The sequence below is a fragment of the Astyanax mexicanus genome, chromosome 5 (assembly GCF_023375975.1).
Source record: "Astyanax mexicanus isolate ESR-SI-001 chromosome 5, AstMex3_surface, whole genome shotgun sequence".
Classification (NCBI taxonomy): Eukaryota; Metazoa; Chordata; class Actinopteri; order Characiformes; family Acestrorhamphidae; genus Astyanax; species Astyanax mexicanus.
The window spans coordinates 39,535,127-40,111,842 of record NC_064412.1 but is presented as its reverse complement, the minus strand read 5'-3'; the positions used below and the strand labels follow the sequence as shown (position 1 = coordinate 40,111,842).

At 37.9% G+C, this 576,716-nt stretch overlaps 11 protein-coding genes, 2 long non-coding RNA genes and 1 other non-coding gene across 33 annotated transcripts in view; 6 read left to right on the top strand and 8 right to left on the bottom strand.

Annotated features, from left to right (window-relative positions):
- The window catches only part of marchf7 (membrane-associated ring finger (C3HC4) 7), a 16,239-nt gene extending 688 nt beyond the window's left edge, over window positions 1-15,551 (top strand). The window contains exons 2-11 of the mRNA XM_007248811.4: window positions 3,578-3,766; window positions 6,760-6,918; window positions 7,110-7,275; window positions 8,223-8,396; window positions 10,130-11,228; window positions 12,137-12,306; window positions 12,458-12,561; window positions 13,704-13,805; window positions 13,981-14,029; window positions 14,727-15,551. Of these exons, the coding sequence (XP_007248873.2) occupies window positions 3,590-3,766; window positions 6,760-6,918; window positions 7,110-7,275; window positions 8,223-8,396; window positions 10,130-11,228; window positions 12,137-12,306; window positions 12,458-12,561; window positions 13,704-13,805; window positions 13,981-14,029; window positions 14,727-14,824 (2,298 nt within the window). The 5' untranslated portion in view covers window positions 3,578-3,589 and the 3' untranslated portion in view covers window positions 14,825-15,551. The remainder of the gene's footprint in view (window positions 1-3,577; window positions 3,767-6,759; window positions 6,919-7,109; window positions 7,276-8,222; window positions 8,397-10,129; window positions 11,229-12,136; window positions 12,307-12,457; window positions 12,562-13,703; window positions 13,806-13,980; window positions 14,030-14,726) is intronic.
- A 5,148-nt stretch (window positions 15,552-20,699) lies between these two features.
- On the top strand, window positions 20,700-41,980 carry LOC103033300 (protein FAM171B). Its single transcript, XM_007248809.4, has 8 exons — window positions 20,700-20,940; window positions 25,963-26,199; window positions 27,920-28,012; window positions 28,182-28,337; window positions 30,748-30,924; window positions 31,164-31,280; window positions 32,378-32,501; window positions 38,050-41,980. The coding sequence occupies exons 1-8, from the start codon at window positions 20,766-20,768 to the stop codon at window positions 39,290-39,292; spliced, it is 2,322 nt and encodes a 773-aa protein (XP_007248871.3). The 5' UTR covers window positions 20,700-20,765; the 3' UTR covers window positions 39,293-41,980.
- A 45,602-nt stretch (window positions 41,981-87,582) lies between these two features.
- On the bottom strand, window positions 87,583-109,560 carry calcrlb (calcitonin receptor-like b). Its single transcript, XM_049479365.1, has 12 exons — window positions 109,444-109,560; window positions 109,219-109,357; window positions 106,038-106,151; window positions 104,841-104,953; window positions 103,603-103,694; window positions 103,375-103,501; window positions 101,890-102,043; window positions 101,717-101,777; window positions 101,502-101,568; window positions 96,865-97,083; window positions 92,148-92,189; window positions 87,583-91,988 (listed from the first exon to the last, which is right to left on the bottom strand). The coding sequence occupies exons 1-12, from the start codon at window positions 109,492-109,494 to the stop codon at window positions 91,770-91,772; spliced, it is 1,398 nt and encodes a 465-aa protein (XP_049335322.1). The 5' UTR covers window positions 109,495-109,560; the 3' UTR covers window positions 87,583-91,769.
- LOC125802186 (uncharacterized) lies at window positions 107,959-108,946 on the bottom strand. 2 transcript variants are annotated; one of them, XR_007439175.1, is made up of 5 exons: window positions 108,663-108,946; window positions 108,493-108,572; window positions 108,323-108,402; window positions 108,153-108,212; window positions 107,959-108,122 (listed from the first exon to the last, which is right to left on the bottom strand). It is a non-coding gene; the product is annotated as an uncharacterized LOC125802186 (long non-coding RNA). The 2 variants fall into 2 exon arrangements; XR_007439174.1 differs by having other exon boundaries at window positions 107,959-108,212.
- Window positions 109,561-110,508: 948 nt separating the features above from the next.
- Window positions 110,509-114,933, bottom strand: LOC125802185 (uncharacterized). 13 transcript variants are annotated; one of them, XR_007439168.1, is made up of 8 exons: window positions 112,779-114,560; window positions 112,639-112,748; window positions 112,519-112,598; window positions 112,429-112,478; window positions 112,199-112,388; window positions 111,519-111,568; window positions 111,099-111,478; window positions 110,509-110,578 (listed from the first exon to the last, which is right to left on the bottom strand). It is a non-coding gene; the product is annotated as an uncharacterized LOC125802185 (long non-coding RNA). The 13 variants fall into 13 exon arrangements; XR_007439169.1 differs by lacking the exon at window positions 110,509-110,578 and adding an exon at window positions 110,679-110,738; XR_007439173.1 differs by lacking the exon at window positions 110,509-110,578 and adding an exon at window positions 111,689-112,088 and having other exon boundaries at window positions 110,680-111,478; window positions 112,319-112,388; window positions 112,779-114,933.
- A 62,824-nt stretch (window positions 114,934-177,757) lies between these two features.
- Window positions 177,758-188,338, bottom strand: LOC111191944 (uncharacterized). Its single transcript, XM_049479680.1, has 9 exons — window positions 188,060-188,338; window positions 184,484-184,744; window positions 184,219-184,266; window positions 183,839-184,020; window positions 183,591-183,687; window positions 182,590-182,937; window positions 182,328-182,478; window positions 181,851-181,978; window positions 177,758-180,774 (listed from the first exon to the last, which is right to left on the bottom strand). The coding sequence occupies exons 1-9, from the start codon at window positions 188,186-188,188 to the stop codon at window positions 180,367-180,369; spliced, it is 1,752 nt and encodes a 583-aa protein (XP_049335637.1). The 5' UTR covers window positions 188,189-188,338; the 3' UTR covers window positions 177,758-180,366.
- Window positions 188,339-209,593: 21,255 nt separating this feature from the next.
- gulp1b (GULP PTB domain containing engulfment adaptor 1b) lies at window positions 209,594-335,219 on the top strand. 3 transcript variants are annotated; one of them, XM_007248802.3, is made up of 12 exons: window positions 209,594-209,715; window positions 271,830-271,898; window positions 294,545-294,606; window positions 296,818-296,889; window positions 303,881-303,979; window positions 306,501-306,638; window positions 306,990-307,106; window positions 319,061-319,147; window positions 322,278-322,469; window positions 323,195-323,324; window positions 325,338-325,432; window positions 332,856-335,219. In XM_007248802.3, the coding sequence occupies exons 2-12, from the start codon at window positions 271,868-271,870 to the stop codon at window positions 332,925-332,927; spliced, it is 1,095 nt and encodes a 364-aa protein (XP_007248864.3). In that variant the 5' UTR covers window positions 209,594-209,715; window positions 271,830-271,867; the 3' UTR covers window positions 332,928-335,219. The 3 variants fall into 3 exon arrangements, with proteins under 3 accessions (XP_007248864.3, XP_049335290.1, XP_007248867.1); XM_049479333.1 differs by lacking the exon at window positions 271,830-271,898; XM_007248805.3 differs by lacking the exon at window positions 322,278-322,469 and having other exon boundaries at window positions 209,605-209,715.
- A 1,693-nt stretch (window positions 335,220-336,912) lies between these two features.
- On the bottom strand, window positions 336,913-403,616 carry col5a2b (collagen, type V, alpha 2b). Its single transcript, XM_015605706.3, has 54 exons — window positions 403,358-403,616; window positions 382,970-383,182; window positions 380,690-380,706; window positions 380,561-380,593; window positions 379,798-379,830; window positions 379,305-379,358; window positions 378,568-378,660; window positions 376,741-376,818; window positions 374,288-374,332; window positions 374,119-374,172; window positions 373,486-373,539; window positions 369,846-369,899; window positions 369,689-369,742; window positions 368,206-368,259; window positions 368,048-368,092; window positions 367,898-367,951; window positions 367,638-367,682; window positions 367,452-367,505; window positions 366,529-366,627; window positions 365,714-365,758; window positions 365,474-365,572; window positions 364,772-364,825; window positions 363,060-363,167; window positions 361,074-361,127; window positions 360,853-360,951; window positions 360,315-360,368; window positions 359,123-359,221; window positions 358,659-358,712; window positions 358,464-358,517; window positions 358,281-358,334; window positions 355,427-355,480; window positions 355,294-355,338; window positions 355,104-355,202; window positions 352,571-352,678; window positions 352,381-352,434; window positions 352,175-352,228; window positions 352,008-352,061; window positions 351,364-351,417; window positions 351,149-351,256; window positions 350,292-350,345; window positions 350,149-350,202; window positions 349,824-349,985; window positions 348,453-348,560; window positions 346,267-346,374; window positions 346,115-346,168; window positions 345,871-345,978; window positions 345,096-345,149; window positions 344,889-344,996; window positions 344,727-344,780; window positions 343,837-343,944; window positions 342,544-342,862; window positions 341,079-341,266; window positions 339,806-340,048; window positions 336,913-337,734 (listed from the first exon to the last, which is right to left on the bottom strand). Exons 1-54 carry the CDS (start codon window positions 403,443-403,445, stop codon window positions 337,588-337,590), a joined length of 4,494 nt encoding a protein of 1,497 aa, XP_015461192.3. The 5' UTR covers window positions 403,446-403,616; the 3' UTR covers window positions 336,913-337,587.
- A 17,383-nt stretch (window positions 403,617-420,999) lies between these two features.
- pjvk (pejvakin) lies at window positions 421,000-431,451 on the top strand. Its single transcript, XM_022675099.2, has 6 exons — window positions 421,000-421,393; window positions 423,423-423,618; window positions 425,346-425,487; window positions 425,581-425,698; window positions 427,606-427,749; window positions 430,351-431,451. Exons 1-6 carry the CDS (start codon window positions 421,183-421,185, stop codon window positions 430,647-430,649), a joined length of 1,110 nt encoding a protein of 369 aa, XP_022530820.2. The 5' UTR covers window positions 421,000-421,182; the 3' UTR covers window positions 430,650-431,451.
- A 7,068-nt stretch (window positions 431,452-438,519) lies between these two features.
- Window positions 438,520-451,832, bottom strand: senp2 (SUMO specific peptidase 2). The gene is made up of 17 exons (XM_007248799.4): window positions 451,471-451,832; window positions 450,155-450,210; window positions 449,531-449,643; window positions 449,347-449,431; window positions 449,175-449,262; window positions 448,381-448,531; window positions 447,865-447,971; window positions 447,614-447,687; window positions 446,985-447,042; window positions 446,816-446,897; window positions 446,202-446,327; window positions 445,982-446,113; window positions 445,254-445,460; window positions 443,471-443,550; window positions 443,250-443,334; window positions 443,061-443,156; window positions 438,520-441,998 (listed from the first exon to the last, which is right to left on the bottom strand). The coding sequence occupies exons 1-17, from the start codon at window positions 451,653-451,655 to the stop codon at window positions 441,933-441,935; spliced, it is 1,791 nt and encodes a 596-aa protein (XP_007248861.3). The 5' UTR covers window positions 451,656-451,832; the 3' UTR covers window positions 438,520-441,932.
- Window positions 451,833-453,711: 1,879 nt separating this feature from the next.
- Window positions 453,712-461,623, bottom strand: zgc:112416 (uncharacterized protein LOC550509 homolog). Of its 2 annotated transcripts, XM_007248798.4 has the most exons (9): window positions 461,465-461,623; window positions 461,293-461,364; window positions 461,037-461,094; window positions 459,678-459,751; window positions 457,267-457,458; window positions 455,370-455,481; window positions 454,770-454,897; window positions 454,477-454,655; window positions 453,712-453,879 (listed from the first exon to the last, which is right to left on the bottom strand). In XM_007248798.4, the coding sequence occupies exons 2-9, from the start codon at window positions 461,347-461,349 to the stop codon at window positions 453,855-453,857; spliced, it is 825 nt and encodes a 274-aa protein (XP_007248860.1). In that variant the 5' UTR covers window positions 461,350-461,364; window positions 461,465-461,623; the 3' UTR covers window positions 453,712-453,854. The 2 variants fall into 2 exon arrangements, with proteins under 2 accessions (XP_007248860.1, XP_049335858.1); XM_049479901.1 differs by having other exon boundaries at window positions 461,293-461,622.
- A 2,380-nt stretch (window positions 461,624-464,003) lies between these two features.
- pcnt (pericentrin) lies at window positions 464,004-534,029 on the top strand. Of its 4 annotated transcripts, XM_049479155.1 has the most exons (56): window positions 464,005-464,177; window positions 467,930-468,103; window positions 469,685-469,873; window positions 471,212-471,361; window positions 471,638-471,733; window positions 472,246-474,327; window positions 474,552-474,740; window positions 474,973-475,068; window positions 475,501-475,644; window positions 476,622-476,877; window positions 477,951-478,030; window positions 478,118-478,352; window positions 479,673-479,773; window positions 480,016-480,127; window positions 481,096-481,342; window positions 482,912-482,990; window positions 483,225-483,441; window positions 485,221-485,462; window positions 485,654-486,099; window positions 488,296-488,911; window positions 490,474-490,683; window positions 493,339-493,491; window positions 494,254-494,400; window positions 496,365-496,525; window positions 497,553-497,734; window positions 498,269-498,468; window positions 499,223-499,385; window positions 500,740-500,931; window positions 501,308-501,334; window positions 504,601-504,833; window positions 505,721-505,840; window positions 505,976-505,996; window positions 507,430-507,666; window positions 509,277-509,444; window positions 509,585-509,737; window positions 509,850-510,014; window positions 510,814-511,752; window positions 513,457-513,627; window positions 514,953-515,447; window positions 516,557-516,659; window positions 516,793-516,965; window positions 517,671-517,865; window positions 518,230-518,400; window positions 519,039-519,234; window positions 519,979-520,201; window positions 520,284-520,434; window positions 521,810-522,298; window positions 523,427-523,624; window positions 523,744-523,914; window positions 524,507-524,668; window positions 528,134-528,298; window positions 529,165-529,391; window positions 530,134-530,210; window positions 530,306-530,447; window positions 531,691-531,821; window positions 533,562-534,029. In XM_049479155.1, the coding sequence occupies exons 1-56, from the start codon at window positions 464,130-464,132 to the stop codon at window positions 533,603-533,605; spliced, it is 12,954 nt and encodes a 4,317-aa protein (XP_049335112.1). In that variant the 5' UTR covers window positions 464,005-464,129; the 3' UTR covers window positions 533,606-534,029. The 4 variants fall into 4 exon arrangements, with proteins under 4 accessions (XP_049335113.1, XP_049335112.1, XP_049335114.1 ...); XM_049479156.1 differs by lacking the exon at window positions 505,976-505,996 and having other exon boundaries at window positions 464,004-464,177; XM_049479157.1 differs by lacking the exon at window positions 501,308-501,334.
- Window positions 534,030-546,439: 12,410 nt separating this feature from the next.
- On the top strand, window positions 546,440-546,512 carry trnak-uuu (transfer RNA lysine (anticodon UUU)). Its single transcript has one exon. It is a non-coding gene; the product is annotated as a tRNA-Lys (tRNA).
- A 3,309-nt stretch (window positions 546,513-549,821) lies between these two features.
- On the bottom strand, window positions 549,822-566,197 carry atg9a (ATG9 autophagy related 9 homolog A (S. cerevisiae)). Its single transcript, XM_022675247.2, has 16 exons — window positions 566,020-566,197; window positions 565,582-565,713; window positions 562,562-562,682; window positions 560,945-560,988; window positions 560,515-560,579; window positions 560,186-560,335; window positions 559,392-559,533; window positions 558,224-558,972; window positions 556,963-557,116; window positions 556,088-556,267; window positions 555,699-555,938; window positions 554,026-554,264; window positions 553,035-553,152; window positions 552,702-552,906; window positions 552,326-552,468; window positions 549,822-551,353 (listed from the first exon to the last, which is right to left on the bottom strand). The coding sequence occupies exons 3-16, from the start codon at window positions 562,662-562,664 to the stop codon at window positions 551,345-551,347; spliced, it is 2,541 nt and encodes an 846-aa protein (XP_022530968.1). The 5' UTR covers window positions 562,665-562,682; window positions 565,582-565,713; window positions 566,020-566,197; the 3' UTR covers window positions 549,822-551,344.
- Between the last annotated feature and the right edge of the window lie 10,519 nt (window positions 566,198-576,716).

The window sequence follows — 576,716 nt, the reverse complement described above, 5'->3', positions numbered from 1 at the left end:
TGTCATCTGTATTCGACTTGAATTGAGTGTACTGCGCTTTTATTACTGACTTCTCGCTAGCTTAGTTAACTAGCGTTAGTTGTTGTGTTGCAAGTTTGACGAAGCCCACCACGAGTCGTGGTGCTTGAACGTTGTTCTCCTGAGGCCACAGACAGACAGACAGACATTTTGAAAGGTCAGTGGTGTCCCACATAGCAACAGTATGTCAAATCAACGTTCATTTTCTAGCTCTGATGCACCGAAACAACTAGGTTGTTTAGCTAGTTTATTTTACGTTGGTTTAGTTTTATTTCAACGTTATGGTTATAACGAGGTAAGCTAGCGTTATATGTGTTGTTTGTGCTGAACTTTACGTACTTCAAATATGTGTATCTTGCTTGTATTGTATATGTATAGCTTGTACTTGTGTTGCTGCAGTGTATAAGGTGTCAGTTCTATAACTTTTCAGTTCTATAACTGTTACTATTATTAGCACCCATCATAAAACCAGTAAGTGTAAAAAGAGAAACATCCGTTTGAATACTTTGCTTAACGTTAAATTCATGTCTGAATTTCAACACTTAATGCTGTTGATTAATCAACAACAATAATGTTGTTTGTTATCAGGTATGTGTTTTAATGGCTTAGATAGGTTAGCTAGCTAACTAATGTATTTTATTGCAGCGCAATCTCTACCTGAATATCATCTGATCAGCTGGTAACGTTATAATAATTATTTTGCTGTATCTAAGTTATAGCTAGATGGAATAGATTTGACTATAGCTAGGAAAAAAGGGGCTGCTTAGCTATTTTACCTGTCAAAAACATTTCCCTGAAGAATATTATCTATCAGCAACATATTGAGTTTGCAAACTGTTTAAAAGCTCAAGGTGTTTTATCTCTAGTTACACTAGAAGAACTGGATATACTTTTTTTTTTTTTCAAATATAGGCATGGCTCTGTTCACATGAAGGGTGTGTGTGTTTGTGTTTTTTCCTATGTAGGGTACACCCTGCTGCGTGAATAACAACCTAGCTCAAGCTAAAATTCATTTCAGCTTTACTTTCTGTGTAAATTGGGAGAGAAATGTGAATAACACCAAAATGTACAGATGTCATAAAAAAGAAGCAATCCAAGAGGGGCTTAATGGGGTAAAAAAGCTTTCTATAGGGTTAAATGTTAAATGTAATTGATAAATATGGGAGTATCTCTGAGTAGCTGTTTTCATCTGTGTGTTGTTCTGAGTGAAGTTATTGGTCTCTGGTTTTGTAGTTGTTGAGTTTCTCCTTTGTCAATTCAAACTATGTTGAGGATCTGTTTTTATGATGAAAATAAGATGAGAACTACCTAAAAATGAATACTGGAAAACAAGAACTATGACTAAATTTGATTGATGAAAATTGAGTTTAAAAAACGGAAGCATGGGGTAATTATTCGTATTATATTTAATTTTGACCACTGATTGGAACATTTTAAAATGGCAGGACCACACACATTCTTAGAGCCGGTAAGAACAGTGCTATGTAAGATGGGGGTACACAAATCTGCTATAGATAACAAAATAGCAAAACCAGCAAACCTTATGCAAAATATCTCACCACTAAGGCATAGGTATCCTAAGCTAATGGTATATTCAGATGTATGGCTGATTGTGGATGTAACTTAAGTCTGTTAGCTAGCTAAGGTACTGGTAAGCTAGTTTTAATAAATTTCTCATTGGCTTAGGTTATGTTGACCGCAAGCATCTCTTGAACTTATTCATACAGCCTTCACTGTGTTTTACAATACTATTAATTTAACAAAAGTGCGTATTAACAGTGTAACGGATTAGCTAGAAAAGTGAAAACAAAAATTTCAGTCTTTCCTAAAGACAGAATTCTCCTGTGTGCCTGTTATTTCAGTGATTATTTTGGTTTTACAGTTTTTAAACAGCTAGAGTGTTTGTTGTGTTGATTAGTACCAAAGATTGTATAAACTGTTTACTACATGCACAAAGAAGACTGGTTTTTGCAAAGTACACCTGCAGCTAACCGTATTTACACACCATCTAAACACTGATGTTACTTGACTAGATGTGTATAAAATCTATAGTGGTAAAGTAATGAATGCCTAGGATACTTAAAGCAAGCAATGTTAGTAGAAATATGTATTGTGTTTATTTGTCTTGCAATGTTAAAGCTCTACTTTTTAAAACATTTTAATGTTAGCATAATTTAAATGTAACAAAACTTAGTAATATATGTCAAAATAACACATCCAAAAGAGTAAAACCTCATGACGACCTAAATATTTTAGAAATGTAAAAGACTAGACTGTTTAGTTTTCGTTGAATTAAAACAAATAAAAACTAAATTAAATCTAAAACACCAAAACTAAATAAATCACCTGTCAAAATTAACACTGTGGTATGTAAAGCATAAACTAGCTAGCTAAAATTCATTGCAACTGTACTTTTTTTTTTTTTTTTTTTTTTTTTTTTTTAACATGCGCAGCATTCACAAAATTAGTTGTGAGGACCAGAAATATCTAGAAGGATTTGTTTTCTTTCCTAACTCCTCTGGAGGTGTGTAAACGCTAAGACATGTTAGTAGCTATTTCCTTCTCTGGAGAACTTTCGGGAATAGCAGGGAAAGTTCTGGATGAAGTTGTAGGTGTCTGTTTCGTTGTTGGGTTTCTCTTTTCATGGAGAACCTCTTTGCATTTCTGCTTTTCTTCCATTTTCTCTTTAATGTGGGGCTTATTGTGTATAGGTTTAGTAGTGGTGGTGACATGGAGCACAAAGCTCAACAAAATGTAGCAGAAGGAGAGTGCACTCTGGTATGTGAACATTGAACCTGTACTTTCAACAAGCTCATCATTTTCCAAAAACTTGAGACGGGGGTGTTTCTGCTTTACTACTGGTTCGTCTTCAAGGAGGCACTTTGTTTTAGTTTAGCAGTGATGTTCTTTACCAAGTGTGATCTGTAAAATGGTAAGAGACAAAGCTCAAGACTGTAGCAGAAGGGTGCTATTTTGATACTGTACAGTGGAGGGGTATTTATAGAGCTGTTGATGGTGGATTGGAGTGACGAGCCTGTCTGTGAATGAATTAGTAAAGTGAGAATAAACCATGCATGTGTGTGTTTCCACCAGTCTACCCACATTAAAATGGAAATCATGCTGAATGTGTTCATAGGCCCTGCACTGATAGGTCAGTCTTAAGCACCTTTTGGATATTATAATTTAGAACCTCACCCTTTTGCACAGCTTGTATTCTTGGAAATGTCAAAAATATATGGCTGCACCATGGGTCGGTGATAATATCTTCTGGAAGCCAGCATGGTGCTCTTATTGTGCCGCACAGTATGCTGTTCTTGATGACTGTGAAAACTGTCATACTGAGTCATATTTTTGCTGAAGGCTCACGACTGTGAACTGAATCTTTTTCCTTGTAATTCATTTGCATGCTTGCATCATTTTAAGAACTCTATTTCTCCTTGATCTATCAGCCTCTGCCATGATCTGACAATACTGCTTTCTTTAGAAGTAATTGTTTCCACAAGTTGTTGTAACTTTTTGCCCTACTAATTTAATAGTTTCTTTTGGTTGTCTCTCTTAGTGACGTTCAGCGATGGATTCAAAGCCTCGTCGACTGCCGTTCATCTCCAGCTCTTCATCCCTATCCTCACCTTCACCCATCTCCTCTTCCTCTGCTCTCAGTGCCAGTCGGCTCTATGGCAGAGGGAGTGTACTGGGTTCTGATCGATTCAGCAGGGGAACAATGGGAAAACTAGACACAGACTACCAGGTACTGAACTTTTAATGAATCTCCACATTTTAATAAAGTCCTTTTGTAGGGGTGGGCAATATAATATCATATAAAATATATCGTGACACAGAAATATCATGATATTAAAAATCCATATCATGATAATAGGGCTGTTCTGTCTTTAAAGTAGTCTATTATTCACTGTGAAGCTTTAGGTGTATTTATTGTATAATTGTTTTAGTCTGCAGTTTATATGCATGCACTAAATATTCTGCAATATTATTTGCTGCATTATAATATTTTATGCTATATTATTTATTTTGCCACATTATGATTATGCTATATTCCTATTATATTATATATTATTATATATTCCTCATATTTTAGTTTTCCTATATCGCCAAGTATATCGTTATCGCAAAAATACCCTGAAATATCATGATATTATTTTAGAGCCATATCGCCCACCCCTAGTCCTTTGTGCAACTTTCTCAGTACAACAATGCAGATGGTTTTAGGTGTACAAATCAGTATTAGAATACTAGACCAGGTAATTGTGATTAAATGTACGTGTTTTCTATGGATTCTTTAAAAGTCTTAAAATGTCTTAAATTCTGTTTAAAATCTGGAATTTTGAAGACCTTGTAAAAATTTATTTAAATTTTATTTTTGTGCATTGCCTATAAACATTGTTTTAGTAAGTTAGCCTAAACTGCAAACATAGTCTGACTACACAACTTTGTGCATATCGAATACAGGCAAGTCAACTGAGTAACCACGACAGAGTAATCATCTTTTTACGCAGAATGCATATTAAGACAGTGGGGATTACATCAGCAGTCGTTGCAGACAAGGTGTTAAACTTGTGGGTTAAACTCTTTCTTTCGACTGGCTCTAAAACAGTGAGTGTCTTCTCGAGCAGCCCCTGCTGATTCAATGCTAATATGGTCAGCTGCATAAGAACACAGCTCAAGCCGTGTTAGAACAATCTCTGTAAGTTAGCTATGAATAGATAAGTTGTGCCTTGGCTAAAATGTTTAATTAGTCAGCGAAAACTCATTGAAGACTGGTAAAAGCTGGTCATCCACCAGAATGGAATTCAACCAGTTTCTCAGGTTTTGCTGTCAATTTAACTTCATCAGGAGGGTTTTTGGCATGTTTGTGTCTTCTGCTGACATGTGTTAACCTGGATAAAGTGGTTGGTGTGGTTTCACTTTAAATTCTTGTATTTAAGTTTCTGCTAGTCATTACTCCCTTTAAAATACTGACATTACAATTTCTGCAACAGGCATTTTTGCTGCTGCATGTTTCAAGAGAAAAATAAGTTCTGTGTGCATGCTTGTCAGTAATGGCATCTTAAAGGATACTGCTTGTAAGTGCCAGTATCTGTGCTGGTATTGGTATTGTTAATGGTGCAAGACTAGTTAATACCCAGACAGGGATTAATCCTAGTGGTAGACCATATGTTACATATATTACTTTCAGCAAAAACCTCTCTGTTAAAAATGCTTTGTAGTCTAAGACTGGGCATAATCCATGTCGGAGTAAGTGCTTCATAATGTGCAAAATCAGACTCAGTAATATAAATTCTCCCCCTGGGAGAAGGCAGTAAATGTATAAATATGTTTAAAACACATACAAGATATGAAAATGTAATTATCATTAATGTGGCATCTGCCTTACACAAGTTATTAATTGAAGAAATGTGCATCAATTTTGTGTGGAAATGGTTTGATTTTGATCTTTTAGGGCAGTTTACCGAGTCAGTAGAATACCAAGACAAATGCAACTGTTATGTTTTATTATTACAATGTATATTGTTAATACACAACAAGTTGATCTATGGTCAGAGTATTACAATTTTTCTTTTTGCTGGCTTTGCCTACCATATCGCATGATATCAAATCGTTGCCTTTGTGTTGTCATGCATTTCACATTGACTCATTCTTGCCAATACACAGCTCTAGCTTTTTTGTTGAAGAAAAAAATAAGCTTTTGTGAAAACAGCTTCTAATCAGAACAGAAGTCTGGAGGGGAAGTTTTAAGAAACTCTCCTGTGTTAGGATGGAAGTAGAGCAGTCTGCTATGCTGGTCCTGTTAGCATCTTGCGCTGTGGCGTGCGTGTGGGAGAAGCTGTTCATATTACACAAGCTTTGGTTATTTATTTATTTTTTAGAGGGCAGGCTGGATTGGTGGCCTCTAATGGGTTTCAGCCAGCTTGGCATGCAGTGTCGTGCTAGATAAGGTTACCAGAGCGTCCCGAGTTGTTTTTGACCCTGTAAGCTTTTGGAAGATCACATGCAAAAACAAGTGATAACTAAACACCATGGCATGACATTATCCAGGGTGAGCACACAGTGCTCTTAAACACAGCTCATCACTTTTGCAACCAATACACTGCTTTAACAAAAAGGAAGAGGTGAGTTTGGTGTGGTTACTGTGTTTAAAAATATTGTAGTTTTTTAAGATAAGGTAATTTGGAGTTAAACAATATTGGTAAAAATTATATTATTTTATATATTATTATATTATTTCTAGAAAATATGACTTACAAATCTGGATACACAAAGTGCATTACAATATATAAATGTATTAAATAATAGTATAAAATGAATTTGAATCCTGATTTGTTCAAATCAATATTGGAACAGTGGGGCCAATCCCTTTTAATTCTGCTGTAGACAGGAATATAATAATAAAAATGAGCCAAAAAGAGACAAACTGTGAAATTTGGTAAAAATGTCACCCTATAGTTACCCTCTGTATAAGTGTATAGTTCAATTATTTAAAAATGAGGTGTGCAGTGTCCTCTGCAAATATATAAAAGCAGTTTATTAGCGTTTAAATGAAAAATACAACCAGGGTTTTTTAGTCCTGTTCCTGAAGCTCCCTTTCCTTGCTATTTTATTGATTTCTCTTCTCCCCACACACCTGTTTTAACAAGTCAGCTTAATAATAAGCTTATTAAAATTGATTTGTAACCATATTTTTCCTTATTAATAACAATCATTATTTTGTATCTTGTGTTGCAGAGCCCTTGCCTTTCTGGAGCCACCAGAGATTACAGCTCCTCAGAGAGCCGCCACTCAAGGTGGAAACTGTCCACACCGCTCTCTTCCTCCTCTTCCTCTTCATCCACATTATGTGAACGCCAGTGGACGGAGTCATCCTATGGGGGAAGAAGCAAACCTGTAAATATTAAGCCTAGTTTTGTTTATAAACTAGTTGTTGTTTCTTTCAGAGTCATGATTAACAGCTTTTTGTGTTATTGGTGATGTCATGGCAGCGTGACTGCTGCATCTTGCTGGTGTGCTCATGGATGAGGTCATTTTGTTGAGTCATAATGTGTAAGTAGTTTTCCCCTTCACTCTGTGTTGTACAGGTTGATTCACAGAGAGGACTGGGGTCCTACTCCAGTCTTCTTGGCACAGCTCAGGACAGTGAGTCTAAACGAGCTAAGCTGTCCTATACAAACAGAGCGGCTTACAGCAGAAGCTCCCTCACCTCCACACCCAGCAGCACATACACCAGCCTGGGAAGCACAGCAGGTACAGTCACAATAAGCAATGTAGTAAATTATAGATTAATGTGCATTTGTATACACTGCCTGGCCAGAAAAGGTCACCACCTGGAATTTACTAAGCAAATGGGTAAGAGCCTCCCATTGGATAAGTACTGCATGGGTGACTTTTTCAACAGTTATTTAACCCTAATTGATGCAGTGAGTAGCTGATTCTGATTTATTAAACAGCCATGTGGAAATACGCATCCAGAGGTCGTGGAAAAGATGTTAATCTGTTACCAAGGTGTCAAATATTGGCATGCATCAAGCAGAGATTGCTGTAACTACTCAAATGATGTTAAGATCTGTCCAACCCATTACTAAAAAGTGGAAGGGCTATATGGAATCATCATCATCTTCGAGGAAGAAATGGGTTCGGTAAAATCTTAAATGATCTTGATTAGTGATCATTTAAATGTTTGGTAAAATCAAATCGTAGAATAACACTAGAATTCACAGCTATGCTTAATAGTGAAAGTAAGAGCATTTCAATGCACATTAAGAAATTCCATTATCAGTGAGGCTAATGGCAAAAATTGCATTAGTTTGATAGAGAGCACAAAGATGGACTCAATGAAGCAATGAAAGATTATGTGTAGTCAGCTGCAGACTTATAAAATTAGTAAGTGCCATTTCAGTACTAATGATCTATAGTAGACATCATGGCAACCTCAATAATATCTTAACATTGTCTAATCTTTCATTAACCTTAAGTTTATATCACACCCAGTGTGTGCAAACTTTAAGGCAAATAATAAAAATTCTATTCCTGTACACAGTATAAAAAAGTATCCTACATCATCCTGTATAATAAATACTTGAGAATATATGCTTTTAAGTTGCTGACATGGTAGTGTTTCTAACACTCTGTATGTCTAATCTGTATTTCTTTAATATCATGGTAAATAACAATCTGTCTGACTTTGTTTTTAGATTCATCTTGGAAGTCCACAATCAGCCCTTTGTCCAGGTCCTCCTCATCTTCCTCCTCATCTTCATCAGAGGGTCTCTGGGCTCGCAGGGAAGCAGAGAAAAGAAATGATTCTGGACTGTCTGGTCTGGGGGAGTCCAGCAGCTACAGGCCTTCATCCCTGAGCTCATCACTGTGTATGTATAGTCCTCCCAGGAAATTTTGAACTAGGCAGACATCTTTGCAATGCTGCTGCTTAGTTTATTTCCAGTCACACAAGATCAGGCACCTATCTCTGTAAAGAGGCACCATGCCAACTGCTACAAGAACTTCCATTCATATTTCAACCAGTGACTGAGCTCATCATTTCACAATTTAGCCCTCATTTTTTTTGGATGCTGATTTTAATCAGTGTTTCTAAGGGTTATGTAAAAATCCCTATGGCGAGGGAAATGTCTGATTTAGGTATTCAGTTGTAATAGAATCATGATTTTGTGGTTAGTCAAAATTATATGCATCGCTGTGTATCGTACACCGTATTTCACGTACCTCCCTGTAAATGTAACGATGCATTGCGCAATGCAGACAGCGGCAGCTGTGATTGGTCTGTCTGGCCTTGCGTTCCCACCTACACATTCCCGTCTTTGCAGTTTAAACTGCAAAGCATGCACATGCAAAAGCACTCTCGTTGGATACGTGTTGGCCTAACCAGGAATGGCTCAGATACAAACGGTGACCGAGCTTTTGGAATGCTCTTAATTTCACTATGGAGGAGCTTCTCCAAACCATGATCTCCCAAAACCATGTTTTCTCCATGTAGACCAGAGCAAGACAAGCATTTATCCACCATGCTGTCAGTTCCTCACTCCACAAAGCTGAGCTTTTGCTTTAGTCTTACACGGTGTATGGTAATTAGGCATTCGGTATTCTTGTACTGCTTAAAGGAAAGTATTCTGACAAGTAGAAGAGTCACGTTACAAAATGAACCAATCACAGAAGTCCACACACGCCCTTGGGAACTGATATATTCCACACTTGCAGCAATCTACACCAATCTACACCAGAGTCTGCTTAAAGCAAACCCCAGACTACTGATTTCAGGTGAAATATGACCGCTTTGCAGACTGCTCCTGGGCTCGAACGCCCTTTAATGTTCGACCAAACGTTCTAAACCTGTGGTAAAAGTGCACCTGGGTCCGGAAAAAAGGGTAATGTGAAAAGCACCCTTAAAAATCTACCTTCTGCTTCCTTTAAGTACTCTTAATTTTATCTTGTGTAGCTTACAAAGAGTATAGATGGTATAAAAGGTACAAAGAGTATACGTAGTATAAAAGATACAGAGTATAGATAGTATAGATCAAAACTACTTAAAGTGTAAGTGCTAAGGCTGCTCTACAGGGGCTTGTAGTGCACTACCCTCTACCCAAAAGACATTTTTCTAAAAGCCATAATGCAACAAGCTGAAATGAAATGGGAGTAACGAGGCTATTTTTTTGTAAATGTAAGGAATAGAAAGATAATTGTGTGAAAATGTAAGGAATAAAAGTAAAAAGTCTAAAAAATAGTTAGTTACATATATTTATAACCAATTTTTTTTTTACTTTAGTAAGGTAACAGTATTTGCACTGATTGCAACGATTAATGAAACAGCACAAAATATGTGGAAGTAAGAGGAAAAACATACTCCAGGAGATTTTAGTACTTAAGTACAGTAGTAAAGTAGTTCTTCTTTGTTACTATACATTTCTGGTTGTGACTCTGCTTCTGTATAGCTCACATATGACTAACCATTGAAACTACCAGAACTGTGGCCTTTAAGTTCAGTACCTAACGTCTTATGCACCATAATAGGCCCCTTGGCTGCAGTAGGTTTATATTGTGTGTGATTGGAATTCACAGCAATCTGTTTGTTTTATAATATGCATTTCAGATCGGCCAGAGCGTGTCACTTCCACTTATGCCCAGGGAGCCCGACCCAAAGAGAGCCTGTACTCATCCCGCAGAGAAAGCAGCTCAGCCAGTCGCCGTCTTGCCTCAGAGTACCTCTCCTCACCCCTGGAGCGCAGCTCTCACAGACTGACCTCTGAATACCAACCCAGTTCCCATCTCTACCGAGATGCTCCAAGCTCCACCTCCACCCGCACCTCCTCCACCTCTTCCTCGGACCCATTGTGCCTCTCCTCTTGGAGCTCTTCCCCTTACACACCCCTCAGTGAGCGCACTTCAAGCCCGCCCCAATGTAGCACTGCCCCTGTGCCAACTCCTGCCCCAGAGGCTGGAGAATCTGAGGGCAGAAGCACCACCAGACGCCTGTTGTCCCGCCTCTTCTCCAGGCGCTCAAGTCAAGAGTCTAGCTCTGCCTCTAGCACCAATTCTGCCTCAAGGTCATTTGACTCTACCACCACTGAGGAGGCAGCTCCGAGTGAAGCCCCGCCCACAGTGAGTAGGGAGAGTGTGGAGACTGATCCGGCGCAGGCGTTTGCGTTCCTTCGCAGGCGTGAGCAGGCTCTGTCTCCGGTGCATGAGAATACAGATGTGGAGCCAGAGGCAGAGTCACTTCGGCCTCCAGCAGGTCTGTCCTGGCTGAACTGGAACCGCTGCACCCCTCTGTTTTCCCGTCGCCGGAGAGAGGGCCGCGACGAGAGCGCTCGCATGGAAGCCCGTCGCTCCCCACCGTTCCCCCTCAGCAGCCCAGAGGCGCGCAAAACCTCTGAAAGAGATGCGCACCATGATGAAGACGATGATGATGATGAAGATGAGGAAGAGGATGATCTGTCAGAAGGAGCGACAGCTAGTCCTCTTGCAGGAGCTTCAGGACTTTCCTCAGCCCTCCTACAGGATGCTGCTTTTCTGCCAGGGAGGAGCCCTGCTGTTTCTAGGGTGTTGTCTAGCCCTCTGTTCCGTATGCCTGAAAATGTGATCATTGGATTGGATGTTGGAATGGAGGGGCGGAGTCAGGCTGAGGCACAAGCGAAGGAGAAGCCTGCTCCCTCCAGAGACCCGGAGAGACTGCGGATGATTCAGGAAAGGTATACACTGTTAATAATATTAGGGCTGTTATTATTTCCAGGGATGTACTGATGTGGGAATTGGGGGCCGATGCCATTTTCCGATATTACATGTACATGCTGTATATCTGCTAATGCTAATGAGCACATTTGCAATTTAAGAGGTTTTAAAAGATAATTTAAAAATATAATAGTTGAGCTTAAATCAATTAATTTCAAAGTAGTTTGATCAGTGTCTGCCAGTTTTAGTAGTGCAGCCAGCGTCGATTGGTCCTTTTTTTTGACATTTTCAAAACGATAACTTTATTGTACATCTTCAAATGATTCTAAAAAAATATATATATATCGGCCAATACTAATATTTCAATATCATCGTGCATACACAGGCCCTGCAGTACTTCAGCTGTTTATGTCTTTCCTGCCTGACTCACTCTTTATATAGGGATGGTGCAAGTTGGTGGGGACAGGGTGAAGGGTATGTGTTAAGTGTATTTATGCATGTATCTATGTTTCAGAGGCTATGTACTGACAGTGAAAACAAATTTCCAGTTGTGGACAATAAAGACTATCTATCTAATATCTCAAGGGCCAGAATTGAAAGCCACTGTTGTGTGTGCTGGAAAGAAATGTTTGAAATGTCATCTTGATAAATAATGTATGTAGTTGCCTGTACTTTTCACAGGCGTTGTGTTTATATAATACGAAGAGCACGTTAATAGGAATGAGCCAGTATGTTTATTCAGCATAATATATGCTTATTTCAGCATAAGGTCAGCAGTAGTTTTATTTAGTTTAATATACTTATTTAAATATAGTTCCGACCGCAGTAACTTCTATAGTGCGTGTTCCCAGGATGCCATCTGAGGAAACACCTTTGGCACAACAGTACATGTAGGTGCTGTAAATGTATAATTGCTATTTCTCCACAGTTTGCTGTTGGAGGACTCTGATGAAGAAGAAGGGGACTTGTGCCGAATCTGTCAGATGGGAGAGACTTCCAGTTCGAACCCTCTTATTGAGCCATGCCGCTGTACAGGCAGCCTGCAGTACGTGCACCAGGACTGCATCAAGAAGTGGCTCCGCTCCAAAATTAGCTCCGGTATAATTTCCTTTTTTAATAATAATTTGATTTATGATGCTGTCTCTGTCAAGACAACGTTGTATGAATTTAGTTTCTTTGTGGTCTGGAGTAGTAGTGTGACTCCATATTAATTGCCAGAGTTGCTTCTCTGTTTCTTGTGAACTCGCAGGTTCTAGCTTGGAGGCCATCACTACCTGTGAATTGTGCAAGGAGAAGCTGCACCTCAACATTGAGAACTTTGATATTAATGAGCTCTACAGATCTCATGAGCGGGTAAGAACACAGTTTTTCTTGTTGGGCTAGGGAATATATTTTAAATATCAATATATTCAAAAATAGTTTGTTCAATGTTAATGCCTAATTAATGTAATTAATTAATAATTAATTAATAACTCCAGCTTCAGGCATAACTTAATAAATACCAATTATGTCAATTCTATTCTAGTTGGCTCTCGTTTGCACACTTTGGTGCAGTTTGAGTGAAAGTTGTGTCGTGTATGATGAGCCAAGGCTCACTTACAGAAAATTAATCATCTTAATTTTTTTTTTTTCCTTCTTCTTCGACCAAATTTTGCACCAAAACTGGTAGTCTAAAGTTTGCCAACTCAAGCCTTACCTGTTTCTGTCAGTAGCTAATGAAAACACACCCTAAAAACCTAATTGGTTTCTGTGGTCCGAATCTTTTGACCAGTTGAGCATTTTCTCCCTCTGTTTGGTTTGGTTTGCGTACCAATAAACCACGCAAGCACATTGTCGTCTCCTGATTGGTCAGAGCTGTCAGGCGCAGGAGCAAGCAAGTAAAGATAGCGAGAAGATTCTCTGTTCCAGCACATATATCTGTGCAGTGTGAAGCTTCCTTAACACTGTTTGAAAGTGCAGCATTTAAGCATTCAGTGTTTTTAATATGATGTGTAGCGCAGATGTACATATAGTAAATTGTGAGTTATCTGGCTAATATATTAGATTAAATTGAGCCTTATCAGAGGTTTAGCTCATAGAAACTAGGACTGTATTTAATAGCTGGGTCAGATCGAGACCGGATTATGTTCTCACCACAAGCGAACCAATCAGAGTTCATTTGGGACTGGACCGAGATCAGCTCCACTAGCACAACAAGTGTGATTACTGTTTTCACATTTATTCAGTCAAACCGTACTAAGGGTACAAACGAACCAGAGTCTGTTTTAACCTAATTAAATAGTGCTGCTGTGAAAACGCCCTTGCATCTCGATTCTAATTTAAAAAGCAACATAATTACTGATATTTTAATTATCAAAAAAGCTTATTCGTTGATTAATGCCCATATTGATTGGCCTCAATATACAGGATAGAAATATTAAGATGCCACAAATCAATCTGATCAAATGTAACTTATCTCTTGTCAACGTTTTTGTATTGTCTTCCTCTCTGTTTAGTCTGAGTACGAGTTCATCAGCTGTGGTCTGTACCTGGTGGTCCTTCTCCACCTCTGTGAGCAGAGGTTCTCTGATGTTCTGGGAGCAGTTAATGAGGCAGGGGTAAGCACCTCCCACCTCTGTTTTACAGCACTAATCCATCTCCAACTGTCAGATCTGTGTCTCAGCCAGTAAACCCTCTCTGACTGCACAATAGTACGTTTTTTGCTTTGAAATGTAATCTTTCGACAATGTGACCTTTACTTGAAGAAAACATTTCTCCCCCTCTCTCGCTCAGTTTTTCAACTTGGCGAGAACTCTTCACGAACACATGGACAATCTTGAAAGTACGTTCTTGAAATATTTTTCTTTCTTGTACATTGGTTTCCCCTCAGCAATCTTTGGTATTGTCAGTGAGCTTGGTGTTGCAAAACTTCATGAGCAAACATTTGTTAGGTTGGAAGGTAAGTACTAGTAGTTAGTTATTTAAAAGTGTAATTAAGAGATTTAACATTTTTTTTTTTTTTTTTTGTGTATGAGTAAAACATAGAAATGAACATAAGCCTCCCTTTTTTACCTGACTGCTGTCTTTCAGCAGCACTCTAAGCACTGCTAGAGACCGTGTTCTGTTGCTGCCACTTAAAATATCCTCCTTTAGAGGAAACACTGAAATATGACTTTAGATAAACAAGTCATTGATTATTTTTTTTTTTTTTTGCCATATATATGGTGCATCCTTAATATTATTTATATATTAGTTTCATGACAAAAAAGCTTGTGTTGAGTGGCTTATCTGCAAATGTTTGTGTACCAACTAACATGGATAGCTTTTTTTTTTTTTTTACTTGCTTGTGCCCATTTTACAAATTTGCCGAGTCCATTTAAATTGATCATAATAATAACTTGCTCAACTTTTAGTAATTGCCCCTTTTTGTGACCTCATGTTTTCTTTTTTTCTGTGTTGCACCTTCCTTCTGTTTTCTTTTCTATTTCCCTCTTGCCATGTCTCTCACTTCTGCTTTTTTTTTTATTGCGTTCTCACAGGTTCCTATGCTGAATCTGATGAGGAGGAGGTGCAAGACAACAGACCATCTATTGACTTCTGTGACTTAGAAGATGAGGAAGAGGAGGAGGAGTTTTAATTGTAATGAAGAAAAAAAAAAATAAGGAGCAGAAAAAATGGTAGACAATCCACCTCCTCCCTGTTCTTCACCTCTGGCGTCCCAGTGATGGTACCTTAAACACTGTCTACAGCCCTAAGAAGGGCGTTCATGATATGCAGATTACCTTGTCTCGGGGAGGTGTGTATGGCACCCGCCACCCTTAGGATTGGGAATTTATATGTTGGTTTGTGGTTTTGTTTCCTTTCTTTTATTTTCTCTTTTTTTTTTGCCGAATGCATCATGTGAAGCTTTACTATGTAAGAGAAGAATGAACTGTTAAACCATCTGTGCTGTACACGTTTACTGTGCTAGCACATGCATGGATTGGCACGCAAGGGTGGCAAAGCTGGCAGAGCTTGTGGTATGTTTGATAAAGGTGCTAACGGATTAAGAGATTCAAGGAGAACCTGAGCTGCGCATAATTATTTAGGGCATGTTATGATGTTGAACTGTATTGAAGATGGCAAAATAATTCCCTTTAATTTCTTTTCATTAAATGTGACAAATGGGTTTTGCTTTGAAGTGAGTTTTCAGAGAACGAGTGTGAGAATGAGGCTACTTTTGATGAAAGAGTGAGTTCATAGTCGACTCTTCCATTGTCTGTTTCAATGTCGCTTTATAATGTAATTTCTGCTCTGCTTTCTGATTTCTCAATTTAATTACAATAATTAATAAAAGTTTTGCCGTATGGCGATACACCGCACAATTTTGACTACTTTTTTTTTTTTTTTTTTTTGGATTTGTTTTACACGTTCTGAAGAAAGATTGTTTTAATTAATTCTAGAACAGGTAATTGTTCGTAAAATTAACACCTTTCCACAATCACTTTATTAAGTCTTATTACCTTAATGCAATGTTTACAATGTTTTAGTTCTCAAGCCAATATGACATTTACTCTAAATCTATTATATAAAAAATGCTTTCACTATTAATGCCCTTATTATTAAGCCTGTATACAAATATATACAGGTTTAAAAGTTTCCGTTATTGCTACCTGATTTTAATTTTTCAGCAGCATGGTAGCTAAATGCTGTCTATCCATGTTTTGGTCTTTTGCTTGGGAAGTACTGACTTGTTTTCTAATGGCTTAGAATTCTCATTTCTAGCTTTGCAATAGCATCTTTTAAAGGTCTCATTCCATTTGTTTTTTTTTTTTTTCTTTCATTTTAAAATGTCTAGTTGTGGTCTCTAGTGTAAATGATTATGTTAAATGTTATGTAAGCTGCTTTTTGTGGAAAAAAAGTGATTCGGTATAACCCGTGTATAGTTCTAAGGAGCAGTGGGGGCGAGAAACGATAAGATTTCGGCTCTTGCTAATGAATATTCCTACATGCAAACATATCGCCTCTGATTGGCTGACAGCACTGCGACACCAGCAAGACAGGCAACAGTTAGAAACATTTTAAAATAGACATTTTTACACTAATATCAGTCTTTGGAATTTCATATGTTACTTAACATGTGTAATGCCCTGCTAAATGTTTAGTTCAGTAGTTCAGCCACTGACCAAGTGTTGAGTCTCTGTGAAACGCCAAATCCTCCGGAGATCCTATGTAAACCTATAGTTACACACAGAGTCCAGAATGTAAAAATCTCACTGCTTTTTACATTTTATTAGAACTGTTTACAGATTGTATGCAGTTTTATATCAGAGGTAACAGAGTTGACCAGATCATTGGTCTGGCATAAAATATCTTATTAATTACTAAACTTATATATTCTGCAAAAAAATAGATATCCTATTCAAATAATTAATATACTGAATCATATACAGTTCCCTCCAAAGGTAATGAAGCAGTGAGGCCAATCCCTTTTTATTTCTGCTGTTGACTGGAAACATTTGGGGTTGATGCTAAAAGATAAATATGAGACAAAAGGTCAACATTTCCACTTTTATTTCCAGTTATTTATATCTGGATCTGATACACAGTTCAGAAGAAAAAACATTTTTACTCATAGCCAGTGCACTAGTTTCCGTATTAGTTACTACTCTAACTATAAATGCACAGTGAGCACAGGCAAAACCCAAATCTGAAACTATATGAAGACATTCAGCACTGCTTACTTTTCGAATAATCAATGTAGGACACACAATACTTTTCCTCACAAGGCAAATGGGTGGCTTCCAGACGTCCCAAATCTATCAGTAACAGCTTCCTGATGCCCGCAAGGCACATAAAATACAACAGAATGTAAAACAAGTGGCCCAAGAGTGAACACAAACGCACACTCAGGAGACGCAGATCCCCCACCCCAATCTCGTGTGAACTAGAGGGAGAGGAAAGAGAAAGTCGCTCCCCTCGTGTGCATATTCATAAAGCGCATGCACTGGGCTGGACTGCATGGACTGGATGCATTCAGTGAGTAAGAGAAGGAGCATCATGGCTCCAATCAAAACTCATTTCACCTCTGATTACTCTGATGTCTACTAAAAGTTAAAAACAATTTAAGTCTTCCCCACTGCACAATTAATAATAGTGCTTTTTGCATTGCCCATGAGGTACTAAATGATTGCAAAAGCAAAGGTGGAAAGGAATGAATTACATTTACTCAAGTTACTGTAATTGATTAATTTGATGGAGTAATTTGTCATTTTCAAAGTAGTTTTTAAAATAGGTAATTTTACTTTTACTCAAGTACATTTTGACACAAGTAATTTACTTCGCTACATTGGAAAACTCCCAATTACTGAGTAAAAAAAATGCTGGGGGGGGGGAATTGTCTGAATAAAAAAAAAAAAAAAAATGGCACGGGTGCTCGCACGTGGAATAACGAGGCAATAACCTCCTTATGCAATGCAAAATGTGCCCCGCCGGACAGAACTGTCAGCTTTAAAAACTTCCACATCAAACCTGCGAAAGCACTTGGTACTTTTATCATTAAACAATCTGCTTAAATGTTAAAAAGACATGTAAATAGCAGTTAAAGCAGAGCAATGGCAAGTTAAAAAATAATAATGAACTGTAAAACTATAAAATTACAGTTTATAGTCACCTATATTACCATAACTTTTTAATAGATTTTTTTTATAGATAGATAGATATGACGATAAATAAACGTAAAAAAACTCGAAAAAACACAAAGGAGACGGAGCTACTGGAACAGGCAGACACTCGCTTCGGTGTTGGAAGCAAACAGTATAGTAAAGAATAGTAAAGAAAGAAAATGGATCATAGAAACCTATGCCACTTGTTTTATGGGGTGGTCTAAACAAATACTGCCTGAAAGGTCCAAATTATTATGTGGAATAATAGTTCATTAAAAATTAATAATTTAATTTATGATTTGTTTTTACTTTTTTACATCAAATAATTAAAAGTAACTATGTAACTTTTACTCAAAGTACATTTTAAATTGAGAACTTTTTTACTTTTACTCGAGTAGATTTTTAGATGGGTACTTTTACTTTTACTTGAGTAGAATTTTAGCAAAGTAAAGGTACTTTTTCCACCTCTGTGCAAAAGGCATGTAGAGGTGATTTAATGTGACATTTCTACAGCTTGGGATGTCTAGGGTTCAGACAGCATTGCTATCCTCTGAACTGTGTATCAGTTTTAGCTTCATTCTCATTAATCTTTTAACGTCAAGCCCAAATGTTTTCAGTCTACAGCAGAATTAAACGGATTTGCCTCAGTGTTCCAATACTTTTGGAGTTTGAGTGAGGTAAAGCAAGTTGTCCACCCTGTAGTGAAATACCACAGTAACCATATTCATTTTAGAAAATCGTAAAATGTAACTCTGAAACAGAACAAGATCACCATGAGCTATTTAGAATGTATATAACTGTAGGTCAACCATGTTTCCATCAAATGCAGTTTAAGTAAAAACTGTCTACCCTGTCAAGCAGCTTGCCCGCAGGCTGGATGCCTGCATGGCAGGGAAAAAAGGTGATTAAGTTGGGAAAATATCCCCATTTCTTAATTATCTTCTTCTGCACTTCAATAATTTGTGACCACACATTATTTATTTATTTATTTATTTATTTATTTATTTTGTTTACATTATATCACTTTAGGGCAGGGGTGTCCAAACTTTTTTTTGTTGGGGGCCAGAAGGAGAAATATATTTGAAGTCACAGGCCACAGACTCTGTAATAAAACAAATAATGAATTATACCACTTTAAATAATAAATTTTACTGATTATTTTCATTTACACAGCATTTTACTTGACGTATTATCTTTATCTATCTTTGACAGTGTTGTGTAAACTAAGATTTTTCAAATTGATGTTTCATTTAATGATGTCTCTTAATATTAAACTCCTTAATTACGGCAACTTTTACACTCTTTGGCCCGTTTTTCTGCGCTAGAAATGCGCACCCCCTCCGCTTTTAGGCTCTTTTACCCCGTTTTCTGCGCTATAACTGCGCACCCTCTCCGCTTTTAGACTCTTTTACCCCGTTTTTCTGTGCTAGAAATGCGCACCCCCTCCGCTTTTGGACTCTTTTGCCCCGTTTTTCTGCGTTAGAAATGCGCACTCTCTCCGCTTTTAGGCTCTTTTACCCCGTTTTCTGCGCTATAACTGCGCACCCTCTCCGCTTTTAGACTCTTTTACCCCGTTTTTCTGTGCTAGAAATGCGCACCCCCTCCGCTTTTGGACTCTTTTGCCCCGTTTTTCTGCGCTAGAAATGCGCACTCACTCCGCTTTTAGGCTCTTTTACCCCGTTTTCTGCGCTATAACTGCGCACCCTCTCCGCTTTTAGACTCTTTACCCCGTTTTTCTGCACTAGAAGTGCGCACCCTCTCCGCTTTTAGACTCTTTTACCCCGTTTTTCTGCGTTAAAACTGCGCACCCTCTCCGCTTTTAGACTCTTTTACCCCGTTTGTCTGCGTTAAAACTGCGCACCCTCTCCGCTTTTGACTCTTTGGCCCGTTTTTGACACCTAGCGTTCAAACTTTGAATCTCACATTATAAAAACCTGCTTAACAGCGGGCCAACTTTCATTCTATTTCTAAAATACTTTCAGTCATTATTTTTAAACTTTTGAGGGCCAAAAGGGAGTCAGAGTTTTCTGATAATGACACTTCAAAAAATATCTTACATAATCAGTAACGAGTCCACGTAACCCTGTCCATACACTCTAAAAAACAGAGGTACGAAATGAGTACTTTTTTGTACTCAAAGGTACATTCTTTATAATTGTACCCTCAATGGTACAATACTGGTCTTTACAGGGTCAGATTTGTTCCCTTTGAAGTACAAAGTGTTTTCTAACAGCAATAAGTACAAATTTGTACCATTTAACCAGCCAAAGGGTACATTCAGTATTCTGTATCACTGCACTAATAAACAATATTTATTTTAATTGCACATTTTTTATTTGAAAGCCAGACAATTTTGGATCATCAAGTTCTTGACACATATTCAGTTGATGATGATGTTTATAATCTTTATAATCTTTACTGGCACAAAAATATGGGTACAAAAAAGGACTTTCCCTGAAAGGTACTTTTTTGTACCTCAATATAAGGTACAGCCCCAGCGACAAGCTTTGTACTCTTTTAGGTACAAATCTGTACTTACTTTTCTTAGTGTGTATGTTCATATGTGTCACCATCATAATCCTCCCACTGGTATAAACACTGGGCTCCAGCTGTGGTACACTGATCCACCAGCAGATGGCGCTGCGCCGCTGTGATCATGATAATGACGATGATGCAACTGTACCACAAAGCCCCCCCCACAAATCCACCCCCCGCCCATCCACCCCCAACCCAACCCATAGACAGACACCAGCATCCGCTTCATGCCCGAGTCTCCGCGCCGCGACGCGACCGTGATGCTCAACCCGACCTGAAGAGATTCACCTAAAAAACAACAAACAAACAGACAGAGACACGCGGCGACCCCTCCGACCCCCCCCCCCCGCGCGCCTCCCTGCGTGCAGTTATGTCTCTGAGGCGCTGCCCTCTCCCGCCATGGCTGAAGGCGCAGCGTACCTGCTCCTGCTCGTCGTGCTGATTCTCGGTGAGGATGGGGAGCTGAGGGGAGCGCAGGCCGGCCCGCCCCCCCTCGGCCCTGTCTCACCAACCCGGGACAATGGGAGCGGCAGCGGCAGCAGCCCGGCCACGGCCTCCCCCACCCAGCCCGCAGGTACCAACCACCATCACCACCACCACCATCACCAGCAGCAGCAGCCCGCACTGTGTTTAATGAAGATGTTTATAACATGGGATGATTTTACAACCTATATCATACAGCCCTGGATAACCTAGGGGGATGTTTTGTGTGAAATTGATTGGATGTGTTGTTTATTATTAATAGTTTATTGTATTTTTAATAGCTAATAAAGAGAAGATGTTCTTCTGAACACATTTTGAGGCTGGATGGATATGGGTGAAATATATAACGTTACTGGCAATTTGTTTGTTTAGCAGTAATTGTTCCTACACTGTTTTATTAGCATTGTCTCACAAAGAGTTACATGTTAAGCTAACTGTTATCATAGCTAGTTAGCGTTAGCTAGTTTTGACCAAATGGTTTGGACGCATTAGCTAACGCTATTATTATTATTATTATTATTATTATTATTATTATTTATTTGTTAACTAGCTAAAGTTAATAAAGCAGCGGAGGGAAATCATGTTAAACACATTTTAATGGCTCTTTTTGACTGAAATTGATTAGCATTATTATTTATTTAGCGTTAACTTTTGTCAAAACCGCAGCGAGCTGATGTTTATCACATTTAGAGGGAGTAAAATAAAGGTGGCTCTATGTTGTTTCTATTAGCATTGTTATAATTAACGTTAGCTCTTCAAGTTATATTAACGTTAGCTTTCAGTAAAACAGAGCTAACTAGCTAATTTTATATTCGTTTTATATTCAGCAGTGCATGTTACTACACTGTTTATGTTAGCATTGTCTCACAGCTATAGCTAAATGTTAGCTAACTAACCTACCTAGCTATAGATAAATAAATGATAGGTTAGTGATAACCCAGCTAATCCCCAGTTTTAGATTTATATGTTATGTAAGTTTAGGATATCTTGCTATGTATACTGTTTTTGCCTCATAATACACTCATTGTTACCCTACAGAAATGTCCTGCACAGAGCTGCAGTGATTCTTTACAGAGCTGCAGTCCATAAACCCTTTTGTTAAACTAGGTGCTGGAAAAAAACTAGGCCCCCATATGTTCCAGTAACAGGCCTGTATAATGGAGTTAATGGGACAGGCATTAAAGAGGAATTACATTGATTGTTCAGATCCTCTGCAGTGTTTAGTTGTCACGTGTTGTAAACAAAGCTTTTTCTGAGTGGTTTTATATGAAAGTGTCTTATTCCACAGAAATTTACAGAGGAACATAAAGTGGTTTTGATATGAATCAGACTTCCAAAGTGTTCACTGTCTGTTACATGAAATGGTCATGCACTTTATAATCCAATTACTGCAGAACATTAGAGTTTGTCAGTAATCACATAATCAGATAATGTGAGTTTACATGAGTCAGGCAGTAATCAGACATTTGCTTTGCAGCTCACAGAATATGACATGACAAACAAAACTTTATGTAAAACACACTGAGTTGCAATACGATAACACATGAGCTAGAAGGTGAAGATTATGTAAATCTTTCAGTTTCAGTGTTACTACAAAAGTGTTTGGAGACCATCTTGTGGGTGCTGAGTTAAACACTGGTCACTTATTTAGGTACCACCTTCTGACTGTTTTATACTTAGAAATCTGAGAACACTTGGGTTAAGAGTAAACATGCACTAAGAAATATCCTTACTGAGCTAAAAATCCAGCCCTCTTGATCACATTTCCTCATTAAATACATAGTTCTTTTTCTGATCTAAGAAATCAGACTATGCTGTTTATAATACAATTGTGAACAGATTGTAAACAAACTTAATTATCAATTTTGTTTATAGAGCACATTTAAAAACAATTGTGGACCAAATACTGTCCAGTAAATTATGAATATGATAAATTATGAATAATCCTATGAATAAAAATGAGATTTAAGATTGGATTTAAAAAACAGTGTGGTGGGCCATCCTGACATTCAGCGGCAACTCATTCCATAGTTACGGGGTCAATAACTGCAAAAGCACCGTCTCCCCTGTGCTTCGGCCTAAATTTAGGGAGCACCAGAAGGAGCTGCTCAGCAGATCCAAGTGTGAGTGACTGATGTAGAATATCAGTGCAAAAAAAACTAGCAACACAAAAAAAACTTAAACAGAAATGTTATTAAAAATCTAAATTTCCTGATGCCTGTGACATTGCTTCATAGGCCTGTCACCATTTTTTTCATGATATATTTTCCAAGACATAATTGGAATTAACAAAATTATTGTAATTGTAAAACTATTATTTATGCCATTATATTATTATCAATTATGCCAGTGACTAAGACAGTAGCATAAAATGCATTTTCACAATATTTTTTAATATCATTAGGATTCTCCTGAAGTTGAAATTCTACTGGTCAAAGTTGGCTGAAATGGCAGAAAATTTTAAAGAAGCCCCATGTGAGAAAATTACTCCATGACCACATTTTATTTTCTCCAAATTGAGTTTAAGGTTGTAATCATACAATCATTATACAACGGTTAACACTTACCTGTCACTTTGTACATTATTGTGTGCATATTTTACTGCTAGGTGCAGGAAATGATTTAGGTATGTATGATACGAACAAATAGTGAATTGTTCAATAAACGCTGTTGAATGTACAACACAATCATTTAAGATCACAGATTGGCTTGGCTGCACTCATTTTTTGCCAGGATATAAAGACGTTTGGTGTAAGCATTCACTGTGGACCTCTACCTCACTCTACCTCACACTACTTCACTCTTGCCACACTCTTATCTCCCTATACCTCTATCTACCCCACTCTGCCACACACTACTTCTCTCTACTACACTCTACTTCACTGTACCTTACTCTTACTCACTCTACCTTTTTCTACCTTTCTCTACCTCACTCTACTTCTGTTTCCCACACTCTACCTTACTCTGCCTCCAGCCTAGTTAGGTCACACGAGTAGGAGTCTGCGGCGTATAGAGCTCCCTCTCTTTGCTGTTATGCATGATGTTATTACAGCTGTTTATCAAAGAAAAAACATATCATGATTGCAATAACAATAGGATTTATCTTACAGCTCTAGTCCGCATCCTCAAATAATTAAAAAAGATTGAGGAAAAAAGAGATATGGGGAGGACCTTTCATTCTGACTCACAGAATCAAAGGGAATTGCAGAAATGTAGAGCAGTTTTGGTGGCGCGCTGCATGTGGGTGCAGCTCTCTGCGTTTTTGCAGTGCTCATGTGCAGTGCAGACTGTTTCCACTTTGATCTATTTTTAAGTCTCTCTGACAGAGCTGGGGGTCTCTGTCTCATTATTATTTCATAGTGAAGATAAGGTTAAAGTAGGAGTCCTACAGCTGTCAGTAAATCACAACAGACAAAGAAAATCAGCCACAGTGACACTGATGGATTAAATGTGCCATTAAATATGCAGTATACCATTACCAAATATGAATTTAATAAATCTTTCTTTACCCGTGTAGGAGATAAAATGAAGTTCAGTACAGTAAAAGGTGGTATACAATAACTTTTGCTTTTATCAGACTGTGCAAAATGCTGTAGTACCGCACATTTTGTAAATCAATGGTAACATCATCCCTTGACAGAGTGTGAGTGTGCACTACTTAAGGTTTCATTTTTAGCAATCGTTGAAATTCTCCTGTAATTTCTCATATCTGATCAAACTGATTAAAGCTGATGTACAGTCTCTGTAATGTTAGTAGAAGTAGGTCTGCAGTAAATGAGCAGAGATGTTATTTTTATCTGGTGAAGCTGTACTGTTCTCCTTCTCTCTAACACACACACATACTACAGTTTGGCTGCTGTTGTAGTCTTTTACATGTCTTTATTAAGCAATACATGGACATCGGTAACTTGTGTTTGAACGAGAGAGAAAGCTTTCGCTTTCCTGCAAAAATAGCGGAAATAGCGACAGTCCTTTACTTGCTTAATGTCTGACGCTGCACAGTGTTGGGCAGTGTGTTCCGACTGCACATATGTGATCAGTCACTCAGCTATTTACACAGCTCTATCAGGCTATTTATATGATACAAATAACCAGGAGTTTCTGTGGAGATCCCAATAATGTGAATGAGTTGGTATGTTGACTTTAATATTTAAACATTTTTTTAATTACAATTACAACTTCAGAATTTTCCTGTCAAACGGTTACTGTTTACTGTGGGGTGTAATTGCATTTTATAGGTAAGAGAGAATAAGCCTTTATTAACTTACTCTACCTCACTGTCTTGCAATAACTCAATCTACCTCACTCTGCCTTGCTCTACCTAATAAAGTAATGTGAGGACAGTCTGCAGCATGAAATGCTTACTCTGTTGTTTCATGTGGGTAATACAATACAGTACAGCTTAGATTCCCAAATTTCTCCATCACTAGGCTGGAGCATTAGCATTATTGGCTAACCGCTAACTGAGGAACCCTAATTTTTTAGGTAACCCAGGGCGATATTAGCGAGCGGTTTGTCCCACGTAGGTTGTTGTACAGTCCGATATAATCATTTTTATAACAAAAGAGCTAGCACAATTAGCGGCTAATGCTAATACTGCTCCAGCAGTGCTAGCCAGAGTTAGCAGCAGGTTACAGGCCGATATTACTCACCTCTGAATGGCTAAAGAGCTAGCGTGGTTAGCAGGTAATGCTAATGCTGCTCCAAAAGTGCTAGCCATGGTTAGCAGCAGGCTACAGGCCGATAATACTCACCTCTAAACAGGGAAATGGCGGTTAGCAGGTAATGCTAATGCTTCTCCAGCAGTGCTAGCCGGTGTTAGGAGCAGGCTACAGGCCGATAATACTCACCTCTAAACGGGGAAATAGCGGTTAGTGGCTAATGCTAATGCTACTCCAGCCCTGGTGCTGAAAAACTAAACTGAAAGTTCTTATGATGCTGCACTTGGCACTGCACTTTACTGCTCTTTACCACATGACTGAAAAAAATATACATAACATAATTTTTGGGAAAATTAAAGGATTTTAAGTGTGCTGAATCAAATGATCCAAAAGTTCAGTGCTCAGTGCTTAAGTTAAGACACATTTTAACACTCCTTATCATTTCCTTTCAGAGCTTTCGTCTCTGACTCTGAAGGTGTGGGTGAAGGATACATCCAGCCAGCGGTACCTCAATGGCGCCATGGTTCAAGTGTTCCTGAATGGATCTCAGCTTCACTCCAGCCAGACCCAGGAGAATGGAGAGGTCCTGCTGACCGTACCCTACCGGCTGGGGGTCACACTTACCCTGGTGGCCAGCATGGAGGCTTATGTGCCCACTCAGCTCCCCTGGAAAACTACCAAGATGCCCAGTACGTGTGTTACATACTGTATTATTAAAAAATGGAGCAGTTTTGAACCCTGTATTGTGATACATTTTGTATCACCAGGTAATTACATGTAGAAGGACAATAAAAGCCATTTGGCCTGGTCAGAACTAGGGCTGTACAATGTACACCGATCAAGCCATTTTTTCCAGCTCCACTTAGCATAAGGACACTTTGTAGTTTTGTAATTACAGACTGTAGTCCTTCTGGTTTTTCTGTAAACTTTTTGTAATCCTCCTCTCACCCTGGTCAGGATACCACAGTACCTCAGGTCATTCTCAGCACTGCAGTGACACTGGTATGGTGATGGTGTGTTAGTAGTGTGTGTTGTGCTGATATGAGTGGTACAGCGGTGCTGCTGGAGTTTTTAAACACTGTGTTCACTTACTGTTCACACACACACTAATACACAACCAGCCTGTCATGGAGTCACTGAAGTGCTAAGACTGATCCATCACCCAAATAATAGTTGCTATGTGGTGATCTATCCTGTGGGATCCTGAACTTTGAAGAACAGGGTGAAAGAACGATAATAAAGTATGCGGAGAAACAGATACAGAACTACAGTCTGTAATTATAGAACTACAGTCTCCTATATGATCTGTGTAGCTGAAAGATGGACAGAAATTGTCAAACCAATGTAATATTTATAATGATATGCTTGCACAGTTGCTGTATCGCAGTCCATGCAATATTATGTAAGACTAATGAAATCATGAATGGGATGCTTCATCTTGCCAGATACAAATGGATTATTCAGAATGTTCTTTTTTCCAATGATTTTTACTAGACACAGATTCTATTTGCACAGTATATTTTGTTTTAATCTAGTTTTGGACACACATAATGGTTTTCCACCAGTGTGAAACAGACAACATCCCAGTTTGCTCGCCTAATTTTGAATCGTTAGGCTCATTTCCTCAAAAAAAAAAAAAAAAATAAAATCTGCAACCTGGAAAGTTAATTTCCAGCTGGAACAAACTGCGTTTTCAGCACAAACCATTACATAATGTGTGCATGTCTAGCTGTACAGGAGCAGTGTGTGCAGCCCCCTTTGTTTCAGCCTATTGTGTGACGTATCCTCGGTTCCACTAAAATTAATGCAGATGTGGGCTGGTTCACTGAAAAGCACCAAGGTTCTTGTAAGTCTAAACAGAACCAGTTCAAAAACTAGAGTTATATTGGTTGCTTCTTTAAGCGCTAACAGAGTGCACAAACAGGTGGCACAAAGGGACCTACACAGTTTTAGGCTAATTGGTGTAGCTTTTGTAGGACTGTGGCTTTTATAATGTCTGTATATTATACTGCAATGTTAGGTAAATACATTGATGGTGTTTAGAATTACATTAGATACATTTATTCCAGCAGCATTCAGTGTTTCACATTCAGATAATTTTCGTCTGTTGTGTTTAAGTTTTATCCATCTGTATAAGCTTGTTTCTACCATCAGATTAGTCGCTGTGTTCCAGATCAATGTCACTAGCATTAAACAATGGTCTTCACACAGCGCTGTGAGAGAATGCTTTCACTGAGCTGCTGTGACCTCATGCTAGCCTGTTTTCTAACACTCTGACAGTATTTTGACTCAGGCACAAATGACCTTTAGCTGCTTAACACTGAAACTGAAACGCTAAAGTAATTCAGGCTGAGCTGGTGGTGTAAGAACAAATCTAACATATTTTTTTCTGTTTTCATTCTCTTCTAGTATTTTCTGCTATCACCATGTCCCTGGTTCCGCAAACACAAGGAAACATCTGGCTCTTTGAAGACACTGTGCTGATAACACGGAAAACATCTGGTGTGTATCTCTTTTCAACCATTTAGAAAGATATTTGTATTTATTTAATTGTATGATGCTACCTTTATGCCATGAAACAATATTAAAAATCATTTCAAAGATTTTTTGGGGGGGATTCTGTCCTTGCTTGCCTCATGACTTACATTATACTTGACTTTCTCTCCTAAAGAACTGTCATCTCAGCCCAGTGTCCAGTTCTCCAAGAGCCTCCTCTCACTCCCAGAGAACGCAACCATCTCCATGATGACTGCTTATCTGACCATACCAGCCCCGCCCCCTCCGAAAGACAGTCATTTCTGTACAATGGGACTCAATAACAAAGGAGGTACACAGACATGAAAAGCTTGTGAGAAGGTTTTATTGAGCGTGCAGCGTAACCAGGTTTTCTTTTTAAGTAGGGCCTCATTATATGCTATAGATACAATAATATATAGCTATACTTGGGATGCTAATCTGTGATTAGCATACTTCACTGTAGCTACTAGATATTAGATATTATTTCCCCTCTTTACTATCTAAATATTTTAGGGTGTTTTTACGAACTAGAGTTCATGTGTTTATTACATTCAATAGGGTACATTAGGGCTATTAGATATGACCAGAAAATCATAGACAGATTTAGGCCACTTCATTTCCCTTTAACGATATATAGCAGGATATTCAGTGCCCTCCAAAAGTTTTGGAACAGTGAGTTTAATACCTTTATTTCCGCCGTAGACTGAAAACATGTCAAGTCAACATTTCAGCATTTATTTCCAGTTATTTACATCTGGATCTGATACACAGTTCAGCACTTCTCTCTGAACCCACCCATTTGTTTTGTAAGCAAAAGTATTGGATCATGTGACTCTCAGGTGTGTTTTGTTGCCCAGGTGTGTCCTGATACATTAATTATTCAAACAATAAAAAACAGCACTGAATATATACATTCAGTTTCAGATTTGAGTTTTATCCGTGCAGAATGTGCATTTTTAGTTAGTGGGGTAACCAACATGAAAATCAGAGAGCTGTCTGTGAGTGAAAAACAAACAACTGTGAAGTAGCCAGAACAACAGTTTGGAATGTCCTGTAGAAGAAAGTCGTCACTGGTGTACTAAATAACAGATGTCAAACAGGTAGACCAAGGAAAAATGCAGCATTTGATGACAAGAACATTGTGAGTGCTGTAAAAAAAAAAAGACCATAAAACAACTTTTAGTGACATCAGCACTAAAATTCATGAACATAATTACGGAAGCTTCACTAGAAGATGAAAACAACGAATCAGCAGGATGAATAGGAAGACCAGGCTGGATTTTACCATGTAGTACAGAGACAAGTCTTTGCACTGATTATAGACTGATATGACAGATTAATGTTTACCAGTGTGATGAAAAGACTAAAGTTTGGAGAAAGAAAGGATCTGCTCAAGATTTCAAACATAACGGCTCATCTGTAAAACACAGTGGAGGTAGTGTCTTTGGCTAATAAATCTTTATTGATGTCTAATAAACTCCGACGTCTACAGAAACATTTTGTCTGTGAATTTAAAGAGAGATAAAACCGAACTGATTTGGAGAAGTTGCAGAAGAAGTTTACTGATGTCAGTGGGTCACAGACATGATGCAGATACTGCAAGTGAAACATTTGAAACTAAATATTATGTCTTATTCACTTTAATGATATACATGTATTGATACATGTATTCATAAATATTATATTTCTCTTTTAACTGAGTGGCACTGGTTTCACAGTCAGGATTGAGAAACACTGTTTTGTAAGGGGACAGAAGTTAATGCATAAACTCTTTTACAAGCTTTCATAAACAGGAAGTAGTGATAGACCAACGCGAAGCTTACATTGGAAATGCTGGTATTTAGATGATATAGACAGTAGAATGTAATACTAAATGATAAACATTTTTCTATGGCCACATGAAATATATTGTTTTATTGCACAGCCCTATGCTTTATTTCGTTCAGTTCTTTTTTGTCCGAAAGTCTGAACTGTAGAGAAGTGTTTTCACACTGCAAACAAACTGGGCATGGTTTATCAGATATCAAACATTGGTCTTTTGGGCTGGACTGTGGTCTGTGCCACCTTTCACACCTGCCAGTTCAGTTCAGACTAGTCATGTCACAATTACGTTATTAAATTGTTGTGCAATACACGCACAGCCCTCAAAACATTTGTCCTATTTTTGTTAAATGTGTTTTTTTGTTTATGTTTTATTTATTTGGGGTATTTACATTTCCATTTTACATTCTAAAGCTTTTCTCTTTTATATTTAAGGTTATACTTGCATTATTATGCTATTATCTTAAAAACAGTGGCATAAAAAAAATTGTAAAATTACAGTGATATTGTTTATCACACATTTGTTTGGGACAGTGTATCAGGCTTAGTTTGGAAAGTGAAAATTCAAACAAACAAGTACAGTGTAAAAGCACTCATATTTATATTTTTTATTAAATAATAATGTTAAGTTGTTAACATTGGTAAGTAAATAGTATGACAGTCCTGCTAATCCCTGTAAAGCTCAGTGTAAGTGTGTAAACAAATTATTATTATTAACTGTAAATGCCTGTATGCTGGCTCACACTTCAGTTTCCCACTGTTGGAGTAATAATGGAGTAAATTGTAGAACACTGTAACTAATACCGTAGCATGACGCTGTACAGACAGTATATCATATAATGTAAAGCTGAATATCTGCAGTTCTAGCTCTTTATAGATAATAGGGTGTTTTTCTGTAGTTTCAGGATACACCAGTATGAAACTGAACCCTGTGGCAATGCTGAGCGCTCAGTTACTCTCTGCTGGGAAAGAGATCGACATCAAAGGCCCCATTCAACTCACAATACCTCTACCGTACCATACACACCTCCACGCTTCAGATTTACTGCCTGCCTGGACCTTTGACATGACCACAGGTGGGTGGAGCTCACTGTTGAAAAGCATATGAATGATCTGCAGCATAGAATGTAAATACTGGCATATTGTTCCATTGTCTCTGCTCCCCTGAGACCTGCCATTCCCAGACAGTTAAGATAGCTCACACGGTTTTGCATTTCTTCCTTAACTCACCGAGGTCTTGACTGTGCTGTAGATCAGATGGTCTGAGGCTTGACTGCTGATGTTTTGTTAAGTCCTGTTGTTGTTTTTTGATCAGGTGTCTGGGTTAATAAGGGTGTCGGCTCTGTCAGGATGGAGCGGAACGGGTTGGTCTGGACTTATATAGCTCCTCATCTCGGAAACTGGATCGCAGCACCATCTCCCTCCTCCAATGGTAATAAATTAAAACAGCTATGTCTTATTTTTTTCTTAAAACACAGACAGTATTATTTTTGTTACATATTTCATTGTTTTTAAATTAATGATTGTTTTATAAAGAATAATTCCTATTTTGGCTCCAGAAAGCACAGAAAATGATCAATTAAGCAATCAGTACAGAAATATTACAAATCACACAGCTATTTAAGGGGAGGCAAGGAGGCAACCACCCCACCCACCTAGTGCCCCTATGGTTAAAAAAGCTTCACTAAAGTGCACTCTAGAGTGCCAAAAAATGATAAAGTGCCTTTTTTGTTGCCCTTCTAATGTAGATAAAATACCCTCTAGTTCAATAAAAAATTGGTAATGTATCTTAAGTGCTCATCTATTGATGCATTTCTGCTCTCTTGCCCTTCTGTGTATCAAAGTTTGCCCTTTACATTAAAGAAAATGGGATTTGGTGATGTGTAGGGTTTCCTACAGGTTCCAGTAAGCCAGGGCGGTATTAGCTAGCGCTTCGTCCCATGTAGCTTGTTTTAACATGGTAAACATGCAGACTACAGTCCAATATACTCACCTCTTAATTGCTTAGTGTGGTTAGTGGCTAATGCTGTTCCAGCAGTGCTGGCTGAGGTTAGCACCAGGCTACAGGCCGATGATACTCACCTCTGAACAGCAAAAGAGCTAGCTTTTAGAACGATTAGCGGCTAATGCTAATACTGTACCAGAACAGCTTTACTGCTCCTTACAACCTGACTAGTAAAATTCATACATAAAGCCCACCGGATTATTAGGCGCACTGATGATTTTTGGGAAAATGAAAGGACTTTAGGTATATAGTGCAAAAAATACGGTATATATTGTGACAGGCCTTGTTATTATTAATGTTAATCAAGAATGAGGATTCAATCATACACAGCGCAGCATAGTTTTGCAAATTGGCTGGGCTCTGTGTTCTGCAATAGGTGCCTTTTTATTTCTTTTTCTCTTTGTCTTACAAACTATAAATGTAACTTTAATTTAAATTTAACACAGGGCATATTCTGTGCTTATCCTGTCTATGTTTGTACAATATCCAACCGAGTAACCTGCTTTGTCTTTCCTAAAATCTAGGCTACATGGGACATGCAACTTCAATGGACTTCATCTCATACAATACATACCTTCTTATGGGCATCTTGGGCGGTACGCTAGTGATTGTCATTGGATTTTTATCTGTGATTTTATGTCACTGCAGGTAAGACATCACTTTTACCACCCAGTTAACCCTGTAAAAGAATAGTTTTCTTTCATATACACATTTACTTACTCTCAGTTAAATCTGATTTATCCTGCCATAAGCCCAACTCAAAGACCAACTATAACCATATTCTTCGTCCTTTTAGTAACACTGAGGAGAAGATTACATGTTTTGCTGTTAGTCTGCCATGCACAAGTGTCTATCAAGATTTTCTAAACAGACTTTATTTCAGTTCATACATATTTGTTAGAACTCCCCTTATCATTTGATGCTATCAGTGCTTTGCCATCATGGCTTTGCCATCAGCTGCCGGCACTCAGAGGGAGCACAATTGGCCTTGCTCCCTCCGGGTGGATAGATGGCGCTCTCTCCCCATCACACTTACACTGTGTTCCAAATTATTATGCAAAAAGTGTTTAGGTGTGTAAGGTAAGATTTTTTTTGTTTGTCAGCTAAACTCATTGATGGTGATGTGTGACAGGGCTCTTTGTATCACTGAAAGCAATTGCAGACACCTGTGCTAATTAATTTGGTAGGTGTGTCCAATTAAAGGCAAGACTACTTAAGAAGGCTGTCCCACATTATTAAGCAGCCTACATTTTCAGCCAAAATGGGAAAGAAAAAGGATGTGTCGGCTGCTGAGAAGCAACAAATTGTGGAGTGTTTAGGTCAAGGCATGACTACAATCAACATTGCCAAGACACTTCATCGTGATCATCGCACAATCAAGAAGTATGTAGCTGATTCAGAGCACACACGTGTGCGTGCTGACAAGGGAAAATTGAGGACTCTTTCCAACAGGCAATTACGTCAGGTAAAAAGAGCAGCTGTAAAAATGCCTTGTCATAGCAGCAGACAAGTTTTTGAAGCTGCTGGTGCCTCCAACGTCCCCCGAACAACAAGGTGCAGGGTCCTTCAGAGGTTTGCAGCTGTGCGTAAGCCATCCTGTCGACCTCCTCTATCCACTGCACACAAGCAGAAACGGCTCCAGTGGGCCAAACAATATATGAAGACTGACTTTAAAACTGTTTTGTTCACCGATGAGTGCCGTGCAACGCTCGATGGTCCAGATGGATGGAGTGGTGGATGGCTGGTTGATGGACACCCCATGCAAACAAGGCTACGGCGCCAACAAGGAGGAGGTGGAGTAATGTTTTGGGCTGGAATCATGGGGAGAGAGATTGTCGGGCCCTTTAGGATCCCTGAAGGGGTAAAAATGACCTCCATAATGTATGTGGAGTTTCTCAAACAGAACTTCCTGCCATGGTTCAAGAAGAAGAACCGTGCATTCCGCAGCAAGATCATTTTCATGCATGATAATGCACCGTCTCATGCTGCAAAGAACACATCTGCATCTCTGGCTGCTATGGGCATTAAAGGGGACAAACTTATGGTGTGGCCCCCATGCTCCCCTGACCTCAACCCCATTGAGAACCTCTGGAGCATCATCAAAAGGAGTGTCTATGAGGGTGGGAGGCAGTTCACATCGAAGCAACAGCTCTGGGAGGGTATTCTGTCCTCATGCAAAAGAATTGAAGCAGATACCATCCAAAACTTGACAAATTCAATGGACGAGAGAGTTCAGAAGATCCTTTCGAACAAGGGGTCCTATGTGCAAATGTAACATCACCTAGAATAAAGTTTTGACTGGAAAACTGTTTGATTTCAGTTTGTAATAACCTGCTAATGCTTATAATTTCACAAAATACAGTTTTTTTGTTCTTTATAAAAATAAAAAGGTTGAAAACTCTGCTGTGCGTAATAATTTGGAACATGCATTTTGAGTGCATTTTGAGCATTTTATTATTTTTTTAAATATACTGTTATCATTGGCAGTTTGTTCAAAAACCTTTCAATTGTACTCTAATTGATGATGACTAGAAAATTACAATGACTGCAATTCATATAGGTAATTTTAGAAAATCTGAGAAAATATTATTTGCATAATAATTTGGAACACAGTGTAAAGGTGGCGCAGGGCGGCACGAGACGTCTGTGAGTGGATGTATTGGAACCTAGCCGCTGTGCTTTCCTCCAAGCGTGCTAGCTGCTCAGGCAATGATTCATCAGCAGCAGCTCAAAAAAAGGGGTGACTGACTTCACACGAGTCAGGGGAGGCGTGTGCTCGTCCGCATCCTCCTATGGTCGCAGGTGCCACTGGTGATGGGGACGCACAAAGGGATGGGACGATTGAATAACCAAATTGGGAGAAAAATGGGGAAAAAATCAGAAATAAATTATTAAAGAAAAAAAAAAGATGTTGTGAAGAAAACTAGACTGTTTCTATGTCTACGTCAAATAATAATAATAATAGTACCAGTTATTATAGATTACAGTATAACTAGTAGGGATGCACAACCTCATATATTCTCAGACAAAAAGACTGAAGCATTTATACAGAACAGTGACTCATTTATTTAAGATCACTAATCTGTTTGATCTATCGTTCTCATTTCTGAACTTTAAAAGTTAATTGTGGCACTTTTGTATGATGATTATTATTTAATGCATAAAATTTAATTCTGATTAAATATATTATTCTGATGTAATTTTGGTAACTTTTCATGTACTTTTTATAAGTAGATTTTAAGTAAAATTGTGATTAGCCTAGCACTGTGAAGGTTAAAGGTCTCATTCCATTATTTTTTCATTCATTTTAAAATGTCTAATTGTGGTCTCTAGTATGAATAAATGCCATGTGAGCTGTTTTTTTTGTGAAGAAAAAAGTGCTCAGGTGTTTCTATTTAGCCCTGCTTTGTTTCAATGAATTACTGGAAGACAGGATTTGGCTCACTAACCAATCAGCTCACAGTAGCAGTAATGCTTGTGCTTAACAGTGTAAAACCTGTTTTGTCTACATCAGTGTTTCTCAACCTTTTTTCTATCACGTCACCCTTTAAATATATGCGAGATGTCAAGGCACCCCAGTTTACGGGGGGGGGGGGTGCTGGCGCAGTACTTCAGGTGAGAAGGGGGGGGGGGGGGTGCTGTTGCAGTACTTCAGGTGAGAACGGGGGGGGGGGGGGTCTGGCGCAGTACTTCAGGTGAGAACGGGGGGTGTTGCTGGCGGAATATGAAATAAAATAGCGCGTCACAATTAGCGCGATTAGTGCTGCCTGTGATTTGGGACACACCCCGACACGAGCTGACTCTGGAAAGGAAATATGCACGTGAGGCGCAATATTTTGACGGCACCCCCGATGAAGCCAGACGGCACCCCAGGGTGCCGCGGCACCCTGGTTGAGAAACACTGGTCTACATAAACTAAGGGTGTACTCACACTAGGCAATTTGGGTAGTGTGATCGCTCCGAACCGTGCCCGGGCACGGTACGCTGAACCGTGCCCGGGCCCGCTTGGAGAGGTGGGCCCGAGCACGGTTCACTTGGACCCGGGCACGGATCAAGATGACGTCAGTGACACATTTTACTTGAGTTTTATGTTTCGCTCCTTTGGTCACTATTTATGTATATAGCAAGTACGTCTACCTTACTGATGAACGTGAATTGTAGTCCGCGAGTAAAGCTGCAAATTTCTCCCTGGACGTCTGCTGCTTGTGTAAAAACCTTCTTACACGTGCAGCACGATTAGCAGTAAATCGCTGTGTTGCACAATCAATGACTCTCTGGTTCAGTTGCGTATTTGCACGCCCAAAACGACTCCAGAGAAACAAAAACAACAGTACAATCCTGAACTCCATTGTTTTGCGCGCGCATACTGTTCTTCAAAACAAAAGTCACCTGTTGACGAAAGCGTGCTCGAGCACGGATCGTTTAGCGCAGTGTGAGTGCAGGCCTGCGGGGGAGTGGGGAGGGGGCCGAACCGTGCTCCGGCACGATTCAACCCAACCGGGCCTAGTGTGAGTACACCCTAAAATATACAGACATGCTTTTTTTTTGCTTTTTTAGTAAAAAAAAAAACATTGTTCTACTTTCTAAAATTAAAGAAATACTCAGAACATTAATATTTTTAGCTTTTAACTCCATTCACCCCCATTCTTAGAGGACTCCCTCTAGAGTTTAACAGTAATTTACTGATATAACAGAAGGACAGAAAGTGGTCAGACTATTCATAAACAGCTCTGGTGTGTTTTGGACACGTGGTTCTCTCTTTCTGTGATTTCATTGGCTGTAGGTAGCCTCTGCTCCTGACTACGAGTCGCCAACTGAGTCAGATATTAAACATGTTGAATATTCGCCAGGCGCCTGCGACTGGTCGGCGATCATTTGGCAACTGCTCGGCGAGCATCTTTTAGTAGTTCACTCTGAGTGACTGAGCGAGCGCCGAGAGATCCCCGATTTCCCTCCGAGTTTTTATTGCAGTTTTTATCGGCGATCAATGAATAACTGTCGAAGACTGAAAAACTGGCCCAAAATCGTGTAGTGTGAATCTGGCATAAGAGGTGGCCTTGCTCTCTCTGGGTGGGTAGATGGCGCTCTTTACATCATCACTCCAAAAGGTGATGTTACTCAGCACAAGGCATCTGTGAGCTGATGTATCAGAACCGGGTCGCTGCGCCTCTTCCGAGCAAATTGGCATCACTTGTGATGGGGGATATACAGATAACTAGCAGCTGTATTGGTAGGACAGTTGGCCTAGCTAAATTGGGGAGAAAGATTTAAGAAAATTATAAATAAATCTTTAAAAAAATGTGTTTAATACATATTTTTTGTAGTTTTGTAATTGAGGCTATTTAATTTATTCAATGTTAAAAAAATGTGAAAATGTATTAAAACATGAAAAACATGTTTGCTATTTGGCCAAACGGTTCATTTTGATCAATTTCGTTCAAAAGATTTAATTTTAGTGCATAGTAATACTAGTATAACTGGTGTAAATATCAGGTAAGCATGTAAGTAATCCTGGCAGTCACCAAAGCTGTCTTTAAAAAGAGGTAAAGCTACTTTTTTCATTATTTTTTAAAATATAGTTAACCCAGCACAGAGTGTCTGTAAACTGTTATTAGCCTCTGTTTTAATGTAACCCTAACACTTTTTTGATGTTTGTAAGCTATGAGAACAAATCTCAACAAAGGCATCTTTTCCACTGCAGGAAATGATGATTGCTGCTTTGCTAAATCAGGGCCAAGACGTGCATAGTGTTCTAATCTTAAGAGTTATTAACACAGGACCTCTAGTGTTGTTTACTTCTGCCAGATTTGGCATTTTACCACATTCTGTGTCTCCTGTGTTGGTTTACTAGCATCAGTCGACATTGTTAATGCTACATTAGCGTGCCATTAAACGGGGGTTCATCTAACATTGTTATATTGGCAGCCTGGCCCGTCTAGACAATAGGCAGATCCCTTAGTCTTTGCTCCCTCCCACTGAAAGATGCTGTGGCCCCAAGTACAGTTAGATAACTATGCTTAGAAAACAGATCCCAATTTTGGTTCATAGACATTCCAATGCCAAACCATGTTCATGCAAAAAGCCACGGGACTGGCTACTCTCTTTGCTCATAACCATTAAACCCTGCAGTGGAAAAGCGGCCTAGATTTGATCAGGGACCTCCCAAGTAAGATTTCTTTATGTGTTTGCATTGCAGAGATTTAAACCATGAAGCTGAGCGAAGACGCAGGAACTCTACTAGACTGTTGGTTCTAAAGAAAGACCAGACCACATCCACCAGCACAGATGAAGTCTATGAGCCCTTGTACACCAGTGGAGACATCTCCTACCCAACGGCAGCAAGAGGTGTAGGCCATCCCGATTTATCCTCCTCCCCTCGACAGCAGGCCAAATACAACATCTATGTCGAAAACGTTTGTCGACCTGCTGGGAACCTGTATGAGAACATTGGAACTGCTGGTCTAGAGAACCTCAGGGCTCCGGTACCCAACCTGTATGTAAATAGTGACGAAGTAGCAAGACTTCGAGAAATGTCTGAAAAGAATACGTCATGGCAAGCTCCGGGGGAGAGCGTGGTGTATCGAGACAAGCTGTTCCACATCTACAACCAGCCTGTAGCCATCGTACAAGCACCAGAGCTCTTCACTGCCCAGGGACAGGCTGATTCCACAGGAAATAGATGCGCCACTTTCCCCAGGAACGGCATGGAGCACGGAGCGCAGGCTGAACGTAACTTTAAAGACAGTTTCACCCAGACATTACCCAAAGTCCCACAGCAAGATAGCGACGAGCAGCCTGCTCTGGAGGGGCCGCAAACCTCTACTGCCATCCCCGGAATATGGGGCCGCTTCAGTCACCTCCTCGAGTCCGTCTCTGTCCCGGGTACCCTGAACGAGGCAGCTGGAATGGGACAGTTCCGTGGTGAGCTTCAGGGAATCTCTGAGCAAACCCTGCTGGAGCTCTCCAAGGTCAAGCCTTCACCCCACCCTCCTCGAGCATGGTTCGTCTCCCTGGATGGTAAACCAGCAGCCCAAGTGCGCCATTCTGTAATCGAGCTCCAGGGGAGGCACCGGCCGGGCAGCAGCAACGACACCAGCCTGGACTCCGGGGTGGACATGAACGAGCTGCAGCAGTCAGTGAGGACCCGGGAGGGTCCTTCCATCACCCACATGCCCAAAGCAATAGGGGGCCGAGGCCACGAGGAACAGGACTTGAGTAGCAGTGAAATTGGAAGTCCCGAAGACGCATCCCTGAGGAACACCCTAGAGGGTAGCAGCTCAGCCATTCCAAACATCCCCGAGGACATGGATGCTGGTGACACCTCCAGCGAGTCCAGATCCACCCCACCACCTCGTAGGCTGCGGAAGGTACGGGACAAAAAGGCGGATAAGAAAACAACTCGGCATATGAGGGAGGAGAGGCCGCAAACAAAACGCTAGCCCGACATTTGTTCAGCCTTTGTGGAGCTTTTCAGTGTCTGCCAAATATATCTGGTTTTGATCAACTTGCCTTATTCTATTGTCATCAGGAAGGGTTAAGAAACCTGTGCCCGTTAGAGCATAGCTTTCTAAAAGTGTTTCTGTGGTATCTCTAATTTTGCGGCGTCCAAATATTGATCAGTAAGGCTGTGTTCAGACTGCAGGCAAATAAGTTGTGTTTCTCAAATCAGATCTAGATATCACTACTGATTTTCTGAACTGATTTGATTCCGATGTTTTAATTGTACATGGTTTACTCAACCTACATTATTAAAATATTAGTACTTAAGCTCCAGCCATAATGAACTGATATGCAGATCAGATTTCATTGCTAGGAAAAACAATGGCTGGTCAGAGGGGTTGAATATCTAGATTTGATAAGGTAATTTTTGTTGCATTACGAGTGATGCAAACAGCTTGTTAAAATCCAATTGGAATTTTTAGACTGTCCAGATTGTATTTACTTTTCAATTACTATTTTTATCAAATTATTTTTGCAAATCAGATTTCATGTGGTTTCTGTATGGCCAGGATTTGGGCTGGCAGTCTGAACATGGCCTAAATCCCTCCTACAAAATAGGTTCACTCTTCACTTTAGTGCATCTTTGTCTGTGTCACGTTTGTGTGATTCCCGAGTGCATTGGAATAGTGTACATATTTACATTAAGATTCAACGTTTTTTCACTGTGAGCACAATCTATTAAAAACCTACTAAGCTTTTTTTAAAAACTGATAAAGAGTCTGCATATAAAAAGAATGCCTGTACTGATGTGAGTAAATGATAAAAAGTGCCACAGAGTGCCACGACAGGAGAAACAGGAACTTTGTTGCATCAGTTTGTGGCATCAGGGCCGACTTTGGCAGCTGGAAAAAAAGTGTTCTGGTTGGCGTAGGCTGATGTTCTAATAGAGAAGAGCATCAGTTTGTTTTTGGTTTTAAAGCACGGTAGTCATCAAACTGTAACTGTTAAAGTAAGGCTTTCAGTTCTACATAAAGTATAATATCTTATCAAAACTTGTATTTACCAGTGGACTTTAAGAGTCCATTTAAGAGCACTGATATAAGAGCAACTGCAGTGTATTTTTAATGTTTTATTCTCATCCATACATGGTCAGTTTAAAACAGTTTACATACATGCCACTGATACTTCTATTGGATAATAATATTATTCACCCAATGCTCTTAATTTGCTCTTTCTTTGTTCTGTTTGCATTAAATGTAAATATATTGATTTCTGTTGGAAACAGAAAAAGAGGTAAAGAAAAAAGAGACACACACGGCCTGGGAAAATGGGGAAGTTGTACACGTCGTAGATGTCCCCTCCCCCATAAAATAATTTATTTCAAATTTTATCCCATTTTTTCACAAATTTCCAACTGCTGCTGATGTAATATCACAAGGTATTCAGCACGCTTTCAGGAAAGTGCCGGATCCCCAGCTCTGATTTATCAGCAAACAGGTGCCTGTGGCAGTGATAAGGGGAGAAGCCAATCGTGCTCTCCTGGACTCCAGCTGCTAGGTTCACTCTTGCAAATAGCATGATGTGTGCTTCAAACCTATTGGAACACCCAGAGCTCCTCAGTTCACAAATTCCAAAAATAGAAAAGCTAAAAAGCAGGTACAGTTGAGTCAAGTAGTATAGGTATCATTCAGTGCAAAAACTCATTTCCAGTTGCCAGAGCCTTCCTGCCAATCGCAGATGCTTACAATACCTAACAAATATGTCCAGTAACATATGTGAATTAGAAAGTTGTGAAACAACAAGATCAGTTATCTTTACCTCGTGTATCTAACAAAAACATGAAGGATTCAATTCTGGCATTCAGGAAAAAGAACTGCAGCAGGTATTTTCACTGACTAAAGAGAGGCCTTTAAGGTCATAGATTGTTTCACACACTTACTTAGTATTGTTTATACTGTTAAAATGTGCATGCGGTTTATTGTGTGTATACGTTTTTTTTTCTCTGTTGGATGATGGATTTTATGTGTTTCCTGTGAGAATGTAGCAGCAGACATCAGAGATTTGGCTCAGGTTTACGTCGTCTTTTACCAAGGCTTTTATTCTCTGGTACTTCAGAGCCGTATTTGAAGTGTAAGCTTAAATGGCCATACCTTCAGCACATCACAATGTTTCTGTGTGTAGATGTTTTGATGGGTGATATGACTTCACATAAGTGACCAGTAGACTATAATATATTCACTTACTGAATGTGTTTTATTTTGAATTTATTATTTTTTAATGTAGTATTGATATTTTGTTGATGGTGTGAAAGAAACACTGGTAGGCTGTTACAGAGTAGCAGAAGTGTGTGTGTGTGTGTTTGTGTGTGTGTGTGTGTGTGTGTGTGTGTGTGTGTGGAAGAGACTTTTGACTTTGATTTTTGACAATGTAATTATTATAAGCGATGCATGGCTGAGGAGAAGCTGAGAAGATTATGTTCTTTGTAAGTAGTGTCAACCAAATGTGTTTCAAAGCCACTTTTCACATTGTACTGTGTATGATTTATGTTGATTGTAAAATACTGTTGTCATTTTTAAACAGACCACTTTAAAAAGCGCTTAAGGGAACGTCCTCCCATTTTTCAAATGCTTTGCTGAGCAGCTTGTGATTTGCCTTTTTTGTGCACATCAATAAAGAAATTAACCAGTGTTCATGAGCTCTGCTTATCTAAACCTTCTACCTAAATCTATGCACATTTTAAAAATATTGTGTCATATTAGAGCTAATTAGAGAAATCGCAAAAAATCAACATACAACAATCAAGCATAAAATAATGAACACCTCAATTGAGCATATAGGAAACTTTGTAGTTTTATAATAACATAGTGTAGTTATTTTGTTCCTCTGCATACTTTGTTATGCTCCTTTCACTCTGTTCTTCAATGCGTAGGACCCCACAGGACCATAAAGCACCATAAAGCACCTATTGCACTGACACTGCCTTGGTGGTAGATGGCAGAGTGTGTTGTGCTGTGCCTTTTAAACACCTTAGTGTCACTGCTGGACTGATAATAGGTCACAAACAGCATCCTGTGGGAAAAGTGACCAACAAACTGTGCAGCAACAGATAATTGCTAAACAAGCGTTGTGTAATTAGACACATATTCCTCCATCAATAGCTATGATTATTAGGTGTTTACTTATCAATGCAGATACAGGCATTAAATGGAAGAGTTCACCTACTAAGGGGCAGAGTTTGCAGTTGTTGCATAGGATTCCAAGGTGTTTGTCCAGACGCTCAGTGCACGGTTCTGGAATTGGACAGAATCAACATTTGTACATCATACTGTATACTGTTCATGTTTCCGAAATGTACAAAATGTTGCATCCTCAGACAGGATTCTAAGACAGTGAATCAAAGTTTAGCCTTTTGCTTTATTGGGTAAAAAAAATTAGAATGGCAAATACAGCTTAACACTCATATCTAGCAGTGAGCTGTTTATACCTTGGCAACACCAAAAAATGAAAATAGGCTTTACTCGATTGTGAAGGCACTTACAATAAAATAACTCACAATAGTAAGGAAAATAATTAATTATAGTAAAAATTATGAGCTTTCATCCTGCACTGAATGTGGATGTGGTTTCAGCCAGTCACTTATCTTTTCACACGGACAATTCTAGCCAGACACCACCAGCCGATTAGCAGTATCAGTTAAATATATCATATAACAGATGAAAACAGTGATATTTCAGAAGTGAAATGAAGTTTATAGGATTTACAGAAAGTGCACAATCATTCTTTAAACAAAGTTAGGCAGGTGTATAAATTTGGCAACCATGCCCCCCCAGTGGATTTATTTACACTGAGGAAGGAGTTTCATAAACCTATAATATTCACAACTCTACCAATTTTTACCCGATGTACACACGGTTTGATTTGTTACAAACAGCAGAGATGTAGTAATGATTCAGGACGCTGTGACACATTACAAGTACGTGCTTTCATGCTGAAAAAACTTTATATTATGCTCTTTAACAAAGACAGACATATGGTATGGCATATTAATAAGTGCATAAATTAATTAATTTAATATATGTATTAAACCTTTCGACACGCCCACCTTTCGACAAGCCTACACCTTTCGACACGCCCTCTACGCCGGTCTGCAGAGACCTATACTTGACCTCGGGGGTGCAGTTATTGTAGGGCAATGAGCAGCAGGTGGAGTCGGAGGCCAAAAACAAACACAGATACCCTGATGGACTGCACACTTCAAATAGAAACGTACTGGCTGAAGCCCTGCTTTAACTCAGCATGTTTGCTTAAAGCAGCACTACGTAGGATTTTCTTGATTTTTGATCTTTTTAAAGAAGTGAAATTACAGCTTGAAACTCACTGCAGCGCTGCATTGAGGTGTAATAGGAGGAATAGCGGTGCTCTCCTGTCTGTGCCGGAGGTCCTCTGAGCTCAAACCAGACTCTGTAAGTTTTCCGAGGCGGCCGCGACCAACGCTCGCGAGAACTGCGACCTGCTTTCCGACCTTTAGTTCTAACAGTTCTACAAGGACTACTGGTTCATCCTTTACAAACTAACATACAGACACTCTGGCAGAAGCTGGAAAGAGACAGAATATGTCTGTGAAAGCCAGAAAGGGAGAAAGAGAAACTAATCCGTCTGAAACATTTATCACACTCTACAACTGTAGGGGGAGCCCACGAGCACAAAATCTTAATCCTACCTAGTGGGGCTTTAATATCTGATGATACATCCTGATCAATTTATCATTTACTACTGAAAATAAAAGACATATTGGTCCTTTTACTTACTACATAATATGCCAGAACAGGGACCAAGTTAAACATTTGTTAGTTATTTAGCTAGTTAAGTAGTTAGTTAGCACACTGTGGTGATTAGATGCTGTTTCAGCTGATAGTGTGTGTATAAGTAAACAGTCTATGGGAGAGGTAGCAGTGCTGCAGGCGGCCGCTAGATGGCAGTGCTGCTCTTTATGCTGCTTCAACACTGGCAGCGACCCATTGTTTCTTCAGAGCTTCATTTTATAGCTTTATTATTTTTATTTAGTTGTCAGATTGATAAATTACATAAACAGAACGGGTTAAATATACATTAATACATTAAATATATTATTCAATAGCACTCAGTCTTTTTAAGAGAAAGAATGGTGTTGTTGATTATAATAAATACTAATAAAGTGAATTAAGCAGGCTGGCAGCAGTTTTACATCAATATTAAACAATACTAAAACTTTAGGTTTAGTAGAGGTTATTTTGGGTATGTGTAAAAACTCCTAACAGGGCTATACGTTGTTTAGTATCTTAAAGAACATGTAAATACTTTTACAATACTTCTCAAAATAAATAAAAAAGACTTAAGATTTTGAATTAGTTTGACTATTTATCATCTATAAGACTTCTGACTGCACAGAAATAATATTTTTCACTTTTTAGTTTTCACTTGCATTCATTTGTCCACAATGTCAAACAGCTTACTGTGACAGAAAACTGAAAACCTATATTAAAATTTACTCTTAAAGGTCAAATTTCACTATAAAAAACAGCATGTGTAAAAAAGATAAACACATTAAATATATTCTCTATAACACAAATCTTTTCAAGAATAAGAAATGTATTGTTGGCTTTTGTTATTAAGGAAATTAAGCAGGAAATCTATTATAAATCAATGATAAACTGTCTAAAGTAGAGGATTAATTAGTAAAATAAAAACAAATGTCTTCAAAATGGTACATATGCTTAGTTATGCTGTTCTATTATCATTATGCGTCTTAAAATTACAAGAATATTGTTTATCACAATAGTTCTGTGACAATATGTCATCCACAAAAAAATTCTTATCGTGACAGGCCTAGGTGTTTCTGATATGTCTTTGTGGCTTTCTGATATAATAGTGTTGTTTGTATTATGTTTGTCTTTGAATGTTTTAATTATATACATTACTAATAGAGATGCAGTTCCATCAGAAATATGTTGCATTAACGTATGAAAATAGCAAGATTTTCACTGTGATGGTACATTCCCCGCTGTCACACAACCGACCTTTACGTTGAAATGTGGTTGAAATATGACTAAAGTAATGTATGTTGTTGTTTCAGCGTTGAAACTACGTTGAATCAACATTTAATGTTTAATGGTTGTGCTAGCATTGAAATTTTAATGTATTTTTAATTTTAATTGAATCAACAAAAATGTTCATTCAACGTTGAAATGCCAGCTGGGTTGGTACAATTGGTACAATTCTACAAAGTATTTTGAGATGGGTTTTTTCTACCTTATTGCGTACAAAGCATCTGTTTAAGCTTGCCAGGCCAGAGATCCTACACACATATTAAAGCCATGGTTTTATAAGCCCTGCTGTTCAGCAGCACAGTACAGTTTATTAAAAGCAACTGTCAGCAGCAGTAAACTGAGCTGCAAGGCTGATACAAAAAGTTTTAATCTCATCAATACAAAATGTAATCTTTCTATAATGTGATTAAATAAAATATAGCTACCAAAATAAATGTAAGCAATAGTGTCAGGTCCACAAAACTTTTTTAAACCAAGAAACAGCCAAAAACTGTGCATCAGTATATAAGCTAACGTTTCTTAGGTATCTTTTTTCACGTTTTTTACATCACTAAATATGTTGTGCTGGTACCAGTGGATAAGATGACACCTCAGTGTCACTACTGGACTGAGTTCTGTTCACCAACCAGAAAAATCCAACCAACAGTGTCCTGTGGGCAGCATCCTGTGATCAGTGATGAAGTAGAGAATAATTAATTAATACAGTAATGTGGAGAAGCTTGGTAGGAGTGTCTGATAGAGTGGACAGCAAGTAAACGAAGTGTTTAAAAACTCCAGCAGCACTGCTGTATCTGATCCACTCATAACAACACACACAAACACAACACCACCACCACCATACCATTGTCACTGGAGTGCTGATAATAACGACCCACCACTCAAATAATAGCTGCTCTTTGGTGGTTCTGAACATTGAAGAACACAGAAAAAGGAGGATAATAAAGTATGTAGTCTGTAATTATATAACTAGACTGTTCAGTAGAGCTGAAAAAATGGACAGTTATCATAATATTCTGACTGGGCTGTATACATGAAACTTGTAAGTATTAAGAGTTAAGTATTAACAGCTGTAGCCAGTGGGCTACTTAAGATCAACAACATCACCCCCCTCTTTTCACCCTTTCCTTTATTTATCTACACTGAAACGTGTTGGGTTTGAAAATCTAGGTCATGTACCACCCTGTTCCTCCCTGCCACCTTTACCCGAGGCAGGCACTTCCGACTCTGTCTAGGAAGAGGAAGAGGGTGAAGTGGCCGCAGATCTGCGGACAGCCGTATCTCCTCTTCTGGCAGCGTCCAGCTTCTTCTCACTGTTTTCCATTAGGCCGTAGCAGTGGGAGGTCACGGTGAGGGCCGCATCTGGGGAAATCACCATAAAACAAGACGTGGGAGACGCAGACAGACATTTGCGTCAGTCTCCATGAGGAGAAGATGCTGCTCTGTGGTGTAAGATCACCCCGCACAGCTCTGTTACCCAATATAGGCCTACCATGGCCCGGTATCAGACCTGCGTTACATTACAGCAGTGTTTCCCAATCTGGGACCTGGGGTCCCTCTGCACTGTGCGTTCTAGTGCTTTCCCTAATGTGACAAACCTGACTCAGCTCGTCGGCTCGCTGCCCAGCTCTTCTTGAGGTTAAAGTGATAGTTTTGAGAAAAATCAAATTTGCACAATTGTCCCCCTTACCCCAAATGCAGACGATCAGCCAAGATGTTCCCGGAAGTTTGTTTTAGTTTTGCACTGAAGCTTACATGATTAATGAAGCTAACAAGAAAAAGAGCCCTTTTATCCACAATTCTTTCTTTTGGGACAAATCAGTTGTTGTCTGTACTATTGGAAATTATTGTATAATAAGTGCATCCCTAAATGCAGAAACGTAAGTCTAAATAAAGCACATTAACATTGTTAGTATTTTAAAAGGGACAAATTGTCAGTATATGGTTATTTGTTGAAAGGGTTCACATACCTATAAAATTTGCATCCTGTATGTGATATTACACAGAGAAAAATGCCATGGAAAGTAGTTTATAAGGGGACACTGAAGTTTGCTTGTGGTTTTAGCAGGAAGGCCAGTATAATAAAGTGTTACAGTCACCAATTCAGGAGAATATCAGTGGAGGACACTGTGGTGGCTGTTAGGATTGCAGGGGCAAAAGAATAAAAAGACATCTTTTGTACAACATGAAGCCAAACCAGATATAATGCAAAATGCTATGATGCGCCATGTAGGATAAAATAGTTTTCATCCTTGATTAAAATTACTAATAACATTTTTTATTAGCCTAAACTTCTAAAAATATATTTACACAGACACCGCAGCAGGGTTCCAGGTTTACAGCTCAGACTGCATAAATTACCCACCCCATCTGAACATTCTAGAAGGGGAGTGGCTAAACCTGAAAACTTACATGAATAGAACAGATGCACATTTAACAACTGGAATTAACATTTAACTAAAACCCTGCTTTACCATCACTGACAGATTACTTTGTCTTTTACTGTAAAATATAGTATATAGGGCACCACATTCCATTCAATCAGCTGCCAGGGACGCCATTAGTAAAATCCCCTCAATCTCCAACATGTGGCTACACCTTTTTTACAGCAATGCATCATATTTAATCCACTGGTTCAGTTTCTTCTCCTTTAGAAGGGCACCTTGCCAGGCACTCTACTGAAAAGAACACCTTTGAGACACTGTCTTACAGAGTGTGGCACAAAATGCACTTCATAATGGCACCACATTAAATTTTAAGAGCAGAAAGAAACTAATAGATGGTGACTAATTGAGACATACTATTAATGTATTCATGATCTAGAGCAAACATCATAATTTATTGCAAGATGAGGCACCCAAGTGGGCACTTTTTTCCATAAGAAGGGCTAAAAGGAAGGCACATTGTTTCTTTTTTGTCATTACAGAGGTCAATTTTGGGTGGTTGCCTCCTGCCCCCTTGACTCCAACAGTGTATGAGGGAATGAATCAGAGATGAGTAATATTGCCCAGATGAAAAAAAATGCCTGCAACAGCAGTAGACCAGACCAGGTTCACTTCTGTCAGCTAAGTCCAGAAAGCTGAGGCTGCAGTGAACACATACTCATTAAAACTTCACAACAGAAGACTGACGAAAAATAGAGTGTTTTCTGAACAGTTTGAAGTGCCCTATAAACCACACCTTCTAGACTGCGTCCCAAAGGTGCGATGCAGTATAGAGTTTCACACCAGTGGATTAAATGTGATGTGGTTCCCTATCAGTGTTGGGCACGTTACTTTGAAAAATAATTAGTTAAAGTTACTAGTTACTTCTCCAAAAAAGTAACTGTTACTAATTGAGTTACTCCACTATAAAAGTAACCAGTTACCAGTAACCCCCACCCCCCGGCCCCCACCTTCTCAGAGCATGTTTCATAATCCAGATGAATAGAGTGCACAACAGCAAAGACAAGTACCTGCATAGAGGTTTGTCCATGACAAATTTTTCGTTCGGGGACATAATGTGCACTTGACGTGCACATTTTTACCTTTGACCTCAGTGAGTTTGAAATAGTGTTGGTTAGGGTTGCAACGGTATGAGATTTTCACGGTATGATAACCGTCTCGGAAAATACCGCGGTATCACGGTTATCACGGTATCACAGTTTGTTACATATATTATTAGACTGACCCTTAAAGAAATTACAACAAAGTTTTTTTGTTCAATTAACTATTTATTGTAGAAACTACACCATCAGGTGAAGGAAACCATGTTTTTCCACTACTCTTAAGGGCATTAAGAGTGTATATATATAAAAAAAGTTGGTATATAACCAGATACTGCAGAAAGAGGGGATTTATTTCTGACATGATCCTCACAATAGAGATTTCTATTTTAAGGCTTTCACACCTTAAAACCTTCAACATATGAAAAACAGGCACGTCAGAATTTGAAAATTAACGCATGTAAATGAATGGCGTCTTTCACATCCAGTCCGGCCAGGACCTTTACACGGACACGTGAATCCATCGTAGCACGCACTTCACGCCTGTACCTGCGTGCCCAAATTTCGGATAACTCAGCGCTTTTGCGGGCGCTTACCGCATGGGTTGTGCACGACTACAAAGAAGTTTTATTTAGGTTATTTAGGTAAAATTATAAACTGAACACATACTTTGCGCTGCACAGCGGGGTGGTGTTCTCGGAGATGGGAGAACAGGTTTGATGTATTTCCTCCTTTAGCTGTGACTACGGCCACATTGATTACAAGCTTGTTGATTACAAGATTACAAGTCTGTTTTCAGGCTGTTTGAATGAGCGAAATATGATCAGAATTATGTTAATTAACACTAACATAGAAGCATAGAACTATTATTTAATAAAAATGATTTTTAAGAACAGCTAAACACAGTGCGGAGAAGTTCACGTGCGAGAGAGAGAGAGAGAGAGAGAGAGAGAGATTTGCGTGTTCTGATGTGAGCTACTCACAGGTAAAGGTTCTCTTTTATCTCCTCGTGCTCATTTTAGTCCAATTCATAATTCTGCAGTTTCTCAGTGTTTTCTGTCGTATTTTGCGGCTAGCGCGAGCGCTTACAACTAACACCGCGGACCGCGAGGTGCAGCCGCGCTGCCGCTGTTATGCCGAATCCGACTCCCTGCTCAATCCGACTCCCGCTTCGCGGACAGAATCGGCACAACACCTCCCGCTGTAGAACTGCGGGAGTGAAAACAGCGCTTATAAATAAGTTAGTTAAGTTTCACTTTCAGTTTTCGTTATTTGGTTCGTTTTCATTAACAATAATAATAGGTTACTTAGCATTAACATTGTGATTATCACACCAGAGCTTTATTTAAAAATAAAATATATAATTAAAAAACAGATGCCTACATCTCAGACTATTTTCTGGAGCCCAACCCGACCCGGCCCGAGGAATGTGGTGGGAAATCTCGGCCCGAACGGACCCGATTTCGGGTCGGTCCTCGGGTCAGGTCTGGTTCGGGCAGAGAATCTAAGCTCTAGTCTGATGCACTTTCTGCCGTTCTCACCGCTGTGTGCTGAGTAGCTGAAGCGGAGCAGAGTTGCGCATGCGCGGGTGACTTTCTCCGCTGGCTTGCGTTTTACCGGTAATAAGCAAACACACACGGTATGATAACCGTGCATTTTAATACCACGGTATACCGTGAAACCGGTTACCGCTGCAACCCTAGTGTTGGTATTTCCATCTGGAAAAGGATATTTTGACACTGGAGTCCTCCTCACTCGCCATCTCTCACTATGTGCTTTAAACATCAGCCACTATTCATGCGCTCTAAACACCCACCCACCTATTTTCTCTGATTGGCTAAAGATGTAATAATACTGTATCTTAGCCAATCATTGCTTAGGCGGTTAACTCATCCTCCCCTACCTTGTGACTCACACACACAATGCACACACACACTTGCGCCTTTGTCTGTATGTGCGATGTTAAAAGAAAAAAGTTAATTGAGCGTCTAAAGTAACGTGCAGTAATGGGTTGTCGGAAATGGTAAGGGCGTTATAGTTACAGTCAGAGTAATTAGTTAGATTACTCGTTACTGAAAAAAGTAACAGCGTTAGTAATGCCATTTATTTCAACGCCGTTACTCCCATCACTGTTCCCTATAGGTGCCCTCACATTAAAATAATCTGTATTTCATGATACAGGACCGAGTAATATGTTGTTAATGATATCTTATTCCATCCTTTGACGTTTTTCATTTTAGCCACACCCCTCTAGAATGTGCAGCCCCATGGTTGTGCAGTAGGTGCCCTATTTATTTACATTACATTTTACATTACATTACATTTGGCAGACGCTTTTGTCCAAAGCGACTTACAATAGTGATGTACATAGAGAAATAGAATTTAAAGGTATTTTTTTAGATAGGGCCTAAAGGAGGTCAAGGGGAAATAATGGGATAGAGGATGAAAAGAGGTTAGAGTAGTTAGTTTGTGAGAGGTGTTAGGAGAGTGAGTGCTCTATTTATGTAGAACTGGTGCATTACCTGTACAGTAATTACTGTATTGTTATTGGTGAAACTCTGGGCAGTTGCAGATGTTGATTCAGACTTGGTGAGAAGCTGTGTGTAGATGTGAGGCTAATAGAGGCCTCTCTGGGCCCAGAAGTGCAATAGTTCTGAAATTGTTTGTCTATTTCATATGAACAGATTTCTGCCTTTTGAAATAAATTACAATCCTGAAGCAAAATCCACAAAACTTGTGTCGTGATATTGAGTCATGAGAGTGGTGGTGGATGATACACAACCTTCCCGCCCGTTAGTGAAAGCACTTTGTAATGGATTACATCATCAAAACATCTGTTGACCCAACACACGCACTGTCTAATTCACATATCAGTTCAGGCTTTCTGCTTCTGACAACGCCCATTTTTATTGCCCACGAATATGGATGTCCCATCTGTTTCAATTAATGTTGCCGTTCCTGCAGCCATCCTCTGTCAAATCCTGCTCATTTGCTCATCTGCTCTGAGCTTTGTGCATCTGCTCCATACTACTAACACCAGCAATCCCACATCTCAAAAGTCTGTCCAGATATTTCCGAATATCAGTCTGAATTGCATCAGTAGAGCTCTGGCTTAAAACTAGGCCTGATTCTGGCCTGAATCCTGGGCTCACGTCCAGGCAGAATACTTGACAGAATGTGCCATCACCACTGTTAATGAGTAAAATATAGAAATCGCCCAAAATCTCTTGTGCCAACACTGTGGTTGCTGAGTATAATATAGGAATTGGTGCGAGATGCTTTTGGCAACACTGTTGTTGTTGAGTAGATAGATAGATAGATAGATAGATAGATAGATAGATAGATAGATAGATAGATAGATAGATAGATAGATAGATAGATAGATAGATAGATAGATAGATGATCTGAAATTAGTTTTGCATAAAAACAGTAGCTCCGTTACGACATAATACATTAACAACACAACATATAAGGGCACGACAACCATTATAAAGGGGAGAGAAAGAAGGGGAGGATACATATAAATACATAGTTCACTCGCATCATCTCGCTTCATAAACACCTTGGATAATTATGTATAATATGGGAATTGCCCTAATTCGCTTATGCTAACTCTACAGTTGCTGAGTATAATATGGAAATCGTCCTGAGACACATTTGCCAATCCCCAAGCATAATATAGTCATTGGTCCGAGATTCTTTTGTCAAGTGTCTCTGGTTGCCAAGTATAATATGGAATTCATCCCATGTTGCTTGTGCCAACTCTAAAGTTGCCAAATATAATATGAGAATTGTCTCGAGCCACATGTGCCAACATCCTGGTTGCCAAGCAAAATATGGGAATCGAGACGAAATGCATGTGCCAACACCACTGTTACTGAGTACAATACGATAGACAGACAAATTTTTTTGTTCCAACACCTTGGTTGACGAGAGTAATACAACAAATGCCCTGAGTCACTTGTGCTAACACCCGAGTACAATATGGGAATCTGCCCAAATCGCATCTGCCTAAGCCACTTTTGCCAATTCTCGAGTAACATGGTATAACATGGAAATCGCCCAGAATGGATTGTGCCAACACCCCGGTTGCCGAGTATAAACTACACTTGGCCCATTGCCATCCACTAGTAGAAGTTGGGCTGATTCTTCAACTGAAAATTTGTTTTTTTTCCTACACTGAAATAAAAATAACATCAATACACTCTCGTCTTTCAGTTTACTTTCCTTTGGCAGTAAATGAGTTGATGTGCTGTGTTATTAGTGTGAAAATCACATACAGTACCAGTCAAAGTTTGAACTCACTTTAATTCAGTTTAAAGTTTAGTTTTTTATTATTTTAAAATTGTGTGCATTATAGATTAATACTAAAGTCATTCACACTATGAAGAAAAACATCTAGAACATATATTTAGTAAACAAGAAAGTGTTAAACAAACCAGAATATGTTTTATATTTTAAATTCTTGCTTAGATGACAGCTTTGCATATCTTGGCATGGTCCCAGTCAGCTTTATGTCTTGAATGTTAACAGCTGTGCTGAACATGTCAGGAGTTCATTGCTTTAGAATTTCTTGCCCTCTAAATGTGTTTGAGAGCATCACTAATAAAGTTGTGAAGAGGTAGAGTTGGTATACAGTGAACAGCCATATTTGAGTAATGTTCTAATCCATATTATGGCAAGAAATACTCAAGTAAGTAAAGAAAAAAAATACTTTAAGAATTTCTTAAGAAATTAAACTTAAAGTATTTTTTAAAATTAAAAAAATCAAGAACTTTGGAATTATCATTAAGTGCAGTCACAAAGACCATTAAAACTGGCTCTCATCAGGAAAGCTCTCATCCCTAGGAAAGGAAGACCTAGAGTTACCTCTGTTGCACAGGATAAGTTCATCAAAGTTACCATAGTCAGAAATCACAAGTTAACAGCACCCCAAATTATAGCACCTAAATGCTTCACAGAGTATTTTGGTTTGTTTAACACTTTTAAATTAATACATGATTCCTTATATGTTCCATCATAGTCTGGATGACTTCAGTATTCATTTACAATGTACACACACACTACCCACATGACATGTGTCCTCCAAAACATGAAGGGCATTCACCAGGTAAATTAAACACGATACAATATTTATAATTTAATAACAGTAGAGCCAGAAGTTGATGGTCGGACCTTTTTGTTTTGTATTTCCCATACTACACCAAATCTCACTGCAAACAAGCATCTTTCATGTGATCAGTGCAACCAAACTCTGCTATTATGAGTTTCACTTCTTTTCCCACCATGCTTTGGTGCTGGGCGAGGGGATGAGGAGGGGTCTCCCCCTGGGAAGCTGAAGCAGATACAGTGCTGTCAGAGAGCGTTAGTATTTATGTTAGAGCTGCTCCAGCAGGGCCGGGGTAGCGCAGTGCAGCCGGCCAGAAATCTCTCCCATGTGGGTGTTAACCGTGACGGCCCACGTCCTCCGAGCCTCGCAAGCAGCTCCTCCTGATTAGAGTTTACAGGAGAAACACTCGCTGTGTCCCATTCGCACTACTACAGACCTCTAGGATACATGTAGATTACTAAAAACCTGAAAGTCAGAGCAGCCTGTGCCTTTGAGTATATTGATTAGGTCCAATATATCTAATTTTCCAACTAATAGCAAGATTTACTAATGATTTACTATACTAGATATTTATTTTCAGCTGCTTATAATCACAATAAATATTATAATAAAGATATAAAAAAATGATGAGAAAATACTATTATTTAGAACACAAAGTGAAAACTATATATAAAAAAAAGTAACGTTTTAGTCTAAATAATTAAAAATGTTCAGTGCAAAATAAGTACTTAGTAAAAATGTGCAAGTAAAATAAAAACTAAAACTATAAAATAGTGCGCGCCCCATACCTAGCTTTAGTTTGAGTGCAGGTAGTTTCACACTTTTTTTTGTGGACACGTTTGGCTAATTTACTGATATTATTTTCTTTGAAACATCATATAAATATGTTTAAAGCACTAGAAGTGAATAATATTGGTTGGGGAAACGTTGATAAAACTGCACATATTTTTTTGTTGTGGTGAAAGTCCATTTTTACTACACTTTGATGAATCAGTGGTGATGATGAGATGTGATTTACTCAGAGACCCGAGAGTGACTGTAAATACAGCTGATTATGTGTTTTGAGCAAATAAATAGAACTTTAATGGAAGAATAAAACAAGGAACTCTGAAGGAGATTTTATTTTTTAGGTGTTTTTCCCGATGAGCTTTACTGCAGTAGGATGTAGCTGCTATTTTCAGAAATAGTAAGTTCCACCCTTTCTAATCTTATATGGTTTATGCTGATAAACCATGCGTGAGGGCATTTCTGAGTAATTAAGCTGAGAACACAATGTGCGATTTTGGACGTAAAATCCGTCCGTAGGTTTCTAAGGGTTAAATCTGGTCAAATAGCTATTTCATTTAAAAAAATCAAGCTATTTAAACATGCCCAATAATTTTCTGTCCTCCTTATCATCTTGGGATAAACCCACCCCTTTAAGAAAGTTATTTTTCTTATCAGTGACATCACAACCTTCACACTGTTTTATTCTCAAAGGAACTGAAGAAGATTACTTACTATAATGTTAAAAAAATAAATTATTTTAATTTCACTTATTATTTTTCATATTGTCTCCATATTTAGCTGAGGTACAGCTTAAGCTGTCCACCCTGTCGTGCTAAAATATCATATTAAATAAAGTTATGTTATAAAATCAAAATGTATCATTGAAACCTCTCAAGATCACCATGACCAAATCAACATGATCAACCATGTTTCCATTAAAAGCCAATTTTCACTAAAAATGTTCACCCTTGTTGTGCAGCTTGCCATAAACAGGGTGGATGCATCCATGACAGTGAATAAAAAAATGAAAATAAAAAGTGATTAAACTAATAAAATATGTTTTTATAAAAAATATAAATAGTCAAAACTATTTTTGTGTACAATCACATGGTTCTCTAAATGCAAGAGAGAATGCTCCTATCAAGGCACATCTTGATGCTTGATGTCCCCCCCCCCCCCATATATCTATGCAGATGGGTGTGGTGGTCTGAAAAGAAGGTCTGTTCAGGTACATTTCTGTCGTATGGCAACGGAAAACTCCTAGATAACAGTCAACAGTCAGATGTTCATTGCTATCTTGGAAGTGAATTGTCAACAGGCATATCCTGTTGGCAGCTATGCAAATCCTGAAATAGCAATCCACTAAAGTCAGCCTGCACCTGGCTCTCAAAGGGAATGGCAAGTGACTGATTGGTTTATTTTTATTATACACAAAGAACTCCCATGATTAATTAAGAAAATTTGTACATGCCTTTTGCACATTTCATTACATTACATTTCAAGCTGCTCAAATACTTTTCTCGTCTTTATAGTAGCAGACACACAGACGCCCTAAATAAAGCTTCCTGGTGCGTGGTTGACGGCTCGCCTATAGATCACTAAAATAGGACCCTGTGAGTGTATATGACAGACCAGAGAGACAAAGAGACACAAAAAAGGCTAGCACTGTGAAACAGAGAGAGAGAGAGAGAGGGGTAGAAAGAGATGGGGAGAGGGGGAGTGATATAAAGATAACTGAGAGCAGAGGAAACAGGGCAGGGGAAAGCTGTGATCTCTATTTCCTGTTTGGATGGCAGGAGCTGCAGTGGAGACGCAGGCCTTCCTGCTGTGTGTAAATCATACAGCCAATAATAAGCTTATTCTCTTATTATAGCTCTAATGCCAGCTTACACAGGCGTACGCATACATTTACAATACACCAGTCTCAGACACAGAGACCTAAAGAATGTGAGTTTTGTTTTTTCATTATTTGCACAAGAATAAAATAAATAGAAGTAATTTAAGAAAAAGGAAAAAGCTCAAAAAGGATTTGTACAAAGTACTTTTAGGTCAAGTCAGGTGACTTTTTTGGTCATTCTATCTGAGTACATTGGAGCGAAATTATGTTCCTAAAACACCATGGTGCCACATGGAACACACAGTGCAAGATAATGAGCCAAGATAAAGTGCAAACGTGCAAGAATAAGAGAGAAAAAATAATATTATTGAATTAATCAAAACATATAATCAAAATATCAAACACAGGTACATATATAACATGATGTAAACTGATGGCCATATTTTAACAAGCCTTCTGTGGAACAATGACAGCTTTGGTATGTTTTTTTTTTTGTAGAATTTGAAATAATAAATGGAGTAGGCTGGAATAAGAAATGCATATATATATTTATTTTATGATTTTTTTTGTTGTTAGAAGACTTCATAAACATTCTAAACATTGCAACATCTGGTGCTGAGAGCATTCAGTGTATCAATGTTTTTTTTTCACCATTTTCTTATTAAAATAACACTGTATATAGTTATTTTATTTATTTATTGATTATTATATTATTATAGTTATTTTTGTGATCTAGGTTTAACATTTAAACCATTTTATTATCAATTTCAAGTCATAGGAGTTTTCGTTTAGCTCTCCAGCTGCATTAGCATTACTCAGTAACCATGCTAAGTGCTAGCTCTTTTGCCCTTTCAGAGGTGAGCATTATGGGCCTGTAGCCTGTGTCTTAGCCTGGCTAGCACAGCTGGAGCAGCATTAGCATTACCCAGTAACCGCACTAAGCCCTAGCTCTTTTGCTGTTCAGAGGTGAGTATATCGGACTGTAGCCTGGGTGTTTACTTATTAAAACAAGCTACGTGGGACAAACTGCTATCTAATATCTCCCTGGCTACTAGCATTAGTGCACCTAGCCTTTAAATCAGGAAAGCTAAAGCTACTCCCCCAAATAAACAATTTGAGAGAAATCTGTGTAGATTAACATCCAGCACTTGTTTGACTTTAAAATATATTTTTTTATAATTCGGTGCACCTTATAGTGCTAAAAAGATGCAATTTCATCAGTGTGATATCAGTGTTTATTCATTTATCAATATTTTTATTTTGATGTATCTTCATTCCACCCTCTGCTCTTTCTGTTCACTGTGGGTGGTAATGCTTTCGTATTCATTTTATACATGTGACTGTGGTTTGAGGAATTTACGAGAAGGCCTCACTCCAACTCCCATAATTAATGCTGTCCCATGACGTTTGATAAAGCAGTGTAACTCCAGATAAACCTGAATGTAATTCTGTTGATCTGCTGTGATCTACTGATGTGTTGGATTATCTGCCTCAGATATGATCTTCTGGTGTCTGAATGAAGGAATTACTTCAGAGGCGGCTCAGTAACGTGTACACGTGTGCACGTTTAGAACGTGGGCCATGCCGGTGGTTCCACCCAGAGAAATGACCTGGAGGGGCATGTGCTCATTCGGCTTTATTCTTTCCTTACTTACATGATGTGATCCCTGTTTTTTCTCTTTTTTAGAGGAAGGAACCTCAGGAAAGCAGTGGGCTGAAAGTTCACCCAGCACATGTTGTAAGGTCAGCACCTCATTCAGCACCACTCTCCCTCCCTCCCTCACTCACACCTTCACTTTTATACTCCCTCACACTCACACACAAACACGTGCATAGAAGCATACACCCACACACCCACTCACACAGAAACACACACGCACACACCACACAGACATATCACACACACACACACACTCACATGCACACACACAAACATGCACCAGCACACACGCACACCACACAGACACACACTCACATCACCAGAGGCGGATTTGGAACTTCTGGGCCCCCAAGCAATATTTTTTTCTGGGGGCCCTGATTAAATGGATTCTTTTGTATAGCAAAATGCCATATTGACTCTGACAACCTAGCTGTCTCAAGTACCTCATCCTCATCAGACGTTTCATTTCTTGCTGCTGCAAAAAACTTGGTGAGCTTTGTCAAGCTTTCTGTGCTGGACTTCCTTTTCTTAATTTTCTTTCTTTTTTGGGCACCGCTGGGATAAGACCGTTTCGTTGTTGTGCCGAAAAAAGAAATAATGTTTTTTTTTTTTTTTTTTTTTTTTGGCCAACCTTTTGGCCAGCAGGGGGCCCCCTGATTCCTGGGGCCCCAAGCAATTGCGTAGTTTGTGTGGTGGTAAAATCTGCCCCTGCACATCACTAACAGGCACACACACACACACACACACACACACACACTCCAAACAGCCACAAACACACGTGCATGCACACACACACACCTACACACCAAGCACACATGCACACACCACACAGACACACAGACACACACAAACACTACACAGAGGCACACACACATGCACGCACAAGGCAAAAGCAGAATCAAAAGCAGATCATCTTCAGTAAAGAGCCTCCTGTTTTTGTCTGTTTTTGGTGAAGATAACCAACATGTCCTTGGCAGTTTTGTCAGCACCAAGATGAACGTCATTACTTTTGGACTTATTGCTGATAACAGTCTGGATTATCCTTTTTGTTTATGTTTTGGAGCAAACACGGCCTTTTTTCCATAAAGATTTAAAATACAGACTTGTCTGACCATTGTGTTATAACTCTTGCCAGTTCATATTTGCCTATTTATTTTAGATATAACACAACATAACATAAAAAAGAAGTTATTTAAACAAATGATCAGTAATATATGAGAGTGAGTGAGTAAATGGCTACAGGAGTCCAATTTTCAAACACTGTAGAGAGCTGTCTGTCATGCTGCCTGCTCCCCCTAAATACGAAGCTTATGCGGGTTGCTACATTGGCACATGGTAGCAAGCAACGATGAGTCTTACTCTGTAGCTAATCAGTGAAAATATATGTTTTAATGTCCACAATGTCTGTCTCTACTATGCTGGTGGTAGCAAACCTTTCTGAAGCTCAGTGATTACCTGTTCAGCAGAAAAATAGCCAACTCGCCCGTTTCCATGGCTGCAGCATACTGTTTTCTATACTTGCCAACCCTGAGTGTGGAAATGGGACTGGAGGAATGACAATGGGCAGATTTGGAAGCTACAACCCACACAGATTTACGCCACATACCACACAGTTAAAAATAAAAATACTGACTGAAGCTTAAGTCAGTATTTACTTAAACTCAGTAAATACTGAGTTTAAGTATTTACTTAAACTCAGTATGTTTAAGTAAATACTTAAACTCAGCATGTCTCCTAAATATATGATGATACATTTTGATTTTTTAAAGAGATATTACGGAAATTTTAATCCTTATTGGTCCTTTGGGTTCTTTAGAAAACGTAATGTTCTTTATAAAATCAGGACAGCTCAAAAAAAGTTAATAAATAAAAATAATTAATTATCTTGTTAAATGATTCTTGGTTGAGGTTATTGCTGCCAAAGGAGGATCAACCAGTTATTAAATCCAAAGATTTGTATACTTTTTCCACCCTTCACTGTGAATGTTGTGTTCAATAAAACCATGCGAAGATATACTTGTTTGTGTGGTATTAGTTTAAGCAGACTGTGTTTGTCTATTGTTGTGACTTAGATGAAGATTAGAACACATGTAATCACCAATTTATTCAGAAATCCATGTCATCCCAAAGGGTTTCCATACTTTTTCAAAACTTATTTGTTTAGCCGAATGCCAGACCTGTCCTTCACTCTTTTATTTGCTTCTCCACTGCTAAACTGAAGAAGTTTAATTTGCACACCATTCTGCTGATAAGCTATGTCTGTTTCAGTTACAGTCCCTGAAAGCTTTTTCTGTGAGCTGGAGGCAGCTGTTTCACTTAAAAATAGGAAAGAAAACACCAGAATTACAACCGACTGAGTGATGTGTGTAAGAAAGGGGGAGAGCTGTAGGTATTAATGCTTGACAGATGCTGCTGGACCACGAGAGCTTTAGGGTTTCCTCCACAGCGCAGGGGAGGCCCACACGGGCCTGTGAACCAGCGGCCAGCCGTGAGGCACCGCTTGACCCTTCAGCAAGTGCTGGAATACAATATTACAGAGTTAAAGGAAGCAGCCCCCAGTTTTACTGCATGTTTTTCTTTAGGAGCTCCTGCTTTGGGTTCAGTGGATACACTCGCGGTCAACAGCATGAAAAACACAGCTGCACCGAAAGATCTAAAACACAGAATCTTTACTCCATAGTCTGCTTCCTCTGACTGAGACATGTGTCAAGAGGGTGGTCAGAATGGCATTTATGCAGCTTTTCATTTGCATAGAACCTACACCCATTGAACAATCTTGCCTCTTTGAACAGTCCTTTTAGGGTTTAGTAAAGACAAAATAACACAACTGTGAATGTAGGTATTTAAAGTGGTATTATATATATATATATATATATATATATATATATATATATATATATATATATATATATATATATGGTATTTAAAATTAGTATTATATAAATATTGTTTTCATTTTCACAACCATTTGATGAATAATCTTGTGCCAGCTGTGTTCACTCCTTAGCTCTTCTCATTTTTTGGAAGCTGATTTGGTGGAGAAAGATCTCCTACCTCATATTTTAAACATCTGGATGTCCTGAAAATCCAGGACCATGCTTTCCTCAAATTTTCCTTTTTACCATTTACAGCTTATCTATCCACTGCCGGGCCAAAAAATATTCGCCTTAAAAAAAGAGGGCCCACATCACACTCTAATATTTCATAAGACTGTCTTTGGCTTTGATTGCTGTACGCATTCGGTGTGGCACTGTTATATAGGCTTCTGCAATGTCACAAGTTTTCATCAAGATCTTGCAGCATTGATCGCTGCTCAAAGTCTTCTCCAGCACATCCCAAAGATTCTCAATGAGGTTAAGGTCTAGGCTCTGTGGTGAACAATCCATGTGTGAAAATGATGATCTCATGCTCCCTGAATCACTCTTTCACAATTCCAGCCCCATGAATCCTGACATTTTTATATAGGAATATGCCCGTATCATCAGGGAAAAAAAACAAAAACAATGATGGAATAACCTGGTCTATATTCAGTGTATTCAGGTAGTCAGCTGACCTCATTCTTTCAGCACATACTGTTGCTGAACCTAAACCTGCAGACCAACTGCAGCCAGCATTATCTCCAGATCATTTACTTACTTCAATCCAGGTGTAGACTTTCTTTGGCCAGGCTGTGTATAAAACATGATTTTAAACTGGTATACTGTACCTGACACTGTGCATACACCTTGTTTTAATGGAATGTTAAATATCATCAGTTTAATTTTGAGTGACAGAAAAAATGACTTTCCCTCCTCTGATAACTACACCCCAGACTGACTGACTGACAACCATGTTTGCAGCTAACCCTTTTTTAAAAGGTGTCCTAGCCTCTCTCCACCCCTAACATTTTAAGTAAAAAGTTGTGTTTTAGAGTTGTGAAAATTTGCCTCTGATAAGCTAAAATATATTAAAATCTTAAAAAGTATATAATTACACAGAATTTTAAGAACTTTCAGACTTTGTCTGCTTGTCGCGTCCTGGTCTTGTCTCATGTCTCTGTGTGTTATTCCCACGTGACCTGTGCTCCTCTGTGTCTCTTGTCAGTAGTTTTCCACCACGTGTTTCTCATTTGTAGCTCCGCCCCTTCCCCAGGTGTTTCCTATTCTAGTGTGTTTCTTGTTTGTTTAAATAGATCCCCTGTGCCACTTGTCCCTTGTCGGTCTTTGCACTAACCTCTGTTGTTTTGTCTCTCTGTGTTTCTCCGCGTTTCTATAGCCCTAGTTCCGTGTTTATTCCTAGTTTGTTTCCCTTGCTCCTTATTCTGTGTTTTTCTCTGTTTATCTCTAGTTCCCTGTTTATATCCCTGCCTTGTTCAGTTTTGTATTTATTCAGGCCCTTGTTTGTTTCTTTGTTTATTTACTCCCGGTTTGTTTGTTAGTTATTATCTATCCAGTTTAGTTCCTTGTTGTTTTCCTAGTTTGTTTTTGTTAGCCTCCCTGTTTGTTTTCTCATGAGTACTTCTTGTTTGTTTAGGTTTATGTTGTCTAGTTCCACTGGTTTGTTTTGGTTTTTGGTTATTCGTTTATCTTTGTTACGTGTTTACTTGATCCTTGTTTCTTTGTTTACTTGTTATATATTTATTAAATTATTTATTTCGCCCTACCTGCACTTGTGTCCGTCTCCTCGTCTCCCTGCCTGGGTCACACCGTGACACTGCTGTGTAAATTTAACTTAGTGAATTAATAAATACTGTGACTAACATTTAGTCAATTTCAGATTGGAACACTGAGGGTTTATTTAGCACAAATCTTTGTTTTTATTTTCCTTTATTACTTTATGAAGCAGCTTTTGTATTTCTACATTAGGTTTACACCCACAGATCACATAGAAAATAAATGCGGGTCATTTTTGACCCATATGTGCATTATAGGGGTAGTGATACAAAAAGGGCTTTTATTCAAAAAGTAGGTAAGGAAAAAATTTAATAAGAATGTATGATGATCAAAAGCAATTTAATTGAGGAATACCTTGATACTGAATGACTGAATAATGTATTGCTAAGATATATCATAGAAACCCTCAGCCATACATGAAGTTACATAGAAAATGTACATTTTTGACCCATGATGCTCATTAGAGGGGTAGTGATACAAAAAGGGCTTTTTATTCAAAAAGTAAGAAAGGAAAAAACAAGTTAATTGAGGAATACCTTAAATACTGAATGATTGATTGCATTTATTGCAAAGATATAGAAAAATAAATCACAGTCGGGTCACTTTTGACTCATGTTGCACATCAAAGGGTTACTATTAGTTATTGTATATTGCAGTGAAATGTTTAGCAGATTAATTAGCTGCAGCTGTTTACTAATTCACTAGTTTCTGATTGGTTCTGCCAGGCTATAAGGACTTTGCTTTGACTCCCGGTAGAAAGATTTAATAAATAAGAAATAAATAATCTGATTGGGTGTAATTTGGGTTCTTTCTGTCTCTATCTGAAAAAAAAAAAACCTGCTGATATATGTGATCTGCTAGATCTTTGCAAGACTGTGGCAGATTACATTGGTGTTTAGGCATTTTTTTTCTCATCTACAGCTATATGTAAGATGTAAGACATGTCTGGGAAAAGAGGACATCTGATCACCAAGGTAACTGACTCAGCAAAGATTGAGTAAAGTAGTTTGCTACAGTCTGTATGTGTCTATTAGCTCTCTTAGCCTCACACCTCGCCTCACATATCAAGTACGTTTGGGGATAAGGAGAAAATATTGTGTTAAAACAGTGTCATTTCCTATCAAACTATTGCTATATCTGTGAGCTGGCTACATACAGAATAAAATCTCATCTATTGTCTTCTGCTCAGTTTTGACGGTTTGTTCAAATATTTATTGGACTCTGTGCTGTTTCAGCTGTTGACCTCCTTCATTTTGACAAAAACATATTTTATTGAATGCTTACTCAGTGATATTGAACAAGAAACGTCCTGTCTGAAGACAATGAACCTCACTCAGCTGTTCATAACACGGCTGTATTTGGAAATTCATTATGTAATTAGGTCAACATAACTTATTGGGTCAACATAAATTGCCAAGCTTCAAAAGTTACATTATTAACCATGTAAAAGTACAGTACCATTCAAAGTTTGGACACAGTTTTGCATTTATTGTTTTTATTTTTTCTACATTGTTAATCAATGTAGTAAAATACGGAATTCAGACTAGGAAGGAACAGATAAGGAATCATGTACTAACTTAAAAATGTTAAACCTCCAAAACCAAAGATGAACTTATCATGTGCAACAGAGGTAAATCTTGGTCTTCCTTTCCTGAGGCAGCCCTGATGAGAGCCAGTTTCATCATAAAGTGCTTAAAAGTTTTGAATCGACTTATCTTTATTTCTTAAAGTAACTTTTTATTTACTTAGTTGAGAAGATCTTGCCATGATATAGACGAGAACATTATCAAATAGGACTACACACTGTATACCAACTCTACCTCTTCATTACTTTACAACTGATGCTCTCAAACACATTAAGAGGTCAGCTTGACATGTTCAGCACAGCTGTTAACTGAAAACCAATCCAGGTGACTCTACCTCATAAAGCTGACTGACAAAATGCCAAGATTTGCAAAGCTGTCATCTAAACAAAATACAAAAAATATAAAACATAATCTGATCTGTAATTCATAAAATATATATATTTTAAAGTCAAACGAGTGCTGGATGTTAATCTACTCAGATTTCTCTTCTATAAATGTTTATTTGGGTGGTAAAGCACTTCCATTTATTTACAGTAAGCTTGGATTTCATTTCCACTAAGGCTGGACTTACTATGTAGCTTGTTTTACTATGGTAAATGCGCGGACTACAGTCTGATGTACTCACCTCTGAACAGCAATAGCTTGGCTACAGACTAATGTTAATGCTGCTCCAGCAGTGTTTGCTGGGGTTGGCAGCAGGCTACAGACCGATAATACTCACCTCTGAACAGCGAAAGAGTAAGCAAGCGCTCTTAGTGCAGTAAGCGGCTAATGCTATTGCTGCTCCAGCAGCTGCTCCAGCTAGCCGGGATTAGTAGCAGGATACAGGCAAATAATACTCAAAAGAGCTAGCGCTTAGTGCAATTAGCTGCTAATGCTAATACTGATGGAGAACTAAACTGAAACTCCTGTATAATGCTGCACAAATGCTTTCATTGCTGGTGCTGCTATACACATGGAAATATTAAACCTGTGTGAATGCATAATGAATTAAAAGTAATTTAAAAGCTGTTTGACGGGTGGTTGGATGTGTTTGGATTCTGGATTTTTATGTTTAATGTTTTGCCTGATTCTCTGTCCTGTGATCACATTTCTGTAGAGCTGCTTTATGACAACATCAGTTAAATATAATTTGTTTTGATTTGATTTGATATGATACTTCAGCGGAGTGACTTTATTTCTCCTTACAATCTTTAAGTGTGTCTTATAGTGCAAAAAATATGGTACAATGCAGAACATTTTAAAATATTGAAGAAAAAAATAAATAAATTCAAGATGTATCCAGACTCTGGCTGGTACTGTAATTTAACATTGGTTCAACCTTGATATGACTTTGAGTTAACCATGAATAAAAATTTAAATGCCAAATGAGAATGCCAAAGAGTATAAATACACTTCGGCCCCATGCCCACCTAGAACCCACCTAGCCAACATTTCATCAATGGGAGTGCCACATTAGCATCTTAGCCGTGAACGGACACAATAAACTACCATGCCCCAGCAGTTTGGATCGTATCCGTCCCAGCGACACGCTGACAGGTGCCTGTATGTAATCAGGTCTAAAGAGTGTATTTTCTGAAGTCTGTAAACAGATGTAAGATCTGCCCTTTCAATAAAACCTTCAGAACACTGACTTCAGATGGAACGTTCTTATCTGAGATACTGAATGTAGGCCACAGACACCCAGAAACATCTGGTTCTGCTCTGACACTCGTCCAAATCCTGTGGACCCTCTCCAGCCCCTCCAGGCCCAAAGCAGAGTACAGGGGCTCCTCGGGTCACGTAAACCCAGCAGCCACACGCCCACACACTCACACACACACCCACCCACCGCGCCACCCAGATACAGAGCTGCAGAGCTAGCGTAGCTAGCCGTGTAGGCGGCCGGTCAGCCGGCCGGTCAGCTGCAGAGCCAGTGGAGCGGACAGTCGGCCAGCTAGCTGCACGGCTGACCGGTAACTTCCCTCTGCAGTGTGTGTGGTTCTGTGCATATACAGTGTTTGTGTTTTGTAGTGTTTATTGTTTGATAGGGCAGAAATGTATGTTTCTCGTTATGTTTTTATATGCTCATTATTAAATAAATGGTTGCCAAAATATCTGCAACCAGAAGGAAGTGTTGGATTGTTGTGCTATTCAGAAGCAAGATAAATGTTTAATATTTATTGAGCAACACAGACAGAAGTAGTAAGTAATACATATGTAATGCATGTGTAATGATGTATATCGCAACATGCCAGACATCTCAGTATGGAGAGGTAGAGGTTCCTAATGGTGTCAAAGTAGAAAGTCTTAGGACCAATTGCATTTCTCTTTTCATCCATTGTTTTCGAGTGTAACCATTCCCATTGTAACAGAATTATAAGGGGAAGGGCTTGAAATCCTCCCCCTAAGAAGGTTTTGACATTTGCCAATGAGCAATAAATAAAAAAAAACGTTTTTTTTTTACCAGGCTACTAGCAGTGGTCCACAGATTTGATTATAGCAATGGAGCGCTGAAGTTAACTTAATAACTTTAGAGCATCGTATGTCTTCAAAAAGGGGTCAGGTAGTGCAGCAATTTATTATTATTGTCCGGACCAGGGGTTGGCAATTAGTTTTGGCAAAAAAAAAACTTAATTTAACTTAACTTAACTTAGTTTTTGGAAAATGAAGCAGGTAAACCCAGAAAGAAACCTATATTATGTATAAATAAACAAACACACTGCTCCTCACACGGGGATCGAACCCGAGTTGTTAGGTTTGCAGTCCAATACACTACCGCTGCCCCGGCTAGCGAACTGAGTAACAGCTGGCGGAAAAACGAGAGTGCAACAGAGAGACAGGTGAGGCGTGTAAAATAAGGTTTGCCACAGAAGAGTTAAATTAAAAAAAAATTAGCTTTTATCAGTTTTTATTTAATTTAATTGTATTTTTCTGTTCAAACTTAAATTCTATAGCCTCTACTATCTGTTGCACCGTATAAGGTGGAACAGAAAAGTTAGCCAGCTAGTTAGCTACTGAGACAAACTACTAGTGACTTTTTATGCTTATTATAAAGGGAATGGCCAAATAGGCACAAAACAGAGGGGTGGGGTTATTGGGTGAAGGGGCCAAGGGATGAAATGGGATTGGGCGTTAGTCACTACTAATCACAGTCTGGGTTCAATTCTGTTGGTCTATTCCTTCTGGGTGCAACTATTTTTTGAAGATTTTTAAAGTTCACTATGGTCCTAGTGGCTTCCTTGCCCTGCTTTGGAAAGATGCAATACAAATATTCTTGCTTAGTAATAGCAGTGTCTATGTGTGAATGTACATTCCAATATTTCATTTTTCATTTTTAAACTTCTTCAATATTGTAAAGGAACTGTAGAGTCATATGATTTGAGAAAGACTGGCTTTCCCATGTAACAACCAATCACTGTTTTGGCTCATAATATTTCGTCCTTGTGTAATACAATTATGTAACTCAGAACAGTACAACCAATCATTCACACATAAATAAAGTCAGGTCAGGGTTTCTCAAACAGGTCTTAACAAATAAACTTCGTGAAACACTGTGTAAGTTTCTGTGTAAGCAGAGAAGAGCAGAGCGTGGCGGAGCCTGGCTGTGGACGGGCAGGGCTGGGAGAGGGATGCTGGGGGAAGCTGTGAGGAGTTCGGGCAGTTCATGGCCTGTGAAAGGTCTATACAGGGCACAGTATAGACACTTATGGAAGCTTTTCCTGACACGCCCAGCAGAACCTCAAACCCGCGGACCCCGGTTCCCCCTCAGCTCATCGAGGAGTTAACTATTTCACGTTTCCTGGGGAAGTGAATTCGGGCCCGCGGCTAAATCTGTTTAATCTCCAGCTGGTCCCGAGGGTAGACGTTACACAAGGCCGAGTTGTGGCAGCTCAAAAGGCCTCTTCGTGCCCGTGACCTTCCTTGGGACGGCCTATGGTGACGGCAGCATGCTGGCAGGGGGCTCCTTCATCATGCTACTGTGTGTGTGAGAGTCTATGTGTGTGTATGTGTGTGTGCATCTGTTTATGTGTGCTCTGGGCCTTCCCAACCTTTTCCCAGACTCCCTCCTTATCCGTCCTGTCTCGAAAAAATGCCCCCAAAGAACCCTGGGAAGGATCTTTTCCCACCATCTGAAGAAGTCAAACACCTCAGTACCCATCGGGACCCTGCCGACTGGGCGTTTCTCTGTTTTTGTGCCTCGGCCCATCCTCCACTCGGCCGAGGAAGACACTGTGTACAGTTACAACATGCATTAATATGTGTTGTAATGGACAGAGGAGACGCGCCAAATCGCAACATCTGTCTTCCCTTAGAGAGTAAAAGCAACAGACGACTCGGACTTGCTGTACGTTACATAATTGAACCTGCTCGTTTTAGCGGCTGAGAGCGAGACTACAGCGCAGATGGTGAATGGGGAGCTACAGTATCTGTGCAGCCAAATTCTCAGACTATGAGCAATCTGCATTAGTTATTAATTGCAATGAAGAACCAATAACAGTTTGTGAAGTGTGAGTGCATGCACTGGGCTGTCCCCTGTATCCAGTATCTGTAATACAGTTGTTAATTTACCTAGTATTTAGCTAACTTTCTAAATCAGAAAAGGTTTAGGTCTAAATTCCACAGTCTGTCAGGATGTTGGGTGTATCAATGCATTTATTTCTGTGATGCAGCATTAATGGAGAAAAGTACTGAACATTGAGATCTTACAGCAAAATATGCCGCCTTCAAGACCATATACATGTTTTCCAGGGACGTCCAAGCACTTTTCAACAAGACACTTTTTTGCAAAACCACATGCTGCACACAGTACAAAGGAATGGTAGTGGGGTAAGAGAGTACAGGTATTGGATTTGCCTGCCTGCAGTCCTGATCTGTCCCCAACAAAGAGTGCTTGATGAATTTTGATACTGAAAATTTGACAATTATCCACTATTAATCGCTTGAGAACCAGCAATGTGACACTATCATAATAAAAAAAAAATAGCTCCCCATTTACCATCTGTTCTATAGTCCCGCTCTCAGCCGAATGTTACATAACAATAAATGAGGTTTCACATTAATAAGTGCGTTTATATGCACTCAATAACCTAATCATTTCGGTCAGTAACTTGATAATCAGACGTTTGGAAGTCAATTTCTACTTTGCAGCCAGCTAGCACTTTTACCTAAGCATGTGATGTACCTGCCAATACATATATAAATAGAACCCACTTTACAAGCAAATACAGAGAGAATAAGGGTATACATGCACTGAGATGCTAAAATGTAGCTTTCTTTTTCAGATTTCATTCTATAGAAATGCCGGTATGCTGTTTACATGACTTTTTGCATAAGCAGATAAATGCACAATGACTATGACCAGATTTATTGACTATGATCAGATTGATTCATTTTATTATACAGGCCACATTACATTAATAGGTATTTAAAACTTAATTAATTAAAATTAAAATTAAAATGAATGAAAATGAAAATGTTTTTCATGAACCAGTCAAACAAACTGAAGTAATTATGCTTTGGGGAGTGTGTGTGTGTGTTTGTGTGTGTGTGTGTGTGTGTGCATGTGAACCAGTGAAGGAAATGTGTTGCAGACGTTTTTTCCCATCGCTCCAGCTGTTGTTTAAGCTGCCGCACACAATGCTACTATTTCTTAACCGGCCAGATGGCGTTAGTGTGTCAGCTCTGATATACAGCCTGACTCAACCTGACAAAAGTGATGGGAATCCACTACTTAGACCTGAAGACCTGCAGACAAACAGTCGAAGAGCCAAACAGTCGAAGAGCCAAACAGTCGAACAGCAGCAGGTCTTATTCCTGTTGAGTGGTACTGGGAAGCCCTCTCTATGCACACTGGAAACACTGGGATTATTACCTGCAGCTCAGAACTGAGTGCAGATCTCACACTTCTCTCTCTTTCTCTGGAATTCTGCACTTTATTTTAAAGGTCAGAGGTCGTGGGCCGCCCCGCCCATGTCTGTGGTGTTTGGCGGCGGTTCCCGCTGACGGACAGGAAAGTGTGTGATTTAACATCCCGCCTTTTTCCCTTTCTCCCAGATAGCAGCAGCGGTGCCCAGCCGAGCTGCAGCAGCACCACTGCAGAACAATCGCAGGAAACTGCAAATGATGAAAATGTACACACTCCATCAGACACACCTCGGAGAGAGAGAGAGAGAGAGAGAGAGAGAGAGAGAGAGAGAGAGTCATTTGCTGTTGTTTTAAACAATTTAATTTACTAAATTATCTTATTTACTCATAGGAAGTTGATTAGTCGGGACTTTCTGACTCGTAGCTCTAGACATAACTAACAAGTACTGGAATTATTTTGTCAAAATTTTACATTTGTTCTTATGAAATCTGAACAGAGAACCTTTCAAAACAATCAGTTTATTTTTATTACATGAACCTACACCTCAACCCAAACTTTTACTTACCCCTCATTCTATATAGAAACTTAGCCCACACCTCAGTCTAAACTAATGCTTCAACCTAAACCTAAACTTAACCTAGACATCAACCTCAACCTAAACCTCAACTCAACTTTATTTATAAACCTAAATGTAACTTACTCCTTAGCCTAAACTTATCCTGAACCTAAACCTAAAACCAAGACCCAGACTTTGGCCTAAACCCAAACTTAACTTAGAACTTAACCTAAACCTAATCTTAACCTAGACCTAGGTTAAGATTCTAAATGTTACCTACTCCTACACCTAAACTTATCTTACACCTCAACGTAAATCTTAATGTAACCTACTCCTAAACTTAACCTACACCTCAACCTAATCTTATCCTACACTTCAACCTAAACCTAAATTTAACCTGTACCTTGACCTAAACCTAAACTTATCCTACACCTTAACATAAACTTAACCCAGACTTCGACCTATACCTAAACGTGACCTACACCTCAACCTAAACCTAACCTACTCCTAAACCTAAACTTATCTTACACCTCAATCTAAACCTAAGCTTAACCTACACCTCAACCTAAATTTAAACTTATCCTACACCTTAACCAAAATTAACCTAGACCTTGACCTAAACCTAAATGTGACCTACACCTCAACCTAAACCTAAATGTAACCTACTCCTAAACCTAAACTTATCTTACACCTCAACCTAAACCTAAACTTAACCTACACCACAACCTAAACCTAAATGTAACCTACTCCTAAACCTAAACTTATCTTACACCTCAACCTAAACCTAAACTTAACCTACACCACAACCTAAACCTAAATGTAACCTACTCCTAAACCTAAACTTATCTTACACCTCAACCTCAACCTAAACTTAACCTACACCTCAACCTAAACCTAAATGTAACCTACTCCTAAACCTAAACTTATCTTACACCTCAACCTAAATCCAAACTTAACCTACACCTCAATCTAAACCTAAACTTAACCTACACCTTAATTTAATTCTAAATGTAACCTACTCCTAAACCTAAACATATCCTACACCTCAACCTCACCTACAGCTCAATCAAATCTAAATATAACCTTAACCTCAACCTCATCTTAAACTTAACCAACCACTCCAATTATCCCTAAACTTAACTTAACTTAACTTAACTTAACTTAACTTAACTTAACTTAACTCAACATAACCTACTTTCCCCTAAATTAATATATTTTTTTAGCCAGAGGGCAAGATAAGAAATATGAAAAAAGAGAAAAGAAGAGACATAGAGAGTTAAAATGATAAGTGGGAGAGAAACTGAAAGAAATTAAAAAAGAGAAGACAAAGAGAGAGAGAAAGAATAAAATAGAGACAGTGGTAATAGAGAAAGAAGTAATAAAGGGAAACAAGGGAAAGGATAGAATGAAAGAGAGGAGAGGGGCATATGGGGAGAGAAAGAAACGAGAGGACGAGAGATAGAGATATAGAGAATGAAGAATAGTGGATGGAGAAGAAAAGAGAAATTAGATGAACGTGATGTGAAAGGGAGGAGTGTCTCGGAACACTCCAACTGGGCCGCACTGCCACTTCCTGGGATGAGAACTTCCTGTTCTCAAGGTTCATTTCCATTTCCTTTAGACTGCAGTAACACAGGAAGACTTTCCCTAAACAGAGCCGTCACCACTGACTCTGCACTCGACACAGACTCGTTACTATCACTCACATCACTATCACTAACATTAACATCACTATCACTAACATTCACGTCACTATCACTAACATTCACGTCACTATCACTAACATTCACATCACTATCACTAACAATCCCTCCATCTAAAACTCACTGACTCTACGCTCTATACACAGACTCAGCACTATCACTAACATCACTATCACCAACATATACATCACTATCACTAACATTCACATCACTTTCACTATCACTCACATCACTATCACCAACATACACATCACTATCACTAACAATCCCTCCATCTAAAACTCACTGACTCTACACTCTACACATACTCATCACTATCACTAACATTTACATCACTATCACTAACAATCCCTCCATCTGAACCTCACTGACTATACACATACTCATCACTATCACTCACATTACTATCAATAACATTTGCATCACTATTACTAACATCCCCTTTGTCTAACCCTCATTGACTCTACACTCTACACATACTCATCACTATCGCTAACATTCACATCACTATCACTAACATCCCCTCCATCTGAACCTCACTGACTATACACATTTACATCACTATCACTAACAATCCCTCCATCTAAACCTCACTAACTCTACACTCTACACAGACTCATCACTATCACTCACATCACTATCACCAACATATACATCACTATCACTAACAATCCCTCCATCTAAAACTCACTGACTCTACACTCTACACAGACTCATCACTATCACTCACATTACTACCACCAACATATACATCACTATCATTAACATTCACATCACTATCACTAACATTCACATCACTATCACTAACATTCACATCACTATCACTAACATTCACATCACTATCACTAACAATCCCTCCCTCTAAACCTCACTGACTCTACACTCTACACAGACTCAGCACTATCACTAACATCACTATCACCAACATATACATCACTATCACTAACATTCAAATCACTATCGCTAACAATCCCTCCATCTGAACCTCACTGACTCTACACTCTACACATACTCATCACTATCACTAACATTTACATCACTATCACTAACATCCCCTCCATCTGAACCTCACTGACTATACACATACTCATCACTATCACTCACATTACTATCAATAACACCATTAATATCAATATCACCAACATATACATCACTATCACTAACAGTCCCTCCATCTAAACCTCACATACTCTACACTATACACAGACTCATCACTATCACTAACATTCACATCACTATTACTAACATCCCCTCCATCTAAACCTCACTGACTATACACATACTCATCACTATCATTCACATTACTATCAATAACATTTGCATCACTATCACTAACATCCCCTTTATCTAACCCTAATTGACTCTACACTCTACACAGACTCATCAATATCACTCACATCACTATCACTAATATCCACATCACTATCACTAACATTTACATCACTATTACTAATTTTTGATAGTCTGGGCAGCAAGAAACCACATGAAAGCTGCAAGTTGTTGCAAATCCGATTCAAATAACCACAGATGCAGATGGTTTAAAATGTGATTACCATCAGATTCGTATAGATTTGTCTCAGGCTGGATGCTCTGGGAACTCAAATTGGATTGTAGTTTGTCCTTTGAATCAGACTGACTGAAATGCAGGGGTCAAAAAAAATGTGCTAAAGGTTAGTTACAGATGCTAAACACCATACCACAGCAGCCCTTGTAGATACGTTTGTGATGTCCGGACATCTGATATGATCATTTGGAAATAACGTGACAGATCTGATCTGAGAAACAAATCCATTTTGCCTTGTAGTGATTTACTGAGTGTCCATTGGACACGCAGATCCACCAATAACAGATAAGTGGCAGATGATGGACACAACACATATATCGATCAATTGCAGATAAGAAGCAGATGATGGAAACAAATCCAAAGATGCAATAATATGTACTCATAAATGTAACTGTGCCTCTAAAAAAATATATACAATAAAAACATCACACACCTCTCTAAATTATTAAATTAAAAAATGTTGATTTATTTTGTGAATCTCCCCTACCTCGAATTCCTGTGCTCACACTGTGTATATGTTTAAAACACCCCCTCTCCCGCACAGTAAAGACTCTCAAAGACGCCCCCCCCCCCCCCAACATCTCATCCAATCACATAAACCTTAAAACTTAAACAGAAAAAAATGGCTTACGTCATTTACATTAAAGAGCCGGTTCTTAAAGCAGAATGGTTTGCAGCCAACCCATCACTAGTAGCATCACTGGGGACAGAGTCAAAATAGCAAATCATAGTCCAGTTTATATATATATATATATATATATATATATATATATATATAGCTTAAATCCCTGGCGCAGACACTTATCCTCCCTTTACCCCAAAACCAAGAGGATGAATATCCATTAACAGAATCACCACAACTACATCACATTTATCTAATTAAACAAATAAACACCCATACATTCCAAAAACATGACATTAAACCTCCTCAATCAACCCCAACAAAGAAGAAAGAGGGGCTGACGGGTATGCTGAGAGCTTCCCTAATTGCTCGTAAGACCACAGTCCTCAAACAAGGCCCACCAAAAGTTCAGGTATAGCCCAGGAGTGCCCAAAAGTTTGCTCAACAGGCTCAAAAATGACCTGGCCTCATTAATCCACCCCAATGGTGTATTTTATGTATAAAAAAACTGTAGTCAACTGGAAAGCATTGGGATGATAGAGCTATCATGCTTGGGCTTTGATTTTGGAGCATTGCTGTGAGGGTTTAATTGCATTTAGCAACTTTTAGCAACATTTAGCAATTGCTCCACAGCTCAATGTTGGGAGGATGAATACCCCTCTAACCCACCACACCTGTCATTAGGCGTGCCATTAGATTTAAGTTTTTTTTTTATCTTCTCCAGGGAGCCCTATTATATTAACATTACTTCTCTACATCATTTTGTGTGTGTATGTGAAACAGCAATGGGTAATGGGTCTCAAACTCTTTTTAGCTGAGGGCTGAATTCATTTGAATAAATTTGAGCTCTGCTGAACTTTTAAAGGTGGTTGTCGCTGCAGAACCACAAGTCCAGGGTGTGATCCAGATCCAGCCCAACCCCCTGGACTTGTGCTTCTGGAGCGAGTTGTATTTGGAACTTTTTTGCCAAACGGCGAGGCTGCATTCATTGTAATGCAACCCAGCATGCATTGTGGCATGCAGCAGTGCTCTCCATTGAAACAAATAGGAGACATACCGTGGTGCATCTTTCGCCCGGGCAGCACTAACACTAAAATTTAATTTCAAATAGCGGCCCATGCAAATGGCCAATGGGCCAAGAGTTTGAGACCCCTGGGTTAGGGCAATACTTTTGATGTTGCTTTTCTGGACAAGGATTAAGCCTCGTCCTAGACTACATTTTTCTTTCAGTAGGGCTTCATCATTAAAAATGCTGTGTAGCCAAAGACTAGGCTTAATCCCTATCTGGAACACAGTCTGTTCTTTTTGGCATTAGAATAAATGTTTCCAATCATTTATTTAATTCATTTGACCTTTTTCTGACCACCATTTCCACGTCATGCTGCCTGTGACACTCACTGAAAAACCATCTGTGGAAATTACTAAAGAAAGGGTCCACCATGGAACTGGGCTAAAACCAGCCCATCACTTCCTGAAAAGCGAGAAACCCCATTAGACATTGAGTAGGAATCTTTGTCAGAAACCGACCTACCCAGCGCTTCCTGACGGTCGGCCATCTTGAGTCAGCGCGGTCACTTGGGTGTCTGCGCTCGTCCATCCAGTAACCCGGAGACGCCCTCTTTCCTCTGCTTGTGGAGTCCGTTCATTGTTCTCTGGAGTGGAGGGATCCTGCTCTTGGCCATGGCTACGGCGCTGGTCTCGATTTGTGTGTTTCCAGATGTGTATGTATGTGTGTGTACGTTTTGCTCCAGTTACACAGCTGTTTTCAGGTCTGATTTAAGGTCCACTAACACCATGAATTTGTGGTTTATAAATCCAGTGTTTGTTTTTCTGTGACTGATAATGAGGGTTTGAGATGTTGGTCTGTTTTGAGTTTAGTCAGGGTGTCAACAGTGATAAGCAGAACACAAATTTACACTGCACTGCATCCACATTTCCAGATTACACACTAAAACTATAACTAAAGGTTATATACTGTACACTCATCATAATAAAAAAATAGATTGTAATTTTATTCATATAGAGGAAGAAATTACCAGGAACAATAAAAAAAGATTAAAACATAAAATTAGCTACACAGACACAGTTTGTATAGTGCCAAAACTCCTTTATTTTTTTATTACAGGCACCAAAATTAGGGTAATATGCTTCTGCAAACAGTGACCCTACCTATTGTAAAACTACACTCCTGTGTACTAATCCAAAAGGACAGTGCTCGTCCACATACTGCTGCTGTCATCTCAAGAGCTTGCCTTAAATACACAATGCTATGTCATGGCCAGCCACATAGACAGACCTGTGTTGTTTGGGTAGTCTGAGGAGTTTGATGACTAATAATGATTTAAAAATCTGGGGAAAAATACATTTATAAGTGATAACCAGGGATGAACTGGTCATAGGGAGTACTGGGACAATTCCCGGTGGGGCATTCTGAGTGTAGGCTGCTGAAAGAGCTAAAAATTGTCCTATTAAAATATATTGATTTTCAATTGTGCAGTGGTGCACATTAGACCAGAACCAGATGGTTCCGATATAGCTTCTTCCACCAGGCGATCAGGCTGTTGAACAGCCTGTGTTCTGCCCAACTCACCCCACTGACATCTCATATGAACTCTGTACGTCCTACACAACTCGTTCTGTACCTGCATTTTACTCATAAATAGTCCAATAACTATTGGACTATTTCCTTACTTCCACACACACACTCTAGATATCTGCAGATCTATATAACATTGTATATTTATATATTCAATCATACTTAACGTATTTCCGTGCAATACCATATGTCAATATGTCTATAGTGTAAGTTATTGTGTATTGATATTGTGTATATTGTAATCTGTATATTCCATATTATTTTATTAGTCTACCTGTTGTAAATATTGTTCTCTGCACACTAGTGGGAACCTGCACCCAAGTTTTTTACTCACCAGTACACCTGTACTCTGTGATGTGACATTACAAATCTTAAATCACAGTAAGCCAAAGTAAAGACAAATATGAAAAATTAGGCTTTACTTCTAGAAGTTTACTGAGACAGGATGGGAAAACCCCAACTATTTAAGAAATAATAATTAATATTGTAGATGTACGTATTTATTTAGTTACTTATGTTCTACATATTCAGGAATAGACTTGTTAACATGTGAATATGCAAATAAAGGGCTCAAGGGGGTGTTTGAAGTTGCTGTGATTGTTTTGGGCTGGTCTAGAAAAAAGTCCAGGGCTCAGTTTAGTCCCCAGTCCAGCCCTGGTGAAAGCTGCACGCAATATGAAGTGTTGGGTTGGTCAGTTTATTGTGTGTTTTTGTCAGTGGTCCAGAAGACTGGCTAACTAAGCGTTTCATTAAAGCCAAGAGGAAGACGCCATTCCTCTTCACTCACCAAACAATGAGCACTTAGTAATCAGCGCACTTTAAAACCGAGCCGACTGCCAGTAAGAATTTACAATCAGAGGAAGATTTCTTTTGAAACGACTTTCGCTGCAGATTTCCTCCGCTGATAAAGACGCCGCTTCAGGCAGAACCTTTGCCCTTTCACACAGTGTATCTCCTGAAACTTCAAATAAACTTCAAACACGGTACACGTTAAACCCAAGCCAAATGGGTTTAGGGTTCTGAGCTCATCGTGGGAATGAGAAACACAGATCTAGGCCTTGCTGAAAGAATCAGAATAAAAAAACTAAGTTTAGTGAGTGATTAAGGTAAGTGAGTGATTTTTACTGCTCTACTACTGAGGGTGAAAATAAATTCTAAAGTAGAAAATTGCATTGCAAGAGACTTTTAAAGGTTCAAAACACAGGTAACAAACAGTTTATACACAATCCAGTCAGAATATTATGACCACCTCCTTGTTTTCACTACCTGTCCACCATATGGGCTCCACTGATTATATGGGACAGTATAGTTCTGTGTTCATTAATGTGTAGGGCCAGCACTAACAATATGGATGCCCTAAGCACAAATGCTTTGTTGGTCCCCCATGCAATAACGACTATAACTAGGTTTGACCTCCCATTACTCCAAAATGCTACAGTAATATAACTTGATACTTATGTCATTAATAGTATAAATAGTCTTATTTAAGAAATGCATGGTGTCATTTGATAACATTTTGATTTGCTGGTTTTATAGGCCTCCAAAATACAGTGTATGCAAATCCGAATGGATATTTTTCATAGGTTTAATTTCCTATTACTCCAAATTCCTACAGTAATATAACTTGAAACATATACCTTTAATATATGAGAAATTTACAAAGTTAGTGGTGTGATATTATAACTCATTGAGTTTTATGGTTTTTTTTTAGTACTCCAAACTCTGGTCTATATACAATCAAATAGGCAATGTTCCTAAATTTTTCCATTCCATTAATTCAAACTCTTACAGCATTATTACTTAAAACATACATACATACATACATTACAACTGTTCTTCAAGACTTCAGTGTTGTCAATTAATAATACTTAGATTGTCCTATTTTTAGGAGTCTAAATTCCGATTCTTCTTTAATAAGACTTCAAATTGTGGTCTATACATAACAAATTTGTTTAAAAATATAGTGGATTTAATCTGAAAACAGAACGTTTTTTCTTTTACTTAGAGAAAAATGTATACTTAAAAATAAATGTAATACTATTCTGCAGATAGGTAGTTGTCTTTCTGGTGTATGTTTAATAATTTTTTGATCAGTTAAACACACTTACCAAGGCTTCAATCAACTTTGTCAAGATTAAAATGTTTAACTTCAGCTAAAAAGCAACTATACCAGAGTCTGTGGATCATTTATAATTAGATTCAGCATTTATTCAGATGGTTATCAGTGATAAAACATTACGCAAATATGTCTTTTCTTAATAATGAAAAAAAAAAGGTTTATTACAGACAGTGATTATTTTTTTTCTCTGCATACTTTATTATCCTCCTTTCACCCAGTTCTTAAATAGCCAGGACCCATAGGAGAGACTACCATAGATCATTCTCAACTGGCATGGGGGTGGAGATACTAGTATGGTGGTGGTGTGTTATGCTGGTATGAGTGAATCAGACACAGCAGTGCTGCTGGAGTTTTTAAACACTGTGTTCACTCACTGTCCTCCACTCTATTAAACACTAGTACCTAGCTGCTCCACCTTGTAGATGTAGAGTCAGAGACAGCTCTGAATCTGTTGCTGCACAGTTTGTGTCGGTGATCCTCTAGTCCTTCATCAGTGGTCACATGATGCTGCCCATAGGACACTGTTCGGTTGGTGGACTATTCTCAGTCCAGCAGTGACACGGAGGTGTTTAAAAACTCCAGCAGCACTGCTGTATCTGATCCACTCATACCAACACAACACACACCACCACCATAATAGTGTCCCTGCAGTGCTGATAATGACCCAACACCCAAATAATAGTTGTTCTGACCGTTGAGGAACAGGGTGAAAGGAGAAGAATAAAGTATGCAGAGAAACAGAAGAACTACAATCTCTAATTATAGAAGTATCCTATATGTAGGAGGACTGGGTATGAAATAACTGTAAACGTGGCTGTTTCATGTTTATTTAGAAAAAATTGTCATCATAAAAGACTAAAAGTGACATGTTTGTAGGAGAGCCAACATTTTTTAAACAGTGATCCGTGAGCGCGGCCACCCAGGTCACTTGTGTCAATGACCATATGTTAGTTCCAATGACATCACAACTATGTAAAATGCATCCACTCCCAAACCCAGGCCGATAAGCATGCGTCATGCTGCCGTTGGGTAACCTGCTGAAGAGCGACGCAACAGCGTGTTCTCCAGCTTTCATAGAAACCCTCTGTGGTTGAGCTGTGGAAATGTTGGGTATATGGGTTCTGGCAGTCTCACAAAACCAAAGGGGAAGCCTGGTAATTAGGACCAGAACTAATAAGACTAAACTGGGTTAATGTAATACTGCTGCGCTCGTCACGGATCCACAGTCACGTAATGGGCGAATGCGGTGGAATAATGAGCCACAAGAATGTTCTCACGAAAACACAGTTAATTACTTAAGAAAGAAAACATTTTGTAGTGTTTTGCTCTGTTTGCTTGTAAGTTTGTTTGAGGGCTTTTTAATAATTACATACACTTGTGGTCAGACATTTACAGACACTGAACATGGGCACGAACGTGACGGCATTATTGGCCTTCAGTGATTTCTGTGAACTGTTCTTTTTCTAGGGCAGAATAAATTTTCAGCAAATAATCATTAAATAAAAAAAGTAAATAGTAAGTAAGTAAAAGGGAGGAACGGTTACTCCATTGCTTTTCCATGTAAGGGCTCAAAAATAACATTAAAATAACAAAATTTGGTGCAAATTTAGCTTAATTTTTATTGCATGGTCAAATCTAACCAGACACCATCGGTCATGATTATTACCCCCCACTGAGCTATACAGCACCTATCACGCGTTCCTGGTACACACTTTACTTCAAATGTGGAGTTAAACATAGATTGTTAAACTCTCAGTACCAGTGAATTAATTAAATATGTTTCGTTAATTAGTGTCTCACTGTCCAAATACATATGGGCCTGGCTGTAGCCCCAAGAAAGTTTTCCATGCGCAAATTGACTACAGGTGTTATTAGATAAAATACAGTACCAGTCAAAGGTTTGGACACACCTTAAATTCAATGTGTTTATTTTTCTTTTTTTTCCTACGTTGTAAATTATACTGAAGTCATCCAGACTATGAAGAAATACATAAGGAATCGTGTAATGAACTTAAAAGTGTTAAACAGAGCAAAATATCTGGGAGCTGTTAACTTGTGGTTTTGGAGGCTGGTAACTCTGATGAACTTATCCTTTGCAACAGAGGGAACTCCTGGTCATCCTTTCTGGGGGCAGTCCTGATGAGAGCCAGTTTCATCATAATGTTTTTGATGGTCTTCACTTGAGGAACTGACTTCATTTCTTAAAGTCATTTTTTCTTTACTTAGTTTTTGCCATAATATGGATTAAAACATTACTCAAATAGAGCTTTTCACTGTATACCAACTCTACCTCTTCACAACTTTAAATTGATGCTTTAAACAGAAAAAACACTGAATATAAGGTAAGCTGTATTTACTTTCATTTCATCATGCATATGGTCAGATATGTATTCACTTTACATTATTTATTCACATTTATTTAGCTACTCTGAATCTTTCTGATATAGTGCTTAGTGCTGGTCAATGGGTCTGTGCTTGACACTGCCAGAAATCAGCAGTCCCACTAGTGTCCTGGAAATTATTAAACTGTTAAACTAAAACAAACCTATTGTCCTTCCTAAAATCATCACTTCCAACTACATTATGAGCCCTAGCTGTGGAATGTGCCCGTTTCGTCCTGTCCGGCATTCGGGATCCTGATATTACTGCTGCAGGGCATCCGCAGGATGGAGAACATGGTGAGGATGGGGGTTTGGGCAAAGGTATTATCATCTGCCTTGGAAACAATGCTGGATGTAAAAGGCAAAAAATAAAATAAAATAAAAAAGGAACCTACTGTACAATCTAGGCCTATACATTCTTGAGGGGATCCCATAGTAATGACACCTATAGGGACCACATCATTTGTATTCCCCTTTTTTATAGGGACCTGTAGAGACCACATCATTTTTATTCCCCATTTTCATATAGGGACCTATAGGGACCCATCATATTTTTTCCAATTTTCATATAGGGACCCCATCATATTTAATCCCAATTTTCATATAGGGACCTATAGAGACCCCATCAGTTTTATTCCCCATTTTTATATAGGGACCTATAGGGACCCCGTCATATTTTTTTTTCCAATTTTCATATAGGTACCCCATCATATTTAATCCCTATTTTCATATAGGGACCCATATGGACCCCATCATATTTAATCCCCATTTTCATATAGGGACCTTTAGGGACCCCATCATATTTAATCCCCATTTTCATATAGGGACCTATAGGGACCCCATCATATTTAATCCCCATTTTCATATAGGGACCTAAAGGGACCCCATCATATTTAACACCTATTTTCATATAGGTACCCAATATTTAATCCCTATTTTCATATAGGGACCCATATGGACCCCATCATATTTAATCCCCATTTTCATATAGGGACCTATAGGGACCATCATATTTAATCCCCATTTTCATATAGGGACCTATAGGGACCCCATCATATTTAATCCCCATTTTCATATAGGGACCTAAAGGGACCCATCATATTTAACACCTATTTTCATATAGGTACCCAATATTTAATCCCTATTTTCATATAGGGACCCATATGGACCCCATCATATTTAATCCCCATTTTCATATAGGGACCTATAGGGACCCCATCATATTTAATCCCCATTTTCATATAGGGACCTATAGGGACCCCCTCATATTTAATCCCCATAAACAGGAAGTTTAGAAGGCCACCCAAAAATGGGCATTTATTAAGTTATATTATCAATAGAGAGACACATCATAATTTATTGCAAAAAGAAGCACCCTCAATAATTTTCTTTCTATAAGAAAAGGACACTTTGTCTCTTTTTGTTTGCCAGTCTAGAGGGCAGTTGCCACCCTTTGAGCTCATCAGTAATTAAAAAAGTTTGTTTACAATAATGAAATTCTTGCACTTGTTGGGCTTTGTTTGAAAGAGCTGAAAACTCTGCTAACAGCACCAGACAGGGCAACAGTTCAAGCTCTATAATTATAGAAGTGGGAAATGACTCTGTCTCGAGCCAACAGATCTGATTAAAGAAGGGAACAAAACTGTGTTGTGTTGATGCTAAACAGACTACAAAAAAAAACACATTTGGTGTATAGCAAGAGCCAAGACTGAACTGAAGAGACTGTGTTTTTTTAGCTTTTTTTTAAAGAATGGTTCAATGAACAATTTAATTTACACAATTTTCCCCATTCCTCCCATTGCCCTAGATGCGGCCAATCAGCACAGGCATGTTTGGTGCTTGTTTATTTTAGCACTGGAGCTAAGAAGCAAATGTGGCAAATAACACTAAGGCCCAATCCCATTTCTTATTTGTACCCATTGTTTTTGAGTGTCACACATTCTCTTGGAATTAGAACATCCTACCCCTCTATTACAACAATAATCAGAACAATCTACTTCTTTATCCCAGTAAGAATTAGAAAACCTTACCCCTCTACCCCAACAATAATCAGGACACCCTACCCCTCTACCCCAACAAGAATCAGGACAATCTACCCCTCTATCCCCACAAGAGTCAGAACAATCTACCCCTCTATTCCAACAAGAACCAGGACAATCTACCCCTCTATCCCAACAAGAATCGGGACACCCTTATCCTTTATCCTCATCAAAGATTAGAACACTCTACCCCTCTACCCCAACAAGAATCAGGACACTCTACCCCTCTACCCCAACAAGAATCAGGACACCCTACCCCTCTACCGCAACAAGAATGAGGACACTCTTCCCCTCTATCCCAACAAGAGTCAGAACAACCTACCCCTCTATACCAACAAGATTCAGGACACCCTACCCCTTTATCCCAACAAGAATCTGGACAACCTACCCCTCTATCCCAACCAGTATCAGGACACTCTACTCCTCTATCCCAACAAAAATCAGGACACTCTACCCCTCTATCCCAACAAGAATCAGAACACTCTAACTTTAGGCATAAATATGCAAAAAGATGGGTAAGGGCAAAGGGGTGAAATGGGACTGGGCCTAATTGGCAGTAGTCAACCAAAGTTCATGTGAGTTCATGTGAACATTCCTCTCCTAAAAGCAGTGAGTAGTACAGTGGCCCATGAATACACATCTTAATGTTTAATTGTCAGTTTTAAATGTTTCATATGCAGGACGATGGCGCATAAAAAAAGCACATAAAAACACATTTTGCACAATGTAAAAAAGCTCTCTGAAGCCCTTGGCGCCATGTTTTGTCATTCTCAGGCCCTCTCGAACACTATTCGTCTCAGAAAGGCCGATGAAGCTGGTGAACAGGGAGGGAGCAGTCTTCCCTTTGTCTTTTTCTGTGACGGCATATGGAACCAATGTAGAGGGATCACAACAACCAAATGCTGTTCTTGTAGAAAGCTCCAAAGTTGATTGTAATTTCACACAAAAATATTTGCACTCGGGCACACACACACACACTCGTACTGACACACACACACAGGAGTGAGTTCTGGTCAGCAGGAGTGTGTGGCAGCACCAAATCTGAGGCTTCTTCCTGTGCTGTTCCCACAGGCAGAAGCACATGTCAGCTGTGTGCTGTTTACTTCTGCATCTCCATTTTCCACAGTCTGTGTGTTCTTGTGTATGTGTGCATTTTGTGTGTGTGTGTGTGTGTATGTGTGTGTGAGGAAGTGACACATCCTGTTGGACTAAAGCTACCACCGGCAGTCACATATCACTTAACAGTGTGACCTTCATAGTATCTTTAGCAACCAGGCAACATGAACGAAGCGCCTCAGCAACATCGCTTTTCCAACAGGGACAATAAGAAACACACACATTCCAAAGAGATTAGCAATTAGCATCTGATTCACTTACACCAATATTAATTAGTAAGTCCATGTTTTCACAATTTCTTTAAAATTAAAACAGTTTTTTGGAGAGTTTTGGAATTCTCAGATTTTTATGAATCTTACCGTGTCAGAATTGAACACAGTCATGGTAGGACAGCTTCCTCTTGCGTCCACAGTTAATCCTGTTGGATGTGGTTGGTCCTTCTTGGTGGTATGCTGACATCACCCTGGATACCGTCACTCTTGATGCATTACAAAGACTTGCTGTCTTGGTCAAAGATGCTCCAGCAAGACGTGCACCAACAATTTGTCCTCTTTTGAACTCTGGTATGTCACCCATAATGTTGTGTGCATTGCAATATTTTAAACAAAACTGTGCTCTTACCCTGCTAATTGAACCTTCACACTCTGCTCTTACTGGTGCAATGTGCAAATAATGAAGATTGGCCACCAGGCTGGTCTAATTTAGCCATGAAACCTCCCACACTAAAATAACAGGTGTTTTAGTTTCATTGTCCAACCCCTGTATATACTGTCATTCCATAACTTTCCATAACTTCTGACAATACAGTACACTTCAGCCAGAATTCCGGTTAGATATTTGAACATTATTTTTGGCAATTTAAATAAGTGAGCTGTTTTTCTGGTTTCCTTTGGGATCCATTTGATCAGAACTTTAAGAAGGCCAGAGCTGTGCAACGGAGGATAAACATCTTTTTAACATTAATTCAGCTAAACTGATACTGATATAATGGTGCTATTTTAACACTAAACCCTAAGTTTACATCTCAACATCTACATGTCTACAGCTTACAGTCTGAATGCACAGTGAGAATGTTACAGTGAGAGTAAAGTCAGTGCTGTGCTACGCAGCAGAACAGGCCAGCTGTTTGGGATTTTAAAGGCACAGGTAAGTCCTGATTTATACTCCAAATCTAATCACTGTCAGAGATCAAAGCCTCGCCTGTCTCTGGTTATTTGTGGTTTATGAACAGACTAGGATGCACCAACCCAAACTGCATGAAATGACTAGATAAAAAGCACGTCACATGCACCATTCTCCAGCTCAGTATTGATTTAAACTCTGCAGTTTCATAGTCAGTGTGCTGGTCTGAGTATAAGCTTCTCTTTGCTGCTGCTGTCAGGCTGATTTGTTTGGTCCACAGCCACGATGACAAAGCTCTGTTGCTCAGTGGAGCTCAGCTTTGACTGGTCAACCTGATTTTAAGTCAGCCGGCACAGCAGAAAATCAGGATCCAAAATCATTAATATAGACATTTTTTTATTTACTTTTTTACTTCCATTAAAATTGCTCCACATTAAGATGTGGTGTGAAAAGGCCTTTTGGGTCAACTCAAACATTTAATTTCATTTTAGGCCCTTTTCTTTAACACTCGTTTGGGTTCTGATCACATGACCAATTTACAAGATTTTTCTCTGAAAAACATATTTTTTTTCTGATTATCATGAGCTTTCATGACTTTGACACCATAGTTTTTCCCACTTTTCCACCAACCCAAGTGCATCTCCAGTGACTTCAAAGAGATACAATGGTATGAAAATGTTTGGGGACCCCTAATAATTTTCATGGTTTTCCTTTATTAATCATTGGTTGTTTAGATCAGCAATTTCAGTTGAATATATCATATAGCAAACACAGTGATATTTGAGAAGTGAAATTAAGTTTATAGGATTTATAGAAAGTGTGCAATAATTCAATATAAGATTTATAAAGGAAAATCATGGAAATAAATCCTATAAACTTAATTTCACTTCTCAAATATCACTGTGTTCGCCTGCTATATGATACATTCAACTGAAATTGCTGATCTAAACAACCAATGATTAATAAAGGAAAACCATGAAAATTATTAGGGGTCCCCAAACATTTTCATACCATTTTATGAGCTGTTTTTCTTACTGTCCCTTACTTCACCAGCAGACAAGAGTCCGACAAGAGAGTACAGTTGGAGTACACATGCTCTCTCTGTGTGGGTAGATAGCACTCTCTCCAATCATCACTGCCACTGTGATGCTGGTAAGCACAGCTGTCTGTTAGCTGATGTATCAGAGCTGGAGATCTGGCACTTTCCTCTAGCTGTGATGCTTAATCAGTGGCAGTTTGAAAAGAAGTGGGGTCTGACTTCACTTCTATCGAAGAAGGCTGTGCTGTTTTTTTTTTTTTACCCTCCCAGTGATAAAGAAAGTTCATATGAATGGGGTTGGGTTGATTGGATTGGCTTTCTAAATTTTATAGAAAATGTGGTAAAAATAGAAAATAAACCTAAAAAAACACATTAAAAAGACTCATTAAGAACACATTAAGAAGTAGTTTGTTCAAGGCCTATGATATATTTGTTGTTAAGTACAATAACTTAAAAAAAGTACACCAAAATGCAATTTGGCACAAACATATGGAAACATTGACACAATGTTTTGCGAATTTTCATGCGAATGAAAATGAGAGAGAAAACGATTTAAATTTGCTATTTGGTATCGATCCCCCTGCTGCCACCACCTGGGCAGAGGCAACTTTCTGACATCAGTGAAGATTAAACCAGCTGATTGACATGTATCAATATTCAATGTGTAAAATAATGCCTAAACATAAAAAAAAATATGTCAACAAATATTAATCGTGAGCATACTATGCCTTTATAAATATACACAAATTGCACTAGACACAGACTTCTGTTACACACCTAGAGCCAGAAATATATTTACATTTTCCAAGTGTGAGCAGGTTCCTTTCCAGCATAATGAACATTAGACTGAAATGCCCTTAGAGAAAGTGAGGAACCATAAAAAGCGCCTGTATGTTCCAGACATAAAGACACACTGAATAAGGCCTCGGTTTAGAAGGTCTTATTAGACCTTATAAACAACCAACTCATGTACTGTACGGTATGCTGACTGTGAAATCAGCAAAATGAAAAAAAAAAAGAAGGAATGAACCCTACTGGGTACAGCCACACTTAACTAGTTTATACTCTATTGCTATGTTAACACTGCAGGTAAAAGTGGCCCAAAATTGATATTTTTGTCATTTGTGATACAGATTTATCATTGGTAAACACAAAAATCACACTGAATCTGATATTTACAATTTTAGTTAGGACCACTTCAGTATGTGGCATTGAATTCTGATACATATTCAATTTACAACAATATGACCTACTCTCATTAGCCTGTTCAGAGTTTATGCAAATTTTACATTAAGAAGAAAAGGTTGTGAGAAGATGGGAAAATGGACTCAATGTTCTCAATAGCATAAGGTGGCAGCGGTGGTGCTCTAATTTGGACGTATCTATTAATGTTCAAAACATATAGTGTATGAACTGTTACTACAATACTGTGCAAAATTCAGTTACAAGTTAGTGTAGACAGAAATTTCTGAAATGTCTTAAAAACGTCCTGAAATGTGAACTTCTAAGAACTGCTGAACTGGTACCAACAATATCAGGAATTGCTCCAACTTCTCATGAAAAAAATCATGTTGCCTTGCCATAAGTACGCTGGCCAGCATTCAATCAGCCTTACTCACTAGATAATAACTCACAACCCACGTTTTCCCCTAAGGTATTACTTCAGGATGTATTTGCGAACTGCTATCCTATTATCCTGTATTCTATGTTTTCTGCATTTTGACAGAATATCTTTTACTTAATGGCTGTTTTCATTGGAATAAAGGAAATTAAATAATGTAGTTAACTGACATTTACACAGTACTGTACTGTTCAGTATATTATAAGAAATGTTTGAGCCTTTTCAACAATTAACCATATATAGCATTTCTCCATTTTGGGGGAACATTTTATTATGTTTTCTTTTTCTAATACAATTGGACAACGTTTTTTTTTGCTTAATTTAGACTTAGAATTCTTCATTTATGAATCTACTTAAAATGAAATAAGAAAAGTGGTTGATATTGGGGTGTTAGAAAATACTAATATATCGAAAATATTTTGTTTTGCAATACTGTATTGTTTTTTTGAACACAGTATTGATTTTTTAATTATTCAATTATGTACAAATTTAGGACAATATTAAGTTCACCCTGTAACTATGATAACCTAAAATGCAAACACAGATTTTAGCACATCTTCTCAGCTTCTCTATGTATTGATATTTTATATATTATTTATCTAATTTTATTTTATTTGTTTTCTTTTCATCCTTTTATTTGTTTTGTTACTGGTTTTGTTACTGCTTTTACTTTTGGTCTTTTATCTTTTTATTTAATTCATTTCTTCCTTTAATTTTATTTTTTTATTTTTTACTTATTAGTATTATTTATTTTAGTTCATTTACTTTTTTAGAATTGTGGTTATTTTAGTCCTTTATTTGTTTAATTGTGTTTATATATATTTTTTATTCTACGTATTCATCTCTGTGTTTTATTGCTCTACATTTTGCCTTGTTTGCATATCCTTGTATTTTGATTAATTTCTTTTTTTTCTTTATAATATCTTACATTATTTGCAGGTTTTTATAATTTGAACTTAATTTTCAATCCCTTTAATGTTGTGTGCTCGGTTGCATTGAAAAGGAGGGTTACCCTCAGTGTATTTACTGAGTGGAAATAAAGGTTAATTGATTGATGTAAAATATCCCATAGTTAATTTGCCATTTTACACACACCACTTTCAAGAGATTTCTTCCACATTTGTTAGAGTATCCGGTCAGTTCATATTAAATGGTTTCTGGTCGTTTTGTGTTTAAAGTAAATGCATTCTGAAGTAGCTACTGCTGTGAACACTGACCATAAAGTAGCTAAGCTAGCTAAGTTAGCTATGCTAACCCATCTCTCTAACATGGTATTTAACCTTATTTACAAATGTTTACACTAGCATAGCTAACCAGCTTTCAAACACAACACAAAAAAGATAGTAGTGCTGTGCAGAGCTTACCCTGAAGCTCCAGTGAAGCAGCCGGGTCGGTGCTGTGAGTCTGTCGTTAGCTTTAGAGCTAATCTGAGTGCTGGGTAAACCTCACAGCACAAACGCTTTACTGGAGCTTTAGAACTGAGCTGTTTCTCTGGGTTTGGATGTTCTGGTGTTGGTTCTATAAAATGGTAAAATGGTAAGTGCAGACATATGGTCTCCATGAGACTCTGTAAAATGTGGAATCCAGCAATAATACTGTGTACCAATTTTCAAAGTTATTTGTACAATATAGCAAACTTGCTAGCCAGTGGAAAAAAAAAAACATTTAATTTTTTTGAGTATATAAAAACACTGAGAAGAATGAGAAGCCCTATTTTTTATTAGCTAGCTAAATAATTTATGTGTTTAAAACACTGTTGTTGCAGTACAAAATTATCCTCTTCTTTTAATTAATGTAACACCTTAGAACTAAGTATATTGTATTATTCAGTATGTTTATTATCACTGTGGGTGTAACCTATATTAATGGTCTGCTGCTGCTTAAATGTAAAACATAATTGGAGAATAAAAATCATTCTGATTTATTTAATGTAATTTAAAAAAAAACACACACTAGATAGCAGAGTTGTGTTCTATCAATTAAATACAAAGGAAACTTTTCTCTTTTATTCAGATTTTATAAATATGATGGTCTTATGATGGTCTTTTTTTCTCTGAAATTTGATTAGAGAAACAGTATATTGCTTTTAGTGTCACAATATTTTTGCCAGTAAACAGCCTTAACTGATATATGGTTATTTGTTGAAAGGACATTTTCATATTTAGGACTATTCATAAGATGTCTATAAGTAGTGCTATAAAGACAATTCCAAGTGGAGCAGAAAATGCAGTAATTTGAACACACATGGAATAGTTTTGAATTAGAGTTCTGAATAAGAGATGATTCTTTGCATTACCATTCAGATGCTGTGGATGTGGTGGACTCTCCATGTGTTTAGTCTATAGGGTTTAACGTGGAACAGCCTGGAACGCATCAGTGCATTCCGTGAATGTGATTTCCCTTGCTGTGGTTTTTCTTTGTCTCATTTAAAAATATAAAGTCTGCTTCAGAAACGTTGCATTTCAAACTGTCACGTGCGGAAACAACAAAGAACAGATGGAGTTTCACAATCAACACGCCCTCAGTATAGAAACCAGAACTTTTTCAGTTTTTTTTTCTGAATCTCAGAGAACTTCCTTTCACTGCCAGAGGGAACATAATCCACATCTTAGCTCTTGTAAAGACTCTGGTTTCCATGTGTTGCCCTGTTTAAGGCTGGAGAACATAGCTGATGGAAGAGTATAAGATGCTTTCATCAGAGTTATGTAGGTGTAGGCGCCAGCTTCACTCGATGTTCCTCATGAATAAAAATCCCGTCTTCCTTAAGAAAAATCGAGGAGGTTATCGTTAGTTGGCTCGAGAGTAAATAGTCCTTTCACGTGCCTCTCTGAGCCAAAAGGACTTGAGTTTGACTAAAACTGACATAAAATCAAATCAGATTGGACCCAACAGGGACATCTGAATGTGGTGTTCTTGTGGTCTGGTCCTCTGAGCGCTTTAATGAGTCTAAGGCTCGTGCCAGTGGTCTTCTCACATGTACAGGTTGTCTGAGCGAAGAATGGTGGCCTCCATGTTGTGGAAGCTCTTGCCGTTAAGAGTCTCCATGTGCCCGTCGATGCTGTAGCAGCGGTGCACCTCTGTCATGGATGAGGCTGTGTAGTAAGCAGAGCGCAAGGCTTCCTGGTTGGAGATAGTGCCACCAAACTGGATGCGATACTGGTTCCAGTGCCGCCGTAACACACCCTGGACCTGGAGGCCAAAGAGAGAGAGATGCAGTACAAGGTTTGGTTTGGAGGGCTGATTTGTAACAATTAACTGAATATGACCATATGATATTTAATAACTGAGTTTTAAGTTCTGCAGCTATATGATGATACATGTTTGCCTGACTTGGGACTTGAGACTCACCTCTCCATTGAAAAAGCAAAAGATTGTGGCGACCAGGAGACCCTAGAGTGTGGAATAAAACAGTAAATAAGACAACGGCCTTGAGTTCTAGGCACAGATGATACAATACTTAACTGATATTGAAATATATCCTTGGTTTCAAAAATCCGCACCTATAGTGACTGTATAGTGGTGGTGGTATGTTAGCAGTGCTGGTATAAGTGGATCACACACAGCAGTGCTGCTGGAGTTTTTAAACACTGTGTTCACTCATTGTCCACTCTCTTTTAAATACTCCTACCTAGCTCCTGCACATTGTAGACAGAAACTCAGAAACAGACGATCATCTGTTACTGCACAGTTTGTGTTGGTCATCTTCTAGTCTTTAATCAGTGGGCACAGGATGCTACCCTTTGGATGCTGTTGATGAACTAATCTCAGCCCAGCAGCGACACTGGGACACTGTTTAAAAACTCAAGCAGCACTGCTGTGTCTCATACCAGAACATTATCACACTAACACTCCACACTAACACTCCACCACCATATCACCCAAATAATAGCTGCTCTGTGGTGGTCCTATGAGGTACTGACCACTGAATAACAGGGTGAAAGGAGGATAATAAAGTATGCGGAGAAACAGATACAGGACTACAATCTGTAATTATAGTACTACTGCATGTCTTTTATGATCAGTGGAGCTGATCATATGGACAGTGAGTGGTCATAACGAGGTGGTCATGATATTGTAACTTGACTGTGTATATCAATTTGTATATCATTTTTTAGTTCTCAGGACCCCCAAGAGCGGGCACACTACGAGAGCAAACAGGAACTGAAGCTACACCAGACTGCGCTTTTTACTCCATTTTAACTGCAGCTACGCTGTAAGAGCAACAGCAAACGCGCTTTTCAGCGCGCTTTTTCGGACAAGGCTGAGCGATTCTCACTTGAGCGGGGCATGGCAAACCCCCTCATTCACACATTCTCTGTCTACACACCTCAGGGGCGTTACTCACACTTTAAAAGACAGTCTGGTGGAGCTGATTTCCTATATCGCCCGCACCTGCGCGCAAATTCAGACTCCTATGTTGTCACTCACACTCGACGAGGCGTCAGCTGTTGTGTGAAGACCCTCTCGTGTGAAGACCTAACTCGGGTAAAGACCTGCGAGTCTACCTGCGCGAGTCCACCGAGCAAGGCCACTGACAAGGCAGCCCGTCCTACTGCCTCACAAAATGTGCTCCCATCACATTCCTGTCATCTCCGGTACGCACAGAAGGCGTAAAAACACACATAGGCGCCAGGACCACACTAACCTGCGTCCTCTTAAGCAAGCCACGCCCACTACTACCTCATTCTCTGTTGGGCTGTGGAACTGCCAGTCGGCGGTTAATAAAGCAGATTTCATCGCCTCTTATGCAAATCATCTCTCACTACAACTACTGGCTCTGACTGAAACCTGGATTAAACCTGAAAACACTGCTACTCCGGCGGCACTTTCAAATAATTATTCCTTTACCCATATTTCTTGTCTCTCAGGACGAGGAGGTGGAACTGGCCTATTGCTCGCGAATGGTTTAAAATACACTCCACTATTACCTGCAAACTCATACAACTCGTTCGAGTATCATGCCACACTGGTTAATACTCCATCAAAACTTACTGTCGTTGTCATCTACCGTCCTCCTGGACAAATGGGCGAGTTCACACATGAACTTGACATGCTACTGTCTTCTATCCCCGAGCAAGATTGCCCCATGCTCATTCTAGGGGATATGAACATCCATCATGACAGTACCAGCTTCACAGACTTCTCATCCCTCATGCAGTCTTTCGATCTGGAGCAGGTCCCCAGCCCCCCAACACATAAAGCTGGCAAACATCTAGACCTGATCTTCACTCGTAACTGTGACACCGACTCTTTAACTGTCACTCCTCTACACCTCTCAGACCACTTCTTCATGCAACTCAACGTTCACATTTCGAAAAAACCCACAGCTACTCCTACTATGGTCTCGTTCCGCCGAAATCTTCGAGATCTCCCAGCAGACCAGTACTCCTCGCTGGTGACTGACAATATGCCTCCATTAGGCTCATTTTCATCACTCAATGTTAATGATGCCACTGATACTCTTTGCTCCACATTAAGCTCCTATTTGGACGACCTCTGTCCTCAAACATCTCGAGCCATTAAACCAAGCAAACCGCAGCCATGGCTCAAAAATGACACGCTCAGGGAACTACGCTCCAAACTCAGAGCTGCTGAAAGAAAATGGCAAAAAAAGCAAAACCAGACAGACCTAAAAAACTACCAACTAACTGCTCCTGGCTTCTTTTTCAGCCAGCCTCACTGCTGCTAAAGCTGAATTCTATCACAAAAAAATCAGCTCCCTCACAGACTCCCGGAAACTATTTGCTACATTCAAAACACTACTCAACCCTCCACCTCCTCCTCAGGCTACCTGCCTTACGGCTGAAGCTCTTGCCTCATTCTTTACTGGGAAAGTGGCAGCTATCAGCAGACAGTTTACTGATGCGACATGTAGCAGTCCTACATCATGCTCTGCTGCCCGGTATCCCTCTACCGAAGGCGTCGCTTTCTCCTCGTTCGCTCCTCTCACTGAGAACGAGACACTGGCTCTCCTAACGCATAGCCGTCCTACTACGTGTCCACTTGACCCGATTCCTTCAGACCTTCTGCAAACCATTGCACCTGCAATCATTCCGGCTATTACTCACACGATCAATGCCTCTTTAACATCTGGTGTGTTCCCGACTGCTTTTAAACAAGCACAGGTCACACCACTGCTTAAAAAGCCTTCTCTCAACCCCGCCCAGGTTGATAACTACAGACCGGTCTCACTACTGCCTTTTCTTTCTAAAACATTAGAAAGAGCAGCTCTCAATCAAGTCTCTGGCTTCCTCACCCAAAATGACCTCCTGGACCAGAACCAATCTGGTTTCAAGAAAGGGCACTCTACTGAGACGGCTCTGTTGTCTGTGACAGAAGCGTTAAAAACTGCTAGAGCTGCAGGACAGTCCTCAGTGCTCATTCTGCTGGACCTCTCGGCTGCTTTCGACACAGTCAACCATGACTTCCTCCTAACTATACTCTCAAACATGGGGATCTCAGACAATGCGCTGTCATGGTTCAGAATCGTACCTCACTGGGCGCTCGTTCAGGGTGTCATGGCAAGGACGGCTGTCCCCAGCCCACTCGTTACCCACTGGGGTTCCCCAGGGTTCGGTACTGGGACCTCTTCTCTTCTCAATATACACCTCCTCTCTAGGTCGGGTTATCCGCTCACATGGTTTTTCCTACCACTGCTTTGCTGACGACACTCAGCTATACCTGTCGTTCTCACCAGATGATCACTCAATCTCTGCACGAATATCACAGTGTCTCTCAGACATATCCGCATGGATGAAGGAACATCACCTCCAACTAAACCTCTCAAAGACTGAACTTCTCGTCATACCAGCAAAACCTTCTATTCAACACAACTTTGCCATAACCATCGACTCTCTCTCTCTCTCACCGACAAAGGTTGCTAGGAACCTGGGTGTCATGGTTGATGACCAGCTTCTCTTCACGCACCATGTGGCCTCAGTTGCTCGATCCTGCCGCTTTGCTCTTTACAACATCGGAAAAATTCGACCGTTTCTGACGCAACAGGCCACCCAACTCCTGGTACAAGCTGTGGTAATCTCACGCCTCGACTACTGCAATGCCGTACTAACTGGCCTCCCGGCCTGTGTAGTAAAACCACTACAGATGATTCAGAATGCAGCAGTACGTTTGGTCTTCAACCAACCAAAACGGGCACATGTCACTCCGCTGCTCATTGAGCTCCACTGGCTACCGGTTGCTGCTCGCATCAAATTCAAAGCTCTTACAATCGCCTACAAGGTGATGACAGTACAGGCTCCTTCCTACCTGCACTCGCTCCTGAAGGCTTACGCTACCTCCCGGCCGCTGCGCTCCTCCAATGAACGTCGCCTCGCTTTGCCAAACACTCACACAAAGCAATCCAGACTGTTCTCATACAGAGTTCCCCAATGGTGGAACAAACTACCTTCCACTACCAGATCAGGAGAATCTCTCGCTATCTTTAAGAAACTCCTGAAGACAGAGCTCTTCAAAGAGCACTTACTCTCCTAACACCTCTAACAAACTAACTAATTCTAACCTCATCTCCTTCTTCCTCTTCTCTACTCCTCTATCCCATTATTTCCCTCTGACCTCCTTAAGGCCCTATCTATAGATGCTTTATTTTTAACTTCTATTATTTTTGTACTTAACCTCTTCTATTATTTGCACTTCAATATTGTAAGTCGCTTTGGACAAAAACTTCTGCCAAATGTAATGTAATGTAATGTAATGTAATGTAATGTAATGTAAAAAAGACGGCCCGTTAAATATTTAGAGCTGGGACATAGTACACATAGTACACCATCTGGGGAGTATTGAAGACAGGTTTAAAAGCCACTGTACAACACAGTTGTATTTGAATTTGAAGAGATGTAGATGAATTTAAAGAGATGCCTCTCAGTCTGGATGCTCTGGAGGCTCAAATTGGATCTCAAAGTGTTAAAGGTAGCAAAGGTTAACCTCGAAACCACAGCAACACAGGCAAATAACTGTGAGGACAATCATCTCAAACGATACCTAGAGTTTGAATGTATAAATTAGAACCAAGATGTTTCTTTTGCATCAAGACCTAAACAGTTCTTACCTGGTAATTCATCAGGATGTTCATCATGTACTCATAGATTTCGAAGGAGAGACTCCCCTCTGGTTTGTAGGGCAGCAGGACAAACTGGATGCCCAGCAGTGGCACCAGGATCAGTGTAGCTCTCACAGCCTTCATGTAGAGGCTGGACTCGGCCTGGTGGGTCACCTTCAACTTGGTGATCAGTACTCGGACAATGTTCAGGAGGAAGAACAGATTGACCTGAGAAGATCAGAGAGAATAAAAGAGACAGAATTTAACTCTCATTTAACTCTCCTCTAAATGCATTTACTAACACAATTTATCCTTCCTTTCAATTTAACCCCAGCAATTTAAAGCCTCAAAAAAGTATAATTAAGCATGTGATCAGAGATTATAGTGCAGGTATCTGATGTTTGTGTGTTCAGTGGTTAAGCATGTGATCAGTGGTTCTGGCATTTATACAGGTATAGAGTTGTTTGCTTACAGTCTAAAGCAGAGGGACTTTTTATGAAAATGATAAAATTGTATGTTACAGTGACTTAAATATAATTCAACATAGAGCAACTTCCTAAATGTATGTAAAATATTAGTGATGGGCCAGTCCACATTTTTAAAATTCGGATTTGATTTCAATACACAACTGCAGATACTGAAATATTTATATATTTCTTTTTATTTATATTTACTTGTGTAACATTATTATTTAGTATGTGCTTAAGGTCACATCATGATGCTGAAATAGACTACAGCATGTCTTATTAGAAGAGCAAAAAATATACACAGAAACACTGGGTTTCATTTATATGAATGCATGAACATGCTGTGAAATCCATTTTCCACAATAGACAGTGATTGTTCATAGAGTATAATATAAAGTGAGCTACTGTGCTGTAATCCCTTAATCCTTTGGGATTTCTGCTGAAGTTAAGCATTTTCTAGAAAGCATGAACAAGTGGTACTCCCATGTAAAGTCTCTGTAGGTGCTTGATAAGGCAAATTATACAGCAGTTGCATTTCTAGCCCTCAGTGCACTGGCTTTACTCACACTACAACGGTGTTGCTTTTCTAACTTTTCAGACTAAAATATCTCCAAACATGAGACATTTTACTCAAAACAGCAGCTAATTTTCCTGACTAGTTTTAGCTTACAAGCTGGAGTGGCTCCGGCTTCGCAATGGATCGGCATTGTTCTCCCAACATTTGATACATTTATTACATCAATATCAGACCTAATATTGATATGTTGACGTTTTATACAGCAACTACTTCCTGGGGTCAAGTTAAATGTACAAATATGTACAAGATATTAAAATATATTATCATGTTCATTTTATGTTGGTGCTTAGATACTTGGTTGTATCCTGATTAAATATTAAATGTCATTAAATATCAAGCAAAGAATGGTCATTTTTTTAAAATCTTAGTTAAACTGACCCTAAATTTAAGGGATAACTAATTTTTCAACTTTGTACACACATTTGTAGTGCATATATTTTGTCTTACACTTGAAGTTATTAAACTATGTCTTTATGTCAGTCCTGACGCTGCCAGTCTGTCTGCTCCAGACTCTGAACTTGCTACATAAATCTCCAATTCCCCAGCATGCACCCACACCAGATTTTACACCCTGACTTCACTGATCACGTGGCGCTATGGCGTTCCCGCTCTCCGAGCTTCTGCTTGTTCCCACCTGACCTCAGTGTATATATACCCCTCTGTTTGCTCTTCACATTGCGATGTATTGAATCTAGTTTTCTTGCACTTCTAGAAGGCGTTTATTTTGTATTTCAGCCTTTTTGTTACCAACCCTTTTGTATTATCAATTATCATATTTTTGCCTTGCCCAGTTTATTGTTTGTTTAGTTGCCTACCTTTTTTTTCTGTATTTTTTTATTTTCTTTTGCCTTCCCTTTTTGCTGTGTTGGATTCCTTATGTATGATCTTGGCTTGCTTCACTACTTTATTCTCACTCTCCAATTGTTGTTGACCTTGCCTGTCCCTCATTATTCTTGTAAACTTAACCCCTTTGGAAGTAAACTTTTCTCTAAAATGGTCCACCCTGTCGTTGCCCACCGTGACGTGCAGCTTGGCATAACAGGGTACATTCACACATGACAGAAAATAAAAAGTGAAAATAAAAAGTGATTAAGATGGGAAATATGGTTTCTGATTAGTCTGAAGTCTAAAAAAAACTTTTTAAAAGCTATGTATGTAATAAGATGCCAAAGGGGAACAGTATTCTGATAATGACATTGATAAAAGCAGAGTCTGTATTTATATTGTTATTATTAGAGAGTCATAGAATGTTACAGAATGCCACATTCTAAAAATGTGATTATTTTTTGTAATGATGGTGGTATGGGTCTCTTTCCCTACACACAGCAAACGCATTCAGACTTCGTCTCTGTAAACTGTGACTTTGTTTTATTTATTCAGACGGTAAACACAGTCAAATCTGCTCTACAATCAAGTAACCAAATTAGCCTGCAGGAAATGAGTGTCTATGATTCTCATAAAAGTGGTTGTTTCACTCAAACCGCTGATTATTTTTGTCTTGTGTTGTTTTTGTTTTGCAGATTTGTTGTTTTTCATATTACTAAATACTGTATCTTATATTTCAGGAAACGTGTTTTTTACTGTTATGTACAGTGGTGTTTGTGAACCATTAGTTTCTCAGAATACTCATTATCAAAAGTTGCATCCTGAAGAAAGTATGGTAATGCAATGATATTCAGAAGATAAAAACTATACTAAGAACAATAAATAAATTAACATTCAGACTGATATGGGCTAAATGTATTGAGTTAAAGGTGGAGTTTTATAGAGATTCCAATAGCATCTCACATACAGCACCCTCCACAATTATTGGCACTCCTGGTTCAGAAGTGTTCTTTGGCTTTTCATTTTTTTTAATAATATAAGACAACAATGCAACCTCCTTTTGCCAACAAGAGAGCACTTAATTCCTCTTTGCACAACCTTTCTAAATCCTCCAGAGTCTGGGTTCTTTTCCTATTTACTCTCCTCCTCAGCTCACCCCTCAGCTTTTCTATTGGGTTGAGGTCTGGAGGAGCTTGATTTTGTGCCTTTTTAATCATTTTTGAGAAAATTTGGCCACATGTTTAGGGTTTTTATCTTGCTGAATGGTCCAGTGATGACCCATCTTCAGTTTTTGGGCAGAGGCCACCAGATTCTGATTCAAAATTTCCTGATATTTCATAAAGTTCAAGATCCTATGTATCTTTACAAGGTTCCCAGGTCCTTTAGAGGAGAAACAGACCCACAGCATCACAGATCCTCCCCCATATTTAACAGTGGGCATGAGGTGTTTTTCTGTGTACTCATCCTTAGTGTTACACCAGACCCACTTTGAGTGTTTGTTGCCAAAAAACTTCTCATCTGACCAAAGCACACGGTCCCAGTTGCAATCCACCCGTCAAACTCCACCCGTTTACTCTTATGATAATAACTCAAAAAAGGCTTTCTCTGTGCTGCATGCCTTCCAAACAGCTTGTTGGCATGTAGATAGCGCCTGATGGAACTATCTGTGTAACGGCATATTTATACCCCAGGGAAACAGGAAGTGATGAATTACTAATTAAAGGTTCCTAAATACTTTGATCCACTTTATAAACTAGAAATGTAGAAATGACAAATGGTTCAAATACATTTATTTCCAATAAGTTGTCAAAGGTGCCAATAATTGTGAAACAGGTAATTTTATGGAAAATAAATATTTCTTAGTGAGCATTTTTTTTATTGATTGAGTTGAAGGTTGTGTAGAGTGAGACTATGCTTCTGCAATAAAAAAAATATTTTTTTTCACCCATTTTAACTAGAGGTGCCAATAATTACAATAATATGTACATCATTATTGTAAGTCGCTTTGGACAAAAGTGTCTGCCAAATGTAATGTAATGTAATGTAATGTAATAATTATGAAGGGCAATGTATTTGCAATTAGAGATAGCTCTGTTGATTTAACTGTATGCAGCAGTATGCGGATTAGCATTGTCTTGTTGGAACAGAGCAATGGAATTGTACCTTACTCCATGACAAGTGTTTGCCTTATAGACACAGATGCTATGCCATGGCCAGACGCATCGCCAGACATATCCCCTATCAGCAGTGCACCCCTATCACAAAATCTGAATGAACTCTGTGAGAATATTCGAGCTGCATGGGATGAAAGATCTCAGAACACCATTAAGAACCTCTACAACTTTGTGCAGAGATGTTTGGCATGTTGTGTTATGTCTTCAATAAAAATACTCATATTAGTCTAAATTTGAATCATTTATTGTTCTGGTAACTTGTATCTTTTTACAACTTTTTTTTTACCGAGAGGTATCATTTGTTGTGTTGTGTATCTCAATAGAAATTACCCATATTAGTCTAAATTGGACCAATTTATTGTTCTGGTAACTTGTATCTTTCTTCTGAATATCACTGCATCCCACATATTTAATGCAACTATTTTTTTTTTTATTATGAGTGTGTGCATTGTTAGTTCCGTAAAACCAAGCTGTTCCCTATGAACTCTATTTAGAATGGCTAATGAGTTGATTTAAATTAGATTTCCAGTCTAACAAAAAGGAAAAGTACGCTGTGGGGGGCAAAGAAAGATAGAGGGAGAGAAAGAGAGAGAGAGCACTCACCAGTAAAGCAGCACAAATGGGCCCATGGATAATATAAAGCAGAGATGTATTGTGACTGATCCAACAACTGCAGAGAGGAGAAAACAAGGTACAGATTTTCACAAAGTTGCACTCCTCTCTCAGTGAAATTACAGAACGACTGTGTATTCCTGGCTTCAGCAGCTCAGCTGCTTTCCGTTGTGGTCTCAGAGTGTTTCAACAGCATGTAAACTTACTTGTCATTGAAGTAATAACTTCTGGCTACGGCGTGTATCAAAGCCGGGATGAGAGGAAATCCTGAAGAAAAAAAACATTTGGAAGAAACACACTCAGATGAGGACGGCTGTGGTAGAAAAGAGAGAATCAGCCATCAAAGCCGAGAAATAAGCAGCGCAGATGAAGAACGTACCCCAGCCCAGGAGATAGTACCACATCAGATGCTGCTTCTCAGCAAACACAGCCACGACGATAAGTGTGTGTAGATAGATCCCTTCACACAGCATCCAGAAATACACGCAGCCGAATGCATACAGATGAACGAAGGTCGCCACTTTACAGCTCACCTGCAGGTCAAAACATTCATTAATATAACCTGCCTTTATCTGGACAGCACAGTTTATATATATATATATATATATATATATATATATATATATATATATATTATACAGTTTTCTTTTTCGATAATAATTTCCTTAAGTTTTCTTTGAAGTCCTTTAAGGCCTTTTTTCTTCATTTGTTTAGCTATTTTCCCTAAAAAATATCCATCTATCAAAATGTATCTTTGAAACAGAGCAAGATCCTCGTAAACAATTTAAACAGGTTTGCAACTCCTTCACCATGCTTTCATCAGATTTTTACTAAAATTGCCTGCCCTGTTGTGCAGCTTGATAGAACACAGTGGATCAACACCAGCAGATGACATGTCTCTCCAAACCACCACTGATCATCAGTACATTTTACATTTCATTTACACAGTCCAAGCTGCTTGAGGTCTAGTGTGAAGTTTCCACCAATCAGTGATGGTTTGGAGAGACATGTCATCTGCTGGTGTTGATCCACTGTGTTATATTATCAAATCTACAAACTGTGCTCCGCTCTAACCTTGACCGCGTAGCGCCGACAAAAATAAAACAAATCAGGGATAAAAAGCTAGCACCGTGGTATAATGACCACACACGTACATTAAAACAAACCGCTCGTAACTTTGAACGTAAATGGCGACACACAAAACTAGAATTTTTCCGGCTAGCATGGCAGCATAGTCTCACAGACTACAAAAAAGCCCTAATTAAAACAAAATCCCAGTATATTTCATCGCTTATTGAGAAAAATAGAGACAATCCTAGATTCCTTTTCACTACTGTGGCTAAACTCACCGGCAGTCAAAAACAAACTAGCTCCGTTATCCCTGTCGACATTAATAGTAATGATTTCATGAAGTTCTTTGATGATAAAATTAATAGCATTAGACAAAAAATTCTGTATCACCCCCAAAACTAAGTCGAGACAGAGAATACATAGTTCTAATATAAATCTATGTGAAGGTGTGAAGGTCGGCAGGTGGAGGGGGGGGGGGGGTGTTGCAGAAGGGGTACCCACTATATTAACTGCACGCCACTGGTTTAAGCCTAACCCAGATGTAATCCTGATACTCAAGACTTAAACTTAGCAGGTTTAAATGGCATAAACAGGATTACTGTTGAGTGATGGGGTGAAAAAGAGACTAAAACCAATGACTCCCTGGCCATCACCAGGGATCAAACTTCCCAACCACAGTGTCAATGCTTAAACGGTTACGATTTTATTAGCCTTTCATTAATGCATTTTTAATGGCCGTGATTATCATGGTGTTCATTCAGGTGCACAGCACTGAAAGTGCGGGAATACTCACTGGGTTTGTTTGTATTAAGTCTTGGTTGTTGACCACAGCAGTGAACCAAATGATGGTTATCGTAGAGTTTAAGACGAAAGAAGAGAAAAGGTTCTTATGGAGAGTAATCCTCTGGCAACTTAAGCTCCTGGAGGAGGAGAAAATAAATGAGTATATGTGAAGTAACATCATCAAGGTATTCGTCACGCTCATGCATAAGGAATATGAATGGCATCACTTTTGACTTACTTAAAATAGAAAAATATTCCCAGCGAGATGCACAAAAATATCAATGATAATCCATGACCGATAAGACCCAAATAGTAGAGGTTTATCGCCACCTAAAGGGAGAGAAATCCATAATTAATCTATAATGTTTCCTGAAATCAGCTTCTTAAAAGGTAAAAGGATGTGAAGCGTATAAAAGTTTTAATCTAGGGCTACATGATACAGTAAATCTTGTTTTAGCACTGTCACAATAAGACCCAAATTGTAGATATTTTTCACCACTTAACAGGAATAAAGAACATAATGCATCAAAAGTCTTGCCTGAAGTTAGCTACATAAAACATAAAATTAAACGAATTTCTTTTGTAACTGTGATAGAAAGGGCAATATGCTCAATTCTTGTATTTTGCCTCAATACAACTGCATTCAGGGCTGGAAAACTCTTTAGTAGATTGTAGGTTAATCCTAAAGTCATCCCAACTATAAAGAAAACGTATGGAATTATTTAGTAAACAAAAAAGTGTTTTAAACAAACCAGAACATGTTTTATATTTTTTAGGTTCTTCAAAGTAGCACCTCTTGCTGGCTTTGAGCATCTTGGCTGGAGTTTCTCAGTCTCAGTTAATAGCTGTGCTGAACTTTTCATGAGTTATTTACTATAATTACTTTGCTCTTAATGTGTTTGAGAGCATCAGTTTTATTGTAAAGAGATGTATATAATCAATATTATAGCAAGAACTACTCAACTAAATAAATAAAAATGTCATTAAGAAATAAAGGACAGAGAAAGTATCAAGTGCAGTCACAAAGAGCATCAAAAATGTTATGATGAATCAGAAATGCCACAGGAAAGACAGTCAACTAATTTGGTTTGTTTAACACTTTTAAGTTACTACATGATTCTGTATTCTGTGTTCCTTTATAGTCTGGATAACTTCAGTATTTATTTACAATGTAGGAAAATATATAAAAAAAGAGAATTGAATGACTGTTACTGTAGGTGTTTGTAAAGTAGTTTAGTTCAGTTGTTTAGTACAGTGTGGACTATTTGCTATTTACTATCATGTTGATTATTTTCGGGATATAACACCTAAAAATAAGGACATCCATAATAGTTATAGGAGTTATAATCTTTCCTTATGAATGTTATGGCTGTGCATCTAAATGTTTAGCAGTGTAAGTAATCCTGCTGGGTATCTCTAGCTTTAGTTATACTGATGTTACAGTAGAACTATTAAACAATGGTAATTCTAACTGACCTGTCTGTGTTCATTGGTGGACTTTGTGCAGCTTGTGTAATTGGTCCATGTTCTGTTGCTCTCGGGGTGAATGAACCAATAACCATCTTCAGTGCAGATTTTCGTGGCCTCCTCTGAAAGAACAGCAAATACTCTTGTGTTCAAAACTCTGCAAAACTGTTTTTTCAACACATCAAGAAATTATTATTAAAAAAAATATATAAAATAGATTTATTATTGTAAAAGGCTTTGATAAGAAGTTTAAAGGTCTACTAAATGTGCAATGTAGGGCTGGGTGATATAGTAAAAATAGTAGATTATCATATTTAAAAACTTTTTCACAAAACACATTATTATTTTCATGATAAAAATGCTTCAGCAGCAACTGAACTTTAAAAACTATAAAATTGAAACACTGTCCCATACAGTATTTTTATTTAAATGATCATGTTCTTCATCCTTCATTAAATGGGGCTAATAACATTCTGTGTATTGAAATGTACTGTTCAGTCAGTGATCTTTAAGCACTGATGATGTCCTTGATGTGCTTTTTATTATTATTAAGCATTTTGTTAATATGATCCACCACAATATGATCAAATATTGCCTTATTGCCCACCTCTAGAGCTACAGCACATGTATTTGTAATAAATCACAATATGGACATCACGTTTGCTGTACATAGGCCTATCACGGTAAGCCTGTCATTTCGATAAACAATATTATTATCATTTTAGGATCATTATATACGAATATAATGATAGCATGATATTATAACAAAGAAAATACTTTTTCCTTTCTGGACTGCACACCTAATTTTGAACCATTCGGCACATTTCCACCAAAAGAAGCAGGTTCTGAAACCCCCCAAACCCCCAAAAATTCCCAGCTGGAACCAAAGTAGGTTATAGCACCCAACAGTGCAGTTGAGTACAGTTAAGTTATAAACTGTTATTTAATTAGCAATAGACTAGCTCTGAAAGTCTTGATTCAAGCTGATCGGTGTCTGAAATGGAAAAAATGAGTCTTATGTAATTTAACATAGTTTGTAGTTTTTTTTTCCATATTTTCCAAACTCGTATTGATCCATGATGTCCAAACTGTAATCTCAGTGTGAAATCAAAAGTGCAACTGTGTACTATTACACTATATATATAAAAAACACATGCATAACGAAATACATTGGTGTGTAATATGTGTGTGTGTTTAAACACATACCTGAGGTGTCAAAGTTGTGGAAGTAATCTGGACAGTGTTGGGTTGCGGTGAGTCCTGTCTGTATGTAATCCCAACACAGCCATCCGTCCCAAGTGCGGTTACATGCCGTCTCATCTGCAGCCAAACACACACACACACACACACACACACACACACACACACACACACACACACAGACAAACACCACTTACAATACTTTCAATACTGGAATCACTGCTCATTATTTGTTTAAACACATAAAGATTTTATTTTCTGATTAAGGTCAACTCCTTTATATTTATATTTATTATAGTCTGAATGGGCGGGGCTAAACTGGTGCTAAAGGGTACATAATGTAGATGTATAGATGTATAAAAGTGTTTTAGTTTGTTTTATTTAGTACATTATGTTTTAAACTTCCAAACAACTTCATGTTTAGCAGTTGTGAGGTGTTATCTTGTGAGTGAGAGTTGATGGTTGAAGTGGGTGTAGATGAATGGGACATTCCATTTCTGAAGTTTTGTGGGAATCTAACATTGCTTGATCAACAGTGTCCAATATGTGAACCAGGAATCCATCATAGACTGCATTATTACCTCCCACAGTGAACAGACAGAGCAGAGGGTGGTAATGATAGCGATGGGTACCATCTGGCTAGAACTGTCCACTCACAACATCCACATTTACTGCAGGAGACCCCATAAATCCATAAGTTCCTGAGCCTCTATGGGATAAGGGACAAGCTCCTGTCCCACAACTTGTGGCATATCAATGTTTTTTAAACAATCTTGCCGTATCAGATTTCTTTTCAGTAATGGTGGTTTTGAGGTTGTGATTCAAAATGTTCATTAGTGTTACATGTGTTGATCATGACACAATAGTGGCAAATTGGTAAAGAATTATATTCCAATAATTCCACTGAAAATACTAAATACATTGAAACATTTCAATTTTGTCCTATGAAATGTTTATTTTTATTAGCAAAGTCTGTTTATGCTGATTGTATTTCTTTCTGTATTCTAAAAAAAGGAATATGCGATGCTACATGATTACATTAATACAATAAAAGTTCATTTTAGACTTTTATAAGCGCTAATCTTCGCTACATTTCACAATCCAGTGTGAAAAAAATCTCTAGATAAGACTGATGTGTTTCACACCCAGCAAATGTCAATGACTTTACTGGATCTTAATGACTAAAGTATGCAGAAAAAAAATGGGTATAATTCCTCTTTAAGTGAGGCCCACATTCACTGGAGCCAATCAAACTCACAGACACATAAAGCTGATTTACACCAGCTGTGACAGAAAACCACAGAGCTCCATCGACACAAACACGGAGGATCTTTAGCATTTCTGTCCCACTAATGTCTGCCTGGAAACGGCTGGAGCCGAGCCACAGGTCACAGATATATAACTGTGAGTGTTTGCAGATGAACAATGCATACTGACGGACACGCCCGGGCAACATACAATGACATTCCAGTGAGTCAGATCTTGTTTACCCATCACAACAACCAATCATCTGCAGAGGGTCTGTGTGCCAGTCTTCAAGCCTGTACCCCAAACTTCAGCAACACTGTGAGGAGATCAGACACTTGCTGGAATATGAATGGGAATTCTCGTGACGCTGATCATCATAGTGTCTGTTAGGGGTGTGTGATATCAACAAAACACTGAAATATGTGATAACACTGTTGGACATCCTGATTTTGATGTGAAATGCAATAAATTAAGACCTAAGACCTAATCTAATTATAATTTAACTCCTCAAAGGTTTTTCAGCACTTGGCTCAGCTGCGCTCATTTTTCCCAGGATAAGAAGTAGTTTGGTGTGTGCATTCACTGTGGACCTTTACCTCACTCTACCTCACAGTACCTCACTCTAACTTAATCTACTTCCGTATAACACACTCTACCCTGCTGTGCATTGCTCTACTTCACTCTACCTCAATCTACCACACTCTACCGCAATCTACCACACTCTACCTCACTCTACCTTAATCTACAACACTCTACCTCACTCTACCTCAATCTACCACACTCTACCTCACTCTACCTTAATCTACACTCTACCTCACTCTACCTCAATCTACCACACTCTACCTCACTTTACCTCAATCTACCACACTCTACCTCACTCTACCTTAATCTACAACTGTCTACCTCACTCTACCTCAATTTACCATACTCTACCTCAATCTACCACACTATACCTCACTCTACCTTAATCTACAACACTCTACCTCACTCTACCTCAATCTACCTCACTCTACCTCAATCTACCACACTCTACCTCACTCTACCTCAATCTACCACACTCTACCTCACTCTACCTTAATCTACAACACTCTACCTCACTCTACCTCAATCTACCACACTCTACCTCACTCTACCTCAATCTACCACACTCTACCTTACTCTACCTTAATCTACAACTGTCTACCTCACTCTACCTCAATTTACCGTACTCTACCTCAATCTACCACACTCTACCTCACTCTACCTTAATCTACAACACTCTACCTCACTCTACCTCAATCTACCACACTCTACCTCACTCTACCTCAATCTACCACACTCTACCTTACTCTACCTTAATCTACAACTGTCTACCTCACTCTACCTCAATGTACCATACTCTACCTCAATCTACCACACTCTACCTCACTCTACCTTAATCTACAACACTCTACCTCACTCTACCTCAATCTACCACACTCTACCTCACTCTACCTCAATCTACCCCACTCTACCTTAATCTACAACACTTTACCTCACGCTACCTCAATTTACCACACTCTACCTTGCTCTACTTCACTTTACCTCAATTTATCACACTCTATATTGCTCTACCTCAATCTACCACACTCTACCTCACTGTACTTTACTCTACCTCACTCTACCTTAATCTACAACACTCCACTTTAAAAACTTTAAATCACATTTCTGTGTTTCCTCTAATAGAGGAATAAAGAGATACAATTTTAAGGGGCAGCAGCATGATTGGGTTTTCTGAAGGGATGAGACTTTTGAATAAATGATGTTGTAGAAACATTGTGATTAAAGCAGCAGCATGATGACCTCATTATAAATAAATAAGCTTGACTTTACAAATGTACCATTAAATAATAAAGACAAACAGCACCGATTGTTCTGAAAAGGCTGCAAACCATCGCAGAATTCAGAACTGGATTCTCACCTCTGTGACTGTAGTAATCTTTCGTAATCTTCTGGAAGCATTCAAACTGTGCCAACACGATCTTGTTGCGGGTGACATCCACGGCATTTTTAGATTTCTCCTGAGTGTCGTTTTCTGCTGAGAGGGCCACTATAAAGAGCTGCAGGGATTACATAATTACTGTTTATATAACACAGACATGCTTATTGAACCATTCTGTACAATAAAATATTAAACGTCTCGTACCTCACAGGTTGTGGACAGTAGCAGAAAGGAGATGGTCCAGTTTCCAGACATGATTCATCCACTCTCCAACTAATGTCCCGATGATGCCTGAATTCGTCCTGAAACAAAGAGAATCAAACCCAGAAACTCAGTTTTCATTAACATATAATAAACATTCAGCAACAGCTGTGCTCTATCTCTCTCTCTCTCTCTCTCTCTCTCTCTCATTTGTTGAATTACAGTAAGCAAGTAAACAGCATCAATCAGTGTTAACTGCATAAACCGCATATCATTAAGGAGCTGATTGGATGATGGCTAATTATGCTGTCTGATATTTATCTCAATTTACTGAGATAAACAACAACATGTCTATTAAACATATTTTACACACTACTACTGTATGTGTAGCTTAATAAATATGACTGCATTTTAATCATTTATTATTCACGCTAACCTTTATCTTCCATCTGAATAGCATTACAACTCATTTTGCCTCTTTCTACCTCACTCTGCCTCCCTCTACCTCCTTCCATCTCACTGTACCTCACTCTACCTGATTCTAGCCCTTTCTGCCTCACTCTGCTTCACGCTACCTCTATCTACCTCTCTTTACCTCCCTCTGCCTAGCTCTACCCCTTTCTACCTCACTTCACTCTGCCTGGCTCTACCCCTCTGTACCTCTTTTTACCTCATTCTGCCTGGCTCTACCTCTCTTTACCTCCCTCTGCCATTCTAACTCTCTCTACCTCTCTTTACCTCACTCTGTCTCATTCTAACTCTCTCTATCTCTCTTTACCTCACTCTGCCTCATTCTAACCCTCTCTACCTCTCTTTTCCTAACTCTATCTCATTCTAACTCTCTCTACCTCTCTTTACCTTGCTCTGCCTCATTCTAACCCTCTCTACCTCTCTTTACCTCACTCTGCCTTATTCTAACTCTCTCTACCTCTCTTTACCTCGCTCTGCCTTGTTCTAACTCTCTCTACCTCTCTTTTCCTAACTCTATCTCATTCTAACTCTCTCTACCTCTCTTTTCCTAACTCTATCTCATTCTAACTCTCTCTACCTCTCTTTTCCTAACTCTATCTCATTCTAACTCTCTCTACCTCTCTTTACCTCACTCTGTCTCATTCTAACTCTCTCTACCTCTCTTTACCTCGCTCTGCCTCATTCTAACCCTCTCTACCTCTCTTTACCTCACTCTGCCTCATTCTAACTCTCTCTACCTCTCTTTACCTCGCTCTGCCTTGTTCTAACTCTCTCTACCTCTCTTTACCTCACTCTGTCTCATTCTAACTCTCTCTACCTCTCTTTACCTCACTCTGCCTCATTCTAACTCTCTCTACCTCTCTTTACCTCACTCTGTCTCATTCTAACTCTCTCTACCTCTCTTTACCTCACTCTGCCTCATTCTAACTCTCTCTACTTCACTCTGCCTCATTCTAACTCTCTCTACCTCTCTTTACCTCACTCTGCCTCATTCTAACTCTCTCTACTTCACTCTGCCTCATTCTAACTCTCTCTACCTCTCTTTACCTCACTCTGCCTCATTCTAACTCTCTCTACTTCACTCTGCTTCATTCTAACTCTCTCTACCTCTCTTTACCTCACTCTGCCTCATTCTAACTCTCTCTACTTCACTCTGCCTCATTCTAACTCTCTCTACCTCTCTTTACCTCTCTATGCCTCATTCTAACTCTCTCTACCTCTCTTTACCTCACTCTGCCTCATTCTAACTCTCTCTACTTCACTCTGCTTCATTCTAACTCTCTCTACCTCTCTTTCCCTTACTCTGCATCATTCCAACTCTCTCTACCTCTCTTTACCTCACTCTGCTTCATTCTAACTCTCTCTACCTCTCTTTACCTCACTCTGCTTCATTCTAACTCTCTCTACCTCTCTTTACCTCACTCTGCTTCATTCTAACTCTCTCTACCTCTCTTTACCTCACTCTGCCTCATTCTAACTCTATCTACCTCTCTTTACCTCACTCTGCCTCATTCTAACTCTATCTACCTCTCTTTACCTCACTCTGCCTCATTCTAACTCTATCTACCTCTATTTACCTTACTCTGCTTCATTCTAACTCTATCTACCTCTCTTTACCTCAATCTACCTCATTCTAACTCTATCTACCTCTCTTTACCTCGCTCTGCCTTGTTCTAACTCTCTCTACCTCTCTTTACCTCACTCTGTCTCATTCTAACTCTCTCTACCTCTCTTTACCTCACTCTGTCTCATTCTAACTCTCTCTACCTCTCTTTACCTCACTCTGTCTCATTCTAACTCTCTCTACCTCTCTTTACCTCTCTATGCCTCAATCTAACTCTCTCTACCTCACTTTACCCCACTCTGCCTCATTCTAACTCTCTCTACTTCACTCTGCCTCATTCTAACTCTCTCTACCTCTCTTTACCTCACTCTGCCTCATTCTAACTCTCTCTACTTCACTCTGCCTCATTCTAACTCTCTCTACCTCTCTTTACCTCACTCTGCCTCATTCTAACTCTCTCTACTTCACTCTGCTTCATTCTAACTCTCTCTACCTCTCTTTACCTCACTCTGCCTCATTCTAACTCTCTCTACTTCACTCTGCCTCATTCTAACTCTCTCTACCTCTCTTTACCTCTCTATGCCTCATTCTAACTCTCTCTACCTCTCTTTACCTCACTCTGCCTCATTCTAACTCTCTCTACTTCACTCTGCTTCATTCTAACTCTCTCTACCTCTCTTTCCCTTACTCTGCATCATTCCAACTCTCTCTACCTCTCTTTACCTCACTCTGCTTCATTCTAACTCTCTCTACCTCTCTTTACCTCACTCTGCTTCATTCTAACTCTCTCTACCTCTCTTTACCTCACTCTGCCTCATTCTAACTCTATCTACCTCTCTTTACCTCACTCTGCCTCATTCTAACTCTATCTACCTCTCTTTACCTCACTCTGCCTCATTCTAACTCTATCTACCTCTATTTACCTTACTCTGCTTCATTCTAACTCTATCTACCTCTCTTTACCTCAATCTACCTCATTCTAACTCTATCTACCTCTCTTTACCTCGCTCTGCCTTGTTCTAACTCTCTCTACCTCTCTTTACCTCACTCTGTCTCATTCTAACTCTCTCTACCTCTCTTTACCTCACTCTGCCTCATTCTAACTCTCTCTACCTCTCTTTACCTCACTCTGCTTCATTCTAACTCTATCTACCTCTCTTTACCTCACTCTGTCTCATTCTAACTCTCTCTACCTCTCTTTACCTCACTCTGTCTCATTCTAACTCTCTCTACCTCTCTTTACCTCACTCTGTCTCATTCTAACTCTCTCTACCTCTCTATGCCTCATTCTAACTCTCTCTACCTCTCTTTACCTTACTCTGACTCATTCTACGTCTCTCCACCTTCACCTTGGCCTTGCTCTACTCCTCTCTATCGTACTTTACCTCATTCTTCCTCACTGAATCTCTCTGTATCTCGCTTTACCTCATTCTGCCTCACTCTAGCTCTTTCTACCTCACTCTGCCTTGCTTTATATCTCTGTACCTCACTTTACCTTAATCTGCCTAGTACTACCTGTCACTCTACCCCACTTGGCCTGGATCTAACCCTCTCTACCTTACTTTACCCCATTCTGCCTCGCTCTATCTCTCTGTACCTCACTCTGACTCACTCTACCTTGCTTTACTTCACTCTGTCTCTGTCTAGATCTATCTACTTCACTCTACCTGACTCTAGCTCTTCCTACCTCACTTTGCCTCACTCTGACTCGCTCTACCTCTCTCTACCTTGCTTTGTCTCACTTTACCTAGTTCTTCCTTCTCTTTACCTCAATTTATCCCATTCTGCCTCACTCTACCCCGCTTTGACAGAAATGAGTTTCTGTTATTCCTGATATTATCGTAGCACTTTTAAAATGTTTATCATAAAAACTCATGATAGCCTTAGTTAGAGTAACAGTAAATGTCCAAGTTTCTTTGCGCAAACAACTGAAAAGTATCTAACACCGTGTTCTTCACACCAGCAATAGAATGGACCAGCATGGAGCCAACGGAAGCCAAGTGGAAAGAATCCAGGCCTGTTTGACATAACAGTTCAGCTCAGTCTGTCAGGGGACCTACAACCACAACACGGGGGAAGCAGGAATATCCTGAGACACACTATAAACCCGCTGTGCTGCTCTGGCTGAGGAGGACCAGGCCGAGGCCAACTTTCACAGAAAGAAAAAAAACAGCGCGCTGTATCAGTGCTGCCGTGACTCCTGACTGTAATAACCTGTAAACACTGTAAAACACTATGAAGGTAAAAGGCTATCATGTCTCTAGGAAACACCTCTGCTGCTGTGAGTAATCCTGCGGAACTGTTCTCAGGGTTTCAAGGAATCTGATTCACACTCTATAAATACGTGCATGAACTCTATAAACGGGTTTAAGATATGGACAAAAATCTGATGTGATAACTTCTGCTCTACCTCACTCTACCTTGGTCTACCTCACTCTACCTCTTTTGACCTCACTCTACCTCAGTCTGCCTATCTGTACCTCATTCTACCTCGCTGTACCTCACTTTGCCTCACTCTACATCACTGTACCTCCCTCTGCCTCACTTTACCTCAATCTACCTCGGTGTACCTCACTCTGCCTCACTTTAGCTTAATCTACCTCACTCTACATCACTGTACCTCCCTCTGCCTCACTCTACCTCGCTGTACCTCACTCTGCCTCACTTTAGCTTAATCTACCTCACTCTACATCACTGTACCTCCCTCTGCCTCATATTAACTCGATCTACCTCACTCTACATCACTGTACCTCCCTCTGCCTCATATTAACTCGATCTACCTCACTCTACATCACTGTACCTCCCTCTGCCTCACTCTACCTCAATCTACCTCACTCTACATCACTGTACCTCCCTCTGCCTCAATCTACCTCACTGTACCTCACTTTGCCTCACTCTATCTCAATCTACTCCAGCTCAGTTACGTTATACAAGCTTTCAGTCTGTAGAGTGAACCCCCCTGTGTTGCAGCACACAGATAATACACAGTTTGAGTTTGCTGTTATTTACAATATTATTGCAGCTCTTTTAATGTGTTCATTCTGAAAACTCATATTAGAATAACGATAGGCCTGTCACAATAACTACATTATCGACTTATCGCTCATTAAATGGCCATGACCTCAATCATTTTAATAATCGTGATATCGTCCTTTGTGTTTGCACTTACTTAAATATATTGTGACTGTGGGCATGGCTGCACCTTTTATTAGGAAAAATGCCCTCTATCAACACCACTATCATCACCACAACTTAAAGAAACATGGTAACGTCTCAGTGCGGCTCTAGTTGCTTAACTTTAGTGTCTCTTAGGTTTGTGTTGCCTCAGCCTTCTGTTCACCATCAGCGTATCTCTCGAATGAAGGCTGAGGCAGGGTCTTTATGCTGGTTCAATGTGCGCCAGCAGGGACAGACCGGGGCTGTACATCATGGTGTGGGGAAGACCCACAGCTCCTCTGCCTCCGCACTTTGCAATGTGTATGTATAAATAGCACACACTGAAGAACCTACTATAACCTACTTTGGTTCAAGCTGGAACTTTTCAGGTTCCAAAATTAGGTGTGTAAACAGAAATGGAAAGTTTATTTAAAAGAGTAATTAATTTGTTACAAAATGATGTTATTACTTTATTAGTGCCAAATTAGTGGTCTAAAAATGGCACCAATATCGTTTATCGCAATAATTTTTGGGACAAAACATCGTTCACAACAAATTGTTAACGTTAATTGTTAACTAAATAATGATAAATATAAGCATAATAAATACTAGAACACAAAATACAAATCTTAAAAAAGTTTACAAAGAGGTTCTCTAAATTCCAGATAAAAAAAAAAATAAATAAATATGCATTATAAACTTAAAATTGTTTAACAAACCAAAAAACACTGTAAATCATTTAGGTGGGCTCTGAGGCTGGTAACTCGGAATCCTGTACAATAGAGGGAACTCTTGGTCTTCCTTTCCTGGCGCAGTCCTGATAAGAGCCAGTTCGATCATAATGCTTTTGATGGTCTTTGTGACTGAACTTGAGGATACTTTCTTTCACTTAATAATACGTTTTTGAAAACTCTTAGAGGGACTGTCCTTCATTTCTTATAGTATTTTGTTTTATTGAGTAGTTCTTGCCATAATATGGATTATAACATTAATCATATACAGGGCTATTCACTGTATACCAATCAAATACCTCTTCACAACTTTACAACTGATGCTCTTAAACACATTAAGAGGCAAGAAATTCAAGTAATTAACCCTTGATGAGTTCAGCACAGCTGTTAACTGAAAGCTGTTCATTCTAGGTGACTCTACCTTATAAAGCTGACTGTGCAAAGCTGTCATCTAAGCAAGAGGTTCTACTTTGAAGAATCTAAAATATAAAGCATATTCTGGTTTGTTTCAAACTTTTTGTTTACTAAATAATTCCATATGTTTTTTTTTATAGTTTGCATGCAGAAATTGTCTAAATTTAATGTTTAAGTAATGTTTAAGCAAGTTCCTTGCTCTTTAGATAAGTACAATTGCACTATTACCATTATCAATGGTGTTAACAGGTCTTAAAATAGTAAATATATATCATTCCTAACAAAAATCTTTATTTTGAGAGGCCTAAACTCACAGCCTGGTGTTTTTCAGTGAACTGGGTTAAACACTAAAGTGCTATAAAATATCTCCGAGCTGTTAGTGGATGTGTTGTTGTTTTTCCTTTTTTAGTCAGGACCTGACGGCAGGCCGCGGTCAAGGGGACGAGACACCGTGTGATTCTTTTGTTCGGCCTCGAAACATTTCCTGCTCGGACGGGGAACGAAACCAGATGACGGGGCTCATGTGGAAAATTATCCGACAGCCTTTTGCCTTTATGGAATGGTAAAGGACAGACTTCCCAGAAGTCCAGGCAGACATGCTGAATTAATAAGAGGCTTTTTTTTAAACTTCCACTGAAATGGAAAACACGTTTCAGCAGGAAATGCCACTCCTCACACAGACTTTGATCATGGGAAGATGACTAGATCAATTGCAAGGAAAAATAACTTGCGTTAGGATTTTTTTTTTTTTACAAAGTTAAATGTAGTTTTTGAGCACGGTAAGATTTAGCTTGTGGCTGGATGCTGTAGTTCCACGACAGAATCCAGCACGTAGTTCTGAATAAGCCATGGCATTCGATTTCACAGGTTAATAATAAACGCTGCTGAAAACCATATGTGGTGTCCATCCTTTTAAACCTTTCCTTCCTGCCTTCCTTCCCTCGCTCCTCTCTCAGCATCTCTCTTTGACAGCGCAGAGCGGGAGAGAGGTGCATCCGTACTAAAAAAACAGCGCATGATCTAACCGGAGCAGCTTTATTGGCCTGCTGTGGCTCTTTTGTCAGAATACACCCTGGCTACAGGTCTCAGCTGGAACCCAAACCTGCTGCTCTGAAGTCTTTAAAGCAGTCTTTCTTTAGCTCATGCTGTAGTTCCAGTGAAGTCAATAAAGAAGCTGTACGCTCAGGAGCTGTATACATAACTATAAAGTTATCAAATGGAAATAAAAGTGTTTTAGTGCAGCTATGCTTTTTGATTCATTCAAAAAAACCTCCTATGGCTGAAAGTAGGACTCTACATTAACAATAACAGCTTTTGTTTGGAACAATATATTGTCCCAAAAATAATTGTGATGGATAATATTATTGTAATAATATTGTAATGTCCTCCCTCAGGGATCTAGCAAGCTGCATAACCGGGATTTGATCCAGCAATCTCCCGATCATAGTGACAGCATTTTAGACTGCTGGACCACTCGGAGCCCACATAAATAAAATAAAACCACAGTTTTTAAACAAACTCACACTGTGGGATATTCTCGTTAACGGGCTTCTCTCTAAAATAAACAATAATGGGTAATAGGGTTGTAATGGTACAGAAAATTTACGGTTCAGCTCAAACCTCGGTATAAACCCTACAATTTGGTACGTTTTCGGTATGGTTGGTGAAATAAATAAACAGTCTGGGCATTCTATATACCCTCTCCTTTATTAACTTCATAATAACAATGGAACTTCATTACAATCATGTTTTGTTTTATGGGATGGAATGTTGTAACAGGGCTCGAGCTCTTTTATTATTAAATGCTTGAAACCAGGGTTCTCTTCTACTGTCATCGTGAGAGGCTCAATCTTTTGGATCTTGTTGCAACAAGCAGACAATAAGCCTGACCGTGGCGGTTTATTAAGAAGAAAAACAACAGCATTACTTTAACTGCTTAAACTACACATATATTTACTAAGCATATTACTAGGTGCATTTCAGTGTTTGAGTTCTTTTTAAAAAAATATTAGAATTAGATAAGTGCTGTCAATCACTTTAAAATAAAAAAGAATTATATGTGAGAGACAAAAGAGAGAATGAGAGCAAGTGAGCAAGTGAAAGACAGACAGTACAAGCGCCTAACCCTGCATTCACACTGGGAAGCGACAGGCGACCATTTGTTTTCTATGGCAGTGCAGCGACGGTAATCTCCCGTGCACTGTTTCCAGCCCATGTGCTCAGAGGTAAATTTCTCAGGGCTAGCAACAGTGCTACAGCTACGCTTTCCAGGTTACGTTAATTGGTTCCACAAGTCTCTTGTAGACTGCCTGTGTACTGTGTATTCTGTGCGCGTTTGCGCATACCGAAACGTGACCCCCCGTACCGTGAAGGTTTGCAAAGAATACACATACCGTTACACCCCTACTGGGTAATATTGAGGACATTACAAATTATTAATGTCATGTCCATATACTGGACAATACGTTGATGATAAAATGATCTTAACAGCCCTAGATGGATATTTTTTTATCTAAACATAGATGTGTAAGTGAATAAATCCTCAACCAGAATGTAAATGTTCTATAGCTATAACAAGTTATACAGTTTAATAAGAACAGGACCTCAAAGCTACCCAGGAACCTTCATTTGTAGCAGTCTGCACTACATGGAGCTCTTTTTTGTTTATAGTGTAAACAGAAGCATTTGTAAGATTCATTTGTAAAAATAAAGGTTACTAAAGCGTTCTGGCCAATCTATAAATTAACAAACATGTGACAATAACCAAAACTGTGGCATCGTGGCTCAGACCAGTCTGAAGGAGTGTGTTTTATAAGATCACCCATGAATCTGAGATAGCGGTTAGAGTTGATTTGTGGTCACCGTGGACAAGGCACTATGTTTAGACTTCCAGCCCAAATCAAGTTCAAACCACATTTGATGGTGCTTTTAAATGTGATTACAATGGGATAAGCAGGGCACCACGTGGTCCAGCAGTCTAAAGCGCTGCCACTATGATCAGGAGATCGTTGGTTTGAATCCTGGTCATGTAGCTTGCCATCAGCTTGCCAGAGCCCTGAGAAAGCACAATTGCCCTTTCTCTCTCTGGATGTATAGATGGCGCTTGTTGCCCTTATCTCTCCTAGTGTGATGTTGGTAAGCACAAGACATCTGTGAGCTGATGTATCAGAGTCCAACAACCAGGGTCCGGGAAGAGTTCCAAAGTTTAGTTACTGACGTTGACCTTGATACCACACTAACCGCTTGTGATGTCTAGACATGCAAATCACTTGCATCTGATCACTTGCAAACAACAGTGCGGACTCTTATCTCATAAGATCTGATTTGCTAAACGAATCCAATTTTCCTCAGAGCTGGACTTTAATACGGATGGGTTAGACAAACTCTCTCATTTTAAAGGTCACCTTCCGTCGTTTTTTCTTTCATTTTAAAATGTCTAGTTGTGGTCTCTAGTATGAATGAATGACATGTGAGCCGTTTTTGTAAAAAAAAAGTGCTCAGGTGTCTCTGTATAGCTCTTTTTTAATGGACTGTTTTAGGGGTGTGTCCAAAATGACCAGATTCCAGCTTTGCTCATGAATATTCATACATGCAAACAGCATGCAAATATCTCTCCTCTGATTGGCTAGGAGCACTGCGACGCCCCTCCACCGCTCTGCCGCTCACTGCCTCCCACCTCCTAACTGATGAGCGGTGATGTTGCGTCGCTTCAGCTCCGCCTCTGGGAGTTTCTCGAGCCAAGGTGGGCTGGTCTGTGAGTTTCTGCCTACGTAGGCAGAAAGATAATTCAAAATTCACCCGTTTTTCGGAGGGGGGGAGGGGGGGTTTCTTTGCTTAGCTCCTGCAGACAATGGGGGCTGCAAAACAGTTTAATGTGCAGGTGTACACATTCAACTCGGAGAGACCTACTGTATTCCACAAAAAACAAGAAAAATCGGATTTTCGCGGAAGGTGAGCTTTAAGAACAATTTAAAAAAGGCCCTAAAAATGAATGACTCCCTACATTCCACCACAATACAATACTAATTCTATACCAAAAAGACAACAGTTTAATATCTAAAGAGTTTAAATCAAGACCCTTCATAGAAAATCCAGTTTTGTTATCTCTAGAATGCTTAAACAGATCCATAGAGAACCGTTTTTGTAAATGATGTGTGTGAGTGAAGCTTTTTAAAGTTTAAAGGAAAAAACAATCCTTTATTTGGTTTGGTGGTGAAGTTTTTAAAACACTCATTAATCAGTGTTTTAAACACTGTTCTTTAAGCAACCAGATGCGGTTCTTCTAAGGTAAGATTGTTTTGAAGAACATATCATTCCCCTCTGATTAGAGTTTTAGAATCCAGTAGGGTCAGTGTGTGTAACAGTAAACCTGTAGCCAAAGTTTTGTGAAGTAGACAATGAAAGTTGTAGTGCAGGTGAGGTCTGCTTTATACTGAATAAAAACATAATACCTACTGGATTTGATTGAATATTAGGTTTGTTTTAAACTCTAACTCTAATGTCCATTACCAGGTTTTCCGTCCAGAAATGTTAAATATCATTTCACCCCTTGGCCCTATCACTTACCCCACCCCTCTGTTTTGCATGGGCATGCCAAGGGGTAGGGGTGTCCCTTCTTGTTAGGCTGGAGGGGTTCGGGGGAAGGAAAAGGGCTTGTTTGTCCTCCATACAGAGATTTTTCAGATGTACCCTTCAAACCAAGGGGTATGAGAATCACTGGTAATATGGCGGAAAAAGCACTGTAAGTATTTTGCTTTTTAAAAGGGATGAATAGCACTATATTACCAGAGTTTAATATGTAGTTTTAATGGTTTTTGTGCCAATTTCTTCATAACAAGCATAAAAAAGATCGCTAGTAGTTTGTCTCAGTAGCTAGCTAGCAAACTTTCCCGTTCCACCTTAAATGGTGCAACAAGCGACAGGGGCTGCAGCAGTGGAACGTGGAATGGAAAAATAAGATAAAATAAAATCATCTCTCTGCATCATCTCTCCCCTTTCCGAAAACATTATCTAACTAAACAGAAGTTACCGGTAGGTTACTAAACTTTAGCATTGCTGATGATGTATTGAGTGCTTGAAGGGTTGTCCCCTTCTAACTCTGTTCTAAGGGGAAGGGTTACACTTGAAAATAATGGGTAGGGGAAAAGTGGTAGTGCCAAGGGGTGAAATGGGATTGGGCCCAAGTCTAGATTGAACAGTCAACACTGGCTGCAATGAGAACTTGTGATCTATTTACTATTCACTGCTACAGAGTAAACTCACTAGGAGACTATCAAAAGACTTAAAAATACACTGCAGTCACCTCAGCTTAAGCGTTCAGTGAATTGTTTAACCCTTGTGTGGTGTTCGGGTCTGTGGGACCCGTTTTCATTTTTCATCAAATGATACTAAAAACATATTTTGTCTAACTCAAACTCATTAGCATTGGCTCATTTTTTGTGAGAAACATAGGAGGAGGCGTGCGCTCGTCCGCATCCTCCAAGGGTCACGGGTGTCACCGGTGATGGGGACGCACAAAGGGGTGGGACAATTGGATATCCAAATTGGGAGAAAATGGGGAAAAATCAGAAATAAAATTATATTTAAAAAAAAAGAGTAGCACTTTTTGAAAGAAATGTAACATAAGAAAGTTACAAATATTAACCATGTAAGCTGTTTATATTGCTTGCAATTTAGGTGAAGCGAGCATGTGTAAAGCATTTTAATGTAAAATTGCTAAAATTTTGCTGAATTAAATACAAGTAACAAAGTAAACGAGTAACAAAAATATGAACACCACACAAAGGTTAAAGACAAATACAAGTATACAAGTATACAGACGTCACACATGGGCAGCAGTGAGGGTTAGAGGCCTTGCTCTGGGACCCAACAGTGGCAGCATGGTGAACCCACAACCCTTTTATCAATAAACCAGGGTTCTAACCACTCTAACCATCACTGACCCAGGCCAGCTCCTCTGTGAATACTGAGGCAGAGGAAAGATTAAGGAGGTTTTATAAAAAACTAAAAAAATCTCTAAATCCTTTTGTTTGATCGATTTTATTCATAATATTATTATGAATTGCATGCATGCATATTATGGAAAACTCTTAGAAGCTACTTTCAACAGATATTTCAACACAAAGGCAATTTTTCTAAAGGTTCTATATCAGGATGCACTGAACCCAAACAAAAACAAACATTTGGCTGAAGACTTAATAATAGTCTGACTACTAAATGTCAAAGGAAAGCAATTTCAACACTACAATTAACAAAATATTTAATGAATACTTTTCAATACCTATATTTTTATCCTATCTGGATGTTTGATCACATTATCAAAAACCAAAGGTGCCAAAATTTTTCACATTCATTTTTCATGCAGAAGTATAGATACTATGGTATCAACTCAAGCTTTTTATTTAATTAAAAGTGTAAAAGTACTGGTTTCAAAACTACCTGAAGTAAAAAAGTAAAAGTAATGTAGGGGAAAATGCCATTAACGACAAAAGTTTGGCCTACACCACAGGAGCCTACAGTGCACTCATGTATAAACCAATAGGGTGTCGGAATGGCATGTGTTTATACTTCTCATCCAACTATCAAATTCACTCATTCTGGATGGAGAGATTATCTGAATAAAAAGTTGGAATGAAAACAAGCTGAAATGAAATCAGACTAATGAGGCATTTTTTTTTCACAGATAATTGAGTGAAAATGTAAAGAGCAGAAGTAAAAAGTCGTCTGAAATATAATTGCACCAGTAAAATATAGATAACCAACATTGTTTGATAAAAACTGTTTGGTATTTTCAAAAGTGCTTTTATTGTCTTTTTTCAGCTAAAACATTTCAGTTGTCGGATATTCTGTGCATCCCTTGTTCTATAACAATGAAAGCAGAAGCAGAAAGCAGAAAAACAGAGAATATAAAAACTTGTTTGTTTGTTTGTTCTAAATAAAATAGTTTTAGAGCTGGCCAGCCATGGTGTGAAATCATAAAAGGCTCTGTGTTATTGTACTGTTATTGTTGTAATGTAATGATGGCCGCGGTGCGATATGGAAGTTTTTCCATATCTATATTGGGATTTCCTTGGGTGTGCTCGGGGTCACACCAGGAAGCTTAAAGGCGGTGACTTATTTGTTTTTCTTTCAGCAGTCCAGCTTCTCCTAACAAAACACTGAGATCTCAACTAAACTCCGCTCACACTTGGCCCGGTCAGGAAAACCCTCACCAAGACTACAGGAGGATTCTTGGGTCAAAACTGGACAGGAAAACTGAGACCACTGAGACCATCCAACCATCTCCATCCAAGAAGAAACAGACAATACTAAAATAAGCAAGAAAACCCCATGAAACTGACACTTGGATGAATTTCTGAGATGGGTTTGGTTCTCCCGGAACCTCTGCCAAGTCAATATCTAGATTTTAAAGAAGATAAGGTGGTAAAACGATACCATACTGAAACATGCCACATCAGATTGAACGGCTGGGCACTGGGAGGCTGGACGGACTGCAGCATTTGGTACAAAAACAAAGAGTTGAAACATGATAACATCTTGACCTTCCTGAAGAGCCTAAGAGGTCTGTGGGATGTTACGTTCCCAGTAACGCTCTCTCTCTCTCTCTCTCTCTCTCTCTTGTCCTCTCTATCTCTATCTGTCTATCTCTGGGCCCTGGCCCCTGCCTGGTCACTCTCCAGCCCTTAAATCAGGAAGCCCCTGTCATCGGCGCTGACAGTTTGTTTAACTTATGTCCGTTTGGGAAACACCCATGGATATCAAACCCAAATTTTCCACTTTACACCCATAGAGCTATAGACTACAGACTGCACACACTGTGGATCCTATGTTACTAGATCTGCCTAAATGCAGGGTCCATATTTTTGAAAAAATACTCAAGTATTTAAAACCACATGCAGAGCCTAAGTTGCACTGGCCCAAATGCTTTGCTTAAATCCGGGCACAGTGCTGCTTGTGCTAAAACCCCGGTGGCTGAGTATAGTATGGGAATCATCCCAAGCATCAACATGAGCATTCAATACCCTGGTTACCAAATATAGAATGAGAATCGGCCTGAGACGCATGTGCCCACATCCCAGTTTTCCAGTACAGTATGGGAATCAACCCATGTAGCTTGTATCAACAGCCTGGTTACCAAATATAGTACGGTCACATATACTAGTCTTACAGTTGCAGAGTATAATATATGAATATATGAAATATATGAATAGCTATACATCATCTATACATCATCTAAGCTCTGTCCAATTCTTCATACTATCTGGAAACTCAATCAATACTTCAACTTCAATATCCAAGTCTAAAACAAAGAAAGCATCAATCAGTAATACCTCTCATACTGTAAATAAGAGAAAGCCAAGGAAGTAGCCTTGTAGCCTTTTAGTCTGGAACGGAGTCCGTCCCAAAGTTCATGTGTTTGTTTCATGATTCAATGTGTACATTTAGTTCTTTGAAAAACTTTCCTGCATCCTGTCATCAGTCATCATCACCTGTGTGGGTGGAGTCTCCCTATACTTCACACTGGATTTGGATTGGTTTGTAGACTGTTGTAGTTGCCTTTCCAGATGTTGGGCTAAATTCTGCCTCTCAAAGAATACAACTGCCTTTGAGTGCAGGCATGTCCCCCAGCAGAACAAGTGTACCAGATTCCCATCAGAATCTTTTAATTTCTGTTTATAAATACAGGTTAATCTACAGTTACAGTGGATACAGGACTCACCAGCGTAATCTGTTGTACCCCTACTGCTGCTTTTTCTTCTGTGGAAGCAACCTATATTTCAGTACTATTTAGACTGGATTAGTTTTACATATTGAGGTGGAGTAAAAACAAGAAATCACACTACAAGAAAAACTTTTCGTTGAGTCGCACTTGATGAAAAATGTAAGGGGTTACTCAATTTACATACTCCTGCAACCTCCAAAAACGTGCTGATAATCAACCTTATTACTCTTATAGTACTTTATACATTATAGTAATAATTATATTTTACTTTTGCACAGATTAAGTAGTGAACATTGAAAAACTCTGTCAGTTCAGTTCACTTGGTACCTGGAGTCACGTATTTGGATTCATTAGAAACATGTGTTTCCACACTAATTCTCTAAAGCTGAGTGATGTTATGACAAATTACATGATTTCACATCTTAGAAACAAACTAAAACACAATCAATACAATCAGGTTTAGCTTTTGATTGGAGATTATAGTTAAGGTTAAAATTATGGCCAAGGTTAGGTTAAAAAGCAGGGTTTAGATATTGAAATGAGGTCAAGGACTAGGATTAAATGTAGCTTCTGAACAATTTACATCATGGTTCTTGGGATAAAAACAGGTTACAATATGTTCTCACAGTTTTCAAATAAAACTGTATAAAATGTACAAAAAGTTCTTTTTAAAATGAACATTCCTCTATATTTGTAATAGATCTCCAGAGTAAAAAATATTGAACAATGTTGAAAGAGTTTGTGTGGAATTTAATCTACTATACTGTGGACACAAAAGGCATGTTGTATTGGTATTGACTCAGATGATGGTTCATGGTTCATATTTACAAAAGAACCTATGAAGAACACTATTTTCACGGGTATATAGGTATAAACCAGAATATAGTAGCAAATACTCTCAAGCCAGTGGGCACATGACTGAGCTTTAGCATTAAAATAAGGTTGAAACAATGTTCTAATTTTAACTTGAACCTATACAATAACTTGTATAACTGTCTGATAAATACAGCTCTGGAAAAAGGTTGGATGATCACAAACCATCAAACCAAGCTGAACTGCTAACATTTTTGCCCCAGGAGTGACATAAAGTTATCCAAAAGCAGTGTGTAAGACTAGTGGAGGAGAACATGCCAAGATGCATAAAACTGTGTTTAAAAAACAGGGTTATTCAAGCAAATATTGATTTCTAAAATCTTAAATCTTCATAATATGAACTTTGCATTATTTGAGGTCTGAAAGCTCTGCATCTTTGTTATTGTAGCCATTTCTCTTTTTTTTTGAAAATAAATGACAATATTTTTATTTGGAATTTGGGTGAAATGTCTGTAGTTTATAGAATAAAACAACAATGTTTATTTTACTCAAACATATACCTATAAATAGCAAATCAGAGAAACTGATTCAGAAACTGAACTGGTCTCTTAATTTTCATTTTCCAGAGCTGTATAATTATTATTTTGATTTTGTCAGATATGTGTTATATTTTGAGCATAATACCACAAATAGCTTTTTTTTTAAATCAATTTATAGTGTTAAAATAGAAAACAACAACAAACTAGAAAGCAAATTTAAGAACAAACTTGAAGTTGTGTTACTTCTGCTTCAGTCTGAAGAAATGTTTGGATGTTGATGTTCTATATAGAGTGTACATTACACACTGTTAAAGTATACGTTTCTTAATGATTTTGAAGGGGTTCTTCAATTTGGAACTGTGGTGAAATCCCTGATGATGCTTTACAGAACATTTTCTTCTAAAATCCTTTCTTGAAGGTTCTTTAAAGCACCTTTAGGGGAACCTCAAAAAGCTTCTTAATGAACCTTATACTTTTAACAGTATAGAATGAAAAGGCACTGTAATCTATAGTTTGTTAAATGTTATAAAGGCTGATTCCTCTATTAGAATCCAAACACAATTTAGCGTTAATTTAACCACAAATTATTGTCATACTGCCACACAACTGTCCTTCAAGGTTAAAATGTGGTTGAAATATGATTGAAATCATGTCTGTTGTTGTTTCAATGTTAATATGAACTGGTTGTGCAAATGTTACAATTTTAAGGAATCAACATCATGTCCTCAACCTTCTGTTTTTTAAGTTAGTATTTTACATTTCATCCCCATACAATTTCAAAAAACGGTTGGATGGAGGGATAAAAAAGTGGTTTTACTTCCATTTGCAGTAATTGCTTTTTAATTTGGCACCAATGTACAAAATGTTCATGTTCTATTTGTTTTCCTGTTGTGTTTTTGAGATCAGATGTTGAATTAGATTGGTAGTGGTGAGTAACATTCTTTATACTCAACTTTACTACAGTAATGTAAGTTTATTGTTAGTGCTAACAGTTAACCATAGGATTTTCTAGTTTTAGTAAGCTGTGGTTTATTTTGAAGGTTGAACGTATGTTGATTCACTTTTCAAAATCAACACCAAATCCAACGTTGATTCAACCATAACAAACAACGTTGATTCAATGTTGAAATGCCAGCTGGGTGTGTGAGTGTGTAAAACATGGAGTTGAGGATCTGAAGCTAGCACTCCTGGAGGGTGCTGACAGAGTTTGTCCATATTTCGTAACTTCAGTGTAAACTTCCTAAAACTTGGGGAACTTTAATTTTCAGTCAACAAGTGGGCAAGATTATCGCTGCGCGTGTCTGAGCGACAATGTTAAAGTACGCTAAGCAACGTTTTCATTAGTTTACCGTTTACGCTCACTTGTCAGCGTCAACTTGTCAACTTATTTACTATGAATTACTAATAATCAGTATCATAACATCACAGATAATTAATTAGACTACCATACCTAATATATATATATATATATATGTTCTGAAGAAATGCAAATAAAAACAGTAAAAGCCTCTACCAGCAGTTCCAGCAGTTCCAGTAGAGTCTTCTGAGCTCAGAATGAAGGTGTCCTCTTCATATCATCTCTTATCTTTGAAGAATGAATCCCATTAAAGAACCAACAGAAACACGCGCACGCTCGTACCCTCTCCCTCACGCGCTCCAGCTCGCGGTAAAATCTGCGCTCCGAGCCGCTGCTTAGTAAAACACGGTGCCCGCAAACCAATGGACGCGAAGCCACAGCGCACACGCGCGATATTTGTTTTCCCACTCGTATTTAGACGGAGCCACGCCCCCTCGCGCTATGATTGGCTGATATTAAGAGGTGGGTGGTGTGTACAGTTCCTCAGTTCTGTGTATAGGTTGGACGGGTTTGGGCTTTTCTAAGAATTAACAGAAACCTTTTTGTTTGTGTTTGAGCATGTTTGCAAAAATGTAAAAAAAAAGTGGTTCTTGTTTTTGGTCAGTTTTAATTTAGCCTTCATATTTAGTTACAATTACTTTTCAGAGGATTATTTTATTCTGTTTTGTAGGTTCAGCACCTGGGTGTGTGGCTGTTAATCAAAACCGCTAATTAGCGTTAGCATTTCATTTGAAATTAGTATTTTACACCAGTTTCAGTGAGTAGAATTTTGTTATCAAAAATAAAAAATGTCGTTTTGGTCTTGATTGAAATGCATTACAAAAGTAGCAAAAACAGAAAAAAGTGGTCTTCTTGTGGGAAAAAGTGATTGAGAACCCACCACAGTGCATCTTCTCACAATAAATGATGATATAATTGAGATGATGCAGATTAAGAACATTTGATTATGTGTTTTAATGAGGACTCATCTATAGGTGCCCCTCTGTCCTTTCAGTACCAGTGTTTGTTGGTATACTTCAAGATTTTGTGGATTTGATTATTTTACTCATACTCATATTGGTTTACTAACTAAGCCTACTTTTATATTGACTTTAAGCATTGTTTTGATGAAGTTGAAAAAGTGTTCATTAGGTCAATAATTGAACTGAATTGAATTGAATTCCTGCAGCATGTTGTTTAAATTCCATACAAACACTGTGTAACTATAAATTAAACATTTACTCTGAATGAACACATTATTACACATGAAGAGGAATGATAACCTCTACTTTAATAAACTTTTTTACATACTTTATACAGATTTCTTCGGTTTCAGGTATGGAGTTTTAGTCATGTCCACAGTGCTGACTGGTTAAGTTGGATTTATTGAGTGGTTACATTTTCTTTTCCTTAATATTTTTTATCTTATTAATATTTTTTAACTAAATTTTCTCCTAAAGTTTCGATAATGTTTTTTTAAATTATTTTTGGATTTTAGTTATTCGTTTACCTGTTTTCATAAAAAAAAAAGAAAAAGCTATTTAAAGTAACCTTTGATATCAGTGACATCACAATCTACATACTGTTTTGTTTTTAAGACACTTAGGATACGCTCACATTACAAGCTACTTTGCTCAAATCTGATTTTTTGCTTAGATCTTGACAGTTCACATTCACAAATGTAAGTGACCTGTATCTGTGTATAATGTGAACAAATATGTCCCTGAAACGCCTCACATGAGCACATTGATACGTGTATAAAATCTCCTTCTTCACCAACAACAAAAAAACCTCATATTTGAGAGACGATTCGTATCTTTATAAAGAGAAATGGATGTGTTAGCAGCTCATATGTGGAGCATCTTTTGTTGGAGTGGAGAGTAAACGGCTGGTCTGAAGTGCATGCCCAGGTCGAGGAGGAGAAAAAAGGCCAGTGGGTTTGCTTTTGCTGTTTTTGCTGAGATGTGTGGATACGAGAGAGAAGCACGTAGCGCGTGCATAAAAGCAAAAAGATGCATGAATTCCGAATTGACTGTTCACATTCATGTCACATATCCATGGATCGGATACGTATCCGATTTAGGACCACACATGAAAGTGACTCAAATCTGATTTTAAAAAATCGGATTTGCCACATTCACACAGCCATGAAAAAATCAGATTTGAGTCACTTCAGCCTGGTAATGTGAACGTAGCCTTTTTGCATATTCAGCAGTAAATAATATTAATTTCTCATATTTTATTTTTATTAATATTATTCCTCATATTGACTCCACACTTTTAAGTCTTATAAATATGGTGACCACTCAAAAGAATTCTTAAATCATTTTTTTTCCAGTTTAAAGAGCACATTATTCTGATAATGACCCAATGCCTATATTTACATTTACTTTATACTTAGACTGTTTAAAGCTCCAATTCTCTTTAAAGATGGTTTAAAGGGAGCATTCTCAGGTGTGCATGGGCTCTGAGTGGGTTTGTACTTGTGTTTTTACTGGAAGCCAATTGGGATTCACAAATTGACCCCAATATTACAGCCAACCTTAATCTGACAACCTAGATCGGGCCATGTTTAACCCCTACTCTTTCCATCAATGACCCTGAAGAGCATATATGGGAACAACACGGAACCCTAAGACATAATTTAGTGTCCCTCTTATAGACAAAAGAAAAATAATGTAAAATTAAGATACTGTGACTATTGTTTTATTAGAAATAAGTAGAATGTAAACATTACTTTAACAATATTGTGGAAATGATCTTCTATTAAGTCAGAGCAGGTTCATGAAGTCTGCTGAATTCACTCCAAGCCAGTATTGCCCTCTAGTGTCCACTTGCTATAGTTATTATTACCTGATTTTACAGTGGGTGCATTTTGTTTTCAGAAAATAACTATGAACAGGGGGTGCACTAGGCTAGGCACCAGGCACTAGGACAGAATATTTGCGTTTTGGGTGATTATTTCCTTTATGAAGGAAAAAAAAACTTTTAAAACCAATCTAGCCCTGTGTGATAAAGTAATTGTTTACCATGAATGCACTGTGATAAACCCCATTTTTTGGAGTTCCATTTCACTATACACAAACAATCCTGATTACTACCAGACCTGTTGAATCAATAAATCACTTAAATAGAACCTGTCTGACAACATAAAGTAGCTAAAAGATCTCAAAAAGCAACACATTAGACATTCAAGAATAAGGAAACAATATAAGAAAACTATTCACAATGGAATTATTCTATCTATTGGTCTGGAAAAGGTTACAAAATAATTTCTAAGGCTTTGGGACTCCAGCAGACCACAGTGTGAGCTATTACCTACAAATAAAGAAACACGGAACACTGGTGAACCTTCTCAGGAGTGACAGGCGTACCGAAAATATTCTAAAAGGACATGGACAACTCATCCAGGAGGTCACGAAAGAACCAGAAAAATATCTAAAGAACTGCAGGTCTCACTTCCCTTAGTTAAGGTCAGTGTTAATGATTTAATATTAAGAAAGAGACTGGGCGAAGATGCTGTCCTTTGGAAAATTGCAAGGCTGACCAAAAAGAATCCAAAGGCCAATCACATATTTGTCAACAAACATCTTGATGATGCTCCGGACAGGGAAAACAAACAAACAAACAAAAAAAACATAATGATGATCTGTGGTTGCTTTGATGAGTCAGGACCTGGATAACTTGCTGTAACTGATGGAACCATGAATTCACAGCTCACGCATACTTGGGTTCTGCAGCCGGACAGTGATCTAAAGCTCACCAGCAAGTCCACCTCTGACTGGCTAAAAAAACAAAAACAAAATGAAGGTTTTGGACTGTCTTAATCAAAGTCAGAGTAAGATGCTGAGGGATGATTTTAAACAGGCCTTTCATGCTGAAAACCCTCCAATCTGGCTGAATTAAAACAATTCTGTAAAGAAGAGTGACGCCAAAATTCCTCAAACGCTTATTTGCAGTTGTTGTTTTTCACACAGGGTCAGGTGTGTTTGAATAGATTTTTTCCCTTAATAAATGGAATCATTATTTAAAAAAAGATTTTTGTATTTACTTAGATCTTTGATCTTCTGATATTAAATTGTGGGTGATAATCTGAAAAATGTAAGTATGACAAAAAAAGCAAAAAACAAATAAGTCTGTAGGGAGCAAATACATTTTCAAGGCACAGCATCCTTTTACACAAATTGTACATTTTGCACAATATGCTTCTATTTTTGATGTATCACCTGTACCCTTTTACCAGCATTATTTACTGTTTACTGTCATTTATACTGCATTATGTACATTATACTGTAAAGATGATACATGTATACAGGTGTACTTGTATGGATGCTTGATTATTGTTAGCTACTGTTGCACACTGTTGTCTTTTACACAATACATATAGATCGGGTAAAGTAAAGTATGTAAGAACTAAATTGTAGAGTGCAACTACTTGTTTCTCTGTGCATTTGAACTTTGGAGTCCTATATCTTGAAACTTATTTAATAGTATTTATTTATTTATGTACAATAAACAACAATCCCAATTTCGCCAGCAGGAAGTAACAAGAGGATAATTATATTCAAACATTAAGCAATCTGCAGCAAATGGATTCTTTGTTTGTGTTTTCTAATTTCCCCAAAGTTCTCTGAAAGCGCAGTCTGATGCAATGCTGGCATTCATTAAAGTTTTCAATATTTCAAATTACCAACAATGCCTAGGTCAGTGAGAAATAATTGAGGTCTGAAACAAAACATAAATGTACAATCTAGTCTCTGAAAGCGCATTTCATGCTCTGGGAAAGCTATTTCAGAAAGCAATTTTCTCAAACAAACTAAAGCCGTGATGCTATTTACCTTACAGGAAAATCCCAGGAAAGTAGGGATTTCAGAGCTTTCTGGAACTTGGATTGTAGCCATTAGCTTATTAGTCCACAGTTAGAAGTTTTCATCTAATATGAAAATAGAACGAATCAGATGTCCTGCTCTGTATCTCTGTATCCCTGCATCCGCATTAAACCCCAAAACTTATCCAAACACTTTAATCTGGGCTCCTGATCATATTGTATTTGTGTCCTTGTCGCTTCCCTTATGTTGCTATTCATAAAAAAGATTTATCTTACCAGAACCAATAATACATGGAGTTGTAGAGGTTCCTAATAGTGTCCTTGTGCTAATCAATTGCATACAACTTATTATTTTTCGAATATTCACGCAGTTCCTGCAGGTTTTGTGGTAGATTGTGGTCATGGTGGCTGGTCATGGCATACCATGTATGTCTTTAAGGCAGACTCTTGAGTGGCAGCAGCATGTTGACAAGTATTGTCCTGTTGGAATCGTGCACCAGAGCACAGGACTTTATAAACATAACACTGGACTGTCAAAGTGCCTGTAATAAAGACCATAAGTGACCCATACAAAATATTGCATTCTACACCATGACACCAGATCTTCTGGACATTTGATGTAGAACAAAAACAGTTCTTCTTTGCACTGACCAGACTGCCTCCACACATGTATTCTTTGGTTGTTGCTTATTGCGCTCAAAAGTTTACATCCCCCGGCAGCATTTTTGCTTTCTTGGCCTTTTTTCAGAGATTATGAATGATAACACCAAAACCACTCATGGTTAGTGGTTGGGTGAAGCCATTTATTGTAAAGCTGCCCGTTCTTCTTGGCAAAAAGCCTCCAGTTCCTGTAAAAGTCTTGCTAGAACTGTGCGCTTGAGATCTCCCCAGAGAGGCTCAATGATATTTAAGTCAGGAGACTAAGATGGCCACTCCAAGACCTGCACTTTGTTCTGCTGTAGCCAATGACAGGTCAACTTGGCCTTGTGTTTTGGCTCATTGACATGTTGGAACATTCAAGTACCAGGTGCAGCTTCCGGGCTGATGTGTGCAAATTAGCCTCCAGTGTTTGCTGATAACTTGCTGCATTCATATTTCCTTCAACTTTGACCAAGTTTCCTGTGCCTTTGTAGCGCACACATCCCCAAAACATCAACAATCCACCTCCATGCTGTACAATATGAATAGTTTTCCTTTCATCATAGGCCTTGTTGACACCACTCCAGATGTATCTTTAAGTTATCTTTAAAGTATCTTTATCATCATTCCAAAGTAGGTTAGATATTTTGGGGCATTTGCACAGTAATGGCTTTCTTCTGGTAACTCGACCATTCAGCCCATTTTTCTTCAAGTGTCTCCTTATTGTCCACACCACTAGTTTAGAGTCCTGTATTTTAGCTGATGATATTTGTGGGTTTTTCTTTGCATCCCAAAAATGTTCCTGGCAGTTGTGGCCGTAATTTTTGTTGGTCTACCTGTTCAACTACCTTTTCCCGTAGATCCATTTCCCCATGACTCACAATCCAGAAATGTCAGTGGCTGGATAAAAGATGCAAAAGTCTGTCTGAATCCCCAAAAACTCTTTCAGCTTTTATACACACACACTGATTACAAGCAACAGGTCACAGGTGAAGATGTTTCCTTTAGTAGCCATTCAAACCATAGACTGTGTATAGCTGGACAGAGCATCGTCTCTCAAAAGTGAAGCCACCACAGGTCGGGCGCGCCCTGCTGTTTGGTTGCAGAAAGCTGTGTAACCCCACCCACCCCCATAGGTTTCAATGGCAAAACAAAACAACTTTCAATCACATTTTTTTCCAATATACTGTAATTCTACCTCCATTATTTAAATTCAACAGCTAGTGTAACCTCTGATTATATTGTAATTTTTTTATATCCCCACAGAATTCGTTTTTAAGACGTTATTCAGCTCTATTCAAAAAGGTGTGGTTATTGTAAAAGGGCTAGGTTACACCTAGCCAGGGTGGGACCAATGAATGTATGCGTGGGACCATAGACTGTGTATAGCTCTGTGGAGGCAGCCCTCAGGGGTGGGGTTATTTAAATGAGTAGGCTGTCTCTCCACAGTCTTTCTCCCTCCTCTGGGCTCTACTGCGCAGACTCGGGTTTCAGGATCGCCAACATGGCGGAAGATTTTGGCTTCATTTTCATTGAACGAATGGGAACGGCGACACGGCGTCCATCTTTTTTACAGTCTCTGATTCAAACCCATTTGTGTCAACTTCTGTGCATGTTATTAGGCCAAAATCACCAGGGTATGTAAACGTTTGATCAGGGACATTTGGATGTTTTTGGTTTACATTATGATTTAAAAAGAGAAAAGACAGTCATTTGACAATAAATGGCTTTACCCAATCCCTAACCATGAGTGGGAAAAAAAAGTTTTGGTGTTATTATTCATATTCTCTGAAAAAAAAAAAAAAAGGTCAAGAAAGCAAATGTTCTGCTGGGGTATGTAAACTTTTGAGCTCAATTGTATATATTAAATTCCACATCCTGCAAGTGTATAATGCATGTTGGAAGTGTGCACTGTATGGTGTTTGGTCTCCTGGGGGCAGTGCTGGAGTGCTGGAGGATTAGATTTGGATGGAGCAGCTGGTCACTGAAGAAGCTCTCCAGAGATGTCAGAATGTCATACAGGGATGAAAGTTTTGTCATCATCCTCCTTTCTACCACCACCTCCACCTCCATCAGGTCAACCTAAGATAGAGCTGGCCTTCTAGATCAGTTCTTGATCAGTCTCTACCTGTCTGCAGCCTGTATGCTGCTGCTCCAGCAGACCAAACCATATAAGATAAGAGCCCTTTGAAGAACCTTTTCCAAATCATTCAAAACATGACGATGATCTTGACGATGAGGTTGTGTAGCACAGTGTGGTTTTGAACAGTACATTGGCTGTATTACTCATCCTCTCCTGATGATTACAGAAATTAAAAAGTGAAATGGTGTTGTGTGAGACACTGAGCAGTGTCCTCAGGGGGTGGGGGATGAGAGCAGAACTGAACCTGCCCATTCTCCTGGATCCTCAACGTAAAGGAATGGGATTATACACACCACAGCTCATTAGAAGGTTTATCCAGAGCCTATCAATCATCCTAATTTTCAACCCCCCTAAGACCTACCTACCTTCTTTAAGAAAATGCAGAACACGTCCATCTGTTTGATTCTAGTTTAGTAGTACTGGACAATTGGAAATCCACACAGCTTTTGGTATTATTACAGACAGGACAATGTTAAGTTGGTGCATGTCCATGTGAATCAGTTTTGTGTATTTAGTCCTAGAGGTAGGGTGTGCCAATTCATGTTGGGATTGAGTAATTCTTTTTGGGACAGTATGGTAGGTGTCACAATTCTTGCTGAGCTAGATGGGTAAATGTCTGGGTTCTTGGAGGGATAGAGGGGTAGGGTGCCCAAACTCTTTAAGCGATAGAGGAGAAGGGTACCTGATTCTTGTTGGAATAGAGTAGGGTGTCCTGATTCTTATTGAGATAAAGGGGTGGGGTGTCCCGACTCTTTAAGGGATAGAGGAGAAAGGTGTCCTGACTTTTGTTAGGATGGAGGAATAGGATGGAGAAATAGACCCAATTACTTTTTTAAATGGAGGAATAGGGTGTTCTGACTGTTGTTGAGGTAGAGGAGTAGGGTGTCTCCCCTAAAATCACTTTTACTTCATCCTTTATATCTGTATCTGCCTATGTTGTATGTTCTCTTTTCTGCGCTGAATTGTAAACTCTATACTTTTGTTAAAAAACGAAAAAATTTATCGCAAAAACGTGGAGTTATGTATATAACTTAGTTTTGGGAGTTTGATCCAGACCCATAATCCTCCCTCTATAAATCCACTCTCCTCCCTATATAAACCGTCACTTCCTCTCTACCTGCTTATTGAACAAACTCGCACCCACCTCCTCCCCATCTTCCTCCTTCATTCACTCTTTCCCTTTCTCTTACCGTATCTCTTTGTGTGGGGGGACTTCAGCTTCATGCTTTTCCTACGAAGCTGCCCCAAACTCCAGCCCAAATACTCTGAGTTCGCCACCCCTCTCTTCTTCTTCTCTGTCCAGTCAAGGGTGTGGGTCAATACTAGCAAAATCAATATTACAAACTGTACAACGGGCAAGACTTTTATTGTTTTACTTTTACCAGACATGGATATATATTAGAGTAGTCAGAGGTGAAAGGAGTTTTGATGGGAGCCATGATGCTCCTGAACGCATCCTGTCCAGGAGGGAAAACAAAAACACTGCTCACCCACACTAAAAACTGATTGGCTTACTCACAGACTCTTTGTAGAGAACAGGCCAATCAGAACCCTCCCGGTTTTGCATGTGCTTTATGAAAATGCACTCGAGGGGAGCGCTGTTCTCTCCATCTCCCTCTCTTTCACAAACACAATTGGGAAAAAAGTCTGTGTCTCCTGAGTGCGCGTTCATGTTCACTCTTGGGTCACTAGTTCTAAATTTTGGGAGATTTTATCAGACTTGCGGGCATCAGGGAGGCTTTATTGATGTGCTGTAGACTATCGTGACTTCTGGGAGACTTGGGAAGTCTGGCATGGTTTAAGATGGAATGGAAGCCATTCCCACCTTTTGAAGAAAGTCAAACAGGGAGATTTTACATTTCTTTGCATCACAACAGACTGGCAGGGTCGCCTACAGAGCACCACTTGTTGCTGCCAATGAAAGAGATTTCTTTTTATTTATTTATTTTGATGATGTATTTGATGTAACCAATTTCTTCGCAGTATGATTTTAACAATTCCCCTTTATAACTTCTCAGGGAAAGGGCATTCAAAAACAGGAGTAGGGTTAGAAATGAGCCCTGGGATTGGGCTTTGTGTGAGATAAGATGCTGAGGCTGGATGAATGTAGATGTGTAATGATTTGTGTTTAATTATTGTGAGAGATCTCCAGCTAGAGCTTCAGTCCCAGTGTGGTGTAATTAGACACTAGATGGAGACAAATGTGCACTTCTTCCAAAGCACCAGAGCAGACTGGAGCACAGCAATAATGAATGATAAATCCATGCTAATATACTTTATAGTTCTATAATTACAGATTGAGTTCCTGTATCTGTTTCTTTGTATACATTATTATGCTCCTTCTACCCTATTAGTCAATAATCACCCTGGTGAAAAAAATATATTCTTTATTGTACTTAAAACATATTGAGAAGTGTCTAAGTATGCTGTAAATATGACAACAGACAAAATATTTTAAAAGTACATTAATATTATGATTTCATCAAATAGTTGAAAGCAAACTTTGATCATACTTTAAAAAAGTACAATATAGCGTATTTTAAATAAGTAGACTACTATGAAGTACACTTTTAGCTTAATGTAATTCAGTGTAAGGTATACGCAAAATAGCTAATATTTAGCGTATACCTTTATTTTATTTCAGTTTCACTTTTGTTTGGCTTTGTTTATTTAAATAAATAAATATTTTACCTGTGCTTACGTCACCCTGTCATCTCTGACCGTGACATCAGGAGTGCAACAGAATAACAACAGAATAAAAAGTGCTGTGTAATTTTGTGTATGCATGCATGTGCACCCCCACCCGTGCTCAGCGGAGAGAAAGGAGGCGTGAGGCTGCTGTATTTTCTATCTTAAAATTCTGTTTAATTATCTATTTTGTAGGATTGTTTTAGGGGTGCTGAGAAACCTCTATAAAGAGCTAGCGACACCCCTGATAACGAGTAATGATGCAGCACATAAAAATTTAAATATTAAAGTGAAAATGGAGAATAGTGAAAATAATACTGCAGAAGATAGCACTGCAGTGAATGTACTGGCATGGTGGTGGTGTGCGTTTGTGTGTTGGTTGTGCAAGTATGTGTGGATCAGACACAGCAGTGCTGCTGGAGTTTTGAAACACTGTGTTCACTCGCTGTCCCCTCTGTTAAACACTGCTACATAGCTGCTCCACATTATAGATGGAAAGGTGTTCAGAGACGTGTCTGTTGCTGCACAGTTTGCAGTGAAATTGAGGTGTTTAAAAACTCCAGCAGCACTGCTGTGTCTGAATCACGAATTCCAGCAAACAAACATTAAAGGAGAATGCCGGTGTAAAATGGACTTTTGGTGTATTAAAACATGATAAAAAAGTACTTACCTTTAATGAATAGCACACCTCCGTTCTCCCATAGCGTTCCAAGATCCAGAAATTTTAACAGTTTGTCCAAACACCCTTCAGACTGGGTGACATGGGGCATAATTTGCCCTGATAAATCGTTGAGGTGTTTAAAAACTCCAGCAGCACTGCTGTGTCTGAATAACTAATTCCAGCAAACAAACATTAAAGGAGAATGCCGGTGTAAAATGGAATTTTGCTGTAGTAAAACATGATAAAGTAAAGTACTTAACTTTGATGAATAGCACACCTCCATTCTCCCACAGGGTTCCAAGATACAGAAATTTTAACAGTTTGTCCAAACACCCTTCAGAATGGGTGACATGAGGCATATTTTGCCCTGATAAATCGTTTTTTTCCACCGTTATCCAGGCTCAAAGTAGCTTCACACCTCCTTGCTAGAATCCAGAGAGCCCTGGCATTTAAAACGAAGCATTAATAACTTAAAAAGTGCACAAGAAGCTTATTTAAAACCACTGTTTACATCCCATAACCCGAGCTTCAGCTCTGAGCGCCGCCATCACTGTACTGATGATGACATAGACATATATATATATATACATAGACTCTATATAGCGTATAGCAGCCAGTGAAAGGAAGCAGTCTATGCAGAGTCTATGTCAATAGATATCTATGTTATTTTCAGTTCAGTAATGGCGGCGCTCGGAGCTGCAGCTAGCATTATGGGATGTAAACAGTGTTTTTTAATAAGCTTCTTGTGCACTTTTTAAGTCATTAATGCCTTGTTTTAAATGTCAGGGCTCTCCAGATTCTAGCAAGGAGGTGTGGAGCTACTTTGAGCTGGATAACGGTGAAAAAAAGTGATTTATCGGTGCAAATTATGCCCCGTGTCACCCAGTCTGAAGGGTGTTTGGACACTCTGTTAAAATTTCTGGATCTCAGAGCGCTGTGAGAGAACGGAGGTGTGCTATTCTTCAAAGGTAAGTACCCTTTTTTCAAGTTTTACAACAGCAAAAGTCCATTTTAACCTTTAACACACCATGCCAGTGCCACTGCAGTGCTGAGAATGAACACCCCCCAAATAATAGCTGCTGTGTAAAAGAAGGATAATAAATTATGCAGAGAAACAGATGGACTACATTCTGTAGTTCTAGAACTACAAAGTGTTCTATATAATCAGTTGAGTTATTAGATAAACAATGTGAGTAGAACCCAGGAGGTGATCACAACACAACCTCCAGAAACAGACCTCAGATTCCCTTTAGAGATCTCTGTACATGTGTACAGCTTGTAATCAGTGAAGAATGAGGTACAAGGCTAATAAATCTCCAATAGTCTTGAGTCTGGTAGCAAGCCACAGCTCTCTCTGTCTCTCTCTCAGTTCAAAACATTATTAAATTAAATTCAAATCAAATTCAAATCAAATTTATTTGTATAGCGCTTTTTACAACTGGTGTTGGCACAAAGCAGCTTTACAGAAACATGATTACAGGACAAAGAATCAGGCAAAACATTAAACATAGAAAATACATAATACAGAACCCCCAGTGAGCGCGGAGGCAAGGAAAAACTCCCTCAGAGCTGCAGGAGGAGGAAGAAACCTTGGGAGGACCAAGACTCACATTAAAGGGGGGACCATCCTACCACTGGTCAAATGGCTTTTAAATTAATTTTAAAAGGTCTTTCATACATCCACATAGGTTTTATATATTCAGGTGTATAGCAGCTCCACTAATGGCTTATAGAGTAAGATGGATGATGAGCAGCTGATCTGTGGTGGTGGATGGAGAAGAGCTGACTTCAGAAACTTCCAGTCTGGCCAGACAGAGGACATGAGAGCCTGAGGGTCCAACATCCCTCGGTATCGGGTCAGACAGGTGGGCAGTCAGTAACTCGGAGGAAGGCAGAGAGATGGAATTAGTTTTGACTGGATTTATGTAAAACAGAGAATATAAAACATTATCAGAGTGTGGCAAATGACTCCCGCAGATCTAAATAAAACAGCCTAACTAAAGGCAGAGAGCCAGAAGGTAACATAGACATGAAGGCTCCCTGAAACACTGGCATCCACCCACTCCACCGTCCACAAACCTGAGTGACCGTGTGCAGTGGGAGAACAGCAGCACCAGCATCTCAGTTTACCACAATTTCCTCTGTCCATGAACCCCTGAATCTGCAGCCTTATCTAAAGGGAAAAACATTAATTACCAAAAGCTAAACTAAACAAGTAAGTTTTCAGTCTAGACTTAAAGATTGAGACTGTGTCTGAGTCCCGAACATATTCGGGGAGATTATTCCAGAGTTGAGGCGCTTTATAAGAGAAAGCTCTTCCTCCTGCAGAGCACCTCTGAATTTTAGGAACTACTCATAAACCAGCACCCTGAGATCTAAGCAATCGCGGTGGTTCATAACAGGAGATGAGGTCTTGTAAATACTCAGGAGCGAGCCCGTGTAGGGCTTTATACGTTAACAGGAGAATTTTATAGTCTATGCAGAATTTGACTGGAAGCCAGTGCAGTGCTGATAGTACTGGACTAATATGGTCAAATTTTCTCGTTTTAGTAAGGACCCTGGCTGCAGCATTTTGAACTAGCTGAAGTTTATTTAAGTTACTGCCGGAACATCCAGACAGTAGCGCATTACAATAATCTAGCCTTGAGGTAATAAAGGCATGTACTCATTTTTCTGCGTCATGCAGTGATAGGGCATTTCTTAGCTTGGCAATATTACGGAGGTGTAGAAAAGCTGTTCTAGTAACATTAGATATGTGTTTATCGAATGCTAGATCTGAATCTATGATAACTCCAAGGTTTTTAGCTGCTGAACCAGGGGTGGCTGAGAAGTCAGCCAGATTTAGCATTAAGTCTGATCATTTATTTCTAGCAGCTTTGGGGCCTAAAAGGAGAACTTCTGTTTTTTCACTATTTAATAGGAGGAAGTTGTGCGACATCCATGATTTTACATCTTCTACAGAATCCTCGATTTTCTTTAATCTCACTCTGTCATCAGATTTGGCTGATATGAAGAGCTGCGTGTCATCCGCATAACAATGAAAATTCACATCATGTTTTCTAATAACTTTGCCCAGTGGGAGCATATATAATGTAAATAATAACGGTCCTAATATAGAGCCTTGTGGAATTCCGTATCTTACCTTGGTATAACTGGAAGACATATCATTTAACCTCACAAACTGATAGCGATCGGTTAAGTACGATTTAAACCATGCTAAGGCAGTTCCGGTTACACCGACCATGTTCTCTAGTCTTTCTAAAAGGATAGTATGATCTATTGTATCAAAGGCTGCGCTCAGATCGAGAAGTACGAGTAGGGAAACACAGCCTTGGTCGGCGGCTATAAGTAGACTGTTTGTTATTCTAACTAAAGCTGTCTCAGTGCTGTGATAAGGCCTAAATCCAGATTGAAATTTTTCATAGATCTGGTTTCTTTGCAGGTAAGAGCAAAGTTGTTGGGCTACAGCTTTTTCTAAAATCTTAGAAATAAAGGGTAAGTTTGAAATAGGTCTATAGTTAGACAGTACACTAGGATCAAGATTTGGTTTCTTGATCAGAGGTTTAATTACAGCTGTTTTAAAGGCTTTGGGTACATGGCCCAGGGTGAGCGATGAGTTTACTATCATTAACAGAGGTTTAATTATATCTGGCAGTACCTGTTTTAGTAATTTTGTGGGAACAGCATCAAGTGTGCAGGTTGTGCTGTTTGAAGAGGAGATAATTTTCTCTAGTTCTAGCTGTGGAAGTGGGTTAAAGACTTCCAACCTAACTTCAGTAACAGGGTTTTGTTCTAGATCAGCCAGACCAGATGAGAGAGAGGATGTAATATTTATCTGTTTAATTTTATCCCGAATGTTTTCAATTTTACTATTGAAGAAGTCCATAAAATCGTTGCTGGTGTGAATGGCTGGAATCTGAGGTTCAGTACCTGCCTGGTTTTTAGTTAATTTGGAAATAACACTAAAGAGAACTCTAGGATTATTTTTATTTATCTCGATGGCCAGATACGCTGAGCGGGCTTTATTTAGTTCTTTTCTATATTTAACAAGACTGTCTTTCCACGCAGAGTGAAACACTTCCAGTTTAGTTGACCGATATTTACGCTCTAAATTTCGTACTAACTGCTTTAAGGTACGAGTTTGATCATTGTACAACCCCTGGCAAAAAGTATGGAATCACCAGTCTTGGATGAGCACTCCTTCAGACATTTCATTCTGTAAAACAAACTCTGATCAAAAACATGATACAATAATAAGGTCATTCCAAAGTGCAACTTGTTGGCTTTCAGGAACACTCAAAGAAATGAAGAAAAAACATTGTGGAAGTCAGTGAATGTTACTTTTATTGACCAACCACAGGGAAAAAAATATGGAATCACTCAATTCTGAGGAAAAAAGTATGGAATCACTCAAATTGAAGGTAGAAAATAAGGACACACCCAGTCAATTTCCTTTCCCTAAATGGACACCTGCCTCAGATTAGATCTGCTCGTTAGTCTGCAGTTAAAAACACCTGCAGTCATGACACCTTGGAGGGCTGCTGGACGAATTAGAGTGGCAAGAACCATGGCTCCGACAAGAGAAATGTCTCTTGAAACAAAAGAGAGGATTGTGAAACTTCTTGAAGAAGGTAACTCTTCACGCATGGTTGCTAAAGATGTGGGCTGTTCACAGTCAGCTGTATCCAAGATATGGACCAAATACAAACAGCATGGAATGGTTGTTAAAGCCAAGCGTACTGGTAGACCGAGAAAGACATCAAAGCGTCAAGACAAGCAACTTAAGGCCATTTGTCTTGAAAACCGAAAAAGTACAACTAAACAGATGAAGCATAAATGGGAAGAAGCTGGAGCCAATGTATGTGACCGAACCGTAAGAAATCGCCTAAAGGAAATGGGATTTCAATACAGGAAAGCTAAAAGAAAACCATCATTGACACCTAAACATAAAAGTACAAGACTGCAGTGGGCTAAGGAGAGGCAATCATGGACTGTGGATGACTGGATGAAAGTTATCTTCAGTGATGAGTCAAGAATCTGCATTGGACAAGGTGATGATGCTGGAACTTTTGTTTGGTGCCGTTCCAGTGAGATTTATGAAGAGGCCTGCCTGAAGAAAACAACCAAATTTCCACAGTCCTTGATGATATTGGGCTGCATGTCAGGCAAAGGCACTGGGGAGATGACTGTGGTTAATTCTTCTATCAATGCACAAGTTTACATTGACATTTTGGACAGTTTTCTCATCCCTTCAATTGAACAGATGTTTGGAGATAATGAAATAATTTTCCAAGATGACAATGCATCGTGCCATAGGGCAAAAACAGTGAAGGCATTCCTTGGAGAAAGACACATTCAGTCGATGTCATGGCCTGCAAATAGTCCAGATCTCAACCCAATTGAAAACCTGTGGTGGAAATTGAAAAAAATGGTCCACAAGAAGGCTCCGACCTGCAAAGCTGATCTGGCAACTGCTATCAAAGAGAGTTGGCAACAAATTGATGCAGAATACTGTTTGTCACTCATCAAGTCCATGCCTCAGAGACTGAAAGCCGTTATAAAAGCCAAAGGTGGTGCAACTAAATACTAGTGATGTATTTTGAATTATCTTTTGTTTATCTGTTTTTCATGATTCCATACTTTTTTCCTCAGAATTGAGTGATTCCATATTTTTTTCCCTGTGGTTGGTCAATAAAAGTAACATTCACTGACTTCCACAATGTTTTTTCTTCATTTCTTTGAGTGTTCCTGAAAGCCAACAAGTTGCACTTTGGAATGACCTTATTATTGTATCATGTTTTTGATCAGAGTTTGTTTTACAGAATGAAATGTCTGAAGGAGTGCTCATCCAAGACTGGTGATTCCATACTTTTTGCCAGGGGTTGTACTACGGTGCGAGCTTTTTCTGTCTCTCTATTTTGTGTTTAAGGGGAGCTACAACATCTAAGGTAGAGCGAAAGGTATTTTCTAAACCTTCGGTTAGTTTGTCTAGTTCTACTGGGTCTATAGGAGAATATATTAGAGTTGATAAGTCTGGAAGCTTATCTGTAAATTGTTGGGCTGTAAAAGGCGTAATTGAACGTTTTACAGAGTAGCTAGGGGATGTACATATATTATGACTGAGATGTAATTTAAATGAAATAAGGTAATGATCTGAAATTGCGGAGGTTTGAGAACGAATATTCGGGTTATCTATGCTAACACCCAGGGTCAAAACTAAATCCAGAGTACGATTACAGTAATGAGCAGGTCCTGTTATATTTTGAATAATACCAACTGAGTCTAAAATCGATGTGAATGCCTTTTTTAATGGATCATCCAATTTTTCGAAATGAATGTTGAAGTCTCCAACTATAATCACTTTATCATTACTTACTGCTAAGTCTGTGACAAAATCACTAAATTCTTTTAAAAATTCTAAATAGGGCCCTGGTGGTCTGTAGATGTTAATTAAAGAAAATGCATTCTTTTTTGTAACTGGATTAATTATACTGGTGTAAAGAAGCTCAAAAGAAGTAAAATTTTCATAGTGTTTCTGATTGCTAACTAAGGTACTTTGGAAAAATATGCAGACCCCACCTCCTCTACCGGACAATCTCGGATTGTGTATATAATTATAGCCTGCAGGGGTGGCTTCATTTAATGCTACATATTCATTTGGCCTAATCCAGGTTTCTGTCAGACACAGAACATCGAATTTCTGATCAGTTATCATTTCATTCACTAGAACTGCTTTTGAATTTAGAGATCTAATATTAAGTAAACCAATCTTTAGGCTTGAAATGTTAGTACTACAGTCTGGATATGATTGTTTAATATAAGTTAAGTTATTTAGATTTACTGTTTTAGTTTTTTGATGTTTTTGTTTGACTCGGGGGACAGACACAGTCTGAATACATTGGTATCTAGGTAACGTCTCTTTGCAGCTCGCAGACGGTCGGTTAAGCCTCTCTGTCTGCGCCCTGGTCCCGGCTCTGGATTGTCAGCAGCTTCTAATACTACTCTGCCGACTAACTAAAAGACTATGAGCTATGCTGCATGAAAGTAAGGCAGCACCCTCCCGCGTGGGGTGGACACCATCCCTACCTAAAAGACCAGGCTTGCCCTCAAAGTGTAGCCAGTTATCTATAAAGCCCACATGATTTTCTGCACACCACTTGGACATCCAGCGGTTCAGCGAAGAAAGCCTGCTGTAAGCTTCATCACCACGCCTCATTGGGATGGGGCCAGAGCAGATTACCTCCTCGGACAGCGTCTGGGCCAGTTTAATCACCTCTTTAATATTAGCCTTAGTTACTTCAGACTGCCGCAGACGAATATCATTGGCCCCTACATGAATTACTACCCTCGAATATCTCCTATTCCCTAACCTGAGGTTGCCACTAATGTCCGGTGCTCTGGCTCCCGGTAAACAAGTAACTGTTGCCGCTGGTGCCCCTAAAGGAGTAGCTAATTTCACGTGTCGGACGATAGAGTCTCTTATCACCAGAGTACCTTTAACAGGCTTCTCAGTTGGTGCTTCACTGAGCGGGGCAAACCTGTTTGACACGTGAACTGGGGGAGCGTGGTGTTTAGGTGGGCTGGCTGTGGCCTTTGCGGTAGCATTAGCCTTAGCCTTTCGACTATGCCGCCGAGACGTTACCCATTCGTCCCGCTGTGAGGGCTCTAAGGCCGGAGTCGAGGGGGTACTAACTCTCCCTGAGACACCCGGTGCTGCTAACAGTGAATCCTGCTGTCTATCCCTTATTAAACCCCGGACGTGCAGCTCTAACTTATTCACCTTATCCACCAAGGTGCTAACTATCTCACACTTAGTACAAATACCACTATTGTTACCAGTATCGGTGGATAAGGGATCTAAGCTATACATGCCACACTCTAAACAGGAGTAAACCTGAGCAGAAGCCATGGAGAAAAAAAGCACTCACCTTGTTTCAGTTGAAATTAGAAACTTACACAAACAAACTGCAGCAGCAAACAGCTAATCCAGCAAACCTGAGGAAAAAGGCTATAAAAGTAGACTGAGAGTGGATTAATAGGTGTGTAGAGCAAAGAGGAAGCAGACTAAAAGTGGATTAGTAAGTGTGAAGAGAGTAAAAGAGAAGAAAACAGAGAAAAGTGTAGAAGCTGAAGATTAAAGCAAGCTTTCAGCAGCAGACCAGAGTAGTAGAGAGCAGAGCAGGGAGCAGAGCAGGGAGCTCTGCACACTCCACATTCTCTCCATCTGATAGGCTATGGTCCTGGTCTGCTCGGGGTCAGAGCTCCTCCAAAGGGTCACACATGCTTGGTGACCTCTGTAATTAAAATGATCTCTATCATTTGAGGATCCCCACACCCTCACAGTGCCATCTTATTAAACACACATTCTCTTCACATATCAGTGTTGGTACAGAATATAATGGTACATCTTTACATCACCGTCCTCTGGAATAATGATGGTGAGATTAGAAAAGCGTATGTGACTGTTTTAATTTATTAAGGTTGATTTTCTGCTGGTCTAAACTTGCAGTTCTCAAACATTCTTAGTTAGAAACCCACTTTGTGGATGGTAAGTGCCACTCTGGCCCCCTAAACCACCTGCAGTAACCAGGGTAAACCTAAAAACTGCAGGATTTGCAATGTGTTTCTCTTATAATTTAAATATATTGCAAATATATGTGAATAATGATATAACTGAAAGTGACATTTAGAAGAGCTAAAACCTTTAATATTTTTTTGCCGCCCACAATAAATATTTCCTTTCCTGACGTTTTTTTCTACCAAAGATACAGGGTTTTGGACATTGAAACTGAAACACCTGTCATTTTAGTGTGGGGGGTTTCATGGCTAAATTGGAGCAGCCTGGTGGACAATCTTTATTAATTGCACATTGCACCAGTAAGAGCAGAGTGTGAAGGTTCAATTAGCAGGGTAAGAGCACAGTTTTACTCAAAATATTGCAATGCACACAACATTATGGGTGACATACCAGAGTTCAAAAGAGGACAAATTGTTGGTGCACGTCTTGCTGGCGCATCTGTGACCAAGACAGCAAGTCTTTGTGATGCATCAAGAGCCACGGTATCCAGGATAATGTCAGCATACCACCAAGAAGGACGAACCACATCCAACAGGATTAACTGTGGACGCTGTAAGAGGAAGCTGTCTGAAAGGGATGTTCGGGTGCTAACCCAGATTGTACCCAAAAATACATAAAACCATGGCTGCCCAAATCACAGCAGAATTCAATGTGCACCTCAACTCTCCTGTTTCCACCAGAACTGTCCATCGGGACAATAAATTATTGTGGTCTAAAACCAGATGTTTTAGTTTCTTTGTCCAACCCCTGTACATTTACATTTTATAAAAAATAATTTAAATACCACAATATTTTACCACAACAGTGTGGGCACAATATATATATATATATATATATATATATATATATATATATATATATATATATATATATATATAAAATGAAAATCCCCTTAAAATGAAACAGTATGAAGTAAAGCGTATAAAACAAAGATAAAGGACTTTAAAGTGAAGGGTGACATTCCTCTATATTTATATTAATGTATTAATTCTGAGTAAATATTACATTTACATTTGCATTTAGGGCATTTAGCAGATGCCCTTATCCAGAGTGACTAACAAAAGTGCTTTAAATCTTTAAAAAATGTATCTTTCCACAGTGTTTGTATTAACTCTAAACAACTAAGCTGGTAAAAAGGCACATTATATTAATATTGGCCCTCAATTATCTTTGTCATTGAATGGGGCGTTGGTTTGGGGTAGTTTTATCTGAATTAATTACAACACATTAAAATAATATAATAGAAAAATCTGCCTGGGGCGACTGGAAATGAGCCAGTACACAAACTGCTCTAACACTGTTTCAAACCGAGCTTATAAAACTCTTAACTCTCTTTGTAAAAAACTAATCTTTGGTGTAAATTAAGCTTTAATATATGTCTTTCTCGATTCTTTTTTTTAACAATGACCTGAAATTAAATCTCTTCTTTCAAATGAATTTAAATGAGCTCTCTCAGAGTGACTGGTCCTCACTAAACCTCGCCCGCTCCATTCCTATAATTCATATAAACCCATCTTAAAAGCTTTAGAATGTACAGCTCCCTCTTATTTCTTTTGTATGTGAATTTCAGGAGCAGGACTGCAGTAAGACCTCTATAAAAGAGTTCACCCTCATCTCTCAGAAGACTTCATTCTGTTCAGATGGAGGAGGAAGTTAATTTCTTCCACTATATCTGAAAGCACAGACACTTTTATAGCTTTATTTAGCCGCTTCAACTTCAGAAATTCAGTCATTAGCCTTTCCTGTTACAGAAGAATGTGTTAGGAATTTCACGCATGAACCCAGATCAGGAACAGTGTGGCTTGACCTCATTCCTGCTTCACGTGATATGGCCTGAAAATCTGTCCCAGTCCAGAGATGGAAAATGAGAAATTATGGGGCATCTTTGAGACATGGGGCATTATGGGGCAAAAAGAAGTGGAAAAGGAAAAGCATGGGGCATGTTCAGAATGTCCTTGTAAAAATGTGAGAGGTACTATTTTGATGTGACACTTTTTCACTGGTAAACTCAGCTATAAACTTTGCAGAACAAGCTATAAATACAAGTGATGCACATTGGCAAGTTTCTTTCCAGCTAATAGAGAATGCTATAAGAATATTTAGCAATGTTTTGAAAAGGTTGTAGAAGGTTAACCTGTAACGTTACAGAAATAATGTTCTGGAAACATTCTGAAACGTGTGACGTTATCATATAATGTCATCTAATGTCCGCAGCAAGACAATTACTAACAGTATTAACCCTTGTATGGTGTTCATATTGTTGTTACTCAGACAGGGTTCATGGGTCTGGTGGACCAGCTGCATTTTAATGTTTTAAATTCTGCAAAATTATGCGATTCTTCATATAAACAGCTTATATGGTTAATATTTGCCCTTTACCTTTCTTATGTTACATTTGTTTTAAACAGTGCTACTTGTTTTTTTGTTAGTTTTTTAATAAAATGGAAATTAAAATAAAGGTATGAGTGGAAAATGTGTTAATTTTTACATTTACAAATGAAGCAATGTTTTTCTCAACTAATTTTAATTTATTTGAACTTCATTAGAACTTTTACACAAACTGAATATAAATGAAAACATTGCCTTTACATACAAGACTACACAACACATGAGGGGCAGAATTTTACTCTGAGTGTGTTGCGTTTGTCCTTCTTGTACTTGATAGGTAGGTATATAGTGTTTTCTTTGGTTATTTTCTTTGGTTATTACTCTCATTCCTTGATTTTTCTCAGGGACTCCATCTGGCTAAAATGTACACCTGTAAATGGAATAGGTCCATCTTTGTTCCATTTTTCTCTAAAAACATGTTAAGATGCTCCACATATGAGCTGCTAACGCATCCATTTCTCCTTTATAAAGCTACGAGTCGTCTCTCAAATATGACGTTTTATGTTGTTGGTGAAGAAGGCGATGTTTATGCACATATCAATGTGCGCATGTGAGGTGTTTCAGGGACAGATTCGTTTACATTACACGCAGATAAAGGCAATGTGACCTGTAATGTGAACATAGCCTTATGTGCTTATAAGTGGAGCTAAAAATAAAAAAATAAAATAATGGGTGTAAATCCAAGGTGGTAATGATGTTATGCTTGACGGATGTATATGTTGGCTCTGTGTTTATGTGATTTACTACACTGTAAGCCCGGATAAGTTGAATTTACTTCAAAAAATTGAGAAAACCGGTTGCCTTAAAAGCGTTAAGTAATGGGAAACGAAAACTTAATTTAGCATAACTTAGAACAAAAAGTTATAACAACTAAAGGGGAAGTTGATTTAAGTTTTGAGTGTTAGTCACTGTTGGACACACCCAGTATGCAACTAGATTTTGAGACAGAAGCCAATGGAAAAGAAGCTGTTAATGGCAACAGACTAAACTCAGTTCTAGCAGGAAAACTCTAGAAACAAAGTGCAGCAAGAAAGATTTAATCCCAATAAACACGTATGACAATTAGTAATAGTGAATATAGTGTATATAGAGTCTTTGGCGAAAGCCCCGTCGAAGCCCAGGTCCGCAGCGTCTGGAACCTCGCAGATCCTGCCGTACTTGTACGGCGGGGGCGGAGCCTATCCCCTGGGCAACCGGCGGGACCGAACTGGAGGCGGTGGGGAAGGAGGAGGGTGAAAACGTATGTCAGCGTCTGCAAGCAGGGGAGAACAGGTATGAGGGAGGTCTTTTAAGGACAGGTGGGAGTTGGTGATTGGCTGAGAAAAGTGGCGTGATTTCGAGTTTCCCGCTAGAACCTGCGCGGAGCTTTCAGTTATTATAAGTTGGTTCAACTCAAAGATCTCAGTTTGAATAGTACAGTATATGTGCCCACACATGTTCAACTAACTCAAAATAGTTGAGTATTGTTTAGAAATATCCAATTTTATGTAAAACAGACTTAAATCATTTGAGTTCAAACAACGTATGGGTTAACAGTGTACAGTGCTTTTTATTAGAGATGTCCAAACTGATTTTGACTCAGAGTCTGATCTGTTGTTCGTCCATTGATATACACTACCAGTCAAAAGTTTGGACATACCTTTTTCCCTTTCAAAGTGTTTTCCTTCTTTTTATGATTTTTTACATTGTAAGTTTAATATTGAAGGCATTAAATCTACACAAGAACAATTTAGATTCTTCTTTAGCATTTTAACCCTTGTGTGGTGTCACTCTTTTACTTTGTTACTTGTATTTAATTCAGCAAAATTAAGCAATTTTACATTAAAATGCTTTACACATGCTTACTTCACCTAAACTGCAAGAAATACAAACAGCTTACATGGTTAATATTTGCCCTTTACCTTTCTTATGTTACATTTCTTTTAAAAAGTGCTACTCTTTTTTATAAGTTTTTTAATAAAATGTAAAAGAAAATGAATTAAACTCAAGATATGAGTTGAAAATTTGTTTAGTTCAAATTTACAAATGAAGCAATGTTTATTAGCCCTTGGCCAAACATACTGTATGTAATGTAAGTGTGTGTGTGTGTGGGGGGGGGGGGGGTGTACAGTGTGTGTTTATCGAAAATGTGTTTTGTTATATGTTTAAAAATGAGCCAATGCCAATGAGTTTGAGTTAGAATTTTTTTTTTTTTGTATCATTTGTGAAATTCATGAAAAATGAAAACGGGTCCCACAGACCCGAACACCACACAAGGGTTAATCTTAGTGTCTTCATGAGGTAGAGTCACCTGGAATAGTTTTCTCTGTGTCTTGAAGTAGTTCCTTAAGGTGCTGAACAAAAGTTACTGCTTTTTCTTCAAGCTGTGAAGCTTCAGCTCACCCTGAATCACCATCTCAGCTCAGTTTAGGTCAAGGGGATTGTGGAGGATTTTCAGTTAAGAGTTTATAAATTATTGAGCTCTGGAAATTCATTTTAAACAGATCTCAGGTCTCAGACCGACCCCAGAAGCATGATGCCAGACGTTTCCGAGCATGATATCTGATCATTACCATCATCATTCAGCATTCAAAACACCTTCGCTCCAGTCGAGCTCCGAGTAGAGGATCAGTCATATGCAGATTCAGTCATAAACCTCCGACGTAAGAGTGGATCTCTTTGGGAAGCTAAGAATAAACTTCAGAAAGGCAGAGCGAGCTGTGTTTCAGACTGTGCTGGGATGTGTGAGTGGCAGGCAGGGGGAGAGGAATGTGATTTCCTGCTTTTCAGAGCAGTGGATGAGGTGTGGAGCTTCTCGGCGAGGGCTCGCCTTCATCATCGCTGCAGGAACAGGAAACCAAGCAGCTCCACAACACTGAGGGAGACAAGAAAATCAATAGCAGCCGTGTCTAACGCTCTTTCACTGATTCATCAAACACTCAGTCTTTTACATCTGCCCAGGGAAAGGCTGGAAATCATACTTAATTTAATACTTAAAAACATTTTGTCCCCTTACAACCACAAACGTAACCCTGGAACGCCAATGGTAAAATTAGTAACACCATCACTAACATTGGGTATACACTGCATGACAAGTTTGGACACACCTTCTCTTTTTCAATGCGTTTTCTTTATTTTCATGACTACTTACTTACCTTTTAGATTCTCACTGAAGGCATCAAAACTATGAATGAACATGTGGAGTTTTATGTACAAAAAAAGGTGAAATAACTAAAAACATGTTTTTATTCTAGTTTCTTCAAAATAGCCCCCCTTTGCTCTGATTACTGCTTTGCACACTCTTGGCATCATTCTCTCAATGAGCTTCAAGAGGTGGTCACCTGAAATGAAAAGTTTTCCAACAGTCTTGAAGGAAGGAGTTCCCAGAGGTATTTATTAGCACTTGTTGGCTCTTCGCCTTCTTCATTCTGTGGTCCAGCTCACCCCAAACCATCTACAGTGAGTCCAAGAAGTATTTGATCCCTTGCTGATTTTCTTTGTTTGCCCACTAATAAAGACACTATCCTTCTGCACTTTTAATGGTAGATATATTCTAACATGGAGAGACAGAATATCAAGACAAAAATCCAGAATATAATTTTAAAGAATATATTTTAATTCATTTGTATTTCAATGAGGAAAATAAGTATTTGATCCCTCTTGCCAAACACACTCAATACTTAGTGGCAAAGCCTTTGTTTGCAAGCACAGCGGTGAGACGTTTGTTGTAGTTAACCACAAGTTTAGCACACACACCAGGGGGAATTTTGGCCCACTCTTCTTTGCAGATCCTCTCTAAATCATGAAGGTTGGTGGGCTGTCGCTTGGCAACTCTGACCTTCAGCTCCCTCCATAGATTTTCGATCGGATTGAGGTCTGGCGACTGGCTGGGCCACTCCATGACCTTAATGTGATTTTTCTTGAGCCAATCTTTGCTGTGTGTTTAGGGTCGTTATCATGTTGGAAGACCCAACCACGGCCCATTTTCAGATCCCTGGCAGAGGGGAGGAGGTTGTCCCTCAGGATTGTGCGGTACATGGCTCCATCCATCTTCCCAGTGATGCGGTGAAGTAGCCCTGTACCCTTGGCAGAGAAACACCCCCAAAACATTATGCTTCCACCTCCATGCTTGACGGTGGGCACAGTGTTCTTGGGGTCATAGGCAGCATTTTTCTTCCTCCACACATGGCGGGTGGAGTTGAGGCCAAAAAGTTCAATTTTGGTCTCGTCTGACCACAAAACCTTCTCCCAATAACTTGGTTCATCTTTCAAATGATCATTGGCATACTTGAGGCGCGCCTCCACATGTGCTCTCTTCAGCAGGGGTACCTTTCGGGCACTGCAGGATGTGAATCCATTGTTGCGCAAAGTGTTGCCAATTGTTTCCTTGCAAACTGTGGTCCCAGCTGCCTTCAGGTCATTTGCTAACTCCTGCCGAGTGGTTGCAGGACGATTTCTGACCGTTCTCAGCATCATTGCCACCCCACGAGGCGAAATCTTCTTTGGAGCACCGGGCCGAGGTCTGTTGATTGTCATGTTATACTCTTTAAACTTTCTGATAATTGCACCAATAGTTGTTACTTTCACATCCAACACCTTACTAATCTTTTTGTAGCCCATTCCAGCTTTGTGAAGGTCAACAATTCTGACTCTGAGGTCCTGTGACAGCTCTTTGGTTTTACCCATGTTGGAGACTTGAAATCTGTGTGATCTGTCTGATTCTGTGGACAGGTGTTTTTCACACAAGTGATTAGTGAGAACAGGTGGCTTCAGGTCAGGTAACAAGTTGATTGGGAGTGTCTAACTGGTCTGTAAAAGCCAGAACTGCTAATGAATACTAAGGGATCAAATACTTATTTCACTCCATGAAATACAAATCAATTAATATATATTCCTTAGATTTATTTTCTGGATTTTCTTTTTAATATTCTGTCTCTCCATGTAAGAATACATCTACCATTAAAAGTATAGAATGATCATGTCTTTATTAGTGGGCCAACGAAGAAAATCAACAAGGGATCAAATACTTCTTGGACTCACTGTAGATTGGGTTCAGGTCTGGTGACTGTGGAGGTCAGGTTTTTAAGTACATAAAACTCCACATGTGTTCATTCATAGTTCTGATGCCTTCAGTGAGAATCTACAATGTAAATAGTCATGAAAATAAAGAAAACGCATTGAATAAGAAGGTGTGTCCAAACTTTTGGCCTGTACCTGTAAAAAAAAAGCAGAAAAAAAGCATTGGAATATCAGGTAATCCTTAACAGGTAATGTCCTTACAAAAAATTAAAAAATGCTGATGGGAACTTGGTCTTTGGTCCACCCATTCCTGGTACACGTGTAGGTGAAAATCACCCAGCGCTAGTGTTCTAGGGTTAAATGTATTTGATTGAGATTTTAAGTGATAAACCAACTCAAAGCAGAACATCATCGTAAAGTGGGACGTAAATGATACATGGTTTTCTGAAATCTGAAAAGTATTCAGACCCCTTTACTCTGAACCCACTAAATAAAATCCAGTACATTCAATTGCCTTCTAAGGTCACTTAATTATTTAATAGACTCCAGCTGTGTGTAACTTAGTCTCAGTATAAACACCTGTTCTGTGAAGGCCTCAATGATTTGTTAGAGAACATTTTTGAACAAACAGCACAATGAAGAAATCACCAAATAGAGATAAAGTTGTCCAGTTAGGTTATAAAGTGAGAAAGTGGGGTTAGGTTATAAAAACATATTGCACGCTTTGAGCATCCCAAAGAGCACTGTTCAATCCACCATCCAAAAAATGGACAAAGTATCCTACAACTGCAAACCTAGTTACAGAACCTAATAGGAAGAAAAAAAAAAAACGAATCTTACTTACTTTTTAAAAAGTTACAAAATACATTGCACTTTAAGTGAACTGCTGTAACAGTGGTTTTTAACACACTTTGCTAAAAATGTACAAAAGTATATTTGGAAATGAGTGTTTTAGAAGTATACTGAATTACATTAAACTTAAAGTGTACTTCATAGTAGTCTATTTATTGTACTTTTTTAAAAGTATGATCAAAGTTTACTTTCAAACATTTGATGAAATCATACTATCAATGTACTTTTAAAATATTTTAGGTAAGTATATTTACTACATACTTAGACATTTCTCAATATGTTTTAAAAAATACAGTTAAGTACTGTATATATTATTTTCACTAGGGCATGCATGCAGACTGCAGTGCAGTTGTGCTGGACTGATACCAAGTAAAAGGCAAAATGGCTGCGGACTATTAGATGCACTGGAAAAAAACAAGGAAAATCGCTGATTTACTGTCTGTATCTCTGTGAAGTGATAGTGTTTTCAGTACTGGAGTACTGCTGTACAGGTTAACTGAGTTTTCGACACTCTTTCTCTTCATACACTCATCCCCCTTCGTTCCCTGTTCAGTCAGTTACCGTCACACTTCCAAGCAATCAGCTTTCATGGTGCTCTGTCTTTAGCACTGACGTCAGCTCTAAAGCTAAAAATAAATGGCATGCTCCTGGCTCCACCTGCACATGTGGTGGAGAAAAGTCTAAGCGCTGGTTCAGTCTGCTGCAGGCTCTCATTCGCTCCAGCTCCGGGTGGTCTTTAAATCAAAACTGTGGAGTGTGTGGTGATGCACAACTGCTCTGAGAACATGTTCACACTGTCGTCTTCAAGCCAAGTATCAAGAGAAATTCAGTGAGAGGGCTTTTGTACAATATCTCACAAAAGTGAGATTACCCTTCTCATTTTTGTAAATGCTTTATCCTATCTTTTCAAGGAACAACACTAAAGATATGATACTTTGAAACAATGTAAAGTAGTCAGTGCACAGTTTGTATAACTGTGTACATTTGCTGTGTGTAGCGCTTCCTTGGGGTGACTTTAAGAATAACTTAATTTTAAGGGTTAAATAGAAAAGTGGACCAGTTAGGTTCGCTCGTGAAGCAGAGAATAAAGTACTCCAATGCTCTTAGACTGTTAATCTTTTGCAAACTGTTCGCAGACTTTATTGTGTGTCAGCTTCAGAAGAGGCTCCCTTTTAGGACAGTGCCGTGCTGACAGAGTTGCAGTGATGCAGTGTGTGATGTATTGTCTGAGCACTGCAGGCTGGCCTCTCACTTCTTCAAGCTCTGCAGTAATGCTGGCAGCACATATGGGTTTAATTTTTTTCCTAAGCCAACATCTGGATATTACACTAGAAAGGACAAGTTACTCATTACAAGCTGAAAGTAACTAGCAAATAAAAGAACCGCAACATTTTACATTGTGTCCTGGATGTTCTCTTTCTCCACGGGCTACACACGAAAAGATTAATTCAGCTAAAATAAGTTCAGTTCACTTATTTACTCTATGTAACATTTAAGTCTTGAAACCGAGTTGAAGTTACTTTAATTTATATGAAATTAAATTTAATTAAAAAAAAGCAAGTGCAGAAAGTTGCGAAACTTTTTAAAGTAAATTTTACTCATCTTTTTTTTCAGTGTGGACTCTGGCTCCTGATGGCAAGCAGCATGCAAATAAGATTTTTTTGGCCCAATCTAAGCTGTTCTCCAAACAAACTGGCTGCACTTCTCGAGATTCTACATTACAGAAGGCTGTACTTTCTTCCAAACTGAAGAATCGTTCATATACAGCTGAGAAACAAAGCCGAAGTTCTGAGAGATTTGAAGGACGCAACTGATGTATCCTTCGACTACCCACACTGCTCACTGCTTACATAACAAATGAAGAGAAAAGCAAAAAACAGCGGCATGAAATTTGAATGAAAAAAGAGCAGAAAACACAAACATCTGAGGAGAGTTTTTTTTTTTTTACAATGTTTCTATAATTCAAGTTTATTTATAGTGTAATAAAATGAAGAAGCACACAAACTTCGAAACATACACAAGTTCTTGGTAATACACAGCCCTTCTTTACAGAAACACGACTACACAAAAATGATGATGTGAGTGAGTCTCTCTCAATATGACAGATGTGTGAGTCACTGTTTCCTCTCCAGGCCAAGTCTGTCTCTGCGTGTGTGTGTGTGTGTGTGTGTCTGCTCTGTGTGTATCAAAGTTTCTATGTGAAAATAAGCGTGCATGTTTGTATGTGTGTGTTTGTGAATCTCTCTCCATATGGCAGGTGTGTGTGTGTGTGTGTATATGTGTGTCTCCGTTCTGCTGGCAGAGTGTGTGTGCGGGCTGCACGCCGCCATGGGACACAGCAGTTGGCGCTGATTTCAAACGCAGCAAATCAATAAAGCATGTCAAACCCCAGCGAACAGTGAGTCAACAGCACCCATCCATCAGACAGCAGCGCAGTGTTCCCACCAGCATCAGAGCAGCTTTAAACAGATCCGCCACTGGAGGAAAATCATGATCGACACAACACAGAGATGCTTATAGAGCACAACAGGTGTGCCTGATAAATGGAGTGTGTGTGTGTGTGTGTGCATATGTGTGGTGTGAATTAGCGTTTCCTGCTCTCTGAGTATCAAACATCATTTGCCTCCCAAATGCTCACCGTCAGACCGTAACTGAGGGCTTAGTGACAGCTGCTAAAAAGACCCTTTTATTCAGAGTATTGAGGCCATTATAATTAAAGCTCAGGAGACGTGTGGAAGATGTGTGGAGTCTCAGACCTGATAATGTAATCTCTACACACCTGCCACGACTGCACGCATTATGCAGCACTGCACTCACTCACCACAACAATACACTCATACAATACATTCACATTAACCTTAAATACTGCATGCTGACCCAAAGGCTTGGGCTTAAATGCTTGGTATAATAAGAGACCACTTTGAAATTGAAAACCTCTGGAATATAATCAAGAGGAAGATGGATGATCACAAGCCATCAAACCAAGCTGAACTGCTTAGATTTTTGGACCAGGAGTAAAGGCATAAAGTTATTCAAAAGCAGTGTGTAAGACTGGTGGAGGAGAACATGCCAAGATGCATGAAAACTGTGATCAAAACCAGGGTTATTCCACCAAATATTGATTTCTGAACTTTTAAAACTTTATGAATATGAATTTGCATTATATGAGGTCTGAAAGCTCTGCATATTTTTTGTTACTTCAGACATTTAAAATTTTCTGCAAATAAATGTTCTAAATAACAATATTTATATTTGGAGTTTGGGAGAAATGTTGTCCGTAGTTTATAGAATACAAAAACTATTTCATTTATTTTACTTGAAAATATATGGAGGACCCAAACTGCCAAAATTAAAAATAAATAAATAAATAAAAACGTAAGTAAATCAATTAATAAAAGTAATATGGTGACTAAAACTGTAACTAAATAAATAAACAAATGAATGCATAAATAAATACATTTGGAAATACAGAAACAAATAGTTATGTAAATAAGTAAAATAAGTGAATCAACAGAAAAATGTAGCAATATTAATAAAGAAACCCATAAATAATAAATTATTAACATATTTATTTTATATATTTTTATTTTTATATTAATTATAAGTATTCTTTGCTGGTTTAATCGCTATACTACTGTTATTGAGTGATTTACTTAGGTTTTTATTTATTTATTTTTAATTTTGGGCAGTTTTGGTCCTCCATAAACATATACCGAGAAACTGATTCAAAAATTCTTAGAATTGGTCTTTTATTTTTTTCCAGAGCTGTATGTTTCTAAGACATGATTGGATCAGGCACAGCAGTGCTGCTGGAGTTTGTAAACGTCTCAGTGGCACTGCTAGCGTGAGAATAGTAAACCAACCAGAAACATCTAGCCAACAGTGTAATGTGGACAGCGTGCTTTGAGCACTGATGAAGGCTTAGCAGATGATCAAAACAAACTGTGCAGCTACAGATGAGCTTTACATATACGAGGTGGAGCAGCTATAGGTAGGAGTTCTAATAGATTGAATAGTGAGTGAACACAGTGTTTAACCCTTTGATCAAAGGTTTTTAATGTATTCACATTTAGTCATTACTCAGGTAGAAGTATAGATACTAGTGTCAAGCTTTTTACTCAATTAAAAGTGTTAAAGTTCTGCTTTTAAAACCACTTAAAATATAAAAGTAAAAATAATGTAAGAAGAAAAATGCAACTAAGGACAAAAGTGTAGGATGTTCCCTAAGGGTCTACAGTGCACTATACCCCTCCCCCTTCCCAAAACATATTTTTCTAAACAAATAATGATTATAATGTTATAATAAAATGGGATGTCCTAAGCTGCGTATTATTAAACCAGCTATATTAAACCAGCTTAGTTGTACCTTTGGGTGGGGGGGGGGACGTGAGCAGGTGTGATGGATCCTGTATAAACCAATTGGGTGTCAGACTGGTATATGTTTATACTTCTCATACAAACACAATCAAATGCACTTTATCTGGATGGAGAGATTTTTTTGAATAAGGTTTTTTTTTTTTGAACGACGAGAAGCCGGAATGAAAACAAGCTGAAATAAAAAAAAGTGGTAATGAGGCTATTTTTAAAATGTATGTAGAAAGTTTAAATAATTGAATGAAAATAATTACTCCAGTAAATTAAATTACTAAAATGAACTAAAATTCAGTAAGAAAACAAAGTATTTGTATTTAGTTTCTTGACAGTTTTGCATTTGATGCACAACAGTGAGTCAAAAGTGATTTTAAATTTTCTGTATCTTCTTTCTGTATCTATCTTTGCAATAAATTAATTACATCATTCAGTAGTCAAGGTATTCTTCAATTAACTTGTTTTTAATCATCATCCATCCTTATTTTATATTTTTTTAATAGTTTATTTGCATATAATTACCCCTCTACCCCCTTATTTTTCTTTCTTTCATCTTCATCAAGCTTACACACAGGTCAGACACAACCCACATGCATTTACTGTCACACACCTAAGTCATTAATCACACAACATAGTAATTATCTGGCCATGCAGTGGAAAAAAGGCCAATGAGTTTGTGTTGATTATTGGGTTCATTGGGAGCTCAGACGTGTGAAAAGGCATTTTGGATAAAGACATGCAAAACTCTGCAAAAAGAAACAGCTCCAATATAAGGACCTAAAACACCCCAGTCACAATTTGGATGGATGCCAAATAGAAACTCTTGTAAAGGTATGTTAAAAAAACAGTTTTTCTATTGTTATTAGCTGTTTTACAAGCAAAAAAACAAAAAAAAACCTAAACAAATGAACTTCTGAAATAAAGAGTTTAATAAATAAAGATTTACCCAACATATAAAAGATATAATTGCTTCATGCTGGCTGTACTTAATTGGATCTTGCAAATGAGCCAAACACGTGGCTCACCTTTGCTTGTTTCGATTTTGTTTTTTTGGCGTAAACAAATCAACAAACAAAATGTCATGAAGTGAAGATGGCAGGAACGCTGTAGTTTGGGTACGTGGGACTGTGGGGTGCAGGATCGGGAATTACGCGCCTACTCCAGCGTAGATAATGAAACGGTGAATATTCATGCTGTGGAGATAATGAGGCAAAATGGGAATTGCCTCTCCAAATGCACCTCAGACTGTCATCAGACAGATCCTGCAGCCAGAAATAAAACACACTCCAAACACTCACACACTCTTAGTGCAGATCTGCACACCCACCGAGACCAGAGACTTGACCCCGCAGCCCTTTGATGACTCATGCATTGTGCTGGAAGGAAACTCCTGACCAGCAGGGAGTGGAAATGAATTGCTGGAGGTGGATCCCCAGGTATTTAATGCCTTTGAACTCCCTCCTACCTGCTGCTCTGTGTGCATAAATAGCAGGCGGCTTATTAGTTTTGAGCACATGCAGAAGTGCACTGCATAATGTTAGTAAAAGCTGCAAGTTTTAAAGCAGCGATACAAAAAAGTTGAATCAAATTAGCCCAGTTTTCTTTAAGCCAAATCCAGGAGATCAGCTGAGAAACATTTGATGTCTGAAGTTAGCTTTCCTAGGGTTTTTTTCCCCAAAATAAAAGTTTGGATAAAAGTCTGCACCAAGGTTAATGTGTTTTTTTTTTTGCATGGTATACTGTACAATTAATCTGGTTAGTTTTGGTTTTACACTGCAGTTTAGTGACTGAGCACAATAAAGAACTTCACTACATCCTGTCTCCCGGTACCACTTTAAAATAAGACTACCTTTATAAAGGGTTTATAAATGGTTTACAATCAGTTTATTAATGGTTACTAATTAGGTTGTGAATGCCAAATAGTAAACCAGTAGCCATCTATATTTTTGCCCTTTGTGTGTGTTATAACTGATTATTAATGGTTTTTAAGGCATTTACAATCTAATTAGTAACCATTAATAAACAAACTGTAAACCATTTATAAACCCTTTATAAAGTTAGTCTTAATTTAAAGTGGTACCAGTCTCCCTATATATGACACTGATTGGTTTGTAGAAAATGTTCCGTTCTGCAAGTTGCTTTTCCAGGTGTTGTGCTAAAACTGATTTCACTTGATCTGTACTGACCCCACCTAATTTGGTAGTATTTAATTCTGGTTCTGGCCATAATAATAACAAAAAACTAACAAATAAACCTAAAAATACAGACGCTCTGTCACCAAAAGAGTAGAAAATGGTAGTCAAACAAAATGACACTCACCCCCTACTTTACCCAAAGAAAAACATTACCTGTAACAAAGACTAAAACAACAAACAGAGCACAAAATGAAAGTGCCGGGTTGACCTGAGCAGCACAGGCAGCACACAAAAGAGAAATATGACCAGGGGTCGTAACATCAGCTGACAAATCAACCAAAAGACTAAATTAAACTGAATCAGATTTAACCTTGTGGTCTGCTCCTCTGCCCAGTTTGCTACCTACTCCAATACCCAATCTGCATCTCTATCCCTTATTGCAGTGATTGAGCTGTACTTTGGCTTCTGCATTACTGTTCTCCGTGTTCCCTGTTCAATGCCACCTGATTACAGACCCGCTCTACCAACCTGCCAGCCGTCCGAGGGCCATTTCCAATCATGTTGGAGAGCAGATTCACGTGCAGAGGCTGCCTCGGTGCCCTTGCCTCTAGCAGCTCATCAAGGAGCTTGATGAAAGGGCTGTAATGAAACCTGCACTCATAAATTCAGCCTGGGCATGAAGAGGCCGGTCAGAGGCTCAGTCTTTCAGCCGCCATCATCCCAACAGCACGGCACTCTGAAGACTGCAATTAACTGGCAATTATTCAAAAGAAACTAATGTGCGATTGTGGTTGCGGGGTGGATGGTAATGGATGCCGTAAGGTTAACACTGATGATGAAAACAGCGCAGAAGTGGGAACGCGTGAAAACACTCACATAATGAAAATGCCTGATTGTTCAGCCAGACTTTTGTGAAAGTAGATGAAAGTTATGCATGTTTAAATGGACTTTCAAAGCTAACAATCATTTCTTTTGAAGAGATGTTCTGTGAGCTTGTTTCAGACAATGGCAGATTCAAAGCCATAACTTTGGACTGTTCTGTGTCTAATAGAGTTTGATGGATTGAACTGCAGCCACGTCTGACTCACCTAATGGAGAGTCATGCCTTAATTATGATTTAATTACAGGTCCCTTTTGTTTAAACAGACAGGTCCATGTTGTCCAGCAATTAAGTTAAATTCTAAATCCATCCATGTGCCCAGTCCTGATGAACTTACGCTTTGAGGCTTGGAGAGGCCTCCGCTAATGAGCAGCTAAAGCCACGAGCCAAGAGAAGACATTACAGATTAAATATAAAAAGAGAAGTGCGATGTCAAGCCCTGGTAATGGCATACATGCAGCGAGGTTAACATCACTAGCTGACAAAATCACCCTGATCCATTAAAAAACAGAGGGAAAGAATGTATCATCATTAGACATGATGGCCAAACATTAAAGTGTGCACATTAAAAAGAAAGGCATAGCTGGACCTCACTGGAGAGACATCTGAACAACATATTCAATCACATAGAAGCCTCAACAGACCTTAACTTATCTTTATCACAGCTCTGTTTCCTTTCAGGAGAATCATTTCAGTCTTAGGACGTTAACATTGTGCTTCAGTTTGTTTGGTTCATTATCTTACTTTGGTACTTTTTTTACATTATCTTACTTAACTTGTTTCTGTTTTAACTCATTGGGCTCTATCTTATCTTTTATCTAACCATGCGCAAGGTGCATCACGATGCTCATTGGTATCTTCAACCCTGTAAACGGTCTGTTTTCACACCTTGCACCTGCATCGTTTAAATAGTGACGGAGCTCACGATGGATGTAGTGGTCTGGAATGAAGGTTGTTAAAGTAAATTTTTGATGTGCTGCTATATACTGGAAACAGAAAACACAGGTGCGCCATTGACTAAAATTAACCTAGAGAACAGTCCTGAGTCAGACGTTCATTGCTATCTTGGCAATTCAGGTGCACCACACACACTCAAAGCACAAAATACAAAAATAGCACTGTGGTTCCCGTAAGTGATCTGCTTGTGCACCTTCACAGCATAAACATGCTGGTCATTTTCCTCTGCTGAGAAACGCAGAAGCACTGTGCTGTTAAAATAGCATAATATCTGCCAAAGTCACAGCTCATCTGGCTCTTAAAGGGAATAGCAAGTGGCATGCTGATCGGTTTATTGCACGTTACACCCAAAACTTGCCCATGATTAATTAAGAGAATTATTACATGCATTTTGCATGTTTCAAGTCGCATATTTTTCTCATCATTATGACAGCAAAAACACATTGACGCCCTAAATCAAGCTGCGCCGTACGTGGTTGATGGTTCGCTTATAGATTACTAAAATAGGGCACATTGTGTTACTTCCCTTTCCATCAGTATATTCTAATAAACTCACACTGTGATAGGACAGGAGAAAGAGCACTGTTCAGCTTCGTGGAGTGAGTGCAGGTACTCACAGCATGGTGATAAACATTCATCTCACTCTGGCCTGCATGAATAAATATCCTCTCATACCAGAACAGCTCTGTTTCTAACTACTCAAGTGTTTTTACCCGAGCAAAATATCATGATGAAAAAAATTGTGGAAATGGTCAATCCATAGTTTAAAAGGAGTTCTTGTGTGTGAAAGAAAATCCGCAACTTCCTAAATTGAGCCCAGAATTATTATTATTTATTAAGCACAAATGTGACAACAGCCTTATATTTAGAACGTTTTCTGCTTTTCTCCCTCCGGGTCATAAAATGATTTTAATGTCTGGACTAAGATGGTCAGCTCATTGTTCTGAGAACACGCACAGCTTTAACACTTTGATTTGAAAGTATTTTTCATTGATTTCTGCTTGTTTTATTCAGTAAGAGCCGTGTCGAGTTTTCTTAACAGTAGAAGTATGAGCTTAAACACTTGCTGTCAGATCTGAAGTGGTGATGAAGAGAGTTTTTCTTCTTTCTCTGAAAAAAATAAGAGCTTCGTATTGTTATGCATGACAGCTATGTATTGCCGTATGCTTTTCTGATGCTCCCTCTTTCTTTATATCTTTGTATCTTTATTGTGTTGTGTGTGATGTTTTTTATATTAAGTGTGCAGAACTTATGGTTAATAGTTGCTTTGGCTAGAACTAAATTAAAGGTTTGACATAAATGAACACGACTGCGGGAAACAAACAGGCAAGCATCTGCAAACGTGCACAGATTACTTATTAAATATATTGATCTGCTCTTCTCTGTTATTAATGGTATTTCTCAGTGCAGTTGTTACACTTGCGTTATAGGCAAAGCTGAAAACTTGTTACTTACTACACATTGTTGTAAAAAAAAAACTGGTGCCGTCATTTCCAGCACTCCAATCTGACCTACATGTAGTGATGTCAAACTTGAAACTCAGATTTGAACTGAATCAATTAATTTAAATCCAATGATAACAGTCATGTTATTGTCCCAAAAGAGTTTTGTTATGTCACACAGTTTTGAAAGGTTTTACATTTTTTGGTGTGTTTTGGTGCAAGCAGCTGATCTGAGATCAGAATGTTTCTAAATGAGAGCTGAAAAATCTGATCTCTGATCTCAGAACTGTGTTTGTCGCACATTACACACTTTAAAAAGAGACGCAAAGCATTTAAACTGCTTATTTGTGAAGAAGAATCACAAACATGCATTGCTTTATTTTTTATTGCTCATAATTTATCAAACCATTAGTATTTGTGAAATGGAAGATTCTGGAAAGACACCTGGGTCTGCTGCTTGGAATATTTTGACCATAAAGTGCCACTGTGGTGGTGGATGATTCGAACATCTCACAAGATCGAATCCTTTTCTGAATCAATTGATTCATTTGATTCAATACCCCCAAAATCCCCACTTTTGTCTTCATTACCTACCATGATGCTTACCAACAAACTCTCTACAGACTTCCAGAAGTCCTCTATCATCACATGACTCCCTCTCCAGATCACATGATATTACCATGGTCAGCTTCTCCCTGATTATTGGTTGTTGAAACGTATTTATCTACACCTAAATGTTTTGTCTCAATCTCTGCCAAGTACTACTGGTGGTCCTCTCAGCATACAACACATTCATTTCTGTTCCTTTTTTCTCTTTTTTGTTCATAAATGTTTTACCTTAGCCCAGCCCTGCACTATTTTTGCCTTTGGTATTTGCCTGACTTTGACTACACTTTCAGTATGACCTTTTTGTCATCTTTTTTGGTTTTCTCCTTCACTGCTCGGTAAGGAACTTTCACACTGCTTCACACGCTTACGATCATTGGATTCAATTGTGTCTCCAGCGGCAGAGAAGTTTGGCCATGCCACGGAGCAGTGCACCCCTCAACCGCTTAACATGCTCGAAGTTCAACATGGTTCAACTTTGACCTTGCGGCAAGTGGTACAACAGCAGGAAACGTGTGATGTGAACTCATGCTACCAGGGAAAAACTGTAGTCCAACTAACAAAAAACATGGAATAGCAACTGATATGAAAGATTAGTGAATATCCTGAGCTGTCCAACAAGTTGGTGGAATTGACTTCCGGTACAGCATAACATAACACGCTCACACTTCGGTCAAAACAAACAATGATATACACAATAAATAGACAACTACAAACAGAAATTTCAGTTCATGACCTGGTTTAGTGACCGTACAGCAGTAAGGAAAAAATATTTTTGAGTCTGACTGATTTTGTAGGTAGGGACCTGTAGCGTCTACCAGAAGGCATCAGTGTGAACAAATAATGTGCAGGGTGATAGGGGTCAGAGGTGATTTTTAATGCTTGGCCTGTGATTTTTGATCTAACAGGAGGTAGACCAGAATCAGAGCTTTTTTCTAACTTTAGGAAACAGAGACAGGTCAAAACTCCAAAACACTGATTGCAGAGGGGACTGGTTTCAGAAAACTCTGCCTATTATCAGCAGACGACGCTCAGGATCAGCGTCAGCACAATGCAACCACAACTGCCCAGCTTCCAGCAGAGCAGAAAGCAATGCTGCATACTGCTGGCGATGTAAAAGCGCCTTAACACCCATCAGAATACAGAACAAACTAAAAATAGCTTTATAATTGGATTGGATTGGATAGGTCGTTTATAATTGGATTGGGCAACTGCTCTTTGAGACACGGCCCAAGGTAAAACCTACACAGATATTTTGTCCATTTTCCTTTAAGTTTTTGATCATGTTAAGGATGGACAGTCTAGTTGGAGATTCTACCCTCCCTCAGGCAAGGTATTTGTTCAGCTTCCAAATATACTCTAGAGATTTTTCCCATCGCTGCCAGCAGCAGCTAAAACAAGCCTGCTCTTAAAACCATTTACTGCAGTGGTCTTAATCCAGATATCCCCACCATGACGATGAACTCTCCCTTCAACAGATCCATGTCTACCAGTTGAGAAAACGTTACCTGAGAAAACGCTCCAAGCAAGTCAACAGAGCCCAGGCAGCGTACAGACATTGATCCACTCTGGGTTTACCTGTTGCTTCTGTCAAAAACGTCACTCCAATATTTATCTACAGTCCAGCTCCAGAACCCGCGCTGCATGCTCCTGTGATTCCTTCAGGCTGTCTAAAAAAAAAAGAACATCTGCACTGATAGCCACAACACCAAGGCTGATGCATTATCCCGTCTTTACTGAGGACTGAGGACAATCTGCCCCAGAGTCCAAACCAGAATGTATACTTCCTCTATCTCTGTCTGTATCTGCTGTTAGTTAGGAACTAGTTGACCTCATAAGGCAGGAGATCACTGCACAGCACAGGTTAGGCCAGAGTAGTGTCTTGAGGGCAACCTTGAAAACTACCTGAAAAAGTATTTGCCCCCTACAGATTTCTTTTGTTTTTATCATACTTATGTTTTTTACCCTAACAAACACATTTAATATCAGACAAAGACAACTTTAAAAATCAAATAACTATAAAAATCACATTTTTAAAATGACAATTTTATTTACTAGGGAAAAAATATATATTCAAACCAAGTTAGCCCTGTGTGAAAAAAAATAATTTCCCCCTAAATAATTTGGTTGTGCCACCCTTGGAGTAATGAGTCTTTCACATCATGTTAGTTTCACAGATGTAACAGGACACATGCCTTCCATAAAGTTCCACTTTTGTCTCATCAGCCCACAGAGTATTTTCCCAAAGTTCTGGGGATCATCAATAACTCTTCACTGGATACCAGTTTTAACTGTTAGGTAAGGCCTGCATTTTTTTAGAAGTTGTTCTGAGTTCTTTTGTGACCTCCTGGATGAGTTGTTCATGCCCTTTTGGAGAAATGTTGGTAAGCCTGTCTCTCATTAGAAATGACTCCTCTGAATTAGTTTTCTGGTCCTTTTTTAAATCTATTATCCAGCTTCGTGTTGTCAGACAGATTCTATTTAGGGGTGATTCCTTGATTCTACAGGTCTGGCAGTAACTGGGCCCGGTTGTGGCTATTGACATTGAACTTAGCCTTTGTCTGATATAAAAGTTTGTACAATCATGATACTGGTGCCACTTGCACATGGTCATGGTGAATGCCAGTGTTTCAGAGTACTCCCATGTCTATGTTGACTTCTGGTTCTCTTTCTTAGTTAGGATGGTATAGTCAGGTCTACTGGACTTGCTGGATACAATCTGATAAATCTGTTTACATTCTCTGTTCTGCATACATCTAAACAAACAGTGCCTTTTCCCCAATCATTTACAATTGGTAACTGACCAAAGGATGATGAGTCCCCCTAAATGACGTCACTAACACTAATAGTGTTAATATATTTATGACATTAAACGACCACTATTTCATTGCATTCCCATCTTCTCAACTCATCCCAAAAGTATTTTCCCAAGCACCATCATTCCTGAGAACACATTTCCACTGCTCCACAGCTCAATACTGGGTTTTTTTTTATTAGGGCAATTTACCAAAGTTTATTTTTTTATATCATTGGCAGTACTTCTCTACAAGGTTTACATTGTAGAGCTCTGTGTGTGCATTTGAACATCTGTGTCAGCAATGTTGCTGAGTGCATTAATTTAAAGGGGTGTCTATAAACATGTGGACATACAGCTCTGGAAAAAAAATAAAAGACCACTTTAGTTTCTGAATCAGTTTCTCTGATTTTGCTATTTATAGGTATATGATTGAGTAAAAAGATCATAGTTGTTTTATTCTGTAAACTACAAACAAAATTTATCAAATAACGCAAAGAAAACAAGTTCATATTTATAAAGTTGTAAGAGTTCAGAAATCAATATTTGGTAGAATAACCCTGGTTTGTAATCACAGTTTTCATGCCTCTTGGCACGTTCTCCTCCACCAGTCTTATACACTGCTTTTGAATAACTTCATGCCATTCATAATTTTTTAAGTGGTCTCATTTTTTCCCAGACCTGTAAATTGCAGGCTTTTTGGTACCAGACAAAATCTACAGTGTATGGCCACCAGGGTAAGCCAGATACAGCCATATCCCAGTCATGTGATCTGTATTATTCACTGCACATGTATGTCTAAGCACTTCTGTCCCAGGCGCAGAGATCGATGTGTATATTGACTGTGTCTTACGGGGAAGGAGAGATATGATTGGTTGATCCATCGGGAGTCAATTGTTAGCTTCTTCAGAGTCGCATGCTGAAGCAGTGATGTTTCGACTGGAGCAGAACACGTCTCGTCTGCTAGAAAAGCTCAGCCACGGTCAATAACAGGTTACACCCCCAGCCCAAGCACAAACAACATTACTGTAGCCTGTACTCCATTCACACCATTTCTATTGTTTCCTTCCATGTTTGATTTTATTGTAGTTTAATGTAGTACTGTAAAATTTTATTTACTGTTTCCTATAAAAAATAAAAAAATACTACTCAGACTATGAAGAAACACATAATAAATTTGATAGTAAACTTAAAAGTGTTAAACAAACCAAAATACTTTTATCTGGAGAGCTGTTAACTCGCACTTTGATTAACCTATTCAGTGCAGCAGAGGTAACTCTTGGTCTTCCTTTCCTGGAGAGGCCTTAAAGTTATATTTTTATTTACTTAGTAGAGTAGCTCTTGACACAATTTGCATTAGAGCATTACTCAAATAGAGCTATTCACTGTATACCTGTAACTCTACCTCTTTACAACTTTACAGAGATGCTCTCAAACACATTAAGAGACAAGAAATTCAAGTTAATTCAGATTAACTCTTGACAAGTTCAGCAGCACAGCTGTTAACTAAAAGCCTGAATTTCAGGTGAATCTACCTCATAAAACTGACTGAGAAAATCCAGCCAAGATGTGCAAAGCTGTAAGCCAATCAAGAGGTGTCTACTTTGAAGCAACCAAAAATATATAAAACATATTCTGGTATATATTGGTATATTGGTATGTCTTATGGAATGATTTCATTTTCTGGGCATATCTATCCAATATGTACACTCTGTTGCTTCCATTATTTATATATTTCAATTAAAAACAAGGTTGTTTTTTATTTTGCAAAAATACAATATAATTAAATTTACTGAACCTTTCTCATAGGTGTGTGAATAGTGATGAAGCTTACGAATATATCTAGACTGATGGGCGTGATGGCCTAAGAGTGAGGTGTGTTCAATTAAATTTCTGGCGAATTGCTATCTTAACAACGGAAAACACAGGTGCTCCTCTGACTGAATATATATATACATATATATATATATATATATATATATGTATATATATATATATGTATAACATATTCTGGTTGGTTTAACACTTTTTAGTTTACTACATAATTTCTTAGGATTAGATGAATTTAATATTAATCTACAATGCAAAAAATGTAAATAATGAAAAAACACTGAATTAATGAGTGTCCAAACCTCTGACTGGTAACTCGCTCTTCATGTACAAGTTTCCGAAAACACCATAAAAACAACATTAAATTGGCATTTTTTAAATTAAAGAGATATATTGTACCTCAATCTGCCCCTGTTGATTGCTTAACATGCAATTAATGCAATATACACACCCACATATATATATATATATATATATATATATATATATATATATATATATATATATATGGTATGTCTTATGGAATATCTTCATTTTCTGGGCATGTCTATCCAATATGTACACTCTGTTGCTGCAATTATTTATATATTTCAAATAAAAACCAGGTTGTTTTTTATTTTGAGAAAATACAATATAATTAAATTTACTGAACCTTTCGCGTGGGTGTGTGAATAGTGATGAAGCTTAGGAATATATCTAGACCAGGGGTGTCAAACTAATTTTGGCCGAGGGCCACATTGGCATATTGGCTGTCCTCTGAGGGCCAGATGTAACTTATAAATGTAATAAAATGTAACCAAATGTAATATAAAATGAATGTAATTACTCCTTAATGTTAAATAACTCTCAATATATTATTTATTCAATCAAATATTACAGTTGCATGGAAAAAATGTTTGCTTGTTGCTCTATTAACATAAATCCTTTTAATTTGTCATGTTATGAAATCCAAAAACTCCATCAATCAAGAACCAAACTATTCAAGTGAATAGAAATTACATCAAGTACAAGTTATATTAACTTTGATCAAAACGTTTGATACTGAAATAAGGCTTAATAAATATAAAATCAAAAATTGTGAGCTGTGAAGAACATTAGCAGTTCCTCACCCAACCACTAGTCGGAGCTGCAGCAGCACAAGCCCGCAGTCTTTACTAAGTCAGAGCTACAGGCCAGCCACGGGCTACAGAGCTCAGCTGAGCCAGTCTGGAGCGTTTTTAAAATGTTTAAGTTCTTCTGTGTATGAAATAAAGATTTTTAACCCCACTAACCGGATAATACAGCTCTCTACAGTTCATCTTTCAGCCCAAGCAGCTAACAGCAGCAGTTTAGAACAGCCGTCACGGAATCACTGCTCGGATTACATTAAAAACAGGTCAGTTAGCGCGCTGCTAACCTCATATTTTTTTATAACTACGGAGTTTATTGGAGGTTATTGAAAGGGTTATTGGGGGCAGAAATCAGTAAAGGCTGGTTAGATAAGTGATTCACGTCCTCGTCCTTTGCTGAGGTGAAACTGCGACTAGCGCTGTCACAGTGATGCTTATTAATGTCATTAAAACAGATTTTGTCAGGTATTGTCTTATAAATATTTACACATAACTTATATCTCTCCTAAAAAGCGTTTATTTTGGTCAGTAACACTCTTCGTAACACAAAAGGCATACCGGTCTTTCGCCTTGAAGCACAGCCGTCCGTCTGCATCAACTTCTCTTTTTCTGGACATTATGGGATAAACATTTGTATGTCTCAATTCCATCCGCGAAGTTACGCCTTCCCTCCGGCAGGGTTTCCACATCAATGACTACACTGCCGTGTAGTGGCAGTAAGCCGTAACTTTGCGGGTAATACAATCGACAAGCATTGTGGGAAATGTAGTTTTTGGTCAAAGAACGCTCCTGACCTATTTATTATAGACACTAAGATCTTACAAGGTCTCGCGGGCCACATAAAAGGACGTGGCGGGCCACATCTGGCCCGCGGGCCTTGTGTTTGACACATGTGATCTAGACTGATGGGCATGGTGGTCTGTAAGTGAGGTGTGTTCAGGTAAATTTTTGGCGAATTGCTATCTTGACAACGGAAAACACAGGTGCTCCAATGACTGAATAATTTCGGACTTTTGGAATCTACCGTATGTGGATTGAAACTGACTAGTAGTAAATTGGAAGAAGAAGTGCCAAATTAAATGGGCATGGCGACTGGTGGGCAGGGGGGCCAACTACCCCCTCAAGTGCCCTTATCGTTAAAAAGGCATCACTAAAGTTCCCTCTACAGTGACAAAAAACACAAAGTGTACATTGGCTGTATTTTTTTTTAAGAAAAAAAAGTAATAGTATCCATTACAGTTATTATTATTGATGTTGTGCTCCCTAGATCAAGAAATTTTCATAATGTGTCTTAATGGACCACCTATAGGTGCTCTTCCACGCTTCAGGTAGAAAGGGTGAATTCACCTCGCCTTTCAAACAGCCTGAGTCCACCACTACGCATCGGAACAGCTGGGCTCCAGTCTTAAACTCTACACCCCTAATAGGCATGTATAAAAATAAAAATGCTTTAAGTTAGATGTTTCTGATAAACTGGCCAGTGCGTCCAGTGTCTCTGTGTTTTATTTAGACACACTGTCTGTAAGCAGCGGATTAACGAGCCTCTGGAGAATAACAATTGAGCTGTCACTAAAAAAATATCATACATTTCTGACAGCTTCTGTCTACATTTTTATCCGCTTCTGTTTTGCTTAAAGTCAAGCTGCCTATCAGCGTTACACCCTCTACATTTTTTATATGCAAAAAAAAAACAACCCCATCTTTGCCTGAAACTATTGTGATGCAACATTATATCAATAATTCCTTTATGCAGGATATATGTACATCCATCAGCCCATAACATTAGCATCACTGACAGGTGTGGTGAAAAACATTGAGTATCTTCACCTACCGAGGGATCATCTGCAGTGATGGTATAGTTACTTTGAAAAAGTAATCCGATTACTGATTACTCCTTTAAAAAGTAACTTAGTTACTTTATGGATTACTTGATTTTAAAAGTAACTAAGTTACTGTACAAGTTACTTTATTAGTTACTTTCAGCAGCTGCAGACACCACCTCCCGCCGTGGCGCCTCCTTAACATAAAAACTATAACCAGTTTTGCCAATACTCCCTTTATTGGAAAATACATTTTTAACAGCAACAATGTATCTCTAGACATTTAAAGTTGAACTATTTCCTGAAAAAATACATTTTTTTTATAAAAATAAAAGACAATTTCTCTTGAATTAACTTAACATAAATTGTTTTTTTTTATAAAAAATAAAATATGGTCTTTCTTGATTTCACTTAACATAAATACTTGTTTTTATAAAAAAGAAAAATAAAGAAAGTCTTTCTTGACCTGAAATATTTAACACTGTAAATCTTAACATTGAACCTGTTGTTCTCTGCAGGGCAGCAAGGAGTGATTTTATAAAACAAAACCGTGTATATGGTCTAGGCCAGGGATCACATATATGCGCACTGCAGTCCGGGTCCGGACCCAGACGTTGTCCAGTGCGGACCCAAACCAGTAAACTACTGAAAAGTATTTAATTTTGACAGCGTTCATTTAAAGCGTCAGCACTTTTCTGGTCTTTACGGTATACGCGCTCTGCAGCACAAAATCTTCAAACGCTCTCCTCTGCCAATCAGATCTGTGCAGACCGCTGCCCTGGCTAGTGAATTGGGACGCGGCCGGGAAAAACCGGGAAAAACCAAGAACTGGCGGAAAAATGAGAACAGGCGGAAACTAAAGACACGCCGAGCGCGAGAGAGAGACAGGGGAGGATTGTAAAGGTGACGGGAAAGGGAGCGGTGTGTATGTGTGTCTGTGTGTGAGTGTGAGGTGGAGAGAGAGAGAGAGAGAGTAACGCACAGTGACTTGGATAAGAAACTTTAATCTGATTACTGGATTGGAAATAGTAACGCGTTAGATTACTCGTTACTGAAAAAAAGGGTCAGATTAGAGTAACGCGTTACTAAGTAACGCGTTACTGACATCACTGATCATCTGTCAGGGTGTGGCATATAACAGACAGCAAATGAACAGTCCATTTATTACAACCCATTACAACCCAACTTTATGATATTCTTAATAGGATAATGCTCATCTGCATACTGCTGCTACTGTCTCAAGAGCTTATAAACTCCACAGTTTGGTACTTTTTTCGGTATAGTTGGTGGAAAAAATAAAGAGGCTGGGCTTATTCTGTATAGCCTCACCTTTATTAACTTTATAATAACAATGGAACTTAATTATAACCCTTTTTGTTTTACACTCCTCTGTATGTTTATACAAGTTTACAGTGGGCTCCAAACTGGAAAAAAAAAACAATGTGCTTTGAAAATACTTTAGTAATGACTTGAGACCTGTCTGATTTTGTTTTTTATTCTGCAAAAATACAATATAATAAAATTTACTGAACCTTTCTCGTGGGTGTGTGAATAGTGATGAAGCTTACAAATATATCTAGGCTATTCTATATCTATTGCTGTCTTGACAATTGCTATCTTTACAATTGCTATCTTGACAACGGAAAACACAGGTGCTCCTTTGACTGAATAATTGCAGGCTTCTGGAAGCTTCGTGGATTGAAACTGACCAAAAATAAAAATGGGCAAGGGGCCATTGGTGGATGCAATGGGGTAGTGGGGGCAAGTTTCTTTGATTTTTACCAAATTGAAAACCTCTGGAATATAATCAAGAGGAAGATGGATGATCACAAGCCATCAAACCAAGCTGAACTGCTGGAATGTTTGCACTAGGAGTGGCACAAGTTTATCCAAAAGCAGTGTGTAAAACTGGTGGAGGAGAACATGCCACAATGCATGAAAACTGTGATTAAAAATGTCTGAACTCTTAAAACTTTAGGAATATGAACTTGTTTTCTTTACATTATTTGAGGTCTGAAAGCTCTGCATCCTTTTTTATATTTTAGACATTTCTCATTTTCTGCAAATAAATGCTCTAAATGACAATATACTTTTATTGGGAGTTTGGGGGAAATGTTGTTCGTAGTTTATAGAATAAAACAACAATGTTACTTTTACTCAAACATATACCTATAAATAGCAAAATCAGAGAAACTGATTCAGAAACTGAAGTAGTCTCGTATTTTTTTCCAGAGCTGTAGAGTACAAAGCCAATTCAGTCTTATCATTACATAGACATAGTTTACTTGCCCTCATTGTGCCAATCCACGTTCATGTACTATTCTAGACATGGCACTGGTTTAAAATACAACTACATTGCGTTTTGTACATCATCCAAAAACAGTTGCACCCAGAAGAAAGTGTGGGATTGCAATGCAGTTTGAAAGGAATACAACGGTTACCGGGAACAACACATAATTAAAAAATTTAGACTGATATGGGCAATATATTTATTGAGCTCCACATACAGAAGTAGTAAATTCGAGAGCAGGCATGTCAGCACGGGGCTGTAGAAGTTTCTAACAGAGACCTGCAATAATCTCATAATCCCGTAAATGTTAAATATTCTCACATAGTTCCTGCAAGTTTTATTGTGGGGTGGAGTGCTGATACACATAACACAGAGCATCCCACTGGTTGCAAGATGATCCGGTGAGAAGCGTTAGCCAATAGCGCACAGTGTACTCTCAACCGGAAACAACTGTCCACCTGTAGGACTGCATCGGGCACTACAGCATTTACATACACACATTTATACACACACTAACATACATACCACACACTTTACACATACACACCAGATCAATTTTAGAGTATTACATTTTTCTGGGCAATTTAGAATATCCCAATTTACCTGATTTCTCTGTGAGAGAAAAACAGAGTCTCCGGAGGAAACCCTCGCAGATACAGGGAAAACATGGAAACTCTGCCCAGATAAGGACTTGAACCCAGTGCTGGGAGGCAAACATGCTAACCACTAAATCCCCGTCCTGTCCGGTAGCAAATTTAAAAAAAATTGTTACACAAAACAAAATATTCTTATCCTTATTTATCCCGCGAAACAGAGGAAACTCCAGGGGGCATTTCTGATGAGAGCCAGTTTCATCATAAGAATTTTGATGGTCTTTGCAACTGCGCTTGAGGATACTTTCAAATTTTTCATACTAACCTTCATTTCTTTACTTAGTTGAGTAGTTCTTGCCAATACTCAAATATCAAGTCTACCTCTTCACAACACAACTGATGCTCTCAAACACTAATTTACGAGGCATTAAGAGGCAAGAAGCTCAAGTAATGAACTCTTGATAAGTTCAGCACAGCTGTTAACTAAAAAGCAATTCCAGGTGACTCCTCAAAAATCTGACTGAGAAAATGCAAAGATGACCAAAGCTGTCATCTAAGCAAGAGGTGGTACTTTGGTTAAACTAATATATAAAACATATTTTGGTTTGTTTAGCACTTTTTGTTTACTAAATACTTCATTATGTCTTTCTTCATAGTTTGAATGACATTAGTATTAATCTACAATGCTGATGATTTTTTCTATAATGTTTTTTTTATAATGCAAAATCTTTGCTTTGAAGGTGTGTCATTTAGAGTGATGGGAGTAACGGCATTGAAATAAATAATACTTTTTTCAGTAACGAGTAATCTAACTAATTACTCTGTCACTATAACGCCGTTACCATTTCCGACACCCCGTTACTGCACGTTAATTTAGCCGTGCAATGAACTTTTTCATTTTTTTTACTTCGTGCATACAGACAAAGGCGCAAGTGTGTGTGTGTTGTGTGTGTGAGTCACAAGGGAGGGGAGAACGAGATAACCGTCTAAGCAATGACTGTTGTCTTTGCTGTCGTGCACTCTATTCATCTGGCTTATGAAACACGCTCTGAGAAGGTGGGGGGTGGGGGTTACGGGGGTGAGTAACACAAAAGTGACGCAATAGTTACTTTTACTGGTAACTAGTGTTGGGAAGGTTACTTTTAAAATGTAATCCCTTACAGATTACTGATTACATCACTCAAAATGTAATTTGTAACGTAATCAGTTACATTACTTCAAGTGAGTAACGTAATCTGATTACTTTGGATTACTTACAAAATATACAACTGTAACGGATTACAGTTACTCATAATTTGTAATCTGATTACGTAACGCCGTTACATGTAATCCGTTACTTCCCAACACTGCTGGTAACTAGTTACTTTTATAGTGGAGTAACTCAGTTAGTAACTCAGTAACTCAGGGCACATGGGGCTGTAAGATGCTAGTTATGTGTACAGTGTGCTATTCAGCTCACTTTCTTCTCTCTGTGCTTGAGAAGCAGTGATGTGTTTGTGCTGTGGGATTTACTGGCTCGCTGTGTTGTGCAGAGGAACTGAACAATGCTGGAGTCCTTGACCGCTGGCACCAGCGTGTTCACCTCCATTAAAAACAGAAGCATCACCCTTTTAAAGGGCTGCACAGCATGACTGGTGTGCACTGACCTTTATTCATTCTTACTGTTTTACTAAAGATACACTCTCAAAACAGATGTGTTAAAAATAACACATCATGTGTTGTTTTTTAACACATCTGTGTGTCTAGTTAAGGACAACACATTTTGTGTTAATTTGAACACAACACATATTATGTGTTAAATATTTTAACACAAAAGATGTGTTAAAGCAACACAAAATGTGTTGCCCTTAAAAAGACACACAGATGTGTTAGAAAACAACACATAATGTGTTAATACTTTTTTCTAGAATAGAAATCATACGGTTAAAATGCTCTAAAATATATATATATATATATAAATGCATAGACTGAATTTGTGTAAAGTGACGTTTATTTAACATGCAAATGCAAATAAACAAACTGCAAATAATTAAGGCCAGGACTAACCAGCAGAAGATCATGCAGGAACATCAGGCGTTACCATCATTAATTGCAAGACCACTACAGGCAAGACTGGTAAACAATCAGGCTGATACAGAGATGTCACAGGAAAATAATTAAACAATTAATTTGTATCTTGGATTTATAAAAAACTGATTTCTAGAAAAGGAAATTATGTCTAGTGGTCTTGGGTCTGCTAAGCCTTTAACATCTTTCATTTCATACTCATTGGTCCTTTGCACAACATATGAAAACAGGTGCTCATCAAAATAAACAACAGTTAAAACTCTTAAAAAACAGAGCATCTCTTCACTTTCTGAATTCAGAACCATGTGCACAATCTCTCCAAATAGACGCTCTCCCCTTATATCACAGTTTAAAACAAGAACAGAACCAGTTTTGTATGTATGACCAAGACAAAAGACAGAGTGGGCCACATGTATTATGCTGCAAGTACTGACATCATGGCCAAGTGCATTTAGATTTTGAATTAACAAATCACATTTTTTCAATGATCCAACCATGACTGCAAAGGCATTTGTGACTGTCATTTTTTTGACGAGGGGATTGCTAAATTTCCAGTTGTACATGCTTTGTACCTGCATTTTATAAGCCAATGTCTTAGAAATATTTATAAAATTACACACAACATGAGCATGTCTTTTCAGAGAGCCATGCTTGCTCTCGAATCTCATGCACCATAATTTTAAAAGTGGGCCAAACTTTATCATCATGCGCCAATAATGAGTCATAAAATGATGTTTTGGGGTGAGTGGTCTGTCTGGATAAAGAATCTTGAACAAATCATGGTGGTCAATAACCAACTGCTTTAAAAAAACACTAAGCCCAACACTTACAACTGGAGAAAATACAATACTACATATTTCTCTGAGGAGAAGAAACAATTTCCAATGTTGATCATGTTCACTGACAAAATCTCCAATCAGAAAAGGTAAAAAGAGCAAGAGACACCACATCTGACTTGCTGTTTGTTTTATGGGATTATCTGATGTTCTTAAATTAAGAATAACACTTGGTTTGTTTTTTTCATTTGCAACACCATAGTCAAAGCTTTCTAATCTGTCATTGAACTGGTCCAAAGTGAACAACTTGTCTTCATAAATGTAATGTTTTAACATCAGTTTTACTTCAACTAAAGCAACACCCTCCAAAATGTCGTGCATAACATCCACACAAATATTTTCAGTAACATGAAAGTAATTTAGTGAGTTTAAACAGGAATATGTTTTTATTCCTGTTAAACTTGGAGTATTTTGCAAGACATGCTCTTCATAGTTTACTTTGTCACGAAACTCCTGGTGATCATCATCAAACACACACTGGGCAGTTTGTTTGTCAGTTAGACAAAAATGGCAAAATCTGTTAGCTGAAAAGCTCTCTAAAAACCCACCAAGTGAATGGCAAGCCAAATTATCAGCGGTCAAAAGGCAGATAGTACCATGAAGCACAGAAATCTGACCCTCAATTACAACCTCTATCCCATCCGTTTCAAGTCTTCGAATGTCATCTAAAAAAGGTGCTAATATTTTGTCAAAGCCATAGGTTTCCCGGTCGATAGAATTAAAGAGTAGACAGAGGTGGATGTTTGCAAGGGAGGAGTTCAATTCCACAGGCAAGTTTCTTAAACAAAAGTAAACAGCTCCCATTTTGTGAACTTTTGTTTTTGACCCCAAAGGATTGGTCGTTTCCAAGTCATCAAAATACATTTGGATTTGTAGAGCATTGGGATACCTGTTGTATAACGTATGATTCGCAAAATGTGTGCCATCGCAATAATCTCGCATTTTACCATCAACACTTTTTGTCGATTGCTTATAGAGTTTCTGCATTTTTTCACTTCCAAAGAGGAACTTTATGGTATCAATAATTGAAATGTACTGGAAAGTGTCTGCAGCTAGTACTTGAGAAAATTTTCCCTGCTTTCTAGCAGTGTCACCTCTGTGTCCTAAGAAAATTTCTGTGGGCTTGACAAGGGAGTGTTTTTCAGAAAAATATTTGCACATTTTGTAGGGAGTATCGACCTCTGAAAACATATTTCGTGCATTTTCAAAATCTTGCATTAACGACTGTACAGCATCATCATCATTTGATATAGAGTAGCTGTTAATAACAGATGCAGTTTTCTCTTTTAAAGAGTCCAATGTCTTGTCCAGTAGTTCCTTGGTGCATGTAATGCTTTTCTGTACATCAGTCAAGGTGGCATTTGATGAGGAGTACATTTTAGCAACAAATGATGCGGCACACTCACGGTGGTTTGAAAATTGAAGATCCCTAGAAGTGTCCAAATCAGCATCCAAAGTAGTTTCAGAAGTGTCCATGGCATGACTGCAAGATGGCACAGAAACATCCTCCAACACATCACTTAGATCAACTTGTTCAAGATGTTGTGGGTTTGCAACTGGATTGTGTTCTCTATTGAGATGTCTGGCATATGAATTGAAATTATGATATGTTCTCTGACAATGGTTTTGACTACATACAATTGTATATTCCTGTGCATCTGAAACTGCGTGAACTTGCCTAAGATGTCTGATCAGAGTCCTTACACTGTTTGAAATTGACTTTTTGCACTTGGGACACGTGTACATGTTTAATCTGTCCTAGTGCACGGAGCTTGGCAATCAACTCCAAAACTTTTGATCTCTTTGGTCCTGAGATGGGCAAGTCATAAACATGCTCAATAAAAGAATACACAGAGTTAAGTTGGACAGGATAGGCTACATTACAGACCCACAACATTTTGAACAGCTTGTCCAGGGCACATGTCAGTCCTTCGTCCTGTAAAGGGATGGCAACTTTGTCATGCTTTGCCACAATAATATATTGTGCTGCTGAACATGGATCTCCCAGACACACAAGCTTTGGTTGTTGCACTTCCGCTGCTCCTGCTGTTTGTTCTTGGTAGAGGCTGGGGATACTTGTTCCAGTCTGGGAAGATAAAAATATATCAACTGTTATTTTGGAAATGAAATTAAGTATTTTAACATGTAAATAGTTATTCATTCTGACACATCCATCAGTACTTATACTGGTTTTGTCCTGACAACTACTGTGCACATAGTAATTTATTTGTTGATACACATAATTATGAATGAATCCATTTAACATTCAGACCACAGGAAGACTAAAATACATAGATTCCATTTTTTTAAACTAAAGTTTCTGAAGATTTTCGGTTTATTCGCTCCTGTTTAGTGGAAGCTCTGACCTGATTCTGACTGTGACCGCATCACCTCGGTAGATATGAATGGAGGCAGATGGTACTTACACTATTGAGGCTGTTAATGTCTCTCAAACCCACATTTTTCTCCACAGATACCCTCAGGTGGCTAATAAAAAATATATCCAACAGTTTATTTACATCATACACGCCACCATGTTTTAAATATCAACTTATTACAGGTCGTGCCGTACTGCGCATGTGCATGATGTATATAAACTGTTGGATATATTTTTTGTTAGCCACTTGAGGGTATCTGTGGAGAAAAATGTGGGTTTAAGAGACGTAAACAGCCTCAATAGTGTAATACCATTGGACAAAATCTGAGGAAAATGGGTGCAGCCAGCTGGAGCCTTCTGGCTGCAACATACTGCGTAGGGCTGGGCGATATGATGATATATATCGCTATAGAGAAAGAAAAGTGTCTATCGTGCCCTTTTTCCCTCTATCATTTATATTGTGATAAACTAATTTTATTCATTATTACAGCTAATATACAATTTAACATATTTTAATATAATTTCTGGTTGTCTCTAGGCATGCTCTTAGTTCACATAACTGTAAAAAGAAAAAATAATGATTCATTTTAAAGAACTGTGGTTTTGTGACATGACACAATAAAGAGAATAACTTACGTAATTGTGGTATATCGTAATATATATTGTTATCGTGATATAAAGTAATACATATCGTGATATATGTTTTTTTCCATATCGCCCAGCCCTACTGCAGTATAACAGCAAAGGTACTTCAAAGAGTTGTTCCTTGTTTGTCAGCAGTTTACCTGTTTCACCTCTAGGATATATGACAAGGCTGATTTCACGCTGCACTTGGACCAGCCTTTGTTCCTCCCAGTTGCAGTCGGAGGTAGAAAACTGGTGAGTGACTTAAGAGCTCTGAGACAACGTGACTCTGTGAAGAGGGAGAAATTGGCAGACATACAGTTAGTTATTGAGAAAGCTGTGCCCAAAATCAGTTTTTAACCTTTTGCTGTTTTTATCCTATGTACTCTGACCTTCAGTGTGTCTAGAAAGGTAAATATAAATAACTTGAATTTAGACTCAAAACATTTTTGTCATTTTTAATATTATTGTCCCTAGTGGGAATATGACACAAAATTGCATAATTTGATATACCATGTTCATGAGGGTCTAGGAATAACCTTAGGAACACGAGGTTTTAAAAAAATATGGCAAAAGCCTACTGGCCATTCAATACAAATGATAGATTCATATTCTATCAGGAGGCTAACTGAACTTACCATCACTCTCCTCACCAGCTGACAGAACATCAGGATCATTTTCATTTTCCAGTCTGGCCACTTTCAGGAGTTTGGGAACAATATGTCCTTCCCATTTCCGAAGAAATTGATTTTCTTTGCCCGGAAATATTTTTGCAAACTCTGCATCAAACTGAGAAGTTGGAACTCATATTAGCTCATGTTCAAATACTGATTAGGTTTTCTAAGGCCATGGGCATCAATATTGCTACAATTACTACAGTACAACGTGCTGAAAGCTTACCAAATATGGCAGATCTACAAAGCGAGGGTACTGATGAAAAATCTCCTCTATGGTTGGTGACTGAGTTGTGATCCAGAGCCTTCGGTTGTTGAAAGTTTTCTCCATGCCCATTTTGATGGATGCAAGGTTCTCGGGAGATGGTCTCATCCTTTTGGTGGCCGTTATCCAATCTTGCGTAGATTCGTCTTCTCCTTCTGCAATTACTTGTAATGTTACCGCTCCCGCAGAACCCTCACTGGACCTCCTACGTTTGCGATAGCGTCTCTGATCATCATGAAGGCTTCTCCGCAGGTTCCTCAGTTTCATCTCAATGAATCCACAGTGGGACACTGGGTCATATAAGTGCTCCTGGAACATAAAAAAAAAAAACATAAAAAAAACACAGAACATATATAAAAGCATTTAAAAACACCTAAAAAGGGGAGGGGGTAAATAAATAAGGTAAGAAATCTGCAGTATAAGACACCTTAAAAACACAATGCATGGGAGTTTAACAACTGAATAGCAGAGGGTATGAATAAGTGCTTATATATTTTGGTCTTGGCTAATATGTGTTTAAAACAGGAACCAGAGGGTAGAAACTGGAATTCCCTGTGGAGGGGATGGGTGTAGTTTTCCAGAATAGAATCAGCCTTCCTAATAACCTGTTCTTCATACAGTACAGTTATGCTTTTCTGTTGAGTACCAGTTTTGATAACCTTGGATAAGGCATTCTTAACATTAAGAAAGGAGTACCAGCAGATGGCAGAGACCATCAGTATGGATTCAATAAAAGATCAATAAAACAAAGTCTTACAGATTTGTCCTCATGGAACCTAACCAGTTTCCTGAGGCATTATAGGTGCTGCTGCCCTTTCTTGTATAGCATTTCAGTATTACTTTTAAAAGTCTGTCATTGAGTTTATCATCAATAATGGACCCCAGATATTTATACTGATTAACAATCAGTATGATTCCCAAAGTTACTTTATATCTACTGAAAAAAAACTGATAACACTTACAAATCCTTTGTTCTCTTCTTGTATCTTGATCATGAGTGATGAGAAGACTGCAATCATGCTTTTAGCCAACATCAGCTTGTCAGCACTGGAGGGGTAACTGTAATCGAAATAAAGGATTGTAATGAATACATCAGATAGGTTTAGGCAGTGGCAGCATGAGTGACAACATACAAACAGAGCTCATCAATGGAAAAAAAATTTGAGCACATGCACTTGAATGATGTAGATATGATGTGAAATAAACTCACAATCCCCGTCGCTCAACCAGACTGCTGACACCTGTTCTTACAAGGAGTTTTCGGGATGTGAGAGAGAGTGTTCCAGTTTTTTCATATTCAGCGAGAACAGATGGGGCTTTGTTCTTGATTAGTGCCACCAAACCTGGAGCATCAAAGCTGTGCACGCTATCAGTTTGTCTTAGAGACTCTTTCTGTGAAAGCAGATAAAGCACATAATGCATTATGGCCCCTAATACATAATAGAACACAGAATAAATAAATACACATTTGAATATGCACCAACGGGCTAATACAAAAAACACTTATTGTGATCAGACTTTCCCCCTCATATGCCCCAGCCCTACATTCTACCATTGTATCAATTTGTAATCAATAGATGCTGTAAATACCTCCAATAGCCCACTTTGACGATCTTCACCTGCATTCAATGGTTCAGCCTTTGAAAGAAAAAACTGTCATTACTGGAATGCTAATTGTTAAGATTGTGTGACTATTACTCGTAATACTCACAATCAAAATAAGGTACTGGACATTCAATGTAGTTCCATGAGTCGCACCAAAAGTAAGTTGTGAAATGTGCAAAATGCTTAATTCCATACCATTACATCCCACAAAGAAAACAGTGACACTAGAGATTTGAGTAGCAAAGAGTACCTCATTTTGTTTAGCCTCCATCAAGATGATTTGGTATCTATCCAGGTGCTTCAGGGGCTCATCATCATCATCAATGTAGTCGTTGAACTCTGGATTGTATTTTAACAGCCGGTGGAATACACTGTCTCTTTGCTGGGATAGAGTTTGTTCTATGAGATCAGCTGTCCCAGTCACATTGAGGACTCTTTTTGACACCTCTATGTCATTTCTGATTACTGTGACAAGAACTTTGTTGCTGGTGGGTGGGCTGTCTTGTGTGTTCTATAGGAAAAGGGAAAGCTACAATTAGATAATTTGAATAACCAACACAACCTACAGACAATAGAGACACACTGTATTGGGTGACGGCCTTGGCTACCCATTAGGGCTATTAGGCACACCCATAGTTCCCTCGCTAGCATTCAGCCCGCCAATACCAAGTATGTATTGCTGCAGACTGGAGCACCTCCAAAGGGGAGGGGCTTACCTCCAAATGGGAAGTCCACAGCTCCAAAGGGGAGGGGCTTACATCCAAGTGGGAAGTCCACCAACAGTATACGGCTCGAGACCTCTCTCACCACGGCTCCGGCGAATGTCATAATAAAAGTCTTCCGTGATTAAAAAGCTCATGGATGTCAAAAAATATAATAGTCAACAATTATTGATTATTTATATTTCTTAACTGTCAATATAATAAAATATGTGTAGTGTGTATGTATTTATAATATTATTGGCTATGAATAAACAACTGCCTTTATTATTTAGATCTTTACTATTTTATGATTTGAAATATTCACAGCATGGCAAATGTTTAAACGTTTTAAATAAATAAAATGTGGTTGCAATGTGCACAACATGCTTTTAGACTCTTAGAAAATGCATTTTAAAATAAATAAACATTTAATAATCGAAATAGATCAATTGATTAATCTTTTGGGTTATTTACAAGCACAAAACATCATGAAAAACACCCTACCGCGTAACACCAAGCCCCATCAAGCACCATCCTACTTGGAGGTAGGCTCCGCCTGTTTGGAGGTATGTTCCTCCCCTTTGGAGGTGCTCCAGGCTGCAGCTATACCCTTCTCGCCAATACAGATAACTACCAGCCCCACCCCCGTTCCACACCCCGAGTTCCCTTGGTAGCATTTAGCACACTAACTGTACGTCCACACCGAACGCGATTAAATCGCTCCGTGTCGCTGGTGCAGCAGGCGATGAGTCGCTTAGGGGCGTGTCTACACAGAACGAGCTGTCGCTGGTGGGCGTTTCCAAAAACAGGCACTCAGACAGCAAGTATACAGAATATACACACTATCAAACTTTATACACTCGTACAAACGTTTAACGTTATTTAAAATGTCTTATGCATAAAAAAAGTATAACCTATGCAACTAAGCAAACTGACCTGCCATTTATTTTATTTATTTGGCTTGGAAAATATATATAAAGATGTACACTAATTTTCCAATATTTGTAGTAAAAACGATTACAATGCAAATAATAAAACCGCTTGATTAACCATCATTTCAAAGCATTTAAATACTCCTGAAACACACACAACATCGTTCATACTCTAAAAGATCTATCAGCACTGAAACTAACAAAAGTTTAATCTGACTAAACACACTTACGTTCTGGATTAATAAGACCATTAAAATGCTGTAAACTACTTCAGCTTTTTTGACTACCTCAACAATTTCTGACTCCTTTTTCCAGGCATCATTCCTTTTATTAAGGTCTCTGTACGCAAACAGGGACACATCATACAAAACCGGGAAACCGGACTCAGTGAGAATCAGACTCTTCTATTTAGCGAGCAGAACAAATCTTCAGTAGGAACTGAAAATCAGAGCAGCGATTTCAAGCCGGCTGCTTTGTCGCTCGCGTCGCGTTCGGTGTGAATGCACGGTAACCCAGCTAACTACCAGCCCCAGCCCTATTCCACACCACAAGTTCCCTCACTAGCATTTAGCACGCTAACACCGCTAACTACCAGCCCTGTTCCATCGCTAGCATTTAGTCCACTAACACAGCTAGCTACCAGCCCTGCTTCACACACAGTTCCCTCCCTAGCATTTAGCACACTAACACAGCTAAATTACTAGCCCCAGCCCTGTTCCCTCGCTAGCATTTAGCCGCTAATACCGCTGACTACTAGCCCCAGCCCCGCTCCACACCCCGAGTTTCCTCGCTAGCATTTAGCCCGCTAACAGCACTAGCTACCACCCCCAGCCCCGCTCCACACCCCGAGTTTCCTCGCTAGCATTTAGCCCGCTAACAGCACTAGCTACCACCCCCAGCCCCGCTCCACACCCCGAGTTTCCTCGCTAGCTTATTTTTACATTAAGTTCAAGTGGTAGCTAAGAAGTACTTAAATGTTCATTAATAGCTTTAACCTACAAAGCACACGACAGACCTAAGTTCACCAAGTACAACGCCTGGTCTTTACTTCAACACCATACACTACAGTAACCTAATTAACCTACAAAAGTGACCTGTTAACCTGTTACAGCACTTACCAATGTAATTTGTAACCTATACTGGTTAATTTGAATGTTTGTTAGCTTATATGTAACGTTACATGGGAAAACAATAAAATGGCCTTCTCCGCTCTACCTGTTGTTGCTTTTTCCCCGCTGCGTTTGTGTGTTCTGTAAAATGGCTTCCATAAGTTTAAAAAAAAAACTGTGGGTGCGGTTAGTCAATGAGGGTAACACTCTGGGAGTTAACCTAAGTCCTAGAATTGAGTAATATTTGTGTTAACACTCAGAGTTCATTTTAAGGAGAGCATGTTTAACACTGTTTTTACACCACTTGTTTTTCTACTGGGAGTGAAAAGAAACCTATACGACTCTATCCAGAGTTGGATTTACTCTTGCAATAGTCAGATTGACTCTCTACTCTCACATATTTCACCAACACCAGATTTTTAACTCAGGTGAATTTGCTGTGTACAGGTATGTTTATTATTATTATTATTATTATTATTATTATTTTTAAATTTTGTGTTAATTGAACATAAATGCATAATGAAAATAGCGTGGCTGTAAAATGATCAAGAATTTGCCTTTTTGTCAAGAAAACCTCTGTCAAATGATGTTTAAAAACCATGAAAAACTAAGCACTAACGTTAGTCCCTGCGGGTAAATGAGTAGTTGTTCACTCAAATAAAAAAAAGACACTGCACCTGCTCTAATTAATGCACCTTTAACATTATCAAAGTGGCGGTTAGCCTACGTTAATGCTAACAGATACTTGGCATAAATGTTAACGATTTCACTAGTTTAATGCTAAGTTTAAACGAGCAGCGATGTTTGCCAATTATTTTTCTTTACGTCGTGTTCGATAACATTACTGTAGTTAGGCTAAAAATATAAATGTCATAACCACATTAGACGTCTGCCTTTTGCCTAACTTAGCTAACGTTAATGTCAGGTTACCTCAGTAATGTTATGCCAGCTGAACAAAGATAAATTTGATCGGAAATGCTGTTAAAAACGCAACTGAGTTAGTGGATTATTTACATTCCAGGTTTATCCTGACACTTTACAGTTCGATGAAGCACATTAATATAATATATTAATGATTACTTACCAAGGGGTCGTAGTGCATCCCAAGAGAAGCAGCCTCCATTGCAAGTCCTTTGTCAAATGCGGCGGGAAAGCTCAAACCTGCTTTGCACAGGTTCACCAGGGCAGAAGCGCAAGGGCAAATTCCCGCCATGTAGACTGAAATAACACACAGTTGTGTTAACTTGTCCAGTACACAATATGTGTTAAGATTTTGAGCTTCTTAACACATGTTGTGCTAATATCAACACAAACTGTGTTAAGTATGTGACAACACATTTTTTGTGTTAACTTTTAACACATCTTTTATGAGAGTGTACGTAGTGCGGTAGCAGCATTCCAGCCTGCAGAGGCACTGACATAATCATCATTCCTCCCATTACTTTCTGTGAACTTTAACGTGATGTTGAAGCTGATGTGATATTTTAACCCTTTGAACCATAGGCTGTTTTGGTGTGTTTTTTCTTCGTTTTTTTTGTCAGTTCCTCTTTCAGCCCTTATAACACAGTAATTATATCAGACAGACACATGCCCTGATCTCTTTTACTCCAGAAGCCATACGACTGCTCAATATAGTCAATATAGTCAAATATAGTCATTTAAAATGTAAAAGGAAGCAGAATTGTTATATTTTCCTGGAACTGATCATGTTTTGATCAAAATTTTACCAAGCGCCTGTTTTTTTTAACTTGTTTTTGAATGTATAGACTTTAAATATATTCACACCTAAGATATATTTTCAAAAATGGTTAGACTAGAGTGTATATGAGTTAAAAGCATAAGAATATTGATGATAGTTCATTACATGGATTATTAATTATTACTTTGACAAAATACATGGAGAAACAGCATCGGGTGGACTTTTTTTTTCTTTTTTTTGATAATCACACCTCTAGGATACATGTAGATTACTAAAAACCTGACACTCAGAGCAGCCTATGCCTTTCAGTATTTTGATCAGGACACACAAAGGAAACTATACACAAAAATTTAAACTTTTTAGTCTAAATAAATATAAAAGTTTAGTGCAAAATAACTACTTAGTAAAAATGTGCAAGCAAAATAAAAACTATATAGATTAGTGCGCAGCATACCTAGTCATTTACTGATATTATTTGGTTTGAAACATCATATAAATATGTTTGATTCTCTGAAGGTAAATAATATTAGTTGGGGAAGGAGATCTCACTTTCTTAGGGGATTTTCTCAATGGGTTTCTTGTAGATGCTTTACCGCACTGGAATATCATCACTATTTTTAGAAAGAGTAAGTTCCGCCCCTTTTAGTCATATATGGATTATGTTTATGTGTGAAGGGATTCCTGAGTAATTAAGCTGAGAACACAAGGTGCGATTTTGGACGTAAAATCAGTCCGTAGGGTTCTAAGGGTTAAGTTAGTAAGTGCCACACAGCGTTGCTATTTTAATCAGGACACACAAAGAAAACTAAATACAAAAATGTAAACTTTTCAGTCTAAATAAAAAAAAATGTTTAGTGCAAAATAACTACTTAGTAAAAAAGTGCAAGCAAAATAAAAACTATATAAAGTAGTGCCCACACCATACCTAGCTTTAGTTTGAGTAACGCAGGAAGTTTCACACTTTTTCCTTGGACACTTTTAAATCCACATTCACTGATATTTTTTGTTTTGAAACATCATATAAATATGTTTGAAGCACAAAAGGTATTATTTTATATTGGTTGGGGAAGGAGATCTTACTATTTGAAGGTGTTTTTTCTCAATGGGTTTCTTGCCGATATTTTTTCTATGCAGATTTTTATAAAGAGTAAGTTCCACCCTTTCTAACCATATATGGATTATGTTAATGTGTGAAGGGGTTTCTGAGTAAATAAACTGAGAACACAAGGTGCAATTTTGGATGTAAAATCAGTCCGTAGGGTTCTAAGGGTTAAGGTAGTAGTGCCACACACTCTAAAATACAGAGGTACAATATAAGTACTTTTTTGTACTCAAAGGTACACTCTTCATAATTGTACCCTCAAAGGTACAATATTGGTCTTTACGGGGTCAGATTTGTTCCCTCTGAAGTACAAAGTCATTCCTAACAGCAATAAGTACAGATTTGTACCATTTAACAAGCCAAAGGGTACATTCAGTATTCTGTATCACTGACTCTAATTGCACATTTTTTATTTGAAAGCCAGACAATTTTGGATCATCAAGTTTTTAACACATATTCAGTTAATGATAATGTTTAAAATCTTTATAATCTTTACTGGCCCTTTTCACTGAAAAGTACTTTTTTGTAACTCAATATAAGGTACAGCCCCAGCGACAAGCTTTGTACTCTTTTAAGTACAAATCTGTACTTACTTTTCTTAGTGTGCACAGCGTTGCTTTAACAAAAAAACCTCATGTCTAAGAAGCACTTTACTGCCCTCAGGTCATAACACTCTGTGCTGCATTACTGTATTATTACTGTATTACTGGTCTGAGGGAACAGAGAGAGGAACATGATGAGAGTTAAATTCTCATCACTCCTCTCTCCACTTCACTGATCCACCATCCCACATTCACAACCACAGAGAGAGAGAGAGGTAGAGAGAGAGAGAGAGAGAGAGAGAGCAACAAAACGAGTAAAGTGTAAAGTGTAATTGTTTTCTATTTATAGCCCAAACTATTCCAAATAAGTATTATTACGACTAGGAATTAAATACGTAGTAATGTTTAATATTGCTTTCATTTATGACAAACAGACAAGAATTAAGAGTCAATAGACTTTTCTTGTCTTTCTCTCTGAGTACAAGTACACAGTGCACTAATATATTACGTTCTTCCAGAAGCATTGAACAAAGAATATAATAGACAACATAAAGTGCAAACGTGCAACCAATGTGCGACATAGAACTAAAACAGTACAATAAATACAATAAATACAAAAAACAAGAGACAATTTAACAGATTATATATCTCTGCACCTTATCCACACACACACATTTTGTTTGTAACACATCGTTACTGCACTGTCCTGTCTGTTAAATTGTCTCGTGTCTGCATGTATTTACTGTAGTATTTTAGTTCTATGTTACACTTTTGCATTTTTTCCACACAGAACTGAACTGACTGTACTTCACACAGTACAAAGACTGTACCTCACACACACATACACACACAGACAGACAGACAGACACACACACACACACACACACACACATATTGCTGCTACTTCCAAAATAACTATAAACTCTCTACCTCAGTAACAGCTGTGATTATATATCAAAGTCAAAGTCAAAGTGGTTTTTATTGTCATTTCAGCTATATACAGAGTACACAGTGAAACGAAACAACGTTCCTCCAGGGACCATGGTGCACATAAACACATTGTAGACAGAACAATAGTGCAACAGTACAAAAGTGCAGACAGACAATACAACACCATACAGACAAAGTATAATAAATAACAAGACAGTGTGCAAATTTTGCAGTGTGCAAAAAAGACCAGGTGAGGTAGTAATTACTCTATTACACAGTGTGCAATAGAGTCCAGTGAGGTAGTAGGGTTTTTAGTGCTTTCCATTTTCTGGGGTAAGTGGGGTAAGAGTGTGTGTGCATGTACACACACTATATATGTTCTATATGTTACAGTATGTTACACATCTCTGCACTTTACCCTCACTAGAACATTTCATTGTACCGTATCAGTACTGCACTGTCATGTCTGTTAAATTTTCTCGTCTGTTGTATTTATTGTAGTGTTATAGTTTTATGTTGCACTTTCGTTACACTTTTGCACTTTATGTTGTCTATTGTATTATTGTTCATGTTGCACTGTGTTGGTTACAGAGAAACTAATTTTGTAATTTTGTTGTGCTGTGTACCTGTACTTAGATTTAATGACAATAAACGCCTCTTGACTTGACTTGACATATTGTAACATATAGGTCATACATGATCACAGGTACTGAGATATATGATAAATAGTCCTTTGTGGAATTGAATTAGTAGCAAATATTGCTGAAAGGGATAGAGACAGTTTAGTCTGTGTGTGTGTGTGGGTTCAGTACATTCTGTGTCAGTGTGTTGGGTGTTTGGTGTGATATGGGTTTCAGCCCCGTCTCTGTGTGTTGAGGAGTCTGACTGCCTGGTGGATGAAGCTGTTGCAGAGTCTGGTAGTGGAGGCTTTGGGTGTTGAGGTGTCTGACTGCCTGGTGGATGAAGCTGTTGCAGAGTCTAGTAGTGGAGGCTCGGATGCTCCTGTATCTTCTGCCGGACGGCATCAGAGCGAAGAGTCCTTGTGGGCGATGGGTGGGGTCTTCCACAATGCTGGTAGCTTTGCGGATGCAGCGTGTGGTGTAGATTTCAGTGATGGAGGGGAAAGAGACCTTGATGATCTTCTCAGCTGTCCTCACTATCCGCTGTAGGGTCTTGCGATCTGAAATGTTACAGTTGGCAAACCCCAGACGGTGATGCAGGATGCTTTCTACAGTCCCTCTGTAGAACATGGTGAGGATGGAAGGTGGAAGATTTAAATTAAAGGCACTATTTTATGAAAATATAATAAATAGATAGATTGCATTTGTCTACCCCATGAAAGAAGGACATGCTGTGTCTTGGCAAATCGAGTCATCTAATAGGAAGTAAAAATGTGAGTTAGCAGCCACTATGATCAGGAGATTGCCGGTTTGAATCCTGTTTTTGTAGCTTGCCATCAGCTACCTGATCCCTGAGAGAGCACAAATGGCTTTGTTCTCTCTGGGTGGGTGGATGGCACTCTCCCTACATCACTCCAAAGGGTGATGTCGATCAACACAAGGCGTCTGTGAGCTGATGTATCAGAACCAAGTCGTTGCGCTTTCCTCTGAGTGCGCTGTGATGCTACACGGCAATTCTGCATCAGCAGCAGTTAGAAAAAAGAGTCCGTGGCTGACTTCACATGTGTCGGAGGAGACATGTGCTAGTCTTCACCCTCCTGGTGTTGGGGCATCACTTGTAATAAGGGGAGTCCTAACGAGTGGGTTGGGTAATTGGCTGTGTAAATTGTGGAGAAAAGGGAAAAGAAATAGAAAAAAAAAGGGAGTTAGGAGAAGCTTTGACTAAACTTAGTTGATTTAATGCATAAACACTGTTACTTTAAACATTTTACAGGCTTTACATGGCCTGAGGCTACAAACATACAGATATACTGCATATATACTATTATAATTCAAGGATTTGTGAAGATGGACTGGACACACATATCACACACACGCACACACACACACACACATAGACAGACACAGGTACACACATAGACAGACACAAACACATACTCAAAGTGCATGTCAGTCAACTTAATAGAAGGACTAGAATGGATGCAAATTAGAATGTCTGCACTAATAGAAAAGTTTCATTCACACACGCACACACACACACACACACTTTACTCTAGCTCTGTGCTGAACCAGCAGGTGGTTCAATCTTGGCTGTGTGTTTGAACACGGGCTGCTGGGAGGGCAGGAGCACTGCAGGACACTGAAATCGCTTTTACTGTAAGTGGATTCCTGTGGTGTGTGAGTTTGAGTGTGTGTGTGTGTGCGTGAGTGTGTGAGCATGTGTGTGTGTGTGTGTGTGTGTGTGTGCGTGGATGTGTGTGTGTGTTTGGGTGTGTTTGAGGTCACATATGCTGTAGAGAGGATTATAAATGTGATTTAAAGAATGAAGCAGTGAGCAGTATGCTGATTTAGAGTGCACACACACACACAACCTAATTTATTTATATATGCATTTGTTTATTCTCCATATTCTGTAATATTCTATATATTATATTAAATATAAATATTTTTATTTTTTTTTTAACCTACGTTTATCTCCCATTTGCTCAGGGGAAACTTTTATTATTTACTATTTAATATTTACTATATATCTGCTATTTGTTATATATTTACTTAGTCACAACATGCTACATAGTTTTGATACTATTTCTATATTTATTTATTAAATAATTAATCAATAAAATTTTCACACATTGCAAGCCACAAAATAAAGACAAAAATGATTAGACTTAATTATTAATTTGATAAGGAAAATGATTCAATATTACACACCTGCGAGTGGCAAAATATTTGATCCTTTAGGTCAAATCAGGTGTGAGTGGGTGGAGCCTGTTTTATTTGAAGGGTAACTAAACCCCCTGATTTTGACTGACTTCAGGCTCAGCTCAAATTTGAAAAATGCCCCCCCCCCCCCCCCCCCCCCAAAATGGGAGGGGTAGTTTGGGAGGGGCATCATTATTAAGATAATTATTACCCTCCCTAGGACTGTTCATCAGCAAATATCACACCAAGAGCAAGGTATGTAATAATCCACGGAGGAAATGTACCCAAGGTAACTTCCAAACAACGAAAGGCCTTTTCCTCCATTCAATAATATTAATGTTCATTCCACCACCTGGAGAACTCTGAACAACAGTGGTGAGCACAGCAGGACTGCAAGGAGAAAACCACTGCCCTCAAAAAGGAACTGCTGACCATCTGCAGTCTGATAAAATCACATGAACAAGCTGTTTATACTTATATAGCTTTTGGTTTAAATTAAAAGTTTTTTGTTTGAAGAAAAAAACACTGAATTCCAGCATAAAAAAACTTATCCCATCTGTGAAACATGGTGGTGGTAGTGTTATGGTCTGGGTCTCGTTAGCTGCATCTGGGTCAGGATGGCTTGCTAATTGGAATGTTAACCCATTTAATAATTTGACTAATTTTCCTTTTTTTGTCATGTAGTGCAAAAAAGTCGTCATTTGGTAGGGATACACACAGTTATAGTCAATACAATAACATGAATGATAAATAATATTTTTTACTGTGAGTATTTGCTTTCTTGATGTATTTTTAACATCTATCAATAAACGTCTAATTTCTGATCTAATTTTATACATAATATATGACTCTAGTAAGGCACAAGGGTGTCACAATGCTAATGCTGCTCCAGCAGTGCTAGCCGGAGTTAGCAGCAGGCTATAGGCCGATAATACTCACCTCTGAGTGGTCAAAGAGATAGCGCTTAGCGGCTAATGCTAATACTGCTGGAGAATCAATCTAAAACTCCTGTATAAAGCTGCACTTCAGCAGAATGGCGTTCTTACAACCTGACTGATAAAATTCAGACAAACCAAGTCCCCCTTAAGCTGCGGGAGTCTCCCGCATTTCGGCAGTGGCTCCCTGATGCCCGTGAGTCACATATAATCTCCCGGAATTCAGAACGAGTGCCCCAAACACGCACACAGCCGACAGACTTTTTTTTCTCTAATCGCGTGTGGGAAGGAGAGAGAGAAAACAGAGAGGGTTCTGATTGGCCTGTTCTCTGCAAATAGTCTGTGAGACAGCCAATCAGTTTTTAGTGTGGGCGGGCAGTGTTTTTCCCCCCTCCCGGACGGGAATTGTTCAGTGAGTGAGAGAAAGCAGATCATGGCGGAGGCAGGGAAAGCAGAGGCAGGGCCTTCCAAAAAGAAAAAATATAAAACTAATTTCACCTCTGAGTACTCTAAATTTAATTAAAAAAAAAATTAATTAAAAAAAAAGTAAAGTTTCGTTATCCTTTGGTGTGTGTGCAATTTTTTTTGTTCTGTTTTTTTTGGCCGGGGGGGTGTTAACCTCCCTGAAATCAACTTTTGCAACTTGGGATGTCTGGGATTATAAGAGGCAATGATGATTTTTGGGAAAATTTAAAGATTTAAGTGCACCTTAAAGTGCGAGAAAAACAGTATGTATATTTTGGACATATTACAACAGGTTATAACTGTGGAGTGACTGTATTTAAATCAGTTTTGCAACCTGTAAAACCTCATCCTATCTGTAAAACATGATGGTGGTAGTATTATGGTTTGCGTCAGTATTGCTGCATCCTGGGTCAGGATGGCTTGCCATCATTAATTGTATGTTTTGGAATAAAGCCATATCAAAGCCCTGACCTTAATTCAGTAGCATTTATAGTAATAAGAAAATCTTAGTCATGTAACATTTTAACTCTAGAATGAGAACAGCTCGAAGTGTTGTACAGCACTAAAAATAATATAAAATAAACTTTACTGTTGTGTTTTGTAGCATAAATCTCTCTGTATACACTGATTTTATCGTTCACCTGCTACAGATCAGTGAAGCACTGGTGAAAGGGGGTCTTTGTTGTTGACAGCACAATAATGCGGAGCAGCTTTGATATCAGTGCCAGCTTTAAATGCAGGTTCTGGCAAGAGCTTAGAGCTGTAATCCAATTTATTCACCCTTTACTATTCTCAAACATTATCACTGCATATCATTTCCAGCCACAGCACAGCTCACTAACAGCACTGGCCAAACCTCATCCAATCCTTCTTAAACCAATTACCAGAACCTCTCTGTAACAATACTCACCGAGCTAGACCTGATATTCTGTGTAGACGCTCTGAATTAGTTGAAATGATGTTTGCGTGCCGTGGTGAACACAGAACTACGGGAAGTTTTGTGCAGTTTGAGATGAGCAGCAGAGATAATGATGTCTTAGGGATATGTCTCAAAAGCACAAACTTTGTTTCACATGCAGATAAACATATTCTGGAGTCCACAATTTCCCAAGAGGTTAAAAGAGTAGTTTTTTTGCTATTTTACCCCAAATACACTTTTGTTTTTGTTTGCTAGACTACAAGTTCTTCATAGAAGTATAAAGAATTCCAGTCCAGCAATTATCATTATTCTAACTGTATAACATTATTATAACTACCACCAAGGGTGCTTTCACATTTAAAAAAATCCATACCAAAGCTCAAACCAAGTTTCATGTGTTTGTTACATTGTATTGTATATATATATGTTCTGGTTAGTTTGGATTTCACACTGCAGTTTAGTGACTGAGCGCACTAAGGAACTTTGCTGGGTCCTGTCATCAAAACCTGTGTGGGCCACATCTTTATGTTTTTATTTGGGAAAATCATAGTTTCTTGTCCTGGTGTTGTGCTAAATTCTGCCTTCCTGCAAGAATCCACCTACTTTCCAGTGCAGCATAATAATACACATTACAGATTTATTTCAGATTGCTTTTATTTCGGTTGATGAATAAGTGTTAATCTACAGTTACATTAGATACAAGAATTACCTGTGTAATCTGTTGTACCCATACTGTTGAGTTTTGGCACACTTCCTCTTTTCTTTCTTTTTTCTTTGTCTGTTGTTTATTAGGGTGACAATCAAATGCAAAGTGAAAAGTGCAAGGGCAAAGTGAGGATAAGTGCAAAGCAGGGTAAGTTTATAAAAATACCCCAACCTATGAATATCTAACCATTTAAGCCATCATCAGAAAACGAAAGAAGTATGGCACAACTACTACAGCTTACTAAGACATGGTCATCCACCTGAATTGACGTTCCAGGCAAGAAGAGCACTAATTACAGAAGCAGCCCATGGTCACTCTGGAGGAGCTGCGGAGATCCACAGCTCAGGTAGGAGAATCTGTCCATTAGTTGTGTACTTCACAAATCTTGCCTTTATGGACAAATGGCAAAAAGAAAGATAGTTTTTTTAAAAGCAAGTCATAAGAATTCCTTATAGGGGAAACATAGAATAGGGTGCTCTGGTCAAATAAGACCAAAGTTGAACATTCTGACCTAAATGCAAAAGCTATATGTGACAAAAAAGAAAGGGCACATAACCCTAAACGCACCAGCGCCGCTGTGAAACATGGTGGTGGCAGCATCATGCTGTAGTGGTGCTTTTTTTTTCAGCAACATGAAATTAGAAAAAATGTAGAAAATGAATAGCGGATACAGAGGAATAGGACATTTTATTTCTGATTTTGTGAAGGCATTTAACAGTCTCTGATCAACAGTGTCACATGGGTACTGGACATTTGGCATTGAATGATGATATTACATCACACAATGGACATGGCAGTGGGTGGTAATGCTTGTGACTGGTGGTGTCTGCTTGTGAACATACAAGTGACTCTGGCAGAAATCACATCCATATTTTGTGCAAGAGACCCCTGTATGGCGCCACATCAATGTCAAAAGTCAAGGGCGCAAAAATACAAGTCCGGGTCGCAAAAATACCAGGTGAAAATAGTGCACTGGCAGGTGATGCAGCATTGGTGGAAGTTGGAAAAAAGGCAAAGTTTGATTTCGCACGTTTCGGAGGAGGCATGCACTATTTTTCACCCTCCTGGTGTTGGGACATTATCAGGGCCGTTTCAAGGCATTTGGGGACCCCAAACCAAATATGCACCATTTTCACAATTTTCCCATTTGAATAACTTGTTGCACTAACTGTTCTAGTTTGTTACTAACATTGACTGCCGGAAAAGTAGCTAAAATAAACATTACCCTTATCTGTTGTTCCTAGCCTACCTGCTGCTAAATTGTACTATTTGTACATGCATGCCTACACTTTAAAACCTAACTGCATTTCTTACTGAACTAATTAAGTTAACATAACTTAAATATTACAAACTTGGCATCACTTATGCTGATAAAGTCAAACTAACTCAGAAATTATGTGTTGCCTTCTTGCATTTATAGCTGCTGTTTAAGAAAAGTGTTTGTTTTAAGTGATTTGATTTGAGTTAGCAGTTTCTTCAAATGAAATAAGTTGATGTTGTTTGATTGGAAGTTTTTATTACTACAGCCTATTTATTTTACTTTAATAGTTGTAAATGAGTTAACTCAACTTGATTTGCTGGAATTGTGTAAAAACAGTGAATTTAAGTTGCATTAAGGTGTAATGCATTTCTGTTAAGGCAGACATACTTAATTTTAATGAGTTGGCACAACTATTATATGCATTTAAATGGAGATATTTGAGTTGAACCAACTTATAATAACTGAGTGTAGTCTGTTGCCATTAACAGCTTCTTTTCCATTGGCTTCTGGCAAAACCTTTTGCATATTGGGTGTGTCCCCCCATTTTTTTCCCATCAGTGTGTAGTGATTCCCCCTGGGCTAACTTAGGTAAACTTGTAGCTCATATATCATGAATATCTGCTTGGCCTCTGTGTTGTTGGCTGTAAAATGAATTAAATTGCAAAATTTAATTCATTTGAGGCAACAAATTACTTAAAAAATGATTTGAGTAGACTCAACAGTGAACATGAGTCCAAAATACTTAAAGAAACTAACAATTACACTGTGAACAGGGTTAGCACAAGTCACTTGATTTACTCAATTCTATATTAAAATGATTATATGCATTATTCACACTCATTTAAAAAAAATAATTCATGCTCAAATTGTTTGAGTTTAATAAACTGTCTTGTTTTTCTTTTCTTCCTCTTCCTCCTTTCTTTTTTGGCTTCATAATTACTGAAGTTTGATATTTTGCTGACTGCAGGAATTACAAACCTGACCGGCTACTGTAATCAAATGTGGGAGTGGATTCTAATAATAGTGTTGGTGTACTTTCCTGCATTGACCATCACTGAATTTAAAGCGCTCACATAGTTTGTTGTTGCATTAAATTCATCACCAGTCATTATCTGGAGGCCCCAGACCAGTACAGGGCCCTAGGCAATTTATGGGTTTGCTTGCCTTGTTGCAACAGGTCTGTGCATTACTACTGATAGAAGGAGTTCAAATGAATGAAGATTGGATAATTGTCCTTCTAAATTGGAGAGACAAGGCAGCAAAATTAGAAATAAATTATTAAAATAAAAGCAAATGTACTACAGCTTAATGTGGGAAACACTTCTAAAGCTCCAATTTCTTCCCTCTTTCAGGATTTGGAAAGACTCGCTTTGCCCCCTGCCCGCACTGCTCTCACCACTGACTGACTGATTGCTGATAATGTTTGGAGCCCATGCTGAAGCTGCTGCTACCGCTGTGTGCCATCACTGTGCCCCGGGCATCACTTACAAATCTTCAGCTGCCTCCCCACAGACTGACAGTCGTGGTGAGAGACGGAGCGAGAGGGTGCGGAGAGGCGGCGGCAAATGATCATCCTCTCTGGTTAAATAGCATCATTAGCGTGGCCGTGTGATGCAATTCTCTGACACCCTGACTCTCTCCACAGAGTGTCAGTCGACTGTGACGTCCCGCAGTGGAGGCGTTGAGCTGCTTTAGGCCACACTGCTGGATCAGGCAACAAAACACGAATTTCAGATATGAGGGATTTTTCCAGGGACTGATACTGACGACTTAGTGCAAAACTAATAACAAGCACATTCAGTCTGTTTGTTAGGTAGAGGTATTTAAAGGACTAGTTTAGAAAAATAAAAAAACACATTTTCCCACTGTCACACCTTACTTGCAGGTAAGGGGAAGTTGTGCCTCAAAAGGTAGTGGGTTGTAGAAAAAAAAATGATGGCAACTGCAGTAGCACATCCAGTGCAAGTGATTTAATTGGTGAAAAGTGCAAAAAAAATTGGCAAAATATCAAAAGGCAAAGAAAACAATAATAAACTTTACGCAAGGAATCTACCTTTTCCCTAAATGTGTAACATTGGTTCGTACGTCAACCAACCATAGCGTACATCAACCATACCTCAACAAACATGAGAATGAGGCCTTAAATAGGCCACCACTGGTCTACCCAACCCAGCCGAAACCAAAGTATTTTTCCTCTGCAGGGGGATACAATTCTAAACAAACAAACAATAAATCAAATAATCATACAGTGAAAAAACTAAATTCTCAAAATAATCATTTTACACACCATAGGCCACAATTCCATAAAATAAACACAAACACAAGAAAAGGAAAGAATTATGAAAATCTTTTAAACCCCACAGAACACCCTCAAAATGGCACTGAGCATGCCTCAATTTTGCTCAGGCAGTATATAAGGGCAGCTAGGACTGAGAAAGAGAGACCAGACCAGAAAGAGAGTGGTGCACAGGTGAATATGTGAATGTGAATATTGTACCGGCAGCTATTTAAACAGAAATGTATATTCCAGTAGCATACTCAGCCTCAAAACTCCATTGCAATAAAAATCTAGTGCAATATGTTGCTTTGAAATTTGTATTTTTCTCTCTTTCATTTTTACTGTGTACAGAATTTGGACCCACGTGCTGCACCTTTTTTCTGTGGCATAATCTAGTGAACATGCATATACTAAATTATTTAAAAATTGCTTACATCTAATGATCACTGTGCAACTGTTTATTATCAGGCCCTGACGCATTGACCGCACATCTTCCCAGGGTAATGAAGACGCTGCAAAATCGACCCAAAAAAAAAACCCTTACAGGAAAGTATTCCATGACAAATCATGTGTAAATTAAATATTCATGGCTATAGATTTATACTCTACATTCAGTGTGATAATCTAACAGTAGTCAGTGTCTCTAAGAGTAAATTATAGAGGAGTAAATGAGAGTGCGAGTCATTTTGTTCTCTAATGAACTTGTTTATGAGGCAACTGGTCTTAATGAAGGCATGTTTGTCTTGGACTGGACTTCATTGGAATTCACATGCAGACTCAAGGTAGGGGGGCATTGTAAAACAATATTGAAGTCATCCAGAATATAAAGGAACACATAAGAAATCATGTAGTAACTTAAAAATGTTGAACAAACCAAAAATACTCTGTGAATGATTTAGGTGCTCTTATCTGGGGAGCTGTTAACTTGTGGTTTCTAAGGCTGGTAACTTTAATGAACTTATCCTGTGCAACAGAGGTAACTCTTGATCTTCTTTTCCTGGGGCGGTCCTGATGAGAGCCAGTTTCATCATAATGTTTTTGATGGTCTTTGCAACTGCACTTGAAGATAATTTTAAAGATCTTGATATTTCTTTCTTCACTTAGTTGAGTATTTCTTGCCATAATATGAATTAGAACATTACTCAAATAGAGCTATTCACTGTATACCAACTCTACCTCTTCACAACTTTACAACTGATGCTCTAAAACACATTTAGAGGCAAGAAATCCAAGTAGTTAACTCTTGACAAGTTCAGCACAGCTGTTAACTGAAAACCATTCCAGGTGACCCTACCTCATAAAGCTGACTGAGAAAATCCAGCCAAGATGTTCAAAACTGTCATCTAAGCAAGAGGTGCTACTTAAAATAATCAAAAATATAAAACATTTTTCTAGTTTGTTGAACAGATTTTTATTTATTAAATAATTCCATGTGTTTTTCTTAATATTTATAGTGACTTTAATATTAATCTACAATGTAGAACATTTTAAAATAATGAAAAAACACTAAATTTAGGATGTCTTTTAACTCTTAACTGGTACTGTACACCATTGCAGGGAAGGAACATGTAGGTCCACTAACTAGTCAGTATTCTGACATTTACTATGTTAAATTATAGGCTATAAGTTATATGGAAACCAAAGATGTATGCAGAGTCCCATGAGTTTTAAGAGGCACTTAACCCCCTGAATTTTGCTGACTCCACCCTCAGCTCAAATTTGAAAAAGGCTAAAAAATGGGAGGGGTAGTTTGGGAGGGGCACTGGGTGATGTATGGGTTTAGAGGCAGGGCAGGAGGGAGAGCTGATTGGCTGAGCTGCAGCAGCAGTAGCAGTTTGACTCTGATGAGACAGTGATGAGACCCAGATGGTTGGACGTCAGCAGGGGGGGCAGTATTACCGATTGACTGATCTGCATATTGTGATTTGTCTGCATACCAAAGTACACGGATACATCATCCACGCCTATAGCACAGTTGAACCTGAGAGGGCGCTGCAGAGGGTGAAATGTCACGGTTGCCACAAGTAAGGACGCAGAGAATGGACGCAAACACAAGTAATCCTTAATAACCACAAGAAACAAGGAAACGATCAGTGATGGGAATAACGGCGTTACTTTTTTCAGTAACGAGTAATCTAATGAATTACTCTGACTGTAACTATGACGCCGTTACCATTTCAGACACCATGTTACTGCACGTTACTTTAGCAGCTCAATTAACTTTTTTTTTTTAACTTCGCGCATACAGACAAAGTGTGTGTGTGTGTGTGTGTCACAAGGGAGGGGAGGATTATGGTGCCATTTTACTGCCAATAGTCAAGAGCGAAGTTTTTGAATGCAAGAGCCTATTTCATGCAGCGCTCACGGATTTTATTTGCTCACGTGTAAAATATATAGTTGTACTCACACAAACTTACCATGCTCTCTCTCAGATTAACTCTCCTCTTGTACGAATCTGCGTGCGCGCTCTCGGATATATCATCCTCGTGTGCTATCTGTCTGTTCTCAATTTTTTGAGAGTGTGCGAGCGCACTCAACTTCCCCCTGTGTCCTCACTGAGCGCTCCCTGCTCCAACGCTGAGCTTTTCAGTGCAAAAAAGCTGCCAAATGTCTCCAGCCAATCAGACGTGGCAACAGGATTTGACCAATTAAGTTCATAATGCCGCGTGCTCTGAATTCCTATTGTTAAAAAACGCAATGAAACTTAAATATTAACTGCAAGACATTTTTACATTAATAGCTGAAATATGTTGCTCTAAAAATAATAAAATATAATATCCTTGCTTAAAATTATTTAGAAATCAAAGTTTACTTAGTAAACTCCAAATTAGATTAAAAAAATGTTTTTTTGTGTGTTGTTTTTACTATTGCATTATCAGCTCAGAGCTAGATGTCCAGTCTCAATAGAGGAACACCGGCATTCTGACACGGCAGTTTGGCTTTGTTAGTTAGGTAACAGTCTCTAGATCTGTTTCACATTCGTAATACCACAATATATATTGTATAAACCATTATAATTATTCCACAGAACATCATATAAACTAATATGAATACATATATCAGTAATAAATCATTTTACCTGAGGCCGTTGACCCGAACCATCCATCTTGGAGAAGTTACAGGATTTTTTTTCAACCAATGAATGCAGCACACAAAAGTAACGCAATAGTTACTTTTACTGGTAACTAGTTACTTTTATAGTGGAGTAAGTTAGTACTAACTCAGTTACTTTTTTTTGGAGAACTAGTAACTATAACTAATTACTTTTTCAACGTAACGTGCCCAACACTGGAAACAATAAACCAAAAAACAGGAACTTCGAGAACAATCAGAGCATGAATGCAGCTAGGACAGATGCTAAAAACGTACAAGAACCAACAAACTAACACTGAAGACACATGGGCTTAAATATATACACACAAGTCCGAAAAGGAAACGGGTAACACCTGAGGTCTGGTAATGAGGGGGCGGAGCTACAAATGAAACAAATAAGCACAGGTTAAAACAGTTAAGGAATAGACACAGGAGGAACACACAGGGCCACGTGGAGAAATTACAGGCACGACGGAGGAAAAGGTAAACAAACACAGAGAAACGAGAGCACAGAACAGAGACGACAGGGAACAGGACAAGGATATGACAGAAAATGACCACAGTAATAGTGTGTTTAAAGGTTAGGAAAGGTTTTTTAATGTTCTAAGCAGAACTGATATGTTTTACAACTTCAAAGAAACACATTTTAGCTATTCATGGAAAAAAAAATATGATTAAGGGTTCAGAGGCTCTATAAGAGTTAAGCTGTTACTTAAGCTGATTTCTCACCCATTCTGAGTCCACCTCTCTCCAAGGCGAGACAGACACCGCTCATTCATTGTCTTGAGAACAAGCTCGGCTCAGGTTTTACAACACTACATAGTGCCCGATTGGCTGCTCTTCTTGTGGAGAAAAAAGTGAAAGAGTGCCCGCTAGGGTGCCCCTTCTTGCAATAAAATATGATGTGCCTCAATATCAAGACATTTTTCCTGTTATAGTGACAAATTGTGCTGTTAGTAAGTGTCCTCTATGCCACCCTTACTAAAGAGTGTACCAAAGACAGAGATGAAGTACTAGAGACCCAGACTTAAAGTACAAGAGCTCTATTTAACATGTGACTTCAGTAGAAGCTGAAGTATTCTATAAGCTCCACACTTAAGTAACTAAGTATTGCAAGAATTTATTAAAAACTTTACTACTCAAGTACTGCATGTAAAAGTACAGTACTGTGTACTACGATGCACATCGCTACATTTTTGAATGGCGATGCGATCCTGCCACAAAAGACAGAAGAGAGTAGGGTGTATTAGAACAGAGTAGAGCAAATTAAAGTAGAGCTAAATTCTGCTGTTATGAAATGTCCTCTATGCCACCCTTACTAAATGTGTTATATCATTATTACAGAAAGCAGTGTTAAGTTCTCAGAGTGAAAGACAGATGCTTGATTTACTCAGTGATGAGCAGCTTCATCAAACCCAGTGACAATGCGGAGCATCTACCGCTCTGGCTTTAGTGATAATGTATGTATTCCTAACATTTTCATAATTGTAACAATGCAATGGATAAAAATTAGCAAATATAAGAGTAAAAGTATTAAATTAATCCAAAATATGTAGTGGAGTAAAAGTAATAAAATAATACTCCAGTAGACACAGATACAGCATTTTAGTACTCAAGTACAGTAGTGTAGTAGTTCTACTTGGTTACTATGCATCTCTGCCCAAAGGTGCCCTTTTCAGTAGAGTAAATGAGGCACAGTGCTGTGTAGGATTCACCTTTAGGTGCTCTTCTTAAAAAGAAGCCCACCAGTGGATTCAGTGTGGTGTGGAATAAATGATGTTTGTTTGTACAAGATAGACAAAGCTGAAAAAACTCATTCATATTTTAAATATTCACAATCCAATGCGTATATGTTTCCAGTCTTTTTTTTATGGGATGTACACACTCACACATGTCATGCAGTAGTTTCCCTAAGTCGGCTCAACCCAAAACTCAACCGCTGCAGGAAAATCCATGTAAATGAGTTGTTTTTGTGTTATTATGAAAATAATTATTTATTGTCTAACAGGCTGCAGCTTAGTTTCCAGTGAACGGCTCACTTAGAAAAGAATAAAATACAATAAAGTAAAGTAAATATAAAAGTAGACTAGAATAGTATAAAATAGAATAGAATTAAATAGTGTAGAAAACAACAGTAGAATAGCACATACTAGAATAAATTAGAGTAGAATAGAACAGAGTAAACTAGCATTTAATAGAATAGATGAATGTAGAGTAATTTAGAGTACAATATTATAATGCTATATACAATACAATACTAGAATACAATAGAATAAAGTACAATATACTAGAGTACAATAGAATAGAATAGACTATGGTACATTAGAACAGAGTATAGAAAAAATAAAGTAGGTAAACAAAGATTAGAGTAGAAGAAAATAGAATAGAGTAAAAAGAATAGAGTACAGAAGAAAAGAACAGAGAAGAGAAGGGGGTGACAGAGTGTGAGAGTTATTAAATCAATATTTAGAAATATCTGTAAAGCTTTAAAATAAAGGTGCTTTATAAAGGGTTTATAAATGGTTTATTCAAGGTTATAAATTTAGTTATAAATGCGTAAGCACGTAATAATCACAAAAATAGAAAGAACAACAGTAGCAATTACTTTTTTAACATATCTAGTAAAATAATATAGAAAGTCATTTTAGTCCTTTAATATGTTATTATAATAAAATGAATAAAGTTATTAACAGAAATGATAATGAGCATTGATGGAAAAGACAAAGTAAGATCTGTGGTTTAACAGTATAAACAAATGTGGTCTTTCCTATGTATATGTTGTAACTGCTTATTAATGGTCTATAACCTAATTAGTAAATACTTTATAAACTATTTATAAACCCTTTATAAAGGAGACTTATTTTAAAGTGTTGTGCATTAACACAATGACTGCAGTACTTGATTCACAATTTAATACATTTAATGTGAAATGACCAAGAATTCTTAAAAAATGAATTTACCAAGCTCACTCACACATTATTACATTTATCCACATACATATTAAGACTATAAATATGTGTAATTGTGTGCTGTATTTTGCACATATTTTCAGCTTAGTATGCGTATCTAATGTGATATATATATAAATATATACATACATAAAGCCATACATTCACCCACTGTTTGATATTAATAGAGTGAGTGAACTGAAGCGTGATTCTGTTTTCCTTCAGCTGTGTTTCTGGTTAATCAGAGAGTTGCTCACAGCTTCTGTTTGATTTGGGATTTATCATGAGAATTCCCCAAACACAAAGCATCCTTAGATGTGTTTAATTAAGAACGTTCTACAATGTAAAGCTGAACACCTGCTGTGCAGCAGGAATGTAAAAAATAAAAAATTGATCAGAAAAATGAATAATAATTTAATAATAAGTTCAAACAAAAAAACAAAGGGCAAATAACAACAGCATCTTTGTTGTTTAGGAACACTGAATTTCTTTGAAAGTTGTTTAATTCTAAATTTACATATTTTAGGCCCCTAAATGAATATATTAGATTGGGTAACTTGTTTACACACGTTTACACCTGGTACACTGATCTCTGTGTTGAGCTGTTCTGATAAAGGACTAGTCACTGGACTGAACAACACAAACTGTGCAGCAATAGATGAGTGGTAATCAAAGTGAGTGAACACAGCATTTAAAAACTCCAGCAGCACCGCTGTACCTAAACCACTCCTACCACCAGTACAACACACACTAATTCACACCTCCATGCCAGAGTTACTGCAGGGCTGAGAATAATGACCCACCAGCCAAATAATAGCTGATCTGTGGTGGTCTCTCTCTCTACTGTGGGGTCCTGATTATTGAAAAACAAGGTGAAAAGAGAATAATAAAGTATACAGAGAAACAGATACAAGACTACAGTCTGTAACTATAGAACTACAAAGTGTCCTGCACATAATATTCTTACTAGACTGTGTATAAAAACCTTGTGCTGAGTGTTTTAGACTGGTATTTGACCCCAGCAGCAATCTCTTTTCTCTCTATGTTTTGAAGTCTTGGGATACATTTCTGCAGTGTTCCAGAAAAACGCTTTAAGAAAGCAGCAGATTATCGTTTAAGCTGATAATAAAAGATGGAACATAATCCAGCTGGCTGGGCTGCACTCAACCCATTTGTGCCATTCTACCCCAGTGAACAAATCCCGCTCAACCGAGGGACGGTTATTAAAGTGCCTGCAAACAAATCATGGCTGGCAAATGGGATCCAGATTGTGGATTCTGTTGGCACAGCACACACCATTGATTATGCACTACATCTAACGAGGGGGGGGGGGGGTTTGTTATGCTGGTAATCAACATGTGCAGATGCACAGAGATTATACATTACACAAACACAGGTGAGCAGCATCTTCCGCTAATTGTTCCATCAGCCACTGATTAGTCAGAACAATCACAGGCCAGAGAAAGCGGTGTTACCATATGTGCCTATTAGCCCATTATAAGCTATTCAAGGCTGCTATTCCTCGTTAGCAAGTTTGCAAACAAATCTGGCCATCAGCATAGATGGGAATTTTCAAATCAGGTAACACATGAATATAACACATGAATATATGTATATATCATAGACTGTATATAGCTGGACAGAGCATCGTCTCTTAAAAGTGAAGCCACCACAGGTCGGGCGCCCCCTGCTGTTCGGCTGCAGAAAGCTGTGTAACTCCACCCATCCCCATAGGTTTCAATGGCAAAACAGACAACTTTCAATCACGTTTTTTTCTAATATACTGTAATTCTACCTCCATTATTTAAATGCAACAGCTGGTGTAACCTCTGCTTATATTGTCACATTTTTATATCCCCACAGAATTCGGTTTTTAAAACTTTATTCGGCTCTATTCAAAAAAGGTGTGGTTATGGTAAAAGGGCTGCTTATGGGCGGGACCAATAACAGACCGTCAGCTCCGCTCCGCCCCGCTCTGCAGTCTGTGACCGCGAGGCAGCCCTCAGGGGCGGGGTTATTTAAATGAGTAGGCGGTCTCTCCACAGCCTTTCTCCCTCCTCTGGTCTCTACTGCGCAGACTCTGGTCTCTGAATCGCCAAAATGGAGGAAGATTTTGGCTTCATTTTCATTGAATGAATGGGAACGGCGACACGGCGTCCATCTTTATATACAGTCTATGGTATATATATATATATATATATATATATATATATATATATATATATATATATATATATATATATATATATATATATATATTCTTAAGATGTTTGACTACCTTAGGTCTTGATTATCAAACACCAGTTTACACCATCTGCAATCAGATATCAGCTAAAGTAAGTACTGAGGTGAATTGTTTTAGCAGGGATTATACAGTAATCCTATTTCGTGGAGGTTGGTGCAGATATTTGGAATTTCAGACCAGGACTCTACTCTCTCTGTGGAGTAGTGTTTAAAGTAAGATCACACTGGGGTGGCACACTGGTGCCCGCATGATTTCAAAAGCTTTGGCAAAGTGCCAATTGATTGCCCATGTGTGCCCTTCTGACCTTCTAAGCCACCCCTACTAGATGAAGTAAATGTAACAAGGCGCTGTATAGGGTCTTTCCGCAGCTGAACATGCATAGAAATGGATGTCAAAAACGACACAAAGTTTAAAAAATACAAAATTAAACGTGTTACTTGCATTTAATCTAATAATAATAATGTTTCCAGTTTTAGCCACATCTCCTCTGGAATGTACAGGTCTCGTGCTGTGCAGTAGGTGATCTCTTTATTTATTTAGAGTGCACCGCTGCAGGAACATCTGGATCACCTCCCTGTGCTGTTCTGTGCAGATGTGCAGCGCGAGCGCTTTAAGTGAACAGCAGGCTGCGCATTCCAGTAGAAACGCGCCGTTTTGAACGCTCCACTGACGTCACTAAACTTTTTAAGCAGCTCGAGTAAAGCGGAGTAAAGCAGTCCGGTAACGGCAGCGCGAGCGGACGCGCACGGAGCCGCGCGGGTTTACCGGGAATACGGCAGGAACGCGTCGGTTCCGGTGAGTTACAGGCTGGGTTTGTGTTTATCTGTGTGTTTATCTGTGGTTTGAAGGGTTTAGACGGAGCGCCGGAGGGTAAACCGGTCCGCCTCCGGGCTCCGGGCTCCTGGCTCGGAGGGTTTGTTTGGGTCGCGCTGGGTAAAGTTCCGCTGGGCGGAGTGGGGCAGTTTCCGGGGCCGGAGCAGTGAAGAGCGGTGCCGGCAGGCTGAGCTGAGACGGCCCGCTGTTCGGGGGCTGATTATGGATGTGGTAGTTTTGTATTGGTGACAGTTTCAAGTGCCAGAAACGTCAGTAACACAACGAGCCAGCGGGAGGTTCATGTTCAGTAAATGTGTGTTAAAGTGTTAAAGCAGTTAATTTATCGTTAAATTAATACTGTGTGTGATAAAATGTAATTTAACACTGAGAGCATTGATTTAGCACTGACATATTTATTATGTTAGAGAGAGAGAGAGAGAGAAAGAGAGAGAGAGAGAGATGCCCATATGGGAAAAAATAATATGTACAGCTCTGGAAAAAAATTAAGAGACCACTTCAGTTTCTGAATCAGTTTCTATGAATTTTTGCTATTTATATGTGTATGTTTGCGTAAAATCAACATTTTTGTTTTATTCTATAAACTACAGACAACATTTCTCCCAAATTCTAAATAAAAATATTGTCATTTAGAGCATTTATTTGATAGAAAATGAGAAATGTCTGAAATAACAAAAAAGATGCAGAGCTTTCAGACCTCAAATAATGCAAAAAAACAAGAGTTCAGAAATCAATGTTTGGTGGAATAACCCTGGTTTAAAATCACAGTTTTAATGCATCTTAGGATGTTCTCCTCCACCAGTCTTACACACTGCTTTTAGGTGACCTTATGCCACTATTGGTGCAAATTTCAAGCAGTTTAGCTTGGTTTGATGGCTTGAGATCCATCTTCTCTTGATTTATATTCCAGAGGTTTTCAATTTGGTAAAATCAAAGAAACTTATTTTTAAGTGACTGTATATGTATTTATTTAACCCTCTGTGGCATTCAATTTATTGTATTTGAAAGAAAAAAATAAGCACTGCTTTAAAAGATCTGACTGCATAATATGTTTTTTTTACATATTGATGCACATATACATATTTCATCATTTTCTCTTAAATGTATTTCAATTTAAAATGTTATAACATTAGATTCATCTTATTAATTACTGGCATTGTATTACATGTGGCTTCGATTACAGAAAAAGATTACTCCACCTCCAGAGGAAATGTTAAACCTAATTCCTCTCACTGATTTTAATTAATAGACTTGTGAATATATATATATATATATATATATATATATATATATATATATATATATATATATATATATATATATATGTCTTCGTCACAAAAAAGGGGTTTGTTGGCAAGGGCAACACTGTGCCATCAAGCATTATTATATTTGTAAATGTACAAAAATGATTTTAAAACAAATATATTTACCAGTGTTAAATCCAAGGCTGTGTATTGGAAAGACCTTGGCGATACAATAAGTATTACGATACAGGTATACAATCCAATATATCATAATATATACTGCGATACTGAAAACAAGACAATACATACACAAATTGTAGAAGACTGTTATAGTACAAACAAACACAATATATATGTATATTTATAAAATCTGAGTAAAGAAAAAGTTTATTTTTATCCAATCAGAACAGTGGGATCTAACATAATACAACACTACTATTTAGAGTGCACGGCACTGTCAGTCATAGTACCTAGTCTACTACATCTTTGGAACAATGTATGTGTTGATGAATGACTTGAAATAAAACATATCATCATACATTGGCTTTCATTGAAAGTTTTGAAATGGATTTGAGTGTAGAGCTACTATTTTGGAGATACGTGTTTTTCTTTGGACAGCGGCAATATAAACAAACACATGAACATATATTTACATATTTCTTTTCCATGATCGGTAAAATACAGTATGTTACATGAACACAATTGCTTTCTTTAAGTTTGCTTGCTTAAGCCATGGCTGTGTGAGGAATGTAGGGCTGGGTGATATGACAAAAAACTTGTATCTCAATATACAATATGATCAAAACCTTAACAATGAATATGTTAATTATTCAGGTTCTTTATTTATTTATTTATAACACCAAAACACCGTTTTTATTATTCTGTTCTCTTAATTTTGCACATCATTTGTTTTGTATGTCTTGTATTCAACAGTTTCAAATATGTCGCTTTTTACAATATATTGCAGAGCCCTAGATGGACTACATTTTATTCATTTGCAACCACTCTACGAGAATCTGCACAGCCTTTAAAATGCCTGTGGTCAGTGTTCACTGAGTCAAGTTTTTTTTTTTTTTTTTTCCAGAAGTTCCTTTTAAGCTTCAGTTCAAGTTCCCACTTTCAGACTGATGATGCTTTCTTCAGCAGTTTTTTTTTTCTTTGTATTGTGAACGAACGCTCTGACCCAGATTGGAGGCTCCAGTCCAGCTGTGGTCCAGACCTGGCGCTGTTTGTGTGAGCACTGCTGACGATATGTCTCTGGGAGTGAGGGTGCCCTTGAACAGGGTAATCACAGAATGGCACAATTAGATTCCAGTCATTCCTTGACTGGCTTAATGGCCTCGGCTGAAGTTGTCAGTCTCGTCTTGTTCTTCCCTCAAAGACACAGCGACTTCCTCTCTAGCTGCTTCAGTCAGCCGGTGTACACACAGATCAGCCCTGTAAATAAAGAATTAAAAATTAAAAAGCATTAAAAACACAGATATTTTATTATTACCAGTATTGTTTGAAAACAGTACTGTATATAATCCTATAACTACCTGTTCTTGTTGACTTCATCGCTATAGAAAGGAGTGTATGTGCATAATTACCAGGCCTTGATTTGCATGCACGCAAGGGCTCTGTACACACTGAAACACATTAGCATAGGATGTTTTATGATGCTGATGTGAATGTGTTGATTGGAATAATCTGAGGATGTCCCTCCTGAGTCTAAGCTTACACTAGTGAGACTACATGAGGTGAGGTCACATTGTGAATTAGGCTTAAATATTCTGTTTTTAAAGATGTCCTTCTGCTAAAATCCACTTTTTCTTGTTCTTTGTGAAATACAATAGATCTCTCTATTGAGAGTTGTATATGGATGCTGCACATGAAACTATTCCTTAACCTCCATTGACTGCAGTAGCTAGAAATAGAAAATATTCAGACAGGAGCTAACTAACAGCGCTAGGAACAGCATGGCAGTTCGTTTCTTTGTTATTTGTGTAAGTAACACATCAGTGTTATGTACTTTGCACAGTAATTCAGAGCTAAGGAACAAATTGTTAGAATTTGTCTATGGAACACTGAAGTACAATTGAGATAGGTAGGTGTATTTTTAGAACCTTTTACAAGGGTTTACATAGGATCTCCGGTGAATTTTGTGTTTTACAGAGACTCTAAGACTAGTTCAGTGGCTGAACTGCACTTAGCAGTGTAACGTAGAGGAGGAGGCAGGATGCAAATGCAAGTCTTTTTTTATTATCCATATTTAAACTAACAAAGAAAAGAACACTAGGGAGTATAAAAAGAAAAGGTAACTAAAACAAAACACTATGAAACAGAGGATAAACTAAAATACTGAACCAAACAAGCAAACTAAGCAAACAAAGAAACAAACTAAATGAAGCAAACCTGAAACACTGAGGACAAACACAGCAGGTCTGTGGCTAAACAAAACAGATGAACACAATTTATACACAGGCACACACTAGGGACACCTGTGGACGTAATGAGGGGGGCAGAGTTACAAATGAGACAGGAGGGGTTACAGATGACAAGGCGGGGCTAAGGCGGAGACATGACCAAAACACAGTAGCACATGGCTGGGAAACATGACAGGTAAACAAAACAAGAGAACAGAGGACAGGAGCAGGAAGGAACCAAAAAAGGAAAGACACTGGACAGACACAGGCTAAGGTGTAACAAGCAGGGCATTACACATGTTCAAAAGTGTAACATATGACATTACAAAGACCGTTATTAGTGTAAAAATGTCTTTATTTTAAAATGTTTCTAGCTGTTGTCTGTCTCGCTGCATCGCATTGCTGTTAGCCAGCCAGAGGTGATATGTTTGCATGTATGAATATTCATGAGCAAGAGCCAAAATCCTATCGTTTTCCCTCAATTTTGTACAATGCCAGATAACCTTTTATCTTTATTACAGGCACTTTAACAGCTCCAAGTTATGTTAATATGGTTCTTTAACCAGTGGCCCTACCTTTTCTGAACGTACACTGTGGTGTTCTCTTTCAACAGGATAATGGTCATCCTGCTGCTGTCTCAGGAGCTTGCTTTTCTTACCATGATTCAATATTTTCATTTGTGTGTGGGTGTATGTAGCTGGCTCAGCAATGTAATGAGATTACAGTTGTGATTATTATTCATTACCAAGCCTGGATGAAGTGAAACTTGCTTAAATTTTTTACGGAAAAAAAAAAAAAAACTTCCTAAAGTCTGAGGTCAGTACAAATGGAGGGAAGTAACACTGGATAGTTTTCCAAATGTAATGCATTTGTCACCCAAAGTCAGGGTGGGTGAGTGGCAGAAATCACATGCACATTATTGTGATGTAATATTTTAGCATGTCTGTTCAAATGGACAATTGTAGCCTGACTCCACCAGTTATGGTCTTTATCATTAGGCATGTCTAAAAAAAAGCAGTAAGAGCTTACCAAAAATGTTTGACATGTATAAAAAAATATTTACACCCAGAAGGAAGTGTGGGATTGCAGTGCTTTTCAGAAGGAAGATAAAGGGTACCAGAAACAATAAATGCTGAATACCTAAACATAAAATGCTTGATACGGACAATATTTATTAAGCTACACAGATACAGAAGGAGTGTATAATACATGTGTAACACAACATACCAGACATCTCTGCATGGAGTTGTAGAGGTTCTTAATGTTGTCCTGTGATAATAAAGAGAGTTTGAATATTCTCACTCAGATTTTGTGGTAGGGGTGGAGTGTTAATAGCGTTCCCGCACATTGACAGTCGGACATAGGATCTGGGATAAGTCTGCTGATGCGGATGGCCATGCCGTAGCATCTGTGTCTTTAAGGCAAGCTGTCTGTGTGAGCGAGCATTGTCCTGTTGGAATATCGAACCGTAATGTGCATTTTAAATATTCAGGGCCACTGGTTTCAGGACCATGTTAACACAAAGTTGAGCTGTGAATGTGCCTGTAAAGAACACCAAAGATGATCTGGCATTGCATAAAATTGCACCCTACACATGACAGAAGGCCTTCTGGACATAAGATATGTGATACATACAGGGGTTGGACAATGAAACTGAACCACCTGTCATTTTAGTGTGGGAGGTTTCATGGCTAAATTGAAGCAGCCTGGTGGCCAGTCTTCATTAATTGCACATTGCACCAGTAAGAGCAGCGTGTGGAGGTTCAGTTAGCAGGGTAAGAGCACAGTTTTGTTTAAAATATTGCAATGCACACAACATTATGGGTGACATACCAGAGTTCAAAAGAGGACAAATTGTTGGTGCACGTCTTGCTGGCGCATCTGTGACTAAGACATCAAGTTTTTGTGATGTATCAAGAGCCACGGTATCCAGGGGAAAGTCAGCATACCACCAAGAAGGACCAACCACATCCAACAGGATTAACTGTGGACGCTGTAAGAGGAAGCTGTCTGAAAGGGATGTTCGGGTGCTAACCGGGATTGTATCTAAAAAACATAAAACCACGGATGCCCAAATCACGTCAGAACTCAATGTGCACCTGAACTCTTTTAGAACTTCCTACAGTTACCGACAGAAGATAAATGTTTTAAAGTGCTTCCTGTTACAGTATAGGTAAACACAGGCCCGTTGCAACAGCACAAGCAAACCAAGCAATTGGCCAAATGCCTTGAACTGGCCCCTGGGTACACATACCCTACAGTGACTATGCTCTTCTGTGGTCATCTTGAGCTAGATCTGAATGTATTTCTCATTGTTATTGTGCTTGGAGGATGAGCACCGGAGACAGAAATAGAGCTGTGCTTTGTAACAAAACCTCAGAGATAAATACATATATGAAAAAACAGATGTGCTTTCCATTAGTAGCTCCTCTGCTTGGAATCTTCTTCTGTATGATGTTGAAGTGCTGCTTTAATTTCTGCTTCAACACTGAAATGAAGTAATTAACTTTAAAAGGCTACGGTTGTTTCACACGGTTGGGCCTTGAATACTATTACTATTTGAATATATGTGATTTTTGTAAGGCTTATGGGTAAATGAGTTTATTCAAGGTTACCGCTTTCCACTTTTTTCTGCTCTCAGACTTTAAGAAGTTCCGTTCATTTCTAAATAAGTTTCACTTCACCCAAGCCTGGTAATGAGTAACCCTGACTGGCAGTTTCCAGCTTCTCGCTCTGAATGCTAACGTTTCAATAAGAGCTGAAGGATCTCACTGGCTGCTGGTCTGTGTGGTCTTTTTGTACTTTTGGCTTCTTGTTTTGTACTTTACATGCAAATGAATGTAAAAAGTCTTTTCGAGCCAAGCTGTCTGATAAATCCAGTAAAATGGTTCTCCCTGTGAGGCCGAATGACTACAGGAAATGTCTCCAGAAAAGCAGAGTGTCTTGCAGACTACTGATAGCCCTGCACGAAAACCATTACAGCTGTGAAGTGCCATTTCTGGTGATCTAGATATGCAGCTCTGGAAAAAAAAATTGAGATAACTTTAGTTTCTGAATCAGTTTATCTGATTTTGCTATTTATAGTTATATTTTTAAGTAAAATGAACATTGTTGTTTTATTCTATGAACTACAGACAACATTTCTCCCAAATTCCAAATAAAAATATTGTCATTTAGAGTATTTATTTGCAGAAAATGAGAAATGGCTGAAACAAAAAAAGACGCAGAGCTTTCAAACCTCAAATAATGCAAAGAAAACTAGTTCATATTCATAAAGTTTTAAGAGTTCAGAAATCTCAGTATTTGGTGGAATAACCCTGGTTTCTAATCCCAGTTTTCATGCATCTTGGCATGTTCTCCTCCACCAGTCTTACACACTGCTTTTAAATTTACTTAACTTAAATTAACTTTATGCCACTCCTGGTGCAAAAATTCCAGCAGTTCAGCTTGGTTTGATGACTTGTGATCATCCATCTTCCTCTTGATTATATTTTAGAGGTTTTCAATTTGGTAAAATCAAGGAAAAACATCATCATTTTTTTTTGCAGAGCTGTTAATCAGATACAGATGATTCAACATATATCTATATCTGGACCTGTTAGCGCTTTTGTGTTTGAACTAACATTGGGCTACTTGTAGGGGTGTGACGAGACACAAATATCACAAGACGAGATGAGACACGATACTGGGTTCAAAATAAAACATTTTAAGAAAACGTCAAAAATGAAAAATAGCTTGAAAACTAGAGTTTTATTTGACAAAATCATATAACGCAAACTTAACAGACTGGTTTCTCTCACACATTGATTCTATTAGAAATAGAAATAAGAATAAAAAATAAAAATAAAACTTTTCTAGGTCTTATATAGCGCAAGCAATAAGTGCAAACCACAAGCCTATGGTTTGCGTTTTTTTCTCCTAAATCTCCTGTAATTTAACTATTCATAACCATAACCAGTCATATTAAGACTAGGGTTTATGTTTTTTTCTCCTAAATCTCTTGTAATTTAACTATGCATAACCACAACCAGTCATATTAAGACTAGGGTTTATGTTTTTTTCTCCTAAATCTCTTGTAATTTAACTATGCATAACCACAACCAGTCATATTAAGACTATGCTTGAAGTGCAAACAGAGACAGAAAATTTTTTTTAATACAGTACAGAGCTAAGAGATTAGTACAGCTGCCTATGAAACAGTCACGTGTACGATTTACTTACAGTATTTACATATGCTTTGTGTCTTGTTGGTCACTCTGTTACCATTTATTGTTTCCACTGGAGCCAAAATGCAGCCAGACATACTTAAAAGTAGCAGAAGCATCTTCTATGCAAATGCCCGAATTTTCCTCTTCTGCTGAGAGCTGCTCTCACTGCTCAGCCACCACACTCGCTGCTATCACTACTGTGTTGCCAGATCCCTTTTAAAAAGTCCACACTGCACTATTTTTTTTCCCTGCAAGACAGTTTTAAGCTTGACGAGAAATATCGTCACACCCCTAGCTACTTGACTAAAACAATATGACAATATGCGCAAGAGACACGATGATGTATAATACGATGTAATATGATTAGGGATGATAATTTGGCAAGAGAATAGAGTACTGCTTTATACAGAGAAGTAAGGGAGAGAGCTGACAAAAGTTTAAGTTAACTTAACACTCTCATTATCAGTTTATTATTCTTTCAAAAAGAATGTTTTCTGGCTGAACGATGCGAACTGTTCAGGGCTAGAATAGTCGTTTTAACTTACTAAAAGACTGGCTGCATTTCTTTGTAAATTTCACTACACGTGACATGAGTAGCACTGCAGAAGTACATTTATGACTGAAAATCACTGAAAGTAAAGTACTAAAGTAAGTGTAAAGTGATGATAGCAATGCTGAGGTAAATGCATTGTGCTTTCTTGGTTTGTCTGTTTGAACACTACAATAGTTACTTGTTCTATAAATATTTTTTAGATTTTATGTTTAGGCAGTTTAATTTATTCAGTAGTGAAAAATGTGGCAAATTAATGAAAACCCACAAAAAAGTATAAATTTTTTTTTTAGACTTCTACTGCAGTAAAGAGGGACAAACTCCCCAGCAATACTCTTGATTTCAGAAGAAGTATTGGATAAGTTGTCGACAGACTTTTGTACAAAGCAGATCTGCTGTAAAGTCATAGATGCCTGAGTGAGGTAGAAATAATATATTTTTGTATGATATTCTGTCAGTCTCTCCTACAACAAAACTGGTATCTGAGTAAGAGGTGATAGTGAGAGTGAAAATTTCTTAATCTTTGTTGCAACAATTCAACTCGAACAATTAATACAGATTGGCAGTTCTTGTCAACTCTCATTTACGAGTAAAATAATATGTTCTTTTATCCTGGAACAGTAATGTTCTCACAATTCTGGCTGATTAAATCCTAATAATAATTTATTTTGTGTTTGTTGTCTGAACAGTTTGACTGATTATGCAATAATTATCTTTTATTTTCACAATAATTTGACTAATTGTCCCAAAACAAATACTTATTTTATCGTACTATTTGACAAATTTTCACACAATAATAGCTTATATTCCCAACCATTTTACTAACTATGTCATAATAATGCTTTATTTTACTAATATTTGAGTAATTGCCACAATAATGGCATACTTTGCCTAACAATTAGATTTATTTTGCATAAATCATAGTAACAGGCTTTTTAACAAGCCTGGGAATTACCTCATTTTAGCACTAGATAACCTTCAATTCCAGAGTAAATTGTTCCCTAATTTTTACTCAAAATAGATATAGTATATCATCAGTACTGTTAGCACACCAGACAACTGCATAGACATATTACGGAGAAAACAACAAACAAATCTGCATAGTAGTGCTGGGCAATATGGGAAAAATCATATGTCACGATAACGATATATATCATGATATACCACATTTAAGTATGTTTTCAGTTACTCTTCGAAAAATATGAAACAATAATATAATTGCTTACTTTTTTCCAACTTTATTTTAAAGTGACATTAAACCCAACTTTCACAAATGAGAATTACTACCTTTTAGTGCAGCAATATATATGTATCAAATGAAAACAGATGAGGTAGACGCAGTAGCAAATCTTTTCAAAAGAACAATGCGTCTCTATTGTTCAGCTCTTATGAGTTTGATAACGTAAACGTCCGCGCGTGTCCGTCAAATAACGTAAAGCAGCGTCATGTCGCAAAACCACCTTATGAAGCTTTTTTTTGCGAAAGTAGCGAAAGTAGCATGATAGACACTTTTCTATCATCCCCACGATATTTATCGTCATATCGCACAGCTCTACTGCATAGTATCATTCTTATTTTACTTTACTTTACTTTACTTTATGCATATTACAGCACTGTTTTTCCCTCTACAGTACAGTTCTGAACTGTTATAAGTCTCAAGAATTAATTATGCTCATATATTCTTATAAAATTTTTCTTCTAAGGTTCTTCATTAGAAAATGCAGTTGCTCTATATCCAAACCTAAATGGTTCTTTGCTACAAGAACTTTACTACATTCTGACATCATCACCTACATGTCTCCCTATACCTCTCCCTATACTTCACACTGATTGGTTTGTAGAATTCAATAAATTATCATTCCAGGTGCCTCTCTGCCAGAATCTGGCTCTTTTCGAATGCAGACTCATCCGTAGTAGAATGATTTTTGACAGATTCTCCTCAGATTCCTTTTGTATCTGTTTATAAATAAGGGTTAATCTACAGTTAGAGTAGATACAGGAATCACCAGCGTAAAGCTCTGAACACATACTGCTGCTTGATGTGCCCGCACACCCAGCAGAATCAGATTTTGGCTCAACAATGTTCCTTTTTTTATCTTCTATTGTTTAACGAATAAGGATAACCTGCATAAATGTCCTGTAATTGATCCAAAATTCCAATCCATCTAGAAAAGAGTTTTCACACTGCAGATGAACCGGACCATGGGTAAGTAAATGTGGGTCAAATTGTGTTCTTTTGGGCCAGACCATGGTTCACAGTACCTTTCACACCAACTATTTTGGTTTCACAGTCCGGACCAAACAAGTTACATGTGAAAGCATCCTACAAGTGGTTCTAGATAGCTTCAGTAATAGTAAAACTTTCGAGGAACCCTTTAAGAGTACTAAACTGAAACCATTTGCTTACAGTGTAATTTTCCATAGCCTGCTTTAATCTGATTGCTGCAGACATTTCAGCCAGCTTTGTTCAGCATGCACACACACACACACACACACACACTCTGACAGCATTTCATTGTCTGTATTTGTATCCTTAGCATGCACTCAACAAACTCTCAAAGTCAGAAGGCACTCTGAGCTGAGGATGGAAGAGCAGCCAGTCACACAGTCACATTCAGAAATGGCTGATTGGGCCGAACCGGGTTTTCCACTGTTTCCCTGGTTCCGTCCCCTCAGACTGAACTTTTCTGTCTGTGTGCTGTGAATATATAAAGCTCTAGAAAAACTATGAATTTGTTTGATTTTATCAAATTGAAAACCTTTGGAATATAATTAAGAGGAATATGGATGATCACAAGCCATCAAACCAAACGAACTGCTTGAATTTTTGCACCAGGAGTGGCATAAAGTTATCCAAAAGCAGTGTGTAAGACTGGTGGAGGAGAACATGATGCCAAGATGCATGAAAACTGTGATTAGAAACCAGGGTTTTTCCACCAAATATTGATTTCTGAACTCTTAAAACTATGAATATGAACTTGTTTTCTTTGCAGTATTTGAGATCTGAAAGCTGAAAGGAGTTTGGAAGAAATGTTGTCTGTAGTTCATAGAATAAAACAAGAATGTTCATTTTACTCAAACATATACCTATAAATAGCAAAATCAGAGAAACTGATTCAGAAACTGAATCGGTCTCTTCATTTTTTTCCAGAGCTGTATGTATGCAGTATACAGTAGGGGTGGGCGATATGGCTCTTAAATAATATCACGATATTTCAGGGTATTTTTGCGATAACGATATACTTGGCGATATAGGAAAACAGAAAAATAATGAATTAATTTCAGGAATATAGTATAAGAGTATAACAGTATAATCATAATGTGGCAAAATAAATAATATAGAATAAAATAATATAATGCAGCAAATAATATTGCAGAATATTTAGTGCATGCATATAAACTGCAAACTAAAATAATTATACAATAAATACACCTAAAGCTTCACAGTAAATAAAAGACTACTTTTAAGACAGAACATCACTATTACCACATATGGATTTTTAATATCACGATATTTCTGTGTCACGATATATTGTATACAATATAATATTGCCCACCCCTAGTAGACAGGTTTAGGAACTCCTTTATTAAACAGTCAGTTATGCTGCTTAATCAAGTGTGTGAGTCAGTGGATAGAACACATGGTGTGGATGTATAATTTGAGAGAGGGAGTGTATATTGTTTGTTTGTTTGTATGCGTAGAATTTTTACGATACTTTGACTTTAATAGAGCAGTTGTGGGACGCAAGACAAATTTCAGAGAACTCTGACAATAAAAGTGTATTGTATTGTATTTTATACAGTATAACTGTTATTTGACTGAATGAAGGCACTGTAATTTTGATTCTGGACTATCTGAAATCAATTTCTCTTTATTTCTGTAAAGCAGCAGTTTTCTTTAAAAATACATTTTCTTTTTTCAGTTTTTTTTTATAGTAGAGCTTGCTGTGGGATCATGGAAAACAAAGATGTAATTATTGTGTAGAAAAGATTGAAGCAAAACAAAAAACGTTTCTTAATGGTGTTGAAATACGACTTTAATTTGCATTTGTGGATTTCACAGTGATCTGTGTCTGGAAGTGTTCTTAAGGATGTGTTATCAGACATTAAGGAAACATACTGAGTTTAAGCACTGGCAGATCGTCAGCCATTATGTTCTTATTTGAACTGTGCAGTATTTCACAGTAATCTGTGTGGGTTTTAGCCTCCAAACCTGCCTCTATTTCTCTAGCCCCATTTCCACACCCTGGGATGTCAGGTATTAAACACAACAGCACACAAACAGTGTATTGCAGCCATCAAAATATGCAAACAGGTAATCATTGAGCTGCAGTAAGGTTTGCTATCATTAGCTGAATAATTTATCACCACCACTAGTATAGTGGGGACCAAGATTGTTATTGTTAACTAAAACTAACAAAATAATAAAAACTGAAAGTGAAAAAACATTTTCATTAACTGAAACTAATAGAAATGGTAATTAAAAGGAGAAAAACTGTAACTAACTGGAACTGAATTGAGAGTTTATAAAACTAAGTAAAATGAACTGAAATTACAGATAGAATACCCTTCGTTTTCGTGTTTGTAAATGTATTTATAAGTGCTTTTTCCACTCAAGCAGTTTTACAGCGGGTGGTGTTGTGCCAAAATCCTGCTCGCAAAGGGGAGTTGGATTCTGCAGGGAGTCAAAATTCGGCAGCTCAATGTGCGGCACCTCGCAGTCTGTGACATTACTTCTTGTTTACAGTGATCGTGCTAGCCATGAAATAACGACACTGAGAAAACACTGAGGAAACTGCAGAATCCTGTATGGGATTAGAATATGAGCGCAAGAGACACATAAAAGAACGTGTCCTGTAGTGAAACAGGAGATACAGTATTATATATTAAATAAATCTTTAATATTTATTTTGCTGCTGTAGTATTTTCTTAAAAAAAAAAAATTGTCTTTTCGCCAAAAATATCATGATATTATTTTAGAGCCATATTGCTCATCCCTACTGAAGAGTGTGTAAACAACAAACACATTCCAAACAATAACATTCACTGATCAGCTTATAGAGTTCGACTCTTCGTCACCTGACACTGTGTGTAAATCTGGCAACCTGCCTAATGTTTTTCATCTTGGGAGGCGTGGATGAGGCAGACGACTCTATCCAGTAGGGGTGGATAATATGACCCTAAAATAATATCACGATATTTCATGGTATTTTCAAGATAACAATACTCTTGGCGATGACAAAACGCCAAATATTTCAAGAATACACTACTGCAACAAAATAAAAATATAATTTTATTATTGCATACAATATATGGCACACTCCTAACTGAGATATTAAAATATACAATCATTTTTATCAGATTTGTAACAGAAGTAAATGATCCAGAATGTGATACTAATAATACACTCCATATATCTCCATATATCCAGGAATGTAGTAAAATAAATGATACTGGACAGATATAATCTGTTTCTAGTAGATATATAATGCAAAATGAGAAGAGTGTGATTTTTTCTTTTGCTAAAAACAGCTAAAAAAGTAGAACCATAATGTGATAATTAGGGGTGGGTGATATGGCATGATATTTCAGGGTATAATATTGTTCACAATAATTCAATAATGTTGGTGATATTATTGTGTATGATAAGATATGGCACACCCCTACCCTCCAGTGTTTGGATATTGAACTGCTGTTGCCATTTCACACACTTGTTCTCATTTCCTACTGGTTGTTCCTTGCCTTTCCTTGCCTGATGGAATATGAATTTTATCATTAGCTTCTGTCTCATACTCTGAGCTAAAGCTTTAATAGACATATGCATGCATAACGCTGGAGATAAAGGTGACCTCTGAGTTCTTTGAAAAATGGAAAAAGGCCGCTAATAACAGCCATTTGTAGCTCTATTATCAAGTTGATTGGGCGTAACAGATGTTCTTGTCAAAGATCAGGAAGCACACTATAGCTACTATATATTTTTATAGTTTATAGCGCTTGTTCTGTGTGCATGTGAATATACTGCAGCTTTGTGTTTAATTGTTGGCATCTAGTTTAATCAGACTTATTCAGTTCATTTGCAGAGAGAAAGGCTGCTGAGTGAAAAGCGTGATTAACGATAAAATGATTTAACTCACACATTGATTTAGAGGAGCGCAGTAATTAGACAGTATTCCTTTGTGATTTGTTGCATAGATTCCTCTCCCTTGGGAGCTCAGTCTGAGAGAGGGAGAGCGTGAATGCGAATGAGGAAGATTTTCTTTTTTCTTTTTTCTACAGGGCCACATTTAATTAGACATATCACGTGCCATTCAGATATGCACTGAACCTTTCGAGTCGCGGGTGAGGGAGAGAAGAGCGATATAATTACACGTTATTGTGCAGTCTGATGCTCCATGACCACTTTCTATGCAGAAGAACTCTTCATCTGGAGATTCTCACAGATTCAGCCATTGTCCCGTTCCTTCCTGACATGTGCAGCAAGCCTGTTCTTGTGCAATCATCCCAGTGCTGCTTCACATCAGGCCTCTATTTTATGCAGAAACGGGAATTGATTTTTACTCACAATCGCCTGTTATTGCATAAGACTGAGCTGAGTCTCGGCTGTTGTTAAAGAAGCACTAAACTCTAAACCATATATTTTTTTCATTAATTGCTGAAGTGTGTTATTTGAAAGTAATGAAACATACCAGTCCTGCTTACAAAATATATATTATATTCCTAACCTTACCTTTAAAAAAAAACTTTTATCGCGCTCATTTCTGCTTCTGCAGCGCCCTCACAGATTCAACTGTGCTTTAGGCAAGGAGGACAATATACATCTCTGGGAAAAAAATAAGAGACCACTTAAAAATTATGATTTTCTTTGATTTGACCATATTGAAAAGCTCAAACCAAGCTGAACTATTTAAATTTTAAAGTTTAAAGTTATCCAAAAGCAGTGTGTAAGACTGGTGGAGGAGAACATGCCAATATGCATGAAAATTGTGATTAAAAAGCAGGGTTATTGCACCAAATATTGATTTCTGAACTCCTAAAACTTTAAGAATATGAACTTGTTTTCTTTGCATTATTTGAGAATTATTTCTGAAAGCTCGCCATCTTTTTTGTTATTTCAGCCATTTCTCATTTTCTGCAAATAAATGCTCTAAATGACAATATTTTTATTTAGAATTTGGAAGAAATGTTGCCTGTAATGCATGTAATGTATAGAATAAAACAACACTTCATTTTACTCAAACATATAAATAGCAAAATTAGAGAAACTGATTCAGAAACTGAAGTGCTTTCTTATTTTTTCCAGAGTTTTATATGTGGCAGAGCAACAAAATGTCGCAATGTAATTTTTTTCCGCAATATTGTGCCGCCCTACTGCTTAATGTCATACATTTATATAAAGACATTTCTTAAAGGGTAACTAAACTCCCCTTGATTTTATTTGACTTCACCCTCAGCTCAAATAAAAAAAAGCTAAAGAAATCGGAAGGGCAGGAGGGAGAGCTGAGCGGCCTGAGCTCTGTGGGTTACAGACAAACACTTACAATATAGCAAATCAATTAATCAATAATACCGCCCTCTGCGTCTCATCGCTATCAGAGGCACACTGCTGCTCCTGCTCCAAGGGAGGGGCAATATCTGCCCTACGTCAGCTAATGCTAGCTAACTATCTTTGCTAAAGTTAAAGAGATAGCTAGCTAGACAGAGAGGGAGATTTACTGTATACTCTTACAGTTTCATTTTTTTAAATAACTAGCTAGCTAACTAGCCTGCATGCATGTTTACAGTGCACAGTTTGCTGACAGGAGCTTCACCAAACCCTGAATCACAAGCAATGAAGTATCTGACCCAGCCTAATCACATCCATAAACACACACAGTATAGTACAATACAATAGACTTGTATTTGTGTTCTTGAATTCAAACAAGTACTGCTAAAAGCCAGTGTGTGATGGTAAAAATGCTAGAGGACCTCAAGTAACTAGCGAAGGTAGCTTATGTCTAGTTAGCTGATGAAACAAGACCTATCATTTTTTTCCTGATATTTGGAACACATTTTGAATACAAACTTTATTTTTTATTCCTTAACTGTATAAACAATGCCAAATGCACCTTACAGTGGTATAAAAAAGTTTGGGCACCCCTGATAATTTTCAGGATTTCCTTTATAAATCATTGGTTGTTCGAATCAGCAATTTCAGCTAAATATATCATATATCAGATAAACAAAGTGATATTTGAGAAGTGAAATGAAGTTTATAGGATTTACAGAAAGTGTGCAATAATTCTTTAAACAAAATTAGGCAGGTGCATAAATTTGGGCACCCCAACAAAAAAAAATTACATCCATATTTTGCAGTTCAAATGCTTATTATAGCTTCCAATCAGAGTCTGGCTTCTGGTTGAAGGTATTTTGGATCATTCTTCTTTACAAAACATCTCCAGTTTAGTCAGGGTTGATGATTTCTGATCATGAACAGCCCACTTTAAATCACACCACAGATTTTCAATAATATTCAGGTCTGGGGACTGAGATGATCATTCCAGAACGTTGTACTTGTTCCTTTGCATGAAGGCTTTAGTAGATTTTGAGCAGCGTTTAGTGTTTAGTGTTTAGGGTCATTGTCTTGTTGAAGTATCCAACCCCGGCACATTAACTTTCTCACTGATTCTTGAACATTGTTCTCAAGAATCTGCTGATATTGACTGAAATCCATGTGACCCTCAACTTTAACAAGATTCCCAGTACCTGCACTGAACACACAGCCACACTTTTTACCCAAATTCTACTGTGGGTTGTCTTGGAATGCTGTGTTCTTTTTCCACCATGCATAACGCCCTCCAAATAACTCAATTTTAGATTCATCAGTCCACAGCACCTTATTCCAAAGTGAAGCTGGATTGTAATTTGAGAGCAGTTGCCAATCTTCAGAGAAGATGCAAAGGGAAAAAAAAACTTGCAATTGGTCACCTTAACCCTTTCTTATAATTGGATTCACCTGAGGCAACCAATCAAATTTTGTGTTCCAATAATTAGTGCTAAAGGTAGCCCCAGCTCCCACAAGCCAAGAGAAATGACAGATCCATACCAAACCTTTTAGAAAGGCTGCAGCCAAAAATGATGGACCGCTAACTCTGGTTGTTGTTTAGCTTAAAAAAAGTGACTGACATCAAAAACAGTTGTGTGGTTTTCTGTAATTTCACAAATGTTGTTCTAAGTAGCTGTACATTGACTGGGAATGTTGTACAGTGATTTATTACGTAAGCCAGGGGTGTCCGAACTTTTTTTGTTGGGGGCCAGAAGGAGAAATATATTTGAAGTCACGGGCCACAGACTCTGTAATAAAACAAATAATGAAATATACCACTTTAAATAATACACTTTCCTGATTACTTTCATTTACACATCATTTTACTTGACGTATTATCTTTATCTATCTTTGACAGTGTTATGTAAACTAAGATTTTTCAAATTGATGTTTCATTTAATGATGTCTCTTATATTAAACTCCTTAATTACGGCAACTTTTAGACTCTTTGCCCCGTTTTTCTGCGCTAGAAATGCGCACCCTCTCCGCTTTTAGACTCTTTGGCCCGTTTTTCTGCGCTAGAAATGCGCACTCTCTCCGCTTTTAGACCCTTTGGCCCATTTTTCTGCGCTAAAACTGCGCACCCTCTCCGCTTTTAGACTCTTTGGCCCCGTTTTTCTGCGCTAAAACTGCGCACCCTCTCCGTTTTTAGACTCTTTGGCCCGTTTTTTTCTGCGCTAAAACTGCGCATCCTATCCGCTGTTAAGCTCTTTTGACCCGTTTTTTCTGCGCTAAAACTGCGCACCCTCTCCGCTTTTAGACTCTTTGGCCCGTTTTTCTGCGCTTCAACTTCACTCTCGCCGCTTTTAGACTCTTGGCCCGTTTCTGACACCTAGCGTTCAAATTTTGAATCTCACATTATAAAAACCTGCTTAACAGTGGGCCAACTTTCATTCCATTTCTAAAATACCGTAGTTTGGACACCCCTGACCTAAGCAAACAGATAATATTTAAGGGGACTTGGTGTGGTTTGATTCATTGTAGTAAATGTACCCCCCATGTCAAATCTGCTCCTATGCCCTTGATTTAGGGGATATCTTAGGAAAGTCCACTTGCCAGAGTGCTTATGACAACACAATGTGAATTATGGGAATTATGAGAAATATATTGGATACGAAACCCTAGTTGAGACCAATGTGGCACCATTCGCTGTGCAGATGAGGCAAATTTCTGAGCCATGGTAAAAAAAAAAATGCATTTGCACGCTTTCAAACACCAGCAGCCTCTCTCTGGACTGCTGAGAAGATAAAAGCTTATGGCTTCCATAGAGAAGAGATGGAGCAGAAAAGATCCACAGTTAGAACCTGAGGGCATTCTTATTCAGAGGAGGAGAAATGGATACTAAATTTGTTTGTTAGATCAGAGCCAGGACCAGATATGGGCGTCTAAAGCCTTCTTTATTAATCAGCACCCGCATGAGAAAAACACTGAGAGTCCTACCGACTGCTCGAGAAGAAAAACAGCAGAATAATGGAGTTTTTCTGCAGCACTTCCAATTCACAGAGACAGAAAGCGCCAGTTCGTACAAAGTGGCCTAAAAACTGCAGAGTGCTCCTTCTGAAGCTGGAGATGAAAGGCAGAAGGTTTCATGGCCCTGGGGACCAGCACTTGACATGTGTACTGTTGAGAATAAAAAGCCAGCCAAGTGATCCACCCCGGAGCTTCGAGGGAGTGCCTCTCTGGCCCAATTCCAAATCAAATAATAGCCCCCTCTCAGGAAGGGCCCTTTTTCAGTGCTTACTCGCGCCCAGTTCCCCCACGGCGTGCATTCTTCGCACGGCTTCCTCTCCTGGGGGGAAACAGGAAGAGGGTTGTGGGGATAGAGAATGACATAATGAAGCTAAGATTAACACGGGCGTATGATCCTATTCTCAGGATTGTGGTCACGTTTAAAGAGCGCTGCCAGACACAAATCTGTTCCACTTCTCCTCCCTACTTGTTTAAAGTTTTTCAGAAAGTATGAGAAGTGCTGGAGATGCACAATATATATAGTATAATCCCTAGGGATGTTCTGAAATGTTCAGCAATCAAAAATATTAGGTCGAAAAGGGCAAAAAAGCACTTTCTGTGTTTACCCAGTGAAAAAAACCTAAATAATTTCTTACACACAATGATACATTTTTAGGTCACATTGCTATATATTAACTATAGTGCTGCAAGATGAATAAAGGTTTGCTACATATTATTGCAGTACATATTTCAAACTCAATCTGCATTACCTACGCTCAGCAGCAGAGGTGTTTCTTCATGCTGTAGTCTGTGCTCACATGACATAACAAAGAGATGGAGATAGAATAAGGTAAAGCAAGCTAATGGATCAGTATAAATTCTTTGTTTTTATATTTATTTGAATAAACACAGTTTTTTGCGGGCTTTTTGATTTGGTATTTTTATCTCTAGATTTTTGCTTTGCAACCAGCCAATAAACTCACAGAATTACACGTGACATGAACATCATAAAAAAATATATATAAACATCATAAAAAAAACTTCCCATGGCTTTAACACAGTAAGCAATACCAGTCAAAAGTTTTCATTCAATGCTTTTCTATTTTTTTTTTTTTCTATGTTGTAAATAAATACTGTGGTCATCCAGACTGTGAAATGTTAAACAAACCAAAATACTCTGTGAAGCATTTAGGTGGCTCTTATTTTGGGGCTGTTAACTAGCGTTTTGTGAGGCTGGTAACTCTGATGAACTCGTTTGCTAGGGCAGTCCTGATGAGAGCCAGTTTCATCATATTATTTTTGATGGTGTTTGCGCCTGTTTTTGAGGATACTGTCAAAGTTCTTTTATTTATTTCCTTCATTTCTTAAAATATTATTTTCTTTACTTATTTGAGTAGTTCTTGTCATAATATTGATTAGAACATTACTCAGATATGGTTATTCACTGTACTCAAACATATTAAGGGGCAAGAAATTCAAGTAATTAACTCTTGATGAGTTCAGCACAGCTGTTAACTGAAAGCAATTCCAGGTGACTCTACCTCATAAAGCTGACTGAGAAAATGACCAGCTGTGCAAAGCGGTCATCTAAGCAAGAGGTGCTACACATAGTCTGTGTATAGCTGGACAGAGCATCGTCTCTCAAAAGTGAAACCACCACAGGTCGGGCGCCTCCTGCTGTTCGGTTTCAGAAAGCTGTGTAACCCCACCCATCCCCATAGGTTTCAATGGCAAAACAGACAACTTTCAATCACGTTTTTTTTTCCAATATACTGTAATTTTACCTCCATTACTTAAGCATAACAGCTAGTGTAACTTCTGTTTATATTGTCAATTTTTTATATCCCCACAGAATTTGTTTTTTAGAAGGTTATTCAGCTCTATTCAAAAAAAGGTGTGGTTATTGTAAAAGGGCTGGTTATGGGCGGGACCAATAACAGAACGTCAGCTCTGCTCCGCCCCGCTCTGCAGTCTGTGACCGCGAGGCAGCCCTCAGGGGCGGGGTTATTTAAATGAGTAGGCTGTCTCTCCACAGTCTTTCTCCCTCCTCTGGTCTCTACTGCCCAGAATCGGGTTTCAGGATCGCCAACATGGCGGAAGATTTTGGCTTCATTTTCATTTAATGAATGGGAACGGCGACACGACATCTATCTTTTTTTACAGTGTCTGGTGCTACATCTGGAATCTAAAATATAAACATATTCTGGTTTGTTTAACACGTTTTTTGTTTGCTAAATAATTCCATATGTTTTTCTTTATATTTTGGATTACTTTAGTATTAATGAATAATAACCCCCCCCTGAATTTAAGCTTTGGCCAAACTTTTGGCTGGTACTGTACATCATCTAACACTAAATAAACAGTACTATTAATCGTATAAATTGAAATTTTCTGTACAGTAATGTTTTTGATGTGTACAGCTTGGTTAGTAGTACTGGGTAGCAGTCTCTTCGCGTTTGTTTTGTAATAAATAAATGGGTCTGTCACTTGAGCTTAATTTCGTTATTGCTCCCAGGTGTTGTTAATATGAAATATAGATGTGTGAATTATTGCTGAAACAGCAGAAGCTGGAACCAGAAATGACTGTGGAGCAAATAGAATTAAGCCTCTCAAGGTTAATACTGGCCACCAAGCATCGATTTGTCTAGGTGTGTGTGTGTGTGTGTGTGTGCGCATGTGCATGTGTGTGCATGTCTGTGTGTGTGTGAGGGTGCAATGTGACTAAAAACTCATATCTCAATAAGTTTTAGAGAAATATACAATACAATATGATAAAACCTTATTAAAGTATAATATTAAAGTGTCAGTATTTATTTGTAAAACCATAAATAAAGCATATAAAACATGGCCTATTTAAAAAATAAATATCTAATGGGTATCTTAGTATTTACTGATTCCGAAAACTGCACTGGGTGATTAAATATAAATTAAATTAAATTAAATATAGTCGTCATACTGATCTTTTAATTACAATGTTTCTGTGACATAATATCACAATACAATCATATACAATCCTATTTCTTGTATAAAATGGTTTAAATGTATAAATATTGAAAATATATTGCCCAGTATTAGACATGCAGAGAATATGCAAAAATTATTTAATGTGAGGTTTTCCGAATATCCTATACACTTTATATTTTTACACCAGAAGAGGCACAACTCCCTCTACAACATTCATTGTTGTGATGTTATACAGTAGAAATGCCACTATAGCTATTTTTATAGCCCAAAAATTTAAATGTAAATAAAAGAATGAATCTAAGAAATGTAAAATGCAATTATTTTTAAATGAGTGGTTTCAATTAAAATACTAGTATATTGTGGCGGCTCTGGGTTGTGTGTGTGGCTGCCTGCAGGCATGTTTCTGTTCTCCTGTGTGCGAGGATGACAGGGGTGGGGCATCTCCCTTGGGAGGGGTTATGCAGAGAGGGTGGGCACCACTCTGGATCTGCCATCTGGGAGACACACAGCTGGGTTGGTGGCCTTTGGGCTATTTAGCTCTGTGGGTATGGGTTTTAGCTCTCCTAGTCTTGTTAAAGACTGTAAGTGAGTGGCAAGCTGGTTAAATAAAGGAGCTGTTGAGCATTCAGCATGAGTCTCACGGGTCTTCCTTCCTTCCTCTTCCATGCCACAATATACTTGTGTGCTTGAGGGGAGATAAAACTGAATAGAAAAGAACTTTATTTTTACTTTATTGGAAAAATCTCAGCTTGGTCAAAAGGATTTCTGAAATAGAACTTAATTTGCTGAGTATAAAAGCGTTTTGTAGTAGTTAGTCTAGTAGTTGGTTTCTATGGTCCGGATCAGTTGATGAGTTTGTTTAGTTAGAGCGTTTCTCCCTCTGTTTGGTTTGGTTTTACACAGGCATAAACCTAAACGCTCCAAAATGCGCACCAATAAACCATGTGAGCACATTGTCTCCTCTGATTGGTCAGAGCTGTGTGGCACGGGAGCAAGAAAGTAAATATAGGAAAAAGATTCTGTGTTACAGCTCAAATATCTATGCATTGTGAAGCTTCTTTAACACGGAACTTTGTTTTAAAATTGTTGCTGCATATTCAAACACAGTGTTTTTAATAGGAAGCGCAGCACAGAGGTATTAAATGGAGTGGTGCGCTGCACAAACTGCATGTGTAAACAACATGAAGCAGCAGAGACAGCGTTTGTTCATAGCAGTATATTACCTGGCTAATATATCAGTTTAAACTGCACTTTATCAGCAGTTTAGCTCAATTAAAAACAAGTATTGATAGCTGGGTTGAATCGAGACCAGATCACGTTCTCAACACAAGCGTTCTCACAAGAAAAAAAAAAAAAAAGCGCTGGGTGGGAGGCAGGGCAGATTTGGTGGTCAAACTTGGTGGCATAATTAATTGCGATAAAAAACTAATAAGGCCTTACTGATTTTAAATGTAATTGCGTGTGTTGACGCTTTATCATTGATAGCCCTAATAAAATATTTAGACATTGGAAAAAAACATACAAAATTTGGAATAATATTTAAATATTAGATATAACATTAGATTTTAATATGTTTAAATATCTTAAATTAGTAGCCGAAATAAAACAAAAAAAGACCGAATACATTCACATTTATGTGCTCTCCTTATTTTATAAAGACTAAGTGACGATATTGAGGCCTGCAAAAAAAAAAAGAGGTCATTATTGAGGTTATGACTATTTAAGTCTATAAAGAAATTATAAAGACAGACTTTGTGTGCAGACTTGTCCACATTTTCTGCTAAAAACTAAAAAGGAGAATAAAAAAAAGAATTTATGTCTTAAATTTATAGACACAACATTATGTATATTTTTTACATTTAAACTTGAACTTAATGTGTGATGTTTTCTGTTGCCTCTTTTTACAACATTCACCTTTCTATTTATTGGGTACATACTGTATATGTCTTGGTTTGTGCATTATGTATTTGAGTAATGAATATTCCACCGGTGTATTATTTTTTTTATCAGATAAAAGAGGAAAAAGTGCTACTGTCATGTGATGGCATATGTCTAATGACAAAATGCAGTGCAGAAGACAAATTGGCCAACAAATGTGATGCTACACAGGCAGATGAAGGACTGAGAGCACGGAACCTGCTTTGCAGTACATCCATCATAAAATGAGCCATTATGAAAATAAATGGCTGCTTGTACATTCCCAAACCTGGTGAAATATAGCATGTGATGCTCATTTTTCACCTTTGCATTACATGATCTCCTCTGGGTTTTGCTGCATCCCTGGATCATCATTCATTTAGAGAGACTGATAAAATCAACCAACAAGCTTTAGACTTGTATAAATTAGAGTGCATGTAAAAGGTGGTTTGCAGAACATTAAGTAGGTAACGCACTATGACGAGGTGTTGGGGTCGGAACAGGCCCGTCACAATATATTGGACCATTATTGCAATAAACAATATTATTTTTATTTTAAGACCATTTTTTGCAGCTGATTAAATATCATAGTAATGCAGTTATGCCCATTTAATGTTTAATCACAGTAAACATTTGATAATCAAAAAATATTCAGACATTGGAATTGGGATATTTAATATTGTTAAATATCCTATACAAATAAAACACAAATACAATACAAGTATACCCGGTTAATGTTCTAATACTCACTGTACAGATTTAAATGATCTTAAACTCTTGAGAGGGAAATCCGGTTAGTAGTGTTGTAGTACTCGAGTTCGGTCTCGGCCTCTGTGCCTAAAATCTACACACAGATTGACTAACAGCGAAAAAACAAACTGCTCCCGCTTTTATTCAGTATCCAATCAATGCACTTTTCATTTTGAATAGGCCGATGTTAAGTCAAATAGGCTCTTTTTCACTGTCTCGCTGAAGTTATACTCTTTGCTTGTGAATCATTGTGAATTTGTATGCAGGACTTCCCGAAAGAAGAAACATTCAGCAGCATGGCCATGACTAATTTTCCAGACATTTAGAAAAAAGGAGATATAAGTACAAACTAGCAAGATAACTAATGTCAGCAGCAAACTAGCTAACACCTTAATGAGAGCACTGACCTTAGCGACAAGATAGCTAACCTTAGTGATGAGCTAGCTAACACACTTATGTTACCGGTGAGAGAACTAAAGCTAGTGACAAGCTAGCTAACCTTAATGATGAGCTAGCTAACCTTATTGATGAGCTAGCTAACATACTACTATTACCCAGGAGTGAACCAAAGCTAGTGATGAGATAGATAACCTTAGTGGTGAGCTAGCTAACCTTATTGATGAGCAAGCTAACATACTACTATTATCCAGGAGTGAACTAAATCTAGTGATGAGATAGCTAACCTTAGCGATAAGCTAGCCAACATACTAATGTTACCAAGAAGAGAACCAAAGCTAGTGCTGATGAGATAGCTAACCTAGCTAGTGAAAAGCTAGCTAAAATACTAACGTAAGAGAACGGTATAGGGCTGTCCCTAACGATTATTTTTTAAACGATTATTCTAACGATTATTTTTTTCGATTAGTCGACTAATCTATTCATTGAGAAACATATTTAAATAATTATTTTACGTTTTAAAGCAAACGATAAATTACTATATTTATATATAATAACAACAACAACAACAACAACACAAGCCCACACTTATAATCACTTACATGTACAGCACGTTGTTTAGATCTATAACGCTAAAAATGGATAAGCTCCCATACACCACAACCGTGTGTTGCACTGTTTTCTGTGACCGCTAGATTTTGTGACCACTGGCAAGTAGTTCTCAGCAGACCGGTGCACTGGCCGATTCGAAACGTGTTCGTTTCTAATGTTTACCCCGACTGGCCAAAACAGTTCAGTTTAGGGCTGAGGGTAAGGTGTATGTATAGAAAGCTTCCGTTTTGCCAATGAACGCTCATAACCGTGAGCACTGGTCACAAAATTCCGACGGTGACAGAAAACGGTGTGACACCGCAGCGCCGACGGCGCTAGCTAAAATAACTTAAGGCAGCTAGCTTAGCTAAACACCTGAACTTATGAATAATGCTACTGTTTCTGGAAACTGCGAAATGCCATGCACAAATATAAACCAAAAATGTATAATTTCTGCCTGTGGCAGGTTTAAAACCTTTGGTAGACAGCCTTAAGTCTTTTTAAGGACACCCGCGGAGACCCTGATGTAAACGGTAACTTACTGTGTGACCCTGTTGACATAGTGCTCCTGGATGTTTGCGCTTCAAGTGCTCCTTTTGCACGTATGGCAGAGGACCACATTGTTGCCCTTTTGCGTGAAATGCTCCCAAACTTTAGATGCCCGCTGGCGTTTTTTTGTAGCTGGAGATTGCTCTCCGGAGTCCAAGCTCTCTAGAGCTTAGATTCTCTGCCCGAACCCGACATGACCCGAGGCCCGCCCGTAAATCCGACCCGGGCTCCAGAAAATAGTCCGAGATGTAGGCGTCTGTTTTTTAATTATATTTTTATTTAAAAAAAAAATAACGAAAACTGAAAGTGAAACTAAACTAATTTATTTATAAGCGCTGTTTTCACTACCGCAGTTCTACAGCGGGGGTGTTGTGCCGATTCTGTCCGCGAAGCGGGAGTCAGATTCAGCAGAGAGTCGGATTCGGCACAAACGCGGCGGCACCTCGCGGTCCGCGGTGTCAGTTGTAAGCGCTCGCGCTAGCCGCAAAATACGGCAGAAAACACTGAGGGAGCTGCAGAATTATGAATGGGACTAGAATATGAGCACGAGGAGATCAAAGAGAACCTTCACCTGTGAGTAGCTCTCACCAGAGCACGCAAATCTCTCTCTCTCTCTCTGTGTCTCTCGCACGTGAACTCCTCCGCGTTTGACTTGCAGAACTGTGTTTAGCTGTTCTTAAAAATCATTTTAATTAAATAATAGTTCTATGCTTCTATGTTACCGTGTTAATTAACATAATTCTGATCATATTTCGCTCATTAAAACAGCCCGAAAACAGCCAGTTGGAATTTTTGGGCCCGATCTAACCTCTAATGCTCTCCACAGGCGCCGCCGTGTTTACGACGCGCCGACGCACGTTATGCAAATCGATGTATTTTTGTAATCGATGACGTCGATTATGTCGACGCGTCGCCCCAGCCCTAGAACGGTATACCGTACACTTTAGTATTCCGTACAGTCAACCTTTTTCCCAAATTTAAACAATAAACTACTTCCAGCTTATGTGGGAAATATAGTCTGAGGTCACTGTCAATCATTCCTTTTTCCATCAAAACAGGTTAAGTGACCATCCACGTTGTATTTTCTCTTGAAATATTGGTAGGTAGGGAGGAACTGCCTGCATTGCCCGAAAACGGGTGGGTGGGGAAGGGTTAACAACGCTGAGGCTAAGGGGTGGGGAAAACTTTATCGACTAGTTCACTTTATGTTTTACCTACTTTTAACATCACATTTCACCCAAAATGCAACGGTAAACATCCAACTCACAGCATATGTTGTAATATTTGAACGTGGAATGAATAATTATAGTTTATAACTTACATTAAAAATGACTCAGGCTCCACTTCATCACTAATAGACAGCTGATATTTTGAGCTGCAGGTTCATTCATTAAACATATTGATGACGTTCCACATGATAACATTCGCGTTATCTACAATTGTAATCATGTTGACTATCAACAGTTTAACATTGATTATTCAGATTATTCAATCACTTAGAAAAGGCATACCGATGCACTATGGTGACAGGACTGAGGGCAGTTTTTTGGGGTTTTCTTTAAATCTATTGGTCCAAACGTACCAATCAAACTAAATATTTGATTGTTGGGCAGCTGTTCCATTGTTTGACCAATCACTGGAGCCTATTTGAACTTGGGTATTTCCGTAATATCCACTCAAATGTGGAAAATACCGAAATTGTGTATGAAATACCGTTCTCTTACGTTAATGTTACCAGGGAGAGAACTAAAGCTAGTGACAAGCTAGCTAAACTTAGCGACAATCTAGCTAACATTAGCTATAAGCTGTTTGAGGGCAAATTGTGATTGTTTTTTTTTTTTTTACATTTTATCATTTAGATGAATGTAGTTTGATTTAGTTGACTTCATGTTGTGACTTCTGATTAAGTTTTACAAGAGACACAGATTAAGCATAATTTTGATAAATAGAGAAAATGTTTTTTTTTTTTTTTAAATCTTAATCTGGTCTCGGTTTTTCCCTGTCTCAGTCTTGACTCGGACTTGACTCCTAAAAATCTTGGTCTTGACTCAGAATTGACAGGTCCCGGTCTTGGTCTTGACTACAACACTACCGGTTAGCGCTATAATCCTCACTGTACAGGACTGAGTGATGTTCTCTCACAGTGTGTATTCAGTTAGGGGTGTTAAAAGAGTTTGCTCAGCTTGCCCTGCAAGGCTTTTATCCATTTTACTGTGGCTGAGTCTGAGTCAGATATGATTAAAACTAACGGTGACACACAGCAAAATCTGATACATAGGTTCTGCAACTGTGCACAAGATCAGGTGCAGTGCACATGATGGAACCAATCCCTTCCTTGCCACATGTTTCACAACACACTCACACACACATAACACACAGAAGTGGTAGGAGCCACCCTGAACTCCAGGCATAGTTCTCCTTTCTAGAAGAATTCCTCTTTTAAAGTCATACACTCTCTTTACATACTACAGTCATATGTTAAAAACAATTACAAAACTACAACATTTATTACGGCCGATGTAGTGCTGGACGATATGGCCAAAATTTATATCACGATATATTCCTTAAATTTCGGTCGATACGATATAATTTCGATATTGATATAAATACTTTGAAGGCCTCAGAAAACTGCTAAGAAGCCCTGCAATCCCTGCAGCACTGCAAATTTAAATTATTATATAACTGTGTATTTGCACTTTTTGTATTGCTGGCATCAGATACCATCATTATATGCACATCTATCTAGAGTTGCACGGTGTACCGAAGGTTCGATTCTTTTTCGATACTACGTCATCACAAACGATTCGGTTCTTTAGCGTTCGATGCTTTCGATACTGTTTATAGCCCAGTCACTAGCTTCAAATGAGTCAAATTAGTACGCGCGATTTGATTCAGTTCATAAGAACACTGATTCACACCGCAGCAGTCGGTGTGGCAGGATTCAGATAAACTTAGTGTTCTGAACAAATGAATCGATTCACGCGCAAGCCAGCAGAGCAGCAGCGAGTGTAGAATGGCGACGGCTAAAATAACAGATGTCTCTCGTCCGCGACTTGTGGACAAAACGGGCGCGAGGAGTGAAGTGTGGGAAAATAGTCTGAGATGTAGGCATCTGTTTTTTATTGATATTTTTATTTTTAAATAAAATAACGAAAACTGAAAGTGAAACTAAACTACTTTATTAGCGCTGTTTTCACTCCCGCAGTTGTACAGCGGGGGGTGTTGTGCCGATTCTGTCCGCAAAGCGGGAGTCGGATTCAGTAGCGGATTCGGCACAAGGGCGGCGGCACCTCGCGCTCCGCGGTGTTAGTTGTAAGCGCTCGCGCTAGCCGCAAAATACGACAGAAAACACTGAGGGAGCTGCAGAATTATGTATGGGACTAGAATATGAGCACGAGGAGATCAAAGAGAACCTTTACCTGTGAGTAGCTCACATCAGAACCCGCAAATCTCTCTCTCTCTCTCACTCTCGCTGTGTCTCTTTCTCTGTCTCTCTCTGTCTCTCTCTCGTGAACGCCTCCGCGTTTGACCTGCAGCACTGTGTTTAGCTGTTCTTAAAAATCATTTTAATTAAATAATAGTTCTATGCTTCTATGTTACAGTGTTATTTAACATAATTCTGATCATATTTCGCTCATTTAGCAGACAAGCACCCTGATCTCTACAAAGAGCTGAGAAGTCGACAGGTTAGTGGAGTTAGTCAAGATACACTCTGTCTGTAGCTTTACTAAGATTTACTAGCGACTGCTAGTAAATCTCGTTAACACGGAGAGGAGTGTGCAGGAGTTTTGTTTTGGACCCGTGGTTTTCTCTATTTCTCCATTATCCCATTGGCTGTGAAACATGAACTCAAGATGTTCACGTTTTCGCGTTTCCATCGCAAATCTGTGGTCAGGCACGTAGCCTGCTTGCTCGTTACACTGAACATGGGCTTATTAAAAACGGTAAACGGTTGATTAATAAAACGGAGCAGTGAGTGTTAAAATGAACATAACATTGTAATGTTCTTCTGTCTCTTTATTTTCCTTATTCAGAACTTAACTTCTGCCCGCCCGTCAGGTTCACATAGTCAGGCTACCATTACCTCTGGTTTTAGTTTTAGTTTTTAGGAAGTGTTTAGATAATTATGTTATAGTTAAGGTTATAATAACGAAACTTGTTTTTTGTACAAATGTTTCATTTTAGAATAAAAACGTTTGCACCGATTGTTCAGTGTTCAATCCAGTTCAGTCAAAAATAAACATTTTATGTTCAGATATTTTTATTGTTTTTTTTTCTTCCAAGTATCGTTTTGGTATCGAGAATCGTGATACTACAGTTGGTATCGGTATCGAAGTCAAAATTTTGGTATCGTGACAACCCTACATCTATCTATCTATCTATCTATCTATCTATCTATCTATCTATCTAATGGAAATCTGTACCTACTACTGTCTGAAAATTTAATTTAAGACTTTGAAACCTCCTTTCACAAAAACTTTAATACTTTAGAAATAAAAGTAGTCAAAATAAATGAATGCTCAATATTATTTGCATATAGCAAAACAATAACATGACATCCCTGTCAAACATAAGCCTATATAACTATTACCAATAAAAATAACTTTAAATTACAACAGAGGCCGAGCTTCTTATTCTTTGTGAACAAATTTAACAGATTAAAACGTGTTTCAACTAGGATATAGAATACAAGAAGCCTTTATAAACATAAAAGCAACAAGATTTTCCCATCAAATAAACAAACCTACAGGCTTTATCAACTATGAATAACTTAGTTACAACATAAGCTATAAAAGTGCTTCAGTCAGTATAAGAAAAATATTGTATGTAGTGGAGTTGCTTGAAGTGGTGGAACAGTTTAGATGTATTAACATTACCGCTGCTGGTCGGCTGCACTCTTCGGCACAATTTGCAGCAAAGCGGCAAGGGAGCGGACTCGTGGCCGGCCTCGAGGACCCGCGGCCGAGCGAGCGGACCCACGGCCGAGCGAGCGGGCCCGCGGCCGGCCTCGAGGACCCGCGGCCGAGCGAGCGGACCCGCGGCCGACCGAATTGAGTCTACCTTAGCCTTGGATCCGCTCGTCCCGGCTCTGTTTGGCTCCAGCGCGAGACATATGTGCTGAGTAGCGAAGCGGACCCGAGCCTAGCCATTTTAACCTAGCCTTGCCTAGCCTAGCCTATTTGGCTACGTGCCTGTGTGGTTACGTCATCACGCACTGGCTCCCTGGCTCGGTAATCACTTTTATCCCTGGGGACAAAATAATCTGAATTAGTAACAGCGCTTCATAGAGACCTGACGTCTGACGCTGCTAGTGCACTGACGTGGGTTAGCTTAGCGCACCAGCTGCGTTTGGTGTTTGGAAATCCAGCTAAACAACTTAAAAGAGTGTTAAATGTACTAGGCAGCAGTGAGTGGAAATACAGAAGAAAATTACTTACATTTTTACAGAAACTAAAGATTGATTCGGGTTTATAGGAATCGATATCGGATCATTCAAATAAAGATTGCTTTTAATAAAAAAATCGATTTTTTAAACACACCTAATTACAGGCTAAGAACCCTGAAATAAAAGGTCAAAAAATCAAGGATGAAAAAGCTAAAACTGGAGGAGAGAAGCAGGAAATTATATGAGAAATTAAAAAATAAATAAAGACTAAACGAGAAGAAGCACCAGAGTGAATAAAGAGTTGCTTAATTAGGGTAAATGAATATATTATATTAATCAGTGATGGAAATTAACTGACACGCAGGAAAGAAATTAAAGTGAGATGGGTGGAAATACAATTAAGGCAGTTAAGACACTTAAAGCAGTTAAGACACTAAAGCAGTTAACAGACTGTATCAAATATTAATAACTGAAGTGAAATACTTAGTTGTGCTTGATGTCGCTCTCCTGCAGCACAGCATTTTTGCTCGAAACGTTGCTCGGACTAGAGTTTGGTAGAATAAGCCAACCTTTACATGAATTTTGGCTCAAGATTTCAAGATTTAGTGTGATGATCCTCTGAAAATTTGTGCTGTAACTGAAAAAAAGAGAAATAGCATAAAAAAACAATTTGTCACTCAATCTTTCATTTTAACGCAGCCAATACTGTGTTGTACAATTTTCTAAATATAATATATGCAGTTACAAATGACAGAATTCTTTTGGAAGACCAATGTTCCAGCCCTCCAGTGCAGTACTTGTACTTTGTTGTAGAAGTTATGCTAAGATGCTAAAGTCTGTTGAAGTTGTTTTAACATCTTGTGGTGGCTGAAACACTTGTTCTCTCCTATAACTAGCTAACACCTTAATGAGAGCACTGACCTTAGCGACAAGATAGAGCTTAGCGACCTTAGCGACAAGATACAACCTTAGTGATGAGCTAGCTAACACACTTAAGTTACCGGTGAGAGAACTAAAGCTAGTGATGAGCCAGCTAACCTTAGTGATGAGCTAGCTAACATACTAATGTTACCAGGAAGAGAACTAAAGCTAGTGACAAGCTAGCTAACCTAAGTGATGAGCTAGCTAACATACTAATGCTACCAGGGAGAGAACTAAATCTAGTGATGAGATAGCTAACCTTAGCGATAATCTAGCCAACATACTAATGTTACCAAGGAGAGAACCAAAGCTAGTGCTGATGAGCTAGCTAAACTAGCTAGTGGCAAGCTAGCTAAAATACTAACGTAAGAGAACGGTATACCGTACACTTCAGTATTCCGTACAGTCAACCTTTTTCCCAAATTTAAACAATAAACTACTCAGACTAGAGTTTGGGAGAATAAGCCAACATGAACATGAATTTTGGCTCAAGATTTAGTGTGATGATCCTCTGAAAATTTGTGCTGTAACTGAAAAAAAGAGAAATAGCATAAAAAAAACAATTTGTCACTCAATCTTTCATTTTAAAGCAGCCAATACTGTGTTGTACAATTTTCTAAATATAATATATGCATTTACAAATGACAGAATTCTTTTGGAAGACCAATGTTCCAGCTCTCCTGTGCAGTACTTGTACTTTGTTGTAGAAGTTATGCTAAGATGCTAAAGTCTGTTGAAGTTGTTTTAACATCTTGTGATGGCTGAAAACACTTGTTCTCTCCTATATTTAATTTTTGCACCAACCTTTTTGAGGCTCTTAGTAAAAGTACCTCTTGGCAGTTGACATTTGAGTTAAAGTGCTGCTTCTGCTGCGTACTCAAGAACACAATTCTCTTTGGGGAGAAGGACGCTCAGTTCTTTTCCATTTCAGACAGTCACCGAAATGCTCAGAAAAGTGGAATTACCAGGAAATGGACTCCTTCTGCTTGTTTTCATCACCCAGGCATTCCAGTTCAGGTGACTGAGTGTGCTGGGTGTTGCTTCGGCCGGAGGGAGCCTTATCCTCCGTTTCCTGAGTTCCCTGTCCAATTTTACAGAAAAGAGGCCATCAACAACACTGCCAACAGCTTAGCTATACCATCCACAGTCTCCCAAAGAGGCCCGGTGGTGGGTTATTCCGGGCCAGCATTGTCTCACGCTAACACTAATGCACAGTAACTAATCCTGCATTGTTAGGAACGGTGTTTTGTTGGTAGCAGGCTGCTGAATGCAGGCGGTAGATGCTCAGTCTTGTTGTCCTCCCTTTACACAGGAAGCACAAGAGGATTCGTAATATTCTGATTCACTGCTGGCACGCTTATTACCTGAATCAACACACTGCTGCGCTCCAGCCCTAGAATTGCTTTTGAGTTATTATATGCCGTAATTAAGTAAAAAAAAGTCTTGTTTATGTGCGTTCCTGTTTTTATTCGTGTTCCTGTGTGTGTGTTTCAAAGAACATCCAGGGTTGCTGTGCAGTAGATGGCTTCTTTTGTTGCATAAAGCATCTCCGCTTGGCATCGACTTCAAAGCCTAGCTTTGTTCTCTACCACATAAATGGGAGAACAGAAGAGAAATGCACTGGTTTAACCAAAACACGTAAAGAAAAAACAAGCAGATAATGGCAAATCACAGCATTATTCATATTTTTGACCCTCATAAAGACTACAGAACAAATCTGCATTACAAAGGCTAACGTGATTAGGAAGAGCTGTGATATATGGGGATCCCAAGACGAACGGCGTTCTCACAGAAGTGCCAGCTGAGTTGAAAAGGCGCACAAACTAAGATGGAATGCTGTAATTTCTATCCTATTAAATCCCAGAAGGAACTCATTTAGCATTAAGGCTCGACAGAGGAATATAGACAGGGGCGGCAGAACACTGCACTGTCCTTATACAGTTTTACATCACTGCCCATTAAATATGAATGGAATTCGAATTTGTGTAGTTGGTGCTCTTTATAATGCAATGCAAGGTATGATACTTAGTCAAGGGTATCATTACTTTCATGTAAACAACAGTATGGTAACAATAAATGTTTTGATGCATTTGTATCTGGCAAATTATCTTAAAATTTTCAAAATTCCATTATGGATGGAATAATAGAAAGGCTCAAAAATAAACTGAATGTAAATATTTACATTCAAAATATTAAGATTTTTAGAATGGAAACTGTATAAGGGTTGGACAATGAAACTGAAACACCTGTCATTTTAGTGTGGCGCATCTGTGACCAAGACAGCAAGTCTTTGTGATGTATCAAGAGCCACAGTAACCAGGGTAATGTCAGCATACCACCAAGAAGGACAAACCACATCCAACAGGATTAACTGTGGACGCAAGAGAAAGCTGTTTAAAATTGATGTTCGGGTGCTAACTCAGATTGTATCCAAAAAACATAAAACCATGGCTGCCCAAATCACGGCAGAATTCAATGTGCACCTCAACTCTCTTGTTTCCACCAGAACTGTCCATCGGGACAATAAATTATTGTGGTCTAATACCAGGTGTTTTAGTTTCATTGTTCAACCCCTGTATATACAAGTACATTTGTGTAATTAAAAAATAATAAAGAGTTTGATGCATGAAAGTGATCCATGGACCTCTAACTCTGTTCAGTTTTATTTTAAAAGAAGATCCAACAGAAATAGAACAGTAAAACTAGGGATGACAAAGTCACATTTTTGTCTTCCAAGTGATGTGAATTTGTATCTGCTGATACCGAGTCCCGATCCAATACTTTGGCAATGCAATAAAACAAAAACAAATCTAAGTTGTCTCTTATGGTTGTAAGATTTATTTTTTATAATTTTTTCCAAAACATATAATTTTATCATAAAATAAACAAGTAGTAAATGGCCATATAAATGTTTTCTTTTTATTTTAAACAAACTAAAAATATCACACAAGAGCAATTATGTAATTAATCATAATTAAGATCATGATTCATTTTTAAATGTTGGTAGTTCTGTATTTTTTGTGAAGGAGACAGTGATAATAGGGTAGTGTAGTTTAGGCCTGGCAGACTAAATTTAGACTAGAGTTTTTACTGTATTATAATTATATATATAATTAATTTTAAATCAGAACATAACAACACTACCCTGATATATTAATTATATATATAATCTCTCTCTCACACACACACACACACACACACACACACACACCACACACACACACAGCATATCCTCTTTTTAAGGTAGAATTTGCAAAAAAAAAAATTGCTACACTAACATTAATATTAAATCAGAACATAACAACACTACCCTGATATATTAATGTTAGTGTAGCAATTTTTTTTTTTGCAAATTATACCTTAAAAAGAGGATATGCTGTGTGTGTGTGTGGTGTGTGTGTGTGTGTGTGAGAGAGAAAAACCGAGTGTGTGTAAGAGAGAGAGTGAGTGAGTGTGAGAGACAACGAACAACAACAAGCAACAACTAACATACTAATAATAAATGACTGGATTGATTCCACTCTTTTTCCAGTGTTCACTCCCTCAAAAACAACAAACTGAGCTACCTTAGATAAGAGATACAGGTATGTGAAAAGTTTGTGCACCCCTAATAATTTCCATGATGGTCCTTTATAAATCATTGGTTGTTCTGATCAGTAATTTCAGTTAAATATATATATATATATATATATATATATATATATATATATATATATATATATAGAAGAACACGGTGATATTTCAGTATTTCAGAAGAGAAAACAAGTTCATAGGATTTACAGAAAGTGTGCAATAATTCTACTAATTTAAAACTAAAATAGACAATTGCATAAATTTGGGCACCCTTGTCGTTTTATTGATTTAAATACCTTTCACATTCATTATTGGAACATAAAGTTTGTTTGGTAAGCTCATTGACCCTTGACCTACATTCACAAAGATGAACCCAATTGTTAGAAAGGGTTAAAGGAGCCAATTGCAAGTTTTTTCTGCTCTTTGCATCTTCTCTAAAGAGTGGCAACATGGGAACCTCAAAACACAACTCTCAAACAACCTGAAAACAAAGATTGTTCAACATCATGGTTTAGAGAAATGATACAAAAAGCCATCTCAAAGATTTCAGCTGTCAGTTTTTACTGTGAGGAACATAGTGAGGAAATGGAAGATCACAGGCACAGTTCTAGTTAAGACCTGAAGTGGCAGACCATGAAAAATCTCAGATCATCAGAGGAGATAGATAGATAGATAGATAGATAGATAGATAGATAGATAGATAGATAGATAGATAGATAGATAGATAGATAGATAGATAGATAGATAGATAGATAGATAGATAGATAGATAGAAGTCAATTCAGTCAATATCAGCAGATTCTTGAGAACAATGTTTAAGAATCAGTGAGAAAGTTGAAGTTGCGCTGGGGTTGGATACTTCAACAAGACAACGACCCTAAAAACTAAACACTGCTCAAAATCTACTAAAGCCTTGATGCAGAGGAACAAGTACAACGTTCTGGAAAGATCCTCTTAGTCCCCAGACCTGAATATTATTGAAAATCTTGTAGTGTGATTGAAAGCGAGCTGTTCATGATCAGAAACCATCAAACCTGACTGAACTGGAGATGTTTTGGAAACAAGAATGGTCCAAAATACCTTTAACCAGAAGCCAGACTCTCATTAGAAGCGTTTATAGGCTGTTATTTCTGCAAAAGGAAGATCTATGTACTCAATATTTATGTATTTTTTTCTGTTGGATTGCCCAAATTTATGCACCTGCCTAATTTAATTTAAAGATTTTTTCTGTAAATCCTATAAACTTAATTTCACTTCTCAAATATCACTGTCCTCATCTGCTACATGATATATTTAACTGAAATTGCTGGTCCGAACAAACAATGATTAATAAAGACAAATCATGAAAATTATCAGGGGTACCCAAACTCTCTCACACCACTGTAAAATAGTAAACATCAGTGAGAGATTACAAAATTGGCACGCCATGTCTGGAAGCCAAATCCATGTAAGCAAGAGATATTCATGCTAGGCTAAAGGCTAAAGTGCAGATGTGCTACTTTGCAATCTCTTTAGCATACTTACTACTCACTGCACCGAGAGGACGCTGAGAGGACACTAAGAGGAAGACAACACTGTACAGTAAAACTGGGAAATAATTATTAGAATATTCTTGTTACAATGCTTACACAAAGCTATGCTATACAATATCACCTGGCTCCTGTTGGCCATTGCATTGCTGTAAACAAGCCAATAAAAGCAGAGTTCATTAGGTTTTCACAAGCCCAGCAAAAAAGGGGTCATGTAAATCAACATGATTTATTTTGAGGCAAAATAACAGGGTGGAAATAGGCGTCTAAACATTTTTCACCTTAATCAAAGTCACGCACCTTTTAGGATGGTTTATATATATATATGTGTGTGTTATGTGTAACGCTGAAGTATAAACTGATTTTAAATGGATTCCAAGGCATTTTAAAGGTAATTTACATAAGCAAAATGATCCATCAGGGAATTTAGAAGTGTTGAAGCTAGTTAGCTAGCATTCTGCAAAGTATTTCTGGCAGATGACCTCATTCAAGGGTCTTTTCATTATTTACCCTGTTAAATTATGAATTCCTGCCATGTGCTTTGGTGATGTTGATGATTCTGCTCATGCAGTGGGCGAGTACACAAAGCCTTTTGGCCCCTGAGTGCTAAATTACAGAATGGCCCTATGACTAATGCTTTAATATCTCTAAAAGGATCACATTCACAAGTCATTTATTCGCTGCATTTGCACGTCTTAAGGTTCCGGAGCGGCGCAGAGGAAAACGCACACAGTATTTTTTCCTAAACACATCAGATATGGAGGTAAAATAGGGGTGAAAGACCTCATCTGGTATTCTGACCACAAACCGTGGCTGGGTAGACATATAAAAAAACACATTTAGCTAAAACATCCTTATTTTTAGGGGCAATTGGGTAATGAATCTCACGCAGCTTTACTGTATGTTCTCTGGCTGTGCTGTTCTGCTGCTTCTGGGCTCTAGCTCTTCAGTGTTACCAGTTCAAGGCGACAGCAGCGAATCTTCTTTTTTAGTTTGTGGAAAGGAAACATCAAAGATGACCCAGAATGTGAAGATGTAATGCGAGTTGATGGAGCTGCATCATTTCAGCTTTGCGCTTGAAACAACATCTTCCCAGCACAAACAACATCTCAGAGTACATTTCATTTATTTACTTAGCTCATTCAAACAGCTGCACTCTTCCAGTGCTCTGGTAATGCTCTGCTTTAGCTTGCCAAAAAAAAAAGAAGAAGCAGAAAGCAGAAGCATTGTGGCGTTTCTGAATGAATCTATTTCAGGCAGCGGTTTGAGATGAGCTCCAGTGCTTTCTGTTGAGTCCCCATCTGTATCACAGACACTATCACACCTCACTGATTCCTTATGCAGAAACTCCTGAGACTGATTAGACTACTGATGCTTTTTATTATCTTTTCTACAAGGGCACATCACGGATCAAGGATTGTGATGAATTATGGCAACCAAAATTATTAGTCAGAAAATGGCTCAGATAAGTGAAAAGACCAAATCATCATCTTTATCTTCAGCCTCTTTAACAAAGCATTTGTCCGAATGTCACAGGACATGTAGGATTTCAGTGCTGGCAGCACTTACTCACATAGCTCCAGACCATGATGCTACCACCACCATGCTTGTTTGTAGACAAGGGAAATCTGAGCCAAACAAGTTTATCTTGGTCTCATCAGTCCACAGGACATGTTTCCAGTAACCCATGCTCTTGGGCTGCTTGTCTTTAGCAAACTGTTGGCTGGCTTTTTTGTGCATCAACTTCAGAAGAGGCTTTACCTAGTACAGTGCCAGGCAGATAGAGTTGATGCAGTATGTGTGTTCTATGGTCTGAGCACTGCACACTGACCTCCCACCTCTTCCAGCTCTGCAGCAATGCTGGCAGCACTTGTGTGTCTATTTCTTAAAGCAAACCTCTGGATATTACACTGAAAATGTCAATTCCTATAGGTGAGCCATGTACACTCTTACTTGTTAAACACACAGACACACGGATGCGCAGTAGAGCGCAAACTTTTAACTCAACAATTAACAGAATACATTTTAAAATAATATTGCTGTTTTCTTAAATGAGCTGCTGACGCTCAGGTCAGTATCCTCAGCTGAGACGCACAAAGTGCCTCGCTGTTAAGATACAAACGCGCCAAAGTCAGAACGCACTTGAATCTTAAAGAGAATGACATATTTTTTGAGCTGTTATGGTACCAAAAACACATCAGCATGCCTTAAATCCAGCTTCGCTATATGCATTTGACCTGTGCGCATTTTAATGCTAAAATAGGGCTCCAAGAATCACATGATACTAGAGAGGGAAGATGGTTGAGTGGTTACAATTCTTTTGTGAAAGCTCAAATTTCTTTAACAATAAAAATACCATTAATTCTACAGGTCTAGTTTCAAAAGCCAAATGTTTAGTGTTTTATGGTTTTGGTTGTGGAGAAAAAAACAAATTTTCATTTATTTAATTGTAAGAGTCTCATTGCCCTGGTTTTTGTTTGTATGCAGCTGACCTTGACGTAATCTGCTAAACGCTGTGTATAAGTGGAGTTCATGATGACATTACCCCATCTTCCTTCCTATCATTTCATTCATATCTAATAGAGGTGAGAAGCCAAACTGCATGCGTTTGTTTGGATTGCCCTGGAGCTGCTGGAGAGGATTCCTGCCTCTTGTGGACAACATGGGAGAAAACACACACACATATACACACACATACACACACACACATGCACTCGCGCTCAGACATCAATGGATGACAGTAAAATATGGGCACGTTTTAAGTGACTTGGGCAGCCGCAGCATTCCACCAGGGGAACGTCCTTATCATGCAGAAGCAGCCGCGAAGATTAGAGGGAAATTATTAAAACGGATTTATGCTCTAAACGGGTGCTTGCCGTCACCGCTCAAGATTTATGAACCTGCTTCATTATTCCCGGGCACTTTGTCTTGTCGGAGAAGGAAGAAAGAAGCTCCCGCCACTGCCCGTGAGACCAACACAAACCCTGGCACGCCACTCGCCGCCACGCTGCGTGATACACTGGAATTTAAAGGGCTTTATTCTTTAGTCTGTTTCATACAGCTAAGAGTGCTTACTTCATTAGGTCCCTGTGATCAATTCATTAGCGTCTAGCTGCTGTACAGGACTACAATTGAGTGTCTCCGCCTGAACACGTGCCAAGTCTGTGAAGAACACAGAAAACACACCACTGATTACAGCCTTATGTTTTGAGTGAAGACGCTGTAATTGGACAGTAATTGTTCAGATGTCTATGACAATTCTTTTAAATGTAAAAATAGGGAAACGGTATTGTACCAGATAGAGACAAAAGAGATAGTGAGAATGAACATACACTTTAAATAACATGTATGCAGCATTTCTACATTAAAATCTGAGCTTTAAAATCCTTGTGATGATCAGTAACGAAAGCAGTGTAGCGATGTGTATATTAGTGTAAAATCCTGTAGTATTACTCTACCATCACAGTCCACATACTTTTCTAAATTTTAATGATGATTAAGTATCTGTCAGCTTGTCCAGAAATGCATGTGTAAATAATGTTCTCTGAGGGTGGATCAAAGCATAAGTTACACTTAACACAACTGTAGGGGGAGCTCAGGAGCAAGAAATACCAACTGTCCCATTATGCTGCTCTAAGGAAAACTAAACTGCAACCTTGACATTTTCTTTTATAGACACAGGTTTATTTGATGTAGTCAATGGTGCACTGGAATGAACAGGTGTATTGGCCTGAACTTGGCAATACAATACATATCATGATGCAGTGGTTCAATATTCAGTATGTCACAATATATCGCAATCATGTAAGCAAGGTGATATATTGCGGATGTTTAAATCAAATTTTAGAAAACTGTCATAGTATAAAAATACTATCATATTTATAAAATCTGAGTAAAGGAAAAGTTTACTTTTTATCCAGTCAGAAAAGTGGGATCTAATGTCAGATTATAAAATTTCCATCTATTGCCTGACACCAATCTTTACATGTAAACTATTAATTATTGTGTTTAAAAAAAACTTAAAGATATTGCAAATCAAAACGATATGGTACAATATTAATATTTTCAAAAGTTGGGTGGTTCAAACAACTAGTAAATAGTGTATTTCACATGAACAACACATACGTTGACGTGAAAAATTATTTTCCCCATACAGATTTCCTTTATTTTTGCTTTTTTCATAATAATATTTTTCCGATTATTAATCAAAATTTATTATCAGACAAAGATAACCTGATTAATTATTAAAAAAAAAACACTTTTTAAATGATGATTTTATTAATTAAAGGAAAAAAATATTCAAAACAATCTAGCCCTGTGTGAAAAAGTGTTTGCCCACTAAATTTAATAACTTGGTTGTAGCACTCTTGGTGGCGACAACTGCAATCAAGTTTTACCAATATCTGGCAACAAGTCTTTTACATCTTTGTGAAGATTTTTTGTTTCATTCTTCTTTACAGAATTGTTAAGGGTTTTCAAGCATAAGCATCCTGTTTAAGATCATGTCACAGCATCTCAATCAGACCTTGAGTAAACCTTCATTTAGTTTTTTTTTTTTAAGCCATTTAGAGGTGGACTTGTTTGTGTGCTTTGGGTCATTGTCCTTCTACAGAACCCAAATCACTATCAACTGCCTCCACTTGTTTCTTGTTTCTGAATCACATGTTGTGATTCACCCGAGTTAAGGTTCTTGTCCTGCAGCTCTGATGTCACCGTCCTTCGCCATGTTGTTTTAACCTTTTCTGTTTCCTTTTATCAGGTAGCGTCCATCGCAAAGCTACTTTAGGCATATGCTGACTGTCCATTCTTAGTACGTGACCCAGCCATTTGAGACAACAGTGATTTATCTCCACACTCAAACTGTCACACCTGGTCTTCTGGTATAGCAAGTCATTTGTCATTCTCATGGGCCAAAATATACCATATATTGTCCTTAGACAGCTGTTTTCGAATGTTGGCCTGTGTTTCACTCCGACTCTCAGAGCCATGCAGCAAAACAGATTTAATGTTGTCAGTTTGGTTTTAAGGTGGTATTGCTTTGACTTCCGAAGTCTTGACTTCCGAAGTGTTGGGTTAATACACATGACTTGGGTTTTGGTGGTATTGATGTTCAGATCTGTCTGTTAAGCAAGGCAGTGCGGTCTGTTTGTCTTTTCCTGTAGATGACTGTCTTTTGTGAACAGGACAGCAGGATCATCCACGAGATCAAGATCTTCAAGATGCGTAAATAGAGTCCACTGGATGACTCTTGATTTGTCTGCTGTGGTTTTTCGCAAAATCCAGTTGACGGCAACTAGGAACAAGATGAGATGAGATGATTGTCTGACAGCAGACTCTACCAAGAACCAATCTGACAGCTTTCCATCAAGTATGATGCTGCACTCAAAGTGATGGTAAAACAACTCTATCAAGGTCACAATTTTAATATCTTAAGATGTAGTCCATTGGACCTTAGGATCTTCCACAGGGTTTCCTGGTGCAGGTTGTGAAAGGCGTTCTGAAAGTCTATAAAATGGATATACAGCGGCTTGCAAAAGGTTGTTTCACCTTACATCCACAAACTTAATTGTATTTTATTGAGATTTTAAGTGATAGATAAACACAAAGTATTGCATAAGTGTAAAGTGTAACAAAAATGATACATGATTTTCTACATTTTTATCAAATAAAAATCTAAAAAGTGTGTCCTGCAAAAATATGAATACTTAGTAGAGCCACCATTTGCTGCAATTATAACTTTAAGTGCTTTTTGGGTTTGTCTCTACCAGCTTTGCACAATTAGATACTCATTTTTTTGCCCATTCTTTTTTATAAAACAGCTCAAGCTCAGCCAGGTTGTATGGAGAGCATCTGTGAACAGCAATTTTCATGTCTTTCCACAGATGCTCAATGTGATTTAAGACTGGGACATTCTAACACATGAATATTTTTCGATCTAAACCATTCCACTGTAGCTCTGGCTGTATGTTTATGGTCATCGTCTTGCTGGAAGGTGACAATGTCTCCCAGTCTCAAGTCTTTTTTTTCTGCCTTTAACAGGAATTACATTTATCTCCATCCATCTTCCCATTAAATTTCCCATTAAAGCATCTCTACTGCATGATGCTGCCACCACTAGGGTGATGAGCAATGTTACTTCTACTTCCCATATAGTGCTTTGCATTTAGGCTAGAATGTTCAACATTGGTGTCATTTGACCACAGCACCTTTTTCCACGTGTTTGTTGCAACTGCAAACAGCAATGCATATGTTTCTTTTAACGATGAATTTCTTCTTAACACTCTTCCATAATAGCGTGATATGACTCCCACCTGATTTGGGGATTTCTGCAGCTCCTCCAGATTGACCATGGGCCTCTTGACTGCTTCTCTGACCAGTGCTCTCCTTGCTTGATCTTTCAGTTTGGGTGGACGGCCATGACTTTGGTAGGTTTGTAGGTGCAGAATATGTTTTCTATTTTTGAATGATTGTAGCCAGGTGGTGAATTGAGAATACACCTTTAAAATGTGTGTCTGTAACTTTAAGAAACACAATCAGAATTGTTGTCACCCTGAGAGAGGAAAGGGAGGAGCTAAGAGCATGGTAGAGAAGGAGGCTCAAGCTGCAGTGAATGGTGGTGCTCCATTTTAGGATCCATCCAGAGCCATCCTAATGAAATAAGAGGTAAAAATCAGGAAATACTGAACAATATAAGGTTTAGTTGGCCTATAACAGTAGTAGATGCCTATATTGCCTTTCTAAACATGTATTTTGAATGAATCACAACCAGATGCGGGCAGATGGCATTGTTTCTGTGGGGTAGTGTGCTCCTTGTGGTCAAGCCTTGTATTTTTCTGGGTTGCAGAAGCTGTTTGTCCAAGTTCTCTTGATGAAATGCTCAAGTCTTGTTGAGTAAAGCTGAGTAAATCGAGGTGAGCTTAAAAACAAATATAAAAAGAGCTCTGTTAATGGTATTAAGGTGGTATTAATGTTATTTATCTATTTTCTGTAATTAGTGCCACTACCAAATACTGTGCTGTGTTCTTAGTTAGGGTTTTTACAGTGTATTCATTTTTATTTTTATTGTTTTGAGTACAATTTAATCAGCTCTGATAAAAGTCCATAAGTACGTGCACTGCAGTTGCAGTAAGTCAAAGATAGGTGGTGCAGTGTTGTTGTGCATTGAGACTAATATTTCTGCTCAGCAAGTGCTGATTGTCTTTATTTTGCTTTTATTTCATATTTGTTTTATAATTAATATACATTTTATATTTCATAAAAATCCCTGGGGTGGGATCTATCGGAATAAAATACCCCCAAAAAAAGTATTTTGTCATTTGGTGTGCGTCCTTTCCCCGGTGACATGATGGTTTGAACTGAGCTTATTGGGATGTTTAAAGCTTGAGATATGTCTTTATAACCTAACCCTGTTAACACCAACCTGGAGGTTGCCTTTTTTGGAAGCTTCACAGTTACTCGTTTTGACCCGTTCTCACTTATAATATCCTCTGTCCATATTAATTAAAAAAGATCTGTAAGACTTTTTTTTAGATTTTTTGAGGTGTCTAGATCATCCTTTTGTTACTCAGCATGGATCAGCGCCTCAGGCTTTTTTTTATTCTTTTAGACTTTAATGGAACGCCGTACCTCTTCTCTTTTTTGGGGGGGGGGGGTGGTGGATCTGAAGGGTCACTTGGTTCTGGTCTACTGAGGATTTGTGGAAATGCTACCATCTTTATCTTTTACTGCGGCTGTCTGGATGGTGGTCTTGCAGACTAACTGTATAGTGATTTTAAAAAAGGTGCTCATTTCCCCGTAGGCAGCAGCAGCATGTTCAGCTTCCTTAGCTAGATATTCCATATAGGTCCTCTTATCACTTTTGGCACTTTTTGTTTTTACCCCACAGTCTTTGATCTTATAGGCTTACTGTAGCTGTTACTGGAGTGTGAGTGACTGTTACTGAAGTGTTGAGCATCTTGGCCTTTAGCTGTGTCTTTACTGTAATCTTTTGCCATGTTCCAGGTGTTAAACATTATTTGTTACCATTCTTAAAATTGTCCTTTCGCTAAAATCCACTTTTTCTTGTTGTTTGTGAAATACAATAGATCTCTCTGAGTTGTATATAGATGCATATAAAACTGTTCCTCAACCTCTATTGTCTGCAGTAGCTAGTAAAAGAAAATGTTCAGAAAAACGAATCGCTCAGGAAAAGCATCATCTCAACGTCAGTCTGTCAATTAATATTCATGGCCTCGTCCACCTCCGCTCGACACCACCCACAGACAGAGCTGAAGCCAGCTAGGCACGTCTCCTCAGATAGGAGCTAACAGCACTAAGAACAACATGGCAGTTCGTTCCTGTGTTATTTGTGCAAATAACACATAATTGTTAAATGCTTTGCCCAGTAATTCAGAGCTAAGAACAAATGGTTAAAATCTGTCTATGGAACACCACCAGCAAAGTACAGTTGAGATATGTAGGTGTGTATGTTTAAAATAGTTCTGTTTACACCAGGGAAAATGGACCTGGACTTTCCACCTCTGTGTGTTTACATAGGATCTCTGGTGGATATCACATTTTACATAAACTTTAAGACTAGGTCAGTGGCTGAACTGCACTTAGCAGGACATTACACATGTTGTAAAGTAACATATAACATTGCAAAGACTGTTATTAGTGTAAAAAGTGTCTTTTTATTTAAAAACTTTTCTAACTGCTGTTAGCCAATCAGAGGTGATATGTTTGCATGTTTTGCATGCTCCCCACCAGAGCTGGAAAGTAACTAACTACATTTACTCACATTACTGTAATTGAGTAGATTTTATGAGTAATTTGTAATTTTTAAAGTAATTTTTAAAATAGGTCATTTTACTTTTACTCAAGTACATTTTGACATAAGTAATTTACTTCGCTACATTGGAAAATTCACCATTACTGAGTAAAAAATGAAATTCTGGGGAAAAAAAACAAAAATAGTTTTGTTCTCCGTGGCAGCGCAGCTGAACTTCTCCCAGCAGTGTTTATTAAGGTTAGCGGGAGAGACGCTGTGTGAATCAGCTGTGTAGCATGGGGTCTGTGTGCGCAGCTCGGGGGAACCGGTGTTCTGTCGAGTTATGCTACCCATCGATATGTGCTTCTTTACGGCACTGCGCATGCGCCGACCAACAGATTTTTGCATGTTTCCATGTTTTTCATTATAATTCCTTAGGTTTTTATTGGGAACATTAAACAATCTGCTTGGATGTTAAAAAACATGTAAAAAGCAGTTAAAGCATAGCAATGGCAAGTTAAAAAATAATAATGAACTGTAAAACTAAAAAAAAAAATACAGTTTAAAGTCACCTATATGACCATAACCTTTTAATAGTAAAGAAAGTAAAAAAAACTATGCCACTTGTTCTTGAAAATGTTTATGGGGTTGTCTGAGCAAATACTGCCTGAAAGGTCCAAATTATTTAATTTAATAATTAATTAATTTATGATTTGTTGTACTTTTTGTAACTTTCACTCAAATTACATTTTAAATTGAGTACTTTTTTACTTTTACTCGAGTAGATTTTTAGATGGGTACTTTTACTTTTACTTGAGTAGAATTTTAGCAAAGTAAAGGTACTTTTACTTAATTACAATTTTTCAGTACTTTTTCCACCTCTGCTCCACCACACACACACACACACACAATCCTCCACAGGATTAAAGCACTGTTATACCAGATCACCAAAGCCTTTTTTTTACAAAATAGCTCACATTTCATTCATTCATACTAGAGACCACAACTACACATTTTAAAATGAATGAAAAAAAACATCGAATGAGACCTTTAAGAAACTCAGCTGCCAGTCCTATAAAGACAGTAAACCTTCTCATTCACAACATACAAGTTTTATAATTGCAGTGATACATATACGTATATTATGTGTCTACTATTAAAACCATTTTCAACAATCGTAGTTTTTCAGTTTATTTCTTTTTTACTGGGATACAAAACACAGTTTCTGTCAGTCAGAGAGAAACCAAGCGAAGTCAGGTTGTGTTTTTCAGTGAGCTGACAGATGCTCTGATGATTCGTCCAGATTCTCATATGAGGCAAAATCTGTTTTGTTTATGTACAGTGTATGTGCAACAAACACATTATACAAAAACCAATGTGCCCACGGCTGTTTTTTCTAGGGCAGAATGAGTGTACAGCATGCATCTTTGATAAAAACAAAAACAAAAAAATTGTGTACAGGAATTAAATCTTTCTTTCAGTAAAAAAATGTATACATTTAAAATTCAGTTTTTGTTTATAACTAGTTATGATGCCACCACCACCATGCTTAACAGCTTGACTCTATACAGCTAAAGCTCCCAGTTCATAGCAAACCTATGCTTATTTGTTTTTAGGATTGTTTCTAACCATCCAAATCAGCTTCCTCTCTCCTGAGGGACAGTTTGGGTGACCTTATCATCACCTCCCAACAACTTGTACTGGTATGCAGTGGTTTAAAAACTATGATCTCAAAATATGCAGTTGCTTCAAAAGACATTACTGTGGTAGAGCAAAGTAGAGTCAGGCAGAGTGAGGTAGAAATTTGTAGAATGAGGCAGAGTGTGATAGACTCAGACAGAGTGAGGATGAGTAATGCCAAGCTCAAACTACACGACATTTTTTCACTTACGATGTTCACTATGTCAGATTAAGCAGTTTTTTTCACTTTGCGTCGTTCTCGGGGGACTGGCAACACTACACGTTAGTCACCGACCAATCATCTTCCTCGTCCTTGCGTGAGTTCGTAGGTCGTCGCGGGGGAGAAGCATAGAATCTGACAATCAACCGTGGGTAGTGCTTTTGTGCTCAACCGTGGGCTCATTCCTGGGTGACCCAAATTGGTTTACATGCTTTGTGTACTCCAGAGAGAACTTTAGGTATGGTAAAGATGTAGCTACTTAGGTTTCTGTGAATGTAAACAGAATATTTCATGGATGAAGCAGATTATTAGATGATTATTAGATTATTCTTCTGTTTCTCTGGTCCAGAGAACTGCAGGAGCACTGTGCTGCTTTCTTTTCCCATGTTTACATCTGTGCGTCACATAACGCTCTGTCTTCCTATTGGTCAGAGTCAGGAAGCATGTCGCTGAGCATGTCAAACTAGGCGATAAAATACAAAAAAATTGAACATGCTAGTCTTTCTGTCGAACGCTTCGTCGGTGACGCTCAAAAAAAAAAACACTTTTCTAAATTCTTGCCCCAAATATATTGTTCTATGTCATTTATCTTTACAGGACAGCTAGATATCAGAAGAGCAGCCTGTGCAACTGCTGGATTAAAACAACTGCATATTCTGTATGCTTGGTTGTGTCCTAATTGGTTTTCTTAACTGTCCATATAATGAGATTATGTGCATCATGAAGCACATCATCATCATATCGCTGTTCCTTAGATCTGCAGTGCAGAATTATTTATACTCTTCTGAGAATTACACAAAACTGAATGAGCTTAAATGCTGCTCCACCAGTTATATAAACAGTACATATCTGCGTGTAGATTATCCATTATACATTTATATACAAATGGCTTTTTTTTTTTATTCCTGAGTTCAGCACTGCACTCTTTTTTTCCCAAAATGTACCAAACTGTTGATTTGTCCACACTTAATATTTCTGCTGTTTCTTTTTTTTTTCAAGTTATGATAGTCTATTTCACCAAAGAACATCATTTCACAATGTCATTTTTTTCCAGTATCATGCAGCCCTAAATTGCATTCAGTTTTTGTGAATTAACAGTTGTTATTACACAGATGTTCCTCGTTAGATTAATGTTTGAAATGCACGTACACACACTGGTCTAACGGACACATGAGAGGGAAGTGACTGACCGGCTAGTTAGTATGCTGTCCTGCAGTCCTTCAGAAGGCAGTCACCGCCAGCCCTCAGTGTTTTAATCTGAAGAACTGGAGCAGCAGCTGGTGAAGGAAATGTTATCATTATTCCAATTCATCAGGAGGTTGTGGAGGGGCACTTGCGGTCATTGAAAATTGAAAAAAAAAAAAAAGTTAGTGTGGAAAATAGAGTGTGCAACTCATACAGTTTTGAAAGTATAGACAAATCAGGTCAGTACTAGGAGTGTAAGAAAATATCAATACTGTATCATAGTATTGTGTTTTGCAATACTGTATAGATTTTCAATAACACACAGTATAGATTTTAATTATAGTAGTTTATTTAGTGTTGTGTTTAAACAGATATTAATATGTTGTGAGTAGGGGCATTACAGTTTTTTTTTAGTGTTCTATTACCTGCAAATACAAACACACTGCTAAGATAAATCATTTTTAAACCATTGTTACTGCCGCTTAGGGCTTTTACACAGTACTGGACAGTACCTGGCTCAGCTGGGGCTTGAGTCTGAGTCCCTGTACCTGGAACCCTGTGGTACAGCCCCGTGGTTTCTGGATCTATGGGAATGAATGGGAATCCAGCAGGCTTTTGGAAAAGCGCTCAGACTGCTGGAAGTCAGGAGGTCCCAGCTGAAAGATTTGGTGAATGAAATTAAGCAGTAGTGTTCTCTGACAGCAGAGCGTGTGAGGTCGGGCATCGATTGTGTGCAGCTGTCTGTGGGAGCGGGCACGCGGTGGGTATAATAAGTCATGAACGACCCGCTCTCCTCTAACGGCCTTTTGTCTGACTTTTTTCTGCCCTGTTCCACCAGGAACCTGCTGCTGTCAGTTTTTTAATAAGCTATCCATCACCATTGCATGCATAACTCATGGATGTTTTGCGCAGCGCAGGGCTGCTGCTGCTGCTGCAGGTGGAGAGTTCTTTTTATTTTTGGGAGGGGGGGTGGCGTTGGGGAGGTTTGCACAAGTCTTTCCTTGCTATGTGCTTTAAACACAATAAATACAGTGGTGTTTAAAAGTTTAGAAAAGTGAACCCATTAGAATTTTCTATATTTCTGCATAAATATGACCTAAAATATTGTAAGTCCTAAAAGGAGATAAAGAGATACCAATTTTTAAAAAAGACAAAAATATTGTAATTGGTCTTTTATTTATTGAGGAAAATGATTCAATATTACGTATTTATAAATGGCAAAAATATGTGAACTTCTAGGATTAGCAGTTACCAGAGTTCATACGCTCATAAAAAAAAAAAAAAATGGAAAAGTCATGGAATTTGAAAATAGCAATTTCTAGGCCTGGATAAGTTTTGTTCTACAAATACATCCGTGTATTGATGGAGAAAATATTTTTTGAGCTAACAAATACGTCGGCTCAGAGATCTCAGGTTAATAATAATTAATAATGACTAATAATAATGTTATGTGATTCATTTTAGACCAACTATGATCAATTTTAATTATAGTTTTAGTTTATTTTTGGTTTTATAGTCCATAGTCTGCACTTATGTTTTAAAAATCATATGGTCATGAAAATTTGTGTTGCAGGCATGAAAAAATCATGAAAAAATAGTTACACTGCTTGGCCAAAATTAAGTCAGCATCTGGATTTAAGTAAGTAAATGATGTGGGGTTGATGCTGCAGTTGGTCAGGTTTAGGTTCAGCAACAGTATGTGCTGAAAGAATGAGGTCAGCTGACCACCTGAATATACTGAATATAGACCAGGTTATTCTATCAATGGATCAATGCTGAATGATCTTGGTGAAAAATTAATGCAACACTGGATTAAAATACATTTTGTGACATTGCAGAAGCTTATTGAAACAATGCCACAGTAAATGTGTGCGGCAATCAAAGCTAAATTCGCCAAATATTAGACTGTGACCTTTTTTTGGCCAGGCAGTGTAGTTTAAGGTGAAATTAGAGTCTATTTTATTTAAAGAACAGGGATCTATAAAGGTTTGCTCTTCAGAACACAGTTGTGGCAGTGTATCATGACAAACACGAACTAACAAGATTTCTAATGAGCATAGAAGAAGAGTTGTTTTTATTGTTATTATGTATATCAGTAGTTTGTTTTCCTAATGTTGCTGGCATTTTTATATCTGTCTGTGTTTGTACAGTGATTTGAGCTGCATTTTATTTGTATGAAAGACAGTATTTAAGTTTATTAATATATATTTTAATATTATTTAGCTAGCTACAAGCTATTGCTAACTAGGTAGCTGTCTTGTGATTTACACTAAATAATGCCGTCAGTCTTGTGGTGAACAAAGTTAGCTAACTAGTTAGCTAGCTGAGTTAGCTCAGTTTACGTTACTGTTTTAGCTAGCTAGCCCTGTGTACCTTGTATTTTTCAGCTGGAGTTTGTGAAGAGGCGGTAAACTGAGGCAGAGTGTGATAAGTGAAGCTGGATGCTTTATTTCTTTTATTTAATGTGAGAGTAGAGCATTAAAAAAATAACGTACAGCTGCTGTTTACCGTCTCCTAGTGCCAGCTCCCTCCACCATTCACTGCATTGTGTACAGCAGCTCTCAGACATACAGTGCTGCTGAATAACATAGTTTAAATAGAGTCATTTATAGGTGTAAATTTAATGTTTAATTTTCACTAATTCAAGTCAAACACTGAATTTGAGTTTTTGTCATTGTCGACCAAATATTGTTGGTTGCCAAATATTCTGTGCCTCCCTACAATTTGGTCATGATTTTAGTACAGATTAAAAGGCACACTGTCAATAAATGTCTATTCTAGAGCACCGTATTATAAGGCGCATTAAGCAACTTTAAGAATGCCTACAGCGAAGTGAGCTGGGGAAAGTGCCTAAATAAACAAAACTGTAATTCTTATACAAAACTTTTGTTTTCAACCCACCTAGCTTGTTTTAACACAGCAAACACGCAGGCTACAGTCCAAAATATTCGCTACTAAACGCCAAAAGTGCTAACCCTGCAGAATTATCAGCTAATGCTAATGCTGCTGCACCCAGCCTTAGTGCTGAAGAAACTTCACTGAAAACTCACTCTCATAATGCTGGACTTCAGCTAATTGGCTTTACTGTCCCTTAACACCTGACTGGTAGATTTAATATATAAGGTGCAGGGGATTAAAAGGAGCACTGTCAACACTGTGTTAAGTTAAAAAAAGGATTTTAGGCACACTGTTTATGAAAGCGATTACACTTTTCCAAGAGCGGATTGATCATCCATAGGCAAAACACAAAAGCAAGAGTTATTAGTCAATATAAATATTTTGTGTATACTACAATATTTATCATTGCTCATGAGATTTTGGCCTAATGCAGGTACGTGTGTATCTGTGTTTTTCCCAAACATTGATGGTCATAACGTGCCGTACAAATGTCCATTGCCATTTAAAATCCTGGCGTTGTGCCTGATTTGATCTGTTTCCTGTAATGAAAGATGATTTAAACAAGATTGGTTTTTGCACTTGCTGCTTTCTCCCCAGTCTCCCCATTTTCCACCTCAACTTTAAATGACTTTGTCAAGAGTGCTCTTTGATTTTTTTTTTTTCTTCAGGCCGCCGAGACGTCTTCTGCAGTCAAAACGTAATTAAATGTCCATTCCATTCCATTCCATTCCACACTTTTCCTCGCAAGTCCTCGTTCTGTTTAAATATATAAAACCACGGCGTGCCCGGCAGCGCTCAATGATAACAGTATCTCTGGCCTGTGTTGAAAGGCTCTCAGTAATTCCTCTTGCCGAGACACTTAAGTGAAAGTACATTTTAATGGACTGAAATGGAGTGAGGGTGCTGGAGTCTTGTCAATAACCGTTATTCTCCAGCGCTGAAGACATTGATTTCCTCTGAATAATTTAGACTTGTGATATCTCTTTTGTTGGACTGTCACTCTGGCTAAACATGTCACCCTTTAGTGCTTTTTAATTCTTCTTGTCTGCTCCGCCGGGGCTCTTAATAGTGACGAGGGTCGATTGTTCATGCTGTTCAATTTCTTTTACGTGCTGCAATTTTAAACGTTAAACTTAAAGGTTTTTTTTTGTTTTGTTTTTTTCAGTTTTTTACTATTTTTTAAAAAGGCATAAAAAGAAAATTAAATAAATAAATAAAATAACTGAAACTTAAATGACTGTAAGGAGTAAAACATCTACAAGACAGAACCACCACCCTATCCCAGAAGTACTGAATAGAGCATTAGGAGCACACTACAATTGCTGTTAATGTTTATATATATATATATATATATATATATATATATATATATATATATATATATATATATATATATATATATATATTTAAAGACTAAGCACCATCTGAACATTTCCCCTTATTTTAGCCTTAAAATGTAAACGCAAATTAAAATTGACAGTTACATATTTAATTTACTTTAAAATTAATTAATTAAAAGTAAATTGATGGAAAAACCAGAGTCGCTATGGAAATTTCAGAAAGATGCTGACTGATGTCACTGGTGGAAAACAGTGAACAGCGCCTCTGTCAAACACCATTAACAATAGCAGACTTAGACTGATGGTGGGGGAGACTGTATATGTACTGTAGAATAGTAATAATATCTAGTGCTGTGCAGACTGTACTGGGATCTGACGCTCTCAAAAGAGTCGCAAAGTAAAAAAACACACACACAAAAGCAGATATCACATATTTAGGTGAGCTAGTCAGACATCTAGTTAGCTAACCTATGTTAGCTAGCTAGTGTTAACTAAGTAAATAACAAATATTAGCAAACTTCACAGTGGGCTATTTAATACACCTGCTAATTAATATAGTTTAGATTAATTAGTTTAGTTGAATTTATAAACAACCCTATAAATCTTAGCAAATCCACTTTTCTGACATTAGTTTGTTTATTTTGACCAAATAAACTTGAATACGTCTCATTTCACTAATCAATAACCTGAGAGGGGGTGCTTTTTCTGGCAGGGGTGCTGAATTCGACACAACAACAGCTTTCCACATCCCATAGCTGTGTTAATTATCAGAAGTTAGGACTGCAGATAAGGGAGTGTGCGGATGGTTCTTTACAAATTTTGTCCACTTTTTGGGTATTTTGGGGTCTTTGGGCCATTTTTGCACAGGTGTGCAAAGGAACTCAGCTAAGGCTATATTTATTTATTTTGACAATTTCATATTAGCTGATGCTTAGCCTTTAATCTAATGTAATTGTTTTTGTGACCATAACTGGGCACAAACTCTTCAGTTTTAAATATATTTTAATACATTATTGTCACTTCAAGTGTGGACTTTAAAACAGGCCTAAAAACAGCTGAAACCTGGAAGCAGACTTCTACACCAGTCACAAATCAAACCAGACCAAATGAATGCTGATACCTGGTTCAGCCTGTTCTTTTATAATGTTTTTCTCGGCTGTGCTGAAAACCACTATCAGTCTAGCTCTTTTATAAGAGAAGAGATAAAGGAGGCGCATCTGCCAAAAGCAATAACACAGGGGACACTGGGTCTGTCACCTCTGATACCAGTGAGAGAACTGATACAACAGGAATGGAGGCTTTGCTATAATAAAAAAACAGCATTGCAGCATCAAGCTGGTGGGACCGGTTGGCCATCTTAGATTTTGACCAGTATAAGGTATGTTTTTGTTTAGTTTTGTTGAAGATTTAGCTGGAAATCAAACATAATTAACCTGACCTGGATAGATAACCTGCATGGCCATGCAGAACCAAGCTGGTTGACAAGCACAATCATGCAGAACCAAGGTGTTTGACCAGCATAACAATGCAAGACCAAGGTGTTTGACCAGCGTGACCATGCAGGACCAAGCTGGTTGACCAGCATGATCATGCAAAACCAAAGGGGTTAAGAAGCATGACCATGAGGGACCAAGCTGGTTGACCAGCATGACCATGCGGGACCAAGCTGTTTGACCAGCATGACCATGCAGGACCAAGGTGGTTGACCAGCATGTCCATGCAAGACCACGCGGGTTGACAAGCACAACTGTGCAGGCCCAAGCTGGTTAAACAACATAACCATGCAGGACCAAACTGGTTGAACAGCATGACCATGCGGGACCAAGCTTGTGGACCAGCATGACCAAACTGGACTGTAAAAAACCCACCATGGCCAGCTAAAGCTGATCAAAACTGGTTAAGCTGGTTGACAATCTTAGATTTTGAACAGAATATATATATATATATATATATATATATATATATATATATATATATATATATATTTTTTTTTTTTTTTTTTTTTTTTTTTTACGTCAGTTTGATGATTTAGCTGCTCTACAAGCATGATCAACCTGACCAAGCTACAGCAACAGCATGACCAGCAAGATCAGACATATGGGCAATATGTATTGAGAATATGAAGAGCTAATATAAAATGTGTGAATTAGGCAGAGCTAAAAGAGTGAATAAATGTGAATACCCAGCAGCAGCAGGTTGTTTATGAGATATTAATGAGATCTAGGCAGGTCTGTCACACAGTGAGAGTGAATGAAATGAAATGTTGAGAAGGTTGTTGTTTCCAGCTTATCAATAATTCATGTAATTCCCTGAGGGGTGGAAGTGTTTTGTGACTGAGTAACAGGGTCATATTGTTTAGAACAAGTTGAAGAGCTTCCTAATGGTTTCCTGCAATAATCAATCCAATAATCCTCAAATAGGTAGAGCCACTGGTTGCAGGACCTTATTAATGTAATGATGTGCCTTCAAAGGATCTGTACTTAAGACCAAAGGTTATCTGGTATTGTGCGAAAGTGCACCCCACACCATAGAGCTGGTCAATATGATGATATTTTATTGTATCGTAGTGCTGGGCGGTATGGAGAAAACTGCATATCATATTTTTCAAGATTCTGAGAAGACACTTTAGCAAAACAATTGGAAAACCACAGTAATAAAAAACATGAAAACCGGTTGATCAACGTCACTGTGTACTGTCTTGTTGTCTCATTGGCAGGATCAGAATTCATTACTTTACTCTCCTTTTGTCCCACCATGTGTAAGTGAGTCACAATAACCGTTTAAAACCAGGAGAGAGGAGCAGCCATATGTATTATAAATGGCTGTTTAAGTCAGATGACATTATGTCTGTAGTAAAATGCACAAATAAACACAACAAATGGAAAAAAAAACAGGACAAACAATTTCAGTTTGGGGCAGTTGACAAGATTTAGGACAGTTGAGGCAAAAAGTTAGTCTGGAGTCTTTTGTAGCATTTATTTTTTTAACTTCTACTTAACTTTAACTTTTCATTTTATTGCTTGACTGGGCTTTAATATAGGTTTGTGAGTTACTGCACTGTTAAGAGTACATTTAATATAAATACTAAGGCTTTAAATTAAGGCTTCCCACAAAACTACACAATATGGGAAGGAATCAGACTTCATTATCAGAAAAAACAGCCGAAGAACGTAAACAATAGACCTGAAAAAGAGATACGCCTACGCCTAGTTCCATAAACACTATAAACAAACCTAAAATACTCAATGTTTAACTATTCAAAAAGATATTTCTCAAAAGTTCTGTTGCACTAGTAAAACACAGGTTTAATATTAATTTACAGTATGTTATAATTGAAGAGATTAGAGGCATTACAGTATTAGAATCAGCCACAATTGCCTTCTTTCTCCGGTTAACAAATAAATTCAAATTATCCTTTAAGCTACAGTATTAATATATTTAAAAGGCTGTAGTTACAGCTCTATTTTACTCTGGTAAAAACACTCATACAGTGAGAAACAGAAGCAGGAGCTGTTTGATTTCGACGCTAGACCAGCTTTTGACTCTCTTCTCTGACGGTTCTGTTCCGCACGGCGCACCACAGCGCCCTCTAGCGGTATGGCGGTATGAGAGAAACACACGGTTGTAGTTCTAGTTTTATGAACCGGTTTACCACCCAGCACTATTGTATCGTTATTATTTTTCTTATCATATCGACAATTTTTAACTCTCCCTCACCATGAAAGGCATTCATATTGGCATTGACCACAGTGCCTCCTCAACATGGAGAAGTTCTCCAGAGCTCCTCCAGTAATTTTGTTTTTATCATGATGCGGTTTGCACTAGAAACATTGTAAACACTCAGCAGATGATTTAGGATTTTTTAGATTCTTTCAAACAAACCTTAGAACCCTAGTTCTTGCTCTTGATACGTTGTAAAACTAATAAATTCTTAATTTTTTTACATTAAAACATTATAACATACTCTGCTTCCATGACTTTTGAGTCTCTAAACTTTCGAAAGGTCATCTTTGTGCTTGCCCTTTTGCTTTCGGGCTGCCATGCCATTATAAACTGTAGGTGACTTATGCTAAGTCTAGTGTAATAAATCCTAACTGGCTGACCTTATTAAGATTAAGCTGATCCGTTATTGTACGAGGTACCTCCGGCTCTAAGATATCCCCATGTCCCACATGCTACCACATAAAGTCTCTGCTGTAAGGCTGCAACCTTTAAACTCCACTCGGCTAACGATGGCTGAGCAAGTTAACTGTATGAAGTGAGTACAGACATTGTAAAATCAACCAGCTGTGTATTGGTATTGTTCATGTGAGAGACACATGAACAATTCAGTGGACACAGGAATCTGCAGTTGCTAATTCAACCACAAAATCTAGAACTACGGAGTTGGCATCCATGTGCTGCAACTTATTAAAAGCTTGCATGGCTTGGCTCGACTTGACTCGGCAAAGCAGGTGTTTGTTTTTTTTGTTGTTTCTTACTTAAACTCAGAGTGTAGAAAGTGTAAGAATAATGCATCTTGTGGAGGACAAAGAATAAAGACTTTTAAAACCACTAACCAGATTTCCCTCTCCAGAGTTAATCGCTTCAATAAGTAGATATTGATATTGACTGGGTAATATTGACTGGGTAATATTGTTAAATAAAACTACTTCAAATTCTTTAAATTCTATATGTAAAGATTTACAGTCTTGATGATCTCGTTTTAAAAATCACATTAACATGTATCAAAAAGTAATTCGATTAATCGAAATAATTTGAATAACCTCCCAGCACTAGTGAGAGACAGTAAATACCCAGTACATTATAAAATCCCTGCACAATTCTGTAATAGCTGCCAAGTTTTCCTGGAAAGGGTAATGTGGCAACTATCCCTGCTGTCAAACAGTATTGGTACTGGCTGGTGATTGGCCTATTGAGCTGAAAGATTTAATTTAGTCCATCTCTGACTTTTTTAATGTACCAATAATATAAACCAAAATAAATTGTTAAACAAACAAAAAAAGTTTTATATTTTAGATTTTAAAAGTACACACCTCTTGCTTATAGACAACAGCTTTGCATATGTCAGTCAGCTTTATGAGGTAGAGTCACCTGCAATGGCTTTCAGTTACCAGCTGTGCTGAACTTGTCAAGAGTTAATTAGTTGAATTTCTTGCCTCTTAATGTGTTTGAGAACATCAGTTTTGTTGTGAAGAGGTCCATATTATGAACTACTCAACTAAACAAATGAGAAAAGGCTTCTTTAAAAAAAAAAAAAAGGTCAGTCAATCTGAAAAAAATCACAAACTTCGAAAGTATCTTCAAGTGTAGTCGCAAAGACCATCGAAACATTATGATGAAACTGGCTCTCATCAGAACTGCTGCAGGAAAGAAAGAGCAGGAGTTTCCTCTGTTGCACAGAATAAGTTTATCAGAGTTACCAGCCTCCAGAAACTCCAATTTAACATCACCACAAATAAGAGCATCTAAATGTTTCACGGAGTATTTTGGATTGTTTAACACTTTTAAGTTACTACATGATTCCTTATGTTTTCTTGCATAATCTGGATGACTTTAGTATTAATTTACAATGTATGGACAAAAATAAAAAGTTGAATAAGAAGGTGTAACCACAACATTTGATTGGGACTGTATATTAGGTGTTAATGGTTTCGCCATAATTTACTCTTAATTTACTGTGCAATCTGTGTAACCTGTGTGTAAAATGTGTAAAATTTCAATATGCACTGATGATCTTGGATCATTGTCACTTCCCTAAAGCCATGCTTTATTTTAAACTAAAACTGTATGCACAAAATATTCCTCAGTCATAAAATACAGAAGGAAAATAGTTCACAGAAGGTTCTGTCTCAAACAGGAACTGTCACTTCACTGCTCTTCCCCTCAATCACCACTTCTTAGCCTCCCTGCTGCCTCGCTGGCTGCCAGAGTGTAGTGGTGCTGTAAGATGAAATGTTTGGAGGCATGCGCCAGCAGCCCGGAGAACGCTGCTCTCTTTTCCTCGCTCTTCAGTCAGAAAAGCCGACGGCGTCGACTTTATTGAGCCGTGACAAGAAGAAGTGCCGTCTTTCCCCTGCTGGTTCGGTGACACGTGGCTTGGCTGGCTGTACTGTAAGCGAGCGCTGCTCACTGCCTGCCACTGTCACTCACTTTACCACTCACAGGCCTGTCCTGAAGCGTGGTGCGCCACCGGCAGAACTCTCCGGAAGCTTCATTCAAATGCATGTGGTTGGTGGAAAAAGCTCCAGGCAGGAAACGTCGAGCAGCTTGTTTACTGCTTTGCCGACTTTGCAGCGCGCGGCCTGACTGAAAAGCCGAAAGCCGCCTTGGAAACAAAGCAGCATTGTGTTAAGACTGGCAGAAAGCCAGGGCTGAGCTGTGCGTTCGCTGTGTTAGCGGGACGTTCGTTGTAAGTGGCCTACTGTTAAAGATAATAGCAGCGGATGGCGTAAGATTGCTTTGTGATGTTGGACAGCTTTGGTTTGCTGTCCTTCAATTTTACATCGAATTGTTGTACATCAGTTTCTCAACAAGGCTTTGATCTACGTCTGCATTGTCGTACGCTCAACACACTTGCCTTGATAAAGGCCAGATCGCATTAAGGATTTTTTTTTTTCACATTTCGTCCATAGTAATGGCCTAACTCCAGACAGTACAGACTGTCTGGCAAGTGCTCTAGCAAGCTGGTGCTGTGTTGTGATTGGACAGACTAATGTCTTTAGTGGATTTGTAACACTCTGTAAAAACTATTGACATATTTTTAGCCAAGATTAGAGCTTCAGCTAGGTTGAGAAACACTACAATTAAAAAGCATGTAAATGAGCTAATTACAATCATCAGCCAAACAAAAATAGGAAGGAAGTGCCAGTAGAATTGCCATGCTCTTCATAAGAAAGATAAAAGTTACCAAGAACAATACTTTGACATATGATTGTTTTTTTCCTAATATGGGCTCCATTATTCTCATACATTTCTGGTTTTTTTGTTTGTTTGTTTTTTTTTACAGTTTTTGCAGTAGGTGTGTTGAGAGCATCCAGTGTTGAGAGTGTTGATAGAGCATCCAATAGTGTCCCACACATTGTTAATCAGAGATAGATCTGGTGATGTGGTTGTTCATGAAATAGTATCTGTGTTTTCAGGGCAAGCTCTTGAGACAGCAGCAGTATGTGGATAAGCATTGTCTTGTTGGAATTGTGCAATAAAGTGTGTGTTCAGAAAAGGTTGGGACACTGGTTTCAGGACCTTATAATTGTAAAAGTTAGCTGTCAAAGTGCCAGTATTGAAGAATAAAGGATATCACGCCATTGCCAAGAGTGATCAGTGTGCCAGTAGTCATTCCCTTTAAGAACCAAACACAGAGTGACTTTGGTGCATTCCTATCTTAAGAGGGCTGGCTTTGTGCGTCTTGGTTTTGGAACACTGACTGACATTAGTTTCACTTTCAAATCATGGAAACAGCACAAGCAAAACCTCAACATATTTTACAATTGCCAATATTTGATTAACTTTACATGTCCTTACTCACCTTAAGTTTATTTTTAAAGTGCTGGACGAGACTTTAATTACTGAATTTATATATTTTATATTTTAATAAATGTGACCTGGTGTTAAAAACGAACACCAACATATAGCTTTATAAATCTGTGCATTTCACATTTTTTTAAGTTTTGAAGAACTGACAGGCAGTGTGAGATGCAAAAGTGCGGTGGAAACGTGCTTTGATGTTTTTCAAATATAAAAAATATAAAAGTGTATTTTAGTTAATTCATAGAATAATATAATTTAAATACATTTATGTTCAGTCAAAGTACTTCTCTCTTTCTATTTTTTTTTCTCAAACAGCAGAATGCCTGCAATCTGCTATATTAAGCTACAGTTATTAATTCTGTGTAATAACTATAAATATTAATCCTTGTAAATGTAAGAATAAAATATAACAAAAAAAACATAGTTACTAAATATATTTAATTTTATAGTTGATCGCTGAAGGCTCTGGCTGAGGTGTTTTTTGCTGTGGTAAAGAAGTGATGGTATGTGGTATTTTGCTTGGGGTGTGCATCCATACATGATACATGATTGCGTGGCTGTTTTTTGACTGTTGCCCTGGTTTTAATCAGTCTTTGGTACACCTGTATTTCCCACTGCCAAGATAAAAACACGGCAGATATTTCGAACACACGTCATTTCCAGACCACCTACTTTAATGTTATTTTAATGACGCATGTGCAAGGCGTGAAAATGGACTGTTGACGGGGTGTAAGATAGGAACGAGCATTGCTTCATGCCCTTCGCAGGATGCATGATAGCGCTCCATGACTGTGTGGCATGACACCATTGCAGTCTTTGTTGACTGGTTATGAAAGCTTCAATTCAGTTAATTAAGCATAGTCAATGATCATAAACCTCAATGTTAACTATGAACAAATATGGCTTTTGTCTTTAAAAGTCTCTCTCTCTCTCTCTCTCTCTCTCTCTCTCCTTGTTTCTTAGGTGGATCCTCCTCAGATTAGTGTGACTCTTACAGCTTCATGATGAACAGAGCCTTCAACAGGAGGAAAGGTATGAGAACAGGCAGCACTGTTCTGTCAGCTGCCAATAGTCTGTCGTTTGATTGATCACCACCAGCTGTCGTTTATCCTCAGTTTTACTGGCCGGGCAGGGTCCAGAAGCTTCTCCTGTCCATCTTTTTAGCGTATCGATGTGGATTTCCACTGACAGAGTTGCAGAGTTGCTTTTAAACTGAAGAGGAAACTCTGAGCACTCAGAGCACTGTGCTGAGCCTTGGGGATTTTAAGTCTTAAATTGAATAAATTTGCCTTATATATCATTGCATGTTGCATACTGAAACAATGTTATGTTCTGTGATGCCACAACCATTTGTAGCTTTGAGTTCTACAGAGCTTACCACTGGCCTTTTTTTTTCTGGGAGTGTAGGATGTCCTTTCTCTGCTCATCACTCATAGCACTTTTCCACCAAAATAACTCCTGAAAGAAGTTCATTTCAGACTGGTTCGAAGAACCGTGGTGCTTTTCAGCGACCGGCCCGCGTTTTCATCAGTTTTAGTGGAACCATCAAAACATGACATCAGTGAATGTACCGGCACTATTGGCTGATGTGGACGGATTTGGAGAGCCAGGGTTGCACTGGTCTGCTGCTGTGACCGAATTCAGCGCCCCAGTCATCTGGTTAGCTGACCTACTGCCCATCACGCTGTCCAGCACATCATCAAACGCCGGTACACTCCCCCGCCCAACTCCACTACATTTTTTAAGCTTTTTCAGCTTGTTTATCACTTGTTCTTTAGTGCAAACAAATCCTGCCCAAGATAAATCCTCCACTAGTTCACCGTAGACTTTCTCCTTCCCAGTGCTTTCTTCAAGTTTATCCTGAAACTCTGGAGAACACCAAATCCAGAGTAAATAATGTGTTTCCTCAGCAGACCACTGTGCATTCTTAGACACGCCCACAGGTGTCGTCACAGTTTGAGGAAGTGCTGAGGAACCTGGTATTCTTTGGTTCCCGCTGCAAACAAACATTTTGGTTCCGGAACCTACTTTTGTTGGTGGAAATACAGCGAACGGTTCAAACTTAGGTTCGTGAACCAGAATGGTGCTGGTTCCACGTCGGTATCTGTGGTAGACAGTGCAGGGGCCTGCTGGCAGAACTAGAAGACAGTGTCTCTAAGCATATTTAGCAGTCCAATAATGTTACATGGTTTAGACTCATGTTAATATGTTAATGTTCACATTCCATCACTGGTAACGTTTGTAATAGTAGTTCTAACAATTGGGTGGGAATTGACTTTGATTAAACTGGCAAGAAAATGGTTAAGGGTGTATGTTTTATAGCATAAAAATATGTTTGTAAGTTAGTAAAATAAGTGCTTCAAAAATACAATAGAAAATAAGAGTGTAGTAAAATATAGTATAAACAGTATATAGCATAAAAATGCTTGGTGTCTCATTTAATGGAGGGATAGAATTAGGTATGCCTATTTTTCGCACTATAAGGCGCATTGGATTATAAGGCGCACTATCAAAAAACGTCTATTTTCGGGTCTTTTTTCATACATAAGGCTCACCGGATCATAAGGCGCACTATGCGACACTAGTAAGGAACAGGGGTGTTGCCTTGTTTTCCATCTAATGGTGGCGACACCTGTAAAGAAAGCAAAGTTAAGTAAACACAACTGTATTTATAAAAAAAAAACATTTTCTTTTAGAAACTAATTTAAATTACTACAATGAAGAGTCTTTAATCTGATTTGATATAAAAAAAAAGTCCTTTATCTGAAATTTCCCACACCAGTTGATTTGTGCAGGTTTTCTGTGAGGCAGATTTAAAGGTATGATTTTTGAGTCCCTCGGCTCGGCTTTTCAAAGCCTCGTCTCCAGCACTCTCTCACGATTCTTTCCACACGCTCCGACCAATTAAGCGCAGTAAATGCGACATGTTGGTGTCTGAAATCTGAGTTGCCCCAGTTTGTGTTGGTTATGAACCTGCTTCCTGCAGAAAGCCTGTCTCGCAGGCTGATGTTTTATTAATGGTGGTGACAGGACGGCCTCCGGACCTGCCTGTTCGGTCACAGCCCACATTTGGTGGAGTTTATCTTCAGTTGCAGACGCTCCTGTAGGTGGGTTTGAATATTTCATGGACCCTGTTGGGATTTGCTAGTTGGCGAGAGAGCTTTGTTAAGGCCACCTTCCCTCACCTCTCTCGTCTCTCTCTCTCTCTCGTCTCTCTCTCTCTCTCTCCATCTCTCTCTCCCCATCTCTCTCTCTCCATCTCTCTTTCTCTCCCCATCTCTCTCTCTCCCCATCTCTCTCTCTCTCTCTCTCCATCTCTCTTTCTCTCCCCATCTCTCCCATCTCTCTCTCTCTCTCTCTGTCTCCCTCTTTATTAGATATACTCTCACTTTCTCTCTTTCACTCTAACTGTCTCTCTCTCTGCATTCGATCGTTGCTATCCAATGAAAAACAAGAATCTCTATTATGTTTATTTTTATTATACTGCATAATTTAAAAACACAGACTCTCCATATACTGTCAAAATGTCTTGTTTTTCATTAGTTAGCGATGATATACTCTCTCACACTCTCTCTCTTTACTGGATCAGTGGCGTGCAGTGAATATAGTGGGTACCCCTTCTGCAACCCCCATACCCCCCCACCCCTCCGCCAGCCGACCAACACATAGATAAATAATACAAAAACTACATATTGTCTCTCTTTACTTAGTTATATGAACTTAATATGCATCAACAGCCCACAAATACAGCTACAAACTACAAAAGTATACAATAGACCCAACAATAAATGCTTAATTTTCCTACAAGCACAGCCGTTCAACAAAGATCACTCATTTGTATATATATATATATATATATATATACAGTTCGCCAGAGCAGCCAAAACATTAAGTACACACAAAAACTCACCAGTCAGGCGGCCTATTATTGTGATTTAGTTTCACATTGAAGGACAGCAATTCCATGATAGTTAGCTAACTATTAAATTAATCCAGCATGAGCTCCGTTTATGACTAAGCAACGCGTAACACCTTCACCACAGAGCTGAGAAGGGGTTACACAGCCATGGCCCCGCCCCTGGAGTGAAAATCATGAATCTGATTGGTTAGACTTGCTTCGACTTTGCAGATAGATTCATTACCACACCCTTCTCAAAATCAGGAGAAGGGTCACACAGTCACGTGGAGGCAGAAGCCATTTTTAAAAGCTTTGATTGGTTAAAAACACTGTCAGTTAGATAAGAGTCCTGTAGCAACTAAAACACAGACTTATGCTTTGAATTTGTTGCTGTTTTTTATTTTAGTTAATTTCTAAAATAAATTCTTACACTTACAATAGCTTTGATATATATTTCCTGCTTAAAAATTATGTAATTATTTGCATGGATTTTATTGTCACCCCTTCATTGAAGGGTTAGAAGGGCCCCACTGCACTGGATATACTCTTTGTCTAACTCCTTAACTCTCTCTGTATTTAATATACTTACTCACTGTATGTCAGTCTGACTCTCTCAATCTCTCTCTCTCTCTCTCTCGCACACACTTTTTGCTGGATATATATTGTCTCTGTCTCTTCTCCATTTCCTCTATTATTTAGGTGCTTTAACACAGTTGCTGTTTCCTGAGAATGGCAAGTCATTTGCTTTTATTGACCTCTTTTATTAAGTTGCAGCACATTCTGGCCTCTTCTCCACTGCAGGGATAAATGGTTAGCAAGGCCATGCTGTACTTATCCATTTAAACCTCTTACAGTTGATCTTTCTATTTGCCATGTTGCTAAGCATTTGCTATCTTATAATAATTCAAATTAAGCAGGAGTTGTTGTCTTTGGATGTGTCTGGTTTCACATAGCCCACCTTATTTGACAGTTAGCAAGTTAGCATGCTAACTTGTTTAACAGAGCATACTAACTGAATGCGAAATGGAGAATTGCTACTTTATAAATGCTGGTTACCACCTTGTCCCACATCGCTACTGCAACATTAGCATACTGGCTAAGGGTTTAGTACAACATCACTACTGTGGCTTTGACAGACCAGCTATCAGCATCGTCCCACATCTCTAGCTCTGACCAACATCAGTACCATAGCGTTAGGACACCGGCTGCAACCTACGGATGTACAGTCCTGTTGCTACTGCAACATTTGCATAGAACTTTTGGCCAGACAACAAATCTTACAGTTATCTAACCATGCTAATAAAACCACACTGGAAATCCACCAGAATGTGGATGTTACATTTTTTGTCACTTGTCACTATAGACTGTAATATACAGTACATATGTCATGAAATAAGCAATATGGGTATATTTATCATTATAATATGCATTTCAAAATAAACTCTGGTTGAGTATATATTGGATTTAGTTGGATTTAACTGGATTTGGGCAGTTTAATGTGTGAATATTGATCCTGTGGAGAAGAGTTTCTGTAGATCAGATGGATCAGAGCGAAGAACATCTTTGAGGAAGTTTAATGATTTAATTATTTACCATTAAACACTTTTAGTTTACCCCAACTTACCAGTCAGAAAAGTATTTTAAGATATATCACACCCCCCTTAATCACTTTTATATGAATTGTAATATTCTGTTTATTGAGTGATAATAATGTTTCAATCTAGACTTGATTACATGGCCCAAATTCTCAGCTCATATCCAGGCCGAGTGCCACATGTGTCAACACCCCAGGTTCCAAATATAGTATGGGAATTGGTCAGAGTCACTTTTGTTAATATCTCGCCGTGAGAGTCCTGCAGCACACTCCAGTCTGTGGATGCAAAGCAGTCCCTCAGGGTCTCCTCTGTTCTCCAGAGACCATTTCTTGAAGGAGCATGTTGTGGTTGGTTGCCTCATATAGAGCAGTAGCTGTATATGTTCCCAGTATAATGTGGAAATCTTACCGAACACCACGGTTGCTAAATATATAATAGAAAAGGGCCAGGTCACTTGTACCAACACCTTGGTTGCCAAGTATAATATGTGAGCAGCCCAAGTCACATGTACTAAGACCCTGGGTTGCTGAGTATAATATGGAAGCGGCCCAAGTCACATGTACCAACACCTTGGTTGCCGAGTATAGTATGAGAGTGACCCAAGTCTCATGTACCAACACCTCGGTTACCTAGTATAATATGGGTGCTGTCCAAGTCATATGTACCAACACCTTGGTTGCCAAGTATAATATGCAAGCAGCACAAGTCACATGTACCAAAACCTCAGTTGCCAAGTATAATATGGGAGTGGCACAAGTCTCATGTACCAACACCCTGGTTGCCGAGGATAATATGAGAGTGGCCCAAGTCTCATGTACCAACTAGGGCTGTGACGATAATTTTATTACCGCAATACCGCGGTTATGGGACGTCACCGCGGTGATGAGCTCATTACCGTCATTACCGCATTTTTTTATGGCTGTCAAATCTGATTGACTGCGTTTTGAGCGGTAGTAAAATGCTCCATATAAGCACAACTGTGGTGAATTCAGTATTAATATGTCAAGTGTAAGTCCTACACTATAGGGCTGTGCAATATATCAAATATATTTTGATCGCGATAGATATTGGTGTCAAACGATCTCAAAATTCATAATATCGAATATAAATTTTTTTGTCATTTATCTGTGCTGCCGCTGCACTGGCGCGGCAGCGAATGGGTTAAGCAAAACGCGGTGCGTGGTACTCATTGAGGTCCTGCTCACTTCGTCTCCATTGAGGCTGCTGAAGAGAGTGAAGATTAGCAGCACTAATATTGGCTCGGAAATGGAAGCTACAGGGCAGGCTCAGTAAGTTGAGAAAAAAGGAAGAAAAAGACTCAGAACAGAAGAGAATCATCTGCAAGATTTGCCGGAAAGTGGTGTCTGCACCTCTCGCCAACACATCAAACTAATTCACCCACCTCAAGGTAAACCATAGAGCCATGTAAGGTGTTCCGTGGTCACATTTTGAGAAAGTAAAATATATTAATTCATTGTCTGGCTGCTGGCTGTTCTGCGTGAGCACCGCGGAGAACGCGCGGCATTGCGCCTCAGTCTTGGTAAAAATAGTAAGGTTGGTTGAAGTGTAGTTCAAACAGCAAAGCAATGATATAAAACTATAACCACCATCTTTACTGAAATGTTGTTATCTGACCAAGTCTGAGGTAAAATGCGCTGCGCCTTGTCTCTTTCACAGCACGCGGAACTGAGTTCAGAACCGCTACAAATATAACCATATGAAACTCAGTTCAGATAAATAAACTTCAGATGAGTAAGGACACGTAAAGTGAAACAAAAATTGTCAAACATAAAGGACAGGTTTCTATTATTTTAAAATGGAACTAATGTCTTTTTTTTGGTCGGTTGTCTCTTGCGAGCCGATTTCTTAACGTCACGACATTTTAATCAACATATTATATGACGCGGGTCCCGTCAGGATATCTTGCGGCACAGACAGAACTGAATTGTTATTGGCGGGAACAGGAGTTTAATCAATCCAGAGGATGTGGGAGCACATTAATAAATAGTTAAGAAAATTGTAATAATCACGCAGTGATTCTCATGCACGCAACAAAAAAACCCTAAGCACAAAAAAGGAGCGGAGAATGGACCGACACGCGCACACACACACCGATTTTTTTTTGTAATGTGGTAAGAAACGTGACCGCGCGCGGTTTTAATAAATATTTTTTTTAATTTTAAGCACTAAATGTAATTTATTAAATTTATTTAGGACCGCGGGGCAGGTGCGGCAAAACTGTGTATGTGGCGGGCTGATGCGGGATTAAAAGAAGGATTTTTTTTGCGGAACGGTAACGGGACAAAAAAGAAATGATGTCTGAATTAATTTCCTCCAATCGAATATAATTTAACATGGTTTAAGAATATAAAATAATTTATAAACAAACGAAATATTTAATATTGAGCTAATAGCCCAAGTGCAAAAATACAAAATCTGTAATACTCTGCACTGCACAATTCAAACGAAATAGCCGTAACGCAGCTGCGCTCCTGCCCTGCGATGCAGCCGAAGCCTGGGCAGCAGCAGAAATTCTGGGGTGAAAACTACATAACTACACAACATAAGGAGACATAATGCACTCCAAATATTCAGGAGGGAAGTGAAATAAATGATACTGTACAGATATAATCTGTATCTAGTAGATATTTAATGAGAAATAAGAAGAGTGTGAATAAAAAAAAACAGACGCCTATCACAGACTTCTTGAGCCTTGAGCCCGAACGGCCCGAGGAAAGGGGTGAGAAATATATTTTTTTCGGGGCCGGGGGTCAGTGGAAAATTTTGCTGTGGATTAATTCGTCTTTTTTTTTTAAACGAATATTAGAATATTCGCTACCAATTACTGCCGAATATCCTGAGCTCAAAACCGCTATTCGGGCCAGCCCTAAAATAGATCTATGGATGGAGAAGGGGGAGGCGGACAAGCTCCTCCTTCAAAAAGTCTGCACGGAAAAAGACAGGTTAGCTGTACAATGACGAATTATACAGGCAGCATATGTTCACTTGTTATGCTGTATTTATGGTTTATGTAGAAGTTGTATGTAGGCTGTATGGTTTGAAGAATAAAGATTTGTTACCAATAAATTTGCGTTTTTTTTTTTTTCTTTTTTGGGGGGGGGGGGGGTTGGGGTCTCGCGGTTAACCGCAATATCGCGGTGATGCGTTAGTTTTTTACCGCGGTTATAAAAAATCAATACCGCCCCAGCCCTAGTACCAACACCTTGGTTACCTACTATAATATGGGAGCGGCCCAAGTCATATGTACCAACACCTTGGTTGCCTAATGTAATATGGGAGCGGCCTAAGTCATATGTACCAACACCTCAGTTGCCTAATGTAATATGGGAGCGGCCTAAGTCATATGTACCAACACCTTGGTTGCCTAATGTAATATGGGAGCGGCCTAAGTCATATGTACCAACACCTCGGTTGCCGAGTATAATATAGGAGCAACCTAAGTCACATGTACCAAAACCTCAGTTGCCAAGTATAATATGGGAGTGGCACAAGTCTCATGTACCAACACCCTGGTTGCCGAGGATAATATGAAAGTGGCCCAAGTCACGTGTACCAACACCTCAGTTGCCGAGTATAATATAGGAGCAACCTAAGTCACATGTACCAACACCTCGCTTGCGAGTGTCATATGGGAGTGTCTCAATTCACATGCACCAACACCCGGTTGCCAAATATAATATGTAAGCAGACCATATCACATCTACCAATACCCCGGTTGCCAAGTATAATACGGGAGCGGCCCAAGTCAGATGTACCAACGCCTCGGTTGCCAAGTATATGTAAGCTGCTCAAGTCACATGTATCAAAACCTTGGATGCTAAGTAAAATATGAGAGTATAGTTTGTAAATCAACTCAAACCACTTTTTTCTCTCTGTTGCAGAGAATGATGTGGGAATTTACCAGAGTCGTCTGTGACAACTTTCTGGTTTCTGATTTTAAATTTAATTTGGTCCAGTTCCACATGGACAGTGCCATACCAGCTGGCCAATTCTTCATGCTATGTACAGTTGCAAGAAAAAGTAGGTGAACCCTTTGGGATTACTTGGATTTCTGCACAAATTAGTCATTAAATGTGTTCTGATCTTCATCTAAGTCACAACAATAGACTTTTTTGTGTGGTATTAGTTTAAGCAGACTATGTTTGTCTATTGTTATGACTTAGATGAAGATTAGAACACATTTAATGACCAATTTGCACAGAAAGTATCCCAAAGTATTTACATATTTTTTCTTGCAACTGTATATTACCAAAAGGGGCTTAATTTATGAACCAGAATTATTCAAACACCACAAATTGTTCCCGTTAGCTTACCGACTCCGCAGCGGTGCCTGATTAAGAGTTATACAGCACTTCCAGGTTTTACGGTTTAGAAAGCTATTGCTGATCACCACAGATCCATTTTTACCTCCTCGTTCCCACAGCATGCTCAATGAGCCGTACCACAGGAAGCATTCTGCTGTGTGGTCAGGTGGTCAGGTATGATTAGTGTGCTATCTAGACAGGTAATGAGGCTGGACATACCGGCCTGACCTTTTCCTGTCCGGCCCTTTGAAGAGAGAGGAGGGGGAAGAACCCACAGCGCTGTAACCTTTCCCACAACAACACAGAGGCTAACGCTAAAAATGGACATTTCTCCTGCTGTGATACACTAATGGTTTTCCAGCATAGACCTTGGTTTTACCTCACATAACCCTGTGATGTTTTTGTATACTGGGGTAAATGTCTATATAAATAATGTAACTTTTTTATCACAGCATAGTTGTTTGCATATTTAAAAACTAATTTTTCGAGATTTACTCTGAATGAACACAATATTCCACATATAGGGAAATGTTCACATTTAGTCATTTCTACAGTTTTATTTGCGGAATGGGATTTCCAGTGTCCACAGTGCTACCTGATTAATTTGAATTCTTGAATTCTTATTTAATTCTTAAGTGATTAAATAATTAAACACAATAAAATGAATGAACATAATTAATTTTTAAATCCAATTTTCCCTTAGCTTTAAAAATGTTTGTTATTAATTAAAATATAATTGTACATTTTAATTATTCATTTAGCTATGTTCATAAAACTATAAAGTTATTTCTGCAGAAAATCCTTTAAGAAAGTAATCTTTGACATCAGTGACATCACAACCTTCATACTTTTATTTTCAATGGACTGCATGTTCATTGATTAATAATATTAATTTTACTTCATATTGTCTCCATATGTAGCTGAGGTAACTCTTCAGCTGTCTATCCTGTTGTGGTAAATGTTACAGAAGTTACATTTTTTTTTGTTCCTCCCCAATTTAGCTATGCCGATTATCCAACCCACTTACTTACACTCTCCCTATCACTAGCAATGCCCCAAAACCAGGAGGGTGAAGAGTAGCACATGCCTCCTCAGACACATGTTAGATCAGCCAGTCTCTCCATCTTTCACCTCACATCATGTCAGGTTTTTAAGTGATCTTAAACAGACTTGCTGATGTGTGATCTGACATTGTGTGGAAAGATTTTCATGATCTTCTCAAGGGAAAAAAAATCAATTTCTCCAATCTGATGTGCCGTTTCAAAACTCTAGTATGTTTTTTTTAGATAGATTAAAGTAGACATGTTCACAAGTTGATTAATTTGAGTTGAGGCGAGTCAGAGTGGAGTCTCAAGTGTATTGCATAGCATTGCACACAACAGGAAACCTGATGAGAAAAACAACCAATCTACAACTTTCTGAAGTCTGATGAGCAGAACTGAAACACTGCCTTCAGTAAATAAACCGCCTTAAAATAAAGAGGAAAGTAAATTATTGGTTAATCAGTGGTTTGTATATCATTATGCTAGCTAGAAAATGTTAAGTAAAGTGAGGTAGAACAAGGCAGAGTGAGGTACAGGTAGAGGGAGGTAAAGTGAGGTGAAACAAGGCAGAGTGAGGTACAGGTAGAGGGAGGTAAAGTGAGGTGAAACAAGGCAGAGTGAGGTACAGGTAGAGGGAGGTAAAGTGAGGTAAAACAAGGCAGAGTGAGGTACAGGTAGAGGGAGGTAAAGGGATGTAAAACAAGGCAGAGTGAGGTACAGGTAGAGGGAGGTAAAGTGAGGTGAAACAAGGCAGAGTGAGGTACAGGTAGAGGGAGGTAAAGGGATGTAAAACAAGGCAGAGTGAGGTACAGGTAGAGGGAGGTAAAGTGACGTAAAACAAGGCAGAGTGAGGTACAGGTAGAGGGAGGTAAAGGGATGTAAAACAAGGCAGAGTGAGGTACAGGTAGAGGGAGGTAAAGTGAGGTGAAACAAGGCAGAGTGAGGTACAGGTAGAGGGAGGTAAAGGGATGTAAAACAAGGCAGAGTGAGGTACAGGTAGAGGGAGGTAAAGTGACGTAAAACAAGGCAGAGTGAGGTACAGGTAGAGGGAGGTAAAGGGATGTAAAACAAGGCAGAGTGAGGTACAGGTAGAGGGAGGTAAAGTGAGGTAAAACAAGGAAGAGTGAGGTACAGGTAGAGGGAGGTAAAGTGACGTAAAACAAGGCAGAGTGAGGTACAGGGAGAGGGAGGTAAAGTGAGGTAAAACAAGGCAGAGTGAGGTACAGGTAGAGGGAGGTAAAGTGAGGTAAATCAAGGAAGAGTGAGGTACAGGTAGAGGGAGGTAAAGTGAGGTAAAACAAGGCAGAGTGAGGTACAGGTAGAGGCAGGTAAAGTGAGGTAAAACAAGGCAGAGTGAGGTACAGGTAGAGGCAGGTAAAGTGAGGTAAAACAAAGCGGAGTGAGGTACAAGTAGAGGGAGGTATAGTGAGGTAAAACAAGGCAGAGTGAGGTACAGGTAGAAGGAGGTAAAGTGAGGTAAAAAAAAGGCAGAGTGAGGTACAGGTAGAGGGAGGTATAGTGAGGTAAAACAAGGCAGAATGAAGTACAGGTAGAGGAAGGTAAAGTGAGGTGAAACAAGGCAGAGTGAGGTACAGGTAGAGGGAGGTAAAGTGACGTAAAACAAGGCAGAGTGAGGTACATGTAGAGGAAGGTAAAGTGAGGTAAAACAAGGCAGAGTGATGTACAGGTAGAGGAAGGTAAAGTGAGGTAAAACAAGGCAGAGTGAGGTACAAGTAGAGGAAGGTAAAGTGAGGTAAAACAAGGCAGAGTGTGGTACAGGTAGAGGAAGGTAAAGTGAGGTGAAACAAGGCAGAGTGAGGTACAGGTAGAGGGAGGTAAAGTGATGTAAAACAAGGCAGAGTGAGGTACAGGTAGAGGGAGGTAAAGTGACGTAAAACAAGGCAGAGTGATGTACATGTAGAGGAAGGTAAAGTGAGGTAAAACAAGGCAGAGTGATGTACAGGTAGAGGAAGGTAAAGTGAGGTAAAACAAGGCAGAGTGAGGTACAAGTAGAGGAAGGTAAAGTGAGGTAAAACAAGGCAGAGTGAGGTACAGGTAGAGGGAGGTAAAGTGAGGTAAAACAAGGAAGAGTGAGGTACAGGTAGAGGGAGGTAAAGTGAGGTAAAACAAGGCAGAGTGAAGTACAGGTAGAGGGAGGTAAAGTGAGGTAAAACAAGGAAGAGTGAGGTACAGGTAGAGGGAGGTAAAGTGACGTAAAACAAGGCAGAGTGAGGTACAGGGAGAGGGAGGTAAAGTGAGGTAAAACAAGGCAGAGTGAGGTACAGGTAGAGGGAGGTAAAGTGAGGTAAATCAAGGAAGAGTGAGGTACAGGGAGAGGGAGGTAAAGTGAGGTAAAACAAGGCAGAGTGAGGTACAGGTAGAGGGAGGTAAAGTGAGGTAAATCAAGGAAGAGTGAGGTACAGGTAGAGGGAGGTAAAGTGACGTAAAACAAGGCAGAGTGAGGTACAGGTAGAGGGAGGTAAAGTGAGGCAAAACAAGGCAGAGTGAGGTACAGGTAGAGGGAGGTAAAGTGAGGTAAATCAAGGAAGAGTGAGGTACAGGTAGAGGGAGGTAAAGTGAGGTAAAACAAGGCAGAGTGAGGTACAGGTAGAGGGAGGTAAAGTGAGGCAAAACAAGGCAGAGTGAGGGACAGGTAGAGGGAGGTAAAGTGAGGCAAAACAAGGCAGAGTGAGGTACAGGTAGAGGGAGGTAAAGTGACGTAAAACAAGGCAGAGTGAGGTACAGGTAGAGGGAGGTAAAGGGATGTAAAACAAGGCAGAGTGAGGTACAGGTAGAGGGAGGTAAAGTGAGGTAAAACAAGGCAGAGTGATTTACATGTAGAGGAAGGTAAAGTGAGGTAAAACAAGGCAGAGTGATGTACAGGTAGAGGAAGGTAAAGTGAGGTAAAACAAGGCAGAGTGAGGTACAAGTAGAGGAAGGTAAAGTGAGGTAAAACAAGGCAGAGTGAGGTACAGGTAGAGGGAGGTAAAGTGAGGTAAAACAAGGAAGAGTGAGGTACAGGTAGAGGGAGGTAAAGTGACGTAAAACAAGGCAGAGTGAGGTACAGGGAGAGGGAGGTAAAGTGAGGTAAAACAAGGCAGAGTGAGGTACAGGTAGAGGGAGGTAAAGTGAGGTAAATCAAGGAAGAGTGAGGTACAGGTAGAGGGAGGTAAAGTGAGGTAAAACAAGGCAGAGTGAGGTACAGGTAGAGGCAGGTAAAGTGAGGTAAAACAAGGCAGAGTGAGGTACAGGTAGAGGCAGGTAAAGTGAGGTAAAACAAAGCGGAGTGAGGTACAAGTAGAGGGAGGTATAGTGAGGTAAAACAAGGCAGAGTGAGGTACAGGTAGAAGGAGGTAAAGTGAGGTAAAAAAAGGCAGAGTGAGGTACAGGTAGAGGGAGGTATAGTGAGGTAAAACAAGGCAGAATGAAGTACAGGTAGAGGAAGGTAAAGTGAGGTGAAACAAGGCAGAGTGAGGTACAGGTAGAGGGAGGTAAAGTGACGTAAAACAAGGCAGAGTGAGGTACATGTAGAGGAAGGTAAAGTGAGGTAAAACAAGGCAGAGTGATGTACAGGTAGAGGAAGGTAAAGTGAGGTAAAACAAGGCAGAGTGAGGTACAAGTAGAGGAAGGTAAAGTGAGGTAAAACAAGGCAGAGTGTGGTACAGGTAGAGGAAGGTAAAGTGAGGTGAAACAAGGCAGAGTGAGGTACAGGTAGAGGGAGGTAAAGTGATGTAAAACAAGGCAGAGTGAGGTACAGGTAGAAGGAGGTAAAGTGACGTAAAACAAGGCAGAGTGATGTACATGTAGAGGAAGGTAAAGTGAGGTAAAACAAGGCAGAGTGATGTACAGGTAGAGGAAGGTAAAGTGAGGTAAAACAAGGCAGAGTGAGGTACAAGTAGAGGAAGGTAAAGTGAGGTAAAACAAGGCAGAGTGAGGTACAGGTAGAGGGAGGTAAAGTGAGGTAAAACAAGGAAGAGTGAGGTACAGGTAGAGGGAGGTAAAGTGAGGTAAAACAAGGCAGAGTGAGGTACAGGTAGAGGGAGGTAAAGTGAGGTAAAACAAGGAAGAGTGAGGTACAGGTAGAGGGAGGTAAAGTGACGTAAAACAAGGCAGAGTGAGGTACAGGGAGAGGGAGGTAAAGTGAGGTAAAACAAGGAAGAGTGAGGTACAGGTAGAGGGAGGTAAAGTGAGGTAAATCAAGGAAGAGTGAGGTACAGGGAGAGGGAGGTAAAGTGAGGTAAAACAAGGCAGAGTGAGGTACAGGTAGAGGGAGGTAAAGTGAGGTAAATCAAGGAAGAGTGAGGTACAGGTAGAGGGAGGTAAAGTGACGTAAAACAAGGCAGAGTGAGGTACAGGTAGAGGGAGGTAAAGTGAGGCAAAACAAGGCAGAGTGAGGTACAGGTAGAGGGAGGTAAAGTGAGGTAAATCAAGGAAGAGTGAGGTACAGGTAGAGGGAGGTAAAGTGAGGTAAAACAAGGCAGAGTGAGGTACAGGTAGAGGGAGGTAAAGTGACGTAAAACAAGGCAGAGTGAGGTACAGGTAGAGGGAGGTAAAGTGAGGCAAAACAAGGCAGAGTGAGGGACAGGTAGAGGGAGGTAAAGTGAGGTGAAACAAGGCAGAGTGAGGTACGGGTAGAGGGAGGTAAAGTAAGGTAGAACCAGGAAGGGGAAGGTAAAATTAGGTAGCGGTACTTCAGAGTAGAGTGTGGTGGGGCAAGAAAGAGGGACATAAAGTGAGGTAAAAGGAGGTAAAGTGAGGTAGCAGTAGTGCAGAGTAGAGTGAGGTAGGGCAAGGAAGAGGGATGTAAAGTGAGGTAGAGCCAGTTAGAGCAAGGTAGAGATAGAATGAGGCAGAGGGAGGTAAAGTGAGGTAGCAGTAGTGCAGAGTAGAGTGAGGTAGGGCAAGGAAGAGGGAGATAAAGTGAGATAAAGCCAGATAGAGTGAGGTAAAGTGATGTAGGCCCAGGTAGGGGGAGGTAAAGTGAGGTAGGGCCAGGTAGAATGAGGTAAAGTGAGGTAGCGGTAGTGCAGAGTAGAGTGAGGTAGAGCAAGAAAGAGTGAGGTAATTTGAATTTGATCCAGGTAGAGCAAGGTAGAGATAGAGTGAGGTAGGGGGAGGTAAAGTGAGGTAGGGCCAGGTAGAGTGAGGTAAAGTGAGGTAGGGCCAGGTAGAGTGAGGTAAAGTGAGGTAGCGGTAGTGCAGAGTAGAGTGAGGTAGAGCAAGAAAGAGTGAGGTAATTTGAATTTGATCCAGGTAGAGCGAGGTATAGATAGAGTGAGGTAGAGGGAGGTAAAGTGAGGTAGAGCAAGGTACTGTCTTTTTTAAATTGTTCTGTGCTGTGAAGGGAGCTTCCAATTAAGTAGGAGGGGATGAATTTAGGATTTAAATTCGGGACACCCTTCTTTGCTTTCAGGTAAAAGCAGGAAACTGCCGTCACCATGACTACAGACAGACGACTTTCTTACCTGGCATTATGGTTAAAAACATTTGCCATTTATAAAGTTTTAATTCACCAGTCACACATTCCATCACTTTCTTTAAAAAACACTGAAGAAGACTGTGTCTACAATTGCTGTGAAACCTAAATATAACATAATATAATTTTTTACGTACATTTGTAAGGTGTTTTCTCCATTCTGTTTTCCTGGAGTGTTGCATTTGATTGAAGACTTGTTATTGGAGGGTTTTATGGCCACTTCCTCAAATGAGAATGAGTAGGTAGCGGAATGAAGTAGAGTGAGTTAGAGCAAGGTAGAGGTCCACAGTAATCGCACACACCAAATTGCAGTACCAGTCAAACGTTTGGAAAAAGCAGATAACTGTTGTCCAGCACCTCCAGCAACTCCTTCGAGATGCTCAGAAAACTATTCCAGGTGACTCTACCTCATAAAGACACTGAGATTAAAGTACCAAGAGTGTGCAGATCTGTCCTCAAAGTTAAATGTGAATCTAAAGTATACAACATATGTTTACAAAAAAAAAATCTGCCTGTGTTACTGTATAGCTTTAATGTGTTCAATATTCAATTTACATTTTTGACTAGTACTGTGCTTCTTAACCTGGGAAAATGAGTGCAGCAAGAGTGAAAAGAGCTGAAAAACCTATAAAAAGCGTAAGTTAGTTTAGGATCTTAATTTATTGTGTTCCACATTGACAGGGGCGGATTTTACCACCACGCAAACCACGCAAACCTGCTGGCCAAAAAATAATAATAATTAAATGCATTATTTATTTTTTGTTTGACACTAAAGAGACACCGTACATGCAAGTTAAGCTAGGCGAGGTAGACTAAGGTAACTTCGGTACAACCATGGAACAGTCTTATCCCAGCGGTGCCCAAAAAAGAAGCAAGCGCCAGGGAACAGGCCGATCTCCGGGGCTGTTTGCCCGGCGTAGTTTCAGTTTCATTATTGACCCAATGAAGTTGGATACTCTACAGACAGGTGATACATTAAGAATAATAAAACTTATTTTGCTTTAATTTCTTCTCCTTCTGCTATTGCCAAACACAATTCTGGTTGTGCTCACATAAACATAATACCATCTCTTGCAGTGTGACAAAAAGCACATCAATACTTTTAAGTATATGTGTGTATAAATGCTCTCAACTCACCCCCAAATTTGACATACAGTAACTGCTCGATCAAATGAATAGGTAAATATGTGGTGAAGAACATTGGTATTTAAATTGTGTGAAACTGACACCAATAAATCCATAATTCCTGCTATTTATATTTTTTTCTCAGTAGCATAGTCCCTGTGAAGTGTGGAGAATAGTTTCGTGATATATTGAATATCGCTGAATGGCAGTTTTGAGATATCACCGCTATCATTAATTTACCACAGCTGAAAGGTGCTGGAAAAAATTAAAAATAGGCCTTGAAGGTGCTTGAATTTTACATTGTAAAAGGTGTATGAACCCTGAATATTGCATTTTGCTATACAAAATAATCCATTTGATCAGGGCCCCCAAATCCGCCCCTGCACATTGATATCAGGATTTCCAATAGTGTAATACACATCACATTTTTATCTGGATTGTAACCCCCTAGTAGTAAACATAAAATCAATATTTAACTATGGAAAAATAAAGACAGTTTGGCTTTCTAGGATCTGTTTAATACTTCTCTTTTGCTTGGTATTCACTGCTGTGAGGTTAGCACACGGCAGTGCTGTCAGTGCCTGTAACAGGTCTGTGTTAATTGTGATGTTCTGGGTGAGGACGGGACCTTTCACTAACACAGAGAGTGTGTGACAGCTGAAGTGTCGGTGGATGAGTTCGTGTCGGCTCTTTGATGGAGGTGTCAAATAAACATTGCTCTCACTGACTGAGGCCTAATTTTACAAAGAGCATGTTTTGGACAGTACTGCTCTCTCTCTTTCTCTCTTTCTTGTTCTCTTTCTGTCTCTCTCCCCATCCCTCTCACTGTCTCTCTTTTTCCTTTTCACTTTTTCTTTCTCTCTCCCCTGTCTCTTTCCCCATCTCTCTCTCTTCATTTCTCTCTCTCCTCCTCGCACTTTCTCGCTCACTCACTCTGCCCCTCCCCTCCCATCTTTCTCTCACTCCCCCACCCCCACCTCTCTGAGCTGAGGCTTCTGGGTAAGGTGTAAATGGTGTCATGTCATTCTGCTGACCACTGAGACGGACACTCTCTGCCTCATTTATCAGAGCTTGTTTTCTCCCTTTCAGTAGAGGATGGAGGGCAGCGGAGACTTAGACAGCTTCCACATGAGCAGCTTACACACTGCATTACACACCATGTGCACAGGCACCACCAGTATGTACCAAGCAGAGATAGAAAGCTTGAACAGATGTGTTGGAATCAGTCGATTTTCAGCCAAAATATGTGATTGATTTGCTATTTCTCACATGTAGCCAATCCTGAAAGCTTATAATAAGATAATATTGAGGATTTAAGGATTACAGCAACCCTGTGTGAGGCACACTGTAGACCCTCCATGGTCACAGGAACTGCAATTCTTGTTTGATCACTTAATACAGTAGAGCTCCAGAACTGACACATGACTCTTAATAATAGCCAGTGTCTAATTTAATTCAATTCAATTCAATTTTATTTTTAATATGGCTGTTTACAACAAAAGTTGCCACAAAGCAGCTTAACAGAGAAAACAAGTCTACGCCTCTTATAAGAAGCACCACAGTGATGCTAATAAATGATGTGACATTATGTAATAACAGTGGCAAGGAAGGAAACTCCCTTACATTAAGAGAAAGAAACCCACACACAGTACAAAAGAAACAACGGAACAAAAACAACAGTACAGAAAGATAATGTGGAGCTATAGCTAATGTAAAAACAAGTTCCGAGTTATGAGTTCGAGTAGAGAATGGGCACATAATGGATAATGGAGAGCTATAGCTGATGTAGAAACTGAGTTCTGAGTGTGAGTAGTAGTGCTGGGTGATTATGGCCCAAAAAATAATATTCAATTTTTTTTCCCCAAAATCTGTTCTTCGACTTGATTTTAAAGGCTGTTTGCGTGGCCAGGGTTTCAGTGGTTCAGAAACAGACGATGAAACAGATTTTGTGGATGGAGCTGAGAACAAGACTGATCATAAACTTTAAGAAAATCAACCTCACAGAAGGAAAAAAGCTAAAAACGTCAGCTGGAGCCCTACTTCCTGCTGATGTTAGCGGGATGGTGTGAAATCATGACTTTGAGTCATGTGTTGAGATTTGCTGAGCAACACACTTCACAGTTCTCCACTTCCTGTAATCAGTAGTAGAACCTACTTTCTGCTTAAATCAGTATCATCACGAGTTTTTTTTTTTACAAGCACTGCTGAGAAAATCAGTGTAAGCTGTATTTCTTTGTGTGTTTGAATCACTTTTGACAAAATGTTCTTCTTCTGAAACAGCAGCAATATTATTAATATATAATAATCATATATTACATTATGTGGTATATTAATTATATATGAATTATTATATAGAGCATTTATGTTAGTGGTGGCAGTCTATTAGAAATGGATAAATATTCTGTAATTAATCAATAATAAGAACTTTTTCCTCATAAGACTTCAGAGTTTCATAGTGGGTATATGTTCAATTGTAAAAACAATAATCACTGTTATATTGGCAAAATGCAATAAATTCTATTTATTTTAGTACTAAACTAAAAAAACTAAAAATAATTACAAAAATAGTCATTAATTATATGACAGTAATTAATGATTAAAATCATGATTAAAATGTTTTAATGCTGGTACTTGCATGTATTTTGGGAGAAAGAAAAAAAACCCCAGGCTCTACTGCTGCTTTCCAAAAGCACCGCAGAAACCCCAGCCACTGTAATACAAGCCTATTTACAAGCTTTTCTCTGGAGAAGACTGGTGTGTTTCTGATGTGATGGGTGTGCCCTTAGTGATTTCCTGAGTGTCCATTGGTCAGTTCCACAATTAACACAGAAGGACTCTACCAGAAACAGATAAGAGGCAGATAACCACCAGTCAGCAGTGTTGAGACGTAAAGCAAGTGCCTAGAGTGTTTTAGATTCATTTGCAGATAAAAGTTTGTAGATTAATTGCATGCTTTAATGTGTTAATGTTGGCAGCACTAATTAAAATACACTGAACCGAAATATAAACGCATCAGTTTTGGTTTTGCTCCTATTTTTTCATGAGCTGATCTAAGATTTTCTGTATTAGTGAGCTCTTCTCCTTCGCTGAGATAAACCATCTACCAGTCACAGGTGTGGCGTATCAAGATGCTGATTAGACACAGTTGGCCACAATAAAAGGCCACTCTAAAATGTGGAGTTTTGTCACAAAGCACAATGCCATAGACTGCAATTGGCATGCTGACTGCAGGAATGTCCACTGAAGACCTACACATCCAGCATCTTCACCTCCAACCAGGAACGTGCACAGGAATCTTGAAGGGCAGTTGCTCTAACCTCTAAAAAACACAAGGTGCATGTGAATAATTCGAATAGTGCTTTATGTCCGTCATTCATCTTGCTTCATAAAATGAAATGTTATCAGCTGCATGTAACTTAGTTTGGTTAGCCTCCCACAAAACAACCTGAGCCATGTTAAACGTTGACTGCAAGCTAGCTGGCTGTCGGGGCACCCCTCCGTTTTGCCTATCTCTCGAGGTGTCTTAATCTGAATGATTAACTCTGAAAACTTTGTTTTACGAAACTTCAATCAAAATTACGAATTAGTAAGAAAATCTTGTTGAAATATGAAATCATATTTGCGTATAATATTTTTTCCCCTCCCTCGGAAGGGCAATGTCAGCCAAGGAAGGCAAAAGGGCAGTTGCCCAAGCACATTGGGCCATAGCGTCTGCACGTCACTGCCTCCAACATCGTCTGAGACCAGCCACTCGGACAGCTGCTGTAACCATCGCTTTACATAACCAAATAATTTTTGCACAAAATGTCAGAAACCGGGGGCTCCGCCTGACTGCAGTTTATTGTTGTAACTGACTTGAGTGAGCAAAGGCTCACTTTCGATGGCGTCTGGCACAATGGAGAGGTGTTCTCTTTACGTATGAATCCTTTTTTTCATTGTACAGAGCAGATGGCAGACTGCGTGTTTGGTGTCACGTGGGTGAACGGTTTTCAGTGTCAGTGTTGTGAATTGAGTGGCCCATGATGGCGGTGGTGTTGGCGTATGTTATGGATAATGAACACAGCTGCTGCATTTTTTTGGATGTAATTTTGAATCCACAGAGATTCCGTGATGAGATCCTGAGTTCCATTGTTGTGCCATTCATCCATGACCATAACCTCATGTTCCAGCATGATAGTGTACGGCTCCATGTTGCAAAGATCTGTACCCACTAGGGGTGGGAATCGTTTACTATCTCACGATTCGATTCGATTCCGATTTTGGGGGCCACGATTCGATTCAAAATCGATTTTTGATTCAAAACGATTTGAATTATAAAAATTTCTGCTTCTGGCTTATGAATCTTATTGAAAAAAAACCCTCCATAATATACACTGGTCCTGGAGCAGGTAATGTGTTACAAAAACAATAAAATGTGCAGGAATGTGGGTCCTCAGTGACAGAGGAATCACTGGGATATCACAATGACGTTAATGAACAATAAATAAATAATAAATAACACTGCTTTATTACCAGGCTACTAGCGGTGGTGTGTAGGTGACGCTGCTGGGCTGATGTGATGATAGCAGTGGAGCGCTAAAGTTCAGGAGCAGCTGCTGATTAACTAGTTAATTTAAGGTCGTTGTATTTCTTCAGAAAGGGGGCAGGAGGTGGAGAAATTAATTCATATGGTCCATTCCTTAATTCCTCTGTGATGAGGAGCTGAAATTAGCTCTGATTAGCTTATTGTATTTTTCCGTTCCGCCTTAAATGCTGCAGCCCGCTGCCACCTGTAGCGTTATTTAAGGTGGAACTGGAAAGTTAGCTAGTTAGCTAGCTAACAGTTACTGAAACTAACTACTAGCGATCTTTTTTATGCTTGTTATGAAGCATTCTGCCATAAAACATTGAAACTACACGTTAATCTAATGTAATATAGTGCTTGTTCTGCCATCTTACCGGTGATTCTCAAACACCTACGCTCTGTGTGTGTCTGGAAGATCTCCGTTTGAAAGGACAAGCGCTATCCCCAGGGTTGCCAGGTCCAACAAAAATACCCAGCCCAAAATCAGTCTAAAACCCGCCCCTCAGAATCGATTTTGGGACATTTTAAATCGATTCTGAATCGTAGTAAATGAGAATCAAGATTCTTATGTGAATCGATTTTTTGGCACACCTCTAGTACCCACTTCCTAGAAGCTGAACGCACCCCAGTTCTTGAGTGGCCAGCATTGAGCACGTTTGGGATGCTCTGGTTCGGCTTATACGACAGCGGGTTCCAGTTCCTGCTAATTCAATTCAATTCAATTTTATTTTATTTCTTTAGCGCTTTTTACAACTAAAGTTGTCACAAAGCAGCTTTACAGAGGAAAAACAGGTCCAGGTCTCTTATGAGCAGCACCACAGAGATGCCAATATCCACTAACTTCGCACAGCCATTAAACAGTAGTGGACCAACAGTCCACAGAACACAATCAACAACCTGATCAACTGTGTGAAGGAGATGTGCTGCACTGCAAGAGGCAAATTGTGTTCACACCAGACACTGACTGGTCCTTTCATTGTGGCCAGCCCAAGGTACACCTGTGTCCAATCAGCATCTTGATATGCCACACCTGTGACTGGTTGATGGATAATCTCAGCAAAGGAGAAGCACTCACTAACACAGATTTAAACCCAATCGTGCCCAAAATTTGTCTTAGTCTTAGATCTTTGAGTTCAGCTCATGAAAAATGGGAGCAAACCAAAAGTGTTGCATTTATATTTTCGTTCTTTGTACATTATAATAAAATAAGACTTGAAATTGCAGCAGTATGCAGACAAGCATTTTTTTTTATCGGAATAGCTCACTGGAATGTGGTTTCAGAAAAAGTAGAGCCACTGGTTGGAAGGTAACATGCCATGGCATCCACATCAGCGGTAATATCACTTATTAAAAATTAATTGTGTGGAGTGCTAGACTCTAAAACTTCATGCTGAGAGGTCTGATATGCTGCATTATACATGCATTACATACTGCTTCTGTATGTAAAGTTCAAAAAAATATTTCCCATATCAGCCTAGATTATTAATCATTTATTGTTCCTGGTAACATTTATCTTCCTTCAGAATAGCATTGCAATCCCACTTTTGCATCTGGGTGCATATGAAAGTGTATATACTGCATTGACATTAATATTTCTTGGAATTACTGATGCTGAATGGCTTTCTGATGTTTATTCTTTTTCCATTTCGCAGAAAAACCCATCATGCACAACCCAGAGGCCCTGGTGAGGCATCATGTAGCGTACAGTGCTAAGGTACAGTTGTTTTTTTAGAGCTCTTTCTCAGTGATGGACAGTGTAGCTCATTCATTGCACCTCATCAGTTTCAGACTGATGAAACTCTAATAACTGTCGCACCTTAATATACCAACCTGAGAGATTCAATCTACTGACTGTGAGCAGAACCCCCTCACCACCAATCCATCCCTCTGTTTTACTGCTCTGTATGAACGTGCTCTGTGCATTCTGTAAGAGCAGGTTATTACAGAGTGTAGCTGAGAAACTCTACAGTGCACGCCGGGGGTGTAAATACGCATCGGTGGGAAATGATACGCTGCTCGGAAGGTGGTGATTGATTTCAGCTTATATTGATTCAGAATGCTCATTTTATTTATAGGAAGCTTGAATACATTTAAATCATTGTGAGGTAGGACTGGGCAATACACACAGATCAAGCATAACATTATGCTTGCTGTTTGTTTCTGCACCTATTATATATTTTTTTCAAATCAGGCACATTATTGCTCCTGGAGTGCTTTTTAAACACTGTGTCCACTTACTGTTCAATATACTAAACACGGAGACCTACCTGCAACATCACTGTAAATCAGGGGTCGGCAATAGGGGAGGTCGTTTAAACTATAATGAACGATAATGAAGAAAAATAAATATATAAAATGCTCCTCTGGTGAGCTTTTGTTTACATCCCTCCCCTACCCCTCTGTCGCGTTTGGCGTGACTTTAGTTTCCGCCGATCCCGTGTGAGGAGCGGTTTGTTTATTTAATATTTTTTTCCTTACTTCTTGGGTTTACCTGCTTTGAGATCAACTGTTCTGCAATTACGTTCAACAACCCTCTGGGCTGGAGAGCTACTGTAGCACTCCATCCCATTACACTTCATTTTCGTAAACAGAATTTTTTCCTCCCCTATTCCTCTGTCGCGTTTGGCGTGACTTTAGTTTCCGCAAGTTCTTGTTTTTACCTATCTCCTTATAAGAGCGTTTTCCCCAGCTGTGTCCCAATTCACTAGCCGGGGCAGCGGTAGTGTAGTGGACCACGACCCTGACGATACAGGTTCGATCCCGTGTGAGCAGCGGTGTGTTTATTTATTTATTATTTTCTTTCTTCTTGGGTTGACCTCCTTTGAGATCAACTGTTCTGCAATTGGGTTCAACAACTCTCTGGGCTGTAGAGCTACTAGTCTGTAGCACTCCATCCCATTACAATATTACAATAATTTTCCAAAACATATTTTTTTTGTGGCCCGCCACTTGATGGCTTAGAAAATAATTTAATTGCTGACCCCTGCTGTAGATGTAAAGTCAGTTGGTTCTGGTTCTTAATCTGTGGTCATAGGACACTACCCAAAGGACACTGCTGGTCATCTATTCTCAGTACAGCAGTGACACTGAGGTGTTTAAAAACTCCAGCAGCACTGCTGTATCTGATTGACTTGCACAACACTCACTAATCACCACCATGTCAGTGTCACTGCAGTGTTGAGAATGACCCACAATCAAACAACCCAAGATTGGTAGCCAGACTAAAACAAGAGAAATGCTCAGCACTTACCTATAATTGATTGGCAGTACTTCGCCAAGATCAAGTGAAAATTAAATGTGAACAGATGATAGTGAAGCAATAGTACATGAGAGGGAGTGATATAATAAGTAATATTGGCACTGCTGTGGTATGGTCATAGGCACGAATCCTCAAGCGTATTATTGCAATTATATAACAGTTCCATTATCGCAATTTTTTGAAAGATTTTGATTTAAGGAGGGCGAGAAAATATTATCTGTTTGGTTATAAACTCTCCGCAAGTTAAAATAGTTCCATTGCTTCTCTGTTTGCAGCTGAGCTGTTTGGCTTGTAAGCGCTGCATCATCGCTAGGTTACCTGTATGTGGCGAAGTAATACATGGAGAGCTTTCTACAGTGCATTACTGGCTGATAATGGCACTTATAGAACGACTTTCAGCCAATCACATTGCAGGGTCGGGACTAACTGTGGTATGATTAAGCTTAAAGTGAGAAATAATGAATATAATTTGATATTGATTTATATTAACACACTGTGCTTGTTAAAACCTACATTAACTCCAACTTAATAATACAACTTTCAATAAAAAAACATCTGGATTAAGGGTTAACCAACTGTAGATGTGTGTGATGTGTTTTTCTCTACAGTAATAAGCTTGTGAAATGTAGAAATGTGTTGAAATGTGTTTCTTCTGATTTCTTCTAGTTTTTGGGAATCACAGAAGTTGACCAACCGAAAGGAACAGATGTTGTTCGTGTAGCTGTGAGGAAGCTGAAGGTTTGTGTGTGTGTGTGTGTGTGTGTATGTGTGTGTGCATGGAAGATTATTCTCTGAATTTACGGACCGTAAAAATGTGCTTACGCATTCTTAATTTACCCGTGCTGGTTTATGGGCTGGAAGCTGTAACTTCCATGCTAATTAAATGTCAGTCTGCAAACATTTTAACTGGCAAGTTTACTCTCCAGTTGGGCTTAACAAACTGAAGTTCTGCTCCAATTTGTGCTGCTGCCAGAACAATAAGATAAAGGTGTGAGAAAAGGCGCTCTGTTAGGAGAGTTATAATGAGAGTTATCTGTTAGTTCCTCTTAGGTTATCTGCTTTTATTTATTGGTTCATTTAGTTTATGGCTAAAATAGGTATGTTGCTAAATGTCATGCTCCTTTAATATAATGTTCCTTTAGTGTCATAGCATGGTTGTTTAAAGTTTGTTAGTTTTTTTTTTTAGGATTTACTGTGAAAAATTGTTACACATATAAATATAATATAATAATTGTTACACATATTGTTACATATAAATAATTGTTACACATATAAAGGAATGTTAACCTTCACTTTATAGAGCTTTCCCTATACTTTAAACAGTTTTCATTGATAAGGTGGGGTCATATCTGCAGTGCTGCCTGGTAAAATTGAATGATTCTTTTAATTGTTTAAATGACACAATTTCCAGTTTCCAAGAATTACCTGTCCACCTTACTTTGCCCCTTTAGCATCAGTGACATCACAAACTTCACACTGATTCATTTTTAAGGAACTGAAGGCACTTGCTGCATGGTCAACAATTATTAAAAGGGACATATTATGCAAAACTCACTTTTTGCCTGCTTTTCTATTTCCATTTGTGTCTTGAATTCCCCTATAAACAATCCAAGCACAAAAAGCTATCCATCCGTTTTCTGTGAATCAAATGAAAGAGTATGGTGTTAGAAATCTTGTACTTTTATGAGCCATTTGGTTGTCTCCCTTATTGTGACATCACAATAAGAAAACCTGCATAGAACCACCCTGGCACCACCCCTTATTTATCAACCTCCACCAAAGCCCCACCCCATCAGTTGAAAACAATGACATTTCGGTCTTTTGGTCGAGAACCTCAGACTGCACATTCTCAGCCTCAGCCTGCAGACTTTGTTTGAGGGAAGGATCTGTAAGGGATATGGAATTTTTTTCTCTTCTATTTCAGTGAAGCATGAACTACCCTGTTAGTGCTTTTCACATTTTTCAAAAGCTAACACTAATGTATGGTAAATGCTCAACGTAAACATTGTGTGGCCAGCAACAGCTTATTTTCATAAAAGTGACAGAGTCCTATGACAGAATGGCTCATTCTGAAAGAGACTGTCAGGAATAGAGCTGGATATATCTTTTTATGTGAGAATGATTTTCTGCAAAGAACTTCAATAACATGTTTTGTATAGTCTACAGAGCTATTCTAACTTGTGTAAAAAGATGTATAATATGTCCTCTTTAATATTAATTTCTCCTAATATTTATAATTGTGTCCCCATGCTTATCTGAGGTAAAGCTTAGGTTGTCCACACTGTTATGGGAAAATATTACAGTTTTTTTTCATTGCACACAATTAAAACTTAAACACAGTAAAGTACCACAAAATACCAATTTTACCTAAAATGTCCACCCTGCTTTTGTCCATCCTGTTGTAACATGGTTGATGATGCATGACAGGATTTAAAAAGTGATTAAAAAGTAAAAAGTGATTAGGCTGTGAAATATGAATTCTGTCTAGGCTGAAGTAAATAAATATAACTAATCACGTGTGCAGTGTTGGGCACGTTACTTTGAAAAAGTAATTAGTTATAGTTACTCATTACTTCTCCAAAAAAGTAACTGAGTTACTCCACTATAAAAGTAATTAGTTACCAGTAAAAGTAACTATCGCGTTACTTTTTATTATTCACCCGTCAAAAAAAAGGAAATCAATTATGCATTTACTATTATTATTAGAAAAATAACAAACAAAAATAAACCCAAAATGTTGACAAAAATATAATCTAACGAATTTCTAAAAAATAAAACGAAATTCTCCACAAAACCAAAGAAAATTACTAAAACTTGTAATACTGAAAAAACGAAAAAAAAAAAAACGGAAAAACGCGTCTGGGGATGAAATTGAACAAACCAAGCCACACTCAAAAGAAATATGTATATATAAAACAAAATAATGGACAAAAACAATTTAATGCCCGTTAAAATGGTATTAATATAACAGCTTCACCAAAAGAGAATAGAGCTTAGATCGGGCCCAAAAAATCCGACCCGACCCAGACCGAGCACGTTCTGCCCAAACCATGAACTGTCAATATGAGCCCAAGCCCGGCCCGATCCGCCCCATAAACTGGCTGTTTTCGGGCTGATTGAATGAGCGAAATATAATCAGAATTATGTTAATTAACACTGTAACATAGAAGCATAGAACTATTGTTTAATTTAAATGATTTTTAAGAACAGCTACACACAATGCTGCAAGTCAAACGCGGAGGCGTTCACGTGCGCCCAGAGCTACGTGATTACATTTTTCATTTTTATTATAGTTTAATTTTATTTTGTTTTTATTTTTTCTGTTCAGTAAGTTTTTAGGGTGGGCTTGCTAACGCGAGCGCTTTACACAAGAACTAAAGTACCACGAGGTGCCGCGCGCTCGGCACAACACCGCCGCTGTACAACAGCGCTTATAAATAAATTAAACACAAAAATGAGGGTATTCTATCAGTAATTTCAGTTCGTTTTAGTTAGTTTTATAAACACAAAATACAGTTCGAGATAGTTATGTTTTTCCTTTTAATTACCGTTTTTATTAGATTCAGTTAACACAAATGTTTTTCACTTTCACTTTTCGTTATTTCGTTCGCTTTAGTGAACAATAATAATTGGTTACTTAGCAACATTGTGATTATCACACTTGAGCTTTATATAAAATAAAAATAGGAGCCCGATTTCGGGTCGGTCCTCGGGTCAGGTGGGATTTGGGCAGAGAATCTAAGCTCTAAAATAGAAAGCAGCAGCACCACAAAAAACCGGAGCAGCTAAAAAGAGCTTAACGTCCTTAATTCGGAACTTGGGCTGTCCACGGCGATCACTGAATTGATTAGAGCACGCAAATCGTCACAATTGTGCCTCACTTCACCACGCCAACACACAGAAGCTCAAGTTCACCGGAAAGAGGAGGGGTTAACCAGGGCAAAGTGAAGTAAAAAAAAAAGTTCATAGAGCGGCTAAAGTAACGTGCAGTAACGGGGTGTCGGAAATGTTAACGGCGTTATAGTTACAGTCATAGTAATTAGTTAGATTACTCGTTACTGAAAAAAAGTAATGGCGTTAGTTTTAACGCCGTTACTCCCAACACTGCAGGTGTGTGGCTAGCCCTTTTTTAATTGTGTCTCTGTTAAGCTTAAAAATATTAAAATCTAAAAAATTTGATCATTAAACTACATTTTAAAAATGAAAGACAGTAGACAAAATTAAACAACACTCTTAATGATCTAATAATCTATTTTGACACTTTTTTACTTTAGTAAGCTAATGTTACTCCCCCCATGATGTGTTTGTTGAGTAGTAGCAGTTGAGTAGTAGCAGCATGCGACCCTGGGGTTAGCAGGGCCTAGATCAAATCTGGAAGACAGGATACAGAGAAGACACTGTGAGACGGTGTGTTCCGTCTGAGCTCTCAGATTAATCTGGGAACAATTTCCTGTCGCCCATCTAAGCCACAGACTAGCGCCCGACCCCTGGTACAGCTCCCTCTACAGGACTGGAGGCATTCCATTACAGTACAATAACTCATTTAACTCATTCAAAAAAATAAAAACATATAAAATAAAATATATAAAATAAATAATGACTTTAATGGAACCACACTTAAAGGGTGTCACACTTATGCTGCAGGCGATGTTGTTTGTGTTTGTGTGTGGCCAGCTAGTCAGCCACGAATATTGTGTTGGATTAGGACAAATTCAGGTTCAGGTGAGAAAATAAGGTGAAAATAAATGATGGGATTTCATTGCTCAGTGTGAGCAGATGCCCTGAGAGATCTTTACTATGTTTTGAGTAGAGTTTCACTTTAAGCTGTTTAAATTAGAGAAGATAACAGGGGATTCAGCTGTGGGAGGAATGTTTGATAAAAAATATTTAAAAAATGTGCTCAAAGGTTTTATCTGTTTATCTGCTGAAGAAAGGTTTAAAATGAGAATAACACACCTATCTCCTGTGGATAATAGTGTGTGTTTCTGATTTGAATTTAAATGATTATATTTCTACTGATATGACTGAAAAAATATTTCATTTTGTTGCTCAACATCCCTAAACCTCTAATCCTAGAATCGCCACTAAAAGTAGTCAAAAACGTACATATTGTAAAGATCAAAAGGCACAGTATTCTAAGAATAACCAAATGCTGACTGAATTTCAGTAGACCTGATCTCAGATCATACTGGAGCGATGAGAAACGCTGAATCTTTCTTTTACATCCTCACACACAGCTTCTTTAAACACACAGGATTAAACAGTCATCTGACAAAACACGTTTCTGTGTCTGTATTCGCCTGACTGAAACCACTTCAGTACTAACGCAGCTCTTATACTGTAAAAAAGAAATCCTACAGTTAGACTCTGATAAGACTGTTATAAAGTGTTTTTATTAGGTTCTAGTAAAAGTAGTGCAGTTTAAATTGAGGAAGGTCATGCTCACATTCACTTTTATATCCTGGTCTAATTGTTGATTTGTTACGGCAAGACCCACTTCTCCAAATAGCAGCAGCGGGTTTTACGGTGGGGTTTGGCCTCCAGTCAAACACTCTTTAATGTGGTCAGTTGAATTGACGTTGCCCTCTAGTGGCCTGTAAAGAGGAAGTCGTCTCTGTTATTATAACCAGGAACCTTGATTAACACTAATTTCATTTTTTCTGTAAAATGATGTTTCTGTATCTATTTTTGTCAGTTTTGGCAACAAATATCTGATTAAAATAAACTGTTGAAACTGATTTCTAATGACTGAATAAGTCTGATAATTCATGAAACTCTAGAACGGTTTCCGCTTTCCGAACTCTACACTTGCTGCAGTGTTTAACGTCATCTGATCAGATCTGGGCCACACTGAACAGTAGAGAGTAGGAATGTGCAATTATATGAAAATTAATTGAAATTGACATTCACCTCCTTTATAGATTTTTTTTTATATTTAGTTTTGTTTTCACCAGATACATTTTAATATAAATTGTATTGGCGCCACTGCTTTAGAATGCAGACAGGCACACATGCACCTGCACCACATATTGACACACACAGGCACTTCATGACTCTGATTACTTTCATTTCATTAGCTCGATCACATTAAATCAATTTCAAGAGGAGTTTTTAGCATTTTTTTTTTCATATTTCTTCATGTATTTTTTATATAGTGGTATGAAAATGTTTATAAATCATTGGTTATTTGGATCAGTAATTTCAGGTAAATATATCATATAGCAGATGTACACAGTGATATGTAAGAAGTGAAATGAGTTTTATAGGATTAACAGGAAGTGTGCAATAATTCTTTAAACAAAATTAGTCAGGTGCATAAATTTGAGCACCATTGGCATTTCATTGATTTGTATATCTTTAACACTAATTATTGGAACATAAAATTAGTTCGGTAAGCTCATTGACCCTTGACTTACATTCACACAGGTGAATCCAATTCTGAGAAAGGGTTAAAGTGGCCGCTTTCATCTTCTCTGAAGAGTGGCAAAATGGGAGCCTTAAAACAAAACTCTCAAATGATCTAAATCAAGATCAAAAGATCAAGATTGATCAACATCATGGTTTAAGGGAAGGATATAAAAAGCTTTATCAGAAATGTCAGCTGTCAGTTTCCACTGTGAGGAACTCAGTGAGGAAATGGAAGACCACAGGCACAGTTCTAGTTAAGATCCGAAGTGGCAGACCAAGAGAAATCTCAGATAATTAGAGGAGAAGGATGGTGAGAACAGTCATAGTTAACTCACAGACCAGATTCAAAGACCTACATCATCATCTTACTGCAGATGGATGGAGTCACTGTGCATCGTTCAACTATTCAGTGCACTTTACACAAGGAGAGGCTGTATAGGAGAGTAAAGCAGAAGAACCTTTTCTGAGCACACGCCACAAACAGAGTCGCTTGAGGTATGCTAAAGCTAAAGCACATTCGGACAAGTCAGCTTCATTTTGGAATAAGGTGCTGTGGACTGATAAAACTAAAATTGAGTTATTTGGAGGACAGTATGCATGGTGAAAAAAGAACACAGCATTCCAAGACAAACATTTGTTACCCACAGTAAAATTAAGTGGTGGTTCATCATGCTGTGGAGCTGTGTGACCAGTGCAACACTGAGAAACAAGTGCAATGTTCTGGAATGGCCATATCAGTCTCCAGACCTGAATATTATTGAAAATCTGTGGTGTGATTTAAAGCGGACCATCAAACCTGACTGAACTGGAGATGTTTTGTAAAGAAAAATTATCCAAAATATCTTCAACCAGAAGCCAGACTCTCATTGGAAGCTATAGGAAGCGTTTAGAGGCTGTTATTTCTGCAAAAGGAGGATCTACTAAATATTAATGTAATTTTTGTTGAGGTGCCCAAATTTATGCACCTGCTTAATTTAGTTTAAAGATTTTTTGCACACTTTCTGTAAATCCTATAAACTTCATTTCACTTCTCAAATATCATTGTGTTTGTCTGCTATATGATATATTTAACTGAAATTACTGATCCAAACAACCAATGATTTATAAAAGAAAAAAAATGAGTGGTCAAAATGAACAACTTTGTTCTTTATTTGGCAGCACATTCCTGCAGGATTGCTATAGCTAGAAGCGTAAGGAGATTACCAGAATAAGTCGACAAGTTGACCTTTAGAAAAGCACCAGTCCGTCAACTCTGCTGCTGCTGGATGTTATTGACTGCTCAGTTGACACAGTCAGTAATACAGATTTTCTGTTTCCTCAGTTTCAGAGGCATATCAAAAAGTCAGAAGGCCAAAAGCTGCCCAAAGTAGAGCTGCAGATATCCATATATGGAGTGAAAATACTGGATCCAAAAACTAAGGTAAGCTGTTCAATACAGTGATTGTGGCACATATTAATCATTTCAAACACTATATAGACACACTGCATCATCAAAGGAAAACCACAAAAAATTAAGGTAAAGAAGTGAGAAATTATGGATTGCAGTTATCATAAAATATTAGCACAAGCATTTTCTATAACCTTCTGCCCAAAGAAAGACCAAGATGTATGAATATAAATATAAATATAATTCTTACTAAAACTCCATTTTCTGTCACAAAGTCAGTGTGGAAAAATATCCCGATTGAGGGACCACCATTACATTCACACAATGCATGAAATTGGTCTAAATCTGATTTTCTGATCTTTTAAATCCGATGTTTATTTGAGGCTGTTAACATTATATTTTTAATGTGATTCATACCTGACATTTGTGTGAACAGCTCACACTGTATTGCAATAAAGAGCAGTGCTTCATGTGAAGTTTCAGTTTCAACCTCACCAGACTTACAGGAGCTCACTGTATAAAGGACACGTTATTCAGTCACAGACACTGCTTTAGTTTGTGTTTTTGGATTCTTTAAGCCAGGGGTCACTAATAAGCGGCCTGCGGTCCGGGTCCGGATCCAGACGTTGTCCGGGTCCGGACTCAAATCGAAAAACTACAGAGAAGGATTTAAATCTGACAGTGTTTATTTAAAGCGGCTGAACTTTTTTTTGTCTTTACGGTTTATATGCCCTGCAGCGCAGTAAACTCACAGACTAATCACGTGTGCTCTAAGATCAACAAACGCTCTCCTCAGCCAATAAGATCTGTGCAGGCCGGGAAAAAACGGCTTTTTAAATAGATGGGGAGCCTGAGAACAGGCGGAAAACGAGAACGGGTGGAAACTAAAGACACACCGAGTGCGAGAGAGAGAGAGACAGGTGGCAATTTATGATTATTATATATTTTTTTCATCATAGTTCAAACAACCTCATGGGTCAGATGTTTTATATATATATATACATATATATATATATATATATATATGTATATATATATATATATATATATATATATATATATATATATATATATATATATATATATTACATTACATTTGGCAGAAGCTTATGTCCAAAGCGACTTACAATAGTCAAGTACAAAAGTAATAGAAGTTAAAGGTAAAACATTTTTAGATAGGGCTTGAAGGAGGTCGAAGGGAAATAATGAGATAGAGGAGTGAAGGAGGGGAAGAAGGAAATGAGGTTAGAAGTAGTTAGTGTGTTAGAGGTGTTAGGAGAGTAAGTGCTCTTTGAAGAGCTCTGTCTTCAGGAGTTTCTTAAAGATAGCGAGAGATTCTCCTGATCTGGTAGTGGAAGGTAGTTTGTTCCACCGTTGGGGAACTCTGTATGAGAACAGTCTGGATTGCTTTGTGTGAATGTTTGGCAAAGCGAGGTGATGTTCATTGGAGGAGCGCAGCGGCCGGGAGGTAGCGTAGGCCTTCAGGAGCGAGTGCAGGTAGGAAGGAGCTGTTCTGTCATCACCTTGTAGGGGATTGTAAGAGCTTTGAATTTAATACGAGCATCAACTGATAGCCAATGGAGCTCAATGAGCAGCGGGGTGACATGTGCCCGTTTTGGTTGGTGAGATGACGACTGCTTGTACCAGGAGTTGGGTGGCCTGTTGCGTCAGAAACGGTCTAATTTTTCTGATGTTATATAAAATAAAATAAAAATTCTCCAACTGGACTATACAGATTTTTAATTTAGTGCCCCTGCTTTAAACCATCAACCATTATTTAACTTCATCCATTTCATTAGAAACACTGAGCTGCTGTGATACAAACCTTCTAATATTGTAATAGAAGCATCAGTGAAAATTTGGGAGCTTTTTATTTATGAGTTCTCTTATATTTTTATCCCACCACTGAAACCTTGACTTATTGCTGTTGTTCATTTTACATTGTATCTGCTCACAGCCTTTTTTCCTTCTCTTTGACATAAAAGTCACGTTAATTCTGATATGGTTAGTCAGACTGTTTAGAGCTGCATTGTCCTGAATCAGATATGTATCAGATTTCATTATCACGTATTGAAGTGACCCAAATCAGAATGAAAAATATTAGATTCAGTGTCAAATATGAGGCAAACAACGGCCACATTTACCTGCTTTGTGAACATAATCTTAGCTTGACTTGTACTTTTATCTCACTGAGACACCATGTAGGCTATTTTCGTTAGCTAATATTAACTAACATTTTGAGGGAAATGCTCAAATTTAAAGTTTATTAAACTGAATCTTATCAATACTACTATTACCCATAATCGGTCTTGTTCTGTATTTCTTTGAATCAAATACTTAAAAGCAAATTTAAGAACAAAATCCTCCAGTATAGCTGCACTATTACATATTGCTATTATGGGAAATGCACCTGACCCAGCGGCTGATGTGCTTGTTGATTAGATAATGAATTAAATCAGATGTGAATCAGATAAGGAAGTGTATAAAATTCTGCACAGTGTGGGGTCTTTAATACAGGATTTGGGAGCTGCTGTTTTAATTTCTCTCTCTGCAGGAGATACAGCACAACTGCCAGCTGCACAGGATGTCTTTCTGCGCTGATGACAAAACAGACAAGCGCATCTTCACCTACATCTGCACTGAACCCGAGACCAAACGGCACCTTTGCTATGTCTTCGACAGCGAGAAATGTGTAAGTATGAACTGCATGCGTTAATAGTAATTGAAAATAATAGTTATTATGTAAGAATAGGCAATAATTGTAATAAAGTAAATTAAATATTGTTATTTTAAAGTATTCTGTTACTTTTTAGTTATATTAAATTAAATTTATACAGACATTCCAAAAGTCATAGGACCATAACTAGTGTTGTTTCGCATGTTAAGTGGAAGCTAGAGAATGTTACATTAACCTGTGGGATATGTGTGTGGGGTCTTCTGATTTCTGAAAGAGTCACATGTCTGTTATTCATTCTGTGACATATTGAATGATGCCCCTGGTCTAATATATCTTTTCTATCTATTTATAATGTCTGGTGTTTAGGCAGAAGAGATCACTGTGGCGATTGGTCAGGCGTTTGACCTGGCCTATAAAAAGTTCCTAGAGTCTGGAGGGAAAGACGTGGAGACGAGAAAACAAATAGGCAATCTACAGAAGCGGGTAAGAACAGGCATTATGCACATACAGCACTCTCTATCACATACAGGGGTTGGACAATGAAACTGAAACACCTGTCATTTTAGTGTGGGAGGTTTCAGGGCAAAATTGGAGCAGCCTGGTGGCCAATCTTCATTAATTGCATCATTGCAACATTGCACCAGTAAGAGCAGAGTGTGAAAGTTCAATTATCAGGGTAAGAGCACAGTTTTGGCGAGCACAGTCTGGCGACACTAAAAATGTGAAAAAGTTCCAGGGTATAAAAGTATAAATATTTTGCAGGCCACTCTATACAGAAACAAACAATGATTGTAAGACTGATGTCCATGATGAGTGATGTTGGGGTCAAAAGTATGAATTCTAAGAATTTCTTGTACATTGGCCTCTCTAGGGGGACAAAAGTAATTGGACACTTGGCTGCTCTGTTTTGTTTTGGCTGACTGTGTGTTGTTGCATCATTAGTTCGTTCACAAGAGAGCAGTCTGAAGGTGCTGAATGATGGAGTAAAACTAGATGTTTTTAAGGGAATGGAAAAAAATAAGAGACCACTTAAAAATTACGAGTTTTTTTTTATCAAATTGAAAATCTCTGATGGATGATCACAAGCAATCATACCAAGCTGAACTGCTTGAATTTTTGCACCAGGAGTGGCGTAAAAATTATCCACAAGCAGTGTGTAAGACTGGTGGAGGATAACATGCCAAGATGCATAAAAACTGTGATTAAAAAGAGGGTTATCCAACCAAATATTGATTTGAAAACTGAAAACTTTATGAATATGATCTTGTTTTCTTTGCATTATTTGAGGTCTGAAAGCTCTGCATCTTTTTTTGTTATTTCAGCCATTTCTTATTTTCTGCAAATAAATGCTCTAAATGACCATATTTTTATTTGGAATTTGGGAGAATTGTTGTCCACTTTACTCAAACATATACCTATAAATAGCAAAATCAAACAAACTGATTTAGAAACTGAAGTGGTCTCTTAATTCTTTGCAGAGCTAAACATTTTTATGGGTATTTATTCAGCATCTGAAAAGACATGGAATTCACATTTATTGAACACAGAAAAACGCGTTTCCACGTACTACTGCCCCTGTTTCAAGTGTTTGCCTTGAAGATACAGATGCTATGCTATGCCATGGCCAGGCCTATTCCTGATAGAAAATGTGTGGGATGTTATTGGATGCTAAATAGATAGATAGATACTTTATTTATCCCGAAGGAAATTTAGGAAATCAACACTCCACCCCTACCGCATAATCTGCAGGAACTGTGTAAGAATATTCGATCTACGTGATCCACGCTGAGTTGTCTGACATGTTATGTTTCACATGCTTACAGTGTTACAGTGACTTTAAGACTGATGTTCATGCTGGGGGTTATTAGAGTAAAACTTCTAAGAACTTTTTGAACATCGATCTCTCATAAGTCCTCTCCAGGGGGGCAGATGTAATTGGACACTGCTCTGTGATCTTTGGACAGCTGTGTTGTTGCATCATTAGTTTATGCACACAAGGGCTATCTGAAGGTGCTGAATAATGGGGGATTATATAACATTACAAAAGGTGAAAAAGTGACACAATCTTAAGACATTCTTAATTCATATATATATATATTTTTTTTCTCATGTCTAATGAGATAACCTAGTAGCAGGTAAGCAGACATAGGATTCACCTTTTCTGAATCACTAGGCGCATTGCAATTCAATTCGATTACAATCCAGAGGTCTGCGATGCATCGTTTTTTTCTATGCAAGATTTTTTTCCTCACTCCATGACTACTTGGTAATTTTAAAGTGATTTTTTTTTTCGCACTTTAAGGTGCATCGGATTATAGGCGCACCATTAAAGACTGTCTATTTTCATACAAAAGGAGCATCAGATGAGGCACATTTTTGTGACACTAGGAAGGAACAGGGGTGTCCCATGTTTCCCTTCTAATTCAGCAGATCTCACTGTTGAGTGGTGGTAATAGGGTAGGGTTAACTAAATAAAACTATTTATTTGGGTGAGTAAAGCTCTTCCGTTTTTTTACAGTAAGCTTAGATTCCCAGATTTCTCCAGCACTAAGGCACTAAGACTATTCAGAGGTGTGAATTATCGACCTATAGGCTGCTGCTAACCCTGGCTAGAGCAGCAGCCTATAGGTCGATAATTCACACCTCTGAATAGTGAAAGATCTAGCGCTTAGCGCAGTTAGCGACCAATGCTTATACTGCTCCAGCAGTGCTAGCCAGGCTTAGCAGCAGGATACAGGCCAATAATTCTCAGCTCTGAACAGCGAAAGAGCTAGCGCTTACCTCGGTTAGTGGCTAATGCTAATACTGCTTCAGCAGTGCTAGCTGGCTTTACTGCTCCTTACAACCTGACTGATACAGTTTATACATAAGGCTCACCAGATTATAAGGCACACTGATGATTTTTGGGAAAATTAAAGGTATTAAGTGTGCTTTATAGTGCCAAAAATATGGTATCTGTAATGATCCATAATACATTCTGCTATTTAATAGGCTCTTTGACACTATTTCTATTTACTTAAAACAAGTATATATATTTCTATTAACCAAATGGAAAAGGATTAATGATTTTAGGGTAATATTAAAACAAGCTACTACGAAAGCAGAAACAAGAAGGTCATTATATTGTTATGGCTTATAGGGGTATATAGGGGTATTATACAATAAATACACCTAAAGCTTCACAGTAAGTAATAGATAATAGAATAGAAATAATAGACAGAACAGCCCTATTATCACGATATGGATTTTTAATAACATGATATTTCTGTGTCACGATATATTGTATACGATATAATATTGCCCACCCCTAATGGCTAACCAATGTAATGTATATATGGAGCTGTTTTAATGTTGTGGCTGATCTATGTTTGATCTGTGTATGAATACAGAATACTTATGCAAAGTATATTATAGCGCTTTTTTACTGTATTATAATATCTCTGGTTAGTTTTGATGCTTTTTAGATGAGAATGTTGTAATGTGCTGAGTTACTAAGCATTAATGAAGGAATTAAATAAAGTGTAGCTGCATATTCTAACTAACTACTACGGAAAGAGGAAACATGCCATCAGCTGTGTGTGCACGTGCACACGAGGGTGTGTGTGAGACAGAGTGAGAGAGTGTGCCTGAGAGACTTCAGCACATTGACGGTGTGTCAGCAGTGTGAAGAAAAATGACGTGGACAAAAGTAGCGGATGGCTTCATGGATTAGCGCTCGTGCTAACCGGGCATAAATCAGCATTGATCAAATGATATGCATATTTTTGAACATGGAATCATGCAAGTGTACTAGGAGATCAAAATGGACAGGCACTTTACGCAAATTGCTTACATGATGGCAGGTCTGGACCAATTCAGAACCATCCCTGTCCGAATCGAGGTCATTTTAAGAGTCGAAAATTTCCCCCACCTTTAATGCACACTCTGATGCACTATTTCAACTAGAAAATGCTTGTCTGCATTCTCCTGCTGTGCTAAGAGCTTGATTTGAAGTCACAGATATTATGTATGCCAGGGGTGTCCAAACTTTTTTTGTTGGGGGCCAGAAGGAGAAATATATTTGAAGTCACGGGCCACATTCTGTAATAAAACAAACAATCAAATATACCACTTTAAATAATACTTTTTTCCTGATTATTTCATTTACACACCATTTTACTCCACTTACTATCTTTATCTTTGACAGTGTTGTGTAAACTAAGATTTTTCTAATTGATGTTTAATTTCATGATGTCTCTTAATATTAAACTCCTTAATTACGGCAACTTTTAGACTCTTTGGCCCGTTTTTCTGCGCTAGAAATGCGCACCCTCTCCGCGTTTAGACTCTTTGCCCCGTTTTTCTGCACTAGAAATGCGCACTCTCTCCGCTTTTAGACTCTTTGCCCCGTTTTCTTGCGCTAGAAATGCGTGCTCTTTCCGCTTTTAGATTCTTTGGCCCGATTTTCTGCGCTAGAAATGCGCACTCTTTCCGCTTTTAGACTCTTTGCCCTGTTTTTCTGCGCTAGAAATGCGTACTCTCTCTGCTTTTAGACTTTTTGCCCGTTTTCCTGCGCTAGAAATGCGCACTCTCTCCGCTTTTAGACTCTTTGCCCGTTTTTCTGTGCTAGAAATGTGCACTCATCTGCTTTTAGACTCTTTGCCCTGTTTTTCTGCACTATAAATGCGCACCTTCTCCGCTTTTAGACTCTTTGCCCCGTTTTTCTGCGCTAGAAATGCGTACTCTCTCTGCTTTTAGACTCTTTGCCCGTTTTACTGCGTTAGAAATGCGTACTCTCTCCGCTTTTAGACTCTTTGGCCCGTTTTTATGCGCTAGAAATGCGCACTCTCTCCGCTTTTAGACTCTTTGGCCCGTTTTTCTGCGCTAAAAATGCGTACTCTCTCTGCGTTTAGACTCTTTGCCCGTTTTCCTGCGCTATAAATGCGCACCTTTTCCGCTTTTAGATTCTTTTGCCCCGTTTTTCTGCACTAGAAATGCGCACCCTCTCCGCTTTTAGACTCTTTGGCCCGTTTCTGACACCTAGCGTTCAAACTTTGAATCTCACATTATAAAAACCTGCTTAACAGCGGGCCAACTTTCATTCTATTTCTAAAATACCTCACCGCAAATGGCCCGCGGGCCGTAGTTTGGACACCCCTGATGTATGCCATTAAAAATCTGCACAAATATTAAAGAATATTCTAGATGCTTACAGGTTACAGTGACTGTAAGCCTGATGTCCATGTTGGGGGTTTTAAGAGAGTAAACATTCTAAGAATGTCCCACCCAAGATGGCGGCGCGTTAACACGCAGCGGCCGCTCCGGGTCCGTTAAATGGTTCTTTTGTGTTACTATTTGTCGTTTTTTCCGTTTATTTCCTGCAAATATGTGCATCGGAACACCCGTGCACATGTTCTACCACCGCCAGACCCTGCTACAGTGAAGAAACCAGCCAGAAAACACGCTACCGGACGAGGTTCTGCAGACGCTACTTGAGCTTAGCCTGCTAAGAGACCCAGGCCGCCAGCCCGTGGTGTTTCCTGACGCCGGAGCCCAGCGGAAGTGCCATCGCAAGCGGTGCGAGCGTAAGCGGAAGCGCGGAAAGAGAGCCGGGATCCGCGCGAGGCTAAAGGCTACACCTAGCCGGCCGGCTATACCATCGCTCTTTCTTGCAAACGTCTGTTCCCTTGACAATAAACTGGACTACATCCGACTCCAGCGAACTACCCAGCGTGAGTTCAGAGACTGCTGTGTTTTGGTTTTTGTGGAATCGTGGCTTAACGACAACATTCCGGACAGCGCCATTCAGCTAGCCGGGCTAACCGCGTTCAGAGCCGATAGAAGCGCGGCTCTATCCGGGAAGACCCGCGGTGGAGGCGTGTGTGTTTACATCAACACGGAATGGTGTAACAACGCTGTGACTGTCGCCAAACACTGCTCTCCGCTGGTGGAGTTCCTGATAGTCAAGTACAGACCTTTTTATTTAGTACGGGAGTTCTCCGCCGTGCTAATAGCTGCTGTCTACATTCCACCCAGCGCTAGCATTGGTGCTAATGCTAAAGAGGCTCTGTGTGAACTCTATCGGACTATCAGCGATCTGCAAAACAAACACCCAGACGGACTGTTTATTATCGCCGGAGATTTCAACCACGCAAATCTCAAGTCAGTGCTCCCTAAATTCCACCAACATGTGAACTTTGCAACGAGAGGAGCGAGCGCGTTGGATCTTGTTTACACAAACATCCCCAGCGCGTACCGGGCGGAGCCCCGCCCCCACCTCGCTTTCTCGGATCACATGTGTGTTTGGCTGACACCAACATACACACCACTCATCAGACGCTCCAGACCAGTTCAGAAGCAGGTGAAAACCTGGCCGGCAGGCTCCATCTCTGCCCTTCAGGACTGTTTTGAGTGCACTGCATGGGACATGTTTAGGGAGGCTGCTACTGAAGGCGATTCTGTTGATTTGGAGGAGTATGCAGCATCAGTCACTGGCTACATCAGCAAGTGTATTGATGATGTCACTGTCTCCAAGACCATCACTACACGCCCAAACCAGAAGCCTTGGATGACTGCTGAGGTACGTGCGCTGCTGAGGACCCGCGACTCCGCCTTCAGAGTGGGTGACAAGGTGGCCCTGAGGAAAGCGAGAGCCGACCTGTCAAGAGCTATCAGAGTGGCAAAGCGCGCACATGCCCAGAGAATCCACAGCCACTTCAAGGAAAACGGGTGACGCGCGGCGCATGTGGCAGGGCATCCAGGCAATCACCAACTACAGGACAATGCCACCGTCCTGTGAACGTGATGCCTCCCTCCCTGATGCCCTAAACAACTTTTATGCACGGTTTGAGGCACAAAACAACACGATGGCGAGAAAGACCATGCCCAAGCCGGACGAGCAGGTGTTGTGCCTGACTGCAGTGGATGTGAGGAACACTCTGCGCAGAGTCAACCCACGAAAAGCTGCAGGACCAGACAACATCCCCGGCAGAGTGCTCAGGGAGTGCGCAGACCAGCTGACAGATGTTCTCACGGACATCTTCAACATCTCCCTGTGCAGCGCCACTGTCCCAACGTGCCTCAAGTCCACCACCATCGTCCCCGTGCCAAAGAAGTCCACAGTGTCCTGCCTCAATGACTACCGTCCTGTTGCACTTACACCCATCATCATGAAGTGCTTCGAGAGGCTAGTCATGAGGAACATCAAGACACAACTGCCCTCTTCACTGGACCCCCTGCAGTTTGCGTATCGTCCCAATCGCTCCACGGACGATGCCATCACCACCACCCTTCATCTCTCACTCACCCACCTGGAGAAGAAGGACACTTACGTCAGAATGCTGTTTATAGACTTCAGTTCAGCATTCAACACCATCATCCCACAGAACCTCACCAGGAAGCTAAGCTCGCTCGGCCTCAACACCCCCCTCTGCAACTGGATCCTGGACTTTCTGACGGGGAGACCCCAGTCAGTCCGGTTCGGGGGCAGCACCTCCAGCACCATCACACTGAACACGGGGGCCCCCCAGGGCAGTGTCCTGAGTCCTCTGCTGTTCACCCTGCTGACTCATGACTGTGCTGCAAAACACAGTTCTAACAGCTTTATCAAGTTCGCCGATGATACAACCGTGCTGGGTCTCATCACCAAAGGCGACGAGTCAGCATACAGAGAGGAGGTGCAGCGGCTGACAGACTGGTGTACAGTCAACAACCTTCACCTGAATGTGGACAAGACAAAGGAAATGGTTGTTGACTTCAGGAGAGCACAACACACCCACTCTCCACTCAACATCGACGGGTCCTCTGTGGAGATTGTTAAGAGCACCAAGTTCCTTGGTGTCCACTTAGCAGATAACCTCACCTGGACCCTGAACACCAGCTCTACAGCCAAGAAAGCCCAGCAGCGTCTCTACTTCCTCCGGAAGCTGAGAAAGGCCCGTCTCCCTCCACCCATCCTCACACTCTTCTATAGAGGGACCATTGAGAGCATCCTGAGCAGCTGCATCACTGCCTGGTTTGGGACCTGCACCGTCTCTGACCACAAGACCCTCCAGCATATTGTGAGGACAGCTGAGAGGATCATCGGCGTCTCTCTCCCCTCCATCACGGACATTTACACCACCCGCAGCATCCGCAAAGCAACCAGCATTGTGAATGACCCCACTCATCCCTCACACGAACTGTTCTCCCTCCTGCCTTCGGGAAGAAGGTACCGCAGCATCCGGTCCAGCACGACCAGATTCTGCAACAGCTTCTACCCCCAAGCCATCAGACTCCTTAACTGCAGAGACTGAACTGATGGTTTTTCTGTACATGCACACACACTCTTACCCCACTTACCCCAGAAAATGGAAAGCACTAAAAACCCTACTACCTCACTGGACTCTATTGCACACTGTGTAATAGAGTAATTACTACCTCACCTGGTCCTTTTTGCACACTGCAAAATTTGCACACTGTCTTGTTATTTATTATTCTTTGTCTGTATGGTGTTGTATTGTCTGTCTGCACTTTTGTACTGTTGCACTATTGTTCTGTCTACACTGTGTTTATGTGCACCATGGTCCCTGGAGGAACGTTGTTTCATTTCACTGTGTACTCTGTATATAGCTGAAATGACAATAAAAACCACTTTGACTTTGACTTTGAAGAATTGTTGTACACTGACCTGTAATAAGCCCTTTCCAGGGGGGCAGATGTAATTGGACACTTGGCTGCTCTGTTGTTCTTTGGACAGCTGTGCTGTTGCATCATAGGTTCGTGCACAGATGAGCTGTTGGAAGGTGCTGAAGGATGGGAGACTTTTTTTAACACAAGCCCATAACATAACAAAATGTGAAACAATCTGAAGACATTCTGAATGCATTATAATATATATTCTTCAATCCCTAAGAGCCAATCCTGCAGCAGGTGAACAGACATAGGATTTACATTCACTGAATGCATATTCCAATGAGCTGTTTTACCAGACAATGCTAATCTACATACTGCTGCAGTGTGAAGAGCTTGACTTAAAGTCTATTTCTTTGCCAAATCTATCCCTGATTGTAAATTTGTGTGATGTTGTTGAACTTGCTATCAACGCTCCAGCCATAGTGCAAAAAACTGCAGGAATTTCCACATATAATGTTGTGTGTTCCTTCCAAACAACTCAATTTTGGTTTCATCTGTCCATAGTATATTTAGTCAGTACTGCTGTGGAACATGCAGGTGTTCTTTTGCAAACTTTAAACGTGCAGCAATGTTTTTTTTAATGTTTTTCTTATTGTAGATTTGTCAACAAAAATGCTAGCATGTGCCAAAGATTTCTGTAAGTCTTCAGCTGATACTCTAGGATTCTTCCTCACCTCATTGATTTACTGCGCTGTGCTCTTGCAGTCATCTTTACAGGACGACCACACCTAGGGAGAGTAGCAACAGTGCTGAACCTTCTCCATTTGTAGACCGTCTGTTTTACAGTGGACACATGAACATTAAGGCTTTTAGAAATACTTTTGTATAGTCAACAATTCTTAAACAGAGGTCTTCTGAGAGCTTTTTTTGCGAGGCATGATTCACATCACATTCACATGTTTTTTTATAGGGGAGAGCAGCTTTAACCAACACATCTGATCTCATCACATTGATTGGACTCTAGGTTGGCTGACTCCTGGCTCCAACTAGCTCTTAGAAAAGTCATTAGCCTAGGGGTTCACATACTTTTCCCCCCCTGCACTGTGAATGTTAACATGTTGTGTTCAAGAAAACCATGCTAACATATCATTTTTGTGTGGTATTAGTTTAAGCAGACTGTGTTTGTCTATTGTTGTGACTTAGATGAAGATCAGAACACATTTAATGACCAATCTATTCAAAAATCCAAGGAATCCTAAAGCGTTCACATATTTTTTTTGCAACTGTATAAGCCTGATGTCCTATTTGGGGGTTTTAAGAGAGTAAATAATCTAAGAATTTTTGTACATTGACCTCAAATAAGTCCTTTCCAGGGGGTAAAAATAAAAGACACTATGCTGCTATGTTGTTTTTTGGCCAGCTGTGTTTTCTTGCATTATTAGTTCATGCTCAAGCGAGCTATCTGAAGGTCATGTGGACCCCTGGAGTCTGTTATTGACCTGCAGCCCTAAGCTTGCTTTTATGAGGCTGCAGGAGAAAGAGAGGAGAAACCTGTTCGGAAATGCTGTGAGTGAATGCCTGTTTACTGTAAAGAAGAAGAAACAAATGTCTCCAACTACAATGATCAAAAAAAATTAAAAAAAAAGGGGTTGGACAGAGAAACTGAAACACCTGGTTTTAGAGCACAATAATTTATTGTCCAGACGGACAGTTCTGGTGAAAACAGGAGAGTTGAGGTGCACATTGAATTCTGACGTGATTTGGGCAGCCGTGGTTTTATGTTTCTTGGATACAATCCGGGTTAGCACCCGAACATCACTTTCAGACAGCTTCCTCTTACAGCGTCCACAGTTAATCCTGTTGGATGTGGTGGGCCTTCTTGGTGGTATGCTGACATTACCCTGGATACCGTGGCTCTTGATACATCACAACTTGCTGTCTTGGTCACAGATGCACCAGCAAGACGTGCACCAACAATTTGTCCTTTTTTGTCCTCTGGTATGCCACCCATAATGTTGTGTGCATTGCAATATTTTAAACAAAACTGTGCTCTTACCCTGCTAATTGAACCTTCACACTCTGCTCTTACTGGTGCAATGTGTAATTAATGAAGATTGTCCACCAGGCTGCTCCAATTTAGCCATGAAACCTCCCACACTAAAATGACAGGTGTTTTTGACACCACAAGTCAATATACTGTACACTGAACAAGCAATGTATTAAGACCACTGTACAAATACTGTGTAGAGCCTCCATCTACCTCTTCATTGCATAAATGTTTAAAACAGTTCTTTGAAATGTTGACACTGTCTTGTTAAAGCGATGTTGAGAAAGACGTCAGAGCTGTTTGTTGAAATGTTGACATAAATGTCTTGGGACCATTTTAATGTTGTTTAGCTGTGGAGCAGTGGAGGAACTGTGTGCTCTTGTTACAGTACTTTTGGAATGATTTAGGGAGTTGATGTAGATGAGGTGGGGTAATGATCATCCATCAGCCTGACCACACTTTTGTTACTGAATTAGGGCTGCAACTAATGATTATTTTGGTAGTCGACTAATCTGACGATTATTTTTTCGATTGGCCGATTAGTCATTGATTATTTCTGCCATGTCCTCCATCTCTAAAAAATGATATAAACAGCTAAACATGAGATTTAAAAGCCATTTAAATGATCAGATGTTGTTTAGACATGTAAAGTACTCCGTATTTAGTGAATAAATATGTAATCTGTTGTGTTTGGGCACTTTTGGAGACATACTAAGTTGAGTGTAAACTGTGTGAGTGTGTCATTTACACATCTCCCATTGCGCTTCTGTCCCCAGCACTTTGTGTAATGCGGTACTGTTACAAATGAACGATTAGTCAACAATGAAATTTGTAGTCGACAAATTTAAATAATCGACATTGTCGACAATGTCGACTAATCGTTTCAACCCTACACTGAATGCAATCAAATTTTGGTAACACTTTACTTGGATGGTCCATTTGATGGCCTCTTTGATGCTCAACTGACATTCAACTAACATTCAACTCCATGTCTATTAAATGCAAATGAACTAAAAGGTAAATAAATGGTAAGTAAATGATTCTCTATTGAATATAACCCTACATTCAACTCTAACCCAAATGCTTATCTTTATATTTTAGGATTGGGTTTAGGTTTAGATTGTAAGCTTAGGTTAAGGTTAGGGTAAGGGTCAGGTGTAGGGTTTGATTTTATGGTTGATTAATGGTTAAGGTTAGGGTTAGGTGTACGGTTAGGTTCTATTTTGAACCATTTACATTCAACATAGGGTTAAGTTAAATGTAATGGACATTCAATTCAGTTGAATGTCAGTTGAGCATCAACAAGGCCATGAAATGGACCATGCAAGTAAAGTCTTAGACAAATTTTAAATGTTAATCATATATTTTTTCCCCTTTAATGCGTGGTTGTGTGTTTTATTTAGTTTAGTTTAGTTTTGTAGTTTTCAGTATTGTAGTAGATTTTGAACGTCTGTCACAAAAAGTATCCTACAGTTCTAGTGTTTACAGCAGTACAGCTTCAGGAGTTCAGTATTGATTCTCTAGATGTCATGCTGTTTATATTGTAAGCACTTAAAAAACTCAACACAAACATATTGGCATGTAATCAATCCTAGCAAGAGAACTGGCAGGAAATCAAGCCAGCAGGAGACAAACGTTAGAGAAGAAAATCTGCTGTATTCAGGAAAAACTCACTAAACAGAAAGAAAAACTGTGTCACTGTTACATAACTTACTGCTCCTCCATATTTATTTGTGTGATTCTGGGTCTGCAGTAATGACCGTGTTCTTAATGGTAAACTTTTTTTTTTCTGTTTCAGATTCAAGATTTAGAAATGGAGAATTCGAAGCTTAAAAAGCAGCTTCAGGATCTGGAGGATCAGCTGATCAGCACTCAGTCGTCTCCAGTACGTTAAATAATGTCAAGTATGCATACAAGTATTGAGCCCTTCCAATTAAAAACCTTGATTAAATTTTTTATCGATTGACACCAGTATTATTATATATATATTATAATTTTTCGTTCATGAAGGCGGCAGCTATTAAGATTATTTTCTATTGAATTGAAAGCAGTAGTGTTTAATAGTGGGGTTGGGACAAAAGCTTAATGGCAAGCTGCATGAACAGGATTCGTGAAGAGCTTGGCTTAAAGTTACTGATATTATTCTATGCCATTTCCAAATCTATACGTTACAAAGACTATAAGTCTGATGTTCATGTTCCCACAACTTACTGACCGTCACTTTAAAATAAAATATCTTACAGTAGTTATTAACTGTAAATAATAGTTTTTTTTCCCCAAAAGGCTTGATATACAGTTGCAAGAAAAAGTATGTGAACCCTTTGGGATTACTTGGATTTCTGCATAAATTGGTCATTTAATGTGTTCTGATCTTCATCTAAGTCACAACAATAGACAAACACAGTCTGTTTAAACTTTTACCACACAAACAAATATATTTTGCATTATTTTATTGAACACAACATGTTAACATTCACAGTGCAGGGTGGAAAAAGTATGTGAACCTTTGGGTTTAATAAGTGGTTGGCCTTCCTTTGGCAGAAATAACCTCAACCAAATGTTTCCTGTAGTTGCAGATCAGACCTGCACAACGGTCAGAAGGAATTTTGGACCATTCCAAACAGCAGTGTTTTTTTTGGACAGCAGTGGCTTCGTCCGTTGTGTCCTCCCATGAACTCCATTCTTGTTTAATGTTTCTTATTGTAGATTTGTCCACAAAATGTTAGCATGTGCCAGAGATTTCTGTAAGTCTTCAGCTGACACTCTAGGATTCTTCCTCACCTCATTGATCATTCTGCTCTGTGCTCTTGCAGTCATCTTTACAGGACGATCACACCTAGGGAGAGAAGCAACAGTGCTGAACCTTCTCCATTTGTAGACCGTCTGTTATACCGTGGACACATGAACATGAACAAAGATTTTATAGGGAAGGACAGCTTCAACCAACACATCCAATCTCATCACATCCTGGCTGGAATTAGCTTGTAGTAAAGTCATTAGCCTAGGGGTTCCCATAATTTTTCCCCCTCACTGTAAATGTTAACATGTTGTGTTCAATAAAACCATGCTAACATATCATTTTTGTGTGGTATTAGTTTTAGCAGACTGTGTTTGTCTATTGTTGTGACTTAGATGAAGATCAGAACACATTTAATGACCAATGCAGAAATCCAAGGAATCCCAAAGGGTTCACATATCTTTTCTTGCAACTGTATATGTTTATTTGTTAAAATTGCTTACCGTATTTTTCGGGCTATAAGGCGCACTTTTTCCCAAAAATCGTCATTGCGCCTTATAATGCAGTGCGCCTTGTGTATGGATTTTGCTTGTGTTTACTGACCTCGATTTTATGTGGTACACGGCGCTCTGTTGTGCAGAATTCCTCACCCACGCCAGAAAAAGATCCTTACCTTTGACTGCCGTACTGCCTCTCGGCTGTGGTTCAGGGTAGCTAGTTTCCACTGTAGCTCCGTGGCCAGAACAAGGTGCCGGTAAACTTTCCTTTCCACCCGTTCTGGGGTAATAGCACAAACTGTTTCTTTTTAGCGCCCACTTCTAAGTAAAGTTAACCTCTTAACACGCGCTGGCCCAACTGGCTGTGTTTCTGAATAGTTATGAACAGTTACAGGTTCAATATAGACATCCAATATACCATTTTAAAGCTTAGAATCTCTGCTTTTGAGCTATTTAGCCTATTTAGCGGAATATCCTTTCAGAAAATAAACATTTAGGGCGAAATATGCCTTGGTTATGATTTTAATAATTCATAACTCTCATATTTGCGTTTATCGTTCGTCCATATTTCATCGAATGCGGTCATGTCATACACCATTCGAACCGTCTGGCTCTCCGGATTCCAGAACTGTGCTTTTACTGTAGGATGTATGTTTCATGAATTAAAGCTGCGTCAGAGCGCATGTTTCCAGTAATAAAAGGCTCTCCTTTTGTCCTGGGGTAACCTCCGGTCACTGCCGCCACCCCCCGAACACACACCCGCGCTCAGCCACAGGTCCTACCTTCAAAACGCGTCCAGACTAAAGAGAATCCATCAATCCATCAATCCTGTAATCCACAGTTATATCCAAACAGCGCTGGAAATCACTTCATCCAGAAATGAAACTTATCCAATCTTTATCTCTGTTTTAAAACCGTTTTATTCACCGAATTCGGCACAACACGCTATTATAGTCAGAAGCCTCGCGGAGTAATGCGGTACTTGCTGTGCTTCAACATAATATTATGGTCTGTCGGAGCGTTGCGGCTACCGTTGTCAGGAGCCTCGCGGAGTAATACGTACTTGCTGTGCTTCAACATAATATTATGGTCTGTCGGAGCGTTGCGGCTACCGTTGTCAGGAGCGTCGCGGAGTAATACGTACTTGCTGTGCTTCAACATAATATTATGGTCTGTCGGAGCGTTGCGGCTACCGTTGTCAGGAGCGTCGCGGAGTAATACGGTACTTGCTGTGCTTCAACATAGTAATATTATGGTCTGTCGGAGCGTTACGGCTACCGTTGTCAGGAGCGTCGCGGAGTAATACTAACTGTGCTTCAACATAGTCTTACGGTGTGTGTGTAAGGACCGTGAAATGGCTCCAGTTAAGAGACATGCTTAAGAGACATTTAGTGCGCCTTATAATCCAGTGCGCCTTGTGTATGGACTAACACTAAAAATAGACCGTTCACTCATCGTGCGCCTTATAATACGGTGCGCCTTATAGTCAGAAAAATACGGTAATTATTAATAAGCTCATTAACCTGTATAAATCCAGTACTGCTAAGTACTAGTAACTCCTTAAAATTCAAATTTTCCTCTTTAAAAATCTTTCTTTTCCTGTGTATCCTCCTTCCTGTCCTTCTCTCTCTTTCTTCTTCTTTCTCTTTTTCTCTCCATCTCTCTCTCTTCTCTCTGTCTCTCTTTCCCTATTTCTCTGTCTTAATTCTTCTCTCTCTCTCTCTCTCTCTTTTTCTCTCTCTCTTTTTCTCTCTCTCTTTTTCTCTCTCTCTCTCTCTCAGCTGCACCGGCCCGCCGCGCTCTTCTTCTGCTCTGATGACATCACCTCGTTCTCCTCTCTAGACATTACCTCTGTCAGTCTAACACCTGCCAGTTCACCTGATTCCAACCAATCAGCCGGCCTGCTTACCCCACCTCCTGCTAAACCCGCCCACTTTCAGCCAGCCAATGGCTACAGTGTCCCTCGGCCTCGTGTAATTTTTTTTTTATTTTATTTTTTATTTAGAATATTATACAACCATGAGTGCACATATATCAGCATAGCTATTATGATCACAGCTTTTTACCCTGTGTAATTCTGTTTTTTAATTTTTGCAAATTTACTAACCCCTATTATCCTTGGGAGCAATCTGTCCACAGCAATTTATACCTATTTGTCATATTCATTGTCGTAATCTTGAAAAATTGTGTAATACTACCACCTCAGTCCACATGATTCTTTCAGGGACAATGCTGTATCTCTCAGCTTGTCCAGAAATGCATGTTTGAGCGAACCTTCAAGGATCTAATTTTGAAGTACACTTCCTGATTTTAAGGGGAGCCCAGAGAGAACAGGAACATCAAATACAAAATCTTTGATCATATTTTCAATCGTAATGTTAGGAGACACTTTTTAACGTGGATTTTAAAAACAATAATATTGATAATTAAAACGTCCAAAACTAAAATGTATCAGACTGTAAATAAGTTTTTAATGCATATTTAATTCTTGGTCTTGACTTATTTATTTACACAATTGCCCATGTGTTTTTATAATATATAACTATGTATTATTTTGTATGTTTGTATCATCACGAGTAACCCTATGGACACCATGAACTGTTTCTTTAAGAGTGGTGTGATACCAGTGTAATTATAAGTTTTTGCTGTGTTGTCAAGAATGTTTAGACTAAAAATAAGTTTGTGCTGATGTCATTAGGCTGGAAGTATCCCAGTATCTTCCACAGACGTATTTGACATGGTGCCGTTCACACCCACATCATCCATGACGAGAATATCTAACAGTAACGGAACCTCACTGCTCCCTCCACTGCCTCCTAAAGACAGGGGTGAGTATTAAAGGTACTTTAAAGTATTAAAGTATTGTTATAGAGTAAAATCACACAATCTTTCACCAGGAGGAACTCTATATGAGTGGGTCTGCTCTCTTCAAAAACGCTGGATGCATTTTTTTTTTTATTCCATTCATTATTTGTTAGATGGTCTAAGCTGGTATTTGCTTTTTAGTTGATTACACAGTTGATTATAATCATTAGTTCACAAAAGGTGGGAGCAAGGATGGGCAGTGGGCGCCAATCAAACAAAGGCATGACTGTGGAAAAAGAGGGTACTGGTACTGGACTGGCCTGCCTGCAAAGAAATGTGTGGAAAATATGACAATGTGTTTTTTCCACATCTTAGGACATTGCAGGAAACATGGAACAAAATAGGAGCTGAAAAACTGCAGAGTTTGGTATTCTTTGTTCCAAAACATATTTCAGGTGTTTAGAGAAGCACTGGTAACATTACAGAGTGGTCAGTGCTTTACCGTTCAACTTCTTTTGGAATGTGTTTCAGGCCTGAAATGCAGAAATGAATGTATATTACCAAACAAAAGTTTGGACACATCTCTTTTTATTTATTGTTTTTCTTTATTTCTTTATTTATTTATTTTTTTATCTACATTGTAGAATAATAATATTGACATTACACATTAATACAATCGGGGACACACATGGAATTATAAACTAAATAATTGTAATTGTAAGGTCCTGGCCCTGTTTCCTGTCTGTCCTCGTGCCTGTGTTGTCCCACGTGACCCGTGCCCCTGTGTTCTACCTGTGTTTTTCCACTCACCTGTGTTCTTCTGTAACTCCGCCCCTTCGTCCCAGGTGTTTCATGTTTCCTGTGTGTGTGCACCTCTATTTAAGGTCCGTGTTTCATTTCCCCGGTGTCGATCCTTGTACGTTTTTACGTCTGTTAGTGGTCCGTATGTTTTCCCCAGTTTCCTCAGTCCTGTTTACGGTTTCCCCAGTTCCCTGTGTATTTTGTATTTGTTTTCTTGAATAAATCCCGTTTTGGTTTGCAATTTGCGTCCGCCTCCTCGTCTACCCTGCACCCCAGCCTGACAGTAATAAACAAAAAAATGGTTTGGTCTCCACAATCCCACAATCCCCTGATCTAAACCCTAAAACTAAGATGGTGATTTGAGGTGATTTGGGATGAGCTGGAGTTTCACAGCATGAAGGAAAAGCAGGAACCTCCAGGTACTCCTTCAAGATGCTGAGAAAACTCTTCCAGTTGACTCTCCCTCATGAAGACACTGAGATTTGTTTAAAATACCAATAATGTACAGATCTGTCCTCAAAGATAAATGTAGCTAATTAGAAAAATCTAAAGTATAAAATATTTTGGTTTGTTTAACACTTTCTGGTTTACAGAATAATTCTGCATGTGTTCCTGTATAGCTTTAATATAGTCTTTAATATTATATTTACAGTGTAAAACGGCATAAAAAAAGAGAACAGAAGAGGAGTGTTCAAACTTTTGACCAATACAGTATTAATAAACGAAATGAGGTTGAGCAGAATGAATATAAAAAATCTTGGGTTCATACTTTCTGAAATTAAAATAAAAGATAAATTTAAGGTAAATGTAAGAAACCCTGTCCTTATTTAACTGCCATTTTCCTTACAGTCCCAACATTTTCTAATTTGTAGTCATTTTCTGAAATAGCACACACACAGTGTGATGTGGTGAGGGGTTAGCTGTGTGTTTCTTTCTGTGGGTTTTTTTTTAACAGTGTTTGAGCAGTTTAGAGAATAATATATTACTTTAAGATGCTCCTCTTAACTAAAGTGCTTTCATTAAATATGCAGTAGTATTTAAAGGGAAATGTGTGTTTTTATACACATCCAGATCTATTAAATTATGATGTCTAAACCAAATGGAAAAGTTCTGTTCATTATAAGTAAAAACAAAAACTATGATGGTGAGTGTTCACTGGTCTCCCATGAACAATGAATAATAAAATAATACAGTCAGTAATGAAGCATTTCTCTTTCTTTTCTCTGTTTGTGTAGCTATAGATTTGTTTGGAGCCGTGCCCTTTGACCCCTTCATCTGCGGAATCGCTGATTTTACTCCAGATATCCAGTCAAAGCTGGATGAGATGCAGGTGGGCTAAAAGTGTTATAATTTTTTTTTTCAGATCTGATTAAGACATTAAAAAAAATACATTAAGACAAAAAAAAACATTAATGAAGCTCAAAAAGAAGCTAAAAGATTCAGATTTTTCACCACTAGAGTACTCAAAACTCTGTACTGATTAGACAGCCTTTCTATGTTATTCATCAGAACATCAGAAAGCTTCTGAGATCTGGACTTTTTTATTTTAATCCAATTTTTCCTTTTATCTAGTCATTTTAGCTCTACTTTTGTCATTTTAATATTTATTTTTACATTGATATCTACATTACATTTTAATAGCACTTTTTCCTTTTTCTGTGAAGTTTGGAGATACAAGATTTATTGCATGACGAGGATGATATTCCAACTGGCATATGACCACAATGTCAGGTGTAGTTTCAATGTAAAAAAATAAAATAAATGATTGTAAAAAAAAAAAAGACAAAATACTTCCAAATCAACCTTAAATTTTTTACTTGGAAGCAGCATAATGTATTTTTCTCATACATATATCCGTATCATTATTATTGTCATTTTATTAGCGTTTTAATATATTTTAATCATAAGATCACTTTAAATACATACAGTTATGTGTTGAAAATAGAAAACTAAATAGAAACTTAAGTTAGTGTGCAGACTTTGTCACTTCTGCTTCAGTCTGAAAAGGCTTTTCATCTGCAACAGTCAAACGCTCATTGCTATCTCGGCAGTGAATTGTCAGCAGAGGTGTATTCCCAACGTTGGCAGCTATGCAAACATTTCTATTATCTATAGACAGAATGAACAAGCGTGAATGATCAGGACAGGATCTCTGTTAAGAAGTGTTAAGACACGTCCAGGTAGCTGCACCCCTGAAATAGCAATCTGCCAAAGTCAGAGCACACCTGGCTCTTAAAGAGAATGGAAAGTGAAACACTGATTGGTTTATTTCACATTAAGCCCAAAACATAACCATGATAAATTAATAGTATTAGTGTTTTAAGGGGAATGACGTCCTTTTACCGTCGTTACTATAGTAAAAACACTCTGACATGCCCTAAATCAGGCTGCATGGTGCACTGTTGATGGCTCACCTATAGATCTCTAAAATAGGGCCATTTATCTTTACTAAATTCTTAAAGAAATGTAATTTTTAAGATAGAATAATGTAGAATAAAAAATAAATGTAATCTATGGTTTATTTAATGTTACAAAATTAAGATGTAAAAACAATGTCATGAATGCCAGACACGGGTAAGACACATGCAGATAACAATCAGAGAATTTGTTTAAGACCAGAACACAATCTTAAACAGCTAAGCTAAAGCAGTAGTCAGATAACAAACAGGCAGAGGTCATACACATAAGGATGAGAAAATAAAGAGAAAACGAGGTAAAAGAGCTAGGAACTAGATTCAATACCGGCCAAAGAGAACAGGAAATGAGGGGTATTTATAGAGTGAAGCACAGGTGAGAACAGTGAGATTAATTATTATGAAGGAGAGTTCATGAGACGCAGTGGCACGTGACTGGGATAGTCCTGGGGAGAAAGCACAGGGGAATTCTGGGAAATGTAGTTCTGAGTCACTGAATTAGAGAGTCCATGGCAGGCAGACAGGAAGTGGCTAGCCTGACAAACAATGTCACACCATTAATTTATCTTTCAAAATTCAAACATAATTCCACATTGATTTAATCCTAATATGACATTAATTTAAAAAATAATAATAATAATTAGTTAATTCCTAAAAAGCTTAGGAAGCACTTCAAATGTTGTTTTTTTTTTGTCACATCATGAGCCAAAAAGCTCAGCTCAGCTCTTCTTCTCCTCTCTCTCACTGCTCATCGTTCAGCTAAATGGACTGATTCTCTTCAGTCTGTGGTTTGAGGTGTGTTTTTGCAGGAGATTAAAAATTTGCAGCTCTCAGACTCCAAAATGAGGCGAGATTAATAAAAAAATTTATGCCAATTGCGTAAAAAAACATTTCTGTGAAATTACTAGTATGGAGAAACATTGAAACACTGCATTTCCTTATGGCACATGATCAACATTCTGTGTTGAAATAATGTCAGATGTAGTTTTAATGTAAAAAAAAATGCTAATTGGTTATAAAAAAGTTAAGAAAATGCTTACAAATCAACATAATTTTTAAAATTTGGAATCAGCATAATGTCTTTTCCTTTATAAGCATCTTCACTCTAAAAAACAGAGGTACAATATGAGTACTTTTTTGTACTCAAAGGTACACTCTTCATAATTGTACCCTTAAAGGTACAATACTGGTCTTTACAGGGTCAGACATGTTCCCTCTGAAGTACAAAGTAATTTCTAACAGCAATAAGTACAGATTTGTACAATTTAACCAGCCAAAAGGTACATTCAGTATTCTTTTATCAGTAACATTTTACTAATAAACAATATATATTTTAATTGCACATTTTTTATTTGAAAGCCAGACAATTTTGGATCATCAAGTTTTTGAGCCATATTTAGTTGATGATAATGTTTATAATCTTTATAATCTTTACTGGCACAAAAACCATGGGTACAAAAAAGGACTTTCACTGAAAGGTACTTTTTTGTACCTCAATATAAGGCACAGCCCCAGCGACAAGCTTTGTACCCTTTTAAGTACAAATCTGTACTTACTTTTCTTAGTGTGTACCTTAACATTAGTATTGTAATTTTATTAGCATTTTATTATATTATGATCATAAGACCACTCATACATTTATGTGTTGGAAATAGAAAACAAACTAGAAATTTAAGTTAGTGTGCAGATGTCATTTTTAAGATGGTAGAATGTACAAATAATCTATAGTTTAATTATTGCTAAAAAAAATGTCACAATGTTAATTCATGTATCAAATTTGAAACATAATTCAACATTGTTTTAATCCTCACATGATGTTAATTCAAAAGCCGTATGCTGGAAAAATCCTGGAAAATGTTTTCCTAAAAAGCGTGGGAACCCTAAGATAGTGCTGTTTTTTTCAGTGAACACAAGCACTTCAAATGTTGTTTTTTTGTGACATCATGAGCCAAAAATGTCTACAGACATCTCAGCTCAGCTCTTCTTTCCCTCTCTCTCACTGCTCATGGTCCAGCTGAGTCTGCTGATTCTCTTCAGTCTGTGGTTTGAGGTGTGTTTTTGCAGGAGATGTAAAATATGCAGCTCTCAGACTTTGAAGTGGGATTATGACAGAATTCCAGATTGAGGCGAGGGGGGGAATTAATGCCGATTGGGTTAATCATGAACAGACTTCAAATATTTGTCAGCAGCAGAGGAGATTGACAGCTGGTATTAATAGATCAAAGAGAAGAGACCACACACACACACAGGCTGGGCAGGGCTTGCCTGGATTTGTGCTGTATCCACCATGTATCCTACACCAGATTTCATTTATACATTAATCTCTTCTAATACCATTTATGATTAAAGCAGCAGTCCCTAAGATCTTTTCTTTAAAAAGCAGTAGCAGTTGGGAGTAGTAGTTGGAAGGGCATATATTAAAAATATTGTAATAAATGTATTACAATATTGTAATAAATGGTATCAGTGTAGTCATATAAAAAACTCTGGTCTGGTAAGTTTGTAACAACAGTGATCTACCTCAAAAGGTACCGATCGGTTCAATAAAATACAGAGAGCCGTTGCATCCCTAATGTGTAGAATACTTAGTGCATGTACACTGCAAACAAACAATTCTAAAAAAAAATACAGTAAATACAGAAAACATGGTCAATTGTGTTCACTTTGACTCTGGCTGCTGATGGCAAGCAGTATGATCCAGGATTCAAACCAGTGATCCTAAAATCATAATAGCCAGTGGACCCCTCAAAACCCCGTAATTTTTTTTTTTTTTTAGATGATCAAAGACAAACTTACATTTATAGAAAAACAAAAACTCAGCTTCCACTTTTTTGGGTGCTAGGACTCATTTTAGAGTTATTTAAGCATTTCTGCCTAAGTGTAAAATTATTTAATATTACATTTTACACAACTTTTTTTGTAATTGTGGAGGAATATTCTAATCTGGAAAAGCGATACTTCCATCAGCATTAGTTAATCCTGAAATAAATATATTGATTTTTTTTCTTTTTCTCTCTTTTCCTGCTCCGGTTCAGCGGCAGAGATGGTTTGTAAACTGTTTGTTATGGTGTTTTATTGCATCACTCACTGCATCCTCTCTGTTTTCAGTGTGAAATGTTTTAAGTTGTGATAAACCAATACTGATATCATCTGTACAGTACAGAGCACTGATACCATGAAGCAGTTACTGATGTGCATGCACACCAATTAAGACAGCAGCATGTCTGGGATTATTATGCTTCTCTACTTACATGTTTTTGCATTGTGACAATTTAAATTTTTATTACTTTGAAACTTGTATAAACTTTCTGCTCTTGTAGGATCAGTATATCTTATTTGGGATACAGAACACAGCCTTTAACTAAATAAAACCTAAAAAAAACTATAGTTAAGTCAGATTTAATGCTGGTATTGGTACTTGGTATTGGCAGATGCTTAAAAATCTGTTATTGGAAACAGAAGGAAAAAAATGGTATCAGTGTATCTATAATTTCTCCATCTTCATGCTTTATGTTTGTGTCATGCAGTGTGATTGTTGTGTACACTGTGTTTTATCTGTGTCCTGAAGTGTTTAGCATGTTGAGTTCATTAGCAGGTGTATTTGGAAGGCCCTGTTTGTACATTTTGCTATTCTGGTACAGTTTCTGATAACCTGTTAAATTGTTTCATGTCGGCTAATTAATTTTTTTATTATTATTTATAATGTCAGAAACTGTGGTAAGAAAAAGTATGTGAACCCTTTCGAATTCCTTGTTTTTTTTCTGCACTGTAAAATGTAATCTGATTTTTATCCAAGGGTATTAAATATACGATCTTGCAGCAATAACCACATCCAAGCACTTCCTGTAGCTCTGGATTAGATCTGCACATCATTCAAGTTTACTGTAGAGTAGTACATTTTAAAGTCCTCTTAATCACTTTGTATTCTTTTCAGATTTATCTAAATCAACAATTTTTTATTTTGATTTTGGATCCTCTAAAGGTTTTTTTTTTTTTGGTGCCGCAAGGCTCAAATACAAGTAGCCTATCCCCAGCTATGCTAACGCTTTAATCTAATTAGCTTTTTGAGGTCATTAACACTCAAAAATTAGTCATTAAGTGTTCACACTATGTACTTTTTCCACTAGCACTATGAGTTTTTTAGGGTTGTTCTCAGTAAAGACATGAACGGTCATAGTTTTTTGTTATCATTTTAGGTACATTCGTACCCTTGCTTTGATATTATATTAAATTATATGTAGAAAACATATGCATTTTGCATTGCAAAGGGTTCACATACTTTTTCTTGCCTCTGTATTTATCACTAATTCAAGTCCAGAAAATCTATTTTAGTTAAATTATTTTACTGTATATTTTGCACTAATAAGCACTATGATATATATTTTTTTAATTCATCAGTGTGCCCTATAATCTGGTGCAGCGTTATAAAAGAGTTTTAGTTTTTCCAGCACCAAGGCTCAAACAGCATTAGCATTAACATTAGTACTGGTTCTTTCGACGTTTCAAATACTATCTGCCTGTAGCCTGCTGCTAACCTCGGCTAGCACTGCTGGAGCAGCATCAGCATTAGTCGCTAACCATGCTAGGTGCTTACTCTTTCAGGAGAGTAAATGGAAGCTCTTTACTCACCCAAATAAACAGTTTTTAGGAGAGAAATCTGTGTAGATTCACATCCAGTGCTTGTTTGACCTTAGAAAATATGTTTTTGTTTAGGAATTACTGTGTTGTTTACTTAGCTTAGTTTTCTGAATTAGAAGGAAAACATGATGACACCCCTGTTCCTTACTAGTGTCACATAATGCACCTAAAAACCAGTGCACCTAACATATTAAAATAGACGAGAAAATAGACATTTTAATAATCCGATGCGTCTTATAGCGTGAAAAATACAGTATTTTAATTCACAGCAAACAGTGCTGTTTTATCAAGCAAAAGGAATTGTAGCAGAATGTCTCCAAGTAGTTGGTAAAGAGTTAAAAGTGGTCACACACTGGTAATGCATGAAAAGCCTGTTTTTTTGCTGCAAAGTTTTGCTAAAATGCCAGACAAAAGATATGTTAAATTCTACAGTAATGCATCCAAAAAGTTAAGAGTTTATGTTTAGAGTTCCAGGGTAGTTTTAATATTGCAGTTCTGATATTGCCTGAAATGTAGTCAATTAAATATAACCTTTATATCATGAAATAAAAGAACAAAGCAAAGTAGCCCCGCATTAAAGATTTAGATGTAGACTTGCTTGGTATTTCTCAGAAGTGTTTTTTAGCAGACGTGACGGAGAATTCGTTCTTGTACATTAATTAGGCTGAGCGAAACTGAGTCTAATTTGCATTTCAGTTTAATTCACTTGAATTAAATTGGACAGCTGGGTGGAAATCTGGCTTGTGAGTTAAAGCTGAGCTAGTTTTCATGATTAGGAGAGACAACCCAGTAAAACCACCAGAGATCAAGTAACTCTTAATGCTTTATATCTGTGAACAGGGAAACGGCTCAGGGGAAACGTATAAGAGCACTTCAGCACTTCAGAGTTTATTTACTATTACTTCTCGTGGAAAACAACACAGTGCATCTCTCTGGATTTCATTTTCATCCTGTGTTTTATCTTTATGTTAATGTGGTATAATATATATATTAGTGTATTTACAACAGAGTTGATTCACATCTTGATGCACTAAATACAACTACCACCAACGTTACTGTCACATTAAATTAATAAATTAATCAATCAATCAATCAATGTACACCAAAGACTTTAACTCCAGTACTGATGTAATTCTACAGTGACATGCCGAATGTCGTTTGACATGAGAATAATATAATTACCCATGACTATTGCCACATCTCATAGAAGCTAAGGAAGACTGCATTGACTTGTGGGCTGCGAGTCGCTTGTCTGTTTTAATCAGCCGGGACATTTCTGGGCCATAAACCATATGAAAAGGCTAAGGCTGCTTTCACACCTACCTTGTTTGGTCTGGACACCTGTAGTTGGGTTCTGGGGTCCGAATCAGTTGATGAGTTTGTTTATTTGTAGTGTTTTCTCCTTCTGTTTGGTTTGGTTTCACACATGCATAAGCCTAAATGCACCAAAGTATGCACCAATGAACTCACTCCAAAACTCTTGTTAATAATGTTGCCATTCCATGAGCCAGCTGGCTAGTGTTCGATCAACCTCACTCACAAGATAACACCCATACCATCATCCTGTGACTTTTGGCATGTATGTGTACATGTATGCCTATTCTATGCGCATATTTTCATGTGTTTTCATTAAAATATAAAAATTGCTGGTTTAAAAGTTTAAAACTAAGATTTTAATGTGGTTGTGTTTGTTTCTGTTAGGAGGGGTTCAAAATGGGTCTGACTCTGGAGGGCGCCATTCTTTCACTGGATCAGGTGGACAGCCGATGCTGATGTCATAATTTCCCTTTCTGTGGACGACTGAACTGGAAACAGATTGTTAGATCAGTGTTTCTGTGTCCATTTTGCTTTAAGTGAGGAGTGAAGTTGAACAAAGCCATGGAACAGGCTGTACAGGTTCTTTTTATCTATTTTTATATTGTACAAAATCAGTCCAGAGAGATTTTACGCCTAATTTTACTGAGAATCACTGATTTCACTCCCTGTATCTTATTGACTGAGCAACTGTTGAAAGGAGAGACATGCTGTACTAACATTAAAGCACTTTTTAGACTTTTTTTAGAATATTGTTATAGATTATACAGTACTGTGAGAAAATATTAGGCACCTGAGATTGTATCTAATGGTTAATATTTATCTGTGCTGGGATTTCTGAAAACATTTCAGAACGAAGAAGATTTTAAAATGGTTAAACCATTTTCTCTGCCAGTTAAAATGATCTTTATGGCATGGCACGTTTTGGCATCCCCAGTCTAAGGGTCTGTTACTTTAATTTCTACTCAAGTTAAAGGTATAAGATTATGTTCCTGTAGCATAAGCCCAAAACATGATCAAACCACCCCATGTTTAACAGTTCTCTGTTTTCTGAAATATCACCTCCTTTTGGTGCTTGGGTTGCTGCACAGTAGAATAGTGCACCACCATTGCAGAGTCTGATAAATCTTCCGGAGGGTTTTGAAATTTTGAATACCACTGGGCATTTGAGAGCATTAAGTGTTTATTTGTTCAGACCATAGACTGTGTATAGCTGGACAGAGAATCGTCTCTTAAAAGTAAAGCCACCACAGGTCGGGCGCCCCCTGCTGTTCGGTTTCAGAAAGCTGTGTAACCCCACCCATCCCCATAGGTTTCAATGGCAAAACAGACAACTTTCAATCACGTTTTTTTCTAATATACTGTAATTTTACCCCCATTATTTAAATGCAACAGCTAGTGTAACCTCTGCTTATATTTTAAAATTTTTATATCCCCACAGAATTCGTTTTTAAAAACGTTATTCAGCTCTATTCAAAAAAGGTGTGGTTATTGTAAAAGGGCTGGTTATGGGCGGGACCAATAACAGACCGTCAGCTCCGCTCCGCTCCGCTCTGCAGCCTGTGACCTCGAGTCAGCCCTCAGGGGCGGGGTTATTTAAATTAGTAGGCTGTCTCTCCACAGAATTTCTCCCTCCTCTGGTCTCTACTGCGTAGACTCGGGTATCAGGATCACCAACATGGCCAAAGATTTTGGCTTCATTTTTATTGAATGAATGGAAACAGTGACACGGCGTCCATCTTTTTTTTACAGTCTCTGGTTCAGACTAATGACTGTGGAAAACATGAACACTGTGGTTCTACAGTAAAATAAAGCCAGATTGGCAAATTGCACATTACAGACTGGAGGCCAGACTGCATTTCAAACTGCCTTCATTGAGTTTACAGTGCAGCCTAAAAGAGAAGAAGAAAATCAATCATGTTCACTGCTGAGATGAACCAAAGCTACTACACTCCAGTTTATAACCCTGTTTAAACCATTGAGCTGTTCATGCTTTTCTCGAGTCACTGGTTCAGATAAATATTAATATTAGAACATGCTTGTTTATATTTTAGTTTAAAAGCATACACACTCACAACCTCACACAAATACAGAGTAAATGATTAGAAATAATTTGTTCAGGTGCCTAAACCTGCAGAGTACAGTATATCATTAGATATACATTAGTTATTAGTTATTATCAGACTGCTGTGAACTGGCTTCTTCAGAGACTGGTAGAAAGCAGAGGACTGTGGCAGCTGGTGGTAATAAAAGGTAGGATAGGCCTGTCACGATAACCATTTTTATTGGATGATATATTGTCCTGTACATAATTGCGATATTATTACCAAAAATATGCTAATATATTATGCTAATATACTATTATTACTTCTAATATTACTAGCATAATAATGAAAACACACCCTTTTAAAAAGCAATCAGCTTTTAATTATTCAGAATATTCAGACATTAAAATTGGAATATAAACACATTTAACTATTCTAAAAAAAACATAAATAAAACAAATAAAATAAAAATGTTTTTAAACAAAGTCAGCATAGCGTCTCATTCATGCTCAATAATATAATTATCGTGGCAGGCCTTTTTAGATTATTTCTTTTCCACAGGAATGTTTGTATTTTTAACTAATACACACATTTTCTTCAGTCCTCCTGTACCACCACTGACATTTATGTGAATAAACAGCTTCTGATATTTCCTTTATGATGTGTTCTGCATTGCGTTTAGTAAATAAAGGACGACTCACAGAAATATCTATCTTTCCTGGTTTTCTTTTGTCCTGTCATTAGCTATGAATTGTAGGTACCCTAGCCAGCCAGTAGGTGGCAGCACCACCAGTAATGCACAATGCAAGCAACACTAGAGTAAGAAATAGGGGTGTGGCTTGCTATGAATTTTCAGTTTGAAAGACAACACTCTTTCATTCATATATTCAACGATTTTCTGAAAAGATAAATATATATCAAAAAACATACACAGATCAGGCATAACATTATTACCATCCTCCTTATTTAGACATCCATTATCCATTCTATCAGCTCCACGACTCATATAAGAGCCACTTTGTGGTTCGATAATTACAGACTGTACTTCTGTATCTGCTTCTCTGTATACTTTTTTATCCGTCTTTCATCCTGTTCTTCAATGGTCAGGACTCCACAGGAGAGAGAGACCCCAACAGAGCAGATATTATTTGGGTGGTGGGTGATTCTCAGCACTGCAGTGACTGTACTGGCATGGTGATTGTGTTTTAGTGTGAAGTCTGGAGGTTTTACACACTGTTCACAGACACTCTTACCTAGCTGCTCCACATTATAGATATAAAGTCAGAGACAGAAGTTCTGAATCTGTTGCTGCACAGTTTGTGTTGGTCATCATCAGTTTCTTTGATTTTACCAAATTGAAAACCTCTAGAATGTAATCAAGAGGAAGATGGATGAACACAAGCCATCAAACCAAGCTGAAAATGCTTTGATTTTTGCACAAGGAGTGGCATGAAGTTATCCAAAAGCGGTGTGTAAGACTGGTGGAGGAGAACATGCATAGATGCATGAAAACTGTGATTAAAAACCAGGGTTATTCCACCAAATATTAATTTCTGAACTCTTAAAACTTTATGAAAATGAACTTGTTTTCTTTGAGGTCTTATTTGAGGTCTAAAAGCTCTGCATATGTTTTCGTTATTTCAGCCATTTCTTATTTTTTTTTGCAAATAACTGATCTAAATGACAATATTTTTATTTAGAATTTGGGGAAAATGGTGTCTGAAGTTTATAGAATAAAACAACAGTGTTAATTTTACTCAAACATTTACCTATAAAAAGCAAAATCAAAGAAACTGATTCAGAAACTGAAGTGGTCTCTTATTTTTTCCAGAGCTGTATATAGTGTAAAAAAAAAAGAAAAAATTGTGTTCAGTGAAAAAAAATGAATGCAAAAAATGACAATTTACAAAGCCTGTGTCTGTAACAAAGCAAATAAGATTGGCTGCACTTTCTACTGTAGCTTTTACACACTTGCACACAGCACATTCACACTTTTATCATAATGACTAGAAAAAGACACAAAGTCTTTTCTTTAGAGAAATTACAGATGAAGACAGAGAGGTGAGTAGTGTTTCCTACACCTTCAAAAGACTCTTGGAAACTGGAGAAAACTGGTACAGGAAGAGTCAGGTCTGGCTGACCCACATGGCAACAGCAGCCTTTAGCTGTCTGGACTCGCTTTCAATGCTAAAAGTCTAAGTTTCAGCAGTGAAAAGAATTAGTTCAGAGTTCTGACAGGTGACATGCAGTAATAAAGTCATTGCTAAGATGAGAAAAAATAGGTTGTCTGGGTCATACAGCACTGCTACTGGACTAAATAGAATAACTAAATAGACTAACTAAAAGAGGTTTTTACCTTTTTTATCCAGTAGTGTATAATAAAGATTATATCTCTATAATTTAATACAATCATTCTTTAATCTTTAATGAGCCACTGTAAGGTCAGGATGTGACAGTATAAAAAACAATTAAAGTTCACTTGTGAATGAAAGGTCAGTCAGAAGGTCCTTTATCGACAGAAACGGCATCTCACAGAGGTAGCACATAAAACTCACAAAGAAATAGTGGGAAAGGTGTGGGAGTCAAAAAGGGCAAATGTCTTCTTCACTGGAACCGAACAAAACTATTATAGTAAACATATTTGCATTTTTGCATTTTGGATTCCCTTTAATTCTTAAATTAATAAAAGTAGCACCTTTATTTAGCACCTTAATTTAATAAAACCAACAATCTAACATCAAAACCGAGTAACCGCAGACCTGACGTGACCCTGATGTATTTAACTGATATTACACAGCAGCTCAGAAGGGGCACATGGATTATGATTAAGACATAAATTATTAAAAAGTCCATCCACACTGTCCCTCGTATATTCATATACCCCCAGCTAGTGGAATTCCTTAATAAAGAAGAGAAGAGGAGGGGTAATACTGCTGCTGTGGCTCGTGATGCTGCTCAAGGCTCTTCGGAAGGTTCTGGAGCAATAAATACTGTATTATAGAGCTGAAGGCCTAATGCTTGGAGTTCAGTATCTGCAGGTGGATGCTGGATCACAGGAAGCTTCTTTGTTGGCTCTATGAGAAGCACACTGGGCCGATATCGATGCCAAACTCCTGATCTGCTCCGCCCACATCCACCGGAGCCATGTCCACGATGGGCAGTCTGGAAGGCTTCTGTGAGCGGTACTCAAACACGGTCTTTCCCCACTCACTGCTGGACTTCTACAAGACATAAACACACAGAGACAATAGACCATGAGACCATGCTGGAGGTCCCACATGCAGTACCACCCACTCATGCTTACAAATCCAGAAAATCCTGTTTTTATCAAACAAAGGCTTTTACAAAATCCATACAGCATTCACAGCTGTGCTTTAAAGCCTCCTGATTTAACACTTAAGCACAAGCTAGCATGTTACTTACATACTATACAATGCATTACAGTTAGTGGTGTGCAATTTCATATTGTACACAATAATATTAAATACACTTCCTGTCCCAAAAAAGGGCACTCTCTAAAATTTTAAGAAACCGTCTTTAGCTTTGATTGCAGCACACATTCACTGTGGCATTGTTTCAGTAAGTTTCTGCAGCGTCACAAGATTTATTTCAATCCAGTGTTTCACTAATTTTTCACCAAGATCTTGCAGCAGCATTGATGATGGTAGAGTCTGACCACTGCACAAAGCCTTCTCCATCCAGCACATCCTAAAGATTCTCAATGAGGTTAAGATCTCGACTCTGTGGTGAACAATCCATGTGTGAAATGATCTCATGCTCCCTGAATCACTCTTTCACAATTCCAGCCCCATGAATCCTGACATCGTCATTTTGGAATATGCTTGTGTTCATCAGGGAAGGAAAAATCCACTGATGGAATAAGCTGGTCTATATTCATTATATTCAGGTAGTCAGCTGACCTTATTCTTTCAGCACACACTGTTGCTGAACCTAAACCTGCAGACCAACTGCAGCATTAACCCCACATCATTAACTTACTTAAATCCAGATGAAGACTTTTTTTTTGGCCAGATTATATCTATCCAGTATCATGTATTTTAATTCAGTAATGAATATATGCATTGCATTATTAGAATCGTGACATAGCGGATCTTTGACTTCTGTAACAATCTGATGAAAACCTCAATTATGGTTGTATATATGCCAAATAATTTTATTCAGTATTTTGTAATATCTCCAAGAATATCTGTGGAATATCTGTGGAAGAGAGAAAGGAAGGGGAACTTGAGGAGGTGAGGTGAACCTAAACCCATTTCTCATTTGTACCCCTATTTAAGTGTCACCCTTCACCTTGGAACTGTGTTAGAAACGGAAGTCTTCTAATAAAAAATTAAACAACCCGTCAGAAACCTGATACATCTTCTAAATAAATAAATAAATAAAGAGAACACTGCTTCATTAGCAACTACTAGCGGTGCTCTGTGGGGAGCACTGCCTGTCTGTTGTGATGCAGAGGAGCCGTAAAGTTCAGTAAGATGTACTGCTGGACAGCATCATTTCTCTTCTAAAGGGTGGTTGGAGGTGTCAAAGTCAGCTAGTTTGCTATTAGTGTTTAGATTATCTGCCCGAGCCCGAGTCTGACCCCGAGTCTGAGTCTGATTTTTGTCATTTTTTTGTAATGCTGCACAGTGCGCACACTTGTCTGCAGCCAAAGCCTTCAGTGCGTTTAAATTAAAAGCTCTGTAGAACAGTCAATCAGTGCCCGGTGCACCTTGTGGGGGTCGGACACAGCCACCAGACAAGATAATGGAAACTTTTGAGGCCTCAACAGTTCTGACTGAATTGTACTTATAAAGGTCAGTTTTAACGCTCTACTTTAAAAAAAAAATATTGAGTTTAAATTGGGCTTTGTTTAAATGACAATAAATTACAGTTAATAGGGTGGGGTGGGTCGCACTTGAACAGGATGTGCACAGGTTTGGGTCGGGCTGGATTTTTTGAGCCCAATCTAATCTTTATTATCTATTTTGCAATTTTTGTGGAACGGGAAATTTAGCTTGCTAGCTCCTGAGATCTGTGATTTTTTTTTGCTTCTTATAAAGTAAATGGCCATATTACATTGATATGACATGTAACTAAGATAATGCAATGATTATCACAATGTTTAATAAAGAAAATACTATAATTGTGGGTTTATGTAAATGCACTAATTATATACTTATACAATTTTACACACTCAAGTTCTATTGTTTAACTATAGTGTATTGAATTTGATGAGCAAGTGCCACTGCATATAAAATCAGCACTGATTAATTCAGACTTATCTCGTACCATGCAGCTGTCCTCAGTGACGGTGTACTTCAGCCGGTTGTTTCCGTGAGCTTTGATTTCCAGCCCGTCTGCAGATTTTAGTAGTGCAGCTTTCTTGTAGTTGCTGTTCTTGCCGTCCTTGTAGGCGATGCTGTTTTTACAGTGGTAGGTGAGCGTCTGCGCGGCTTCTTTAGAGTGCAGGCGCAGGAACCGCATCTGAATCGTCACGATGCTCAGAGAATCCTCCTGATTACCATAAGTAAACTGAGAAGAACAATCACAGTGTTAAAATGAGCCAAAAAACAGAAATATACAGGATTAAAGACAATACAAAACCTATGTTAAAGACTTAATGAGCAGTAAGGGAAGTTTTCCCAACAGGGATTAAGCCTAGTCAAAGCCTATGTTTTTTTTTTTCAGTTGAAAATCTTAATATTAAAAACACTGTGTGGTCCATGACTAGTCTTAATCCCTGTTTGTGAACCTGTTTAGTTTTTTACTTAATATTGGAATAAATACCTTTTAAATAAGAAACCTGCATTATCTCTGCTACAAAAAAACAGGCATTGTTTGTACTGTAATTGGTAATTTCAAATATAGCCAAAAGCTATTACAAACTGTACTAAACTCCAAAGCTGAAATTAACTGTAACATGGCTTAGGAGCCAAAAATTGTGATAAATTTATTTTAAGGGTTTTGTCCTTTTTTATCTTGGTTACATTTTATTATGTCAATTCTCTGAAAAATGCAAAATAACAATAAAATAAAAATGATTATTTTTTTACTTAAGTTATTTTAATATCTTCAATATTTTTAGTTCCCTCATCAATAAAGAAGTATGTTTTTTATATTAAAAAGTTGTTTAAATTTAATAAAAAAGGATAGCTGTACATAATGCTTATGATTTTAACTAGAACCGGTTCTGCATTAGCTGTATCTCTCCATTATCTCTTTGTACTGTTGTTTTTGTTTTGTTATTTGTGCTCTCCAGGTCGACTAAAGGAGGATGGCTTCCTCTTACTGAGTCTTAGTTCCTCCTACGTTTTTTTTTTTCTAGTGTGAGTTAGTTTTTCCTTGTCACTGTTGCCACTATCACAGTGGGCTTTAGCTCACAAGAAGCTTGGACCTGTATCTCTATAAAGATGGTTTGTGAACACAATTGTTGTAAAAAGCTCTATATGAATCGATTTGAATTTGAAGAACTGATTTTTGGTCAATGTATGGTTATTTATTGAAAGGGCTCATTTAGTCTTTGGTTGGTTTGCAGTTTATAAGGTTGTATATGTGAGCTGACCTTGGCTCCTCTGTTCATAGTAGCTCCGTACCACACAGGTTTAGGTGTGCTGGAGCGTGAACTCCACCAGTGCTTGCGGGGAACGCTGGAGGGGTTGGCGGAGATGCACGTCTCACCCTTCTCCATGTTGCAGTAAACCTGGATGGCATCTTTTGAACTGCCCTCATTAGGATCCACCCAGTAGTTACCTGTTATATAAGGAGGATAAGGGTAAGGGTGTATTCATGCATATGAAACAGACTCTGAGTCAAGCTTAATCATGCGTTACATCTACTATAAATTTAATGTGGGCAACATAACAATATGTTATGATAGTTATGTAGGTAATGGGCCTACCTGGCACTGGAAAGGCTGGCAAAGTGTCCTATTCTATTGGCAGTACTTATTATCCAAAGTGACTAGTGTCTGCAAATTAAAACGCTAGAGAGCTTTTTCTACAAACCTGTGTGTGTGGCATCTATATATCGTATTTAAGGCGCACCGGACTATAAGACGCACTATCAATAAATGTCTATTTTCTGGTCTATTTTTCTATATAATGGCACACCGGATTATAATGCACATTATGCAGCACTAGTAACGAACAGGGTTCCTTTTAAATAAAGAAAGTAAACAAAGTGGCAGGCAGTTTTTAGGCAACCAAACTGTAATTCTTAAAAAAATAAGAGAAAACATAGTTAACCAAATAAACAACTAGCGCTGGATGTTAGTCTACACAGATTTCCATACTGAAAACTTGGATTTACTTGGATGAATAAAGTGCTCCCATTTATTTACAGTAAGCTTAGATTTCCAGATTTCCACTAAGGCTGGCTGCAACAACATTAGCGTTAGCAGCTAACCAACCGTGTTACACTGAGGAACCCTGCGTGTTCTGGTAAAGCCAGGGCAATATTAGCTAGCGGTTTGTCCCACATAGCTTGTTTTAACACATTAAACGCGCAGGCTACAGGCCGATAATACTCTAAACCGGATTATAAGGCACACTGACGAATTTTGGGGAAATTAAAGGATTTTAATTCCAACTTAAAGTGCGAAAAATACTGTAAAAACAGGCAAGAAGATATTTATCTTTTTGCACAGTTGTGCATCAGGATCTCCCACTTATTTTTGTGTCCTTGTTAGTGCTAGTTGGTGCTAAACTCTCGCATTAAGTGACCTTGCTTCCTTAACACAACAATAGACTGACTGGCCTCTAAAGAAAGCGGTTTCTTTCTGGACATTTTGAGCCTGTAAGCAAGCCAACAACTGCTGATGCTCTAGATCTTAAACTAATCTAGAATGTCATAATCTCTTTTCTGTGACCTTTGTAAAACAACCAATTAGCCTTATAACATTCTTAACTTGGATTGGCAGCCATACCAATAGATTAAGAATAAGGACTAGTACAAAGATAGCATTTTCTCCCCACTATAATATGGTATACCCTCTCTACACCCAGAAAAGCTGAACTTCTTCTGCTCACCACTTTTCTTCAGTGGGTAGCACTGCTTCAGGTCCTGGCAGGTGCGTGCCGGGTGCTGCCGGCTGCCATCGGGGCTTCTCATGCTGTCCAGCTCACTGCCCAGAGTCTTCAGGGAGGTGTGGACCCCGCTGTCCATCTGAACCAAAGCCGAGCTGTTATTGGGTCTCGCCTCATCCTCATTAAACTCAGGAGGGGGCGGGGCCTCGGGCTCGAACACACCATCGTAGTCGAGGGTTGTCCCGAAAAGGTCATCCACAGCAGCAATTGGGGGGCCAGGGGGGCCGGGAGGTCCAGGTGGACCAGGTTCACCTTCAGGCCCCTAAATAAAGCAGGATAATAATGCAATAGTTAAAAAATCGAATTTACACAGATTCAATTTTATTCTTGTAACTAACAAATAATACACAAAATGTAAGGACTACACCATGTAAGGAACTACGCTGAGTTGTAATTTATTAGATAAATGTATTATTTATTACTGATAATATTGATAATATTCAAAAGTTCAGATACACTACGGCTCAAAAGTTTGGGATCACTGTGAATCTGTCTTGTTTTCAATGGAAACACACAAAAGATAGGAAATACAGAGACATGCAGGACATTGACAAAGTAAGACATTTATTTTAATGTAAATGATGATTCTGTAAATTTTGACAATCAAAAAAATAACCTTTTGCAGCAATTACAGCCTGTCAGACTCTAGGCATTCTAGCTGTCAATATAACAACTCAACCGTCCGCAACACCTTCTTACAGTCTTCCAGTGTACAATATCTTTTTTTTTGGCCCATCCCAGTCTTTCTTTTAATTGGCCAATGTTTTTTGGCATCCTGTATTCACCTATTTGTGTTGTTAAGAATTAACAACATTTTGGAATATGAACCACGCTTCAAGTTCCCGAGCTCCTCCCCCTGGTCCTATATATATACCCCCCAGGTGCTCCTCACCTTCGTGACTTTTGACCTCGCACCCGCCTCCACCCCATCACCACCCTCATCTTCATCACTCACCTAGCTGCGGGGGGTTCCTGGCTTGAGAACCGTCTCAAGCTGTTCTGAACTGTACCCCAAGTAACAACATCACAGTTCCCCTCCCCACATCGTGTAGGCGGAGTTCATTATAGCAAAACTGGGGGCTGATGGGTTTAATTTAGTGCAGCTCTCAGTTGACAATCTGTGAGGCATTTTTATCAAAAACTGCACACTTTAATAATGCTTTTAATTTTTAAAAAAATTTTTGTGTTAGAATACTTATGTTTTGCAAACTACAGCCCTATTCAGTCATTCCTCACCTCTGGTCCGAAATCTCCAGGAACACCCCGAGTTCCAGGTGGCCCTATTGCTCCAGGCAGACCAATATCACCTTCTTTACCAGCAGGTCCTACAGGTCCTGGCATTCCCTAATAAATAACAAAAAATCATCATGTCATCAGTACAACATCCAAAGGAATGTTGGAAACAAATGATTTGAACAATAAGTTGGCAAACAAAGCACTGGGTGTTTGGCCAAATAAGGTACAAAAATAAGAATAATTTATACAGAACAATGACAAATTTATTTCAGGTCAGTGTTAGATGTTAGATGTCTGCAGCAGGTCCAAACGCCAAACAGTGAGTATAAGAGCCCTGCTGTATACAATACCGAAAAGAGGTATGGGACAAAAATAGCAAACAAACAGCAAATGCTATGTTCCGCTAACATGCACTTATAGAAATTCAGGTTATTCTTTCTGAATGTATAGCCTCACTTATCACTTCCAGTATCAGTTTACTATTTTTTCACAATCTGTCTGTTTTCCAGCTGAAAGATACGAGCTGTACAGGGCTAGAATAATAACGTTAGCTGAGCTAACTTAACTTTAGCATTTGTTTGTTTACCAAAAGACTAACTGCATTCATATGTGTACATCTGACTTAAGTATCACTGTTGAGGTACATGTGTAACTAGAACTGCTGAAGTAAGTTTATAATTAGAATAGCACTGCTGAGGCAAATATTTTTAAATTGTAGTTTTGCTTTCTTTAAAAAAACAAGACAAAAACATTTAAGTATATTTATTTACTATAATAAATGAAAATAATGGCTACATTAGAAAAATCATTTCATGAGCAGTTAAAAAAATGGGAATTAAACATATTTAATCTTGATTATGCTTTGTGAGTTGTAAGTAACGGGTACTTACTCTTTGTCCACTCGGCCCAGTGATTCCTCGTGCACCTGCATCTCCTGTAGCGCCCTTTCACCAGAGCAGAAAACAGTCAGGATCATCTCTACTGATCTTCTTGAGTCAGGGTGAAATATATATAGGAAGTACAAAAATATATTTGCTGTATTTTACACTCACAGTTGTTCCGGGTAGACCTTGCAGTCCAGTAAATCCACGATGACCTTTCTGACCTCTCTCACCAGAATCTCCTCGGTCTCCTTTGTCTCCCAGTGGTCCTTGTGGTCCCTGAGATAAAAAAAAACACCCATATAATAATTCTGTCACATTCTGATTAATTTGTTTTTTTGGAAATATGTAAGAACATTTAGATAACATTTAGTTAACCTTTTTCCCTCTGATGCCTGGCTGACCAGATGGACCTGGTGGACCTCGTGCACCCTGTAATGAAAAAGGTACACATTAAATCCATTAGAACACCAGGTAATGTAATAAATACATAAACTAGAAAAGTGCATTTTCGGAAGAAAAACGCAGGAGAAAAATGGGCAACAAAATAAAAAACAGATGAGTGTGGGTTGTGGATTACAACTTGAGGAGCCTAATGTATGATGTGCATGGTGTATGAAACTTAAAACATTTTTTTGCGTATTTTGTGTATTTGAAATAAATTTACCTGACTTTTGTAATTTCTAAATTTGAATTAATAAAAATGTTGTTTGAAGAAATAAATATAATTAAATATTTAATTATTTTTTAAATCTTTTAAAATACACAATTCAGATCCATAAATGTTCATTATATTCTATCTGCCAAATATTTTACTTTTTTACCTTTAAAATTGAAAAATTGTTGTTTAACATTAAATCCTCTCATAAATAAAAAAAATCTAAATGATTAAAATTCAAATTTAGGATCTGAACAAACTGGAGGTCAAACAATGTTTATAGTTTGTAAACTGTGGGGGTGAGTTTCAGGGGAAAAAATATGAAAAAAAGGAGAAGAATAAAAAATCTGATATTTGCAGTCTGCAACAAAAATAAATTAATTAATTAAAAAAGAAGAGAAGAATAAAAATCTGAAATTTGCAGTGTGGAACAAAAATAAACGAATTGATTAAAACATATAATAAACAGTTTATTTTGTAGATCATGTATCATACCACTTCTCCTCTGAGTCCTGGACCTCCAGATGTTCCTACTGGTCCTGGTGGTCCCTGGGAACCCTGGGGTCCTGCCAGACCCTCTGCACCTGCATCTCCCCTTTCCCCCTGTAAATAACCATCAAATAAAATGACAAAAATCACCATCTGACTACCAGAGAACCAGAGAAAAAGAACCCACTTCAGTCAATTATCATTATTGTATTGTAATGTATTGTATTGTACTACATATGATATGGCTTACTCTGATGCCAATGGTACCGTCAGCTCCAGGAATACCATCTGGTCCAGCAAGACCCTTTAAACACAAGACAAAACATAGTATAAACATAAATATATACACATCATTACACAAAAATGCAAAAGATAAAACAGGCTGAGATTGACAGGCCAAACCTCTGGGCCAGCATCTCCACGAGGTCCAGATGATCCAGGCAGTCCAACGGGCCCTGCAGCACCTTTAGTTCCCTGAGGACCTGTAGTGCCCGGCTTTCCTGGTGCACCCTAAAGAAAGAGTCATATGGGTATTTTGAAGTGTATAATGAACAAAGTAAAGAAGACACTGAACACTTATAACAGTTATACTGTAGTAAAATTATGATGGTCTCTCTAAATGAGAAAATATCCCTTTGTTCCAGTGCAGATGTTCATCACATTAAGAAAGTCAACAGAGTTACAGAAACATATTTTTCATCATTTAACAATCAGTGAAAGAGATGCTGCTTATGATTTAAGGGCTAAACTGCAGCCTAATTTAATTACTAACAAATATGGGAAGGTTTCCCAGACAGGGATGAATTGTAGTCTTAGACTAATCAGCATTTTGAATGGAGATTTTCTACTGAAAGGAAAAAACAGTCTACAGCCAACTAGACTTAACACTGTACCATAATGTTAAGACATCATAAACATGAAATAATGAGACCAAAACCTCACGTTTTTATGTTTAAAAAGAGCTGGTATATTTTCTGTTTTACTTTTAACAATAAAATTAACATCTACACAAATAAACAATTGAGACTGTTTATATAAATTTACAATAATGCCCACTTCTATATTACTAACATCCTCCTTGATTTCTTTTTTTCTCTTTAAACCTTATAATAATAAAATAAATTAGACAATATTTCAATTATTTTAAAGAAAAATAATAGCTCTAAAGCTGTTTAAGGAAATCCGTAGTGTTAAAATAATAATTTCAGTTTTTTGGCAGGCCTGTTCAGCAGCTGTACTTTGGTGAAAAAAATGAATACCAACCATCTCCACAATGAACCTTTCCTTTTGTTCTTTTATTCAATAATACAGTATACGTAAAATAAAAGGCTGTAGCTCCTTCGCTTTCTTTCACATTCCTGAAACACCACTAATCATTTTCAATAGCTTATAATCATCATTATAGTCTTCATGCTAATCAGCACATGTGGTTCAGAAGAGAATAGTGTCTTGATGGTGACTTAAGTCTAGTAAAGCACATTCTCATAATGCTCAATAAATGGCTCTTAATTTTACCTCCTGTGGTATATTTTTGAATTTGATTTTTTAATTGTTCATTAATTGGGGCCAATGGGCCTAAGCACTGTCCAGGATGGTGGAAATGGTGCTGTAACATAATACATGTATAAATGTAGGCATCAGGCATTTTTTTCAGTGGTTCTGGCATTACTGCATGTAAAGCTGGGCAATGTGACAATATTTAGCAATGCTAATATTCTTAAAGAACAGAAAAAAATTATATTACCATATTTTACGGATTATATGGCGCACTGGATTATAAGGCTCACTATTAATGAACGTCTATTTTCTGGTCTATTTTCATGCACCAAATTATAAGGCGCATTTTAAGCGACAATACTTAGCGAAAAAGGGTGTTGCCATGTTTCCCTTCTAATACGGAAGCTGGGGGAAGTGCCTAAGTAAACAAAACTGTAATTCTATATATAAAAAAAACTTTTCTTTCAAAGTCAAACAAGCGCTGGATGTTAATCTACACCGATTTCTCTCCTGAAAACTGTTTATTTGGGTGAGTAGCAGCACTAGCCGCTTAGTGCTAGTAAACACTGCCCGACAGCTCTACACTGAGGAACCCTGAGTGTTCCAGTAAGAAAAGGCGTTATCAGCTAGCGGTTCATCCCACTTAGCTTGTTTTAACACAGTAAAAACCCAGACTGCAGTCCAATATTACTCACCTTTGAATGACGAAAGAGCTAATACTGCAGTTAGCAGCTAATGCTAATGCTGCTCCAGCCTGGAGAACTAAACTGAATCTCCTGTATAAAGCTGTACTTCAGGGGAGTGGCTTAACTGCTCTTTAAAACCTGACTGGAAAAAATTATACATAAGGTGCACTGCTTTTTAAGGTGCACTGTCAATTTTTTAGGAAAATTGAGGATTTTAAGTGGGCCCTATAGTGTGAAAAATATGGAACAATATTTGAATAGCACTTTAATTATAATATTTTTTTTACCGTATTGTCCGGCTCTAACTACAAGCATTGTGTTGTCACCAGGTGTAAACAGGGTCCAAAAATGTTTACAATCGGAAGTAAGAATTTGGCATAACACTTAGAGTAACTTCACACTTACAGCAGGTCCAGGAAGTCCCCCCATTCCACGCTCTCCTCTCATACCAGGGAGACCCACCAGCCCCCTCTGTCCTGGGGTTCCTGCAGGTCCTGGAGGCCCATCAGGACCCTGAGGAATTGAACGGAGAGGGAAAAAAAAGAGCATAGTTAATATTTTCTATATAAAGTACATGTTATAAAGATAATGTAACACAGTTTACCATTTCTAAAATTTTACAGACACATCGCATTTCCAGTTAAGATCAGTTAAAGTAGAGAGTAAAAAGGAGAAACTATTGTGAAAAGCTGTGGTGCCGATCATGGAATTAATCCCCATTACATTATTTCAAATACTATTCATAACATTTATCCTTTTTTGAAAAATTCCCACTAGGGATGTTTTGTTTGAGCTCGGTATGGCAGTATAGTTTATTACAGTGGTCTGTACTTTACCCTGAAAACTTAATAATGCTTGTTAGGCTTATAAACAAAGCTGCCAGGCCTTGGTGTTCTAGGCTGTAAGAGCAAGTTACCTTTATTCTGTGTTGCTGAGCTGTTGGCCTGGTGTATAAAATATAGATTGAGCTGTTTCTGTGGTTAATCCTATATGTATTGAATTAAGTTTAAATAACCATTTTTTGTAAAAATTGAGCTAAATTCTTTCACAATATTTGACATAACCAGTTAAGTAAACTAAAATATTTTTGGGTGAACCTAAACAAGTGAAGTTAAGTAACGTTATAAACAAACAGGTTTCTTCTTCCTTTCTTTTCTTTTTCTTTCGTAAGTTTCATGTTTGCTTATGTTCCTGTCCTTCCTCAATGAATAACCAATAAACAAAGTCTTAAATAGTCCTCCAAAGAGGGGGGTTGTGGTGGGCCAAAAAAATAATAAAAATAAATAATAAATAAATTAATTCATTAATTAATAAAGTAATAAATTGATAAATAAACATATTATGTCTACAACTTAACATTTGTTGTATTTTCTCAACAATCAACAGCTCCTAGATGACTGTCTGTCCTCCCTGATGTTGCAACTACTTTCACTTCCTGTTTTCTTTTTTTTTATGGGCTTTTTGTCTTCTGTTAGTGAAACACATGCACAATGTGACTCACCAACCTTTACCCTCTTTGGCCCCAAAAAACACTACAGAATTCTAACACCGCTGCCTTCAAGAGTCAGATCTTCAGTTAAAGCAATGAACCAGGATTAATAACAGTAAGCTGTGATGCTACAAACTCCTACAAAACTGACATTCTGCCCTTTAAACCTTACTTAATTACTGTTAAACTTCTTACTTATACTTTTTTCTTTCAATTTTTTCCCAATTTACCACCAATTGGGTACCACCAATTTCACCCACTACCTAAGCTTTCCCCTGTCATATTACCGGTGGTCCATCTTCTCCAGGTTCAGCTTTATCTCCAGGGCTTCCAGCAGGTCCAGGGTTTCCACGCTCCCCCTGACGTCCAGTAGGACCTGGATCTCCTCGCAGTCCGGGTGGGCCCTGCTTTCCAGGGGTACCTTGTGGACCAGACTCGCCAGTAGGACCCTATCAAAAACATAAGGTATAAAAATAAGTTTTAATTAATACTAATAAAAAAAGAACTATAAAAAAACAGCAACAACTTTTAATCAAAAGTCTTTCAACTCCCATTGAACTTGCACTGGATATTTTTGAGAAAACATATAAACTCTACTGGTGGGAAACTTACAGCAGAGCCTGGTGGTCCCACTCCTCCCGGAGATCCCGGGAAGCCACTGGGGCCCTGACGACACACAGAGAAAGAGTACAGACTGAGTTTAAGGGAATATCATTTCTGAGATTGTCCTCAGGAAAGACTGTGATGAGACTTACAGCAGCTCCCTGAGTTCCTCTGCCTCCTTTCAGTCCAGCTACACCAATCGTACCCTACAGGAAAACAACAAAAACACATTTTGTATTTCATATAAACTCATAATCATCATCAAAACAAAAAACGAAAAAGGAATCAACGGTTAGGAATGAAACCTGGCGGGTAGTTTTTGACATTGTAAGACAAGAAAGTGACTCAAGATTAATGCTTGGCCATGCATGTGACATAAGCAGGAAGGGGCCTTGTCACTCTACCCGACTATTTATATAAGGTTGTCCCTTTGCACATGTGTGTTTATAATGTCCTGCAACCAGTGGTCCTACCTTTTCTAACATGCACTTTGGTGCACTAAATCCTACAGAACAATGCTCATGCACATACATACTGCTGCTACAAGAGCTTGCCCTGAAAATACAGATGCTATGCCATGGCAAACGTGTGGGATGCTATTTACATGCTCTTAAGACTCTATCCCACCGCAAAATATGCAGGAATTGCTTAGGAATATTCAAGCTGCATAGTATAGACACCATTAGGAACCTCTACAACCAAAGCAAAGCTGAGACAGCTCGCATGTTGTGTTATACATGTGTTACACATGCATTACATCCTACTTCTGTGTGCATTTCAATAAATATTGCCCACATCAGTCTCAAGTGTTCTTATTTATTTGTTTATCTTCCTTCTGAAAAGCTCTGCAATCCTGCACTTCCTTCTTCTTTGTGCAACTATTTTTAATAGTAAATCACTGTAGAACATATATTTGGATATTTAGACCAATTTCAACCAATTTGACATCTCTTCTGCCATTTAAGGCCTCTACATTTAAGCCTAAAGCAGACAATATCTTCTGACCTACCTGAGATCCAGGTTTTCCAGCCATTCCCTGAGGACCTGGAGCTCCACCCTCGCCCTTTCCTCCCGGCTCTCCTGTATCACCTTTCACACCAGGCTGTCCATCTGGACCCTGTCCAAAAGAAAAATATAATATAATATTTAGTAAGCATACCAATTTTAAAATTCATTGATATATGAAAGGATGAATGTAAAAAAAGAATAGGTAGATCTACTTACAGGAGGTCCAGCAAAACCAGCAGCACCGGTAGGACCAGGCTCACCAGGAGAACCCTGAAAGTAGCATGAGCTTATCATTACACAAGCATAAGAATGCAGCATAAATATATGGAAAAAAGTTAAGAGATCACTTCAGTTTCTGAATCAGTTTCTCTGATTTTGCTATTTATAGGTTTATGCTTGAGTAAAATTAACATTGTTGTTTTATTCTATAAACTAGACAACATTTCTCCCAAATTCCAGGGAGAAATGCAGAAAATTAAAAATAACAAAAAAGATGCAGAGCTTTCAGACCTCAAATAATGCAAAGAAAACAAGTTTATATTCATAAAGTTTTAAAAGTTCAAAAATCAATATTTGGTGAAATTACCCTGGTTTCTAATTACAATTTTCATGCATCTTGGCATGTTCTTCTCCACCAGTCTTACACACTGCTTTTGGATAACTCTATGCCACTCCTGGTGCAAAAATTAAATTGGTTGATGGCTTGTGATCCTCCATCTTGCTTTTGATTTTATTCTAGAGGTTTTCAATTTGGTAAAATCATAGAAACTCATAATTTTTAAGTGGTCTATTATTTTTCTCTGGAGCTGTATATATATATCCACTACACAGGAAGATGCTTATGACAATAGCACACTTACAGCTGCTGCTCTGGCACCTTGTGCTCCAGGTGGTCCTCTGGGGCCTGATTCTCCCTGAAATCAAACATGTAGGAAATACAGTTAAAAGTATGAACTTTTAGCATCTAACAGAATATACAGAATGAAGAAAATACAGTATAAATCAATAAAAAATAATTGATAATTGCCTTTTCTCCAGCTGGTCCAGCTGGTCCAGTGGGTCCAATAGGTCCAGGAAGGCCCTACAAAAAAATAATAATTTAGGGCTTTTAGGACGTGGAGTTTTCTCCACAGATATTTTAAGCAAATTACTATACAGAGTATAGTAAACAGTGTCTTAAACTGTGTTTGTAGTGATATTTGCTCTGCAAAATTATCTGTTTGTGTTACTTACCCGACCGCCATCATTACCAGCAGTTCCCTCCGCTCCTCTCTCACCTAGTGCCCCCTTAAAAATCAGAAAAGGAGCTTTAAAACCAGACAGTGGACTATGAAAAGAATTAACACACATATCACATTTCATTTTCCTTGTTTGTTATATAAAAGTAGATAACAGTATAATGCACCCTTGATGTCTCACTTACATGTTCTCCTTTAGGTCCAGCAGGTCCAGGGATCCCACGTTCTCCAGGCATTCCCTGAAGCCCAGATGGACCTGTCTCTCCTATTGTCCCAGCTGGCCCTGCATTACCCTGAAGATCACAGAACAACATACACTAATCAAATATAACATTTATGATATAATATTTATTTACACTCATTATCCATTTTCTCAGCTCCACAGACCATACAGGACATTTTGTAGTTCTATATTTACAGACTGTAGTTCTGTATCTGTTTCTCTGCATACTTTATTATCCTCCTTTCATCCTGCTCTTCAATGTTCAGCACTCTAGATGACCAACACATTCTCAGCACTGCAGTGACACTGGCATGGTGATGGTGTATGAGGCGTTAGTGTATGTTGTGCTGCTATGAGTGGACCAGACACAGCAGTGCTGCTGGAGTTTTTAAACACTAAGGGCCTTATCTTACATCCTGTGCAAGGCGTGCCGTGATGCTCTTCGATATCTTACACACCGTCAATGGTCCATTTTCACACCTTGTTTCTGCACTGTCTAAATATATAATGAATATACCTACGCCAATAGGTGTGGCACTCTGGAAAAGAGGTGTGTTCAGGTAAATTTCTGAGGTATTGCTATCTTGCCAATGGAAAACACAGGTGCTCCACTAACTCATTTCAACACAGATAACAGTCAAAAGTCAGATGTTCAAAAACACACATACTTGCAGCAGTGCACAAACCCAACTTTTACATCAACAATAAACAGCATACATGCTTGCTTGCGCACCTTCACAGCGTGAATGCACAGGTCAACATTATAATAGAATTTTTCATTATAGATTAATCTTATTTAGTTTTGACCTTTCCACATCCATTTTAGTTGGAGTTTTAACTAGTTTTAAGAGCAGGTTTGCTAGTTTGTATTATTATTATTATTTATTATTATTATTATTATTTTGTTTCAGTTTAGTTTCACTTTTTTTTCATACTTTGCATTATTTTTGAGGTGCAGGATTCAAAAATATTTTGTGTAATATAACCTCAACAAAATAAACCATTAAAAAATAAATTTAGTTACTGTAAAACAACTAATTGTCCACATAAAAATGCATGTAATACTGCTGCTTAAAATAGCCAATAGAATATAACTCACATTAACATGAAAATAAAAACCTATTCATGAGACACTCATCACACCAGTGAGAAAAACATAAACAAACTCAGAAACCCAATAAACCCTTCAGGTTTTACTCATTTTACTAGAATAACCTAATTCAAAAATGCTTATCAATAAATTAACAAAAATGAAAATTATGCATATTCTACCAAGAAATTCAGTTAGTTTTAGTTAGTTTTATAAACTCTCATTTAGTTACTGTTTTTTTTTTCTTTTTAATTATCATTTTATTCGTTTCAGTTTTCGTTATTTCATTCTTTTTCATTAATGATAATAAACTTGGCACAGGTCAGTTTCCTCTGCTGCGCTATTAAAATACCAATCCGCCAGAGTCAGAGCACACCTGGCTCTTAAAAGGAATGGCAAGTGACACTTACGAAACCAAACACACACTGACATGCCTTTAATTAAGATGTGACGTTAAAGGTTCGACTATAGATCACTAAAATAGGGCCTTTACTGTCCCCTATGTTAGACACTCTTACCTAGCTGCTCCACCTTGTAGATGTAAAGTCAGAGACAGAAGCTCATCTGTTGCTGCACAGTTTGTATTTAGTCATTCTCTAGTCTATTTATCAGTGAACATAGAACGCTGCCTACAGGTCATTGTTGGTAGACTATTCTCAGTCCAACAGTGACACGGAGGTGTTTAAAAACTCCAGCAGCACTGCTGTGTCTGATCCATTCATAACAGAGTGGGTGATTTTACCCACACTGCTGAACCTCAGTCATCAACTGCACTTAACCCGCCTATTATGTTCATTTTTTCAGAACCAGCAATGGTATTCCCAGGTTTTATTAACCTGTCGCATGTTTTTCTAAGCAGTGTGAATATTTAATTACTAACTCCATTGCTAATTATTATCAATATAAGTAATATTTAGTGCAATGGTGTTCCTTACTTCTAACAGGTTCAATTAGGATAATTCACTCGTTTTTCACAACCAAATACATGTTTCCCTACTTTATTACTTTTGAAAGACCAACATATAAAACAGTACATAACATTGAAACATAATATTGCAATTTTGTTTTAGTTTTAGTTTTTGGTTGCAAATATTTGCGATGAACCATTTTCATATTATATGTTAATTACTCTAATTAAGGCAAGCAGAAGAAGTTTCATACTGAAAAAATACTTTTAACTATTTTTTTTCCAGCTTCAAGACGGGTCACGTTGAACCCGTAACATAACAGGAGGGTTAAAAAAAGTCACATTTTATATGTTTTATGTAGTTTTACATCAATGTGATTTGATTAATTGCATCAATGTGAATATGTTTACTAACTATTTCAGTGTCTATTTCTAATCCATAGCTCAGAAAATGTATGCATATACTCAATAATAAAGTAAAAAGTCTGATTGACTGACCTTTGGTCCATCAGGGCCGGGTGTTCCTGGACTGCCCTTAGGCCCTGGTAGGCCACCGGGTCCTGGATCTCCTCTTTCTCCTGGGGTTCCACGCTCACCCTGTGAAAGGTGTAATGATTGGTCAGTAACGCAGTACAGAGTACCAAACAATGCACTGAGTTCTCTTAGCACAGGCTTAGTAAAAGCTTACTCTTGGGCCAGTCTGACCAGCAGGGCCTGCTTCACCATGGACTCCCTAAAATGAGAATAAATTCATGATAGTTAACGGATGAACAAACACAGTATCCAGCAAAAAAAAACTTTTTTTAATGTTGCAGACTTACCTCATCACCTGGTTTTCCTGACTCTCCAGGTGGGCCTGCGGATCCTGGTAAACCCTGAAAAGCAGCGAAAGTTCTAACGTTAATGTTATCTTATATAAAAGCTGTGTGTAGTCAACCAAACAATCAACTGGTCACCAAGTCAATATAACTAACTTCCTGATCAGTACGCAGTGGAGTAATGGCTACAGCCTAACATGGTAAATTATTTTACCATGAACCATTTATGCAGTTAAACAGGTCCAAGCAATGACTGAATATAAAGATGAACTTAGTCCAGTGTTAAGCTAACTGCTGAGCTAAAGGTGCTGTTGCCATGTGGGTCAGCCAGACCTCTTACTGCACCAGTTTTCTCCAGTTTCCAAGATACTTTTTTATGTGTAGGAAACAGTACTTACCACTCTCTGGCTTTATTTGAAATTGCTCTAAAGGAATGACTTATACTTTGAATGGTTACAGAGTTCTCTGTGTTTCTGTGTCTTTTTCTAGTTATAATGATAAAAGTGTGAATGTGCTGTGTGTAAGTGTGTAAATGCTGCGTCAAAGAGTGCAGTAACACCATCTGCTCCAGCCATTGGCGTAGGAACCGGGGGGGGGATGGGTGGGACATGTCCCAACCAATATTAGAAACAGGTGGATTTGTCCCCCCCAAAATGACATTGTTTCGCTCAGCTCAGCTGTACTACTAATGAGGAGACAGACCGGACCAATCACGGAGCCGGTTCAGGTATTAAGGTCCACCTCTCAGGAGAAACAGCCAATTAGCTTGCTGTTTTTGCAGCGTGCGGAGGAGTCAGTGTGTTTTTTTTTTTTCTAAAAGAAAGGTAATAATATTTAACCATGTGAACTGTGATGATATGTTTCTGATAGCTGGTTAAAAATACACGTCTCTGAATCAGCACACAGATTAAACCCACTGTGATTAATAAACTGCAGCTGTGTAATCAGTTAGCTTAACTTTAGAATAAGCTAGATTGGGAGTCAAGGGTAAAGAAAATAAACTATATATAAAATGTTCAACTTGCCCTGATGTACCTGATCGGCTAATCACTATTTCATTTTCTAAACTGTGTTTATTAATTTAGGATTGCAGGACTTACTGTGAGCTATAATGAACAAAAAATAATTAAGCTAACTAGTTAGCTAAAAGTTGGATTTAGGGGATAGACAGAATTTAGTACAATACTGTTGGTAGTTTAAAGCAGTTGCTTAACCCTGGTCTCTGCCCTAAAACTGTGTTTTCCATCAGATTGGACTGATCAGCTAATAAACAGTCATGTATTGAGTTTACCTGTTTAAATCCTTAAGCCCCCTATGGAGCCTAAATTAATCATTATGTATATCAGCAGTGTATTAAACACATCATACCATCACTTACTTTATTAAGTGCCTTTAAACAGAGAAAGCAATAGAATATGTTAAGGGTTAAGAAACACTGATCCAACCTGACTTCTGTTCATATGTAGTTCACAGTAAGACCGGACGTTTATATTAACTTCTGCCAAAAATCTCTATGATACGTTGTTACATTCTCTCAGTAGAAAGAAGTGCTCTCAGAAGAAAAAAAAAGTGCAGGACCCAATTTTTTTTTAAAGAGTGGAGAAAATGTAAATATACAACAAAATTGACATACAATACATAATAATATTAATAATAATAAGAAGAATAAGAATAAGAATATTAACCAAATCTCTTATATTATTTTAAAACTGATCAGTTATCACCTACTGATATACATTATATATACAATACATACTAAGTTTTTTTTGTACTATACAAATTTTTAGTTCATTTGTTTTCCTTAAAGGCCCTGTCAGTTTTCTGCAACTTTTCTGCAATTTTACACACTGGATTTTGTGCCATTTCTGGTTATTGGCTGGACATAAAGAGCAAAAATGGCAAAAATAAAGGGGAAAAAAATGTAACTTGACCTAACAGACATGTTGCCAATATAACAGGACTCGGCCCAGAACAGAAATTAGTTGTTTAAGAGTGCCGAATGAAGCCGTTTTCACACCTGTAGTTGGTTTCTATGGTATGGATCAGTTGTTGAGTTCATTTATTAGGTGTGTTTCTCTCTGTTTGGTTTGGTTTCACACAAACATAAACCTAAACGCACCACAATGTGCACCAATAAACCAGGCAAGCACATTGTCTCCTCTGACTGGTCAGAGCTGTCTGGTGCAAAAGCAATAAAGTAAATATGGCAAGAAAATTCTGCACTTTCAAACACAGTGTTTTAATAGGATATCCAGTGCAGATGTCCACATAGTAAACAGAGTTGCACTGCTTCGAGTAGTGAACGCAGCACAGACCACGGGTGTAAACAGCATGTAGCAGAGACAACATTTGCTCATAGCTGTGGTAACAGGTCTCAGTCCAGTTATTTTGAACCACACCCGAGTGTGATTACTGTTTTCACATCTGCTCACATGAACCGAACTAAAGCCATATCCAGACGGGATTAGTTTCTCAGGGGGATATCTGTGAAAAATATTTCACACTTCTACTCAGTGATAAAACTCTTGCATCCGGACTGCAATTGAAAAAACAGGAAGACAAGTGAGTTTTTTTTGGCTTTCTCAGTTACATGACATCATGTTCAGTAGCTCCTCCATTTCCACTCGACTGTGTAACTACGGTCCGTGGCAATGGACAAATAGCTATTTTATTAAACGTGAGGAGACGAAGCTCAGAACAACACAACAAGTTAAATTTTAAACAACGCCCCAAATGTTTTACAATTAAGGTTATTTATTATGTATTATTTCCTTTGTAGCAGCATTTGTAAATTGGTATTCTACACTGAATAACAAGCTTAAGAGTGAATTTTTAAAGGTTAATTTATTTTACACACCTGAAATCCTGTCAGACCAGGAGGACCTTGCTCTCCTCTCTTTCCTGCAACACCCTGGAAACAAGTTGATGAAGATCACAGATCACAGAGGTTAATCAGCTGGATAATATCACAAAAATGATTTAATAAATGCAGTAACATAATATACATCTCATAATATAGAACATATCATAATATACTCACAGGTGGTCCAGCAGCTCCTGCAGCTCCTTCCTCTCCATCTTTTCCATTGGCACCCTGTTAAAGTGATACAGAGAGTTTTCACAAATATATTTTGGTATATATATTTTCTGTTATATTTTGATATATATTTTTTTCTTTTATATTCTTTTTGGTTTCTGAAGATATTCTAATGCTGTAAATAATTTCGATACTCACTCTCTGTCCTGGAGCACCAGCAGATCCAGCTTCTCCTGCTTTTCCTGGATCCCCCTGGACAACAAAAACAAAAATCACAATTATCAAACCCTAAACTGTGAATGATATGATTACGAGTGAATCTAAGTTTGTGTTTATATATAAATACATGCAGGATTACTATAATATAATTTTACTGTGCACAGTATTAAGGTACATATCGTCGCTGCCCAATGAAAAACACTTATGTCCAAAACAGCAACTTTACAGGAGAGAGAAAAAATGGAAGTCAATGTAAAAAGAATTTATTTCAGGTAATTTTGAAGGATTTCTATTGGTCTGTTCATCAAGAAATTGGCACAGTTTAAGGGACAATTTGTCTGTTCAAATTGTGTAGTAAACTAAAAATCGACAAAAATGGAGAGTGTTTTTCATTGGACAACGACGATATACAATAAAAAACAATGTGATGGCTGATTGATTACACTGAAGCCTTTTGGACCAGGCAGACCCATAGACCCTGCTAGACCTCTAACCCCAGTGGACCCTGCAGAACCAGGATGGCCATCATCTCCTGGAGCTCCCTGTAGAAAACAGTTCACAATAAAAACATAACATCTTCAATTACATTTATTCTAAACATGTCTTTTTAAAACTGCCTACAGTACAGTACAGTATTTCTGGATCCAGAAAGAGCTCTGCCCTACATATTTTATTAGACACCCTGCTTTAACACTTCTGAAGCCAAGGTTCATTATTCAATAATTAATCTTAATGTATAACCTATTGTGTATTATTTAGTACCTGTTTTGTTTAGAATACTGTATCTTGTGGAGAAAAACCTGGCTCTATTTCAGGGTTTATACAATTGATGAAAATAATAACATTGTATGTGACTGAAGAACCATGTGAGCTTAAATATTTACATATGTGCTCGCGTAAGAAGAGTAACAGAAGGGTTTATAATGAGCTGATTAGCTAAATCAGGTGTGTTTTGAAAAAAGAAAGCAAAATACATGCTCTCTGGAGCTGCCCCAAAGTACGGGACTTCTGGATGCTAGTGCACAATTGTATTCAAAATAATTTTTTGCATTTGCTTTCTTTGTACTAGGGGACCCATCTAACTAAAAAGCACAAATCTAGCTGCCTATGTTGAAACGATTCAGCCGCCTTAATGTTAATTAGACGATTGCTTGTTCACAACAATGGAAAACAGCTTATGCTCTATCTGCTATCTGCCACATATAAGCCTGTCTCTTCTCTCTGATGTACAAAATAGAACCGTATTATGTTAAATGAAATTAAAATAAAATTTTAACAGTAATTGTGAACTGTGAACAATAAATTATGATGTATAAAATAATGGTACAATATCGCTACAGGTGTTTTTTTATCCCCCCTCTCTCTCTCTTACACACACATATGCACAGACACCATAGTTTAACTTTAGCAGTAAAGAGCTGTGCTGTTAGTGTTCATTTCATTCAGTACCTGTAATGTGAAGCTTCTACTAGTAACATTATCTGGTGTCTTTTAGACAAAATGCTACTGCAATAAATGTGCAGGACAGGGTGCCTCCAGAAAACATAACTGAGAAACAGTGCTTTAGACTGTAGATTGATTTCTTACTTGAGTTTTTTTTTTAATCTTTATCACTGATTTATTTAACATGAATACCTGAGGTCCGATTTTCCCTTCTGGTCCTTGTAGTCCGAGAACACCGGTCAGACCCTAGAGAAGTAGACAAAAAATATGATTTAAAGTTATGGTACATACACTACACAAAATTCACTGTTTAAGCCTTGTATATTTCTCTCCCCAGCGGTTCGGTTCTGATACATCAGCTCACAGACACCCTGTGCTGCAGACATCACCCTAGTAGTGATGCAGGGAGAGAGAGCACCATCCACCCACCCAGAGGGGGCAGGGCCAATTTTGCTCCCTCTGAGTGCCGGCAGCTTGATGGTAAAGCTGCATGAGCGGGGGTTCGAACCTGCGACCTCCCGCTCATAGTGGCAGCGCTTTAGACCGCTAGACCACTCTGCGCCGTCTACGAGTAAACTTTAAAGATAACATATTTTTAAAATCTGATTTGTGTGTCCACACAGCTATGAAAACACCAGATCTGTTCTCCAATAAGGCAAAAAATCTGATTATTTAGTTTACTTGGTAATATAAATACAGTCAAAGATCATCATTGTGGATTTTTTCTCACCCTTGCTCCTGGAATGCCCGCTTCTCCAGGACGACCAGGATCCCCACCAGCACCCTTAGCCCCTGAAGATCCAGGAAGACCACGCTCACCTTGTAGACCCTGGTAATATAACAGTAATAAATTAGTGAGAATAATATAGGACTCAATAGTGTCTCACTTTTGTATTAATTACACTACAGTGATGAAGGTGGTTAGTGGGAAATATTTGCAGCACTGCCTACCTTAGGTCCAGGTAACCCATCAGCACCTGGAAAACCACGAGTTCCAGGAGCACCCTGAAAAAAAAGATAATAGACAAGATAGGATAATCCTTTATTAAATTCATGCTGGGGATATTCTTAGTATTACAGCAGCAAATAAAAACCAAGAGACAGAGAGATAAAAAGACATAAAAAATAAGTATAAACAATATATACATTATGTGGGGGTTTCTCAGAATATTTTTTTATGGGAAATCTCCCTTCAAAAAGCTGTGTAGTCCAGGATCAAGTAAAAGTACCCATCTAAAAATCTACTCGAGTAAAAGTAAAAAAGTACTCAATTTAAAATGTACTTTGAGTAAAAGTTACTTTTAATTATTTGATGTAAAAAAGTACAACAAATCATAAATTAAATAATTATTAAATTAAATAATGTGCATCTTTCAGGCAGTATTTGTTCAGACCACCCCAAAAAACATTTTCAAGAACAAGTGGCATACGTTTTTATGATTCATTTTTTTTCTTTATTGTTAAAAAGTTAAAAAGTTATGGTCATATAGGCGACTATAAACTGTGTTTTTATAGTTTTACAGTTCATTATTATTATTTAACTTGCCATTGCTATGCTTTAACTGCTATTTATATGTTTTTTTTTTAATCCAAGCAGATTTTCCTAGTAAAAACATGAAAAGGAATTATTATGAAAAACATGAAAACATACAAAAAAAACTGTTGGTCGGTGCATGTGCAGTGCCGTAAAGAAGCACATATTGATGGGTAGCATAACTCGACCAAACACTGGTTCCCCCGAGCCGCGCACACAGACCCCAGACTACAGAGCTGATTCACACAGCGTCTCTTCCGCTGTGAACACTACATGGAGAAGTTCAGCTGCGCTGCCATGGAGAACAAAACTCAATTTTTTTTTTTATTCAGACAATTTGTTTCCCCAGCATTTTATTTTATACTCAGTAATGAGGATTTTTCCAATGTAGTGAAGTAAATTACTTGTGTCAAAAAGTAACTGAGTATAAGTAAAATTACCTATTTTAAAAACTACTTTAAAAATTACAAATTACTCATAAAATCTACTCAATAACAGTAATGTGATTAAATGTAATTAGTTACTTTCCATCTCTGTAAATATGTTATACTAAATAAACAAGTAGGGAGACGTGCTGGTATATATAAAACATAGCAAAATACAAAATATTGCAAATGTGACTACTGGTCCCTAGAAATGACAGCACACAGGTGAAAACATTTTCACATATCAAAACTAAGGATGGCAGCATTAACACCAAGTTTACCAAGTTTGGCCCCAAAAACCTTGCATAATTTATATTTTTACAGACAATAAGTAGGTAGGTTGTATTATATTTACATTGAAATATGGATTAAATCTCATTACTAACTTTCACTCTCCTACCTCTCCTTTCTCCCTTAACATGTTTAAGTTTGAGATGAGTCTGTGGGATCAGTGATTTATTTCGTCCAATAAAACAAACTGTAATTTTATGATTTTTTAATTACTTGAACATTTGAACAATCTGTGTTCAAAGTTAAAATGATGCCTATCATTGTGTTCATATTACACTGATTCTTTTATTTTACATAAAAATCCAATACAGTTAATCACAATAAATAACAGCAATTTTGTTGATTAACTTGTGAATCAACAGCCCTAAATGTGATGAACAATCTTTGGATTTTTAAGACCAATATGTTGTGTCACCAATATACTGCTGATATATCATAAAAATAGAACTAGAATTGTAATTGTAATGAACATTTGTAATGATCTACAGCACATACATTTTATTTCCTATTTTAATTTCTTAGTCCTTTCTTAGTGGTATTCTTTATACTTTATAATCCATATTCCAAACACCAACTGGCTAAATCCAACCTATTGCATACTTATAACATACTTATTACATAGCAATCAGTTGTTATATTAATAATATAGAGTATAATGAGGTAGTGATATTGCTGTTGTGCTCTTACCCTCTCTCCAGCAGGGCCAGGTGGGCCCAGGGCACCTGTGTCTCCACGCGGACCCCGTTTCCCTTCCTCTCCCATTGAACCCATCTCTCCTTGAGCTCCTTGTGCCCCCTGTAACATGAGCAAGCTTTCAATCAACCTTTTAACAGTCAGATCAGTCATTATAGTAAACCCTGCCCTTGATCTGGTTTAGCACAGACTCACACTTACACTGTACACTGATTATGATTAAATGATTCAGCAACTACTTCAACTGAATTAGTAACTGTTGTAAAATACTTTGTAACTGTTGTTATACAGGGACTGCTGTATATATTATTTACTAATTGCAGTAAATGGTTTAGCAACTGCTGTAAATAAAGTAACAAGTTTTTTTAAATGAATAATTGTAAAAAAAAAAAAATGTTTCAGTAGCTTATTCAGTATTATTATAAATGATTCAGTAGCTGCTATATGTAATCCAGTTACTGCTGTAAACAATTCAGTAACTGCTCTAAATGACTCAATACCTGCTGTAAATAACTCACTAATTACCAGTAATATAAATGATTCAAACCTGTTTTGAATAATACACAAATACTACTTCAATGTATCACTTGAGAGCAATAATTTATTAGCATTAACAAATGCAGAATCAGAAACAGATATCCTTATATATATAGAGTTCACATTTAACCCTTTCAGTCCCTGCGTCAATTACAATAGACATAATGTACTTTATTTTTTTAAATGTTTTGTTGCACAGAACACTAACTGAGAGCTGTTGTCCATCAGAATAGATCATAAAAAGACAATGAAACAGTAGCTAAGCCCCGCCCACTGCACTAGACAAAAAAATCACCAATTAGGGCATGTCAGCACTACAGAACAAATGAGGCAAAGTAATACAAGCTCATTTTTACTACTTTTTTGTAATTTAGAATATATTTTAACATGTTTAAAAATAAAATAAAAAGTGTTAATTGGATTTATTTTAATATAACATTGTACACACTAGAAAAGAGTACAGATTTGTACTTAAAAGAGTACAAAGTTCGTCGCTGGGGCTGTACCTTATATTGAGGTACAAAAACGTACCTTTTAGTGAAAGTCCTTTTTTGTACACAGGAAATTTGGCAGTGTTAAATCAACACTGTTAGTGTTAAATCAACACTGTTAGTGTTAAATTAACACTTATTAGTGTTAAACTTTACACTCTCAGTGTTAATTTAACACTAACAGTGTTGATTTAACACTGCCAAATTTTCCTGTGGTTTTTGTGCCAGTAAAGATTATAAAGATTATAAACATTATCATCAACTGAATATAGTTCAAAAACTTGATGATCCAAAATTGTCTGGCTTTCAAATTTAAAAATGTGCAATTAAAATATGTATTGTTTATCAGTGCAGTGATACAGAATACTGAATGTATCTTTTTTCGGGTTAAATGGTACAAATTTGTACTTATTCCTGTTAGAAATTACTTTGTACTTCAGAGGGAACAAATCTGACCCTGTAAAGACCAATATTGTACCTTTGAGGGTACAATTATGAAGAGTGTACCTCTGAGTACAAAAAAGTACTCATATCGTACCTCTGTTTTTTAGAGTGTATATTAGGATAGTAGTGTCTTTTTTTGTGTGCATTACAGACATTACATTACTCATTTTTACACATAAATTCTGGAACATAATTTAGGTCTGAAAAGGTTAACAAACATTTAACAAAACTCACAGCTTCTCCTTTTATTCCAGCCTCTCCTTTAAATCCAGGGGCGCCCGCATCTCCCTATGATCAGAAAAATATAAGCAGCTGCATTATTTAATATCAAATGTGTTGAGAACAAAAATTATACATTAAACTCAGTCAAACATTGTAAGAGTTCTCCTGGGAAAAGGTTGGACATTATGCATATGGTATGTGGTAAAATAAAACACATTTTGAGTTTTTTTTTTTTAGACCACGTTAAGACCATTTTTACAATAACAAAATGGCAAAAAGCACACAAAACAGTAATACGTTTACAGACTCTACAGTAAGCTTCTGATTCCTGTATCTGAAACAGAAAATAACAGTTTTGCACATGCCAAAACAAACTGTTCATACACTGAAAATATAGTCCACTTACAAACTGTGGTTATCCAACCGGTTTTCATTATGTTTACATATCCATACAGCACATCTGCACTAGCTAAAAGCAAATCATTCATGTTTATATGAATAGTGCCCCTATAAACCATAAATAAGGCAAATTCAGTCTGCGGTTAAATCAGTAAGTCAACTTAAATATCAAATATGGACATTCAAAGCATGAAAATAAAACCAAAACTTCTATTTACTACCCGCTTAATTTTTAACACTTTTGGGATGTGGATTTAAAAACTTTCCCAAGACTGCAGTTTAGCACATTATGTTTATTATATAATGTGTCATTACCCCTTGACCTTTGACTCCAGCTGGTCCAGTAGTTCCCTGAGGTCCAGGTGGGCCAGGCTGACCAATCAGTCCAACAGGACCCTGCACACCGGGTACCCCCTACAACAAGATGTTAGATTAATCTGTTAACCTCATAATTATCAATCAGTTAAACTTAAATACACCACAAACAGGTTTTGAACATTAATTGATGTCAGTATTGATGTGCAGAGCCTCGCTGGAGGAGGAATGAGCACTTACAGCAGGACCTTTGCTGCCAGGGGCTCCATCTGTTCCGGCTGGTCCCTAGAAATGACAATATACAGGTGAAAACATCAAACATTAAACTCACATATCAAAACTAGGGATGGCAGCATTAATGCGTTAATCAATTAACACATGATTAATCTGGAATAAATAAATAAATAAATAAGTTTAACAGGTTTGGCACCAACCTCCTCGCATAATTATTTTTTTTACAGACTATGTATTTTTAGAGATGTAGAAATGGCATCACTACTGTCAAGTTCAGAAAGTAGGCTGAATTTCATTTACGTCAATATATGGATTAAAGCAGCACTAGGTAGGATTTCCTTGATTTTTTATCTTTTTAAAGAAGTAAAATTACAGCTTGAAACTCACTGCAGCGCTGCATTAAGGTGTAATAGGAGGAATAGCGGTGCTCTCCTGTCTGTGCCGGATCTCCTCTGAGCTCAAACTAGACTCTGTATGTTTTCTGAGGCGGCCGCGACCAACGCTCGCGAGAACTGCGACCTGCTTTCCGACCTTTAGTTCTAACAGTTTTACAAGGACTACTGGTTCATCCTTTACAAACTAACATACAGACACTCTGGCAGAAGCTGCAAAGAGACCGAATATGTCTGTGAAAGCCAGAAAACGAGAAAGAGAAACTAATCCGCCTGAAACATTTATTACACTCTACAACTGTAGGGGGAGCCCACGAGCACAAAATCTCAATTCTACCTAATGGAGCTTTAAATCTCATAACTAACATATGTCTTATTTAATAATATGGTGTGAAACAGATCTACAGGCTGACATCAGCTGAAACAAACCTGGGTTCCACGAGCTCCGGGTAGACCTAAACGGCCTGATTCTCCTCTGGGGCCCTGGGGTCCGGGGGTGCCTCGGGGGCCTGTGGCTCCTGCCTGACCCTATAAGAATCACAATAACCAAAAATCACACCTGAACATAATACTTATTACACTTTATGGCCTTTCAATACAGCTCTGAACCACAAAGTCTTGTTTTTTTACACTGCAGATGAACCAAACCATGGTTCAGTTGATCTTTCGCACGTTTCACACCTGATATTTTGTTACAGCCCAAACAAGGTAGGGTTAATAAGTATTAGTTTCCTGAGAAATATTTAGGGGGGGTTATTTTGAAACTGTGAAGGTGCTTTGAAGAACCATTAAGAAAATGTTCAAGAACACCTTTTAGAAAATGTTAACTGTGGTTCGAATCCCGTTTATGCAGCTTGCTATCAGCTGCCAAAGCCCTGAGAGAGCTCTCTCTGGGTGGGTAGATGGCACTCTCTCCCCACATCACTTCAAAGGGTGATGTCGATCAGCACAAGGCGTCTGTGAGCTGATGTATCAGAACCGAGACGCTGCACTGTCCTCCGAGAACGCTGTGATGCTACTCGGTAATGCTGCATCAGCAGCAGTTTAAACAGAGGTGGAGTCTGACTTTACATGTATCAGAGGAGGCATGTGTTAGTCTTCACCCTCCTGGTGTTGGGGCATCACTAGTGATAGGGGGAGTCATAATGAGTTGGTTGGGTTATTGGCCATGTAAATTGGGGAGTAAAAATGGGATGTTATAATAAAAAAATGAAGAAATTGTTAACTGAGGCACCTTAGGCTTTCTCAAAGGTTCCTCACAGCCACTAAAAGTTCATAAATTCCACTGGAATTCTGAAATAATTCGCTATTATTGTTCTAGTGAAAGAGAATACAATCTTAATTTCACTTACCTTTGTGCCTGGACCACCTGGAAAACCTGGAGCTCCTGTAATTCCCATTGGACCCTGAGTAAAAAAAACAAAAACAACCAGCTCAGATCAATTTAAATTAGATTTTAATATATGTCTTTTAAATGTTAGTGTAAATGTATGCAGTGTATCTACTGTACAAAAGAACAGAGAAAGCTGTTTACATACCAGTGGACCTGGTTTTCCGACATTTCCTGCAACACCACGTCTTCCCTTTAAGAAAAACACAGCAAATGTTGAATTTATGAATTTTATCCCATACTATATACTTGGTATTAATTATAATTATTCAGCCGAAAATGGTCTTGATCTTCTGCCAAATGTTTCATTTTATTTGGTTTCGGCCCAAAATTTAAATTTTGGTGCTAGTCTACTAGACCTAGTCATAAAGTGAGAATGCAATAATGTAATGATATCTGTTATTTTACCACAGGTCCAGTGGGGCCAATTCGACCCCTTTCTCCAGTCATTCCGATTGGACCCTGTAAAAGAGTAAAAATGTGTTAAAATATACCTGAATCAGATCAAGACATCCCCAGTTTTGTGTGAGTAAAATTATATTATTTTATGTTACACACCCGTTCACCAACAGGTCCCATTGTACCAGGTACACCAGAATCACCCTGAAATTAAACAATCAAACAGACAACACGACTCACTCAATCATACGTTCTTTAACAGGAAAATTACACCTTAAAAATAGGTAAACATACAGAAAATGAAGTAAGTATCTGACCTTTGATCCAACAACACCTGGCTCTCCTTTTGGGCCTTGTTCACCTGGGTGTCCCTGAAACAATTAAAATATCTATTATTATTTGTAGTACAACATTTACACTAGTTTTAACAGTATATTAAATAATTATTCTGAATGATTAGTAATACCAAATACCCAACACTAAAATTCAGAAATTATATTATTATATTATAATTTATGAAATGCAACAATTAGAAGTCACTCTTAGTCAGAAGTGAAGTATAACTTACTGTATAGCTACAATATCATGGTAACTAGGGGTGGGCGATATAGCCCTAAATTAATATCACAATATTTAAAAGTATATTTGCGATATTGTTTATCTTAGCAGTTATGACAAAAAAACAAAATTATTTATATATTTTAATTAATTAATTATTCATTTATTAATAAAATTTATATACTAATGCAACAAAATAAATGTAAGTTTTATATATATATATTTATATATATAATATAATATAGTAATAGTATGACAAACATTGAGTTGACTTAAAAAATTGTAAACCTTAGTTTTTTTTATAATCATCTTTTATTTATCTTTTAATTAATATGATGTAATAAAAAATATTCAGTATATACAATGCGAAGATAAATATTTATACAAAGAAATATCATTTAATCTTCACAGTAAGTAGCAAAACAAATACAAAAAAAATGCTTTTATCACAATATGGATTTTTGTCAAATAGTGACAATATAATATGGCACATACCTAATTCTGCATTATTTCTTCTTCTAATTTTTATGGACTTTTGCTGCGTATCTAGTCCCACAGTTTTTTAGCTATTTAATCCGTTTTAACTCCTGATTGTTAGGTCTGACAGTGTGGTTTGTGTTTGTATACAGCTTTCTGATAAGATGCAGTTTTAAAATCTGCCCTTCTCACTCTTTTGTGCATCTAGCCAGAAGCTTAATAGAAATTATGTGATGCATTCAAAAAAGTAATGCTATGCCACTGATTTAATGATATATTTGAATAACAATTCATTAACATCTTATAAAGAGCATTTTTTAACATCGTATGGTTCTCTAAATGTTTAAATATCAAATGTATTTATATTCAAACAAAGTTGGCTGATTTATGTTAATTATCTCTCATTGCTAACAAACATTTAATGATCAATATTAAGTTACGGAAAAATTATGTCATGTCAAAATATTGTATGATAAGTCAATAACATAATTATCATGTCAGGCTGATTCATAACCATTCTGGTTTCTCCAGAAAAAAACACTTTTTAACACTAGTTAAAAATGATACAAATTACATTGACTACTATTTAATATCATTTATTACACTATTCAAATAAATAACTTCATAGAAATTTTATTTAGGCCACTTAAAGTATTAACAATGTAATCTAAAAACCACTGTAGTGGCTGTTTCACAGTTGTTATGTAACCATACAGATTTTTTTAAAATCTGGGTTATTATAAGTGAAGAAAGCCTCCAGCTCACCCTGTGGCCTTTCAATCCTGGTTGACCTGGTAATCCTGGAAATCCTCTGGGCCCCTTAAAACCAAGCAGCACACTGTTAGGATCAGTTCTGAGCTTTCACAGAGTAATGCACTGAGAGCAGCCATGTGAATATAAGAGAATAAAGAGATAAAATTACCGGAGAGCCTGGAAACCCAGCTTCCCCAGACTTTCCTGCAGGTCCAGATTCACCCTGAAACAGACAGAAGAGGCTAAGGATGAAATTCTACTTTGTAATTAGAACACACAGAAAAATAGGCAACATATTAAGCATTAAGATATTAACTTAAATTTTTTACATGTATGGTTTTAATAGAAATCTTTACAATGGTGTAAGATTTTTGCATTATGTGAAGGGTCTCTGACGTTTCAGTGTCATTATTTTTTGTAAAATTGGGCAGCTTACAAGGAACAGGGTAAGAATAAAATGTAGAAATCCATAAACTAATAATTAGCTTTATAATGCAAATGACCAGTCGTATATGTAAATATTTGCAAAACAGCTCATTTAGATGACCAGAGCTGTCTGCAGCCTAGCAAACAAAGACTCTGTGGTCATTGCTAAATTTAGTGGATGTTCTGGATCAAGACTAGCAAAGGGAGGTTAAAACCAAGCCAGGCAATGGATGATCTGGACCAAGCCTAGCAAAGGTAGAGTTAAAACCAAGCCAGGCAATGGGTGATCTGGTCTAAGCCAGGAAATGGATGATCTGGTCCAAGGCAGGCAGTGGATGATCTGGACTGAGCCAGGATTTGATTGGTCTGTACCCAGCAAAGTAGCAGTTGGTTGAGACCAAGCTGTGCAGTGGTAGGTCTGTACCCAGCCATATAGCGGTTGGTCGAGACTGAGACAGAAAGTGGTTGGTCTTTATTCAGCCATGTAGCAGTTGGTCGAGGCTGAGACAGGCAGTGGTTAATCTCTCTCAGCCATGTAGCCAATAGTGGAGACTGAGCTGGGAAGTGGATGATCTGTACAGAGCCAGGCAGTGGTTGGTGGAGACTGAGCCAGGGATTGGTTGGTCTGTATCCACCAAAGAAGCAGTTGTTTTTTTAGACCAAGCTGGGCAGTGGTTGATCTCTACCCAGACAGGTAGTGGTTGATTAACATTGAGCCACTCAGTGGCTCTGTACCCAGCCATGTAGCGATTGATGGAGACAGGGCAGTGGATCATCTGGGCTGAGCCAAGCAGTTGCTGGTCAGGACTGAGCCAGGCTGATTGGTCTGTGCAGGACCGGGTTGTGTCAAACTAGCCACACGTTTCCATATGAACTATAAGCTTTCTCTCACAAACCTGAAGCTGAGCTGGTGGTATATGACAGCTAATGGAAACACATCATATCATTTTAAACAGGACAGGAGACCATGATCAGAGCCCATTCACTATAAGAATCTTCAGTGAACCTAATGTTTCTCAAAGTTTTAAAGATCCCTTCGGCCACTGTCATGAGTGTATTATGAAGAACATGCAGCTCTGGAAAAAAATAGGAGACCACTTAATGATGATGATTTTCTTTGATTTTACCAAATTGAAAACCTCTGGAATACAACCCCTGGCAAAAAGTATGGAATCACCAGTCTTGGATGAGCACTCCTTCAGACATTTCATTCTGTAAAACAAACTCTGATCAAAAACATGATACAATAATAAGGTCATTCCAAAGTGCAACTTGTTGGCTTTCAGGAACACTCAAAGAAATGAAGAAAAAACATTGTGGAAGTCAGTGAATGTTACTTTTATTGACCAACCACAGGGAAAAAAATATGGAATCACTCAATTCTGAGGAAAAAAGTATGGAATCATGAAAAACAGATAAACAAAAGATGATTCAAAATACATCACTAGTATTTAGTTGCACCACCTTTGGCTTTTATAACGGCTTTTAGTCTCTGAGGCATGGACTTGATGAGTGACAAACAGTATTCTGCATCAATTTGGTGCCAACTCTCTTTGATAGCAGTTGCCAGATCAGCTTTGCAGGTCGGAGCCTTCTTGTGGACCATTTTTTTCAATTTCCACCACAGGTTTTCAATTGGGTTGAGATCTGGACTATTTGCAGGCCATGACATCGACTGAATGTGTCTTTCTCCAAGGAATGCCTTCACTGTTTTTGCCCTATGGTACGATGCATTGTCATCTTGGAAAATTATTTCATTATCTCCAAACATCTGTTCAATTGAAGGGATGAGAAAACTGTCCAAAATGTCAATGTAAACTTGTGCATTGATAGAAGAATTAACCACAGTCATCTCCCCAGTGCCTTTGCCTGACATGCAGCCCCATATCATCAAGGACTGTGGAAATTTGGTTGTTTTCTTCAGGCAGGCCTCTTCATAAATCTCACTGGAACGGCACCAAACAAAAGTTCCAGCATCATCACCTTGTCCAATGCAGATTCTTGACTCATCACTGAAGATAACTTTCATCCAGTCATCCACAGTCCATGATTGCCTCTCCTTAGCCCACTGCAGTCTTGTTCTTTTATGTTTAGGTGTCAATGATGGTTTTCTTTTAGCTTTCCTGTATTGAAATCCCATTTCCTTTAGGCGATTTCTTACGGTTCGGTCATATACATTAGCTCCAGCATCTTCCCATTTATGCTTCATCTGTTTAGTTGTACTTTTTCGGTTTTCAAGACAAATGGCCTTAAGTTGCTTGTCTTGACGCTTTGATGTCTTTCTCGGTCTACCAGTACGCTTGGCTTTAACAACCATTCCATGCTGTTTGTATTTGGTCCATATCTTGGATACAGCTGACTGTGAACAGCCCACATCGTTAGCAACCATGCGTGAAGAGTTGCCTTCTTCAAGAAGTTTCACAATCCTCTCTTTTGTTTCAAGAGACATTTCTCTTGTTGGAGCCATGGTTCTTGCCACTCTAATTCGTCCAGCAGCCCTCCAAGGTGTCATGACTGCAGGTGTTTTTAACTGCAGACTAACGAGCAGATCTAATCTGAGGCAGGTGTCCATTTAGGGAAAGGAAATTGACTGGGTGTGTCCTTATTTTCTACCTTCAATTTGAGTGATTCCATACTTTTTTCCTCAGAATTGAGTGATTCCATATTTTTTTCCCTGTGGTTGGTCAATAAAAGTAACATTCACTGACTTCCACAATGTTTTTTCTTCATTTCTTTGAGTGTTCCTGAAAGCCAACAAGTTGCACTTTGGAATGACCTTATTATTGTATCATGTTTTTGATCAGAGTTTGTTTTACAGAATGAAATGTCTGAAGGAGTGCTCATCCAAGACTGGTGATTCCATACTTTTTGCCAGGGGTTGTATAATCAAGAGGAAAATGGATGATCACAAGCCATCAAACCAAGCTGACTTGCTTGTATTTTTGCACCAGGAGTGACATAAATTAATCCAAAAGCAGTGTGTAAGACTGGTGGAGGAGAACATGCCAAGAAAACCAAGATTATTCCACCATATATTGATTCTGAACTCTTAAAACTTTATGAATATGAACTTGTTTTCTTTGCATTATTTGACGTCTGAATCTTTTTGTAATTTCAGCCATTTCTCATTGTCTGCAAATAAATGCTCTCAATGACAATATTTTTATTTGATATTTGAGAGAAATTTCCATAGTTTATAGACATGTTCATTTAATTCAAATATATACCTATAAATAGCAAAATCAGAGAAACTGATTCTGAAACTGAAGTGGTCTCTTGTTTTTTCCAGAGCTTTATATGTGATAACTGCTCCACAAAGAAGTAAACATTTGGTATTTGATGGTAGTTATATAGATAATAAAAATGCAGATAGCTCTACTTACATCTGAACCAGGCTTTCCAGGAGGACCATCTGGACCCCTTGGGCCATGAGAACCCTAAAGAAAAAAAAAAATCACATCACCTTTTTCAGTGGGTACTCTAAATAGGGCTGGGTGATATGACAAAAAAAAAGCATGTCAATAAATTTTAGAGAAATAGTTATGTATGATGTGATAAAGTATATGACAAAGTATAATGTAAAAATATGAACAAAAAAAACACTCGTAGTGTATATATTATATATGTATAAATTAGCTAACAGAAGCCTGTGCTGACTGACTTCACTAGGCAGCATGGCCCAGGATTTAAACCAAATAGTAAATATGCAATATTGTACCTTAGTATGTACTTGTCTGACTCAGTAAACTACACTGGATTGAGTTGTTGTTTTAAATGGTAAAATAAATTTGTCATTCAGCTCTTTTAAATATGATGTTTCTAGAAAATTATTTACACAAGACTGCTCTTTACACAAGGCATTCTTTGCTCTCATTAAAACAAAACCATTTCCACACCATGCATGTACGATCTTTATAAAAATAATAATATATAACAAGACTAGTTTGGAGTATATGTCAAAATTAATATATATTGCCTAGCTCTAAAGCTACATACGAGCTAACTTTATCTCTTACCATCGGTCCAGGTTCTCCTGGATCTCCTGGGGCTCCTTGTGCTCCAGTAGGGCCCTGAGTACACACACAGAAAATGGTAAACCTTGGAGCACTGCCAGCTTTCGATACAGAATATCCCGGTATATGCCTGGAGAGAAGTCTATGTTATAAAGAGATAAGTTGGACTTACTGGTGGACCTGATGGCCCTGGATGTCCTCTAGGACCTGGTTCACCCTGGAAAACAAATCCGACTTGATTAATATATGAATCAATTAATCAATGAATCTCCCTAACTGTGGCCAATCGTGTTTTAAGCATTTAATTGGAATAATGATTGTGTAATTTAGATTTTGCCTTCAGCCTGTCAGACCCTAGGCATTCTAGCTATCAACTTTCCAGGGTAATCTGATGTGATTTTATCACATGCTTCCTGTAGCATCTCCCACAACATGGATTGGCTTGATGCCACCACCTCCATACCACACAGTTACAGTAGATCTCTTATTTTACCACATGTGAAGCTTCCCCAGACCATCCTGCTGCCACCACCATGCTTCACAGATGGCATTAAGCATTGGTCTTGCATCTTTTCTTTCTTCCTGCACCTAATAAATGTTCTTCTGTTTAATTCAAAGACCTCAAACTTGGACTTATCTGTCCACAACACCTTCTTCAAATCTTCCAGTGTTAAATCTATTTTCTTTTTGGCCCAACACATTTTTTTTTGGCCAGTGTGAGGAATGTCTTACTGACAACTCAGCCATGAAGTCCAGTATCCTTAAGTCACCTTTTCACTGTTGATGCCAACAGTGATGTTTGACTGGTTCCATTTAGTGCAGCTATTAATTGACAACCTATGGTGTCTTTGGTTAAAACTGCACACTCTAAGTTATTTATCTTCTTGCACAGTTGTGAATCTGGGCCTCCCACTCCTTTTTCCCTGCTTGTTAGAATCAGTTTGTGCTACTTTCTGAAGGTAGAACTTAACAGCTTGGTAACAGCATTGAGTAGCCATCATTTCATAACAAAAATAGACTGATAGGTCTCTAAAAAAAGTTGTTTCTTTTTGGCCATTTTGAGCTAATAAGCAAGCCAACAACTGCTGATAATTCTGATCCTAAACTAATCTAAAATGTTGTCCTCCCATTTATGCTATTTTATTAGTGTAGCATTTTTCAGCTGTTCAACAAAATTGAAAAATTGTTCCTGTAGCCTAAAAACTCTTAACTTGGATTGGTAGCCATATCAGGAGATTGAAGCAGAGGACTGAGAATTGCTGAGAATAGGACTATATGCAAAATAGGCCTCTATAAAAATTCAAACATGTTTATTAATTAAAAATCCTCTGATACATTCAAATGATTTGTTTAACAAAATATTTTGTGAATTGTTTGTGAATTCAGATTAATGTGCATTAGTTTTTCTTTGGAAAAGTGGGAAATTTGTCATCCCAAACTTTTAGCAGTAGTGTATGTGCACTGAAATGCTTGTGGTAAGCTCTACAGCACGGTTATGTAAATATATAGAACTAAATAAAATATCCTAAATAAAAAAAAAACATAACATCCAGAACTAAATATACCAAGTAAAACAGACAACATACTAAATATAAAGAAACATACTGAACCCTGAACTTTATATATAAATATATTATGCAAAGAAATCTGAGAGGAATAAAAAGTATACTTTTATACACAATAATATAGGCAGGCTTCAGCACAAGTCGTTATTTTTTAAATGTTTTTTTTTTTTATAAAGTGTCTTAGTGATACTGTCTATCAGTAATATGATATGATGGTAATAATGTAAGATGTGAAACATGTATATCGAAGTATCCCAATATTTTGGTGTGCAAAATTGATTCTCGTAAACAAAGTATGATTATTTTTATTCTACATGTAAGATGTAGGTTTACATGTAGGTTTGTGGTTTATTTTCCACCACTAGATAGCAGATAATCTTTAGGTCATTTCAATCTGACTACATAAAAGTTGTATTAAAAGCGTTTTTTATACTTTGACAGTTTTCCTAAAATATGATTTAAAAGCTAAAAATAAATAACCATGTTCATTTTGCGTTTACTCGACTTTAACTCATGAAGTCCCTATATGACACATACTGAACATCCTGATAGCATTACTACAGGACAGTGTGTGAATGTGTGTTCATGTAACATAATTTACAGGTTGTAAATAGGTCTGCTGTTATTTGCTGTAGATTAAACTAGATTATTTTAGTAGTGGATTTTTGCTTTTTCAATTCTGATGCTTTTATGAAATGTTTTATGTTCCATATAATTAGCTTTTACACAATGTCTTGAACAAAAGTTTGAAATATAATGTATATATTGTAATGTATGTGTCAGTTATATTACATCAGGGTTTTAACCTTAAATATTTACATTCATGTGACCTCTTAATCACAATAAGTAAAAAACAAGAATGGGCTTCTCAATTCATTTAACAGATTAAATGTTGTATGAATACTGAGGTCTGAACTCCTCTGGGTGAAATTAGAAACAGTCAATAAATTATTTTGAAGCAGAAAAAGCATGTCAGTTTTTTTGTAAGATATATTAAACACCGAATGGGAAAGGAATTTAGCTCCAAAGATAATGAGAGGCATATTGGGAATGGTCTTACCGGTGAGCCTGAGACTAATCCTGGTGCTCCCAGCTTCCCATCATGGAAGCCTGATGCCATGTGAGAGACAAACGGACTCTGCAAAACAGAACAAATACATTTCATTCATGACCTGTTAGAATAACTATACAGTCCTTATACTGTATTGATTCTTTGAGATGTTAAAGCTGTCTTTCTATTCTCTTTTTTCCCACTGTCTCTGCCAGATGGTGGCAACTTGGCTTTGGCATTTTGAGCCAAGACCTCCAAACTCTTTCTATAAAACAAACCATCGCAAACTGCTACCCACAGGCATTTCCCAAGCGGTTTAGGCACATTTAATATGGTGTGAATGGGAGGCATTTGGCAAGTTTCAGAACAACAGATGTGTTTCATAGCCTGTTTTGTTTTTTCCTAATTTGTTAAAACAAATAAAAAAGTACTCTTGCTTTTATTTCTTGGAAACAATAAGGAAATGCCAAAGCCGGTGCCTTTCAGCAATTTATAATATCACTGCTTACAACCTTACAGATTTGTTTGTAATCAGTCATGAACCCAATTCCACTCAGAGAACTTTGAGAGCTGTTTTTCTTTGTTTTATGATTGTTTAAACTTTCTGAAAGCCTCCTATTTAAAGTATTTCTGTACTACAGTTATTAAATATGGTGGAGTATATAGGATAGGCTCTGCTCATTAGTCCTTTATACCAAGACAAAGGTAGGACTCGTCAGTAAAGATGGCTCGTTGCCATAGTCTTCACATAAGTGAGGCCTGGTATCATGGTCTGGGGCTCAATTTGGAACAAATTTCACCTCTGTTCATCATTACAGGCACCTAGACACCCCAATTTTACATTAATAAGTTCCTGCAACCAACGGTCCTACCTTGGACCTTGGTGCACTATTTTAACATCGCAATGCTCCTCCACATACAGCTGCAGTCTGTAGAGTTTTCATTGAAAACACAGATACTATGCCGTGAGCAGCTGAATCGCCAAGCCTATCCCTTATAGAAAATTCATGGCATGCTATCTCCACTACACTTTACATTCCACCTCTACTGCTAACTATGTAGGAATTGTCTAAGAATATTTGAGTTGCATGAAATGGATTATTGCAGAACACCATTAAGAACCTCTACAACTTCTGAAACATGCTGAGACACCCGGTATGTTGTGTTACACAGCATTACACATACATTACACACTACTTCTGTATGTATGCACCCCTGGGCTCAATAAATATTGCCATTATAAGCCTATTTTTTTATCGTTTACTATTTTGGTAACTTTCATTCTGAATAGCATAGCAAAACAACATTTTCAAAAACCAATTGTTTTGATGATAAGTGTGCAAATGAGTATGGGGATAGACTCACAGTGCCAGAAAATGCATAGTGGTTAGAGCTTAGATTGTCTGGCCGAACCCGAGATTTCCCACCACATTCCTCGGGCCGGGTCGGGTCGGGCTCCAGAAAATAGTCTGAGATGTAGGCATCTGTTTTTTTAATTATATTTTTATTATTAAATAAAGTTCTGGTGTGATAATCACAATGTTGCTAAGTAACCAATTATTATTGTTAACGAAAACGAACCAAATAACGAAAACGGAAAGTGAAAAAACTCATTTATTTATAATCGCTGTTTATTTGTGCCGATTCTGTCCGCGAAGCGTGAGTCGGATTCAGCAGGGAGTCGGATTCGGCACAACAGCGGCAGCGCGGCGGCACCTCACGGTCTGCGATGTTAGTTGTAAGCGCACGCTAGTCTCTACACACTCAATAATATATAATAAATTGAGATCTAAACTGGGGTGAAAAACTGGGTGAAAAAATTATTAAAACACTCACTCCTGGTAACGAAGGCTGTCCTGAAGGTCCCGCTGAACCTGGCAGACCTGGCACACCCGCTTCCCCATCAAAACCAGGGGGACCTGCCACACCCTTTATATAGTAGGACAAAATATGGTGTCAGCCTAACAGTGTATACACACACATAAATATATAGATATACAAATCTGTGCAAAAGTTTTAGGCACCTAAGCAAATTACAATAATTCATTTATCTTAGCAATAGGAGTGTTAGGCCTGTAAAAGTACAATAAAATCACCACATATGATTTAAACAGATGCAAATAAACATACATACAGTAAAAAGTTACAGTAATTTTTAGGTAAATATGTTATATCCTGTGAGCCGGGCTGTAGAACAAAGTGTAGTTCCAGATTTCTCCTGGATGCTCCTCAGCAAGCATGTGTATATGTTTCACTTCCAGCAGCAGCTCACCTGATCAATATTAACATTAGTAATATTTGATTTACCAAACCAGGTGTTGATATGATGAGAACTAGAAATAACTCTATTAAACTCAGATGAGGAGGAGAGATTAGGAGATGTTTTAAAGGAAAAATTGCTGTTTGTATTTATTGTAATGCTGGTGTTTTACTAAGCTAATAAACACTTACTTCAGAGATAAGAAGCTTTTTCTTTACTTAAAATTCCCACAGGTGCCTAAAACTTTTGCGCAATAATGGATATATGTTCACATAAGCATATCAAATATAATAGTAATGATCTCTGAATATACTTTTCTTCCTTTAGGGCCTGGATATCCTGGACGTCCATCTGTGCCTGGGAGGCCCTATTTTAGAAAATATTAAAACAAAAAACAAAACAATAAAACATTAGACGAGTACAGAGCGTTAAAGTTTAAGGCAATTTAAGGCAAAAGTCTGTAAGTTTATTTGGAGTTGATTTGGAGACCTCTCTGGCGAGAATGTGTAATTGCACAAAGCATGTGGAAGAGTTATTTTAATGCAGGTCAATGTAAATATCTTGCTGTGTGAAATTTTGTGTTTCTGAGTATATATATGCAACACACCTACCAGACAACTCTGTTTATAGCATGAATATATAACACACAGCAGGAAGGTTTGTGCTAGAACACTGATACAAACTCAGGATACTACTGATTTCAATATAAAAGGAAACATATTAGGGACAGCTGCTTTAACATACAGGTATAGATGAAACGCTAATGAATAAAAAAACGCCTGAATAACAATCTGTAATCTTCTCACCATCGCTCCAGGTCGGCCAGGTAGTCCAACAATCTAAAAAAAAAACATAGATACAGTTCAAATGTGTAATAGATGGAGAATAGCAAATCTATATCACACCTTTAAACAAAACTTGTATGTACTTATCTATTTTCTACAATTTGTACTTAATTTCATAAAATATTAATGTGACTGTTGTTCCTTGCATTTAAAATGTTATGATAACTTGACCAATAGAAATGCTCCATTATTTCTTGGCATTTCATTGGGGTGTAAAAACATATTAATAAATCAAAGTATCACAATATTTTGTGCTGTAATATTGTATTGATTTATAAAAATTCACACAGTGTCAATCTTTAATTGTTAGTTATTATTATGTAAAGATTGTGTCAGACAGTGGTGGTTAATTAAGTGTTGTGTTAAAACCCGACCACTAGACAGCAGTGTTGTACTCATTAAAACCCACTTTTTTTATCTTTTTGGAAAACTTTTTTAATCAGGTTTATACAAAAAAAATCATAATGTGTTTTTTATAAAAAAAAAATATATATGACAGGTTTCGAAAAAAAATTATTTAAACAATTAAAAAATATTATTGTGCCTACAGTATCACAATATATTGTGATATATATATAATCATAATACCTGTTTTATGATATCTATCTGATCTCAAGAATACAATCATTTTCAACTAAATTTCATTAAATGTTAAAAATGTTTCCCTTCTCCTGTATAGTTGCCATTTCAAGTTATTTTAAGTAAAAAAAATAATTTTACTCACATAAGGAATATCACCTGGTTCACCTTTTTGTCCCTAAAAATCAAAAAGTATTTTATAGTAAAAAAGCATTAAAATTAGTGGAACAAATTATTTATGTAAAGTAAGATTAGAAATTTGGCATTTACATACCTTGAATTCTATCATCTCTGCAAAAAAAACAAGAAAATATAATTTAAAACATAATTTAAATAAAAGGCCATATAGCAACAATTACATTCATTAATCAATGAAATTAATCAAGTTACTAACTCTTCTAAAACAGCTCACTGCAGTGCCTGTGTACTGTTTGTGGTCAGTACACTAAATATGTATTACTCTTAACAAATATTCTAGTATGTAGTAAGTGTTGTCTTTGTGATATACTCCATAATGCAATTCAGGAGGTTTGTTCTGTAGTCTAATACATTTACAGATCATTCTATAATTGCAGGTACATTTCTCATCCCACATAAATCTGTTGATACTGTGCTGAGTTTTAAATGGAGAAAGGAGTTTTGGTCACAAAAGGTGGTAATTATTTAAACAGTAAAATGATAACAGAGTTGACTGGTGAATCAAAAAATAAAATATGGCATAAAGTTATCCAAAAGCAGTGTGTAAAACTGGTGGAGGAGAACATGCCAAGATGCTCAAAAAACTTTGATTAAAAACCAGGGTTATTCCACAAAATATTGATTTCTGAACTCCTAAAACTTGAAAATATGAACTTGTTTTTGTTGCATTATTTGAGGTCTGAAAGCTCTGCCATTTCTTATTTTCAGAAAATAAATGCTCTAAAGGAGAATACTTTTATTTGGAATTTGGGAGAAATGTGCCTGCAATTTCACTTTTAAATGTTTAAGATACTTGAGGAAATTTTAGGGATTCTTCAGGTTAAAACTCTGGAGGAACATCTTAACCCTTTCAGACCCTGCATCCATTATAATGGATATCATGTATTTTCTTTATTTTTATTGTTGTATTGCACATAACACTATTTGAGAGCTGTTGTCCATCAGAACAGATCATAAACCAGACAATAAATTATGTTATGTAATAACAAAAGTTTGGGAGAAGGACCACGCCCGAACTCTAGGTTCTAACTCCACCCCGTATCAATCAGCCGCCCTATAAATACCTCCCCTAACTAACTACCTCTCGTGATGAAAGTTCGCAACCCACCTCCTCCCCAACAACCCCCTTTATCTACTCTTCCACTTCTTATAAAATACAAGGGGGGGATATAACTGCACGCTTCTTCAAGCACGCAGTTTTTTCCCTGAGTTCCCTCCCCTTTTTCCTTCTTCTTTCTCTACTTCTTTAGGCGTGGTCCGCACTTAGCAAAAGGAGTTTAAAAACCGATGGAACAGCTACTTGACTTCGCCCACTGCACTGAAAAACAGCAGTACCAGAGCCATTAGGGCAAAGTAATTTTTTACTAATTAAATGTGGTTTAGAACGCTTTTTAATCAAGTTAAATTTTTTACTGTTTAGGGATGGTTCATGGAATAAAATGATCAATATGAAATATAAAATATATCACACAGGCTTCCGATGCAATAGAAATAAAAAAATCGATTAAATATTTTAGTTAATTGTTTTTTTTTTTGCTATGTATATTTTATAGTAGATTATTAGAGTCTTCTTTTCTGTGCATTACAGACAGAAAGCAGCATCCTTATTTTTTTTATCACTTGAGATAATTCAGGTCTAAAAGGGTTAAGGAGCTTTTAGGAAATAAAAAAAAAGTAATTGAGGGTTCTTCCACACTTTTAACCTGAAGAAAAAAAAAGTTTATCAACACTTTAAACAGGGAAACATAGGCCATACACTGAAGTTTGCACTGTACAGCTCTAGAAAAAATTAGGAGACAACTTCAGTTTCTGAATCAGTTTATCTGATTTTGCTATTTATAGGTACCTGTTTGAATAAAATGAACATCAGTTGTTTTATTCTATTAACTACAAACAACATTTCTTCAAAATTCCAAATAAAAATATTCTCATTTAGAGCATTTATTTGCAGAAAATGAGAAATGGTTGAAATAACAAAACTGATGAAGAGATTTCAGACCTCAAATAATGCAAAGAAAACAAGTTCAAATTCAATATTTGGTGGAATAACACAGTTTTTTTTACTACAGTTTTCATACATCTTGGCATGTTCTCCTCCACCAGTCTTACACACTGATTTTGGATAACTTTATGCCTTTACTCTTGGTGCAAAAATTAAAGCAGTTCAGCTTGGTTTGATGGCTTGTGAACATCCATCTCTTCCTCTTGATTATATTTCAGAGGTTTTCTCTGAATTTAGGTTTATTTTTTTCCAGAGCTGTTTATACTGATTCAGAACAGTACTCTATTCAAGACATCTGGCTTTTAAAATTAAACCCAATGCTGCCCTCTAGAGAACACCTGGAGCGCTGCTCACCGATGCGTCCCTGAGCGCTGGCGAATTTCTCACACACAGGGCAGCACTCCCCCTCAGGAATGTGGAGCTGCTCACAGCCCTTCAGCTCCTCACAGCGGATCTCCTCACAGAACACCCGGCCCTTATCACACACACACAGCCGACACGGCTCCGGCTTCCAGATATCATTGTCCAAATACGTCACGTCCCCCTCCTTACAGCTGTTCTTATCATCTGAGAGAGGAAGAGGAGAAAAGGATGATTAGATACAGGTCAGAAGATTAAGTCTCTATACTTTCAGTACTGTGCAAAAGTTTTGGGCATAAACATAAACATAAATACAGTAAAAAGTAACAAGAATTTCTAATTTTTAGGTAAGTATTTTGTATCCTGAGAAAAGCTGAAGAACAAAGTGTAGTTTCACATTTCTCCTGGATGCTCCTCAGCCAGCATGTGTATATGTTCAGCATATATATCAGCAGCTCACCTGATTTAACATCAGTTAAAGATTTGATTTACCAAACCAGGTGTTGATATGATGAGAACTAGAAATAACTCTATTAAACTCAGATTAGGAGGAGACATTAGGAGATGTTTTAAAGGAAAAAATGCTGTTTGTATTTATTGTAATACTAGTGTTTTACTGAGCTAATAAACACTTACTTCACAGATAAGAAGCTTTTTCTTTACTGAAATTCCCACAGGTGCCTAAAACATTTGTACAATACTGTATCTCTATTCACATTCTTTTGGTGCTGGGAGGTTCATCAAACGAATTCAGTTAACTACTGTTTTAATGCATTTTTAATGGAGTAATGGAGATCGTACATCTTTACATGTAAAAGCTGCTAGAGGAAATCTCCATAAATGGTCATTTGTCTCTGTGGAAAATCTGTTAATTTTTTTTATGCAATTATTTTCATATTTCACACTTTTCCATAATCTAAAATATAAAGTTTAATAATTTTGTATATATATATATTTGTACCTTGTTCAATATAAAAACAATAATAAACTTATTTCTTAACATTGTCCAAGGTCAAATAGGTAGCAATTGCATTTGATGACAATTCACTATACAGTACATCCAAACACCATAGAAAACATGTCCACATCTAGAGGTTCCTCAGTTTGTGAGAAACAAATACTAATAAACAATATAATAGCACTGCTTTTTTTTAAAGATTCCCAGTAGGGGTGGGCAATATTATATTGTATAAAATATATCGTGACACAGAAATATCATGATATTAAAAATCCATATCGTGATAATAGGGCTGTTCTGTCTTAAAAGTAGTCTATTATTTACTGTGAAGCTTTAGGTGTATTTATTGTATAATTGTTTTAGTTTGCAGTTTATATGCATGCACTAAATATTCTGCAAAATTATTTGCTGCTTTATATTATTTTATGCTATACTATTTATTTTGTCACATTATGATTATACTGTTATACTATTATACTATATTCCTGAAATTAATGAATTATTTTAGTTTTTCTATATCGCCAAGTATATCGTTATCGCAAAAATACCCTGAAATATCGTAATATTATTTTAGAGCCATATTGCCCACCCCTAGTTTCCAGTTAAACTTTCATACTTGGAACAATACACTTCCAAGACTATAGTTTAAATGGAACACAGAATAATGTTTTTCATGCATGATTACTGTGCATTTGCTTAAAATATCTGGATAAATTAGAGTAATTAGTAATACACGGTATATGCAGGTAGGTAAGATTTAGTTTAAGACTTTTTAAAACTTTTTAATACCACTTAGAAACATAATTACTCCATTTTTGCAATAACAATAAAAAAGACTCAACTTTGTGATTCCTGTATTTTCTCTCAAATCAATATTTCAAACAAACAAAAAATTAATTTTATTTTTTAATTTTCATTTATATCTTATAAGGTATAGTTAATTTTTCAAGCCTCAGTTAGCACCTTCTATAATCTTATATTTCTTCCTGTACCACCCCTATTAATGTTGTTTGTTTATTCTGTGTTGTGTAACTTCTACTGGCGGCTAGTATCTATAATAATAAATATTCCTGAAAATAGCACCCCCTCTAAGTCATAAATAACAATAATTTGTCTCGCTTAGTGCAGTCTGACATTAAATCAGCAAGCTAAAGTGCACATCAAATTTGAAAATCGTGAAAATGCAATCAACAAAAATAAAAACAACATTTATATTTACTGTTTGTGGCATATAAGACATTTTGAGACAAATTAAGGGATTTTGTTTAGCTAAACAAATGTAAGACTTTTTTATCTGCAGATATATAAAATAATGTGAATATGAAATCTCAATTACATGTTTGTGCTTCATGTAATCTAAGAAAACATGTAATATTCCATGTAGTGTATAATCATTATATCCTAGTTTATTACTATAGTCCTAGTGTAGATATGATGAAAGGGGGGATAAATACGGAAGGTCAAATTGTTTTAGAATGAGAATCTGAGTCTGACACCGCAGACTGACCACAAGAGGGCAGACAGGAATCACGCAGACTGACTCATCTACTGACTCATCGGCTGATTCACCTGTAAGTAGGATACACTGAGGATTAAGGTTGAAAAAGGTGGTCTATAATCCGGGATTAAGTTAAATATCCTCCTTCAGTGGAACTACTAATCTTACTTCTTACACATGTTCCCACTCAGAAAAAACTATTACAGAATATAGAGATAAAGGCTGTTCTCCTGGAGCTCCTGAGCAGTTTAATGAAAGGATCTGGCAGATTATTAGGAATATCTAAAGGCTCATGCAGTTCTCAACTCATCTATTACATCACTCTAACAACTGCAAGCTATATGCAATATATGAAACCTTTTCATACACAAAAAATAGAGAGAAAAAGAGCAAAACCTGCCTTAATATTATAAAAGTAACACATATCTACAAGCATACGCAGTCCAGTCAAAATATTATGACCCTCTCCTTGATGTAGGCTGAGAAACAGAAGCACAACAGTCTGTAATTATAGAACTACAATTGTTCTATATGCTTAGTGAAAATGAAAAAACAGACATTGACTAGAGAAACAAGGAGGTGGCCATAATTTTCAGACAGGAATGTGCCTATGTAGGTTAAATTCTGTGTATTTTGTTAAAAAAATAAAATTAAATCTAAAAGTCTAACCAAGTAATCCTGTTAATTTTACATACAATTTAAATATTAATGCAGATTTAGAGAATCAAGGAGAGCAACAACCAACTAGAAAGGGAAAGTTCGATAACAAACTTTAAGTTGGCTTAAAAAGTCACTAATAACATTGAAAATTTTAAATGTTGCTAAGTCCAAAAAAAATTGAGCTAAAATGGAATGCTGCTGAAATGCTAATACATTTTTTCTTATATAGCAGAATATATATATATTTGGATAAAAGCTAAAGTTCAAAGTCTTTTGGCTAAACTATGGCTAAAAGAGCAGTGTACAAACACCTTTGGATACGTGGTTGCTATGGAGGCCGAGGTCATTGCTAAGGGGGTGTTATGGTGTTGCTATGATTTACCGAGTGGTTTTTAAGGTGTTAAGTTTTTGCTACAGAATTCCAGGTGTTTGCTAAGATTTTGCTGAGCTGTTGCTAGTTGGTTGCTATCATACCTGTGGCCATTGCTCAGGTGTTGCTAGGCAATTGGTAAGGTATTACAGGTGGTTTTTAAGGTGTTAGCTAATTATTCCAAGGGGTTGCTAAGGTGTTGATAGGCAGTTGCTAAGCAGTTGCTATCATATCTAAAATGATTGGCAAGGTGTTGCTAGTGTGTTCCAGATGGTTGTTAAGTGGTTGCTAGGTAGTTGCTATGGTGTTGCTATGGTTTACGTGTTGGTTGCTATGTAGTTTCTAAGTGGTTGCAAGGTAGTTGCTAAAATGTTGCTAGGTGGTTGCTAGGGTGTTGCTATGGTGTCCGTGGTGATTGCTAAGGTGTTGCTAAGCGGTTGCTAGGTTACTTTTCAAGCCAACTTAATTATTTTGTTATTGAGATCTGATTAACCAAAAGTGCACTGAAACGCACTGAAATTATTTAACCACAGGCCCAACCCTTTCTCAATAACAGTTAAAAACAAATGAGCAGCAAGCACTAGTATTTCCCTGTTTGCATTGTGCATGCTTTTTGTATTACATTGTGTCAAAAGAGGAGAATAATAAAACTAAACAAAAAAAAAACTAAAAAGTAAATTTATCTTCTTATATAAAAATAGTGTAGCTGGGAGCAGTCCTATGTGATGTCACAGTTTTAAATGAGAGTCCAAGAGAGCATAAGAAAAGACAAGAAACAACCATATTCCCCTTACTTGTGATGAGACACAGATTGAAATCAGCTTTTGTATTTAACCAATCCATGCAGTAAACACACAATTACACCTAATACACACACAACACACACACAGACACACACAACACACACACACACTGTACTATACCCTCCGTCCCAAATAGCACACTTACAGCCCTGCAGTCCTCACAACCCACAAGGCCACAGAGTGTCCGATTTTTCATATTGGCACTCAAAGGAGGTTTAAATGTCTCCTTAGTAAATTCATCAGCAAGGTCTGCTAGAAAGCATATTCATCTGTGGCCTATTACCCACAATTCCCTTTTAACTGCCGCTGAGACCAGTCAAAGTGCATGGGTTCTTTCTAAGCTTTATTAGCATCACAGGTGAGAAGAAAATATTAAAGTGTGATTTAAAGGCATATTATTTAAAGATATGTTTCCTAAAACTGCCTGTTATTAAACATCTATTAATCTGTTCCACTTAAACTTGGCATTCTAAAGGCTAGTGTAAAGGTGTAGGAGTGAATTGCCCTGGTGAGTGCTGGTGAGGTGTGGGTAGTGTTCGCAGCAGAGAAAAAAAAAATACCCCAAGCAAGATGAAGATTACTTTTTTTTCTTTTATTCGCTAACATAGGTCTAAACTAACTAGGAAGATTAAAGTGGACTGAACTAGTAGCAGTCCTTCCCCCCATTAAATTGAACACGCCTGGTGCTTGTTCCCTTAATTATGTATCTGATTGGCTGGCTGGCCTCCTTAACTGTGTATGTTGCTGACATCGCCTAAGACTTAGACAAGGCCACAGGGCTTAGGGTATCACTAATAAATAATTTATATGTCTGAGGCAGTGGTCAGCCCAAGCAACAGTGAGGGCCAGAGAGGAGGGTTAAGGGGGCCTGGGGGCCCAACAGTGGTAGCTTTACACTGGAAAAGTGTTAAATCAACACTGTTAGTGTAAAATCAACACTGATTAGTGTTAAACTTTACACTCTCAGTGTTGATTTAACACTAACAGTGTTGATTTAACACTGCCAAATTTCCTGTGTACCAAGCCTGGGTATCAAATCCACAACCCTGTCATCAGTCACCCAGTGTTCTAATTGCTGAACCACTACTGGTCTAGTGTCACTGAGGTTGAATCTGAGTTGGATCATAATTGGTTCAATACCTTTGTTCTTCCATTGTTGCTCAGTTTAATTACCAATGGTAGTCAGTGCACTTGTCCTGGAGCTTGTAAATATATTCACGCCGATGTGCATGGTGGTATTGAAATGAGGTGTGTTCATTTCTGGAATGTTGCTATCTTGGCAAAAGAAAACGCAGGTGCACCACTGACTGAAATCAACCTAGGCAGACGTTAATCGTCAGACATTCATTGCTATCTTTGCAGTGAATTGTCAACAGGTGCAGGTCCAGCATGTGTAACCCACCCCCTGCTTTTTCGTGCCCATGGACATGCTGCAGTGCACACAGAGCATGCCTTTTGGCAGCTATGCAAACATTTACATCAACAATAAACAGAATGAACGAGCGTGAACGGGCAGGTCAGTTTTCTCTGCTGAGAAGCTGTGCCCCTGAAATAGCAATCCGCCAATGTCAGAATGCACCTGGCTCTAAAAGGGAATAGCAAGTGACAAGTCACCCATGATTAGTTATGAGAATTAGTTCATGCCGTTTGCGTGTTTTGATCCATGCAAAGCGCACTTTTCCTGATACTGCTATAACAAAGACATACTGACACGCCAGGGCCATTTGTGTTGGATTTGAGAAGCACCAAGTTCATTTTATGTTGTAATCATAATCTACAATCTATAAAAGCCACCAACTCTATTTGTTTTATTTTTAACATAATGTGAATTTGTCAGTTGTCCTTAATATTGTTTCAGAATATCATGACAAATGCAATAAAAGAAATGTTCCAAAATTAAAATAAAATCTTTGAAAATTTAGTTTTTCCTCTTCTGAAAAGCTGCCAAAAGATGTTTCTTTGAAGGCAATGAAGGCAATTATTCATACTGACGTTTTTTGAAAAGTGCTAAACATACACATCTATCAGAATTATGTGTATGTGCCATGGTGCACCATTAAACCTGGCAACCTGTCTAGTCCATGGGCTCACCTATGCCCACCTGACAGAGTGGGAGTCTGAGGAAAGTAATCCAGGGTTGTCTGCACTTTATGTCTCTCATCCCTCCGTCTTTAAATCTGAGCCTAAATCACCCACTACACCCTGTAATTACCGTCTGCAGCTGGAGAGGCAGTCTTACTGGTATTTCAGGACAGCGTGCGCCCTATAGAAAACCACATCAAGACTTTCGGCCCAATCAGAACATCAGCCCCCCTTAGAGAACCACATCAAGGCGTCGGCCCGTTCAGAACAGCACTAAGCCTAAGCCGTACTTTAAAGGGGCTCACCAAGAGGGGGCAGGCTAGAGCCAGGCGTATGATCCAGGCGTGTGATTATCTTACATCACTCTGCAGACAGTCTGAAGTGCTTACTGTGGAGATTACTGTACAAGTATAGAGGTCTGTAATAAGAGTTCTGAGTAATATCCTCATTGAGTGAGTTCAGAGCAGAGACAATCAAAGCCTCAGGCTAGCCACACATCTTTAAATTTGTGTTTATTCAGTTGGTAAACGCTTTTAACCAAATTATTAAACAGTATAGGCCAGGCTGATATACAGTACTCTGTAGGTTCTTGAACTTCCCTTTAATAACTAAACTAGTAAAGCAAATGTCAAATTCAGTAGATCAATAAGAACGAATACACAGTCCAGTCCAGAATATTATGACCACCGTCCTGTTACATTCACGTAGACATGTACACAAGTACTAGAGACCCAGACTTGAGTAAAACTACAAGTGATCTATTAAAAAAGTCACTTGAGTAGAAGCTGTTCTTTAAGCACCACACTGGAAGTACTAAAGCAGGGGTGCCCAATATGTTTATCGCGTTTCACCAGTCGATCGCACAGTGCACGTTGGTACATTGCGTCTCCTTTTAATTTATATTACATTTAAACTGTTTATGGTGGTGGGCAGGTCAGTGTTTTAACATGAAAGCTAATGCACTGCTGCTCTATATTACCATAGCTACGCCCACCCCATAATACCACAGCCTGCATGAAGCACCATTTTCCTCCCCGAATCATCTAACTTTCTGTTTATGCAAAGCCACATCCCACGCTGCATTTTTTTTTTTATTGACTCATAAGATGAGTGAAGGACCTAGCAAGAACTCACCACTTTCATGTGGAGTCGTAGGTGGACTATTTTTATGATGGCAAATACATCAATACAAATACGATTTGCCAAGTAGTCATCGCACTTCCCATAAAGGGTAATGTTGAAAGGCATTTCCAAACAGTGAACACAAGGTACTACAATGGATTTCCACCCAAAAGTGAGCTTAGGGGGAGAAAAGTAAAAGAACTGAAATCGTAGCTATGTGCTTAGAAGTCTATCTTTACGAAGCCCAGCTTAAGAATTGGAATCAGCAGCTACTGTCCAACAGCTACTGACCAATTGGTGTATATCATCAGAATTTAACTACTGTAGTACTGAAAGTAAAAGTACAGTACTGTGTTATGTAGTTATTTCAGAAAGCAGTGGAAAGTTCTCAGAGGGAGCAGAACAAGAGCAGCGAGGTCTTCTTATAAGATCAGCTTGATCTCTTGACTCACTCAGTGATTAGGAGCTTCATTAAACCTGGTGACAGTGCAAAGAATCTACCGTTCTAGCTTTAGCGATAATGTGGGTTTTTATAAGTGTAATGAATAATAATGCAGCACATAAAGAATATATCTGAGAAAAGGTATTAAAATAATTAGTGAAGTAAAAGTAGAAATAGGAGAATATATAATGCTCCAGTAGATACAGATACAGCATTTTAGTATTTAAATACAGTTGTGAAATAGTTCTTTTTCGTTACTACACATCTTTGAATTCACTGTGCATCTTCTCAGCAGCTATTATTTAAGTGGTGGGACTTTTTTTTAGTACTGTAATGGTGAAGGTGTTCTAAAGACCACAGTGACACTGCTGTACTGAGAACGGCCTACCAACCCGAAATATCCAGCCAATAGCATCCTGTGGGCGGTGACCTTTGGGCTGCGTCCTGTGAGCACTGATGAAGGACTAGTCTCTTTTAGACTTCACATCTACAAAGTGGAGCAGCTAGGTAGGAGTGTCTACTAGAGTGAACAGTGAGTGAACACAGTGTTTAAAAACTCCAGCAGCACTGCTGTATCTGATCCAGCTGTACCATTAGCACAACACACACACACATACACCACCATGCTAGTATCTCTACAGTGCTGAGAATAACGACCCAACACCCAAATAATAGCTGCTCTGTGGTGGTCTCTCCTTTGGTGTTCTGGCTATTGTAGAACAAGGTGAAAGAAGGATGTAATAAAGTATGCAGAGAAACAGATAAAAGACCAAAACGGACAGTGATAGAAGAATCATGAGGGTGGTCATAATATTTTGACTGCACTGTGTATAAAACGTGCTGCATAAGACACACTAAGGCCTGGTGAAAGTGAGCCTGTGGCCTTTTGTTCAGAGATTATAGCACTCTCACCACCAGCATCCTGCTGCCAGAAGCGTATAATTCATGGTTTCATAAAAAAGGCAGAAGATGACAGCCTGCCGTTCTGCGTGTCTCGTTTTAAACACATTGTCTGTGATTCCAGGGATCATCGCCAGGCACTGATAACTCTCTGACTGACGCTCTGGCACGCACAGATGACAGATCACAGAATAAATCAGGGTGATTATATGGCACGCTCGTCTCAGCACAAGTTCAAGGGAGGGTTTTGCTGTCATCAAACAATAATGCACACAGCTGCGCCAGAAAGTGCTTTTGTTGCTGGATTGTTGGAACAGGGAGCTGTGTGGGTTTTACTAACAAACGTGGGCTTGTTTATCAGTGATTATGTTCTTAGCATTTCTGTCTTGTATTGTAAAATCCCAGAATTCAGAGGAGCTCCGCAGGAGGAAGAGCTTTCTCTTATAAAGCGCACCAACTTTGGAATAACCTTCCTGAATATGTTTGGGGCTCAGACACAGTCTCAATCTTTAAGTATACACTGTAAAACTTAACAAGTTAAATAAACTCTTAAAGTTAAATTGTCTTAAACCATTTAAGTTTAATAACTCAAACAATTTGAGTATAAATTATTTTTTTAATGAGTGTGAATAATGCATATAATCATTGTTATATAAATTTGAGTAAATCAAGTGACTTGTACTAGCCTTGTTCACAGTGTAATTGTTAGTTTATTTAAGTATTTTGGACTCATGTTCACTGTTAAGTCTACTCAAATCATTTTAAGTAATTGATTGCCTTAAATGAATTAAGTTTTCAAAACTCATTTTTTAGTTAATTTTAATAACTAAAAATAACTAATAACTGTGTGGAGTTGAACAAACGTTAATTCTGAAAATGATTCATTCACATAAATTAGCTATTGAGTGAACAGTATTGAGAGCACAACCAATAGAGAGTTAGCAGCTCAGAAAAATGATGCTTGTTCTTACAGCCTAAAACAACACAGAGGCCAAGCAGTTATTCATGATAAATGAGCCACAAGTTTACCTAAAGTAACCCGTGGGGAATCACTACACACTCATGGTGAGTGTTAGTCAGTAACTGGGGGACACACCTAGTATGCAAATAGATTTTGCCAGAAGCCAATGGAAAAGAAGCTGTTGATATGATAACAGACAAAACTCAGTTTGGATTAACTCAAGATCTCCATTTGGATGTATATAATAGTTGTGCCAACTCATTAAAATTAAGTATGTCTGCCTTAACAGAAATGCATTACACCTTAATGCAACTTAAATTCACTCCAGCAAATCAAGTTGAGTTAACTCATTTACAACTATTAAAGTAAGTAAATAGGCTGTATTTATAAGTTTTATAAAAACTTCCTATCAAACAACATCAACTTATTTCATTTGAGGAAACTGATTGCCTTAAATTATTTAAGTTACACTAACTCAAATCAAACACTTAAAACAAACACTTTTTACAGAGCAGGTAGAAATGCAATGTTTAAGTTAGTTTGACTTTATCAGCATATATGATGACAAGTTTCTGTAATATTTAAGTTATGTGAACTTAATTAGTTCAGTAAGAAATGCAGTTTTTACAGTGTAGACTGAAAGCGTAATTGTTTAGTTTAGCTTTTGGTAATTAATGTTTCTCCCTTTAGATAAGGTCGCAGATCCAGGGGTTCATGGACAGAGGGAATTGTGGGTAAACTGAGATGCTAGCGCTGTTGTTCTCCCACTGCACAGGTTTGTGCACGGTGGAGTGAGTGGATGCCAGTGTTTCAGTCGATGTTACCTTCTGGCTCTCTGCTTTTAGTTAGGCTGTTTTATTCAGATCTGCTGGAGTCATTAGCCACACTCTGATAACATTTTATATTCTCTGTTTTACATAAATCCAGTTAAAACTAATTCCATCTCTCTGCCTTCCTGAGTTACTGACTGCCCACCTGTCTGACCAGATACCAGTGGATGTTGGACCCTCAGGATCTCATGTCTCCTGTCCTGCCAGACTGATGGAAGTTTCTGAAGTCAGCCTTCCTCATCACCTACCACAGATCAGCTGCCCATCTTCAAGTTTATTCCACATGCTTCTGACTAAATGTTCACTCTCCACTACTGATTGCATCGAAGTTTAAATAAATTCTAACTGCTTCAATTAGTGGCGCTGCCTTACTCCTGAATATATAAGATCTGTGTGGCTGTATGAAGATTAAAAAATCATTTTAAAGCTGTCTGACCAGTGGTAGGATGGTCCCCCGCCCATTATATGTGAGTCTTTGTCCTCTCAAGGTTTCTTCCTCCTCCTCCTCCAGCTCTGAGGTAGTTTTACCTTGCCTCTGCCCTCACTGGGGGTTCTGTATTATATGTTCAGTGTTATGTCTGATTCTTTGTTCTGTAAATCTGCTTTGTGACAACATTAGTTGCAAAAAGCATTATATAAATAAATTGGTTTGATTTGATTTGATAAAATTATCATTTCTGAATGTAAAATGTTGGATTTAACAGCCAGGTGTTAACAAGATGAGATGTGCCCACAGACTCGGCCTACTTATGATGTCCAATGTTGCCTACAATACAGTAAGATCTCAACAAAGTATAAATACATCTAAACAATGTTCTATTACAAAGATAACATGTGCCAATTTAGCCAATAAACCCTCCCACTCATCATGATTCTCCCTTCATTATAACATTTCCAACATTATGAGGATGAGGACAAATACACTAGGGCTGCAACTAACAACTATTTTAGTAGTCAAGTAATCTGCTGATATATATATTTTTTTTGATCAGTCACGATTATTTTTTGCCATGTCCTCTATTTGCACTTTTTAGTGGTGAAGCTCCTCATTCAATGCACATTTTACTGCACATTCACTGTTAAACGTTTAGAGTCCAAGACCATTTGTGCATTTGTGGATAATTTTATGCCTTTACTCCTGGTGCAAAAAAATTTGAACAGTTCAGCTTGATTTGATGGCTTGTGATCATCCATCTTCCTCTTGACTATATTCTAGAGATATTCAAATAACAAATCAAAGAAACTAATCATGCTGTCTTATTTTTTTCTAGAGCTGTATATTATATAGTTACTATACAAATTTTAATATAGTGTACAGAATACAGTATTCCCCTAACACTTAGCCAGCTACTCTATCTAGCGTTAGTAATGTTAATAAAGGAGTTACTCCTGTTTAAACCCACCTTATCAAGCTTTCTGCAGTAGTTTAACCCACCACAAGTAATATAGGAGTCAGTGTTTAAACTGTGCAGTGAGCAGAACCGCCGTTATTTCACCATATCCAGACTAGATATGCATATATGTAAGTTCTGAACTTCTGTTCCTCTGTTCTTTCTTTCTGTTCTTTCTGGTGCAAGGTCCAAATTTCCCATTATCAGTTGAACAAGGAACCCCAGGGTCCTGTGGGGACCCAATCAGCACTGCAACAACATTTAGAATAAGGATCATATGATTTGACAAGATCAGATCAATTATTTGATCCTCCCATCACTAATTTTCATTGTTCAGCTTTAATGTGAACAGTAAAAACAAGACCTTAAGAATGATCATAAGTCTTGTTGTTAAATTCATACATTAGTCTGATTTAGCAACACAGTTGTGTCGCACTCTGTAGTTATTTATTATAAGCACCCTTATAATAAATAACTACAGAGTGCGACACAACTGTGTCTGTTTTAACAGCCAATAACTAAACCAGTGGATCAAGATGGTGGTAGATGTAGGCAAATTTTAATAGATCAGGTTTTTGCTACTTTAAACCTGACCTAGATCTACTACTGTGTTCATGCTGAGTGTTTTCTGACCTCCCCTAGAAGAAAACAACTGGCACACTCACAGGCCACAACAGTGAGGATCATTCTCAGACAATAACAGGACAGTTTGTATCCAGTGCTTTGACTGAATTTGATCCACTTTTTTTCCAGACAGTTTTCTGCTCTGTGGAGAATTAAACTCCCACTGCATCTTTTCTATGAGAAAATCATTATCTTTTTCTTAAATTACAGCACTCAATTATAAATTCCCAATACTATAAAACTATAAAAGGTATTTCATGTCATGATAACATTATTTTTCTATTGAACTAACCTAGATGTCACAACTTCAACTGGAACACCCCAACAGGTCAGATTTCTTGGAGTTCAGAATCCAAAATGGCTGCCCTGCGCATCAACAATACACACAGTACTGTCTAACTTCTCTCTGTGGGCATGTTTCCACGTTGTTTAGATGTGCAAAATACCATATAATGTGTTATCAATCAGGTTCTCTAAAAATGACAACCTGGGACATAAAATACAAATGGTTAGATTTCCAATATAATACCAGTTTAATACAATGATTGTTATGGTTGTGGTAAACTCCAGAGTCCTCAGCATTTTTAAACTTTTTTTATTGGAAATGCTTTAAAATAATGTCCAATTGTTCTGTAGTTGAAATGTTAACTGTGAGGCACCTAAGAAGGTGCTACAAATTGTTCTTTTAAAGATAATGAAAAAAGACATTTTGGTTCCAAAATAATCCATTTTGTAAAAGAGTTAAAAGAGTATAAAGATTCTGGAAAGTAAACTGGTAAAGATTCTTTATGCACACTTCTTAAAACATTAAACATCTTCTTCACACAATATTTCTTTAGAAAATTGTTGTTTCTGGACCTAAAAGTGGTACTTCCATAGATTAAGATTAAAGAATCCAGAAATATATAGCACTAAAAGCCGAAATCCAACTAAAATATAAGCCAGGCACCTGCTATAGCAGTCCTGAATATATCTGAAACAGCATCTTTTTCGAGGCAAAGAAAAAAGGAAAAACTGTAAGTACCAATTTAGTGGGAGAGCACAGACGTTATTTTAGGGAAACCACAGAGCCCTCTATTATACGTTCAGCTTAACTTCTGCTCTGTGGGCAAGTTTTATTTCTGTCAGAAACAGAAGACACACCCTATGTCTGGAGCTCAACATAAATATCTTCACCATTATAAAGCATACATTAAATACTGTACCTCCAAATTCATACTGAACAGAAGTGGATTTCATTTATAGAAAACTCAGTAATCATACCTATCAGAGTCTTAAATGGACCTGACTGGTCTCTGGTCTCTCTGTATTATAAGTGACACTGTCACACAGTTTATTGAGGGCGATTATTGACTGTTTCCTGCCGATAAAACGTAACAAGCTGGATCACGAGAGGGTTGTGACGTTTTTCTGGTGAGTGAAATTACTGCAAGAGGTCACACACAACGTGCTGAGCTCATCACTGATTTCACACCACAGCCAGCACAGTTCAGCTTTGATTTTTCCCTCCGACAACCATGTGAAGACCAAAAGTGATAAGGCACTGTCTAAAAGTGCACCCCACACCATAATACCAGGGCAGACCAGATTTGCTGTAGGGGTGGAGTGTTGATAGTGGGTCAAATAGAATCCCACACATTTTCAATCAAGGATAGGTCTGGTGATGCAGCTGACCATGGCATAGCATTTGTGTCTTCAAGGCAAGCCTTTGAGATGGGCTTTGGGCATTAGGACTTGTAGGACTTGAATTATCAAAATGCCTGTAATAAAGACCAAATCTGGCATCATACCGTGCTCAGCGCCAAGATCAATGATTTGTTGACACATGTCACATGACCGGAAGGCCTTGTGTCATGCTGTGGAGTGCAGTTCCACACAATGCCAGATCATCTTGGTACACTGTACATATTGATCCACTACTTCCAACAGGATGATGCTCATCCACATACTGCTGCTGTCTCAAGAGATTGTTCTTCAAACACATATTTCTTTAAAAAAAAGTTGTTTTTGGACCTAAAATTGGTACTTCTATAAATTAAGTTTAAGGAACCTAGAAATCAAGTAATAAAACCTGAAATCCAACTAAAATATAAGCCAAACACCTGCAATAGCAGTCCTGAATATATCTAAAATCTATCTTTTTTAACATCTATCAACACTCCACCCCTACTGCAAAATCTTCAGATCGCAGAACACCATTATGAACCTCTACAACACCATGCTTAGTCTGGTACGCTGTGTGTACACATGCGTTACACATTACTTTTGTATATGTAGCTTAATAAACATTGCACATAACAGTCTATTTTTTAATCATTTATTGTCCCTAAAAACTTGCATCTTCCTTCTAAATAGCACTGCTATAAATTAGGGCTAGGGTTAGTCGATATAATCGACAATGATTTGTAAACAATTATTATTTAATTTGTCAACTACAAATTTCATTGTTGACTAATCGTTAATTTGTAACAGTACTGCGTTAAACAAAATGCTGGGGAAAAAAGCCAGTGGGAGACTTAGTTTGTGTCACCAAAAGTGTCTAAACACAATAGATTACATATTAAATCATTAAATATCAGTAATTTCCATGTTTAAACAACATTCAGATATAAATAAATGCCATTTACACCTCATGTAATGCTGTATCTATCGTTTTTAGAGATGGCAGAAATAATCGTTGACTAATCAACTAATTGAAAAAATAATCGTCAGATTAGTCGACTACCAAAATAATAATCATTAGTTGCAGCTAGAGCTGGGCGATTAATTGATTTTATCGATTAATTCAAATTTACAGTTAAGGACGATATATTTTAATGAAAATCGGTTTTCTCTGATATTTCATTTTCACCACCGCCGCTCCCCTGAGCTTAGCCCCGCCCCTCTCTTCCTCGCTCCCGTGCTGTATTTTCAGAGCAGAAATATAAATATAAAAGTTTCTTCAGTGTGACACGAAAAAAAAAACTCACTGAATTTAACTCACACAGTCTCAGTCAGTCACTCACCTCATTCACCACGTAGCCTGTCACTCACTTCCTCCACAGTGTCTGCCTCTTTGTAAAAAACTATTCAACAACTTGTCTATAATAGGTTTGAAAATAAAGAAAACTTAAGAAAGCTAAAAAATAAAAATTAATAAAATAAAAAACTGCTCTTATATTAACATTTAACAACACGGCAAAAAACTGATTTATGTAATTTACGTAAAAATAAAGTTATTTTGAGACGTGACTGCCTATTTAATAAGCAACAGAATTTGTTGGAGTTCATTTGTATCATTTCTAACATATTTACAGTGTTTTTACTCACTTTTTTCTCTCTCACAATGTTAATCCTTTACAGCTTCAAAAACTTATTATGCAAATTAGGCGATGACGTCATTTAGCGACTTCTAGCGACATTTAGGAGATTTTAGTAGGGGAAAAAATTGATTTAAATAGAAAATCGGATTTTTTTTTTAAAATCGAAGATTTTTTTTTTTTTTTTGGCCATATCGCCCAGCTCTAGTTGCAGCCCTACTATAAATGAGAATACACTGCTGCCCTATGCTGTTCTTCATTCAAAATCAGTTTGTGCTGAAACACAATGTGAATGGACAACACTAAACTTCTGAAGGCTGCATAGTGGCATAAAAAAATTCCAAACAGCCTATTTTTGCAGCTAATTTTCATAAATAAACTGGGGTGTGAACATGCCTTTTTAAATAAGTGGGAACTGAGGTAATGTTTGGTTTTCTGTAATACAGGTCCTTTAACAGAATTCACACAGCTCACTGTACAGCTTGGGTGTGCCCTCACATCTCCTTATGGAAGGAAGGCCTGCCGACCAAAATTGCCGGCCCACAGCAGTCACCGTGAAACCCTCACATCATTAAACACAAAGCCAGGCAAAACCTCTCATTCTCTGCAGCAGCTCGCTCTGAAATAGCTCGACCTGAGCTCTTTAGAAAACCACTTTCTACTGGGAATCATTCTGAGAGCACTGGACGGTTCTGAAAAGTGTCCCTGCAACAGTGGCATTTGGACTCTACTTCACTCTACCTCACTCTACCTCACTCTGCCTCACTTTGCCTCACTATACTTCACTACCTCACTTGCCTCACTCTGCCTTCCTTTACTTCACTCTATCTCACTCTACTTCACTACCCCACTCTACCTCACTTTACTTTACTCTACCTCACTCTGCCTCACTTTACTTCACTCTACCTCACTTTGCCTCACTCTGCCTCACTTTACTTCACTCTACCTCACTGTGCCTCACTCTACTTCACTCTACCTCACTCGCCTCACTACACTTCACTATACCTCACTCTACCTCACTTTGCCTCACTGTGCCTCACTATACTTCACTCTACCTCACTTGCCTCTCTATACTTTACTCTACCTCACTCTACCTTACTTTCCCTCACACTTCCTTATTCTACGTCCCTTTACCTCACTCTACCTCAATCTGTTCACTCTACCTTGTGCTACCTCACTCTATCTTGCTCTACCTATTTAAAATAGTAAATTGAAATGACAGTAACAAAATTTATAGCAATTATTTCTGGAACAATATATTGTTTAACAAACAGGTCTATTTATAGAACATCATAATTAGTAAATTATAAACATTTGAGTGACATTTTATCTCAAGTTTGTAATTTAACAGTCATTTTGTAACTTAACTCAAGTTGTAACTTACAAACACAAAAAAACACTTGTGAGTTTATTCTGTTGTGTAATATGGACAATATAACACAACTGAATAAACTCACAATTGCTTTTTTGTGAATAAACATTTGTATGAGCAGTGGTCTTTGGATGACCCCAGTATATAAGACTAAATGGCAGCGAGTCATCTTTTTTGTCTGGTCAAGCAACAAATCTGTGTGCAGAAGCACTGTGGTCATCAACACGCATAGTGGTTTATTGGTCTGGTGACATGGTGTGGGTACAAATTGGTATAATGGTAGATGACCTTTGCTCTACATTACAGATCTACACATTGACAGCTGAAATTTATTGTATGAGGTCCTGCAACCAGTGACCCTGCCTTTATTTTTAACTCACACATTCCAACAAGAAGATGCTCGTCCACATTTAGCTCATCCTGCTGCCATCTCAAAGTCAAATTAGCCTTGAAGACACAGATGCTATGCCATGCCCAGCTGTAGGTCTGTCATGATAACAAATTTTCTTTTGACTATACATTGTATACATTATTGTTATTTTAATAGATTAAAAGTTTATGCCACTAATATTATGATAATACAATAGCATAATAATGCCGTTACTCTCTTTCAACAACAATAAAGAGCAAGACTGATATTTATAGGCTTTCCCTACTAACTAACACACTGGGAAATGTGGAAGTCTGCAAAAATTATTGTAATATAAAAAATCTGTAATATAATTACTGTGACAGGCCTAGCCGAATAATTAAACCAATCCCAAATCATAAAAAATAACTGAATGACTTGTTGTGATGTTTGCTGCTTATTTCAGGTCTTGCTGGGAAACGTCCTGTGTGGTGGCACCAGTGAAAATATTAGCCTGAAAGCCACAGACCTGATTTAGAACTGTAGGCCTCTCTAAACAAAGCAGCATACCCATAATGTAATAATACCCCTAACATTTAACACGTTATGAAAGCAGGAGATGTTTAATTGAGTGTACTTCCCTGTCAGTGGAAAGATTTATGGAGCCAAAAATATGAAGACCACATCTACAACTTTAGCTCAAAGTGAAATAAAACACAAGTAAGTATTTGTGACGTTTATATCCAGAAGGAAACCCCAATGTTGAATTAAAGCCTACAGTGTTTATATCAGTACAGATGGACACAAAAACAGACTGCAGCAGAGAATTCAACACATCGGGTAAGGCTGAGCGATATGACTAAAATCTCAATATTCTTAAGAAAAATGGCAATATATGATATGACACAATAATATTTTTATAATAAACATACGATTTTTGGTGGTATTTAAGAGACTTAGTAAACTGCACTAAATTATGTTTAAGAAAAAAACATCAAACAATGTTTCACACTCTACCTCACTCTGCCTCACTCTACCTCACTTTTCCTTTGCTAGCTCAATTTACCTCACTCTGCCTCACTCCACATCGCTCTACCATACTCTACCTCACTCTCCCTTTGCTACCTCACTTTACCTCACTCCGCCTCACTCTACATCGCTCTACATCACTCTACCTCACTCTCCCTTTGCTACCTCACTTTACCTCACTCTGCCTCACTCTACATCGCTCTACATCACTCTACCTCACTCTCCCTTTGCTACCTCACTTTACCTCACTCTGCCTCACTCTACATCGCTCTACATCACTCTACCTCACTCTCCCTTTGCTACATCACTTTACCTCACTCCACCTCACTCTACATCGCTCTACCTCACTCTCCCTTTGCTACCTCACTTTACCTCACTCTACATCACTCTCCCTCACTCTACCTCACTCTCCCTTTGCTACCTCACGTTACCTCACTCTGCCTCACTCTACATCGCTCTACCATACTCTACCTCACTCTCCCTTTGCCACCTCACTTTACCTCACTCTGCCTCACTCTACATCGCTCTACCATACTTTACCTCACTCTCCCTTTGCTACCTCACTTTACCTCACTCTGCCTCACTCTACATCGCTCTACCTCACTCTACCTTACTCGCTCTTACTCAATTTAATTCGCTCTATTTCACTCTATCTCACTCTGCCTTACTCTACCACACTCTACATCAGGGGTCGGCAATAGGCATGAAACATCTGGCCCGTGAGGTTGTTTGAACTATAATGAACGATAATAATAAAAAAAAAAAATATATATATATATATATATATATATATATATATATATATATATATATATATATATATATATAAAATGCTTCTCTGGAGAGCTTTTGGTAACATTTCTCCCCTGTCTCTCTGTCGTGCTCAGCGTGAGTTTAGCTTCTTTTACTTTCACATTCTCGATTTTGCACCCATTCTTGGACTCTCTTTCTCCTTATAAGGGCGTAGCGGGGGCAGCGGTAGTGTATTGGACCACGACCCTGAAGACACAGGTTTGATCCCACGTGAGAAGCGGTGTGTTTATTTATTTGATTTTTTCCTTTCTTCTTGGGTTTACCTGCTTTGAGATCAACTGTTCTGCAATTGGGTTCAACAACCATCTGGGCTGGAGAGCTACTAGTCTTGACATTCCATCCCATTACACTTCATTTTCCAAAACATTTTTTTTTTGTGGCCCACCACAATATATCTGGTTAGATCTGGCTAGAAAATATCTGGCCCGCTGCCAAACTTAATTGCCGACCCCTGCCCTACATTGTTCCACCTTGCTTTACCTCACTTTGCCTCACTCTACCTTGTTCTACCTCTTTCTACCTCATGCTACTACATGAAATGATAGTAAAATCATTTATAGCAATTATTTCTGGAACAATATATTGTCCAAACAAACAGGTCTATTAACAGAAAATCATTAAAATATTAAAGTCTGAGTGAGATTTCACCTCTAGTTAACTTAACAGTAATTTTTGTGTAGTAGTAAATTACAAACCCACACACAAAAAAAGAAGAAAAATCGCAAAGCAATTTTTCAATGACATAATTTAGAAGAGACTGTTGACTGGACAGCTTTGACATTGATGAATTGTGCTAGAATCTGTCCCCTTAAAAACCTAAATTACTAAGTTACTGGAACAAGTCAATATAACCCCCGCTCTCCCGCTCTCAGCACTCACCTGTCTTAGCAGCATCCTGGCACTTCACGAGCGATACCTGGAGCACGGCGAGCGCGAGCCACACGGTTATCCTGAGGTGAGGGGTCATTTTCAGCGCGAGCCTGGGGGTAACGGGGTCCAGCGGGCGGGGTACAGACGGGGGGTTACCGGTTACCGTCCGCCGTCCTCAGAGCTTCAGCATCCAGCAGAAATGCCCGTATGAAGACCCGGAGCTCTCAGCACCAGCCAGACTCTGCCCTGCCGCCAGCGCGCTCGTGGCAGCTCGTGCAGGCGTGGCCCGCCCACATCAGTCCGCGAGGCCTCTCATCACCCAGCTAAAGCTAAAAAAAAATCCAGCATCTGGGAAAAACACAGGTCTGAAGAAACTCAGAGCCGGGAGACTTTAAAGAGTTTTAAATTGGCTACATTAAGAAAAGATGTTATAGTTTCATTCACTTACTGTAAAAAGGAACTTTAGTCTCAGTTTTTTTTTGCATGAAAGCAAACCTTGATAGCAAAAAACAGTGAATTAATGGTAATTTTTGGTTGCATTACATATTTTAATGTTTATGATAAAAAAAACTACTTTTATTTATTGCCAAATGGGCATAAGTTAGTGTTAAAATCATAACAATTGATCAATGTTCATTTAAAGATTTTAAATGATTGGGGCTCTTGTACACTCAAAATGCTTTAAGGCAAATGATGCTCCCCGAAAATAATACTAAAATAAATAGTTAAATAAATAAAAATTATTATTATTATTATTATTATTATTATTATTATTATTATTATTATTATTATTATTATTATTATTATTAATAATAATAATAATACTTTATTTTGTATTATTTTGTCACATTGTTTTGATGTGTTAGTTAACAAACAGTTGTTATCTGGGAAGTTGCCCATACGTAATATTTCAATAGGTGGAAAGCCTCATATTAGAAAATGCTCCCAGTCGGAGTATTAGCATGACACTTACATAGCATGAATCACAATATCAAGGTAAATGTGCAAATTATTTTGTGGTATTTATTACATTTATTATTAACATACAATAACAGTAAGCTCAGATTGTACCTGAGAAAAACAAAATGATCATATAAAAACTCATAAAAACAGAGCTGCTAAGTAGCGCATATTATGGGTAGCACAAATTGACACAACACCTGGCTCGTGTTTTTTGTTCGATAGGATTTTGACCAGCTTTCCAACTACTGTGACTGTTAAAGACCAGTATAAACCATGTAAAACCAGCTATCAGCAAATGCTGGTCATGATTTTTCAGCACTAAAATATACTGTAAATCAAATATGCATTACACAGTTTTTTACCATTTCCAGTTTATTACAGCACTAGTTAGAAAAAATATGTGCATAATATTTGCTGTATGGTGCTTAATCACAATTCCCAAACTATGCTATCAGACATGCTTGTAAATACACATCAATCTAATCTAATCTGCAATAAATTGATGGTCTTTACATAATGATCTCTACAGGTCAATGGTAATTGACCTTAAAGAATAAAAAATAACATACACAGTTTGTACAAAAATATAAATAATATAAATAAATGTAAATATAATAAATATAAAAATTTATAATTAAGTTATCTCTGTAGAAAAGCATATAGAGTGAAATACTCTGGAGTAGCCTAATGTCACCAGTTCACCTGGAGGTACATAAAGCAAAAGCTTTAATAAAGGTATTTTAAAGCCGATGTCCGTAAGCTTTGGGATTTGTGGGGCCCTCTCTGGTGAGAATGGGTAATTGCACCGATCATGCGAAAGAAACATTTTAAACTAGGCGGGTGTGATGTAGTCCCCTTTCAGAGCGGATGAATCAGATTCTGGGTTATGTTCAGTCAGAGAGAGAGAGAGATAGCACGGTCAAACGCCAATCTGGTATTAATCCTGGTTTTAGTACGGACTCTATCGCGTTTCTTTTTGGCTTCAGAGCTTGCTTCACTTTTTCATTTCTTTGTTTTTACTATGAGTGAATGAGCTACTGAGGTCTGAGTTTCCCCTTCTGAAGTCTTGCGTTCAGTAAAACTGAGCGTGTGACGTAAATGTGTAAAGACGCGTGACATGGCTAGAAGAACTCCTGCGAAAAGCGACCCGACACCTCAGTTTTAGAATGAATATATTAGACTTTGCAGGGATGGTCCTTCCAGGACACTGGTACCATTAAACACAATATTTTTGCCTTTTCCACTCAGAAATGCTTCTGCTTTCAGTTTAGCTTTCATTGTTTAAAAAAATGCCTCAACATTGTTCACAAAACGTCTTAATACTTTATACTTAATTTTCATCTTCCAAATTTTGGATCACATGATTAAGTTTGCACATTTCCTGGAGTTTTCTCTGTGGGGTAATTGACTGTTTTGTTGTTTAGGAGTGGACCTTGATTCTCCTCAATACCTAAAGATGCTGAAAACAGCTGAGTGAGAGGTGATAAGTGATGTAGATTTATCTGCAGGACTCTGGAGAGCAGAGTGTAGAAGTGTATGAAAGAGGAAGAGGAGAAAAGCAGCTGCACTGTCTGTTGGCTCAGGCTGTATAACAGAGGGAACCTGGACTACATTTTGGGTGGCCTAACAGGTATAGTGGCGTATAGAGCTGATATCCCTGTTCTTATAGTACCTTCTCTAACTGCAATTATGACACTTGCAGTAGGGCCGCCTTACTTCTGAGGGAGGCTCACACTCCTCCCCATCTTCCCCGTTTCTTGGCAGCACTGTGTATGGGAGCAGGAAATGAGGGAGAGCGCCATCAGGGAGCCAGCAAACAGACAAAAACAGCAGATTTAAGTTCATTTTTGTGGTCTATACTCACATAAATTAAACAAAATAAGGTGTTCTTCATCACCTGTAACACTCAATATCACTGTACTATAGGTTCTCAAACTATCAGATTTCTAGCTGGAAGATACAAGCTCTACAGGTCTAGGATAAAAACATTAGCTGATCTATAGCCTTAATTCGTTTTGGTTTTTTTTTAAGACTGACTGCTTTTTCTGTTGGAATTTTGCTCACATGTGATGTAAGTAACACTACTGAGATACATTTATGACTAAAATTGCACTACTTATATAAACTCATGATTACAATAGCACTGCTGAGGTAAATGCATTGTGCATTGTTGGTATGTCTGCTGAAATAATTTTGTTTATTGAATGGAGAAAAAAATAATTTAAAAAAATGTATTCTGTTTGGTTTCAGCCAACAAAGTGTTTTACTGCATGCCTACTTTGGGCTATTGTGCCCTTCTTTGGTCATCTTTGCTCATAATGCTTTGAGACTGTACAATATAATTTAATGATTTTTTATACCATAGAACATCTTTCCACATAGCCTTTTTTAAAAATATAAAAACAGACTATTGATGGAGGGAATGAGTGGAAATAGGGATTGTCCTCCGAACCTTAATCTCTGCCCTGTAATGACACAAACAGAGATGTAGGTCACCCCTGCTAAAGAGGTGCATTCATTATAAATGCATGTTCCTAAACCCTAGATTTGTTAGCAGGGCAGGGTATACATTACTCTAAGTAACTAAAAGTGATTCCCTTTGTTGTAAATGTCTTATAACATATGATAGTAATCATATTTGTTGACCTACTATATGTAAAAAAGAGAGGTGATGCAGCAATTATTGCAGTTTATTATAGTCCACCCCTAATTCCTCTGTGATAGGGAATTGATGATTTTCCGATCCACCTTAAATGATGCAGCAGCTTAAGGTGACAGAATGCAACTGCTGCACCATTTAAGTTGGAACTGAAATTTTATTAAATCTACCAAGACGTACAAACTAGTATTTTTTTAGAATAAGAAAGCAATAATAATTTAAAACTACATTAAACCAAGATAATGTGATGGTTATTGTCATTTTATCAAACAAAATGTTTACATTGTGCCACCATCTTGCCAGTGATTTCCGCTAACCCTCCATTTGGAATGTGCCTCTAAAAATGTAATTTGAAGACCATGTCACCCGAATATTTCTATCCCAACAAGCATTGGAAAAAATCCTACCCCTCCATCTCAGCAAGAATCGCAACTCCCTACCCCTCTATCTTAGCAGGAATTGCTACTCCCTACCCCTCTATCTTAGCAGGAATTGCTACTCCCTACCCCTCTATATTAGCAGGAAATGCTACTCCCTACCCCTCTATCTTAGCAAGAATTGTGACACCCTACCCCTCTATCCCAACAAGAATCAAGGCACTCTACCCCTCTATCCCAACAAGAATCAAGGCACTCTACCCCTCTATCCCAACAAGAATTGTGGCAATCTACCCCTCTATCCCTACAAGATTTGGGACACCGTACCCCTCTATCCCAACAAGAATCAGAACACTCTACCCCTCTATCCTAACAAGATTCGTGACACCCCACCCCTCTATCCCATCAAGAATCAGGACTCTACACATAGGCTTGTAATTGGATAAGTGGTAGGAACAAGTGGTGAAATGGGATTGGGCCTTAGCTCTGGACCTGTAGTTATTTTCAGCATGGTTTCAGGGGAGTGTCCGAGAAGAACATCATCATTATAGCCCTTCTTTGCAACTGTTTTAGTTGGACAGCTTAACCGGTTAACTGGCATGAGCGCCCAAAAGGCACATACCTTCCCAAGGGCACAGATCTTATATATATATCTATGATCTCTGCAAACTAAAAAACTCCTGTATAAGAACAAAGAGAACAACACTGAGTTTCCCTCCTGCTCATTTCTCCCTTTTTCCTACATTTGCTCGCTGTACTAAATTAGGCAGTCTGTTTTCATGGCAAATTACAGCTGCTTATTTACTGTTCTTATCGTCGTAACTGCCCAGCTAACACTCTGACCTCAGGGACGTTCCAGGGCAAGGCCACAATGCTCCAGTGTAAACGCAGTGTAATTGCTGGCCCACTCGCTTGTTTTCTACCAGCTACAGACAGAGCTGTGTTAGAGCTCTTTCTCAGACATGCTGTTGCAAAATGTTCCTCAAACAGAGTCTGACTTTACTTTCTCCACCCAATAGTGTAATTACAGGGGGAGCCACATGAGGTCATGTGTGAGTGACTTATTCCATAAATACAGTATCTTTGCCCTTTGAAGAATGCAGTCCAGTGTTTGACACTCAAAAGGTAAAAGGCAGGAGAACTGGCATTTTATTCAGGTAGTTCATGAAGGTGATGTGATAAAAGGGGTTTTCTGGTATGCAGTGGTCAGTACCTCCAAAAAGTGCTCCAATAAAGTTTAGTACCTTCAATGGTCAGTACCCCACAGGACCACCACGGCTGTATATATATATATATATATATACAGCCGTGGTGGTCCTGCAGCTCTGGAAGAAAAAAAAATAAAAGAGACCACTTAAAATAATGAGTTTCTTTGATGTTACCAAATTTAAAAAATCTCTGTAATATATTTAAGAGAAAGATGGATGATCACAAGCCATCAAACCAAGATGAACGGCTTGATTTTTTGCACCAGGAGTGGCATAAAGATATCCAAAAGCAGTGTGTAAGACTGGTGGAGAGAACATGCATGAAAAGATGCATGAAAACTGTGATTAAAAACCAGGGTTATTCCACCAAATATTGATTTCTGAACTCTTAAAACTTTATGAATATGAATTTGTTTTCTTTGCATTATTTGAGGTCTGAAAGCTCTGCATCTTTTTTGTTATTTCAGCCATTTCTCATTTTATGCATATAAATGCTCTAAATGACAAAATTTTTATTTGGAATTTGAAAGAAATGTCTGTAGTTTATAGAATTAAACAACAATGTACATTTTACTCAAACATATACTATTAATAGCAAAATCAAAGAAACTGATTCAGTAACTGAAGTGGTCTCATAATTTTTTCCACAGCTGTATATTTATATTCATAAACTACTTTCGTTTAGTTTCAGGGAAGTTAATGTTTGCCTTTCTGATGTGAAGCTTCTGTAATTTTTTTAACACACTCAGGGCAGCTGGCAGCGATGCCAGAGAAGGATGTGCCCTGTTTCCGTAGTGGCTACATTTGCAAAGTGCGCTTGTTCAACAAGATGTTGACCTAAATTTAACATGCAGTTTACAAAATTGGTGGAGCAGATGTTACAGATGATGTTCTGGTGAGACAACACATGTGGTTTAGCATTTGATTTCATGCAAGCCATTTATCATTTTTCTAGACACTTACATAATACACATTTGTAAATATAATTATTTGATTTGATTTTATTATTTGTGATTTATGTTGCTACAAAAACACATTTATATACTGTTCTGTATGAAAGGCAGGGACCCCTTATTTAATAATCATTAACACTCATTAACACTGAAGTAATAAATGCCAGATATAGTCAATATATAGCTGGTATATTCCCTATAGCTGGGAACAACATGGCAGTTTGTTCCTGTGTTATTTGTTCAAATAACACATCAGTGTTTTATGCTTTGCCCAGTAATTCAGAGCTAAAGAACAAATGGTTAGGATTTATCTATGGATCACCACCAACGAAGTACAATTGAGATAGGTAGGTGAATGATTAAAACAGTTCTGTTTACACTAGAAAAAAAAAAGAAAAAAAAATGGGGTTTTGTTCCAACTACTTTTTACTTTCTGGACCAGGACTACCCACCTCTGTGTGTTTATATAGGTTTACATAGGATCTCTTTTGGATTTGGTGTTTTACAGAGATTCTGTAGTATATGTTTGCATGTATGAATATTCATGAGCAAGAGCTGAAATCCTATCGTTACTCCCCCTCACTCCTCCACCGGACTAAAGCAGCGCTATACTAGATCACCAGAGCACTTTTTTACAGAAACCAGCTTACAGGGCATTAATTCATTCTAGAAACCACAACTACAAACGACATTTTAAAATGAATCAAAAAACAATGGAATTAGACCATTAAAAATGTGCCTTCAAGTGGTCCAGTGGACTATTACTAAGATTCACTAAAGTTAAAAAAACGCAGGTTCAATTTCTGTATCATGCTCAGGCCCGTAGCCAGCATTGTGATGGGGGGGAATCTTTTTCCCCCAAAAGTGGACTTCATTTGTCTCTCTACTCCAATGCCCCCTAAATACACGAACACACTTCAAACCTTTTAATTTAGACATATTTTATTTATTATAAGTTTGTTGTGAATCTGTTGTTGCTGTCCTTATTTGTTTGTCTGTTGCTCCCCACTGTTAACATACATTTGATATAAATGTAAGTGTTACTCAAACTTTCTACATCTGTGATGTGACTTCATTGTCTGTCTCTGTTGCTCACCTCAGTTGTCTGTTGCTTTGTTCCATTGTCTCTGTTGCTGCCCTCCATTGTCTGTCTCTGATGTTGCTGTCCTTTATTGTCTATCTCTCTACTATTGACATAAATAGATAAGAATTACTTCATTAGGAACACTATCGGTATGGTCATTAAAACTTAAACATGAATTAATAATAATATAAATTGAAGTGTTCTGTCTTATTCAAATCTTCCTATAACTGTGCTGGGACTTCGTTGCCCCCCACACACCCCCCCCCCCCTCCCTTCAGCTCGCTGAACTCGGCGCCTGATTGGGTGACAGAGCTCATTTGCATGCCGTCTGGTCTGTGAGGGTCTGCTGATTCATTAGATATGCGTGGATTCGTGGAGCGACCAATAATCCGCTTTTAATAACGCGTTAAAGTTGATATTTTTTCTGCCTCAAATTATTTCAAGCACTGTTTGGATATATGTGAGAATTACTGGTGACTGGATTGATGGATTTTCTTAAATTTGGAGGCGTTTTGAAGGTAAGAGTGTGGGGGAAGCGCTGGAGGGGGTTGGGTGTGTGTCTGGAGTGTCCTAAGGTAAACACAAAGCGAAACACAAGCAGATTTAAACTCTAAACACAGTTCCGTAATCCGGAGAGGCAGACGGTTCGAATGGTGTATAACATGTCCGCATTCGATCAAATATGCACGTACGAAAAACGTAAATATGAAAATAATATTTCATAACTTTCATAAACCAGGCATATTTCGCCCCAAATGTTTATTTTCTGAAATGAGATACGGCTAAATAGGCTAGATAACTGAAAAGCTTTAAAATGGCATATTGGGTGTCTACATTGAACCTATAAGTATTCATAAACACAGCCAGATATTAAATATGATATTTTTCTGGCCCTCCGGCGGGCCAGGGCGTGTTAAGAGGTTAACCCCCTTTTTACACCTCTATACTGTATTTTAACCGCGGTCACGCCATCTGCACTTAGAAAACGCTCGGTCGCGCTATCCACACAGAAAACTGGAGTGCGCGTCTAAACCGTGTTTTACTGTAGCAGCGTGCACAGCGCACCCGGAGGAGCGGAGACTGGCGCTTCTCGTGCAGAGACTTAAAATGGAACAGAAACGAGTTTTACACATAAATAAACATGATTTAACGAGGTCTAATCCACAAATATACACCAGAAAGACCACGTCTTATCTGTAGAACAGTGTAACGTTTTGAAAAGGTTTGGAGTGTTATTAAATAAGCAAATCAAATTGTTATAAAATCACAGCCCTAAATTCTTAAAGATCTTATTCTCATGTATCCCAGATATATGTTTGAAGTGATATTACTGTATCATTTTTGAGTAATTGAATACCAAAACTATCTATTCGGTTTTGTATAAAAGGGATTTTGGAGTGCTATAAAACCAAAAAAAAATCTAATTCTTCTTAAATCAGAACATGAAATCCTTAAATAATACCTTCCATACTATTAATGTCATGCATGTATACTGATTGTACAGTATCATTTTGGAGTAAATGAATACCAAACTTAGGAAAAATGTATATTCGGTTGTGCATAAACCACATTTCAGAGTCCTATAAAACCAGCAAATCAAATTGTTATCCAATGGCACTAACAAAGTCTTGGAAAACACATTCTATACTATTAATAACATATATATCAAGTGATTTTACTGTACCATTTTGGAGTAATTAAATATCAAACAAAAAATGTTAATTTACTTTTGCATAAATCAGATTTCAGAGTCCTATAAAACAAGCAAATCAAATTGTTATCCAATGCCACTAAGACATTCTTGAAGAACACATTTCATACTATTAATGACATGAGTAACAAAGGATATTACTGTATCATTTTGGAGTAATTGAATACGAAGCTTAGGAAAAATGTCTATTTGGTTGCGCAAAAACCTGATTTTGGAGTCCTGTAAAACCAGCAAATTAAATTGTTATCAAATGCTACCGAGACTGTCTTGAAGAACACATTCCATTCTATTATTAACATGAGTAATAAGTGATATTACTGTATAATTTTGGATTAATTGGATACCAAACTTAGAAAAAATGTCTATTCAGTTGTGTATAAACCAGATTTTAAGGTCGCATAAAACCAGCAAATCAAATTGTTATCCAATGCCACCTAGACAGTCTTGAAAAACACATTCCATACTATTAATGACATGAGTAACAAGTGATTTTACTGTACCATTTTGGACTAATTAAATATCAAACATACGAAAAATGTTGATTCACTTTTGCATAAACCACATTTCAAAGTCCTATAAAACCAGCAAATTAAATTGTTATCCAATGCCACTAATAAAGTCTTGAAAAACACATTCTATACTATTAATAACATAAGTATAAATTGATTTTACTTTACCATTTTGGAGTAATTAATTATCAAACATACGAAAAATGTTGATTCACTTCTGTATAAACCAGATTTCAAAGTCCTACAAACCATTAAATCAAATTGTTATCCAATGCCACTGATAAAGTCTTGAAAAGCACATTCTATACTATGAATGACTTGAGTAACAAGTGATATTACTGTATCATTTTGGAGTAATTGGATACCAAACTTAGGAATAATGTTTATTCGATTGTGCAAAAACCTGATTTCAGAGTCCTATAAAACCAGCAAATCAAATTGTTATCCAATGGCACTGACAAAGTCTTGAAGAACACATTCTATACTATTATTGACATGAGTATCAAGTGATTTTACTGTATCATTTTGAAATAATTGGATACCAAACTTGGAAAAATGTCTATTCGGTTGTGCATAAACCAGATTTCGGAGTCCCATAAAACCAGCAAATCAAATTGTTATCCAATGGCACTAACAAAGTCTTGAAGAACACATTCTATACTATTATTGACATGAGTATCAAGTGATTTTACTGTATCATTTTGGAGTAATTGAATACCAAACTTGGAAAAAATGTCTATTTGGTTGTGCATAAACCACATTTCAGAGTCCTAGAAAACCAGCAAATCAAATTGTTATCCAATGGAACTAACAAAGTCTTGAAGAACACATGCTATACTATTATTGACATGAGTATCAAGTGATTTTACTGTATCATTTTGGAGTAATTGGATACCAAACTTGGAAAAAATGTCTATTCGGTTGTGCATAAACCACATTTCAGAGTCCTATAAAACCAGCAAATCAAATTGTTATCCAATGACACTAACAAAGTCTTGAAGAACACATTCTATACTATTATTGACATGAGTATCAAGTGATTTTACTGTATCATTTTGAAATAATTGGATACCAAACTTAGAAAAAATGTCTATTCAGTTGTGTATAAACCAGATTTTAAGGTCGCATAAAACCAGCAAATCAAATTGTTATCCAATGCCACCAAGACAGTCTTGAAAAACACATTCTATACTATTAATAACATAAGTATCAAGTGATTTTACTTTACCATTTTGGAGTAATTAATTATCAAACATACAAAAAATGTTGATTCACTTCTGTATAAACCAGATTTCAGAGTCCTACAAACCATTAAATCAAATTGTTATCCAATGCCACTGATAAAGTCTTGAAAAGCACATTCTATACTATTATTGACATGAGTATCAAGTGATTTTACTGTATCATTTTGGAGTAATTGGATACCAAACTTGGAAAAAATGTCTATTCAGTTGTGCATAAACCACATTTCAGAGTCCTATAAAACCAGCAAATCAAATTGTTATCCAATGACACTAACAAAGTCTTGAAGAACACATGCTATACTATTATTGACAAGAGTATCAAGTGATTTTACTGTATCATTTTGGAGTAATTGGATACCAAACTTAGGAAAAATGTATATTCGGTTGTGCAAAAACCTGATTTCGGAGTCCTATAAAACCAGCAAATCAAATTGTTATCCAATGTCACTAATAAAGTCTTGAAAAGCACATTTCATACTATTATTGACATGAGTAACAAATGATATTACTGTATCATTTTAGATTAATTGGATACCAAACTTGGAAAAATGTCTATTCGGTTGTGCATAAACCACATTTCAGAGTCCTATAAAACCAGCAAATCAAATTGATATCCAATGGCACTAACAAAGTCTTGAAGAACACATTCCATACCATTAGTGACATGAGTAACAAGTGATATAACTGTTTAATTTTGGAATAATTGAATACCGAACATAGGAAAAATGTCGTTTGTGCATAAACCAAATCCTATAAAACCAGCAAATCAAATTGTTGTAAAACCAAAACAGTCTTGAAGAAAATATTCCAATCTACCAAGAACATTAGTCACAAGTGATATTACTGTGTCATATAGAATAGACATTTGGTATCCAATTAATCCAAAATTATACAGTAATATCACTTGTTACTCATGTCAATAATAGTATAGAATGTGTTCTTCAAGACTGTCTCAAAGGCATTGAATAACAATTTGATTTGCTGGTTTTATGGGACTCCCAAATCTGGTTTATGCACAACCAAATAGAATTTTTTTCTATGTTTGGTATCCAATTACTCCAAAATGATACAGTAATGTTCTTTGATACTCAAGTCATTAATAACATGGAATGTGTTCTTTAAGGCTGTCTTGGTGGTATTGGATAACATTTGGATTTGCTGGTTTTATAGGACTCTGAAATCTGGTTTATGCACAACCGAATAAACATTTTTCCTATGTTTGGTATCCAATTACTCCAAAATGATACAGTAAAATCACTTGATACTCATGGTATGCATAGTATGGAATGTCTCCTTTAAGGCTGTCTCAGTGGCATTGAATAACAATTTGACTTGCTGGTCTTATAGGACTCCGAAATCTGGTTTATGAACAACCAAATATACATTTTTCCTATGTTTGGTATCCAATTACTCCAAAATGATACAGTAATATTCTTTGTTACTCATGTCATTAATAACATGGAATGTGTTATTTAAGGCTGTATTGGTGGCATTGGATAACAATTTGATTTGCTGGTTTTATAGGACTCCGAAATCTGGTTTATGAACAACCGAATATACATTTTTCCTAGGTTTGGTATCCAATTACTCCAAAATGATACAGTAATATCCTTTGTTCCTGACGTCACTAATAGTATGAAATGTCTTCTTTAAGGCTGTCTCATTGGCATTGGATAACAATTTGATTTGCTGGTTTTATAGGACTCCCAAATCTAGTTTATGCACAACCAAATATACATTTTTCCTAAGTTTGGTATCCAATTACTCCAAAATGATACAGTAACATCCTTTGTTACTCACGTCACTAATAGTATGTAATGTGTTCTTCAAGAGTGTCTTAGTCGCATTGGATAACAATTTGATTTGCTGGTTTTATAGGACTCCGAAATCTGGTTTATGAACAATCGAATATACATTTTTCCTAGGTTTGGTATCCAATTACTCCAAAATGAAACAATAATATTCTTTGTTACTCATGTCATGCATAGTATGAAATGTCTTCTTTAAGGCTATCTCAGTGGCATTGGATAACAATTTGATTTGCTGGTTTTATAGGACTCCCAAATCTAGTTTATGCACAACCAAATAGAATTTTTTCCTAAGTTTGGTATCCAATTACTCCAAAATGATACAGTAAAATCACTTGATACTCATGTCATGCATAGTATGGAATGTCTTCTTTAAGGCTGTCTCAGTTGCATTGGATAACAATTTGACTTGCTGGTTTTATAGGACTCTGAAATGTGGTTTATGCACAACCGAATAGACATTTTTTCCAAGTTTGGTATCCAATTACTCCAAAATGATACAGTAAAATCACTTGATACTCATGTCATGCATAGTATGGAATGTCTTCTTTAAGGCTGTCTCAGTGGCATTGGATAACAATTTGACTTGCTGGTTTTATAGGACTCTGAAATCTGTTTTATGCAAAAGTGAATTAACATTTTTCGTATGTTTGATATTTAATTACTCCAAAATGGTACAGTAAAATCACTTGATACATATGTTATTAATAGTATAGAATGTGTTTTCCAAGCCTTTGTTAGTGGCATTGGATAACAATTTGATTTGCTGGTTTTCTAGGACTCAGAAATCTGGTTTATGCACAATCGAATAAACATTTTTTCTAAGTTTGGTATTCAATTACTCCAAAATGATAAAGTAATATCACTTGATACTCATGTCAATAATAGTATAGAATGTGGTTTTCAAGACGTTATTAGTTGCATTGGATAACAATTTGATTTGCTGGTTTTATAGGACTCCAAAATGTGGTTTATCACAACTGAATAGACTTTTTTCCTAAGTTTGGTATTCTATTACTCCAAAATAATACAGTAATATGACTTTTTACTCATGTCATTAATAGTATGACATGTGTTCTTCAAGACAGTCTTGGTGGCATTGGATAACAATTTGATTTGTTGGTTTTGTAGGACTCCGAAATCAGGTTTTTGCACAACCGAATAGACATTTATTCCTAAATTTGGTATCCAATTAATCCAAAATGATACAGTAATATCCTTTGTTACTCACGTCATTAATAGTAAGGAATGTGTTTCTTAAGGTAGTCTTGGTAGCATTGGATAACAATTTGATTTTCAGGTTTTATAGGACCTTAAAATCTGGTTTATGCAAAAGAAAATAGACATTTTTCCTAAGCTTGGTATCCAATTACTCCAAAATGATACAGTAATATCCTTTGTTACTCACGTCACTAATAGTATGTAATGTGTTCTTCAAGAGTGTCTCAGTCACATTGGATAACAATTTGATTTGCTGGTTTTATAGGATTTGGTTTATGCACAAACGAATAGACATTTTTCCTATGTTTGGTATTCAATTATTCCAAAATGATACAGTAAAATCACTTGATACTCATGTCATGCATAGTATGGAATGTCTTCTTTAAGGCTGTCTCAGTGGCATTGGATAACAATTTGACTTGCTGGTTTTACAGGACTCTGAAATCTGTTTTATGCAAAAGTGAATTAACATTTTTCGTATGTTTGATATTTAATTACTCCAAAATGGTACAGTAAAATCACTTGATACATATGTTATTAATAGTATAGAATGTGTTTTCCAAGCCTTTGTTAGTGGCATTGGATAACAATTTGATTTGCTGGTTTTCTAGGACTCAGAAATCTGGTTTATGCACAATCGAATAAACATTTTTTCTAAGTTTGGTATTCAATTACTCCAAAATGATAAAGTAATATCACTTGATACTCATGTCAATAATAGTATAGAATGTGGTTTTCAAGACGTTATTAGTTGCATTGGATAACAATTTGATTTGCTGGTTTTATAGGACTCCAAAATGTGGTTTATCACAACTGAATAGACTTTTTTCCTAAGTTTGGTATTCTATTACTCCAAAATAATACAGTAATATGACTTTTTACTCATGTCATTAATAGTATGACATGTGTTCTTCAAGACAGTCTTGGTGGCATTGGATAACAATTTGATTTGTTGGTTTTGTAGGACTCCGAAATCAGGTTTTTGCACAACCGAATAGACATTTATTCCTAAATTTGGTATCCAATTAATCCAAAATGATACAGTAATATCCTTTGTTACTCACGTCATTAATAGTAAGGAATGTGTTTCTTAAGGTAGTCTTGGTAGCATTGGATAACAATTTGATTTTCAGGTTTTATAGGACCTTAAAATCTGGTTTATGCAAAAGAAAATAGACATTTTTCCTAAGCTTGGTATCCAATTACTCCAAAATGATACAGTAATATCCTTTGTTACTCACGTCACTAATAGTATGTAATGTGTTCTTCAAGAGTGTCTCAGTCACATTGGATAACAATTTGATTTGCTGGTTTTATAGGATTTGGTTTATGCACAAACGAATAGACATTTTTCCTATGTTTGGTATTCAATTATTCCAAAATGATACAGTAATATGACTTGATACCCATAACATTAATAGTATAGAATGTGTTTTTCAAGACCTTATTAGTGGCATTGGATAACAATTTGATTTACTGGTTCTATAGGACTCTGAAATCTGGTTTTAGGTTTTCAGGTATTATTTAAGGATTTCATGTTCTGATTTAAGAAGAATTAGATTTGTTTTGGTTTTATAGCACTCCAAAATCCCTTTTATACAAAACCGAATAGATAGTTTTGGTATTCAATTACTCAAAAATGATACAGTAATATCACTTCAAACATATATCTGGGATACATGAGAATAAGATCTTTAAGAATTTAGGGCTGTGATTTTATAACAATTTGATTTGCTTATTTAATAACACTCCAACCCTTTTCAAAACGTTACACTGTTCTACAGATAAGAAGTGGTCTTTCTGGTGTATATTTGTGGATTAGACCTCGTTAAATCATGTTTATTTATGTGTAAAACTCGTTTCTGTTCCATTTTAAGTCTCTGCACGAGAAGCGCCAGTCTCCGCTCCTCCGGGTGCGCTGTGCACGCTGCTACAGTAAAACACGGTTTAGACGCGCACTCCAGTTTTCTGTGTGGATAGCGCGACCGAGCGTTTTCTAAGTGCAGATGGCGTGACCGCGGTGTATTTTATATATGGCCTTAGGAGCAACAGGCATGTTGAGAGTAAAATACACCCTAGCTTGATCGTCAGCATTGCAAAGTGAGTGACTGAATGTTATTGTCACTTAACCTACATTTCTTAAAAATCAACTAAAATCCAGACTTTGGAGTTATCGCAATAATAACAGTAATAATCCGGTGTTACATGTACAATATACTATTGGGCTAAGCCGAGCCCGGCACTTTTAACGCAGGGGAGTTGTAAAGAAATAGAAGCCCTGCACTCAGCAGCTTACCGATTTTGGGCCTTTTTTTGAACAAGTCACCAATATTTTGGGACAATGTTACCGCCGTTTTCTTCCGTTTTCGCTCCTTGTCTTCTTTTTTACCCATTTTCTCAAGTAACTTTCCCCTGATTCTTATTCTTTCCACAAGCTAAGAACAGAAATGGGAGAATTACCGCCACCTACTGGATTGGTGTAAAACAGTCTGAACAAAATGTGTAAAGAGAAACATTACTGTAACAATTTTTCTTACTCGTCACTACTCTGGGGGCAGGCAGGGGGAGGGGGGGGGGGGGGGGGTTGGGTATTGGGGTGGCTGAGGGGGGGTTGTGGGGGATGGGGGGGGATCGAACGAACCCTTCGATCCCCCCTGGCTACGGGCCTGATGCTGCTTTACCATCAGCAGCCAGAGTCAGAGGGAGCACATTTAGCCATGATTTCTATGTGTCTGGAGACCCGGCACTTTCCTCCGATAAGAAGGGCATTGTCTACAGTGATGTTACATCAAAAAGAGAATGGAATCGAGGCAAAATCTGACTTCACATGTATGAGAGGAGGCATTTTCTAGTCTTTATATATATATGGAAGTTCATATAAATAGGGATTGTGTAATTGCACTTCCAAATTGGGAAGAAAATGGAATAAAAATTATTTAATTTAATTATCAAATTAATTATTTAAATTAATGGCATTTTTGTAATTTATAAGTGACACTCCACAACTTTACATTTTTTTGTTTGTTTGTTTTTGCCATACGATGTGGAATTAATAGGCTGCTTTGGATCATTGTCCTGCTGCAGAACCCAAGTGTGCCTGAGCTTAAAATCACAAACTGATGGCCCAACATTCTCCTTTAGGAATTTTTGATAGAGAATTTATGGTTCCATCAGTTACAGCAAGTTGTCCAGGCCCTGAAGCAGCAAAGCATTCCCAGACTACCACACTACCACCACCATGTTTTCATGTTTTAAGTTCAGTAGGATGTATTTTCAAAAGAGTTTCACTTATTTTTCAGAACCAGGTTGGTTGAGATTGATGCTTTTTTGTATTTGGTTTTCCTCTTCTGATTTTAAAGTGTGTTTGGTCATCTGAAAATGTAAGAATGGCTTAAAAAAAGCAAAAACAAAAGAAATGTGTAAGGGGCAAATACTTTTTCATGGCCCTGTACATACAATATATTTTTTTTCACTGCTGCTGCCATAAAATAATTGCCATTTTTATTTTCTTTTTAACAGTAACAGAACACCATTGATGACTCTAAGCAGCCAGTGGAAGTCTAGGCTGGCTTGGTTTGTCCTGTTTCTGTCCACTCAGCTATTCTGCTGATTACCTGTTCAGGTTACACCCAGTCCATTATTCCACAGTGTGTGATGAGCCTGCAAACTGCTTTTTAATGATGATTAGCCAAGTAATGACAGTGGAGTATACAAAATTAGCATAAAATGAAGATAAACAAGTAAAATATATATATTTTTTAACAAACTAATACCACGTCTCTGTGTTGATAGGTACTGCTGTTGTTGTAGTTATGAGGCAGGGTAGGTCTTTGGTATCAGGCCATCTAAAGTTGACGAGGCCGGCAGGAGAGAACACGGTACATTTGACAAGAAGACACCCTGATCATCTTACTTTTCCTCCTTCATTATTTATCATCCACGTGCCTGAGTGGCCTCGGAGCGTTCTCTCCACTCATTCAGCCCACAGGAACAGAACATGCAGTCCAGGCGAAGGCCGTCACCAGCCGCAATGGCTGTGAGGAGACTCCTGATCTTCTGACTGACCTCGAGGATCTGACTGACCGTGAACTTTTGCCATGTTTGCAGCTGCGACTAAGAACTTTGTGAAGCAGGTGGGGGACACGGGGCGGCTGATCCCCGTCCCCAGCCTCAGCGAGGCGGACCGGTACCAACCCCTCAGTCTGGTGACCAGAAAGAGGAGAAGACATTTCTGGAAGAAGACCAAATTTGGCTCAACCCCGTTCTCACTGAAGGACATCCTCGTAGGAGAAAAGGAGATTACTGCAGGTGAGAATGTGACAAGCCATAACAAGTCTTATTACACATAGTTTATTTAAAAAGGCTGTACTTAGGGCAGAACAAAAAATCTAATATTTATGTTCATCAATAGTATCATAAAAAATATAGGTTTTCTGAGTATATTGTGAATCCATGAACAACTGTAAAAAAATCTTTAGAAATTATCATTTTTTTGAACAACACAACAATCTGAGGACATTAACCTTTTTATCATAAGCCAATAAGTAAATATGATACATTATTTGATTTAATTATTTAAGATTTATGCAGCTCATTTAAATAAAAATAAAATAAAAGACAAATTTATACAGAGAGTTTTACACCAGTTTGAGTTCTGACCTGGACCTGTGCCTTTTTTTGTTACCACCACCACAATTCAGGATCATTAACCTACCCCCACACCCCATTCTGGACCCATTAACTTTTGTTATATTGACACTTTTCTAAAATAATTTCCTAAGTCATATTTCCATTTTTTTTTTCAGGAAACACAAAAACATGAGTTGTTATGGCTATTTATAAATGAGCAATGGTTTAAGAGTTTAGTTTATCACACAGTCGAGCAGTAGAACCAACCAGAAACCAGAATCTTAATTTGGAATTTAGAAAATATTGTTTGAAAAGATTATCACTTACCAGTTGGGGATGAGACCTGAATTATGAAAATTAGTTTAGTAAAAGTAGCAGCCATCTTGGAAAGCTATTAATATTCCTTAACCTACATTTTAATTTAATTTAGGCATATCAAATAAACTTAAGTCACACTCATGACATAGGCCATGAGCAGAATCCCCTATTCCCCACCCTATTCCTCATCCCATCGTTTCACACTTTCTATTTACAACCAACTCACCAACCACCCGTCTACAGAACTAATAGTAGTAGTGGGAGATACTAATGTTAAAGTATGTTAGGTGGGTAGGCTTTCAGGGTGAAGAAAGGTTATTACAGTGTGCTACAATAGGATTGAGAGGGATGACAAGAAATAACAATATCACTTCTATAATATTAAACATTTTATTAACTTTAAAACTATAAAGGAACACTTTAGAGTGCTGTACAGAATTTTTTTTAAGAAAATGTTTTTTTTAAGCAAGCAGCTTTTTTAAGGTTCCCCAAATCTACTCAAATAACTTCACAGTTTCTTATGAAAGAACAGATACACAAAGGTGTCAACAGGAGTACATGCATTTCCTCAGGTAGAAGTATAGATACTAGGGTTTCAAAAATATTTCTGTAAAAATTAAAGAATCAACACAACATATCAACTTAAAAGTAAAAGTACTGGTTTCAAAACTACTTAAAGTATTAACACAAGTATTGTAAAGAGAAAAATACCACAAAGGATAAAAAAACTTAAAGCCATAATGACATTCATTCATTCATATATGTTTATATTAAAATGTTAATGTTGATCAATTTGGGATGCACTAGGCTTCCTGTTTCAGCTGCATATATGCTCATTAATCGTCTTCATACTAGGCTACATATGTTTGCTTACCCTGCAGGCACGTAACAGTGTTAGATGCTATCCTGTTGTCAGATTATTGTCATCTGACATCATGACCAACATTCTACCTGAAACTAACGTCTATTGACGTTGGTGGCCGGCTGGGATGTTTTTGCTGGAGTGTAACATGTGCAATGGGTCGCATATAAACCAATAGGAAATATTTATCTAGATAGAGTTTTTGGATAGTTTATTATTATTATTATTATTATTATGAGAAGCCGGAATGAAAACAAGCTGAAAATATATAGAAGTAACAAGACTATTTTTTTTAATGTAAGCAGTAGAAGTAAAATGTCAAGAATAGATAACCAAAATTTCTACTCCAGTAAGGAAACAAAGTATTTGTACTTTATTACTTGACATCACTGCAGATACATAAAGTATATCATTAGTAAAAAGACATGTGCGTGCGGCATATTAGTACAATGTGAAATAGAGGCCAAGAGAGCCACAGCATGAATTGATTATGAGAGATGTGTAACCCGATCCATTTGTCGCTATTAGGAGTGTCATCCTACCAGCTTCTAAACTATGAAGACAAGTCAGACGTGTCCTTAAATGGGCGCCTGGGCAACCACCTGATCCATGAAGTGGGTGTCAACATCAGCGGCTCGGACTCGGTGGCAGTTAAAGCGTCCTTTGGGATCGTCACCAAACATGAGGTGGAGGTTCCGACCTTACTGAGGGAGCTCAACTCCAGGTACATTATCCTAAACTAGGAACAGACACTGGGTAATAGAGACACTGATTAGCCACTTCAATAAAACCACGGATTTGTTTTTACACTCATTTTACACTCTGGATCTGTTTCTATTCATACTTTATTTTCCTCCTCTCACCATGTTCTTTAATAAGCAGGACCCCATCAGACCACCACAGAATAGCTATTAGTTGGGTGGTGGTTTTTCGCAGCACTGCAGTGATACTGGCATAGTGGTAGTGGTGTGTGTTGGGCTGGTACATGTAGATCAGACATAGCAGTGCTGCTGGAGTTTTTAAACACCTCTGTATCATTGCTGGACTGAGAATAGTCCACCAACCAGAAATATCCTGTGCACACTGATAAAGAACTAGAGGATGGGGTGCCGAGTGGTCCAGCGGTCTAAAGCGCTGCCACTATGAGCAGGTTCGAACCCCCGCTCATGCAGCTTTGCCATCAAGCTGCCGGCGCTCAGAGGGAGCAATATTAGCCCTGTTCCCTCCAGGTGGGTAGATGGCCACATCACTAAAGTGTGATGTACACAGCACAGGGCGTCTGTGAGCTGATGTACCGGAACCGAGTCGCTGTGCTTTCCTCCAAACACGCTTTGATGCTACTCTGTGATGCTGCATCAGCAGCAGCTCGAAAAGAAGCGGTGGCTGACTTCACATGTATCGGAGGAAGCATGTGTTAGTCTTCACCCTCCTGGTGTGTGATAGGGCGAGTTCTAATGAGTGGGTTGGGTAATTGGCCATGTAAATTGGGGAGAAAATAGGATTAGATTAGACATAAAATTAAAATAAAATTAATTAAAAAAAATGAACTAGAGGATGACCAACACAATCTGTGCAACAACAGACAAGCTTCTGTACACAAAAAGCTTGGAGGACAAATATTTTGTGTGGACAAATCTTTGGGAGAAGGACCATGCCCTTCCTTTTAATCGAACTTCCTTGTAATATCATGTCTATCTCGTTTCCCACTCTTTCAAAAACCCTCCTTTCTTTTTCTGCCAGAAGCAGAAGCACCTGAACTCCAGCCCAAAGTAATACCTCTATTACTGTCTATTCCAGAATAATCACAAGCAAATGGCATCTTCTAAACTATCCAAATATTTGCATCACCTGGCCTTTCTTAACAATGACTGTGATCATTGTAAAGCAATAACCATGACACAAAAATTAAGGACTAACTGAGAGTTTTAGGTTTAGTGAGAGTCTCTTGTGATGCACCATTTTTTAAAAAGTGATCTGTTTTCCACTCTAAAGGTGTACAAAGCTAAAACATACACTTTTAAATATTTAATAGATTGTTTTAACCTTTTAACATTATGCTTTGAGGAACAATCAGTAATAAATTTGAGTGAGTGCAAGGCTAAATAATGTCCAAACACTGAACAGAGTTTTTTGTCCCACCAACCCCTCGCCAGACGCCAAGCTCATGCAGGTTTCCATATTAAAACACAACGGCAAGCTACGATGAGTCTTACTCTGTTACTCTGCACATTTTTATCTGCCTGCCTCTACTATACTAGTGTTGGTAATACATTACCCAGCTATGTTTAGGAACCTTACTGAAGCTCAGTGATTACCTGTTCAGCAGAAAAATAGCCAGCTACACGTTTAATTATTCACTATAACAGATTTTTTTTACGCCACTGTACACTGTAGTCTGGACCCAAACACTCCTTATAACCTCAGTGTGAATGGTTTCCTCTTTCTCTGCAGGAAAGTGGACCTGGATCACTGTCTGATCCGTCAGTCGAAGGACAGCGGGCGAACCGTGCTGTGTGTGGTCATGGAGAGTATTCGCACCACACGCCAGTGCTCTCTTACCGTCCACGCTGGCATGCGTGGCACTACCATGAGGGTAATCACACACAAACAAACAAACAATCAATCAAAGGAACTTACAGCTTCCTGCACTGTTTACATGTTATTCAATATCCCTGGTCTGTTTCAGTTTCAGATAGACGACGGCCGGAACCCAAAAGGTCGCGACAAAGCCATCGTTATTCCAGCTCACACTACCATAGCCTTCAGCATATTTGAACTATATGTGCGTCTCGATGGAACCCTAGGTGAGCTTTTGATTATTTCAATATACATGTACAGTACATTATGTAAATGTACATTGGTGCGATGGCTGATAGTGGGTACATATAGAGGGGACATTCCCTTTCTGAAGTTGTCATGATAGAGCTGATAGAGATGTAAATCAAAATATAGTTTATTAAATAAAGTATAAGACAAAGGGAGGGTCACACAAAGCAAGGTCAGTACTGGTAAACAGCAACACCAAGGAGATAACATACCAGAGTAGATGAACAGTCCAGAAAAGCAAGGTAAACACGAGAGAGTAACACAAACAATGGAAAACATGTACGAAAGGACTGATCCTCTTAAATAAGCCATAACACAGCTGATTAAAAATTCCAGTTATTTGCCTCCTGAAAGTGTCATGTGCTGTGTCATGTGTTCGGGATTTGGTGTGGATAACATTTCTTCGAAATTCCAAATATAAATATTGTAATTTAGAGCATTTATTTGCAGAAAATGAGAAATGGCTGAAATAACATAATAACAAAAAAGATGCAGAGCTTTCAGACCTCAAATAACGCAAAGAAAACAAATTCATATTCATAAAGTTTTAAAAGATTAGAAATCAATATTTGGTGGAATAACCCTGGTTTTTAATCACAGTTTTCATGTATCTTGGCAAGTTCTCCTCCACCAGTCTTTCACACTGCTTTTGGATAGCTTTATGCCACTTCTGGTGCAAAAATTCAAGCAGTGCAGCTTGGTTTGATGGCTTGTGATCATCCATTTTTCTCCTGATTATATTTCAGAGGTTTTCAATTTGGTAAAATCAATGAAACTCATAATTTTTAAGTGGTCTCTTATTTTTTCCAGAGTTGTATACTTTTGTTTTTAGTGTGTGAATAAATAAAAATAAGTACATTTATAAAACAAAACAATTATTTTAGGCAACAAAAAAACATAAAGCCAATGTCACATCCTTGCCCTGTTCCGTGTCTGTTGTGTTCTGTCTCTGTGTTTCTGCTCTGCTGTGTGTTCTTCTTGTGCCTTCACCTAGGTTTATTCTGTAGCTCCGCCCCCTCTTTACCTTTCCCCAGGTGTTTCATGTTTCCTTTGCGCCTTGTGTGTGTATTTATAGACCTATGTTTCATGTTTCCTGTAGATCCTTTTACGTCTTTACATCCGTCATGGTTGCTAGTTTTGTTCTATGTGTTCCCAGAGTTTCTGTTATTTGGTTTATTTTGTTTTCTTGTTTAATGATAAATACCTAATGATAAATACATTTGCATCTGCTCTCTGCCTTCTCTCCTTGCTGCACCCTGACAGCCAACATGGGTGATCAGATTCAGCCAATGGGTGTAGTGCACATTCATCTTTTGACCTTACATTAATTTCCTGTTGCCAGAATACAACCTCAATACAATATCAGAATGGAGCATTTTCATGAGTAGAGAGTGAACCTGAAGCTTCAGGTGATGTTAATAGGTCTAATGAAGGTGCTGACACAGTGCTTGTAGTCACTGGCCTGCAGAAAGAGAAAGAAAGACCAGAGGATGGAGACTTAGGCCAGCTTGTGAACGATACATTAGTATCTCATGAGCTCAATATTACACCTTGTGTTCATCACAAACTGCCATTGTAATGGTTCCAGGACAGGTAGTGTGCATGACTTTGCTTCGGGGTGGAATAATGGGAATTCTAAATTATACAGCACCCTCAATGAAAAATCAGGCTTACCCCATAGCACCAGCAAAATACAATATCTGGCATTGTCCCTGAGCAGATCCCACACACATATCCCATAGTTTAATCTACCATTCTTTAGCTTCTGTGTTTAATGATATGGCATAAGTCATTGAACATACTAGCTCCTGTTCCATGATGTATACAATTACTTGTCAGTGTATAATCATCACCCTCTCATCACTGTTTTTCATCTACTTATCAGACATATGCGTAGCACCAGAGTCGATAGGTGGCTTTGAGAGGGAACAGATCCGAGAGCAGCTGGGAGGATTCATCGGCAGGTTTTCTGTGGGCCGACTGCGGAGGTTCCTGTCAGGGATTATTTATGGGAACCCCTTTAGAGCAGGTAATGTGTGTTTATTTTTTATTACTAGTTCAACTGATGATAAGTCACTCTCTTTTCTATCTTGAAGGGTCACATTCACAAATGTAAGTGCGCACATTGATACGTGTAGAAACGTCACCTTCTTCACTACCAACAAAAAAGTCATATTTGAGAGACAACTAGTAGCTTTATAAAGGTGAAATGAATGAGTTAGCAGCTCATATGTGGAGCATCTTTTGCTTAAGTGGAGAGAAAACAGTTGGTCTAAAGTACATGATCAGGTCGAGGAGGAGAAAAAAGGCCAGGCAGCTTGCTTTTGCTGTTTCTGCAGCTATAGAGAGAAATGTGTGAGTATGAAAGAGAAGCACATACCGCATGCTGCGTTTTCTTAATGTAGTTGCGTTGTCATCTTTTTGTTTGCTTTGTAAATGTTGTTGTGATGTGTGTGTGTGATGTCTCTGGGCCACTTATGAAACCAGCCAACACATGTATAATCTTAATGTATACCATAATTAATTGGAGTTAGATTCAGGTAAATTAAGGTTTAAAATCTGGACCAAGACCTGGACCACAGGACCACTGGTTCTGGACTGCACCTGGTATTAACATGCATCCTGGGTGATCTGATAATAAGTGGCCAGAGCAAAGAACAGGTTTAAACATGGTACAGTGTTTTTCATAATTCAATCACTCAAACCACATATAATTATTGTAGTGTGAACACCAATGCATATCAGTTCCTTTTTAAAATTTGCAAGAAATACCAAGTGTGTATCATGCTGCTTGCCATCAGCAGCCGGAGTCCGAGAGAGTACAATTGTCTATGCTCTCTCTGGGTGGTTAGATTCTGTACTCTCCTCTAATCACTCCTAGTGTGATGCTTAAATTATTTTAAAAAATCTGAACTGTGGCCAATGACCTGAGTCTCACAGTCAATGTGTGAGAGGTGGCATCATAAATCACAGGCATACTACATGCCTATATCATATCACACATTTACCTTTAAATACATCACACTGTTAAATAATCTCCAGAACACTGGTTTTTGTGTTTATGACATGCCATTTCATAATGCCAGCTATAAAAACAGGCAATAGTACATTCCTTAGCTAAATAGGATCTTGAGGCCACAGTTGTCCACAGTTCTGTATTTTTGGTGTTAAAAACCACATAAACAAGTCAACATGGGCAGTTAGCATGATGCTAGTTGGGAAAGAATAAGCTTGTTTTTTGTAGCTCCTGTGCAAAACTAAAAACTCATGACTGGCACTTTGCATTAAACAGGAAGTTCTATAAATACAGAAATTTAATCATTTAGATGTGAGCAAAACGCGTTTTTGGTGTGATGTTACATTTTTACTGTAGAAAGACTTACAGGCTTGGATGTCTTTTACAATGCTGGTGATCTAAAGCAGGTGTGACAATGTTAACAATGGAAAAACAACAGTCTTTATTGACAAAACTTTCATAAATTAACCTAAATTGGCTTCTAGTTTCAAGCATTTGTAATGTTAACAAACAAAGGTGGGAAGAAGTCACTAGATTGCAAGTAACAATTAAGTTTCTAGTCTTGACAATCAATTCTCAAGTCTTAAAATTCATGCCCTACTCAAGTCATCAAATGTAACTTCATACAATAATCATGAATCTTTTAAAATATTTTTATAAAAACAAAACAAAATAAACTGAATTTTCAAAATAAATAAACTACATATGAAATTAGATCAGTTATGCAGTCTGTGTGCCTGTCACTCAGCTCCGCCTGCGATCTCCAGTCTCCAGACTACACTACCCAGAATCCACCACACACTGACATCACCATGACACTGCACACAACACTACCCGGACGCCAATCACCCAATTATTCAAAGTATAACTAAGTTAAAAGCTGTTCAACCACCTTGACCATTAAAGACCAGTTTAAACCATCTAAAACCAGTCACCCCCATCAGTGGTGGATTAAGTTGATTTGGGCTCCTAGGCTACATCCCAAATCCCACACATTTCTACACACAAAAAAAATAATGCTATTTATATTAATAATGTCAATATGTGTTTATAATTGTATTAATCACAACAATATTCTGTGATTAATCATAATTAAAGTCATGATTAATTTTTTTGCATATTTCATGGTAGTTTTGATGTTTAAATGAGAATGTTTCAATGTGCTAAGTTATTTAATAAGGTCTCTGAATGAAGTTCAAAGCTAGGCGGGGCGGGGCAGAGCGGGAGGTTGGGTAAAAATTAATTAATAAAAAAAAAAAGTGGCCAATCTGTGGGCCCTAATCATTGCATAGGTACCAAGGCTGCAGCGTAGCATAGCCTGTGCATTAATCCACCTTTGACCCCCTTAAACTGCCATAGTCTGTAATGCTAGACTGGCCAGCTCAACTTAGTTAAGCCGTTTAGCTGGCTTAGCTCTTGTCCAGCACAAGGTATGTTTTTTTTTTTAGTTTATTGGTTAGAAACCACTTTGACCATCAAAGACCATCTTGGACCAACCAAAACCAGCGACCAGCTGCAAAAAGATGATCTAGAGCTGGATTTCTCAGGTCTAGGTCAGTAAATAGCTAGCATGAACCGAATCTCTGATGATCTCTTTATTAAACTACATTGCAGATGACCGGACATTTGAGGAGCTCACGCATTCAGATATGTACATGGACGACGTGGCGGATTACTATGAGAAGGCTGCCAGCATGACCGACCTGTCCACCTCCTACCTGCGGGAGGACAAACACACCCGGGTCAACCTGCTCAACCACAACATCCCCAAAGGTCCCTGTGCGCTGTGTGGAATGGGCCACCAGCGGCGCGAGACAGTGTACGGCTGCCTGGAGTGCACGTCCAACGGCCAGAAGTACGTACGGCTGCACGCTGTGCCATGCTTCGACCTGTGGCACAAAACCTTACGGTGAGGACTGCCCTGCACAGGAAGTGACTTCATGAGGCTGGTAACACTGGTACTCTAGTTCTGGTGCTGTAGACTCGCTGGATAGTTTTGTGGATACTGATTAGGAAGTATGGAGCTTAAAAGCTGACGTAAAGTATTTTAATCTGCATTTTGTATTTTTGAAAAAAAAATTCTTGGAACTTTTCACTAAAAAATTTTTATGGCATAAATCATAAATTTGAATTTTATATCTGTTTAGAAATATGAATTTAGGGCAGATATGAATGTTAGTAGCTAGACTTGAATTTACAAATATAAAAATGTATGGATTTTTTTTATCTGAAAATGTAAAAAATATATTTTGAAACGTTTAGATCTAAAAATTCAAATCTATCTAACAGATGTATCACCTCTGGCTTAAATTCATATTTCTAAAATTCTAACCAAATACATCCCTGGAAAAAAGTTTCTGAATCAGTTTCTCTGATTTTGCTATTTATAGGTATATGTTTGAATAAAATTAATATTGTTATTTTATTCTATAAATTACTGACAACATTTCTCCCAAATTCCAAATAAATATATTGTCATTTAGAGCATTTATTTGCAGAAAATGGGAAACGGCTGAAATTAAAATAAAGATGCAGAACTTTTAGACCCTGATACTGCAAAGAAAATAAGTTCATATTCATAAAGTTTTAAGGGTTTAGAAATTAATATTTGGTGGAATAACCCTGGGTTTTAATCACAGTTTTATGCATCTTGGCATGTTCTCCTCCACCAGTCTTACACACTGCTTTTGGATAATTTTATGCCACTCCTGGTGCAAAAATTCAAGCAGTTTAGCTTGGTTTGATGGCTTGTGATCATCCATCTTCCTCTTGATTATTTTATATATTATATTGAGGTTTTCAATTTGGTAAAATCAATGAAACCCATCATTTTTAAGTGGTCTCTTATTTTTTTCCAGAGCTGTAGATTTAAAATTATTTATATGAAGTTCACCACCTCACAAGTTTTAAAACACAATATTAAAAGTATTGTTAACATTTTAAATTTATGAATTACACTATTAAATATTTCAAGTCAAATTTAATTCAAATATACAAAATGTAGATTTAAATACCGATGCCAATTTTAAGCTCTGTGATAATTAAGTGTATTTGGGGACTAGAAGTAAAAGTGGAAGTAGGCCTAATCTGGTTCTGGCCATACACTGTCCACTTTATTATGAACTTTGGTTTTTCTACACTCCATACTGGACTAGCGACCTTCAACCTGCTCCTCAGTAGATCCCTTCTTGTAGACCTTGGATCCAACCCTCACACATTAATTACTGCCTTCAGAAGCCTTTGATGTGTGTTAAATGATGTGGGTTAAAGTTAAAACCTGTAGTCCAGAATTTCAGAAACCACTAGCTACCAGCTAACGTTACCAGGGATAGAACTGAGGTTAGCGAAGAGCTAGCTAATATTAGCGGCGGATTAGCTAACATACTAACGTCTTAAAAAGAATTAAATTTGACTTTTAAAATGGTGCACGAACCCTGGTTTTGCCACCCAGCAGCGACACCACTGTGCCTTACTAGTGTTGCATAATGCTCCTTATAATCCAGTGCGGCTTATAGTGCGAAAAATACAATAAATAAAGTATGCAGAGACTTAGAAGGAGTATAGCCTGTAATTATAGAAATAGAAAATGTTTCTATATGAAAAGCAGAGCTGATAAGATGGATAAATTATGTAATAATAAGTAACGAAGAGGTGGTCACAATGTTATGCTTGATCTGTGTTGGTACAGTGTACAGTTACAGAAGTTGTACACATGTGTTCAGATTTAAGGAAATGTGTTTACTAGATGTTCTTTAGAAGATCAGCCAGATAAAAAACACTTTGTAAGTGTACATATTCAAATGGGACCCAGTTGGGTTTTACAAATGGGCCCTGATATAACAGGCCCCTGTTCCCATCACTGGCATTCATATGTGGGGGTAAACATGGAAACTGTGGACACATTTCCTGGTGCCCATTTAGGATACCCATACAGGTCCTTTATGAGCATGTAATCTGGACACCAGGGGTGCCCAGGTCTTATTCTCCACATCTGTGCTGGTGGGAGTGCTATATTAAAACATTATATTAGGATTGGACACCCCTAGCATACATTAAGGGTTTTTGAGCCAGTGGCCAGTGAGTCTATTTCATTTCTTATATTGAATTTATTGGTTCTTTATAATCTGTTCGAATCCTATGCAAATAACTGCCATTTATAAAAAACATGTTTTTGGATATACAGATCTATGACAATGAACACATGTAAACATGTAAAGTTTCTTAATGCTTATAAAATACATGTACTGCTCAGCCATTTTGTTTACACACCAGCTACAGAGTCCAGATCTGTGGGATCAAGTGAGAAGTATAACCCCAAAATCAGAAAAGGTTGGAAGGATGCTAAAGTGCAGCATTTCTTATATTTTCTCTGACTTACAGTACAGGCCAAAAGTTTGGACACACCTTCTCTTTTTCAATGCGTTTTCTATATTTTCATGACTATTTACATTGTAGATTCTCAAAACTATGACACACATTTGGAGTTATGTACTTAACAAAAAAGGTGAAATAACTAAAAAAAATGTATATTCTAGTTTCTTTAAAATAGGCACCCTTTGCTCTGATTACTGCTTTGCACACTCTTGGCAGCATTCTGTCAATGAGCTTCAAGAGGTGGTCACCTGAAATGGTTTTCCAACAGTCTTGAAGGAGTTTCCAGAGGTGTTTACCACCTGTTTTGTTGGCCCCTTTGCCTTCACTCTGCGGTCCAGCTCACCCAAAACCATCTGGATTTGGTTCAGGTCATTTTTTGTTAAGTACATAAAACTCCACATGTGTTCATTCATAGTTTTGATGCCTTCAGTGAGAATCTACAATGTAAATAGTCATGAAAATAAAGAAAACGCCTTAAATGAGAAGGTGTGTCCAAACTTTTGGCCTGTACTGTATATTTGATTGGAGAATGAATGAAATTTCATGTTTTGTCTGCTCAGTTTAATTTAGTTTTTTAGTATACATCTATTCCTGCAGTTCAGCTCTGCAACACTTTAGGATAAGGGAAATTTAGGGCAAGTAATGAATTGAAAAACTAAATGGACTAAACAGTGGACCCTTAAGCAGGAGATGCTAACAGGTGATTGTAATCATGATTTGGTACAGCATCTGCAAAAGTCTTGGTTTGTAACCAATGTGTGAGAAAAAAAATAAATGTTTAAAAAGAAAAAAGATTAGAAGGGAGTTAGATTTTCACATTTCATGAGGTCTTAAAGCAGCATATACTGTCTTTAATACTTTGGGCCCTATTTTATACCATGTGCAAGGCACAACACAAAGCTCATTGCAATCTTATACCACACCAATAGCCTATTTTTACGCCTTCTGCCTGTTTCACTGAAATAGCAACAGTGCTTGTAAATCTATTTACACTGATGGAGATGGTGGTTTTGAAGGTGTGAGGTGTGTTCAGGTTAATTTCTAGCATATCAGTTTTCTCTGCAGAGAAGTTTTGGACACGTCCAGGCGGCTGCACCATTTAAATAGCAATGCACCAAAGTCACATAACTCTTAAAGAGAATGGCAAGCAGCATGCTGATTGGTTTATTGCTTGTGCCTTTATATATATATATATATATATATATATATATATATATATATATATATATATATATATATATATATATATATATATATATGTTGCAAGCCTGAAATGGATGCAGGTATGGATGCACAATAGGTTGAGCAGTCTGCAATCAACTGAAAGTCAATTGTAAGAGACATTTGCATTTTCCATACTTTTTTGATTTGGGGTTGTATTTCGTCCCCATGATATTGTGTGAAGGACAGTCGGCGTGCAGTCTGACCAGATCTTCTTACCCTCACATGAGCACCAGCTGCTGACTCTTCCATCACACACACACACACACACAGAAGTACTTGAATAATTGAGTGTTTATTAATAAATTAACCAGTGGATCATGTGAAGCCAGGCAGGAAGTAGGTGCTGTGCTCAGGTGAGAACGGCTGTTTTTGTTTCCGAAGGCTAATTCAGACTTACACAGGCCGAGCGGTGACGGCCTACTTTCCTGCTGAACAGGGCGGAGTTACCAGCACTGGAAAATGCCCTCAGAAGAACCTTCTGGAACAGAACACTTACAATGCACACTGTGTTCTCCTCATGTGTGAAAAGAGAGAGTTTGTTTACTGTTTGTGTATATTGTCAGTTTTATGCCCTGTCCTTTTTTTAAACACCAATAAAATACATGGACTGATAATACTGGACCTATATTGATGTAACGGAGCACTGCTGCCCTTCATTACCTCATAATAAAGACTCATACACAGACTAACATGAGGTCACATATAACAGGCTAACAGATTCATTGTTTAATGCTGTGTTTAGGTGCTCATGGCAATGCCTACTTAGCATAGAAAGCTAAAGGCCCTCCAAAAAACAACAACTTTACAAATACTGCAAATTTTCAAACGGAATAAAATAATATAAGCCATTATTTTGCCACGCACACTTTAAAGATTTCAAGAGTCATGTTCTACGACACTGTTTATTGCTGTACAAAACAATGCACAACATCTCACAAAAGTGAGTACACACTTTACATTTTTGTAAATATTTTATTATATCTTCACATGGGACAACACTGAGGATATGACACTTTGATACAAGGTAAAGTAGTCAGTGTACACTTTGTATAACAGTGTAAATTTGCTCTGCCCCCAAAATAACTCAACACACAGTCATTAATGTCTGACCACTTTTGGAAATATTGGAATATTGGAAATACTTATGGCATATTCCACTGAATTGGTGCCATTTCTGTGTGCAGGAAATTACATTTATAAATGTGCACAAAAAATAACTTTAAAATGCATTATTATTTTGTCTTGTACATTGACCTATTTTCCAGATTCAAGATTTGTATTGTCAGGTCACAGAGTACAGGTGTACACGTGAGTGAAAAACTAGGTTGCACAAGTAAGATATGTAGTTAAAAAGTAAATAAAAACAACTTAGAACTCTGAAAAATAGCATTTGTTACATGTCCCCACTCTCTAATTAAAAACTTTTATTAAAATCCTTCAGAGATGTAGTTTTAGTTGTGTCCCTGGGTTTTACTCATTCCTGTTACCGTAACACATTACTGCATCTGAAACATCTTTAACATTCTACAAGTCACATCTACAACAGGAATTACATTCGTTGGTTCTTCTGAAGTGCTGCTCAGTGTCGCCATGCATGCATCTTTTTTTCAGTTTTTTTGCTAATTCTATGCCAAAAAATGTATTCCTGTTACTCAAAACATGAAAAAAGTAACAAGAATGAGTGCCAGTAACAGGAGTGAGTTCCAGTAACAGGAGTGAGTTCCAGTAACAGGAGTGAGTTCCAGTAACAGGAGTGAGTGCCATTAACAGGAGTGATTTTTTTTGTTGTTATAAATAACAAAAGAAAAGGGTCTTTAAAAAAAAGACTTTCTTAAGAGCAAATCAAAGGAATTAATGGACTTGGTCTCATCTTAGCTTTTAAATATACTTTTTAAATGTCACAAGTTTTGTAAACATCTTCGGTTTAAAAACCTTGTAAAAATTAAGTTTGATCAGCACATGTATTGAATAGTTAATTATAAGTATTGTTAGATTCAGAGTTGAACAAAAGAGAAAAAAAATAGGTTTCATTTGGAAGAGTTAAAACAAGCAACTGGCAGTGAAAGCAGTATGGGTCTAAAATGCTAAATATTTTTATGACTAATACAGAAACTATTGTAAATGCTGGAGTTCCACAGGGTTCAATTGTAGGGCCTGTGAAACTGTAAAGAACTGAAGTGTAAGCTGCAGGGTCTACCAGCTTAAACACTGAACACAAACACACCTGATGAAGTTAAAAATAGAGATAAAAACTTTTATTTTTCCATCATTAATATTTTTGAGCATGCATAACATTTTCAAAGGATGTCTATATACTTCTAAATACATATACACCTTTACCCTGTTTACTATAGAAAAATGAAAATATACAGGTAAACTTTCTTTACGTTTTTAAAGAAATACTTAATTCCACTTATACTTTATATAAGGAATATCCAGGATGGTCAATGCAACGATTATTAATTTCATTTTTGACTGTTTTAGGCAAAATGCATGAACACAAAATTTGATGTAAAAACTCATTATTTTAGTTTTATAATGTAGTGCAGTGAACAAGAAATATGTTTTCATTTTTTTTATTTTACTTTTTTCATCTCTGCCCCTCACTATCAGAATTTCAGAAAAAATGAAAAATGAATCTTTTCTTGATTTTCTGATTTTTTTTATTATTGTATTATACCATCAGATTTCTGTTATAATACACAAAAATGGACAAATCTGAAAATCTAGAAAAGATTCAACTTTTATATATTTTTAAATTCTGTTTGTGAAAGGCTGAAACGAAAATATGTAGATAGATCATTGAAAAAAATGGATAAAAACACATTTCTTTTTCACTATACTGAATGAAAAAAAAAACAATAATTAAGTTTTAAACCCAATTTTCTATTTTCGAATTTAGCTTGATACGGTCAGATTAAACTGCCGAACGTTACACTGACCCAGGACAAGTGGTGAGGCCCTTTTCCATCATTGACTGGTCGAGCTCAGTGACTCGCGGGCTCCCTCTAGCGGTGTGCTGTCATTAATGATAAAAAGAGGTAAAAGACTCTGTGTCCTGCACATTTTAGTGTCTTTTACTGCTTTCAACATACTAATCCAACCCTAAAATAATATCATGATTTCTAAGGAACTTTTGCTAATGATATTCTTTCTGATATGATACAACACTGAAAACACAGACAAATAAAGGCTAATTTAAACATTACAAATTGGACAATAAACCAGAATTGTATTTTTAAGACGTTTTGAAGAGCGGTTTACTACATGGCATATTCCACTGAATGGGTGCCCTTTCTGTCCCCAGGAAATTACATGTATAAATGTGAACACAAAATAACTTTAAAATACATTGTATTATTAAGCATAGTGTCTTGCACACTGACCTAATTGCAAAACTAAGAGGTGTATTTAAAACATTAATAAAAACTACTTAGAACACTGAAAAAAATAGCGTGTTACCTGACTATAAACTTTACCATAAATATATAATTATTAAAATCCTTTAGAGGTGTTTTTTTTTTGCATTGTTGCCTGCCCCCAAATCCCATTTATGCTTTAATATATTAAATAAATCCTTAATATTTGAGTAAAAATACACATTTGAGTTGCGTCCCTGGGTTTCACTCATTCCTGTTATTGTAACACATTACCCAATCTGAAACATCTGGAATATTTTACAAGTCACATCTACAACAAGAAGTCACACAGTGTTCGCAAGTCTCACGCTTTGAGCGTGTGGCACGCGCCTCAGCGAGTTCACACGCTCACACATGGTATTTCTCACGCTTGCCAATCCATTGGCGGTATATTATAATGTACTCTCATTGAGCCAATCAGAATATAGATCGCTCTGTTGTTAGGCAGACCTAGTCAAAGAGGGGGGAGTTTCAGGAGTGTCAGGCGCGAAGAACTGTCCGATTCGAAAGTTCTGAAACACACGTTGGTGGACAACTGTCTAGTTCTGTCATGCAAGAATAGGCACTTTTTTCCCCCACAACGGCACATTAGGGAACTTTATCTCTTTATTTGCCGGCCTACAGGATGCTTTAATAACCTTTTTCAACCAAGGGGGCATCTGTGGGTCTGCCAGGGTCCATGGACACCCTGATCAATATTCGGGAAGTATTTAGATATGCAGGTTGGGAATCCCAATAAAGATAAACAACAAACGAAGACAGGTAATATTTTTTCCTCCACTGTTCTTTTATTACTTAAAAAAATAACCAACAATCTGCATGTATGACAAAAACATATCAGCGCATTTACAGTAGACTTCAGCATCTCCAACTGTCTGTAATAACACACACACACACACACACACACACACACACACACACACACACACACAGGTGTCCAGCTCTCTCACACTCCTCATTCTTCCAAATGATCACAAGATATGAACAGGTTAAGATAAGTCAATACTCAAGCTCAGTCAAAATGAGAAATGTAACTTTGTAGTGACTAGAATTCTGATGGAAGGAGCAGAAAGTAGAAATTTATATTAAAGGTAATAATGTATTTTACACAAAGGTTACAGACATGGAATGTTGAACTCTGGCAAAAACTAAATCTATTAAACCTAAATCATCCAGTCAACTGTGAGTCAGGGACACACTGCACTAATGCAACTGACTGAGGATCAAAATGCTACTTGCTGCTCCTTTAAAAAGGCCATTCCTTCATTAGAAATGCAAACTGTAGTTTTAGGGCCACTGTTTGAGAATATAAAAATAGTACAACTTTAAGGAATAAAGTCATAAGATTTCAAGAATAAGGCTAAAGCTTTTTTTTTATATAAAGAACAGTAAACACCATTTGTTATACTTTCATTATCAATAATCAATCTCCTGTAGTGTATGGCACTGAAACAACTGCAAATGTTGCAGATGGACGTGAAAGAAACATACTTTGGTTGAGGGAGACAGCAGCAGAACTCAAGTGTTCGTGACTAGTGATGTTGAAATCTCAAAGCCATTTGAAGAGGGATTGTAGTTAAACAAACAGACTTTTCAAGAGTCCTTATACTAATGACAATCTGGCACTTATGGTGCAGGTTATTGAGTAATGGTGCAACTGATATAAAAATGATTAATAAAGTTCCTCAGTGTCCTGGAGACTTTTCCCCAATAGCACTTTACTGTGTAATTTCATGACTTTATTCCCAAAGTATTACAACTTTACTATCAACATAATTATGTCTTATTATGAATTTTTTTATTATTTTAACAGTGGCGCTAAAACAGTCACAGAAAAGCACTCTGAGGGTCAGAGAAAGTGCATTTGGCATTCATTACTGTTCACTGCTTCCAGTTTAATTAAATAGAACCCAGAAAACACTTGCAGTTTGAATACAGCATGTAATGATCAAAAAAGAAAACAAAAATATAGAGAAATCTGATCTGTCACACTCTAAATAAAGGTGCCTCATAGGATGGTTCCTCAAGTAATGCCCATGCTTTTACCTCTACCTTGTTGTGTCTTGACTTTGACACTTTGTTGTGGTGAAAAAAAAAAAAAAAAACAGCAGGTGAGAAAGGTACCACAAACCATAGGCCAGACCAAAGCTTGGATTAACAGAACCATGGTTCGGTTTGTTTACAGAGCCTATTCAGACATCTATTCAAACATCTAGAAAAGTGCTTTTACACTGCAAATGAACCGAACAATGGTTCAGTAGATCTGGATCAAGACCACCTCTTTTGTTTGGCCCAAATTTTGGTCCTTTTTCTGGACCGTTCACACCTTTTTTTTTTTCCCAGACCAAAATAAAAAGTCCAATCCATACAAAACAAACAGTTAGATGTGAAAGGACCCAACAGTTCTGAGGAACCTCCACTTTATGTCCTCTACAGAACTAAAAGTGGGTCTTTTACAGCTTTACTTAAAGAACCATTTAAAGCACCTTCATTGTGAAGAGTGCATACCCATCATACACACCAATCATATAATACAGACCTGTGTAATACCTAAATTCAGGCAAGCACATGTGCTCACACACTCACTCATTAGCATACACACAGACACACTCAAAGCATGTCTCCAGTTCTGTTTAAGAAGTGTTGAACATTCCTTAACACTCAAAAAAATATTCAGGCTAATTAGTACTAAAATTTAACAACTGCATTCACACAGCAGGTAATAGTGGCCCAAAACAGATTTTTTGTGTTATATCATGTGACACAGATTTGTACTGTGAATCTGATATTTTTAATTTCAGTTATGTGGAACTGAAACCCGATACATTTCCAATTCACAGCGATGCGACTCAAAGCCAGATCAGAATTAATAAAGCTTTACGTCAAGGAAAAGGGAAAATGGACAACAGCAGTGAGGGAGGGTTTCATGCAGAATAAAGAGGAAACAGGTATTTGGAAGGCTATTTAGAAGGCTTGCAATTGCTGTGTCACTGAATGTTTTAAATAAAATAAATAACATGAATAACACAGACACAGGGCATGGCTGTATTATCAAAGAGCAATAAGAAGCTTAAATGAAATTTAAAGAAAGGACACAAACCAAAAAATATGCAAGGTCGAATATTATGCCCATTTTTACTGCAAGCTTTGAACACATTCTTGGTGATAAGCCCACCATCAGCCCCTGGAAATCCTTTAGAGCTGATTCTGGTGAGGATGAAAATTAAACTTCACGTCATATAAATCACACATCACAAAAGATAGTGTAAATAGCCTAAAATAAGCATTGGGTTTGGTGAGAAAACCAGATTTTTAGCCACTTTCACCTGCTGTGTGAACGTAGCCAAAATAAAGGACAAACTTATATTAAGGCACTTTGGGCTGAGTTTACGTATGTACACATTTGGACAAAACCAGTCCACTGAATAAATACTGTCGCTTTACACTGCAATAATACACAGCTCAAGTACCATAGTTCTCATATACATTCACTTCTGCCACTGCTTACGATTGCTGTCAGCGAATAACAGTCCATAGCGTGTTTCACACCCCGCTGAATTAAGACTTGCGCACTCCTTTAGCAATAAATAATATCTTCTTTTTCCTACTCATCCAAACATGTGGGGGACAGTGTATAGATACTGTATATCCATTCTTAGGGTCAGTCTACACTGCATGGCCAATCACACCGAAAAAAAGAATTGCAGTCTTCTCAAAAGAAGTTCAGCAGCCCAACACAACCATAAAAAAGGTTATCTTATACTCCTTCTGTGTGCATTTAAATCCTCCAACATGAGCCCATATCTCTCCAAATCCAGAAGGTATATGCAGACTGACCCCTAGGGGGCGATAATGCTCGGATAATGCTTGGAATGATGAGGCGCTTCATTAACAAAGGTGCCCTAAAAAAAAACTCCACTATCCAATCCATTCCAGTGCCTTACTGTCTAGCCTTATCCATCAGCAAACTGCCAACCGAAAGATCCAGTAACTGGTAGAAAAAGAAACAACACTATGAGTTGTTAGGCTGATTGGAAAAGTTTAAGACTGGAGTGACTAGATATACTAGAATGGAATCAGGTTTTTCTGTTCTAAATCTCTGTAAGTACAGAAACTGTGGAGGATGAACGTGTGGTGTGGTCCAGGGCTTTGGTCAAGTTCAGACAGTTCACTGTCCTCCTACTGCAGCAGTTTCTGCTTCAGAATCTCCCAGATCATCGCCTTCCGGAAATAGGGCATGTGACACTACAGAGAGAAGTAAGAGACAGGACAAAGAAAATACAGTATGAAAACCCTTAGTTGCAATATTAAGAGACTCTGATCTAGACTTGGGCAACATGTTAAAACAAATCCTGATATTTAAAGACATTTTCATGATAATGACAATATTTATGGTTGCATTCATAGTTGTGGATTCTTAGAAACTGCTATGCTGGCACTCTTCCATGCATACTAGATCCACCAGTAAACAGGACTTGATAGATTCTCTAATGAACTGTACAGTTGGATCAGTTTTCTTTAACAATGATTTAACAATGAAGTAGCAACTCAAATGGACTAAGTGCAATAAAATAACACATACGGACTAAGCGCAATAAAATAATACATACGGAATAAGTGCAATAAAAATTCTATTCAAATACATTCACTGCATATTTATATTTATAGTTATACTAATTATATTTGCTGTTTTATACTTTTGTCTACTTGCTTTGCACTTTATATTGTAAGATTGTTCAGTTTTATTTTATTACTCCCTGTCACCTACTCTTTGTTTCTATCTGTGTGTACTGTATTGATGCTGCTACTGGAACCCTAATTTCCCTGAGGGAACCTCCCAAAGGGATCAATAAAGTTCTTTCTATCTATCTATCTATCTATCTATCTATCTATCTATCTATCTATCTATCCATCTATCTATCTATCTATCCATCTATCCATCTATCCATCTATCCATCTATCTATCTATCTTCACCAAAATGCTTAAAAAAAGATTTTTTTTCAAAATACAATACACTATCGTCATAATGTTTAGTCTGATCAGTATTGTTTATTTCACTCCAATTTTGGTTGCAAGAGGTGCATTATTGATACTGTAACTTGTTCGATCATTGACTTCTGGTGACATCTGTTGAAAATGTATGTTTTAAAATATTTTTAAATATTTTACAGAAAAAAACTATACTGCAACCCTATTTTACCCAGTAAACATTTGGCACATAAACCCAAACAAACGTCTTCAATTTTAGAGGAATTATTAAACCAGGTTAAAGTATAGACTTTAAAAAAAATAAATTATTGTTTTACCTGTCTGAAGGTAAAGGGATGTCCACGGGCAATGTAGTCCGAATACTTGCATACAAACACACCGCAGTCACTCCCATTCCTCTGCTGGGGAATCTCCTGAAATATTTAGTATATTTTAAATGTATGAACAGGAAAAATGTTTAGTTATGTTAAGCTGTAATTACAATTACTACAATGATTGTAGCTTACAGTGGCTCGCATGCTGCTCACTGTCCACTTCAGCTCTTCCAGGTCCTTGCCTTTCTTGACCATGTGCTCCTCTTTCAGATACATCCTGCCCAAAAAGAAAAAGAAGTCAAATAAAAAAAAGGGAGAGAGAGAGAGAGAGAGAGAGAGAGAGGGGTATGTGACATTCTGCCAGAAAGGTGAACTGTTTGTTCCGATAAAAAGAGAACAGCATGCCCACTCACAGTATCAGGTTGCAGATGTCATCATGCCTTTGGCCCATGGAGTCGTATGACCTCACAGATTTAGTTCTGAAGTCAACAGCCTGCAGGAGACAGAAAACAACAGTGGCTTTCAGTGTAAATCTCAGACTACTTAGTAGGGATGCACGGATGTGTTAATTCTGGACTGATGCCAATACACACATTTATAACTTAAAACTAAAAATGAATAAAAATGAGTCAGGGTCAGACAACTGTAGTAGTGCGGTCAGCATCACTTGGTCGTTTCCTGGCATAGAATAAGTACATCAGCAAGTATTGGTTTGAAATATTGACCATAGTGCTGGACAATACGGCCAAAATTTATATAACAATATATTGTAATATATAATATTCCTTAATTTTGGAGAAACTGCTAAGAATAACTGCTCCGAAAAACTGCTAAGAATAAATGGAATGCATTGGAAATCTGTACACTACTGTCTGAAAATTTAATTTAAGTCTTTAAGCCTTCTCTCACATAAAACTATATGATACTTTAGAAATAAAAATGTCAAAATAAATCAATGCCCAATTTTATTTGCATATAGCAAAATAAAAACATGACATCACTGTCAAACATAAACCATATATACCAATATACATATACATATTACCAATATAAATAACTAAAATATGCAAAAAGCATTCATATACATAAAAGGAACAGGATATCCCCATCAAATAAACAATCCTATGGGCTTTGAATGACGCCGGTAAAAAAAAAAAAGCCTGTCTGTGACAGATTCTGTAAATAATACATATCGATATAGCACAAAATGATATCACCGTTATTGAAACATTTCATATTGCGACAAATACCGATATTGAATTTTTGTCCAGGCCTAACTGACCATAAGCAATTTTTTAGCCAATACAAATATATTTCATTGTGCCTCCCTACTACTTAGTGCCATTACGTGGCGGACCAGATAAGTAGCTTTCCAGCCCAGAGGGTTGTTGAACCCAATAGCAGAACGGTTGATCTCAAAGCAGGTAAACCCAAGAAGAAAAGAAAAAATAAATAAACACACCGCTCCTCACACGGGATCGAAGCCGTGTCGTCAGGGTCGCAGTCCAATACACTATCACTGCCCCGGCTAGTGAATTGGGACACGGCTGGAAAAAAACGCCCTTATAAGGAGATAGGTAGCCCAAGAAGAGGCGGAAAAACAAGAGCAGGCGGTAACTAAAGTCTCCAGAGAAGCATTTAATTTTTTGTTCATTATAGTTCAAACAACCTCATGGGCCAGATGTTTCATGCTTGCGGGCCACATCTGGCCTGCAGGCGGCTTATTGCCAACCACTGGTTTAGACTTCTCATCGAGCAACACAGAGGCATTAAGACACTACTTAAAGCCATAACAAAACAGAAACCCACAGTAGACAAAATGAGACCACAACTATTGAGATGCAACTGAAGTGTAGACTTCCAGGTTTAATTCAGTGAGTTGAACAAAAATATCCTATGAAGTATTTTGGAACTGCAACCATTTATCTACAAAGCCTGCTCATTTCAGGGGCTCAAAAGTAATTAGAAAAATTATTGCAAAGGCTAATTCATGCACTGCACATGCTATTCCCTTATTAACCCATCATCAGTTAAACAGTCACTGTCCAAATATTTTTATGAGGCCTAACTGTATAAACCTACACCTGGGCATTTTGCCCCACATTAGGTTACATAGTTTCTATGTGGACATCAGAGGCCTGAATAAAACCCATTCTATGGCACTCTCAATATGTGATGTTGCAGTAGATGACTCACTATGAGAGACCAGTGGACACCCAGATGAAGGGGTATGAGGATGATGTCATGTAGAAAGAGGTCGACAGCCTTGGTCCAGCGCCGGACGGCAGCATGGCCACCCCCGTGGAGCTTTGGAAAGAAAAATGTGCTGAAGCAGTAGACTTTTAAAGCGCCAGCATCCTGCTCACTGCGTGCCATCACCAGGTTGAGGTAGAAGTTTATCACCTTTAGAGAGATAGAGAGAAGAATAAGAGTCTTTAAACTTTTATACTTTACAGTAATACAAAAAAAGAACAATATATAAAATAACATTTTTTTTCTACAATGAGTACACACCATGCCTCAAGTGGAATCAGACGTCAAAAAAAAAAAAAACTGCAAAAAAATTTCCAGTTGTGTAGAAGGTTTGTTTTTGGAGTTTAATCAGCATAATGTCAGGATGTTTAATAATTGTTTATTATGAATACAATATACCAACTGACATTTTACAATTAAGAAAATTCTGAGACAAGAAGTTTTAGTTTACATATAGGGCCTGACAGGTTAAGCACTAACAAACACAAATATAAAACGTTATTAAAAGTCACAGTAAAATTTTTTATATAGAATTTGAATCCTATCCTTGTCACAAATTTCCTAAGATCATTAAGTCTAACATCTTGAGATGCTTGGCATAATAGCAGTGGTACAGGTACTATAGTATGAGAACTACTGAACTACAGCTTGCATCAATTTTCATACTATACCTCATCATTAAGCCAGCTGCCTTCCTGTAGAGTTGCCAGGTCTCGTTGTGTAATGCGGAGTTTGAAAGCACTGCTCAGGACCAAGTTTGGATCCCTCTGTGCGAGAGCAGAACTCACCTCATGCTGCATTTCCTAAAAGGACAGAACACACATGATCATTCGTTTCCAAAATCAATGCGATGCAACAAATAGAGGACAGAACTGTCACAGAACTGTTCACCTTAGTGAGTCTGGGGAACTCCTCTTCACAGCGCCTCCCCGTATCCGGCTGGGACACTGCAACTGCCTCTCTCTCCTTCAGGTTCAGCCTGGTCTCTACCTCAACAGATAGATCCACATCTACTGGCTGAGTATGAGAGCAAGAAAGAGAAATAAATGAAAAAGAGAAAATTAAGGTACAGAAGGAAGTAGACTATAAGTACCAATGGACACCTTGTGATGATTTCTTTTTAGTAATTTATACTCCATTTTCTAGCCAATTTAATCAAGTCAACTACCCAATCCACAGTTAAATGAACTTTCCAATCTCTAGTAATGCACCCAACCCATTGGGGGGTGGGGATGGGTTCACTGGGTAGCTAACGCAGTTGAAAGCCCCAGACACCCAGCTCTGATTCATCAGCTACGAGATGACCAGCATCACACTTGGAGTGGTGGGTGGAGGAAATTCCATAAACCCTTACATGAGAAGGCATTATCAATTGTGCTCTCTCAGGCTCTGATGCCAGTGCCAAGCAGAATGATCAGAGCACACTGAGCCCTTAAGGGATCTATTTCTTGTAGAATCAAGAATCAACTCACATAAATCAATTGAAAACATTTAGAACTCCTCACCACAGTCTTTTTGGAAGACTTTTCTTCAGGTTTCTTCACTTTTGCATCATTGAGGCGTGCACTGCAAGTGCCTTCAACCAATCTGCAGCAAAAAGTTAAGCATGTTAGAGAAACTAAGCCAAAAAAAAAAAAATAGTGGGCAAATATTAAGGGGAAAAACATGACTTACCTTTCCTTGGTTCGGTTTAAAGAAGCGGATTCCCTCCACACAGGCACATTGGGGTTGACTACAAAAAAGCAGAATTCATATTAAATAGACAAAGTGAGCAAACTTTCAGGTATTTGTGAAAACTTGCTGGATTGCAATAAAATCACCACAGGCTAAGAAAAATAAATACCCAAATGTTTGCACTAAGGCTACATAATATTGAAAAAATTCAACATCTCATTATATTAAAAAGGTGTTTTATGCATCACAGATTAATGTGAAATAAATAATGCAATCAAGGGTAAATGTGGTACGGAAACAAGAAAGATGCAGAGTTTTTATTTGTACCAAACAAAGTGTAGAATGGAGAGTATAGTTTGATTTGCCTTACATGACACTCTGATGTATTTCAAAGAAACTTCACAATTCTAACCAAAACATGGCTTTTAATTTAATCAGATATTGAAGGTATATGCAAAGAAAAGGTCAATCCAGTAGGACACTACAAAAAGTTATTTGTATAATAAAACAACAAAACACATTTTTCATCTTTGTAATGTCAATTTTCAATTTTACCATGTTAAATTTACCCCATTTAAAGATTTGTTGTGTGCAAAGGAGAGAGACAAAGATACAGCATATGAACTCACCTCTGATTGGAGCAGGTTTGCTGATTTCAGAAGCATGGTTAAAGGATTTGTAACCATCCAGTGGAAAAGTTGAGCTGAATGACATAAGAATTGGTGTCTACGTTAGTGTACTGCCTCCAAACAAACAACCAATTAACTACGACATCTTATACACATTTAAACTACATTTTAACTTTATTCTCAGAAAAACCTAGCAAAAAGAAACCATACATTTAAAAACAAACAAAAAAGGTCAAGCATAAGGTTCCTACTTTGGTGGCTTCACCCTTCCAAACGGTAGTGGTTTATTCTTGGAATATTTTTCTGACACCATCTCCACCAGCTTCCTGTAGTGTTCTCGATCACTTTCCTTCAGTGCCTAAAATACAGGATTAACCAAAAGACCTTAACTAGCAATAAACATAATTAAATAACTGAGCCCTTTCAACAAGTAACCATATACTGACTATTTCCTTACGGGGAGAACGTGTTTTTCTTTACTCTAGTAAGTTACTTTATTTTTAAGTGCTTTCATGCATGAATGAGTCTTAATAAAGCAATTTTTTTAAGAAACAATAACTAATACAGAGGATTATAATAGTAATTAATAATATTTTGTAGTTACTGCTTTATATTTTAAGCAGTCACACGACTTGTAGAGTGCAGTAGGTTAAAACTATTTTTACATACAAGTAAACACACAAACATATTTTGATAACCTTATCTGTAACTTAATAAAAATCAGAGCTCCTTCATTTAAGGGGCTGGGCGTTTGGTGCATTTCTTACCTCCTCTACAGCAAGGCAGGGCTTGTGGGTGCGACTGGGGGGCTCGATCTCAGGCAGCCCTAGTCCAGTACGAGAAGGTAGCAGCTGCAGTGACCGCCTCCCTGGTCGCTCTCTCAGTCTGTCCTGGTTCCCCATATACAGGACTGCTCCACTATATACCAGAAGAAAGCCAGATGGTTATAATCCATCATAAAATGTATACATTCAATCACGTAACCATATTGTGAAAAAGGGGACGGTGCATCTCTTTAAAAAAAAAATGAATGAATGAATAAATAAAGATATTTTAGGGTAATTTTCAGACAATATTCTTGGCAATATATATGAAAAAACACAGAGTTTAATATAAATAAATAAATATACAAGTTATTGTCCATTTTGTAATAATTGCAACATAATGCAACACAATTGTTACAAAAAAATAAATCACAATCCTAAAGTGCATGCATTTAGACTGCAAATAATTCCTTTAAAGCTTCACAGTAAATAGCAAGACAATTTCAGAACAGACTACTTTTAGGACAGAATTATCCTATGACCACACTACATAGATACCACTGTTCTAAACACATAAAAAGTTCTCTTTTACATAGATTTTATAAATATGACAAATTTTTATACACTGTATTTACTTAAATTTTACTTTAACAATCACAGTATATTGCCTTGATTACAGTATCGCAATATATTGTGATTTATCTAATCATTACCTCACTATCATGATACATGTATTACATCACCAATTTCTTGCAAATACTATGACATGTCAATATGGAGAACATATCATTACTTACTCAGGCTTCTTTATAAGGGGCTGAGGATTCTGAAAGGAATTCACCACAGTCCTCTCTTTACACGTCAGTCCCATTTCTCTTGGTTTTTCTGAGGAAAAAAAAAGAGAGGAATAAAAATGAGTATTTAAGACAAAGAACAAACCCATCCACTTTATAGTGTAGACAAACGTACCCATTTTAACATCACCATTAATCATCCATTTATTAAGGCCGTTGCTGTGAATTTCATCAATTCCCATCAGAGTAACATGACCAACCTGGGATAAACACAGAAAGAGCATAGTAAAACAATACAAAAACATTACACACCTAATAATTGTAAAGCTGTTACAAAAGTGACTGATGTACAGCCAAACCTGTGAGCCTTTATACTCCTTGTCCTTTCCATAACGGCCAGTCTTGTGATGTCGTAGCCGAAACAGCCCTGCAATGCCTGCAAAAGTCTTCTTGACAACTCGGACGATCACATCTGCAGAGAAGCATGGGTTGTTTAATAGACTGCAATAGATACTTTAAGGAAGGGAAATATATTGTAAATATCGATACATTTGGAAAAGTATTCTAGAAAATCTGAAAGTAGTCTGCACATTCCGTTGTAGAAGTAGCATCGCAATAATTGACCAGCATGACAACTTTATTTCAAATAACATGACTAAATGAAGTTGTGTGTAAGTGCAATACCAAAAAAGTGCATTTCTCTTATCCTTATTTTTAATGTATTGCATAGACACACAGCTAGAGATTTCCTTATACTTTTCAGTAAATTATATTGTGCATCAAAACAGTTTCTCAATGGGTTTTTCCCACTCATATCCCCCAGCTCTACTGGGGGTGCTGATTTTCAGGCTTTGGGTAAAATAATCCAAGATAACCCAAATATTTATCTTATGCTGCTGACTAGGAGCTGAGTCCAATCTAAACAGTAAAAAAATACAGAATACGTGTACTTTAATACACGTATTCTGCAGTTTAGCAGTTACCTCGTCTAGGTCTTTTGATCTCCAGGTGTTCCGAAATACCATCAGGTGAGTGGACACTGCATTAGACAGGAAAAATAATATTGGATTAACTAAAGACATATTCAACACGTCCAAATTATTAGTTAATAGTTTTTTTTTCTGACTGTTAAATTGGTTTAGATCAGGGAAGGAATACGTTAACTAGCCACATTAACTAATCTGTTTGGTCCAGCGTTAGAATAAAAACTGTTTGTTTCTTATATAGATGTTGTATGTAGTCGTATTTATTGCTAGAACAGTTTAAAACCACTGCTAGTGCTAGGTCTATATATTCATAAATATAATAGTCATAAATGCTAAGTCAAGTTAGACACCTAGCGTTAGCAAGCTAACAGTTAACCTAGTCAGAATCAGAAAGCTCATATTGTCAAAAAGTCTGTTGAGTCCACAATTTACTCCACTTAACTCCAGATCATTAACAGGAACCAACCCAAACTCTACATGTTTGAAAACAGACATAAAAACTAGACTCACATAACGAAACTAAAGGTTTGTCAGACATGAACTGTTTGATCTGAATTCAGGAAGAAAATGTTTTTAAAATAAAGTTTAGGAAAGAGAAAATTTTGATTTTATTTATAATACTTTGACATTGGCAGATTCACTTATTCATTTTTATATTTTTTTTATCACAATTACAATTATTCTTTTCTCAAAATGTTCCTTATTAAACATGAAAGCTTTTTATGTAATGCTTGAATAGAAACCCTCAAGATGTAGAGGTGAAATGTCAGCCAGACAATTGTTAAAAATCCTGGCCTGTTAAGGAGTTAAATACGGACAAAATTAACGTTGATTCAACATAAGCTAGCTAACCTAGGTTAACTACTTTTGCTTTCTGGTTTGGCTTTAGACAACAGGCTTTAGTCCATTTGAGATTTTTGATTCTCAATAGCAAGACAGCAAGCTAGCTAAGCAAACGTACCCAACTTAGCTAATTAACTAGCTGGCTAGGTTATATTAAGCAACCCGTGTTTTAAGTTTATTTAAAAAACAAAACTACATACGAAATGTATCTCCAAAAAACATACAGTTTGTTATTTAACCACCCGGATAAAATGTTATTGTTGCTAGCTAGCTAACGTGCTAATGCTAACGCTGGCTAAAACACTGCTACCAGATACCCTGTCAAACAAACCTCAGCTAGTTAGCTTTAGCTTGTTTAGCAAACTGGCTTGTGTTTACAGGTTAAACAGCCTGACTAAACTAAGATTCAGACAGAAATGAGAGCGCAGGTTTAACCTCTGGTAAATACAGGTCTAGTCTGAAACACCGACCTCTGGTAGTTGCGTTTGGCGGGCCTGTAGTGCTCCTGTTCCCGCGGCGGAGGCTCTGTACTGCTGCTGCTGCCCCTCAGTGGCGCTTTACCGTCTCCGTGCGCGTCGCTAGGCCACACCGCCAAACTCCCCCCAGAAAAAGGCACGAAGAGCGACGACAGACCGTCAACTATCCATTCATACATCACAAACCACCAGGAAGAAAAGGACACCCGCTCGCTCGGTAATGCCAGGACTATGCTTTGTATTCAGACAACCAGCCAGATTCAAAGACGCCAGCTCCTACTATAACGCCGACACTGACCCCGCCGCCACGCTCGCCTCAGTCCCGTGGATCCCCGCTCCTCTCCGCGTGAGCTCCGCCCCTCAGCGCGCTCCGCTGCTGGAAACGTCACCGGTCCAACAGCGTCCACCGGTCAGAGAGCAGCGGAGAGAGAGACCACCAAAGCCCGGCTTACAGCGACCCCTGCACTATTCTGAGCCCGATTACCTTTCATATCCTATTATACAGCTCTGGAAAAAATTAAGAGACCACTTCAGTTTCTGAATCAGTTTATCTGATTTTGCTGTTTATAAGTATATGTTTGAGTAAAATTAAAAATGTTATTTTATTCTATAAACCACAGACAATATTTCTCCCAAATTCCAAATCTAAATATTGTCATTTAGAGCATTTATTTGCATTTATTTATTTTAAGAGTTCAGAAATCAATATTTGGTGAAATAAGCCTGGTTTTAATCACTGGTTTTCATGCATTGTGGCATGTTCTCCTCCACCAGTCTTACACACTGCTTTTGGTTAACTTTATGCCACTCCTGGTGCCAAAATGCAAGCAGTTCAGTTTGGTTTGATGGCTTGTGATCGTCGACCTTACTCTTGATTATATTCCGGAGTTTTCAATTTGGTAAAATCAAAGAAACATCATTTTAAGTGGTCTCTTATTCAGTGCTGTATATTAGTTTGTAAATAACTTTGTTTTAAGCATGTCATGCTCTTTTAAATTCACCTGTGGTAGATAACAAAAATGGGCAACATAAAAATCACACCTAAAATCAGATAAAAAAAAAAAGAAGACCCAGTCTTTGCATTGTATATCTACATGCATATCTATATCCACATTAGAAGCATTAAGAACAGAAAGAGGAGAATAAAACTGTCTGAGGACCTGAGAACCAAAACTGTGGACAAATGTCAACAATCTCATGTTTAGAAGTCCATCTCCTGACATCTGGATATTCTTTAGTCCATGGTGCACAACATAATCAAGAAGGTTAAAACCCATGTCACTGCAGTTAATCTCCCTGGATTATGGCTGCAACTAGTTCTGTATTTAGACAGGGTCAAATGGATCCTGACAGTTTCTAAAAGAAGATTATTTAGCAAAGGTGTCAAGTGATGAAGTACAAATACTTCGACATCACTTAAGTCATTCTTGTAAAAGAAAGAGCAAAATGTATCTGCTATACTCTCCTTTAAAAGCAGGTGGTCATCACAGAAATCTCTGCATTAGTGTATAGTTTACACTACACTACATTCATCTGGGGTTATTGTGGATGTTGTGATGAACACATTATAAAAATCAATAAAGACACGGCTCACAACAAACACATCCTTTCACCTGAACTGTTTCAGTCCTGTTGTCTTATGCAAAAGCAAAGAGATCTGCAGTGTTTTCTAAACAGAGCAAACAGTAATATACACACATCAGAATAAACTGCAGCCAAGTTTCAGATGTTTAACTGTTCACAGTCTAGTTCTTAATGCGTATGATCATTTTTAGACTTAATTTTAGAGTGACTTAGGGAAACATTAATTAGTCATTGAACATTGAGGTCTTTTACTTCCCCAAGTTAATCAGCTTTACCCACTAATCCATTTTAGAATATGCACACAATAGAAAAACAGAGTAACTTATTATTTAATAAATAATTATTAGCAGTAAAACGAATTATGAAAGATTTGAATTTATTTTCTATTGCACAGAACACAAACATTCTTCAAACACCACATCAGTGTAATTAGAACTTTGTTATAAAAGTTTGCAACCAGCATGGTCATTGTTAGATCTATATAAGTAGGTCTACAGCTCCCCAAAAATGTTCTTTAGCCCTCAAATCAAGTAACCCAATTTTAGCATTTTTATTCTAACTAGTCACAAACTTGTTATTAATAATATTTATAATGATATTACAGAACAAAGACAAATCCAGAAAATAATAGTCAGTGGTATAAAACAAACATTGATATGTTCAGTTCTTTATTGATTTTAGCAGAGTTGAGGAGACAGAGAGGAACAAACAACAAAGATTACACAGAGTACAAATTTGCATGTGTTTTGAATAAAAGCATTTCCTTTTACAGAACTCTGTCCTCACTCCTGTCCTCACTTCAGTCCAGCTATGCTCATCCTGTAAAATGACAGACAAACTTTGTATCACACCAGTAAAGCCTGAGAGGATTTACGCTAGTAAAAATAATAATTTTTGTTTGGATGATATAATGTCTAATTGTGATAAACAATATTATTGCGACTTTAAGACCATTTTATGCCATAGTCATTATCAATACGTCAGTGGCATCCAACTTGGCTGAGCTTGAGCTATTTTGCAAAGAAGAATGGACCAAAATCTCAGTCTCTAGATACACAACGCTGGTAGAGACAAACCGCAAAGACTTGGCTCTACCAAGTTGGCGTTGGGGACTGAATACCTTTCAGCTGTATAATTTTTGTTCCACTTCACAATTATGTGCTAATTTGTGTTGGTCTATCACTTAAAATCTCAATCAAATACAAGTTTGTAGTTGGAAGTTGACAAATTGTGAAAACGTTTAAGGGGTACTTTTGCAAGCCACTATATTGTCAAATAAATAAAAAATGTAATAATCATGACAGTCCTAGCACACTAACACACACATTTGCACTTAAAGGCATTGTAGTGTAAATGTAGAACATTTCAGTTTCCCAGTAGTCCCAGGTAGAGCAGGATAGGCCTATAGAAACTTACGGGTTTAGAGCTGGAAGAGCAACTTGGCCGGTCATATGATGAATGAACGGCTGATGGGCTCCGCCTTGTCCTGCTGGTATGACAGACGGCCAAGCTGAGTAACCAATGGGAGGCAGCGGTGGAGGGCTATAGTGATGATGATGGTGATGGCCGCCTGCTCTGGCCTTCACAGTGTTCTCCTTAGCATCAGACAAGTGCATATTATCATCAAACCTTTATTAAACAACTGAACTGTATTAAATAATGAGTGAATAAATGCTAACAGCAGAAAAGTTATCACAGGTAAAAGTCACCTGGGCTGTGTGTAGACTCCCTGGCACACCTGGAGGGACGGCCATTGGAGGAAGAGCCTTCAGCATCATGTTGTGCATAATGATCTGATGCATCTGGGCATTCTGCATTAGCATCAACTCCACCATATCTGATAATTACATTTAATCAGAATCAAATTCATATACATTGATCAAGCATAACATTATGACCGCCTCCTTTCTTCATTATCTATTTTCCATCTCCACTGATCCTGTACAGTGAATACCCCTCACATTTCTGTAAATGTTTTATTACATAGCTGGCAAGTGAGTACACCTGTCCAAATGATCAGGACTCTTAAATTTGGTGTTCTGTGTTAACTTAGAATAGAATAGAAACTGGACCACATCAAAGAAATCTGTTTAAAATGGACAAAAAATTTAAAGTGAGGGCTAACAGTTCCTCTATATGTGTAATAATGAGTTCATTCAAAGTAAATCTTGAAACATGAATTAGTCCACAGTGTTTGTATAAAATGTAAACAATTGTGCTGTGACACAAAACACACATTATGATACTGACCCTATAACTGTAATATAACTGTAATATATACTGTGAATATGGTAGGTGTAAGGAGTTACCCTCTTTAATGCTGCCTGGTCTGGACGGGACAGGCAGAGGGGGTGGAATCTGAGCTATAAGAGGCTGTTGCTGTGGCAACTGCTGGATAATGGTTGTGGGCTGCTGTGGAATCTACAGTAAAAAAGAAACAAAGAGTTTTATAAGTAAACCATAAACAGCCTACTTTTTATACAGTCCCCTTTAAAACTATCGGAACAGTGGGACCGGTCCTTTTATTTTTTAATGTAGACTGAAAACATTTGGGTTGGAAACACACTAATTAACAAGAAGAATAGAAAGGCTAGGATGGAATTTGCCATAAAGTACAGGCACAAGCCTATAGACTGATTATGAATTAGTAATGAGTCAAAGATTGCCCTTTACAATGTGATGGAAAAGCTAAAGTTTAGAGAAGAAAAAGGATCTGCTAGTAGTACAAACATACCAGCTCATCTGTGAAACATGGTGGAGGTAGTTTCATGGCCTGGGCTTACATGGCTTCTTTTGGGACGGGTCTATTAATCTTTATAAATGTACAATGAACTCAGAAGTCTTCAGAAACATTTTCAATTTAAACATGTCAATTTAACAAAAGATGCAATCAAACTGATTGGGAGATCCTTCGTCAAGCATCATGTGGTTGGTGTGGCACAGTGGATAAACAATACCTGCTATAGTGAGCAATCACATCATTTGGGTGACTGGTGTTCAATTAAGCTACGCTACACTAGGGGTGCAACTAATTTTTCTTTTTTCTCAGTTGATTTGGTACTTTTCTCAGATCAGAATTGAAGTTCTCAAAATAGTTAATTCAATCTCCACATCTCCTTGTCACATCATAATTGAATTTTTCATTGTGTTTCACATTTTGCAAATGTCTTTGTCATTATTGCTAATGTTCATGTACAATTTTCAGCAGTTTTTTGCATTATCCATTGCTTACGTCATGCTCATCAAAATGTGTTGTGCTGATTATCTATGCAATTTTCTTACCTTTCAAAACATTTAGGCTTTAGGTCATTGCCTAGGTCATTACATACAAAAGTGGTGAACATGTTATCATAATACATAATAAATTTCTATAAAACTTTGTTGGTAAAGTTGGTAAAATCCTGGTCTTACAATGGCTGAAGCTGGTCGCCGGGTGCAGCCAAATATTGGATTCTGAGTGAGTTATGTGCTTTTGCAAGTATTTCATTAAGTTTTGCTGTTTGTACTAACTGTTTTGAGAAATGCACTTTTTGTGATGCCAATCATGATTGTGAAAAATGTACCAAATCGACTGAGAAAAACTGTAATGCCCAGAACATTGATTTCATATATGTGCTTTAAATGTGGAAAGTGCTGATATTTGGTGAGAAAAAAAATGAATCTGTTGAATTGGTTGTGTTGGGCACTTTTGGAGACAAAGGCTGAGTTGAGTGTTAACGGTAGGTGTCCCCAGTACTTTGTGTAGATAGATAGAATTTTTAAAAGTTTGTCCAAACATCCTTCAGACTGGGTGACATGTCACACGGGGCATAATTTGCCCCGATAAATCACTTTTTCCACCGTTACCCAGCTCAAAGTAGCTCCACGCCTCCTTGCTAGAATCCAGAGAGCCCGGACATTTAAAACAAGACCTTAATAACTTAAAAAGTGCACAAGAACCTGGTTAATCCCATAACGCTAAATTCAGTTCCGTGCACTGAACTGAAGCTTGCGTTATAGGATGTAAACAGTGGTTTTAATAAGCTATTTGTGCACTTTTTAAGTTATTAATGCCTCGTTTTAAATGTTAGGGCTAGGAGGTGTTTGGAAAAACTGTTTGGAATGCTCTGCGAGAATGGGGTTGTGCTGATCATCTTTTTATCATGTTTTACTACACCAAAAGTCCAATGAATGAAGTTAAATGAATAAGAAGTGAAATGGTCTCACTGTTTGTTGGATGATTCGGGGAGGTGGTGGAGGAGGAGGGGGTAATGGAGCAGCAGGAGGTGGAGGTGGAGGTAGTGATGGGTAGGTGTGAAAAGGAGGTGCAGCGGGAGCGGGAAAAGATCCATAATTCTGCTGTTTGCGGGGTCCCGCCCACGAGTGTGGCCTGCCTAGCTCTTCTAACATGTGCTGCTCCTGTATCTCACACACACACACAAACACGCACACACAAACACACAACACACACTCTTTTAGGCACTCCATACTGGACTGTAAACCAGGTTCAGCTGTGTGGCACACATAGCATGCACTACTGGCAAACTCACTCAGGAGGGTGCCCCTATGGATGAAAAAGTATCACTACAGTGCCCTCTAGAGTAGCAAAAATAAACAAAGTGCCCTACTATCTGCCCTTCATGTGATAAAGTAGGACCTAGGGTGCCCTTTCTTGCAATAAAATGTGATTATGTGCCTTCTAGATCAAGTAATTTTGATCATATGTCTTAATGAGTGCTCATCTACCAGTGCATTTCTGCTGTTTCAGTAGAAATAGTGCTGCTATTAAGTGCCTATTTTTATTATTATTATTATTACTATTATTATTATTATTATTTTTTAGATATTTTATTCAGATCAAACAAATTTATTAGTCAAAAACAACAGAAGTAAACCCAAAATGCACTTTTTCAATAAAGGTTTTTATTATTAAAGGAGAAAAAAAATCCAAACCTACAAAGCCCTGTGTGAAAAAGTGTTGAGCCACTCTTAGCAGCAACAACTCCGATCAAGCGTTTGCGATTACTTGCAGTAAGTCTTTCACAGTGCTATGGAGAAATTTTGGCCCACTCATCTTGGAATTGTTGTAATTCTGCCACATTAGACATATTTTTCGAGCATGAACTGCCTTTTTAAGGTCATGCCACAGCATCTCAATCGGATTCAGGTCAGGACTTTGATTAGGCCACTCCAAAGTCTTCACTTTGTTTTTCTTCAGCCATTCTGAGGTGAACTTGCTGGTGTGTTGAAGATCATTGTCCTGCAGCAGAACCCAAGTTCGTTTCAGCTTAAGGTCATGAACAGATGGTCAGACATTCTCCTTCAGGATTTTTTGATTTTTAGACAGCAGATTTCATCATTTTATCACAGCAAGTCTTTCAGGTCCTGAAGCAGCAAAACAGACCCAGACCATCACACTACCACCACCACATTTTTACTGTAGGTATAAAGTTCTTTTTTTTAATGCTGTGGTACTTTTATGCTTGATGTAAAAATGGGACACACACATTCCAAAAAGTCTCGTCAGTCCACAGTAGGCGTGGGCGATATGGACCAAAAATAATATCACGATATTTCATGGTATTCTTGCGATAATGATACTCTTGGCGATATGAAAAAACAACTAATTGAAAATATCAAGAATACTCTACTGCAACAAAATGAAAATTACATTTTATTATTGCATACAATATGATATGGCACACCCCTAACTGAAGTATTAAACAATACAAGAATTTTATTAGATTTGTAACAGAAGTCAATGATCCAGAATGTCATGATACTAATAATTCCCTCCAAATATCTCCATATATCCAGGATTAAAGTAAAAAAATATATATATTGGACAGATATAATCTGTCTCTAGTAGATATATAATAGGGAATGACAACAGTATAAATTTTTCTTTTGCTGAAAACAGTAAAAAAAAAGTAGTACCCTGATGTGATAATTAGGGGTGGGTGCTATGGCACGATATTTCGTGGTATAATATCATTCACGATATTCAAAAACGTTGGCGCTGTTATCACGTATGATACGATATGGCACACTCCTTGTCCACAGTGTATTTTCCCAAAAGTCTAGGGGATCTGGCTAAATTGGCAAAATTGAGACGAGCCTGAATGTTTTTTTTGTTTAGCAGTAGTTTCCATCGTTGCACTCTAACAAGCACTTTTTCACATGGGCCATTAGATTGTTTTCTCTCTAATAATAAAAACCTTACTTTAAAAATATGTGTTTGATTTAAAGCATTTAAGAGTAGCAAACATACAAAACAATAAGAAATCATGAATGGGGCAAACGCCTTTTTACACTATTGTAGGTGCTTTAATAAAGAAGTACCCACCAGTGTATTTAATTTGATGTGATGCTGTATAAGCCCACAATGGAATAAATTGTATTTGATGGTACAAGACAGTTTTAAAACTATTCCATCTATTTTAGTTTTCAGTTTTAGCCACACACTCTCTAGATTGTACAGGCTCCATGTTGTGCAGTAGGTGAGCTTTTAATTTTTTAACAGCCTAAGTCCACTACAACTGGCAGGCTCCATATAGAACACACAGCAGTATTAGACAGTTGTGTACCAGTGATGTATCAGATGATGCTGTAAGTGTTGTCTATGAATAATACTCTACCCTCAGCCTCCGTAGTAAGTCTCTCCTGCGTCTCAGAGCACTGTGTAATGCGTCTGTTTGTCCGTCATGACTTCCTGTATTCAAGAAAAAAAAAGATTTTGTCTCAGTCATGTGCCTACAGATTATTTTCTCAACTGCAGGTAAATCTTTAGTGTACACCTGTTGCTAAACTTAAAGCATCAAAAAACAAAAACAACACATTTAGAAGTAAGATACAAAAAATGAAAAGAAATAATATTGTCACCTTCCTAAAATAATCGCCTTAGATAGTCTTTTTGCCTAAAGTTTCTCCACATGATGCTGGCATCTGTGGTAAAATCACCTACATCCTCAGTTGATCAGATAATTAGATTCTAGCTGTTTAGGATAGTGGCCTATGTCAGAAGTGTGACTTAAGCTAATTTATTATACCCAAGTCAAAATAAAATGTGATTTTAATAGCATTTAATAGCATTTCAAGATGGCGGCTACTTTCACTAAACAGATTTTCACGATTCAGGGCTTGTCCCCATTTGGTAAGTAATGAGATTTTTACTATAATAAAAAGTTGACTTATTAATAGATATAGACTATAGGCTAAAAATATTGCATAGTTTAGTCTTATTATTTAGTAGTTTGTTTGCATTTTCTTCAGCAAAATAGCTCTTTAAAGCTAGAAATGCTCTACAAGTTTAAATGTTAACGTTTTCTGCCTTTTCAATAAATATTTTCTAAATTTTTAATTAGGATTGTTTCTGGCTAGGTCTACTGTTCACCTGTATGATAAACTATCCTCTTAAATCATTGCTAATTTATAAATGGTCATCACAACTCTCATATGTTTTTGTAATACCTAAAAAAAAAGGTAAATTAATAAAAAAAAAACATTAGTAATAAAAACATAAATGTTTCTAAGAGTCACTGCAAAATTACAACAGAAGTATTGGAAACAACAAACAGAAAAATAAATGCATAATGTAATAAAGAACTTATTGTGTTTAATTAATTAATACATGAATAAATTAATTAAGAATACAAGGATAGTAAAATAATGAAAAAAATATTTAAAATGTTAATCTTTACTGTGGATAAAAATAAATTACTAAACACAACAAGAACAAATGGGCTCGAAATATATCATAATTGGAAAAAGAAAACAAAAAATAAAATAAAAGAAATAAAAGAAATAAATCAAAAGAACAAATAAACCTTTGTATGTGCATAGGAAAAAGATAAAAACGCTTTCTACATTCGTAAAGGAACAATAAAATGACAGACTTTTTTTCTGAATTATTATAAAATGAATTATAATATTAAAAAGTAATTAATTGTTTGTTCTATAGTTCATTATTAAAACACAAATTAGAAAATGTACAATACTTATGGAAAGTGCTGAATTTCCTCGTTCGCCATGAGCTTCTCTCTCATTCTCCAGCCTCTAATATAAAACAGGAAATAATTTTTTATTATAGTTTAGTAACTGTTGGATCAATGAAATCATGTTTCTCTGTACCCTTTTTTATACAGACGTCACAGCGGTAGTGAGAGCAATGCAACCCGAATGAGTCAACAGACACTGATGTTCTTATTCAAATATAATAAATGTTCTAAAACAGAAGTAATACATTTCTCTTACCTGTTCCAGAAGCTTCAGCCTTAGTCGGGTCATCTGCTCCACCACAGGGTCCACCATGATCCTGAAACCTCTCTAATAGATAAATAGATGCTTTATTGAACCAGGAGGAAATTTAAGAAGACTTCTTAACTTCTAAAAGACTTCTAAAGTTCTAAAACTTACACACACACACCTCACTTACATCTAACCTAAGTTACAGTTCACAGTGTGTTTTTGTGTAAAGTGTGTGTTAGTCATCAGACCCCACATTTCAGTTGATTCATATTATACTGGTTTAGTGTTTGTCTGGTTGCCAGTAACAGTGTGTGTGTGTGTGCATGTGTGCATGTGCATGGGTGTGTGTGTGTGTGTGTGTTTGAGTCAGACCAGTCCAACTTACTTGTTGCCATGTTACTCAGCCATGTTTGAGTGACAAGTTCTTCTCAACACCTCCACATCTAGTTATTCCTCCTTCCTTTCATTCAGCTCTTAATTCTTTTCTTGTTTTTAGCATTCTTTCCTTTATTACTTCAATCCTTTCTTTTTCTTTGTTCTTTAATTTTCCTACCCTTGTTTATTCATTCTTTTTGCCTTCTTCTTTTTCTTGATTTCTTTTCTCAGTTGAAGCAGTTGTTCATGTGTTTTTCCTTAACTAGCAAAACTAAACAAAACTACTGAAAGAGTGAAAGCAGGCTTCTCTTCTGCTCGGGGTCAAAGAGTGTCTGAGCTATTGGAGTTGGTCTTATCTATCTATTAAATAAGTCATAAAAAGATACTTATCGAACTCCTCGATAAGAAACTCCTCGTTTCTTTACTAATTGTCCATGTTATCATCCACATTGATCATATAGGACACTTCCTTAAAGGTCTTAGTTAATCATTTTTTTCATTCATTTTAAAATGTCTAGTTGTGGTCTCTAGAATGAATAAATGCCATGTGAGATGGTTTTTGAGCAAAAAAGTGCTCTGTTAATCTGGTATAACACTGCTTTTGGTTTAGGAGTGGGTGGGGAAAAAAGATAGGATTTCAACTCTTGCTTACGAATATTCATAGATGCAAACCTAGCGTCTCTGATTGGCTAATAGCACTGCAACACCAGTAAGACTGACAACAGTTAGAAACCTTTTAAAATAAAGACATTTTTAAAGTAATAACAGTTTTTGCAATGTCAAATGTTATTTTAAAATATGTGTAATGCCTTGCTAAGTGCAGTTCAGCCACTGACCTAGTCTTAGAATCTCTGTAAAATGTGAAATCCATTGGAGATCCTATGTAAACCTAGTTACTTACACACAGAGGTACGTAGTCCAGGTCCAGAAAGAAAAAATCCACCCCGGGGTTTTGTTCCAACTGCCTGGGCAGCTCTACTGCAGCTTAGCCAACTGGGCAGAGCATATAACACTGATGTGTTATTTGCACAAATAAAACAGGAACAAACTATGTTGTTCCTAACGCTGTTAGCTCCTATCCGACCAGACGGTGCCGCTGCCTGGCTTCAGCTCTGCTCTGGTCGCAAGCCAAGGTGGGCGGGGCCATGAATACTAATTGACAGGTTGACATAGATAAGGGTTATTTGAATGGTTGGTCATTCTCAGCACTGCAGTGACACTGGCATGAGTGGATCAGACACAGCAGTGCTGCTGGAGTTTTAAAACATTGTGTCCACTCACTGTCCACTCTATTAAACACTCCTAAATAGCTAGACCACTTTGTAGATGTGAAGATGTTAGAGACAGAAGATCAGATATCAGTGGCCATAGGACTGTTGGCGGAATATTTATGGTATTCTTAGTCTCAGGACTATTCTCAGTCCAGCAGTGACAACGAGGTGTTTAAAACCTCCACCAGCACTGCTGTATCGAAACCACTCATATCAGAACAACATTATTACACTAACATACCACCACCATGTCAGTGTAACTGCAGTGCTAAGAGTGACCAAGCATCCAAATAATAGCTGCTCTGTGGTGGTCTCTCCTGTGGGGTCTTGACCATTAAGGAACAGGATGAAAAAAGAACAATAAAGTATGCAGAGAAACAGAAAGAATACAGTCTGTAATTATAGAACTACAAAGTGTCCTTTATGATCAGAGAAGCTGAAAAAATGATAATGCGTGTAGAAAGAGGAGGTGGTCATAATATTCTGGCTGTAGTGTGTTTAATGTAAGGCACTCTTCACAGAAAAGAGAAATCTCTCCTGGTAACTAGCAACACAACTCAAAAGAATAAAAGTCAAAGGGACGTTTTTGTTTGTTTGTAACAGAAGCTTTAATGGGAGTTGAATTATAAACGGTTTCAGTTAAAGCCAATAGTTAACTCTAGTCATCGAGAGCTGAGCTGCTATTGGCCAGCATGATTTCCCCGGGCTCACGCGCGCCTTTTCCTATAGGCTCTGAACGCGACACCCATTCAGCCGGGAGATAACTATTTAAACTGTTTAAAAATATTTATTTGGTACTATACACATTATTACAGTATGATAAAGTGTGCTGCAGCCGTTTTTTAAAATAATTACAATTTATTATCTTCTAATGCATCATTACTGTTTATTTATTATATTCCTGTGTTCGACTTCGCCGTATAAACAGAGGAGGGCTTTAATGTCACAGGTGCATGTAGACAATGCAAGGATTTCATTGGCTACAGTATTTGCGTCGTCTGTTCTGATTGGCTGTCAGGCGCTGTGAAACTCATAAGGGCGGGGCTAACAGCACTTCGCGGCCATGTTGAAAATATTAGTGACAGTTATTCCGCAGATTTTCTGAACTTGGAAACAAGAGCTGCGTTTGATTTTTCAGCAAGTTTCTCGAACTGCGTCGCTTTAATTTGGTCTATATGAGCCCCACTAATCCAGGAGATGGACCAAGATGAAAGGCAACGAAAGCTCGAGGCCGGAAGAGCAAAGGTTTGTACAAAAAGCGCTAAACAAGCTAGCTAACCTTAGTTCTGTTCGCTTGCTTCGGGTTAGCTAGCCTAACTATGTTTGGTAGCTTAGCTAAGGCTAAATAACTTTGGTGCCGCTATCCTGTTAGCTAGCCCGGTTTGTGAACTTGGGTCGGTCCTGAAAAAGAGCCGATAAAGTGTCCAGGATGCCGTTTGTTTGCTAGCTCTCTACCCGTGGTGGCTAGCTGTGTTCGTTAACTAGTTAGCTGGCTTATGTTCTTTTCACCCATTTCTAAGTCAGGTAGGTTAGCATGCTAGCTAACGTTAGGCTACGCTTAAAGTAATTAGCTAAAACTTGGGTTCCGTATGCTTGTAAAACGTTAGTTAGTTAGCTAACTGGCATTCCTAATCTTAACTTAACTGTTTGTGTTTGAACATTACGCACTGTTTGCTATTGTTTGCTGCAGGTAAGTTACCGCTGCTTACAAATAGATTAAAACGATAAAATAGTAGTTTTGGTTTGTTCATAAATAAATGTTTCATACACAAATGCAGCTCATTGTGTTTACCAGAGATAAAAGGGCTAACTTAGGTAGCTACACGCAAGTTTTTACTGGTAGGAACACAGCCAGTACAAGCACGATACAGTGGTTGTTATAGATATTAGTAAAACCAACAGAAGCCTCTGATCAGCAGTGAAAGTAAAAGCTGAGAAATCAAAAAAATATTGAGCTGTATAATTAAAGTTAGGGTATATACAAATAAAAGTACAACGCAAATGTGTATATTTTAAGTAATACAAATATTTCCAACGTTAGAAAAGTATCAACGTTGGTAATAGTATTCAAGGTAATTAAAATAGAGAGATCATAAGCAGACATGTTTTTAGGTGTCTTTTAAGATGTTGCGCTGATGGTTGTCCAATCTCAATGCTCACTGTGTTCTGTTTTCTTCATCAGTGCTTTAGTTAACCTATTTAACCTACTTCTGTTTTTTTAAGTAAACCTTTAGATCTTGGATGTAAAGAGGACCTAGCCCATACAAGCAGGTCCATAATGACATAAAATTCTCGTGCTTATATTAAGTTATGAACAGTATCCATTAATTGGTGTAACTAACGCTTTCAAGGTTTTTGAAGAATGTTCTAGGTTCACACAGTTTATCCTTTCACTATCATAATCACAATGTGCATATTCTCAAAAGTTACATAACAGGATGTGCAATGTCGCATAAGTGAAATTATATGGTACAACTCATGATTTAACTTGATGAAGGAAAGAGGATTTTATTGTCTAAATTTTAGACAGTAAAATTGCCACAAGCTACTTACATTAACTAGTCATTTATTTTCTCTGGCTGATGCAGTGTTTTAAGAGTGGTTAATTTTCCTCTTACAACAAATAATCCCTTCCGATATCAATAAAAAAATCTTAATTGTGCAGTAAGCTGGTGCTACATCTGTGGTTATGAAGGTTAAGTGGGAGGAGTTTGAGCTTTGAAAGTGCTTTTGTCTGGGGAAACTTAACTAGAGATTTAGTAATAATAAAACTAATGACAAAAGTGTAAAAAATGTAGCTCTGTTTGATAAGGTTGCAGGTGTCTACAGGTGGGTGGTACGGAGTCATTAATAGTTGTTAACTTTTAATTATTGACTCACCTGATCTTGAGATTTGTTAGGAAATGCAAATATGCTTTAACACATATATGGTAACTACACTTCAAAACAGCTATGTCAAATCATGCTTTTATTGTTTCTATCACAAAAAGCAACCTTTTAATATATCCACCTGTTCAGTCTGCTGCAAGTTGCCCCACCCATTCAAGGTGCAGTTGGAAGTCGTTCAGCCCAGACTGCATTTTGAATGAGACAAAATGCAACCAGTCTGAGCATAGGTTATTTACATATAAGCTTTAAAGGCACAGGGACTAGAATGTCTGAAGAATAAGGGAATTGGTTGAACAATTACTTAATTGTTGTTTGGCAGGTTTTTGGCTGTTAGAAGAGGAAATCAGTAAGCAGTTTTGGCCCCATTGCCCACCCCTGGTATGGCTAAAGGTGCCAGCAATGTTTTTTTTTTCTTCAGTCCTATAGATGGCACTATCTGACCACAAGATCATTGAAACTTGAAACTTTCAGGCTGAGCAATGGTGTGTACATTGTAGGAGAGGCACACTTTTGATTGACCATACAATTATTTTAAATTAATACGTGCAGATGTTAAGAATAAAAAGAAACATATCTATGTAATGCCTTAAATACATTTGCATTTAATTAATTGGGGTAGGGCTATGCAAGTCCTGAGCATTTTTTTTGCCCCCAGATCAGTTCTTTAATTTTATTTAAATACCCTAATCCTGACTGTCTGCAATTAAATATCTAGTATGTGTGTTTATCTAATACGATAAACTTTGGAGACTATAGAATGCGTGCTTTAGCCTTTATCTCTGTTTTGAATGCACAGTGCTGGTTTAGAAACAAAGTAATGAGCGATGTTCCCCCACTAACAGTGTTTCCACAATAGTTTAATTTGTAACCAGGTGTCAAGAATAAAGAATAGATAGGAGTATATCTGCCTGAATGCGAACAATGGAATAGAACATATTTTTTTTGTCTGTAAAAGTACAACAAACAAATATGTGGAAAATTGATTTTAAATTATTCTATTACATAATCGTTTTATTGGCATTAAATGGTCTTAAAATGGCAATATTGTTCTTTTCATTAATTTTGGGGGGAAAAATATAATAAAATTGTTTTTGCGACTGACCCGGTGAATGACAGATTTAATGCAACTGATTTAGTTAGTGTGTGGTTCACGCTTGAGGCTCCAGCAGCAGATGTGTGTGATCTGATATAACAGTGGGTTGCGGGGGTAAACTGGATGTGCACATATTTGCTGAAAGGAGGGCACATGTAATCTAGCGGAACTGCCCGCTCTTCTGGGCTTATTCATTCCTTTTTCTGGTGAGCAGATCTGGGTCAGTAGTGCAGGGGAAACCTGGGGGGCAGTTCTGGGCAGAAACTCTGATCTTGACCATTCTTTGGTGTGCTTGTTAACATCAATGAGTTACATGCTTGACTCCACCCCCTAGCCTATTAGCTGGGTTTTGGGATGCAAGGAACTAATCTCCAGTTAGAAATTTTGGAAATGGATGCTTTTGAATGACTGAGTGCTTGATGCTGAGTGGCTGTTGCTGTTGTTGAATGACTCCATGGGAACGTGGGCGTGGCTTGAGGTAAACAGGGTCAGTGATGCGCATCATATAAGGGGCCTGTTTCGAATGAGCTCTAATCTGAAGTAAGCTGCTTAAGGAAGATGTGGAGAGATGGGTGGTAGAATTTGAGTGTTCAGGCAGATTCCTGTGAAATGTGAGGAAATGTGAGGATGTTTCAGTGGTTTGTCTAGGAGCTCGCAGTTGTGAGAAGCTGGAAGTGACATCTGAAAATCTGGTCTGGAAATATTATGCAAACCTGTAGGGGCCAAGGATATGCTAAAAAATGAAGATCTGTGCACATATTGGAGTTTTCTTGCTACCAGTAATGGACTACCAGCTTTTCTGAGATGAGATGTCTTTTGATGCTATCTTCTTTTGTGCTTTGGTCTGTGAAATAATTAGGAGAAATGCTGGTCACCAGAAATGCAGATGTTTGGTGACTAGTGTCTTAGCTGAAATGGCCAGCTCTTGAACTTGAGACAGCATGCTGATTGTGTATTGCTGCTACTTCATTCTGACATACCTCTCCTTCTACCTGTCCCTTAACTTGTGGCGCAGCTTGCGCACTTCAGACAGCGGCGGGCGAAAAGCGACAGTGCGAACTCGCAGAAAAAGACGCCGAAGAGGAAGGGCCAGGCTGTCCAAGCGAATGACAGGGCAGCGCAAGAACACCGCTTAGAGAAGACACAAACTGACCACTCCCATGGACTGGACAACGATGATGATTCAGAGGTTTGATTTTATATTCGTATCACTGTATTAAATGTAATGAAAACAGGCATTACTAATCCTTTCCTAAAGAAAAAAAAATGGCCAAATTTGCCAAATATTATTTGATTCCGTTTTGCATATTAATGAATTTTATTTATAGGGCTTAAATCATGTCAAAATGGATTTTACCCATGTGAAGGCCAAGCTTTATAAACGACTAATTTTAAATTAATTTAATTTGTAATGTGACAATAACCCTAACATTTACATATGCATATATTAAGCTTTTTAGCAGCGTATAGAAATGTTTTATTAGATTAAGTAAAGCTGTAATCATTTACAAACACCGACAAGGACAGATAAAATATATAGGTGTAAAAACACACCTTAATCTGGAATTCCACTGTCCCACTGCAGTTTAACAAGTATGCTTAAGAACTTTGCTATTCTCTGTCGTTGTCATCTATGTGGGTGGATTCTCCCTATACTTAACACTGATTGGTTTGTATAATGTCAGTTTGGTGAGTTGCCATTCCAGGTGTTATGCTGGGTCTTGCCTCCCTGCCAAAATTTGAAAATTACAGTATTTTCCATTAAAGACAGGGTTGGGTTTTCTGCTGAAGTTTAACGTTGTTCTGAAATGCATGCTGGCTAGAATGAAATTCTGGAACCCTCGTGAGGTTTCTGCGGGTGCTTGACTAATGAGCTAAATATGACAGCCGTGCCTCTACCTCTCAGTGTTCTGATTAAAATATTTCCAAACAAATTACATTTTTGATAGGCTAAAAAACAGTTAATGTCACTACTCTCGCATGGACAATGTCTCTACTCTATGCTGGTACTCTCGCATAGATAACCTCTACGGTTTCTGATTAAAGTGACTAAACTGTAGATGGAACCTTACTTTCAGCCCTCGTCATGCCAGTTTTGCTTACATTACCATTAACTGTGTTGCTGTGCAGCATTTCTGAACCAAAATATCTCCAAACAAATCTTATCTTTTTAGCCAAAGCAGCAGCTAGTTATTTTAGTCTGGCACTGCTCTGGGTTAAGGGTAGACTGTAACTGTAGACTGGAATATGGATTGGAAGCTGTACTGCCTATGTTCCTTTGTTCATGTGTTTTTCTGTTTCTGAATAGAACAATCTATTGTTACAGTAGACACAAACCACCAACTTAATCATTTGCATCTGTGCTGCTTTGTTGCAAGTGAAGATCTATTAAGTCACAGTACTGGTTCTTTTTCTTCTGCATTGTTTAATTGGTGACTATAACCTGCTTCAGCTTCCTGTAATTGGTCTGAACTATCTAAAAAGTGCACACACTGGACTATTGTTTATTTGATTCAGACCTTTTTTAGCACAGTAAACTACACCATTAGGCTTTGTGGACCTAGGGGGGGAAATTAATACAAGAGATTTTTTTTGTAGTATATTTATTGCTTTTAAAGGATCATATTTGTTTTTCTGAATACATCACTGCTCCACAGTTTTTATGGGTAGTTTACTGCTATATAGGTCAGCAACAGTGGAATTTCTTGAAGTGTTGTCAGATGAATGCCTGCTGGGGTAAACATGCACATATTTTTGACTAACCCTTCAGGAGTCATTGCAGCCTGATGGCATCACTGGTGATCCAGCAGCCTGTCAGAATAGAAGAGAGACTGGTGAAGCAGATGCCCCAGAATGGAGCAGTCTTCCTGGAGACGGGGTTACAATGGATCAGCCTGTCGAGACGGATGAGCTTTTGGGGGAAATTATAGTTACGCACACTAGCAAAGAACAACTCAAGGTACACAATATACTGAGCATATATATTCATCTGTTGATTCGGAAACTTCGGAAAACAGTTCCCCCTTCTCATGTAGGGGTGCAGTAAGGCTGGACCATGATAGGGCTGTACGAAAATATCTGTAATCTCAATATTTTGCTTAACAATAGTGTATCTTTTTATAAAAAAGTACAGTATATATTGTTTCATTATTATTTTACATATAAAGCTTGGTGTTACATTGCTATCTAGTGTATGGGGTGTAATAACACTAAATAAAACCATATTGTGCTGTTGTTATATCCCGCTGTTATGACTGCATAAAAAGCATAAAAAAATTAAAAGGATAAAAATTACTCAGATTTTATAAATGTGTATTTTTATGCAAGGAAAGATTTCATTTGATTTAAATTATTTCCTTGCTTACTGTGTCACAATTTTGTGATGTGTTGAATCGCTACCTTTGTATTTGGATGCCGGCTTTGCCATAAGATAAATGACCATAAAATTATTTTTTTCATGTGTTTTCATACAATATTTTCAGTAATTATTATTTAAAGGCAACTTATGTTCATTCCAGGGCATGGTACATGAATTTAGAAATTAATTTGTTAGAAATGTATATATTTTTATATGTACATTTATAAATAGTCATAATAGTCATTTTGGCCATATCTTCCAGCGCTATCGTAAAGGTTTGCTAATTGCTTATATAGTAACTCCTGTACCTTACTAAAAATAGTTACACAGTTAGCACTTTATTTTTTGCTGGATTCTGCCGTTCTCTAAAAATAGCATGATGCTGTAAACTAGGTTACATCTGTTTATTCATATGGACTAATTTGCGTTCATGCTATATGCCCAATTGAGTCTACTTTGCAGTCAGTATGTGCTTTTGCCTCGTTTCAGTTTTGCTATGGCAAAATGTCGTCTTTTTTTTTTTTTTTATTGTTTTTGAAGGATTTTTATAATAGTCTTAGTTTAAAGAATGTTTTTTTTTTCTTTTAGCTTTTACCTGCAGTTATTTCAAATATTTTAAATCCCTTGAATCAGCTAAACATTATGTTCAGCAAATTAAGGAAGAAAAAGTCCTGGACCAAATAAAATGTTTTTTAAAATGTTTTCTTTAAAAAATGCCCAGTCTTCTCATAAAACATTTACTGTGTTTAAGAGTCTAGATTGTATCTTGCCCAGCTGCTGTTTTATTGTATAATTTGAGCAAATGCAAATTGCCTTTATGTTGAAAATGCACATTTATGGCTTACTTTGAGTTGTTTGTTTATTAGAGTACTTTCATCTGTATTTTAATTAGAGGTTTAAGGTTGATGTATGAAGCTTGTGTGTTTCTTGGTCTTTCAGCAGTTGCAGGCTGCAGTGGAGAAGCGGAATGAGATCATCTCACAGCTGAGTATTAACCTGCAGGCAGCGCTAATGAGCAGAGACCAGGTGCAGCTGGAGGCCCAACAGTTGACAGGCCAAATACAGGAGCTTCAGCTGCAGCTACAGCAGGTAAGGTTCAAAAACCAGTCATAGATCAGATGGTTCTTAGGTTCTAATCTTAAAGCTGTTTTATCAAGCATGGATCAAATCTCACTCACAGAGTACCGTTAGTTAGATAGTTTTGTTCATGGTGTTTACTGCTGTAAACTCACCCTCAGCTGTGCTTTAGGCCTGTAATTAATTTCAAATCTGAAAGTTCCTTTTCCAGTAATGCCTTTCTTAGCAGTTATCACCTTCTTATAATGATCTTGGAAGCCTGTTAAAATCTACCAACATTTTTTTTAGGCCAAAGAGTACCTGCGTGGTAAAAGTGTAGGATGGGCGGATCTGTCTCAAACCCAGCAGAACCAGTGGCAGCTACAAATCGAGGAATCTCAGAAGGTAATATCACAATATTGTTTTTAATATCAGTTGATATCAATATGTATCAACATAAAAAAAAAATATCAAGGTTCGTTTTGACTTATGAAAAAGAGAATAAGAGCATGAAGATATCAACAATGTTATGGCACGTATTTTCTGTCAAGTTGACAAATGGACTCAACATTATACTAATTATTGGAAAACATTTTAATCTAGGTGATTAAAGTGGGTTGTGAGGCTCTTATATGGTTTAGATGTGTGATTTTAACACAGATCTGATGTGGTAGTGAAGTATGACTCACTCTGCAAATCCATTTCTATGCTCCCTCTACACTGTGTGTTGCTGGGGTCAATTTTTAATTTCTATTTTAACTGAAAAATCCTCCCACAGCTGCTTCTCCATTATCTGGTTAAATACCTTAACAAACAGCTCTTATTATGTTTAGCTGTACAATGATATTGCGTTAGTAATGTCTAAAAAAAAAAAAAAAAAAAAAAAATTCTGAAGTGTTTTTTTTTTTGCTTTTTAGATGACTAGAGATCAACAATGCCTTTTGGCTCAGAAGGAAAATGAAATCACAACTTTGCAACAGAAGCTGAGTGCCATGGAGGATTCCCTCAGCCATCTCCACAGTGCCTTTACTTCGAACAACATGGAGGAGGTCAGAGCACGCTTGTTCCACCACAATGAACAAAGCTCAGTGGCTTTTATGGGCCCCGAAAAAAGCCTGAACTCAGATGCTGATTCAGTCCTGATCCTTCAGCAGCTAAGAAGTGAGCTCGAAGAAGAGCGACAGAACACCAAGCGAGCACAAGACCGTGCTAACAACCTGCAGGTGGCAATGGATAATTTGCAGACTGAGAAGTTTGAGATTGAGGCTCAGCTAACTGCAGTTCAGGTAGAACTGGAGAAAGCTGAGGCACTGGCTCAGGAGGCACAAAAGTACAAGGAGGAGAAGGAGGAGCTCAACCAGGATGTGGCTCGTCTGGACGGGTTGGTTCAGCAGCTTCAGAGCAGACTACGAGAAGAAGAGGAAGCTGGTGAGAACTTGCGCTCCAAACATGAAGCGGATATTGCCAACTATGAGCTCCAACTTCAGACTCTGGAGGAGGAGCGAGGGATGAATTTAGCCCAATTAACAGAAACCCACGAAGCTGCACTCAAGCGTTTGCAAGAGGAACATTTGGAGGAGGTCCAGCATATTCAGGAGCTGCTCAGCAGAGCACAGCAGCATAATCAGTTCCAGAATCAACATGAAGTCCCTGAGGTTGAGCTTGAGGCCAGTCTGAACTGGTTGAAAGCATCTAAAGAACAGCAGAACCAGGAGGCGACCAGTGAGAATCCTGCTGGACCTGGATCTGGGCCTAGTTTGGATGCCTCAGTTACAGAAGACCAGAATGAATTGATGGAACGATACCTAGCAATGGCTGTGCAGCATGAAAGCTCGTGGGTAGAACATCTAGAAAGCCTGGAGGAGCAAAGCCTTTTAGAGATCTCTGAAGCTTCTAAATTTGAGCTGGAGAATGAGAGTGAGCTTGTTCTCGAGTCAAGAATATCTGTCCACCATGAAGTTTGTAATGATAGCAACATATCATTTTCTGTGCAACCAGATCAAGCAGAAGGTGACCCACCTGACCTGGGTGGGATGTCCTTCTCACAAGCTCAGTGGCAGAGCTTCACCTCTACCTCAAAGGGTCTGAATGAAAGTGTGGATGACGTTGATGGTATGGGTGGTATTGATTTGGGCAAGGAGCTTCTAATCCAGCAGTGTCAAGACTTGACTGAGCAGTTGGAGGAGAAGGAGAAGCAGCTTGAGGTTCTTCAGGAGGAGGTCCGACGCTCAGCTGAGGAACTGGACGAGGCACGAGAGCGCTGGAGCAAAGCTTCAGAGAAGCTTGAGGAAGCAAAGTGGGAGCTAGAGACTGAAAGAGAGAAGAGGCTTCACTGTGAAGAGATCATCAGTCAGAAAACCTACGAGCAGGACAACCTAAAGAACAAACTCAGCTCTCTGCAGAGCCAGCAAGATGACGTGTGCTTAAGCCCAGATGCTTCGGAAGCAAGAGAGAAGGACTCAATCAGAACACGTTCGCCCAGTGATCCAGAGGATCTTCTGAAGGAGCTGAAGGAGGACAAAGCCAAGCTGGTGCTCCAGCTCAAACAGCAGGAGCAGCTGGTCAGGGAAATTCATGAACAGAAAACGGCTGGGGATTCGGTGAGCAGTGAGGTGCAGGCTCTCTTCGGCCGGCAACTCTCATCCCTGCAGGCCCAAAGAGACCAGCTAATTTTGCAACTGGAGAACCTAAGGGAGAAGAACCAAACTACATCTGTGCTTCTGGGTCAAAAGACACTTGAGGTGGACTCTGCTAATGGGGAAATCCAGCGACTCCGAGCAGAGGTGGAAGAGAAGGTGGAGAATCTAAAAAAGATGGAAAAGAATAAAACAGACGTGGAATCTAAATTGATGTGCCTTAAACAGAACTTGACTAATATGGAGGAGGCCTTGAATCAGGGGGCAGTGGAAAAAGCTGCTCTGGAGGAGCGTCTGCAAGCCTTCGAGGAGCAGACCAGAAATATGGAAAATGTTTTGGAATCGGAGCTCACAAACTTTGAGGTTTGAAATCTTTTTTTTTATTTTTATTTTTTTATTCTATAGCTTTAAGTAACCATAGTTGAGGATAACCTTTAATTTCCTTCAGCATCAATACATCCTTCGTTCTTAATTGTTTTTAAGCCACTACTGGTCAGCTTAGTTTTAACTATTCTAAAATGATCTACAGGGTTATTTCAATATCAAAATTTATACAAATATATTTATCATTTTTTCTTTTGTTTAAGGCCCAGCTTAAAGCAAAGGATACTGACCTGGAGCAGATGAAGGAAGCAAAAGAAAAGGCAGAAGATGAGCTAATGGAGAAGGAGAACATCTTCCAGAAGGAACTGACTGAGCTTAAACAATCGTTGGAAATGCACCTGAATGAGAATGAAGAGGAGAAAAAGAAACTGTTGGAAAAGCATCAAAAGGAGGTACAAACAACTGTGTAGAGGAGTATCGCTTTAATCCGCCTTGTTCACATGCTGTAGGGTGATGCTGAGATACACAATTATTCATAAATAATTACCTCTACCTCTATTTACTTTAATTTCTTTTTTGCTATTGTGCCTCATGTTCGCAAGTAAAGTATTTCATTCCATTTTTATGTATTATGGATTTAATCTGATGCCATGTTTTATAAAACCAATCTCCCACTTCTTCTAGGTGCAGGATTGGGATTTGCGCTTGAAGAAGGAACTTTCAGAGCTAAAGGCCAGCCTGGAAGAAGAGCAGAGGAAACAGCTCTGCCTTGTTAAACAGGTGTTCCTTTGTTACTAAGTTTTGTGTGTTTGAATTTTTCTTTTTCACTGTCTTTGACCTCTGCCTCGCCTTATTCATGTACAGTATAAGCACACCCAAGAAGCGTTTAAGGAGATTGCTTGAAACACTTCAGGGCTGGTCAGACACATTTTAAGTAATATTATAGCTGTGGAAATGCATTCCTTATTCAGTCAGAGGTGAGAATCTGCACCTCTGTCCTGAAAAAAAACAGTGGGATATGGTGATTTTAAGATTCTTCTTTGATCACTTTCAGTATTTGAACAGGATCCAATATGGTGTCACACAAACAGTTTCTAGGTTTTGGAGAAGAGGCAGACAATCAGTAGACAAAAAAAACCAATAACTTAGGATTTATAGATGAAACTTGGGTCATTTATGCTTTTAAGTCTCATTTGATGTCTTACCCTGTAGGTTCATGAGCGAGAACACCAAAGAGAGCTGTCGCAGCAGGTGGTCCAGCAGAGGGAGGAGTTAAGTCTGCTGAAGGCTGAGCTCATTGAAGAACTGAGAGACAGCATGGAGGCTGCACATCAGGCTGAGCTGTTGCAAGCACAGGTATTAATACCACTTCTAATGCTTGTAGTATTATTTTCCAGGAACTTATATGCTGTATAAGCTATATAATCTACTGTTCTTTACAGTCCCGACAGTGTGTTGTGGGTTCTGTATATATCGTTGTCAATCCTTTTTCATTATTTTGCTGTTTCTTGAGTCCTTATCAGTAGCGATTCAACAAAATGGTCAAGAAAATGGTCAGTTTTAGGAAAGAATATCTTCTACAAAACTACAGTTTAAAGTGTGCTATAATATTAAAATCTCAAATTAATAATTAGTGGTAAATCCAAGCGAGTGTGTGAAATAGCTACAGAAGTCCCATTTTCAAACATTGGAGAGTTTTCGGCCCCACCCAATCCTCCAAAGAAGAGAATCTCAAACCAGTTGCCAGATTGATGCACAGTGGCAAGCGACGACCAGTCTGGCCAGCTTGCCCATTTCCATTGCTTTAGCATACTGATTGCATGTTTGTCTTTACCTGGCAACTCAGAGTGTGGAAATTAAAATGGCAGTGGGAAGATTCTGAGGCTAAAACCCCACCTAGATTTCGGTCATGTTGCCGCACAGTTCAAAAAAGAGCATACTGGCTGAAGTTCTGCTCACAAGAGCTGCCAGTGTTTAAACTCAGCATGTTTCCTTAATATCTAATGGTGCATGCTGATCATGTTATGAGTTACTACAGAAAATATAATCCTTGATGTTCCAATAAATGTTAAAACAGACATACAACAAACAACAAGGCACAATACATTTAGGACTGCTATTTTAATCATGAATTTATTTTTGCACTATAACCCTAATTCGTATTATATTTTTTAAATGTACCCCTGCTATTCCTTTTAAGTTGCATTTGCCTGTAAATAAATGCAGATAGATGTCCTTGGGAAATGAACAGGTGCTAAGAGTAAGTAAGTTAGTTATCTCAGAAGGAAAATGGCTGCATCTGACACCTGTTCTGTTTTTGTTCTTGTGTTCAGACACAACAGGCTCTGGAGCTTGAAGCTCTGCGTCTGAGTCTGACCAACCTACACACAGCTCAGCTGGAGCTCTCCCAAGCTAACCTACAGAAGGAAAAGGAAGCAGCTCTGAGTGAGCTTCAGGCCAGTCTGAGGGAGAAGTGGGCTCAGGAGAGTGCCATGCTCCAGGCCCGCCAGCAGTTTGAGCTAGAGAGGCTCCGTGAACAACACAGCGAGCAGGAGACGAGAGTTCAGCTCCAACACCAGAAGGAGCTTGGTAAGTTAAAATGTAAAAATGTTTTTTATAGGATTTGGACAAATCATTTGCCAAATGCCCTTTACCTTTCTAATTGCAATAATACTTTCTCTGTTTAAAAATGGCAAGTGGCAATCAAGGTGTCCAGTCACTTTGTAGTAAAGCCAGTTGAGTTGTGCTCTGTACAAAGGCTGGCCTTATTCATAATAAATGTGGCCTTTTAAATAATATTTTGAGTTATTATTGGCATAGATGTTGAACTCTGTTGTCCAAACAACCCATATCATTTAGCCTGTAGTCAAACAAAGTTTGTTTAGGTACTTTGCCTCTCAGTTCTAATGAGTTTTGTAATCACACAAATGTTTGGCACTGATGTTACTGAGGGATGCACCGCATATTTGGCAACTGAAGATATTCAGCTAAAATAGCAAAAAGTGCTTGTTTTGGCCGAATACGTGAACCAAGACCAAATTAATACCAAGCAATGACTATGTGGTAAATGCACTGCTGGGGTAGCAAGGTAGCTGAATGTGTGACTAGGAAATGTATAAATAGTATGGCACTGCTTGGGTAAATTTATGATTTAGAATAGCACTGCTGTGCTAAATTTTACACATTGCAATTAAATTGTAATTTAATGTTACAATTTGTAAACAGTTTGTAACCTAATGTCTGAATAGAATAGCACTACTAAAAAAAAAATCGTGATTTCAGATTGCACTGCTGAGGTGCTTTGTTGGTGTTTCTACTGGAATATTAAAAATTATACGTTTTTAATAAATATTTACATTGTTTAAAAAGGCAAAACCAAAATACACTGTTTTTTTATTATTATTTTTTTTTATAGTGAACAAAAAAAAAAAATCTTGATAAAACAGTGTTCATTTTTTGGCGAAATGTTTCCTTTTGTTTGTTTTCGGTTTTGGTGCATCTTTAAATATGTGCAGTCAATTGAGGGTGATGACCGAAAAAGACTGTTTAGAAGAAATGTTAGTGCAGTAGTTTAAACACTGCAATCACTTCATGCTGTTTTTGTCCAAAGTAATACTGTATCTGCTGAATTGGCATTTGAGTCACTATTTCTTCTTTTATAGATGATCTTAAGAGTGAGTGGGAAAAACAGCTAGTGAAGGAACGGACTTCTGTGGAGCAAAAGCAGACCAGTAAACTGGAGGTAAATTATTGCTTTGTGTTCATTTGTCTTAATATATTTGCGCTGTGCTTTTAAATTGTACATTCCATTTTCTTATTTTCTGTGAAGGAGGAGAAGATCCAGTGGTTGCAGGAGTTTGAGTCTGAGCGATCAGAGCTCCAGAAACATTTACAGGAGACCCAGCAGAAGCTGACTGAGACCCAAGCTGCCCTCGTCAAAGCTGAAGCTAACTTCACTGAGGCTCAGGACAGACTGGAGGAGCTTCAGCGATCTAAAGAGCAGGAAATTGAGCATCTGGAGTCAGACTTGAGTCAAGCATGGGCTGATCGAGACTCTGCTGCACGTGAGTATCCATCTGCTTGTGTTTATCGTATTTATTGATTAATGTGTAGCACCCTGAAGTGTTGTAGGCTTAAGGCTAGAGATATCCTTGCTGTTTGGCTGTGTGTTTTGTAGACAATGGGCTTGTTGTAAACTTTGTGGCCTGTAGGCTTCCACTAGAGGCCTCCACTTGTAGGGGTGGGTGGAATGGTCCTACAATAAGTGTAAGATATATCAGGGTATTTTTGCAAAAACTATTCTTGGTGATGACAAATCACTAAAGTGTATGTTGTTAATTTTAAAGTTAGACTACTGCAACAACAATCATTTCTTATATTACTGTATTTTTTGCACTATAAGGCACTATTTTCTGGTCCATTTTCATACATAAGGTGCACTAGATTATTAGGCACATTTTAAGAGACACTATAAGGAATTTCTAATTCAGCAAGTCTCGCCGCTGGGTGGTGGTGGAGGGCTAGCTAACTAAGTTATGCTAAGCCAAAAAAATCAACTGTAATAAAAAAAAAGACTTTCTTTTAAAGTCAAATGAGCTCTGGATGTTAATCTACACAGATTTCGCTTCTGAAAACTGTTTATCTGGGTGAAATAAAGCGCTTCTGTTTATTTACAGTAAGCTTAGATTACCAAATTTTTGCAGCACTAGGCTGGAGCATTAGCATTTGTGGCTAACCGTTAGCGAGTAAGGCTAATTCTGCACCAGCAGTGCAAGCTGGGGTTAAAAGCAGGCTACAGGCCAATAATACTCCCCTCTGAATGGGGAAATAGTGGTTAGCGGGTAATGCTACTCTAGCCCTGGTGCTGGAGAACTAAACTGAAACTCCTGTATAACGCTGTACTTCAACAGTACTTCCTTACAACATGACTGGTAAAATTCATACATAAGGCACACTTGATTAAAAGGCAAAATTAAAGGATTTTAGGTGCGCCTTATAGTGCGAAAATTCGGTAAAAAGTCGTTTTCCCCACCACTTACAGTAATGAATTTTTCTGACAAATTGACATGACTTATTCCCATGTCCTATTTGAGGTAGCAAAAACATCCCCTACATAAGTGTGCCTTATCATGCTAAGAATTTGCAAAAATATGTTAAAGTTGTATAAACGCACAATACACACAATTTTCAAAACCGCACTGCCACTAGTGTTTGTCTATTAGATCTCACATGTTTGTTGCACTAAATCATGAAAATGCAAACAGACATGTCAATTGGATGCAGAATATACAAGGCAGCCATCATGCATAGACAAACATGTAGTTAACCTCAAGGATATTTCTAGTCTAAGAATAATTGAGAAATTAACATGCACTTATATTTAGGTGCTGTTGAAGAGCTGGTCACCAGTCACAAGGTGGTTCTACAGGAGCAGCAGGCTCATGCACAAAGTCTTGAGGAAAGAGAGAAACAGCTGCAGCAAGAGGTACAGACAGCAGCCACACAGTGGATGTTTTCATTTTGTGCTTTTATTTTATTGGAATTATTAACACCAAGAGGTGTGTTTAGAGTTCATAGTTGCTATGAAGTATCTAGTAAACAGTGAGACTCTGGCTTATCTTTATTAACCCCTTACCACTTAAATGCTGTGTAATATAATTGCAAGTTAGAACTTAAGTCACTGCACTTACTACAATTGCTTACACCACTCAATTTCTGCTGTTTCAGGTGGATCGCCTGCATTCAGAGCGAGAGGCACTAAAGTCCAGCTCAGACAAGGAAATTGCAAACCTCTGGTCTCAACTGGAGAGCATGAGGGCTAGCAGGCAGGAACTGGGAGGTATAATAATGTGTTCCCTTTATTGTCAGACTTCTAAATTTGTTTACACTATGTGTAGTGTATACAACATGTATATCAAATGCATCAGAGATTTTTGCTTGCTTACAGGCTATGTACAAATATGCTCAAAGATATATGCACTTTCTTTAGAACAATTACAGCTAGTTTAACAGAGAGACCAGTCAGTCTATTGCGTTAAAAAGGATAAGGCTACTTAGTGCAAGATACTGCACAAAAAACTGAAAATACTGTTACCTGCTCACTTCAGAGAGTAGCACAAAACTGGCTGACAAAAATAGGAGTGGGAGGCCCTGATGCACAACTGTGCGAAAAGATAAATATCTAAGAATGTGTAGTTTCAGACAGAGATGCACTAAATGGAATCCATCAAACACAATCACCATTAACAGTGAAGAGGCAACTTCAGGATGCTGGGTTTCATAGCAGAATTGCCAAGAAAATCCATATATAACTCTGGCCAAAGAAAGAAAAAACTGAAATGGGCCAAAGAGAAGACATTGGATGCTGAAAGATGGAAAGTGTGGGGAACTTGCAGCCTATTGGTCATCAGAGGCAGGACTAGCTGTCCAGGACTGTCACAGCTAGTTAAACACTGGTAGAATTTGGGGCATCTAATTCTACCCGGTTGCCCTAATGAAGAAACCACCGATACTTTTTTTTTTTTATAGATTTAAATAAGGCTTTAGCCTGTATGTAGTGTGTAAATCATGTTTACTAGCTAATTAACTCTTCCCAGTAGCATGTTTTCTAGCTGAATGGTTGGGGAGAAGCCTGCTCAATAAAAAATAAAATAAAAATAGGAAAACTGTGAAATCTTATTTGGAACACAAGCATATTTAACCAGAAGTTAATTGTCCAGCACTAGTATATTTGGAAAACTTTCACTGTATTAGTTTTTGCTTAGGTGTTTTTGTTTATTTAACGAAAGAACACTTTCTGTGTTTCAGAGCTGAAGGAGCAGTTGCTGGCACGATCATCACGTGTTGATGACATAGAGCGGCTGAAGCAGGAGTTCTCACAGCAGCGTCAGGACCTAAAGGAGCAGAATGAGGTGGAGCTGGAGAACCTGCGCACATACTTCGAGCAGCGCCTGCGGTCCAGTGAGGAGAGCCACCGGGAGGAGATTGCCCTGCTGCAGCTGCGGCTTGTAGAGGGAGCCCTGGAGGAGTCTGTCCTCAAGACTGGGGAGACAAGGTTGGTCCTATGTCTCTAGAGATGCTTAATGATGTTTCTGTGGGGTCTTTGGGTAGAAATTGCAATGGGCACAAGTGCTCTAAGCATAGGCACATTCATCTCTTGGCCGTACTACTTAGCTTTATCTCTGCATTCTACGTGTTCATGTCTAAGGGTAGGCTGGCCCAATTCTTGTTGGGATGGAGGTAAAGGATTCTATAGGTGCATCTCCAAAAATTGTAATATCACAGTTAATTTATTTCAGTAATTCAGTTCTAATAGTAATGTTTATTATTAATGAAAACCCGAAAGTCAATATTTTAGAAAATTAGGCTCCGTTCACATTACCGGGCTGAAGTGACTTAAATCTGAATTTTTCTTTTTGCTCAATGTGGCTCAGATCTGATTTTTTTTTTTCATTGCTGTTTGAACATGCAATTCCAATTTTTTTTAATCAGATTTGAGTCTCTTTCATATGTGGTTCTAAATCTGATAACATATCTGATCCATGGACATGTGACATGAAAGTGAACGGTTTAATTAGAATTTATGCACTACGTGCTTCTCTCTCGTACTCCCACATCTCTTGGTGCAGCTGTAGCTGCGAAAACAGCAAAAGCAAACCGCCTGACCTTTTTTAACCTCCTCGACCTGAGCATGAACTTCAGACCAGCTTTTTGCTCTTCACTCGAGCAAAAAATGCTCCACATATGAGCTGCTAACTAATCCATTTCACCTTTTATAAAGCTATGTTGTCTTCACAATGTGTGAGCATGAGGTGTTTCAGGGGGTTTCAAATTACGCACATTTGTGAATGTGAACCTTCAAGATGGACTAATCTGATCTGAGCAAAAAATCGGATTTGAACAATGTGGCTTGTAATGTGAGCGTAGTCTTAGAATATTTTGTAGGACCAATAGGCTCCTGCCCTCCATGCCAAAAGTACAAAGTCCTGCTGGAAAATAAAAGGGGGATACATAAAATGCCCTTAAGTTTTCTGGTAGATGAAGTGCTGACTTGGGACTTGATATAACACAGTGGAGCAACACCAGCAGATGACATGGCTCCCCAAACAATCACTAATTATGGAAGCTTTACACTAGTTCTCAAGCAGCTTGGATTGTGTTCCTCTCCATTGTTCCTCCAGACTCTGGCTCCCCAAACAATAAGTAAATTTCATTTAAAAAAACAAGAACCATTAATCTGCTGTTAGCCCACTGAGAAATCACTGGTAAGATTGCGCCACAAACAACTAAAACAAATTCCTGCGTTATCTTAGTTTAATGTAGTTTCACTGTATTATGTCTCTTTTCTTTATAACAAGCATAAATGCTAGAAGTTTTCCACTTTAAATGGGTTTTGCAGTTACATTCTGCTGCAGCTCCCTATAATCAGTTATTTTTTTTCTTTTTCATATTTATTTATATATCTACTTCTTGAAGGCCTGCACCATTTCAAACACTTCCCTTTTAATTTAGTTTCACAATGGTGGGTGACACTCGTAAGCAAGGGGTACAAATGGGTAATTGACCTTATTTAATTTAATAGACATTTTATTTAGTTTATTGGGTTCTTTTGATTTTTCTACAGTTTCCTCTCTGATGGGAAGGCTGAAGAGGAGAGGGCTGATGCACTGGCTGAGATTACAGAACAGCTGGAGAAACACAAGGTTAGTATGTTTGTAAAGAACCTAAGCATTTTGTGTGTTGCAAAATTAAATTTCGGAAATAATTTTATTGGCCTAGTATTGATGGTTTTGTCTATCAAATTGGTTGTAAATGGAACACTGAAACTCTGCTGCCTGAATGACCTGAATGCAGAGGAAAATCCTAGAAATAGAGTTCATAACCCAGATATGCATGTTTGTTTACCCAAGTGCATTGCGTTCTCCTGTGTGTGGCAGGCGGAGCTGGACGCGTTGCGTCTGCAGTTGGAGGAGAAACACAGGCAGGACCTGGAGCTGCTGCGCTGTAGCATGGCTCTGTCCTATAAAGAAGAGTTACTGCAGGCTCACACTGAGCTCACTGACCGCTACTACAGTGACATCGAGCAGCTCAACACCAAACATGCTCTAGACATTGAACAGCTCCGGGCCAAACTCTCAGACAACCACATCAAAGGTGAGACACATTCTTGGCCTCCTGCAGGGGGCGCTGTGTATAACTGACTGGCCTGATTTTAAGAGGCAAGAGTTTTGACACCTATAAAAAAATCAGTAAAAGGAGTAAAATCAAAGTTCTGTTGTATCACACAACTAACAATAATGGCTTAATCTGATTTAGAGCCAAGTTGACATGACTTTTTCCATTTCTTATGTGAGGTAGTTAAAACGTACCATACATATCTTGCTGGCCCACAACCATCAGCATGTTTGAATGTTATGTTATTCCCCTTGTGTAGATTTAATCCAGATATAAAAATACGAATGTTGTCTGAAAAGGGATGCACAGCCAGTTTTGGGCACCTTACATTGAAAAAGTAATTAGTTATAGTTACTAGTTACTTCTCCAAAAAAGTAACTGAGTTACTCCTCTATAAAAGTAACTAGTTACCAGTAAAAGTAACCCCATCGTAACCCCACACCCCTCCACCCCACACCTTCTCAGAGCGTGTTTCATAAGCCAGATGAATAGAGTGCACGACAGCAAAGACAACAATCATTGCTTAGGCGGTTATCCCTTGTGACTCACACGCACAACGCACACACACTTGCACCTTTGTCTGTATGTGCGAAGAAAAAAAAAAAGTGAATTAAGCGGCTAAAGTAACGGGGTGTCTGAAATGGTAATGGCGTTACAGTCAGAATAATAAGTTCGATTACTCGTTACTGAAAAAAGTACGTGTTAGAAACGCCATTTATTTCAATACAGTTATTCCAATCACTGTGCACATCTCTTCTGGGCATTAAATAAAAGCTACTGTTATTGCACACATAGCTTGGATATTTTACAAATGGCTGGTTTGTGCAAGATGTGCACGTTTGGTGTCTTTACTCAACTTGCTTAGAACCGTGAGCAAGCAGGTATTAAAGAACGCGGTACCAGGATCCAAATTTGCCTAATGGAAACGCAAACAAAGTAGTGTCAGTAGTGTAGGTTTCATGCAGTGGAAAAGTGCCAATAGACATCTCATCTCTTCTGGGTTTTTTTCCATAGTGGGCCAATTTATTGTAAAAATGTTTACTTTTTCTATTTTGCCACCACTTTCGGTTGTAGACCTGTTTTGGAGTCTGGCTGTAACATGACATGAGTGGTTTGGCAGAGGGTCTGGGGAGAAAGCCACAAATACACTACTGCAACAAAATGACAAATCATTATTGCATATATATATGATATGATACATGATATGCCACACCCCTAACTGAGATAATACAAAATACAAGAATTTTGATCAGGTTTGTAACAGAAGTCAATTATCCAGAATGTCATGATACTAATAATACACTCCATATATCCAGGATTAAAATAAAATAAATGATACTGGACATGTATAATCTGTCTCTAGTAGATATATAATGGGAAATGAGAACAGTGTGACTTGTTTTTTGCTAAAAACAGCTAAAATAATACCCTGATGTGATGATTAGTGTTGGGTGATATGGCACGATATTTCACGTGATTATTATTGCGTGCGATACGATAAGGCACATCCCTACCCACAAAAATACTATCTTAAATCTAAACCTGAAAACAACGAAAGGGAAATGCACAAATCTACCTTAACTCTATATTTACAAACCTGAGCCAGCTGGTTTTTCCAAGTCATCAAAAGGGAGGAACCCTAAACGTCTCTCTTCCAGGTCAGGCTATTTCAGGACCTTTTTTAATAGGGACACACCAAAAGGGATATTATGACTAGGAGTCTTTATTGACTGTAAATGTCCCCACTTTGCCTCTTAGACATAACAAAGTTGCGGCTGCAGTCGGCAGCAGAGGTGGCTCGTCAGGTGGAGGCTGAGCTGGAGGAGAGGACGCGGGTGCAGACCGAGGAGCACCAGGCCCGGCTAGCCCAGCTGGCCTCAGAAACTGAACGCCTACTGAGCCTGGAGAAGCAGCTGGCCCAGCTTACTCTCCAGCACACCCAGGAGCTGGAAAGAGCTACTGAGCAGCACTCCCAGGAGCTGAAGGAGCTGGAGGACAGGGTGAGTAAATACAAAGGCTTTTAAAACTTGTCAATGCTAAAGGCTGGTAAAAAAAAAATGCTGTTGTGAAGGACCGAGGTTCTGTGTGTTGTCATATGATTCAGTGTTTGTCTGAAGGCCCTTTCTTCATACAAAGGTGCTTTTATACTCACTGTGCGGTACTAAGCACTCAATTTCTTTTTTTCTGTTAGCTGAAGCAAAACTTTGCAAAAGAGATGGCCCTGCGTGTTGAAGAGGCACATCAGGAGGAGAGGAACTGTGTGAATAAGGAGCTCTTGGAACAAAGCAGGGAGGCACAGGCCCAGCTGCGGGAACAGCTCCAGGCTCAAGCTGAGGAGAACCTAGCCTCCTTGAGAGAGGAGCTCCGGCAGGCAGCACTGGAGGAAAGAAGGGAGCTGGAGCAGAAGCTGGCCCAGGCTGAAGAACGTTTGGCAGTATTGAAGGAGAGGCTGCAGACCCTGCAGGCCAGTCTGAACAGTGACGAGAACCCTCAAGTGGTGGCAGTCAGGGAGAAGCTCCAAGCTCAGTATGAGAGTGAGCTGCGCACAGCCAAGAACACCATGGCATCAGAGGTAAAGGAACTGAACGCACTACTTCAGGAACAGACTGAGACCAAGCTAAAGGATGCCCTCTGCAGGTCAGTGGATTATATTGATAAGTGTTGGGTGTGAACTAAGATTTTATCAGGGTTTTTTTTTTTTTTCTATTCTAGGAGGCCCCCCCTCCACTATTTCACTACTGGTCTTTATCATTTTAAATGTCTTGTTTAATTGAAACATTGTCACGGTTCTATTTTTAACCATTCTGTTGTGATTCTGCCAAACTGTATTTGGTTGTATGCATGCTATCATGCTGCTACACTGCTTTCTATACACTGTAAAGAGTTTCCTACAGCGATTTATATTTAGGACGGCCGCATTGACTATGTACCCCCCCGCATCGCAATGAAGCAGAATAGCTGCATCTGTAGGTTAAATGTTAGTCCCAACGGAAAGAAACATTTTAGAGATGCTTACATTTTGAGATGCTTATTATCAGGATTTTATTTGACTAGTGTTTTTTAATCATCTCTACATCATCCTGTTCTGTCAATACAATGCTAATGGCATTAATGAACCTGGTTAGTGTAAACACAAGTAGCTGATTCTAATCCTAGTACGTGTGCTGCTTTGTTTAGTTCAGTCTGGCCACATGAACTACTTTTTTTTTTTTTTGATGTGGAAACTGTTAATTACCTGGTCCCCATAGCAAAGGAGGTTCTGCGATTGGCATTTAATGGTGCAGTTACTGCCTGTCAAAAACATAGTTGTTTATATTTATTTGTATTTATTTAAGCTCTTTAACCTTATCTATACTGGGCTTTTAATAATTTATTTCTTTTCCTCTTAAATGACTGAAGCAAAAACGTTTAATTTGATTAAGAAAATGGGACAAAAATTATGTTACTAAAATGATAGAACTTTATCCATATGTTCAAAAACCCAGGAAAATAATAATAATGTACTCGACACTGCTCTTGTTAAATTTTAGGTATTAAAATCGAGATTACGGTCCTTTTTTTTCTCTTTGTTTTTTACCTCTACCCCTTGTTATTATTATTAATAATAATAATAATTATTATTATTATTATTATTATTATTATTATTATTATTATTATTATTATTATTATTATTATTATTATTATTAATAATAATAATTATAATTACAAAGCCAGATCTGCACCAAGAGCTCTTAGAGCTTCCAGTACGGCTCGGCTCGAACCTCCATCACTCAAAACACACAGAAAACAGACATCCAGACTCTTCTCTGTGCTGGCACCAAGGTGGTGGAATGAACTTCCACTGGATGTCAGAATAGCAGAGTCACTCGCCGTCTTCAAACGTCGACTGAAGACACATCTTTTTAAAGAGTTCCTAAACTAAAAAAAAAAAAAAAAAGAGGTTCCTAGGGTTCTAAACATGATTAAGTTCTATGTATCTCTTGATCCTAGTCTACAAACTAGCTTTGGATAACTTAAGTAACTTTGAAGCACTGTTGTAAGTCGCTCTGGATAAGGGCGTCTGCTAAATACCGAAAATGTAAATGTAAATATAACTACTGATCGATTGATAAAGAAAGCAGAAGCAGGTTTCAAATTTGCCTAATGGAAAAGCAAAAAAAGTAGCATGTTTTAAGGTGGAATGGGAAAGTTAGCTAGATATTGCTTGTTATAAAGGAAATGGCCATAAAACATTGAAACTGCACATTAAATCATGGTGATATAGTGATTAATGTAATTTTTTTATCAAGAAAATACATTTGTGAGTGCCAGTGATTCCCAGCCCTCTGTTTTGAGTGTTTCTCCGAAAAAATCTGTTGGAAGCGCCTTAACACTCGCCCCTACCCCTCCAGCCTAGCAAGAATCGGGACACCTTACCCCTAGACATGAACACGCAACAACAGAGACGTAGGGCTAAGTGGTAGTGGCAAGGGGTGAAGAGGGACTTGGCCCTCATGCGTCTCAGACATTAGGAAAGGTTTAGAATATTTCACGATTTAACTGATTTGTAACACCACTAACCATGTACCTGCCCTATGTGTGTACATAAATGCTATACAACACCTTTTTAGAGATGCTTTCTATCAGGATTTTATTTGCCAAATCTTTTTCTATTTTTTTTTTTCCTCTGCATAATCCTGTTTTGTCGATGCAATGCTAATAACATTATTGAACCTGCTTAGTGTAAACATTGTAAACCTAGTATTTGATTAGTCCAGTCCAGCCACATGATGGATTGGGCCATTGAACTTCTTTTTATTTTATTTTATTTATTTATTTATTTATTTTATGTAGGCATCAAGAAGAACAAAGACATCTGGAGGAGAAATTTGTCCAACAGAGAGAAGCTGTTCTCAGGGAGCAGCAGCAACATCACGACTTGGAGCTGAAAGCCCAGAAAGAGCTGTTTGAGCAACATATTTCTAAACTTCAAAGTGTAGAAAAGGAGTGCCAGGAACTTAAATTGCGACACCAGGAGGAGCTCGACACACTCTCCTCCAATCACAAGGCGGCTGTTGAATCTTTGGAGTCGGATCTGTCTGAGAAACACCGGGCTGAGCTCGATAAACTGCAGGTGGTCCTCGAGGAGACCAATCTTGCACAGCTTGAAGCTCTGGAGGCGGAGCTTATTGGCCGTCACAAACAAGAACTGGAGGAGCTCGAGACCAGGATGCTGAGTAACATGGACACACTGGAGAGTACGTACCTGAAGGAGATCCAGGCATTGAGGGAGGAGGAGGAGGAGGGGCTGCAGAAGTTACGGACCTCGTTGAAGCAGCAGCATGCTGAGGAGATGGAGAGAATTAGGGAAGAGGAGCTGTCAGTTAGGGAGAAGCTGAGGCAGGAGCTGACTCAGGTCCACACAGAGAAGATCAGCATCATGGCAGCTGAACTCAGCCAGGCCCATCAGGTGAGCAAAGAGAAGTGTGGTTTAAGTAGTTTGTTTTGTACGTTAGTCTGATGCAAAAGTTGTAGTGCAGTTGGGTCAGTGTTGTTTAAGTACTGATATCTTTGATATATTTTACAAAGCTGTGGTAGTTTGGATCTGGCTTTAGCAGCGGTGTGTGAATAGTAGATGTTTGGTTTAAAGGTCTCTTTCCATCATTTTTCCATTTATTTTAAAATGTCTAGTTGTGGTCTCTAGTATGAGTTAATGCCATGTGAGATGTTTTTAAAAAAAAATTGCTCTGGTGATCCGGTATAACGGTGCTTTAGCCCGGTGGAGGAGTGGACAGGGAGGAACAATAGGATTTCGGCTCTTGCTCATTAATATTCGTACATGCAAACATCGCAGCACTGCAAGGCCAAGAGAACCACAGTTAGAAATAATTTAAAATAGGCATTTCTACACTTTAAAACAGTCTTTAGAATGTCATATGTTACTTTACAACATGTGCTAATGTCCTGCTAAGTGCAGTTCAGCTACTGACCTAGTCTTAGTCTCTGTAAAATGCCAAATCCACCGGAGATCCTATGTAAACTTAGTTACATAGAGAGATATTCCAGTATTCCGGTATTCCAGGTCCAGAAAGTAAATATAGTTCAACCTAGTTTATATTATAAAACTAGTTTTGTTTCCCAGGGTGGATTTTTACTTTTAACTAGTTTAAACAGAACTGTTTTAAACATGCACACCTACCTATCTCAATTGTACTTCGCTGGTGGTGTTTCATAGACAAATTCTAACCATTTGTTCCTTAGCTCTGAATTATTGGGCAAAGCATATAACTGTTATTTGCACAAATAATACAGGAACAGACTTGCCATGCTCCTTCCTAGCGCTGTTGGATCCTATCTAACGAGGCTGCGTCACTGCTGCTCTTTATCTGAATATTCTCTTTTACTAGCTACTGCAGACAACCAAGTTTGAACAGTTTCAAAAAGAACAATAAAAAAGTTAATCTTAGCGGAGGGACACCTTTAAATAATTCTTAATTTAGTTTATTTGACTTAACAGTTTTCCCCCCTTTCCCTTTTTTTTTTTAGGTATTTTTATTTTTTGCCATTTGTGGCTGAATATTTTTGAATGCTAATTATTTGCTGCATTACTTATATTTATTTTTACACAGAAATGGTAATAAACAGAGCTGTGATTGTAGTGGGGAAATGTTGTGTGTTGAATAATTGCCTCTCCTCCCCTTGTGGCCACCTGCATGGAAGGTGTGTGTGATTATCCCTCCCATATTCTCCCCTGATAATTACTGCTGTGTTTTTGCCAGTAGAGTGTTAAAGGCATGTGTTGTTGTGGGTTGTAAATCCCCATGTTAAACTGGTTTGTCTTTGCAGTCAGAGTAAGATGCAGTTACCTCTGTTATTGTATTAGAACAGTGGTAGCTAAGTATGTTCTATTGTTTGCTTCAGCGTTTCAGAATGTATTCTTCATTCTTTGCTTTAGACAATAATTGAGCCTACCCTTCTGCAGTGGTATCCATGGAGGTTTAGGTTTGTAATGAATGGATTGTGGTTTTGTAGGACAAGTTATCTGAGGTGCTCTCGTCGCAGAAGGCTACACTGGATGCCAGTCACCGCTCTGCTCTGGAAACCCTTCAGCAGCATGTGCTGGAACTAGAGCAGCAGCATAGTTCAGCGCTTCAGGAGATCACAGCCCTGAGCAGCATTGAGAAAGAGCAGTTACAGCAGCGGCTGGATGCTCTGACTGCACAGCACCAGCAGCAGCTACAGGTGTGTAGTAGAACATCTTACCTGCTTTCATTTATGTTGGTTTTGATAGCCTGGGTTGAATAATTTCATAGTATCTGCATGTACAATGGCATTAAATGACCCTAAATATTTATTTTTCTGTCATACTTACTTTTTTAAGATAATCAAACAAATATAACTAAGTGTATATAAAAAAAACTTTTTTAAATGATTGTATTTATTGTGGGGGGGGGGGAGGGGACATCCAAACCAATCTAGCCCATTGTGAAAGTGTTTGCCTCCATAAAATAACTGATTAGTCATACTTAATCATAGTTCAATTTCACGGCTAACCACAACCATGCCTGATCACTGCCAGACCTGTAGAATCAATAAAATAGAACGTGCCTGACATCATGAAGCAGCTAAAAGATCTCAAAAATAATACATTACGCCGCAATTCAAAAACCGTCATTGACATCTCAGTTTAGAGAAAGGTTAGAGTAATTTCTAAAGCTTTGGGACTCCAACAGACCACAGTGGGAGCTATTATCCATAAATGGAGAAAACATGGAACACTGATTAACCTTCCCAGTATTCCAAAAGGGCATGAACAACTCATGCAGGAGGTCACAAAAACCCAGAACATTAAAAAACTGCAAGTCTTACCAGCCTTAAAGTCATTGTTAATAATTTAATAATATGAAAGAGATTGGTCCAAAATGGTCTCTATCGGAGAGTTCTGAGGCAAAAAACACTACTAAAAAAACGAGAGAACAGCCCATCTTACATTTAACAAACACATCTTGATCCAGAGAACTAACTATTCTTTGAACTGACAAAAAAGAAATGGAACTATTTGGAAGGTGTTAGGGGTGTGATGAGATTTCGTGGCATGAGATCTTGCGAGATTAAAATGTGACGATATTTCTCGTCAAGCTTAAACCTGTCTCGCGGGAAAAAAAACAGTAGGTGAGCTCTGCGGTACAGTTAAAAAGCTCCGTGTGACAGACAGTATGTGAGCTCCGCATAGGCAGTTGTACTAATTCCTTAGCTCTGCACTGTATTTAAAAAAAAAAAAAATTCTGTCTCTGTTTGCACTTCAAGCATAGTCTTAATATGACTGGTTATGGTTATGCATAGTTAAATTACAAGAGATTTAGGAGAAAAAAAACACAAACCATAGTCTTAATGACTGGTTGTGGTTTGCACTTATTGTTTGCACTATGTAAGACCTAGAAAAGTTTTATTTTTATTTTTACTTCTATTTATTATAGAATCAATGTGTGAGAGAAACCAGTCTGTTAAGTTTGCGTTATATGATTTTGTCAAATAAAACTCTTGTTTTCAAGCCATTTTTCATTTTTGACGTTTTCTTTAAATTTTTATTTTAAAATCTCTTCTCGTCTCGTTCTCGTGAACCCAGTATCGTGCCTCGTCCCGTGATATTAGTGTCTCGTCACACCCCTAGAATGTATTGTTACATCTGGTGTAAAACTAACACACAATTTCAGAAAAAGAATATCATACTGAAAGTTAAACATGGTGGTAGTGTGATGGTCTTTGGTTGCTTTGCTGCTTCAGGGCCTGGACAACTTGCACACAAACAATTCCACCTTTTGAATGACTTAAAGCCTTCAGTGTTTGTAAATTAAAACAATTCTGTAAAGAAGACTGAGCCAAAATTCCTCCACAGAGATGTGAAAGACTCATGGGCAGTTATCTGTAAAGCTTGATTGCAGTTGTTGTCACTAAGGGTGGCACAACCAAGTTATTAGGTTGAGTGCAAATGCATTTTCACAAATGGGCCTAATTGGTTTGGATAGTTTTTTTTAAATGATTATTTTTATATTTGTCTGATAGTTTGTTTGATAATCGGAACAATATTAGTACAACAAAAAAGCAAAAACAAAAATCTGTAGGGGGTCAAATACTTTTTCATGTCACTGTTTCATGAAGTTGACTATTTTACATGGAGTTGACTAGAGCTTCACAGGTTGCCACTGGAATACTCCTTCACTCCACCATGATTATGATATGGAAAATGGCTAATTGGTCACAATTTGCCCAATTTCACTAGGGGTGTACTCACTTTTGTTGTCAGCGGTTTAGATCTTATTAGGTGTGTGATTTTAGGGCACAGCAAATTACACTGATGATCTGCCACTTTTTGTACAGCCTGTATAACAGTCTTTTCAAATGAAAATATATAACAAAATATTTACAAAAATGTGGGTTTGCTCATGTGGTTGCTAGGTGGTTCCTTACTGATTGCTATGGTTTCCCAGTTGGTTGCTGTGGTGTTAAGTGGGTGGTAGATGGAAAATGCCATGTGTCAATGACATTTGTATTTTATACAATCCCCATGATGTTTCTTGAGGCCTCCTTTGCAGTTGATGGGGTATTCCAGGTATTTGCTGTGGGTATCTGTGGTTGCTTAAGTTGTTGTGGTAACCCATGTTTAGGATGGTTGGGTGACCAAACAATCTAGATATGCAACCAGGTCTCTTACATTGTGGTAGGAAATATGATGAGCGAATATGATCCTGCACATCATGACTGAAGTTAAAAAAAAATAAAATAGTCATTGTTGTAGTTTGATTATTTTTAGGAGTACAAGGAAGAATACTTATGGTTTTTGTTTTATAATTTATTATTTTATTTGTTAATATTTTATGATTTGTCAAATAAAAACAGGAACTTAGAGGAGCTTCTGCCCGGGAGATCGAGGCACTGCGCCGAGAGCTGGAGGAAGAGACTTCACGTCAGCGCTTGCACTCTCTGGAGGAGGCGGAGCTTCTAAAGTGCCAATCAGAGGAGCAGCTGCAGCAAAAGATTACACAGATTAAGGTGGAATATACATTTAATGTTCATATATCTGGCCTTTTAAGATAATGCCATAAAAGCAGTCTGTTATTTACTTTATGGGATATGCTGACTTATTTTAAACCGGTTAAGTGTATAGTAAGAGTGGTGGTGCATGAATCATGCCTTCATGAACACTGTATATGATTCTGGGTAGCAGGCAGGGGGGGAGGTTAACATCTGGAGCCCGGGCGGTCCACTTTAGGGATGGGACAGGCTAGGCTTAGCATTCTGCTAATCCCCTGTATCGGACGCTCCGGTGATGAACGTTTTAGACTCTTTTTTTTTTTTTTTTCTCTTTCTCCACCAGCGTTTTTTGTGGCTTTGGGTTAATAGAGGTTAGAGGGAAGTGATCTAGGATTGTGTTGGGCAGCTGAAGTCCACCAGCAGCACAATGCCTTTCCTAGGGTTACATTGTGGTTGGCCTTTCTCCCAGTAGAGCTTTAGGAGAGAGGGGTCAGTACACATTTCTCTATCTCCTTATTAATCCTGCCTATGGGGGAAAAGTGATGGGCCACGTGAGGCATGACTAAATAGGGATTTGTGCTTCAGTGGTACAGTATAAGCCCGGGCGTTGCTTGATGTGCGGTTTTGCATCTTTTATTTTTAATAGAGGCTGGATTCATTGTTTTATTTGCATGTATGTACAGCAGATTTCAGTCTTGTGTGTGCAATCATGTGTGGTATATGTATACAGTTCTCTTATGTGTATCGTTATCCTGTGAATAATTCCTGGCTGTGTTTTAGGAGGAAAGTGAGCAGGACAAGGCATCTGCTCTAGAAGAGCTTGAGAGGAGACTGAAGGAGCAACACCAGCAGAAGGAACTTGGCTACACAGAGAAGATGAGCCAGCTCACAGCACAACTCCAGCAGCTCGACACAGTGGTGTCACAGGTAAGATGCCTAAACAGCATAGGTGGGTGGTAGAAAAAAAATCTATACATTATATATATATATATATATATTTTTTTTTTTTTAAACCGTAACAGTAGTATGGAAAACAAATTATATTCTGTCTTGAAAGCAGGAAATTTTATCACCATGTACAGCTCTGGAAAAAAATACGAGACCACCAGTTTCTCCGTCTTTGCTATTCAAAGGTATATGTTTGAGTAAAATTAACATTTTATTCTGTAATTACAGACAACGTTTCTCCCAAATTCCAAATAAAAATATAGTAATTTAGAGCATTTATTTGCAGAAAATGAGAAATGGCTGAAATAAATAAGATGCAGAGCTGTCAGATCTCAAATAATGCAAAGAAAACAAGTTCATATTCATAAAGTTTTAAGAGTTCAGAAATCAGTATTTGCTGGAATAACCCAGGTTTTTAATAAGTTTTCATGCATCTTGGCATGTTCTCCTCCCCCAGTCTTACACCCTGCTTTTGGGTAACTTTGATACCCTTGGTGCAAAAACTCAAGCAGTTCAGATGATGGCTTTTGATGGCTTTTGATCATCCATCTTCTTGATTATATTTCAGAGGTTTTTAATTTGGTAAAAGCAATAACATCATTTTTAAGTAGTCTCTTAAACTGAAATTTAATTTAGGTGGTCTCAAAAATTGCACTATATGAAAAGTCACATCCCTTATGCATGCATGCACACTGCACACACTCTGCAATTCAGCCTTTGGATTTGGTCATGTTGTTAAATTTGAGTTTAATAATTCCAGAAGTTCTTTAGTAATTCCAGAAGTAATTTATTTAAAGGCACAGATATGAGCTCTGTGTCAAAGCTGATCCACAGTTTTTCACATGTCTCTTGTAGCTGCTGGTACAAGACTGTACCTAAAAAAAAAAAAAAAAAAAAAAAAAAAGTTTCTGCACAGCGACCAAACATCACCTAAATAAATGTTCTACTTTTCTAGAGTTTAAATAATTTCTCAAATTGGTTACAAACGTGGAGTAACCGTATGTGTGCTGTTGTGTATGTATAAAAAGTGAGAGTGTCTGATCCATTCATACCAGCAAAACAAACGCCAACATGCCACCAACATGCCAGTGTCAGTGTGTTGCTGACAATGCTCTGTGCTGGTACTGTTGGGTGCTATAAATAGTGAGGTGGTGGTAATATTTTGACCGGGCTATACTAGTGCATCTCAGAAAATTTGAATATTATTAAAAAGCTACTTTATTTCAGTAATTTAGTTCAAAATGTGAAACTCATAATATATAGATGTATTACACACACTTCATTTTCCAGCAGGACTTGCCACACTGCCCACACTGCCAAAAGTACTAATTGGTCTTATATAAGATTCTACTTTCCTGAGACACTGATTTTTGGGTTTTAATTGGCTATAAGCCAATATCAACAATAAAAGATCTTTTTTTAGATGTTTACTTCTTTGTGTAATAGATCTGTATAAGGAGTTTTATATTTTAAACTGAATTACTGAAATAAGTTAACTTTTTTCAATTGTATAATTTTTTTTTGAGATAGTAGCAGAGTGCTCCTGCTTCTTACTGTGATGCTCCAGCAGACTGGAGGAGGGGGTTATACTAGACTTGTAGGGAACTGGTTGCTGTGGTTACTGTGTTGTGTGCATCTGGTGTGGCAGTTGCTATTTATTTTAGTGTATGTTTGGCTTGGAGTGCCCCCCTCTCTCTTTTTCTCTCTCTTTCTCTCTCTCTCTCCTTCTCTCTCACTCACTCCCACACAATTTTACATAATTTTATTTTCATGTGGATGTGCAGCTCCAACAATCTGACATCTACAAAACTGCATGATGCTGTATGAGAAAATGGTGCATAGCATGTTAATTCTGAAGGGTTAAGGTCTGTCTGCATGTTTTGTCTGTGTGATGTGTGATGACTGGATTTCTGTCTGTCGTGTCTCTGCTTCCCTTCCCTCAGCTGCGTGCTGAGGTGAGTGGCCTGCAGGGGGAGCTTGAGGGCAAGCGTTCAGAGATGGACACACTGGGGACTCTCCTGCAGCGGCGAGAGCGGGAAAGCCAGGAGGGAACCAACCTGCTGGCTATGCTGCGTGACGACCTCAACACCGCCACACAGCAGAGGTTAGATTGTGGACATTGGATAAGAATTTTAGCTGTCATGTTTTTTGGGTGAACTGTTTTTGTGCATAGCTTTGTTCTAAGCTTTTAAATTATATTTTAGATATCTTCATTAGAAATTATAGCTAAATACAGTGCTGACGTAAATCTGATTTACCACAGTACTTAGATTTCAGATTTAAGGCCCTTTCAAACAACAGTGCGAAATGAAAGCGTGAAGTGATTCGTTTTTACACAAGTTGTGTTTTATGGTAAATATATTAGAATATAAAACAATATTTAAAGACATCCAGTTACACTATTGCAATGACTTTACAAAATTTATCCACAGTGGCAGTTTCTTTAAAACTAAATAAATACAATGTTTTTTGCTGCACATTATCCAATGAAACAGCATTTGTATACTCTCTAAACAAATGTACAGTTACGTCAGTTATTGTCAAGGAGCCCCTCCCCACTAGTTGCTGACAGCAGCAGCTGTGATTGGTCCGCAGAGCCACCCACACATTTTCACCTTTGCGGTTTAAACTACAGAACTTGCACAGATCTTGTAGGTCCCACTGTCTGGCTATGCCATAGACTTCATCCATTTTGCTTGGGGCCCCCAAAAGCCTTGAAACAGATTGTCAGTGTAATGATTGTTATATTTTCCAGCTCTGCTTCACATCAGGTCAGACATATTTTTGCCTTATGTGCTCAGTAAACAGGGCTAGATACACTAGCTCTTAATTTTTCTCTTTTTATTTTTCTCTGCTTGCTGACTGCTTTCAATTCTAGTTCTTAATGGCTTTAATCAGACCTTGTAGCTAAGTACAACTGAAGTAAACCTGATTCTATGAACTATTTGCTTAGGTTTTAGATTTTAGAATGATATTGCCTTATTTTAATTGAATAAAAACACACTTTGGTTATCTTCAACAATCCAAAACCATTGTTGAAATTCTTTGTTTTTGTGTTTATTATTACAAAGTATTATTATTATTTTTTTCTCCACCCCCTCTTTCTCTCGTCCTTCTCATCCTACTCTCAGGCTAGATCTGCAGTCAGCTCATGACCGACTACAGCGGGTATTCCTTGAGATGCTGCGGGTTACAATGGCGACAGAAGAACATATCAACCGCAGATTGGGGGCTCCTGTGGCAGGTGACTGCCCTGGAAGTCACACTACAAGCACTAGGAAAAGAAAGGGCAGTCGTGACACTCAAGAGACAGGTTTGGCTCTTTGACTCAATGTGTATACCAAATGACCGTTATGAAACAAAGCTTTTCCTTCAGTTTTATGTTCGATTTAATATAGCAGTTTTTTCATGGTCCTACTGAGGTTTAACTGCGATTATACCAGTTAGTTCTGATCCTGCAATGTGATTGGCTGAAAGGTGTTCTGCATGTGCCATTACCAGCTGGTAATGCACTGTAACCAAAGCTCTTAATGTATTTCTCTGCCACTTACAGGTAATCCAGCAAAACAGTGCAGCAATTGAACTATTTTAATTTGCGGAGTTTTAATAACCAAACAGATATTTTCTTGTTCTCTTTAACTCAATCTTTCAATAAACAGTGGCAATAGAACTGGGGTATAATCACAATAATACACTTGAGGTTTGTGCTATAATGTGTAATATTGGCACTGTTGTGCTGATCTACAACCGCTGAAATTATAGTTGAAGTAGTTTTTCCAGCATGTATTTGAATTTGTACATATTCGGCACTAAATTCTTTCTGTCTCCTTCTTTCAACCCTTTTCAGAGGCTGGAGTAGACTGCAGTGTGTTTTCCTCTGTGACTGATGAAGGTCTAGAGCTGTCTCAGCAGCTGTGTGAGAGTTTGTTCTCTGGACCAGAAGGAGAGCTGGACCCAGAAAGGGAGGAGCTCGTCTTGGAGCCATGCACTCGCCTACGCACTTCTATAGACAAACTGCTGGAGTTGGTCTCGGAGTCCACGTTACAGGTACAGTTACCTCTGCTGTGTCCTAAACTCAGGAGATATAAATACACTGAAATAAAAAAAATGGGCCTCAACTGAATAAAACAAACATTTGGCTGAAAGCAGAAAACCAAATATCAAAGATTTTACTTAGGTGTTTTTCATTTATTTTTACCACTTTTTGCACCATTTTGTAAAAATACCTAAATGGATTAAATATGTTGACTACAAATACAAATGACTACAAAACTATAATAAACATTTGATAGATCACCTAACATTTTTTAACATCCTTTCTAGTGCTATTCTAACCATGAATGTAGCTCAGTAGTGCAGCTCAAGTGTAAATAAAATGTACACAAATCTTCAGTTTGTCTTTTGGTAAACAATCAAATGCTTAAAAATGCTAAAAAAAAAAAAAAAAAAAAACTACCCTCAGCAAGTATTGCTATCCTATGCCTGTACAAGATGTATATTTTAGCAGGATAAGACTATCAGTTAACTACCACTTCACTTTTTGTTTAATTTCTTCAACAAGAGGATAACGTATTGGAAAAAGAAAACAAATGGAAAAATTGCAGAAAGATAAAAAAAGTGGACATACTTTATTTGAACACCAACAGTCTTTTGGCCATTTTCGGCTGAGTACTTTTGGTTGCCTAATATTTTGTACGTCCTTAGTTGTCTAGGTGTTAAAGCACACTTTTGTCCAAGTTTATTTAATTTCTAACAACTTTATTATCTCTAACGCGTTCTCTTTACTGTTCTCCCCTCATAGCTGGAGCAGTTGCATGCTCTGCAGGCTGCTGTGAATGAGCAGTTTAGAGAGGGGGATGAGGCCAGGAATGCTTTGCTGCAGCAGCACACTCAGCTCGTAGAGCAGCTGGACCAGGAGTCCAGCCTGAAGAGTCACCTCCAGCTGGAACTTCACAAGGCTGAAGGTGAATGCAAACGTTCTGTGAGCCAGAGATTTCATTCTGATCAGCAAAGGGTGTGTGAGGCATGTGAATGAGTCTGTGCGGACCACATTTCTAGGCGGTTATTTCAAAATAATTTGTTTAACTGAAATACTGTTTTAGTGTGATTTTAGAATAGGATTAAGATAAGGTAATTTGTACATCTGTACATATAGAAGCTGCCTTAATAGATAGACTTGCACTTCTGTTAAGAAAGTTGTGATAACTGAAATAAATGGAGGTTTTAGGGTTAACCCTTAGAACCCTACGGACAGATTTTTCTTTAGTGCTTCAAACATTATTTATATTTCAAACCAAATAATATCAGTAAATGTGGATTCAAAAGTGTCCACAGAAAAAGTGTGAAACTACCTGCACTCAAACTGAATCTAGGTATGGCACTACTTTATATAGTTTTTATTTTACTTGCACATTTTTACTAAGTAGTTATTTTGCACTAAACATTTTTATTTATTTAGACTAAAGAGTTTACATTTTTAATATAGTTTTCTTTGTGTGTCCTGATTAAAATAGTGAAAGGCATAGGCTTTGTCAGGTGTCAGGTTTTTAGTTTTCTACATGTATCCTAAAGGTGTGATTATTAAGAAAAATAAGTCTGCCTGATTCTCTTCATGTATTTTGTCAAAGTAATAATAAGCCATGTAATTAACTATTATCAATATTCTTATGTTTTCAACTCATACACCCTAATCTAACTATTTTTGAAAAGATATCTTAGGTGTGAATATATTTAAAGTCTATACATTCCAAAATATGGCCAGTTACAGGAAGATATAACAATTCTTCTTCCTTTTACATTTTAAATGATATTTTTGAGCAGCTATATGGCTTTTGGAGTAAAAAGAGCTCAGGCCATGTGTATGTCTGATACAATTAATGTGTTGAAAGACCTGAAGAAAACAAATAAAAAAAACACACCAAAACAGCCCAGGATTCAAAGGGATAACTCTACCACTCTAATGTGCCTGCCACCCGTGCTCTCACCTCAGCCACCAATTCTGCATATTTTACATTTTTCCTTTTGTGAGCTCAATTAACATCCTCAAATGGCACAGTTACCTCTATAAAATTATCTATATCTTCCAACAACTTCTATACATTCCACTTCTCATACATCGGCCCATTTACAAAGATTTGTTGTTTGTTGTGATCTGTTATTGGTTAACTTTACACTTCCACTCACAAATAAACCTAATTATCCTCGTGTCACCAACAACGAGTTCATTATTATTAACCTCTATGCACTTTTTTTTATTTGTTTTTGTTTTGCTAAAATCCTCCCCTGTAAAATAATAACCTGAAATCTTCCCCTCCTCAGGTCTGATAGAGGGCTATGTGGCAGAGAAGGCAGTGCTGGAGGAGACCCTGCAGCAGAAGGAAGCACAGGAGCAGAGGCTGGTGGAGGAACTGGAGAGCACTCGGGCCCAGCTACAGGAGCTCAGCGAGGCTCACGTCCTCCTGCAACGGCAGAGAGATGCACTGTCCTCAGGCCTCGGTGATGCTGAGAAGGGTGAGATAACATGGCCAATTCCCTTTATGCAACAATAATCCTATTAAAAGCCAAGTCATGCTACCTGGTATCTATTAATTCACCAGACATGTTCCCCATTACCACATTCCTATGTCCTACGTCCCAGTTACACATGAACTAAAACTGAACATAAATGTACAATGAAACAATCAGACCTTTTATAAAAAAATAATAATTTACCACGCTGCCTAAATTGACATTTTTAAGTTCAGTTTTTAAAGTTGACAGTTGCGGTTTAACCTGCTTCAGGATGCAACATCATGCTAAATAATCACCATAACATGCTTTTAATTATTTAATTCGTTAGATATTTAAGATGTTTTATGTGATGCTTTGTGGTTTCCCTGCTCTGTAGGCGGTCCTGATGTAGGGGGAGAGAAAGGTTTGTCACTTGTTTGAGTCTGAAGTGATTTATCTTTTTCTTTCATTTTTTTTATTTATTTTTTAACAATTCTGTGAAAACTAACTACTTTTTTAGATGTGGTGTTTGTTTTGGCCGCGTAATTTGTACATGCTCAATTATACTTCATTTTAAGGATGCACTGATTTTGCAACTGAAATGATTTGTCTGAAAATGACGTGAAGAGGAGTTTGTATATTTATGCCAAACAGCGACTATATATGTATTTTAAGTCCTATCGCAGTGTTCCCTCTAATATTAGGATCGTTTTTAGCACCGGCAGGCAGGGCCACCCTCCCCGCCTTTTTTCCCAGCCCCTGTCAGCACTGTATAAGAGAGCACTGCTGTGCACAGTGCAGGGAGTGAGGGAGAGAGCCAATGGGGAGAGCCATTAAATGCCAGGTTTAAGTTAATTGTTACATTCTACTCACATCAGTTATTTGAAGTGTAAACTTTAGCACCACTTATCAGCCCTCTGTCAGTTTACTCAGCTCTCTTATAAAATGTTTTACAGCTGAAATATCTAAGCTGTACAGGCTAGTACTAGGCTAGTTAGAAGAGCTGAATAAATTTCAGGCACAAATTTGAGTACCGTATTTTTTGTACTATAAGGCGCATCGAATTATAAGTCGCACAATCAATAAACATCCATTTTCATACATAAGGCGCTCCGGATTCTAAGGCTCATTTTATGCAACATTAGTAACTAGTAGTAGGAACAAGGGTATAGTCATGTTTTTCCTTCTAATTCAGTAGGTGGCGAGACCTGTAAAGACAAGTTAAGTAAACAAAACTATACTTTAAGACAAGTCAGACAAGTCCTGAAAACTGTTCATTTGGGTGACCTAAAGGGCTTCTGTTTGTTTACAATAAGCTTAGATTTCCAGATTTCCACTTGGCTTTAACATGGTAAACATGCAGGCTACAGTCCGCTATACTGTCTTCTGAACAGCAAAAGAGCTAACGCTGTGATTAGCAGTTAATGCTACCCAAGCAGAGACCACAGGCTGATTATACTCACCTCTGGATGACCATAAAGTGAGTGCTTAGCACTGTTAGAAGCTAATGCTAACTGGTAGAATTTTAAGTGCACCTTATAGTGTGAAAAATATGGTAGCATGTATAACTACAAATGCACTGCTGAGGTAAATTTAGAAGAATAGCTCTACTAAGGTAAACTTATAACCTAAATGAATCTCAGCAGTACTATTTTAGTCACTTCAGTTTTTCAATAGTGGATAAAGTGAATCAAATATAAAAAAAAAAACAGAGTTCACTTTTAGCAAAAAGTTTAATTTCTGTGCATCTGCTTAATGTGTGCTTTGGTAAAATCTGCTTTCATTTATGCCTCTTCATAATTTTGTTTTATGGTCCAGAAATTCTGAATATAGGAAACTCTTCCTGTGTAATTGTGCATTCCGAATGCACAGTGTGATTAATAAATGAATAAAAATGAACCAAATGTATTGTGCATGGCTGCATCTTGTCTAAATATTTGTGCATCTGTGAACGCTGGATGGCCTAATGCTGGTTCTCTAAATCATTTGTTTGGTATCTCGGTATGAGAAACCCTCTAAGACTGACTGTTAAAGCACGTATGGCCATTGGCATAGGAACCGGGGGGGATGGGTGGGACATGTCCCACCCAATATTGGAAACAGGTGGATTTGTCCCCCCCAAAAATTATATTGTTTCGCTCAGATCAGCTGTACTATTAATAAGGAGACAGACCGGACCAATCACGGAGCCTGTTCAGGTATTAAGTCCCGCCTCTCAGCACAAACAGCCAATCAGCTTGCTGGTTTTGCGGCCCGCGGTGTGCTAGTGGGGGAAGCCCCGCCCCCTCGCTGTGAGATTTAGCAGCGGGATCGGGCTGATTAAGATCTGGATATACGGGGATTTTTCTAATAGAAAGGTAACGATAGGCTAACCACATAAACTGTGATGATATTTCTGATAGCTGGTTAAAAATACAAGACTCTAAATCAGCACACAGATTAAACCCACTGTGATTAATAAACTGCAGCTGTGTGAGTGAGTTAGCTTAACTTTGGAATTAGATAGATTGGAAGTCAACGTTAAAGAAAAAATAAACTATATACATAATGTTCAACTTGCCCTGTACCTGGTCAGCTAATTACTGTTTCATTTTTAAACTGTCTTTATTAATTTAGGATTACAGGATTTACTGTGAGCAATAATGAACAAAGATTCATTTAGTTAGCTAGTTATCTAGAAGCCAGATGTAGTGGATAGTCAGAATTTAGTACAGTACTTTATGTTTGTAGTTTAAAGCAGTTTCTTAACCCTGATCACTGCCCCAAAATTGTGTTTTCCACCTGATCCAGCTGATCAGCTAATAAACAGTCATTTACTGAGTTTACTGAGTTTAATCATGTATATCCAGCAGTGTATTAGACACATCATACTACCACTTACTTTATTAAATGTCTTTAAAGCAGAGAAAGCTCTAGAATATGTAGAACAGTGTTAATATTCAGTAGAATATGTAAGAACAGGGTTCACAGTAAGGCCACATGTCCTGACGTTTATAATTAAAATCTTTATGAAACGTAAAGTTACATTCTTTTACATAAAAGGACACCAATCTTTAGAAGAGCTCTTAATAGAAAAATAAAAGCGTAGGATTTTTTTAAGAGTGGAGAAAATGTAAATATACAACAGAATTGACATGCCAATACATGATTATAATAATAATAATAATAATAATAACCAAATCTGTTATATTATTTTAAATATTAGGTGATAACTGATCATTTTTGTCATATGTATATGCATAATTTTTTCTTACAACAGTAAATGTAATGTGAAGTAACATGTTTAGCTTGTAAAATCACCTTGTTAACTAATAAAAAACAAAATACAGAAAAAAAAATATTATTTGTGATTAAAAGTAATTTCCACAAATGTTGTTCTAAGAAACTATAGGGTGGGCTTGGGTTCATATTGGCAAATGTGTCCCCCCCCCCCAATATCAAACCTGCTCCTACGCCCTTGCGTATGGCACCAAGAGTTTGGAAGCTGCACCCAGTTATATAGGCAGATCATGCTTTTAAATCACTGCTGTGACTGGTGTTAGCTAGCTGGTAATCATGGTGCCATAGGGCTTTCATGGGCTGTCATGGAGGTAGTGTTTCTCATCGTAAGATACTGAATAAATTAGGAGATCCTGCGTTTATGGCTTTTGAAGGCTCACTGCTAATCTTTTTCTTGTTTCTCTGTGGCAGCGCTGCTGGCGGAGGCGGAGCGGCTGGGGCAGGAGCGTGTTGACGTGCAGAGGCAGGCGGAGAAGGACCACAGTGGTCTGGCCACTCGGGTGCGACTGCTAGAGCTGACATTGGAGGAGCAGGAGAACCGCACGCAGCAGGAGGAGCAGCAGCACCGAGCTCAAACTGAGGACCTACAGCAGCACATCCATGCTCTGGAGAAACAGCTCAAACACCATCGCCAGTTCATAGACGTAAGTATAAGAATGCATGCCTGAGTGTGTACACTGAAGGCAGTGTTTCCACTGCATCTGAATTCTATGTAATGTTTTGTGTGGTGTCCATCACAATAGAATGAACTCTTTGATGGTACAGGACAAGGTAAATTGTCTATATGGGCACAAAGGTTTAAAACTTAAGGTTCTTAACTTCCATTTATTTTTTGTTAGCCACAACAGTCTAAAATTACATGCCCCATATTATGCAGTAGTTCCTTTAAAAAGGTTTTTAATATAATATGACACACTATCTGTCTCATTTTTTCCATTGATTCCATGATAGTTCGCTAACTACTGAATTAATCCAGCATGAGCTCCGTTTATGACTAAGCAACGCATAACACCTTTAGCAGAGCGCTGAGAAGGGGTTAGACAGCCATGGCCCCACCCCCGGAGTGAAAATCATGAATCTAATTGGTTAGACTGTCCTTCGACTTTGCAGATAGATTCATTACTACACCCTTCTCAAAATCAGGAGATGGGGCAGTCACCTTGGGCAGAAGCCATTTTAAAAAGCTTTGATTGGTTAAAACCGCTGTCAGTCAGATAATAGTGTCCTGTAGCAACTAAAAAACAGACTAATGCTTTAAATTAGTTGCTGTTTTATTTTAGTTAATTTATAAAATACATTCTTACACTTACAATAGATATATATTTCCTGATTAAAAATTATGTAATTATTTACATGCATTTGTCACCCCCTTCTCTGAAGGGTTAGAAGGGCCTCACTGCACACCACTGTTGTGTATCAGTGTGAATCACTGTGATTCTGCCCAGCCCTTTTGTGATCATCTAAAATACAATTACTGCTTGAAAGTGGTCTTATAGAATTGAGTGGTTTGATTCTTTTGACCTGTGTGCAGGAACAAGCTGTGGAGAGGGAGCATGAAAGAGATGAGTTTCAGCAAGAGATTAAGAACCTGGAGGCTCAACTCAAGCTACCTTCCAAAGGACACTCAGGAGGAGACTCCAATGGTCAAAGGGTGAGTATAACTTATATCTATTGTTAAAAATAATGAAGCAATAAATAGAGGCAATAAGTAGTTTGTAATTATTGGTCTTATATGAAACATACTTATTGGTTTGCTGTGTCGATATGCTTTTTTTTTTAAATATAGATTGAAGACTTGGTTATTCAGGTAAGTTATGTAGATATATGTGACCTGCTAGGCTAGTAGCTGCTTGTGCATGAGCTCTCTGTAATTTGTTGCAAAAATTCTGACCTGTGATTTGCATGTAGCTGTGCATGTCATACTTAAGCACTATTTTGTGTGGCGTAGTGTTTTGTCGTAGTCCACGTGTTGCAGTCGAAGTGTCTGTCGCAGTAGAATGTCTCCCTATTGTGTTGTCTTGAAGCTGTGCTGTAGATGTTGTGCTGCTGTAGATCATGCATGTATTTGCTTAATAGTTTAATATTCTGTGTCGGACATCTCGATCATTTTATGCTGATGCAGCTTAAAGGAGAATTGACTTTGGGTGTAGTAAAACATGTTAGTGTACACCTAGTGGCACCTCCACTCTCCTGCAGCTTTCCGAGTGCCAGTAATTTTGTGCTTTTTGCCCAGCACTCTGTACAACAGGTGCTTTTGGGGCATCCATTTGCCCCTTAAAATAAATGGATTTTTACACTGTTATTCAGGCTCAAAGTAGCTTCACACCTCATTTGTAGAATCTACAATCTACCTGACATTTAGAACGAGGCATTAATGACTTAAGAAGTGCACAAGAAGCTTATTAAAAACCACTGTTTAGTACCTCTAGCATAACCTAATCTCCGGGCACAGTCATCACTGTACTGATCATGACTTTACTTTAAGATGGTGGCGCCTGAAGATGAGGTCACGCTACAGGTTCTAAGCAGTGGTTTTTAATAAGCTTTTTTTGCACTTTTTTTAAAGTTAAGGCCTTGTTTTAAATGTCAGGGGTCTCTGGATTCTACCAATGAAGTGTGGAGCTACTTTGAGCCTGGAAAATGGTGTAAAAAGCGATTTATCTGCAGGGGAAAGTTGATGCTGGGCAAAAGGAAACAATTACTGGATCACGGAAAGCTACGAGCAAGCAGAGGTGGGCTATTCAACAAAGGTTAGTGCTCTCATGTTTTACTACACTAAAGAGAGTTCTCCTTTAAATAACCAGTAATTTTATTAATGTTTAGGCCTGTCACAATCCCTTCTATTCACCCCCCATTGTATTTCTGGATGATATATTGGTTCAGAAATAATTCACCTGAAGACCCTATTTGTATCTGATTTAATGGTATTATAGCCTAACAATGTGTTACTTTGGAAAATATTTCAATTGGACTGAAGAAAATTGAAAAAAATGTTTTTACGTTGTTTAAAAGGAAAAACAAATTACAACCACTGTTGAATAAAGTTGACACACAAGACAACACATACAACATACAAGACAAATACATACAATAAGAAGATGGCATAGTTATTGTGGCAGGCCTTATGATAAAATTTGGCTGAGCGCACAAGATGCTTGTCTAATCACTGCTACATCATTATTAAAGAATCACAGCTCTGTTCTGTATTCAGTGTTTTGTAATGGCTGCTGTCTCTCTCAGGTGGAAAGTCTCCAGGCCCTCATTAAAGACAAGACAGAGGATTACAGCGTGCTGCTATCAGCTAAAGAGCAGTGGCAGCGTGATCTGGATGAGCGCAATGATGAGATTGACAAGATGGCATCTCGAATTCGAGAGCTTGAGCAGGCTCTCCTGAGCAGTGCTGAAGCTGGAAGGGCGGTAACCCAGCTAGAGCAGGAGCTGCAGAGAGCACGCAAGAGCCTGCAGGACCTCTCTCAGGTGAGGCTGCTCTACAGTTAACTTAAAACTGCTTTCACACCACTCAGCTCTTTTGTTTCCTTGTTTTATATCTGAGCTTTATCTCTTTTTTTTTTAAATGTTGTTTCAGAAGTGCCAGGACTAGTGATGCACAGAAATGAAAATTATTTAAACAAAGGACTGTTTTGTTAATAGTATTTGCTACCCTTTGGTCTATAACAAATATGTAATGCTACAGGTCATTGCTGAACTGTAGTGCAGTACTCACTGTTTTCTAAGATGGATTACTCTCCTCCTGAGTTCATGTGAGCTTAGACTTCAGTTTGTTCTGTTTGTTGAGAGTAAACACTGTAATATGGCCTACGTTTGTTGTTGTTTTGGTATACATTTTTCTGTATTCATGTACATAGAATATAAAACATTTTAAGGCTTTTAATGAAGGGGATGGAATGTTTTAACGGGGCTCAAGCACTTTTATTATTAAATGCCTGGAACCAGAGTTTTCTCCTACTGTCATCATGAGAGGCTCCATCTTTTGGATCTTGTTGGAACAAACAACCAATGAAAATGCATTATTCTAATCATTATTCTAATGATTCAGTTTATCTAAAAGAGCTTCTGTGCCAATCACTATTAGTTAGCATTTGTAAAGAATAAACCAACCGGGATTTTGTAGTCCTTGTAGAACTGTTAGAACTACAGGTCGGAAAGCAGGTCGCAGTTCTAGAAAGCGGCACAGTTCTCGCGAGCGTTGGCCGCGACCGCCTAGGAAAACTTTGTCTGGTTTGAGCTTAGAGGAACCTGGCACAGGCACGAGAGGCCTACTATTCCTCCTATTACACTTCAATGGAGCGCTGCAGTGAGTTTAAGGCCATAATTTTTACTTCTTTAAAATATTCAATATTCAGGGAAATTCTACCTAGTTTGCCTTTTAAGATTAGTTTAGAAGATCTTAAAAAAAGATGAGTCCTCAATGAGCATTTACAGAACGGGAGTGTTCTATCACAGAGAAGAGTCAGGATGTTTCTTTTCTGTTGGTCTTGAGGGATGGTGGCTTGAGCAAAGTCATGCAGGAAGCTCTAAGGACTCCTGGTACAGATCTGGCTTTGACCGTTTCCATCATCTAGGAAGGAGCAGGTCCGTTTTTAATTTTACAGGCCAGCGTCAGGGTTTTGAACGCACCCAGGAGTACGCGCCCAAGGCGGATTCTGGGCTGTTCCAGGGGGAAGCTCATAGCTGATAAACTTCCACATCTGGTGTGGTCCAAGCATGTGTGAACTTAAGTTGAACCCCAGTTGTACTCTGGATTGCTCCCAAGCTTAAAAGTAGCTTTCACACTTGACTAAACAGGCCAGACACATGGGGGAATCTCTGTTGGCTAACAAACCTAGCTAATGCTAGCTATCATACTGTTCCTCTTCTGCCATTTTGCTGTGTATTTCCACACAGTGCTATGAACTGTTTCTACTGTGGAACAATATTGTATGATTTGCTGCCTGTTAATGTTACAACAGTTGTTTTTTTTTTTTTTTTCATCTGTCACAGTATGGGGGTATATGAAAAATGCATACAAGCAGTTAAATTAAAACTGCTGCCCGGCACTGAAAAAGTATTTTAATTCTCTGTTTTAGGATAAAGAAGCCTTGCAGCAGCAGCTCTACTCCAATAAGCTCCAGATCTCAGCCTTGCAATCTAAACTGGATGAGACTAGACATCGCTTCCCTGATCCCAATGCTGACCCTGGTCTCAGAGAACAGCTAGAGACGCTCAAACAAGACCTACAAAGCAAAAAGGAACAGGTCAGTCTGAAGAGGTGCAAAAAGTGTGGCAACCTGTTTTACCATCTTGTTGGTTCCACCTATGTGTACCGGTACAACCTATGTACAAAGTGATCGATTGATTGTTTTCTAAGTTAAGTTTCCTGAAACTGCGTCGCTAGGTGGAGCTGCAGCTTGAGCAAGTGGAGGAGCTGGAGAAGGCTCTGGAAGTGAGGGAGGAGGAGGTCCGGCAGCTCTCACTACAGCTGGAGCTAAACACCAGAGAGAGTCAAGCCAATGAGGAGCAGCTTCATCTGCATATTACACAACTGCAGGTACAAATTCAAGTGTTTAGTACCTTTAGTAGTTAAATAATGTGTTAAAATAAGATCAGCTCTCGCATCTTCTGACTTTCTGACTGTCCTGATCAACTGACTTGTCCTGTAGGAGACAGTGAGTGCTCTAAGGCACCATCAGGAGGAGAAGGGTGAGGAGGACCCTATGCTGCAGCTCCCTGCAGCTCTGTTGGAGGAGAAGAACTTGGAGATCGATCATCTTAATCAGCAGATCCTCCGTCTGCAGAAAGAGCTGGACACCACAAAAGATAACAAGGTAAGCCTGTTTTTTGCCAAGAGAATATTTTTTAATGTTGCTTACTTCCTTCTCCTAAAACATGCACAATAAAAATTTTAGCGAATCGAAAGATGTGATCTCACACTGTTGGATATCACAATATCGATGTAAAACACAACACTTGGCTTTCTCATCCTGGCAACACTTATTTTTTCCAGGATGAGAAGCAGTTTGGCATATTCTCTGCCTCACTCTGCCTTTCTCCTAGTCAAATCTACAGTGTGAAGGGCTCCTTCTGTTGCTAAACATGGGTAATACAATTAAAGGTAGCAGTTATTAGGGGTGGGTACATTTTTGAGTCATAGATGCATCTCAGTTCAGACGTGGACTATTCTCATGTACACATTTTGACGTAGTACCCTTGTACAATTTTAGAGTACGCAAATCTTTGATCGTTTTATTCACTTTGTGCTGTTGTATTGTTTATTAATGCTTATTTGTCATATTAGCACGAACGCTAATCCACAAAGCTACCTCTCGGGCCATCTGCTACTTTCATTCTCTTAATTCTTCTCCAAACTGTCGAAACAGTGTTAAGTGCTGCGTCTCTGTCACCATTTTCTCTCTCTCTCTCTCTCTCTCTCTCTCTCTCTCTCTCTCTCTCTCTCTCTCTCTCTCTCTCTCACTGTCTCAATTTTTCTCCCTCTCTCTGTCTCTATTTATTTCTCGGTCTCTCTGTCTCTATTTATTTCTCGGTCTCTCTGTCTCTCTTTTTATCTCTCGGTCTCTATCTCTTTTACAAGAGGTCCCACTGATGACTGTCCTTTTTCATTGTTAGGTTGTGGATGAGAAGCAAGCAGAGATCGAAGAGCTACAAGCTCAGGTTGAGCGTCTTCACGGTGATCAGGAGCGCCTTCGCCAAGCTAAAGAAGAAGAGACAGAGCAGCTGCATGAGGTCATCCACAAACTGCAGGAGGAGCTGAGCCAACTGGATGCCAACCGCCATGAGGTCAGCGACCCAAGCCCTGAACCTCCAGACTTCCCCTGGTCCCCCCGACCCCAGCACAGCACTGAGGAGAGCCTGTGCCATGAGCTGAGCAGCCAGACGCTGCAGAGCTCCCGTACCAGGCTGAAGGAGCTCCAGGCAGAGCTGGAGAGATCTGCGGAGGAGAAGGATGCACTACAGAGGCTGCTGCTTTCCCAGGAGGAGCAGTACGGAGAGCAGGTGGAGGCGTTGGGCCGCAGTCTCGGTGAGGAGAAGGGTAGACTCGTTGTGTTGGAGGAGGAGGCAGAAGATCTCAGACTCCAGCTGACTGGCAAAGAGGATGAAGTGGCCAAACTGCAGACCCGTCTGTCTGAGCTCGAAGATGGAGAGGGGCACCTTAATCTCCAGCTAAAAAATGTAGAAGAAAGAAGTGAGGAGGTACGTAAGGAGATGCTAAGAGAGAAAGAAGCACGAGAGAAGCTGGAAGATCAGGTCCAAGAGCTGAGACAGAAGGCAGAGGATGGCCAGATTGCCAGGGCAGAACTTGAAACACAGATCATGAAGCTGGAAGAGCTGGTGCAGCAAAGCAAGACCGATATCTCCACCTTGGAGACGGGGAAGAAGGAGCTGTACATGGAGAGACAGGCTCTGAGAAAACAAGAGGGAAAACTTCAAGAGGAAATAGAGAGGCTGAAGCAGGAGGTTCAGTCTAAGGGTGAGGAGATACAGGAATTAAATGTAGAGCTGGAGGAGAGGGTGACCAAACAGGAGGAGACACATAAAGAAGTGCTGGTAAGATTCTTTAACACTAGTCATTCTTTTCTTTCAATTAACACTTTTTTTTAGCGCTTTTTTTTTAAATGTATTTATTTTTTTTAACAAATGTCAAAAAGCAGCTTTACAGGGTGAGTTATGGTACTGGTCAGTAGTAATGTATCAGCAGATTACCACAAAAGAGAAACAAACAAAAGTTGGAACAATTGAAAGCTTGTGAGGAGGAAAGTCCATCTAGGTACTGAATATTGTAATGTAATGGGTTTTCTTTTTCTTGGGGAAAAGTGGTAGTTTAAGATCAAATTGTGAATATTAGAAGAGTGAAGACAAGGTTATGCGTTTTGTCAAATATTGCTGATCGGATCATAAATGGCCACAGTAACTTAACTGTAAGGTGGAGGAGTTTATCAGTGGGAGAGTAGAGTATAGGAGAAGGGGAATGAGCCATATGTGTAACCCCCAGATGTTGGATGCTTTCATTTCATTTACAGTAACATATTGCATACAAGTTTATAAAATGAGAGAAGAGTCAAAGGTCAAACCTGGTTGCATTAACCCTATTTTAAATGTTCAAACTGTCCTATTTCAGCAAAATGTGTTAATTTATATTTGCCTCAAATTTTGTATAGTTCATTATAAAATACAGGAATTATAATTTTATCCAAGTCTGTAAGATTATATTGTTAGTGCGCATTTTGTCATGTTGCAGTAACCCTTCTGAGTGGTACTAAAAGATCTAAAGGCTTGTTCATATTTTTATTAAATTATTTCAAGCCTTGTCCTGCCTGTTCCACCAAAGTTACATAACGTAGTGGCAGTGATCCAGCTTGAAGAAACCATGTCTGAGACTGAATTCATTTTACAAATTAGTTAATACTATAAAGCTGTTACAAAAGCGATAAAAGACAAAGTGTATAAATGATTGTTTTGGTGAAACATGGGTGGGGGAGAGCTACATTTTAGGCATTGGGTAAAGTGTCCGTTTAAGAAAATGACATGGTATTAGGTTGGTTTTAATCTTATGGCTGTTCAGTGTGTATCGCAAGATTTTTCTCCCTTGTTAATTTGTCATGCTGTTATGCTTTCGGAATGTATTCTGAATAGATTTTCATAGGGTAGGATGACTACATTTTATTTACTTTGCAATTGTGCCAAACTAGACCAAGCTAAAATCTTAGGAAGATGTGTTTGTGTGAGATCATTATTAGGCAAGCTGCCTGGCCTAGCTTTAGGCCAGGCAACACACACACACACACACACACACACACACATATGCTCCAGCTGAAGAATGGTCATGCTGTGGTGTGGTTAGCCCAGCCCTCACTGCTGATCTGGCTCATAAGAACTTTACTCATTCAGGAAGTAAAACCAGAGAAAACGGAACATACTCAGACAGCAACTCACAAGCTATACTTCTGTATGGCTTCTTTATTTTGAAGAGAAAAAACACAAGTTTGCTACTGTTTACTGAGACGGTTCTGGTATGCTTGATTTGGTTTCTTTTTTTACATACGGTTAAATGGTTGTGGTTCTTTTTAATTGGTGTTTTTAGTGTGTTTTTAGAAACATTTGACTGGTTTTGTTCAAGAGATAGTCCCTGAAGGTTTTTTGCTTTTGTTCTGACCTGTGCTAAAAATGTGTATTAAATCAGAGGTTGACCCAGTTCCTACAGCTTTAGGAAGGCTTCTGAAACTGAAATTGGTGTGTGTTTTATGTGTGTAGACCTGTGCAGAGGAGACCCTGGCCAAGGCAGAAGCAGCCCTGCGAGAAAGAGAAGAACAGCTTGCACATCTGAGGGCAGAGCATGACCTGCTCAGGGCGGAGCTTGCTGCTGTGAAGGAAGGGCTCAGCACCAGTACAGAGAGAGCAGAGAAGCTGCGAGAAGAGGGGCAGGTAAGTGGTTGTGGGGTAACAGACAAGTCATTGACTGATAAAAGCACTGGAAAGGTCTATAGTGGTCCATAGACAATAGCTCAAACATTGAATGTGAGAAACCTTTGTTTGGAAAGTGTGCAGTGTAAGGGAAAAATAGGACAATTTAATTTTTTTTTTTACAGTTTTTAAAGTATTTTAAAACAAACACAGAATTTGGGTAAGATACTGACACAAAATGTACAACAATAATATTGGTGTCATTAGCCTGTCTCAAAGCTCCCTCTGACTAACTAAATTAGGTACATTAAATGCATGCACACCAATTTTTCTATAAAAATGAGCAATAATCTGCCTGATAAATTTGAGTGATTAATCGATTGATCAATATTGCACACTCTGTTCCTCAGTGTCTGCCTTATCAAACTTATAAGTGTTTTAAAACTCTTATATATATATATATATATATATATATATATATATATATATATATATATATATATATAGATATATAGATATATAGATATATATAGACATATAGATATATAGATATATATAGACATATAGATATATATAGACATATATATAGACATATATATAGACATATAGATGTCATCTGTCATTATTTATCAGTCTACCTTACCCTCTCCAGATTTTTTTTTCTAGCAACACAAGCTATTTGAATGGTCTATTGTAGATACCTGTAGATGTAACTGAACTAAAGATAAATGATTTTCAGTTGCAAACATCATGCCTAACATCAACCTTGGCCCCTAAAACTACATCTAAAAAGGTTAAGGATATGGTTAGATTTTAGGGTTTATTCAAAGTGAAGGTAAATGTTACGGTTAAGATGAAATTTAGCTTTAGACTCCATAGAGAATTTACATTCAGCTTAGAGTTCAGTTGCTTTCAACCATGGTGAATGAGAAACTTTAAAAAGGTCTGTTATACAAGTCATTAAAGTGACAACCTAAGTGTCCTGAGAGCATCACAGGACACTCTGAAAATCAGTGTTTCTTCATTTGCTAGGTCAGTTTATTTGTTTCTCCTGGTCTTTTTTATTAACAGTTAAACCATTAATGTTTAGATAAATGTTTTCCATAGAAAGAGTTCTGACCTGATTGCCAGAACAAAATGTTAAAATATGTTATGAAATTGTGAATTTAAAATTGTGCCATTGGTTAATTCAGGATTTTAACCTTAAAGATATTTTATCTTAAGAGCAAGATCTTTATTTATTTATTTTTTCCACTAGTAAATCTGCTGCAGTGGGCTTAAGCATATTATTTTGTTTGCTAAGTTTGATGCGATTTTGCACTGAAATCTGAACTGTTCTTGTGCAGACGAAGGACCGTGCTCTGGCAGATCTGGAAGTGCATAACCAGCATCTGCGGGCCGAGCTGCGGGGTCTGCAGGACGATCTGGCCGTGCAGGAAGAGGAGCTGGCGTATCAGCAGCGGGAACTGGACGAGCTGAGGCTGCGCTGCGCCAGACAAGAGCCCTCTGAGCTCCCTAAAGACGACCACCGCTTTCTGGAGGGCCTGTCACGAGACGCCTCACTCTCCTCTCCGGAAGTGCTGCGGCGGCTGGACTGCAGCGAGGAACGGCACTCTCGCCTCCATGCTTCTCACCTGTCGGAGCTGAGCGCCCTGCGCAACACCAGCCTCGAACTGGGCACCAAGCCCTCACCCATGGAGCGGGAGAGGAACGAGCTGAAACGTCCTCTAGTAACGCTCACAGAGACTGATGCTCCCAGCACACATTCACCCACCGCCTCACCACGCTCACTGTCCATCTCCGAGAACCCGTCTGTGATCGATTCACTGGATGCTGATAAGGTAAGAGTTATTACTGATTTTGACTAAATTAAAATGTTCAAGCAAGACATTCATAGGAAAAAAAGGCCCGAATAAACTATCATAGGAATACTTCTACTGTTTCCACCATGCAATCCCAATGGCTTACATTTTAAATTTTTCATGTGACACATGCACTGCTAGAACCATATTAACCATAATGGGATGTAACTTATATTGGTATCTACTATCAGTGTATTTTCTCTGCGACCTTGTGTATTTTAGGGACTTTTTATATTGTGCAGTGTTTGTACGGTAATGAGAAACCTTGAAAAGTCATGGAATTTGAAAATAGCAATTTCCAGGCCTGAATAAGTTTTGGAAAAGTCATAAAAAATTTGGTCTACAAATCTGTGTTTTTTTTTAATTTTTTAATTTTTATTATTATTTATCGATGGAGAAAATCTATTTTGAGCTAACAAATACGTCAGCTCAGAGTTAATTCGGTAATTTAGCCCTATTCAATGGAGCTCTCAGGATCTGACACGCATTTTATTATTAAAGATTGTGTGAATGTTTTATCTGATTAATTTTAGGCCTACTGTAATCAATTGTAATTATTGTTTCAGTTTGTTGTTGGTTTTATTGTCCATGTTAGCACTGATGTGTTAAAAATCGTATGGTCATGAAAGTTTGCCTAAAAGACATGGAAAAGTCATAATTAAATCATGGGTATTTATTGGTTAAATAGTGTATGAACCCTGATTGTGATTGTTTATTTGCAGACAACTAGTGTAATATTTGGTTTTTAATTTCTCTCTTAAGTCTTCATGTGAAATTTTTCACTTGTTTCCATTTGTTTGAGTTAAATTTACAAACAGTCTAAGTGTTGTTTTTGATTGGAGCCAACTGTAAAGGACATTTATACATGCATTTCTGGACAAACCTGGTTTACAGGACAAGTGTATGTGTATTGATGGGAGTAATATTACAGGATTAAACACTGACAAGAACTGTGCAAAACTGTGTAACTTAATCATATATTAGTATTATTCTGTCTGCAAATGTTATTTTAAGGTAAATATGCTTTTGTCAGAGTGAATTTAGGAGATTCTTTAAAGAGGCACTAATATTTAGTTTTTCTTTGTCAGGTACAAGATTTGGAGAACCTGGATGTGAACTCATCTCATTCTCCTCTCTGTTCTGCCTCCCCCGTCTCCATCCCTGAGTGGGCCAGTGATGGATATGGCAGCAGTGAGTGACTCTTACACATGTTGCTTGAGTGCAGCACAATTAACGTCTGTTTCCCAGTCCTGTTAGTTAGCTACTGCTAATATGACGAGGTCTAAGCACATCTTTTTTCTATTTTATTTTATTTTTTATATAGATGTTAGCTCTGAACTTGAGGCCAAACTGAAGCTGGACCTGGAACATGCGGAGTGGTTGGACTCTCACTTTGTTGAGTACCTGCGCTGCAGGGGCATGGATCCAGATCCACTCGCAGAGAGTGTCTCAGACAGCCTGCACCACAGCCAGGAACTGCTTTCACCTGAGCTGCAGGTATTCTGTCTTCTTTATACATCTGTAAAGTATGGCACCTTATTTCTACCAATAAAAAATGGGAAGTTGTGTAAAATGTAAATAAATGTGAATTAAAACATGGAGATATTGCCATTTCCTGAAAAACATACTCATTTAGAACTTGATGGCTTGATTTGCGTTTATATAATTTATATAAATTATATCTGGTGTAGAGTGGTCTAGGGGGCTAAAGTGCTGCCACTATGATTAGGAGATTGCTGATTGAGATTAAGATTAGCTGATTCTAATCCTGGTCATGCAGCTTACCATCAGCTGCTGAAGCCCAGAGAGCACAATTGGCCTTGCTCTCTCTGGGTGGGTAAAAGGTGCTCTTTCTCCACATCACTCCTAAGGGTGAGATCAATCAACACAAGGCGTCTGTGAGCTGATGTATCAGAACAGAGTAGCTGCTGTGTTGCTACTCTGCAATGCTGCATCAGCTGCAATTTGAAAGAACCATTTACTTCACATGTGTTGGAAGAGGCATGTGCTAGTCTTCACCCTCCTGGTGTTGAAGGCAGCTAAATGAGTGGGACAATTGGCTACATAAATTTTAGAGAAATTGGGGGGAAAACATTTTTTTTTTTTTTTAAATTTGGAAAACAAAAACCCACATTCAAAACCACCTTTTGTACAACCTGGGTCATTAAATTCCTAACGCTCTTAATACTTCTGTGTGCTCAGGCCATGCTGAAGCGTGTGTACCAGGAGAGTTGCAGAGTGCTCTCTCTATCCCATCGCCCTCCACCCACCGGCCAGCCCCGCCCAGACTCTGAGGAGGCTCCACCCCCTTCCTGGCAGAGGGAGAGGCGTGCCTTGCAGGAGACTGTGCTGTCGCTCAGGGAGCTGCTCTGCAGGATGGCTGAGCGTGAACCGAAGGTCACTGACTTATATATAACTCCATCTGTGTTATTTGTACTAATAGACATTCTAATGAACTAGAAGAATTTTAGTATTAGGACAGGTTTTTGTGAACATCTTTGCTCCTCTAGATACCTCATCTGAAGTGCCTCCACATCTGTGCACCCATTAAGACTGCTTTATCACAGTCGGAAAAGAATGCACTTAATTTACAATAATTAGAGTATTAATATGTATAATATAATCAATGTTTTAGTAGCAGAAATGTGATTTTTAACCAGGTTTATAATAGTTCATGATGTGTTATTTACAGAATTAATCAATTACTGGCATTGATTACAGGGCAAATTATGTAACTTAAATTATCTGTGACCATGTGTAGGCGGAAGGTGATCACGTGGACTGGCGAAGGGAGCTCTTGCAGGCTGTACGGAGTGTGTTTGATAGCGAGAGGGAGTGGCTTCACGCTCAGCTTCAGACTGTGATGAGCACTAACACGCACATGGATCATACATCTCTGCTGGAGCAACTGGAAAGGCTTCTTCAGAAACAGGTACCTCTTAGACTTTTTAACATTACTTGGGGACAGTTGTCCATGTGCTTTATCTGCATGGATAGATGAGTCAGTGCTTGCTTCTATTAGCTGATGTATCAGAGCTGGGGAACTGGCACTTTCCTTTAAGTGCGCTGGCTATCCAGTGATGCAGATGGAAAAGAGAAGGAGCCTGACTGTCTCCTAGTGTTGGGGCACATTACTCACATTATGATAGATGAATATTGGATTATTCCAAACTGGAGAAAAAATTAACGCTGAAAGATTTTTGAGTGAATCCAGGGTTCCCACGGGTCCTTAAAGTCTTTTGGAAAAGCACATACTAACATTAGCGGCAAGTTTCTGGGGGGAGAACTAAGGTTATCGTAGAGCTAGCTAACATTAGCATAAAGCTACACAACATTAACTGGAGAGAACTAAGGTAAGCGGAGTTAACATTAGCTGCGAGCTCGCTACATTACCAGGGAGAAAGCTAGGATTAGCAGCGAGCTAGCTAACATGCCAACTAGTCTGCCTCACCTTTAAATGAAAATAAATTTGTTTATGACTATAGTAGTGTTTGTGTTCAAGTAATTAAACATGTAAAAAATGCTGTGTTTTCACTGTTCATTAGTAATACAAATGTGTGTTTTTCCCAGGAGGAGCAACAACGGAGGTCTTTGGAGCAGTTGTTAAATGCAGATCGTCTCAGTCTCCTGGCAGAAATCCGCAGTTTGCATGCGCAGCTGCACACCTGTACTCTGCAGAGTCAGGAGCAACTGCGAGAGCTACAGGACTCCTTCCACACACTGCGAGAGCAGGGCATGCAGACGCAGCAGAAACTGCAGCAACAAGGTGACTGCTGCATCACTACTACCTTTTTTTACTATTTACAAATGACAAATTTAACCTTAATGTAGTTATTCTCATGCTTATGTGGAATTCCTTAAATATTATAAATATTAGATTGGGCTCTGAGTGGTCCAGCGCACTACTGTTAATGTCCTGTTAATGTAGCTTGCCATTAGCTACCAGAGCCCTTAGGTAGCACAATTGGCCTTGCTCTCTCCGGGTGGGTAGATGGTGCACTCTCCCCTCATCTCTCCAAAGGATGATGTCCGCAGCATGTGTGCTGATGTATCGGAACCACGTTGCTGTGCTTTCCTCAGAAAAGGGCTGCTTATCCAGTGCTTAAAATCCCATTTGTGTGGATCGTGGTGTTTGTTAGCTGAGTTCTAATACTCAGTGTCTGGGCTGTACTCACAAGAGGGGTATTCAGTTAGTGTCCTGATAGTTCACTGTACTTGCCTGAATAAAGGACTCAGGAGTGATGTTCTGTTAGTGTTCTGATTATGTATTGGGTGGGGCAAATATAATCTGGTGAGCCAATTAGAGAAATATTGACTTATCATTTTTGTCAGAAGTACACTGATACCGAAACCTAGTTAAAATGATCTATTGTGTAATAAATACTGTATTACTACATAAAATAAAGTACTATTTATGTGGATTTGCACAGTAGAATGTATACTGTACAGTTTACCTTCATGCTATGATCTTTAACTTTTTCATTTTTTCCTTTTTTTGGACTGGGTTTAGTTGATGACTTGGAGAGGCAGTTGCAGCAAGAACAAACTAAATTACATGACCAGCACTGTCGTCTGGTGGAGGAACAGTCCAGAACAGCTGAACAGCATAAGCAGTTAGAAGCAGAACAGAAGATGGTTTCTGAGCTGAAGGCAGAACTACAGGAGAGCAGTCAGCTGCTGCATTCTGCCTGTAAAAGCCAGGAGGAGCTGCAGAGTCAGATCCACAAACTCCGGTAATGTTGAAGCAAGCACTCCTGTTTAACTTTTCGTCTAGGCTAATGTTTAATTGTCTAAAAGAATGTGTGTCTTCCAAAGGCTAAAACTGGAGGATGAGGAGCAGGAGCACCAGACCTGTGTAGAGGCTGTGAGAAGAGAGCAGGTTCGAGTGAATCAGCTCCAGGAGGAGCTCCAGCAAGAGAGACTGAACAGCCAGCATGCACTGGAGCAGAATACACACACGCAAGAGGTGCAGCATTTAATGCATACAATTTTGAAATACTGTGTAGTGTTTAAAAACAGTCTCTATTTCCAATTATTAGTTCACATGTAAAGATGTTTAAACTCTGACCACTAGATACTGCTGGTTGTATGCTTGATGGGTCCCACTAAATGTCCCACTAATCTTTTTCTAATATTTAAGCTGACAAACCAACAAAATGCTTGTATTTACCTCAGAATTGCTTTTTTAATTGAGTTTACTTAAGCAATGCAAATTCCATTAATAAATGTAGCTCAGTATGACCTGAATTGCACTTCTGAGGTAAATGTATGATTAAGTAATCTAGTTTTTATTCATTTTTGCAGTTGCTGAAGTGTAGTGCAGTTAACAGTGTTTTACTATCCTTTCTAAATCCCACTCACACCCATTCCACCCCACCCACATCAATGTCACCTTATCCACAACCATCCCCCCCTACCCAACCACCACACACATTCATATACATCTCTGAAAAAAATGAGACCAAAAAAGAGACCACTTCTCTTTCTGAATCAGTTTCTCTGATTTTGCCATTTATAGATTTCTTTGAGTAAAATGAACATTGATTTATTCTATAAACTATCCAAATACAAATATTGTCATTTAGAGCATTTATTTGCAGAAAATGAAAAATGGCTGAAATAACAAAAAAGATGCAGAGCTTTCAGACCTCAAGTAATGCAAACAGGTTTATATTCAAAAGTTTTAAGAGTTCAGAAATCCTTATTTGGTGGAATAACCATGTTTTTTAATTAGAGGTTTTATGTATCTTGGTATGTTCTCCTCCACCAGTCTTACACACTGCTTTTGGTTAACTTTGCCACTCCTGGTGCAAAAATTCAATCAGTTCAGTTTGGTTTGATGGCTTGTGATCATCCATCTTCTTCTTGATTATATTCCAGAGGTTTTCAGTTTGGACTCATAATTTTTAAATGGTCTCTTATTTTTTCCAGAGCTGTCTATACACGAAACATACAGTCTAGTACAAAATGATCATGGTATTTAAAAAAAAAAAAATTTTAATTCCATTCAGACATATCCTCATTATATCTGGATTTGCTCTGTTGACTCTAACTTATTTTAAGTAAAGAATATCTAAAGGAATGTTACCAGTGTTTAAGCGAAAGTGAATGATGTGGAAGCCTATATGTAGGAGTTAGAATAGCTATAAATTTACCTCAGCAGTGCTTACTCGGTTACATGTGAGTAAACTTTACTTATAGAAATGCAGCCACTTTTTGGTTTACTTTTGGTATACCAAAACCAAAATTGGTTTGAGTCCTGGGCAAGTATTTTCAGAAGCAGTATTTTCTGTTGCCTAATATTCTGTGCATTCCTGTAATTTTCTTTAACTGTGTTGCAGTCTCTGCGTGCCGCCCTGACTGAGCATTCGTCCCGTCTGAGCCAGCTCAGCGCCGAGCTGGAGCAGGAGCGCACGGCCGTCAGTAATCTGCGCTCGGAGCTGCAGATCGAGCAGTCCCGCTGTGAAGCCCTGCTGGCCCAGGAGCGCGAACGCACCCAGCTAGCCCTAACGCAACTGGATGAGGCGCACTCCCATACCGCTCAGCTGTCTGATTCGCTCTCCCGTCAGACCAAGGAGCACGCTCGTCGTCTGGAGGAGGAGGCCAGGTCCCAGGAAGCAGCTAGCGCTCACGACAGGAAGTTCATCCAGGACCTTCGGGCACAGCTGGATCAGGAGAGGACACAGGCCGAGGAGCTCGCTGGCATGGTGGAGAGACTGCAGGCTCAGGTACTACAAAACAAGCGCAGGCAGGAGGAACAGCGGGAGCAGGACGTCCAGAGGGAGCAGGGGGAGGTGACCTCGCTGCGGGCAGCTCTGGAAGGTCTGCAGGTAAGAATAACCACTGCAGAAAAGCATCTTTACAAGACACAAATTGCACAAATTTGTACTTTGTCTGAAAATTGGCATTGTCGACACATGGCAAACTGAACTTTGTGTGTTTTGTTTCTGTACATTAGAGATACAAAGAATGCGGTCAGATGATATTTTTCAAATTTAGCCAATTATGTGACCAGATTAGCTCATCTTTTGGTGTAAAGGATTACAGCAGCTCTGTGCAAGCCTCATTGTATGGGCTCTTTGGTTATTGCAAGCTGCAGTATATTTTAACCGCTAGTCTGGCTTTATTTATTTATTTATTTATTTATTTATTTATTATATATTATTTTTCTGTTTCTGAAATGTGTATCTTATGGAGAGAAAGGGAATAAAGACTAAAGACAAAACAGCAAACAAGCAAACACACACACTGCAAATCACACAAACCAGCAAATGCTCTAGAGCACATTCAACCACCACTAAAAGTGCAGCCTCAGAAGTCAGAGAGCTAAAGGAATCACATTCAAATAATATAAATCTTATCTGAAAATAAGATCACTTCACACTTTAGTTCTCTACAGCGAGATCTGAGTTTCACAGCTTTATTTAATGTGTGTTGATTCCAAACTATATATAGAGACAAATACAGTAAATACACAAGGTGGGCAATATGACATTTTTAACTGGATTGTTATGAAGGTTATCTTGTATTTTGTTACGAGTGTAATTAGTCCTGTATATGTGGATAAAATGCAGGACAATCTAAATAAACGTCACAGTGCTCCATATGGGGTTGTTTGATTGCAGTTCTAAACAGTCAATTCTACTGATGAATTTTGGCTGCAGTCTTATGAATTGTGAATGTTTTGTTAAATATCGTTATATAATTTATTTACAATATCTCCCAGGTCTAGCAGAACTTTATGAAAGGCCTGCAATATGATGTATTAGCTAACCAGGTAAAATGGCATCAAGCCCCTCCCTCTATCTGCATCTGTGATCAACCAGCCGAGCTGAAAGATTAACCAATTAAAACACTGATCGGTTCAACTGTAGTGTAGATGATAATTTACTGTAAGCCTTTTCATATACTGGTATCATAGCCTGATGTAATGCTTATATAAACTACTCTGCCTGCAGGCACAGCGGACAGAGGTCAGTCGCAGTCTGGAAGCAGAGAGACAGAGAGCCTCACAGCTTCAGACAGAGCTGGACTCTATGAAGGAGAAGCTGAGGACAGTGAAGGAGAGGGAGGAGCAGAGGGAGAAGCAGAGGAAGCGTGAGAAACAGGCACAGGAGGACAAAGAGCGACGGCAGGAACGCACCAGAGAGAAACTGGTATGAGAGAACTTTGACTGTTCTTACTGTTTCATATTTTCTTATTTTATTTTATTTATTTTTTTTTTTATGTAGACTCACTTGAATTTTTTTTTTTTTTTTTTTCTTCCTCTGTGTAGCTGGAGTTGGAGGTACTGCGTGAACGCGATCAGCAGCATTTACGGCAGCTACAGCAGACTCTGGCTGATCTGGGGCCCCAGGAGAAGCGTCTCACTGCAGACCACCTGCACAGAGACTCGCACAACACTGAGAACATATCTATAAACCACACATCTATCAGTCACACACAGGTAATAAACTTGCATGGGATTTTTCACACCAGAAAATCCTGATTAAGAGTTCAAGCCAATGTTAATGAGCTCAGATTCCTTTTATTCTGTTGATAAATAAGGGTTAATCTATAGTTACAGTAGATACGGGAATCATCAGCAGTAATCTGTTGTACGTGTACTGCTGCGTGATGTGCCTGCACATCAAGGGGAGTCGGATTTTGGCACAACACTGCTTTTTCTTCTTCTGTTCTTTAATTGGTCACTTCTACTTGTAATGTAGAAGTGTAATGTAATGAAAGTTTAAACCATCTACAAAGTGTTTTCACACTGCGGACAGACCAGACCATGGATTGAGATCCGCACCCCTTTTAGGTCTGACCAAATTTAAGTTCTTTTGTCCGGACCTAATGAGGTTTGTGATATTTATTGATGTGCATCAGGTTCATCTTTATGTACTGATATTTAGCCACACAGAGCTACTCTACTAAACACAGCAGAATTTAAATTACCTAGTTATAGAAGCAGGTATGAGTCATGAGAAGACCAAGCATTAATATATATAATTAGTAATTGCTTGATACACTCAGCTTTTTTTGTGTTTGTGTTACAGAATTCTCCCTCGTCTGCTACCTCCTCTCTGGTGGAGCGCTTGATGACTGAAAACTCTGAGCTGGCACAGCGTCTGGCATCTCTAAGCGAGGAGAAAATTTCTCTTAAACACACACTGTCCTGCCTGGAGAGAGATCTGCACAACCTTAAACGCAGTGAACAGGTACGTCTCCTATGGCTTTATGAACAGTGTGTGAGTCCTTTACACCAAGACTCATTGTCATTTACCAACACTCGCTTGAAAGCCCAATGTGAGAGATTACTCAGCCCTACTAAATTGTCAATATACAGGTGCTGGTCAACGAATTAGAATAATTTGAAATAGTGCAATCATGAAATTCTTTGAATGCATTTTTTGTGCAGAAAGCAAATCAGGTGTTCACCGCACCTGTCCTACTCGATAGACTAATCACAGAACTCGTTACCTGGAAAAAAATTTGCTCAGCTTTCCAAAAGGCCCATTTAGGCCATTTAACTGTGACACTGTTGTTTTATTGAATTAGAATAATGGAGAAACCGTTTCATTGAATTAGAATAAATGCTCAAATTTTTGTTTTCTGTGAAGAGTGTTCACTGTGCAGTCTAAAGTCAGGGTTGAGTAGAATTTCTAAGTTGTAAAATCAATCATGGGTAAGCAGCGCGACCTCTCAACCGGAATAGTGGCTCAAATTCAAGCCCTTCGCCAACAAGGCTTGACCCAAACTAAAATTGCTGAGTAGCTCGGCATCAGCCAGTCTTCCGTCTGCAAAGCTCTCAAGAAAAACTGCAGCAAGCGCACCAACTAGAAAAACTTCTGCTCGCGACAACAAGCAGCTGAGAAAGATCGCAGTCAGCAACCGGTTCAAGTCCACTTCCGAGCTCACCGACTTGTGGAACAAGCAGACCGGCGCTGACGTCTTCAGATCAACCACTTACCGTCGTCTGCGCGAACTCTGCTTCAAATCTCGCGTTCCAGCAGTAAAACCGATGCTGAACAAGAAACAAATGGAGAAACGGCTGAAGTGGGCCAAAGAACATGGCGAGTGGACTGCTGAAGACTGGCAGAAAGTGGTCTTCAGTGACTAATCACGCTTCTGCATCTCCTTCGGTGACCAAGGTCCTCGTGTCTGGCGTCGTGGTGGCGAAACCTACAACCACGAGTGCGTGAAAAGATCCGTCAAGTTTCCCCAGAGCGTTATGGTCTGGGGATGCATGTCCGCTCGAGGTGTAGGGAAACTCTGCTTCCTCAAGAAGACTGTCAATGCAATTTCAACAGGATCTTGCACCGGCTCATGCGGCAGAGTCGACCAAAGATTGGTTCACTAAAAAACAGCTTGAAGTTTTGGCATGGCCGGCCAACTCTCCTGACCTCAATGTCATTGAAAACCTTTGGGCCATCGTCAAGCGGAAAATTCGCGACAGAAAGCCTACTACGCTGGACCAACTGAAGCAGAACATCGCCACTGCCTGGGAAGCTGTGAGTGCGGAAACTTGCGACAAGCTGGTCAAATCGATGCCGCGGAGACTTCAGGCAGTCATACAAGCCAAGGGGGCAGCCACAAAATACTGAGAAAGTGATGATTGTAATTATAATAAAAATTATTCTAATTCAATGAAACGGTTTCTCCATTATTCTAATTCAATAAAACAACAGTGTCACAGTTAAATGGCCTAAATGGGCCTTTTGGAAAGCTCAGCTGAGCAAATTTTTTTCCAGGTAACGAGTTCTGTGATTAGTCTAACGAGTAGGACAGGTGCGGTGAACACCACCTGATTTGCTTTCTGCACAAAAAATGCATTCAAAGAATTTCATGATTGCACTATTTCAAATTATTCTAATTCGTTGACCAGCACCTGTATTAAAAACGAATTTTTTATAAGATAATTCTTTTTTTATCTGCTACATCTTCATGCAATTTAATAAAAATAAATAAAACATAATGGGTTGTTTGTGTGGAAATTGTTTGTTCTGGTGCAAATTATTATATTAATAAAATAAAGTATAGGACTATGACCAGATTAAGTTGTCTTACAATGCAATTGTCTTATGTTTATTTAAAAAAAACTGTTATTGATACTCTGATAGCATGCTTGATAGTTAAATAGCACATATTAAAGTTTTACAAATAAACATAGTATAAATAGTAAAGTAGTGTTTAGGTTTTTGTCATATAGTATCATAATGTATATTGTCATCAAGGTGTGTTAGGCCTAGTCCAATTTCTTTGTACCCCTACCAGTTCTTAGGGGGTAATACTCTCCCTAAGAATTGGAACATCCCTTCAAGAACCCGATATATCTCCTATAGGTCAGTGACCTAGCTGCTGGTTAGTTAACTAGTTAACTTTAGGGCATCGTATGTCTCTAAAAAGGGGCAGGTGCTGCAGTAATTAAGGATTTGTCCATTCATTAATCTCTCTGATGGAGCTAAATTTTATTTATTTTATTAGCTTTTATTTTACTTTTCATTCCCTTTTAAATGCTGTCTGTTGCACCGTTTAAGGTGAAACGGAAAAAGTAAGCTAGCTAGCTATTGAGATCAATTACTAGCAAATATTTTTAAAAACAATAGGCTTGTTATGAAGAAAATGGCTTTAACACATTTGAAAATACATTTTAACTTTTAGTAAAAGTAGTTATCATAATTTTTAACAAGTAAAATACTCTTGGGGCACTTGTGCCCCATCTTGCCAGTGATTCTTGACCCTCTTTTTAGGTGTGATCAGTTAGAAGGGTAATATAACCCTAACACTCCCCATATTCCTCTAGCCTAACAAAAATCAAAGTCAAGTCAAAGTGGTTTTTATTGTCATTTCAGCTATATACAGAGTTCACAGTGAAACGAAACAACGTTCCTCCAGGGACCATGGTGCACATAAACACAGTGTAGACAGAACTACGGTGGCCGAGAAAGCCCAGCGCAGTGCAAATTGAAAAGCGCTGCAAAAGCACAAAACACATCCATCAAAATTACAACACAGGCGCAGCAAATAGAAAAACGCGCTGCAAAAAGAAAAACGCGCTGCAAATAGAAAAACGCGCTGCAAATAGAACCACAACACAACGGAAGTGAGTCACAACACAACAGAATTTTCCCGGGGGACCTTAAAAGATGCTGTACCAGCTGTATACAAAGGACAGTAACTTAAGTGGCAAACAAGCTTCTGAAAAGTAAGTTATGTTTATTACCTGTGATTACCACGGTTGTGTGCATATTATTAAAAGTTCTGCTTCACAAAATGCCTTGTTTGCCACTTATTGTCCTTTGTACACATAGTGAAGTCCGAGACGTTACTGAAGACGCAGCTTAGCTGGTACAGTATTTTTTAAGGTCCCCCGGGAAAATTCCGTTGTGTTGTGACTCACCTCCGTTGTGTTGTGGTTCTATTTGCAGCGCGTTTTTCTATTTGCAGCGCGTTTTTCTATTTGCTGCGCGTTTTTCTATTTGCTGCGCCTGTGTTGTAATTTTGATGGATGTGTTTTGTGCTTTTGCAGCGCTTTTCAATTTGCACTGCGTTGGGCTACTGAGTACCAATTGTAAGTTAAAAAAAGGCAATAATAAGTTACCAACCAGCAGATATTCTACATGGTGTCTATCTGTGCTGGTTTTGATAGTAGGTAATAAACTGTGTCTGGTTGTTGGTTCCAGGAGAAGATTCCTGTACAGTTTGAGCAGACACTGTTGGCAGAGAAGCAGACTTGGCAGAAGGAGAAAGCAGCTCTGCATGCTGCTCTACACAGAGCTGAAACTGACCTCTCAAAGGCCACAGCCAGCAATGAGAACAGACCCTTCAGTGACCTCTCCAACAACAAGGTAAATTTCACACCATCTGTTCAGTCTTGTTGTTCTACAGGTATCTGCTGGTCCTTTCAGGTCTTAAATTAGTTTAGCTGAATTAATACAGTTTGGGTTTTATTTTCACATTTTCCGAATTCGAACTGCAAGTTAGCAGACTGAACTAAGCAGGACCTATTATTGGTGGATCTATGGGGCGTGTCTCTTTTTTTCAGGTGAGTTTATTACTTGTGTAGAAGCTACTGTAGACATGGTAAAAAGGTAAATGGCCTCAACTGAAATCTGTCCCTCTGAAGTGACCCTGTCCTGTCACTCCTTTGTCTGTGTACAGTAAAAATGCATGTGGAATTGGTTATTAGATTTTTATGGACGTAATTTTGTCCAATTTTATACAAATATAAAATCAGCAACCAAAATTGCGAATTATATACATATAGAAGCAAAAAAATAAGCAAAAACAAGATTCCAGAGGCAAAAGACTTTAGCACAAATCTACACAATCATAAAAATTAACAAAAGACTGTCTACTAACCAAGTATGTTATATATTTGATATTTGATTTCTGATTTGAATTTAGATAACCCTAATTTTGCATTGAAGCCCTTTTTCAGTGTAAGAACAGTTAATGTTTTTTGTGCAAAACTGCAAATTTATTTATTTGTTGTCTTTACAAGCTTACTGTAAAATATGTACACTTAAAATTGGTGGTGTGTTCTCCATTGTTGTTAAAGTAAACAGTTTTTTCACTGAGTTATACAACTCAGTTATACAATTATACAAAGTATAAATTGGGTGCAATATACACTTTAAAAGATTAGATTTCCAAAGATGTTTTGACCTTTTTTATGTAAAGCTCTCCCCTCCACTTCTTGTTTCTGCTGCAGGTGCAGAGACTGTATGAGAAGTACCTGAGGGCAGAGAGCTACAGGAAGTCGCTGGTGTATCAGAAGCGCTACCTGCTGCTGCTCCTTGGAGGTTTCCAAGACTGTGAACAGGCCACACTAGCACTGATAGCCCGCATGGGGGCCCAGCCATCCCTCAGCCAATCACAGACCTCCAGACCACTCAGCCGCTTCAGGAGCACAGTGAGAGTGCTCATCGCCATCTCCAGGTAGTGGATAGTGGGGAGATTTGATTGGTTTTAGTTTTTTTTTTTTTTTTTTTTTTTTGTGCAAAGGCTTTTGATTTGTAGAGTCAATAAACCCATCATAAAAATATCAGAAGGAAGATAAAGGTTACCAGGAACAATAAATGATTAAAGTTCACATGGGCAAGAATGTAAATATTACATTTACGCTGATGAGGGATTTATTGAGCTACATTTACAGAAGCTGTGTGTCTCTGTTTCAGTTTGGACCACTATGTTTAATAGCACAGTACATCCGATGCCGATCCCAATAAACTCAAATATTCTCAGATTTTGCAGAAGGGATCAAGGGTTGACCACCTGGTCAGGTGACGTGTTGCAACAAATATTGGCTGTTGGGTCACTTTGCATGTTGGAAAAACAGTCAGGTCCCCCTCTATTGTCCCTGTAGATCTCCCAGATTCATGGTGCAGGTGTGTGACTCCTCTTTCCCCTGCCACCAACAGCATATCCAAACCCTAAGCCCAATAACTCATCCAACTCTTCCAGTGGCAAAAAGAGACCGTTCTCTATTGGCTGCCCTTCCTGGGCCCTTCTTGATAATGCGTCTTAATGATTGTGTGTCTTAGATGCTTTTCTGCCTGTCAAGTAAGAAGGGGTGACATTATGAAGTGCACACTTGCACAGTTCTTATATTGGTGTAGCCCTTTTTTTTTAAAGGAAGGTAAAAGAACAATTTACTAATGGTTTTACCTTTCCCCCTCAGATTAAAGTTCCTCACTAGGAAATGGCAGAGGGCTACAAGGAAAGGCTCAATTGGAAGTGCCACAGTTAACAGTGCAGGTGAGATTCTCATTTACTCAATCACCTTTGCTGGTCTCACAAAACATATCAAGAGGTGTACTATCTTCCAACTTTTTGCCACATCTTTTTCCTAGCTATGAGGACAGAGGTTCTGAAGCCGCAGCAGACTGGTGCTGCGTTTAACTCTCCACCCACCCGAGACCACATCCTCACCCAGCGGGGCCTGGCCTCACCTTTAGTTCCACCAGTCAAGTCTCCCTTCAGGCTGCATAACAGGTAAAGTCTAATGATGAGGATTCCAGGACATGAATTCCTAAGCTTTTAGGTGCTTTCACACCTACCTGGTTTGCTCTGGACCAAACTTTAAGGAGGCAAAAACACCTGGAAAGGCAACTTGCCAAACTGACATAGCACACCTTTTTACAAACCAATCAGTGTGTAGGGAGATGCAGCACATGTAGATAAATGATGAGGACAGGACAGAGTAAAGTTCATTAATGCCCTCAGTCACTAAATTGCAGTTTGAATCCAAAATCAGATACAGTGTATACAGTGTAACAAACACAACAACCTTGGTTATGAATTTGATCTGGACTTTCAAGTATAAAAAAATGCCTTTTACTGAACAGTCATTAATGTAGTCTTTCCTTAAGACCTGTGTATCTTGTTCCACTTAACCCTTTAACGCTTAAATGATTAAAAATATAAATATATTTGGAAGCTTGGGAGTCCCTGTGGTTGTCGTTTAGATCAGGTGTTTTATAGCAAAAAAGCACCATAACATACAAGGTAAAAGGCATCCAGGACCAAAGATGAGAATCACTGCATAATCATGATAAATCTAACAAAAGTGGTGTAACTGCATAAGCCAACATATATGAAACACTGTTTTTGTATGTTTACAGCAATGATGTAAGAATATAGTGAAAATATAAACAGCCAAACGTACTGCTTTACTATAGTCCATATATTTTTATTTATGACCCACTTGTGCACCTCATTGTACAAACCCTTTACATGGCATATCTTCCAATACAGTCATAAAAAAACCTGAAAAAGTCATGTAATCTTAAAATGGCAATTTCCCGCCCTGGAAAAGTTTTGGAAAAATAAAAATACCCAAAATTAGGAAAATTAGGTAAAGTCATGGAAATTTGCAATCTAATGTTTTTCCATTTATTGGCCTACAATAGCTAGTTAGTTAATATATAGTTTTATTTGATATTTTGTTTTATTGTCCATGTCTGCACTTGCCTTAAAGACAAAGAAAATTCCTGAAAAAATCCTGCATGTAACATATATTTATATAAATTATAAATAAATATTTAATAAGGTATTGTATGGTATGGAAAGGTGTAATAACCAAATTGTTGGTTTGTTGCCTGAGGGCAGCACTATGCTATAGTGTTAAGTTCAATTTCAGCATACCAGGCATTGCAGGCTCACATACTTCTATTCTGTAGTCAAATTTTTAGTTATTCTCATTAGTCTCATATATTTTAATTCATGTGGTTCTCAGGGGATATCCCAGCAGCCTACTGGCCCCTTCTGAGCGCACCCTCACCCCATCCCAGGACCAGGAGCGCTCTCTGGCTGAGTACATCCAGCACCTGGAGCATGTTCAGCATCGACTGGGAGCAGTTCAGCCAGGTAAAGGCAGACAAACAGTTGTAAAATTTGTGAACATAACAGATTTAATGTATAGATCATGTTTTGATCTATACATAAATGCCATGTACGATGTTTTTACACTACTTGCATAACTTTACTAAAAAGCATGCTTGGTATCAGTTTACTCAGTTCTTGTATGAGATGTACATGCCTAAAAGAGGGAGATGAAAATAGTGTGTGTGAATTCTGAAAGTTTTACAGACACAAGTAACAATTGCTAATTTGTATGTGAAGCCGTTCGCTTTCCTTTACAGTTCTGTCATCAGGGCTACATTCACATTACCAGGCTAAAGTGACTCAAATCAGATTTTTTGCTCAATGTGACTCAGATCTGAATTTTATGGCTGTGTGATTGTGCCAAATCTGTTTGGGGTTTTTTTTTGTATGTTTTTTTCCCCTTTTTTCTCAAATCAGATTTTGAGTCAATTTTTAAATGTGGTCCTAAATCTGATGCGTATCTGATCCATGGACATGCAACATGAATATGAAGAGTCAATTCGGAAATAATTTGTCTTTTTGCTTTTACGCATGCGCTACGTTCTCTCTCGTATCCTTGCATCTCTTGTTGCAGCTGTAGGTGCAAAAACAAGCAGCCTGGCCTTTTTTTCCACCTCCTCTACCTAAGCATGTACTTCAGACCAGCTGTTTACTCTCCACTCCAACAAAAGATGCTCCACATATGAGCTGCTAGGACAATCGTTTCCCTTTATAAAGCTACAAGTCGTCTCTCTAATGAGAGTTTTTTTGGTGGTGGTGAAGGTGACGTTTATACACGGTTCAATGTGCGCATGTGAGGCGTTTTCAGGGACAGATTTGTTCACATTACACACAGATACAGGGAACTTACATTTGTAAATGTGAACAGTCAAGATGGACACATCAGATCTGAGTAAAAAATCAGATTTGAGCAATGTGGCTTGTAATGTGAACGTAGCCTAAATGTTTTGTCATTATTTAAATGAGTGCTTGTTCTGACACCTAGTGGACACTTTGATTTAATTCACTTTGGGATTTCACTACAGTTCAGTGTTTGCACCTGGGTGTTGGGAAAGAATAAGACATTGGCCACAAATGAATCTGTCTGTGTAATCATGCACCAGGATATATATACTAATAGTATTCTCATTAGTGTATAAATTACATTATAGAGCATAATTGGAAAAAATAGACCCTTTTTTTTTTCTTTGCACTAATTTGCTCATCTGTAGTAAATGTGACCGATTACACAAGACTGTTGGTTTGCTCTGTGACGAATGGGGAGGGGTTTTAATGATCCGTGATGGATAAGTGTTTGCGGCTGATCTGATGTGCCTCCTGTCCTGCAGTCCCCCGTGAGGAGCGGAGGCAGAGTCTCCCAGATATGATGGGCTTTCGGCAGAAATGGTTGCTTGAGAATAGAACCTGGCCCTATTTGAGTTGTTTATCAGCAGGTTACAGGTGGCCTTTAGGTAAGTGAGGCTCGGCCAGACAGTTCTGTACTGTGTGCTTAAAAGATCTAAAGACAAACTCAGCATCTTGTGCTGTCAGTCACATTTACCCCACTTTTTAAAACTTTTTTTATTACATTTTTTTTATCTTTTTGGGTCTGTTATTTCTTGGAATCCAGTAAAGACACTGGAAAACACTTCTTTTTTTCCCCCACCTGGGTGTAAATTTTAAAGGGAAATAAGAAAACTGTTTTCTCTGTTTTAATGCTCATTTTCCCCTTTTCCCATTAAGGTTCCCCCACCATGCTGTCCTGTACCAGAAAATCTGACCGATGAATGATGGAATAACTGTCAGCAGTGACCTCATTTTACTGTTGCCAGTTTTTACTGTATATTCAGTATACATGCCAGTTGATATACTTGACCTTTTTATACTGTAAAGTATTTTTATGTAATTTTTTTTACTTGTTTTTTGTTTGAACTTCAGTTTAAAGACTGCACTGACCACCTGAATGTGTTTGGTAGTAGTCCTAGCTGTTTCTACATCATATATCTTTCTCACGCCATGGTCTGTAAATATGCTCACAGTTAGTAAGTTACATGTTGCAGCTCATTCATTTTTACAACATTTGCACTGGAATCTGTAAAGAGTCAGTCACAGTTATCTGCACAAGGGTGCCTGTTTTGTAACCTTTTTTTAAGTGTCTTTTTTTTTTAATTAAACTATTTCTGTGACTAAATAAATATTTTAATATTTGAAGTGCTGGTGTGTGCTTGGTTGTTGTGACCCTGTTCCAATTCTTTCTCCAAGTCCTTCCACAGATTTTTTAAGTAAGTGTTACATACATGTTTGCATCACTGCTCTACCATCCATGCGGTCTTCTGTGGGTTCATGTTATCTTCCCATTGCTCCAAATGCACTCTTGGCATGGTTTCTTTCTGTAGTATTGCCACATTGTATAAAACTGCACAGGCTCTTTCAGGGGTGACTCTCAGGTGGCGCAAGCAGTTAAATCGCCATTTCAACTGTCAAAATGCCCTTTTCCTTGATTTGCCTCTCTGCATCCGTTGCAGGGTCTGCATAAGGAGTAAGGAGGAAGGGTTGGTATGGGTAACTTCTAGGGGTGTGACCAGATATCGTGGCGATATTGACTGTTTCTCGTCAAGCTTAAACCTGTCTTGCGGGAAGAAAAAAAAACAGTAGAAGAACTCCGCGGTACAGTTAAAAAGAAGTGAATGAAGACAGTAAATGAAGAGTGTGTTCGTCTCAGAGTGTCCAAAAGTCTCCAATAACATAAAATCTCGCTAGATTTGTCGGTCGTCTCATTTTTTAACAAAAAAAGTTGGCAGCACTGACCGACAGTCCCGCTGTCTAACGCCCGGGACAGGACGTGAAATACGGACGTTTGGTCACCCTAATATATTTGCCCACTGGTAACTTACAGCTGTACCTATAGTTTCTGCCACTGCCTCCAGTGGTATTGTTAGTCTAAGTTTTAAACAGCAGGGGGAGATCCATGGGCGTGGTAGTGGGGGGAAAAGTGGACCTGACTACACAGGGCCCGAGTAAAAAGAGGGGCCCATGAAAATCCACGTTCATTGTGTACTGGCATGGACAGGGGCCCACTGACATTGAGAGTGTACAGGGCCCAGAATTTGCTGCTACGCCCCTGGGGAGATCTGACAAATTTTCTTCACATATCAGCCACTGCTTTACTGTTATTTAGGATTTAAACAGATGAATAAATGATGAATGAATTGTTATATTCAGTGTCTTACGTTTTTATTGTTTAACTGCGAAATATTACAACATTTCTGGGTTAATATGAACGTACAGCCCAATGAGTTGACCTATATCTAGATAGCGTTTGCTCCTGAGCTACAGCCTGTGTTCTGTTGATTTGTGCTACCCTTCGATATGTGCTTCTCATCACCAGTGCGCATGCCCAGAACTGCGGGCCCACTTTTTTATGTTTTAATAACAACCGAAGAACCCTTTAATTGTCTGTTAATTTGTGAATATCCTTTACTAATAAAAATAAGACAATAGAAAATCCTAATCCTAAAACTGGCTCTAATCAGCCCAATAAACTGATTCAGGCTTTTCAAATGTCGGTAATGTAAAATGCTGGTGTTCTGTCGAGTTACGTGCTTCCTAAAGGCACTGCGCATGCGCTGACCTACACTTTTTTTTCTATCGGTTTTTGCGGTTTTTATGTTAATTTAACAACCTTGACTCACTGTCATTGCACAACAGTGTAGATGGAAAATAATACAACAATTATTATTAAAGAATACAAAAGCAGTTTGTAATCTCTCATTGTTATAACGTTACCATGATACAGCGGAGTAAAGTTAGTTTGATATTCGATATTCAGCGGAGATTCGCCTTTCGGCCGTTCTCTTGCTCACAGGCAATGTCCTAAACTCTCCCAAATTACACTTTCCAAACCACAGAAGAACAGAGAACAAACTACAAACGTCAGATTTTCTGAAAACACCCAACCTTTCTGTTTCTCCGAGAATATTTACTGAAAATGGCAGGAATCGCTGCAGCGGGCGCTGAAGCTGTTAAGGGACCGTCTGCAAAGTACGGACCCTGATTAAAAACGTAAACATTCACAGCGCCGTTTAATGCATTTCTACTGTAACACGCCCATATGAAATATAGATAAAAAAAAATCATACGTAGTCTTTAGAGACACACCTGAAAAATAACTACAACTTTTACTTTTGAAAAATATGATTTGGTTGATTTTATATTAATTTTTTAATGATAAAAATTGCTACTGTACTGCACTAATATGAAATATAGAAATAAAATCACTTGTAGTCTTTAGAGACACACCTGATAAACATACTACAACTTTTAGTTTTTAAAAATATGTCTCGGTTGATTTTATATTAATTTTTTAATTATAAACATTGCTACTGTAATGCACTAATATAAAATATAAAAATAAAATCACTTGTAGTCTTTAGAGACATACCTGATAAACATACTACAACTTTTAGTTTTTAAAAATATGTCTCGGTTGATTTTATATTAATTTTCTAATAATAAAAATTGCTACTGTACTGTACTAATATGAAATATAAAAATAAAATCACTTGTAGTCTTTAGAGACACACCCGATAAATATACTACAACTTTTCGTTTTGAAAAATATGACTCGGTTGATTTTATATAAATTTTTTTATACTAAAAATTGCTACTGTACTGTACTAATATGAAATATAGAAATAAAATCACTTGTAGTCTTTAGAGACACACCTGATAAACATACTACAACTTTTAGTTTTTAAAAATATGTCTCGGTTGATTTTATATTAATTTTCTAATAATAAAAATTGCTACTGTACTGTACTAATATGAAATATAGAAATAAAATCACTTGTAGTCTTTAGAGACACACCTGATAAACATACTAAAACTTTTAATTTTAAAAAATATGATTCGATTGATTTTTTATTAATTTTTTATACTAAAAATTGCTACTGTACTGTACTGATATGAAATATAGAAATAAAATCACTTGTAGTCCTCAAATACACACCTGATGAACATACTACAACCTTTAGTTTTGAAAAATATGATTTGGTTGATTTTTTTATAATTTTTTTAATAATAAAAATTGCTACTGTACTGTACTAATATGAAATATAGAAATAAAATCACTTGTAGTCTTTAGAGACACACCTGATAAACATACTACAACTTTTATTTTAGAAAAATATGACTCGGTTGATTTTATATTAATTTTTTTAATAATAAAAATTGCTACTGTACTGTACTAATATGAAATATAGATATAAAATCAATTGTAGTCTTTAGAGACACACCTGATAAACATACTACAACCTTTAGTTTTGAAAAATATGATTCGATTGATTTTTTATTAATTTTTTAATAATAAAAATTGCTACTGTACTGTACTAATATGAAATATTGATAAAAAAATCACGTGTAATCTTTAGAGACACACCTGATAAACATACTACAACTTTTATTTTTGAAAAATATGACTCGGTTGATTTTATATTAATTTTTTAATAAGAAAAATTGCTACTGTACTGTACTAATATGAAATATAGATATAAAATCACTTGTAGTCTTTAGAGACACACCTGATAAACATACTACAACTTTTAGTTTTTAAAAATATGTCTCGGTTGATTTTATATTAATTTTCTAATAATAAAAATTGCTACTGTACTGTACTAATATGAAATATAGAAATAAAATCACTTGTAGTCTTTAGAGACACACCTGATAAACATACTACAACTTTTATTTTTGATAAATATGACTCGGTTGATTTTATATTAATTTTTTTATAATAAAAAATGCTACTGTACTGTACTAATATGAAATATAGATATAAAATCACTTGTAGTCTTTAGAGACACACCTGATAAACATACTACAACTTTTAATTTTAAAAAATATGATTCGATTGATTTTTTATTAATTTTTTATACTAAAAATTGCTACTGTACTGTACTGATATGAAATATAGAAATAAAATCACTTGTAGTCCTCAAATACACACCTGATGAACATACTACAACCTTTAGTTTTGAAAAATATGATTTGGTTGATTTTTTATAATTTTTTTAATAATAAAAATTGCTACTGTACTGTACTAATATGAAATATTGATAAAAAATCACTTGTAGTCTTTAGAGACACACCTGATAAACATACTACAACTTTTATTTTTGATAAATATGACTCGGTTGATTTTATATTAATTTTTTAATAATAAAAAATGCTACTGTACTGTACTAATATGAAATATAGATATAAAATCACTTGTAGTCTTTAGAGACACACCTGATAAACATACTACAACTTTTAATTTTAAAAAATATGATTCGATTGATTTTTTATTAATTTTTTATACTAAAAATTGCTACTGTACTGTACTGATATGAAATATAGAAATAAAATCACTTGTAGTCCTCAAATACACACCTGATAAACATACTACAACCTTTAGTTTTGAAAAATATGATTCGATTGATTTTTTATTCATTTTTTAATAATAAAAATTGCTACTGTACTGTACTAATATGAAATATAGATATAAAATCAATTGTAGTCTTTAGAGACACACCTGATAAACATACTACAACCTTTAGTTTTGAAAAATATGATTCGATTGATTTTTTATTAATTTTTTAATAATAAAAATTGCTACTGTACTGTACTAATATGAAATATTGATAAAAAAATCACATGTAATCTTTAGAGACACACCTGATAAACATACTACAACTTTTATTTTTGAAAAATATGACTCGGTTGATTTTATATTAATTTTTTAATAAGAAAAATTGCTACTGTACTGTACTAATATGAAATATAGAAATAAAATCACTTGTAGTCTTTAGAGACACGCCTGATAAACATACTACAACTTTTATTTTTGAAAAATATGACTCGGTTGATTTTATATTAATTTTTTAATAATAAAAATTGCTACTGTACTGTACTAATATGAAATATAGATATAAAACCACTTGTAGTCTTTAGAGACACACCTGATAAACATACTACAACCTTTAGTTTTGAAAAATATGATTCGATTGATTTTTTATAAATTTTTTAATAATAAAAATTGCTACTGTACTGTACTAATATGAAATATAGATATAAAATCACTTGTAGTCTTTAGAGACACACCTGATAAACATACTACAACTTTTAGTTTTTAAAAATATGTCTCGGTTGATTTTATATTAATTTTCTAATAATAAAAATAGCTACTGTACTGTACTAATATGAAATATAGAAATAAAATCACTTGTAGTCTTTAGAGACACACCTGATAAACATACTACAACTTTTATTTTTGATAAATATGACTCGGTTGATTTTATATTAATTTTTTATAATAAAAAATGCTACTGTACTGTACTAATATGAAATATAGAAATAAAATCACTTGTAGTCTTTAGAGACACACCTGATAAACATACTACAACTTTTAATTTTGAAAAATATGACTCGGTTGATTTTATATTAATTTTTTAATAATAAAAATTGCTACTGTACTGTACTAATATGAAATATAGAAATAAAATTACTTGTAGTCTTTAGAGACACACCTGATAAACATACTACAACTTTTGGTTTTGAAAAATATGATTTGGTTGATTTTATATTATTTTTTTTATAATAAAAATTGCTACTGTACTGTACTAATATGAAATATAGAAATAAAATCACTTGTAGTCTTTAGAGACACACCTGATAAACACACTACAACTTTTATTTTTGAAAAATATGACTCGGTTGATTTTATATTAATTTTTTAATAATAAAAACTGCAACTGTACTGTACTAATATGAAATATAGATAAAAAATCACTTTTAGTCTTTAGAGACACACCTGATAAACATACTACAACTTTTAATTTAAAAAAAATATGATTTGGTTGATTTTTTATAATTTTTTTTATAATAAAAATTGCTACTGTACTGTACTATGAAATATAGAAATAAAATCACTTGTAGTCTTTAGAGACACGCCTCTAAAGACTACAAGTGATTTTATTTCTATATTTCATATTAGTACAATACAGTAGCAATTTTTATTATTAAAAAATTAATATAAAATCAACCGAGTCATATTTTTCAAAACTAAAAGTTGTAGTATGTTTATCAGGTGTGTCTCTAAAGACTTCAAGTGATTTTATTTCTATATTTCATATTAGTACAGTACAGTAGCAATTTTTATTATTAAAAAATTTATAAAAAATCAACCAAATCATATTTTTTAAAATTAAAAGTTGTAGTATGTTTATCAGGTGTGTCTCTAAAGACTACAAGTGATTTTTTGTCAATATTTCATATTAGTACAGTACAGTAGCAATTTTTAGTATTAAAAAATTAATAAAAAATCAACCGAATCATATTTTTCAAAACTAAAGGTTGTAGTATGTTCATCAGGTGTGTCTTTGAGGACTACAAGTGATTTTATTTCTATATTTCATATTAGTACAGTACAGTAGCAATTTTTATTATTAAAAAATTAATATAAAATCAACTGAGTCATATTTTTCAAAAATAAAAGTTGTAGTATGTTTATCAGGTATGTCTCTAAAGACTACAAGTGATTTTATTTCTATATTTCATATTAGTACAGTACAGTAGCAATTTTTATTATTAAAAAATTCATAAAAAATCAACCAAATCATATTTTTTAAAATTAAAATTTGTAGTATGTTTATCAGGTGTGTATTTGAGGACTACAAGTGATTTTATTTCTATATTTCATATTAGTACAGTACAGTAGCAATTTTTAGTATAAAAAACTAATAAAAAATCAATCGAATCATATTTTTTAAAATTAAAAGTTGTAGTATGTTTATTAGGTGTGTCTCTAAAGACTACAAGTGATTTTTTATCAATATTTCATATTAGTACAGTACAGTTGCAATTTTTAGTATTAAAAAATTAATAAAAAATCAACCGAATCATATTTTTCAAAACTAAAGGTTGTAGTATGTTTATCAGGTGTGTCTCTAAAGACTACAAGTGATTTTATATCTATATTTCATATTAGTACAGTACAGTAGCAATTTTTATTATTAAAAAATTAATATAAAATCAACCGAGTCATATTTTTCAAAAATAAAAGTTGTAGTATGTTTATCAGGTGTGTCTCTAAAGACTACAAGTGATTTTATTTCTATATTTCATATTAGTACAGTACAGTAGCAATTTTTATTATTAAAAAATTAATATAAAATCAACCGAGTCATATTTTTCAAAACTAAAAGTTGTAGTATGTTTATCAGGTGTGTCTCTAAAGACTACAAGTGATTTTTTTGTCAATATTTCATATTAGTACAGTACAGTAGCAATTTTTATTATTAAAAAATTTATAAAAAATCAACCAAATCATATTTTTTTAAATTAAAAGTTGTAGTATGTTTATCAGGTGTGTCTCTAAAGACTACAAGTGATTTTTTATCAATATTTCATATTAGTACAGTACAGTTGCAATTTTTAGTATTAAAAAATTCATAAAAAATCAACCGAATCATATTTTTCAAAACTAAAGGTTGTAGTATGTTTATCAGGTGTGTCTCTAAAGACTACAAGTGGTTTTATATCTATATTTCATATTAGTACAGTACAGTAGCAATTTTTTTTATTAAAAAATGTATAAAAAATCAACCAAATAATATTTTTCAAAAATAAAAGTTGTAGTATGTTTATCAGGTGTGTCTTTGATGACTACAAGTGATTTTATTTCTATATTTCATATTAGTACAGTACAGTAGCAATTTTTAGTATAAAAAATTAATAAAAAATCAATCGAATCATATTTTTTAAAATTAAAAGTTGTAGTATGTTTATCAGGTGTGTCTCTAAAGACTACAAGTGATTTTTTATCAATATTTCATATTAGTACAGTACAGTTGCAATTTTTAGTATTAAAAAATTAATATAAAATCAACCGAGTCATATTTTTCAAAAATAAAAGTTGTAGTATGTTTATCAGTTGTGTCTTTGAGGACTACAAGTGATTTTATTTCTTTATTTCATATTAGTACAGTACAGTAGCAATTTCTAGTATAAAAAATGAATATAAAATCAATCGAATCATATTTTTTAAAATTAAAAGTTGTAGTATGTTTATCAGGTGTGTCTCTAAAGACTACAAGTGATTTTTTATCAATATTTCATATTAGTACAGTACAGTTGCAATTTTTAGTATTAAAAAATTAATAAAAAATCAACCGAATCATATTTTTCAAAACTAAAGGTTGTATTATGTTTATCAGGTGTGTCTCTAAAGACTACAAGTGATTTTATTTCTATATTTCATATTAGTACAGTACAGTAGCAATTTTTATTATTAAAAAATTTATAAAAAATCAACCAAATAATATTTTTCAAAACTAAAGGTTGTAGTATGTTTATCAGGTGTGTCTTTGAGGACTACAAGTGATTTTATTTCTATATTTCATATTAGTACAGTACAGTAGCAATTTTTAATATAAAAAAATAATATAAAATCAACCGAGACATATTTTTAAAAACTAAAAGTTGTAGTATGTTTATCAGGTGTGTCTCTAAAGACTACAAGTGATTTTATATCTATATTTCATATTAGTACAGTACAGTAGCAATTTTTATTATTAAAAAATTAATATAAAATCAACCGAGTCATATTTTTCAAAAATAAAAGTTGTAGTATGTTTATCAGGTGTGTCTCTAAAGACTACAAGTGATTTTATTTCTATATTTCATATTAGTACAGTACAGTAGCAATTTTTATTATTAAAAAATTAATATAAAATCAACCGAGTCATATTTTTCAAAACTAAAAGTTGTAGTATGTTTATCAGGTGTGTCTCTAAAGACTACAAGTGATTTTTTTTGTCAATATTTCATATTAGTACAGTACAGTAGCAATTTTTATTATTAAAAAAATTATAAAAAATCAACCAAATCATATTTTTTAAAATTAAAAGTTGTAGTATGTTTATCAGGTGTGTCTCTGAGGACTACAAGTGATTTTATTTCTATATTTCATATTAGTACAGTACAGTAGCAATTTTTATTATTAAAAAATTAATATAAAATCAACCGAATCATATTTTTCAAAACTAAAGGTTGTAGTATGTTTATCAGGTGTGTATTTGAGGACTACAAGTGATTTTATTTCTATATTTCATATTAGTACAGTACAGTAGCAATTTCTAGTATAAAAAATTAATATAAAATCAATCGAATCATATTTTTTAAAATTAAAAGTTGTAGTATGTTTATCAGGTGTGTCTCTAAAGACTACAAGTGATTTTTTATCAATATTTCATATTAGTACAGTACAGTTGCAATTTTTAGTATTAAAAAATTAATAAAAAATCAACCGAATCATATTTTTCAAAACTAAAGGTTGTATTATGTTTATCAGGTGTGTCTCTAAAGACTACAAGTGATTTTATTTCTATATTTCATATTAGTACAGTAGCAATTTTTATTATTAAAAAATTTATAAAAAATCAACCAAATAATATTTTTCAAAACTAAAGGTTGTAGTATGTTTATCAGGTGTGTCTTTGAGGACTACAAGTGATTTTATTTCTATATTTCATATTAGTACAGTACAGTAGCAATTTTTAATATAAAAAATTAATATAAAATCAACCGAGACATATTTTTAAAAACTAAAAGTTGTAGTATGTTTATCAGGTGTGTCTCTAAAGACTACAAGTGATTTTATATCTATATTTCATATTAGTACAGTACAGTAGCAATTTTTATTATTAAAAAATTAATATAAAATCAACCGAGTCATATTTTTCAAAAATAAAAGTTGTAGTATGTTTATCAGGTGTGTCTCTAAAGACTACAAGTGATTTTATTTCTATATTTCATATTAGTACAGTACAGTAGCAATTTTTATTATTAAAAAATTAATATAAAATCAACCGAGTCATATTTTTCAAAACTAAAAGTTGTAGTATGTTTATCAGGTGTGTCTCTAAAGACTACAAGTGATTTTTTTGTCAATATTTCATATTAGTACAGTACAGTAGCAATTTTTATTATTAAAAAATTTATAAAAAATCAACCAAATCATATTTTTTAAAATTAAAAGTTGTAGTATGTTTATCAGGTGTGTCTCTGAGGACTACAAGTGATTTTATTTCTATATTTCATATTAGTACAGTACAATAGCAATTTTTATTATTAAAAAATTAATATAAAATCAACCGAGTCATATTTTTCAAAACTAAAGGTTGTAGTATGTTTATCAGGTGTGTATTTGAGGACTACAAGTGATTTTATTTCTATATTTCATATTAGTACAGTACAGTAGCAATTTTTATTATTAAAAAAAAATTTAAAAAATCAACCAAATCATATTTTTTAAAATTAAAAGTTGTAGTATGTTTATCAGGTGTGTCTCTGAGGACTACAAGTGATTTTATTTCTATATTTCATATTAGTACAGTACAGTAGCAATTTTTAGTATAAAAAATTAATAAAAAATCAATCGAATCATATTTTTTAAAATTAAAAGTTGTAGTATGTTTATCAGGTGTGTCTCTAAAGACTACAAGTGATTTTTTTTATCAATATTTCATATTAGTACAGTACAGTTGCAATTTTTAGTATTAAAAAATTCATAAAAAATCAACCGAATCATATTTTTCAAAACTAAAGGTTGTAGTATGTTTATCAGGTGTGTCTCTAAAGACTACAAGTGGTTTTATATCTATATTTCATATTAGTACAGTACAGTAGCAATTTTTATTATTAAAAAAATTATAAAAAATCAACCAAATAATATTTTTCAAAACTAAAGGTTGTAGTATGTTTATCAGGTGTGTCTTTGATGACTACAAGTGATTTTATTTCTATATTTCATATTAGTACAGTACAGTAGCAATTTTTATTATTAAAAAATTAATATAAAATCAACCGAGTCATATTTTTCAAAAATAAAAGTTGTAGTATGTTTATCAGGTGTGTCTTTGAGGACTACAAGTGATTTTATTTCTATATTTCATATTAGTACAGTACAGTAGCAATTTTTATTATTAAAAAATTAATATAAAATCAACCGAGTCATATTTTTCAAAAATAAAAGTTGTAGTATGTTTATCAGGTGTGTCTCTAAAGACTACAAGTGATTTTATTTCTATATTTCATATTAGTACAGTACAGTAGCAATTTTTATTATTAAAAAATTTATAAAAAATCAACCAAATCATATTTTTTAAAATTAAAAGTTGTAGTATGTTTATCAGGTGTGTCTCTGAGGACTACAAGTGATTTTATTTCTATATTTCATATTAGTACAGTACAGTAGCAATTTTTAGAATAAAAAATTAATAAAACATCAATCGAATCATATTTTTTAAAATTAAAAGTTGTAGTATGTTTATCAGGTGTGTCTCTAAAGACTACAAGTGATTTTATTTCTATATTTCATATTAGTACAGTACAGTAGCAATTTTTATTATTAAAAAATTTATAAAAAACCAACCAAATAATATTTTTCAAAACTAAAGGTTGTAGTATGTTTATCAGGTGTGTCTTTGAGGACTACAAGTGATTTTATTTCTATATTTCATATTAGTACAGTACAGTAGCAATTTTTAATATAAAAAATTAATATAAAATCAACCGAGACATATTTTTGAAAACTAAAAGTTGTAGTATGTTTATCAGGTGTGTCTCTAAAGACTACAAGTGATTTTATTTCTATATTTCATATTAGTGCAGTACAGTAGCAATTTTTATTATTAAAAAATTAATATAAAATCAACCAAATCATATTTTTCAAAAATAAAAGTTGTACTTATTTTTCAGGTGTGTCTCTAAAGACTACGTATGATTTTTTTTTATCTATATTTCATATGGGCGTGTTACAGTAGAAATGCATTAAACGGCGCTGTGAATGTTTACGTTTTTAATCAGGGTCCGTACTTTGCAGACGGTCCCTTAAGAGCTTCAGCGCCCGCTGCAGCGATTCCTGCCATTTTCAGTAAATATTCTCGGAGAAACAGAAAGGTTGGGTGTTTTCAGAAAATCTGACGTTTGTAGTTTGTTCTCTGTTCTTCTGTGGTTTGGAAAATGTAATTTGGGAGAGTTTAGGACATTGCCTGTGAGCAAGAGAACGGCCGAAAGGCGAATCTCCGCTGAATATCGAATATCAAACTAACTTTACTCCGCTCCATGATACAGTGATATATGCTAGCCAAATATGCCAACCTACATCTATTGGAAGAATAGCTCTTTAAATATGGTGCTTTTTATGGCCTTTTTATGTTTAAATATACAGTAGAGTAGTAACGTTACGGTTTTACAGGGTAGCGCAACAGGGTAACTTAACGTTCCCTCATAGTGAAGTAAGTTATCTAAAATTATACCGTTGTTTGACTACAGATTGGGGAATATTAGCTTTAGCTAGTTTTAGCTGTTTTATGTATAACCTGATTAGGCAGTGAAGATAAGAGCAGCGCGTTCACTGTGTAACTAAATGAGCTCAAACTGCAGTATTACCGTTATCTGATTATATCCGTGTATTTTCACACGGCTGACATTTACTCTCATTCATCTTTTATTAATCCTGTTCTACTCGTTTCTAACCGCATAGATTAGCTAAAAGCCGTGGGGATCACAACTGTGTCAGAGCCCGGATAGCTCAGTCGGTAGAGCATCAGACTTTTAATCTGAGGGTCCAGGGTTCAAGTCCCTGTTCGGGCGAACATTTTTCCTACCCTCAGTAAAATTGATAGAATAATGGTAACAGTGGCAGTCTGATTTATACTAAAGTTGCACCTGTGATAAATTATACCCTAGTTTTACTGATAAAAGCTCAAATTATAGATATGTGTTTTGTAAAGAAATCCTCGAAAGGACACAAGGGTGGAAATACATGAGATTTTACATGCAAAAAAATAAAATTACCCGCCTCATTTTTTTTCCAAATGGGAAAGTCATCTTTGGAAAGTTTCCTTTTCTCAAATTAATTATATCAGGACATTTTTTTTGCAAGCTGCAGTTCCCGCGCTGGCCTTTAGACCAGCACCAATATTCATGATTCACTACCCAGCTGGCACACAACCGACCTTCAACGTTGAAATGTGGTTGAAATATGACTAAAGCAGTGTTGCCAACTCCTCAGTAAGGAAAGTAAGTTAGCTATTGGCTGTCCTAAAAGTCGGTGAGTGAATGACTGAGACTGTGGGAGTTAAATTAAGGGATTTCTGTTCGTGTCACACTGAAGACACTTTAATATTTAATATACTTCTGCTCTGTAATACAGAGCGGGGTCAGTCAGCGGCGGCTGTGAACACGCGCGATTCATTTGTATTGTGTTGGTGGAGCAGTGTGTGTGCTCTGACAGTCAGACTGCACTGTGAGTGGTGTGGGGCGGGGCTCACGGCAGCGCCCGCTCAGAGCCATAGAGGCTCTGCGCCCGCTGCAGCGCGGAGGACACTGAAGAGCGCGTGTTCATCTCAAAAGTCTCCAATAACACCACAAAAACACCGCTAGATTTGTCGCTAGTCGCTTTTTTACCAAAAAAAAAACGCTAGAGCGTCTGAAAAGTCGCCAAATATAGCGACAAAGTCGCTAAGTTGGCAACACTGGACTAAAGTCATGTAGGTTGTTGTGTCAACGTGTGCTAACGTTGAAATTGTAACGTTGAATCAACATTTTAATGTTCAATGCTTGTGCTAACGTTGAAATTTTAACGTTGAATCAACATAATGGAAGGAAGGATTGCACTGATAAATTTGAGATATTTTAAAGAAAGCTTTTCTGAACAACATAGCAGTAGAATACATTTCTCAGTAATGTTTCTGCAATGTTTTCAGAGGAGCCAAGTATTATTGCACCTGTCACACCATGTTTAAACACTTCTGTCTATATATATATAATATATGTGATCTCACAGGTAGTCACATATACAGCAGCAGATATATTCAGTATTTTATATTCAGTGCAAATCACGAAATCAACTTCCAGCACCCCTAAACAACTAGTGAGTTTGGAAAGACAATGAATAGCGTACTGGTTCCATCTATAGGCCAGAGTGTGTAATTGACTGATTCTTCCCCCTCACAATAATTATCTTGAGATAATTAATTTGGAGAAAAACACTCAAGTGAACCTCCCATCCCCGATTATAGTAGTCACTTTAAGAAGATTTTTTAACCCATGTAAAATCCCACATGAGCGAAAATCACTCGAGATTCCAGTAATAAAAATGCTCTTTACATAAGTATGTATGATCTGATGCAGACTATGATTAAACATAAAAGCATAGTTTAAAAAGTTAGAAAAAGAAAAAATGAAAGACATTTTGCCATTCCAAAAGTGTTTTCACTGTTGAGAGATGTTGCGCTGTCTGTGCATATCTACAGTCGCTGGGTTTGAGGTCTGTGGTACGTCACTTGTACTTGTGACACTGTGGTTTTAGCAGTAGTAGGTCTGGACTGAAGCAACACCACACAGAGACTTTTAACTGTGCAAATTATTAAATACTTTAATGATGAATTTACATCTGTACAAAATTTAAATATACAACACAGTCTATAAAAAAGACCAAAAACAAACAAAAGAGATGCGCATGTATATTTGATAAGTTAAATCGGGTCAGAGAAGGCTTTATTACAGTTTACTCAACATCGTTTAATGAACAGTGGAGAAGTGGTTGAGCAATCATGCATCAGGTGCACCTTGGAGCTGTTCTATTAAAGCACACAGGAGGCTTTATTTTAAACTGGTGTCTGATGAACATTTGTACATATTTGTACATAAAAGAATGTACAAATGGTAATGTAAAATTGGTTAACAGGCTCACACAAACACCATTCAGATCTCAGTCTTTATCACTCACCCAATAAGCCATTCATATACCACCATGATAGTGGACACCAGTCCTACTGTCCCTGCTGATTCCATCTCAGATCAGATAAATCAAGAAGCAGTCCTGAACTAATAAGCTTGGAATTTACTGCAGACGCCTAGGCACAGAACATTGTATGAAACGTTTAAAAAAACAAAAAATGATATAAACTTCAAAACATCCTGTGGCTTGGAGATGAATGAAGTTAAAGTGCATTCTTATTTAAAATTTGTGCAAAACCATACAAAAGTAAAGAGCATGCAGGTCAGGGTGCTTCTGCAGCGCCATGCTTCAGTGCGTTTCAGTGGTTTCCCCTTAAAGCTGCACTTTCCTATGAAATATGTGGTGTAGAAGTAGGCAATATGATGCTATTTTATTGTGACATTGTGAGTATACTGTTACTGAACATTAAAGAACAACTGCACATTTTAATTACAAATAACCTCATTACTCATTACTGTTTAGGTGAATGGAAAGCAGCGCATTTAAAAAAAATATATCAATCATGTTAAGCACTGCTCATCATGGAAATGCCTTTATTATACGTATATTTTGTTTTCTATCATATTGCCTACCCCTAACGTAACAACTGTAAGCTCTCTGGCACAGCGCTTACTGCATTTTAACAACAAAACAAATCAGCCAATTTTGTAATCAAACATTCATAAGCATTTAGGTATCATTTAAAAAGGTTTTTATCCAATAGCAATCACATTACTGAGATGTAAATTATTCAAAGTGGTTCAGATTTAAAACGGTTCACTCCAGAACTGGGTTCTCTACAGTGATGACAGGAACCAGAACTATTGAATCTGAAATAAGTGCAAAAATGTTATTTAAATACTGAGATATTGGTTTCTGCTAGTTTCAAATTCAAGGTTTGGGTTGATGAATGCACTGGGGCATCAAACTTGATGTTTTTTTTTTAATAATATCTTTACATCATTTACTGCAGGGGTCACCAATCTTGTCCACATTGGGCCGGTGTGGGTGCAGGCTTTCATTACAACAAAGCTGTGGCACACCTGATTCCACCTGTTCAATCAGCCTCAGTCTCAGTCCCCAAACAGGTGGCCACCCATAGAGGGTGTGCCCGTGCCTGGTTGGAATGAAAACCCGCAACCACAGCGGCCCTTTCTGGACTGGATTGGTGACCCCTGATTTACTGCATCCTTTATAACGACTTGGGTATATTACGGAGCAAATACAGTTTTCAGAAGTTTGTAGGTACATTGTGTTCCTCACAATGGATGAAATTATGAAATACATTGCGATATAAATTGTAAATTTATCAAATTTACCAATGTATTTAACTTTTTTCAACACAAAAATCCTGCTTTTTTAAATTTAGCTTTAGCTGTATTATTATTATTTTCTTTTTACATAGTTTCACTTGCTTGCGTGTCAAAAATCCTAATGAATGAACCGATCGAAATGCTCCAAAATGTTTTAATACTTAATTGCAATTTGATTGAATTTCCCGACAGGCATTAATTAAGCCTATCTGGACAGGACTCGTTTCTCAGGGGGTCCTGGGGTAATTTTCTCATTTATAGGGGGTCCTCTGTGATTTGATTCCCATTCGGAATGAGCATGTATGTGTTTTTGTCAGACGTCCTCTGAGAAAATGAGGCTGAATTACCTATTGTTTGTTGCTAAACTCTGTGATCCTTCGGTAATTTTACTCCTGTCCGGACTCACATCTCTGAGTTTTGTCTCCTTGCGTTTAATAAAACAGCTATTTGTCCACGGCCGCGCATCGTAATTACACTTTGGGCGCACGTTTCCACAGAGATCCACATAAACAGCTACTGAACGCGATGTCATGGGACCAAGAAAGCCAAAAACTCACTGAGCCTCCTGTTTTTTTTTTCAACTGCAGTCTGGATGTAAAAGTGTGAAATATTTTTCACAGACGCCCCCCTGAGAAACTAATAGGGCATAGGATACGGATAGGGCTAAGGACTATACATTCCAAAAATTGGCTAAATTATTGTCTAGGAAACTCCCCCTATTTAGGTTCACTAGTCATTTTGGATGGTAAATTAAAGGGTTATATTTACACTGAAGACATTGAAACCGCTGGTTCCTTCGACCACAACTGAGTGTTATGCAGAACAACGTTTCACACCAACCACTTTAAATCTACATCTCAGTTTAAATCTGATCCTCTGAACTGTGCAGAAACTGCCACTTTCCCCTTCTGGATGTATTACTTTCTATAATGGACAGAACTGAAAATGACCACTTAATGAATCCATTTTGAGCGCATCCTTGGTCAAAGTTTATACAAATCTATATTTTTCCCTTTTCCCATCTAAATAAATCTCTATTCTTAACTGAATTAGAATTATACAAGCAAAAAATATGTATAAAACATTATAATCCAACTGATTCCAGATAATTATTACAGCCTCACAACACATTACCTGTACCTCAAAACTCTAGTATATCTTTGCTTAATGAAAAGATGATGATTATGATTATGAAGAATTTGAGAACCCATTCCATCCTCCTGTAAAATTCTCCAGCAGTCATTTCTTTTGTCAGAGCTGTTGATGTTGCAGGGTAGCAAGCTGCTTAAATGTCAGTGCTGTCAAGAATGAATAAATACGTTTCCTAACTCTTTGAAGTAGATTCTTGTTGTGAGTTCTCCACAGGTACATTTCCGAGAGTTCATCCATTATGTCACCTAAAAAAATAAAATAAATTTAGGAATAAAATAGCATTTAGGATAAGAGTAGATCATTTAGGATTAAGATTAAGATTAGATCATATATCACACTTATTTCCACAGCTATAGTACAGAAGGGAACGTATAGCAATATTACAGCAGTGCAAAGGACAAAGCAAAACAAAAATACAAGTAAATAAAAAAAGGAAATATGAATCTAGCCAACTATAAGATTAGAGAAAAAAAAGGCCCCGCAGTATGTGTGTGCGAGTGGCAAGTAGTGACCAGTGATATCGTATATAAGTTGCAATAAATAGTAAATAAGTATTGTGGCGAAAGAACCATGGGCCCGCCCCCACATTGACACAGTCTTGCCCACTTAAAAAGGATGCCTCAGCTCCCAGGACTGGAGAAGGAGAGCTGAGATGACCGGGACCGATTCACGTAGTATTTTCTAGTTTCTAGTTACGCTGAATGGCTCTTATGTCCTCAAGGGCCAGCCAAAGTAGTAATATTGCACATGATGAGAAAATATTCCATAGCTCAACATCAGCAACATGCAAACATCAGCCTTAAAATTTTGACAAAATTTTTATCCCTCAACGTTCTCTCACTACAATACCCAGTACACATTTTTTTATTGATCCTCCCCATGCCACTATAAAGAGCCTGGCATCCTCAGTTAACGAGTATTAGCCATCTAGAGGCTGGACTTTAGTAAGCAAAAGAAAAACATAGGTTACATTCATAAAAGTCATATTAATCAATTCCGATTTCAATTCCAATTAGGAAATTTAGGGTGCAAAAAGTTATTTATTTATTTATTTTATTTTTGTTTTTAGTTGTTCAAGGCCATTTCAGTAACCGCATAATGTATTATCAGCTGCTAGTGTCCTACACTCCCAAACACTCCTTTTAAAGATAAAACTAGGATTAGCAAGATAAAAACAAGTTATGATAACTGCCTAAAAACTGAGTGTTGGATGTTACCTTATGGATGTGTGGAGGCAGCTCATCTTCAGCGCCCTCCTCTGGTACGGGTTCATGGTGCCGACCCGTTTGGGATTCCTCTGACCACCCACCCATTGGCATCCGAGCGGTCCGCTGAAACCGAGGGCCTCCACAAAGAGAGTCTGTAAGAGAGACAATAATGAAGAGGAATATAATCAAGAGAAAGATGGATGATCACTAGCCATCAAATCAAGCTGAGGCGCCAGGACCAAGATTTAAGAATACTGGAGTTAAAGATTCAAATTGTCCTAAATGTTTAGTGGTCCTGAAAAATGGAAAACAGGTGTAGGTCATAATGCTATGCTTGATCAGTGTAAACTGGCCTTAAGCCATCATATTAGCATGCTGCTGGTACCTGTAGTTCCCCCGTAGCGGCGCTGGCTGCTGCTCTGGAGTGCTGCCCCCTCCTGGTTGGGAGTTGTGGCAAAAGGGAAAGTGTTGGAGCGAGGGAGGTTCCGGATGGCCTCCACATCGTCATGGACGCTTTCACTGCTCTCATCACTTTCCTGTCGGTGCCATGTGTGGCGTGAGAGCTCTCCACGCGACTGCTGCTTATGCATCTGGACACAAGAACACATGTATGATTTTTCTGGTTCCTCTGAACTTGTGTCTGTGTCTTTATATGCATGCAAGTGACCAAGACAACAATTAAGTGTTTTTCCAAAAGAGTTTTAAATGCTTTAGCTACCTCATGCATGTAGAGGGCATGGATGCTCATCTCTGTTGAGGCATATTCTGATAGGACCATGCTGGTCAGCTGACCCTCCCAAGCACTGCTGCCTGAGCTGATGGTCCGGGCATCCGTCCTGATGAAAAGAGACAGGGTAACACAAACAGAATATTTACATTGGGTGAGCATGAGGATATATGAGTATGCAGAGGTCCGATTCTAAAACAACTTCATTTGCCTCTATCATTATTCATTAATCTCAAATCATTAAATATTAAATAGTTTTTTTTAATGTATTTATTATATGTATTTAAATTATAGATGCTCCCACTGGGCAAAATCTTAGAAAACATGAGATTAATTTTCATCATTATGCGGATGATACGCAGCTCCTCATATCAGCCAAACCTGATGACAAACTGAGACTGAAGAAAACTGAGAATTGTGTAAAATCTTGGATGTCACACAAGTTTCTTCTATTAAATAGTAATAAAACAGAAGTTCTCCTATTAACCTATTAAAAATTACTTAAATCTGGCCGAATTTTTAGTCACACCTGGTTCAGCTGCTAAAAATCTTGCCGTTATCATAGATTCAGATCTAGCATTCGATAAACACATATCTAATGTCATCAAAACAGCTATCTTTTGCCAGACTAAGAAATGCATTACCCTTAAATGATGCCCAAAACATGGTGCATGCTTTCATTACATCAAGGCTAGACCATTGGAAAGGGCTACTCTCAGGATGTTCCAGCAGTAATTTAAATAAACTTCCACTAGATGCTAAGTGCTGCAGTCAGGTCAGCTTACTAAAACTAGAAAATTTGCATTTCTAAGTATTTTTATGTAGGAAAATATAATCAGACCCCATCTGGTCACACATTTAGTACACAATTTAGTAATAAGTTTAAAACAAAACCCAATCACAGTATATTACATGGAAATGCCCTATGAAAATAAATGAAATCTACTTTGAAACTAGTAAAAAACAGTAAAAATTCTCCTACCCTGATCCTGCCATGGCTCGTCCTGCTGCCACAGCAGGGTGGTCTGGTCGGGGCAGCCGGGAGGAGGGGAAACTGCCCCGCATGTGAATGCTGGTGCTGAGGGGGGAGAGCGAGCGCAGGGCAGATGCCCCCTCACTCACACCGATGGACAAATGATTGATTATGGAGCCCTCTCTGCCCAGGTGCAGGGAGGCTAAAGACGGTGGTCCTACCAGGAGGTTAGCAATTAGACTTCGAGGCTAGGATAAAAAAAAAAAAAAACACAAAGGTTTGTCTCACTAGTCTTCATAGATATTAAATTCAATCATAAAACCTTTGTTTATTTGTATATGTTTTTCCTTTACAGTGTCTGTTTTATTGTTGATTGTGTCTCGCTCTATGTTAATTTCCTGTTCTCTGTTCTCTTGTTTTATTATTCTTAGTTGTTCCTAAGACCTGAGCACACTAAAGCAAATTTGAAAGAGTTCTGACATCATGCCAATAAATAATGAACTAATAGATACCTACTGAATCATAAGTCCTGATAAAAACCCTATAAATCATAACTTTAAAATACAGCTCTGTAAAACAAATCCTTATTTTAGAGTAAAGTATTATGTCTGTGGCCAAATTCATGTATCTATGATATAAGATCAATTATAGATGGTATACATTGAGGTCACTTTCCTGTTAAAACACGTTACCCTTACTCAGAATAAGTGGAATAACTGTCTGTGTTTCTTAGGGGAATCAACTAAAACATCAATTAGACATGCAATTATATGCTAAAATTTCAATGGAATGGGAAATACACTAAACTATAGGTTCTCAGTCCTGGTCCTAGAGTACCACTGCCCTGCTAGTTTAAATGGTTCCCCACCCTGCTTATCTCAGCAAGAGCTGGCCAGTTAGATGATTAGTTGAATCAGATGAGCTGTAATTAGCATAAAATCTTCAGGACCTGAAATAAGAACCGCTGAACTAAGTAGAGACTAAAAGCCACATTGGGTTCTGGATTCCAGAGATCTATTAGCTTTTTTTTCTTTATCATTTGTCTGTCTATAAAAGGATAGCTTTGAACCTGTTTGAACCATCAGTCATACATCATCTGTTTTCCTATATTTAGTGATTTCATAGCATTCACAAAGCATTCCCGCACTAACACTTCTACTCAATCTGACTTTATGCCACTAAGTAGACTTAACCGCATTAACTACTCCCTACCATAGACTGTACATGAGTATGGACAGCATGACAGGGGTTGAAAAGTGAAGCCACTACATCTCTTACGCCCTCTGGTGGCTGGCTTCAGTACAACTTTTTACTCCACCTATTTCAATTCAACTGAATGAGAGATGGCGGAATCTTTAATCTAAAATTACACATCTAGGATTTTTTTTTGGAAGTTGGGTTTTGTACATCCTGCAAGCCCCCCTCCTGCCTGTGTTAATAACCCCCAGTGTTTTTCTTTACAGTTAATACATTTTATAGGAGTTTATAGGAGTTACTCCGTGATATTTAAAGGGGTGTTGTGATTGACAGCTTCCATTTCGGCCATATTTTGGCTTCAAAACGCCGTAATGAAAGTAAATGGGGACGTCCTGTCCATACTTATATACAGTCTATGCTCCCAACAGTGAAGTCCTATTCATACCCTCTATATGTAAATAAATCATCAATAAACATATTTTTACCTCAGACTCTGACTGTAGAGAGTGGGTTGAAGTGAAAGCATGGTTTTCAGGTGCATTCCCTGGCTGCCCCCCTGTGGCCTCCCGATGCACTTTCTCTTTCAGCTGGCTGATAAAATGAGTGCTCTCTCTGGGTGGCTGCCATTGCGGGTTAGTGATGGCGAAGTGCATAAGTGAAAGCTCCGTCTTGCCGTCCTCGGCCTGCTGGTAAATAGAAGCCTCGGTTTTCCCTGCAGACATCCACTGGAATGGACCAAACAGAATCAGAAATCAAGACAAGTCAAACTGACGAGTGAGGAGAGATTGTTCAGAAGTTATACAAAATATTTACGCTTTTGATGAACAGAACAATATAAAAAAAGCTGATTAAAAGTTTGGGTGTGTGCCCTCACCGCTGGATGCCCATGCTGACGGACATCCATCTGAGCAAAAGAACAGGTGTCTCCCACACCCACCACCTCAACGGTGAAATTCCTGAAGAAATCTATTATTTCTAGCGATTTTCGGCGCAAGCAGAAAATGAGGATGAAGGGCGTGATGACAGGACTCAGAAGCTCCTCCAGAATGAAGACCTGCCACACAGGAGAAAGATGAAGGGGGCTGTGCTCTTTAAGTGACGGAGAGACAGGGCAGATAACTTGTTTTATTATTGCCATACAGCTTCTAAATAACTCTGCAATTCACACATTTACAAAGATAATTCTCTCATCCTCTGGAAAAGGATTTTATCTTAAAGCATATTTATGTTTTTTATGTAAAGCATCTGACTTTTCTGTTTGAATTAAGTTAAATATGAAAAGTATACTGTACCATGGCCAATTCTGTAATATACAAAACACTCGGAAAAATGCATTATTATTGCAATAAAAAAATTATAAACTCTCTTCTTTTTACTCACCACTAGCTAAAGCACAAAAAAGGCACACAGCATTTATACAAGGTTGAACTAATTAAAACTGGACTGCAGTGATGGTACAGTTACCACTTTTGGTCTCAAATATGTTCTCCCTGTTATTCTATTTATTGAATGTTTCCAAACGCATCTTAAATGGTTCCTCCATAGTTCCACTCCCTTAAGTTCCTCTAGGAACTTACAATCTTAACAGTCTAAGGTAGTTAAAACTGTTTAAATTTTATGTTTACCTTATCTCAGGGGCATGAATGATTACCGGTACGCTTATTTCATAATATATAATGTGGTATCCATGATAAGCTTAGGACAACGTGTATTCATTTTAATACTAGTGTATTTCTTATTCCTACTTACAGCTTTATACTGGAAGAGCTGGGCAAACTCATCTCTGGTCTCATAACGATGAGCATTGCCTTGCCAGTGGTCCGGCATGTAATGGATGTGCGCTAGGATCACTTTGAGCAGCTGCTCTGGGCAAAACACCATATGCTTGTCAGGAATAAATGACCTGTATCAGGACAAACACAGAGATGAGTATAAAAATGGTAAGCCCAAAAATATTGTACTTAATATGAACACAGTATATTTTGTTGCTGTCCAAAAAAACATATACCTAGAAATATACCTTTCTCAATTTTCAATGGAACTCAGTGTAAAAAGATTATTTTAAGTAATTTTGGTGCATTTTTCTTGGCTCATTTCTCGTGACATTTTGATTAGTTAATCAATTAAAAATATATCTGAATAAATGACTAAAAAATGTTGGTATTGTGATTAACACCAACTGTTATTTTTTCTAAGACTTGACCATTGAGTAATGGATAAAATGTGATTTTGTTTACATAAATTAGTGGTGTCAATTGCTTAAAAATGATTGTTTTAATCACAAACATATAAATGTATATGCTGGTAATTTTTGGTATTGTATTTTTAGAAGGGAGACAGCCTGGCATACAGATTACAACCTTTTAATTTTAATAATAATACAAGGTAGTTTTGATGGCTTTTAAATGAGTATATTTAAGTGTGCTCAGTGAAGGTTTAATAGAGAGCTTTAGTAGAACAAAAATGCAGAAGAGCTGTGTGCGCTATGTGTGTGCGTGTGTGTGTGGGTGTGTATGTTACCAAGAATATCATTATTGCAGAAGTATTTTTTCTAATTTTTCCCATTTTCCAATTTACATAGCTATTTACCCAACCCACTCATTAGGACTCCCCCTATCACTAGTGATGCCCCAAAACACTGGGAGTGTGAAGACTAGCACATGCCTCCTCCGATACATGAGAAGTCAGCCACCGCTTCTTTTCGAGCTGCTGCTGATGCAGCATTGCCGAGTAGCATCACAGCTCGCTCGGAGGAAAGCGCAGTGACTCGGTTCTGATACATCAGCTCACAGATGCCCTGTGCAGTGGACATCACCCTAGGAGTGATGTGGGGAGAGAGCGCCATCTACCCACCCAGAGAGAGGAGAGACAATTTTGCTCTCTCTGAGCGAGAAGTATTTTTAAATATTGATATATGATATTATTTTAGGCCCATATCACTCAACCCTAACATATTTTTCTTTGGACACTGAAGCTTTATTTCAAATTCGTGTATGTTGTACATACATACCTGCAGATGGTTATGCCAACTCCCAGGAGTGTGATGCTGCTGAGCACATGTTCCACAGCCAGTACATCTTCATCATAGATTGTCAAAGCAATAAGCACAGCTAGTATAGAGCCAGCAAAGAATGCCACGTTCTTAGCCACCACTGTGAGAAGCGGGGACATGAAGCAGTTCATGTACTTAGAGGAGGCCTTGTAGCCCTTGCTGAGACGTGACATCAGCTCATGGTCCAGCTCATTGAAGTGACGCAGGTAGCAGCGGCCGTACAGAGACCAGCAGCGTGCCCCGAGGCTGCCGGGCTCCCGTTTGATCACCTCAGTGTAGCTGAAGAAGGCATAGAGTATCTGCCAAATTAGAATGACTGGACACAGGAGCAGATTTGCAATACCGATCCACAAAATCCTGGAACTCAGGCGGTCGGCCAGCTCTAACCGGTTTCCCCCGCGTTTGTATTCTGACTTCAGACTCCACTCGTTTTCGAAAAGAGAGCCCGGCCCCCAGAAAAAGATCAGCTCGAAGTTGTACTTCAGACCGCGAGTGTAGAAGACAGAGTCTCCCAGAAACGGTAAGCGGAAGCGGATGGGCAGCAGGGACTTGTTCACCATAGCCACCATATAGTTTTTAAAGCGCAGTATGCGGTGATAAATGTCTAGCTCAGTCAGCTCCTTCTTGTGTATGCAGATCTGATGCTCTTTCTGGATCTCGATGATCCGTGCTTGCACTTCTTGCCATGTGAAATAAGGAAGGTCTGCCTACAAATCAAAAATGATATAGTTACAATAAAACAATAACTGTAATTTCAAAATATATATCCCTTTAGATCACTATGCATTCCTTATTTCAAATTAAAAGCCCTCTGCAGGGTAATTGTAATTGTGTGGGCCACCACTGCAAAATATATGTAGTATGCACAAACACTAGATTGTGCTTTGTTGGTTTGTCTGTTGGGCTGACAAAAGAAAGACATTTAGGCTGTTATATTGTAAGAAAAAAGAAGCAACAATAATAAAAACCTGTGAAAACCTGTTTGTTATTCAGCCCTTAGATAAAAATGTTAATTTCAGTGCATTGCTAAAGAAATTTGAGCCTTTATGGTAAAATCTGATGTCTAAGTGTGAACAAAACTTTCACTGCATTTTAAACATTATTTAACAGCATCCAAAAAACTCACCATTGACATTTTCAGAGCATTGATGTAGAATGATCGGATCTCCCAGTAGCAGCAGACGTTGTATATAAATTTTATTAGCCGGTGGAGCCAGAAGACCCCTGAGATCACCATGATGAAAATAACAAAGACATTATCACGGATCCTAAAAGAAACAAAATAATAGCTGGTTATCTACATAGGAAGGCGATCTGTAACCATTTAATAACATAAGATGCAGTGTTGTGCCAATGTACTTCTGTAACTGTAGACTAAACCTTATTTATAAAAATAAATAAAATGATTTAGAGAGGAATCTGTTATGTTCGCTTTGCTGCAGGGTGAGAGTACACATGAAGGGGAGTCAGGGAACTTCTAGTAACTCATTGAACTGACAACATTGTACAATCCAATCAGTTTTAAGTATAGGGAAACTCCACCTAGGTGATGATACGTGCAGGCAAAGTGTTCTCCATAAACTGCAGTTTGAAACCAAAACTAACAGGACTAAATGTATACAGTGAACCAGTAAACAAACACATGAACCATGGTAGGGTGTCTGGTCAGGCCAAAAGATATCATACTTTTCTCATTTTCTATGACATAAATACAATAGGCATGTTATATCTGCATAATATAATTTACTTTACTCTAAAGTTAGGTTTGGATACATATATCGATTATTAATATCATGACATGTTGTATCACAGAATGCTGGTTAAATCTGTTTTAAATTGTTTGAAATGGTCAAAAACACCCCAATGTCTAATTTTCATTTATTTTTTGCAGCCCTGATTAATGATGATGACTGGACCTACCGAGCACTGCACACATCCACTGGAAGAAATGCATCGGGAAGGGTCACCTTAGAAGAGTCAGTATGATTGACAAACTTGTTGGCAAAGAGGATATCATAGTCCACGCAGTTGGCCAGAAACACGGTGAATGCCACCACAAACACCAATTGTCTGAAACCAAATTTAAGAAGTATGTATTTACAGATCAAACAAAGAACACAAGGCACAATTTCTCACACTTTCAAGTCATGAAGAGGATGTTTTCACCAACACGACAGGATGTGGTACTGACGACATCTTTCAGAATGTACAGTATTGAGCATGTGGTGAGATAACCTTTTTATACTTACACAAGCTCAAAGATCTCTCCCAAAAGCATGCAGGTGAATCCATTCTTCTGATGAAGATTATAGACGTAACAGAAGTCAAGGAAAATGTGGGAAAGTTGGTGATTGATATTAAACCAGTGGACAAGATGACAAAACTTATTGATTGACGTTTGTTACATCATATGTGCATACAGATCCAAAACTGACACGAATCAATGAATACAGATCACTGTAGTCATAGATTTGTTAGAACACTACTGCTTCCTTTTTGTCGGTTGCAATGTAACAAACTGCATGTGCATTTCACATATTTTAAACAATTTAGTATTCTCACCAAACTGCCCACCCATACAATGGTCAATAAAAAACTGCCAAAAATGTCTTTAAACAGTCAAACAGGGTTTTAGAGTTTACTCTGACAACACTTTAATCCAAACAGCAAAAAGGATATTCTTTGAAAGAAGAGATCCAAGTTCTCTATGTGGTGCCATTGAGCTTAAGGGGAAAGAAAAAACAGACTTATATTAGACCACAGCACTTAAGCACATCAATCTGCAACATTCCATACAGATGTAAAGGGAAACAAAAGATGTAAAGAACTACAACTTACACCAGATGTCATGTGAAAAGTGTAACTGATAGTAGGGCTACAAATAATTAGCCAACATAATTAACAATGATTATAAAAATTGTCAAATCAAAAAGGGCACAGGCAATTACATATTTTCTCACAAAATATCACCTCTTTCCACATTCTGGACACTTGAAGGGCATTTATATTCTATGTTCAGCTCTTTCTATTGTTTTGATGTGACAGAGAAAGCTAGGAACAGAAGTTGATGGAAGATATGGAATGCATAGATAATTAATGACATATTAGTTTACTATCAAAATAACTATTAATTACAGCCCTTAATGGTCGGTGAGGTATATTATCACTGCATTATTAGCCCTACAAGCAGAAGATATGCAACATTCTTTTTGTTTAAATGCAGCTGTACTCTGTAAAGTAATAGTTGATTTGATTATATTAAAGAGGTTAAGGTGCTTGGGCTCAAAGTGGTCTAGCGGTGCTGCCACTATGATTGCCGGTTTGAATCCCGGGTGGTCTGAGAGACCAAAAATGGACTTGCTTTTTCTGGGTGGATAGATGGAGCTGTACAAGGTAATGTCGGTCAGCACAGGCATCTGTTAGCTCATGTATCGGAACTGGGTCGCTGCATATTCCTTCGAGCTCGCTGGCTACCCGGTGAATCAGTGTCAATTCAAAAAGAGGCTGCTTTCACATGTAACGGAGTAGGCCTCCAAGTGTAAGGGGCAATACTATTGATAAAGTGAGTTTATTTGAGCACGTTGGGTAGTTGGTATTCCATATTGGGGACAAAATCAGATGAAAAAATTAAATAAAAGATGTCAAGGTGAAGCAAACTGGTTACATTTCAAAACACAAGTTCAGTTCTCTTCATCTATCATCCACACAAGAATTTTAATGTTACCAAAACACTTACTCAATAAGCTGTACACAGCCAGACTACTCAAGGGATTTCTTATATTACCTTAAGTCATTAATTGCCATTTTCTGTAAAATGGTTTCGGTTTTAATTTAATGTAACAATGAAAAAGAGTAAGTGCTCTTTGAAGAGTTCTGTCTTCAGGAGTCTCTTAAAGATAGCGAGAGATTCTCCTGATCTGGTAGTGGAAGGTAGTTTGTTCCACCATTGGGGAACTCTGTATGAGAACAGTCTGGATTTGTGGGCTTTGTGTGAATGTTTGGCAAAGCAAGGCGACGTTCATTGGAGGAGCGCAGCGGCCGGGAGGTAGCGTAAGCCTTCAGGAGTGAGTGCAGGTAGGAAGGAGCCTGTTCTGTCATCACCTTGTAGGCGATTGTAAGAGTTTTGAATTTGATGCGAGCATCAACTGGTAGCCAGTGGAGCTCAATGAGCAGTGGGGTGACATGTGCCCGTTTTGGTTGGTTGAAGACCAGACGTACTGCTGCATTCTGGATTAAAATATTAAAATATTCAACAGAAATTCCAATGATTTACAATCATGTATGACAATATCTTACATTTGGAGCCCTCAGGTACATGGACCAGCAAGTTTTCCTCTCCTGGAGGGGAGTCACTGTAGGAAGCCTCCAGGCGCTGGTACTCTGTGTCAAAGTGCGCCATGCTGCTGCTGTTTACTGCCTGAACAATGATAGAAGAAAGAAGGGTAAAAATGGGGTTTAAATAATGGCTTCCTAATTCTGGCCTTTTAGATGCTTCTGCACATTTTAGTGTTCAGCTTGCTCTTAATCATAATTAAGTTATCCAATTTTAATAGGCACAGGAAACTGATATGTACTTGCTTTGTGATGCTTTGTGTTGCAACAAAGAGGGTCTGGTTAGTCTAGCTGCTGCTCAGACTTTAAATCTGATTATTGTGAATCGTAGTGCCAGTAGTAGATGAACAATTGCTGGTAGAACTGAAAGGTTCTTTAAGAAAAAATACAGACTGACACTGAAAGCTAGTCCTCACATGCTTTGCCCTCATCTTGTGAATCACTGATTAAAATTTGTTTTGTGTAAGTCCTTAGAGAATTTTTTAAATGTGCTTGCCAGGAATATTTCAGATACAGAACTGGGCTCTATTGTATTGGTAACAGTCAAACTGAAAGTAAAACCAGAAAAATGTAGGCAGGGGTCTATTGTTTTAAAAGAGAATCCAAATGGAAACACCAAATATGCGTTTGGCTAGTGCTGCTATAAATGAAACAAACTCCCAGAAATAAGGATGCATGCATAAGTGTGTTAAGCAAAAATGGAAGTACAAGTTTGATTGGTAATGCTACTTAAAATAAATGGATATATATGAAACCAGTGCAGAATAAAAATATGTGTGTTGCCATGGGCTAGCCTGTCAAGTGCCTAGCCTGGGCCAAGTGTGCCAAAGTGTCTCAGTATTAAAGAAACAACATGTTTTAAATTGACAGCAACTATGCAAAACATCCACAAAACACTGGAGAGAGTTGTCTGCCCCGCCCTCTTTTTCCCCCAAATGTGAAGCTCACAGAGTTTGCCAGGTTGAGTCAGAGTCATACTTCTGGCTTCTGTCCAATATTTCTGTCATGCTGATTGCTGCAGAGGTATTTAACAGCAGTGCCATGTCTGTTCCTCTGTTGTGACTGATAGCAGTTCATGTTAGCATGTTGTATCTTTATGCTGTTAGCCAGCAATAGTCTAGATCACTTTACCTATATTAAATACTCTGTCTTGATTACCCAGCTGCAGACACTGAGAATGAATGTGAGCACTCAAAATGACTAAAAATGCCCATTCTTACTGGTAGTTTCCTAACCTTAGCTGAAGCACAGTGCGTATCCTTTCAGGAGAAAATGATCCAGCTCGACATCTATCTAGTAGTTCTTTTGGGCTCTAAGCTAATTCCATCTATCAAACAAATTCACAATATTTAACTTCATTTAACTTCGTCTCTGCTCATGAAGCTTTTTAAAATGATGCAGAAACTGCAGTACATTGCGTTTGCCCTCTACTGTGTTCCATAACAGGCAACCCGGATTGTGGAAATAGAACTGGGGAATGGACAGAGGTCAGGAAAAGAGATTAAAATACAAACAGATTTCCACTCTGTAATGGACAATTCAAAAAAGAACATGCTGGCTGAAACTATTTAAAGAAATGTTTGTGCCTTAATTTAGCTAGCATGTTTGCTTTAAATCTGATCACACATTTGGTAACTTTGTAAACTGTGTAATCTTGCATAATCTGGTAAACCTAAATAATAGCTCAATATATAGTTAAGGGGTTCTTCAACTTTAAATTCTTGAGTCCTTGAGGTGCTTTAACAACCCTTCAAAAAAGGTTTTAGAAGCAAAGATCCCAAAACACTTATGCTTTCCTGAAGGTTCCTCAAAGCTCATTAAAGGAACAATTAGTGATAAATATGAGTGAGTGTGTAAAACGGCTAGAGTTGTCAAATTTCCAAAAAATCGATACAGATTTCTGCCACGCTCACTCCTCCCCAGATGCAAAACTTACATTGATTGCCAGACTGACACACAGTGGCATGTGACAAAGAGTCTTACTCTGTAGTTGATAAGTGAATATATATGCTGCGGTCTGCAAAATACGCTTCTCTACTACTCTGCTGGTGGTTACCCAGCTGTGGTTTGCAACTTTACTATAGCTCAGCACTGAGTGCTATGTACAGTTAACCCTTAAACTTCGCTTAACGTCAGACTCTCAGCCTCTCTGTAAAACACGGAATCCACCGGAGGTCCGATTTAAACCTATAGTTACTTACACAAGATAGCTAACATTAACTAGCTGGTGTAAACAGAGCTGTAGGCTTTTTAGCTGGCGAGACAGTGTCAGCTCTACTTCAGCTCAGCTTTAGCTCTGTCTGTGAGCAGTCCCGAGCCAAGGTGGGCAAGGCCATGAATACTAATTCATGGGTTGACATAGACAAGGGTGATTTCCTGATCGATTCGTTTTTCTGAGTATTTTCTTTTACTAGCTGCTGCAGATAATGTAGGTTGAGGAACAGTTTCATGTGCAGCATCATATACAACTCAGAGAGACCTGTTGTATTTCACAAACAACAAGAAAAAGTGGATTTTAGTGAAAGGAGACCTTTAGCAGTATGGTCTTACCAATAACATAAATATGCTGGGCCAACATAGAATCTAAGGACTAAAATTTCTGGGCCACAGCTGAGCTGCCCTTACAGGCCTCACATGGGTATGTTATTTAGATTAATCCAAAATGTTCTTTACAATGTTCTTATTTTCTTCAATTGTTTGACAGGCTTGACTTTGGGCTTAAGGTGTCAAGACTAGACTGGGAAATCTTGGTTTGTGATTTAGTTACCCCACTGGTCAGTACTGTGGATAAAAGCAGTCAAGAGGAAAACAAGGCTGGGAATTTTGGGAGCTACCATTGCATAACACTGGACTAAACCACAACGCTGAAATGATTCATAAGCGCCTGTCTGTACTGACAGCACTGGAATTTACACGGGGAACACCAGCACCACACTGTGCTCAAGTAATTCATAGAGAAATAGAATTTATTGGGAAATTCTTACCTTATAACGTGTCTACACTCCCGCAAGCTGCCCTCCCGCATCTTGTTTCCCACAGTGTTTAACACGAACCATGGAAAAATCTGCCCGTCCAGGCTTTCTGACAGGAGGCTAAACTCGGCCTTTGAGCTCCGTCTGAGGACAGAAATGCGTGTTCAGCTCGCTGCCTCAAAACAACCAGGATTTAACCAATAGACAATATTCTAAAGGTGGTAAAACGGTAAAAATGAGACTGTAAATATACGACGGAATCACACAACACACAGAGAGCTAACTAACGCTAGCTAGTTCAGGTCGTATCGACTCGGCGACTGTCAACAACAACCGCCCACCGCCACAGTAAAACCAGGACAGGCCCGTCCGCCCCGCCGTAAACCCACACAGCAGCCCCGCGGAGCGGCGCAGGGCGGCCGGGCGGTGCTCGTCGGTCCACATGCCTACCTCCTTTCCACTCGCCCTCCAGAGAATGCAGCCCGGCAGCAGAGAACCGAGAGACCTGACACTGTCTAGTTTCCCTTTCCCCTTCTCTCCATTCCTGTCACGTTAGTTTGCTTTCGGTTCTGAGTCTGACAGCCCCGCAACAACATAGCTTACCCCGCTGAGGAGCTCCGGCCAATCACAAGCGAGCTACTCGAGATGGACAGCTAAGAGAGCCAATGACGTGTCGGGGGCGGATCTACCTGCCACTGGCTATCGCAGGGTACAAACAACATGTCTATTTTAAGCAATATAATAACCCTTCATATGTAAGGTCTCTCTCTCTCTCTCTCTCTCTCTCTCTCTCTCTCTCTCTCTCTCTCTCTCTCTCTCTCACTCACACACACACACACACACACACACTTTCTGTCTTAACCTCTCTTTCTATCTCTCTTTTTCTTTTTCTCTCATTCCCTCTCTTTATATTTTACTCTCTCTCTCTCATTCTTACCCCCTCTTTTTATTTTCTCTCTCTTGGTCTCTCTCTCTCTCTCTCTCTCTCTCTCTCTCACACACACACACACACACACACACACACTCTTAGTCTCACTTTCCGTTTCTCTCTCACTTTCTTTCTCATTCTTACTCTTTTTTACTCTACCTGATAAACTCTTTAACTTTCTATACTAACTACATATTTGTAATTAAATAATTATTTGATCCCCTGCTGAGTACATGGTGGAAAAACCGTGTTGGCAAGCACAGAGGACATAACGTTCTTGATGTTGGTCACAAAGATTGTGTGCATATTTCACTCATCTTCAGATAAAATCTCTTAAGGATGTCGCTTGAAATCTCAAAGTTTGAGCTTCCTCCACAGATTTTGCATAGAATTAAGGTCCAGAGACTGTCTAGGTCTCTCCACAATCTTAATATTTTCTTCTAAAGCAACACTTTGTTTCCATGGTTGCATGTTTTGGGTAATTTTCATGCTGGAAAATCCATTGACGACCCATCTTTAGGCCAGGAGGTTTTCATTCAAGATTTTATGAAACATGGTCCATTCATCATGCCACTCAGTGTGGTCCAACTCCATGTTTGACAGTAGGGATGGTGTTCTTTTGACCACATCACATTCTCCCAAAACCTTCTCTGAATGATTCAGGTGTTCACTGGCAAACTTCATACAGGCTGTACATAAGCCTTCTTGAGCAGAGGGACTGCAGGATCTCCATCCATTATGGTTAAGTGTGTTACTAATTATTTCTGATTGGAGATCCACAACGATGGCGTTTGACTGTTAACTTGTTTTTTTTCCATTTTTAAATTAGCATACCAAAATTGGTCACTTTCTCTCCTATACCTATTTTACTTAATCAATTGCAAATTAATTTAAAATGTTTATTATGTTTTGTCTGGGTTGTTGTTGATTTGCTGTCTGTTTCTGTTAAAATAAACCTATTCCACCAAATATTGATTTTTGAACTTTTAAAACTTTATGAATATGAACTTGTTTTTTTTTTCTTTTTTTGCATTATTTGAGGTCTGAGAGCTCTGCCCCTTTTTGTGTTATTTCAGCCTTTTCTCATTTTCTGCAAATAAATGCTCTAAATGACAATATTTGGAATTTGGGAGAAATGTTGTTCATAGTTTATAGATCAAAACAACAATGTTCATTTTACTCAAACATAAACCTATAAATAGCAAAATCAGAGAAACTGATTCCGAAACTGATGTGATCTCAGCTGTATATGCAACTGAAATAGGGAGTCTAGTGAATTCCAAATGTATCACCATTAACAATTTATCACAATATAGTCATTATGGCCTATTTTGCCTTACATTTCCCCCCCTTTTTACATTTTCTTACATTTCACTTCAAGTAGTTTTGAAATCAGTCATTTTACACGTTTACTTGAGCAAAAAGCTTTTTACAGAAAATTTTAAACCCTAATACTTGTACCTAAACCTGAGTAATAAAAAAAATATTTTTTTTGCACTTTTTGGACATAAGGAGATTAATCAAAAGCTATTTATTGTAGAAGAAATGTACGCTTCCTTTTAGTGTTGTCTGAAAATGCATTGCTGCTCAAAACATTTTTTTCAGCTGAACTTTGAGATATTTTGTTCACAAAAAGTTTTTACAATGTATTTTACAACATTAAACTGTGATCTACTGTTTCTTGGGGCACTTAAACATAGCCTGGAGTTTATACTGTATATTACAGTCAGCTGTCTGTCTTTCGGTCTGGACAGGCTGCCCTCATGTGGACAAACATGGGACAGAAAAAATTATGCATACATTCTGGACCTGCCACATAGTGTTGTATTTTTGGTGGCTGGTTCACGATTGCAAAGATAAAATGTACTCTACATTATTTTTAATATAATTTATTCATTAGTTTTATAGGTTTTTGGTTTATTTATTAATATTATTACAGTACCAGTCAAAAGTTTGCACACACCCCTTCTCATTTCATGTTTTTCTTTATTTCTATTATTTTCTACCTTGTAGATTAATGTTGAAGACATTAAAACTATGAAGAAATGAGTGCACAAAAACAACTATTAAACAAGACAGAATATGTTTTATAATTTAGATTCTTTATAGTGTCTTTTGCTTTGATGCCAACTTTGCCCACTATTGGTATGTTTCTCCAACTGTCTTAAATAAGTTCTAGAGGTGCTGAGCCCTTTTTTATTTTGTCATCTTGTCCCAAACCGCCTGGGTTGGGTTTTTTTGTATTTCAGGCGTTTGTAAAGGCCAAACACTTTTATTGTCTACTACCTAATTAAATATGTGTTCTTTCATATCTTTTAAGTCTATAATATTAATCTACAATGTAGTTAATAATACAAATAAATTACAAATATTACTGAGAATGTGTGACTGGTATTGCAGTTCATATTTGTATTTTATTCGGTTTATTTAGCCTAACTTTTTTTTTATTCTATTATATTCTAAAGTATAAATAAGTATGTTTTTAAATCTTAAAGCTGCAATGTTTCAGCCTCTAATATTACAAAAAAAAAATCAAATAAAATTAAAACCATGTACTCTCTCCCCAAATCACCCATCAAGTGTGATGTCGCTCAGCACAAGGTGTCTTTGAGCTGATGTACTCACGAACCAAGTCGTGAGTAATGACCAGAGACTGTAAAAAAGACGGACACCGTGAAAATGAAGCCAAAATCTTCCGCCAGAGAAGGGAGAAAGACTGTGGAGAGACCGCCTACTCATTTAAATAACCCCGCCCATGAGGGCTGCCTCCACAGAGCTGACACATTCTATGGTCCCACCCATACAGTCATTGGTCCCACCCCGGCTAGGTATAACCCAGCCCTTTTACAATAACCACACCTTTTTAAATAGAGCTGAATAACGTTTTAAAAAACGAACTCTATGGGGATATAAAAAAATTACAATATAAGCAGAGGTTACACTAGCTGTTGCATTTAAATAATGGGGGTAGAATTACAGTATATTGGAAAATAATGTCATTGAAAGTTGTCTGTTTTGCCATTGAAACCTATGGGGATGGGTGGGGTTACACAGATTTCTGGAACCGAACAGCAGGGGGCGCCTGACCTGTGGTGGCTTCACTTTTGAGAGACGATGCTCTTTCCAGCTATACGCAGTCTATGGTAATGACCCACACATGCAGTTCTAAATAAGGCAAATTGTTGTATATAAGCTAGAATTCCCAATATACATCAGTTGATTGATTACATTATGTAAATTGCAAAAATTGTGCATAATTGTGTATAAATTGTTTTATTTTGGGCAGGAGCCTCTCTTTAGTCCCTGACTGCTTGAGGGCTATGTGGCAGTGATACCTACCCTACCCAGACTCAGTGCCCTCATGAAGTAGCAGGTTCATTTTTGCAGTCCTGCTGTGATCAGAGAAAGGTTTGAAAGTCTCTTTTTTCATGAGGCTAAAAAAGCATGTCGGTTACGACCGTTAGTTGAAAGCAGTCTCTTCAATTGCATATTCATGATCTAAAGGAAGTGCTGTGGCAGATGGCCTTTTATGTTGCATTTCACTCTACTTGTCCCTCTGGGCTCCTTACCATTATGAATTCAGCTAGACCCATAGAGCTGGTTTTCCAGACACAGATTAAGTCTAATCCTGTGTTTTGAGTCATCATTGTAAATACATGTTCATCAAATTATTAGTTTATTATTATATGGATAGACAATGATTTCTGGACCACTTCATCATCTGCAGATAAGAACTAATAGGCATCAAATAGATTATTCAGTTTGAATGAAACTTTAATCTATATTTAAAGGTGGTGTATCTCCTGAAGAAGGTGTGTGAAGATTGGATGGATCATGTATATAGCCATAACATTAAAAGCGCCTGCCTTTTATTATGTAGCCCCCCTTCCACCCCTTATGCCTCCATAACATCATCAAACATCATTATCCTTCATTGAGGTAATTTTGGTAGGTACTGACCACTGCATACTGTCAACAGCTCACAAGACCTTCCTCATGTTTTGGAGATTCATTCTGACCTGATACTCTAGCCATAACAAGTTGGCTCTTGTCAAAGTGGTTTAGATGACTAAACAAACTGTCTGCCTAATACATCCACCCAGATGACAGAAACAATTAAAGTTATTTATTTCACTATGTTCATCACTTGTTAGCAAACTACAAGACACTACTATATTATTACTATAGACACCACACTTGTCTTGACTGATTACATGCCTGGTATGGCTTTTAACGTGCCCTAAAACTTGACATTTCCTGCCAATTCACATCTAGATTACATGTTATTTTATATAGCATCTAGAAAATAAGTAAACAACTGGTGTAATGCAACATATCACAAAAATGGCATTTTTGTGTTAGCGGTTGATGTTGGCTTTAAAAGACTGCAGTTTTTATTAACATTTTTAGCATGGCCAAATTTTTATTTTTTTGGGGTAGTTTTTTGTGCCATTTTAGTGTGGGTGGTTTTTTGTGCCCTTTTTTGGTGTGGGTAGTTTTTTGTGCCATTTTAGTGTGGCCGGATTTTTAGTGCCATTTTAGTGTGGGTAGTTTTTTTGTGCTATTTTAGTGTGGGTGTTTTTTTGTGCTATTTTAGTGTGGGTGTTTTTTGTGCCATTTTAGTGTGGGTAGTTTTTTTGTGCTATTTTAGTGTGGGTGTTTTTTTGTGCCATTTTAGTGTGGGTGGTTTTATTTTGCCATTTTAGTGTGGGTAGTTTTTTGTGCCATTTTAGTGTGGGTGTTTTTTTTGTGCCATTTTAGTGTGGGTAGTTTTTTGTGCCATTTTAATGTGGGTATTTTTTTTGTGCCATTTTAGTGTGGGTAGTTTTTCTGTGCCATTTTAGTGTGGGTAGTTTTTTTGTGCCATTTTAGTGTGGGTAGTTTCTTGTGCCATTTTAGTTTGGGTAGTTTTTTGTGCCATTTTAGTGTGGTTAGTTTTTTGTGCCCTTTTTTGGTGTGGGTAGTTTTTTTTGCTATTTTATTGTGGGTAATTTTTTGTGCCATTTTAGTGTGGCCAATTTTTTTAGAGCCATTTTTAGTGTAGGTGAATATTTAGTGCCATTTTAGTGTGGGTGGATTTTTAGTGACATTTTAGTGCGGGCAAATTAGTACAAATTCAGTTTTGATAAGAGTGAGCTTATATTTAGCTAAGCTAGTTAGCTAGCGCAGTTAGTTGGCTAACAGTTTCAGAGACAGCCATTACTAAAGAATTAAGCCTTTTAACCAATGCTAGGAAGCTAACATATCCGAGTTCTGAGTAGGCAATTATACCTGGAACACTCCTACAGGTAAGATTTCCTACTAGATAAGTCGGGAGAGCCTCACTAACTCTGATTTTAGAACCAAAGCCGGCTGCACTGCACATGAACAGTAGTGTTATACAGTTATCACTTCTATTTATTAGTGTCTCATTATTTCTACCTAACTTCTCTCTGTGGACATATCTTCATAATGTTAATATGTGAAATACTGCATAATACATTGCTATCAGCTGGTATCGCTGACAATGCTAAACTAGGTTGAAGCTAATGATGCTAGCTGTATAGACCTAACATGTGTATACCACCCTGTTTAGCAACACTGTCGCAGCAACAGTTTACAGGCATTTTTACTTATTCTCCAAAATAGCATTTCAAAATGTATAAAAGAATAGAAACATTTTATTGTATTAACCAAATGTAATTCAATGTCAAGAACATAAAAAATATATATTAATTGAACTCTAAACAAAAACAATTGACTGTTTTTTTTATTTTGTTTTACTGTTTATTTAGTTTTCTACCTATTTTTATGCTTTTGTGATTCCGTTCATTGTTTACATTACATAGCATTTAGCAGACACTTTTATCCATAGGGACTTACAAATAATGATTTACCTTAGCAACAGAGAACGTGTAAGTTCAAGGCAAAACATTTTTTAGACAGGGCCTAATGTAGGACAAAGGTGAATAGTGGGATAGAGGTGGGAAGGAGGGGAAGCAGAAAATGAGGTTAGAAGTTATTTTTTAGAGATGTTAGAATAGCATATTGTTACAATTGTTGCAACATTTATTAAACAGAAAAAAACATTTATTAGTTTGAGTTTAACAGTAACATTTAAAAGTTTCTTCCAAAACTATTTTTTACGGTGGCCGAGAAATCCCAACGCAGTGCAAATTGAAAAGCGCTGCAAAAGCACAAAACACATCCATCAAAATTACAACACAGGCGCAGCAACTAGAAAAACGCGCTGCAACTAGAAAAACGCGCTGCAAATAGAAAAACGCGCTGCAAATAGAACCACAACACAACGGAAGTGAGTCACAACACAACGGAATTTTCCCGGGGGACCTTAAAAGATACTGTACCAGCTAAGCTGCGTCTTCAGTAACGTCTCGGACTTCACTATGTGTACAAAGGACAATAAGTGGCAAACAAGGCGTTTTGTGAAGCAGAACTTTTAATAATATGCACACAACCGTGGTAATCACAGGTAATAAACATAACTTACTTTTCAGAAGCTTGTTTGCCACTTATTGTCCTTTGTATACGGCTGGTACAGCATCTTTTAAGGTCCCCCGGGAAAATTCTGTTGTGTTGTGACTCACTTCCGTTGTGTTGTGGTTCTATTTGCAGCGCGTTTTTCTATTTGCAACGCGTTTTTCTATTTGCTGTGCCTGTGTTGTAATTTTGATGGATGTGTTTTGTGCTTTTGCAGCGCTTTTCAATTTGCACTGCGCTGGGCTTTCTCGGCCACCGTAATTTTTTCTTCATGTTAACTATTTTTAAAATTAGAATGACAAAATATAATTAAACCTCAAGAAAATTTCTCAACCAAATTCCACCAACAAAACTGGTGAGTAAACTGGGTTGGAAAATTCCCACCACTCTTGACTTTTTATCATAGAGATTTAATTTTCCTATTATTTTTGTATATTTCTTATTCCTATTGTGCAATTTTGTTGATGACTATGCTAAGGGGGTAGTAAAAACCTGATTTATATTTTTGTTGTATGTGTGAGTCAAATAAATACATACTTTAAATATTCTATAATGTCTTGTCTATCTGATTCTATTCCTTGTAATCTGTTCTTTACAGATTCAGCGTTTTTCTTTTCTGCTCTCTACCGGCTCTGACCATTATCTCACCATGAAGTGTGAAGTGAATCGTGAATAAATGAGATCTTGTCTGTGTTCAATTGGTGTGTGTGTGTGTGTGTGTGTGTGTGTGTGTGTGAGGTACAGATGGTGAAGGCTGGTACTTGGCTTTGAGGTGAAGGACTGGGCAGACTGTGACATAAAGGCTTTGTGTCATGAGAACGTCTCTTTAAACACACTTCCCGCTCCAGCACTCAGACGAGAGGATTATAACACTGGTATTATTCTACTCAGCTGAGCGTACAGAAAGACACAAGCACCACAGCAGCCACACACACTTCTGTGATCTCCTTTATTTCTATTTTCTCCTTTATTTTACCTTTCTTCCTTTCTTGTCCACCAATCGGTGCTCATCTACTTCAGTCTTATTGAACACTTTAATTTACAGTGTGTCAGCCTGTCACGTGTGTGTGAATGTGTGTGTTTACTGTAATAGAATTGACGTGCCATCTGTCGCCTGAACTGTCATGGCATGTAATCATGTAAAGGAGCCACTTTCATCAACAGTGGCATACATTTTCAATCTAGTGGCGCTCCATTCCTGTTTAAATGCAAAGGCAATGTAAGTCAGTAAAGGAGAACTGGCGGGCCTAGGACCTTTGTGCTTAACCTTTCCTTCAGGATCAATAAAGTACAAATTTATGTCTGTCTGGCTGTTTTTCTGTCTATCTGTTTGGCTAGCTACATTCAGCCATCTGTTTACATAGTGCACAACTGTACAGGAAAATGTAGGGGTATAGGGCTGCAATGATTAGTCGGTATTTAAATTTGTTGACTCCAAATGTTCATTGTAAATTAACCCTTGTGTGGTGTTCGGGTCTGTGGGACCCGTTTTCATTTTTCATCAAATGATACTAAAAAATATTTTTTCTAACTCAAACTCATTGGCATTGGCTCATTAAATAAAAATAACAAAGTAAATGAGTAACAAAAATATGAACAACACTCAAGGGTTAATCGTTAATTCGTAGCACTACACAAAGTACAGGGGACACTCACACAGTTTACACCCAGATCAGCCTATGTCTCCAAACATGCCTGAACACAAGAGTTTACATATTTCCTCACTAAATATCGGCACGTTCCACACACTTTCCAAGGGCAATATTTTGGACATTTGCAGGGTATTAAAATCCCATATTCAGCAGTTTCTAATTTTTTTAAGTGATAGAGAAAGCTAGAGGCAGCCCTAACCACAGCAAGCAAAGTGGGAGGGCATGGCAAATTAATTGTTGACTAATCGACTAACTGGAAAAATAATCGCCAGATTAGTTGATTACCAAAATAATCATTAGTTGCAGCCCTATAGGGGTAAATATCAATATAAGGTGCCTTGTGGTCCTCAGCATAGTTGTAGCACTGATATCTTAGCAATTTCAAAAGTGTTGCATCCCTCTGAGACATTTTGGTAATTTTTGGCTTTTTTCAGAGTCAGTTCAATTACTTTTTGGCCCATTTTGCCTGAAGAAAAAAATCTGCCTAATAATTGTGCACACCTTGATGTAGGGTGTTGACCTCCTTAGGCCTCACCCTTCCTCATTACACAGACACACATAACCTGCTCTGCTTAAATCCATTAAGCATTCATGCTTATCCAGCTTGGAGTTAAGAAATATAAGAATGATAATATGGTCAAAATACTCACTTGCCTAATAATTGTGCACACAGTGTGAATGAACACTTTGCACACATAACCTTCACTTTAAATAACATTTGGTACATTTTATACTATTTTCTTTTAAGCGTTTTGTTAAAGATTACTATTCATTTACCTAATTTCATAAAAATACCAAGCTATTTATTATGTCCAAGAATTTCCTGTCCAAGGCCATCATAAACAATTCAACATGTCTGTAACTCTAGATCGATCATGTTTTTAACTAAAGCCAATTTTCGCTAAAATTGTTACCCTGGCATTGTCCAGCCTTTTGAGCTGGCCATAGCAGGGTGGCATGACAGGAAATAAAAGGTGAAAAGTGATCAAACTGGATAATATGTTTTCTGTGTAGTCTGGAGTCATATAAATAGAATGAATAGTCAAAGCAATTGAAATTTTAGGTCACAGTGATCCTATATTTTAAATAGTTAAAAGGTTACAGGTAGAAAATGTCATTTTGCCATTTTTGGTATTCTATTTTCAAAACATGTGCAATATTGTAGGGCGGCATGGTGGTGCAGCAGGTGTGCTGCACTGCTCCAGGGGTCTGATGTTCTGGGTTCATTTCTCACAGGTTTCCTTGTGTCTGTGTGGGTTTTCTCCAAGTTCTCCAGTTTCCTCCTTTCACCTTTAAAACACAGTAAGTGAATTGTACATGCCCAGTTACCCTCTAGGTGTGAGAGAATGGGTGTGTGTGGTTACTGATCAGGGTAGGCTCTAGTTTTGATTTTGTCTTTGCCCCCCCAAGTGCAATGCAAGCAATGGCTATTTTTTTAATGATTTTTGAACCAATCAATGAACCAATCACAAAATGCTTTTTCCTGTGGAGCATGAAGATATGTCCCTCTGTAAAATTCAAGTGAAAAATATTACAAAAACCATGTTTTTTTTGTTTTTTTTACAGAATTAGTATTAATTTGTTCTTTTAAAAATCAACTTTTTTCGTTATCATATCATATAGTTTATCATAATAGTTTTCTCACTTTTTCCGATTTACTTGTTCCGATTTAGCCTGTGTCTATGTACATTTGTCAGCTTTTATTAAAGGTTGTATTAAAGCTTTTTATGAAACAGTGTAAACAACTCAACATATCTAAGATGGACTTTCACGCATTGAGGTGCCATCACAATGCCCCAACTAATCAAGCAAGCCTAATCTCTTTTTGGGAAATCAAGCAAAAATGAAAGCATCTGAAAAGCAAAAGAGATAGGCTGACTTTTCTTATCAAATAATGACTTAAAAGCCTCTCTCACACAGTGGACGTCTATAATGTATTACATAACTAGGAGGCCTTTCTGACCAAATGTCCTGTAAACTCTGCCCAAATAATCCAGTGAGCATTACAGCTGGCTAATTCAGTCTGGGATTGGAAGTGGGTTCATTTCGGCTAATCTTCACAAAAAGCTTTTAGACCAAAATATACT

What these genes read in the sequence shown, in the direction of transcription:
- LOC103033300 (XM_007248809.4), top strand. Translation starts at nt 20,766, where the DNA reads ATGGCTGAAGGCGCAGCGTACCTGCTCCTGCTCGTCGTGCTGATTCTC. An exon ending in CTCCCCCACCCAGCCCGCAG is followed by an intron (nt 20,941 to 25,962) that starts GTACCAACCACC and finishes ATTTCCTTTCAG; the next exon opens with AGCTTTCGTCTCTGACTCTG. An exon ending in GTGATTTTATGTCACTGCAG is followed by an intron (nt 32,502 to 38,049) that starts GTAAGACATCAC and finishes TTTGCATTGCAG; the next exon opens with AGATTTAAACCATGAAGCTG.
- pjvk (XM_022675099.2), top strand. Translation starts at nt 421,183, where the DNA reads ATGTTTGCAGCTGCGACTAAGAACTTTGTGAAGCAGGTGGGGGACACG. An exon ending in AGAAAAGGAGATTACTGCAG is followed by an intron (nt 421,394 to 423,422) that starts GTGAGAATGTGA and finishes TGTCGCTATTAG; the next exon opens with GAGTGTCATCCTACCAGCTT. An exon ending in CTGAGGGAGCTCAACTCCAG is followed by an intron (nt 423,619 to 425,345) that starts GTACATTATCCT and finishes CTTTCTCTGCAG; the next exon opens with GAAAGTGGACCTGGATCACT.
- atg9a (XM_022675247.2), bottom strand. Translation starts at nt 562,664, where the DNA reads ATGGCGCACTTTGACACAGAGTACCAGCGCCTGGAGGCTTCCTACAGT. An exon ending in GTCAGCATGGGCATCCAGCG is followed by an intron (nt 555,939 to 556,087) that starts GTGAGGGCACAC and finishes GGTCCATTCCAG; the next exon opens with TGGATGTCTGCAGGGAAAAC. An exon ending in CTCTACAGTCAGAGTCTGAG is followed by an intron (nt 554,265 to 555,698) that starts GTAAAAATATGT and finishes TTTTTATCCTAG; the next exon opens with CCTCGAAGTCTAATTGCTAA.
- pcnt (XM_049479155.1), top strand. Translation starts at nt 464,130, where the DNA reads ATGGACCAAGATGAAAGGCAACGAAAGCTCGAGGCCGGAAGAGCAAAG. An exon ending in AAATCGAGGAATCTCAGAAG is followed by an intron (nt 471,734 to 472,245) that starts GTAATATCACAA and finishes TTTGCTTTTTAG; the next exon opens with ATGACTAGAGATCAACAATG. An exon ending in ATTCACTGGATGCTGATAAG is followed by an intron (nt 515,448 to 516,556) that starts GTAAGAGTTATT and finishes TTTCTTTGTCAG; the next exon opens with GTACAAGATTTGGAGAACCT.
- col5a2b (XM_015605706.3), bottom strand. Translation starts at nt 403,445, where the DNA reads ATGACCCCTCACCTCAGGATAACCGTGTGGCTCGCGCTCGCCGTGCTC. An exon ending in AACCAGGTGATATTCCTTAT is followed by an intron (nt 379,831 to 380,560) that starts GTGAGTAAAATT and finishes TTTTTTTTTTAG; the next exon opens with ATTGTTGGACTACCTGGCCG. An exon ending in ACGGTACCATTGGCATCAGA is followed by an intron (nt 345,979 to 346,114) that starts GTAAGCCATATC and finishes GGTTATTTACAG; the next exon opens with GGGGAAAGGGGAGATGCAGG.
- calcrlb (XM_049479365.1), bottom strand. Translation starts at nt 109,494, where the DNA reads ATGTCTGGAAACTGGACCATCTCCTTTCTGCTACTGTCCACAACCTGT. An exon ending in TACTGTCCACAACCTGTGAG is followed by an intron (nt 109,358 to 109,443) that starts GTACGAGACGTT and finishes TAATCCCTGCAG; the next exon opens with CTCTTTATAGTGGCCCTCTC. An exon ending in AGTTATTACTTCAATGACAA is followed by an intron (nt 101,569 to 101,716) that starts GTAAGTTTACAT and finishes TCCTCTCTGCAG; the next exon opens with TTGTTGGATCAGTCACAATA.
- gulp1b (XM_007248802.3), top strand. Translation starts at nt 271,868, where the DNA reads ATGATGAACAGAGCCTTCAACAGGAGGAAAG. An exon ending in AGCCTTCAACAGGAGGAAAG is followed by an intron (nt 271,899 to 294,544) that starts GTATGAGAACAG and finishes TCCATTTCGCAG; the next exon opens with AAAAACCCATCATGCACAAC. An exon ending in TACTGGATCCAAAAACTAAG is followed by an intron (nt 303,980 to 306,500) that starts GTAAGCTGTTCA and finishes CTCTCTCTGCAG; the next exon opens with GAGATACAGCACAACTGCCA.
- senp2 (XM_007248799.4), bottom strand. Translation starts at nt 451,655, where the DNA reads ATGTATGAATGGATAGTTGACGGTCTGTCGTCGCTCTTCGTGCCTTTT. An exon ending in GATCAAAAGACCTAGACGAG is followed by an intron (nt 449,644 to 450,154) that starts GTAACTGCTAAA and finishes GCTTCTCTGCAG; the next exon opens with ATGTGATCGTCCGAGTTGTC. An exon ending in TTAAACCGAACCAAGGAAAG is followed by an intron (nt 446,898 to 446,984) that starts GTAAGTCATGTT and finishes TTTTTGCTGCAG; the next exon opens with ATTGGTTGAAGGCACTTGCA.
- LOC111191944 (XM_049479680.1), bottom strand. Translation starts at nt 188,188, where the DNA reads ATGGCGGGAATTTGCCCTTGCGCTTCTGCCCTGGTGAACCTGTGCAAA. An exon ending in TTGTAGATCTGCCATATTTG is followed by an intron (nt 182,479 to 182,589) that starts GTAAGCTTTCAG and finishes CCAACTTCTCAG; the next exon opens with TTTGATGCAGAGTTTGCAAA. An exon ending in ATATCCTAGAGGTGAAACAG is followed by an intron (nt 180,775 to 181,850) that starts GTAAACTGCTGA and finishes TTATCTTCCCAG; the next exon opens with ACTGGAACAAGTATCCCCAG.
- zgc:112416 (XM_007248798.4), bottom strand. Translation starts at nt 461,349, where the DNA reads ATGGTGGACCCTGTGGTGGAGCAGATGACCCGACTAAGGCTGAAGCTT. An exon ending in AAATTCAGCACTTTCCATAA is followed by an intron (nt 459,752 to 461,036) that starts GTATTGTACATT and finishes TCTTGAATACAG; the next exon opens with GAAGTCATGACGGACAAACA. An exon ending in ACCAGGCAGCATTAAAGAGG is followed by an intron (nt 454,898 to 455,369) that starts GTAACTCCTTAC and finishes TGTAATTATCAG; the next exon opens with ATATGGTGGAGTTGATGCTA.